This window comes from Aythya ferina (genome assembly GCF_964211825.1).
Source record: "Aythya ferina genome assembly, chromosome: Z".
Taxonomy (NCBI): domain Eukaryota; kingdom Metazoa; phylum Chordata; class Aves; order Anseriformes; family Anatidae; genus Aythya; species Aythya ferina.
Genome location: NC_140299.1, coordinates 36,035,125 through 36,611,840, shown reverse-complemented (window position 1 = coordinate 36,611,840; position 576,716 = coordinate 36,035,125). Strand labels below are relative to the sequence as shown.

Genomic DNA, 576,716 nt, shown 5'->3' with positions numbered 1-576,716 from the left:
TTGGGATCTCCCTCAGCTCCCAGCTCCCCTCCCCTAGGGAGCAGCCAGCCCATGCTGCGTGGTGATGGTTAGCTCAGTCCTGAGCACAGACAGCCAAACCACCAGGAGAAGGGGTGCTCTCACAGTACTTACATTTACTGAGGGCTATTACTTTCCTAATGTCTTGCTTTATGGGATATAGGATTAAATAGGGTTTTTGCTAATTTTTATATATGTTAGTATACATATATGTGTAGAGGTTTGGGCATTTGTTTTGGTGTTTAAAGCAGTCAGACTGTTTGGCACCCTGGAAGAAAATTTTGCCTGTGAACAGCATAACAGCATCAGAACAATAAACAGTGAATGTCCAAACCCAGGGAATTAGGAGCTTAAAAAACAAAATTAGGTCTACTTACAGCAAACTGCTGAGCACAAAGGGGAATGGAACTATGCCAGGCTGTAACAAATAGACCATATTTTCAAAATGACAAACATATCTTTAGGAGTTTATCTGCATGCAGAATTCCACTCCAGTATCAGCTGAGGGCAATGCACTCAGTCTCCCAAAGTTACTGGAAATCTTGAGTTTTCCATTACATCTTTCCATTTTATAGTCAAACTGCTGTTACTTACATGATCTACTGTAGGACTAGAATATGCAGGTCCAACAAATGTGCTTTGTTCTTGTTCTACCCTTGTAATTCAATCTGCTTTTGTTTTTGATCTGAAATCTTTTATGAGCTCAGTGCACAGGCTTCCTGTACAGTTTTTCATAGGTACAACTCAGCATCCATTGTTCATTTGGTTACACAACAGAGCTTTACAAATAGAGCAAGGGCAAAGAACTCATTCAAAGTTTTGATCTGATATAACTTTAAAATTGAAATCCTAGGAAGAACTAATCACTAATCATGAAGTTTTACTTTAGTGAGAATGTGATTCTACCAAGTTTTGTTCCATGATGATCCATGATGTTCCATGATGGAACTGCATAATTACAGTTTTGGGTGGGAAAGACACAATCTCCTTTCATTTCACCAGTGCTGATGCAAGAGATTGTAACCCTTACCAAAGGCTACCACAGTTTCAGATCTAGTAGTTGAGCTGCATGTATGAATATTCATTCACTAACCCACATGAGTTAACAAAGATATTTAAACAGTCTGAAACAGCCTACTTTATTTTTAAGGACCTGGTCTGGGGAGTATTACACAATTGGCTCACTGGGCAGATGTGAGAGGGTTGTTTGTATCTGACATGGCAAGGAACAGTAAATAGATGGCAACAAGGTAGGGTAGCAGTTTTTCTCCATTGCTTTGTATCATATTGTCTCTGAAATGTGTATGACTGGAGAATCAGAGGAATATGAACGTGGTGGTTTCATTGACAAAAATGCCTTTCAGCTCTATGTCAGCAGGCGTAGTTGCTCCCCTCCAAAACAAAAAGGGTATTAATACAGTATTAATACAGTTGATCCATTAATTATGTGTGAAGTTGATACAAGTGGATACATTATGATGGATAATTACTAAACTATCAAAATGATTTAATAAAAGATGTTGACAGATGGAGTTTTGCACTTGTGTTACGTTATAGATAGCTAGATGACGGAATACTAGTAAGGTGTGCAGAAAGGAAGACCAGGTCCTTTAAACCTTTAGAATGTACTCCACAAAATTAGCTTGTCTGCAGAACTTCTTCACTTTCAGAAATTCAGCTAAACCTGTGGAGATACCATTTCTTTTTATTCTGCTCTAAGTGCATTTTCTTCTGCCGGGCTCCATTACAATTGCTGTTACACCCCAGGACTGTCATGGACTTCCTGATGTCTGTACTCCTGTTGTGTTAACTGAAAGCAAGAGCTGGCAAGGAACAGCCTTCAGTGTCTGTCTGTTTTCCTTGAACTTCAGGGAATAGAACATTGAGAAACATCCTCCCGCAGCCTGAGTTGCTTTTTGTCTGCCTTGAACCTGCCTGAGCTAGTTTAACTGATCTTGCCAAAACTGAATTAAGTAATACTCCCAGGGAGTCCTTTGCCAGTAAATCTAAGGACTTCATACTAAGTAACTTCGTAGAGCCCAAGGAAAACAAACAGCTAGGGAAAATAACCTCTTCAACTTGCAAAGGAAAAGAAGGATGGTGACTACAATCTCCTAGCCTTCTCTTAAAAACAGAGTACTCTTAAACTAGCCTACTGAATGTAAAATCAGTGAAGGTGTAAGATTCACAAAAGCTAGCAGACTGAAAACTAAGCATTTCAAAGTCTCTCACTTCTGTAAAACCTACAAACCTTTCCTTCATTATGATTCATTCTGACTGAGTTAGTTCAGATGAAGAATATTTTGTTGCTCATATTAAGAAAACTTTTCCTGCTCCTGTAAAAAAGACAAAGCTAAAAGAGTGCTAGTTTAGATACAGATGCCTCTAAACTAATAGGAGGTTTTCTATTTATTTCAGTAGACATTGGTTTAACTCCTAAGCAAGGAGTTATCCAGATGTTTGTTACTGATGAAATAAGGTCCCTTGTGCAATATAAACAAACAAAAAATGTGAAGACAGGAATGACTAATACAGAAATCAATGTTGTGCATGATTTGTAATGTGCTCTGTAACTCCCTACCTACCAGTATAGAAATTCCTTACAACAGAATCAATATACATGTAGTTCTAATGCCCAGAATAGCAACATTTCAGAGCAGACACATGTACTATTAATAGTACGCATTATCCCTGCTTGAGGGATACTCATGAATGTCTTTGCACATGGAAGCTTTTGTGAATGACCATGGCGGCCTGATTCACAGGCCTTTTGTGGTAGAAAAAAAGTGGAACAGTACATTATTCAAGGTTAGAAATAAAACAACCACTCCAAAGCAGCTCTTCTATAATTCTCTGGCCCAACTCAACTCCAAAAAAGCACTGCACAGATGTTTGGATTGTATTCTTTGGGAAGACTTCAGTCAAAGAGAAATTTAGAACTTGGGGACCATTAAAACATGGATTAAAATATCAAAGTGGAATTCAAGATCATTGCCAAAACAGCTGTTGTTTACTGTCCCCTAACAAATCAGATGACTTAAGAAAAACATTTTCTTAACAATCATATTACAGGAAGTTCAGTATTCCTAACAGATATTGCAGGCAGCCCTGAGCTTTTGTTCCAGCTGTACTGTTATGTACCTTGACAGTCTCTGTGCTTTGTTCTTTAAGCAAACCTATTACCCCCAATGCACATAGCCAGAAAATGCCATGGAAGAAAAGAGAACATGAGTGAGCCTCACAATGTTTAAACAGACCAGTTTTCATTCAGTGTGGATCATTCTTTGTTGAGTCCTGTTACTTTAGCCAGCAAAACTCATTGTCTTGTTGTCTATGGTTGGTAAACCAAAGGTTCAGCGCTTTTGACTGTCAGTTGTTCCCTTACTCCTGCTTTCAGTCACTCCTGTTTCATCTGAGATGTTATGAAAGACCAGTATCTGGTTTATAAATCCTTTTCTTCTTTGGCTTCTTGACATTCCTAAGCCTCTGTCAAGAACATGTTGAGCAGACATAATTTTGTAGGACTGCACATTAAAACGCCCCAGAGGCTGAAGCTCATTGAGGGCATCGCATATTTATACATGTACATTAATAACAAAGTGAACTCAACATTTTTGTTTTACACTTGGGAAGACAAAAACACTGAAGCTAGAGCTCGGCTACACTGATGGCCTCTGGTAGTGAATGTCCAATTTGGGCATGACTTTCAGAAACATTGCGTATCCAGGATCTCTAGCCAGAGCTGAGGAAAAGTTTGTTCCTGTGCAAAGTAATGTTATCTCCCTGCCCAGGTTTTCCCATTTCTTAAAGGAAAATTCTACCTTATAAAACACAGTAGGATATTAATTTAAAACAGTTACACTAGCATTATGGGTTGGCTTTACTGCTGAATTTGAACAGTGTGGGTGAGGGGCTGCATTTCTGAGCATCAGAAAAACATTCAGAAGTAAACAACCTATTAAATGTCACAACATCCATGTGGAACATTTAACTACCATGGGAAAAAAAAAAAAAAGTAACTACTCACAAACTCTGTAGGTTAGGATAGATGAACACAAACAGACACCAGCTCAGTGGTTTTATGCTTCAGTCTTACTGGGAGACGAGCACCCAGTCTGGAAGCCATGTAACTGAATGAAATGGGACGCCCAAGCTTGTATGCTCTGCCTCTCAATGCAGCTAACGAGTGTGAGAGAAATGCCATGCTAACAACGTGCCAGAACTTCTAAATCACTGGTTTTATATTTAGCCAGCATGAAGTCTACGGGAGGCCCTCTTTGTTACCAGTGGGTTTTGAACCTTGATCTGCTGATTCTCACTGCCCTGCATCACTGACCAGAATACATCATCTTGTGTACACGTGGAGTAATTCTGGAATCTCAGGCCAGCTCCGTGGAATACAGTTCAGCAAGCATGTAATAGTCAGTTTTAATATCAGTGTTTGATTTAGCAGGTTGGTGAACTATGTGCTACAGCAAAAGATGAATCATTGTTTATAGATGGTGTCAAAGCAGCCAAGTGGAGTTTAACCAGAGTTTCTTAATGTTACTGTGCACGAGTTACACGCCAGTAACTCATATTCAAGGCCACTATCTTGTCAAAAGGACACTATCCAGTGTGCTCCAGCAACACCAACATGCTTTAGAAGAGAAACCTATTTAGCCATGTTTAAGAAAGAAGCCACAGAGGTGTGGAGTTTGTGAAAACCTCAGAGTAGCAAGGAAGGACACGTGAAGGAGGAGGAGCAAGGCTGCAGGGGAAGCCTCGTTGAGTTCCAGCAGAAGAACATTTCCCACACAGTGAGACCCTAGACTTGATTCTGTCTCCAAAAGCTTTTACAGCAAGATCTTTTGATGCTAAGTCAGCACAGACCCACTGAAGTCAGTAATGCTGTCCGTAATGACAAGTATAAGGAAACATAAGCAGAAAAAGCTTGAACCTCCTTTTAGTTTTCAGTGAAATGTATTAAAATTAATCCTCTTCCAGTAAGGCAGCTCTTTGAGCTTAATAAAAGAAATTCTTGATCACAGGTGAAAAAGTAACAGTTAACTACTAATAACTAGCTAATTTCTAATATATATATATATATGTATTTAAAAGAAAGAAAGAAAAGGTGGTTTAGGTGAATTATAGAATCTTGACTTTTGTGGTGGAGTCTACATGAGAGCGTATCAAAGAAGGGGGAAACTGCTCCTCCAAAAAGGAATGCTGTTCATTTATCTTTGAGGATGTGTGGCTGATTAATTTTCTGTTGAACAGCCTTCTCCTAGAATCTTACAGAGATTGTTTAAGCATTTTCTTTAAAAATACTGTCTTTGTGAAGCTAATGTTTTATTTAGAATTTAAGCCTTTAGATGTTAGAGACCTCTGGCAAATTTATTTTGTCATAGGGAAAACAGGACAGAATAACTTCATTATTGAAAGAAAGATAGAAAGCTGTCAAAAGAAAATACTGTTCACATATCATACCAGCCAACAATCAATTCATCTTTCCTTACGGATCTTTCCTTTACAAGTGTATGGGGTTTGCAAATAAGTTGTTCAGAAGTGGCCAAATCCCATCTATATCAATATCAAGACAGAGGACCTGACCTTGAATTGTTGTTTGCTTTGGAATCCACAATCAGCACTCAGCATTCAGCACACTAATATGGGACCTGGTTCTGACTATAGTGAAAGCTTTTCATCATAATGTAAAAAACAAAAACAAAAACAAAAACAAACTGTACAAAGATGATAAATAAGGAAAATCAAACTAAAAGGATAGGATATCCTATGCTACAACCACAGAGATTGGCTTATCTTTCTACAAGTGCCTGTAAGAAATTTATGCTGTATTCCCTTGTGCTGCATAGGGCAGGTATAATCAAGAAAGCTAAGCACATAAGTGACACTCAGACAAACTATACTTTGTGTGGTCAAATTTAATATTTAATTAAAAATAATAATATAATTAAAAAATAATAATCTGAAATGCTTTCCAAAAGTGAAAATTTCTAATAGTGCATAATATAAACTCCTACAGTAATTGATGGGTGCTAAATACAATTTCTTTGAAAGTGTTCAGTCTTTTGTTGAACTGGAGGAGGCTGCAGAGGAAGGCACAGAAACGAAGAACTTCTGGTTATTTTTCAATTCAAGATAGCTGACTCATTCAGTTCTCCTTTTGGTACTGCCAGTGATCTGTTACATGATTTCAGATAAGTCACTTCTAACTTTCCATACCTCTCCTAAACAATTATAGCAACCTCTTTCATTCAAGCATCTTGCCCCACTGTGTGTTGTATTACTTAGGCTTGCACTTTGTTTAGCTTCATGGGCCTAGAATGTAGTTAGTTAAATTCTTGCAGTGTTACTGAATACCAATGGCAACAACAAAACATTAATTTTCTTCAAGGAAATAGTCTAAGTAATGTCACGAGTAATCTCAGTCACCCCTTATCATATTGCAAAGGTCAGGAGTTATCTGATGAATTGTAACAGGTCTTGTGGAAAACCCCAGTAACTTATTGCACACTTACGAAGGGCATCTGAAAGTTACTCTGTTTGTTTGAAGTATTGTGCTACAATGGCATTCATCCTCTTGAAATGTGGAAATATATACCACAATAAATAACTTGAAATATGTAGGAAAGTTTTTGAAATGAACTTGGCTTATTAGAGAAAATGGAGATACTGTCTAAATGAGGATAAAGGATGAAATTCACTGAGGCTGAATGCAAAATGTTGCTTGATGTCAAGATGGCTGTGCAGGCACTGGATAATGAATCATTTGTGAGGTTGTTCTTCAGGGAAGACTCTGAGGATCATAACAGATTACAGTCTAGCTCTAACCATTGCTTTAAAACTAGGGTAAAGGTCAATATCATAGTGAGATCCTGGTAATATGGATTGACCAGAAGTGTTTCAATTTAAGAACACTGCTTCTACTTCAGAAGAAGAATGAGGATCATTAGGCTAACAAACATGGCCAAAGAAGGGCTGATTGAAATAAACCCCTTCAGCCTAAATAAAAGAATAGTACCTGATCTCTAATTTTTCAGAGCACAGAAGAGCCACCAAAGTCCTTGAAATGCACTGGGAGACACTCAGTATAACCATTATAAATGCTAAGATTCAGATAGCCTGGGTGGGTTTCTGAAACTCTTTTTATGACCCTCTGACTTTCATTGTCAGAGGGTCATAAAAACAGGTTTAACAGATTCCTGCCAGAAATGACAAATACAATTGCACACAAAGGAGTGGAATAATCACAGAATCACCGAATCATCTAGGTTGGAAGAGACCTCCAAGATCACCTAGTCCAGCCTCTGACCTAACACTAACCAGTCCTCCACTAAACCATATCACTAAGCTCTACATCTAAACATCTTTTAAAGACATCCAGAGATGGTGACTGAACTACTGGCAGCCTATTCCAATGCCTAGCAACCCTTTCAGTAAAGATGATCTCTTACAATGTGTTCCAGCCCTCTCTTTCTAGGATAACTGACATTCCATCAGCTGATAGAGTCATTAACATCACCTAGATAAGTGGGTGAAGGAAAATGTAAGAATCTCTGCATCCAGAGGACTTCTGAAGGGCTTTAATTGCAAGTTTATGTCAAGGCCCTGAGTGCACTTAAAAACTTTAATTGCTGTGACTGGTCTCACTGAGCACCTCTGCCCATGGCCCAGGCATCCCATTTAAGTTCAGGCCTCAGCTGTGTTATAGATGTGCCTTTCTCCGTTCCTGCTTTCTACTGCTCCTGAACTGTTGTTTTCATTTCCTGGCTTCACCTAGAATCATAGAATAGCTTGGGCTGGAAGGAACCTTAAATATCATCCAGTTCCAACCCCCCTGTGATAGGCATGGATGCCACCCACTAAATCAGATTGGCCAAAGCCCCATCCAACCTGGCCTTGAACACCTCCAGGGATGGGGCATCCACAGCTTCTCTGGGCAGCCTGTGCCAGTGCCTCACCACCCTCACAGTGAAGAATTTCCTCCTAACCTCTAATCTGAATCTATCCTCTTTTAGTTTAAGACCATTTCCCCTTTTCCTGTCATTATCTACCCAAGTAGAGTCCCTCTCCATTCTTTTTACAGGACCCCTTTAAGTATTGAGAGGCCACAATGAGGTCTCCCTGGAGCATTCTCTTCTCCAGGCTGAACATCCCCAGCTCTCTCAGCCTTTCTTCACAGGAGAGGTGCTCCAGCCCTCTGATCATCTTTGCAGCCCTCCTCTGGACCCACTCTAACAGCCCCACATCCTTGTTGTGCTTGGGGGACCCAGACCAGGACGCAGCACTCCAGGTGGGGCCTCACAAGGGCAGAGCAGAGGGGCACAATCCCCTCCCTCCACCTGCTGCCCACCCCTCTGTTGATTCAGCCCAGGATGCAGTTGGCCTTCTGGCCTGCAAGCACACACTGCTGGCTCATGTCAAGCCTTTCACCCACCAGAACCCCCAAGTCCTTCTCTGCAGGGCTGCTCTCAGTCTGTGCTCATGTCTGGGATTGCCCCAACCCAGGTGCAGCACCTGGCACTTAGATTCGGTGAACCTTATGGGTTTATGTGGGCCTACTCCTCAGTCTTGTCCAGGTCGCTTTGGATGGCTTCCCTTCTTTCTGTTGTATCAACTGCACCACTCAGCTTGGTGTCATCTGTAAACTTGCTGAGGGTGCACTCAATCCTGTTGTCTGTGTCATTGATAAAGATATTAACTAAAAGCAGTCCCAAGACAGACCACACAAGGACACCACTTGTCACCAGCCTCCACCTGGACATAGAACCATTGACCACCACTGTCTCTGTGCAGCCACAGAGACAATTCCTTATCCACCAGGTGGTTCACCCTTCAAATCCGTATCTTTCTAATTTAGAGTTCAGGATGTCACATGGGACTGTGTCAAAAGCCTTACAGAAGTCCAGCTAGATGGCATTGGTCGGTCTTCCCTTGTCAACTGATGCAATCACTCCATCACAGAAGGCCACCAGATTGGTCAGCCGCGACTTGCCCTTGGTGAAGCCATGCAGGCTGTCTTGGATTCCCTCAGTGTCATGCATGTGCCTTAACATTGCCTCCAGGAGGATCTATTCCATGATCTTGCAAGGCACAGAGGTGAGGCTCACTGGTCTGTAGCTCCTCAGGTCTTTCTACCCTTTTTAAAAATGGGAGTGATCTTTCCCTTTTTCCAGTCACCAGGGACTACACCTGACTGCCAGGACTTTTGAAATACGAGGGAGAGAGGCTTGGCAACTCCATCAGCCAATTCCCTCAGTACCCTGGGATGCATGTCGTCAGGCCCCATGGACCTGTACCTGTTCAGTTTCATCAGGAGGTCTTGAGCTTTCTCTTTGCTTACAGTGGGAGGGACTTTGCTCCCTCAGCCCCTGCCTAGAGGTTCAGGGACTTGCGAGATGTGGGAAGCCTGACCACCAGTGAAGACCAAGGCAAAGAAGTTGACAAGTACCTCTGCCTTCTCCATGTTCTCCATCTCCGTTTGTCAGAGGTGCTACACTCTCCTTGGTCTTTCTTTTACAGCCAGTGTAACTGTAGAACCCCTTCTTGTTATTCTTTGTGTCCCTTGACAAGCTTAGTTCTGTCAGTGCCTTGGCTTTCCTGATCCCTTCCCTGCACATCTTGACAGCATTTCTGTACGTTTCCCAGGGCACATGGCCCTGTTTCCACTGTCTGTGCCTTTTTCTTCTTTTGCCTAAGTTTGTCCAGCAGATCCTTATTCAACCATGCTGGTTTCCTACCTTCCCTGCTTGATTTATTGCATAGGGGAGTAGAGAGCTCTTGCACTTTCAGGAAAATAGCCTGAAAGAGCTGTCAGCTCTGATCAGATCCTTTGTCCCTAAGGACTGTGTCCCATGCGACCTCATCCACTTATTCTCTGAACAGCTGGAAGTTTGCAATTTGGAGGTTCAGGGTCCTGACTTTGCCCTCAGCCAGGCCTGTATTCCTCGAGATCACAAACGCAACCAGGGTGTGGTCACTGCAACCCAGACTGCCTCCAGTTTTAACCTCTTTCATGAGCACCAGCTCCATTAACTCTTCTCCCCTGTTTAGTTTGCCTAATAAGTGGACAAGGAAGTTGTCCTCGAGGTATTCCATGAGTCTCCTGGGTTGCTTACTGCTTGCCACATGGCGTTCCCAGCAGACATGCGGGTGATCCCAGGAGGATGAGAGCCTGTGAGCTTCTTGTAGCTGGAGTAAGAAGGCCTCATCCATAGGCTCCCCTTGATCGGGCAGCCTATAGTGGACCCCAACCACAAGGTGCCCTTTATTGGTCTGGTCCTTAATTTTTACCCACAGGCTCTCAACCTGCTCTTGGCTGTTTCTCAGAGGCAAGTCTTCACAATCTATCCATTTTGTAACACAAAGAACAACGCCCCCACCTTTCTTTCCCTGCCTGTCTCTCCTGTAAAGCTTGTAGTCCTCCATTCCAATGACCTTACTTTGCCTTATCTGATGGCTCCCTGACTGTTGATGGGCCCTGACCCTGCTTGGGGACCCTGTTTAGACCCCGTGGGACTGTACCCTGCCACTGAGGGTGCTGCTTGTGCTGAGGGCACCCTTGACTCATGACTTTTTTGCTTTAAAGACCAGGAACTTGTTGATCCCTGACATTTAAAGCCATAACCATCAGAGACATCCTAGCATACCCAAAACGAAATCCCAATAGACCAGCAACTACTGCTAATAAACTGTTGTTCTGATGTATTAAAATTTCCATGAGGGGTTTTATAAAACTTCTTGCGTGAACATGAAGGTCATTTTATGCTACTTATATTCCACTATTATATTTTTTTATTTTATTTTTTTGTCAGACCACCAGTTGGCAAGTAAAATATCATACAGAAACAGAAATATTTATCTGTCCATTGTCTAGAATGTGCTGATTTTTGTTGTGACAGTACATCTCTAGCAGAGCAATTATCAGTATTAAATTATTCAACCCCTTATCCTTCCCACACTTACACTGACTGACATAATATTGCACTCTTAAAAATAGCTTCTATATTAGATTACATTGAAAGCATCCCGTAGAGTGTCCTCTGGTTATGTTATAAATTCTGAGAAAATCATTTTATGTATAAGCAATGATGTCATTCATAGGCGTAGCATACAGAGTAAAAGAAAAGCTTGTTAGTGAAGTAGAAATGAGTAAAGATACTGGAGTAGCTTTATAGACTGATAATGTCTTCATAACACAACCCATTTAAAGTGTTGTAGTCAATACTCCCTTTGCATCAGTCAAATGCATATGATAACTATTATTCTGTGCAGCTAACTAAATATATTGCAATTTTATTGTCTAGCAAGCAATCTATGATTTAGGTCTAGTACCTATAAATCCAAAACCAGGACTAAATTATGTGAAAATGAAATTACATGAGATTCACCCAGCTATGTTGAAAGAACTGTGTTCACGGAACTTTATCTATGGAACATGCTGAGAAGTCTTGAATGCCATTGTTATCACTGCTGATAAATATGAACAGTACTGACTACAGTACCGATTTGGTAATTAACATCAATGAAACAACATGACATTCTCAAAGAGAAATAAGGCATGATAACTTTATATAAATACACTGAAATATTTTTGGGATGTTGATTTCTTAAGAAACCTGCAAAACAGTCTGAAAATGGACAGCTGGATTTTTTATTTTTTTTAGCACTGAGTTACAAGTACTAACCATAATTCCCTTACTCCATGCCCTCTTCTGAAGGACATGTGCTGCAAGTGCATGTGCTTGTCAGAACTGCTTAGGGACAAAATTGTCTGGCTTCTGGTTAGCATAATTATTTCTCTTGCAGCTTTTAGGCAATTATAAATTATGACACCAGATAAATGTCCATGGACACCTCAGCTGGTGGTTTATGGTTACATCTCCCTTCTCTCCATTGCACTGAATATTATATTAAAATAGTTGAAATCCTTATCATTTTCTGTCCTGTTTCCTCTAGTGATAACAGATACATTCCTTAATTCTAAAATAGGGCCTGGGTATTTTTTTCCTGTGCTTGTCTTGTATCTATGATAACAAAATTCTTTCCAGTAACTATATTTTCTGGGTGTTAATACTTCTGTTAACTCCTGTCATGGCCTCATCCAGTGTTTTACGGCATGTAAAGCACGGAAGCTACAGGGCTATAACGTGTGTGTCACATGAGACTTGAAGTCTTGCTGTGATCTTTCTGAAAGTGCTGCCAGTTTCAGTAACAGTGTGTTGCTGCTTAGCTTTCCAAAGACATCTGGCAGGAGCAGAGACAATAGTAATTAAATGAAACAAACAAACAAACAAAAAGCCTCTCTGCAGTATGTAGGTATGTATAGTGTGTAATTGACTCCCTGTCCCTCTCAAGCTAGGATGAGTCCCCCTCTTCTTCTGCCTTAATTAAACATCTCAGATCTATTACAGGGGTTGTACTGTACTCATGACGTGGGTGACAGTATCAGCTTGCCTATACTTTTGCTTGCCTTTGCCTTTCTTCAAGAGTCCGCAGCAGAGCTACCTCCTATCCAATTCCTCACTTTTAAATCAGCTGTCAGTCACAGCTGAAGAAGTAAGAGGTAATGATCTTTGGACAGCTAAGAAAAAACATGACCTATCAGAAGATAAGTACATTCCAGAAATGAACCGTGTAATAGAGAAAAACTGCAGATCATGCTGCTCCGAATCAAAAGATGGGAGTGCTTTGATCCTGGGCAGAGCAGAATAAGGATGCTATTCTTATAAAGATTATTAATGTGGACTTAGAAAAGGAGGATCGTGCCTCACAAATCTGATATCCCCTCCTTAGGAGAGAAAAAGTCAAGTAAGCTACAGCAGAGAAGCTATTGACATAATTTACCAAGACCAGGGGAAAGCCTTCATACAGCAATATACCAAGGACTTAACCCCAAAACCAAGATGCAAGGTAGATAGACAGCTCAAGTGGATAAGGAGGTACTTGCAGGTCCAAAGACAGAGCAGTGCAAGGCAGGACTGCAAAGCCTAGGAATGGATTAATGTGGGATTGGAAGTAAAGAAGAACAGTGAGAGACAGCTGAGGGAAGATAACTTTGGTGGTTATGTTTGGTCACAGACAACAGCCTCAAGGTGGCCAAGACAAGTACGCTGCTTCCCAGTTCATTTGGACTCACTTGTATCTCATGACAAAGCAACTTTTATAAACACTAGGAAAAAAATACATGCTTTGAATATGAGAAATATTTAAAAGCAGAGGAACCATAATAATCAATTGACTTGATTATATATGTTATGGATGCTGAAAATCATCTATCTTTCAGGACCTTTAATAATTTCTTTCTCTTAGTGTCCCTAGGGCAATTCTGACTGCTGAGAAGCAATGCAGTGCCAGTGTTACATGTAAGAACCTGAGGTACACAGAAGGTATGCCTCAGTTGTCTCGTGCCTGTAGCTCATTCCAAACAACCTCAAACTGTCACCAGAGACACTTCTTTAAAGCCTGCCATTTTCCTAAAGCTGTGGTGTTGGACATGATTCTTGACCACTCCAGAGGACCACAATTCTGTTCTCACTGTTCTGCAAGCCAAGATCATGGAGAGTTTCTCCTACCATGGTTAAAATGATCTGTGTTAGAAAAAAAGTAAATAACCATTACAAATATGTATGACAACATTTAGTTATAAACAGGCAACAACAGGCTGTCACACAAAGAAATCTGAGGAGGGCAAAATCCCCAAAGGGTAACAAGCAGTTTGAGGTGGTACTTTGGCTGCAAACAGTATGCCTGATTTTAGCCCTAGTAAACTACAAAGTACACCCTGGCAGTATGTTCGCAAGGCCCCTGGATGGCCAGGAGGCAGCTGGATAGGAGGGCTCACTGTATTAATAAGCACTCTAAATGCCTATTATCAAAATTTTAGGAGATAAATAACTTTCTTACAGAGAGTGGTGTGGCAAAGGATGTGGCTGCAATTAGAGTTCTTGATCAAAGATTCTTCTTCTCTTTGCAATCTCATTCCCATTTGATTGCTTTTTCTTTGTAACATCTCAATAACTACTTGGACTTTGCAACACTGATCCTTCAGTAGATAGAACCATATGAATAGGTCTGATGAAATCAGTGAAATTATTTACAGTCTTATTCAGCAAATACTGAATGGCATATCCAATTACCTCTGTGCAAATCTAAAGTAGGTAGTGAAGTATTTTTGTAAATTGGCAGTTATGTCCATGAAACTAAGTATGTGCATATTTCTTTAGAAGACAGGGATTTTAAGCAAATTTACAGACACTCAGATACGGAAATACTGAGATATGAATGACACCATCATAGCAAAATCTGTGTTACCTGAAGATAGTTTTGATGCATTGTAACTCTAAAGATGACTGGTTGCAGCTGTTGATGCAAGGGTCTGAAATGTCATCTACATAGTACGTGTAAATTGCAGTGGACGTGTGATCTTGTTTAAACAGTACTGCAGATAATATCAGTTTATATATACAGTACAGATGATACATCGTATTGCCTGACTTCCATGTATACCTCTGGAGTCTAAGAGAACCCCAGGTATGGTGGAAGGTTGGCCACCTTGAGGCTGTTGTCTGTGACCAAACATAACCACCAAAGTTATCTTCCCTCAGCTGTCTCTCACTGTTCTTCTTTACTTCCAATCCCACATTAATCCATTCCTAGGCTTTGCAGTCCTGCCTTGCACTGCTCTGTCTTTGGACCTGCAAGTACCTCCTTATCCACTTGAGCTGTCTATCTACCTTGCATCTTGGTTTTGGGGTTATGCAGGCTATGCATACTGAAGTAAATGTTGACTTCACTGCTTCCTTTTCGACTCCCCACTCCTCTCTTCATCCACTAGGCATGATGCCAAGTGAAAATCTTTGTATCAGCTCTTACAAATACACTATCTTTCTATCTGTCAGTTGACTCTGGCTCAGCATATCTTGTGATTTAACCCTGGTAGGCAGCTGAGCTCTACACAGCCACTCCTTCATTTCCTCTGCATCAGGATGGGGGAAAGACAATCAGAAGGGCGAAAGTGAGAAAATTTGTGGGTAGACAGGGGCAGCTTAATAGGTAAACCAAAAGCTGCTAGCGCAACCAAACCAAAACAAGGAATTCACTCATGGCTTCCCATTGGCAGGCAGATGTCCAGCCTTTTTTTCTGGAAAGCCAGGTTCATCACACATAGTGGTTTCTTGGGAAGACAAATGCCATCACTCCAACTGCCTCTCCTTCCCCCTTCTTTCCCTACAGTTTTGTTGCTGATCATGATACTGCATGGTACGGGACATCCCTTTGGCCAGTTGGGGTCAGCTATCCTGACTGTGCCCCAGCTGTATTCTTGTAGAGTGTGTCCTGGGACTGCAAGAGTTGCAGATGTCCCTGTATTACAAATAACAGTGATCCGTATTTGTATCTAAAAGACCTGGAATACTCTGGAATTCCCAGTACAGATATCTCTGACAAAAAAGATACCTGACAATTGAATGTTTTACACCTGAGAAGCCATATAACTGTGAATGAGAAACAAATCGAGGTCTCCGATAACAAGGAGAAAATGCGGAGTGCCTGTGCCTGTGAACTGTTTGGTATGGGTCCTAACAGAGGCATGATAGAGCACTTCAGCGAAGTGAAAATCCCTATTTTGTTCCAGATAGTTTTCTGATCTGTTCTGCTGCGAAACAAGAAGAGTGAACTGATTTTACTTTGCAGAAAAAAAAAACAACACCATTCTGGGAAGGTCTTTTTTGAACAAGTTGAAAAACCAAACAAACAAACAGAACAGAAACAAACATATGCTCTCTCCCAAAGCCCAGGAATCACAGAATCATAGAGTGGTTTGGGTTGGAAGGGACCTTAAAGATCATCCAATTCCACCCCCCTGCCATGTGCAGGGACACCTCCCACCAGACCAGGCTGCCCAAAGCCCCATCCAGCCTGGCCTTGAGCACCTCCAGGGATGGGGCAGCCCTGTGCCAGGGCCTCACTGAGCCTCACAGTGAAGAATTTCCTCCTCATATCTAATCTAAATCTACCCTTTTGTATTAGGAAGATTGTGTCCTGTGGGAGCAAGGGTCAGAATCTCTCTAGCAGTAGACACGGGGTATTTTATGATAGGAATGGTATTACTTTTTATTATGATGGTATTTTATGAAGGGAATAACAGATAAGAGGGAGCGACTTTTTTTGTACTTTTCTACCAAGCTTTTGCAAGAAGCCTTCTATCCCCATCCTGGGCAGCTAACGATACTTTTCACTGTATTGCCCTGTGTTAGAGGAATTTGCTGTCCTGGCACACTGATCATCGGAGGAGGAGGTGTGTGTGTGCGGAGCAGTGGAAGCTGGCACAGCATTTACACGGGCGGCTGTGGCGTGGGGCGCACTGAGGGGGCAGCCAGGAGCCTCGGCGTGCTGCGGTGACAGATACGCTGGCTCCTTGTCATTCCCCACCTTAATTAACGCTACCGGGATCTGGGTTTCTGACAGAAAAGTTGAACGCGAGTTCCCAGTAACAAACTTTCTCCACAGTTTTATTTTTCCGGTTTTGTTTTACGAACTAATTCCCCCCCACACACACACCCCCATCCCCCCGTACCCCCCCCTCCCCTCCCCTCCCCTCCCCTCCCTCCCTCCAGCCCGCCCCACAACGCGGAGCGGCCGTGACGCGCGCGGAGCTCTCGCGAGACGTCGGCGGCCGCTGCCTATAAAGTCGCGGGACGCGGGGCGGCCGCCTCAGTGCGCGGCGCAGGCGGCGCGGGAGCGGTCGGGCGGCAGCAGCGTCTCCTCCTCATTTTCCTCCTCCTCCTCCTCCTCGACCCCAGCCCCGGTGAGTACCGCGCGGCCCCGCCACTCGCCCGCCTCCTGCACGGGGTCCCCGAGAGGCGCCCTCACAGCGCTGGCTGCCCCTCGGGGCTGGCCTGCGGCCGGGCCCTTTGGGACGCGCTGGCAGCCGCGGGTAATCCCTGTGGACGCGGCCCCTCCTCCTGCCGGCCGGCGGCAGGGCGCGGGGTGGGTGTGAGCGGGGCCCCTCCGCTGCCGTCCCGGGCCCCGCTCTGTTTGTGGTCGCTGCCCCCTGGTGCAACGAGGGGAGGTTTTCACCGGACGCGAAGCAGAAAGTTAAGGCTTCCTGCTCTGGTGCTGTCACATGTGTAAAGCTGCTGTCGGGCTTTCTGGCACACCTAGCAGCAAAGCCTTCAGGACCGCTGTCCTCTCAGGGACTGCTGTCTGCAAGGCTCTCTGCTCTCCTGTGGGCAGGCTCTGCGGCAGCTTAAGTGCCCTGTGGAGCTGTTGAAGCAAGAAGTGCTGGCAGATCTTGTTTGGCTTCTGTGTGCTCACAGAATGACAACGCACTTCTGGGTATTAATGTCTGCGTTCTCCTGCAGCATCTCCTTCCCCTCTCCCTTTTATAGGGTTTATATGGGGAGAACTATTACTGTTTTCTCCATGGGAGTGCACGTTGGAAGATAATTGCGTAGCACAGGCTTGCTGAACAACTGCTCTCCCCAGCCTGTTTCAATGTGGGCTTAGTAGTAATTCCTAAATTAGCACAAAGGAAAGTTATTTCCTGTTGTGGGGAAGTTCACTGACTGTGCATGCTACAGGAATTCTAACTCTTGAGTAACTGAGCAGTGGAAACCCTGTGTGGGCATCAGATATGTCAGCAGAGATAATGAGCCTATTGTTTTTAGTGGAGCACCTTGGGTGAGAATTAATCTGAGGTTATTGAAATGAGTATTTCATCTCAGTCCCACACTGTGCCCACAACATTTGGACAACAACAACTAACCACATTTCAAACTTGACTCCCTTATGTTAATTTGATTAAAGATACTGGTGGCGGAGTCTTTGTCTGTCCTTTAGACATCCTAAATGAGAGGTTAGAGTTGGTTTAAAAAAAAAAAACAACAAAAAACAAACAAACAAAAAAAAACAAAACAAAACAAAAAAAAACTTAGCTTAAGAACAGCTGGGTAGGTTTCCTTCACCCCGGCTCAACAGTTGAGACCAAGTATATATATTTCTCCTAGAAAAAATACATGACTTAAGTTGTAATTCTGTAGTGAACTGCTGTACTTCACATGGATCTCCTACATGCAAGAACAAATATCCTTAATCCTCTTGATCTGGTGGGATTGATCATAAAGCAATAGTTGGTTTGAAAGCCTGGTGTTTAAATGAAGTAGATATGAGGATGTCCTAACTCTGACATGCTTCCTTCATAGGCTGTGTAAGACCGAAGACCTGAAAAAATGGCATTAGCAACAATTGATCCACAACAGGTATGTTTAAGATAGCCCAGTAGGGCTTTTAATGTATAGTTCAGAAAAATAGTCAATCAACCTCTTTCTCTTTAAACAGAACATTGTATCAAGGGTAGCAAACCTTCCTTTGGTGAGCTCCACCTATGATATGGTGTCGACAGCCTACGTTACCACAAAGGATAACCATCCCTATCTGAAGTCAGTATGTGAGATAGCAGAGAAAGGAGTGAAGACGATTACTTCAGTAGCCATGACAAGTGCTATGCCTATCATCCAGAAACTGGAACCACAAAGTAAGGCAAAGATGGAGTTGCTGATACCTTTAATTGAACTGATTGCTTTATATATCAACATGTGCTTACAGTTGAGCACAGTCATGCTGGTCTGGAGTGCTATTTCAGATAGCTGACAACCATCTCAACAAGCCTTGCTTGTTGAGTAACTTATTAGAGATAGGTATGACTTGAGGGAGTGGTGGAATCCAAAGCTGATTCCAGCTTTCATAATACTGAACTGACTGGCTCCTCTTGATTTGCAAGGTGATTGTGTAGTTGCTTGTGCAACACCTTTCTTACCTTTCACCTACTTTCAAGTGCTTTGTACTTTCTCTCACAGAGTAACTTGTGGTTGTATTTGGCAACTGTGTCACAAGGCTATTGTAACCAGGAGCCTTAGTTTCTTCAACTGGCAGTAGGCCAGATGTTTCAACCTGTTAAAACAGCTGCTTGTAAGGTATATGAACAGACTTTCTCTGCCTGCAAGTGAGCTTGCTTAAGGCACTGTAGACCAACCTTCTTGTGGGGCTTTGCTGCCTCAAATCCCCCTGAAAAGGAGGGAGAAGCTACTTTAAATGTGCTACTGTGTGAGCTCCATTTCAAAAACAAGTAACAATTGGAGTTATTTATACTAAGGCAAAACAAAACCTAAAATCAATTATTGTAATTTCTTTCATAGTTGTAGTTGCCAACAACTATGCATGTATGGGTCTGGACAAAATTGAAGAGAGACTGCCTATACTGAATCAACCCACTGACAAGGTAAATCTTTTCCATGTGCATATGCTGACCAGAAGATCTTTATACCTGTCTCTTTGCTGTTGATACAAAAAATGCAGTGCGGGAAGTTCCTATAAGCCGCACTTGTTTCACAGCTTAGATGCAGTGAGGAGATGGAGTGCATTTCTGTAGAATCGTTTGCTTTTGGGAAGTCACTGAACCATTCTTTTTTTTTTTTTTACATTAGCCTGCTACTTGATATATATGTAGCTGCTGTTCACTGGTAGGCATCCTGTAAAAACTTTTTCTTGCTCATTGTAAAACAAACTGATTTACATTCACTGAAGAGTTTTGAGCTGAAGGCTGCATGACAATCATATCTTTGTTTTGTCCATATGCTTTCAGTGCAAGCTCTTCCTGGATAAGATTTGTATGAACCTTGATGTAATTCTGTTTCCTGGATTATGTAGCTCCTTTTATCAAATGTTTTTAGTGAATCAACCTATTTTTGTTGTTAGGTTGTTGCCAATGCTAAGGATGTAGTTGTTGGAGCCAGAGAAGCTGTAACAACCACTGTGACTGGTGCCAAGGAAACTGTTGCTCACACAATCACTGGAGTTGTGGGCAAGACTAAAGAAGCCATGCAAGACAGTGTGGAAATGACCAAGTCTGTTGTTAATGGTGGCATTAACACTGTCTTGGGAAGTCGTGTGGTGCAGATGGTGAGCAGTGGAATGGACAGCGCTCTCACTAAATCAGAAACCCTTGTAGACCAGTATCTCCCACTCACTGAAGCAGAACTAGGTAAGAACAATTCAGGTTTAATTTTAATGGTATACATGTATTGGAGAAACAAGCAGTCATCTATTTATTACCTTATAGTGGGGAGGGGGCAGGTGCTTCCCAAACTGTCTTTGGCCTTCCTGGTTGTAATAACGTTTTCTTGACAGGCAAGCAGAATGAACCTAAGTAAGGATTACATGTGTGCCTGTCAACCAAACATGCTGTTAAAGGACTACTAAGGAAATCAAATATTCAGTTATTATGAAGCAAATGAAATAGTCAGACATCTTAAGTTTTGTTCCACTGGTCAGTCTGCTCCCTTTCCACTGTTCTAGAAAAAGAGGCTGCAAAAGTTGAAGGTTTTGAAGTTGGAGTTCAAAAGCCAAGCTACTATGTTCGGCTAGGATCCCTGTCTTCAAAGGTCCGTGCACGTGCCTACCAGCAAGCCTTAAACAAAGTTAGAGATGCTAAGCAGAAAAGCCAGGAAACAATTTCTCAGCTCCACCACACCGTTAATCTGGTAAGTTCAAGTTCTCACTTTGGGTATAAGAAACAAATGTTGGTATAGTTTTCAAAGGTAGAGAACAGGTAGTGAAAAATCAGATAGCTGTGAATAAATTCATTTTCAAAATATAAAGTAATTCCCAACGGAGCTTTTCTCCACCAGTCAGGAGAAGTCCTAAATTAAGCTGATCTGTAAAACAGACCACCAGTTACTTGTAATTTTAAGCACTGCATAAATATAAGTAATATTTTAAAGGTGTTCATGTTGTAAAGGTTCAGTTCTGACACATCTATTCATTGAAGAAAGTGTCTTGCAATTTGGAAACACTTCAGTGCTTTACTTCAGTCTTGATATTAACAAAAAGTAGGATTCTTCATGGGCTTGCTCTTCTTGCTGTGGGTATCTCTGAACATTCCTGAGTGCTTCAGTCATCTGATCCTAACTATGTACCTTCATGTACAGCACAAACTGTACATAAATAGTTATGATCTTTAATATACTCACAATGCCATGTATATGAGTTCAGTGGGGGAGGATGAAGTAGTTGTGGTGTAGAGGGGTAGACTACATAGTATCATGGAACTGCTGCTAGCTTTTCCTGTGGAGAAAGAGCATATCCTGATGTTCTCCGAAGCGTTTTGTTTGAAATTTAAGTGTTTAAAAAAAAAAATTACAAAGCTGGTATTTTAGGATAGCCCTAGTAGAACTGCTTGGACTCTTACTTTACTTCCTTGTTTGGCTGTATTTCAGATCGAGTATGCCAGAAAGAACATGAATAGTGCCAATCAGAAACTTCTTAATGCTCAGGAAAAACTGTATCAATCCTGGGTAGAATGGAAGAAATATGCAGGTCAAAATGATGGTGATGAATCGCATAGTGCTGAGGTAAATAAATGTACATGTAAATGAAAATAAATGGATTGCATACTGTCAAGGTAACACTGGCTAACAGTCCCCAAAGTGCACAGCATCCTAACAGCACAGAATGCTTCTCTACAAAAGTAGAAGCTAAATGATGAAGCTCAAGCAGCTGCTAGTTCCTCTTATGAAAAGCAGAGGACATCCTAACTCTTAAATGAGCCTACTTTCTGCAAAAACTAACGAGTTATTCTCCTTTCAAGAGAATCCTCTTTCTGTGAACTTGTTGGGATATTAACCATATCTAGGTACCAGCTAGGATTCACTTATTTTCATTTTGGCCACATGAGATAGGAATTCCCCAGCATAAAGCAGCCTGAGGAACAGACACACCGAGTCTTATATAGCTTTGAAGAGTGGTTCATCCACTAGAATACTAATCTGCTTTAACTTGTTATCCGGAGTTGATACAAGAGCTTCCTTATCTGTTGCTGGGTAGATGCTAGCAATGCTTCTGTTCCAAAGTATTTGAACATTGGAGAAATCAAGTACTTTGAAGTTGTCTGTGACTATGCTTAATCCTTGGTATGTTACCTGCTGTATCTTACTTCCACCATTTTTCACTTTGCTTCCTTATCTCTTAAATAACAGAAAACTGCTAGTCACAAAAAGATACTGACAGATGATTATTATGTTTTTGTTTCCAGCACATAGAGTCAAGAACTCTAGCAATTGCACAGAGCCTCACTCAGCAGCTTCAGACCACCTGCCTCACACTGGTCTCAAGCCTGCAGGGTCTGCCACAGAATGTGCAGGACCAGGTTTGCAGTGTTGGGTCAATGGCAAGTGATGTCTACCAGAGCTTCCGGTCAGCATCCTCTTTTCAAGAACTATCAGACAGCTTTCTTGCTACTAGCAAAGGACAACTGAAGAAAATGAAAGAGTCTCTGGATGATGTGATGGATTATCTTGTTAACAACACGCCGCTCAACTGGCTGGTAGGTCCCTTTTACCCACAACTGCCTGGCATTCAGCATGCTGAGAGCAAAGGTGAAGGGGAGAAAAATTCCAGCCAGGAAGACAAACAGCTTGAACACCCTATTGAGTAAACTGCATAGCATGCATGTACTCTGCAGACTGACCAAACAAGTGACTAACAACTGTAGCTGTCAAAAAGCTTTAGGGAAAAAACTTGTGGGGGAGAAAGTGATTTAGAGAGGACACTCTCCTACAAATGCATTGTATTGTCCTGAGTAGTAAAGACTCTCTAAACCAAACAGAAGTGCCTAAATATTGGCAGCTTACAGTTGTCAAGATGCCTTGTTTGTACAGTTAAGAAACCTCACTATGCTTATTAGTGGTAGTAATATCCTTATTCTTAAATGATTCTTATCACAGCTGAAAGCATTTGATCTGCTGCTCAGTCTCTACCAGACTAATATAAAAGCCTTACATGCTATGAAATGCCTTTAAAAGCCTTGCATTCTAGCGAGGTACGCCTGAATTCTGTACATGCTGCAGATCATGCATTTGATTATTTTGTAATGGCTGTCTCAAACTGAACTGTTACATAATTCATGAGGATTCTGCCAGGGCAAAATTCCAAAGCTGATAGTGGGGTTTCTGACTGAGTCAGCTGGAGTTGAATGCTGTGACAGTGCTAATACTAATGATGTAGACTTACTATTGTATTACACAGTAACCTGACCAAATCATTATCAAAGTATATTTTTGACAGTATAAAGACAAGATTCATGCTGTTTGTACTCAGGTGCCTGCTGTTTCATGCTTTTTGTAGCCAATGTTTTGTAATACATTTTGTACCTTAGTAATAAATGTTTCAGCAGCCCAAGTCTGTCTCCATGTATGTTGTGTAGAACATGTAACTTGCTGTTCTGTGGCTCCTTTAATCTGGGTCCAAGAGAAAGCAAGCTTGCAATGCAAATGAAGTAGACACATTGAAAATCTAAATCTATTTGTGTATAGTTAACATTGCTGCAGTGTTTCCATCTTCCCTTCCATTCAGTCTTTGCTTTACTGTTGCTTTTTTGTGCTTACTGTTACTTGTGCAGACTGTGAACTGGTGGATGGCCTTACACTGAGGGGGGGAAAAAAGGGTATAGAAAAAAAGTCTTCCCCATCTAGTAGATGTTGGTATGAGAGTCCCAGCTACCTGCTTTGTACTTTAGCAAGTACACTTGCTAAGAGTGTGTACTCTTCAACTGTCAACGCAAGCTTTAATCTTTTTTACTTTATATACCCTCTTTTGAACTTGAGTGACTAATGTGAATTAACACTCATCTACTTGGGTGGAGTTGTTCCCTAGTAACTCTTACGACTCCCTTCCCTTGATGAGAATTACTGTTACTTGGAAAAAAGCTTTCTTGGTTTATTACTGTCCAGGTAAGTTGTATTCTTCACACATACCCTAGGTAACTGTGCATTGCAATCATTTAATTTAGCAATGTTGGTCTAAGTTTCAAAGAACTTGCTAAACAGTGTAAATCAAAACACTAAGTAACTGGGTAACTCTGTAAGTTACTCTGGCCTTTTAGAGATGAGCTACAACTGGTGGCCACAACTAGAACAACGCTTGGTTGTGTTTACAGGTTTCTGCTAATAACCTTAAAAAAAAAAAAAAAAACCTGCATTTTTGTATTGTGATTTTTTCCCCCACATGGAAACCAAGTATACAGAATATGAAGTTTCTGACTCCCAGTGGAATGGGGAGCCCTTTCTTGGAAGAAGAGAAGGCTAAATTATGGTGAATTAGTATGTTCTTGGTTTATTGTACCAAGTACAAGTCCTTGCATTAAGATTATTGGATCATCTTAATGAGGACAGTGTTGGAAGGGTGTTGGAACTGAACTGTAGCTTTTATGGCATGGGTATCTTGCTGGTAATCTAGTACAGCATGTCTCTGGTCTTAATTGCAATTAAGGGACTTCGGACAAAACGTGGTAACTTTTTCTAGCACAGGTAGAATGCCAGTTAAACTGCTCACTGGAGGCATGGGTGTCTTGAACATCTTCCAAAACCTTGGAACTGAAGCTGATGTGCATTCTAATAACTACTGAAAAATCTCACATCAAATGAAGAAAACCTAAAATATAAACTGAGCAGAGCCTGCTCATAGATTGATATACGCAATTATAAGGAAAAAGGTAAAATTACAGGGACAAACAGTTACACAACATAAACTTGCTTGCCTTAAAAAAAAAAAAAAAGACTAAGCACTAACCTGAAGTGTTTTTCAGAGCTATGAAGCTTCTTGTTTCATTCTCAGAAAATGAAACCCGGTGAAATGAGACTAGATGCATTGAAAATGATGGGAGATGAAATAAAGCTTCACAAATATATTTATAGCAGTATACATATTAGTAAAGCCAAAACTACACGATTTGTATAAGGGCTGGAGTTCTTTAGTTTGCCTCAAACCAAACTTTCTTTAAAGGCAAAAAGCTTTTGAAATCTCTCCCACTTAGTAAGATGATGACTTCCTTCCCTAGAATCTTTTCTAAACTGTATAACTTACGGTAGTGCTATGTAGCTAGTAAGGTAAGCTAAGTGAAAAGAAACAGGCAAAAGGATTTCAGAACAACTTGTAAATCTTTTCTGTTTTAAAAATAAATAGCGTTTTGGCTAAAACAACCAAAAGAACCACAACAAAAAACTTCTCCAAGCCAGCTGGTTAAAAAGAGAAAAGGGAACCTCATTTTATTTATTTATTTTTTTAAGTGTAATCTGTTCATTATTTGCATGATAGGAAAATCTTGAAGCTAGCTGATGTTCTGCTGACTGTACTATGTTTTGTACTATGAGTGGGGAAAAAAATGATTTTTTTGCATAATATATGGTCTGACTAAAGTGCTTCTTCAGAAAGTGCAAAACAAGAATAATATCAAATTGCTCACGGTTCAGCTCTAAAAATACAGCAAGAAAAAAATGGGTGAGCAGATGAGCTTTAAGTTAGTGTTGATATTAACATTTGGACAGCAAAAATCACAGAATCACAGAATTTTGTAGGTTGGAAGAGACCTCAAGGTCATCGAGTCCAACCTCCAACCTAACGCTAACAGCCCTCCACTAAACCATATCCCTAAGCTCTACATCTAAACGTCTTTTGAAGACTTCCAAGGATGGTGACTCCACCACTTCCCTGGGCAGCCTGTTCCAGTGCTGAACTATGTCTTGTGTTATCAACACAAGAGTTCTGCAAGTTTTATGCTATTTCATTTAGGAAGATCTAACTGTATCTTACATAGGAAAAGTACAAAGAAGGGTCATATCTAACCCTATTCTTGCAAGAACTGTCTTCTGGCTTTGTTTCAACTTCCTAGCAACTACTAAATGAGTCTCATTTCTGTATCACCTTTGTGTTAATTGTAGTCCTTTATCTAAGCAAGCCCATAACAGTGGAGGCTTTGCATTGATTTACTTAGACTGGTGCAGATGGCAGTATGCTTTTAACACAATGTAGTATGCTCAAAACTGAGATAAATGATACTGATACCAACACTGTTTCACTCTGATGCACAGTTACACTCCAATTTAAAATTATTTAATGGCTATGAACATACCACTAGTATGTTAGTAAGTAGTTGACTCCTTTATGTGTGCACTAAGGAGGTAGAAAGCGCAAACTTGAACTGGAAAGGTTGATTCACCTATTATCAATAGGTGAGATGTGGATTTCTGTAATAGAGGTGACCCCATACTTACAACGTAGCGAAAATTACCACTGGTCAGGCACAGTTACTGAGTGCAGTCATGTACCCTGCTCAGTCTAAGTACAGAATCATAGAATCACAGAGTTGAGTTGGAACACTGAAAACCAACCTCCCTGCCATGGGCAGGGACACCTCCCACCAGACCAGGTTGCCCAAAGCCCCATCCAGCCTGGCCTTGAACACCTCCAGGGATGGGGCACCCACAGCTTCTCTGGGAAGCCTGCTCCAGTGCCTCACCACCCTCTGAGCTAAGGTTTCCCTCTATATATCTAAATTTACTCTCTTTTAGTTTAAAGCCATTCCCCCTTGTGCTATCGCTCTACTCCCTGACAAAGAGCCCCCACCCCAGCTTTCCTGTAGGCCTCCTTTACGCACTGGAAGCTCCCTGTAAGGTCTCCCCTGAACCTCTCTTCTTCAGGCTGAACAACCCCAACTCCCTCAGCCTGTCTTTGTAGCAGCAGTGCTCTAGCCCTTTGGTCATCCTTGTGTCCCTCCTCAGGATCTGATTTAACAGGTCCCTGTCCTTCCTGTGCTGGGGGCCCCAGTGTTGAATGCAGGATTCCAGTTGGAGTCTCACGAGAGCAGAGAGGGAGAGTCACCCCCCCAACCTGCTGGCTAGGCTTCTGATGCAGCCCAGGATGTAGTTGACTTTCTGTGCTGCAAGAGTATGTTGCCAGCTTATTTGGAGTTTTTCCATCCACTGACACCCCCAAATCCCTATCCTCAGAGCTGCTCTCAACTCTTTCTCTCCCCTGTATTCGTGCTGGGGATAAACCAGTTGGTTAAACTATCTGTTTGGGCACATTTTTAAGTGAATTTGCAAACAAACTCCAAATTCCACAAGAGCTACTTTGCCTTAGACTTGTTATGTATCTCTATTTGTATGATGATATGAGGTATGGGGTCATCTGCTGGTACTGACAAAATATATTGTTTTTCTAAGTACAGTAATTAGAGATTTAGGTAAATGCAATAAACTGAAAGATGCAAGACGATTCTTGCTAGTCGAAGAATGTGTTTCCCATGTTCCTGGTGTCTTCTGAATTTTAGGAGAATACTTAACTGATTTAATTTTGAGCAAGGTTAGGCTCTCAAAGTGGTGTAGGCGTTTCATTGTATTCATACAATTGCCTGATACGTGGCATGCTGCTTAAATTCTTCCAAAGCCCAGTTTTAATTAATATTTTAATAAGTACCTGGTGTTCTACAGTCAACTACTCTCTAAGGAACTGAGTAATTCACGTTCAGTGCTTCAGTGCTGCCTACAACCTGATAGCTGCAGTAGTAGTCTTTCTCCTTTGGTGTGTTCTTTGTTCTTCTGGCATGTCTTCAGGGAAGGCAAAGCATAGACTTCTCTTTCCAATGCTTTTCCTAAAAATTGATCATAAGCAAGGTGTTTTCTAGTTACAGAATGAATTAAAAGTGCTTCTCCAGCCAGTACTGGTGGCAAGGCACTGGAACAGGCTGCCCAGAGAATCTGTAGATGTGTGCAAGGGCAGGTTGGATGGGGCTTTGGGCAGCCTTATCTCTAGGCAGGTTCCTTTGTATAACCTATTAATCCCAAGGAAAGAAGAAAGGCAAAACAAGTTTAAAAACTTGTGGAAGGTGTCCTTGCCCATGGCAGAGGGGCTGGAATCAGATGATCTTTAAGGTCCCTTCCAACCCAAACCATTCCTAGATTCTGTGATTCTAAATGCCTAGAAGCCTCTTCAAGCCACTGCTTCTTCAGATATACAGAACCAATGTCCCGTGAGCAAGCATGCGCTGATCCTGTCTGGCTTCAAGTATTCATATTACCTATGTTAAACCTAACCACGAATTAAACTGTACATATATGAATTTTTCACTTGGGGTAGAAAACTTCTGGTTATGAGTAAATTGCCTAAATCTATCTCATTTTTCAGAAGAGACATAGTAGTCTAAGTCCTGCTAATGGGACTTAAGCTTATAAGTGTCTTAGCCAAGGTTTTTAGAAGTGTGTAACATCCATGTGTCCACTAATGTCTAACTGTTCCTGAAACCCAGTAGCTGCTTAAAATACAGAATACAATATATGCAGTTGAAATAGAGGTCAGTGTATTTTTGCAGTTCCGGGTATTTGTGTCCTCAGGAAAGGTTTGATGTGGTAGGCAGGCAGAGCGGTACAAAGCAATCTGTATCAAGTTTCTCTAGGCTTCTCCTTTGCATAACCCATTGATCCCAAGGAAGGAAGAAGTGCAAAACAAGTTTAAAATCTTCAATTCTTATTTTTCTAGTCGTTGTTTTTACTAAATGCACTCAGTGAGTTTAGCTCTGTTCCACCTCTACTACAAAATCCTTTCTGCTGAGCAACTGGTTTACGTCTTGGATAATATTTGGTCTTAATGCTATATTTATGTTTAATGCAGGACTGAATATATTTCACTCTCTATTCAGTATTTTGGGTCTGATTTCTAGAGAAATCTAGAGCATTTTTATCTCCTGACTTCAGTCAGGAATACTGAACAAATTTATTTAGTTTTACTTTTGAATTGACTGAAATTTTGTTCCTATACAGGTACCAGATTTCACTATTACAGACCTGTCTTCAGAGTCAGATGATATCCCAGACATTTTGGATTTGGATGAAGATCAACAAGACTTTTCACGCACAAATGGCCCATACACCACAGGGCAAAGAGTTGAATGAAGAAAAGCAGAAAAACGTCTTTTTGATACAATGTATTTTTGCCACGTTTAACCTATATTTCTCCTTTTTGAAGCTGATCCTATCTAGCTTTGGACTTTTTTTAATCAGTGCTGTTTCACTTAGCTGCATCAAAACTGATTATTACCCCCTGAGGATTAGATGCTAGGTTGATTCATTAGCTTGTGTGTCACAACTCCTGCTCTGTAAACCAGGTATAGCCTAGCCAGTGCATCCAACTGATCTGATCTTTGTTAAATATTTGTATAGCTGCTTGTTCTCCTGTTGGCAACAGCCAAGAGAACACGCCAGTGCTTTGCATAAAGGGCTGCCAACAAAAGGAGTTGATGAGGATTTGCCCACCAAGTGTCCCCTTCCGAGTCTACATGGAAAGCTCCTCTGCATCTACCTCTTTGCTGCTGGAAAGGACAGGAGGCTTTGGTCGTCTCAGTTTTATTTATTTATTTTTATTTTTTTTAGGCACTGTGCCTACAGCAATTAGAGCAGGGTCCCTTCGGGTGCTTTATCTGAGGGTGCTTTATGCACAAAAGGATGCCCTTTCTCTCTACATGCCTTCTGCGTGCAAAAAATTTTGGTCATCCTGCTACTGTTGGTTATGGGACCCGAGACTAGCGGAGGGTGAACGCTTGGCAAGGAGAGTTTTCCAGAAGGAAGGACGGCGGCTGCAAATGGAAGGGGAGACACTGGGAAGAGCGAGGGAAAAGGGAAGAGACAGCAACAGGTTTGGACAATAGAAAAATAACTTTTTAAAAAAACTGTGATGACGGCCAAGAGAGGGAACTGCAGGCAGAGGTATTTTTTCGCGATTTTTTTTTTATTTTAGTATTTTTTTTCTTTTGGCGAGGAGCCGGCGCGCTCCCTGTGGCAGCGGGGGCGGTGGGCACGCGGCGGGCAGGGCTGGCTGCGCGCCTCTCTGGGGATCCGGCCGAGCCCGCGGCCGCCGGGCGGGCTGCTGCGAGAACTTCCAAGTCACGGAAATGCCTTGAAATAAAAGACTGAACTGCGCAGCCTGGCGCCCGCCTCGCCTCTCTGAGGGGATCAGGGCACAACTGGAGGCGGGGAGGGAAGGGGAGAGGGGTGAGGGGGAAGGGGGGAGGGGGGGGGGGGAACGGCCGCAAGATGGCGGCGGCGCCGCCTTGCATAGGGAGCACCGCCTCCCGGACTACACTTCCCAGCGGGCAGCGCGCCGAGCGCGGCCAATCAGAACACGGCGGGGGGGGTGCGGCGCGGCGCGCGGCGGGAGCGTGGTTTTGGCGGGAGGAGGAAAATGGCGGCCCGGTGGCGGCCGCTGGGGACGGCGACGGGGAAGGGGAGAGAGAAGGAGAAGGAGAAGGGGAAGGGAAAGGTGGCGGCGGCGGCCGCTCTGCGCCTGTTGTCGTCGGGTGTGCCAGCCAGGGCCGCGGACTGGAAGCGAAGGCACCTCTGGCTCTGCCTGCTGGCGCTCGGGTTTGACCCTAAGGCTGCGGAGAAGCTCTTCGACAGGGAGCTCCACCTGGGAGTGTGAGCGGGGGCGGCGGGGAGGGAGGGGGCAAGATGGCGGGGGGGGGGAGGGGGTGGCAAGGGGGCTTCTGTGGCGCGGGCAGCGCGCCCTGAGGGCTTTGTAAAACGGTCTCCGGCCCGCCTCAACCCGCAGCGGCCGGTGAGAGCGCTGCCCGGGCTCCGGAGCCCGCCTGTGCCCCACGCGGCTGTGTGTGTGCTCGCCAGGTCCATGTTCGATGCGCCCAACGCGGCCGCCTTCCACGTCGTCGCCCAGTTCTTGTTCAGCAAGCTGGATCCGGCGCGCGCAGCGAGAGTGTTCAGGTGAGCCTGCGGGTTCGCTCCGCTCTGAAGCGAAAGGGTGGGCTCCCGAGGAGTGCTGTAGGCAAAGTAGCTGTAACTTGACAAGCTTGGTAATTTTTTTATATATTTTTTTTTTCCTAGCTGTGAAATAATCTATCTCTTCTGATATTCCCTGACCAAACGTCGTGTGACTTCTCCCTTTTTTGAATACCTGCCTAAATCTTCGATGTTGTGAGAACCCTATCTTAATGCATTCTCACAACAGCTGAACTATCTTATCATACGTTTTAAAGAAATGGCTGGAGGAGAACCATTGTTAAGAAAATTTTAAGTTCTGAGGCTGCTTTTCCACTTTCTGAGTTAAAAAGAAATGCAGAAAAATTTGTCTCTGAAGTAGTTTGTAATTAACTTTTAAGTTAACTTTTTAAGCAAGAAGACCTTCTAGCTATTTAACAGACTTGTAGCTATGCTTCTCATAGGCAGTATTACCATATTCTCTGAGTTCTTCAGGAGACATCACTAAGAAAACTTCCTCTTAGTTTAGATGTTGTAGTGATTAATTATGTAACTGAGTATTCGGGTATGTTTTGAAGTTGCTTTTTTTTTTTTTTTTTTTCCTCTCTTCTCTCCTCTGCACTTTTTGCATGGAAAAGGGATTGTCTGTTACCAGAACAAATAACCAGAGATACTGAATTTAGGAAGCAATGTTGTTCATGGCTAAAAGATATCACAGTAAGTATTACAAGAGTGGGAATTGATATGTTGCTGGTTTCTGTGACCTCATTCTTTTGTTTTGAGAGAACATATTTGAGTTTTAAATAAAGTTGCTTTACTAGACAAACAGGTTTTATCTCATGCCCTATTTTACAGAGCTGATGATAGACTTCTTAAAAAAAAAATTGGCGGAGCAAAGGTAACAAAGTCTTAATCTTGGATCAGAAAACCGTTGTGTATTGCTTTTGGATTATGATATTTTGTTACACAGAAGTCACAGAGTTGTAGAGTATCCTGATCTGGAAGGGACCCACCAGTGTCATCTAAAGTCAGTGTGAGATTCCTTCCGTCATTGAGAATAATTGCTTCAATGTGGGAGATAATTGCTTAAATTAAATGAGAGAGTATTTATTATTGTGAAAGTAGTTTCAGATACATGCAAAACTTTTAATGTTAATCTTTCTTTCCGGGGAAAAGAGAATAAAGTTTAGGGCAGGCTTTCTAAATGAAAAAAGACAAAATGGCTTGCTTCAGGTATTGTTGATTACTATGCCTTCTCATGCTGCATTTGTTTTAATAAAGATCTGATTTCTAGATCTCTAAGCTACCGGAGCACTTTTATTTTTGACGAGGTGAAAGCCAACCATACAAAATCTTTGAGCAAGATAAAAGTGTGACAACATACACTGATTAATGACCTCAGTAGAAAATATGAAAGGTAAAGGATTACGTTTAGGAGTGAGGAGAGCAGAAGTTTTTAATATTTACCTAACACTACTGATTTCAGTCATTGCCTCAGAACTGTTTTTTATGTACGGAACTAGGGGTGATGGTAGAATGTTCAAAAAGTGTCAGTCTCTTTCTTGGGCTAGAAAGAGCGTCAACGATGGTGGCAAGGTAAATTAGCTTTGCACTGGACTTTCTAACAAGTAGGCTGCATGAAACACTCAGCAAAACGTTTAATGGCTGTTGTTTAGGTTTTATTCCTTAGTCTAATTTTGTGTTTAAATCTGTTTCACTTGTTCAAGAATGAAAGCAAAAACTATCTTCCTCCAATTGCGACTTCTTCATTTCTTTCTCCTGCTGGTTCTAAATTTATTCACCTAATGTATCGGTTTGCAAGATATGTAATGATTAAGAACCTGAAAAAGAACTCTGTAGGTAAGCTATAACGGAATAATAACATTATTTCACTTGTCTGGTTTGATGGTGAATCTGTGAAGTGCTCTAACATATGTCAAGAGCTTTAAGTTATGTCAGTGTTGGTTGCTCAGTTCAAAGTTTTTAACAGGGTTGCTGTGCACTAGCATAAAGCTATTGCTGGTAGAACAATGCAGATTGTTTTGCTTGCTGTTGTTTTACAGATCTTGTTCCTAAGTGTGTCTATGTAATGTGGAGGTGGGTTTTCTTTGCAGGCACACAGTGGTTCAGTTGAAAAGTACTCTTTTCAGCCTATGCTCTTTTTCACAACATGAGGAATTCTGAAAGATCAGGACTGTCTGTTCTAGGCTTTTAATGCTGTTTTGGTGACATAAAGAATGGGGTAAGTGGGTGAGAGTGAAGGAGGGAGAATGTATGCAATAGAAAGAACTGGAAAAAAAAAAAAAAAGATAGTATACTGAATGCTTTAGTCCAGGTAAAATGGGCAACCTTGTTTATGATTCTCTTAATTAAAACTAGGTAGAACAGGAAGTTGTCTATTTGCTAAAAGTGAATGATATAGCTCAATTACTAACTTTCATTTAGGCAGCGATACATCTTTTACTGAAGCTGTAAACTTAATTCCTGAGGATATGTGCAAGGCAAAAGCAAGATGTAATGTGGCACGTAATAAGCTCCTGCAAATTTTGCAAAAGAAGGATATTATTATTCGAGAATATAACAAAAAATCACAGTAAGTAATATATTTAAAGAAATCGAGTATTTTCTTAAAACTTTACTTTTTTTGCATGTGTTTTTAAAAGGATTTGAGCAGAATGCATCTGATTTTCTTTGTGAGTTTTGCTGAATGTTGTATTTTTCTCCCCCTTTGCCTCCTTTAATTAACTGTTCTACAGTTTGGAATAAATCAGTTTTTTAGTTAGGAGGTGCTATATACTGGGCACCAGTATATAGGTGCCCATCTAATATAGGATTACCTGGGCACTAAAAATGATCCAGGAATTCTGCATATATGGCACTATGATTTCTTAATGTTTTAAGGATCATATTGTAGAATAGAACTGTCTCAGTATGAAATATTTGGTCTTTGCTTTATCAGTGTGGGACACGTTTTATTTGCATAGCCCTTAATTATTTCACCTAATTTATGCTTTTTCTTTATTATTCTTGTTTATTAAAATCACTTGCAGTTTGGGAAACTAGAGTAACTGGAACTCTGTGCAGTTACATAGTTATATCATTGGAATTTACAGAATTTGGGTAGGATACTTCACGTGACGGGGTACTGTAGCGGGCAGTTGCAACCTATTTAGAAAAGAGCAGAAAAGGAGGAGGGGATGCAGTGTAGGTAAAAGAGCAGTTTCACTGCACGGAACTTAGCTGTGTAAAATGGGATCAGTCTGTTTCATGACTTTGGATCAAAAATCAGAGGCATTGCCACTAAGGCATGTGATGTGTATCTGCTACACACCCCTCAATCAGGGAAAGCTGATGAAAAGTTGATCAGGGAAAGTTTGCTTCTTTAAGCAAATCAAACACATTTCAGGCTTTCAGGTCCTAATTCTTACTGATGACTTCAACATACCCTGATATTTGCTGGAAAAGCAATGCAGTGATGTGTGAGCAATCTCGGCAACGTTTTGACTGCACTGAAGATTACTTGGTAATGCAGTTAGTGGGTGTGCTGAATAGGAATGATGCTGAGTATCGTAGTAAGTAGTAACTTCATTAATGTAGTTGCGTCTAATAAAAGCCATGCCATTGCAATAGAATATGTTACAGCTAAATTTACAAATACCTTAGTGGCTTTTCAGGCTGTACAGTGTTATTTTCTCTACAGTGTCATGGTAAGGAACTTGTGTATCCGTGTTTGTGTTGTTCTAAAACTGCTCCAGTATGCAGGTTTGGAAAGAATACGTGTAATCACATAGTGATTGTAAGAAATTCTGAGAGTAGCAGAGAAAAACTAAATTAAAAAAAATCTGATGACTGTTGATTTTTTTCCTTAGGCTTTTAATTAAAGAAATAAAACAGACAAAATCTGAATATGCATACCACCAGCAACAGTTGTTGAAGTAAGTACTTTTCCTTGGTACTAAGCTAGCATATATAAAATGAATTTCTTAGTTCTAAGGAATGTTATGAACCATAATTTCATTGTAGTCCGCTTAACTTTTGTCTTGCATGTGCACGTAGGATGAGGCTTAATGGCAAAAACAAAAAAGACAAAACAGAGAGAATTCAAAAGGTGAGTATTCTTAATCTGTGGCAGTTTACTGTATTTCTAACATTTTTACAACACTTGCTCTCAGATACTGATATTGCTGATTGTCTGCCTGTGATTATGCTAGCCCTTTCATCTGCTCCTACACTGTTTTGATATTGTGTTATTATAGTATTTCAGCAAAAAATTTAATGTAGTATTTTTGTCCTTCTTGCCTATTAAGGTCCGCAGTATGTGGACATTTGTAATGGACACTTTTACATCTCTGAAAAAGGAAATTGAAATCGTAGACGCTGTAATTGAAGGGCGTGTAGATCTGTACACTTTAACTGGAACGAATGTCAATGTTCCACAGCTGTTGGCTGACAGAGTTGAAAGTGAAATCCATGAAGTAAGTGATTTTTGTCCTTTTGTCCTAAAAAAAAGTATGTAAAAGTTTGTTGTGATTATGCTGCTGTTCTGTATTGGTGGTGCTTAAATTATGAACTTTTAAGTAACTGCATTGTTAAATCTGCCTGATGACCACTTGAATTAAAATTGGTCAGACATTATAAAACTTGACCATTTGAACTATCATTCCTAATGGATTTCATTTCTAATGTGCAGTATATGTGCTGTTTAGGCCTGCACCATCTTTTGAGGTAGTGTTTAAAAAGAATACCCCATTAGTTGAAGCATTCTTAGTTTGTAATGCTTTTTAGCTTGTCTTCAAGCAGATGATGCTAATCAGGAAAACCACTCTGAAGCTTAAATCTAGCAAACAGGAATGGATTCAAACTGCAAACTGGAACATTGTGTGTTTGCGCTGAATGTAGACGACAACTTTCTGATATTGATGTGTTGTGATTGTTCACGTATACATTTTCTCTTTTGGAATATTTCAAGGTGTGTACAGGAAATTTATATGAAGGTGAAAAACTGAATTTTTTAACAGTCATTCAGTTATTAAATGGAGCCCTGAGGATCTTAAGAGATGAATGTTGTCAATTTGAATCAAAACATTTCCCGGACATCAAGAATACGAGTGAATTCCAAAATAAAATACTATTGAACTTGAAAGCAGTGAGGTAACTGTCTGGAATTTTTGTCTTGATCTTTAGTTTGAAGATTATGTCTTCCTATCTTAGAACCTTTTCTAAAACTATTGTTTATAGTGAGAATGTTAGTTCTATTTTTTTTCCCCCCTCTGCCTATGACAAGTTCACCTTTGTCTTGATTGTCCATTCAAGTAATCTTTCTGTAATTCTTCACTAGGTAACTTCATTCTCTTGCCCTTACTTCATGGATATTTTAGGGTTTGTTCTTGGAGACCTGGTTTGTTAGATGATCTGCTTTTTCCTATTACATAATTAGTTCTGATATTTTAAAACTTGATCTGAAACTGGCTTAGGGGAAGCTTAAGCTTGTATTTTAGGGTTTGTATGTATTTTGCATGGTTTTTCTATTTCTACTGTAAAGAAGCACAAGGACAAGCTAGCAGCTGATTTTTAGATTGTGAATTTTATTTATTTTTTGTGCAAGAGCAAATGCATGAATAAGTTCCTGCATATCAAAGGTTTTGCAGCATGAGGGGAACATGTGATATGCTCCATTTCTTAAGCAGAATTTTCATCTCCAACAACAAATGCTCATTTTACATGCTCATGTTGTAGGCAAAAAATAGAAGAGCAGCATTGTAAGTCACTGAGAGAATTGATTTCTGGAAAACAGAAGGAGCTGGAAATGAAGTGGAAAAGCCATCTTGACCAGTGTCCTTCTTCTTTAAAGAGAGGTCAGGATCCAGTAAGTGTTCAGTTCATCTGATTCTGGGAAAGAAAAAGAGTGAAGATGGGAAGGGATATACATCAAAGTTGGTGTGTTTTATTGCAATAGAATGATGTATAGCTCTGTTAAGCTTTGTATATAAGGTTAGTGGATTAGATAGTACAGAGTAGCAGAAACTGCTTTATGAATTAGTTTTTCTTCTTTGCAAAGAAGATGCACTTAACTTAAAGACAGCTGGTGTCTTCATTTGAGATGGGGAGTGGAACTACTTTGTCGGGACAAAGCATAAATAAGGGTTAATACTGTTTTTTTTTTTTTTTTTTTTTTTTTTTCCCTCTTTGAAAATAGAGCTTTCATGTGCTGTCACTGAACATCTGCAGTTATGATTTTCCCCTTTAAGGTTCTCTATGACCAACAATTTCATTCAGACACTCCTATTTCTACAGAGATTCAAGATTATACCCTTGCCTAGGCACACAGCCGAGACAGCAAAAGTTTCGTGTTGAGTCTGGGTGCTGCTTTGAAGAAAAGCTATTGTAAATAACTATGTGTTAATTGCTGATGTTACACGCTTTTACTCAGCTTGCTTGTATTTTTTTTTCTTTTGATAGGATCTTGATTTATTACAAGCTATGTCATGCTTTTTTCATCCTGCAGAAGAAGCTTATAAGGATACAGTCTCATATCAACTTGAAATACCACTTTTAGGTATGTGGACTAGAGGAGCTTCTTTTCGCTCTTCCCACCACAATTGTTAGAAGTTCCTTTGAGTCTGGAAGACTTCCTACTTTTGTTTGCAAGTCTCTTTGAGAGTCTTTGATAACCTGGTCCTGAATGAACGCTCGTCACAATTGCCTAACCTTTTTTCATCTTCATTAACATGTGCAGGGGAGCAGATAGAATCCTGTCTCTGGAACATGCATTCAGGAACAACACAAATAGGCATGGGCTGTTAGTGGCATTTGTGGCTGCAGGTGGTTCCCATGCAAAAAGATTTAAGATTTGCCTGCACTGGTTATGAATTTGCTTGAAGTGTTAATGAATTCCATCCAGTGAATATTGTACAGAGGTGATCTGAGTCACTTTTACTGCCTGGGAAGCCTGAATGGTAGCAAAACAAAAGAAGCAATACTAAAACTTCGACTTACTTTATAGGTATTTATGACTCCATTTGTGAGAAAAATTACAAGAAGGATGAAGAGACCTCGGGAAGTATGATGGATAATTCAACGCTACAACCAACAAGATGGTAATGACTTCAATGAGAAATTGATTGGGGGGGGGGAAAAAAGGCAGTGGAAATCAGAGAAACTTATTTGTAGGCATCAGAGGAATATATTTCATTAGCCCACTCCTTCCATGTCAGAACTACCTAATTGGGCAAGATGGTCCTAGAGTAACTGTGGCTTTCTCCATCTGGAGACAGAGGGACCAACTGGCTACTGCCAGATACAATGTGCGGCAGTGGAGTTGCAAGTTTTTAGCTTCAATTTTTTAACAACATTTATTCAAGTTTCAAGAGACAGAGGGGAAAAATGGAAAACTCTCTTTCTAAGGCTGGGATAAGATAGCCAATGCATAGTTGTTATTGTCTGAGACCAAGAGCACAGACATTCACACATCCCTGGTTTTGTGTGTAAAGAAAAAAACCAAAACAACAACAAAAGAAAACTCCAAAGAAAACCAAACAGAAACACCAGACTTGAGCAAAACTATTGTGCTAATTCTTTATGAATGGGGCTTTTCTCACAAGTCTTCTAAAATCACATTGTCACTTCTGTTATTACAGTTCCAACAAAAGATTAAAACACAAGACTATAGTACTATATACAGCATTATGAAAGGTTTTGACCTGCCATTTAAGTGCAGGAAAGTTTAGTGCCCTTTTGAATAATGATGTTTCAGGATAAAAATCCTACAGATAGTTGCAAGTTGCCTAATAGAAGAGAGAGGGAGTTAGCAAAATGAGCTGTCCTATACTTAGTCATCAGTAGCTGTGTTTGCATATAAATCTCAAAAGTTGTCCAAGTAGTTGACAGTTAAATCCTGTATTTCTCTCACTGACTTGATACAACATGTTTTTTTTGTCTATTTGTGATTGTAAAGATAGCCACCAGTGAGTTAAAGTTGCCATTTCTTAACTAATTTTGCTATCATTCTTAACTAATGATGGCTGTACATCAGTTTGTGGAGTGTTGCCGTTAACACTACAGTCATTTGAACTGGTAAGACTTGAGTATTTGTAGCCAGATGATGTGTATTTAAATATTTATGAGTTTGCTTTCAAACAGATCTGTGGATATCAGAGGGATTTGGAGGAAGAATATCTAGGGAAAAATACGTTATCAAGTCTGCAGAAGACTTTCCAGTTATCTTTGATAGCAGAATGTAGAAGACTTGTTTGCGAAACATATTGCAAAAACCCTTCTTTTTCTATGTGGTAATCAAGTAAAAGAATTTGATAATTATAAAGTTTGGGAGGCTGATACACAAGTAGGGCTGAATCTGCTCTAATTGTCACATGTTCTCCCTATAGTAAAGTTGCCTTCTGATGACCGGGACGAATTGAGAGAAATCGTAACGGACAGATACGGGGTGCACAAGTATATGATGACATTTTACTAAGACTTGCATGCCACTTATTTATTTTTCTAAAATAGCTTTTTTCTTTTTAGGATCTCTTCAGTATCTTTGGACTTGTCAGAAGCATCTGAAAGCAGAGACATGTTAATTGAAAAGGTTATTCTTCAGTATTGTCCTAAATGTCAAAGAAGTTAAACTTCTATAATATTTGCTGTTTTGCATTGATTGAAGCCTAGACTTAGCATGCTTTTTTTTTTTTTTTTTTTTTTAAATCATGTAATTACATTTCTGAATGAATCATAGACAGTGAAAGGTAACTCCCACAAACTTCTGTAAGCACTAGGAAAGGAGAATAAGAAATATGGGCACTTGCTGCTGACTTCTAGCACAACGTACCATTTGTCAAAGATTCCCTGCCAGCTGAAACAGTTTTTTTGATATGAACAGTGGTCAGACTGGTTCCTTTAAGCTGTGTGTGAAATTAAGGGGTATAATGGGGCCTACAGGCAACTTGGATGTGCAGTTGACCATTGTACAATTGTTCACTGCAGTGTGTTAAAGGTAGTTGCAGGTGATGGGTTGTGTTCTGTACAATAGCTTATTGTAGCCGCTATTTTTGTCCTGCTTCTTTAAAAATACAGTGGGTGTCAAAATGGCTTGTAATTAGAATTTTAGACTTTGAGATATTTTTGTTGAGAAGCTATTGCTCTCAGAATTTGCGCAGCAGCTCCTTCATGCTAGTTTTCTGACACTTGAATTCAAAACTTCTAATAATTCCTGTGTATTCCTCTAGGACTTCCATACTGAAACTTACAATGGGAAAGAAAAACCCGTCACTCCGAAGATCTCAGAGGAGATAGAGGACCTTATCATTTCAGATGAGGAGAATACAGCTATCTGCACAACGTCTGCTGTCCGAAAGGAAGACCTTCTTACGAAAGCCACAGAGGAACTGGCAGAAGAGGTTAGGAAAAGCTGTGATTTAATTAAAAAAATTTTTTTTTTTTACATAAATGGCCGTTAAGTTCAGAGAACAAATCACCACTGTTATCATAAATACATCTTCTAATCTGTTTATATAAACAGATTTTTTTCTGTTAAGTAGTAACCACCAAATTTTAGGAGTGACCACCCAGTTAACTAAACCTGAAAGCATAGCACTTCAGCAGTTATACTTTTAAGCCATTGTGGTGGTTTTACCTTCCTAGGCAGCTGAACTCCACCACAAGCGCTCTCTCACTCCCCCTCCTCAAAACAGGAGGGGAAGGAGAAAAGGGAAGAAACAACTCAAGGGTTGAGATAAGGATAATTTAATTAAAAAATAATTATTAAGGAAAAATATTATTAATTAAATAATATAACTAAAAGGAAAAAAGGGAAAGGGCAAAAGGGAGAAAAAAAAAAAAAAACTACAGGCAAAGGCTGTGTGGAAGTGCGGAGGAAATAAATTGCTCTCTCCTTCCCACCAACAAGCAGTGCTTGACCATGTCCTTGAAGCAGGGCCTTAACGCGTGTAGCACACGTGTAAAAACAGATGTTTTTACGAGAGCCCACCTGTCCCCTCTTCTTCCTTTTTCCACCTTTTATTGCTGAGTGTGTCATCATATGGTATGGTGTCATCATATGGTATCATCACTTTGGTTGGTTTAGGTCAGTTGCCCTGGTGATGTTCCTTCCTCACCTTTTGCTGAACCCCATCCTGCTGGTTCTTGGTGGGGTTAGAGGCAGTCCTGATGCTGTGCCAGCACTACTCAGCAGCAGACACAGCACTGGTGTGATACCACTGCTGTTCTAGCTACAGTTGCAGAGCACAGTATTGTGTGGACTGCTGCAGGGAAAGTTAACTCCATCCCAGCCGGACCCAGTACAGCTATAGTGAAGTGAATAATGCTTTCAGTAGAATCATGGCATGATTTTTACCACCTTTCATATTTTAAATCTACAAATGACTGCATATATTTAGAATTTAGCAGTCCTTTTAGTTTATGAAATTCTATGAGCTAAATATTTAACAAGCTTGGGGTTTCTAGGCAAGGGTTTAACCTTTTTGTTTTTGGTATTTTAGTTAAGATTTAAATATTATGCCTTATTTAAATAAGGCATTCCTTTAGAAAACTTATTACGTTTACCATAGCTTGATTTGGAAAGTAAATTGCATCTTTCAGTGAAAGGGCAGAGTTTGCTGTCATCTGCTAAAGTGTTGTGTTGTTGGAAATGTAGCTCTCATCTTCATTCTTATACTATTCTTGACCAGTGTCTCAAATATCTGCTGAGCACACTTTCTTATTTTTAAGATGGATTCATAGATGACCAGGGAGCTTCAGATCAAGTTCTAATTTCACTCCTGCATCTTAATTTTATGTTTGTAGGTCGCTGTGCTCATTTTTAAACCCAAACAGTACATTGCAGACAAGTCAAGAGGTTCCAGATTCTTCAGAATATTTGGAGAATGGTATTTGCTTTGGTCCATAGGCTGGCAGAAACAAAGAAGTTACAATTTTATTTTCTCAGATTTTGCTCTTTTCTAACATCCTACAGGTTGCAAAAACTGTGACATCTGAGTCACCTCAGAGTGTTGGAGGAAAAGGAATAACATTAGAAGATCTCATTAGCTCACAGGCTTTTAACCCATTTTTGACAAGGCAACAAATTCCCCGAACTCCTGAAAATCTGCGTAAGTCTAAACCCTGCTTTTATAATACTCTGTCACTGATTGGAAATGTGATTAATTCATTGAATTGTAGATACCACACAAGAAGAAAAGAATAATTCACTTAGTGAAGCTGCATGTTATCCTAACTGGCTCCTCTTTGTGTAACAGTGTACTATGACTAATGAACACACTCAATTTGCTTTAACATGCATGTTCCCTGTGTGTGGAGTCCCCTTTCTGTTGGGGGGCAAATGGCTGGAAAAACTAGCATTAAGCAGTATAAAGCAGTTATTACATCCTCTTTTCTGGATTGCTTATATTACTAAAGTGACAGAAGAGAAATATACTGATGGGGAGTATGAAAGAACTTAAATTTTACCTGGGTTTGTTTTATTTAGTTACTGAAATCAGAAGCTCATGGAGAAAAGCTATTCAGACTGACGATTCACCACACGTAGAGCTGGCCCCAGCTGAAGTCATGACAGAAGAATCTCCAATGGATGCTAGTACTACTGTGCTGAATAAAATGGATCCTACTTTAGTCGGGTCTACCTCTGCATCTCCTGTATTTGACTTTGATTCTACTTTGACAGAATTTAAAGCTCAGAACCAGATGAGGATAAGTAATATCAGTGGATGTCCAGTTGGGGAAACATCTGGAGTGCAAGAGAATGAAGGCGATAAAGAACAGGAATTAGAGCACACTGTTTTGAGCAGAATTTCTGTAGACAAGACAGAAGAACCTGCTTCTCTAGATGTAGAAAACAGCATAAATACTCCAGATACTTTTTCAGAAAGCAATAGTAGAATAAATACTGTACCCTCAAACCAACTTTGGGATTCCCTAGTGGATAGAATTCTGCAGTGGGATGCACCTTCAGTGTTAAGGTCTGACAGCCGTGAAGTAGCTGAGGCAGGAATACTTCATGAGACTCTTCCAAAAGAATTTGATAGCATAGATCCTAATAAATCCACAAGCTCGGAGTCTGATTTTGATGTATTGAACAGCAAGGATGTACCAGGTAGTACAAAAATTAAAGGCTGTGTTCAAGAATCAAATCTAGATCTACAGTCTCTGGTCAGCAGATACGAAATGCTGAAAGAGAATGCATCTGGAAATAGAGAGAAACTGCATCAGACACATGCTGGAGATGAATCTGTAAGTTACATATCAGACCTAAATCTTAGACCAGAAAAAGAAAGAGATGACTTATGCAGCACTTGGGATCTATTCAGGTTGGATGAAGAGTTTACCAAGGCACCATCACCATTATCTTTTCCCAAAGGAAATAATTCTCTGTCACCTTTGCTGATGTTCACTGAAGATCTGGAGGAAATGGCATCAAGGATACACAAAATTTCATTAGACTTAGTACGTAAATTGAAGGGTAAGTGTCCATGTATTTGTGCTAAAGTAACAAGGTGTTGTCCATTTTGACTCCAGATATACTGCCATAGGTGTCGTACTCTGAACAGCTGAACCTTGATAGGGAAGTGTGGGATGAAAGATTATTTGCATGCTTACATGTATTCCCTATGGAAGATGAGACAATAACAAAGCAAACAGAATTCCTTTCTCTAGTTTTACCAGCATCTTATCTTGCAAGTAGGAGAGAAGTTACTGTTTGACTTTCTAAGGAAATCTACACCTGAATCTGAAGTTAAATTTAGAGAATTCATGAAGTTGATATGAAATAATGTTTACTGTGAGCAAATGTGGCTATCTAGAAATGCACTGTAGGTAAATGGAACTTTTTTGGTTCACAGTCTATAATACTTACTGGTATACTTTTTATTAGGAAATAACCCCATCCCTGGAAGTGTTCAAGGCTAGGCTGGATGGGGCTTTGAGCAGTCTGGTCTAGTGGGTGGTGTCCCTGTTTATGGCAGAGGGGGGGTGGAATCAGGTGATCTTTAAGGTCTCTTCCAACTCAAACCATTCTGTGATTCTCTACTGAATTCCAGCCTGTCCCCTATGCTTCCAGTGTAGTGTCCTCTTTGGTTGACCATTGTTGCAGTGTTTTACTAAATCCAAGGTTAACTTTCATATACATAAATGAAGATGAGCCAGTAATAGCTATACAGAAGGTTGTTTCAGCAAAACCTGTGTTTTTAGTGGCATGCTAGGAGTTCAGCAGAACAGGTTAATCTCAAGGATGAGTGAGATTTGTGGTTTTCTATGGATTGCCAGTTTAAATTATCAAACAAAGTTTGTGATGCTTTTTCAAGTAGTGCTTGAGAAGGAAAGCTTACTGTATGCATGACTCATTTGTAAATTTTCTTGTAAGGTTATTTGTAAGGTTAGATTGCTTAGTTCTGCTTTACAGTAACCTCACCTGGAGTAAGAGAAATAAAATTCTGCTGCTGTGAGTCTGCTGGTTACAGCTCTGAAAAATAACTTTGACTTTCTAAGGTGCATAGTCTTTTCCCCCAGTGCTGTAGTACAGAACTTAACACTTAATTAGTGTTGTTTTAGTGTATTATTTTGTGAAAAGAGCAGGTGAGGCTGTGACGGAAGTTGATTGTGAGAATGACTGTGCCTTTTTTTTAATTTTCTTTATCGAAGGGTAGAATAGAAGATATTTTGGACTAAGCTACTGCCAGTATAGGAGGCAACTTGAGCAAGGCTTCCAAGCATTCTCTTGAAATGGAACATGAACACTTGTGCTATCTATTTTCCTCTTAATTCTGCTGTACAGGTGCAATGAAGTAACTTAGCTTTTGCTTAAATTTGTGGCTATACTGGTAGCAGATAATTTTATCAGACCAGAAACAAATAACAAAATTAGAATTAACATTTTATATGTTTCCTTTTAATATATGCCAGATATTTCTGCAACAGTATTTCTGTCAGTTAATTGAATATTACATGATGTTAACTAATGTTTTTTATTCCAGATGAAGAGCAGTTGAATGAGAAGCTGCACACAAAGGAACCATCTTCAGGACAGAATTTGTAGAGGATAAGCATAACCGTAGTGTTATAATTATGTTGCACTTGTGATTGTAGTATCTTCTCCAAACACTACCCAGATGAGAAGTTGTGGTCCTTTTATTTCTTGCTAAGCCTATATTCCAGACCACTTGTTCAGGCATCAGTTGCCTTCCTCCAATTCCATGTAATCCACTTCTGTATTCTATATTCAGCTATGTACAAAATGATATATTTTGTAAACACAGTTTTAAAAACAGCGGATGGCATGGGCATGACATAATTGTAGAAAATGGTAAAACAAAAACTGAAGTGAGAAGTAATGAAATTTTCACTTATTAAAATCTGCTTTATTTTCCAAAATATGTATTTTTTGCTCTCTCTTCATATGATTCTTCTCTCCTTTTGAAACTTCTAGTCAAGTATGGCCATCAGTTTTCCCAGTTGATAAAGGGAACTTGACTCCACTTTATTAACACAAACAAACAAACAAAAAAACTTTACACTGAAGTGTGTATTCTCTTAGACAGTTTACTGAGTAATTTTTTTATGAAAGTTGAAAAATTTATAGTTTGTGATAGTGTTAATACTACTTTATTTTTGAATAGTAGATGCTCTTTAATAAATTTATGCAAGTATGTATATTATAATGTATAAATGCATGTTTATGACTGTGATATAGTTAATTGACAATACATAAAATAGGGGGAAAAATTGTAAAAGTTCAAATTCTGCCAGGTAAACTACGTACTGTAGGAGTACTGACCCCTAACCTTATAGTTTACAGTATTTTGAAGAATCTCAACCTATATGTGACATTTTCCTTTTAAAGCAGAATTTGACAGGTTTGATGAAAAGAGATTTATGTGGCCAGTTGTGGAAGTTACAAGGTGGCTGCTGACAGCTAACTCGTTAAAGCTACTTTGTTCTTGTACCAAAGCACTAGCAGCAGAACAGCTAAGACGGGAATACTTCATAATACTCCATTTCCATGTTGGTCATGGTCAAACAAAGGGAGAACTGGAAGCTCAGACAGTATCTGTGGGCTGTCTGGAATAAACAGAGCTGTGTTCCTTGCAGAACTGTGCTCTACAGCCTGGCGCTGGTGACTTCACAAAGGCTTCCCAGGTGACTGTCCCAAGGAGTAGTGCCCTGATCAGGAGGGCCTTGAAAGCAGGGCCCACAGAGCTCTGGTCAGGACGCCACCAGGCCAGGAAAGGAGCTGATGAGCTGGGATGTGCTCTGTCAGTACAGTCTTGTACCATCGTCATGTGCTTTCATGATGCTTCTGGAGGTTCCCAGATTCTTTTCTGATACCACTGTCTCCAGGGACTGCTGCTGCTAAAGAGATTTTTCCACTATAGAGCATTATCTGATCTGTAACCGTTTTTCTTAGCAAACATGCCTCCCATGTCTCCTGTGCCTTTACATGAGGTTGCATCCTTGAAGAAATGCGTTTGTCAGCTGTGCTCCTGCGGGTATGTAAAAGAGGCTGGGGGAAGGAGTTTGGCGTAGTAGTTCCTTGGCTAGCAAGCTGCATTGCTCCTTAGGGCTGCAGATATTTTTGACTGCTGTAAGTTGCATATGGAAAATTAGAAATAAAGGTATTTTAGAGCAGTTTTAAAACAGTAATGATTTTTTTCCACATATTGCTATTGAATGGCATGGTTCTTGGTTTTGTCATAAGAGTAGACATGTCAGAGAGACTTCCCATTTTGGCTTATGTAAGCAGATTGCCTCTCTAGGAGAGCTTTAAACTTTGTCCACAAACCTGCTTTTGAATAGGTGTTACTGTCTTTGGTACAAAGTGATACTTACTCTGTAAAAATTCAAATTCTGGAAAAGACACAGGGTGAGAGCTTTACAAATAGAAGAGAGAACTGAAAATAGCAGGATGCATTGGTAGTTTTGTTAAGTGTAATTCTTGTGAGTGTACACAAGCTCTTTTCTTGAAAGTAGTAATGAACTTTACGCCTTCTGGCATATGATCTATTCTCCCATACTTGCAGGTTAAAAGTAAAATTATGATTAGGTAGAAAAAAAATATCTTTGTTGCCTTAGTTTGCTTTAAAATTGTTAAATTATGAAGACACAAAAAACCGAAAGATGCCCACACAGAGTTCACATCAGCCTGGTATGCATTATTGTTCATTATGAGTACAGCTGGGGAACTCTGTTGAGTTGGCATAAAGCAGAAATGCAGAGGGTTATGGTATACATGTATTTCTGTTCCTGTTCTGGGTATATCAATAGTTATAGGTCATGTACCATATCTGGTGGTGCTTTTTTTTGTCACAAACAGTGGTTTCTGATACATTTACATGTAGGCAGAGACATCCCCATGAAGTGGATCTAATCCATATCATATATGTTTGTTCTGGCTGCTTTACTGTCTCTTCCAGCTGCAAGCATTTTAGTAGTAAGCAATTCTGAAAACTAGGCAGGCAAAGCTGCAAGAAGCTGTTTCATATTTAATGGAAAGCAACACAAGAGCCAGGGACACAATTATATCATTGGAGTTTGTGTGTGGACATCTTTAATTGGTTAAAGAGCTTATTTACATAGTATCCTTAATAAATAAATAAAACTAATTAAAGGTGTCAAAGTGTGGAAGATAGATGTTTTAAATCCAAATAGGACTGGTGATGTCTATGCTTTAGCTCCTGCAGACAATACTTAAATGAAAAGAAATGACAGGACACAACTGGTAGCTGTTGCAAATCAGGTAGATGGTAGCTAAAGTAGCCTGTGAGGAAAAAAAAGGAAGTGGTGGGCTGTATGTTACTAATGTGATTCAGAATAACCTAGAAAGCTGTACACTTATGCAGGAACAGTGCTGTACAGATAATCAAAGATCATTAGGTAAACTGTGAAAAATATCTATTTCCCTTCTCCTTGAAACAGGTTTGCTTATAGCTGTCCTGGTTCCATATTGCATTACATGCTCTTATGAGATGGAAATAATGTTTAGATCTCAGTTCGTGGTAATGGAAGGACTACATCAAAATTCCTGGTAGTAACTTCTATCAAAGTGCTTGATTGTGAATTTTGCAGTGTAGATCATCTCAGGTAGCTCAGCCATTATTCAGTCCATCGTCCTGTCCGCTTACCTAGTCCATGCTTCACCAGTTTGTTTGTGAGAACATTAAGGGAGACAATGTCAAAAGCCTCCCTGAGGTTGAGGTAAGCAACATCTACTGCTTTCCTCTCATGCACCAAGCCAGTCTTCTCATTACAGAAAGCTATCAGATTGATTTAATCCTGACATTCCTTCGTTATCCATGTTGTCCTCTCCAAATTACCTTCTTGTCCTTCTCATGCCTGGCATTGGTTTTCCAGCATTGTTTGCTCTGCCATCTACACTCGTTGATGCTGCGTGAAACACAGGCTGACTGGCCTGTGTTTCACGCAGCACTTGCAGGGCAAGCAGGCGATCAGGCCCAGTCAGCATGGGTTTATGAAAGGCAGATCCTGCTTGACGAACCTGATCTCCTTCTATGACAAAGTGACACACTGGGTGGACGAGGGAAAGGCTGTGGATGTGGTCTACCTTGACTTCAGCAAGGCTTTTGACACCATCTCCCACAGCATTCTCCTCAAGAAACTGGCTGCTCTTGGCTTGGACTGGCGCACGCTTCGTTGGGTTAGAAACTGTTTGGATAGCCGGGCCCAAAGAGTCGTGGTGAATGGAGCCAAGTCCAGCTGGAGGCCAGTCACTAGTGGCGTCCCCCAGGGCTCGGTGCTGGGGCCGGTCCTCTTTAATATCGATGATCTGGATGAGGGGATTGAGTGCACCCTCAGTAAGTTTGCAGATGACACCAAGCTATGCGCGTGTTTTGATCTGCTTGAGGGTAGGAAAGCTCTGCAGGAGGATCTGGATAGGCTGCACCGATGGGCTGAGGTCAACTGCATGAAGTTCAACAAGGCCAAGTGCCGGGTCCTGCACCTGGGGCGCAACAACCCCAAGCAGAGCTACAGGCTGGGAGAGGAATGGTTGGAGAGCTGCCAGGCAGAGAAGGACCTGGGAGCGATGGTGGATAGTTGGCTGAATATGAGCCAGCAGTGTGCTCAGGTGGCCAAGAAGGCCAACGGCATCCTGGCTTGTATCAGGAACAGTGTGGCCAGCAGGGCTAGGGAGGTGATCGTCCCCCTGTACTCAGCTCTGGTGAGGCCGCACCTCGAGTACTGTGTTCAGTTTTGGGCCCCTCGCTACAAGAAGGACATCGAGGTGCTTGAGAGAATCCAGAGAAGGGCAACAAAGCTGGTGAGGGGTCTGGAGAACAAGTCCTACGAGGAGCGGCTGAGGAAGCTGGGCTTGTTCAGCCTGGAGAAGAGGAGGCTCAGGGGCGACCTTATCGCTCTCTATAGGTACCTTAAAGGAGGCTGTAGCGAGGTGGGGGTTGGCCTGTTCTCCCACGTGCCTGGTGACAGGATGAGGGGGAGTGGGCTAAAGTTGTGCCAGGGGTGTTTTAGGCTGGATGTTAGGAAGAACTTCTTTACTGAAAGGGTTGTTAGGCTTTGGAACAGGCTGCCCAGGGAAGTGGTGGAGTCACCATCCCTGGAAGTCTTCAAAAGACATTTAGATGTAGAGCTTAGGGATATGGTTTAGTGGGGACTGTTAGTGTTAGGTCAGAGGTTGGACTCGATGATCTTGAGGTCTCTTCCAACCTAGAAATTCTGTGATTCTGTGATTCCTGCTCTTGGCCTTAAAGAAGGTAATGACAGTTGTTCCCCCCACCCATCCTGAGGAGCCTCTTCTTTGGGGGTTGAACGCGATGATCTCTTGAGGTCCCTTCTAACCCCTACAATTCTGTGATTCTGGTTGCCACAGCCTTACAATGTTAACTGAGAGTGGCCTCAAAAGAACATGTGTGAGCTCTCCTAGCACTTGTGGGTGCTTCACGGACTGAGTGCTCCATCAGGTTCTATGGATCTGGATGTGTCCAGTTTGTGTAGTTTCCTGACATGATCCTCCTCCATCAGAGGTAAATCTTCCTTGCCCTGGACTTACCTGCTAATGTCAGTCATGGGATAGCTGAAGGCTGGTCTTCAACAGGGACCAAGGCTGAGACAGATTTAAGGGTCACACTCTCACTGTTTAACACAGGCATTCACGGAGTATCAACAGCCATTTATAGAAAATCAAAGCTGTTGATATTGAACTGAAATGCAAATCACTTGTGCAAGGCAAGAGTCATTTCCTGGGGCTTGACCAGCTATGCCGGTTTTCCAGGCAGGTTTTCTGCAGTAGGAAGAACAATCTCTGTGGCAATGCTGGTAGTTGTCTCTTCAAGTTACCTTTCAAGATTTAATCAAAGAAGAATGTATTTTCAGCTGAGTAAGCTTTATTCAACATATGTCTATAGCCATTGTTTCTCAAACAAGGGAAGTGCTAATTACCAGAAAATCTGGATTTCATCAAGGGTTTATAGTTTATCAGTTTGTCAGCATTTTCTTCATTTTTTGAAAAGGTAGGAGTGCAAAATTAATATTTTATGTCATTTCAATTTTATTTATTTTTTTTTCAACTGAGTGGTAAATCAAATGTATCTAGAAGAGAAGAGTTTTTTTTTTGTGATGTTAGACATTCTGAGATATCTTCTTTTAAAGGCCTCAACATGACATTATAGCAGTATGCAATTCTGGAAAACAATAAAACATTAAAGTATGAAAGTATTAAATAGGTTAAAATGAAGGTATACTAGCAAGAAACAAACAAAAAAGCTTAATTATGTTGCTTCAAAATCTACACATTTTCGTGGGTCATGGAACAACGAACTATACCTTCTTACGGAAGACAGTAGTCAAAAATGATGGGGTCTTTCTATTGAAACCAGGCCAGGGTTATGACAGCACACATAACTGCTCTTGGTAGAGTTTTGAAGATAGGTACTGGTACATGTGTTGTGTTTCTGATGTCAGCAGGGCACTTGTGACCTTCAATCCGTTTTCAGTTTCCTTGGTAGAATCCTTTCTTTGCTTTTCAGGCTCTGGTGAAGCTTGTTTGTGAGTGCAGGTCTGTATTTCCTTCAGGAAAACAGTGGCTGTACTGTGTATGAGTAGTGCATTTTTGTGAGTCTTGTGGCCTTCTGCAACTGTGCATATGCCTTTATGTTACATGGTCTGATGTAATAATTTGCAGACCTGCATTTTGTGCCTCTGGCAATAGCTGACACTCAATTGACCTATAGCAGATGTGCTGTATGAGTAATCTTACTTCAAGAGTGTTGGTCTAAATATTTGAAATAGTGTCTTCCTAAATTATAGTTTGACATGTGAGACAACTTCAGTTCAAGAGCTAGTTGTGGGTGGAATAAAAGGGCTAAAGGTTTGCAAGTTGTCATCGTTCTGCTAGATATCCCAAGCATCACACCAAATGTCACAGTGCCCCTTAAACAGCTTTCTCCTCTGTCTTCCTTCTCCATCAGTTTGGTTCTATCATGAAGAAATTACTGCTTTTCATTGCATGTATAGAAAGAAGTGACCTGGGGATGTGAATCCTGGATTTCCCCGTGGAGTCACCACATGTAGGTTTCTCAAATCCGTTTCACAGCTGCACACACTGAAGAACACACAAAGAACAGGCAAGAATCAAAACGAAGTGATAGGAGATGTCAGTGGAGGGGCACCTGCTTATACTCTTGCAGATCTGGCTTGGTTAACATAACCTTGCTTTACCTACTTAGTATCAAATTCCATCTGTCCTGATTTTAGGAGAATTAGAGAATTTTAGAAGAGCAATAGGAGATTATTTTGTCTCCCCTATTTCCAGTGCATGTAAATACATGTAGATGGCTCTTGAGGTGTGTTTTACTGTTGGTGGACTGGTCCATTTCTTCGGGTAGAATAGCAGTACTACTTAGTGCTGAAGCTGTCTTGTTCCTCTGCACAACTGTTCCGTTACTCTAGGTATGGTAAAGGGTCAGAGAAAGGAGATTTGTGAAAATGATTGTTACTCCCTGTGAGATCATCATTTGTGATCCCTCAAGAGACAATTTTAATTAGCTTGTTTCTCTCAAAGTTATATTGCTGCGTGGGTCATACATACCATCTGCTGACTGTAAGATAAAAGCTCAAGATAATGGGAGCAAGCAAGAACTGATTGTTTTTTCCTGTGGTTCTTCCATGTTCTGATTTTCACCAGAAGATGGCAGCAGGCTGATGTTAGTCACAAACTTTCCTGAGGCTTATTGTTTGATAAATTTTGCAACATGTTCTAAATATTTGGAACTGAATAGTTTGCCATAGCTGACAGTGTGAAAATGGACATTGCAAAGCACTGCATATCAAGCAATTTTGTGGCTTTGTAGGTCTGTCGGTCTGCTGGCTTGCAGTCCTCTTCAAGTCTTGTCTTTTGTTCCTAAACATCAATGACAGACTTTCACTTGTCAGCCTCTCAATAGCATTTAGTTTGGAAGAAAAATCAAAGTAGGAGGAGCTGATGCTTAAATTACAGAATCACAGAATCACAGAATTTCCTAGGTTGGAAGAGACCTCAAGGTCATCGAGTCCAACCTCCAACCTAACGCTAACAGCCCTCCACTAAACCATATCCCTAAGCTCTACATCTAAACGTCTTTTGAAGACTTCCAGGGATGGTGACTCCACCACTTCCCTGGGCAAATTAGTTTGTATTTATTGCATATTGCCTTTCAGTTCAGGAAAATGTTTCATTCTGTTAGAATTAATTTGCTTGGCAATAAACTTCAGTTAGGCTTGGATGTACATTGTCTGTGAGAAAGACAGCGAAGTTGGAAAAAGAACTGGAGCTGATATTGTATGATAGAGAAATAATTCCTGTTTGCACGGAGAAGCTTATGTAAATATTGATTAAAACTGTGGAGTTCAGCAGCTCTGACAGATGTTTTTTTTTTTTTTTTTTTTTTTTTTTTTTTTTAGTGGAAGATAAGCTATGTTAGCCAGAGAAACAAAGATTTTTTATTTTTTTTATTTTTTTTTATTTTTTTTTACCCTGTAGCCACAAATTAATCTTTATTGTAGTAAATATTTATAAAATCATAAAATAGTTTGGGATGGAAGAAACCTTTAAGACCATCTTGCCTAAGCTCCCTGCCATGGGCAGGGACACCTCCCACCAGCCCAGGTTGGTCAAAGCCCCATCCAGCCTGGCCTTGAACACCACCAGGGATGGGGCACCCACAGCTTCTCTGGGCGGCCTGTGCCACTGCCTCACCACCCTCACAGTAAAGACCTTCCTCCTAACATCTAATCTAAATCTATCCTTTTTCAGTTTAAAACTATTATCCCTTGTCCTATCACTACATGCCCCTGTAAAAAGTCTCTCTCCCTTTATTATAAGCCCTCTTTAAGTATTGAAAGGCCATTATAGGGTCTCCCTGGAGCCTTCTCTTCTCCGGGCTGAACAGCCCCAATTCCCTCAGACTGTCTTCAAAGAAGAGGTGCTCCAGCCCTCTAGTCATGACCCTCCTCTGGAGCTACTCTAATGGGTCCATGCCCTTTTATATTAGGGACCCCAGCACTGAACACAGGACTCTAGGTGTGGTCTTATGAGAGCAGAGGGAGAGAGAGAATCACCTCCCTCATCCTGCTGGCCATGCTGCTTTTGATGAAGCCCAGGATACGGTTGGTTTTCTGGGCTGCATGTACACACTGCCAAATCATGTCTGATTTTCCATCCACCACTACTGCCAGATTCTTCTGCACAGACTTACTCTCAATCCATTCATCTCCCAGTTGGTACCGATATTTGGGACTGACCTGACCTAGGTGCAGCACCTTGCACTTGGCCTTATTGATGAACTTCATATGGGCTCACTTCTCAAGCCTGTCCAGGCCCCTCTGGATGGCATTCCCTTCCTTCTGTTTTTTCAGCTGCACCTCTAAGGTTAGTGTTGTCTGCAAACTTGCTGAGGGTGCACTCGATCCTACTGTCTATATCATTGATAAAGACATTAAATAGCACCAGTCCCAACACAGACTCCTGAGGAACACCTGCTCATCACTGATCTCCACCTGGACATGAGCCACTGACCACAACTCTTTGGATGTGTCCATCTGGCCAATGTCTTATCCATAAAATAGTTTACCCTTCAAATCCCTCTATCTCTGATTTAGAGAAAAGGGTCTTGTATGGGACCATATGAGAGGCCTTACAGAAGTCCAGGTAGAGGACATCAGCTGCTTGTCTCTTGTCCAGTGATGTAGTCACTCCATCACAGGAGGCCACTAGATCCTTGTTCAGCCATGATGGTTTCCTGCCTTCTCTGCTTGATCTTTTATGCATGGGAATTGAGAGCTCTTCTGCTCTATGAAAAGTGCTGCCAGCCTGAACAGTTCCTTTATCTCTAAGGACAGTTTCCCAAGGGATCTCATCCATCTTTAACAATCTTTTGCTCTTCTAAAATTCAGTGTCCTGTCTCTGTTGCTAGTCCAATATTCCTCAAGATCACAAACTCTACCAGGGCGTGATCACAGGAGCCCAGACCTTTTCCAGTTTTGACCTCTTTAATTAGTTCATCTGTGCTGGTCCAGTAACATTTCTCTCATTGGGCTATCTTCTGTCTGCACTGAGATGTTATCCTCAATGCACCCCAGAAGTCACCCAGATTGCTCAGTTTGCCATACTGCTATTTCAGTTATCACGTTAACAAGCATGAAATGTCAGAGTATAGATACATGTGTGGATTTGTCTATTTTCAAGTGTTCAGATAACTCAGAGTGACTTTACTAAAGGCAAAAATCTCCTTCTGAAGAACGTAATTTCTAAAGCAAAACACCAAACCTAGTTATTGTGATCACTTGCTATTGCGCTATGTTTTGATAAAAATGCCAAATCTCCAGATTTCCATGTGTATCTGAGGTTGTGCTTCTCTGAGGTATTCAAAGTGGGAAGGCATGTAAGAATAAGTTTAGTCTGGAGAAGAGGAAGCTCAAGGGAGACTTTATTGCTCTCTACAACTACCTGAAAGGAAGGTGTGGGGAGCTGGGGGTCGGCCTCTTCTCACGGATAACTAGTGATAGGACTAGAGGAAAAGGCCTCAAGTTGTGCTGGGGAGGTTCAGATTGTAAATGAGGAGACGTTTCTTCTCAGAAAGAGCAGTCAGACATTGGGACGGGTTGCCCAGGGAGGTGGTGGCATCACCGTCCCTGGGGGTGTTCATGAAAAGGTTGGACGTGGTGCTTAGGTATAGTGGCGACATTGGTGGACATTGGATGGTTGGAGCAGATGATCTTGGAGGTCTTTCCAACCTTAATGATTCTATGACTCTACGATTCTAAGAAATTACCTGGCCTGAGATCACTTGGGCTTGCCCAGACGCACTTGTCAGCTAAAACAACAACAGACAAATAACGGACTGAGTCCAAGATGACACTTGTTGATTCCCACATGCTGATTTCTAGTTCACATCTGTAGCATTGATGTGTCAGCAGCTGTTTTTACTGACCTGTTACAGCAAAACAAGCTAGCTGCTTCCAAACTAACAGACCAAAATATTTTTGAACTGACTCTCAATGAGTTTTTCCTGTGGAGAAGTTGTTTGGTTGAGTTATTTGAACTGTAATAAATTCCACAGAGACAAGGAGTCTGGACTGATCTGCCACAAGCAGCTGTAATTCCATTGTTTTCTAGCTTCATTTTGCACCATTGGTTCTATTAACTGTTATAAGAACTGAGTAGTACTCCTTAAGAAGCATATTATTGCAGAAAACTGCATTCCGTAATTTGAGAGCAGCCTTTCCAATCATACTTATGGAAAAAAGTAATCATAAAATCATCATCAGTATAATTCTTTCAATGTGCAAGATGGCAGAAGTTCTCTAACTTGTGTCAATCCATTAATTTAGGATTTGCACTGACATTTGGAGTGAGCATCAGTGAACTGGTTCATTTTGATGACCAGCTTTGCACAAGCCAAAAGGGCAGGAATGAAGGATGTCAGATTTTAACCACTCACATACATACTTTTTATTAAAATTCTTAATATGTAGTCTACTCAGCATTGACAGGCTCCACACATGTACTTTTAATCTGTTATATCTGCTTTTTTTTTAAGGGGACTGAATACCGCTCACTAGTGAGATCTTGCAAGTTCATATAGCTGCACTTTAATGCAGCAGAGTAAGGGATCTTCATCATGACAGACAGTGTGTTTTTGCCAGTATGTTTCTAAAACTAGTCCAAATCACCTAGTAGTATAATTACTCAGTGAAGGCAAAATCCGAATTTCCAAAGTAGCTGTTCTTCCTAGCACTTGGACACCTCTTCTTCTGCCTTTTCCCACACTTCTTCCTTCCCACTTAATCTTGGGGTTTCTCTTTACCTCTGAGGGCTCAGTATTTCCCTCCAGTCCATCAGCATCCCTCTACACTCTCCATCCTCCTAAGTCCAGAAATTGTCTTCCTGCACTGTTTATCCCCATCCTTCCTCTAAGAACATTTGCTCCTTTTGGTACCAGGTGTTTTCCTCTGCTGCTTCCACCCCCAGCACATTTCTCACATCTCTTTATGCACCTGGGAGCATTTGCTCTCAGCTTGCAACTCCTTTTCCTTCACATACCTGACTGCTGCAGTCTTTTCTGATGGGAAATCTGCAGGAACTGTGCTTTCAATGGGAATGAAAAAAACATAGTATCTGTCAGACTATCCAATTTGTCCCCTTTTGGTCTCCTGCTCCAAATGCATGGCAAAAAGTATGAGGTTAGTGACAGATGCATGACAAAATTTATCTATTGGTTCTTTTTTTTTTTTTTTTTTTTTTTTCCCCCACTCATATTAGCTTGATCTATTTAGTAACCGCCATTAGATGTAGTCAATATTTATCTGAACAATGCTTATGGGTAGGCTTCATTTTCCTTGTGACATCTGCCTTGTAAACATATTGTCCATGAAATGATCTGTCATACTGAACTAGGGTTTCCAACAGCATGTTTAAGTTTGCTACTGGTTGAAGTAGTAACATTTTTTCAGAAGGCAGTTTACCCACTTTACTTCACAGCATTCTCAAATAACCTAGGAATATTTTCAGAAATTTAGTGTCTTTTGGAGCACATGATGGAAATACAGGTGAGGCAGGGTCTACAAGAGCACAGCCCACTCCCACTTCTCAAGCATAGGAACACAACAACCCAGAATTTAGGTTATATTAATTGCTACTCAATTTCAAAGCAAAAAGTAACTTGGATTTAATGTGAGCAATTTGTTAATATTAATTTTCTTTGAATTCATATAGAAATTATTCATATAGAATTCATATAGAAAGTGCTTTGATTTTCCAGCTGCTGACACTGCACTCCATCAACTCTTTCACAGGCAAGTTGGAAAAGTTTTGCTTTCAGGTACTTCTCCCTTCTTGTTTTTTCCTGGATGCTGACATCTGTACTGTGAGAAGAGATGATAGAGTCATCCCACAGATCTTGCTGGCTGCAGAACATAAAGGATAAGCAGAAAATTCAGATCCTCCACTCGCAGCCTTTAGCTTCCAGCTTTTCTGATCTCAGTACTTGGCAATGGGGCAGGAACTGGTGTACAGGACTCAGCTGATGCCTCACCTGTTTTGTTGAAGGCTAGGGTCAGAATTTGAGGTGTTTTGCAGCTTGACTAGGCATTTGGGCTGAGTATGTGCAATATTTCCAGTGCCTATTCCTTCTGCCACCTGTAGAATCACTTGACAAAGTGATAAAGGAAATAAAACAAAAGGGCATTGTCCCCTCCCTTATCTCCTGACATGTCTGAATCTCCACTGAGGGTTTCTTTTTGCTGCTTCAAACAGGCATAAACTAGCATTGCCTACCCTGCAAATTTTGGTTCCATATCTCAGTAAGGTGAAGGTATACAGGCACCTGTTGCTTCTCATGGCTTCTGATTTCTGTGACCCTGCTTCTTAGGTTTCCTTTTCTCTATATAACCAGTGAGGAAGTGCAGCCCTCATCTATTCACTGTTGATGTGACATGAAACCTGGTCACACCCATAACGTCCTGTCCGAATACAGAGTAAGAGATACTTCGAATCTTCAGTATCATACAGCCTAGGTCCTGGGGAGAGCATTTGCAGGGAAGAGAGAAGCCCAGAGAGCCCTGTGATGCTGCAAAAGCATTGATCTGAAGGGACAGTGACCTGATGCAACCAAGCACTGCTGGTCCCTGCCCTTGCTGTTTTTGGCTGTGCATCTGGGTTCCAAAGGGTGGCAACACACCCCTGGGGAGAGAAGGCTGGCCTGAAAGGCATATGTAGTGCTCCTGCACCTATGTTTTAACTTGCTCTGCTGTGGGATGTTTGCTAAATATTCTGGCCAAAGCTGAATGCAGTGCTGAGTGTTGCTGTGATTTAGAGACTTCTTGCCAGGTGTTTGGAAAGCCTGGAATGCTTTGGCCAACATTCTAGGTACACTGTGCTCATGAGCATGTGGTTTCTTGAAGAAAAAGTTTAAAAGTTTATGCCTTTTATTAGGTACACAAGTTGTATCTTCTAGGTAGAAAAAAACAGAAAATATTAAGGCAGTTTTCATAGAATCACAGAATGGTTTGGATTGGAAGGCACCTTTTAGGATGATCTCATTTCAAGCCCCCTGCCATGGGCAGGGACACCTCTCACAAGACCAGGTTGTCCAAAGCCCCATTACTCCTTGTCCTGTCACTACAATCCCTGGCAAAGAGTCCCATCGCAGCTCTCCTGTAAGCCCCCTTTAGGTACCAGATTTAATTTTAAAAAAATAATTAAAAATTACTGGTTTTAATTGAAAGAATGCATTTCCCCAGCTGAAACCTAACAACAGATCTTAGTTAATCTGATTGTAGTAAACACTGGTATTTAGAAACATACCTAAAGTTTATGAGAGATGAATTACAGTCTGTGAAGGCCTTTTTTTTTTTTTTTTTTTTTTTCCCTGCTGAAAGGACTCTAATATCCAAATTACTACAAATGGCTATTGAGAAGCATCTGGAATTCACTCTGTGAAAATTTATCATTATTACAATTTGTATAATCTGGAAGAATCTTAGGTTTCTCTAAATTTTTTAGGATAGCATGCTGATAAATTTTTGCACCTAAAATAGAAAAGTTTAGCCATCATACACCAAAAGAGCTAGCCAAAGGCAAGGCCAGGAATTTGTAACTAAGTAAATAGTTTTACTAATTTAATACTATTTTGGGTACATGGACAAGTATTTCAGGCAGGTTCTTTTTGTGAAATGCTATTGATCCTTTCATAAGTCTTCCTGCTCTTTATTTAAATGTTCAAGCAACTCCCTCATGAATAGTCTGATGTGCTGCAGCCTGGTACAAGTTCTCAGAAAGAGTACTGATGTACTCAGAAATAATACGATTCAGAAAGAATACTGAAATAAAGCAAAGGGGGTGTACTCTGGAGGTGGTTGTCCCTTTTGAATGGTTGTAACCAATTCGTTATTGCATTGGTATCTCTCCAAGAAATGCCCTGTCTTTTGTTTAAAATGTTTCTAAATATTGGAAACAAATAATCTGTGGTAATATACTTCAAAGAGAAGATAGGTAACTATGGCCCTTAATACTTCTGCAAATAATTTCCAAGCCTTGCACAACACTTGACTACTTAGTGTGACCTACTTTCATAATGCATTGACTTTTGTCGAGCCTTGAATATAATGATTTGTAATTGCAGAGGAACTGGTAGTCTACCTGTATTCTAGCTAAGTATCTTCCTGAAAGAAAAAAACATTTTCTTAAATTCCATATCCATTTGCAAAGAATTTCTGAAAATCTGGTTGCAAAGAATTTCTGAAAATCTGGTTGTTCACTGTGGCACATGAACCATATTTTAAAATTTGATTAATATTTAAATAGATATCTTGTGGAGACTTGTAGAAATATTTATGCCATTGTATTATTCTTTCTACCCAAGTTGTTTCCCTTATGCATTGGTTTGGTTTGACCTGAGGGGTTTTTTGTGCTTCATTTGACAGGGATGTAATTAAATATTTATGTTTGGGGATAGAAAGGCCATAATTTTCAAAGTCCCCCATGAAAGGGGACTTCATGCCTTTGATATATATATATATTTAATCAGAAAAGCTGAAAGTTAGAGGATATATAGAACTACTTTTGATGTGGTAACATAAGTTCAAGAAACAAAACAATGAAAGACATTTCCAATGGACCTATTTTTTCCTCCTTCCTATTTGTAACATACAAAATAGCTTGAGGTAGTCAGGACACACTCTCTTGGGGTGTTGATACATGATGATAATAGTTTTCCTCATGCCCAGCATGCTATCATTATAGCATTTCATTGGTGCTAATGTGCTGGTAGCCAAGTGATCTGGGGAGGTAAGAAGGAGATAATGCTATCTGGAACTTCTGAAAAGCTAGAAAAATTGCTTTTAGTTTTTGTTCCACTGACAACAGCCTGTTGCATTTGTCAGTGCTATAGTTCTTTGGAAAGTGTGAGTAATAGCACTTCCTTAGCCTGTGTTCATGACAAAGAGCACAGGAACAATGACTTTCAATTGTTATGTGTACCTTTAGCACTGGGGGCATAAATAGTCACATACAACAATAATATAGATTTCTAGTGTAAGCATCATGGCTGAAAACAAATTATATATTTCTATGCAAGTTATTATTTTGCTTTTTTTTTTTTTTTTTTCCTCTTGTCATTCCCATACTTGTAAAAATAGTCAAAAATAGTCAATAAATAAAAAGAGATGGTAGTTACTGTTGCTTGGCAGTTGCTTTGAGGGTGCTATGATGAACCCATTATGAATAGGTTCAGTTTAATGTCCAGTATGTGCATCTGTCCACAGAAAGTAAGACTGCTTAGAGTTTTCATCTGAAATGTGGGCTTTTTCAGAAGTGAAGTTAACAAAACCTCTCTGGGGTAGGGACAGCACATTTCTTGTTTTTTTTTTTTTTTTTTTTTTTTTTTTTTTTTTTTGTTTTTGTTTTTGTTTTTGTTTTTTTTTTGTTTTTGTTTTTTTTTTTTTAAAGAATGATGTCCAAGAAAGCTTGTCAGTAATTCAGGATTCAGTTCTAACTTACAGATTGTGAAGGTCTGACAGTCTGACAAAACAGAGATTAAAATATGAAAGCCATTTTTTAAAGGAAAGGATGGACTAGGAAATTAATCTTTCCCCAAAAAGACTGTTTTCTTACTTTATATCTGGAAATATGGAAGTCCATCAAGTCCATCACCCACTAGTAGTGAAAAATGACTGTTCCAGAAATTGAGGGATAGGAAGAAATGGGAAAAAAAGTAAAAAGAAAAAAAAAGAAGAAGAAAAAAGAAATAATAATAAAAGAGAAAGGAAGGAAGAAAGGAAGAAAGGAAGAAAGAAAGAAAGAAATATAAAGGCAAGGAAACAATTCCAGGATTTCAACTTCCTTATGGCTGGATTTTTTAAATTAATTAATTAATTTATTTATTTTTCCAACAGGAAACCTTAAATTTTCCTGATGTTTACCTTACTTTATTTTTTTATTTTTTTTCCCCCATCAAAGGTTTTTACAGCTCAAGAACTCCCATCCTGGCAAGGTGACTGTTTCTTTAAACAGCCAAAATTTGCATGCAGTTCTCTGACCTAGATGGACTCATACTCAAGCTGTTTCCACCTTCCAAACTTATTATTTTGTCAGACTGTATTGCCACATTGCTAACCAGGTTTCTTTACAACACTTCAGGTTGTAAATTTAATAGAAAAATAGAGATGGTGAAAAAGTGCCTTTCCTTTTAGAAAGAGAGAAACAAATTTGATGAAGGTAGGGGCAAGGGAGCTGTTTGTAAATCTCTTTTTCCTCATGTCCCCTCCCTTCTTAATTTGCTTTATGCAGAGTGTATTAGAAAGTTTTAGGAATTTGAAACCCCCAGGAACAATGAGAGGCCTTGCAGAGGGACCTGGTCAGAATGGCGCACTGGGCGATTAGCAATGGCATGAAATGGCATATGAAGCTCAACAGATGAAAATTCCAGGTGCTGCACCTGGTATGGAGTAATGCTGGACACAGGCACAGTTTTGGAGTTTTGGAGACCAGTGTCTGGAGAACAGCCCTGCAGAAAGGGACCTGGGGGTGCTGGTGAACAGTAGGTTCAACACGAGCCAGCTATGTGCCCTGGCACCTAGGAGAGCAAGCTGCATTTTGGGGTGCATTAATACAGCATAGCATATAGAGGTGCTTCTCCCACTATTTTTAGTATGTTGTGTGCAGGTCTGTGCCTCACAGCACAAAAAAGGTGTTCATGCACTTGAAGGTGCCCAGAGGGAGGGCATCAGGGCTGGCAGGAGGCCTGGAGGGCATGCCCCAAGAGGAGAAGCTGCGCACGCTTGGGCTGTCTGGCCTGGAGAAGAGGAGGCTGAGGAACCCCAGGTTTCCCTGCAGCTCCCTGGGGAGGGGAAGCAGCAGGGAGGTGCTGGTCCGTGCTCCTTCTCGCCAGTGGCAGGGTGCACAGCTGAGCCAGGGGAGGGCCAGGCTGGGAGTTAGGAAACATTTCTGTGCCGTGAGGGTAGTCAGGCACTGGGAAAGGCTTTCTAGCCAGGTGGTTGGTGCCCCGTGCCTCTCAGTGTTCATGAGGTGTTTGGACAATGCCCTCAGTACCATGCTTTGGCTTTTGGATAGCCCTGAGAAAGTCAGATGATCCTTTTAGGTTCCTTTCAACTGAACTACTCCACTCTACTCCACTCTACTCCACTCTACTCCACTCTACTCCACTCTACTCCACTCTACTCTACTCTAATTTTCTATTCTATTCTATTTTTCTATCCCATCCCATCCCACTCTAACAGGGATCACAGCAAGCAGATGTTGGAGATCTTCTGCCAAAGTTTTATCAGCACTCTTCTTATGCTTCCTGAAAGCTAGAACACTTATTGAAAGCATGCTTTTAGCATATGTTTTGCAGCAGCATTCATTTTTACTATGGCACCAAGCTCAAGTCCTATTAAAAGAATACAGGACCTTATTTTCTTCCTAAATGCTGCTGTTGTACATTGGTTTAAATCTACCAAGTGCATAGGAATAGCTCTTTGTTTCACTAGTGTAAAAGGAAATTAGCTAGGGTATTTCTCCAGTTTCTCTGAATCTAAGACAGTTTTTAAAGTCCATTTGCCTCTTTATCATAATTACCATTTTTCCTAAAGATGAAAGGAAATTAATTTCCCCTTTATTATAATAAATGTATTGTGTAATTATTTCTTTAAAAACATTTTTTTTTCTAAAACTTACATGGTTTGAGGACACTAGGCTGTGGTCAGAAGGTGCACAGATTGCAAAGCATCCCACCACCACATCAGGTGTCATCAAAGTTTTCAGAACATGCTGAAGCAGGAACATAGCTGAAGAAAAAGCAAAGGCACCAGAAAAAAAAAAACGCATACTGTGGGGCTGGATCTGCACTCTGCGTAATGGAATTACACTGACTCCAGGCCAGGATTGTGGATGTGCATATGGCCCACAGGTTTTGAGATGTGCCTTGAAAAAATGGGTGAGATTCTGGGAGGGGTCAGGGTTGACAAGGCAGAGAATTCCTCCTTTCTGGAGAACACTGTCACTGAGAGATGAGATATGAAAGAGTCTGTTGTGCGAGCAAAGGGGAGGGACTCATTGTGACACAGAGGAAGTTGGCTTCTACTGTGGCAGCAGTACCAGCAGTCATGGCAGCAACTGGCAGACCTTTGTGAAATATAGAGTAGCTATCCCACACTAGGCTTGAAGGACTCTGAAAGAGGTGTCAAGTCTCCATGTGTAGCACAGTTTTCTGCTTATATTCATGATGAAGAAACACTTGGTGATACCGCTCAGTGCAGACATATTATTTCAGATGAGAGAAATTAAGTCTTTTGCCCCAAAGTGTTTTCTTTCTTCTCTGTGTGGCTCAGTGTAAACTGGCCTCAACTCAAAACGAGAGCAAGGCTTTAGGGTTTTGTAAATAATGCTGACTGAGAATCCTGCCTTTCATTTTGCATAAGTTTCTGTCCTAGCTCTAATCTTTGAGGCAGATACCTGACTTTAAGCGTAGTTAGGATGTGTTCTGGTTTAGACCTTTTTTGCATTTGCATTTCATCCTTCCTATAGCAATGGTCACACCACTTTTGTGACTGGACCTTGACCTTGTTGTGGTTTAACCCTCTGACTTGAAGGAGACCACAGCACTTCTACCTGCAGAGGCTATGACAAGACAAGCTAAAGTTCACATCTGAGTGTCCTTTGCCTAATAAACAAAGGATTGCTGAGCTTGGCTTCTGTCTTCTGATCACTTTGGTTGTATTAATTTAACAGTGAAAGTTGGTATTCACAAGACCAGCAGTCTTCTGCAGTAGTGTTTGGGCAGGGGCCACAACCTGAAGGGCCCATGGATCAGAACAATGGAGCCAGAATTCAGCAGCCACTGGCTTCAATACAGTTGTCCTTGGCACCTGCTGCAACATCACTTTGTCTTTCTGCTTCCACTTGTAAAAATAGACCAATGGTAACTCTTATTTGTGGTTGAGGCTGGGGCTGGGGAGCAGGATAGGTAAGTTAAGTGAGATTGACTGGTGGATAACCTGTTGTGAGCAGAAATAAAATAATATCTTCTTTTCTTCTTTTTTTTTTTTTTTTTTTACTCGAGGGGCACTGTGAGCAGTTTGCCAGTTTGCACTGGATACAAGGGAGTTTCTCAAGATCAAACATGAGGCAGACAAATGTGGCTCTGTATCTCAACTCCTATTCTCATTTTCCAGCATGCTTTGTCTCAGTGGAGGTAAAGGCATTGGCTGTTAATTTAGCACAAAACAGTGGGAAAGATTTTTCTGTTTCAAATCAATTAATTCACATCTCAGCAATTATTAAAATGCTTACTATTAAACATTCAGTTTTACTCTAAAACACTTCTCTGTCTGTTCTTCCTGAGTACTTGTATATCTATTTCACTATATTCTGTGATAAGACGTTCAATTCAAGGCTGCATAGATTAGAAGCACTAATCTATTGTCTCAGAAACTCTCTGCAAGCAGTAACATCCATCCTGAGGCAAGCTGGCTCTTTATTTTTAATTTCACTAGGAAAGAAAATAGTCTATTCTCCTTGCAGGTGCCCCTAATTGTGTAAACAGGACATGGAAATGTTCTTGGATTTCACTGCCAACCTCATCCTCTGAGTTGGTTTCTATTTGCTTTGTTTTACTTTGGGCACATCATTTGTTTGTGGTGGAGGAAGGGCACTACTTACATTACAATTGTCATTTAATTCACTTGAGATAAGTGGCTCAAAACCATTGTATCTTCTACGTTAAAACCTGGATGTTAATAGAAGTACATTGTTGAATGAATTCCCTTCTCTAAGTAGTCTTAAATTCATTGATTTATGTGTCTGGGTTTCCATTATCTCCTCTCTTGCTTTTCGCTTTCTGTCTGCATGGCCACATTTTTTGTATGATCAGTAATATATATTTCCATTGCAGTCATGACTTATGGATGCTTAATTTCCTGAAGAACAGGAGTTACTGGATTTAGGACAGACAGCATTTTCTGCTCTAGAGGCCATCTGAAAGGAAAGTCATTCAATCATGTAGGATGTGTCCTATACAGGCATCAAAGTACATGTAGAAAATTTGGTTTCTGTAATGCATGCATTCACAATATAGCAGAGAAAGTGGTTGGCCCAAATTATGTACAGTTTGTGATAGTTTCTATGCTGCTGTTGTGCTTCAGGTGGCTTCCTGGAATTACTCACACTGAAATGGTGTGAAGGAGAGCAATGTTGGACCTAATTATCCATATGCTGGTGTACTTATTTAGATAGCTTTGATTCCTTTCAGTTTTCACAGATGTTTCAATTATTTCCACTATTTCTCCACTTATGTTTTCTCTACGTCACTCAGTGTGACTGTGCTTTCCTCCGAATACCCACAACAAAAAATGGGCTTAAATAAGAGGAGCCAAGGAAAGTCTAACATATTTCTATTTAGAATGCAAGTCATCAACATTTGAATGAAGTCTAAATTTTTAAAGAACCTTCATGATAGCCAAGATTTTGCCTCCTCATTATCATAGTGGCCAAACACAAAGTCTGTATCCAAAGTGAAAGTCCAGGGTAGTTCAGAATTGTGGAGCTTAGATTGAGGGATTTGCTTCACATTAAAACAAACAAATAAACAAAAAAATAGGCTTTCCGTTTACGAGCTTGCTTATGAGTACTGTTTATGAGTACTGACCTTTAGCTCAGCAGTTTCTTCAGAAGGAGGCATGTTTTCCATTTTCAGCATAGCATTTCCACACACTGGACTTTTGAACTAGCGGGTCGTGGGCAGGCCACTGTTATTCCTGTGGTCTACTGGAATAGGGGAAAAAGGTCCTTCATTTGTTTCCCAGGTGCAGCCAGAAGTCAGTCAATTCCCCCAGATACATGTTAGTATTTGCCATTTCTGACCCCAGTATATGTGGGTGTGACTTTTATATGTATATGTGGGTGAAATATGTGACTTTTCCAACTCTCCACCTTCTTTTCAAGGACTGGTAGCCATCTGTTCAGACAAAGCTGATGACTGTTTCATACTAAATCATTTTTCACTCCAGATGTACTGTATTACTGAGACCTGAGGTATCATATGATCCCTAGGATGAAGGATGACACAGTTAATCTATGTAATCCATTCCCTACCATTTCAGCAGGCACAGCAGATGCACCATGATGTCTTCAATCCTGATTCATTCCCTCATTCCTTTCTCTGATGCCCTTAATTGTGCTCTTTCTTTTGGCCAACAATTGTGCAGCCTAGGAAACATCTAAATCTAGAAGTTTTCTTGAATCTCTCCAAGTTTCTAATGTAGTTATTTCCATGAGTTTTGTTCCTCGATAGTGTGAACACGCTAGCAGACAAAACATAAGGGATGCCTGTCATTTGTATGAGAAGCTCTTAGTTATCAGTCTAGAAGAGAAGTTGCCCTCATTCAATACCTCCCTAGCACACTTTTAAAGATACTGTTTTACAAGCTATAATATCCCTGCAAGCCTGAAATGCCGTTGAGCTGTTTGATACTTCAGAAGGTTGTCTCTCTGTTGTCTCTGCCCCTGCCACCCCAGACAGGGTTCACTGACCTGGTCTGCGTCCTAAGTATGGGCACAGCTTGTTGACAATAACACTGGACATTCAACATCCAAACACCTTGCTTCACGTAAGGAAGAAACATTGTCTACTTTACACTGGTCAAACTTTGTGGATTACAGTTGAATTCCCTGAGGTCTGATATGTGAATTTCTTGGATTTTGGCTTATATAAAATACATTCCTTGCTCTCTCATCTCAAGTAAATACCAAGTATATGCATCTACCTGATCTATGGCAGTTCTATACAGTCTTAGATGTAAAAGTATTTGCTCCATCATTGCTGGTTAGGTGCAGTGGGTATACACATACAGGGAAAATTTCACTAGGTCTTGCTTTAGTAAGTTACAAAATCTGTCATCTTGAGATTGTATAAAATGTGATATGCAGTGACTGTGTTATTTTACTGAAATCTGAGAGCTCTCACACATGAAATAATGATGGCTTTATAATACTTCATAACAGGTCTAATTGCTCTTTGACTGCTGTCTTGGTAGAGAGGGATATAAAGCTCAGTTCTCAGTTGGAGGGCATAGATAAATTGTATTCATTTTGTGAAGTTAAATCCATTACCAACCAAATTTAGTATCCCTAGTTACCTACCTATTTACTATCAAGAGCACATTCCAGTATTAAAGGATACTGTTTCCACAAGTAATTTATTAAAATTATTGGACTGTTTGGACCTTTCTTTTGCTAATGTCTTGTGTCAGATGACAAAAATAATGCAACCACATATTTTTAGTATGTGCTCTCACTATTACAGATCCTGGAACTCTTGAAAGTGAATTTTGGCATCAGTTTCTCTGTTGTTTCCTGTGTCTGGCTAGGGTGAGTGAATTCTGATAACACAGTAGTTACTGAGTCTTTGCTATTGCCTTCATTTGCACAGACTTATTTATTTTTATATATATATATATATATTTTTTTTTTTTTGGGGGGGGGGAGGGAAATATTAATGACAATGGGGGTCTTTAAGACTTCCTTTCTACTTGCTATACTTTCTGTTTTGAATGAGTCAATATTCTTAATAATTGCTTATATTATTTTAAAGAGAACACGTTTGAAGGAGATAGGAATATAGTTATACATGTATTTATTTCTGCAAATTATTGCCTGTGATAATTTAATAAAAATCATATTGATGAGTATTGAAGAGACAGTAGAATGTTTACTCATTGAGGGTATTTGAGGTGAAATTAACAGGAAGATTGTAACAAAGAATCTTTTTATTGGTTGCACATGTAGAAAGTAAGATAAAAAATGTGAAAAAACACAGGAGTGTTTCCAGGCTATGTGGAATATAGCAAGCTCAGTAAGGGGTTTTGCTTGATGTTCATTGAAAGGATGACCATGATGACTGCATGCAGCTTTTGAAAGGGACACGACCACAACAACATGTAATAGCAAACCCTAGAGTATTGGCCTCCTTCCACATTCCCAGTGGTAGCATTCTGATGTGGGTGAATTCAGAGGGCTGGCTGACCACATTTCATTTTTTTTCCCAGTGATAAGCACTGTACATCTATAAATGTGTGTTCCTCTTCTGTTAAACTTTTGCCTGATTTCACAGTGAAGACAATGTGTGTGCAAATGTGTCAAACTTCTCTCTCTCTGTTATCACTTCTATTCATTTGGAATAAGAAAAAGACTGATCCATCTTTTACAGCACTTGGTTAAAGTCTATGTTCCAAAGAAAAAGTGCAGTTTTGCATCCAGAATTAAACATTATGATATGACACAAAGAAAAAAGCTCCTGAGTTGGGTGGGAATTCAACAGAGTTTATTTATTTATTTATTTATTTGTTTGTTTTTGTACTGTTATGATCACAAGTACTTCAAACTTCTCCCAACTGATCTCTTCTTTTATTACACTTTCACCTTTTGTTTCAAGACCACTCACCATCTAAAAGCAGAACCTCGTACCTTTGATGTGCCCCACCAAAATGTTTTCATTGTCTTGATATTATTACCACATCCAATATTTATATGCAATATGCTTTGATACTTTGCACTTGCATGCTTCTCTTCCTTTCACAGACATCTAATCTATCGTCTATTCTTTGGTAACCCAGTCATGTAGTTGGATCTCTCATTGCATCTCCATTGCTTGGAAGAAAAAAGGTTTGCACAAAGACTCACCTTCAGTGATTTTCTTTGCAGCCTGTCTATAAATCATCAGTTCCTGACATAGAGCATATCCCGTTTCTCTGGTGCATTTTCACATTCCTATCTTTACTTGGACACTATCATAGTGGCACCTGAACTAGAGATTTCTGTAACATTGAAATCTTGAAAAATCGTCACAGGATTCCTTCTACTTCTCTGAAGAATGCTGTACTTTAGCTCTCAGAGAGTTATGCTGACTGTGGAGACTGGTAAGTACAGAAAATGAAATCAAACACCCTGGATTCTGGTCCTGGGCTGTGGCTCCAAGTTAACCATTCTTGGTTTAAATGTGTCTTTAATAAACTGTTTATATGTTTCATCTTTACTTCAGTTTAGATGCACCCAAGACCTTTGAAGTCAGTTGCATTCATTTTACCCTTTGTAAGTTTGCTTTGTAGTTCTTATTGATTTCAAAAGGTATTCTCATCCAATTTCCATCTTGCTTTTGACTATGAGATACTCTGAGCAATACAGGTGCAATTTAATCAAACAAAAGAGTGCTGCTCTCAGCATGATCAGCTTACACAGGGGAAGAGCTATTGTTCATACCTTAATTCCCCCACATGAGGGCACAACACTCTTGTGCAAGATGTTGCAAGAAATGCTTGTTTTCAACCTGTATCAACATGTGTAACCGATTGCAATGCAGCACTTGGTGCTGACTGCTTGGCTGCACAATGGAAGCTGGAAACGTCACATTACAGAGGGCATTTTATGAGACAGGAATTAGCAGGTTAAGCTTTCTTGCTTTGTGAGCCAAGAGTGAATGCTGTTTGCATGCATTGTGAGAGTCTGTAGAAAGATATGCCATTCCAGATCTGATTTGTCGTCCATCTAATCTGATATCCTTAAATGTGGAGTGAGCAGCTACAGGGTAAAGCTACAAATATCCTTCTGCCTGTAGCCTGAAAATGTGCACCAACCCATGACAACAAGTTACACCATCACTTGTGGAAAGAACTTTTATTTTCAGTTCTGAATGTTTTGCTTTCCAGACTTTTTATCGAACCTGTAATCAGCTTGCTGTGTGGGGTAAACAATGTTGTTTGATTTGTTTCTTTTTATTTGTCTTTTTAATGTATAGTTCCATTTTTTGGGGGGGATTTTTGGGGGGATTCTTTACTCAATCCTTTCTCCAGGCTTGCATATATTTTTTTATCTGCCTTTGAAACTGCTGTTAATCTGAAATAGTTTTTCTGAAATGGACTATCAGAACCACTTACCACAGATTATATATGATCATTGTCTTTTTTAATGTACTTCAAATTCTTGGCTTGCTTTTTTCTTGAGCATACAGAAGTTATGTTGGTGTTAGTTTTTGCTTAGAAAAACTGTGGCTAAAAATGTTTTCCAACAATGGAGCTGTCTGAGATGAAGGGAACCAGATACTGACTATTGACTTGGGAAGCAACAAAAATCTGCCATGCTCATTCGCAACATCTGTTTGGGACCTCATATATAACTTAAATAATAAATATTATTTATTGTTATACATACATTATGTCTATTATTGATATCAGTATTGTATCTGCCCTTTGCTAGGAAACCGACCTCAAAACCTTTGTTGTGCTAGGCATGGGAATAATGTAAGAGACGAAATAAAATTTAAGGAGGGACCATAATACCTTTATTTGTGTAGCCCCAAAGCCCAATAAATACAGGATTCCCATCACTAGAAAAACCTGCAGGCTCTGTATTAACTCTATGAGACCTCAGGACTTCACTAGAGTTTGAATTTCTCTTGGCTTGCCTGGGGCTTTGTTTTATTCTTTTTAACTTAACAGCAATTCTTCTAATGTCCAGGTGGCCATCACCTTATTTATTTTAGTTCTGCTTGTCTCTGCGCAATCATGTTCTATTGCCACAATTTTATATAGCTAGCGGTAACCTGTATTTCTGTGCATAATGCAAAGCTTATGACCCTATCATAGTAATGCAATGCAAGACAATACAGGCCTGGTGTGATAACAGAGGCCTTGAAAATGTAGACATGGGATATAGCACAGAGGTGTACATGTGTGGGGTGATATGAGAGAGGGAACAGGTAACGGCAGAACCAAAGACCCCATGGCTATAAACAATTAGACTTTTGTTGAGCTGAGAGTATCTTCTTCTGACTGCACAGACTGGTAGGTGAGTTACATGCTATTGCCTAGTTATCCACACTCTGCTAACATAGTTTCAGAACATATTATGTCTTCTCATACTTAACAAATTTGGTACAAGTCTGTCAAAAATGGTCTATAACAAGCGGGCTGAGTTTCAGCAGCAGCTTACACTTGCTGATGCACCTCAACTAGCTTAATCACAATACAAGTTACATCTTCTCCAGTTGTAAGCTGAGAGTGCTCTTTTTAGTCAAAAAAAAAATCCTGATGCTTAACCTTAAGGAACACATACCCATAGTATTTTCATATGATACAGTATTTCATCTGTATGAATGTTTCTGTCTTTGTCCCTATGTTTCTCCACAATGGCAAGGTCCTGATCATCTTATTTTCATATGGACAACACATCTGGAACCTTTTGCCTGGATGAAATTTCAGAGCAAGTGTGATTTATTACTGATGCTCTTTTGAATTCTTGGCTTTCTTGTTGTGGACTAGCAGGACATGTTGACATACAGTAATTTCATTTTTCTTCAAAGACAGTGCCTTCTCATGAGATCTGATGTCAGCTGGTGTAAAGTTTGTGTTTGGTGGTGCTGTTGGGAACTAACTGAACTACACAGAACACATTACTTGTTCATCTACAAAGCATAAGATCCAAATCTCAGACAGCTGTTGCTTTTGTGGTTGAGAGTGTAGCCTGGGGAATAAGAGGTGTAGGGTCATTTCCCACATCAAATGTATAAGCTGCAGAATGTGAATTTTGTCACTTTTTTCCTACATAGATGTCCTTTATACTAATATTCTGATTTACATATACAATAATGTATATAACTGCTAATTTTATGCTGGAAATATGGACAGCACATTATATGGAATTAGAAGGCTCAGTTCTGCCAAATGGAAAATGTTTTCAGAATGTGTCCAAAACTTCAGCAGTGTAGGTTCCCTTGCTGGGAAATATTTGCTTGCAAGATATCATTGTCTGCTTCTAGGCTACTGGAAATCTAAATGGTTCAAAATGGAAATTCTCTAGCATTCTACCCCTCCAAGAGTCTGGTGTTCTTCCATAATTCTTAGTGGGCCTAAAAAACCTATGCATTTCCTTGTCATACTTGATTAAGAATACTGGCCAGGTTAACTCGATAGACCCCAATCAAGTAAAGAATAATTTGGACAAGTGAAAGTCAGGGTACAATTAGCCAAAAAAAACCAAAAACAATCAAAAAACAACAACAACAACAACAACAACAAAAAACAAGCATCTAAACAGGCAAGCCTAAGAAATGTCAAAATCGAGGTCTCATCAGCATTTAGAAAAAGAGGTACAGTTTGACATATGCAGTACTAAAACAATAGTGACTATAAGGTAACATACCATTTTTTATGACTTGAGCTGTTTAGTTCCGACATTAGTGTGCCAACTTGCAGCAGACACATAACAGTGAATTCAGTACTGGAGAATTATGCAGTTCTTTTATAAATATTTATCATGCCAGAAGGAGTAGTAAAGTGTAGCAAAATGCAAGGTCTAGTGTTCTTCCATTTCTTTTATTTAATAGTTTTGCTCTGTTATTTACATTATTCTTCAGTAAAATATTTTCAATAATATCTCTCAGAATGCAGAAGTGAAGCTTTTATTATATCATATGTTGGTGGTGAGCTATTAATCGTGATCATATTCTGATTGTAGGCTTATAGAGTGTGTTAATCTAATATCTGTGGGCACACATTGTGATTTAGTGCAAAATAACAGAACACAGAAGATTCAGATTTGTGTTTCTGTCTAATTGTGAGAGGTTTATTTTTGGGAAAGTGTGTTTCTGAAGAGCTAGCTCTGAAAAATCTCCTTCTGTTGTTTTGTGCCTGAAAACAGAGAAAGGAGAAATGTACGCATGAAGAGTGGGTGAATAGTTGAGGTATAAAGCACTGCCAGATCATTCAGGTCCCTGATGAAGGCTTAGCTTTATCACAAGGCAAACTACTTGGCACTCTAGGGCTGCTACTATCTGCAGGAGATGCTGTCCTTTTTTTTCCAATCCCGGGTTCTTCAGAAGACCCCTAGTGTTCACAGAACCAGATGTCTGTAAGGTGAAGAATATAGATTCAGCAAACTGTTCCCTTCCTACTTCTGTGTGGTCTTCTGGAGCTATCTGGGCTACCCACCCTTGCCATGTTGATCTGCAGGACCCCTCATGTCTCCTACTCCTAACAGGGCCGTTGGGTAGGCACAGGCCTCTGCCTTCGGTACGTGTCAGGATACAGGACCAAATGCTTGTGACAGAGAGCCTGTCTGACACAGGCAGGGGGAGGCACAGAACCTCTGCTCTGGAACACTTTGGGAGCTCAGTGTTGGAAGAGACCCTCTCCAAACCCTTGTGTGCAGGTGAGCTGTAATGGGATACTACCTGATGATGTTAATGAAGTGTCATTAATTCCTCATTTGCAAAGTGCTACTACAGGGTCATGGTGAACGAGGTGGTATAACTATTTCCTTCACCCTGTTTGAGTGAATTCTGTCATAAAAAGCTAACATAAGGGCCTCATCAACACATTCCAAAGCCAAACTTAAGACTAGCTTGCTGTGTTAGAGACTTTAAGAGAGCAGTGGGAAGAAAGTGCACTTAAGGGAAGTGTGAAGCCAACAGATTTGAAGCAGAAAGACTGGACAGATCATTTTCCCTTGGAGGATGAGGAATAATTCCTAGGAATGCTAAAAGACCACAGACGTGGCCAGAAAGTGTCAGTGCAGCCTATGCTTGGAAGGTTTTTGTCACAAAGTGTGTTTCAGGAATGTCATGTGGACAAGCAAGAGTAATCAGACATTGATTGACCCTCAGTTGCTCAACATCTGATTTAACAGTAATTTTGCTAAGTATAGAAGTTCTTTTAAATGGATAATTCAAATCTGGACTAGATGGAGCACTGGGAAACATACATTCAGAAGGGAACACTCTGACTTTGACAGGAATGATGTATGAGACATAAACCAGAGGCCTCCTCTCACTGTGAGTCCCATGGGCTTGTTCCTGAAGTCCTTAATCAGCAAAGTTCACATTGACTCCAGCAGGTTTAAATCAAACAAGAAAGGGACATAAACTGTTATGTCTCTGGGAAGAAATCTGAGGGTGAAATCCAAAGTCTGTCTTTGACAGGATGAGCCTTCTGCACGCTGCTCTGGCCTGGCCACAGCATGGAAAGAAGGAGGTCACCAGTGCTGGATGATCCATGGTGATATTTTAGTTACAGTCAGGAGTGAGCTTCTGCAGAAAATTTGCTAGTTCTTAGTGTCCTCATTCTGCTGCACATCCCAGTCTGAGCTCCATACAGAAAGAGAGATGACCTCTGGTAGAGCACTGGACTAGAGCTCATCTGGGATAAACCTACCCTGAAGTGTCTGTACAATGGATGCTGGGCCTTCAAAGCTTTTTTTGCTTCTATTAAGTTGCACAAATTGCTGGTCTACGGATACACAAATATTTTCTGTTCCACCCTTTGCCTGAGGCCACAACTGAGCCTGGTTATGGCTACACTGCTCTTTCTTTTGTTATGGAGAAGCATCCGGCATTGAGAGATCTTGATTCTGTAACAGGACTTATTCTTGCTATTGTAAACACCTGTAATGGTAGTGATCAGTAGAGAATAATACCGAATCTGTTTCAAGAAATGATAACTCCATAGTTTAGCTCTGCGAAGTCTCTGGAAAGCATCTGAGTTTTAACAAATCTAGCCTCATCATGTCTAGGTTAGAAGTCCCAACAGTAGCTCAGCTTTAATGTTATACAGTTCTGCAAAGAGGATTTTGTATACAAAAACATAATGCAGGAAATGCTGAAGACAATTAGTAGCAATCCTGTAATGAAAAACACAAACTTGTTTTATACACAGCCCTCTTTCATTCAAGAAGAAAACAAAAAATGTCACTTCCCTACCAGTTCTTTCAGTAACACAACCTTTGGAAAACACTTGCACGCTGGTAAATAATATGTTGCTCAGACAGAGTCCAGACTTATAAATAGATAACTGCTTTGGACTAGGATGCAGTATTAATTAAGAAATTTGGTGAGCCCCCGAAATAAGTATGGTATGTTTTCAATGATTTAGATGATTTCCATGTTTCTAAGATTTACTCTCACTGAAAAAATAAAATGCATATGACTTTGGTTTTGTATAATTTAAGGGAGTAAGCATATATTAATCAACACTAATTTTAAGAATTTTTAGCTTCAAAAATAACCTTACCTCAGGGGGCCATACTGAGAAATTTATTGTTTACCATGTCAATTGGCCTGTATTGGCTCAAATCTGTAGATAAGTAGGAGGATGCAATGTTTTTTGTTGTTTTGAAAAAGTCACTTCAGGATAGCTTTCTGATCTCTAGGAGCTATAGTACTTCTATGTGCAAGTAGCAGTAGAAATTGACCCTCTCCCAGGAGAGCATACAGTGACGTCTAGTGTACACAGCTACATAAGTGAAAACAGACTGGAAAGCACCACAGCTTTAGTAGTGGTCATATAGCTTCATACGAGACCATTTCCAGAACTAATATACTTACTGTGGTGTAGAGGTTTTAGAAGCTTCAGCTGGCATAAACAATGATGTCCTCAAAGTCAACACCAGCAGTCAACAACATATGTAACTGCTTTGGGAATTAACAAATTACGTTTTCCGTATTTTAGGTGCTGTCCTCCAGAAAATCTTCACTAGAACCAAAGCGTGGATTGTTCTGTTCACCCTTCTGTTGATTCTCTTGTTCACGTGTCAGCCGTCATTCCCCTACCCTGACACCTTAAGTGTGCCACACTATGGCTTCTGCTTGCAGATGTGCCCTCTCACCAGCAGCAAGGCTTGTACTGGTGCATCACATTGGTGGTCTACGGGAGCTGATGGAACTACTTTAATCTGAAGGCTCTGGCTTACTACAGAAGTGGCATTTTCAGAAAAGAAAGGATTTTGTGAAGCATTGAAAGAACAGCAAATAGCAAAAATGTGATGAAATGATTCATATCATTATTTTCATCTTTAGAGGTGTTCTGTAAGTTTTCAGGAGCCTGATCATACATAGAAGGCGCATACATGTTTATCAAGGTACAAACATCTGCTCTCAGCATGTATGCTCAGAATTTCATAGGAGATACTTCCTTGGTATTGCTCCTGCTGATCTCAGAACAAATGTGACTAGTTATGGCAGGAGGACATCTAGATCATTATGGCTCATGTCTCTATTTTTCTGCATATGTGCCATTTAAATCCAGAGCAGAGGAGTGAATAGAGATTCCCAAACTGTCACCTTTTTTCTCACTTATCTACTCAAGTGAACTCAATAAGTGTACAGAGTAGGATAATAAATTAATGAGAAATTGAACAAAAGGAACATTAAATGGAGTTTCCAGTCCAGCACAATATGGAGTACTTGTCTCTATTTCAGATTATTATTTTTTCCTTCATCTAGGTGAACATGATTTTCTTAGACTCTTTTTGTTGGCTTCACTGACTTTTTGTGACTGCAGGCTATAGACTAAGACAGAAACAACCCATTTTTTGTGCAGGGTGTGATTTTGGACTTGGTATAACCAAAGATATAGCAGTCATTGCAATGCTCAGTTATCCACTGTTTCATAGTTGCACCCTACATCCAGGTTATAGAAGGTATTTTCAGTCAGCTGTCTAAAATGACCTGTGAGGCACTAAATCCCCTGTTATTTTTTTCCCTTGCAGATGCCACCATTGTCCACATCTGCCCACCAGGCCTTATGACAAGAGCGAGAAGCCATGTGTGCTATCGGAGTACATGGAGAAATATCCTCTTTATCCCTGCACACTTCCCAGAGACTCATTCAAACCAAAGAATGAGTACAAGATGGCACAGATACCCATGGAAGGCATCTCAACTACAAAGTATGAAAAGTAGTGAAAGAGAATGAGGGCTGTGTTTTAGAGAATGTGTGTTTTAGAGATGGGCAATAGAGAAAACAATGATTGCTTTCCACAAGGGGAACCCGAAGACAACAATGCTGGGGTTGTACAGGCACTGGTGGGGAGTGATGCATGTCTGAGGCCAGTAGTTGCAGTGGAGGGCAGTAGTTATTTTTCTTGCACTTCCAGGAGGTTGAGATGTGATCTGATTGAAGAAAACACAGGCCATAGCAGCACGGTCATGGCCCTGCTCTTTGCTCTCTTCCTGTTTTGGGAAGGCTTCTGGGAAAGAAGCTGAAATATTGCCTGGGAAACTACAGATGATATTTGAGGAGTATTTTTCTTTTGTTCTGTGCTTTGAGTGGCATTTTGTACACTGCAACCTGAGTGACTGGTTTGCAAGGACGTATGAATATGGTAAAGCGTGGTAAATTGAAGGGGGGTGTGGGTGTGCTCCTCAGGGTAGTCCCTATGTAGTGCTGGGCAGTTTTTCTTCTTGGCTATGCTGCAGCCCAATGCTGGTGTTCAGCAGAAATCCTCACACTTGCACTGTTGCCTGATGTTTGCTTTCTTTGCGCTCAGAGGCACAGTCACAAACAACCTCACAGTTGCCTTTGCTGAGCTGAGTATGAGACTAAGGAGATGCCAATGGCTATTAACAAACTCTTAACACCACCTGTACATCCTGATCCTGACAAGCTTTACGAACTCCTTCCGCTCTCTATACCTTCTTAAGTTTTGTCAAACTAAAACGCAAATATTGCAGATGAAGGCCAAAATGTCTGACTTCCGCTCATATGTGGGATGCCTCTCTCTATGTTAGAGGTTTCAGCAGGGACTCAAAGGGCTTCAATGAGACTTTCTCACACATCATTTCTATGTATGCCTTCCACTTCCAGCTGAAGCAGCTAGATGTCTTTGTGTCTGCCCATACATCCTGGGCTCATTTTTATCCTCTCAAGGACAGTAAGGAGGGGCAGCCACCATGGAGTCAAGAAATCCTGGAAAATTCTTGGTCAATCAGCAAAACTACCCTTGCTCAGACAAGGATGTTGATTCCTGTAATAACTATTACTCCTGAAGCTTAATGAAAAGCTTTTGAAAAGAAGAAATTAATTCTACTTGCTTCTTTAGAGCATGCATTTTATCAAACAACTAAAACTCACGTTCCCTAGTAAGAGCAGAAAATGGAGCTTGAGCTGCTAGCCATTGGATTGCAAATCTTGTTGTCTTCTGGGCAGCACTCACAAGAAAAGACATCCACCTGAAAAGTACTAAGGCCTCATGTAAAGGTGTCACCATTTGTTAGATTTCTGCTAGGATCTCTACTTCTGTGTGATTAAACACCTCTCAGGCAGAGTGAATTGATGGAGTGAACCCTCTGCTGAACGTCAGATGTTACAGGGAAGCAGTAAGCCTCCTGGACAACATTCAGAAGTTGTAGGCAGTACCATTTTTCACAGTGTCTTGGATGCAGGTTGCCACTGACTTACCAGCCCATCAATCTGTCCTCTGTCTGACCTCTCCACTGCAGGTTCTGTTGCAATGCAATGGACAGAGTGAGAGAAAGTTCTCTCGCTGCCAGGAAATCACATTGGTGAAGAATCACCTGCCTGTGGTACAGGCTTGGCTGCTTCAAAATTGGGTTTTATTGTGCTCTGTGAGTGGCTTGGGAAAGATCATGTCTGTTACTGAATCCTCCCTGCTACTGAGGTTGCTGCATGCCTGTGTAGTTTCTGTTTGCCTTTTCTTGTCCCCTTAAAAAAGAATACCAAGTGGCTACAACTTGTGTGATGTCTTTATGAGGAATTCTTGATACCCTTGGAATTATTTACTTTTGCATTTCTGTTTTTACCACTATAATTAAAAATTTGCTATGTGGATGTTCCTCCCTTCTGCTCCACGCAGTCTTTTGATAACCTTGTTCATTTCCTAAATTATGTGACTAACATGTTAAATTCAGAGCCCCAGACTCAAGAAGAATTGTTCCTGATGGAAAATGTAATGTTAATATCAGAATAGCTCCAGTACTGACTGTTTCTCCTGCCCAGCTGCAAAAGGGGTAAACAGATTAATATACCATCGGAATGTTATTCTGACACTAGAAACTGAACTCTCCGGTGCCAGGAAGCAGACTGTCTGCCCTATACAAGAGGATGTGGGTGGTGAAATAGGTTCAGGTCAGATGCTGATGTAATTTTCTTCTCCATCTTTTTTCTGTAACGTTTAGTTAAGTGACACTACCCCAGTATCTTCATATAGTTATTTTACAATGGTGCATGAGAAAAAGCTGCCTGTCTTGTTGAGGAAAGTTGAGTTGAAGAAAGAAACCACATTGTTTCTTTCCTCAACTGGTGTCTTGCTGTAAAAATGTTTTGTTGTTCTCTCTCCATCTGGGGTTAAACGGCTGTGCAATCCATTGTCTGAGAAGGCTGTTGTTCCATTTGTCATGCATAACAGATAGTCTGATGTAATTACTGGGCTTTATAAAAGGAATTATGTCTTCTGGTATACCTTCCCCGAAGAACAGAAATAGCTTTGAGTAAGACCATTAACCTTGCTGGGTGAAGAGAAGGGGGAATCTGTCCTGCATGAGCTTGTCCAGAGCTGCCCAAGTTCCTTTTTCAGAATCTGGATTTCCAAAAATGAAGGGCTAGTGTGTTTCATTAACTGCTTGTATCCTATCCAAACTTGCTTAGGTTGTGAAGGTAAGGGGAATTATTAATTTCTGCCTATGTCCAGAACCATATTTTTGTCCTTGATATGAAAGACATAATGAAATTATTATTCACAGGAGAGATTACATAGCTCATGAAGTGTTGCCACTGAAACTTAAAGAACCCGAAAAGCGTGTCAAGAGTGATGAGAGCATGGATTTGACCTCCACTTATAGACAAGATTATAACCCCCACCCTATCTGTCAAGTACTTCCTTGCCTCCCCCGTGAGATGAGAGACATCTCTGGTGCCAAGATGGACACAAAATCCACTTATGAAGGTATGTGCCTTTGCTTCTCATTTCAGGAGTTCACAAGTAGCTTTGTTTTTGAAGACAGATCAAATGCAACTGTAATTCCTTCTGTGCATATATACCAATGAGTTGGGTCTGCAGGAGCCACAAAAATTGTGAGGAATACCTTGTGGGGCTAAGCTGGTCCCCTATTAATGGAAACTTTGGGGTGTCTCTGAATTCACCTCCTGGCCATGTTTGGCTTGCCTACAGGCTCCCAGGTAGAAACAGGGCCATCTGAACTCCTGAATGTAAGTCCAGCAGTATTACCTTTAGGCTATACTGACTATACTCTTGGTGTACTGCATGGTTGAGCCACACAGTCAGTGGATCTGATACATCTAAAATGTGAAGAATTCAAGAGGTCTGAGCAGGTCATGAAACATGGGACCAGTTTTGTGTGTGCTTCAGGGTTAATATGTGGATATATGAGAGACATGTATGAGAATTATGGACATCCAGAAATTCCATGCAAATGTCCAAAGCACTCAAGCTCTCCTCTTGGTAAAACATGTGAACTATACCTTTTTTTTTTAAGTAGCAGTAGTTTAGTGTAGGTGGTTTGGCTTTGTGGGGCCGTGTTCCTTCCTTTCCACCAGCATTACTTCCTTGTCTGCATGCACTGGAGGAAAGCTCTCAGTTACACTGTCACAGTAACTATTGGTTTTGGTAGAAGGACTTAAGGAGAAAATTAGAGTTGCCCCATTTTTGCACAGCAGCAAAATGTTGCTAGGCAGATAGCTAGTATAGCTGTATTTCTTACAATATTTTTAATGTCTTATTTTTATTGTGCTTTACAAATACGAAAACTTGTGATTGGTGCTGGCATTGAGATTTGTCCCACTGCACAGAAACAATTTTTCTCAAAACTCAAAATGATAAAGGAAGTAAGGAAACAAGAGGAATGTGAATGCGGTGCTAAGATCACCCAGCTGAAATGACTACAAGTTGGACTTAACTACAGCTGCATATTTGCAATGGCAGGAACTGGAATTTTTACATTAAGGATACAGGAAATACTGTCCATTTAGAATGACTTGCCTGGTGAAGACTATGACCCACAGGTGCAAAATACCCACATATACACAATTTTGAACATTTTGCTTTGCATAGGCTGTGTAACCAGATGGTATTCATTGGAATAACCTCACTGTGTGCAACAGAGGAAGGCTGCTTTGCACAAGCAGAGGATCTTTCATTCTTTATTTATGTATCCGTAACTATGTATCTGAACCAGATGTATCTTTTATCAATATTTAGGTCAATACCTTAACTGTTACTCCAGAACTCCAATAAAATGTAGCATATATACATTTGGTTATAATTTGCAGTATTTCAGAAAACACTGCAAATAGAAATCTTCATCCAAACCACCTGAAAGATCAAGTTGCATACTGAATTTGTTCACTTTTAAAGGCTCAGGTTCACAAAAAGAGTTTTCATTGTGCTATTCTCTAAGCACTCCTAGGTTTTACTTATCAACACTCCAAGTATGAAATTTTGTAACATGCTATTTCATTAATTATTGTAATTCAAATATTTAAGCAGATATTTAAAAGATGTACAAGTACTGCTTTTTTGTTAAACTGCCTTTCCTACTGTATTGTCCGATTCCTTCCTACTACACGCACCACAAGTCAAATAACATTGTAAGTTTAAGATGTTGATATTGTATATCACAATTAATGTCAGATGACTTTGCAACTTGAGGTATCAAGAGTCTTATTTATTCTCAGATACACGCATGGCTGTTTCTGTTCATTTGCAGGTATGTAATCTAATTTTAGTGTTGTCTCACTTGTAGTGGGATGTGTGTAACCCTCCAATAACATATGGTTCATATACTCTGCTCCCTCCTGTACCCCCTAATGTTTTCAAGATTGTGCTACAAGGGAAACTATTAATATCTATGGGAGAAGAATTAGAGTTACAATAAAATTGTAACATATTTTGAAGGAGTAGTAGCACTGCTGGCTTACACTAAGTAACATAAATTCATAATGCGTATGAGGTCTCTGAATGTGTAGAGTTTGTAAATTTTTTAAAATTGAAGACAGATGGGCTAGCTTGTCATATTTTGAATATTTAAAAGCCATGCTTACATCCAAAACACACTGAGTATCTTCCAGCAAGGATGATGGGGGAACCTAAAAGGATTTTTGTAGCTCTTGATTGGCACCTTAACTGTCAGATCTCTGAACCAGTCCTTGTGCAGGCATGGGCTGAGTCTCATCAGCTGTCATTTTTTATCAGTGTATTAATACATTCCCTGTAATGTCACATTTGTATATGCTCTTGGTTCGCCCTGTTGGACCATCTCTCCAGGACAATAAAATGCCCTGGGCAGAGGCTCGAGATAAGGATCCACCAGCGGGGCATTGCCTGGATGTCTCTTATTGCCCCAGCAGGAACATGAGCTTGAACACCCCTCAGGCTAGCAGAGCATGTAGCCTGGCCTTCAGTAGCACCAACAACAGCAGACAAGTATCTATGCTGGCACACATCACCATGTTCATAGATGTCTGTACTAATTAGCTGCACGAGGGCAGCCCTGCATGCAAGTGCAGGTTTCCATTGGGCCAGGCCTTCTCCTGTGGACTCAAATGGCTGTCTCCACCAAATCAGGCATGGGCTTCTGTGGGGGAAGGCTTTCGGATGTGGCATTCAAGAAATTCCCTGTGCTGCAGGCCTTGTCTCCCTTGCACAGGCATCCCTGCGGCTCTGTGTGCCTTGCAATGGGGCCTGGCTGCTGGCTGGGGGCAGCATGGCGCCTGTGGCTTCTCCTTGCTCTCCTGTGCCAAGGCAGAGCAGCTTGATTTAAACCAGAAGGACTTCAAATGGACATCTAATTGGGGGGGGGGAAAGACTTTGTTTTTGGTAAACTTCATATTGTAATGAACATATCCTTTGTGTAATTGTGTTTGTGTAGTACTGTGGCCGCTATTCAGAAGGAATAACTCTGTTTGGATTGGAGAGTTCGAATATCCTGATACCTAATTGCATCATTTACTCTCTAGTACTTTGAAATCCAGACTTCCTTCCTGCGCAGAGTCAGCTGGAAGCTTATTTGCCTCATGACTCTCAATGTGGTTTGAAAGGAGAGAAAACTGGGGAAAAAAATAAAAAAATAAAAGAGACTTGGGTTAGCTCCAAGACTATTTAATTTCAACTTCCTACCAGTAACCATAATGCTCTCTAGGGGAAGTTGCACAAGATTACTAGGAAGGAAAAAAGAAGGGCTTGTGGCTGCTATACGGGTTTGAGAACTAGGCAGCTTTGCAACAAACTTCTAGTGTGAATGGGTGCAAATTTTTAAGTTTCACTGCTGCCTCACTTTGCCTGGTATCATGATGAAGAAGGAAGATATTGGTGTCCCTAAACCATCTCCTAGAAATTTTCTTAGTCGTGAATTTAGATAGCAAGATTTCTGGAGTAGGAACCCTCTCTGTGATATGATACAATCCTTCAGATCAGTGCAGATGTGGCCTGCAAATTCTAGCAGTTTTGCTATAATTTGGAGATGAAGAGATAAGCTCCTTCTTGGTTCCTGCTTGTATTGAGAGCAGGAATGCCATACAGAGAAAGGCCAAGAGCAGAGGAACTGCCACAGAGCACAGCTTGCTGACACCAAGATCAACTGCAAAACCCTGAACTCAGATAACAGTAGGGAGCATCATATCTGTGCATTTAAGAAATCAGGTCATTCTCAGATGAGAAGGTGCAAAGAGGAAAGACAGCTCTGCAACTTGGCCTTCAGGGTGGAGTGGTGGACATCTGGTTTTCCTTGACCCAGAGATACTGGGTGAGACACCTCTATGGTCTCCTGCAGGCAAAGGCATACCCTGCCTGTGCTCTGAACCAGCCACAACATAGCTGCAGAAAATTAAAGGAAAGCATTCAAAGCCCTTGCCATGGTACTCCATGTTTGTGATTTCAGGTTGACTGAGCATGAGGACAGGATTCACAAAGTTACCTGCAGAAAATGTTTCTGCAAGACTTAGAACATTATCTGATTTTCTGAGATTGCATTTCACATCTCTGTAGGCAGGGGGTGGGCACAGCATTATTTTCATGAAACTTGTTGTCTCCTCTGTGTATTTGCTATATTTTTCCAGGGGTTAGCACATTGTTGTACAATGTTTTCTACTGTGACTTTTTCAGTAGGTTTCCAACTGGATATGTCAACATTACACCAGCAAATACTTATAGTTGAACAAGTACTTAGATAGTACTTACAAGTACTTAGATAGGATACCTCTTACATTTCAGATGACTATGTGCTGTGGAATGAACCAAAGACAGAGATGATCAGACCAGACGATGGGTATCACCCATCAGAAGCAAAATTTGACCACAGAACTGTTGTCCAAGATGACTATCTCTACAGGGGACCGGTTGCCACTCAAAGCTTCAAACCTCTGAATCTGAATCAGAGAAGCAAGAATCCCTTTGAAAGTATGACAAATTACAGAGTGAATTACGTGCCACACCCTCTGGAGAAACGTTACATTCATCAGCATGAGAAATACAAGCCCAGTGAGGTCCCATTTGATGGCCTCACTACTCACAAAGTTTCTTACAAGGGGCTGCCTGCTAAGCCAGCCAAGCTGGCTAAACCATACCAGCCAAAGCCTCTCCATGATTGTCCATTTTCCTCTACAACTGAGTTTCAGGAAAAATACCAAGCTTGGCCACTTCATCCTATATTCACCAAAAAAACTGTTGAATATGTACCTCCAGTAGAGAAAATGGACCTTCATACCACTACTCAGTTACACTACAAACACCTAAATGGCAAGCCAGCCAAGATGTGCCGATCTCTGGCCCAGCTTAAGAAAAACACTGGGCCATTTGATAGCTCTTCTACAATGAAGGAAGATTATAAGCCCTGGGTATGCAAGAGAGTAAAGCCTATCACTCATGCTCCAGAGCTGACTTTTCCAGATGAACCAATGGATTGCTTGAGCACCTTTCGGACCCATTATCTGCCTCATCCTCTCACAGTTACAAAGAGCTACAAACCTGCATGGTCAGGCCCTAGGCCTCACACTCTGCTGGATGCAAAAACCATCTACACTACCAGCTACACACCAAAGGGCATTGTTAAATGCTTGGCTTCTTACAAAGACCCACCTGGATACACCTTTGAGGGAACCAACGCTGATGGTCACAAACTCTATATCCCTGCTTCTGAAGGTGAATGCTTGAAAGGTTGACACAAGAAAAGAGACTGGAAGTAGCCTTCTTGTGAATGGATTAAAAGCGCAGGGCCTCAGTGAGCTAAAAATGACAGCTTTATTATTATTATTATTATTATTATTATTATTATTATTTTGGCAATCTTCTTTAAAACCAATCATTGATTTTATATTTGAAAAAAAAAAAAATAATACCCAAATATTGGCTTTTTCTGGGCCAATTGTATAAATAAAAAACATAAGACCCAAGGACACGACGTATGAATTCTTGTTTCTCTGTATTTTTATTTTTGTTTTCCCACCTAACTTCTGCTCTTTAACTGACAGAGATAACCCTTTCATGAGATACTAAGAGAGATCTCACAGTGGTGTATGCTATTATAGCAGGGGTTCAGCCACTTCCATGATGACAGTGGTATAACCATCTCTTCAGCTTGATTACATACTGTGGACTCACAGCTAAAAATAACAGTTGGCCAATAGGGTCTGAGACCTGGCTGTGTTCTTCACTTCCATCAAAAAGACATAATGCCAGATACTACTATCAGATAAAATCATAGGAGGTGACACCTTCATTGTGTCACCATGCTGCCCAGAGCTAGGCTATCGGATGTGAGGTTGTCATTCCAAAGACAACACCTTAGCCTACAACTTGCAAAGTAGCCTGGCTCAGTCTTAGAATAGGACAGGTGTCAGGAGCTCCTTGCTGAAGGATGCAGTGAGGGTGCCATGAGTGTAACAAGCATAAAATTGCCATATGTTGTTACCTTTCACTCAGCAGCTGCAGTTGTATTATCTTTTGGAGAAGGTCAAGGTTAAACTCCTGATCAGAAATTTTCCTTTTCCACATGCTGGGTGCTGTTATCTAGACTTACAAATTTTACATTAGCACTGTGAATCTTACTGGTTTTAGTGCAATCTACTTTCCTAAATATTTTTCCCTCTTACTCCCGCCAGCTGTGGCTGTATTCTGAGTCATTAGCTCAAGAGCTAGGGAAAATTGTTGCATGCTGGAGAAAAGGCATGTCTTTTGCCACTCAAAGCGTTTGTATTCAGAGAGGAATGGAAGACAGTTTTCTGTATAAATGTATTTTAAAACTTCTGAAAAGCTTTGAAACGCTTTGGGATATAAGTCTTCCATAAATGCTTGCAAGCTAAAGCCAAACAAATTCCATCTAGGAATGTAAATGTTTAACCCTGAGGGTGGGAAGCCCCTGGAGCAATTACCCTGGAGACACAGTGGTTCTGCATCACTTGAAGTCTTTAAATCAGTTCTGGAGGCTTTTTCTAAATATATGGGCTAGTTCAATGAAAACTTGTGGGATTGCAACAGGGGCAACTAGGCACTTCTCGGCCAGTTACACTATAAAAAGGGGCCAAACTTCATAGTCACTGATAGAAAAACACAGCGTTCAGAAATTCAAGATTCTGAAAAAATATTCACTCACCTGTACTGAGGTCATTACCTAGGGTATGTTCCGTATTTCTTTCAGCCCCTGCTGCCTTGGCAGCTGCCTTGAACCTTCCTGTCTTTAATGTAAGGCTTTGACAGGAAAATATTTTTTCTTCCCTATCTCTCTTTAGTTACTAATTTTCCTGATTTTATTCATCAACTTGAATTCTGTCTGTTCTGAAACAAAGTTTATCTGAAAGAAATAGATAGGCCTGTGACTGCAAAGGAGATTGATCATTGATTACCCCTGAAAGCTCCTTGACTGTTCTTTCAACTCCTTGATGTGAGACTGGCAGTGAATGAAGAGCTAGGCGCTAGGAGAGTCTTGTCTATCACAATTCTTTTTTTTCTTTTTTCTTTCTTTTTTTTTTTTTTTTTCTTTTTCCCTGGGTGGAAGCTAATCTTATCAAAATGAACAGAAATGTAATATGTTACTTAGCATCAGTAATATCTGGATTTTGAACCTTAATAACAGAAGTCTTGATTTTGCAAATAGTGCACCAATTCACTGCAGTGTCAAGTAGACAGGACTGATTTAATTCCAAGACTTTCCTGGTATGTGAACACACATTTTTTTTTTTCTTCTGACATGTAGCTGAAGTGTGTAAGAAATTTATTAAAACCATCATGTGATAACACTGAGGAATAAAATGAGTTCACTTAAGTGATGAAAGATGTGGTTCCATAGAAATTAAAGCTGATTAAAGGTTGGGCTGCTAAAGTTTCACCTCCAGTTGCACATTTCTCCTGCTCTCTCTTATTCTGGCAACATTAACACTGAGTGCATGACCAGGAGATCATCCTGGCTGAAAGCAAGCCAGTGTTTTAATGGGGTTAAGACTTATTTATTTAATTTTCCCGAACCAATTCATCACACAGCTGCACAATTACCAGTGTTGATGCAGGAGGTCAGTGCAGGAAAAAATACCTGGCCCTGGGAGGCCAGGCTTAGCTTGGCTGTACTAGCTGTGGAAGTACACCACCATGCATTTATAATCTCTGAGAAGGGCTTCACCCAGTGCTATACAGATTGCCAGAGGCAGAACGTGAATTGTCAGTGTCCCATACATTTCAGAATTATGAAGAAAGTGCCAAAAGATAAATGGTATGCTTCAGCAAGGACTGAGGATATTCATAGCACAGAGAGAAGCAATATTGATCATGGGCATGGTACTCCAGAGACAGGAGGCAGCTGGTCTTAATGTATTTCCACTGTGAAAGGAAAAAAAATGACCTTCCTGAGGCATGGAGAGAACTTCCCTGAGGGAGCCATGCTGTTTCAGCTGGAAAGAGCCATTTGGGCAGAGAACTTCGGAGTGGGCTCACTGCAATGGGAAGCTTCCACAGAGAAATTTTCTGAGGTACCACCAGCAGATTTTGCTTTTGGCTGATCCTGTTACAAATCCCACTTTCTCCCCATTCTCTGCCTCTTTCCCACACAGGAAACAGTAATTTGATGGTTTATGCTGTTCTCCTTGTTTTTGAGGGGAACTGCTGCTTTGGAGCAACCTGACTTTCTCCGTCTGGCTCTGTATCTGTCCCACATATGTTTTAGCCTGCATTCAGCATGGAAGGAAAAGGGTAACTATCAGAGAGGCAGCAGTGTATTTGGCTTTACATTCCTGGCTTTCTCCAGCTCACTAGTGCTGTGTTTGCTGGCTCGGAGAGCTGTCCTCAGCGAGGCTCCAGAGGAGGACCTGAACAGCAGGCCAAACACCACCACATAGGGTCAAGAGTGTTGCTTTGCCCAGCCTGCAGGCCCATGCTCTGCTTTGCTCTCTGCTGAAGAAGAAAAGTGCCCATGGGATCCTGCCAGTGCACAGCTGTATTTCATTTGCTGGGATTTGTATGTAGTGAGTTAACAGTGAGTTTTTTTTTTGTTTTGTTTTGTTTTTTTTTTTTTTTTTTTTTTTGTAATAAAATAACTAGATTATATGCTATTAGTTGAAAAATGACTCCATCGGTGTTTCAGGAGGTGAAGTATTTTAACAAGCATCCACCAACCTCATGGACTATTTATAACCAATAATTTATGCTTAAAAAAACAAACGAAACGAAACAAAATGAAACGAAACCAAACCAGCCCAACCCAACCAACCAACTAACCAAAAAACCCAGCCTGTTGGAATGGCGTGTGTGTGTGTGTGTGTGTGAGTGTGTGTGTGTGTGTGTGTGTAAATCTCCATGTTGCCCAAATCAAATTACTCCTCAGCCCAACCACTAAGCATTTCCTTAAAAGAAAAGAAACCTGCCCTGATCCTCACTTGCAGGATCCTCACTGTTAAAGAGTACTAGCAGGGAGTGGTTTCCCATGCCCATGTCATCCTAAGCATGTGTGCATAACTAAGTGCTTACTGTGCAGTTGCTCACATCCTGCCACTGCTTAAACAAACAGTATTTATATGTAGCCAGAGCACAACCCCCCAGTACCCCATTCCCTTTTAGCCACATAAAACTGCATACTTTTTATATTTTATTTTATTTTATTTTATTTTATTTTATTTTATTTTATTTTATTTTATTTTATTTTATTTTATTTTATTTTATTATATTTTATTTTATTTTATTTTATTTTATTTTATTATTTTATTTTATTTATGTCTACACAAATCTAAAGCTTCTGGGCTTAGAGGCTTAAGGAACACTCTCATTTTTCCTTTTTTCCCCCTCTCCTAAGAGGCAAACAGATTGTTAGCAGGAAGAATAGGGAACTGCAATGTGAACAAGTGGTAGACTGTGTTTATAGTTCTGGTTTTACTTTGCAAACCAAAGTCATCCTGGTTTGCACAAACGTGGTTGTCACAGTTTCATAGACCTTACCCCTTGCTTGAGCCAGCTGAACTGCCTCCCTGTGCCTTCCTGGCTGCAGAGCACTTGATCTGCCTGCGCAGAAGAGTCTCTTGCCTGGGCTCTGTGCAGTCCTGCCCACGACACTGCCCCCTGTACACTCAGGGACTGATCCTGATGCCTGGTCTTTTGGTTGCTTCATGGGAATTTGTGTGCCAGGAGAATTGTGGAAGCACTTTTCTGAAGAAGAACAGGCATTGCATGGTACCAGGGTTGCTTCTGTTATGTGAGCTTTGTGTTGATGCAGTGCCCACACTGACATCCTGTGCAGATGAGCCTGGCCTTTAGGAACATGACGTCTGACTTCCTCAAGAGCTTTGTCTCACTGACAAAGAGGCAGTCATTTTGAAGGGAGTGTGGACAATGATAGGATGGAACTTCTTGCAAAGAAGTGACATTTAGTAATTAAATCAGATCCTCAGAACTGCTCATTGGTCAGGGCCAGAGAGCTGCAGAGCTCTTTGGAGCTATGTAAACAGGTGAGGAGGCAGTGTGAAGCTCTTGTCACTTGGCAAAGTGAGATGCCAAGGAGAAATGGATGTGTGATGGGTGACACAATGCTGCGTTGCTCCTTCCCATCTACTGTGCTTCCTGGGCTGATCAACAGTGTAATTCAAAGCAGCTAGCAGTCAAAATAACTTACATATGGTACAGACTGATACAGACTAAGGGAGGCATTAAAGGCATTTTCATGTTTCTGTGTGTAAGCAGTGCATGCAGGTCTCCCAGCACATGCTCATCAGTCACTGTGCCAAAGGCAGGCACCAGGGCAAAACTGGAAAGTGTGAAAGGTGAAGAAGCTCTGGTGAGTTTTCTGCAACAGAAATGAAATGAAATGCACTGGCAAGACTCTCATGTGAATGAATTACATCTGATTGTTTTTGTGGTTATATTTGGTGGCATTAGAAACAAATATTTCAACTTTCAAACTTTTATTTATTGCTTTATGCTGTCAGATATTTTCCACATCAGTGAGAGGACATATCATTTGCCATCAATATTTCTAGCAACAGTACTTACAAGTTGATTGCCTATGGTATTTTGGATTTTTATTTTTATTTTTAGTTGATGAGAAAATGTTTTATGCTGTGTTAGGTGTTAGCCTTATTTCTCCATGCATAAAACCTTTTTAAGAGCACAAGCTGGTACACGAGCCCAGATCAGTGAGGAGCCACTGCTGATGGTCTGTTTAAAGTACATTCCATGAGTTTGTGCTCAATTTTGTCTTTTTTTTTTTTTTTTTTTTCATTTGAAAAAAAATCTCTTCCAGATGGACCCTGCTGTAGTACTTCTCTAACACTAAGGCACTTGTCTATTCTCACCCTTGCTGCCTCTGGCATCCAAAATGAATTGGATGGCTGTTGTGTTAAGGGGTGTAGCTGATTAACCTTTACGGGCCCGGTCAGATTCAGGGTACTGAACCAGTCGGACATTCACCAAAAAGACATTAACCGTCTGGGGGTCCAGTCAGACATTCACCATCAACGCATTAACGGTCTGGGGGTCCGTTCAGACATTCACCAAAAACGCATTCACCGTCTGGGGGTCTGTTCAGACATTCACCAAAAACGCATTAACCATCTGGGGGTCCGTTCGGACATTCACCAAAAATGCATTAACCGCCTGGGGGTCTGGTTAGATTCAGAACACTGAACTATCACGGATAACCACCCTCACCCTCGTTGCACTTAATGAGAGTTATCACAATGCAATCAAGTATGGTTTATTACAGCAACAGATAATCAGGTTCTTTTGGATTGCCGGCGATAGTGACTGTCTGCAAAAGCAAGCTAGTATGCATAAAATACACAGGTGTTATAGGTGTTATAGGTGTTACAGATGTTACAGGTGTGCAGCCTGGAAATAAACGCGTTAAAAGGATCAAAGACTCTATAGAGGTTTATAAGCAAGTATTCAGATCTCACCCAAAGGCGTCCCAATGGGGGGGAAGAGAGGCTCAGCCCGTCGACTGATCCCAGGAGTCAGGAGGTCCTAAGGATGTTGTCCTCGGGATGGTACCTCCCCTGACGGTGGTATCTTCCCTAACATCCCCTTTCTCTTGGGCCAATTTATATTATTTTCTATCTTTTAGGTGGAGCTTGAGTGGCTCTAGTCAAGCATATCTTAGTTATGATTGGTGTAAAGTTTTCCCGTCTCCGTTTAAAGTAATAGGCTCCGAGAAATTCAGAACGCATGCTCAGTGAGGGGTGGTCGCATCTTGGAGGCAGGTAGCTTTTGGGATGGAGGTGTGTTTTGGTATTATAATGATATTATAACGAGCAAAAAGTACACTAGGGTACAGCATTTGTCAAAACATGACAGGTCTTTGGCTTAGGGTGGCAAAAAGTGCAGCTTTGTGCACAAGAACAATCGAGGCCCCACCTGATTACAGAGCCTAGCCGTGGTGTCTCCACTCCACTCTACGCTCCATGCTGTTCCTTAGGGCTAGCACACCAAGTTTCCCCAGCGCGATAGCATCTAAGGTTGGGAGCCTAGGGAACGCTCAGATAATGCAGCTATGCCCTACCCTGAAAGCCTCTTCAATGCTGTACCTTTTCCTTAAAAATGGGAATGTTACTTTTATTTTCCTAGTTACTTCAGGCATTTACACCACAATGGCTTAGTACAGGCTGTTCCAGATTTCATAACCATACTGGCCAAAGAGAAGGGCTAGACTCTGTGGTTTCATTAAATTTTTAGTCTTAGTCTTCATCAGCGATCACTGAAAGAATGATAATGCTTAGCATCACATTTGCTTCTCAGAGTGACAGAAGCAGAATAAAATTTACTGTTGCATTGATGTCTCCATATGTGGGATTGAGAATGGGAGCAATTCAGTTTTATCTCAGTGAAAAGGCAGGGGAAGGCAGAAACATATAATAAGAGAAGATGCTGTAACTTTGCTTTTTTCCTTATAAATCTGGGTAGATAACATTTAGGTTGTGTATTATCAAACTTCATATCAAAATATATATTAAAAAAGTAAGAACCTTACAGCAAAATGTGATGAAAATAACTTGGTATATGCCTGGGTTTTAGATTGGATTTTTATCAACTGAAAACAGTTGGGTGGAGATGGTGAAAAGCAATGAGGGGGGAAATGATGATAAACCAAGATGCTTTTAGTGTGAGAAATATGTATGATCAATAGAAAAAGGATATCTGATTGTCTCTTCCCCTGCTCTTTTGCCAACGAAAGTATTAGACATTGTCTTTGTTTTAGTATCAACAAATAAAAACTGAGACAGTTAGTGTATAAGACCATTGCTATACTTACATATACTTTTAAACAAAAGCGTGAAGAAAAAGGTTAAATTGATTATTTCCATACTGTATTCCACAGCTGTTATGTAGGGCCATAGTAAGCATTAGTGACTCCATGCTTTCCATCTGTATACACTATGTGTGTATACACGTGTATATACAGTATGTGTGAAAATCTGACATTCAAAACAGTTTGAAAACTTCGATGTTAAGAATCAGATAACTGAATGAATAAAGTTAATTTTATACAAACTAGCTGAAATAATTAGTGACTCACTGACAGTTATCATTAAGAACTTGGGAGGACTTTAATGGTCTTGAAAATCTGGAAGAGAGTTAGCACTTGGTTCACCTTTGTCTACAAATTGAGGTGTCAGATTACACTGACAAAGAATTAATCAAATTTATTTATGAATCAGTGTTTGGGCACAAAACAAATAATGTGATCATTAGCTTTTTGTTTAATAGGATAACTTGCAAGGAGGGTCAGAAGAAAGCAGTAGATACATCTTGGTAATAATGTTGACAAAGTCACATGCATCATTCTTTAAGCACACCATCCACTAGACTGTATTTCATTAGCCAAATTGGTGCAGTAGGGGTCAGGAAACCTGTTTATAAAAAGCTGCAGCAGCTATTTCAGATGTTGATGTCACAGAGGCCACTATACTTCCTGTACTATTTCCAGGACTTTAAAGCTGGAAAAAAGACCATATTGAAGAGCTCTGCGGGTTATGCCATGCTGGTGACCTAACAGTACTTCCAATGGCAAAAACTAGGATTCAAGTCTTGCTAATGTTAATAGACTGGATAAGAAATGCAGTGCCTAGTACAGAGGAGTGCAAATACCAGGCACCAGATGGATACAAGCAACATGCAGTACAAGAAATGATGTATATCTTGTTAGCAGTTATACTGGACTATGAAGTGACCAAGCCAAATGTGAAACAGGAGTAGTCTTGATCTGAAGTGTGGCTGCAAAACATTCAAGACTGTTTTCCAGCTATTGGAGTGTGTACCCAAGTATAAGAACCCAAAATGAGAGAGGGTGCAGATAAAATAAAGAGATGGGAGGGGAAGAGTAGAGAGTCAGATTTTGGAGAGAAGCTGACAGAATGAGTTCATATAGAACACAAGATGGAAGAGGAAGGATTGGCCAAGTGTGAAAGAAGGGATCTTCTGATAGGTAGAAGTCAGCTAAAAAGAGCAACAAAAAAGTGTAAACTCTACCTACAGAGAAGTTAGCTTAAAAAGAACAAAACAAAACAAAACAAAAAGCAAAGCAAACAAACAAAACCTTAATTTACAGTTTGTATGATTACAGCCATATAGTAGGAAAAAAAAATCCAGCTAATGGCTACTTTGGAAAATTCTCCCTCATGGTTTCTATGGCTTTTAAAGGCATGCATGTAGACATACATGTCTGGAGTAGCTTAGTTGTGCTTACCTTGCCACAGAACAAGGGCCTGGAATGGGTCTCCTGTTGGGAACCTTTCAGCACTGCATTTGTCTGCTTGTTGCACAACTGTTTTTCTTTCTCAGTGAAAATTAGTAGGGAGAAACCTGGAAGCTTGCTTTGAAGGTTTTGAAGGCTTTTTGACTTGACTGGTAACTAGAGCCATATGCATGAAAAAAGAATAATTATTCTCTGGAGAACCTAAGCTGGTCTGCTGTTCATTTTATTATCAACGCCAGCTTTTATATTTGTTTTACTCAAAATGAATGACTGAGTTCCCATTACCTTCAGTGCAGTTGCTTGGAAGTTGCAGGGGTTGTCTTTGGCCTGCATCTGTGTGTGCATGTGCTTATATGAGGTATTCACCTGCAGTGTAGGGGTCTAAAAAGTGTAGGAGGGAACACCATACTGGGGAAACTGTCAGTAAATGAGAGCAAAATCATCATTCCCTTTTAGAAGAGGCATTATAACATTTGTTCGAAAAGGGGCAACAGCAGAACCAGCTTCACATTCAAAACCTGATTTTGTCTTTGTTAAGAGAAATACTTTATTCATGTTTTCTTCCTTGTCATTCTGCTCATGAGTAGGATTCCTTCTATACACTTGATGCTTTAATGAGTTGCAAGTTCTGTTAATGAAAGTAGTGGGAACATATAAGAAAAGACTGAATAATAGGGGTAGTATGCATTGCTTCAGTCCAGGAGTTGCTGAGAAGAGTTATAAGATGTTTTTGATAGTTTCTGTGTACAAAAAAGGAATATACTTTTATGAGCCTATATACTTGCCATGAACTTAGGACCAGCAATGGCCTTATGCCTCTAGAAGAAAAACAGAGGCTAAAAAGAATAAAGCAAGGCAATTGAAGAGTTCAAACAGATCTCCGAGACAAGGCACAGAATCTTAATGACTGGAGACTTTTAAAAAGAAATTAAGACAGGGTTGATCCTGTCTTGGGGAAAGAGGATGATGGTGGATCATGTATGTTTCATGTAACAGCTGTTTGCTGCTGTGGTAATACAGAATAAGGACAGAGTACTTCAAAAGCTTTGCTACTTTGGCTTTCTTTAAAGATTAATAAACAACACATCAGACAGCAGTAGTTAACTATGTATCCTGCATTACCTGTACAAAAAATATATATAAATACAAGTTTGCTTGTTTGTTTTCTTTTTAGAGAAGGAAAGTGTTATTTTGGAAAATATTCAGAAATCTTACTGAGATGTTGCCAAGTCACAATTCACAGAACAAACACGTGAAATTAGATTCACACTATGCCGAGATGACACAGTGGCTCCTCCAGATCTGATCCTTTTTGTTTATCCTCAGCATGGTTACATAGCTACCATTCAACACATGATCATCTGAATATGCTTAGCTATCAAACAAATGTAAATACTTCCCTGTGCTGCTTTTTGTTAACTACAGTACTAGAAATATCCACCACATTATTATTATTGTTATTGTTATTATTGCTATTATTATTAAGGAATTGTCCTTCATTCCATGCATAACTATCATTTCACAAGTTAAAAATGCCACCCCTCCATCATGTCATATTTTATAAAGCACTCAGTGCACAGTGAAGCAGATCCTCAATTAAATGCAAGTGAAAAATACACTATTACCATTGATTTTAGAGGAACAAAATTCTGGGGAGATTAAAAAAAAAAAAAATAGTTTTATCTCAACAAAATAATGTACAATTATTAATATTGCACTTTTTATACAAGAAATCCTAATAAATATACACAAAAGATATACATTTACATACATAGAAAGACATTCTTCTTTTTTTTTTTTTTTTTTAAATAAAAAGTTACACGGAAGCTTAGCAACACTATTTCTTGAAGACCCATTCGTAGTGAGAGCATCCACTGCCAGATGTGTTTTGAAGCAACCAAACTGAAGACAGTTTAATGTCATGTATCTGACACTGACCTCAGAATTAGATTCCCAGTTTTGCTGAAAAGTCCACGTTATGGAATCTGTAACACAGCAGTACTCGAACAGCCTTTCATTAATGTACCACAAGGCCTGAGCCCCACTGGGGTGAAGCACAGCCAAACCTTTGATTTAGAGATGGTCTCAAGTCAAAGCCTCAGTTCCAGATAGATCTCCTTTAAATTTTTATAATGCTCAAACCTCCTACTTTGCAAATCCCTTCTAATTTTAAAGCCCTATTCAGAGCAGAGCAGGAATTGCCCAGGAACTAAAAGGATGAAGTACTTCAATGGATGAATAGTCACTGCAATTGGCTAGGGAGAAAGACTCACAGACAGCCTGCAATGTGTGATGTTTGAGGCTCACTTTTTAGATCATATTTTTAGGGTGTTAAACCCAGGCTTAAAAAATATGCTGTTTAGTAGTACCCATTTTCTTGTGGGAGGCAGCCAGAGAGGAGCAAACTTATCAAAATTTATTGGTGTTAGCCCTCTGGGACGGATGCTGAATCTATTCTGTTTCTACTGAGTAGGAACAAAGCCAAAGATATCAGAAATTTTTTCTACTACTTGACTGAAAGGCTTGGCTGTCAGGAGAGAAAATATTCATGTTAGCAGGAAAGGAAAACCCACTTCCTCAAATTTCTTACCCAAACCTCAGCTCTCAAAGAACCTGAACTCTGGGAACTAGTACTCCTATTTATTCCTATGAAGTGTTAGTAGGATGTAGTATGTGAAGCAGCTCTTGTTACCACAAATGATATTTTCCCTGTCTGTGTTATGCACAGGACAGCATTTGCAGGTTTATGTTACAGTCTGTTAGTAGCAGATCATACTTTCTTTCCTTCTCCTAGATAATAGCTAACATCACCACCTCATCTCTGTGCTGAAGCAACCCTCCCAGTGCTGAGCCTCCCTCACAAATACACTCTGGGAACTTTTTCAGATGTCTTCTAGACTCACTCACATTACACAACATTGTTCAACTTTCTCAGACATGACTCTAGATCCTCAAAGATCAACAGCTATCTCTCACTGAGATCATTTGAAGGCCTGGGAGGAGAAGGAGAGAGGGGTGTAGAAAGGTATATAACCAATCTTGGTTGTAATAATAGGCTTATAAAGCAAAATCATATGCTTATATTCCCAAACTACTCTAAGATAAATGGTTGGTATACTGCACAGATGAATGTTTTTTTTAGTATTTTTTTAAATTATTTTTATTTATTTTTATTTTTTTGCTTTGTTTTGTTTTGTTTTCTGCAAACCCTATGATCTGTCAAGCTGTTTGATTCTTTGATTCATGTTGTGGTGGTTCAATGTGATGCTAGGTTTACATTTTGATCCGCTTCCCCATCTATCTATTGGTGTATCCTCAAGTGTGTACAAACATTTTGGGGCAGCCCCACTCCTCTCAGGCCCTTTGCTGGTGGCATGGGATTCTTTGACTTTTTGTTATCTAACCTCATGATTATTTTGCTGCATTCTGTCTCCCAGATTTATAGGAGGGAAAACTTGTCAGGTCCCTTTACAACATCAATTTGTTAAAAGGTTTTCTTTTTCCTTTTTTTTTTTTTTTTTCCTTTTTTTTTTTCTTTTAAAGGGAAATAAATAAATAAAATGAAAAAAAAATCCATTCCATTTATATTTTCTGTGAAAGTCCTTGCCTCAGTGAAGCAAAGGCTGTGATCCCCTTGTTCCTCCATTTTCATTGCATTTGTCTTCAAGCTTTTCCACAAGTCCCACAGCAGCGTGATTTGAACTGGGTGAGCTGGCAAAGTTTGAGTTGCTTCACTTTCTCACAGTACCTTGTGGTGTCTCTGCACTCCACTACCAAAGGAGAAAGAAAAAGGAGAAATGGTGATGAGGCAATGAAAGAAGGGCTTTTTTACCTAAGAACATTTCATTGTGTTGCTGAGAGAGGGGACAAAAACAGCTTTGTACTGGGAGGTCTCACAGCGAGCACGACCTTGTCTTGCTGCAGAGGTTGAGTGGGGACTTCGTGCAGCCAAAGGCTCAAAGGAGAACATGGTGGGCAGCCATTTCTTTCAGAGCATAAGGAGAGCATTTGAGAGAGCTTTTGAACCTTCTCCAGCACTCCTGTGTCATCTACTGGCATTCTAGGGAAGCTCTAGGGTTTCCTAACAGCTGTTACATTGAAGATGCAGTTGTAAATTAAATGGAAACTTCTCTAACAGAGTAGCTCAAAGGCACTTTGTCCAATCCCATGCATTTCAAAAGAGTGTGTGGGAGTGCCTCCACGGTTGACCAGGTGTTGTATTGTGCTTTTCAAATATGTGTCAAAGAACACAGCCCAGGGTGGAGATGTTTAGATACTTTAACCTATATTTCAAATTCCCTAGGACTTTGGTCCCTAGTATCATTCAGAAAGCTTTTGAGGCCTGCAGCCTCCTGCTTTTGAGTTGCAGGTTGGAAAACTGTCCAGTATCTCAGCCAGACCTTGTGTGCATTTTTTTATCTGATGGTGTCCCGCTTTCCATATTAAGGCTGCAAAAAGGGATCACCACAGGGCAGTTATACAGCTCATTGCAATAACATCTGTGTTTTTCTTCTTTTCTGTACCACTAATGGACAGTTGGACCACTTTACACGGTTAGCAAGGAGATACAATCCCAGTCAGCCCCACTCAACACCACTGCCAGCAAACTGCAGTGGGCACCTTGTCCCCTGTGTTGGGATGCTGAGGTTTGGACACTGCATTTTGCATCTGTTCAGGTTGGAGGATACCCAGGAAGTCCAGCTGTGATGCCAAGCACCACAGTTCTGGGAGATGGCTCTCTTTAGAGGACAGATAGGCCTCCCCCTGCCTCCTCCACCCCACTCTTCACATCCTCCCCTGTACTGGGTCTGGCTGGAATGTTAACTTTCCCTGCACACCACAAACCACCACATCCCCTCAGCTCAGGAACGTACTGTTCTCACAGGGCGTGATGTTGCAGCGCTGCCAGTTGGCTGGCCGTGGTCTCCAGGAGCAGTAGTGCTCCAGCATGGGCTTGTTGGTGCGGATATGCACGCAGTCGACGCGCCGGGACTGGAAGCCATAGTTTCCGCAGGTAGCCGTACAGACGGTCCACAGGCTGACTCTCCAGTGCACACCACAGATGTCAGTCCAGCAGTTCTGAGTGCTCAAAGGCCTACGAGCAGAAGGGAAAAGGGGCCCTGTCACTCACCATGCTGCACGAGAAGGAAGCGTGTGCCACTCTGGGCAGCATGCAAGCTCTGGGGACTGCAAACCTCACATGTTATGAATATAATTTGTTCAGAGCACTGTTTGGAACAAGTCTTCACTGGGAGCAAACACAGGCAAGCCTCATGCACTGAAAGGCAATCCTGTAACTACGCTCAGGGATCAGACCTTCAGGTGTTGCCAGCTGGTATAGCACAACTGGAGTTAAATGACAATTTGAACAATTTGAGGGTTTGACCTAAATACCACTTCCCATTAAATGCCAAACCAGAGCTTCATTGAAAAGATGTAATGAAAGAAGTTACAGCCAGTAAAACCCATCAGAGGTTTATTACTTGCTGATGTCTGTAATCAGTGGGAAACAAAGCCATTTCTTAGAAATCCTCCTTTACTCTTTAGCCCTCTCTTAGAAGTGAAGATCATAGAAGAACATTTGGTTCTCTTCTTTTCATCATAAAGACAATTAAAATACATGATGGGGTGCCAAAGAGCCTCTAGCAGTAATTTTCAGCCATGTTTAGGCTTGATTTACATGGCTAAATCTTATGGAAAATAAATGTTTTTATGATGTCAATAGTGGAGCTTATCTTTAGGAACACAAAAGCCATGGAGTCCATTTTATCCAATGAGCACTTGTGTTTAATTGAGAGATAATTGAATATTTCAAATATATATATTTTTTCTAATTTATTTTTTAAATATTTTATTTTTTAAATATTTTAATTTTGTTATTTTAATATTGTTAATATTAATATTAAATATGTTAATATTAAAATTAAAATAATAATTTAATTGAGAGAAGTGAAGCTTTGGCGGTTCTTTCATTACCAGTAGAGCTGAGGTAACAAATGTGCCCTTGGTCTAGGAAGAAATAGCATGGCCTTTCAGTTAGGATTTGGCATGCCTAGAAGGCTCTTCTGTTGTTAGCTAGCGTGTTTTTTTTTTCGTTTTTTTTCCCCTCAAATGAATGAATACTGAAGTCTGGCCTTAAGCTTTCTGAGATTTATGCCACATAATTAAACAGGTTGCACTGTTCCTTTTTGTTACATACAGAAAACACATAAAATGTCAGTTAAATCACTAGTCCATTCAAAATCTATGTGAAAGACAGTGGATTCAGTTGTATGAGATTCCTGTCCTACCTTGGCAAGGTACTGCATTGATCAGATGACACAGAAGTCCCATCTTTGGTCTGGCAAAGTATCTGTCTGTGTTGTACAGCCAGTCGTGGTCCAATGCAAGGCCCATTACACTGTGAACACAGAAAAACACTTAAGGAGGTAAAAGGCAATGTTCCCCTCATATAAGACTGCTGGGGAAATAAAATGCATACTGCTATACAGTGACTATGAAGCTTTCAAGCGGTTCCTGCAGCTCTGCACACTTTAGAGGCTGAGCACGCAGTCATCTTTTGTCCCAACTCACTCTCCTCCAGCAATATTAAAACTATATTTCGGTATCTGCTCTGTAGATTTATTACCCTCTCCTCTTCAATAGTTCAATCTTAAATACATCTGTTAGGGCAAATAAAATACTCTCACATCATTAGCAAAGAGCCTATGATCCATACAGGAAATCTGAATACATTCATTTTACTGTGCATTTTGCAGCTTGAACTATCACAATTTATGGGTAAATTGTTAATAACCAAGAACATATTGAAACAAGGACATATTCCACTACAAATAACATTTTAAAAGCATTGCAGAACAAGAAATGAAACCTGCAAACACAGCAGATCTGCAAGTTTGCTCCAAAAATGAAGTTATCCTAACCAGTTCAAGTGTCTCAGCTGCACGCTTGCTGTTTAACTCTTCTAATCCTCTCCTTCGATTAAACTGCAATTAGTTATTGGTATGTAGCATGTGTTTGTGTTCTTTTAAAATTAAATCAAATGTTAGAAAGCAGATTGTTTATTAAGTATCTGGAAATTATATTCTGGAACAGGCTGGGGATTTGTTAATGTGAAGAAGGAGGAAGTTTTGGCAGGACAGGGCTACTCTCTCTTCCACACTTCTATCTTTCTCCACTGCCCCTAGAAGCCCCATTTCACACTATCATGCACTCCTCACATAATGTTCACTTTCTGCTGTGATTTCTTCCCTTCCTGGTAATTGGAAGAGAGAAGAAAATGACTCTACTCTTTCCCATGTCCCTTGTTGAGCAAGGTAGGTGGAAATGTCATTCATTGGAATGTGTAGAACACTTCTGCATTACCTGTAGGACAGGCAGTCATCATCAGCAATCTTGAGTGACTGCTTTCAAAACATTACGTGATACATAGCAGAGCTCAAATAGTCCACGAAATGCCACTAATATTAAATGGAAGGTGGAAGGGAAAGAAAAAGAATTAGTTCTGGAGGAACGGGGAGGGTAAGTCATCTGTTTTTCTCTGTTCTTTGGGAAAGCTAGTCACTGCACCTCGGCAATGTGGACCTGATGGCCTCTTCAGAGTATCCGATGATACTACTCAGACAGTAATTGAGACACAGAGCCACTGATCCAGTGGTACATTCCTAACTGTAATTAGATAGCAGGTAGTCTCCTGGCTTAGAGACTGAGCTGTATAGGCCCATGTGGGACATCATTTTTTTAAGTAGAAGAAATACTATATCATAATGCATGGAGGTCAGGTGCAACAAATGAATTCAGATCTCTTTGATCATGTTGGCTGAGTATGGTGTCATGGGGAACTGGATAAACCATAATGATCTAAAAGCAAGAATGAGGCAATTGTTTTTTTTGAAAGGATAATCCAGTCCTTACCTGGAATTCCACAGGGACTGAAAATTGGACAGTTTGTTTCCTTCATAAAGAAGGATATTTCCATGCTTACTCATAAATGTAATACAATAACTGGCTTCTCTTTCATGAGAGAAATTTCCAAAATACACAAGCAAGAGTTTAATGAAGATGTCTTCAACTAGTGAACAAAAATAAGTTCTAGTCGCTGAAGATTTTTTTTTCTAACAACATCATAAGAAAACAGATGAGGCATACTGTATTGTGCATGATACTCTAAGCAAACACAGAAAGCATGTGGGTATTAATAACAAACTATTTTGTTACTTTAACCTCTAACACAATGAGATAGCATAATATGAGATAACTCTCTCTCGTTCATTGTGGTATGGTATAACCCTACATGAGAGTCACCACTTCGGAGATCTATGGACTAAAATGTACAAGTTTCTACCCCTCAGTCTGGACTGTCATGGATTCATTGACCTTCACATATGTCTCAGTCATGCTGGAGTGGAGAGAAAAGGGAGGATAGTAATGACTGGTTCTAGGTTATAATTGAATGGGTGTTGGTGAGTATCTTTTCAAGAAATCTCAGCTCACAGGAAAAACAAACAAAACAAATATAAAAAACAAAACAACACAACAACAACAACAAAAACAAACGAACAAAAAGACAAAGAAAAAACAAAGCAAGCTCTTCTCTGGATTCCCACGACAAGGGGATTTAACTCCAAATACTTGGAACATTTGGTATTTATGTAAAGAAACTTTTTAACATATGATCATTTTATGAAGCTGTAAGGAGAGAATTTGAAGATCTGAAAAACAGCATGAAGTAATCTGAAGGTGCTTGTATCCTCCTATTCTGTGTTTCATTGTGAAGCTAATCAAGAAGGCTCATAGTTTATGAGGTTCTGAGGCAACATCAGAAACATTTTAAAACTGTATTGTTATACAAAACCCCCAAACCTATCACGACCATCAGTCCTGAATCCTGACAGGCAAAAATGAGACATACTCCATGGGTGTTAAGGGCAATTTTAGACATAGAGAACGCTATTTCCCAGACTTGTAACCTGTCATTATAATGAAGATCTGCAGACATTTCTACTGTGGACAAAGAGGGGTCTGCAGTGGAAGTCCTATTCAAAAGCAGTTCTGGGGACTGCAGGAAGCTACAGAAACCCAAATATGCAGTGCATCAAAACTGGAGTTCAAAGAGCTGAGCAAATTAGTTGCCTTCTCAAAACCATGCAGACCATAGCCTCTCATCTTCTGTCAGCTTTCCTCACCCCACACTATGAGGCTGTTTTCAGACTGCTGGCATGCTTCTTACCTGGCCCCAGGAGGAGGCCACCCACTCGACACAGGGTTGCTTGTTACAGTTCTGAGTGTCCACGGGGCGCTTGGACACCTGGACACAAGTCTCGTTTGACATCGGGACAGAGCTGCCTTTTGCTGTCAGTCGCTGACATGTCACTCTCCGCGTCTGGATGCCTCCACCGCAGCTCCGCGTGCATGGAGACCATGAAGTTACCATCCATCTGTCAGAGAAAGGCAAGGAAGTCAGGGAGCACATACATGCTGTGAGTGCGCTACCTGAGGTATCATCAGTGCCAACCAGAGTTTATGTGTTGGCTCAGAGAAAGGCAGCAATAGCTTGGTTCATTTGGGCCAAGACCCTGGAAAGTGCTGAGTGCCTCAGCCTCCTATATTAGTCACTGAAAATTTCTTATAGGATGAAAGCTGGGAAAATATTATATTTTTTATCTAAGTATCTCTCTGACAGTTCTTTGGGACCAGAATAATTTTTATTTTTGCCCTTACAGTTGTTTTTTAAAAGCCTGGTAAATATTTCTAGCCCAGTCACAGGGCTTGGACATGGCTGCTCTCACACCACTATGCCACAGGAGCCTTAATCACAGGCAACAATAAGAGTCCCAGCAATGGGTCACAGGGCTTGATCACAGGTTACAGTCACAGGCTGCAGCCCATTTTCAGTCCTCAGCAGAGAAAACTGTCCACATAAAGCTGATAGAGTAGCTTTGAGGGCACTTTGAACTCGCTGCTGACAGAGGAACCAAGAATCTGCTAATATGTGTCAGTCCCTGCCTGCTGTTACCTCCCTCACAGCTGGGATAATATAGTAAAGCCTGATGGTTGCTCAGGGATGGAGTTTGTGAATGGACAGCACAGAGACAAAGAACACATTTTTTCTTTCCTCTTGAGCTTGGACTGTGCATTTAATTGCTGAGGGTCTAATCCCATATGCTCTGGGGTTTAATAAAAGACCTGTAACAACAAAAAATAATTGTCCAGGCCCAAAATCTTACCAAGATGGACAGTACATCTTGCCAATTTAAAGCTGATTAGGTGAAACACCCATGCAGTTGGATTTGGGAAGGAGATATTGGTAGGAACAGGAAGAACACAACTGATTAGTAGTTTCCTGAAGAGACTTATGGTTGTCAGCAGTTTGCTTCATTAAGTTTCAGGATACACAGCAGGAGCTGTGTAATATTGGGGGTGGGGGTGGGGGTGGGAAATAGTGCCTATCTCATCCCTCAATGACAGTGTTTCTGGTTACTTTGCAAAATAGGCAATAGGTGTTCTCAAGCCCCATGGAGAGGCATCCATTACTACTCTTCAGTTTCTGCAGGTGATTAATTCCTGTGGTCACAGAAACAAGCATATAAACAGACACATTCCTGACAAAGAAAACAAAGACACAACTTTTTTTTTTTTTTTTTTTTTTTCTTACAGTTGAACACATCCCCCTCATAAAGCTCTGCCCTGCATTTCAATCAACTTTTATTTCCAAGCATACATCTCAACAGTTTCTCAGGACCTGAGAGAGGAGTGTGGGTGGCGGTACTGTTCAGGAAAGGGATAAAAAGACATAAACTATTCCCATGGAATTTATGGCCATCACTGTAGGCAAACTACTGTTAATGAGTGCATTTCATATTTCATCAAATCTCTTTTGGTTTTCTTCTTATGACTCAGCCTGCAACTCAGAAAATAGTTGCCTGCAAAAATGGGTAAGAATATATTAAGAAAAGATAATTAAACAGGACCTTGCCATATACCCAAGACACAACTGTAGTGGTAAATCTGGCTCGTTATTTCTCATCAGGTTGCTTAGCACCTCTCCTCGCATCAGATTAGACTCTTTTAATATAAGTGCCAGTCCCAAATCACCCTGTTGAATGAGGGAAATTGTACTAAATTTCTCTTGAGATCCTGACTACCTTGTGTTTTCTTACTCAAGAACACCATGTCCACAATGGACATAAGGTAGTGGAGGGAATAAAAAATCCAGAAAAATACAGAAAAACACTTACACACATCTCAGCTAAGGAGCCACTGGATTAGAGAATGGGGGCATTTTTAACACGGACAGAATATAACACTAATTGGACTCTCTGGATAGACACTGGGATGTATTCTTTTTTAGACCAATGGGTGGCAAAGGAGGAAAGTGTGCTCTGCAGGGAGAAAGCTGCAGAACAAGGGAAAGACCTTAATGTAGTCAGAAGTCTTTCAAGCTGTCATGATTCCACTGTGTTTATCAGTAATAGAAAGCAAAAGATTACAGGGGCACTTAAACTGAGACAGTCTGTAAAAGGAGGCAGACCTCTGTCTGACCCCCTTCATGCCCACAAAGTCCAATGGGATGTGCTAATTTTACAAAAGACATTTCCGCTCTGTGAAAGGAATTCAGTTTTACATCTGCAGCTGCATTTCTGCCTGTTTTGACATTCAGGAAGCTCAGGAACTCATATAAGAAACAAAGAAACAAAACCTACTAAGTAAAGTAGCTGCTAAGTCTAGCTTCTTTGTCTGTTCTGCTGTTGGAATCAAGTCTTATGACGCTACGTGGAATACAAAAAAACATATGACCCTGCAGTTCTTGGGTGATGAAACTCCTGTGTGTACAGCGCTGTGTACAGGATAGGCACCAAATTTACAACCAACACAGCCTAGAATTACCCAAGAAAACTCAGCCCATAGAAGTGTATGGGATGAGATGAGCTATGTGTGAGGATGCTGAGAGAGCTTGTCCATGTCCCTTCAAGGCTGCTTGCTATCATTATTGAAAGGTTATGGATACTAGAGAGGCCCCTGACAATTGGAGAAACAGAAGCATTGCCACCATCTTCAAAAAAGGATGTAGGGATGACGTACATGTATAGGGAACTGGTCAGCCTTACTGGGGTGCCTGGGAAAATCCAGAAGCTAGTCCTTGTGGTTTGTGTTTTTGTGCAAAAGCAGATGACTGTGAACAGTCTGCCCAGACTGATCAAAGGTAAGTCATGTCTGATGTACCTGATTGACTTCTGTGATAAAATGACCATATCTGATGAAAAAGTGAGGGACATGGAAAATATTTACTTGTCTCCATCAATAGTCTAATATCCAAGCTGTGATCTGGATAGGTTGACATGGGTTGAGTGAAAAATGTGTTTGATGATGAGGCTCATAGGGTGGTGATGAATTGTTTTTACTCTGCCTGAAGGCTGTTAACAAACAGGGTGTTACGGGGCTCAGCATTTGTCCCTGTTCATGTTCTTGTTGGCTCACTTCTGTCAAGCTCCCCTTGATGGCAGCTGCAACCTTGGGCATACTGAGAGTTTCCCTCAAGTTTTGTGCCCTGCCTAGATGAAGCCCTGAGCAGCCTGGCCTGAGCTCAGCCAGCCCATGGAAGCCTGTGATTCTACTTGGCCATGATGGGCATTATTAATGAGTCATAAAAGGAAAAGCAGAAAAGGTAGACTTAAGCAGAAAATATAGACTTCTTGGACAAGTTTTCCTGTAATTCAAGATGTTTCTCCATCATCCAAAATGACAAGTACCAACAAATGTCTGGAAAATACTTTTCAGCCTTGATGTACCATATTTCTTGTGCTGTATTTTGATCAGTTGTGAAACAATGCTGAAAACTGATAATCAAAAGCACCGATCTTCTGGGGAGCTTTGGCTTCTGGGGAGCTTTGGCTCTGGGAGCTTTGGTTCAGATTTGAAATTTGCAGCTTAGACCTCTCTGTAACTTTGATTTGCATATTATTATTATTTTTTTTATTATTATTATTATTATCAGCCACCATATTGTTAATCACACACAAAACTCAGAGAAAAACTGTGCAGTGCTGGCCCTAAGACATGATGTCTTTTCAGAGTGAGTTGATGTGAACTCTAGGACAAGCATCTTTTCTAACTAGTCAGTTACTGGGACAACTTTATTTTGAAGGGTCCAGATTATTACTTCTGGAGCTTACTTTCTTCTGGTCACTTTCCAGTCATTGCTATTGTATGTGGAGAGTATTGAATTTATATTAATAAACCACAAAGATACTAGATCAGTGCTTTTTCTCTAATGAGGATCTGGCCTTGAAATGTCTGAAAATCTGCTAGTTCTTAATCGGAGGTAGGAAGACAAGTACATTGTGTTCTTTTACTTTACAGTTTCAACATACAGTAAGTACTGTCTGAAGGCCCCATTTAGGGTGAAATCTTTCCTTTCATGAAGTACAGCATTGTGCTCCCTCTCCCCATGTAACATCAGCCCCCAGTGAAGTTTACGAGTTTGAAGAACTGGTGAGGCTTGAAATGGAAATGAAAATTTTCTACCTCATTGTAAAAATGCTGATTATTCCCACTGTCAGGGAAGAATTCAAAAGTACCATGAAGCTGTGACCTTAGCTGATAAAGAGTAAGCAGTAACTCTTCCATCCATTTCTAACATAACTACTGAAGGAGTAAACACTGTCTGTACCATTTACTGTCAACATTTTCCACAAATCTTGCTACTAATTCCCAACTGTCAAGGCTAAGCACTAAAAAGTTCCCTTTTAGCCATGACTTTTCCCCAGACAGGCAGTGGCAGGGCTACAATGGCATGCACTCCAGCACCAAGAACTTTACAAGTGCACTTTAAAAGCATATATGACGTTTTAACATGGTAAGGACAAACCGTGAAGGGCAGTCTCTCCTGTTGCATGCAATGGGCTGCAGGGATGGCTTGGGCTTCTCTTTGCAGTGGGATATGTTGACTTCAGACCCATCCAGTAAGCATCTGAGCTGGGGCAGCTGCACCCCTTTGTGGCCACAGGAAGCAGAACAAGCCATCAGCTTGTCCACTGACCACTGGTATTCTGCCAAAAAAACATGGGAGGGACACATTAACACTTAAAAACTGTCAGCAGGAGACTAACTCTCTTTTGTAACCATGCCGTTCCTCCTCCTCCCCTCCCTCCCCCCCCCCTTTTTTTTTTATGTGCTCAGAAGCATCAGACATGGAAATCAAATGACGCTGTAGCACAGTTCAGTGATACCAAATGACAGGTACATGGGGCATCAGAAATCCTTGCATTTATATAAACTTGGATAATTCATTGAGCCTATTAGCTGTCTGTGAATTAGTCAGAAACTTCAGAAGGCCATTGGGAGAATGAGACCAGCAGGTACCATGGCAAGCATGTAAGCTCCTGGTATGCAGGCACTGCAGAAAGCCTCGCAGCTGGTATTTGTGGTAAACATATCTCTAATTTAAAAGATAAGAAAGTAGTATGTGTGTGAAAATAACTACCTTCTCAAAGACTTGTTAAAAAATACAAAAAAAGGAATTTTACAGTGACAAAGCAGTATGGAGCATCATTAAAAGTAATATAAGAATGATTTCATAGAATATTAAGCTCTTCAGATTTTTTTTCCTTAAATGATATTTTTAGTTCCCAGTGATTTCTTCCTATTCAGTCAGATTTTTTTTTTAATTTAATTAATTTAATTAATTATTATTATCAATATTATTATTATTTTGCATTGGTTCATGAAAAAGGTGTTATTAATCCTTCTGGCGATACATCCTTTATACACTTTTCAGAAGTGTATAAATTCACTTTTTAAGGTCCCTAGATAGTTCATAAAGCTTGATCAGAGTTCTTGACCTTTGATAAAAATCAAACTAGTGTAGTCTGACTAACTCCCAAGAAGACCCCTGGTTCGTTCATTCCAGTTGATTTTGTCAAGTCATTTCATACTATGAACATTTATTACAATGCAATTCAGTGGATGCAATTACAGAGGTCAGTGAATTTTTCATATTCCTCTTTGCAAATCTACTCTTAAAACATATTTTAAACGAACTTTTAAACTCAAATAACAAAATAGTGATGGGAAAACATGGCACCTGCAAAGAAGACACAATTTGGCCTTGCCTTTCACTTTTGTGAGAGCTTTGAGACTGAGATAGAACTGAAGGCACATGCTCAGTGTATTGCCAAGCATTAAAAAGACCCATCCATTTTCACTTGTCATGTGAAGGACTTTCTGAGTCTTCTAGAAAGCCCTTAGACTCCCTCATTGAAAAGTTTGGATCACCCCAAAGTAGGAGAATGAAAGGAAAGAATGGGCTTATAATCTGTTTTAACATCTTAAAGGTACACTTACAAATTCAGAGCTATGTATTCAAAAACACAATATACATTTTCATTCTTAACCATTTATCATTGCAAAGGGGTATGATTTAGTGAAGGACATTTCTTACCATGTAGATTACAGAGATCATTCATTCTGAAAGTGAATGAAGGAGTTGCAACACATTTTAAGTTTTATTGCAAAAATTAAGAAAAAGTTAAATTATTTTCCACTCCACCACCGACAACTGCAGAAATGAAAGATGCATATCCTTTTCCAACCCATCCACACTGCTCTGTTCAGTGACTTTGTCACCGTCACTTTATTTCTAGGATAAAAATAACAGTGACAGCAGTTTTACAAGCAAAGGGTTTTCAAGCAAGAAGAGACTGTGTAACAATAACTTGAGAAGATTAACAGCAGGTTTTCTAATTTTAAAGGTTTGATCTGTGGAAAACCTGTCTCAAATTTCTAGTTGACACAGCAGCTATAAGTATAGCTTGAATTATCAAGGTGTGCTACATGCTCAGCAGGCCAGAAACATCAGATGTCGTTTTGGAAAAGTGACACTGCGAGTGAAACCTAAGACATTGCAAGTTATTTGCTAGGCCTGAAAATCTATATCTATGGTGGTAAAACATCAAAACACCTATTTCCTGCTGTGCTTCACAGCCCTGGATTCAGAGACAAGAAATACAGGATAAGAAAAGCAATGCAGGGAAGTCAATGCCAAGAGCTTCATGGGGGAGAAGGACTGAAACCAGAGTTACCTTGAATTGTCAGGGAAGTATTTTGTATGAGTGAGCCAGCCTCATTCTGAGCAAGACAGCTGAATTCACCTTCAGGAGCATCACTAATGTTGAATATCTGAAGAACTCGTCCTGCTGCCAGGAGGTGATGCCTCAGACTGAGAGGCTTGCCGGAGTAAAGCCAGGTGATGTTTGGGGTTGGATGGCCATCCACAGCACAACCTGAAAATAAGGATATGAAATAAACCTGCTGAGTATTGAACTTGTTGTAAAATTATGTGCTCTGAAGAGAGCAAAATTAAAGGAAAAAAACACTTCAATTCATTTTTTTCCTAATTTTCTCATAAGGAAAAATACAAATATTGTAGTAGTGAGTACCTTCTCATCAGCTTAAAAAACAAAAAGAAACAAACAAACAAAAAAAGCAAAACAACAACTCCAAAAAGCCAGTTAATCAGCGATATGAAAATCTCAGATCAGTTTAGAAATATTTATATCAAGCTTTCTAAGGTTCCCATTAATTTAAATCATTCTCATTTCAGTATTCGGGAAAGTGGCAGATGAAGTTACACACCTAGCATAAGCTCAACAAACATTTTTGAGCAAGCAGTACGAACAGAACTTGCCCTCCAACTCCTCTATTTTAGCCACAGGACCACCTTTCTCTCTCTCTCTCTCTCTCTCTCTCTTTTTTTTTTCCTTTTTTTTTTTTTTTTTTAATTGTAGTGTTTTAAACATTAGAAGTTTTATTTACACAAAAGTTATCACATTTTTTTTTCATACAATTTTCATTAAAAATGTTGAGAAAACAAAGACAGAATTCAGCTTTTAGAGGTTGTTTATCTCAGTGATGAGCAATTCTTTAATCCAAACCAACCAAACCAAGCAACTAAAGAAAATTGGCAAATCTGTAGCATCATTTGGGAGTGCATACTGATCATCAGATAAACTAATGAGGTTTCATGGTGAATTCTTTGCCTTTTGAGCTAATGGAATGGGTGTATCTGTAAGTTATTGTTTCCTGTAGTCCTCCTACCAGCTGCACACTTTGCTGGCTTCAGTGATGAACTGTACACAGCAGAAATTTTGTGAGACTTGATAATGGAAAGATAGATGTGTATCAGAGGACAGATAGATAAGTTACCTTGTGTATTTCCTGGGGGAAAAAGAAAGAAATGGACAATTGCCATGATGTAAACCATCTGCATCGACTTCAGGGATGGAGAACCAGAAAAGCCATGCTGAAGGGAATCTGTACATTATTTGGACTGCTTGAAAATTATGCTCGTCCTGCACCTCCAGCATCTCTCTGATACATAAAAGGTCTGGCTAAGTTTCTAGGGGTGCAGTCTACACTGATTGTTAGCTTGTGGTACAGCAGCTTTATGCTGTTCTGTTCATAATACTTACGTATAATGAATCTCTTTTGTCCTTTTGTCTCTGCAGTGAGGACCCTTTCTACCCTTGTTTTGACCTTAGTCACTACCCTTCAGTAACACTAGGAAATGGGCTGCAGTATTCTTTACTTATTTGCCTTTTGGCACTGATCATACCTCCACGCACACTAACTCTGTAGCAGAAGATGCTGCCTTGCACATGAGAATCAAAGTTTGCTTGCTCATACAAACGAGAAGAATTCATTCAAGGTGGAAAAAGCCAGTGGTGACTGACCCATGCATGGCATGTCACAGATGCTGAGAGACAGATCCAGGGGCTGCAGAGGGGGTCTTCACAGTACCTACGTCTACGTCTCAGGCTGTCTGCCACTCAGAAGGATGAATAGTGGGCCTCTCACCAGTACACTAGCCACACGTGGCTCTGTTCCTCATGCCCTGCCTGCAAGCTCTGTGAGGCAAGGCGTTGGTTAGACAAAACTTCCCTTTTGGGCTGGTTCACTCTTTATGAAATACATATTAGTGAGTGCAAAGATTCCCCAGCAGAAGGCACATAGGGTACACATTAGCCTGTGCAGTTGCAATGGTAATGTTTTACTGTCAAAAGTCAGGTTAATACAGCTAAATCTCAAAAAAGAAACAAATAAAGAAAAAAAAAATGAGATGAAAAAGGGAGAATGAGAGACTGCTCATTGCTCACAGAGATCACTTCACTTCCTGTGTTCCCCTTTTATTTATAAGGGTGAAGAGTCTTTGCTTTTTCTTTCAATTTCCTTGGCAAAGTCTAATGTAGTTTTATCCTTGGCAGCTCTCTTCCTAACATTACATTTCCACTGCATTTGCTTCATTTTACCTTACGCCTTTTGTCCTTTCTAAGTACTGATGTTTTTTCCTTCTCTTGTTCTGAGAAACAACTTACCCAGTTTCCAGGAGATATTCATTCTCCACTAAATGAGAGATGTGAAAGGTATCAGCCCAAATGGTTTAAGGTTGTGTGAGTTAAAAGCAATAGAAAACAAAGCAATACTCAGGAAATGGACAAACAGTAAGTGGCCGTATTATTTTTCCCTACAGTATTCTAATTTTTTATAGTTTGCTCAACTTGTAAGATAATTGAAGCGGTTTTCACAGGTCAGCATATAGCCATGACAACTGAAAAAGACATGCTGTGAATTCAGTTTTACTGTTGGCATTTGCAAACGGTTTGAGCAGGATAAATGAAGAAAGCAGAAAGGTCAGTTTGACATTAAATGCAGAGGACCTGAAATTGATTTCAGTGTGCAACTAGTTCTAGTTCATGCCTGTTTTTCTTTTAAAAATTTTATTGCCAAGCAGACCCATATAATCTTCCTGTTACTATTTCACTGGTCTTGGATACTATTTATTCTTTCAAAATGTGTAAATAGAATACTAGCTAAAGGATCAGCCAGCAATTAACAATATGGGGGGGGGGAGGGGGGGGATGAGGGAGAGGGGAGAACAAATTCTGTTCCCTCAGTATGTTTTACCAGTAAGTAATTATTACATTTTTTTCACATTTAACAATAAAACTTTACTAACACCTAAGAGACTCATATGTAATGGATACTCCTTATTTGTCTATGCAGAACAAGAATCATTCACATTTCACAAGTGACATTTTCTATGTTTCCCACATTTAGGGATGCATAAGCTATGGGATAATGTTTTATTCATATTAAGTGAGAACCACAGTACAATAAAAAAATATATCTTCCATTAATACCCATTTTAAATCTCCCAGGAAAAATTTAAATGCAACTTAATGCAGATTAACAACACATATTCTCTACTTCCTTCCATTCCTGTGGACACTGATGGCTTTATCCTTCCAAAGCTCAACACTCAACATCTGCCCCTATAATAAAACAAACAGCCTGAGGAGGAAAAACTGGCTTTATTTCCAAACAGCCCAGCTATTGAAGAGTGCTAGTATGTCAAGACACCTAGAGAGATGGGGAGGAGAATTTTTTTTGGGACTAGTTCTGAGCAGTGGAAGTTGTAGCATGAGAGGGACCTTCTTCAGTTCTTACCTAGAGAAAGAAAATACTGCCTTCACCCTTCCTTTCAAGGTCTGCCATGACTCTGAACTCATTCAAAGCCAGAATGAGTCACAGATGTGCAAAATTTGGACAAACAAACAAAAACCTAATACCAATTGCATCTTTTAGCAGGAATTATGTTAATATTTCAAGGATAACAAGGGTGTATTTGGAAAAGGAAGATCAATGTTTCACAATTCTAATAATTTCTCGAGAGGAAAGAGCAAATGTAAAGTGTAGAAGAAATTGAAGTCCCCATTATATATTTGTGACTTTCATTGTAGGACTTTAGCCACAGAAAGACTCTGGGCTACTGCACAAAGAACAAAATATGTAGCATGCATACTCCCATTGCTCACCCACACACTTGAATGACAGAGACAAAGCAATGTGAATGCTGTTGACTCTAGAATTCCTTTTAGCAGGCTGCTAACTTAAGTCAGCAGAATTGCATGACAAAAATGGCAAATAAGTTATGCACTAACCTAAACACAGTTTGTAAAAGAAGGAAAAAATACAAAGCTGTGTTTCAGAATTATACCTATTCTTTTAAGAATAGATTTTTGTCATGCATTTGCATTTGTCTGACAAATAGTTCTGCAATTTAATTAGAGAAAAAGAGAGAAATTTGTTTCCCTCCTGTATCTAACATAAAGGGCAAAATTTGATGGGAGTATTGGAAAAGGTTCTTCATGGAGTGGGTGGTTGGGCACTGGAACATATTTCACAGGGAAATGGTCATGGCACCGAGTCTGCTGGAGTTCAAGAACTGTTAGGACAATGCTCTCATACATACGGTTTAATTTTTAGGTAGTCCTGTGTGGAGCCAGGAGTTGGACTCAATAATCCTTGTATGTCCCTTCCAACTTGGGATATTGCATGATTGTATGAAATTTTAAGCAAATGCAGGTAAGGTAAGATTACGTCTGAAAGTCGTACAATCCCTAAGCAAAATCTGTTTGCTGAAGTGGCAAAACTAAGAGACAAGCCTTTACAGTTCTTCTTAAATAGTAAAGATTTGTTCATATAGTAAGCAGAAAGTGTAAATTTAAACTGACATTGTTAATTCTGGTTGTTATGAAAATTGTTATGAAACATAATTCTCAATGCTTTCATGCAGTGTATAAAATAAAACTCACAAAGGGTAATGCGATCCTGCAAACCCCCAGAAGAAAGGGTCAAGGTTAATGTAAGTATAACCTTTGTTTTTAATAACTTAAAGAAATCCAAATGAACAAGAATTTATGCTAGACAAGGAAAGACATGTATTTAGGAATTCTTGAAACATGCTAATTCAATTAATGACAGTAGAATTAAAAAAAAAAAAAAAAAAAAAAAAGGTATTAGGTATTTTAAATAACTATTTAAGGCTCCAACGAGCAGTTGAAACTTACTATATTAAATATATGACATGGCTTTTAAACTGTTTTCAAAACACCTAAACTAGTTACCCAATGCCACACATGTTGATGTTATTAGATATCATTTACTTAGCATTTTAAATCTACACCATATTCAACAAAACCTGAGATAGGCCCATTCCTTGCCTCAGAGAAGCTGTAAAAATGTTCCCAAATATACGTGTTGAGCCCATTAAAAAAGCAAGGGAACTTTCAGACTTCAGTAAAAGAGCTTGTTTTCTAATAAGAACTCTGAAAATTATAATCCTACACACTAATAATCTTGTATGACTAAGAATTGGGATGAAAATAATTAGGAATGGTAAAAATAAAAAAAAATAGAAATTATGAAAACAGTGCCTACAAGAATGGACACAATGCTGAATAACTTAGATAACTTTCGTGGGCTTATTCAGTGCATGGCAAAGACTGAAATGAATATACTTCAGATTAACATTTTGCTCCACTGATGCTACTGCTCCAAGTTAACTGCACAAATATACTTGTGGGTGAAAAACAGCACTCGGTCAGGTGGAGCATGCACTGAGCAGTAGTGCAGCTCTAGAAGTCTGACAAGGAGACAGAGCAAGAGCTAGCACAAAACATGATTAGCAGCCCAAGCTGCGAAGGCCAGTGCTGCTGGAGAAACCTTTCTGTATTTATTAAGCTGATATAAACTTGCTGCATTCTGAGACTTCATCAGCTCAGGAAACTTCCTGTGGTGCAAGGAAAATAACAAACACAGAGCAGAGGAGGTGGGGGCCAGATCGCTGCAGGGCAGCAAGGGCTGCCTGCTCCAGAGGGGACTGTAACTTTTGTCTGATTAACAAGTGCTTTAACAGTTTAGGGGAGGTCTTGAGAACCAACACGGAAGGAGAGAGTGTTTCAGAATTGAGAATGGATAAGCCCTTTAGTCTACAGGTTAGGAATCCCATGGTGTTTGAAACTCTCTTAACACTTACTCTAGAGCAAAGCTTAAGTTGTGCAAAAGGCACAACAATGTTTTATGTGAAGGAGTTGGCAGATTGACAGGTAAGACTGGGATACCTGTGGTGAGTCTCATCACCCTAGCTCTCAACAGAGTATGCCTTAGTGGGTATTTTAGAACAGAATCTAGGCCACTGCTCCTGGAAAAGCCATGAGCTGCAGCTTTTGCCACAAAACCAGAATTATACAGATATTTCCCATGAAGCCAGTGATACTATTTTACGTGGCAGTATTTTGGACCACTGCTGGATCAGTGGTTCTCATATTGGCTCATTCATGGTGCCAAACTGAAGCAGCAGGGTGTCTTGAGGACCTTGTTCTTTTAACTCTGCTTTCAGAGCTCTGCAGCAGCAGGACCAGAGCATGACTGCCTGAAGAACAAACACTATATCAGCATGGTCAAAGTGTTTGACCAGGCAGACATGGTTTACATACCATACACACTGTGAACTGTACACAGTAGTCATGTTCAAATGAAAATCTACACTTTTCAACAAAAGGCTAGTAGTGTAGTCTGATGCAGAAGGAAGATACAGCAATGCTATGTGAACCTTACGTAACTTTTAGAATGGAAAAGAATGTGACAGTCTCTGACTAGGGAACTGGAAATAATTATCATGGCACACCTATGATACTCATTTTAATTTTATCCTTACAGATATGTAACTTATATGGGAATTCTCAAAGTGTGATGAGGCAGCGTTTCCATGGAGACAAAAATGGAAGGGGATGGAAAACAAAATTAACTGGACAGATTATCTCATGGATGCACCTGGTACTTTATCCTCAACACAGTGGAAATATTATTAACGTAATATAAAGTTTCCCCAAAAAACATTCTTTAACATTAGAACTACTTTTCTAACGTGGTGTCCAAGTTATTACAGAGTGAGAGGAGATGGGAAAAATGATGTTGTAGCAAAATAACTTCCTAGATGGTCAAGATTTTATCTGACTCCTACTGCACAATTTCTGCAGTTGCCTCATTCCTTAGGGGAGCACAAACACTGGTTTAATCATAATTACTCATGAGTTATATATTTACTGACTTTTTGCACAGATTGTAAGTTACTTCTACAGTAGAAGAAATACTAAGGTATTTCTACATCCCATTTCCAACTGCAGCACTAATTCACAAGAACTAGGGAAATTTAGAAGAGGCTTATGAGCCTTATGAGAGAGGAAACGGAAAAGGGAACCAAGGAAAATTTCTGAAGTTTCAAACAGATAGTCTTCCTTGAGTATACCATGAAACATGGCTACAGATCCATACTGGTGGGTTCAGTCATGTTCATCAGGTTCATTTATTACTTTTCATAGTGATTTCAAATAAATAACAGTTTTATGTTTACAAATTCTGTCTCAAAGCAAGACACATAGCAACAAATTGCAGCACTAACTTTTTTCTGTTCTACTTAGAGAGTTTGATTGTGATCATGGCATTAGTTTGAACTTCTTCTTCTCATAAAGTAGACAGCTGCATAGCACTTGACTCACAACAAAACACCCCAGAAAATATTAAAAAGTTTTAGGTCAATTCTTCTGTTCAGTGCCACACCAAGACTCTCAAATATGCAGAGAGGCAAATACTAGCCAAAGGTTTGTACAGGTCCTCTAGACTGAAAACCCAGTCTAGGGCTCGGCTCTTGGTTCTTGGTTCTTGGTTCTAGGGCTTGAACATCAGGGCTTGGTTCTAATGCAGTTGCCCTTTTCAGAGAAAGTCATTTATTCACACTAAAAATATGGCCATTGAAGGCAAGGTGGCTACAAAAATGCTTTCACACTCTGCTTTCTGAGGTCTCTTCTGGACATTTAAGTGGCTCTACTGGAAAATAAGGGGAGTATACTATAGCTGGTAAAAGGAAAATGAGAGGGAAATACTGCTGCTGATAACTGGAATCCAAACTTGATATGGAACAACAATATATTTTTTTAAATTTTTATTTATTTTTTATTTATTTATTTTTTTTAGTTGACTGAACTTTTCTGGTCATAAAACTTAGATGATACACTTTATCATCTAACTTTACAGTTATTTTTAGTATCTCCTACCTATATGGATTTATTTCCTCGTACGGGGGTGTCGAGAGGCAGGAGACCTTTTCTCCATTAACACCAGTGACAGGACCCGTGGGAACGGGATTAAGCTGAGGCAGGGGAAATTTAGGCTTGACGTCAGGAGGGGGTTCTTCACAGAGAGGGTGGTTGCACACTGGAACAGGCTCCCCAGGGAAGTGGTCACTGCACTGAGCCTGTCTGAATTTAAGAAGAGATTGGACTGTGCACTTAGTCACATGGTCTGAGCTTTTGGGTAGACCTGTGCGGTGTCAAGAGTTGGACTTGATGATCCTTAAGGGTCCCTTCCAACTCAGGATATTCTATGATTCTATGATTCTATGATTTATTTATTAAGTTATTTATTAGTATATAGATACAGATGTAAGCATAGCCTGGAAAGATGAAAATTCAGAGTCCTAAGCTGGGGATGACAATATGGAAAATATGATAACTACACAGTCACAATACTGGAAGAGCTGACTGGATCAGTATCTTTCCATGTCTTCATCCTCATAATGTCTCTGTAAGGTAGAGAAATGGTGTTTATCCTATTTAGAGTTGCAAAAGCACAGCTCAAATTCCAAGGAGACTAGAGCAGGAAATAAAAAGGGTATGAAAAGCATTTTTCAAATAAATGCCCTGACTTTTTCTAATAGGGTTAGTCACATCTCCAGATTCACTAGAATAGCCATAGTGCTCCAGTACTTGTACCAGTTTCATTTCATCCAAAGCATAAAACCAGAATAAAGGCCAAGAATTTGCATAATGATGGTATCTTCCATTTTGATTTAAAAAATTAGAAAGCTGTTATATATATATATATATTTTGATCAAAATATGAACATCTCATCAATGTATAGTAAGCCTTAAAAGTATGCATTGCAGCTATACATAACAGATAGCCTAACTTCCATTCTTACAAGTCTAATATTTCTGAGTTGCTTTTTTTTTTTCTTTTTAGAGACATTACTTAAGCCTTGCACTGTGCCAAGTAAGAGTTACATGTACTTTTCATTTCACGTCCTAGCTATTTTACATATTTATGCTTCACTTTCTTTCTAAATTCATGAGCTTGTCTTGCATTCCCTCCCTCCCTCCCTCCCTTCCTCCCTTCCTCCTTCCCTCCCTCCCTCCCTCCTTTCCTTTCTTCCTCCCTTCCTCCCTTCCTCCCTTCCTCCCTTCCTCCCTTCCTCCCTTCCTCCCTTCCTCCCTTCCTCCCTTCCTCCCTTCCTCCCTTCCTCCCTTCCTCCCTTCCTCCCTTCCTCCCTTCCTCCCTTCCTCCCTTCCTCCCTTCCTCCCTTCCTTCCTTCCTTCCTTCCTTCCTTCCTTCCTTCCTTCCTTCCTTCCTTCCTTCCTTCCTTCCTTCCTTCCTCCCTTCCTTCCTTCCTTCCTTCCTTCTCCCTTTTTATTTGGTATTAATTTGCCTTTATCTCAACTACAAGTTTTTTTTTTTTTTAACTGATTATCTCCCCCATCCCACTGTTGTAGTGGGAGAGTGGGTGAACAACTGTGTGATCCTTAGCTGCTTGCAGGGTTACACCACAACTTCCAGAGGTCTGTGATAAACTCGCCCACTATACTGGAAGGCTGTGGGGAGACTAAGTATGGGAGAAAACACAGAATCTGTAACTGCGATTTATACTGATATGAGTACACTATAATCTAGATGTAGATTTAAAAATAGGTGACTTGAGTCCTATTTTTTTCAGTAATGGTTCTCTTTGTGAATGAAACCAGATTCTTTAGGACAGCTACAGACAATGTATTCAGGCAATGTATGTATACTTTCTATATTTGTTTTGATGATATTACTTGACAAAGCACACAATTTGTAAATCTGTAGCTTACAAATTGATTCCTAGCCCATCCCATGCTGATTTTTTCATTGGGAAAAATCTCTCAGGAGCTTTCCTCGGGTTTTAGTAATGTAGGCCTCAAACTCAGGTCAGTAAAACTTGAGTGAAGTGGAGGGAGTTGTGTCAAGAAGGAATCTGCTTTGTTATTTTGCTATTGAGATTCATAGAGATTTTTACCCCTGAAGTGGAAGGGCAAAGTACAGGGCAACATGGTCAAATAAAATTAGTTTAGAGGTTATACACAGGCAGGGAAGAACACCCTTTTCTATTTGATTGCTATTTTCAAACAGTCAAATATCCCTGCAACATAAATACCTCTCTCTGGAAAAGTGAGAGGAAATGGATGAAACAGGAGCGTGACCCAGTCTTAACAATAGTGAATACAATAAAACCTACTCAAAATGATTTATTTGATACTAATAAATACCTTCAGATATTCCCCACAACAAGGGCTATTTCACTGCAGTTTTTGTGCAAGCAGAAATGTAATCCAGAGCTGCATGCTGAAAGCTATTGCAAATGTACACAGATGTTAACACTAGGGTAAAGTAAACACTGCAAAACTAAAAACGTAAATAGATAGCCCCCATTGTGAAAAGAAAGTCCTAAAATTGCTAGTAAATGTTAAAAATAATGGAAAATACAGAGACCAGAACTTTAAACAACCAGACAGCTACAGACCCTTCAATGAAAGTTTCAGATTCTTACCTCTGAAAAGGTAAAAGATTGTTCTGAAACTGCAAAACTTGGTGAGATTTCTCCATATGCAATACCAAGAATGTTGGAGAAGCTGTTTGCCTATCTGAGCCTGATAGTAATTAGAAGCTGAAGATCAGTGTGAAAAAATGAAATTTAAAATAAACATGCCCTGAACTTTAAAAAAGGGTAAGATTCTCTTTGTAGACAAATCACGTTCACAGATATGAGAAGAGTTTGCAGCCTCTAACAGAACTTGGACTGTAGAAAAGAGAAAGCTATATGGAAGGCAGAATAAAATAGTGAAGACAGGGATAACATTTAATTGGAGATTATTTCCTTATATTGCTTTCTGCACACATTGGTTGTGTGATATAACAAAGAAAAGTGAAATGAACAGGATTAAAAGAAACCTTGTAAGAGAAAAAGCAAGGCTAGAGGGATAGGGAAAACAAGAAACTGCCTTGGAGAAGGATTACATACAATATGGATTAGTAGACATATGGGAAGACTAGTACACAAATGCAGAAGAAATAGAAAAACATATCCATAAGCATTTCTTCTCTTAGATCAACTGACTCGCCAGTTTTCCACGTCTTGTGTTGAAAGACATTGCCAGCCTTTTAGGTCACAGATTGCTTATTACAGGGTGTTATGAAGTGTGGCACAATGGAGACCTTTGCCTACAGCATTGGGGTGTAACACTAATAAGAGGACTATTTTTTTCTTTCTTTCTTAATGAATAAAAAAGAGTTTCCAAGTTCTGAAAACAATTTAACAATTATTATGATGGCCAAAAGACTGTTCCAGTGCTCTGTGTATAGATAATGTAAGCCTGTAATGTAAAGAAACCTCTTTAATCTAAAAAAAAATAAAAAAAACATAAGACACTTGACTTACCTATGAGAGCAGAGCTCCCTGGACTGATGGCCATTTTTGTTCCTGAAGGAGAAGTCAGCACTGAAGGAAGTCTGGTCCCAGTGCTGAAAAGCACTGCTGTGAAGTCTTCTAGGTGAGGAACGGGTCGCGGAGGCTCTAGTAACAGATTGGGAAACTGAAGTGATTAGCAATACTATAGCAGAAAATACCTCAGGGACTTAAAAAAAACACACCACTACCTGCTACTGTGTTACTGGCCATGCTGCAACATTATAATTTCAAAGGGGCACTCTAAGCAGCTTCAGGAAATTACTAAAGGTGTGCTTTATTTGATATTAGGTAAGACACTAGAGGAAGTATTAAAATAACATCTAGATAAGTATGACTACAAAATAAAAGAAATTATGTCTGAAGGCTACCATGGCATTATAGGTTGACCATTTTTTATGTACTGAAAGTATGTGGTATCAAGAGATAAAGGGCAAATTTATACAGCATAGCAGCCTAATCAAATGTCCATGGCAGTCACTCGAAAACTTTTCATGTCTGCTACAGACTGAATCATGCCATGATTAAATATGGTTATAACCCTGTCAAATCTTGTGGTATACTTAGGCAGAGCTACAAAGGACTAAGAGCTCAAAGAGCTCAAGAGGATCAGTCTACACTGAGAACTGCATGATTTAGTCCTTTATAACAGTAAAACTATTTAAAAAAAAGATTGCATTGCCTATCATTCCCAATTCTTTTTGTTGTGGAAATTATAGAATATTTGATTTAAGTGAATGGTGGCCTCATCACTTTTCGATAAGATCACAGCACAAACCGAGCAATATTTCTGCTGCTCAGCATATTCAACACCAGAAGTACATGGATGCTTGTACTATTTATTTCCACCAAGAAACTAAAAATGTGATTTGCCTAAAAGAAAAAGCTTACATAACCCACAGTAACTTTGAATCTTTAAAAAATAAGCCATTTTTAGAGGTCAGAAAAGCATCTAAAAATCTTGTGGGAGTTCTGATGTACAGCCTGAAACCCAGCTGATATTTATTGCAGATTTTTTTTCAACTCAGTTTCTAGAGCCAGTCGGGATTCATAGGGGAATCATGTGAATGCTGTTAGAATGCTGTGAAACTGTAAGAAATCTCACTTTAAAACTTCCTCTGGAAGCTCTATCATCCATAAGACCTATGCTCACTCCAGTAATGAAAAATGAGAGCTGTAGTGGCTGCTTTAGTGATTTTGTACCAATAGCATGGACTAGGTTTCAAAATTTGACACTTCACTATCAAATGTACTAAAGCATTTACATAGTCTGGTTGGATCATTCATCTTCCAGGCAGGGAGAAATAATAGAGGTGAGTTGCTCAGAAAGGAAAACCCTTTCCCACAGGTAACACTTCCACCCATATTTCACAACTGACATTGTCTTTTTAAATCACCCAGACAGGCTTTCTGCCTGTTATTTGGAAACCCAAGAAAAAGTAAACTTCACCGAACTTGGGAAGTGTTTTTTTGAAAGTGCACTGTGTTTATGCACCTGCTTGATATGAAATGGGTCAGTACCACACAGCCATGTACCAGAAAGACTGCCAAGCAGAAGCAGAGCACTTCACAGGGAAAAAAATGGCATCAATCTCATCTCAAGAGAGCCACTTTAAGAAATTGTTAATAAATGTTTTTCTTAGCCAGTAGGTCTGAAAGAGTGAAATTGGATATGTCAAGACTGGGAGGGGCTGTCCCTGGGTTCAAACATTTTGTCTGTATGTCATTCACTCTCTCCATGTTCTCTGACTAATTCTGAAGGCTAATTGTGCCTTCAGCCATATTCCTGTGGCTTCAAATGAAAAATACCCTGAACTTACCAAGAACAAACAGCTGGGAGCTTTCAGTTACCTCCCCACGAAGATTGGCTGCCTTGCAGGAGTATAAACCCTGATCTGCCAGAGAAACATTCGCAATTAGCAGCAACCCATCATGCAGGTGGTGAGCAGAGGATAGCTTCACCTTATTTTTAAACCAAGTAACTTCTGCTTCAGGAACACCTGGAAAAACATTGACAACATATAACACACGTAAGATATAGTAGTTGCTGAACAGTGTCACAGTAGCTGCAGACAAAATGTTTAAGACAGAAAAATTAAAACAAGCTTTTAACATGACTTTCAAGTAACATTTTTTTTTTTTTTTTTTCAGTTCAGAACTGTTAAGTCAACTCCTTCAGACTGTCTACCTTGTATTTCTTAGATACCTCTGAGGCAAAGCAGAATTAAAATGCAACTGAAGTCTTCCTTTTTATACCCTAAAGTTGTACAAGAGAACAGTGAAATCATCACTCTTAAGAGCAAGTCTATATGGGATCAGAATGATGGTTAATCTAGTTTAGTATGCTGTCTCCAGCAGCAGTCATAAGCTGGTGCCTCAGGAAGAGTAAGAAAAAGACAAACATATACAATGCTTCCTGCTAACACTCTCCCAGCATCCTCCCATGTTCAGCTTAGGAACTTCCTAAGCCAGAAGTAGTTTCTGTGCATTTAGGAAGCCTCCATGGATTTCCTTTCTAAGAATTCATCCAATCTTATTTTCTGAATGTAGGCAAATAATTGGCATTTACATCTTCAGAAAAGCAGTTTCACTGATCTAGCCAGGAGTGTTCATACAACACGTTGTTACAGATTCATAACCCACTACAGGAGAAATTGCTTCCTTTCATGTGCTTTGATCTAAGGTCCCTCTCTGTTTGGTGCCCTCTTGTAGAAAGAGGCTCTCATCTGTAGCTATCAAGACTGCTGCTCTTGCAGTAAAGAGCATTTCCTTGATATACTGATATTTAGTTCAATTTAAATGCGTGTTGTATCAGGCAATTCAGTGTCACTGACTACTAAACCATTGGTTTATGTGAACAGTACTGGAAGCTTTAATAGATGGGATAGATCTATGGAGTTGTGCCTGGGAGAAACAGTTACTATGTGCTACTGTAAAGAGCAGTACATACCTAATCCTGGTAACTGACGGAGTGTACAATATCCCAGTTGCTGTATCCTCTGTAAGTGGGTACCAGTTAACCACTTTTGCATGAATGTCCAGTTTCCTTGTGTTTAAAGGAATGTTTTTGGGCAACTATTCTTAAGCATGTGTTTCTCACCTAAATCTTTCCCTGACTTATTTCACAGCAACATGTTCCTCTGCCCACTGCCACTACTTCATGAGTTGTATATCCACATTATAAAAGAAAAGCCACTCTATTTGTCTGTTTTGTGATCCTGTCACTAGAAATACCTCTGGCTGTGCTCACTAAGAATGACCACCCATTTGTCTGTATTTATAGTGACTGGTTGATTGTAGTTTCCTCACTAAGCATGTGCAGATGGAAGTGGGAAAGGGTTTTCCCTATTCTTCCACATCAAAGTATTTTGTCCTTTTTTTCCACCTCTTCCAGAATTACCTGTTGACTTTGCCAAGACATCTGGAATGAGTACATCTGAGCTTGGCAGCCAGGAAGGTCTGTAAGGGCAGAGAGTCTTATCCACATTCATAAATTAGAAGAAAATAGTCTGTAAAAGACTGTAAGATTTTTCTCATGTTTGGTAGTTAGTAATACATACTAATCTGAAACCTTCATGGCATACTGAGAGTACCAATTGTTTTTGTCTGTGATGCTGTTTTCCAAATGCTTACCTTTGCTTATGTTTCTATACCTCAACTTTTTTTTTTTCTTTTTTCTTAAAGCATGGGTTATTGGCCTGTTTTTGAACTCCCAGCTGGGACATGACCTGTACACAGCTCTCCATCTGGCTGCTACTCTTTGACCTGTGTGGCATGGGTGGGCCGACCACCACTTAAAAGCTCACTTTGATTTTTTCCAGATTATCCAGGCAGAGTCCTCAAGGGAGTTCCAACAACCACAGGATAGCAAACAACCCCAACCCTTAAGTTTTTCAAGCCTGTGTGTTTATTGTGGTTCCTTTGCAAGGAAAGGAAGTATGAGAGGTGAGTTCTGGAGAGATGAGAGAAAATGGAGACTTTTCAGTTCTGTAGTACCTGAGATCGTACACACACATACCAGAACTTTTCCTCTCAGTGTCACACTAGTCAAGGGATGATCAGTTCTTTCTTGCAGTTTAAATTAGTTACAGTGCACAGATTTTCATATTATGGCTATTGTCCTACTTAGGCATTGAAGCAATAGGTACCTCAGAAATAAACAATAATAGGCTTATAAAATTATAAAACTGAGATTTCTTCCATTCCCAGTAAGGTTCTTCTTTCTTTCCTTTGAATAGGAAGACATGGGTAGAGCTTTCAAGTTCTTCTTGACAATAGGTCAGTGGAAACAGTGTGAGAATAGGGGGGATGAGGAATGCTGAGAGAAGTAAAGAATTAGGTGAAGGGGTAATGAAAACTGAGGATCTCGTATAATCTCAGTTCCCAGGAACAGGGACTTAAAATTAATAAATACAGACAGGCAGACAGAAAAATAATTTGCTCATTGCAGAGAGCTGCTCTTAGAAGCTTACTCCAGGAAGGTAGGTTCTTCTTGTATTCACTTCACTAGAAGAACCAACAAGGAGTTGTTGTTGGTTTATTACAGCAAGGTAAGGTTCACTGTATTTGTGTTCAGTCTATGAAAGCATTATACCTGCAAGATGTCCAGCATCCCTACAAAACCATTTCTCTGGCTGCTAGTTTAAAAAGGGACTTCTTCCTCTGCCTTTTATGTGAAGTTTCTACTCTAAAATGAGATGTTTTGAAACCAAACCTTACAGCTTTTCCTACAGCTTGTCTTAGGGAAGATAATAAGTGTTGTATGTGTCAGGGAGCAACAGACTCATTTTCTATTATGCTTTGACCTTTACTGACACATATAGACCTAAAGTATTTCAAGACAAAAATAGGAGGCAGACAGCACAGGCATGAGCAAATGCATTATTGCACAGCATTGCCACAAGGGGTAGCAAGAGCATTTCAATCAGTTTTGTTGGATAATGGTGAATGAGAGAGGACAGAAGGCTGAATGTGTTCGCTTTGCAGAAACAATCACAGAGACTGAAAGTCTGAGAACTGCCAGCTGGAAACAAACCTCACTTTGCTGGGCAGACAAAACTTTAGGCAGTGAATAGTTACTCAATATTTATTTTTCTTCAGCTTTCCCCTCCATCACTGTGCAGGCATCTATCACAACAAAGGTTACCTTTGCTTGTATGTAACAAGCAGAACTGTGCGCACCAATCAAGATGATTTTGCTAAAACAGGAGTTTTTCGGGAAAGGAAGCATAACAATGCAAGAATCTAGCAGTGATTACTTGTTTTCTGTGCCACAATATTCTGACATATATCAGAATCTGGCACAGTTGAGGAACAAATGAGTCACAAAGCAAGGCAAGAACTAGAAAACTGCAACCTCCAGCATACAGATGAAACACAGAAGAAAGAAATGCTTAGGACAGCTGAAAAATCTGATATCAGAAGGAGAAGGATACACAAGGAAAGAGACATAGGGAAGGATGGTTATGTATTTTAAGTCACTCTTTCAAATCTATTCTGATTCAACAGTGGTTAATGGTACATGACACTTTGCAGACAGGGGCCTCTGTTAGAAGTTTTATGCCTTAAAGGATACCATGGAGAAATGCTCTATGAATCAGATTTTTAATATAGATTCCTCCTTTCACATCTAATTGCATTGCCAATAACAACCTGGGCCTTGCTGATCAAATCTTCTAATCCTAATGTATCCTAATGAATATCTCCATACTTTAAGTGTTGAAGTCAACAAAAACCTTCCTAGTGTTACTGATGTGATCCAAATTGCTCCCACATCCCATTTGGAAGTGAAAGTGCCTAGAGCATTTGAATTGCCCACACGAAAAAGTCTGTTTGCTTTCTTAAAATTGGAGAAGATTCTCTAGCTGGAAGCCATAGGCTCTGCAGAGTTGCCAAGTGATTCTGGAAGGGAGTTTCTTTAGGCTCAGTTTTGGAGAAGTCTGGGCTTGACCACAATTTCCTATGTTTTAAAAATATCCTTTCACCTCCATAGACAGAATAGCAAAGTCATGTCAAGTTAAATGAGACTGATTTTTCAAGCTTGAAGAAAAGCACAGCACCTTTTTCCTCAAGAATTAAGTCTGAGATAATTCATATCAGAGGCCAATTAAACTGTAATATACTCAGATGATTCTGCCTTCCCTTGACTTACAAGTAACATCTTTACATTTCAGTCCTGAACACAGACTTTAACAATACTTATGCTTTTCATAAGTTAAATAGCAATATAAAATTATTTCCTAAGGTCTGGAAATTTCATTCTCTCTTCTTTTTAAGGAACCTTCTTCAGGCTTATCAACACCTGTTGGCAGCAAGTGTATATTTCCGTCCCTTGCCCACAAGAGCAGCGTTAGAAAATGTAACTGACCCTTACATTTAGTATTTATCATATAAGTACTTATTCTGCTGTCCTGCTGACTCTGTAGCTCTACAGAGATTGTCAAGTTGAACTACCTGACCACTTCAGGGCTAACCAAAAGTTAAATCGTGTTATTGAGGGCATTACCCAAATGCCTCTTGGCCACTGACAGGTACAGGGCATCAACTATCTCTCTAGGAAGTCTGGTCCACTAGAGACATACCATCACAGTTAAACATTTTTCCTAATGATCAGTCTGAATCTCCCATGGCGCACCTATGTGCTGCTCTCTTGCATTGTGTCATGGTCTCTGTCCCTGGTTATCAGAGAGAAAAGACTGACAAAAAGTTCTTTGTATATAAACTATCATCATGAATCATACTGATGACTATTGATATACTGATGACTAGGAATTATGTTAATTGTTAAAAAACTAGATACACAACAGGAAGACAGGAAACACAGGTTCTATTCTTAGCTTTGACATGAACACCCTGACTTTGAGGAAGCCAGCTAACCTCTTCCACTTTGTATGTGTGGGAATATATATGGGCTTAATGACCATAATGTTTTTATCTACTTCTTCCTTGAAAAGCATTGAGTATCAGTCTGGTTGCAATAAAAGTGTGAGGAGTGGACAACAGGATTGTTGCACTTATTCCTTCGTGAACCTCTAGATATTGTACTTTTCTTTCATTAATCGCACTGAGAATAATTAATACGTTGATATCCCAGCCTAGTGTTTGCACAGCTATCATGCACGCTTTGCTAGAGAGATGACCAAGTAGTGCAAACTTGATAGGGGTGTGGTTGGCAGCACTTGAACAAGGAAAACTCACAACCATTGTGTTTAAAGTGAGCAGGAAGTTTAAGGAAAGAGGGACATTTCTATGTTTGTAGTGCAGATGCTTATTTGCAATCATCTGAAGTAGCTGCTAGAGATAAGAAGCTAAAGCAAGAGACTTCCTACAAGCCTCCACAGATATTTGTGTAACACTTAAAACGGCTCACTTTGGGTTTTGCAAGCCACTCCCTTCCCCTCCTTTCCCCCCTCTACTATGCATGAAAGTTTAATGAAAGTTTAGGTTGGATATTAGGAAAAACTTCTTTACCGAAAGGGTTGTTAGGCATTGGAATGGGCTGCCCAGGGAAGTGGTTAAGTCACCATCCCTGGAGGTCTTGTAGAGCTTAGTGATGTGGTTTAGTGGAGGACTGGTTAGTGTTAGGTCAGAGGTTGGACTAGGTGATCTTGGAGGTCTCTTCCAACCTAGGCAATTCTGTGATTCTGTGAATAAAAGATCTGTCCTTGTTTCTTTAGAGATTTCCCATCTCTCGCTCTCTCTTTCTCCACCTTTTCATCCCAATACCATTACCACTAACAGGTCAAGACAGCTACAGACAGGTAAGGTCAGTCTTTTTTGGTCACCATTGAAAAGAGGCAAACTGTCATTCTAATAGTGAGGGGCATTCAGTCTCTGGTTGGAAAAAGTTTCAGGGAAAAGCCTGTTTCAGTGGGATTACTCTGAATTCTTGCACTCTAAATTGAAGGAAAAACAAAACAAAACAAATCAGGAAAGGACTATATTATTATGTCCTTCACTTGAAAAAAAAAAAAAAAGAAGGAATTTGGCAAGAAAAGAAGTAGCTAACTGAAATGTACTTGGAGAGTCCCATCGCTGAGGAAATGAGTCAGATCATGCTTCTATATTCTCACCTTACACCCCCAACAATTGAGTTGTATCCTCAATACACTGTGTATCTCCAACATAGATACTTGTCATTCCATCTCAGACCAATTTTCTTAAGTCCCTATACTTGGTGGGATTGATAAAAGGAGGAAAATTTCTATGCTAAAAATTAATGAAAGCAAAGAATTTCATCTGAGGATTAGGAAGAACTTGTGGTTTCACGCAGCTGCTGTACCTGGAGACACTGATTTAGCAAACAACTCCACAGAAATTCATAGCCGAAAGTGTGGTATGGAAGACCAAGTCATTTCTCACCTGCAACCTGGCAGTTAATGGTAACATTTGCTCTCTGGATTGTTTTCACCGTGCTTCCAATATCAACAGTGACAGCAGACAACTCAGTGTTGACAACAGTAGCTCTTGATGCCTTTATTAGTGGCTTTCCTGTATAAAAGAAGCACAAGAGTTTATCAGACCTTGCACACTTGACTCACACAGGACAGCTGGACTTGTATACTCCATATGAAGGTAGCTATATAGGGCAGGTGGATAAGGGAAAACACAGAAGTATGTGACCATCTGCTCTTTATAATATTATAATGGCACTGCATTCTATGGGAAAAGCTGTCGAGAGAAAAAATGAAAAAAAAGGGTACTTAGTGCAGAGGCAGAACAGCATTAAAGACATGTGGACACATATGAGAACCAGCTGAATCAATAAACAGCAGTACAATTGGAACTGCAGCGTGATGTTTGCCTAATACTGTACCCAAAACACCACCCTTTGCCAAAGGCCAAACACAGCACAAAGAAGCCTGGGTGATGGCTACACACACATTAGCAGTGCCGGATTTTTGGAGCAACATCCAAATTATTTCTATACATCAATCATATTTACTTTAACCTATGGTGGAACCAATGGCACTGGGAAGACTTGACCAAAAAAAAAAAAAAAAAAAAGTTTTATCATAATGGTTGGTATAAGAAGACAAGCAAGATCTTCTCCATCAAATTACCAGTTTGCTCTATCTAAAGCCTGTAGTAACAATTTTATGCATTGTATATCTCTAAGAAAGATACCTGCTTCACCTGCAAAAAACATTTCAGATTGTTTTCATTGTGCTTCTGACACTGGTAACTGTGAACAAGTGGGTCAAGGTGTTGCCTTGCTGTTGTGCCTGTCTGTGTGGAGTTAGCTATGGTGACGCCATCAATGACTCTAGAAGACTTATACAGCTTATACTGTAGGTGCACTGTAAAGGCATGCCACAATATGACACAAAACTCAAGAGATACCCAGGCTTATCTCTAAGAGAGGGGAATGAAGTAGCAGAGGTGGCATACTTGTGTTAAGGCAACCCTCTCTCCCATCCAAAATGCTTTGCAGGAAGGATGTTGGCAGAAGGGGAACAGCATGACAACATTGCTTTAAATTGTGCGGGGCTGTGCTATTTTTGTCTCAGTGCTGTATTTTCAAATTCATCTTTATCCAAAAATCTAGAAACACATTTTCCCCCTTTTAAATAGATGATCAGATACAAAATGGGATCAAAAGTTTTCATTTGACTCTAGAAGTTGGAGGTTTAATGCTAATGTCTCCCCCAGGTTTCATTTATCCATTAATTTGGAGGTAAGCAAGGAAGAAAAGCTGGAGGTGAGGAAAAGAATTTGGTTTCAATATCAGACAGAGTCCTGAAAGTTTAATTCAGCCTAAAGTATATATATATATTTTTTCCATAAAGCCATAGTTCCAGGACTTTTAAAAGATGCTTTTCACTTGGAATTCCTGTCATATCAGTATATATATATATATGTACATATTTTACTTTCTGTGCCTTTAATGATTAAGAATAGTAAAGTAAAATATTACATTTTATTGCTGAAATATTTCCAAAAGTTTTGATGTCTAAACCATAAAGGAAGAAAAATTCTCCAGTTATTCTCCAGTTATCCATCAGCCTTTTTTCTTTTTTTTTCCTGATTGCGTTCCACAATCTCATCAAAAGATTAAAAGTCTGTTAGCTGCTTAACCAATAAAAGAGTATCAAACTATTGAGAAAAATGGAAATACAGTCCACCGCTATTCTTCCATGCATGTGCTAAACTAATCAGTACATTCTTCAACAAACTAAGGTTTCAGCCCCAGTCCTGATTCATCTAAAGGTGGTCTCAGCTTTCTAATTTTTCTTTGAAAAAGTATTCCCATTATGCCAAAACATTTGTGTTTTGTTCCAAAAACTATTCAGTATCTCATTTTGATGTTTATGGCCTAATTTTATAAGATGTTCAGCTCTTTACCTTGGATGGGAGATGAAAATGTATAGCAGCTCTTAAGCAGAGTTCAGCTCAAGTCTGGGATGCATGAATATTAATTCATCTAAGAAAGTTAAACTACAGCTTTGACAATTATAATACATGTAGAAAAGCTATTTGTCTTCCTCTGCCACAGCAGCAGGAGACAGTGAGAAGGCTGTGTATCATCAGGGAGGCTGAGGAGGAGTTAGCTGGATCTAGCACAGTCTGCAGTGGACCTGCAGCCCACTGCCAAAGAGCCTGAAACTCTCTCACCTGCACTCGCTGAAGGGAGGGGGCCCAATAAAGAAGGAGAGCAGAAGCTGGCAACAACAAGGACCAGCAGGAGCAAAAATCTTCCCCCAAGGCCTGAGGTGCCCTTACAGAACTGCTTCACCCCTCTGCAGACTGAAAAGGGAATTTTCATTGCTGGATGAGTGGAGCTGAGTAAGACAGCCCAGTCTGCTCCCTGCATAACAACCAATGCAACTAGGAAAAGAAGATGAGTGATAGTTGTAGGAGTCTTTCTCCTGAGACGTACAGAGGCGCTGATCCGACTGCCTGCTGGATCTGCTCTTGAGAGAAGTCTGTTGTTTACCAGGGGCTTGCATTATGGGTGTTACCAACAGACTACCAAGTACAGACAAATGACTATTATCCTGTCAAACTGAGGTGCAAGAAGTAAATGCACAGGCAGCTGAAGCAATGACATATGGCCTGGGAAGAGTACAGAGATACTGTCTGGATGTGCAGGGATGGGATCAGAAAAACCAAGGCAGAGATGGAACTAAGCATTTCGAGGGATACAAAAAATAACAAGAGGGGATTCTATGGGTTCTTGGACCAGAAAAGAAGGCCAAGGAGAGTGTGTGCCTCCTGACAGATGAGCAGAGGGCTCTCTCTGAGGTGCTCAGCAACACGCTTCATTGGGTTAGAAACTGGCTGGTGTCCTGGTTTCAGTTAGAACAGAATTAATTTTCTTCCTAGTAGCTGGTGGAATGCTGTGTTTTGGCTTAGGATGAGAAGAGTGCTGATAACACCCCGATGTTTTAATTGTTGCAGAGCAGTGCTTATACCAAGCCAAGGACACCTCAGACTTTTGCTCTGTCCTGCCAACAGGCAGGCTGGGGGTGCAGTAAGAGCTGGGAGGGGACAGACCCAGGACAGGTGACCCAAACTAGCCAAAGGGGTATTCCATACCATCTGACGTCATGCTAAACAATATATAGGGGTGGCTAGCCGGGGGGAGGGGGCCGGACTGCTCGGGGTTAGGCTGGGCATCGGTCAGCGGGTGGTGAGCAATTGCATTGTGCATCACTTGTTTGTACATATTATTATTATTTTCCTATTATCACCATTGTAACATTATTGTTATTATTGCTATTATTATTTTGTTATTATTATTTTCCTGTCTTATTAAACTGTCTTTATCTCAACTCACGGGCTTCACTTTCCATTTCTCTCCCCCGTCCCAGAGAGGGAGGGGGGAGGGTGAGCAAACGGCTGCGTGGTATTTAGCTGCCAGCTGGGTTAAACCACGACAGCTGGATAGCCGGGCCCAAAGAGTCGTGGTGAATGGAGTCAAATCCAGTTGGAGGCCAGTCACTAGTGGCGTCCCCCAGGGCTCGGTGCTGGGGCCAGTCCTCTTTAATATCTTAATTGATGATCTGGATGAGGGCATTGAGTGCACCCTCAGTAAGTTCGCAGATGATACCAAGTTAGGTGCGTGTGTCGATCTGCTCGAGGGTAGGAAGGCTCTGCAGGAGGATCTGGATAGGCTGCACCGATGGGCTGAGGTCAACTGCATGAAGTTCAACAAGGCCAAGTGCCAGGTCCTGCACCTGGGGCGCAATAACCCCAAGCAGAGCTACAGGCTAGTAGAGGAATGGTTGAAGAGCTGCCACGCAGAGAAGGACCTGGGAGTGATGGTGGATAGTCGGCTGAATATGAGCCAGCAGTGTGCTCAGGTGGCCAAGAAGGCCAACGGCATCCTGGCTTGTATCAGAAACAGTGTGACCAGCAGGGCTAGGGAAGTGATCGTCCCCCTGTACTCAGCTCTGGTGAGGCCATACCTCGAGTACTGTGTTCAGTTTTGGAGCCCTCGCTACAAGAAGGACATCGAGATGCTTGAGCGGGTGCAGAGAAGGGCGACGAAGCTGGTGAGGGGTCTGGAGAACAAGTCCTACGAGGAGTGGCTGAGGGAGCTGGGCTTGTTCAGCCTGGAGAAAAGGAGGCTCAGGGGAGACCTTATCGCTCTCTATAGGTACCTCAAGGGAGGCTGTAGCAAGGTGGGGGTTGGTCTGTTCTCCCACGTGCCTGGTGACAGGACGAGGGGGAATGGGCTAAAGTTGTGCCAGGGGAGGTTTAGGTTGGATGTTAGGAAGAACTTCTTTACCGAAAGGGTTGTTAGGCGTTGGAACAGGCTGCCCAGGGAAGTGGTGGAGTCAGCATCCCTGGAAGTCTTTAAAAGACGTTTAGATGTAGAGCTTAGGGATATGGTTTAGTGGACGACTGTTGGTGTTAGGTCAGAGGTTGGACTCGATGATCTTGAGGTCTCTTCCAACCTAGAAATTCTGTGATTCTTTGATTCTTTGCTTCAGTCTTCACTGGTGGTCAGGCTTCCCACATCTCTTGTTTCCCTGAACCCGTAGGTGAGGGCTGGGGGAGCAAAGTCCCTCCCACTGTAAGTGAAGAGCAGGTTTGAGACCTCCTCATGAAATTGAACAGGTACAAGTCCATGGGACCTGATGACATGCATCCCAGAGTCCTGAGGGAACTGGCTGATGGAGTTGCCAAGCCTCTCTCCATTTTATTTCAAAAGTCATGGCAGTCAGGTGAAATCTCCAGTGACTGGAAAAGGGGAAATATCACTTCATTTTTTAAAAAGGGCAGAAATGAGGACCTGGGGAACTACAGACCAGTGAGCCTCACCTCTGTGCCTGGAAAGGTCATGGAACAGATCCTCATGTAAATAATATCAAAGCACCCTGGGGCAGATCGTTTACAAAAAGCTCAACATGAGCCAGCACCGTGTGTGCCTGCAGCCCAGACAGCCAACTGTATCATGGGCTTCATCAAAAGCAGTGTTGCCAGCAGGTCAAGGGAGGTGATTCTCCCCCTCTGCTCTGCTATTCTGATATCCCACCTGGAGCCCTGCATTCAGCTCTGTCCTCCCCTGCACAAAAAGAACATGGATCTATTACAATGAGTCCAGAGGATGGTCATGAAGATGATCAGAGGGCTGGAGCATCTCTCTTATGAAGACAGGCTGAGGGAATTGGGGTTGTTCAGCTTGGAGAAGAGAAGGCTACAGGGAGACCTTATAACAGCCTGCCAGTACCTAAAGGGGGCCAACAAGAAAGTGGGAGAGGGACTCTTTGTCAGGGAATGAAGTGATAGCACAAGGGGGAAAAGCTTTAAACTAAGAGAGGAGAGTTTTAGATTAGATGTAAGGAGGAAATTCTTTCCTAAGAGGGTAGTGAGGCACTGGCACAGGCTGCCCAGAGAAGCTGTGGATGCCCCCTCCCTGGAAGTGTTCAAGACCAGGCTGGATGGGGCGTTGGGCAACCTGGTCTGGTGGGAGGTGTCCCTGGCCATGACAGGGGGGTTAGAAATAGATGATCTTTAAGGTCCCTTCCAACCCAAGCCATTCTATGATTCTGTGATTCTGTATATACATAATGTCCAGGTTATTTTTCTATAGCTTCACATGAACTTGTCTCCAAAAATTACCTTGTGCAAAGACTACTATTTTTAAAATGACTGGAGCAACATGGACAGGATAGCAGTTTTGACTGACTATTTTTTGTCTTCATCTTCAGTTTCTTATTGGTGCGACACAAGCAGTTTACTGTGGAGTTGCTCCTTGTAAAACACTACAGTGCTTTAGCAGCAGCACCATTGCCCTGCTATTCAGGCTTCAGCTAAGATATCCTGACCTACAGTAGTGCAAAAAGGATCACTACCTGGGTTGTCCACATGTGGTAAGTAGCTCTTCCTTTTCTACCCTGCAAGATTCAGATATTCTTTTTCTATGGGGCAGACAAGGTCTCCTTCTTGTTGGTGTGTTGTTCACGAGAGCTTCACTTCTGGCCATTGATGCATACTTATATTGTCTTTATGCTTTTCTGGCCCCAGATTCTCTATTTGCTAACAACAACAACAAAAATCAAGCTCATTAACAACTATTTCTCCCTCTAAACATACATGGATACAGGTGATTGTCATGGCCTGCACATTGGAACCACTCAAATGCTTTCACATTCTTCAGTGGGAACAGTGAAATGGAGAGGTCTGAACAATCAATAAGTTTTCTAGCATTCCTGATCATAGAATCATAAAGGTTGGAAGGGACCTTCAAGGTCATCTGGTCCAACCATCTCCCTACTACCAATGTCACCCACTAAACCACATCCTTAGGTGTCAGGTGTGTCTCCTTTTAGCTTTGTAATAAGTAGGATCCCGCTTCTCCAAAACCTCTCTGTCTTGTCACAGTCCTTAACTGTAACTCCCTTCTCTTCCTTTGTCTTTACCCAATTGTCTCTCATTCATGTTTGCTGTTGAGTGCCTCTCCTGTTAATCCAGATGTGGTTGTGAGCCTGCTGACTCTGCCTACCAATCTACTTTAAAGAAGCTGGATTCATGCGTCACTTCTGATTTTCCTTGAGTTACATTTGGGTGTGATTTCTTTGTAACTGAAATCTAAACTTACAAAGTATATTTAGTCTGCTGTAGAACTGAACTGTTATTAGAGAAATACAAGTATAGAAGTTAATATATTCTGAACCTCTGTTTGACAGTGATGGAGAGTGCCAGCTATGCAGGTGTCATAGTGGATCAAACACAATACAGAGCCTGGTCATACATGGGACTAGTTCTTCATCTCTGGTATTTTGTAGACTTTTTAAACTTTCAGTCAAGTAAGTTCTTGGATCAGTCTGTCAGATTTGAAAAGACCAGCAATAGTTTTAAAACAAGGCATACAAATTGGAGAGCTTGAACTGCACTGCCCATAAGTGAGAATAATGAGCATATGCAGTTTCTTGAGAGTGCGTTTCAGTTTTAGCAAGTGAGAAAAAGTACTGATCACTTGCCTAAAGACACAAATGTCATGAACCGTCTGTGAAAATTGGGCTATGCCTCAGGGCTTTCCAAAACACATTCCCTGAACTTTCACTGACTTGTACCTCTGTCAAACCACCTTCCTCAACCACCTTCCAGATCCAGCTGTTATCCTGCAGACTATTTCTATCCAGAAACACAAAAGTGGCAGGCACCATTGTGCAATCACAGACAGTGAACCATTACCTGCTAGAGTGACTGCAATGGACACAGAATCAGATCCCAGAGCATTAGATGCATTGCAAGCATAGAAACCCACATCAGCCTCCACAGGCGCTAGAATCTGCAAGGAGTCATCAGGCTGAAGAAGCATCCTGGAGTAAAGCAGAAAGAAGGAGATAGAGGTCTCTTAGTTGGTGTGAGTATGAATATATTTACTAGGATTTTTACAGATTAAGGTGATCTTTAATTTGTTTATTTATTTTTAAAGTTCATTTAAGGTTATATTTGAAAGTCTATTACGAAGTTCAAAGTCTTACATAGTGACTGTAAGTGGTTATTTAAACTATATTTTAATCTAATTCCCATTTCTGCTAATGTTGCTATGTGTATTAGAGAATGATTTCCCCGCATCTAGAACATCTATCTATGGCAAGTAAAACCTATTCCTTTGCTTTGTCAGGTCCTATGTGATGTCGTCAAATGACTAGCCTAGCTTCTGCCTCCCAGTTCTGCAAAGCAGAAGCAGCAACAGCAAAGAAAAAGACATTGCATATAAAAGTCATAAAACCTGCTGAAGCTGGGCAGAAAGAAGTGAAATGTCTCATCGGCTGAGTATCAGAGCTTGAAATAGACTCCAGATTCTTAGATTACTAGGCAGTTTGTGCAAACTTAGTTTTGTTGCTCCCCTAGTAGTCAGTGAAGACAGAAAAGAATACTCAGCTCCTCTTTGGGCTGAGTCAACAATCTCTGCCAATAGGAAGAGCTGACTGTGATCTCAGTGCACTGCCCACAGTTAGATGGGATGAATACAGTCTTAACACTCTGATGTTTCTGTTCATAAACAATTAATTTTTATGGTGGCATAACTCCATCAGTTCATGTTCATGTATCCTCATTTTCTGCATGGTGTATTTCATTGTTAGTGTTCCTCTCTTAAATTTTTTAGCTGAAACTGATGATAAAACCTAAAGACAAATTATTTTTCTCATCAGAAACTTTCAGCAGCTGTTCTACGTAAAATTCTTAGCTGGGGCTGTCATTGGCCTCCAGGGTGAAAGTAAGGGAGGGGTATGCCTGTCAAACACTTGCTAAAAAAGACTGCTTTCAGATACTGGAATTGATGAGTTCCTTTCCCTCATCCCCTTGACTGAAAACTGTTGTCTCATGGGCTTAAAAGGAGAAGAAGAATTCCTTCAAAACACTGTGGGTGGTAGCTGTATAAAACAAACCACATTAGGGCCACCCATCAAAATATATTATAGAAAAAGATTGAGCTGAATTTCTTTTTTTGACCCTTTTAAAGTAAGAATAATAATAATTAATAATTAAAGGAGAGAGCTGTCTTACGTCAAAGGAATTTTGCAAGTGCCTAGTAAAATGCATATTTACAAAACAAACATTAATCATCTTTAAATTGCATCTTTGCTTGCATAGCAAAAAAGAAAACAAAAAACCCCACAAAACCAAAGCAAACAACAACAACAAAAAAATCAAAACCGCACCCACACTCAAAAAACAAAAGAAAACAAAAATCCTCTACCCACCAACCACAAAAAGAGTGCTTAGAAGAATCTCTTCCGCACTTCTGAGTTTAAGGTTCTTTTAATTTTTACCACTTAGCAGGGCAGATTTCTAGTTAGCTGCTGCTAACAATGGTAGCACCCAGAAAATTTATTTATTTACAAAACTTCTTTCAGCATGAATCAATATCATGCATAAATTTGTTTTAGCACTGACTTACTCAGTCTCTACATGGAATTCATTAGAGCTTCAGAATTTGGCCCAGTTATACCAGCACATAATAGTTAAAACTATGTGTATACTGCTTGCATGTGTGCTAATACAGTATATGGGCTGATCAGTCAGTCCAACATCAAATATGCATGCACATTAAAAAAAATGCTTTTAGAAATGCTTCAGTCACCTTCAGGTTGAAAAAAGAGCTTTCTTAATATTATAACATGTAAAACACAAAAAATCATAATTTGTTTGCTGTTAATCTTTTTTTTTTTTTTTTTTTTTTCCTTTTTTAGGAATAGGCCAGGTAACTAATTTTAAAAATAAACAGATCCATCATCTCACCTTTTCATTTCACCTTTTAATTTCCTTCTCTAGAAAGCAAAAATCCTCTTCTCAATAATTCTATTATTTGTGTGTCACAATTTGGCATAGCTGCTTTTCTTGAAAGTAGATACTTCATTATCCACTTTTGTATAGAAAGATTTTGGCTGGATTCCCTATTTGCTCATAGATTACTATTTTTGCTAGGTTTTGAGTTGCTTGTCAGCAGTGAAAAAAAATACCATCTGTAGTAATTTCTTCTGTCACCAACATGTCTTCAGAATCTCATTTATGGACTTAAAATAATACAGCTTAATGTTTAATCAGCCTCATCTCAGTTACTTCATACTGCATTGTCTCCAAGACACAAATATATTTTACATGACCTAGATCGGTGACTAATTCAGTGACTAATTCAGATTGGTGACTAAACACCTACCACAGACTCTGTAGCATCCGCTGTTTAGATTCTGTTTCATGTCTGCTAAGAAAATACATTGCCTTTTTAGAAAAGTTGAATTATCAAGTACTGAAGGGTTTCCACTGATGAAAGTCACAGCATACTTGGAAAAAAAAGATATTTCTTGATGGTCTTATCGAATAAAGCATAAAATCCTCAAAAATTTTCATGTTTAAAATTTCTTCCTAGAGAAGTGAGTTTTTTTTGTTGTTGTTGTTAATTAATTAATTAATTAATATTTTTTTTATGAAGCATTTTTCAGCATTTATAGAACTCTCCAGACTTTGGGATGGATATTGGCAGGCTCTGAAACTGTACTCAGAATCCGTGTTGGTATCAACCCAACATTTTAACTTTAGAATAGAATAGGAAAATTGATGTTAAATATGCATTCAAGTTGAACATATAGACACAAGTCAAAGATCTTTTACTTCAACCACACAGATATTTTCAAATTCTGCAGCTTTTTGTATCATTTAATTTCATTCTACTGATAACTAAAAGCAAACATTTTTGTTAGGCCTGTGTTATATTTTGTTGTAACAGTACACAGACTGAGGCTAAACAAATTCATTTTTTTTGCAAGTAGAGCTACAGAGCAGTAGACATAAATGCTTTTCAGTGGATAACATTGCTCATGGAAATAGGCAATAGAAAGCCATTCATTTCTATGACACCTTTCTATGATGTCCATGGCACGATGACAACATCCAGACAACACCCACAGCAAAGATATGTGAAAGTGACTTTATACCAATATTTGGTAATAGACAATTCAAATAGCCATCACCCAACCTAAACCCAATAGTTTACACTTTAAAAATACAAAGCACCTACAACCAGTCTTGGCATACTTAATAGGGCATAAGTTGGACTGCAGCATGACTCTTTTGACTCCCCTCATTGAAAGCACTGCTCTACCATACTGGTAGAGGAAGGCACATCTGTATTTTATTCCCAGTAAGACAGAGGTGGGGTGGAAAACTGCTTATTCTTTTACTTTTTTTGTTGTTTTTTTTTTTTAACTTTATTTTATTTTAATTTTTAATTTTAATTAATTTATTTATTTTCATTAAAAGGATGGCAAAGTAAAAAACAAAACAAAACAAAACAAAAAAACACACACACACACACAAAAAAACAAAAAACAAACAAACAAAAAAAAAACAAACTATGGAGCTGAAAGACAGCTCAAGCATACCACACACAGATGACCGTGCAGTTTACAGCAATACACTGGGAGACTACTTAAACCATGGCTTTCATTTACACAGCTGACTGGCAACCAGCAAAAGCATTTTGAACCAAAGCCAGAACATGGCTGTCAAGAACCCAGACAAACATCTGCAAACCAACTTTTATATGCACCATAATTTCTTAGCTTCTATTAACTCCAAAGTTACAGATTCTGAGCATCTCTGAAGCTCAGAGCACTGCTTGTTTCCTTCCCTACCCATCAACCTGGAGGAAGCATGAATGATGAATACAGAAGGAATTTGATAGAGTGAAAATTGCCTCAGCCATTAAGGAAGAGGTGTCAATGACTAATGCTGCTAATCAGCAAATAAAATGCACTTTCCTGAGTTTTTCTGACAGAAAATTTAAGCTAACACAGTTGCTTGATAATTCAGAAATACAGTATATCATTTAAGGCCAAACTGAGTGGAAAAGAAAAGTTGGAAGCCATTATAAAGTAAAAGGTGTATGTATATAATATAAACTAAAATTTCAGAAATTATAAGACTGTTTTATTCTAAACTAAATGAATCTGCTGCTACACCATGACTGCTTGTGTGAGTCAAACTTGTAATTTTCTCATGAGCACAGGGGCCAGCATTAACCATACAAGGACTTCATGTAACTTCACTTCCCTTTCAAGGATGCTACAGAAATCATAGTCATTTTAAATAGAGAAAAAATTAATCACTTAAAGGCATAGTGCCAACAGGATGTAACCACTGGCAATGAAAATCTACATATGCAGCTTCTGGGGGGCCAAGAAGATATTTTCACAGGAGTATGGCCAAATAATGATATGATAGGCTCTAGTCTTGATTAAGACTGCATAAGATTTCTATAAGAGATACATTTGTGCTTTTAGTCTCCCCTCCCCCTTCAGAAGTCTCTACTTTTTATGTGAATGCCATGATACATAATAGCCATCACACATAGAAAGAGAGAAACAAACAAACAAACAAACAAACAAACAAACAAAAACAAAACAAAACAAAACAAACAAACAAAAAAAACATAAAACTTGGTACAATAGGGAAAGCAATGATTACAGAATGGTTCAGTTGCCAAAGTGACAAAGTAGTTCACCTAATTGTGTAAGTACACAGAAAGAGTAATGTATCTTCACCAAATCAAGACTTCACTGTCAGTCCACAGGCACCACAATAGAAATTAATTTTTACCTTGACTCTGTGTCTTCTCATTTCCAAAGCTCACCTGCTAACTACAGTCAGATGTCTTAACTGAGGTCACTGTCTTGTGCAGAAAGAGTTGCTAGCAAATCCTTGGACTGTTTTGTTGTAGTATGTCAGTTAACATGTCTGCTTCATCCACAACCTATTCTTATATACCACTTCCTCACAGAACAAGACCAAAGCATAAAATCTGAAGTACACACATGAGAAAAAATGAATGTTATAAACACAGTAATGTATGTGACTGGCATTGAAATAGTCTCTTTTTGTGTACTCTTGCACACATATAAATGGAGTGATCTGTATGTAAAGGCTACCCACAGGAAAAAGGTCATTATTATTGTGGTACATTGAAAGAAGTATTTTGTTACTCAAATTCTCAGGCTACATTTAGGGGCAGACAGCTCCACACAGAGAGTTTGTACAAGTGAGGATGTAACAACTCACATTAGACGACTAATGCTTAGACATCAGTATGTTGAGGTGACTGTGATAGCTCCAATTAGCCATAGAATATGGTTCCACAGTAATAATCATTAAAATGACCAGCATTCATTTTCAAATGCAAGTAGCCAGTTCATTTTATGCCCTTCAGCACAGATACAGCTTCATTAAAATACTAGGTTATCTGTAACCATCCTCAAATTCAGGAAACAGGATGTTTCCCTGTTGTAGCTTTACCATAGGATATCCTGAGTTGGAATTATCAAGGATCATCAAGTCCAACTCATGGCTCCACGCAGAACTATCTAAAAATTAAACCATGTGCCTGAGAGCATTGTTCAAACACTTCTTGAACTCTGACAGGCTCAGTGCTATGACCTGAGAAGCCTGTTCCAGTACCCGACCACCCTCTGGGTGCAGAACCTTTCCCTAACACCCAGCCTGACCCTCCCCTGTCCCAGCTCCATGCCATTCCCTCAGGTCCTGTTGCTGACCCCAGAGAGCAGAGCTCAGCGCCTGCCCCTCCGCTCCCCTCCTGAGGGAGCTGCAGGCCACCACGAGGCCTCCCCTCAGCCTCTTCTTTTCTGGTCTGAGCAAACCAAGGGACCTCAGCTGCTCCTCATACGTCTTGTCTTATAGACCCTTCACCATCTTCACTGCCCTCCTGTGGACACTCTCTAATAGTTTAATGTCCTTTTTATGTTCTTAACATGGTTTCCAGCATCTATCAGAACATACATAGGGAATGGTGTTTATAATGCCCACTGAATTTTATCCAGGGGCATTTTTACACAGGGATACATGCGTGGAAGACAGAAGCCTCACTACCTCCACATTCTGATACAATAACCATGTTGGAGAGACCCTGATGGAGCACTGTAAGAAATGCAGTTCATTTCTCATGCAGAAGACTCTTCCCCAGGGAACTATACTGCACACTGCTTGACAGAAAACTAAATTTCATATTTGTTCTCGGGTATCTCTGTGATCAGTCACAAAAGTGTGTATTGACATAATTCCTTTCATGAACATCCCTCTAAATTTGGAACCAGTCTAAAATAGTAAAAGAGAGAGTCACAAACTTGTTCTACCCATTGAATGCATTAACTTTGAAATCTGAAGATAACACAGATATACTCAATCTTTTTATATCTAAACCAGTCTTAACAGAAGAAACCTCCACCTTCAAATAGGGAAATAAACCGAAGCTCCCAGCCTCCAGACATGGAGTGGTCTGTTGACTACATTACGTACGTATCTATTTCAGTACTTTACAACCTCTTCTTTTCATTTACTGAAACAAAAGTAAAGCTTCTCTTTGCCATACCAGAGTGACTCGGCATTCAGACCTTGCTGCAGAGTTATAGTGCCCTGTTTGCCACTTCACATGTGATAGCTCTACTTTCTGCTGTGAAACCAGACTACAGCAAAATGTGTTTTGGCATATATGGTTGATTGGCCTTAAAGCATGGAAACTGCAGAGTCAAAATGTTAACTGTTTTCTTAAAGTTAAGTAATTTATTTTACCTATCATTGTATTTCACCTCCTCTCCATTCTTAGCCCAGCTGATGGTGGGCTTTGGGTTTCCCACTGCTTCACAGTGAAGCAGCACACTCAGTGTGCCACTGGCTAGGACCACTGTCTGTCCCAGGTGGGTGACAACCTCTGAAGCAGAAAGCTGTTGTGCTGCTGAAATCTTTCGGAGGATGGCAGGCTTTTGATGAGGTCTGCGCAAGCTGTTTGTCATGTCCATGGAAGTGGGAAGAAGTGCTTCAGCAGATGATGTCCTCAGGGAGCTAGTAAATCCAGAAACTCGTCTGTGGAAAGGGTATTCCACAGAAGTTGAGTCAACTCTTCGCCTTGATGCTTTGAGGACAGATTCCTGATGCTCCAAGTGACTCCTAAAAATGTCATGAGCCAGCTGTACAACAAGCTGCTCAGTGTAGATGTCTTTAAGCTCCTCAGGTTGCTGAGATAAATTCCTTATGATATCATCTAAACGTTTCTGCTCTGTGACCATAGTAAATGGCAGGTTATATTCCCGGCTCTGGTCTTCCTCTGAGGATACGTTTCTCTCCATGGATTCCTGGGCTTCCCAGGACTCCAGACTTTCCCCTGGCCAACCCCTGTGCTGTAGCAGCCTTGAGACAATATCATCATACCAGCTGCTAGGGTCAGAAATGTGCCCTCGCTTTTCAGCCTTGCTTCCATTGAAGAGAATCCCATTGACATGTTTCTCCTGTGTTCGCAAGGCTTCATTTAGGCTGGCCTTTCTCATGGACTCTTCCTCCCTAATGACAGCTGGCTGCCCAGGAATGAGCTTCTTGTTGCTTCCTATTAGTTTAATTACAAAACGTTCACGGGCTGGCCCCGCTATGCAGGTGTATGTCCCAGTGTCCGAAGGCTTCAGACGATGGATTTTCATGTAACCATAGGGTGCAATAGTGATGTGAGCTGAGGTGATGAGCCTCTTATCATCCTTCTCCCAAGTGATCATCGACTTCCGGAACCTCCTTGTGGGGCAGCGGAGAATAACGGAGGTTTTGGGTAGCAGATATGCATACCCACCCACAATAAAGTGTAGCTTCTTCTGCTTCCTTGTCTGGATGTAAACTTTCTTTACGGCCACAATATGGGGACTTTGCTTATGAGTTGGCCTGTTGTGCCCTGAAATATCATTAATACTATTAGTATGTGGTACCATTATAAAAAACAAGCAGTTTACTTTGGTGCTGGCAGTGTTTGACCCATTAGATGGTAATGGGAGAAATTGGCCACCAGCTGCTGAACGTTAAGCTGGACCAATCACAGTAAAAGGAATAACAAAGCACACTTTAGGAATGCAAAAGTAGTCCTGTCCAGGGTACATACAAGAACCTAAGTGCCAGGAAGACAAACTGTTTGTGAGGGAGAAAAATCCAATGGAAAGGTAGTTCTTGTTGTTAAAGTATTTAAATAAAGACTATTACTTAATAAATACATAAAAAAGAAAAGTGTTTACCATCCCAAACCTCAAATGCAATGTGATCTTGCAGATCACAGCAGTAAGGAGGAGTGAAAACAATGCTAACTCAAGGAATAACATTGAACATAACAAAACTGTCTGGAATAGGCTTAAAAATACAGGGTATATACTATTAAAGTGGAAAATTCCAGTTTCCAGATCTTTGTGACAGGCATTTTTGTTACAAAACACTAAACCAAACAGCACAGGTATACTATTATTGAATACCATGCCACATTTGGCCCTACCTTTGGTTTTGAATATCACATCTCATTTTCTCCCTGACATACCCAACATTTAACAGGTTTTAGAGTTCATAATCTACTCTAAGCTAAAGCTAGGCTGCCGTTCAATCTTTCACATATCCAGCTGTCTTGCTGCAAGCCAGAGAAGGGCATACAGGGGGGCTATTGCTTTTGTGAAAGGCAGCAGAAAATGCATGAAATATCATCATAAAATACATCCAACTTATGTTGCACGGTTCCTTACAAATCCCAAGTTACAGAGAATTCCAAGTGACAAAATGAAAAAAAAAAAAAAAACTTTTAAAGTTGATCTTACGCAAAATTCTTTACCAACCATTTTCTTTGTAGCTATCCTAGCATAGTGATTGTTTGTAGCTCAGGCTGCTGTCCTATATCTCTAAGTCTCTATGTTCCAGTTGTGAAATTTAGATCTAGATTTGGGTCAGAATTTTGATCCATTTCTTCCAGAAACCAGTAACTCCCTTCTGGCACACTGGATTAGAACCAGTTCCACAGTAAGATTTATAGCTTTTATCCACTGACTTGTCTTATTCCTGAACATAGCATGCTTGCTCAGAGACAGAAAAACAGCAGCAGCAGCAGGAAGAGCCGCCACCACTCTGCAATACTGAGCAACCTTTGTGCAAGAGGAGGTTATGGAGCATATGACAGCATGAATTCCTTAGCAGTGGATATTCAAATCCCCTTCCCCCAGACACTCCTAAGTGTCTTTTTCACTTACTTGCACAGGCAGCTAGTGCACAAGGCCTGATCAAGGATGAGAATGGCAAAGGTGGGCACAGTGAGGAATTGATGATGACAGAACCCCCAGTTTTCAGCATCTTTCTGCAAATAGCGTTTCGACTCTGGGTTCCCTCTCCACAAGTCACTGAACACTAGGAACAGAATGAGAAACATTAGAAACAAAGTTTATTAAAAGCAAAGAAGTGCTCTTTGTCCATCACCCTCACCCTTACATCCAACCCCACTTTGCGTACTCATATCACCATATGGGTCAGTTACAGCTTTCAATATATTACAGGGGAAGAAGTCAGAACAGCACTTGGCCATTCAGCTACAGATGATGCAGACACAGTAGGGAGATGAAATAACAGGTATTTCTATCCTTTGCGGTTTTGAACCTTACTGTCCCCCCTTTTTTCTATCTAGTGGTTTTAATACTAGAACCTTCTTTTAACAGTATACTGCACTATACTGCATAGCTTGTCTTTGCATGTTGTTTCTATTTATTTGTGCCTGTTGGGTTGACAAATTCCTGGTCATAGCCAAGAGCAGACCATGTTGAGTTGCACCTCACGGATGAAATCTGTGAGCAGGAAGTAAGCAGGTATATTTTACATATACACCTTTTATATATATACATGTACTTGTGTAAACAGAATCACAGTAATTGAGGATATGGGCCATTGCACTGGGACACCAATGGTGGCCTGTGAAAGAGCTGGAAAGCAGGCTGATCATTGTAAGGTTGGTAGCTCAGAGACGCACCTGTTGCACTAGATCCCATGTGTACTGCTATAGTGCAGTACACATGCTGGTTGGAGGTGGAGTGAGGGGGAGAAAACAAACTGAGGGTGAAAAGAGCAAAAAGACAGCCTCCAAGTGAGATGGAGAGGGAAGAGTGAAGTCAGATTTGATTTTAAAAAGTGCCAGAATTCAGAAATATGAGTAATATGATGTCAGTTAAACCATGTAGCAACTTGTGAAGGAAGAGAGATTAGGAACAGAGTTGCCACCTTCACTGCCAGAATGGATGTATCCCTTCCAACCCCTACAATTCTGTGACTCTGCGATTCTGTGACAACAACCATTTATTTGAGTGAAATGTGGATAGATCACCACAAGAAGACTGCAGGTAAGACAGCTCTATGAGGTGACAGGTGTTTCCTTTACAATTAAGGTACTTTCTGCCTGCTGGCATGAAGGAGAACCAAGAGAGCAGAGGTAGAGATTGCAAGAGCGGGAATGGTTTTCTTTTTACTGGCAATAAAATATTAAATTGTATTTTCATTAGTGCTGTCATAAACATAAAGAAATTTTTTCTTAAGCCATGTGAGACTGGAAAGGGAGTCTGGGGAATGCTAGAGACTTCAGCAGAATTTGTTTTGCCATTCTTAAATTGAAGGAAGGAAGTAACTAGCTAACATTGCAAAAGCAGTATCCTAGAGTGAGAGAGGCCTGGCATCTGTAATGATATTTAGGTTGGATCTTAGGAAGAACTTCTTTACCGAAAGGGTTGTTAGGCATTGGAACAGGCTGCCCAGGGAAGTGGTGGAGTCAGCATCCCTGGAAGTCTTTAAAAGACGTTTAGATGTAGAGCTTAGGGATATGGTTTAGTGGGGACTGTTAGTGTTAGGTCAGAGGTTGGACTCAATGATCTTGAGGTCTCTTCCAACCTAGAAATTCTGTGAGTCTGTGATTCTGTGATATGCCTACAGCAGACTGGACTAATTCCTCCTTTCTCTTCTCTGCATCATAGGGAAAGGCTGGAGTGGCCCCCAGCAGGAAAAGATTATTGACAACTGAACTGCCTTCACAATGTCAGACTTTGGAAAAAAAAAAAAAAGCATTGAGCCTGGTGGAGTGAATATTACTCCTCGTGGATGCCTTGCATGAACAGAAGCAAAGGCTGTGCATGGACAGAAGCAGGAATTTATTGTTTTGAGCATGGGTTGTGTTTATGCCAGAAGGAAGGTCTTCATGCTTTGGCTGGATGGAAAACCACATCTGTAGAGGCAACCTCCAGAGACACACATTGAGCTAGTGGTCACATCCCCTACCAGGATGATAAGCACAGATTATAGGACAAAACTGAGCATAGTAAACTTTTTGCAGTCTGAGCACATTTGGCTCCTTCATCCCAAGTGACTGAGAAACTTTGTCACCCAGAACAGCACAATCAATACTTATGCATACAAAGAGCATACCTGTGACCAGTCAGAGAGAAGCCATTCATTGGGACAGTCCTCATTTTTGCAGGCTTGTTGGGTAACTGGCTTCGGAATGGAGCAGAAAGTTTCTGGCAGCTCTAACAAGCTTCCATCTGCCAGACGCTGCTTGCAAAGCGTATCTCGCTTCTGGACACCACCTCCACATGTCTGTGAACACTGTGGGAGATGAGAGTCAGTCAACTTGCATCACATTTGCACCATGGCAAATGACAGCAAAAATTACTTGTGAATTTTGGTAGAAATCAATGTCTACTTTCAGCCAAGAGGAAAATATAACAAACAAACAAAAACAAACAAACAAACAAAAAAAAAAAAAAAAAAACCAAAAAAACAGGGATGTCAAAGCAGACTTTAAAAAATGTCAAAAATATTTTGGGAAGTAGAAGCAACATTTTTTGATAATAATCCAAAAAACAAACAACAAACAAACAAAAACCAAACAACCAACCAAAACAAAACAACAACAACAAAAACACCAAACTTGCTTCAGCATTTTGTTGAAACATTTTGTTTTCAGAAATTTATACAAAAGACATGGAAACAACAATTTATAATTACTGTATGGAGGTTGAAAAGCTGTCCCTTCCTACACCCTACAACTGGAAAATAAGGTACTTGCACATGATGTGGAGGATTTAGGTTTAAGTGTCTGCCTGAGCTTTAACTGTGCTACTGGCAGTGTCAGATAGTATGGAAAAATCTTCACCTGCAGAAAATGATTCAAGATCTTCATTTACAGGATATTATTATGCATATTAGATATCAGCAGCTATGAATTATTTAAATATTTATCCAAATGTAAATATTTATCCAAATTCAGCTTATTAAAAAAGAGTTTGTATTAGTGAGAAAAATGGTGGATATTTGAGTGCAGTAGATAAGAATTTCTCCAGTTGATTGCTTTGTCTTTTCTTCCTTTTGTAATTTTCATATTTCTCTTTTCTGAGCAGCATGAGGTCTATTCCTAGTGCATTTCAAAACTTAACTGTTCAGTCTTGAATTCCTGCCCTTCAAGACTTCTTACAGTATGACATTCCACTGATTTTTAACTCATGTGAAAGCTGCATAACAGCTGCAATCTGCTTTTGGCCCCAACAACTGGTTTATAAGATTAGTATAATAACCCTTAAAATAACCTTCTGTATTTATGGCTGTCATGACAGCAGTGTGCTCTCTTTCCAAAAGGTAAGGAGGAAGGTTTATTTGAGTTAAACTAAAACTGGCTGATTAATATCCAGACAACCCACCTCCTCTCTCTCTTTAATGTAAATACTCCCCTCTGTATCTATTTTCTAGCTATGCAGGGCAGGAAATTTTAAACAAGCAGATGAAGTCTCCTGCATCTTTATTATTTTATTTTATTTTATTTTATTTTATTTTATTTTATTTTATTTTATTTTATTTTATTTTATTTTATTTTATTTTATTTTATTTTATTTTATTTTATTTTATTTTATTTTAACTTATTTTATTTTAACTTATTTTATTTTATTTTAACTTATTTTCTTTTAACTTATTTTATTTTAACTTATTTTAACTTATTTTAACTTATTTTATTTTAACTTATTTTATTTTATTTTTTGTTTTGTGTCTCTGCCCAATTTCTGAGATCTTTTTTGTGGTGGCTGTTAGTTGGCTCTCCATTCTTCTGCTTAGTCCAGACAGTTCAATTCCATTTCTCTCTTCTCCTAGTAAAGGAGAAGGGGGAGGTTGTGCTATGCTGAAATTACTAGGAATTGCTTATAGTTTGCAACAAAGAATTATGTCTGAGAAGTAGTAAACCACATGATGAAATTTTAAAACATATACTATATACTTGAAGACATGAAACGCCATTCTCTCTTAGAGAGAGGTAAGCATAAACTTTAATGAGAGCCTTATTTTTTTAGATATAAGTTTTTCTTGAGAGACAGAATGGAAGTTCAGACTTGAACACTGCAAAGAAAGATGTATTTATGTTCTGTTTGGATCACTCTCTAATGAGTAAAAATAGTTTTTTGTCCCAATTAGAATGTTATGAAGCTCAAAAGCTTCCAAAAATTTAAGCAAGTAAAACAATACTTTAGTTTTCAGCAAAAGAAAACATTTATCAACCTTTCATTTAAGAACAATTCATTCCTGAGGAGAGAGTAAATCAAAAAAATGTAATTAAAAGTATTATTTCAAAATTGCCTAAGGACTGAGGTCATATACCAGAGCCAAAATGAGTTAGGCACTGTATAAACACAACAAAAGCATGTTCCCGTTGTCAGTCATACAAATCCAAGGGAGTCTCTCTGCCCTTCCATCATGACCAGATAAAAGAGTAAGACAAAACAAATCTTTTCTTGCTTCTTGCCCTTCAGTCATTCACACAGTCACTCACTACTCAGTGTCAAACGCTATTGACAAATGCCAGAGAAAGCCAAACACAGGAACAAGATTCCTCCTTGTCCAGAGGAACACTTTCCTAGTGTACTGTATTACTGCAATGGAGCTGTGCCTGCACCTGTCCTTCACTCCTGGAACCATTTCACTGGTCTGGAATCTCTGCTGACTTTTCTCCAGCGGAACCTTCCAGCTCCCACATTATTTCAGGGAAGCGGGTAGATCAATGGCAGCAAAGTCCACTTGGATTTACAGACAATAAGAAGCAATAATTTTGAGAGGAATTATTTTTAGACACATTTAGACACATCTTATTTAGACACATCCCATCTGAACAATGTGCTTGCTGTCTCTGTGTTCAGAAAGGTCTCACAATGCTGTTACAACACAGAATTGTGCTTGTGTCACAGGCAGGAGAGATATACCATGGTTTCACCTCACCCACCCATGCATGCAAAGTGTGACATTCCTGCCTCCCACAGTTGCTGAGCAGAGCCAGTTCCTATATCCCCCAGCACCCCTTTAGAGAGGATCTGGGACTTTGCGAGAGTACTGACTTAAAGAGATGCATCTCCCCACATTGTTACCTAATTATGCCTGGTTCAGCAATAAGCTTAAGGAAACATAGGGCAAGACTGATACTAAAGAAGACAATCCATACACCCAATTCTGCCATTTACTCATTCCTGTTTTTTATTGTTTTGTTTTGTTTTGTTGTTGTTATTGTCTTTTTTATTTTTATTTTTTATTATTTTTTTTTCTTTCTGCTTTTTGCATATATAGGCATAAGTATTTGAGCACCTGCACGGTGAGCCAGAGTGCAAAATTAATCTAGGCTAAACCTAATTGCACTTCAGGCTAGCTTTAACCAGGATCATTGTGTGATTGCACAGCACCTCTGGAGATTCAAGGAAAAGGGTGTTACAAATAAGGGCAAGACAGAGCTCCCCACAGCAGCTATTGACTCCTCTGGTAGAAGCTTTTGAGGTCCCTTCCAACCCCTTCAATTCTGTGATTCTGTGAAGTGCTGGAAAATGCCATCTTAAACTGCTGGTGGTACCATGGCATTGGCTTCTCCTACAGCAGTCATCACTTTGATCTCTTCTATTCATACAAAAATCTGCAGACAATAATTAACACGAAGGATTGATGGTCCCCACTGAACGCAGAGGGAAAGCCAACTTTCTTTCTGCCTCAGCACATGCTTATGAGCATCCATGCACATGCATACACTGTACAGGATTCAGGCAAAAACACCAGTTTCATTGTTTGGGAGTCAGGGAGGCTGGTCTTTTCTAAAATTTGTGGAAAGAAGTTTCCACTTGTGGAAAGAAGTAAGTATCACTTACTCAGTAATAAAACAAAGAAGGATGAAGATTTATTAATGGATGTCTCCTATTTGAGGTCTACAGAGTAGATATTTATAGTGGCTTGTAAAAATGAAAGCGTATATCCACATTCCTCCAGAAACACACTACTGAAAACAAGATAAACATCCTAATGGATTTAGCTAAGGAATATAACAGTTTAAAAATAAATAGCCTTGAATCTGCAAAGAGTTATTTAAAAAAATTGCTTGGAATGTTACAACACTGATAATTATCCTATGTTTATCTGCCAGGAACACTGGGTCTCTTAAAGGCATTTAATTCAGAGAATTCTCCCTTAACAAGCATAAAGAGCCTTAGAAAAGAAAAATACTGTGCATTGCAGCTTTGTTTGGTTATTTACTTAAAATTATTTTGAGAGAGTGCTTGGAAAAGCATGATGAACACCACTGATGAGTCCAAAGAAATGGCTTCAAATGGTGCCACAGCAGATGTTGCCCTCCACTGCCTGTGAATATTTACTGGCACCTTCGTGCATGGCCCTCTGTCTCTCCACAGGCGGGAACATCTCTCAGGGACTCAAGATGGTGTGGAGACCTCTGTAAGGTCTGTAGGTTTATATTTTCAGATGCCTCCTGCAGGATTTGGGCTGCTGGAGACTCTCTGCAGAAACAACGTGCAGCCATGCTGGCTACACTCTGACTTGGCAGCCCTGCTGTGTGGCTGGAGATCTCCTCCAGATGAAGTCTCAGTGACCAACATCCCATCCAGATGGTCTCTTCCCTTGCACATCCCAGGAGTCAACCAGCGGTAATAAGCACAAAGCGCAATGCACTGGCCTGTTGATGCAGGCTTTCACATGGAGGTCATCCACAGGAAACCTGTGTGAGACAGAACTGCCACGCCTGGCTTTGCTACAGGGTGGACTTCTTATATACACAGGTTGGTGGTGCAAAGAAGGAAGACAGACGTCTTTAAAAAATGAGAGGATGGAAGTTCATTTTAGTGGATTAGTCTATTTTTTCTTGCACTACACTGTTCTCAACAGAGGCAGATAACTACGTGTAGAGAAGTGCATTGTTTACTCAATTTTCTCCTGGTAAAAGGGAATCACAAGAACTATTCAGTGGCCACATAACGAGTAGCTGAATATACAGCTGTCCTTCCTGAAAAGTGCAGAGGACCCTAGTTAAGCCACAGCAGTGAAATGCAGCAAAAATCCTTTGTCTCCACCTAGTCCAGAGAAGGCAGCAGTTAACACAAGAGGTGCAACCCGGACAGTCTTATTTAATTCCTGATCAATATGCTTGTTAAAGCCTTTACACTTAATTGAGCACCATCCTTCCTAAGATGTGTTTCACCTTTCAACAAGATTGAGAGCCTCTGTGCAGATATAAAAAATGCCTAAAACACTACTTTAGACAGGTAAAAATGTGTATGATTACACTGTTGAGGAGGACATTCAGCATCATATAATGAATGTCTCTTCTGACTGTTCAAATAAAGTTGCAGAAAATTGCGTTCTGTAAGGACTATGGCCAATTATGGGCTTTTTAACTAGCACAGGCACACCTTTGAACATATGCTAACTTTATTATATTATGTGTTAGTAAAAATCTATTTACAAATACAGAATTAATGAGTGGATACAGCCTAGCAATATTGAAAGGTACAACTAAGCAAATACATGTATGTGAGTATCAGTAGACAAATTAATGTTAAAACATGAAATACAACTTAATTGTTTTAAACAAAGGATTAATGTCACAGGCTAGTTATCTAGTTTTGACAGAATATCAGGCTGGCATAAATTTTGGTTACTGAGAAGGCTGCCCAAATCCAGAGGTCTCCCATGAAGTACAGCTTCACAGACTTAGCAGCTTCATTAAGTAAGTACATTAACATCTTCTTGGCTGTTATGTCAAAGGCAGATTTTATAAAGGGAGACTGGGAGTTATATGTAAGCACAGTGCCAACTGCTCTTGGTTTTCTGGTAACATGGAATGAATCCTTACATCCAACAGAACTGAAGGTTCAAATAGACATTTTGCTTGCACCTCCACTGTACAGTGAATTTTCCCATTCCTTTCAACAGCGCAACAGTATAATTTCTTCCTTCTGCAGTATCATATCCAACATAAACACCGTTAAGTCTTTTGAATCATGTGTTTGCATTTGCAACCAGATTTAAGCAAATAACCTTATTTCAGGTAGCCTACCAAACACAGAAAGCCTTGTACAGATCCATTGTGGGATTTTCAATATTCGTGTAAAAAGGCATGCATTTCATGACGTACCTCACACTTATTTGTGACTTTGAAGGATGAGGAGTGTTTCTTGCCCTAAACTAAATTCGTATTTGAGAATAGAAGGAATACTCATCATGCTCCAGAGATCTTCTCCTCCCTGATAGTTGTAGCTCTGTATTCCTAGAAACCTAGAAATTCACTGCTAACTGAAATCCAGTGACTTCAGCTGATGATTACATTCCAGATCTTTCTGTTTGGAACCTATGGTCAGCCATTAAGAGTTTTCATAAACCTTGCATTAGAAATAGCACTGCTCATTATTTGCCTCTGAAAATCCTGATTCAGTTCTCACTAAGGAACAAAAAGCCACCTTTTCATTTTTAATAGCTCATTAGAATGATTAATGAATCCTCCTAATAGGCTAACACAAAACAATCCACTGATCATGCACGTAATGACTACTTTAATGATCATAAAATGAGATTAACTCATACATTCTTACCTCTTGCCATTCTGTAGGATACCAGGAGGGTGGGCAGTCAAAGCGATTACAGGCTTGCACGAGGGATGGTTTAGGCTTATGGCACAATTCATCTGCCAAGATCACGGTCTCATTAGTTTCTCTTGATAATAGGTGAGAACAGAAGACATCTCGTGTCTGCAATCCGACCCCACAAGTAAGACTGCAGGTGCTCCATTTCCCAATTTCCCATCTGTGAAGGGGTCAGGAGAGAAAACCTTAAGCACAAAATGAAGTAACCTTAATCCTCCTCTTTTCAGAATGATGGAGTGAAGAAGCAGTAAATGAAAGGGATTTCTCCTTCTCTGACAAAAGTGACCCTTCTTGTAGCTGCATGATGAGGTTCCTCTGCATTTTTGGTTATTGTTAGAAGCTCTTGGGCTTCAGGTCTCTTGGACTCCTGCAATATCACAAGAATAAGTTTTGTGTTCTACATTAAAAGTTTTTGATGAGCAGGAGCCTGGCTGTTGAAGACTGAAAGGACTTCATTAGCTGGTTATTTTCTGTCTTTAAGCAAAAGAAAAAAGCTAGTAACAATATTAATCAGAGGAATATATTACTGAATTCCTGAGTAGGAATTTCTTCCAGAAGATCCAGGGGAGCTGGATCCTGACAGGCTTTTCCTTGTTGTTGAATAGGGAGTGCTATGGCCTTGAAAGATGCAACAGGAGAGCAGAAAGACCCTCTTTATCTTCTGGGTAAACAACTGCTACTGACCCAACCTTTCTCTGTGCTAGCTGTATAAATTTTCACAGAATCACAGAATCACAGAATTTCTAGGTTGGAAGAGACCTCAAGATCATCGAGTCCAACCTCTGACCTAACACCAACAAGTCCTCCACTAAACCATATCCCTAAGCTCTACATCTAAACGTCTTTTAAAGACATCCAGGGATGCTGACTCCACCACTTCCCTGGGCAGCCTGTTCCAATGCCTAACAACCCTTTCGGTAAAGAAGTTCTTCCTAACATCCAACCTAAAACTCCCCTGGCGCAACTTAAGCCCATTCCCCCTTGTCCTGTCACCAGGCACGTGGGAGAACAGACCAACCCCCACCTCGCTACAGCCTCCTTTGAGGTACCTGTAGAGAGCAATAAGGTCGCCCCTGAGCCTCCTTTTCTCCAGGCTGAACAAGCCCAGCTCCCTCAGCCACTCCTCGTAGGACTTGTTCTCCAGACCCCTCACCAGCTTTGTCGCCCTTCTCTGGACCCGCTCAAGCACCTTTTTTTGAATCAAAAGGATTTCTTTTTGGATTTTTTTTATTATTATTATTTTTTTTTAATCAAAAGGATTTCTCATGGCTAGTTTCAGTGTCCATCACAAGAAAACCAGATTTCTGTTGTTTGGCATACTGAGAACACCCTCTAATTCTGTCAGCAATATGTTGAAAATTGCTTAAAATGTCAAGTCTCACTCTTGCACTCTACTAGAAATCAATTCAGAGATATACAGAAACACATATACAAAGAAGTCTTGTATCTAGAGTGAGAATATAAGAGAATAGTCTTCCCATCCACTTCAGACAAAACACTAGACTGATGTGGGCATACTCCTACATCCAAAATGAAAGTACAAAAGCCAGATACTGACACTTTTTCTAATCCTGAAGAATAGCTTTCTTGCCTGCATGATGTTACTGAAACCAATTGTCAGGGGAGTAAATTAAACATTCAGGACAAGGAAAGCTCAGACAACCTGCCCTTGTAGAAAGCAAAGCCAGGCAGAAACTAAAAGGAGTGATTATGATGAAAGACACCCTCTGGCTCCAACAGGACTGAGGCAGACAATGAAGGAAAGTTATGAAACATGTCAGCAACAAGAAGCAGAATTTATGAAGGAGCTATGGGGAAAAACTCGGATGTTTTAGGATCAGCAGTCAATGGAAACGGCTCAGCATGTTTAAAATGCACCATGTTAGTAAACATTTTATGGAAAAAAACACATCACGGACTCTCACAGGATTATTCTAACTTCTCTTTTTATTTTATAAAGTTGTTCTGTGTATTTGTTCCTTCTCTCTCAATAACTTTCATAAACAAATTTAAAAGATTGTAGGTAAGAAATACATTTTCCTCAGTAGATGATAATGCAAAGGCAAAAAGCCACTCTGTTCCCCTTCTGAGCTCCATCTTCTGATTACTTTTTCTGATTTTATAGTAGGACAGGATGTGCCCTGAGCACCACTGTATGCAATATTAATGGCACTCTAGTTTACTTTTAGACAATAGCCTTGGTAGTTGTCCTGGTTTCAGTTAGAACAGAATTTTCTTCCTAGTAGCTGGTGGAATGCTGTGTTTTGGCTTAGGATGAGAAGAGTGCTGATAACACCCCGATGTTTTAATTGTTGCGGAGCAGTGCTTATACCAAGCCAAGGACATCTCAGCCTTTTGCTCTGTCCTGCCAACAGGCAGGCTGGGGGTGCAGTAAGAGCTGGGAGGGGACAGACCCAGGACAGGTGACCTAAACTAGCCAAAGGGGTATTCCATACCATCTGACGTCATGCTAAACAATATATAGGGGTGGCTAGCTGGGGGAGAGGGCCGGACTGCTCGGGGTTAGGCTGGGCATCGGTCAGCGGGTGGTGAGCAATTGCATTGTGCATCACTTGTTTGTACATATTATTAGTAGTAGTACTATTACCACCATTGTATTATTATTATTATTATTGTTGTTGTTGTTGTTGTTGTTGTTGTTATTATTTTCCTGTCTTATTAAACTGTCTTTATCTCAACTCACGGGCTTCACTTTCCATTTCTCTCCCCCATTCCAGAGAGGGAGGGGGAGGGTGAGCGAACGGCTGTGTGGTGTTTAGCTGCCGGCCGGGTTAAACCACGACAGTAGTGAAATCCACCTTCTCTTTCCTAAATGCCACAGCACTAGTCTGCCATTAACAACCAGAAAAATGTGTTTAACCCTTTCTAAAAATTAATACACCCTGCATAGTGAGGAAGAAATTGCTATGGCCACTTTCCAGGCTGTAATACACTGAAGGCCACTTAAGTCTGATACTGGGAGCTATTTAGCAGTAGAAGAAGAGTGACATCTGGCAGCCAGTTAAACTAATCTGGAGTATGTTCTCCATATGAATGATTTGGGGGGATAGGTCTTCCCAGATTTTCCCATAAAACTGTCAGTCAGAATTAATGTGGATATCAGCTACCCTTCAGTTTTTGGCACAATCTAAACTGAGATATTTGAGTAGGTGCTGAAAAGAAGGCATTTTCTTATTTCAGAATCTATTTTCATACATGGTTAGTTGCCAAAAGTTGCTTTTATTCAAGTGATGGTAATAGCTGTTGCCTCCAGCAACTCATTGTTTGTTATTGGTATAAGAGCACAATGTTTCTTTTGGCAGTTCACATCTCAGTGGCCAGCAGGCCACATAAACTCTTTGGAGATCTTGGCTTCTGCAGAAGAGGGTGACTGTTTCTTCTTCCAGAAAGAAATGTTGAATTTCAATAAAGAGAAAGGATTTTTTTTTCCTAATGTTTGAATTTTCTGTTGCAGGTTGCATCTGTTGCCCTACCCATAATATAATTTTATTCACAATTCCTTCCAGCTGCTCTAAACAGGAGAGTTCTCAGAGGTGCTCAGGAAATATGAAGTCAAATTCCCTCTTACCCTTGCGTTTTCATTGACTTTTTGGGCTTTCATAGACACAAAGCAAAGAATGTAGAATAGAGTAGGGATATACAAAGTAGAGTAGGGATATGCAAGTAACCAAAATAACAGATGATATGGATTGGCAGAATTTCACAGTCCTACAAAAATAGAGAGAGATCAGTAATAATCTTATTGAATAGAATCACAGGACTATAGGATTATTTTATAATAGCTATAGGTGATTGCACCACTTTGTAAAATAGGTAGGAGAGTACTACTACAAGTAGTTTATAAACTATCTTTCTTCTGTTGGAGATAGTATTTTTTTCTTTTAATACTGTCTCGCTTCAATAATACAATTTTATCCTTACTATAGAGTGTTATGAGATGTGAGCTCAAATAATTTGTCTCTTATTTCATATGGTCTTTATGTACACATTCCTCTGTCTTTTTATTTATTTATTTATTTTTATTTTTGATGATTTGGCCACACCGAACTGACTTTTCCAACCAAAAAAAAAAAGGAAAAAAAAAAAAAAAGGAAAAGAACATCATGATATTCTGCATGTAACTGATAATGTCAGAATTAACATTCAAGTAGGATAATCTTACACTTAAAAAGGTAGTTACAGGATCAAGCTAAGGAAAACTCACACAATTGGGTTTGGCAACTTTGTATGCTGACTGTGGTTGTTGTTACGGTGTAGACTTCAGGAAAAATTTGCATTCTTACTAGTTTATAGCCCAGATGAAGTCATTGGTTTGGTACTTCCTGTATTCCTTACCAAAGCCCATTGAAGAGATTGCATGGTTTTTTTTCTGGAATATTCTTTTGATCCCTCCTTCTTTCTCCATCACTAGTGCCCAAACCTATATGAATATGTAGCAACAGAGAAGCAGTAGCTTTTTAGCCTTTTCCACAGCAGAACTTTGGCATATCTCGTCCCCTAAGCCCCTGGCTTGTCCTAGCTCTAGGTCTATCAGTTCATCACTTGTCTGTTTCCATCTCCTAAATACCTAAATAGCAGTTATTTAAGCACAACCTAGTCTTTAAAAATGTCAATTGCTGTATTTCATGAAAACAAAACAAAACAAAAAAGACAGAATTCAAAAGGTGAAAGGAAGGTGTAATGAGCAGAGGATGGTCTTAAAACTCAGATTATTTCAGGTATCATCATAAATTCAAAACACTAAACTGATCATAGAAACATGGCACTTTCCAGATGAACAGTCTCCTGCTTCTAGCAGACTGGTGCGATGCCTCAGTATTTTTTTATTTTATTTTATTTTATTTTATTTTATTTTATTTTATTTTATTTTATTTTATTTTATTTTATTTTATTTTATTTTGTTTTGTTTTGTTTTGTTTTGTTTTGTTTTGTTTTATTTTATTTTATTTTATTTTATTTTATTTTATTTTATAATTGGTGATTTGGACACACACATTTGTCTGAATGAACTAGTGAACCTGATTTGGCTGCTCAAAGCAGTGGTTTTCCTTTATTTATTAATTTTTATACACAATGTTGTGTGTGATCTAAAACTCAACAGAAGACTGTGAAAACCCAGTCCAACCTGAGCACTAAATTTCTTGCACCTCCAGCAACTATAAACTAACAAAACTGAATCAATAATAGTCAGATTTTAGGAAAAGATAACACCCATCTAGGAAATATAACAGTTAATTCATATTATGAATTATAATTATAATCTGTAATATATTATGAAACACTGATTTTCATTGATTTTTATTGATTGACATCAATGTAATTTTTATAGGTAAACGAGTAACTGTAATTTTCTGGAACATACTTATTGAGTAAGTCAGGCTTCACTGGGCAGTGCTTATGCATGTGCTGTTTCAGGTAAACATGCACTTTTCACAATTCATCATGCTCAGTATCTTTTAAAATGTGAGCATTTGCAGATCCTTTAAATTAAAGAAAGAGAACAATTGTGAAGCTCCAGTTTGCCAAAAAAGGGGTCAATGATCTGAAAATCTATATTTATATCACAACAAAATTACTCCACCATTAGAGTAAAAACCACAGAATCACAGAATTTCTAGGTTGGAAGAGACCTCAAGATCATCGAGTCCAACCTCTGACCTAACGCTAGCAGTCCCCACTAAACCATATCCCTAAGCTCTACATCTAAACGTCTTTTGAAGACTTCCAGGGATGGTGACTCCACCACTTCCCTGGGCAGCCTGTTCCAATGCCTCACAACCCTTTCAGTGAAGAAGTTCTTCCTAACATCCAACCTAAAACTCCCCTGGCTCAACTTAAGCCCATTCCCCCTCGTCCTGTCACCAGGCACGTGGGAGAACAGACCAACCCCCACCTCACTACAGCCTCCTTTAAGGTACCTATAGAGAGCAATAAGGTTGCCCCTGAGCCTCCTCTTCTCCAGGCTGAACAAGCCCAGCTCCCTCAGCCGCTCCTCATAGGACTTGTTCTCCAGGCCCCTCACCAGCTTCGTCGCCCTTCTCTGCACCTGCTCAAGCACCTCGATGTCCTTCTTGTAGCGAGGGGCCCAAAACTGAACACAGTACTCGAGGTGCGGCCTCACCAGAGCTGAGTACAGGGGGACGATCACCTCCCTAGCCCTGCTGGTCACACTGTTCCTGATACAAGCCAGGATGCCGTTGGCCTTCTTGGCCACCTGAGCACACTGCTGGCTCATATTCAGCCGACTATCCACCATCACTCCCAGGTCCTTCTCTGTGTGGCAGCTCTCCAACCATTCCTCTCCCAGCCTATAGCTCTGCTTGGGGTTATTGCGCCCCAGGTGCAGGACCCGGCACTTGGCCTTGTTAAACTTCATGCAGTTGACCTCAGCCCATCGGTGCAGCCTATCCAGATCCTCCTGCAGAGCTTTCCTACCCTCAAGCAGATCGACACATGCGCATAGCTTGGTGTCATCTGCAAACTTACTGAGGGTGCACTCAATGCCCTTGTCCAGATAGAGGTGCTCTAATAAATATTAGAGGTGCTTTAAAAAATAGCTAATCATGCCATTTCCTTATAAAGAGAATTCTTTTGACATACTTAACAGAAATCTTGCCTGCAGATGATAGATTCAACTTTATCACGTTATACATCAAGGAGTTTCAAGTTTTGTGAGGGCTCACATATTCATCAGCCTGGACACTTGAACCCAACATCAAGCTCTTTAAAGTGAAACCAAAAAAGCCTCTAACACTTAACGTGAGTATGAGCTTCTAAATAGTTCTATCTGGTTATTTTTATTTATAAATGAGCTTTCCCTTTTTCTCGTGACAAGACAAAAAGTAGCAATGCTATATAGTGGCTAAGCAGTTAGGGTGAAGAACTGAGGGACTGTGTGAACAGAACCCTTCTCCTGGCTCTTCACTGGGCTCCAGTGGTGACTGAGACCAGCACTGCTGAGTCTGCGAATAGCCCCTTTGAGTACAATGAGAAAACTCAAGTGCTGGGCTTCATGCTCTTCTCCCACATTTCCCAAATTCACATTTGCAAAGTCATAACAATACTTTTCTCTTGGGTTTCATCCGTGCTGTCTGCTTAGGCTGTAGTTCTGCAACAGGTATGATCTCTTCCTCTGTCTTTATCTACTGCCTAGCACAATGGGACTCCCAGCTAGACAGGAGCCTTCGGGCATTAGTACATGTATGTTGCAAATAACAACAGCGACAATAATGTACTCTTGCCTCAGTTTTGAAACTTCCTTCTCTTTTCTAAACAAACTGGACCCCACGTAATAATTCTGCTAGCTGGCTAGACCAGAAAATGACACCAGTTATTAACCAGCTACTCATGTCAGGAGAGGCTGCTAGAGTCAGAGAAGGTGCCCCTGTGGAGCCATTACCTCTCAGAACGAAACACTCTCGCACCCCCTTAGTCAGCCTGGAAAAAGTAAATGATGTATGCAGAACTAAAAATATATATATATAATCTTGAACCAAATCATCCCTATGGAGAGAATGGCTTTGGATCAGTCCCTATATGCATGGCATATATGGTAGAAACAAAGCATTCTAAGCTGTTAGGTGTTATAAGTGAAGGACATTTTCTAGAGATACACAATGTTCATCCTGACAGAATCCCTTTAAGAGCTGCCAAGAAAATTGAACACTGCACAGGAGAAGTAAATACCCTTCTACACAAAGACCTCACAAACTAGCTAAAAAAGTGAAATTGTTGTCATTTTTATGTGGTTAAACCATATGAAAGTGAAACAAAAGAACTTTTTCTTTTTCTTTTCTTTCTTTTTCTTTTTTTTTTTTTTCTTTTTTTTTTTTTTTCCTAAAATAAACATTCATCAGTGTGGAGAGAGGTTTGCCTGGAAGCGTCTTACTTAACATCTGACACCTGCCTGCATAGAAACATTACTCAGTGCACAAGGGAGTGGTGGCAGCTGTGTATATGCACATGCAATGGACTAAATCCCATACCACATTAATATTGGCTGCCTTCTGTCCTCAGTCTGTGCATCTTGCATTGGATGCTGCATAGTGAGAAGAAGTCTAATGGGAGCACATACTTCTCCATTTCTTTTCTGTTATTGATCTGGAGCTGTGTTTGTGGCACATCCTCCTATTTTATTAGTGATAAAAGCTTTCATGAGAGTTCTTTAGCAGATTTTTCTTGGGTTGAGTAAGTATCTTCAGTGTCAGGTCTTAAATACCATTCAGAAGGTGATCTTCAACTTTGGGCAGCAGAGAGAATTAGCGTTAATCCTGGATGGGAAGCAGTGTTTCCTGTGAGGCTTCAGGACTAAGATGAGGACTCAAAGGTCAGTTCCTGGTTTTATAATTAAACTAGTTTCAAAGAAAAGGGTATAAAAGATAACAATTTAAATACAACAAATTTTCCATTCAGCTGTTAACTTATTCACTGTAAAATCAGACTCCTTTGAAGTGAAGTGTGAGAGTTAAGAATGGAAGGTAAAACACTGAGTTGTGTATCTAGGAAGTAATCTCCCTACTTCCATGACTCAGTCTGTGTTAGAGATTAGAAATAACATTAGAAAAGTATGCACACATCTCAGAGGAAAGGTGAGATGTAACTAATACTTGAAAAGGTCGATACTTTATTAAGAAATAAAACTTTAAAGGCAAAGTTATTTTTAATTAAGAGTAGCAACAGAAAAATAAGTCATGCTTGTTGTCCAGTGCTAGTCTGACAAAATTCTACAGCCTGATTTTAAGTATTTCTAATGTGACAAGGGAGCAGAACTGCTCTGTGCAACAGGCAGGGTAAGTTTCATGGGGTTGCTGTGCACAAGAAAGAGTAAGGATCATTTCTTCTAAAAACATCTTCCTTGCAAGTGAAGGCAATACATTTAAAAAGAAACCTATGCAGCCAACACATGCAAGCAGATCAAAGGCTCAATGAGAGTGCTCTGGGAGATGACAGAAGTGGCCTGCATTCACTCTCTAGGCTTCTTGGTATCAATGAATATTGCAGCTCATTATAGCTGAAAGTGGCAGAGAGCCAATATTTATATAACAGAACCAAATGGAGGAAAATACAGGAGGAACCTGAGAGGTCAAAGAAGAACAGAGGGTAAATGGAATATGCAACAACTCTACAAACGGCAATTTTGGTTGCTGACATATTTCAAGCAATATATAGCTCCTTACAGTAAATAACTCTTGCTGCTCCTTGAACTGAAGGCAGAGTTCATCAACCATTAGATCAGGTCAGAAAAGAGGGTTTGTGTTTTTATGCCAACATTGTGAACAGCCGGAAGTTATCCAGTGGGTCTGTTGAGGGACTACAGCAGATGCAGAATGCATCTGGGGCAACATGAATGGCAACTTCAGGTAAGTGAATTTGTTTGGCAGAGAACTGTTTTGAGAGATTATCAGGCATACTGACTACAGAAATATATCTCACAGAAGAATTTTATGTTGTGTGATAATTGAGACACTGAGATAAATGATAGCAATGGCTGTGTTTGATATAGGTGCACAGACCAGATGAGGCATGATAAAGAAATGAGTTGTTTTGGGCTCAAACTTAGACTTGGGCCAATGTTCAAACTATCAAGTTCTTACAAGGATGTTGTTCAGTGCTTTACGTGTAATACATTGAAACTAGGTCTTCTGTAACCCCTTTCAAAAATTAAGATAGTAAACAGTTGTGAAGCAGGGTATATAGTGTAAAGGTGGAAATGTAGTTAGGAGGTAATACAGGAATGTTTGAGGAATACGACAGAAAATGCACAAATTGCACTTGTTGTTATGGCAGATGGTCCTCATGAATGAGGACTGCAGGGTGGAACACATATTTTGGAAACTACAGTAGAGCAGGATAATATCCCGTGCCGTAAACCTACACAAAAATAATGTAAAAACACAGGAACCACTAATTTGTCAAATATACCGTGCCTACCAGTTTATGAAGTACTCTCACGCACTTCTTCTCTGAAGAAGCAGGGGGAGAGTATAAGTTCAAACCCTGCTACCCAGACCAGAGCTGTGTTATGTCCAAAGCTCCCTGGCTCTGTTCACACTGGTGCACTCCATGCTTGACTCTGTCTTGTAAGCCAACACCTTTTCATAGGCCTAGGTTTATACCATATGGAAAATATTAAAAAACAGCTGTTCTTGAAGAAGAAATCAACAAGGTTGCAGATACCAGAAGACAAAGAAAGAAAAAGCTCAGCATGTGAGAAAGATGGGCAATGAACTGATCACTTGTAATCTGTAATATATCCAAAATAAAGCATTTTAAAAATGAGATTGTTGGAAATACATATAAATGGCTTGGAAAGAATATACAAGAAACCTGACTTGCCAATCTGTAAGATCAACATTCATGAATATGCGGTTTTGTTCCACTGAGTAATAGGACTCTCCTCAAGCCCAAAGATGCCTTTCCTGAAACGATCAATGCAGGAAAGAAGAGAAGGAGATGTCACTGGACTGAATGGACAAAGAAAGCAGATTCATGAATGAGGCAGTGTTCAGACAACAGTGAGTGGGCTTAAGTAATTCTCTAACAAGTCCAAGTTTTGTGAGCAGTACTGCCACAGAAAAAGCAGATAACATGAGCTTCTTGCTGACCTGGCTGGCAGTATTACAGGGATAATATTTTTGTTAGGATGAACTGTTCTTGAACTGTTCCGCCAGTGCAAAAGGTACAAAAAGGCTGTCTTTCAAAATCAAGCATACATCTGTCTCTCTCTCTCTCTCTGTCTCTCTCTCTCTCTCTGTCTCTCTCTTTCTCAGCAGGGGAAGAGGAGTATGTATATACTTATGGTACTGTGGCTGAACTTGAGAAACTCCCAGTGCCTGCTTATGTTTGAGTGTTCTTTTTCTTTGGGGTTCTTTTTGCAACACCCAATTTTTGCAACAGTTAGGCAATGCAAGAATCTTGATCCAAGGGCACATCCAGACCCAATATTGTTTCTTTAACTTCCCCTTTGAGACCCTGATGCTCGTACTGATAATCTATTTAGTAACTTACTCATTTTTCTGCAATAAAAAATGGAGCTCCTCATGCAGAGTGAGAATGTTCTAAACTCATTTGACACTGAAATGAACCAGACATAGTTAAGTTTTTAGATTCATGGGAATCTACCAAGATTTGAGTCTAACCCAAAAATACATGAAAGGAAAGGTTATAATATATTTAAAATGATGGTGTCAGAGAGGTTACTATGTATAAAATCAAATTTCTAATAAAACATTCTGTATCTCCACTCAAATAGCTGTATCAATACAGATCTGTGTGTACAATGCAGGGTCTATAAAATGGCAGTTTGATACACTTCTCCCCTAAATTTCTCTGAATGAGAAACTGTTTCTTAGATCTTGGAGAAAATCTTGGCTTTAGACTGTACAGTCTGATTCCTCATGGGAAGAGGAATAAACTTGTCTAACATATAAGAACAACTTTTTTTTTTTAGATCTGGAGCTGTGACAGTGCGACTTCTATAAGTGGTTGTAGCAGGTTGTAGTGGGGTGGGGGTCTGCACATTCCCTCATGCAACAAGTGATAGAACATGAGGAAATAGCCTCAGGTTGCACCAGGAGAGGTTTAAGTTGGGTATTAGGAAAAAAATATTCTCTGAAAGGCTTGTGCAGTATTGAAACAGGCTGCCCAGTGGAATAGTTGAGTCACCATCCCTGGAGGTCTTCAGAAGATTTGTAGATGTAGAGATTAAGGACATGGTCTAGTGGTAGACTTGGCAGTGCTAGGTTAGTGGTTGGACTTAATGATCTTAGATGTCATTTCCAACCTAAATGACTCTATGATTCTATGATTCTCATTAAATTAAAAACGAAAACGAATCCTCTGTCCAATATAGTTAAAACAAGACAAATCTGTGGATAAGCTGGGTAGTAATTAAATACATTGCCATTCACCTCTCTATAAGTGTTTCAAATTGTTCCCAAGGCTGTGAATGACTAAGATCTATATACAGCTGGTGACATTGTGAAGTCAGCTTAGTTACATTTCTAATGAGTAATTGCACACCACAAAATCCTCTGTCAGTGAGCTTTTGAATGCCTAACAACATTAGCAGAGAGACTAGGAAGTGATCAGGAATGGATCACTTAATTAAAGATGGAAATTTTAATGGTCAGAAATAGAACAGCTTACTCTGCTACTGCAGATACAACAGACCTACTTGACAGATTCAGCACACTTTGTTTAATCAGTCTCACTCCTTCTATAGGTAGTTAATTCACTCCAAATCAAACTATAAATGAAAATGCCTCCTCAATTTATTTCAAGTATAAATCTTTACTGATGTGTAAGTATTGTACAGAATTGTACAGTACATTTTCAGCAGTTAAGGCCATATTTTTATGCTTCTTTTACACATCTCATCTTCTTGTCATTCAATATTTATTTGTTAAAAAGTATTGGGCATTCCTTCTAAACTGATACAGTAAGTTACTTCAACAGTACTGTAAATGGAAGATATAATGATTGTTTCCTTTTCCCCCTTTTTTAAAAAGAAAGCGATGATGCATAGTAAAACAATCCATTTATAAGTAGCTAATCTCACAGGATAATGCTACTGTGAATAAATTAATCCTGCCACAAAACATTTGACCTATCATTGAATTTGGCTCAAGAACAAAGGCATACACTTTATCATTATTCTTGGGAAAACTTTCTCTTGAGAATGAAATACTGCCATTGAGGCAGTGAATTAATACTCTCAAGAAAATTAAGAATACATTCAGAACAAGCTAATAATTAGAAATTAATATCTGAAATGCAGAAGTAATATTTGTTCAAAATATAGAAAAATATCAAGTGGTAGCAAATATTAAGTTCTAGTTTATACACACATTAATGAAGAGAAAGATGCAGAGAAGTGGACTGCATTAAGGTGACTAAAACTAACAGTGCCAGTAAAAAAAAAAAAAAAAAAAAAAAATGGAGGAAAAACAGTCCAAAGCAGAACTCAGTCTCTATCATGGCTTTAAGCTCATGGTTATCACAAACCAGATTATGAAAAGCCTGTGATAGGCCATCATCAAATTGTGTTTCAACTTAAGGATGTACCATCTTGGCAAACTCCAAGCTTTGGGTAGAAGAAATTCATCTATATATCTATGTAGGACACTGAATAAGAAGTGTGGTCTATAATTGCTTGAAGTAAGAAAATATCATTACTAAAAATGTATTTACAGTTGCATTCTAATATTTTATGAGCTAAAATGGAGAAAAATGTCTATGAATGAAATCCTATCTAATGAGTTAATTCTTATATTATTAGAAATTTAAATGACTGGATTAAAATAAAATGACTGATACAGAGACTCCAGAGCTAACCACTGATCCTAGCAACCTGAAAGCTGCCTCGTTCTTCATGTTTAAATGTGCTGAAGAGGTGCTGAAAAGGGTCCGCTTGGTGACTCCATTGTAACTGCTGTTGAGAAAGAGATACGAAGGAACATGCAGTTCTCCACCATCGTCAGCACACCCAGCAAGAACAGGGAAGGATGGGCTGTCAGGCACATCTTGGACAATCTCTTAACAACTGAAAAAAGTATCAAGTGAGATACTTGATACTTTAAAAACAGGAGGGAGAGAAAAAGAAATGCTTTTGGGTCACATTAATACCTTTTAAGTCTGGGGAAATATTGCAGTAGTGCAGGATATATATAGTGCAGGTGTACAGGTAATGCAAATATAGCATAACAGAGTGATAGCTCAGGACAGCAGTCTGTTTAGATGGCTTTGTACAGCACTGTCTTTAGCAAAGAAAAACTAAACAAAATGTATGTTTGAGATTCTCCCACAGACTCTTTTTTAAGATTTTTCTTTACCGTAAGTCTTCAAATATGGGTGAAGCTGTCCAGTCTGGCATCCCATTACTTATAATATCTGATCCTCCAACCTACTTTGCCAATGGTTCAAGTTGTGGACTGCAGATCCTAGGAGACTCTCTGGACTACTTAAAAGACTGTGAAAGACATTCTCAATGCACTTTGGTTCAGAATAGACTGAAACACATTCCACTGGAGAAAAAGGCTGGAGTCTGTTAAAGACTGAAAAAAAATATTGAACAAGTCCGGGACAAAGACAGGGTTCAGAATCACAGAATGCCAGAATTGTTTAGGTAGAAGAGACCTCCAATATCACCTAGTCCAAACTCTGACCTAACACTAGCAAGTCCTCCACTAAAACATATCACTAAGCTTTACCTCTAAATGTCTAAGACCTCCAGGCACGGTGACACAACCACTTCCCTGGGCAGCCCATTCCAATACCTAACAACCCTTTCAGTAAAGAAGTTTTTCCTAATATCCAACCTAAACTTCCCCTGGTGCAACTTTAGCCCAATGCCCCCTTGTTCTATCACTGGATATGTAGGAGAATAGACCAATCCCACCTTGCTACAGCTTCCTTTAAGGCACCTCTAGAGAGTGATAAGGTTGCCCCTGAGTCTTCTCTTCTCCAGGCTAAACAATCCCAGCTCCCTCAGCCACTCCTTGTAAGACTTGTTCTCCAGGCCCCTCACCAGCTTCGTCACTCTTCTCTGGACTCGCTCGAGCACCTCAATGTCCTTCCTGTAGTGAGGGGCCCAAAACCGAACACAGTACTCAAGGTGTGGCCTCACCAGAGCTGAGTACAGGGGGACAATTACTTTCCTAGCCCTGCTGGCCACACTATTTCTGATACATGCCAGGATGCTGTTGGCCTTCTTGGCCACCTGAGCACATTGCTGGCACATATTCATCTGACTATCAACCAGTACTCCCAGGTCCTTCTCTTCCAGGCAGCTTTCTAACCACTCTTCTCCCAGATTGTAGCTCTGCTTGGGGTTGTTGAGCCTCAGGTGCAGGACCCAGCACTTGCCTTTGTTGAACTTCATACAGTTGGCCTCAGCCCATCGGTGCAGCCTATCCAGATCCTCCTGCAGAGCCTTCGTAACCTCAAGCATGAGGTTACAGAAGCATGAACAGAAGCATAACCTCAAGCATGAGGTTATGAGATGACACATACACTTAGTTTTGTGTCATCTGAAAACTTACTCAGGGTGCACTCAATCCCCTCATCCAGATCATCAATTAAGATATTGAAGAGAACTGGCCCTAATACTGAGCCCCAGGGGAAACAACTAGTAACTGGCCTCCAACTGGATTTAACTCCATTCACCATGACTCTTTGGGTCCAGCTACCTAGTCAATTTTTAACCCAATGAAGGGTACATCAGTCCAAGCCATGAGCAGCCAGTTTCTTGAGGAGAATGCTGTGGGAAATGGTGTCGAAAGCCTTAGATGCATCTAGACTCCTTACTCCTTCAGTTCAAGGAGTTTAAAAAGGACGGGGGTCCACCCTGTACCTTGAGACTCAATAGGAGGATCTTCTCAACCTTTAGACATAAACTGTTCATCAAGTTTGGAACTATGTTTGGATCCAGCTGCACCTGGGCTGCATTCTGAGGAGTTCAGCGTGCAAGGGTGTCCATTCTGAATCTTGCGACTCAAGGGGAGGATCTCCTGACAGTTCGTCTGACCCTGTCCTCTACACAGTAGATATCCAAGTGTATATCAACATCCTGAATCATGTTGAGTTGCTGTTTTATTTATGATTAAGCTTTGTCAGATCATTATATCAGCAAAATACATTGCTGCTTCTCTCTCACAAGTGAAATGCATATCATTTCCATCCATGACACTCTCATGTACAGAAGTCATCTTTAACGGATTAGAGAATACTCCAGCCCTTCTACAGATATTGAATTCATTTCAGGTTGTAGATGGGAGCACAGACTGCACTACATCTGACCTAACAGCAACCTGATGCTTCCCATCTCCAAATGCACAGAAAAATATGTTGATTTTTTTCTCCTTTATAATTTGACTTAATCTGAGAAATCAAATAGAACAAAGAAGATGGTAAATACTGCATCCCTCAAAGAAACATTCAAATCATAAAGGTAATCTATTACTTAAGCACACAAAAAAGCAGATACAAGGGAAAAAATGAAGAAAAGAAAAAGATACCAAGCAATGAGCTAGAGCACAACCCAAGTTATTTTGATCCATCAGTCAGGTATCAGAACCACTCAGATGTTTACCAGTCTTCTCTTGCTAAATACAAAGACTTGAAGGAGTCAAGGGAGAGTCCTGGGGTGAAATCTTGTGCTATCCTATTCCTAGAACCATCTGCTTTTTCTTCACTGTTTATCGGTTCCATAGCATTCAGCTGTTCTTTGTTGCAAAGGAATAAAAGTTCAGATTTGAAAATATGCAAGAACAAAGCTGTAGAAATTGCCTGGAATTTCCTCCATTTTCAGCCATCTGGCTTTCATTGCTTTGCTTCTCTTCTCACTCCTCCGTACATGTTTACTAAATCCTTTCAACACGCATTGACCAAGCTATTGAGCAGTTATAATTAATAACACAGTTACAGCATTTTCATTCCCCCCTTTGGTAGATCTTTTTGGCTCACCAAGAGCTGCTCATGCGGCTGCTGTTATAAACAAGAGCAATTATATCTGATTAAATTATGTCTGCCTCTGTATTTTGGATAGTGGATACTGAAGAAAAGAGACTCTTTGGACTTGAGTCATTTTGCTGTTGAAAACAGTAAAACCAACATTACATTTTTATTTTTATTTTTTCCTTTTTCTCTATTTTTTCCCCCTATGGCTATTTTTGGAGTAATTTAGAATGCAAACATAGAAATTAGTGAAACTGAGTAATCTGCCCTTTCATTTTAGAGCTGAGAGAATAAACTTCTAGAATTTTAACATCTATTCTGCATTTTATTCTGGGAAGACTGCTCTGATCAAATACAGCTGTATAATTCTGAAATCGATATAGATTGATTGACACAAATTAAGTGATTTCACTATCAGAGTGGTGAGACACTGGAACTGGTTGCCCAGAGAAGTTGTGGATGCCCCATCCCTGGAATTGTTCAAGGCCAGGTTGGATGGGGCTTTGAGCAACCTGGTCTAGTGAGAGGTGTCCCTGCCCATGGCAGGGGGGTTGGAACTACATGGTTTTAAGGTCCCTTCCAACCCAAACCATTCTAAGTTCCTATGATTCTATGACTAAATTAAAATAGTCATAGTCTTCATTCCTCTCCTTCTGGGAGAAACCATCCTGGTATATTAAAAGAAACTATATCCTTTTTATAGAAAAAGCAAACAAGTCTATACCAATTAATTAATATGAAATTTTACTCTGTATGTATTGTGCCGAAAATCATTTATTAGCTTCCAACTTAGGAACAAGCTCCAAGGTTCTTCACTATTTTTCAGTTCAGTGTCCAATGGGACATTTTGTAATAGTGTTTTCCAGGAGAAAAGGGACTGGGCTCTTTTTCTGCCATTGTTCTTGAAGTAATAAGCAAAAACCTCTCAACAAAGTCTGAAACCACAGGAAACTCAGCTGCTTTAGGGTTTGAATATGGATTAAATCTTCCAGTTTTTGTGTGCAACCCATTGTGGTTTTGAAAAACTTAAACTTAAAAAAATGAGATTTTGCTGACTCTATATAGCTGTGAATATTTGAAGACAGATTTCCGTGGTTTAGTTTTTCTGTCTCTCTTCAATGGACTTGGAATAGGAATGTGCTAAGATGCTAAGCTAGAATTTCAGTGGAAATTATAAAGCTCTCTCAGGTACTATACCAGCACCATCGCATTTCAGTGTTTTCATAAATCTGAAATATTGCCAGTATGTTCTAGTTTTTACCATATTTTGTTCCAGGAGAGACCAGAATAATTAGGAATTAAAAAAGACATTGATACTACAGACTAGTTTCAAAGTGAAGCATTAAGCACATATTGAAGTCTTTTAGTTTACCCACCTTCATTCTTGGTAGGGAGCAAAAAGAACAGCAACAGTGAAGATCTGCTTAGCATCATTTATCCTAAGTGTCCCAAAAGAATGAAATAACACAGTGAGAAAGAAATTACTCTTCATGGATTAATCTTAAGGTATTTGTCCTTAGATGTGAGCCTTCTGACCCTTTAGAAAGTCTGCCAAGATTCTGTTGTTCAATGCTTTTTTTTTTTTTTTTTAAATCTGCATTAAACTAACTAAACAAATTGTTGACCAGGAAAGGCGTACACAACTAAAAGGCATACACAACTAACACTTTGAGAGAGTATGGAGAATGTTGCATGTAAGAAAAAGTGCCTGCAGCAGAAGCAACATTAAGAGTGGAATTTCTAATTTTTAACTGTTCTCACTCTTAAGCTAAACAAGGTCTTGAACAGTATTAAATTCTAGATATAGACATTAGATTCTAAGCATGTTTTGAGGTTCTGGTTCAAGAAATGTCACTGGAGTAATTTCTCTAAATATATCAGGAAGGAATTTTTGTTCTCTTGGGCAAGATTTCTCAGTTTTTTTTTCATGGTGTGGACAACATTGCCTTGTATTCTGAGACATTTGTCACCAGCTCAGCTGCCTTTTCAACATACTGCCTCTTCTACCCACCACAACTACATGCTCCAACAGTCACTTACACATCAAGGCCATTTTAGGAAAGTGTTTTTTATATTTTTAGCTTCTGTTAATGTAGTTTAGCAGCTGGAAAATAGAGAGAAGAGCCAAAACTATGAGACCAGCCAGCTTTTACTATAAGCCGTCAGCAAAAGCTCTGGGAAGTATCAGTGATTCACAGATCACATTTTGGGAACTTCTGTAAGTTCATAGCTGCCGTGTATTACATCTCAAGTTTTGATCTTGTCATGCAGAAGCAAAACCTTCCTCAACATTTATAACAACAGAATTTCACTCTAACCTATCTGATTCCTGGATCAAGATTTCTTGAATTGGAATCCTGAACCATCTTCTTAATAATCATAACACAGAGAAAATCCTAAGCCCTTTTTCCTTATCAATTATTCTATTTCAAAATCCTAAGATTGTTTTAATTAATAATTACAAAACAATAATCTTTATATACCCAGTGCTATCACTTTAATGACTTTAATACACCTTTGCATTTAATATAGTGCCACTAGTATGTGTAGCACCTCATAAGCTTGCAGGAAATGAGGGCTACCCTGTCACAGCCTGCCTGGAGCTGTATGGGAGACACATCAACTTCTCTTCTTGCCTCCTTTTCCATTAGTCATACTGCTTGCTGTCTGCAATCTTGAGTTTTAAGCTTCCTTGCTCTTACCAGAGGAACCATTTTGCAGAACACATGCTGTTCTTCCTCCTGTGCCACTTAAATCTCTGTAGACAGGCAATTTCCTCCAGACTGAAGGGGCTGGAGGACAGGATTTGTGTATACCAGGAAGGGAGCTATTTCCCCTTTTCTCAGTTGCAACCGTAGGAGTGGATGAAAGGTTCTTAATCTAAGCCCCTTTTGCTCCTTCCCCTCCCCCACAGCTATTGCTCCATGTCCTGATCCTCATCTATGTTGATCACCTTATAGTTTTGGGGGTGAACTACATACCCGGGGCAGCTTTAAAACAGCTCCATTTTGGCAGCAAGATTACCACGGTGGTATGGATTAACACACAGAGTAATTCAGCAAATATTCACCAAAATCCTCAGACAACTTTTGTAACAGCAATTACATAAATACTGGCCTATGTGAGTGTAATTTTTTTTAACCATCTAATATTTTCCGTGTCAGAAATGATGGATCGTCAATCTCTCACCATGCACTCTCACCTCCAGTGATGCTGTTGCCTGTCAATTAAAAAGAGATTTCCATCCACAAAGTTATTTAAAAAAATTAGTAACATATTTCTGTCCTAGCACCAGCAATATAGACATTTGTACAAAGTTGGGGTTGTAATATTCCCATAAGTAACTCTTGCAATGCTTTGGTGAAATGTGTCAGCCTGTTTGGCTATGCTTGTCAGACTCAAAATCCTTATCTTCCAATCAAACCATTATTTTTGTCTTTATCATTCTTGGATGCTGGCCATGTTTGATTTTTAACATCAACTTTCTCTGTGTAGCAGGAATCTTCTAATACACAGAAATACCTCTGTATAGCCTGCTGTCATATAAAGCATACATACACCTACCAAAACACACTCTAAGGAAAATCTACCACCTGGACAACATTGCATATTTTAAACAGTCCAAAGTTATAAATAAGTCTCTTTCAGATCTGCCGCACTACCACAAGAGAGTAAATGCACCTGTGTACAGCTGGAAATAAAGACAATATGTATACAGTAAATCTTCAAGACTTGACAAGCCTAGGTCTATTTAAATAAACCAGGAGAACCTCATGACAGATATTTTCTGTTGTAGAAGGTACAGATGTGAATCTCCGCAGACCAAGAATTGCTATTTTTAGTGTTAGGATAGTGGAAGCAATCTGAGATCAGGGAGGAATAGGTTCTGCAAGCCTTCTGTGAAAGTGGAAGTTTTAGAAGTCTCCCTAAACTTTATATGACTCTGGGTAAAGTTAAGCTAATCCATAAAATATCTGGCTGAAGGACCTTAATATGCAAGCAGTCTGAAATCTGGCCTTTGGTTTCACTACTGCTTTGCACTTCCCAGTAAATAAGACTGTGGCCTGAAGAGGTTGTAAGCCCCTGTAATCTGAGAAATAGCATGTGTGAGGCAGGGCACACTTCCAGACTGAAAGGCTATTGGGTCTGGAGTCATGGCTTATTTAAAATTATTATTTATTTTTTTTTCCCCATACTGCTAGCATTGTTTAATGTTAGCATTGTTTAGCATTGCTCTGGACAACATACCAGGCTACAGTCACTTCACACTTGTGTAACTGTTTTATTTTTCTCATGGAATCCTCAAATCCCCCTACTGAGGTCCAAACAGGATCAAACACCCCTGACCTAGCTATCTTCACCTCCACTAACAGGATCATGCAGCCTCAGGTGCCACTGGGGACTGTATTCTCTGAGGTACTGTATTATGCAATTTTTCTCACTTTCATCACTTTTTCTCACTTCACATTCACTACAAGGAATCGCAGGGGGTGTGAAACAGATCTGATGAGCCTAGACAAACTGACCTTTGGTTCTACAACCTAGGGAGCATCTCAGGCTCTTATCTACATGTTGTGCTTGCAAGCTTCAGTTTTTAAGTAATGTTTCTACATTAAAATTTCCAGACCTAGCATCTAAGCATCCTAGCCAGATGGAGCCTGGTTGCCCCAGATTCATGATTCATTAGTTTGCCATCTTCACTGATGATCACACTCCCCTATGTCCTGAAAACATATACTCCTGGTGATAAGATACAAGACACATACCTTGGGGGGCAGGGGTCCAGGCTACAGGCTTTCAGTAGCTGTGGAGGACGGCGGCTCATTACGCACAATGTTTCATCTGCAATCTCCCTGGTTTGCTTGTTCAGGCAGGTCACCACAGCCTCCTGGACACCTGCACACAAAAATGCATGGTCACTGCCAGCTCCCAGTACCCAGAGGGGCATCCAAAGGCAGAGACAGCCCCACAATTCCTTTTCTCTCCTCTGTTGGGAACAAGCCTTCAACTGTAACTCTTGTAATTTTCTGTAACAGTCACATATTGCCTACTGTACCTTATGTATCTGGTTTCACAGCTGACAGGTCTAATCAAAACTCTGCATAGGATGCTGGGCTTGTCCTTGCTCTCATTCCCATTATGTGTCTCAACAGCATTGAGAAGACTGTAGGTTCATTCACTACTTACTTTGCCTGGACAGAAAAATGTACAGTGCTCTCCAGTGATGCCTCCATTCATAGTAAGTGCAGTCATGGTGTTTATTTGTCAGCCAGGCAGGTTAGGTGTAAAGATAGCCATGATGCTATATTTTAAGAAACTAAGATTGCTCTCAGTACAAAAGTAATACAAAACAAGGTCAGGTCACAGCTATTTTTCTATATCCTCAGACTAACACCTGCACTGGAGATGCAAAACTGCTGGGTGTGTCTGAGAACTGGTACAGAAGAGGGGTACCTGTGAGGACTAAGAGAGAAGTTGGAAGACTGGGTGATTAGGCTACAGCTTGGAAAATGCTTGTTGATACCAAATTTGTCATGTACTCTTACACATACCAGTTACTCTGTCTCAGTTTTCCTGTAAAACAGGCATATCAAGATTTTTTGGACCACATGGCTAGATAATCAAGCATTGCAGCACTACACGTTATAGGAAAGACTACATAGTGAAAGAAGTTTGCTGGATCTACTTCTTCCCTGGGGGTTGTGTGGATAATTATTTGCCTAAATTCCCTAAAAATCACAGTGGTTCAAGCAAAGTAGAAGTATGCTCTTTACATTCATCTGAACTTCCTGAGTTGGGAAAAGGTTAGCTGAACTCACAATTGCATCATCTTTTCAAAATCAACAATTAGTTTTTCCAAAATATTTTACAATCTTTTGAAGATACCGGGGGGAGGGGGGAGGGGGGGAGGGAAGGGGGGAAGAGGAGGGGAGGGTGGTGTGTGTGTGGAAGTATGAAGCTCAGACAGCTTCATGAGCAGTGTAACAGAATTGTCAATGCCTTTAGCTATTTCTAACACCAGAACACGTGCCATGAGGCAAAAAATGACATCATTATTACTCTGCAGGACCAATGAACTGCACTTCATCATAGGTTCTGCACTCCTGAAATTATTCATAGATTCATTCCTCTTATTCTCAGTACAGGCTGAAGAGGTCCACAGAGAAGTGGCATGCTGAACAATTACTATGTTTCTATGTGCTTGTGCAAGCTTATTCAGGACATGCCTGTGACCCTATCCCCAAGCATTATCCCTGCTGTACTCAGGTGCTGAAAAGAAGAAAGAAACTTGACAATTTTGGATATTTGGACTTTTTTTCAACATTATAATTACTGAAGACTCTTAAGTCAGCCAACATTGCTATGGGTTTCATTCTTCAGAAGATGGCCATTTTTCAATTTTCAAGCCATTTTTCTGTTCAAATAATCTCCCAAAATACATTTATACATAAAAAATATGCTCTCTGCCCTGTCTTGTTCAGTATCTTTCCAAACCAATTGTTTTTCTGTTGAGTGTGTTGCAAAACAAGGTGTATGGACTTCCCTGGGACAGACTGCTGCTGTCTGCAGAACAGAAGCAGTTCTCTAGCTTGTGGGAAATGGCACTGTGTTGAAGTTATTGGTCTCTACTTCGCATTGATCACTTGAGCAGACTTAATAGCAAGGCCAAACCGATGAGGAAAAGGAACACTAGCTCAGAGGAAGGGAAGTGTTGGAAAGTACTTCTCTTAACTGTGTGGAAGGAAACCACAGAGTTCTGCACATGGATGATTTCATTCTGTTTGATAGGGATAAGGCTAAGCACATCTGTTATGTGTTAGATATTTTTCTTTTCAGATCAGAATTATTTTGTAAACTAGGTCTATTTCCACAGCTTCAATTATTTCTCCTCTCTGAAGTGTGTCACTAATAAGCTGTTGACCAATGATTATCAATTACCACAGTGGTTTTGCATTGCCTGGTTTGGAGCTGACTATCCAACACTGATTGACTGTAAGCTCTTGAATTTGGCCTCTCCTCCTTTTCTCCATCCCAACCCATATAATTTGGCTTTATCAGGGTCATGGAGTCAAGCTCTGAAACTACTGCTCGTCAGCTATACAACTGTCCCCAAATCCCACAGTGTGCTCATTAGGACCACATCAGGAGTTGAACTTCACCCTTGTGGATCCCTTAGAACTCTGATTCTATGATTCTATTACCCATGCTTCCTCCTGTCACCTAAATTATCTCTGACTGTATTTCCAACAATTTTAGTCTATTATACCAGCATTCTACTCTGCTCATTGTCAGTACTATTCAGAAATTCAGAAATTCTTGCAACTTTTTACCTTATAAAGATTCTAACATGACCATTAATCCTGTCTGATGACCTGGGTATTGAAGAAAAAGGCTCCTACTGAATTTAGCTAGTCTGTTGTGCCTAGATCAGGTAATGACAGAGATTGCTGGCTATAACAGTATGTGCCAATGACTAAAAAAAAAAAAAAAAAAAAAAAAAAAACAGAAAAGAAAAAATCTAGATTGCTCTAGCAGCAAACAAATGTGCTCAAAAACACTTTTTTCAGATTCTCCTTGAATCTCACATGGAATTCATCAGCATATTGATAGCATCTATCCTTTGTTTTTGATAGGTCAATGAGGCGATTGGTTACAAGCTTTAAATCAACATAGGGATCACCGTATCTTTTGAGAATATAAAGAGCTACTATCTGTCAGAAGCTCCACAGTATGGAGATCATTAAAAAAAAGTGTATGAACTTCAAGAAATATGCTTGTCAAGTAAGTGAATTCTAAGCTCTACTATGGACAATATTACCAGAACAAAAGCTGTTCTCTTTAAAATTGCTTTCTCTAAAAAAAAAAAAAAGAAATCAGTTTTGAATGGGAAATTGCAATACAAAAGGGTGTAAGGGTGGGACATGAATCTAAGCAGTTTAAGTTAACTTTCAAAATACCATCAAATGAGATTTTCTATGTTTATATCTACCAGAATAGAATAATTGTTACATGATATTTGATGACAGCTCTGGGAAATGCAGCCACTAACAGCAGACTAAATGACTAACTAATTCCTTCTGGTTGCTACTTCTAGGAGGTGAAAGGTTACTTCTGCATCTATCCAATTTCTTCTCTTGAGATTCCAAAACCAATGAAATTAGTTTGACCTGTCTTGTGCGTATGGCTGCAAAAGTATCTGACTTAGCATCTGCTAATCTGCAAAATTTGGAGCTGACATCAGACAAAAAGAAATCTTGGCTAAAGGTTTTTGCTGACAATTGAAAGACTATAAAGCAAAATGTCTTTGTCATTTCAGTCTATGTTGGAAAAATATGCACATAATCACTGTATTTAGAGAAATGACTTCATTTCAACAGGACATTTCTAGAAGATATTCAGGTTTCAGTATCCACAGCGCAAATGCGACAAATCATTAGTGCTCACTAGTAGACTCAATATGTGGCAGATACTCCTGTAAAGTCAGTGTTCATCATCACTTAGTATACATTAGTGTCAGATTTTTTATGTAGGAATCAGAGCAATAGGGGCAATGATACAACAACTCTTTGTGAACTGGTCTAAACACTGACTACCAGCAGCAAGATAAAAGTAAGCGTAGAAATCCCTTGCATTATTTTTCATTAATTATTATTGTTGTTTTTAAGTTTGTAACTGATTACTGGTAAATCTGTGCAGATCAAACTATTAAGCATTCATGAACCATTGAGTGGTTTCCAGTTCTACAGTATTCATTCTGTATTTAGGTATATAAGTAGCCTGAAACTTCTCACGTAGAAAGAGGACAGTTAAAAAAATCTAGATTTAATTTTAAAATAATGGAGAGAGCTAATTTTTTAGAACTAGCAAGACAAAATGATGGGAAAAATGAATATCAGAGAACTGCACATTAGCATTCCCTAACATGTGGATCCTGTGACCTTGATTAACTCTGAGAAGCTTCAAGTGTCAAGTCTGCTAGCTTCAGGCAATTACACCATTAGTACTTTTTTACCATATGTTTTCTTAGCAGTGAGATCAGAGCTAGTGGCACTTAGTGGTAGGAGTTACAGAACCAGCTGAGCCCTTAGAATATCAATAATCAAATGCATCTGCTATGGGAGGACCATTTGTTTCCACATGTCTATATTTGCACAGCACAAGTCAAGAGATAAAAACTAAAAAGGACACATGATTATTGCCTGTATCACAAGATCACTTCAGTAACTTTTGTGTGAGTGCACTCTGAATGATCTGCAGATACATGAAAACAGTAATACATGATACATTGATCATTCTTGGTGACAGCCAGAGCATGGAACCTCAAAGTCCTGTGTAAAACATGTCATGCACTTGGGAGTTTTACAGTTTTCATCCAAGTCTTTTCAAATAGATATATCAAAGGAACAAGCCCATGGGTGTTCTCACTGAAAAGCATGCACTTAAGCAGAGAAAGCATGTGCAACACAGAAACATTTTGCACTTACCTCCTCCACAGGACTCTGAGCACTCAGTAAAACCCTCGTATTCCCAGTCATAGAGCTCGTCAAATTCCTGTAAGCTGCCATAGAGCAGGTCGGTTTCCTCTGGAGTATATTCAGTTGCCTCTCCGCTGCAAGGGCCACTGTAACAGGCTCTCTGAGACACAGGTTTTGGACCTTCACATTCGTCAATGGGCAAGTCAGCAACAGACTGAGAGAAAGACAGGAGCACTTGACATTTCACAAGTCGCACCTGGCTGCCCACTCCACAGGTGACACTGCAGGAGGACCAAGCCTCAGGAATAAACCTGTGAGGGAAAGAGTGAGCACAAGGTGAGCAATGTCCATAAACAACCAGGCAAGCAAAAGTAGTACAGGCCTGTCCAAGCCAAAGTCTGTTTAATGAAAAATAAACGCTTCACCTTATCATTATGCTATCAGGAAATACACATAAAAACCTTGATGTAGGAGTTTAGCTGGCAACTAACCAGCAACAGTAGAAAGGCTCTCAAGAACTTTTGGAGTATCTCATCTCCAGAAAGGAAGACAAATGCTGAGAACATCTATGCTTATCCTAAAAGCTGTCAATGTAAGGAATCCTGGAAACTCCTGATATGCATCACAATCCCACTAACTATTTTTTTTTCTAGGATTCAACCTAAAGCACCTTTGCCTTAGGTGATAACACAGCTATATCATTAAAACTTACTAAATAGGCTGTTATATACTAGGTACAGTGTTCCGAGGAAAATAATGTCAACCATTGAACATGTGCTGCAGAAACTGTCTTTAAGACTTAATTCAAAGCCATGAAAAGATAAAAGCCCACTATCTCTTTAGCTTTTTACTATTATTATTATTTTTCCTAGTGCATTTCATTTCCCTTCTCATTATTAAAAAAGTGTTCCATTTCTATTCTGGATTTTTTCTGACTGTTACTCATCTCTCTGATTACATACCCCAGAGTTTTGCCTCTGAAAGTCTATATATACTTTAATCAAAACACTTTGCAGCTATCCTTACAATAAGCAAAACAGACTGAATTCTATACTTTTGGTGCCATTTTCCTCAAGAATTGCATTGCCTTCCAGGGCAGAAGACAATACATCTGTTTGTTCCACGGAACAGGTCTACCTAAAACTACTGGAAATTCATTTCTTACCTTGAGAATCCTATGAGCAGCCTGATAGAGAGAAAAAGGAAATTTAGTTTTGTGATTATCATCCTTTACAGTTTTTCTATGTACTTTTTAATGTACTTTTTATTTATTTATTATTATTATTATTATTATTTTTAAATCTACTTCCTTTCTCTAGTTGACGAAAGGACCTTCCCTTCACTAAAGAAAAATCTGAATCCAAAACCAAGAGGGGAACTTGGTGCCCCCACAGCCTGTATGTACCAGAACCCCTCACTGGAATAACTTGGTCTCTTAAAGCAGATACTGTGCATTTCTCTACCCACTTTTTTGTGGGTGCTTATAACATGTTATAGCCCTTGTATCCATTGCTAGCACTATACCTGGGAAATAATACAATGGAAATAAATGGATTGTATATATTACTGGAACATTTGGAACTGTTCTTTATACTGCTCTCAAAACTGCAAGATTTCATTCTGAAGGAAAACCTTTGAGAAACTAACAAAGAAAGATGATTCAATTTCTCTATCCTAAGACATTCTATCTTGCAAATGACAAAGATTGGTTTTGTTTCAAAGACCGTTAGAGTCCAGCGGAGGGCCACAAAGATGTTATGGGGCCTGGAGCCTATGAGAAAAGGCTGAGAGACCTAGGTCTGTTCAGCCTTGAGAAGACTAAGGGATCTTATGAATGTTTACAAATACCTGAAGCATGGGAGACAGAGGAATTTGGCCAACCTCTTTTCAGTGGTTTGTGGGAACACGACAAGGGACAACGGCCACAAAATGAATCACAGGAAGTTCCACACTAACATGCAAAAGAACTTCATGGTGAGGGTGATGGAGCACTGGAACAGGCTGCCCAGGGAGGTTGTGGAGTCTTCTTATCTGGAGATATTCAAGGCCCATCTGGATGCCTACCTGGGCAGCCTGCTGTAGGGAACCTGCTTTCGCAGGACCCGATGATCTCTCAAGGTCCCTTCCAACCCCTACAATTGGTGATTTTGGTGATTTTTCATTTTGAAGGGATTATAGATTTTAACAGTACAGGTGGGCCACTCATCTTATTTTCTCTCTGCTATTATTATAATACTATTTTGATGCAGAAAATCTGTCACAGAGTAAACAGTCTATGTCAGCCACTGTGATTTAGATACTTTGATTAATTTGAACATAAAACTTGGCATGACAAACTAAGATGTAAAAATCTTAGGTTACACAAAAAGTCATTGTGGATGCCTTCATCAAAAGCCCTATTCCCTGTATTTTTTAACATTCAGAATTGTTGTGTAACTTTGCTTTCTGCAAGGGCTGCTGTATTCCAAACCAGAAGGGATTATATTTTTCCAGACATTAAAATTACTCATTTAGAAAAACAGAGATACTTTACACACTCAGAATATTTACACATGATGTATATCACCCATACAAACACAAGAACAAAAGAGAAAGGAAACAGAAGAATATTAATAAAGCATACTGGATTCTTTTTGAAATGATACTTAACCTACAAATGCCACATATTACATTATTTTGCCCTTGTCAGCAACTCATAATGCAAATACTGGAATACCTTTAGGAAATTGTATTTTATTCAGCTTTCCAGGCCCAATTTCTACATTTTAAGTAATACATTTGAAAGTCAACTTTATTCAAATATACCTGCTAGCTGCTGAAGTACAGAGTGAATTGGTAGAACCAAGAAGTGAAAGCAGGAAAAAAAAAGGGGGGGGGGGGGAAGAGAGGGAGGGAGGGAACAAAACAAAACAAAACAAAAAACAGAAAAACAAACATATAAAATCTCCAAACAGGAATTGTCATTAGATACTGAACATTTATGTGATGTGAATGTATAGTATAAATATACACTGGTTCTGAATTTTCCATTATCCTTATTTTAATTACAAAGGAAATTACAAAGACTTTGAGATATCTTTGTGTGGTCATTAATGATAAATGTTGCCAAATGGTGAGCACAGAACATAAAAAGTATTTGAATAATAAGCAGTCAATTCCATGGGTTTAAAGTTATTTGTTCTGCATATAACATATCTTCCACTGCGCACTATTGTGCTTTACGGTATGCTGACAACTGTGTCTTCTTTGAAAACTAAAGTGGTGGAGGTTTATTGAGAAGTGGATATTTTAAAAAACAGGAAATGATGGAGGTGCTTCAGATGTCATTGTACATTTAATTTAATTAAATCCTACTTTAATACCAGTCTCTGTAATAACAGCCTTAATGAATAAGACAAACATAATGACTAGTTGCTGTAATGTTACAGTAGTAGTGTCAGCCAAAGCCCAACTGGGCTAATTGCTGTACAAATAAAAACAAAAAGATGACTCTTGCCTCAAACAGATTACTTTGAATATTTTATGGCTCATAGCAAACTTCCCAGTGTTATGCATGTTACTATTACATCAAAAATCATCTTTTATTCCTCTGCACAGCAAAAATAACACTTCTTCCATCACAGAAAAATGCAGCATTGAGTGTATTCTGAGAGCTCTTTCAAATATTTTAAAGAGAAGTCTTTTGCTCCCACTTTAGAGAGAGCAGTACTTGGTGAAGTGAAAGATGGTAGGAGGGAACATCATGACCTTGTTCTGTTATTATTGACCTAACCATGCCTGCTGCTACGCAACTGCGTGAGTGCTGCCTACGTTGTTGCACGAAGCTGTGCTATGGCTGAAGGGCACCTCTGCCTGCCACCCCTCTGGGCATCTGTGTAGGCAGCAGTTTTCTCAAGCTTGAAAGCAAACAGATTAGAATGAAAGGTGGAAAACTATTACAGGGGAAAAAAAAAAAAAAAAAAGATTTTAAAATTGATGTCTCCTGTAAACAAATGCCTATGTTTGTTTCCTTGACATGGAGACACTTATGGTGATGGACCAACAACCATTTCCCATTACAGAAACATGCTGGCAAGATAGCAAGTTCTGGGTTTAAACAATGAATTGCATTTTTGGATGTTCTCTTTTGTTTGATAGCTATTAATGTTTCACAATGTGAGCAAAATTGATGTTAGCTGAAAGAAATGGATTGTTGCATGATTTACCATGCGCACAAAAGCCTACAATGGGCCACACAGTGCTCTGTGAACAAAGGAAAAGAAATGTAATGCCACTGACATTAATGGACTTCTACAGGATTCACTCAGGTGTGGTACAGTGCAGGTTTAAGTTCATTGCTTTTGTAGGATGAGATTTATAAATACATTTTAATGTAACAGCAAAACTAAAGTATGGGTGTTTGTACATATACCACTTAATACAAATGCATTGGTCAACTTTTGAAACAGTGCAGTCTAGCGTTCAGGCTGTACACATACAATTTACCTGCAAGAACAAATGAATTTCAGCTGTTCACAGAATTGCAGGCATGTGTGAATACTGGGTAGGTACCAGTTGCCCAGTTCAGTTTTGAAAGGACCGTTTGCATTTGTCAGTATTATTAAGTATTAACATACAAATAAATCAGGGTGTTAAAAAACACTGAAACCCATCTCTTAAATCTCCTAAAACCAGATACTACAGGTGAAATAAAGTTATCATTGGCTTGTTTAAAGGCTTAGTAATCTTCTGTGCCAGAACTAGTAACTGAACTCAGACTTTCAGACTCCTTGTCTTGCACTGAAATGCAAGCCTGTCCTTCTTCAGGAGAGGCCACCTTTCTATGGGATTTAACATGTAGGTAATACCGCAGGACACTCACACACAGCATTGAGGCTGTTGTTCCAAGAAGTGTAACAGAGGTCATGACCACCTGTCAATAAAATTTCAGGGCTCCATCTGTAAGAGTAATGGCACCAGAGGCACTTGTATAGGTTCAATTACAATTGGAGTGATTACGATCTATCCCTCTATAGTTTCTCTTCAGTTTAGTTTGAATATGGTCTTTTCTTTCCACTTTGTGTCAAATCACTCTGTATCATTGGTGATCTCCATAAGTTCACCACTGTCTCAATACCCAGGAAAAGGTAGCCGAGTCTGTCATTTACAGATATCAACCAATTATTCTAAGCAGTGTTTATTCTCTACAGGGGTGTCTTGAATGAATAGTAAAAACTCATTAACTAATATTAGGTTGTTGCACTGCTCATCTCTGTCAACGATCATGTGGATAGTTTAATTGTATGTAATTAGATCATAATATGGAGAAGTTTACCTAAACTTGCTTCTTTGTCTTTGTCATATAACACTGATAAGGAGGACAAAAACCAGCATAAAATTTTATAGCATCTGTGTGACAACACTACTATTTTGGGAATGCAATAGTAATAATGTACCTAATTCTTGAAGTGAAGCTTTTGGAGGCGGTTTCAAATTTACATATTAACCTGTGAATTTGGTATAGACATAACTGTGGAAACTATTTAACAATGAAAACCAGAATGGCACAGATTCCATGTCTCTGGAAACGTATATATGTTCTGGAAAGTAAGAAAGAGATATTGGGTAACTCTGCCACACTGGCCTCTCTATCCAAATCCAGTTCCCAGAGGGCTCTGCCCCCCCACTGATGCATGTCAGGAATTTTCTTTTGTTTCATACTGAAGTGGCCCCATCACTATGATGGTGCCATCTGGCATCCAGATATTATTGTTTGTCCTCTTTTTTTTCCCCTTCTTTTTACAGCTAGTATGAGGGTTATTTATGGCAATATGTTAGAAGCTGGGTATGGTGTTAACATACAAAAACATTTCTCAAGAGTTAGCGACAGAAATCTTTTAAACAACCCCTCCACCACCCATAAAACCAATCTCATTACACACAGAAAAACCCATGCTTTTTAAGTCATGACCACTGTTCTTTCTGACTCCGCTGTACTGCTGTGCTGGTGTAATCAGCTACAGTGCAAGAGGTCAGACAGAAAGATATTGTGACTTCTCTCTTTGAGATTTCTCTCTTTGTATTTCTAAGGTCTACTGAATGGTTGCTTCAGAGATGGACAGCAATAGGAGAACAATACATACAACGCCATAAGACACTAAGGACTTCTCACCTTGCACCTTTGTCTTAGCTGAGATTACAATACTTGATTACTGGTCAGGAGTATTTCCTATTAGTTCTGTCAAAAATTAAGTTTTAATTGACTCTGTGTAGGGATGCAGCAGGTCAAACAACACAAATGTAACCATCTCCTCTAGCCTCCAAGTGGCTGAACTGGTTGTAATTCTTTGAGCAGCAGAACCAATGAAGACCAATTTAACATGGACTTGGATTTAAGGTTGAATGTCTAGGTGGATTCTCTGATTTCTCTTGTGGACCAAACTCTGTTAGAAAGTGTTCCTTCACCTGGGGAATTAGCAGGCTGACAGTTTTCTACCTAACCATCTATTTCAGTGAAACACATGGGAAGCACTACCGCTGAATTTCCTGGTGAATATTAACCAAATTTGACAGAGGGATAAAGTTCTTTGTGATAAATTTATATCTCTGTCAAATTTTGTTAATAGCAGTAAATTCAGACATAACTGAGGGAAGAGGAAGGCAAATGACAGACAGACATATACAGACAAAATTAAACTGAAGACTTGCTTCCTTTGGAAAATCCTGAAGAAATAAAAAATGGAAGTCGTTATACGCAGACGGAATAAAAATGCGGCATCTGCTGTCCTAGCAGCACAGTTTAGAGAATGATCACAAATTACAGGTGGAAGGACAGTGCAAAAAATGTACGTAGCTTTATGACTCATAGTTTCCTAACAAAAAAGTATTCAATAGAAAGTAATTATAATCACAAGACAGCATGAGACCTCAAAATATACAAGAAATTTTGTGGAAATTTTCTGCTTTTACTTTTAAATTTCCAATCAAAAGCAAACTTTGAGAAGGACAAAACAGTTGCTTATAGATGGGAATTGCTTTCTTTGCCTGAAGAATGATAATGAAGAAGAGATGACTGTGTTAGGGGCAAAGAGTGGTCTGCTGGCTACAGAGAATTACCCTGTCTGTAGAGGAGAAGGGGAGCAGTGACTTTATGGCATAAGAAAGCTCAGGAAGAACATTGGATGCCATGTAGAAGGATGAGTCCTTACTGACATCTACCTATGTTCAGTCATGAAATCATCTGCTATTGCATCAGAACAGAGCAAGCAGGAAAATCATGTAAACGTATCTTGTCTGAAGAGACTTCCAGGACTTCAGCTTCTAGCAGATACACTCATGAACTCAGAACTGCCTTCTTAGCACTTGGCTTATCTAGGCTTTCTCTGGAGGTCTCCTCTTTACAACTTTTCCCACTCCCCTCTATGCTGTCTCTTCCCATCATTCTTTCCCTGACAAAGTGACGAGTAAGGTCTCAGAGAAAGTCTGTCCTGGCTTCCTCAGCTCAAACCAGGTCCACTCTACTGAATTAGGGCAAGGGGAAGACCTGCTCAGAGAAGGAGAAACACACAATTAGAATTAGTTTTTACAAGCATAAAAACTAAACTAAAGCGTAAAACTAAAGCGTAATTTTACAGATGTGTCTTCTGAAAATATTTACAGCAAAGTAAGACACTACAAAGAAATGAGATGCTTAGGTAGATAAACACTAACAAATAGGTGGTCATGTTCTAATTACTCAGAAAAAGAGCTGGCAACATTACACAGTCTCACACCAGCTGGCATTTGATCCTGTATCTAAAAAATCTCACAATTTCTGACACTTAGATTAGCATGCAACTACACTCCACACTGATGATTTATCAGTCAATATGCGTGGGTGATAGTCCAATATCTGTCAGCATGGTGAGCCATGGGAGCCTTGTGTCTCTCTAGCTATGGAAGTAGAGGCCAAAAGATGTATTATCATGTAATTCACCTTACTTTTCAACATATTGGTGTATTTGCAATTGCTATGTAGTCAAGTGATGCTATAAAACTTGGCACCAAAGTTGATTGCTAACTGTGTCTTGGTGAGCTCTGAAAAAAAATTAATATATATATATATCATATATATATACATATATATATAAATGTCACTATATACCTTTAAAAAATCTAATAAACAGGACTTAATTTGAATATGCCTTTAAATCTAGACATTAAATAAAAACACTATTAATAGTGAAGCACTGAAACCTATTTTCTGGGGAAGTTCACCACTCAAGGTCACTGTCAAGAGATTAGATAGTCTGAAACAATGTCCATATGGCTGTTAAGGTTTACAGACAGGGATTGCATGGATATGCCTTTCAGCACAAGCTTTTTAATTTTTTATTTGGCCTTTCTTGCTCATGCCTTATCACTAGAAATCATTCCAAGCTAAACACAAGACATTGATATCTCCAAGCTTTGGGAAAGTTTGTACAAAAAGTCTGACTTTTCACCCTCTATTTTAGCTATTAGTCAACACGTATAAAAATCTATAGTTGAATTAAATTTAATGTCATATCGATTTCTCATCAGCCTAAAATAAAGACTATTCATGCTTGCTGAGTCGTGCTTTGTAAAGAGAAAGAAATGTACAAAATGTTGCCCCATGGCAGAATGAACTTAGACTAGACAGTGCTCCACTGTATTAGTATCCCACTGGTATCATTGAACTGTTGCATGAGATGGGGTAAAAAGATAACAAGACCTTTGCAGGTCAGGGCCTTTATTGCAACAGTAAAATTGTAAAGTAAGGAGATGTCATAGATACTATTATAACTATTTAAAATTATTGAACTCCTTCTTTCCCCATTAGAGCACCACAAGTAATACACACATAAGTTTTTCTAGAGTATTGTGTTAAAACGCATATGTTTATTCTATACAAATCCCTTCTTGCTATATTTAAAGCTACATACAGTCATATAAAACACTACTGCACTCTTTTTCTACAGTACTGACAACAGTCTTCAAAAAATTTATCTAAAACTTTGCCACTGTATGAAATTGCTGCAAATTTTTCCAGATATGACCAATTATCAGCATGATTCCATTTGGTAAAACTCCTGGCAATACATATTTTTATTTACGCCTTCAGAAATTAATTGCAGTTTGCTAAATGCACTTTTAGTTACGTGGTTTACTACAGTGCAGCAAGCCATAAGCACACATCTAGAAACACAGAATTTTCTAGACTTTGCTTGTGAAATAATCAACTTACAAAGTTTACTCTGGAAACAGTATAATGTCTTATTATATTATATGCTATAGCTGCTACTAATATACATATATACACAAATATGAATATGTGCAGTTGTATAAATGTGTGTATATAAATGCATGTGTGTATACTTGTATGCATTCATGTACACGAGAGACGGATTACTATATTTATTATTCGGAGGGTGCTTTATGTATATCTCTTACTCTGTTTCAACGTTCCAATTGCACACAAATTCAATTCAGAAAAATTGTATTTGTGCCAAAATTGCAATTAAATTGCTTAATGAATAATATTTGTCCAATACACAGCTGCAGTTGCAACTAAAATACCATGTACTCAGCCATGAGGAACTGATACTGATTAAACTATGAACACAAGTTCCGGTTATAGCACTCATTTTTCATAGTTCCAGGATAAAAAATCTGAAACATAATCATAATAGTATTTGTAATTTCTCAGTCTTATTGGTAATGGCTTATTATCTTGTTGGTAATGTCTAATATGATATGCCATTCTTACTGCAGTGTTCTTTTCATTGCTATTTTATTAGGCTAAGGATGATTAATTATTCATAAAGTGCAATAAAACACAACCCTAAAGGAATTTCTGAGAGTTTTTTAGGTCACTTCATTTTTCTAAATTCTCCTGCGCTTCTGCTGTTAATGAAGTGGAGTGTATGTGGAAACTGCTAGATCCTATTTTCAACAGCACCATGTCGTGAATTTGGCACACCAGTTCAGATTCCTACAATTAGATTTTTTTTTACTGATATGTTAAAAAGACAGCTATTATGTCTATGTGGAAATATTCTATTCCAGTTTTTTTTTATTGTAGGCTTCATTTTTTCTTCAGCACTAACTGTTACTATTTTATGCCCTCCATGTGTTCTGGCTTAAAATACACAAAACAGAAGACAAATGAATAGGAAAAAAAAAAAAAAAAAAAAAAGAAGAAGAAAAATAGGGACAGAATGAATTAATTCTATATACCCAAGAGAAGAAATGTAGTTTCCACTATTTCAGGCAGCCTAGGGCATGCAAGGGCCCTATGTATACATAGGGCCTCAATGTATACACAAAAGTGACACAACCTTAAGTGCACTAATTTCCACCACATCAGTTCAGTATAAGCTCCAAATCCTCATCTCACAAGGAACTGTTGTGAACAAATTTTTAAGACTTACGATGGTTCTTCAGACACCACTGTTCCTTCTTCCAGCTCTTGAGCCTGTTTGTACCATGGCAACTTTGCTTCCACAGGAAGTTTCTCTACAGAACAAACACAAGCACATCAAAACAGAAACCATGCAGCAATGCTCCTATGTGTGCCTGCCTCTCCTCTCTCTCTAAGCCTCATGTGTGCCTTCATTAACATGGAGGCTGAGCACAAGAGAAAGGGGACAAGGGACAGAATTATGGATTTCTTATTATGGAGCTGGATTATAATATATTTCTTATTATGGATATATTTCTTATTATGGACCTGGATTATAAAGCTCACGAGATTAGTTATATGACCAGATAGTTTATTATTGCAGCTAAAAACTCTGTGGTGTTCTAAGGTGAATTAATTCACATTTCAGAACATGCAACTGGGCTACAAACTAGGCACATTTAAAAGTATTTTTTTGGAATCAGACTTGAAAGTGTAATGACTCTCTACTGAAATCTGTGAAGGCAAAATGTATAAAATCCTTGTGCTCACTCTTGAATTTTAGAACTTCAGAAGACACATTAATCTTGTTTTTGATAGATTACAAAAAGGAAGAAAATCCTGATTTGATGAGTGATACCACAAAACCCAGAGAAACCGTAATAAAATGGTCAAGCTATACTTTTCAACTTTATCAGTTCATCAGCTATGTGGGTTTAAAAAACAAGCTTGATACTTTTTCTGTCATTTCTGATGGAAAACAGTGGAGCTGCTTTTTCTCCCCTCCAGGATATGCACACAACATAAAGAGTTGCTCTGTTCTGGAGAGTGCAGGGCCATTCCATTTTTTGAGCCAAATTCCACTCTCATGCAGTGTCAAAGTGGAGCATTTCAGCTGAAGGCAGTGGAGCTGTTTTAGCTCTACAGGAGTATAAAGAAAGAGCAAATTTGGCACCATAATTTGAAAATGAGCTCTGCATTTTAACAAAAATATTTTGGGCCAGGATCAGGATAAAAACATAAATAAAGCAAAACTCAGACCACTGAAGAGAACAAGGTCCAGGCTTACTTGCCATTCAGAAGCCACATAAGTCTCTCAAGTTTAGATCATGTGTAGATATTTATTTGCCAATAAGAGCAGATTAATGTCATTCAGAATATTTGAGAATTTTCTGTAACTTTGTTGTGAATAAGGATGAACTTTTCATATATGCATGTGAAATTTCCAAACTGTTAGATGTACATGTATCATCAAGGAACAATAATTTACAACATTATTTCACAGCTACTGCAGCTTTTCTTGGAGCGAGATATTAACTGGGGAGGAAAGGGACAGTAATATAGTTACTGTGCCTGTCTCCCAGAAATAGCTTGCCAAGTTCTTACTCTAATATATTTATTAGTGCCATTTGAGGATGAATATTTGCCAGCACAGCTCTTAGTTTAATCCATATTTTACCGCTTTTGTTATCCAAAAAATGTAGGAGATATTTCTATTTATATGCATTGCAGTTTGTTTTATGGATTTTGGAAATCCAGATCTTGCTTCTACACTTTTTTTTTTTCCTTGGATCCAAGTGCTTGTAAAAAGAAAAAGCTCTCATGTACAGTTGTATGTTACGTGACTTTCTAAATAAGATTTCATTTTTAGAGGTGTGTATTCGACAGGAGAGACAGGTAAAGTCAATTATAATCCACATTGTAAAATGATTTGGAGGATCAGAAATGTTGATGTTATATAGTGTGCTTAGACGAAAGGAAAGGAAAGGAAAGGAAAGGAAAGGAAAGGAAAGGAAAGGAAAGGAAAGGAAAGGAAAGGAAAGGAAAGGAAAGGAAAGGAAAGGAAAGGAAAGGAAAGGAAAGGAAAGGAAAGGAAAGGAAAGGAAAGGAAAGGAAAGGAAAGGAAAGGAAAGGAAAGGAAAGGAAAGGAAATCACTTCTAACATACGCTACTGAAGACATTTTAATTTTGGACAATAAGGTAAAATATCTTGTTATAAGGGTTCCAGTGAAAAACACTTAAATCCTATATTATACATAAAGTTCTATTACATGAACGCACATTTTCTATTAAAATTGAAAATCATTTCTTAGTCCAGGGTTATCCTATCTTTTCCCATTATTGGTGTAAGACAGAGTGCTTGAATAAACTAAAATGAAATAAATAGCATTGCATAAATAAATAACTATTTGCATTTTGATTTTCTTTAGGAAGTGCATTAAAGTAAAAGTGTATTCCACAGGTTTTTTTTTGTCTTGATATTTTAATCAACTAGGAACATTATTTTCCTGCTTTATTTTAATCCAGCTCCAGAAGGAAAAAACACACTAAGATTAAAACATTCAAAAGAAGTGAGGTACTTTACTACAACCACTGCTTTAAATTCATAATGCTAGATTCATGACAAAAAAAAAATAACAAGCTTCCATCATATAAATGGAATAATTTGGATTGGAAGAGACGTCTGGAGAATGTCTGGTTCAGCTTTCTTCTGAAAGCATGATATAGCCTTCAGTTACATGGATCTTCAAACATTACCACCTGCATTATAGAGAAAGAACTGAGAGGGAATTGCAGAACTCAGATGAAGAGTAAAATTAAACCCAATCAAAACAGTATTCTTCACATAGAGCCTGCCATCCCATGTGAGAAAATGGAAGAAAGAAAGAACCACCTACAACTGGATACTAATGATATATTTACTACAAAGTGCAGCACAAGAATTCATCTAGGGTAAAGATGCCACTCTGTTGCAAGTCTGCTTCCGGCAAGCAGCCATGTACAGCAGCCATTTGTTCCCAGACAAATCCCATTGGAAGAGTCTTCTTGACGCAGGCAAGAATAGCTTTCCTAGCTGGTCTTTCAGCTTTTCCCAGGTTCCATAGGCAGAAGTCAGTTGTGGGTGGTATACACCACCTGATTTTTGGCATCTTACTGCATTTTGCTTACACTGCATGTTGCAGGCAAACAGGAGTTTGCTTTACCTGGGATCTGAACATTATAAATAGATAAAGACCCATAAATGTGGCTGTTTCACTGAGCCCAAGTCCACTGCATCTCAGAGTCATGATAGTGCAGCCAGCATGAGCCTTTTATTCATCCTGGAACATGGATTGATGGAGCTCATGTTGTCTAGTAGTGTGCAATGTAAACACACCCATTGCTCCCTGGTGGCCCTGCATCTTGGTTTTGCCACTGGGTGGCTGGTAGATGCAGTAAATTCCAATGTTCCAGCCAGACTGAAACCTTGCAGCTTGACAAGCTTGTCTAATACAAGCCAGTGAGCACAGAAACTAAAATTCCAAATTTCACTCTTTCACCTCAGATCAGTATGAAGTCACAGGTCACTTCATAATGAGGTTTCATAATATGGACCAGGATCGCAATTCATTTTCCAGAAGGGATTGATTTTTTTCTTATGTTGGAGTTTAAGTCCCTAATTAAGTTCAACTACATTGCTGGAGCTCAGAAATTACCATCAATTACTTGAAGGTACAGACAAAAAAAAGTTTCATCAATAGAGATGTACATACACACAAACACATAAACACTGATATACCATTGGAAACAAATTCTTGTGACTGGTGCTACTGGCCATTGCCCATTTACCTAGTCTCCAGGACTGATAGGACTTCTATCCCATAAGAACATCCAAAGGGCTGGAGAAGTTTGTCCTTATCTCAATAATCTGTTGGGAATTTACCTCAATCTTACTCAGTGAAGCCCAAGTCAAGAAATCATACCAATTGTGAGTCCCCCTTGTACAAAGATGCTTCAAGTATTTTTGCAGCCTTGCTAGTAAAAGGAACTTCACGGTGCAATACACAATGCTTGTTTCTGTCTGATTCAAGCAAACAACTTGTGAACAGGCTCTTCAAAATTATGGCTACATTTATCTAATTTGAATGTTGTTTACATATTTAATTCCTTTAGAATACAGGGCAAATTTAGCTTTGATATGATCAATGTGGTTTAAACTGCTTATACTGTGGCCAAATTTACATTTAGTTTTGCTTGCTGGATCGCAAATTAACAAAACTCTAGAGCTTATGAGAATGATGAGCCAGAATTCACCCTACCTGGCTACCAGGCAAACAGGAATGGCAGGCCTTAAATATACAAATTCAGAATTCATTGCAGGTGGAGACAGTGCTAGTAATGACAAAACAAAATTGCTCAACATGGACAAATGCTGAAAAATTTATGAGAATCATTCTCTCATTACCTTTGGGTTTGTAGCAAGGAGTGGGTACAATGCATTCTTCTTTTATGTGTGGCTTTGTTTTAGAGCTACAGCCTCCTGTATGTATCCCTCTGTGATCAATGCAAAGAACCACGCGGTATCTGAGCCCTTGCCCACAGGTCACAGTGCACTGCAAAAAGGAAATATAAGGAGGAATGAGGCAATGGTTGCGGTAGGCCATGAGTGTGACAAATAAAAAGGGAATGTGCAATAGAAGTACATGTACAGCAGAGGTCAAAACATGATGCAGAAACACTCAACCCTGATTATAAATTATTCATAATATTTGGTAGTTACGGTAAGGCATAAAATTGGCATATATATTTACCTTTGTGTTCTTCACATTTATTTGGTTTAGACATTTAACCCCTGGAACCATTCTTTTTTCTTTTTTCTTTTTCTTTTTCTTTTCCTTTTCCTTTTTCTTTTTCTTTTTTTCTTTTTCTTTTTTCTTTTGCTGTGTCACTCTTTCAGCACTGGCTACTTGGCTTGTGGCCATCCATTCCAGGTTGGATTTGCTCAGTAACACCCTGTCAACTTCATCTGAAGCCATTCTGCTTTGCTTGGACAAAGTATTGGAGCTTATGGGTTACCAGGGGTGACACAGCTATTTTGAAACATAGCACCAAACAAAATGGGAAACTATTTAGGCTTTATTCCCTCAGACAATTAAGTCTTTATTTATTTATTTATTTATTTATTATTTATGGTAAAGTATGTCATGTTTTCACCTCCCTCTCCATCCTTTTTATAAGCGCTTTTTAAGTATTGAAAAGCTACAATGAGGTCTCCCTGGAGCCTTCTCTTCTTCAGGCTGAACAGACCCAGCTCTCTTCATAGGAGAGGTGTTCCAGCCCTGTGATCATATTTGTGGCACTCTAAAAGAACACATCCTTCATGTGCTGGGGGCCCCAGACCTGGACGCAGTGCTCCAGGTAGGGCTTCATAAGGGCAGAGTAGAGGGGAACAATCACCTCTTTCTCCCTGCTGCCCACCCCTCTGTTTATGCTGTCCAGGATGCAGTTGGCCTTCTGGGCTGCAAGCATGTGCTGCTGTGTCATGTCGAGCTTTTCGTCCACCAGAACCCCCAGGTCCTTCTCTGCAGGGCTGCTCTCAGTGAGTTCTTCTCACAGCCTGTGCTCAAGCCTGGGATTGGCCCAACACAGGTGCAGCACCTTGCACTTGTACTCGTTGAACCTCATGAGGTTCACATGGGCCCACTTCTCCAGCCTGTCCAGGTCTCTTCGGATGGCTTCCCTTCCTTCTGTAGTATTGACTGCACCACTCAGCTTGGTGTCATCTGCAAACTTACTGAGGGTGCACTCAATCTCACTACATCATTGATAAAGATATTAAACAGCACCAGTCCCACGACAGACCCCTGAGGTACACCACTCATCAATGGCCTCCACCTGGACATAGAGCCATTGACCACCACCGTCTGGGTGCAATCATCCAGCCAATTTTTTATCCGCTGAATGGCCTACCCTTCAAATTCATCTCCCTCCAATTTGGACATCAGGATGTCGTGTTCACAAAAAGCTTATGGCTTTTGTTTTGTGCATTTCATTCATGTTCTCAGTCTATTGTTAGCAGAGGATCACAAATCAGTATTACAAATCTGATTTATTCTTCCATGATTCTCCTTAATCATACTCATCCTATTAGTACACTAAACCTCAGTATTTACTTTGTAAATAGACAAATAACATCATTGAAACAGAGGTCATGGTAATGAGGAAGGACAATAATGGAAGATAGTAATTCAGCATGCTTACTAAACTATTAGCATTATTCTCTGATTTTAAGATGTATTCTTAATACCGTAAATACAAAACCGTCAAAGCAAAACTCATTACCGGTGACCACTCCTGAGCAAGCCACTTTGGGCAGTCAAATATATTGCAAGGTTGGACAACAGGCATCTTCAGAGTATACATGCATTTCCATTCTTCCACAGGGCTAATATGTCCTTGAATGTCTTCCTCCACACATGAGACACTGCGGCTTTGAATGCCCCCTCCACAGGAGGAGGAACAGGCAGTCCAGGGTGTACTTTCCCACCTGTGACAAAACCAAAATGTAACAGAGAAGTGTCAGGAAAAGGAACCCTTGCTGCCCACATCACAGCCCCACAAATGCATGAACTGTTAACTGCAGTTGGTTTTCTTTTATTTCTGGTTACTGTCAGTAAAATTGCACATGCATGGTTTTGTAAATGGTGAAAACAAAAAAGGACTCCAATGGGTGCTGTCTTTAAGTCACAGACTAGTTGTGTGAAACTTCCTCTCTCCACTAAACCCATAACTACTACCATAGAAACTAAATACTTTTAAATTGATTCCTTTTATTTAATTGATGGGATTATCAAATCTCCCCAATTTGCCAAATTCTGAGAAATCTTTGTTACAGATTACTAGAGAGTCAGTAAGCTCCTGAACATATGATGTTCCTTTTGCTAGAATATAGAGGGAAAAAGAAGGTTTTTTTGGGGGGTGAAACAACTGAGTTGAGGGAAATAAAAAGAGAAAAAAAAAAAAAAGCGAGGAAAAAAAAAGAGTAGTGGAAATTATCAAAGAAAAGGAGAGGAGGCTATACTGACAGGTTACATGGTATAGACCACATAGGCCTTGTTTCTTTGCATCTGAGACAGTGGGAGGAATTCAGAAACCATCTTTTCTCAACAGGTGCCATTTGAAAATGTAATGACAAATTCCCAGAACAATGTGTATGTTCTGAAAAGTCATGCATATTTTTTTTTCTTTTTTTACGATGCATATATATTAATGTATGTATCATTTTATATGTGTGTATGTCTGTTTGCATAAAATGCAGACTGGTATTTCCTCTCTCATATTCAAACCACTGTCATAGAGAGGACACAGAATCACTGCCATGATAGCCATAAATGTGGTTATTCCTTTTGACAAGAAAATTTGAAATAATATTTGAAAGATTGATTTTGGTCACAATTTTTCATTTTTGACTTTTTTTTTTTTTCCTTTCTAATCACAGCAAAGGAATTATTTTTAAGTAACCCTGAAAGGATCACCAAAATTGTTAAACAAAATTAAAAATACTTATCTTTCTCTCTGACTTTTCATCATATCAACCCATCTTATTCTGACCAGCTCCAGTATGTTTAAGCACAATCCACAGTTGGCTAATGGCTAAAAGTGTAGTAAAACCCTGTGTGAAATGGTTTATATTAATAGCTGTTTATGAATGGTAAATCCACTGACTGGTAAGTTACCACAAAGAAGTGGTGAAACCACATTTACACCATGTCTTATCCATCATCATGTGTTCTGCATAAGCTCTGTATGCCACAAATGGATAACTGGACAACATTTTTAATTCAAATGTGTTATCTGTGGCTCTTCTGGACAAATTTCCCAACTAAGGTTTCTAAATATGAAAAATCTAAATGAAGAGGTCTCAAACTGAATTTTGGAAGCAGCAGAAACTCTTGCCACCAGCCTGAGCTAGGCATAGGAGTGGTGTGGCTGGAACTCCATGGGACATGGAATGTTGTTCCACTGGGACAGGCTACTAGATGCCTTGTGCAACCTTGGCAATACAAATCAGCTTAAATCTAGGCCAGCATTGGTCTTTAGGTTTTATATGAGTATAAGGCAGAAAGGTAGAAGTTGTCTCTGCCGTACAGCTCTTCAAGAAGGAGTCACAGCTCCTTCTGAGTTACAAAGGCTGCAGCACTGAGGATTTGTGAAAGGAAGTGGTAATGCATTAAAGTAAGCACTGTATCTACTGAACTGTACCTTTCCTTCAAGATAAAATTTAAGGCAGAGGGAACAATAGGTAAATCTTGCAAAAACACTTTCTCAGATTTCGTCTCTACTTCTTCAGTATTGTTTGTCATTCTCCTCTGCCCCTGGTATTAGGTGCTACTATCAGACAAGTTCTTGTGTGTGTGTGTGTGTGTGTGTGTGTGTTTGTTTGGTTGGTTGGTTGGGGGTATTTTTATTTTTTCTATTTTTATTTTTTCATAAACTCTGCTGGTTGGGAAGAAAGAAATATTTTGTCCTTCTGGCTTAGCCCTCTCTTACGCTAGCCTCATATTCTGTTCAGTGTCTGTTGCCTCTGTCTCTGAGAGAACTGATCTGTGGCTGTGTCTTCCATTAGCTCTCACTGTGGTCTGAATATGATTTCTTCATATCAAACTGAGACTACCATGTTACCAAGGAATATATATATATATTTTTTATTTTTTTTCCTGTTGCCTGATACTATGGAACACAATAAATTAACAAAGGAAGAAACAAAGCACAATACCATTGTGTGTCCAGGCAATGTTTCAAACCCAATGGGTTATTCTCCATCATTTTTATCAGCATGAGCCTTATTAACTGCTTTAAAAGTAATTACTAAGGTAATTATTTTAATAAGAATCTCATGTTTTACATTAAAGACATTTTAATTGTGAGATATTAAATAACATAAACCAGGCCTTGACCCTATTCCTGTCCCTGATCTCTGGGTTCTCAGAGGAGCGAATGGATTAATGACCCTGGGAAGGCATTAGCATTGGTTTGCTGGATCAGGACATATCACACATGTTATGTAAAATGAAAATTTCACAATTTGTAAGCATGCAGGAAACAACACTGTCAGATAGAGAGGTCTGATGGTTCATTGCAAAGCCATGGATCACAGTGTTGTTCACAGATGAATAAAGGGAGGGAAAAGGAAAGGTGAGACAGAAGATGGAGGGATGGGTAGGGTGGGGATGGGTGGGGGAAGAGTGAGAAAGAAAGGGACCACACACTTAATAAAGCTACATTACTGCTTCAGCTAGAATACCATTTCAGTTCTGCAGCAACAGAATTTATAACAGGTCAGTGTTTGAACATCTGCAGGTTAATGTGCAGCTGTTCAGAGCAAGAGGAAAGATGCATCTGTTACCTTGATTTGAGAGGAAAGCAGGAATACAGAGAAAACTAAAAAAGCCATAAATGTATTAGATATTTCTAGCATCTGGTTGATTGTTTTACATACCGAGGAAGGGGATGGTAGAGGTCATAGGGCATGATCTGCTTGTATCCATCACTGTTAGGAACAATAATGCCAACCCTCTGAGTAGAAGGTACACATAATAAAATAAACACTAAATGATTACATTATACAACTTTTTTTCTTTTTCTTTTTCTTTTTTCTTTTTTTTTTTCTTTTTTTTTTACATAATATTATATCTATCTCTCTCTATATAAAACACAACAAAGATATTTTACCTAAGTTTCACATTTAAAACATTTCCTTTCATCTGTTTCCGAGGCATTCAAAGATCAAAACACCAATTACTACTTTTTTATTTTTATGTTATGAAGATACTATCCTTTGACTAAGAACCAGCCTATTAACATAAATGATCCAAATGAACTGTTCAAATATTACTTAAATTTCTAAAGTGACTATCTGCCATAAAGAAAAAAAAAATCTACATGTAATACTTTCTTAGAGTTTGGATCCAAAGTCACTCATAGGAGAATTGTCCATTTCAGGGAGCTCTAGATCAAACCCTTTTTTACCTATTATATGGTTGTTTCTGCCCTTCAGATAAAATGTCTACTTTTAGCGGGGCTGGGATTAGAAACGGAGAATACCACAGTGTGAGTACGCCAATCTGCGATTCATATCTCTCCACTTTAAAACTGTTGCATTTCATTCATCTTCAGAACCTGTCTCTTTGTTTGAGCTTTACTGGAAGCCAGAAGGAACTGGAGAGAAGAGTAACATGTCAGGGATTGCTATTTTTTCTTTGGCATTGACTTGACTGATTGGCTTGGTTAGCTAAAATGTAATTAGCACAACATCTAAAGCATATAACATCTATTATAACAGGCAATAGTGTAGCTCAAAATTAGTAATTATCTGAACCATTGTCATGCCCATAACGTGTGAGATGGATATCATTTGCAATATTGGCAACTCCAGGGACTCACTGAATTGCTAGCCTGGAATTTCATACTTTGTCTGCACTTTTTATAGATTCTGACAGAGTGACTCTCTTCCCACATCCTCTCCCAATTATTAGGCATGTCTATTAATGTGAAACATGATCCCAGAGCACCTCATATATCAGTTTCATCAGATCCAATGTGCAACAGGGGACTTAGATGGTGCAGGTGGACAGAACTATCAGAGAGTGAATGCCAGTTGTAGCAGAATAGAGAGCATGTCCCTACACAACTAAGAACGAGAGGAAACTAGCTGAAAAGAATAAGGGTGGTGTTTGAGAGTCTTTTGTAGAAAAGAGATGATATATACGTTGCTGTGTATTTCTGTAAGGAGGAGAGAGCAAAGGGTGGGGGGAGAGGGAAGGGGGGAAGGGAGAAAGTATTCTCCATCCTCAAAACAGTTCCCTGAAAAGTGGTGTAAGCATTCAAAGGAAACTTGACATGCTAAGTCTTCTTTCAGTCAACAGGGTTTTTATGGGCAATTTGACTGTGATAAGAGAATGGATCCCATTGTGTTTTCACAGTGAAAAGTCAGCATTAGATGAGTGTACTGGAATTTTCCAGCTGTTTTTCCAGGATTTTTTTCAGTGGTGAGTTATGGACAACTCCTTCTCAGGTTATCAACCTTTGCAGTCACAAAAGTCTTCTGTGCTGGTCTGCTAAATATTTGTATCTACAGAGAGCTGCCCATCTCCACAAAAACTAAAAATCTAGGGCAGACAGATCTGGTATTGGGAAACTTTGGAAAAGACAAATGTGTTACTTATGCAATGGCCAGTGAGAAAGTCTTCTCAGACTTTGACTGACTGATAAATGCCTGCAAAAGTTTGAGAAATAGAATTTCTTTTTCTTTCTTTTTGATACTTTTGGGAATCTCTGCTGTTTCCCTGACTGCCCTACCACTGCTGCTGAGTTCTCTGAGCACTCCGAAGCCTCTTGCACTTTCCAGCTCATCAGCTTGCTGAGGAGTGGTTGGAAAAAAGATTAATATACCATGTTCAGAAATGCAATAATTATACTATAAAAGCATCTACTGCCTAAGAAAGAGATTTCAAAACATTCTTCTCTCATTGCAGTGAGGAATGTTTTCTTTCTAATAAACACAGTCTGTATGCATAATCCAGGTCTACATGCATTAGAATGCATAATATCCAAGGCCATTCCAGTAGAAATAACCGTACCACGTCCAAACACTGTTGTGAAGATTAAATAACATTTAAAAAGCATTAAATTAATATTGTCATTGGAAAGGCTTGACCCTCAAAGAATTCTGCACATATAAATTGCATTTCTGTAAATGGTATAAAGCGCCAAAGGATTATTGACACTGTCCTTGTGCATGTGAGAGGCTGCCAAAGGCTCTTGTAGTACTACTGCAAAATGGTGATTCCCAGAAAGGTAAGCCCCATGGTCACAATGAAGAAAAAGACCCTCACACTAACACACAAAATTTAAATGTATGACTTTAAACATCAGCTTGAAGATACAACAGAACAGCAAATGGGTATTGTACCATTAATGGCAACTGGATTTTTATTAGCTAGTGTTATTGGTTTTGTTTGTTTGCACACACAAAAAAGGCAGACCTAAGTGAACTATAAAAAAAGAAAACAAAACTCTCACATATGACTTGGGTGAAATGTACTTTTTAAGTGGACAGAGTGGCTTAAATTCCATGAACCTATCAATCCATCATAATCCTACAAAAATACAGAAGAGATCTAGGATACAGGATTTGATCACTGTTCATTACTCAGACAATGTGATGAGTATAATGTGCTAAAAGAGCAGAGCAAATAATAGTTCTCCTACTATACTGAAATTTCTGGCTGATGTGGGAGTAGCAGACAAGACTAATTCACACAACACCCAGAAAAAAACCTACTCTGGAAGGAGCAGCAGAATGAAGCAATTTTGAAGACATGTTGTGTCTCTTATGCCTGAAATCTCTCATTTCTCTCTGACCTACAAGTTGTGTCACATACACTGCAGATTTGTTTTCCTCCTGAGTGCTGGCAGCTTCAGTACAACTGCTCTTCCAAGGCATCTGTCCAGCTGGAATGGGAACTCCACATGCCAGAGGTGGGTGTGCAGCAGCCAGGTCTGCCATCTCCACAAATATTTGGCTTTCCCCTGGGACAGGTGCCTGCAGCGGCTTTTCTTGAAAGTCATGTTCAGTTTTGTCTTCCTCTGTAGCTCCATCTCCTCCTCAAGCTACCCCCTTAGCACAAATGGCAGGCTCAGTTGCCTTTCTCCTGTAGCTCCCCAATGATTCTCTCTTGGACAGCATGCCAGCCCTTCCTGCCTCCCTTTCCTGCATGCCCACAGCTCTTGGGTCAGGAGCCTGCTGAGCTAAGCAAGGCATGGGCATCTATGCACGGCTGCGCACACTCCATGTTAGCTGGAGCATCTCCTCCTACTTCTTGACGGGGACTCATACATTGAAGGTTTAGGCATTTGCTGAAATGTACTACACTAGGAATCAATGACTAGGGCAGGGGCTATGCCATCTAAGAAATGGCCTGAAGTGTGCTTAGGATATTAACAATTGGTAGATAATAATAAAAAGTTGAAGCAGGTAAGCTGGTTGTGGACAGCTAATTCATGAAGTGAAAAGGAGGGAACACTTGGAAGACATGAAAAAGTTCATCATATAAGACATGGGTTTAGCATCTAAGCCAGAAATCCACAGAGAATTGTGATTATCACTGGACAGGCTCGTGAAAAGTCTCAAATTTAACAACACTACAAATCCTGGCACTAAAGTGTGTGACGCTGCACCCTCCTTGCACAGTGTTCAGTGAAGATACCACAATGTGATGTTATCACCTTTTGCTACAAGATCACTTTCTGCCCTAAGAAACAGATATTGAGACACTTAACAATATGGTACCTGTTAAGATTTTCCGTGTGTTACTATGTAAAATTACCACTATTTCTATTTAGAGCTAGGGTTGATGACATGTACTAATCTTAGTTACTGGTAACATTCATTCTTGAATGCCTGCTTTTGCAGGTAGTGTACTGTAATTCTCAGCCAGTATGAATTCCATTTTTGTTTTCTTGATCACTGTGCTTAATCCTTTAGGTACAGAACATGTTATGATTAGTTCATGATAATGCACTCAATCAGTGTGGAACTTGAAGAACTACCATATATTTTGTCTTTAATGATTAATAATAATTCTTATGCTTATTATGATTAATAATAATTCTTAATGCTAATGATTAATAATAACTCTTAGCATTTTGTAGGTTGGTGAAAGCCAATGTTCACTACCTCAACATTTTAAATGGACTCAATGGGTACTTAAATAACCTACTTAAATTTATGAAGGATTGCTGAGAAAGCTATACTTCTCTGTCAGCCTCTAGAAACCTCACACTTCAGACAATATGTCTGTTAAGCACAGTATCTCATCTTTATGATAGATGAGTTCTTCGTGGTATATAGACTTGAAATTCTAAAAACCATAGAGATTACTTATCACTACCATAAGTTGCTAAAGACTAATTTCTTTACAGAACTTGAAATAGGTGTTATCAATTGGAAGCAGTGAGAATGCTTCCTTGTGTTTTAATGTGTTTTAATGCTCTGATGGATGTTTCCTGGCCCACCCTCCCTACCTGTTCTGACAAAATTATTTTCTAGTTTAATTTAAATGCCTTTTGCCCTACCCAGTAATTCTAGCTTTTGCCAATTTGTCTTGAGAATAAAATTGCTTCTTTAGGCATTAGGAGTACCTGCAACTCATCTTTACTCTACTCTTGCACTCAGTTGACCCTCATTAAAACTATTAAAACATAGCCAGTGCTGTCAGCTCATTCTTCAGCTACATCTGTATCTAGAGACATATATGCTGCCATTTCTACTTGATATATCACTGGTTCCAATTTAGTCTTCCCAAAGACTTACCGAGTGATTCCTTTCCTGCTGCTTTGAACTTTTTTTTGTTGTTGTTGTTGTTTTTTGTTGTTTCATACTAAAATTCTTCCCCATTTCTTGTACATAATGCATCACTTTGGCTCCAGCAGCTTATGTAGTACCTCTGTAGTTTTTTGTCTTGTCAAAATATCACCCTTTACATTTACAAATGGAATGACTGATGTTGACTGTGCTCTCTAATTTGCAGGCAGCATACTTTTTGCTATTACCAGTATCTATTGGTATTAGTTTCTAGCATATGCATAGTCAGCCATGCTGGTGCAAAAGGCTTTTTTTTTTTTTTTTTCCCCCTCCCCTTCTGTTTTAAAACCTTCATGTCCCATCTACCCATGGAACTGCTGGCTCTAGCTCATAAGCCTCTCTGTTTTTAGGAACTTTCTTATGTATGTGATTGGCTGTGAAAATTCCAACCAGATCCAGCAATTGGAGGCAACCAAAGTTCAGACAAAACTGCAAGACAGAAAGTCTTCCTAGCCCCCCTGTAACAAATTAAGAATTTAAGTAAGAATGCAAATCCACAGAAATGACCATTTGCCTGAGGCAAAAATCTGGAAAGGGCATTGTCATGGCCTGTGTCCTACATCCATGCAAAAAGCTGGGATGTTGTCAAAAAGCCCAGTATCTGCAGTAAGTATGGGATATTTTATGTGAAACAGTATTCAAAACAAAATTAAAATCTTTCACATGTCTCATTTGAGGGCAATAACAATAAATGAGTCATCTCAGACCCTTCGCATCATTTCAGATCTATGGCTGCTACTGTGTAAATCAGAGTGCTGCCCATCTTTTAAGAAACATACCAGCACTCCAGTTTCATTCATTTTCCAAAAATAATGTATTGAAAATAGGAACCCTGCACTGATGCAATACTTGTGTCTTAACTGATGTCTACTTTAATACCAATGAGATGTTGATAACAAGCTAAAAATTACACAATTGTCAATTTTCTGCTTCAGCTGCCAATTTGTAATGACGTAAGGAGACTTCTGTTACTGAATAAAAGGATACTTAGTGTTGCCCTTTTAATCATACTTATTTACTCATTGCTACTTCTTTTTCTCTTGAATGAAGTATATAAAAGTTATCATTTACACTTCTGTCCAATAAACTTTATATAATTTACTTCACTAAGTGTATTGGACCTTAGGATCACTGACGACTTATACTATGAATTGATTTCTCATTCCTCTGGATTAATATCCAGATTTTTGTGTGCTTTGACTTATACTGCATTGCCCTTGTTAGATCAGCTAAAAATTAACAATTAAAAAAGTAAAATTTTATTAAAATTTAAGTTTCTTTTTGCTTAGGCCTGCCTCTGGCACCAGCTAAAGGTGGTGTTAAGTAAGAATGTTCTGTGATAGTTAAGTGAGAATGCCAAAAGAAAAACTTTCATGGGAGGAAAACGAGTTTGCAGTTTTGCTACAGGACTACACAAGCTATTCATATTTGAGAATTCTTTTAGATTTTTGGGTGTACAGTTTTGCTTGAGCTAGAGATTTAAAATATATATACATATATGTATATATATATATATATATTTCCAGAAGCTCTAACATTATTTCTGGTAGTAGGCTTACAGATAGTGTTCTAGGCAAATACTAGGATTTATGGCTGTGCAGATCAGACTAACATTTACTGTAAAGTGATAAAAAGAATCCTACATGTTACAAGCTTGCTAATATGAAGGTTTTGAGACAGCTGCTGCATGAAATTAGAATCTTTGCTAAGTCTTTATACAGTATTGAAAAAAACATCATTAGAATTACGTGACTCAGAGAATCCCACATTAATGTGCTGCAGAGATAGGCAGGACATAAACAATAGATCCCATTGGTAAAAACACAGAACAATGTTGCTGGAAACATGACCTCAGACCTGAAGATGAAATCTAGAGGAGGAGATGATGTTGATCCAGAGAGTATCACAGAATGGTGAGTGGCATAAAAACCTTTCACATCTTTGTGAAAATTTCTTTTTGGAATTTCTTTTTGCTTTTGAATTATAAAAGGAATGGCATGTTCAGTTTACAGCATATGAGATTTGTTCTGTGTAAGTGTTCAGCACATCCAGTTAAGTAAAGTCTAAACAAACTTTTTCTCAAAGCAGAACAATAATCCTTCACCTTTCATTAGAAGATACCAGCTGATACCAGCAGATACCAGCAGCCAAAAACCCTCCCCCAAACTGTCCACCCTGTGAAGTGTTGGATAGTTAAGACTTGCAATTCATTGAACTCCTGAAATGTTGGATTTTGCCACATCGAAGAGGGGGTAGACTAGACAATGTTGTTGAAACCTGCTTCTCCTCTGAGTATGTGAAAAACTGGGTTTGAAAAAAAAATAAAAATTATTTCCTCAATCATTCATTCATTATAATGCCAGCAATATTGCTAGTTATTGCCATAATGAGCACAATAATGCAAAAAGTTTCTATTGCTGGTTTACATGATAGTCCTGGTATTCATTTGATCTCTTCTTTCACTCTGCCCTTTGCTGAAAAATTTAATGTAACCTCTCCCCTCTCCTACAGTAACCCTTGGTTGCCTTGGTTGCTTTATTTAATGTCACTGTGGTCTTCCACAATTATTTTCTCTGGCATTCACTGACATATCATAAATAAGTCAGCAACCACTAATCAGTGATGCCTCACTGAAAATTGCGTTTGCCAGGAAAAAAAAAAATCACCATTTTATAGTGGAGGAGCAGAGTGGCTGACACATGGCAAATGCACTGCAGAGCTGAGACGCCTCCTCACTCATAGTCCCAACCCCATTGTTCTGCTTCACCTACCCTCTTCCTGACTGTAAGAAAGCATTGAGATTCCAGAAATTACCACAGATTTCCTTTGGTTTTCTGTCTGTGTTGTTGATTCTTGAATTCTTTTTAAAGACATTTTTGAAAACAATCTTTTTCAATTTGGCATTCTGGGAAGATGTTCCCAAAAAGCCAATTTCCTTTTGTTACTTCCTGTACCCTGGGATGGTATAGCTATGCTTCTAAATGACTCTCCTTCCCCTCAGGATCTTTATATCAACAACTTTGCCTTGCTATGTCTTATACAAAACAAAAATTATTTCCTGACATCTGTCCAGAGGCTATTTTTTCTCTCTTTCCCTCCATGCAGCATGCAGTTGTCTGTCCTAGCATTTAAGCATGTCATTTAAAATTATTGGGAAAAGTATGGAAAATATCCTTAGAATAAATTCCAGAGGCAAATTGCATACTTGACACAGAACTATATTAAAAAAAAAAATAAAAAAAATCAGCTCAGTCTTTACAGAAAAAAAAAAAAAAACAACAACTTAAAATTGTTTTCTCATTGATACCATGGAGGATCTAAAAGAAAGGTTCCATATTAATTTGCATCTTTCAGCAATCATGTTTTCTGAGACATTCATATTTATGTCTCCTACCTGATCATACATGGCCATCTACCTTACTGAGATTACTTTCAAAAAATTCAAAGACAGTTTTTATTTTGAGAAAATCACTGAAGAAAACAAAACAAAACAAAACAACTTTATTATGGCAAAGTTTCTTTATTATAGTAAAGTTTCTAATTACAACTATTTATATATTTAAATAGCCTGAGCAATGAAATATGTGTTCTTTGTGGAATGCACTAGAACAAAAGAAGCCAGATATTGAATTTGACAAAACATTGTTAATGAAAAAAATAGTCTGGTTGCACTGTAGGAAAGCAATCCCTATGTTGAAAAATCTTTTCTGAGTACATGCTCAACAGGAAATACTTTCCACAAAGCCTTAGTAAAGCTCATTCTTAATATTATATCCTTAAGGCATTCTAATGAAATGCATGATAAAATATGTAAGTAAAAGAATGCACAATACTGCTGAAATGATATCAGATTCTGAGATTTGATATTTCCACTTCTTAATTCTGGGAGATTTTCACTCCAGATTTTGAACTGTATGTTAACATTTCTGCCTTTGATTGTTTGCAAACAGAGCTGCCTTTAAAAATGCATTTACCAGAGAGAAGTATAAATTTCCATATACTTTGGTTAAATGTATCTTCAATGATGAAGATATGTTATCTTCAGTTGTGAAAAGTCAAAGAAATTTAATGAACTACAGAAGAATTAAAAACCACTTTGAGCTTGGACAGGTTTGTTCTCTGGTAATGCCATTATACCTAGTCTGGCAAAAAACTCTTCTTAGTCGGGTACAGTCCCAGAGGTCCCTTAAAACATCCCTCTTCTTTGGCTAGGACAGCTTTTTTTTTTTTTTTTTTTTTTTTTTTTTTAATTATTCTTTTTCTTTTCTCCCTCTCTCCTGTAGCAACCTCGAGTAATGTGATGGGCCACAGTAACTTTTCAGGTAACAGGTAACACTTGATTGAACTCTCTTGTTCAAACTTGGTGCAAAACTACTCTAGAGGCAAAGGAACACATTAGTAAATGGCTTTAGGGTATCCCTATGTGCATTCTTCCTGGGCTGCCCTCAGCTGTCTTTTAGCAAAGCCACACAAGAGGACCAAGAGGTTTAGATTACACAAATAAATGCTTGTGGTTACAGACTGACTTCTACTGAAGTTCAGGGGAGTCAGTCAGTGCAACAAAGGACTGGTCCTTTTTGTGGTTTTGTTCCTCCTCTTATAACTGGGAAATCTGACTCCATGATCTTAATATTTTTACTATTAATCTTCTGATGAAAATGTTTGACAGGGGAGCAGAGAGAGGTCTTGTGTACAAGCCCAAATTATAGCAAATTCCTGTGTTACTGTTTTACAAGCTGCCATGACTGCAAGTATGCCTTTTATCAAGCAGAAAATGAAAAAATAATCAAAGAAACAACCAAACAAAAAAAAGTTTCTCATTGTAATGACAGACATTTTCCAGCAACATTTAAACTCCATCTTGCTAACACTTAAGAGTCATGTTGATGATGGTCAATTTGTTTCCTGACACTTTATAATGCTTAAAGAAGGAAAAAGCAATCTGTAGGGAAGAAACAACCAATTTCAAACTAGTCATAGCAAAGTGCAAGTGCTAAACAAAGATATTTTTCTAAACAGCACAACCTCAGGATGTACGCTGAAGTCTTGAAGTACGCTGTAGGCTGAATTACACAGTAAACAGTAGCAATAAAATATTTTCCTATTGTATTGTACATCTTTAAAACTGGGCTCTTAATTAGAGCTGACTGACCTTGCAGGACAAGGATCCAAATTACACTCCTGAAGTTTTGGCTTTGGCTTGATATTTTCAGGGTAATAGTGACAGTATTGATCTGCTACCACCCGGTTGCTTCTCAGATCAAAGCATTCAGCAGAAGTCAGTTGATAACCTGCAATATGCAGTGGAAGAAATAATATGTGATGCAGTGCTTTTTCTGTCTCTGTCTGAAATGTATGTAAGTTTTGGTTATGTATAAACCTAACTGAAAATATCAGTGATTTTGGACAAAACAGCTAGTTTTACAGATCAGATTGAAAACAACTTTATTTACAGAACAACTTCATCCACTCTGAGTCTTTCAAGAGGGAATCACCACCAGCTCTAGAATGCATGACTAAATGTGATCAGCTTGCTTAAAACCTGTATATACACTGACAGTTGACAAAAGTAGAATCTTTAGATTCTAGAGCAGAATCCTTAGCAAACTGTAGGTCCATAGGACAATGTAATCAAGAATTCACGTAGCTGTTGATACTACTTAACACCCACATTGCAGTAACATTTGCTAAACTGCACAAAAATGCCGTAAAAAATGGTCCTGACCCGATGGAATTACAGGTAAATTACATGACTCAGGAAGAAAAAAAAATTATTAAGTACACATGAGGAATAACTTTTCTAAGGTCACTTCTGAAACAAACAAAAAAAACACCACAAACAAAACACAACAGAGAATGTCCAGAGAATTTGCAGTCCTACATGGGACACATCATTAGATATCAGAAGCTCTGCTTCTGTGTGGTGGGGGGTCTACATCTCTTACACTTCAAATACCTAACCTGCAAATGTTTGTCTTGCTTTTCTCTCTGGTCCAGAGAGAATCTTTTTCCTTCTTTCACTTCTTTCTTTGTCTTCTTCATAGAACATCACAAGAGTAAGACACAATCTCTTATTTCCAGAAGGATCCCAATTCTCCAAGAGGAAAGGGAGTGTTACACTTCTTTTGTGCAATAATTTATTCCCCTTGTATCAAATTTAATTAGTATTGTCAGAACAAGAAGTAGAAAAATATAACCAGAAAGTAAAATAGTATATTTGCATAACTTCCTAGGAAAAATCATCATACAAAACTTACACATAGCAATATCATCATGGATTATTACCATCTACTGAAAACTGCAGTTTGTCTTTCACCTTGTTGCTGATCTTATTGCTCTTACTGGAATTTATGTTGGTATGAGTAGTCACTAACACTGATGACTTCTGTAGTTCCAGAACTCTACTGACTTGTCATAGAATATGTTAAAGTAATGCAAAAACTTGCATGCATCCTATTAGATGGTATCTTCTCCAGATACCCTGAAAATGCTAGCACAATCTAGCAGACATTGAACAATTGTCTTTCCCTACTACCATGTGTAGAGAGAAACTGAGGATAATCAGTATTGTCAAACATAAACTCAGAAGCCTAAAGCAAAAAGAAAAACAAAAAGCTGAAATTTCTTGGGAGCTGAGATTCTTGCATTAAGTTTCAGATAAGAGAAAAATTGCTGCTAGTGGGGATGGGTGGAAATGGAGAAAGGACATATCCTGTGATTTCAAAGTGGGCCCAAATCCCACGAGCCATGTTTGACAGCTGTACCATGACATGCAGTCACATGGATATCCATATGTATAAAGTACAGAGCTAGTATGACGCTAAAAAAATGCAAAAGCTACTACCATTGTTACTACATCCCTCCCCTCTTTAGGTATAACTACATTTATTCACAGATTTTTACATATTTTAAGGGTCTAAATCTCATCTCAGAAGCTGGAAAAGATCTTGCATGCAAATAACTGTTTCTGGAAGACAATGGTAAATTGTTACCTCCTCCACAGGATGCTGAACAAGGGAAAAAATCAGTTTCTCTCCATCGGTGAATGATAGGCTGATAGAAGATAAACTGGACTGAACTGTCAGCAACACCAGCATAGCGGATCTGAAAAAGATGTAACAACAAAGAGTGAACTTGATATTAGTATCAAGTAGAATTATTCTGACATATGCATCTTGCAGCTATGAAGCATCTTGCAGCTACATAAATACCAGAGGAACTTTGCCATAGGAAAGTGAGATGCATAAAGCAGAGCATAAACTGGTAGGAAAATCTTTGCCACAAAATACAAATAAATTGCCCAGGCATGGTCAATAGAGGCATTTCTGACCCTCTGAGGCAACATTCTGAAATAAAGAAGAGGTAAGTGCTATCAAATATGGGGGGATATGGACTGATTTTTGTTCCATCAGAATATCACCTACCACTATCTACTGGCTCTCCCTGCCACACTGACATGGGTTTTAGATCCTTAATGTTCCCCAAATACCTTCTGAAACCATGTATATTAGATACCGAGGATAAAAATGAGAGGCTGTGGTGTGAGAAATAGGAAAGTATAAAAATTCTAATTCCAGATTTTTTTTTTGTTTCTGAGGTGAGGTCTCTTTTTAATTCTTCTTTGTGGCACTGTCATTATTATAAGACAGTCCTTCTGCTTACTTTATTTTGGCTTCACAAATGGTCCTTTCAGTCACAGGTGTGGACTTTTGGCTGGAGCCAAGAGCTTGCTCAAAAAATTGTCTCCCAAGTCTGCAAGTACTGGCAACTTCTAAACCATCTGAGCTTCTCAATGCCTACAGCACCTTGTGTACCAAATGGATTTCCTTTGTAAACCAGATTGGAGGTGCACAGAATAAAATAAGAAAAGATTTGTGTGTGCGAAAGCAGCTCCTCTTGTACTTTGACGCCAAAATCTCTCCAGTGCAGCCCTTGCTTCTACCTCTATGCTCTTGAACAGATGTACGGGAATGAACAGTAATGCTGCTAAAACCTCTCCCAGTTGATAATTTGTCCTAGGGTTTGATGTGTTGCTTGGACATCTCTTCATCACTGACATGATGAAAATGCAGGACTGAAAACTGACAAATCATTAGCAGAAAATATGGATCCTTCCCCAATTCAGCACTCCTGCTCTCAGCACTTCTCCCTGTTCTTTTTTTTTTTTTTTTTTCAGACAACTTTTAATACCGCCTTTTTTCCTGGATTTTCAACCAGTTTCCCTGTTTTGGAAACACAGTTTTTCAGTCTGTCCATCATTTTCACTCTTTCCGAAAGCTGAGAGACATCATCAAAGACTACACTGTGAAACAGAAGCAAAAATATGACAAATTGAACTGTACAGTGTATCCTAGGTTGTTTGTTTTGTTTCCCTCTGCAGATGGACAGAAATATGATTACAAATCTAAGTACATCTTGAAGAGAAGGAAGAAGATGAAAATATTGCACGATATGTAAGGCTGAAAGAAATCTGGCCCACTGACACTAAGGCTACCCTTTTCTAATTTGAGTAAACAGTGACATAAACTCCCCAAACTAAAAAAAATACAGCTGTAGCAATACAGTTTCTTCAGAAAATGGGAGGTCTTTTGTATGGATTAATATCGTTTTGAGTCTGTGTGTCAGAGACAGGATATCTAATTCCTTATGTGGGGATGGTGCATTAATCACACACTTCAGAAGGGCCTTTCTGGGCTTGTGAAAACCTTATGTACTCCTGGGGAAAATATTCTGTTGTGCTGGAAGGAGGTCTCTGATCTGAATGTGCAGAAAAAAAGTTCACTGGGGAGAATTTTGCTCTTACTCTTTGTTTTTTAGATCATCAGTGATTCTTATAACTCAGAAGATATACTCAGCAGTAGGGTCTTCAGTGAATCATGAAGAACCAACTAAAAGCTCACACAGAGCCTACTATAAAAGGATGGGGATGAAAAAGGGTTCACATAAAAAAATTAGGAAGACAGAAGAATTCCTCCCCCTGCAGTCTATTCCTGTGTGTCTGCAGAATTATCTGTCTGTTTTGACACAGAGAAAAGGCAGATATACATCTTTCCCAGCCCAAAGTGGAAGTCACTCATACAGCCATGATAACAACATACATGTACATGTAGGTGGGAAAGAATTATAACGAACCTAAGCCATTATCTAAAATGATACAAAACAAAAAAATGAAAGAAACAGGCACAGTATCGTATATTATTTTAAGGAGTACTGTAAGCAGCAGAAGAACAATATATGGTGATTCCATACAGCAAAAATATTTTTATTTTATTTTATTTTGTTTGACAATTTGCTAAAGCTAAGATCTTGACCCAGGACAAAACATCAGCCTGAGCTTTGCAAGACTCAAAGTAAGACTTGATAACTATATGCTTTAAGAAATTTTTGCTGCAGAGAGCCAACTTCTACACATTGAAATACTCAGATCTGTAGTATAGTGAAATTTTTGACCCTTGCAGTATTTGCAACACTATGCTAGCTATGAGAAAGGCCAGTGCTGAAGTCCTCCAGCTAACAGTGAATTTGTGAATTCAGAAACAGCATAATGTTTCTGAATCATTCTGACCTGTCCTGTGACCTTGAAACTTATTTCTTCATTATATTGTGCTAAGCGTTTTCTATAGCCCTTAAATTCAATTGGTTCAAAATAAAGATGCCAAAAAATAAATAAAAAAAAATCCACCCCACAAAAACAACCACCAAACCCAACTCTCCCATGTTTGATTTTGGCTACATGTGCCTGAAGCATTTGTTTATGTTTGCTGAAGAATACAACAGACTGGCCTACAAAACTGCACTAAGTCTGCTTTGGTGGTTGCGAAATTTAAGCAGCAGTTTATAACAAGGAGGGATAACCATGCAATTATCAATGTTAATTGTAGGGTTAAATCATGATAAGCATATTCAGTAGTACATTCACATCTAATGAAACTGTTGTGTTGAAGGAGATACGATATCATTTGATAGGTGATATGACAGATAGATGATTTGATAGATAGAAATGATATCATTTATTTCTTGTGTGTGTTTGAGTCACAAATTGAAAGACAGGGAAAGGGAATTATTATTGCATGCTATCTTTTGTCTTATGAAATTTGATTTAGTATATTATGATCAAACTCCAGACCAACTTGGTTATTAAGAAAGTTCTAATAGATTTTTCCACATTATTATTACAAATACTTTCTGCAAGTGCCAACTCACAAATCAGTAGGTTTAATTTATCAGTGCTAAGTTCACTGTTGAAGTCTTCTAAGTAACATACAAAGAAACTGGCAATGAGGATGTGGAGAACTATCCTTCTGTGGCATATGTAATTTTGTGCTTTCATGTCAGTAAAAGCAAAGTTTTTGTATACTGTTTTATGTACTTAAAGCACTTTAATATTCCAGTTGTTATGTAGCAACATCTTACATTGAAAAAGAATGAGGATGTGCAAGAGATTTGTTGCTGTTCATATTTTGTTTATGAAGCAGAAAAAGGAGCAAGGGAAAATAATTATATAAATTTGTTTCAAATAACATATAACACACAGAGATGCCGAAGGTTTTCAAGTTTACTGTGTAACACAGTAATGCAGTACTGTATCATGATTCTTTTGAGATTGTCTTTTAATTCCCCTGGAGTGCTAAAGGGACCTTTGCCTTTGAAATCCAGGGAATGTGTACTGTCCATTTCTGGATTCATGTCCCTTGATCATGACAGTCCTGTGTTGAGTCAGATGCTTTTTGGGGGTATTTTTAAATGCAAGACAGCTCCCTCTGCTGCTTCTCAATCCAGCCTCTAAATCATCCAGAGAAATCACAGTGAAATTACATTATCACCAGTTTACTATAGACTATGGAAATCATCTCTGAAACAAACTTGCTCACGATGCTCCAACCTTAGATAAAGCTGTGTTCCTTTATGTGAGTAGGATGACTATTAAAAAGTCTTTAGACTAAATCTCTCATAAAACTGAAGCAGAAAGCTTTCAAGGTTTATGTCTTTTCTCAACCCCTTCCATAAGAAAGAAACAGGCAGAAAAACAGTGCAATTAATTGGCTAGGATGGCTGGCAGCAATGAAGTCTATTGTCTCATCTACTGCTGCTGTCAGATGCAATAATCCATACAGAATCCACTACTACATACAACAGAAGCAGAAGCTTCTTAAACAAGGAAGACCAAGTTATTCCACAGCACCAAGGGCAATTCTAAACATACTAGAACCAGCACTGCTGCATTTCTTCTGTGCATACTACTTATAACACCCCCCTCATCTATGGAAAGACCTCTGCAGCACCAAAGACATGCTCCAAGATTAAGATAATGCAACTTTGAGCATGCTATTTTAATCCATAGTGCATATATTATATTAATTTTTAATATGGCACTTACTATTCTTTGCACTCTTTCCATCAGTAGATGGAACCAGTCCTTCTCTGAAACAGAAACCTGAGTGAAGCAGACTTTTTGTTTGACCTAGTATTAAAGTTCCAATGTCTTTTATGTGGAATTTATATATTAGGTGGAATATGCAGTTTAGGAGAATAATCATGTTCTAAGAGCTATTCAAAGAAATCATTTTTATTGAACAGGAAACAAAGGTGAGTATGAAACAGAATCTATACATTATTTTCAGAAGATTACTATATGGCTTCCCATAAATTTTGCCACATTTGTCATAACAGGAGAAAAAACAGAAATAAAGATACTGCAATATGTCATTTTTATGGCTATTCCAAAACAAACAAACAAACAAAATAAAACACAGACTTCTGAATGAAAACTTAAGTTGATAAAAGCTAGTGAGGCAGAGTACATTATAGAATTGCTTCCTGTTAGGTCGAACCGTCACTCTACAGAAGTGACCTCAGGCAAGTCACATATCTCAAGAGGTAGTATAGCTTTATGATGAAAGGACCATATTCCAATAAGCTCTCCTAGATGCAGCGAAGTGCTTTGATCATTTGCCGCTGATGACACAAAACTTGATTCAGTTACAAATAAATTTTAACTCTTATTATTTCTGTGTGTAGAGTCTTAACTCGAGCTCATCTACTTACAAGAGCACCATCCTAACCACCACCACGGCTTGCAGGACTAGATCCTTTGTCACTTCCTGTGTCCCATGCAGCCTTCTTCTAGCTATGAGGCACAACCTTCTTTGGAAACCTTTGTCAGCATGTCAGAACTAAAGGACACAGATGAACCTCACTGTCTTCAACCTCAGTATCTCTAAAATTCAGCAATAAACCAACTACAAACAAAAAAGTAATTTCTTGTTGCTAGAGAAAATTTGCATTTTTCAGTGTTAGCCCCAAAGGCAACACTGAAGTAATTTCTTATTCCATTCCACAGGGTAAATCACTCCATGCTCTTGGTTCAAAAGAGATTATTTAATCCAGTCCTGGCCCTAGCCTGACAGGACCCATCAGCATCTGCCAGCTGGCTGCCTGCACACGCACAATTTTCTGCATGCCCCTGCAGATCCCAGGAAGTCTAGGCTGAGCCCCAGCCTTATTTTCTTTTACTAACCTGGACTATAATCAAACACATTTCTCTCACCAGCATTTTCTGCCAGTCCTAGATCACAACTGAGATTAGAGTTGTCTGGATACCACAAGTGTTCTATGTAACTCCACATTCAATTTTGACTTCTATCTTAGCTATCGCTTATTGGACGAGTGGCCAAAATCCTAACCCCAGCAGTAACTCTACTTGAGAGAAGCCAGCCTACATTACCTCTGAGTTCTGATACATCTAAAAATTCATCTGGATCTGTTTGCATAAAAGTTGCTGTTTTCCAGGCAAGTAAATCTTGACACCAAAGACATACTGCTGTGTAAGGGAAGCTTGCTAGCACCACAATGAAGCCTTTCATCTGGCTTTTCAGTAATGTACTTTACCTTGTTTTGGTAGAGAAGGAAATGTATGTTCGAAGGGATAAAGCTATTTTCCCCCTTATCAAGAGAACAGTGTAAATACTAGGATCACAGTCCAACCCTTCTGTCCTTCCCATTATCATTTCAAGGACATTGGTGTACACGCCCATGTCCACAACAGGTATGTTATAACTAGACAGGCTGCCTTAAATCTGTAGCTGGTATATATAATGTAAAGTAAGCAGTACTGTTTACATCATTCTAATTTTCATCATCTGGATATAATCTGTAATACAGTGTTTTAGACATTTTGAGTTGACCAGCATCTGTTTCAATGAAGCATATTGAATATGATCTGCAAACACAGAAGGGATGCGTTCTTCAGGTCAGGCTTCTCTCTGTAAACCAGTTTTGATAACTTCTGCTTGATTTTTGTGCTGCTGTCATACCAAGAGGGCTAGAGGGCAGTCCACAGGGCTCTGCTACCAAAGTTAACCCATTCCAGGCCTGTCCAGTTAAACCCAATCCCATTACCTACTTAATTTTCCAGTTTACTCTTCAAGCTTATAGTTTCCATCTTCTCTAGGTTAAGGCAAATGTCATCTGCCTCTGGGGCCCAAGGTGAAAAATTTATGTAGTCTGGACATGATACAGGTTTTACAATTTTACAGCTGAAATCCTTCAGGTTCCTTGGACCTACTGGAAAAGGATTTATTTTATTGTAATTCCCAAAAGCTCATTTTTGTACGTGTGCTTTCCTACAGAATGTGTCCGTTGCTTCCAGCAATGTGTTTCATATTACCTGGAAGAATAGAAATGGTCTAATGGGAGGAAACAATCTAACTCTGATTGCCAGTGCAACACAAAGCAGATCTTCAGAATGACACCATGACTTCTCAACAAGAGTCATCCCTCTTATTTTGGAGCTTGGGGACTTCATTCTTCACTCCTACAGTCTTCTGTGTAATTACACTGTCATAAATTTCACAAATTATGGACCAAAGAGATTGACTTACTTTCTTTTTGTCACAAACTAAGCAAGCTGCAAAGAGTACATAAAGTAATCTCCATATTCTTGTAATGAGTTCAACTTTACTCTGTGCAGAATTCATTGCATATGCTTTTATCTTCATACACTGTCTCTTTTGAGGAGTATCCAGTGAAGCCTTCATCAGGTATTTAACTATAAGGAATTTAATGTAAAGTTCAAGAACTAACCTGGACTAGACTTCGTGGTAAATGCATATTGGCAAATTAAGCTCTCAAAAATTGTTTCTCATCTTCCTACTCCATGTTGGTAGTGACCTTGTGTCATTTTATATTGCTGCTTTATGAAGTATATTTGGTTGATGAGCCTCACCTTAACAGTGAAGTCTGCAGTGAGTGGCCCAGATATCCTCAGTATCTCCTTGTCAGGAAACTTCTGGAAGTCGATGCTAGAATTGTCCACAATGAAGAAACCTGTGGAACTAAGGTTATTTTCACCCTTCACACCCTGGAGAGTCTTGGTTTCCAAATCTGGAAAATATAAACAAATTAATAAGAAAGTAGGGCATTATAATTTGAAATAACAGAAAGATAGAGTAGGTAAAAAGAAGAAAATAAAATGGTGGTGATGCAGATTTCCCTCCTAAATTAGCTATAATGTAGCTTCTCGTTTCTTTTCCATGTTTTATTAATATTTCCATACATCCCATTGTATTTTTTTTTTCTCCTCCTTCTGCTTTTTGGTGTTGCTCAGCCCCCAGATTTCTAGCTACATATCTATTTCCTTACCCATTGGACATTTTTCTACTCTCTTCCAGACATATTAATCTATTCCTAGTTAGGCATATTTGCTGCTGTTTAACTTACTCTCTCTAAGTGACACTCCTACATGGAGCATGGCTCAGATGTTCCTCCAAGAGTGCTGGAATAGTTAGTTGCTCTTCCCACTCTCTGCTCAGAGGTGGGTCACTGATCACATGTTGCATTGACTGACAATTAACTGAAAGCAGGATGGCCACGAATGAAAGATCAGAACAATCCTGCCTCTTTTCCAGAAGTAGTTTGAACCATCCAACAGAATAGGAAGGAACAGGGAGTGTTAACCTCTCCCTCTGGCTCTCTGTGTGTTTACAGCTCCCCCATCCACATACCCAGAGGACTTTAATTCAGATACTGTTTGGTACTGAATCATATTAAGCACATCAAATCATTTATTAAATGGAAACCAACAATTAAGACAGTGGACCTATTTCATCATCTAGTTAGCCTCCCCACCAGCTCCAGATTATGCCTTAAAACAAGTTTACCAGTAAACTGTTTCATTATTAGCTATTCAAAATGCATGTCATCATGAAGGATTGCAAAACTGTAATCCTTCCGCATGTATTTGTGAAGTTATATACAAAATCTCCTACACAGAGAGGCAACTAAGTGAAAATCTGAATTAGGTGGGGGAAAAGTATTAATCTGTGATGGAACCATGTTTTGAGAGAGAGTAAAAAGGAGAAATAGTTTTATTAGAATGTATTAAATCATTAATTAGAGGAAAGATAATAGCAGTAATTAGGCTGCTTTTCAGGGTGGGTCATGGGAATTAATTCAAGAAGGATGTTGCTGAGGCAGTACACTAAGAATTCGCCCTGTATTAATGAATTCCTTGGTTTTCAGTTAGACTAGTCTCTTCTTTTGTGATACACTTGGCCTTATATTTATTTCTGGACAGGGCGGCATGCATCAGGGATAAAGATGGTTTTAAGACTTGTGTATATATAATCGGCCTCCTGTTGACTTCTCCCACAACCAAAGTTCACAGGGCAAAATCCTCCCATCCCCAAACTGACTGTAGCTCATACATATATAAAATCCTTTGATGGGTGAACACAAAGATTCATGTAGACATGTGAAACAAGAAAGAGATGTATCTGGACTTATTCATGTTTACACAGAGCAGTTCATCTAAATTTCAAGCAATGACTCAGGCAGACCTCACTGATTCAAATCTTTTGTGTCCTGAAATGTGAAAATGTGATATGGCATGAGTGAAGACAGCTTTAGATTAGTCTCTCCTGCTGAAATCTCATTTCTCTCTAAGCTGTTTTACAGATCAATTTCATTGAAAAAAATAACAAATAATAAAAGTAAGAATTTTTTTCTGCCTTGGTAGAGAATATCTATCTAGAAAATAAGAATGCAAAAATTTACTGGGAAAGTAATAACAACTATACTAGATATAGTTGTTATACTGGTATACTATAACTTCTTCTATAATTTCTTATTAGTTTATAACCTGTAATTTGTTGGTCTTTATTCACAACTCTAAATCCAAGCAATTATAAAAGGGTTATGGCATACCAATTGCTTTCTCAACACAAGCAGTGTACACTGAACAGAACAGTGTACCACCTCATCTTTCTACTCAATATAAGCACTTTAGGCAAAAGAAGTCTGGGGAGAGTGGGAATGATTTTGTGTTTCATGTCTTTGCTTACACTAATGACTATATTTACACCGAAAAGCACAGAGGACTCTAACTGGTCTATGCTGCAGGAAAGCCATTATTGCCTTTTAGAGAAGGAAAAGGGCAGCCCCACTTATCTGACAATAATTGGTGCTTCTGAAATACTATACAGTACTGCCTGGATATTTTATTTTATTTTATTTTATTTTATTTTATTTTATTTTATTTTATTTTATTTTATTTTATTTTATTTTATTTTATTTTATTTTATTTTATTTTATTTTATTTTATTATTTTTTATGACAGCAAATCCCTTTTACCAACATTATTGTGTTTGTTGCCAATGAAAAATGAAGCAGCCTTTGAGTAGCTACTGCATTGGAAGGTAAGAGTTTCTATTGCAGAGAGTCTCTGTTCAGAAACAAATGGATTTGCCTACAGCTCTTCCAGCATATTCTCAAATACTGAGACTCTTCTCCTAGAGGGGCTGCTGTGATGCATGTCTCCCTGTCAGGAGAAGCAGGGAAAAATTGTTAAAGCTACCAAGTGACTGGCTAGCAGCAGTCAATGGGTTTAACTCCCTGGAGCAATCTCTCTCTTAAAGAGCATGGTTTGATGTGTGCATGCTGTTTCTGATCTTCTCACTGTGGTTTTCTCTGTTTGTGTGTATCTACAGGAGTGAGTGAGACTATCATAACAGAAACATGTGTTAAAGTCATGAGCAGCTTGATGGCTAAGCTCAGTTGTAGGAAAGCTTATATTTTACTATCCTCAATATTTCTTCACTCAGTGGGATATATTTTATTAATTTTAAACAAAAGCACTAGGCACCAAGAGAGCCAGCCAAAGGATAAGCAAACAAAAATGATGGAAAAATTATGGAAGGGAGAGGGATTCTGCAATGCTGGCCAAGCTCTGCTCTGAAATAAGCATGTACCACTGATGCAGCTGGGTCTGGGGAGAGTTTCTGAGGGCAGGACTCATCCCTGTGTTGAAATCAGTGATCTGAGAGAGGGAAACCAGACACCACATTGTAAACAGAGCACTGTTTTAGCAAGGCTTTCTTAAACAAATCTATACTAACTTTTTCTACTTACATAAATGATCAGGTCCTTTCAGCACGAGGCGAACATGCCTGCTTCCATAGGGAATAGCAACCACCGTATCATCCACTGTGGAGAATACAAAAATGTATGGAGTAAACAAACAGAAATTCTCATCAATTGCTAAATAACCAATAAAATAAGTGCTTAAAAGAAAGTCAGAAAAGCAGCTTCAAAAAGAACACTGAAAAATAACACCTATAAATTGTGAGAGAACATTAAAAATCTTCTGAAAAAGAACCCTGCTGTTAAACACAGTTTAAAACTTTCTACTTAGAAGAACACAAACATGCTGATTTGCTTTATTCTCATCTCCTTCACAACCATTTCTGGATTTCAAAAGTAACCAATAGCTGTCTGTTTTGCAATGGTTCCATTCAAACACCCAAGGCTTTTGAATTGGTGTTTATGTTGAAGCAGAGAAGCCTAGGTTTATTTTTATGTTTAACCAAACTACTTGCTTCAGCTGACTCTTTCTCAGTTGAACTCCACAACTTCTCTGTAACTCTTCCCATTTGATATGGTGATCTCCAACTGCCCTTAGGCACACCATCCCATTGACACCTTTTATTATAATGACTAGAATTCCTATAATTCTGCTTCCCTTTCCATTCAACCATCATACAGTCCCTGGAAAAACAGAGGCCCATTAGACTGTCATGTAAATATGTCTTAGAGCAAGATCTAAGGGTTCATCTATGAAACCCTTGGGAACTTTGCAACTGGAGCTAAACTGACAATTGAACTTGTTGCCCATTGCACACTGCTGTGAAAGTCAGTTAAGTCAGCATTTCTGAAGAGGCAGCAACCTTAGTAATGTCCTGAAGGGAGACAGAAATGGAAGGAGTGACATGACACTACAGACCTATGTTCAAATTCTGTGCTTGGTTAGTGCATTGGATGCCCAGAGTGAACAGACGTGGACTAACTTGCTGGCTTAAACTGTTCATTCACCTTTTCCCTCTCTGCCTTCTTCTCCTAATTCTACTACCTGTGAGAGAAAAAGCATGCATTTCTAACATCTCTGGGGGAGGTGGTATACATGAGAGGAACAAAGCCACTTTCACTATCTGTTCATTAGAACTGTGCTCACATCTGCCATGTAATCCCCACTAACAAGAACTGTAGCTCCACATTCAAAGCAGTGTGTTACTTTGTCATGTAAGGCTAATTCAACCAATGCAAGTGCAGTATCTTTCATCCAGTATGGACTGGGACAATAACTTTCTGAAAATAAACCAGACCAAAGTAGGAAAACTATTCCAACCTAGACAAATCAGAATTCTCATTTATCAGCAAAGTAGTTACTAATTTTGTCATTTTAAGTCGAAGAGTAAAGAGAATCAACAGGAAAAGGGAAAACCACAGGAAACAGGGATTTTGAAATAAAATGTTTGTTCATCCAAGTTTACAATATTTCAAATACATGAAGTAGAACCCTCTTAAATTTTAAACTCAGTCATGTGCCATAGGCACTTCTGAGACTCTTATACTGGAGAGCTCTATGGGGTGAAATACCCATGTACTTCTGTGGCCTCTTAAAATCCCAAAAGTGAAGAGATGCAGACAGTCTGATAAACTGCTCAGTGTCACATGAGTTGGATAGAGGTAATCCCTGTGTTCGTGTCCCTACACCTTCTGAACCTTGTCTTCATTTTCAAAATCTGATTTACATTTATTCAAGCTATCCAGAAGTGTCATTGTCACCCAAGACTTCTGAAACACTGGAGTTAAACTTTGTTCAATACACATTATGCTCATATACATCTCTGAGAACACATTCATTAACAAAGATAGATATCTTTCATTTCTACACAGATTTCAAATTTTCTGTTTGAGAAGAGAAATACTCAGGTCTTACAAAATGTATACAACAGTTCTATTCTAATGTTGATTTTATTGTTACCACCCTGGTACTAATATTCAAGATGACAACAAATAGGACAAGTAACTGGGGGACAATCCATGAATATGACATCATCTTGTTGTATGTATCACATTTATTGGAATGAGTCTGGGAAAACAATGACTCTATTTTTTCAAAAAATGTGTTAACGGTCTTTTTACATGTCTTAGTTAAAAACAGCATCATATCTTTATTATATTTGACTGCTTCTCAGTTATAAGCCCTGTGCTTAACAACTCACTGAACTATCACACTACAATCAAACACTTTAAAAGATTATGTAGGCTTATATATCTTTACATGTCTCTTCTGCCCCATCATGTTGCAAGAGCCATATTTTATCTGATCTTGTTGTTGCTCTCATTTTAAAATCTTATCACACTTTATGTGAATAACAACACTCAATGGGATTTCTGTTTATTTCTTGTTTATTTCTATTGTGCTTCATGTTTTCACGGTGTCTGCCAGTGAGGGATAATTTCCTGAGGTTAACAGCGATAAGAAGGAGACATTTCTGGTGAAGATACATATGAAAGTAAGCATGGGAATATTTAATCACAGCTCCATCAAACAATAAGTAGAGAGGCAAATCATGGAGCAGCCATGCAGAACACTCTGAAGAAGACTTACAAAGTAGGTTAACAGACAGTTGGTTTCATCCAGAGAAGATCCATAGGAAGGCAAAGGAAAGTCCCAGATAACTGAGAAAAGACAGTGTCTTTGAGCTGTGAAAGAGACGCAAGGATCTAAACAAAGTTTGTATGTCAGGTACAAGCATCAGGTTCCTTTGAGAGAACACTCTCTTCTGGTTTTGGATCTTGAATTCGGATTTTGTCCAAATAGTCTAGCTATCAGTTCCCATGGTGAAAAATATATTTATTTTTATTCTCTTGTGACTACTGATATTTAGCTGAAAGCCAGAACTGCATCTATTTTTGACAACCATGGCTACAGCAATCTGATAAATATCGATTCTGCCTCAATATAGCAACTTTTATAATTCACTTTTAAAGTAATCTACTTCACTTTTAGATGTCAATTCCTGTTTTAGAGAAATACTAACTCTGTACAAAGTGATCAGCAGAATTCATCCCCCACTTAAAGGAAGCAACTTTCTAACTACTTGGTAAATACAAAGATGTCTGCTTACAGCTCTGTAATTCATCTCCATAGGAAGACACATAAACTCTTTCCAAAAGGAGATATAAAAAAGAGTTTCACTTTATACAAACTTAGAACGCAATGAACCACTCAGGCTTAGGACTACAAACAAAGGATATTGCTAGGATGATCTGTCTTTTGTAACATTTGAAAAAAAAAAAAAAAAAAGAACAGAAATAAGAACACTGACACAGGTGCTTCTCATTTCACATAAACATAGGTGAGAATTCAAGGTCCTATTGCCTCTTACCCTCCTATGCTTCTGTTTCTGAGACCACTGGGAGACATATACTATCTCTATAAATACCGAGGAAGCTGTTCCCATAGCAAATGCTAAGTGTTTAAAAGCTCTATGAACTTCTTGTACTATCCTTTTCCTATGCCTTTGCATGATATAAACAACATGGAAAATGGAACTGGATATGAAAACCAAGAGAAAATTAATTCAGGATGATGAGCTCAAGACAGTGTCTGGGGTGGTTTTGAGATATAAACAACTTCAGAGACTATTGGGACGGAGCTGCTATAAAGATCACTGTTCAATTTCCCTAATACAGTCCTTGAAAATGAATGCCATACTCTGTTAGACAAATAAAAATCTAAGGTGATCCCACAGAATACCTTGGCTGATGTCTGGTCATGGCTGCATGTTTTCCTTCTGATTTTTCTTTTGTTACAAAGCAGTCTGCTTTCATAGCATTTTAGTGACTTGTTCGTACGAAGAAAAAAATTGGTATCATTCTTAAGAAACAAGCATCATTTCATAGAAATGACTTGTAATTAAGCTACTGGCAAGCCAAATGTAATTTGGTTATTTCAGGAAATAGATCAGGTCCTGATCCCAGAAAAGTTTATGTGGATGCACTCTCAGTGACAAATAAGCAAGATGCTAGAACACAGACAAAATGCCAAAGTGACAGATATTTAAATAGTCTTGAGTAGAACAAACACAGAAAATAAACACAGATTAGATTTTAAATAGCTCACAGAACTTAAATGCCCCAAATTTTCATAGAATGAACAAAACATTTTTTGAGGACTATCGCACAAAGAATTCATACTAACTCACATGTGATGTGGATCTGAAGCAAGTGTGCCCTTAAATCTGTGAAAAGCCAACTTAAATTAATATTTGTTTTTGCTATTTATTTATTTTTTATTGTATTCAAAATTCATACTGCATTGCATAACATCATATATCTTTACAAAACGGGGAAGAATAATGTCAAATGGCTAACGTGGACTGCGTACATAGTCCGATTATCTACTTCAGTTCTGTACAGTGATTTTTGCAAGTCAATGTGTCTGAGAAATCTATTTCTAACATGTTTTTTTCACATTTGTCTCCCTCTATGACAACGCTCTCTGCCATCTACTCTTCTATGTATATAACAATTTTTAACAGCAAACCACTGGGACTGGGACTAGGGACTGTATTTCACTAGCATCTTAGTATTGCGCATAGCATATTGGTGCCTTTATTCTCAGTAGAAAAGAGAGGAACACCATTTTACCACAAAGCAACTGAAAAATAATGAATTATTGCATAAAAAAGGCGTTTGCCAAAAAAATTTGCAGATACTATCAAGTCTCAAGCAGCCTGGAGCTTTCTAAATTTGTTCATGCACATTGGAGAAACAGCTACAGAGAGGTGAAATTCCATTCCTATATCTATGTGAAATATTTCCTTTGCTCACCAAATTCATTTCTGCCTCAGAAAAGAAACTCTTATGAGGATTATTTATATTCAAGAAAGAATACTTTTTCTTTCTCTTCCTTCCTTCCTTCCTTCCTTCCTTCCTTCCTTCCTTCCTTCCTTCCTTCCTTCCTTCCTTCCTTCCTTCCTTCCTTCCTTCCTTCCTTCCTTCCTTCCTTCCTTCCCTCCTTCCTTCCTTCCTTCTCCCTTTCTCTTTCTCTCTCTCTTTCTCTCTCTCTTTCTCTTTCTCTTTCTTTCTCTTTCTCTTTCTCTTTCTCTTTCTCTTTCTCTTTCTCTTTCTCTTTCTCTTTCTCTTTCTCTTTCTCTTTCTCTTTCTCTTTCTCTTTCTCTTTCTCTTTCTCTTTCTCTTTCTCTTTCTCTTTCTCTTTCTCTTTCTCTTTCTCTTTCTCTTTCTCTCTCTCTCTCTCTCTCTCTCTCTCTCTCTCTCTCTCTCTTTCTCTTCTATCTGCCTTCCCGCCTTCCTGCTTTCCCTCCTTCTTATCTCCCTCTCTCCTTCTCTCCCTTTTATCCATCTGTCATTTCTTGTACTAATTACTCTTCTATGTCCTGTCCTCTGTAGCTCAGCACAACAATTTGTAAAAAGCTCCTCTCACCACCCTTTACACAAGCTGAATGCTGTCTGTATAGGAACCCACAACTGTACATGCACTCTTCAGTAGATACTATGCTGTTACTTTAAGCTTTCAGGTCATGTACATTTTCACGGTAATGAAAGAAATATGCAAAAATAGTAAGAGCAGGTCTGAGTAAACTCTAATGCCACTGATTACAGATGGGGGCAGACTTACAGGCTAACGTTTTTTTTAGGTGTATCTACCTAGGTATAAGGGCATGCCAACCTTTCTACCCTTCCTTCAAAGTGACCAGACATGCTTCATCTCTCATACCAAAGCAGTTATAGTTCCCTCTGTGGTAGTGTAACCAGGCTGATAAGCCTACCTGGGGGTCCAGATAAATTAACCCCATCAATGGAACACACTCATGATACTTCATCACTTCCAGTCAAAGCTGGCTCAGACAGTTTGGGAAGGTCCATGAGTGTTTGTACCCTTTCAAGCAGGCACAATTTGACTGCTAGCATGCAGAAGAAGCTGTGCTTCTGGTATAGATTTTGGTATGGAGCATTGTGTCAGGTTGGCACCACCATCCCCACTCAGGATTCCTTTCTGCTTGGGGGCAGGATAAGACAATGCTTTCACTACAGCATGGACTGGGTCCTATGCAGTCAGCTAATACTACTAGAACAACGTGGGTGAAGCCAGCTCTTCTCTTTCTCTGGCTTTTCCCAAACAGCTAGTGAGGTAAGATAGGGAATACACTAGTGACACTTCTCCACAATCCTTTTTGCTTTAACAAAGCCAGAGCTATAGTCTGAACAAGTGTCACTTAACCCAAGAGGGAAGAAATAATGGGGACATCTAGTATGATGATGATCACTCAACTGCCTGAGAAAGAGTGGAGTGAAATATACCTGGCAAGAAATATACATTTCACTAAGGGGAGAGATGGCACTTTACTAGAAGGGACAGCTTACGTTTATTTGCTGAGAGCTGGGACTTATACTGGCCTCGAACCAGACGGCAGGTGGATCCATCGCCATTGCAGACCCCACAGTTATCTTCCTTGACAGCGCTTCCCAGCTGGCGGTCACAGCCAACAATCTGGCAAGAGAGAAAGATGTGCAGTTCAATGTGAACACCTACTGACTGACTGCTCGATCCATCTCTGCAACTAATTACTGCCAATTTCTCTCTCAGCATCTCTAGAGGGCCATAAAGTACATTAGCAATGAAAGAGGTTGAGCAAATCTGGATGGGAGTTTCAGACATGAGATAGTGAGCAGTTTAGTATTCAATAGCTTTTGCAGTCCACAGAAAGAAAAGAGTATTGTTGGAGATTGTTCTTTTTAGGGCACAGTCAACATGTCGTGGTCAGGATCCTATCAGAAGTTGTACTTCTTAAGAATTTCAAAATGAAAAATACCTGAAGTAGGTAGGGAGACAGATACTCAGAAAACAGACATAGATAAGAGAAAAGAGTAGCACAGAGCAGCACAGATAAATAATAGTAAAATGGCTGAGATCGCAGGGAAATTTTACCTGCTATACATTTGGAAAAAACATGTGGTTTTAATTATGTTTGACAATAACCCTACTCCACACAGTCAAAGCCTGTGTTCAGACTTAAAAATCTGATAAAGGCAGAAGGAACGGTTAAACAAAAGAACTTAGAGTCAGAAGTCTAATTACCTGCTTAGAAACTGGTTTTACACTTATGTGTAAATTGTTTTGTTCAAAATTTTAAAACTTAAATAAGTAAGCTAGGCATCTCAATTCATAAACATAGTTCCCAGGATAATCAAATACAAATTTATAATTTAATAGGTTTAAAATTAAATAAATGGAATATAAATTTATTTAGCACAGTGCTAATATAGGCCTTTTCTTTGAACTTTGAATTCTGGATCCATGTTATGAATTTTATACACAAATACTTGAAATTCAATAAATTAAGCAAGTCCATACAGCATTATAATTATCTTTAAATATATTAGAAAATGAAAGGCCGCCTAGCATTCTGGCATGTAAAGTACGCAATGAAAAAATAAATGTGTATAAGTTCTGCTTCTAAGGAGTTTGTGCTAACACTAAGCCAGAGAGTATCTATAAATGGGGAGAATTTTAAGTAAAGTGCTAAGTTCAGCTTTAAAATTTCCTCCATCAGTGAGCTTCAGTTAAAATCAGAAAGTTGACTCTTAGAAACTGTTAAGAGCAAGTAGGACACTTTTCCTCCAGGCTCATAAAAGCTGCATATGTAACTTGCCCACTTAAACAATCAGACTACCATGTCTTATTTGTGTGTGCACAATTGCAGAACCCTGCTAGTGCTAGCTGTACTTGTCATGTTGACACTTCCTCTGTTTTCTGCTGTGAAAATGTAGGCCTTGATTAAGGCTTGGTATTTGCTTTCAGCAATTCAGTTCCCATTTCTAACATCATTATTTTACTAGTGAAAGAAAAACATTTTCCTTGGTTATCTGTCATACTGATATAATTAATTTAATTTCAAACATTAGAGGTTTAGATTAAGGGTTGATGAAAACAACTGCTAAATTTCTTTGATTTTACCCACTTCTACTGGGTTAGAACTGGGTCAGTCTACCACGCTTCTGCACTACATTATAATGTCTCCATGGGAACTAACATAGGCTAATGGAGTAATAGTCAAGCAATAATGATACATTTCTTTAAGAAACTGGTCACACCCAGACTGCAAGAGATATTTTATCACATTAAAACCACCATGGCAAATAATGCTTAGACAGCTGCAACAAAATTAAGATTATCTTGACAATGACTACTATACAAAGCTTCCAATTACAGATATACTCTATCAGTCATACCATGTAAGATTTAAACTGTCTGACACAATGCCTACAACTCAGATGACTTTCATTCAAGTGCACCACTACAGATCACTAACCTCCAGGGTGAGAAGTGTCCTGCTGAAGAATGCATACATAATTGGAAAGGCCAGAATTCCCTTCCATACCTGTCCATAACATATTTTATATTAATTCAATGATTCAGTCTAGAATGGTATCCATATCTATACGTTTCCACCTATTTTGAAAAGAACACACAAACTGCATGAATGTGAAAAGGGCTGAACTTGAAACTCAGAGATGAGGAAAACAATTTCAAAAACAGCCTTTACTACTTTAAAGCCTTTTTTAACTTTGTGAATCATCAACTTGCATGTTGCCATGGGCTGCATTCTGATTAAAGTAAATTTATAAATTGAGCAATCTGGGGCTAGGTCACAACTTGTAGAGGAAACCACCAGGAAAATCTCAGGTGTAAAACGAAGACATACTGAAGTTCATTGTTCTTTTTGAGACAGACATTCATTGCCATTGTATGGCACAAAAATAATTATTTTATTGAAAATGCTGTATTTCAAATGGAAACATTAAATACAATGGAGACCTCAGGTGAACACCAAAATTTAAATAGCATGCACAGAACATGTACATCTTCCTGTACTTGGTAACGTCTCTCAGATAACCGTATACTTTCAGAATCTTTGACAAAATTAAATAAATTTACTATTTCTCCGCAAATTTCCCAGGTCGCTTTTTGGTTAGCTATACTAGCTATCTGTCCTAATAGATATTCAGAGCTGTTAGAACTTGTATTAAATTTTCATTTAAAATCCTTATGAGTGATTACAGAAGATTCCAAGCAACAATATATATAAATATATATATTTAATAAAACGAACCAAAACAAACAAACAAACAAAAGAAAACAAAACAAAAAAAAACAAACAAACAAAAAAAAACCAAACAAACAAACAAAAAAAAAAAAAAAGGAAAACTGTGGAAATGGTCAAAATGGTCAAATATCACCCTGCAGTGAGATGTTGACAAATTAGAGGGCTGAGCAACCACCAAACACATGAAGTTTAACAAGTGCAAGTGCTCAATTCTGCAGCCAGGACAGGGCAAACCTGTTCGTACATACAGACTGGGGGATGAGAAGATGGAGAAACACCCTGCAGATAAGGACCTGGGGGTTTTGGTTGATGGCAAGTTGAATGTGAGCCAGAAGCATACTCTGGCAGTCAAAATTGCCAGCTGTACCCTGGGGTGCATCAGGCGTGGCATTGCTAGCCGGTGGGGGGAAGTGATTGTCCTGCTCTACTCTGCGCTGGTGCTGCCTCACCTTGAGTACTGTGTGCAGTTCTGGGCACCACAAGACAAGAAGGACATAAAACTATTAGAGAGTGTCCAAAGAAGGGCTACAAAGATGGTGAAGGATCCAGAGAGGAAGACATATGAGGAGCAGCTGAGGTCCCTTGGTTTGTTCAGCCCAGAGCAGAGCAGGCTGAGGGGAGGTCTCATTGTGGCCTGCAGCTCCCTCACGAGGGGAGTGGAGGGGCAGGCGTTGAGCTCTGCTCTCTGGGGACAGTGACAGGACCCAAGGGAACGGCATGGAGCTGGGACAGGGGAGGGTCAGGCTGGGGCTTAGGGAAAGGTTCTTCTGTGATTAATTTAACTGATGCCTGAATGAAAAAATATTTCCAAGTTCACTTCACTGTTCACTTTGTTTGTTTGTTTGTTTGTTTGTTTTGGTTGGTTGTTTTTCCCCTTTCTTACTGAGGGAAGTCCTTCTTCAGAGAAATCCTTCTTCAGTCTTTTGCAGATGATTACACTCAGTAAAAAGCCAGATAGGCTTTGCAATGGAGTCCTCAAAGCTTTAGAACCAAAAAGCATTACTCCTAATCTCTTGTGTTACTTTTTATTATCTCTTACATGAAAATAGTCTATAGGTTGGACACTTATAAAAATAAAAGATCAGACAAGTAAATATTAAAGTGCTCCTAAAAAAATACAGAGTTACTGAGAGGAATAATAACTTTTGCCTCAACAAGCAGGAGAAACTTAAGTTTGGCTGTGTTGGAATGAGAATATGTAACGTCCTTAACATTTCTGTCCAAATCTCTGCTCCAACAAGGCAGCAGAGAACTAACTCACAATGAAGGATGAAGGTCCAGGTAAAAATATATCACCACCACTCCCAAGGTCTGCAGAGAGTTAGCAAGGAAGGCAGAGGTGTTTCTTGAACAAAATGAACAACATGAACAAAATGAAGAACTAAAGGTTTTGGAATAGTCATTGCAATGGATTATGCTGAAGATACAACACACTAGCAGAGACCCAGCTTTCAGGAAAAGTAGGTTAACTTAGACTGCAGAGCTAGAAAACCTGTTTTTCTAGATGACCACTGACATACGGACATACTGACCTGACCAGAGTTGGTTAAAGATTCACCATGAAAATAAGCGCCATGGAAGATACTGCTTGCCTGGGTCAGTAGGCAAGGAGTGAATAGGGATATTGTGCCTCTGACCCACAGCTCAGAGCAAAGGTTTGGTGGACACAGTTTGAAACAAAACACTGACATTTGTGAATCAAAGGTCTGGGGAATATTTCACTTTGAAAAGCTTTGAAATATCAACTCCTCATCTTAGTTTGTAACTGGAACCAATGTTGAAATTCTGAAGTTTCTGTGGGATGGAAACTTCCTTTTCCAATGCATTCTAGTGTTAATCTTAATATATCCTGGGGGGGTTAGGGAGATGAAGTCTGTTTCAATCCATAAAGTGTTGGGAAGGAAGCCCCTACCAGGAATGAAAATGGATTACTGCAACACATTGTGCCTAGAAATGCTCTGAAGTAAGCAGTTTTCGTATTCATTTCTATTACACATTAAGTTTCCTCCACTTAAAGAAGGGTAATGAAGCACAGACTTTCCACACTGAAATCTTCAGAGTTTCAAATTGCTGAAGTGTGGTACGAGGCTTGAACAGCAGATTGGTACCACACAAAATGTCAGAGGCAGCTCCATTCAGTTCCCTGGCAGACTAATCCAAACCCCATTAAAATAAAGAAAACTCACCTGTAAGTTCAGTACACTTAGGATGAAGTTTTTACATATTCCTAAAGGACTTCCTATGAAGCATATTGCTGTTGTGGTTAAATGCTCATAAAGCAGCAGAGGCAGAACATGCAGAGCTCTGGAAGTCACTGGCTTTTCACAGTATATGGAAGATATCAGCTATGCAATACTAGAGTGAGGAAGGCACAGGTGAGTATCACCTCCCTGCCCAGTTTAGCATCTCATCCTATGACAATATATACTCTAAAGCGGGAAGACTTTTTATTATCTTTATGGGTTTAGCATAAAAAGCTAGCAACAAAAAGCCAGAATAATAACAGCTAATCCCTAGCTGGCAGAGCCTGTATTGTTTTCTGGCTTAAGATATCACAGTTCTGCTTAGAGGTAAAGATTCCATATTACATTTTAGGCTGAAGTCCCACACTTCATGCTGAGTTTGATTCTTCCCCACTCCCAGTTTTACTCCACTGACAGCCAGTGAGTTGGCAAAACAGAATAATAGGGATATTCCTGACTCTGAGATATATAAATAAAGAAATTTTTACAAGACCTTGCAAGAAGAAAAAAAAAAAAAAAAAAAAAAAAAGGTTATCAAGTTAACAGAACAACTGCTTATGCATAATTTAAAGGCATTAGGTTTCAAGTCCAATGACGGGGGTTGGAACAAATTCACTGAGTGCGTGCATGAATGTTATGCGTGTATATGTTCCCTTTCTGGACTTGAACTCTGGCTCAGTTTAGCAGATTTTTCCAGAAATAAAACTGGACCAGCAATGACAGGTTCTGCTTCAGCCCTGCTAGCCTGGAAATGCCCTGAAGTAAGAAGTTTTCATAATCATTTCTATTCAGTATTAAGAAACCCTGGGCAGGAAATAATGTAATAAAGCGAGCTTGCAAATCTAGCCAATTATAAATAAATCTCCCTGTTTTTCAAAGGGCATGTCTGCAGTTCAAACACAAGGAGTTCTGAGATTCTGAGAAAAACAAAGTTGCCCTTCACTTGGAAACTAATGTGGGGCTCAAACTGGGACTTGTGTAGATTGTCACTGCTCAGCTGAAGAAAGTTTTGGATCCAAGCCACTCTTTCAGCTGAGTTCAAAACACCATTTTACAATCAGGGCGAAGAGCTGTTGTACTCTTTAAATTATTGTGGAGAGAACAAGCTTCAGGCTGTATTGCAAGCTGGAACCAGACTGGTGTCTGTGATATAGGGACGTACAGCCCCTGTTGCAGTGGTGTCTGCCTTCCAGTTCACTTTATGTTTCGTGCTGACACTTCCCAGCCTCAGCATTTACCTAGCACAGGCTGCCTCCAGACACGACACCATCCTGTGACAGGCATGCTCTTGTGCAGCACCAAGCACCAGGCTGGATCCTCTTACCCCACAGAATTTAGGTGGAGCCACACCACAAACAGCAACTGTAAGATGATTTTCACAATGGCAAGGCAATTTGTAATTGTGCTGGTAGAAGTGGCATGTGCTAGCTAGGCCTAGTGACATGTGCAGCCAATGGGCCTGTTTGACACTTGAGCCAAGAGCAACTTACAGCTGTTCAGGCAGCATAAACAAGCTTTTGTCACTGATCAGTAGCCAAATTGTTAAAAATAACCACTTTAATGACTGAGATCCACCATCTAGCACAATAAGGATGTGGCTGGCCAGCTCAGTAATTCAGTGTAACTGATTTGCAGATCCTGTCTGGTATCTGCCCCATCAGCCTAGCATTTCAAGGCAGTCACAATTCTCAGCTATTACTATGTTTAAACCAAGACAATGACCCTCATGGAGCCTTGCCAGCATGTTGGACACAGTACTTAGGGAGTCAATGGTTCAGCCATAGCTCTAGAAGCAAACAGCAAACATCTATTAGCAGAAGAAACTCAAGATAAGTGCCTATTACTCAGGTTTCCCTCAGGGAAAAGAATAAATGTGACCTCATTCTGAAACCGCCCTTGATTTAAAAAGAAGTAATTAAATTCATTTAAAAGCTGCAACTTTTAAATGAGGATTTATAGATACATTAAAGTCTTGGATGTGGGAAAAAGGCAACTCCTATCCTTATAGGCAAATTTCATTAGAACTAATCTTCCTGCATTAAAAGGTTGAATTTTGCAGGTTCAGTCATACATACAACCAATTTACTGTTTGCGCCAACATAAGAAAGACCAGATATATGGAAACTAAGCCACATCTAGTTCATTCTCTGACGATACACAAATCCAGACTCTATCATTCTGTAAAGAGCAATATTTAAACAGAATTAAGTTCAAAGAGTTTATAGACAGATGACAAGAGAAAACCTGCTGCAGAAGAGGCTTTTGTAATCATTCATCTTCCCTTATCCATCTTATTCATGCTTTCCTTTAGTTTTCCTATATGTGGGTTCATATGCCGATCTTCTGCAAAAGTAAGAATGAGTTTCTGCTATATTCCTGCATACCTGTGCTCTAATTCATGGAGGAGAATGAAAAAAAAAAAAAAAAAAAAAAGACTTTTTCAAGGCAGTGCTCTATAGCAGGTTACTACTGAAATACTAGATTTTCTCTAAAAGATTCCCACATATCATCTGGTTGGATAGCTTATTTAGCATTTCCAAGGGAAAGATTTGCCATGTTTTGTGAAAGGGGGTAAGAATACTACAGCAGAAAGTGATTGCACAGGCCATTATAAATCAAAACTCACCAAGGCAATTCTCTGTAAGTATCTTCAGAACAATGTGCTTGAGAAACCAAAAGCAAATTCTATGAAGCCTGCCCTCTGGGCCCACTCTCTTCTCCCAGACTATGAAGCACTAAACTGTAAAAGCATTTAATTGGCTCTTGTGACACTTTACATTTGACTGTGGTCCTTTGTCAGCTCTGGCATGGCTTTGTGGCGTGCTTGATACTGACACTCAGACCTCTCTTCTGTTGGGTGTACAAGCTTCCTACTCTCAAACAGACTTCTTTTGTTGGCAGGAGTCTGTTCTCCGTCGGTCTGGATAAAGGGGGATCCAGCTGCAGTGCCTTGCTACAGACAGAGTGCCAGCACAGGCTTTCTGGTGCTTCAGGCAGTCATGCCATCTGTGTTATCAAAGGACAAAATTCACCCAGAGTTCAAATAATTAAGAGGGACTGCAGGCTCCCAAGCCACTGCTGAAACTTCTAGTTTATATGGTATTCTAGCCTGCTCCTCAGTGGGTAAGAAGAGTACATGCAGGCTCTATGAGAAGACAGGATGACAAAGGACCTAAGGGGTCTGCAGTACCACCTTGTCCTGGATCTTCATGAAAACTGTAAGACCCATGGTCTTTAGTGAGACCCATACAACAGTGTTGGTGGGAACATTCAAAACCACCCAGTCAGCATGGATATACTGCTGTCTTCACACAGCACTAAACCTCCTGGGCTACTCTACGCACCTCAGGTCTTAGGTAGGCTAAGGAAATACATACACATAGACAACTTCTTAGTATCTGTAACAAGCCTCCAAATTGATCTTTTTTTTTTAATTATTATTATTTTATTTTTTGTAAGCTCCTGAATTACAATGTGCTTTGCCTTGGCAAACGGATGTGCTCTGTATGCTGCTGGTCAAGTACACCATGCACAGTAGACAGTTTGTCTTCTTGGGAGTAACAGCAGGTATTGTTTCTGCTGAAAGACTAGAACAAAAAGCCTCTGCAATGGTGCCAATCTCTGTTGGATAATAAAGTGGAAAACTGATAGCTCAGGGCTGGGGAGTGAAGTTCTAATAATGCAAATGCAGATTCCTTCACACAATAAACATATCCCCATTTCCTTGCCACTCTCTGCCACAAAAATGTTGTTACCTGGCATAATAATAACAATTTAAGAATTTGACAATTACATTTCTGAGTAATTAGGTTCTCCATCCCACTCATTTATGTGTGTTGGAACAATGTCACATCAAAGCTACTTCTTTCATCTCAGAACAATGATAGTTATCAGCAACGAAACAAAATTCAGGTTTGCTATCCACATAACTTGAGATAGATGAAGATGAGAGTATTAAACAAAAGACTCAAGCAGCAGTTCAAGCTGTTCAGCCTGACACAGCTCAAAAGTACCTGACTGTCAGAAATCAAGGATTCAGTACTTTTTGAAATGCTTGGTTCCCCAGAAAACATCTAGGTTTCAATGTAGTCCCCCAAACGATGGATTACTTTTGAGTACTTATGTTCAGGAGTTTTGTGCAGACATAAGAAACTGCAAAGTAGTTTTAAGCATCAGGCCAAAAAGCTGGGCTAAGCTAAAAGACAACTTAGAATTGATCCTGTTGTAATACCTTCTGCATGTCTGGGGAAAAATAGCCACCTTTTTGCCTAAATAAAACAGTTATCTTTACACCTTTTGTACTTTTCTTCTGGAGTTTTTGTAGCTTAGAAAAGAGAGAAAAAAAAAAAAAAAAAAAAAGCAACAAAAAGGAGCCAGAAATAACTGAATGACAGAAGACTGAAATCCCAGCAACATTTAATTACCTACACATTTTCCCCCCAATGCTTTCTTTTGCTTTAACCTGACTTCTGTCACAGTCTTGGCAGAAGAAAAATATTAGTGAAAGGTGTCATGGGGGACTGAATGTCTGTAAAAATGAATACATGCTAATACAAACACAAATGGTGCCTGTTTGCAGAGAATTAATGGCACAAAGGCCAGCATTTCTCTATTCTGCCATCAAATGGGCAAATGATGGGTATTTTCAGTACTCTTCTATGAATGTAAAACAGCAAAACAGGTAAGAACATCTTTTTGGAAATTTATCCCTCTGAGAGTTTTCAGAGTCAGATAATATGCCAAATTAAAGTGCAGGAAAATGGGATATTTTCAAAGGAAGAACCTGATCCCCTGTGTTAATGGTAGCAAGCATGGATGAGAATAGTCATTAAAATTAGAGCAATTAGAATTGTAGGGTAGAAGAAACACAGGCTGTTTTCTTCCAGGGCTTCAGTCGGGACAGGATAGAATCCTGGCCTTCTCCTTCCTCAAATCTAAAGTTGACTTGAAATGCTTGAGGAGAGCATGCAAAACAATTGGGTCACAAGCTAAGGACTAACTAAGAACAGTCTGGGGCTCATGGGCCAATTTCTGCAGCTGTGCCCCAAGTGCGTCCCAAAGGAAGACATCTATGAACCTTCAAAAGCCTGCTGAAGTGCCTATCTAATCCACGTTCTTTAAAATCCATATTTTAGTAGTAAGCAGGTTTATTGTGTCAATGAATACAACATCCATGTACCAAATATGCTACCGCGTTAAGTGATACCCTCATCCTGATTAGCTGTGTATTGAGAGGTTGAGCCAGAAACAGGAAAGACTCCATAAAACAATACTCTGTATTTGGAAATGGAGAAAGAGAAACTGTACATCCCTAAATCATGAGTTACTCTGAAGGTTGACAGGCAATATAGCACAGTTATTACTTAAAGCAGAGCACGTCACTGTTCTGACATTAAGCACCTGCAGCCACTGTCTCTGATGTAAAAATTTAGAACCATAAGCATACGCATACATGTATATACATAACAATACAAGCTTGTATATATAAAGAACATAACAATGTGGTAAATATACAGTGGGAAAAACCATTTAACAAAACATCACTGCAGAAAAACCTGCAAAAGAGGATGAGGGAAAAGATAGGTGTGTAACTTTCATACTCTTGCATATACAGTAGTAGAACTACTGTTTTGCATTTTTGTAGGTCTGATTTTGGCCCATTTAGGGACCCAGTTGACAGGTCCTTTAGGAAGTAGTTCTAAAGGGCAGAAGGATCCAGGAAGACTAGACATTTTTCAAGAATGAAACCTTAAAGGCACATGAGCAGGCTGTCCCTAAGTTCTGAAAGATATGCTAGCAGGGAAGAAAAGCTTCTGGAACTTGAGAAAAGGAAAAAACAAAAAACCAAAAAACAAACAAAGAAACAAACAAAAAACAAACAACAAAAGGAGTCTATGAAGAAGAAGCAGGCAATTCAGGAGGACTATAAAGATGTTGTGAGGTTATACAGGAAGGAAATGAGAAGGGCCAAAGCCCAGCTAGAGCTTAACTTGTCCACTACAATAAAAGGCAATAAAAATATAACTACATAAAAGAAAAGGAGAACTAAAGAGAATCTCCATCCTTTATTGGATACAGGGGGGCAACAGAATGGCAAGGGATGAGAAAAAGGCTGAGTTACTTAATGCCTTCTTTGCCTCAGTTTTTATTAGCAAGACTAATTCTTCTCAGGGTACTCAGTCCATGGAGCAGGAAGACAGAGGCAAGGGGCACAATACAGCCACTATGATCCAGGGGAAAATGATTAGCAATCTACTGGACCACTTGGACACCCACAAATATATGCAGCTAGATAGGATCCTCTCAAGGCTGCTGAAGAAGCTGGCAGAAGTGTCTGACAAACCATTTAAAAAAATTTAGCAGAGTCCTGGCTGACTGGAGAGGTCCCAGTTGACTGGAGGTTGGTGAATGCAACACCCATCTACAAGGAGAGGAAATACTATAGGCCCATCAGTATGACCTTGGTGCCAGGGAAGGTCACGAAGCAGATCATCTTGAGTGCCATCACACAGCACATACAGGACAACCAGGTGATCAGACACAGTCAGCGGGGGCTTATAAAAGTTGGATCCTGCCTGACTAACCTGATATCCTTCCATGACAAGATCACCTGCTTAATGGAGAAGAGAAAGTCTGTGTAAACAAAGACGTTGTTTACCTGGACTTCAGAAAAGCAATTGATACTGTTTCTCACAGCCCTTTCCAGGAGAAAGTGCTCTTGTTCTGGACAAATGTACAGTTCACTGGGCAAAAACATGTCTAAATGGCTAGGCCCAAAAGGTTGTTGTGAATGGAGTTAAATCTGGTTGGTGGGCAGTCACAACCTGTGATCTCCAGGTCTCAGTATTGTAGCCAGATTTGTTTAACATTTTAATCAATGACCTGGATGAGGGGATTGAATGCACCTTCAGTAAGTTGCAGATGACACCAAGATGGGCAGGAGAGTTGATCTGCTTGAGAGTACGAAGACTGCACAAGGATTTGGACAGGCTGGACGGATGGGTTGAATCCTTCCACATGACATTCAGGAAGGCTAAATGCTGGGTCCTGTGCTGGGCTCACAACAGCCCCATGAAGCCATATAGCCTTGATGAAGAGTGGCTGGAAAGCTGCCCAGCAGAAAAAGACCTGGAGGTGCTGGTCAACAGCTGGCTGAACATGAGCCAGCAGTGTGTCCAGGTGGCCAAGAAGGCCAACAGCATTGTAGCCTTTGTCATAAACAGTGCAGCCAGCAGGACTAAGAAAGTAATAGTCTCTCTATACCCAGTACTGGTGACTATTGTGTTCAGTTTTGGGCCCTTCACTACATGAAGGACATTGAGTTGCTTGGGCATGCACAAAGAAGATCAACAAAGCTGGTGAAGGAACTAAAAACACATGTGTTATAAGGACCAGCTAAGGGAACTGGGGCTGTTTAGTCTAGAGAAAAAGAAGGCTGAGCGGAGACTTCATCATTCTCTACAGCTACCTGAAAGGCACTTGCAGTGAGGAGGGTGTCAGTCTCCTTTCTCAGTTGACAAGTGATAAGAGATGAGGCAACAGCCTCAAGTTGTGTCAGAGGAAGCTTAGATCTGATATCAGAGAGAATTTCTTGATGGAAAGGTTGGTAAGGCATTGGAATGGTCTCCCCAGTGAAGTGGAGGTATTTAAGAGATGCATGAATGTGGTACTTAGAGACATTGTTTAGTAGTGGACTTGTAGTGTTAGGCAGATTGTAGGACTTGATGATCTTTAAGTTCTTTTCCAACCAATTTTTTTTTTAATTAATTTTTTTTTTTTGTATTTATATGTTATTCATTCATCTATTATACATATCCAGGCCCTACTGGACAAAACAGCATATGAACATCCAGAAGATAATTTCTCACTTAATCAGAAATATTTTCCACTATCAATTTATTTGATCTATCACTCACTAGCAAAATCTTTTATCATAGATTTGCAATGATGAGTAATGTCAAAATATTAAGAATTAGCACTTAAGACTAATATTAGAGTGGTTTTTTTTTTTTTTTTTGAGAAGTAGATGAAAAAACTATACAAAAACTATACAAAATGGACTTCTGGCAAAATATTCATAATCCAGTGCACTCACTGCCTCAGCTTGAGATGAACTATAGCTCTGGAAGTACAAATTTGTTTTGTTGGCTGCAATTCCATTGCAATACTTACTTCAAAAACAAGCAATACTTTTTGTTATTTCAAGCCGTGGCGTTTTATTAAATAATCTTTCATAGTGTATTTATTTATTTTTAAGTCAGTGGTTTTCAGCCAGTGTCCATAGCATCCTGGTGTCCATAGACTGACCACTTTTACTACAGGTACTTATCAGAGTTTGTGAAAGGTAAATAAGGGGGCAGTAATCCTGCTATCTGATGACTTCACTATTCATCTTAGCAGGAAAAAGTCTTGTAAATCAATCAATCAGTCAGAGAAGATTATAAACTACCACTAGTACTATATGGTGATTGATCTGTAAATACAACAAATGAATACTACCATAAATATCAGACATTAAGATAAGATTTTATGAGATACAGTTCTCTTTAACTAACAACCCCCAAAATGAAAAGAATGTAATGGAGTGTATCAGGTTTACACAGCAAAGGCCCGTTAGCAGGGGGACTGCAGCAGAATCCAGCAGCTGCCCTGTGTCAGATCAGAGCCAGCTCCAGACAGCTCCAAAGGGACTTGCCATTGGCCAGAGCCCACGCAGGAGCAGGGGGTATGGGGGGAGCTGCCGCCCACCCGTGGGGGACCCGTGCTGGAGCTGGTTGCTCCTGGGGGATGGATGGACCCCGTGGTATGGAGCCGTGTGGGAGCAGTGCCTGAAGAGCTGCTGCCTGTGGGCAGCCCCCGCAGGCTCAGTTCGGGAAGGATGGCATCCATGGGAGGGACCCCACAGAGAGCAGGGGCAGAGAGAGGCTGTGAAGGAGTGGCGGAGACAAAGCAACAGAGAATGACGGCAGCCCCCATTCCCCGTTCCCCTGCACCGCTCGGGGGGAGCAGGTAGAAGGGCGTATACAGGGAAAAGGTTTTTAGTTTGCATTTAGTTTTTCAGTGCTCTATTCTGTTAGTAATAGACAATAAATTGCATTAATCTTTCTGAGCTGAGTCTGTTTTGCCCACGATGATAACTGGTGAGCTATCTTCCTGTCCTTATCTCAACCCTTGAGCCTTTTCTGTAGTATTTTCTCCCATTTTTTCTTTGAGGACGGGGAGTGAGAGCGCGGTTATGGGGGAGTTCAACTGCTGAGATGGGTAAAACCACGAGATGGAGAAAGATGGATAGTTCTGAAAGAAGAAACAAGTGTGCTTTTTCCAGCCCCATTCTTTTCAAAGTAGCAAGCTTCCCTGAAGGCCTCCTCAGGAATGACCAGCTTTTGTATTTTTGTGTCTAATCCTGCTATTAGAGCTATAATATGTTTCATTCTGCCATTCCAGTATAAACAGAAAATAATTTAACAGGCTTTAATAACAACAACAACAACTGTAGTGGCAGCAATAATAACAAACATACAATTAGTATCAGAGTTGATTTTTCAATAGCAGAATAATCTATGACTAATGTTAAATTATTCCTGGTTTAAACTGAAATAAAAGAATGCAAAAGTTTGCCCCTTTATTTTGATTCTTTAGAGAATTTTAAAGGAGTCAGTAGGTCTTATACACCTGCATGTGTAAGAAAGCAGTCAGCTTTTAACAAAATCCAGGCATACATCAAATCAATTTTTATGGATTTTTTTAATAAGCACCATACTCCTAAATGTTGCTATTAATTGCAGCATAATTCTTTAAAAAAAAAAAAAAAAAAAAGTTTTTGCAAGCAAATTTATGCTATCGTTCAGAGCCAGTGGTTACAAGTTTTGCATTTGGTGGGAGAGCTTACTTAATCATGTCCCTGTAGGAGTTAGATAAAAGGGAATGTTCTAGTAATGGACATTTTCAAAGTTTAACATTTTAATATTAGAATGCTGTAAATTTGTGAGGGCTATCATGATTTTTCATGGTGAAGGAATGCTGTTGTCTTGTTCTGTGGCTAAAATGTTAAAAGCAAGATCTCAGATGGCACACTTCACTGAGGCTCATATTACAGGGAGAAAAAAAAAAAAAAAAAAAAAAAAAAGAGAGAGAGAGGGGGAGAGAGAGAGAGAGAGAGAGAATTAAGTGAAAAGAGTAAGTGCCTGTGAGAAAGGAGGGGACACAGAGATCCTGTGTGAACTGGGAAACTGCTGTATTATCACTTTTCCAGTCCCTGTGAATCTGGGCTCCTTGGGCTGGGAAGGAGGAATGCAGAAGCACCATGCCACATGTGTAAATATAAGAGACTTCCCAGACTGCAAGCACCTGATCAGTGAATGTGGCTTCAGGGAAGTACTCATCTACATCAGGTGCAGTTTTGGCTACAATACTGATGGGAGCTGTTCTTTGGAAACACTGTATAGCACCTAGCTGCCTGGCAAAACATTTAATAAATAACATAATCATCCTGATCTGGTGGCACACAGCCACACACAGATTCTGCCATTAATACTGGAGACAGCAGAAGCCTTGGATAACCCTTGATCACCTGAGAAAGCAAAGACTGATACTCTTGCTCTTCCTTGCCAGAGTTAACAAAAGGAATATTTGTGGAATTCAGACAATCAGAAGACAAAAATTATATTGAAAGTGAACCAACTATGAAGACTATGATAACAGGAAGAACAAGTGAAAATGGTCAGGAAAATAGAGAAAGACAGAAACAAAAATGGAATACTTCCCCTTCAGCAGAATCAGAGACAGAAAACCAAGGAGTCTGGTTTGTGGAAGGGAAATGTTAGAAGAAACTGGATAACAGGAAAGAGATTTTGTTTTCCTTAGTAAAAGTCCCAGAATTTTTATGGTTACTGGTGATTGGGTTACAGGCCTTTCAGAGCATATATAACCATGCTCCTCACAATCCAGTGCTGCATCCTGATCAGGGTTTTTCTAGAGCCCGAAGTATGAAAGTGTGAGGGAATAGAGAGAGCTGCACGAACACTCAGGTGGCTGCTTGAGTGAATAATCAAGGGAAAACACACAGCAAGAAATATGGCAGGCAGTCACAGGGACATGGCAGGGAAGGGCACAACCCACAACCCAGCAAAGCTGTCAGATCAGAGAGTATAAAAAATATGATGGTAGAGAAGAGAACAGATGAACTGTCAGTCAAAGAAAAGGGAAAGAAGTCCATGCATTTAACAAATTACAGTATGATTTTAGAGAGCACCACATAAGGCTGGCTCTTCATCAGAATGCAGTATAATAAAATCAATGAAATATGACAGAAAATTTGATAGAAAATCAAAGAGAAAAAAAAGCAGGGGAGAAAACTTCCTAAGGTACATAATGTGGCTGAAAATACATAGAAAGCCAACAATGTATAAAATCTACTTAGATTTGAAGGAAACTGGACATTGAAACATGAACCCAAACTTTGCCTTATCTAATATTGAAGTGTGCTTGGTGCTAACAGAGATAGCACAAATGTATCCATTAGCCTGTAGTCTATAAGCAGCTCAAGCAAATAAAGTTTGATGTAGATAGGTTCAAAATAACAGTAATATATATATAAATGCAATACATAAATAAAAGGTAATAGAAATGCAACTCAGTGAAATGAAGAAGACAAATTAGGATGTCAATAAATTGGCTGAATTTAGACGTGAATTCTAGACATGAATTTAAGGGTTAAAAAGTCTCACTTTTAACAAATGGAGAAACTGAGGCCCAAAGAGGTGTAGCAGCTTGCTCAGTTATGTTACAAACAACTGGTAGATTTTCCAGTTTTGTACTTCATCACCACTATGTGGTTTGTGACTTATAGGGAGCAATAATCCTCAAAGACAACATAATTTTCTAGACCTGGAAAGCTTTTGCAAAGCAAAATAAAAAGCTAAACTTATTTTTTTAGGATACTTTCAAACTTGATCTACTACTGCAGCTAACTACAAAACAGTTCAAAACCTGAGATAACATTCCTCCAAAAAACCCAAGGATACTGTATAAGTGAGAAAATAACTTTTGCTCACTGATTTTGTATACCTCTTCCAAACAAGATAACAGTAAAGAGAACAAGACTATGAAAACAGATGACTAAAAAGAACCCTAAATGATACAGGTATGGAGAAGAAGAGAACATGTAAGAGAGAACTGAGGTAAGAAGTCATCAACAAAGGTGGCAGAGTACGGCTTCTCTCCTTACTTGGCACAAGCCGCTGATGCACATGTCCAGGGATTCAGTGTAGCACCGGGTCCCATCCAGAACCTTCGGTGCCAGTTCTACAACCAAAGCTGCCCCTCTGGCCTGGCACTTCAGCGAGCACGGGTTGTCAGGATCATTAGAGACAGGAAGCCACTCATAAAACTGCCCCTGGTACTTGACATCATTGTGTGCCGAGCACTGCTGAGCACGAAAATCACCTGCTTCTGGAGGGCAGTCCTGCAGAAAAGGAGGAGGAAAAGGTCAGTGAGTCTACTTGTGATGAGTGACCACAGTGTTGTGTAGCTGGCCGAACTTCACAGTGACAAGATGTACCCAAATTTTCTGTTTAGAATATTTCAGACTGAAATAGAAGAGACAGCTATAGCTACATATTTCAACATATACATTCAACATATACATTCAAAGTATAATTATGCCTTCTTTTCTTCTTTCCCCAGAATTACTGAAAAAACATCAAGACCACGTGTAAGTATGCAGGAGACACAAGAAACACACTTTATGTATCTTAACCACAGAACCTGTCAGTCCTCAAATGCTCTTACAAATTTTTTTCCACTTGTGCACAAATGTGCATATTTGTGTGAGCACAGCCATCCTGCCAACCAACTTTTCCTGTTTGAAGAAAAAGAAAACAAACAAACAAACAAAACTGGGTTCAGTTATGTGTTTAAATTTTCTTCACTGTTGTTTTCCCCTGTGGCTTAAATTGGTTAGTATGGAAATAGAAATAAGAAAAAATGTAATACATATTTATATTTTTCAATCTATTAGAGGCAAAGATTTTATAACTCACATAATTAGAAACTTATGATTTTACTGTGCTTTGCTAATCCTTTAGGAGGCTTGTGAGACATCTAATCTGACTCTGCACCCAGTACCCTGATATAAAAAAACAAAGATCACTCATAGTACTTCAAGTCTTTTGTTAATTTATCTTCTTGAGATTAGAAAGTTACTTTTTTTCTATCTCACAGATACTTTCTTGCTGTCATTTAACACTGAAAACCATGAGTTAACCTCTCAAGAGAACAAGAAAAACTTCAAAATCATGAGACTTCAGGCAAAATAAACATGAGCTCTTTTTATCTCCCTTCCCATTTTTGATCCTTAAAGCCTGATATTTTCAAGTTTTCCTGTGCAAGCAACCACAAAGATTCATCTTTTTTTTTTTTTTTTTTTTTTTTTGTTTTTTGTTTTTTGTTTTTTGTTTTTTGTTTTTTGTTTTAGAAGTAATTTGAATTTCTTATAAAATTACAGGAATACAGGAGCTAACGTTTAGGAGAAACATCCACCATCATGAGAATTATGACAAAACAGCAAGTACTGGAAATACAGCTGCCTCAGATTATTAAGGCCCTACAGTCCTCCATCTTGCAATCATAAGGAAATCTGCTCCACACTGGCATCTGGTCAAATACCAGACGAAATGAATACCTGCAATACTTTTGGTTGAGGATCATAACATTTATTTAGGGAGAAGTACTAATGTTGATTATATACTTGAAGGAGGGGGTTTTTACATATATACAACCAGATAATGTCCTTATAGGTTTTCCGTTTTATCTGTATGTCCTCAAAATAACTACCTCCTCCTGTAGAAATTCTGGTGTTATTGATGACAAACTAATTCACATATCATCCCAGCTAGGAAAATTTTGCTGCTATTCAGGCAAAATAACTCCTCTGAAGTTTAAATGGCCACCTCTGTTTCTCAGACCTTTTTCTACATCTTCATTCACTAGCTCTTTCCTGCTCCTTTAGACAGGATTTAGAGGTTTGCATTGTTTTGTATTAAGAAAACCTCTCTTAACAATCAAGCTTTCAAATCTGCTCTTGAAGAAAACTGGCAGAATCTTGGCTATAAATTCATCATTTGTATACTCTTGGCACAAACCCAGGATAATGAATCTGGCCCGTCATTCACTGTGTAGTGGCAATGTGGTTACGCCCATTATGCTTGAATGCTGAATGATGTTAGATCACACCACTCCAAACATTTCTTACAGTGAACTATACACACATGCAAGCCATGGCCATAAGCCACAGATTTTCAGTTAATTTGCTTTGTACCATGAGAGCAAATTTTCAGTTAGTTTGCTCTCTATTTGAGTGTGATGCAGCCTAAATATGACGGGTCAAGCTCCAGGCACAGTTCTGGTGTTTAAGTACAAGGAGGTAGTGCTCTTGCTACAAAAGGTTAAATGAATTAAGAAGAAGAAAAGGATTTGGGCCAAATCTTGCCGTAGAAAAATATGTATCAAATACTGATAATGTAGAGCTCATCCACTCTCTTTGGAAGTCAATACTGAAAGTCCAAGTTCATAACTGGAATCTTACTATGGGAGGACTTAAACAACATACAACTTGTCTCTTCATAACTTGTGGATGATATATATCTTTTTGAAGATAAAAGGTTGATTTTATTTGTTTGATTTTAAAATCTCCAGAAAACAAAACAAAACAAAGCAAAACAAAACAAACAAACAAAAAACAACAATCAGGCATTCAGGCCTTTTTTGTGATCTAGGCAAACTGTTAATACAGGAAAAACTTGGACAATAGCAGAGAGTGAAGAGAGCAGATTATGTGGGAATTTCATTATTCCTCCATAGTAATCTAAAAGAGCATAGTAGAGAAAAAGGGTCTTTCTGTTCTGCTTTTAAACAGACGATGAACAAGACAGTTACCACTTGACCCAAGATCTACTTTAGCTCTATTTTCACCAAAGAAGGGACAAGTAAAGAGGAACACTGTGGCCTTATTTTCTGCCAAAAAATCTTCTGATGCATGCCCTTCCCTGAATTTTTCTGTCCATAAGCAAATACAGTCAGGTCTCTCTGCCTGGCTTATGCTTGTTGCAGAGAGCCAAGCCAACTCTCTTGTTTGTTTCAAGTTTGGCTCTACCTTTGAAACTTCCTGGCTTGCAATAACTTTATTTTTTACAAAGACAGCAAGGCCCTTTAGAACACACAACATACAGAGCTCATAATCCTGCTTTGTAAAGGATTCAATACTATATTTGTTGTGTCAGATTTTATTTTTAAATCAAAGAAATAAAAAATGTACGGTCAATGTAACAAACTTTCGGGACACGGCAGGTGATCAGGACCAATGTTAAATACTTCCACTCTTTGATATAATGATCAAAATAAAACAATGGATTTAAATAACAGAGCTTGCATTTAAAAAAGTTTGCATGTGAAACCTGAAGCCATTCAAGGAATTCATTCAAGCAGTCACAGAGGCAGACATCCATACTTATCCTGGCACACAGATATGAAAAAAGGCCACAGCCTGACCCACCACTTTTCTCCTACCGAAATCCTAAATGTTGAATCCTAGGTCTGCCTAAAGACCTTGAAGATCCCTTTCTCTCAAAGGGAACTTTCCTTCCAGTTAGGAAAGCACACGTACTTGCACCTACACCCATAACACCTGCATAGCCTCTGCAATGTTCTTTATAACAAAATGGTCAAGTTAAGAAAAGTTGCAACCCAAAAGTATTACCATCATTAGACACAGGTCACTTAGACTGAAAAAGCAGAAAATGTACTGAGATTGGTACTTTTTATTAATTTGTTGTCTGTGTTTTCATTGGCTTTTAAAACTCACTATTTATTGTTTGTATTACATGTCAGTGATGATCAAGGGGAGCCTTGTTCAGTCATATAATGGTAGACAGACAGAAGCTCACAGCTTACAAATGAGTATTCTAGTTGCTGAAATAACAGATAAGGCAAAGCCAACGTTTTATTTCATATTGGTTCAAACTGTAAGTTGCTATTTTCTTCTAAACACTTCTCGCATCTTTAGATAATAGCTTTTGCCTGTTTGAGTGCCCAATTTGTTCAGTGTTGGCTCCTGGTGAGGAGAAACTATAGAGTCTGATTTGACAAAGTCTTTTCCATAAAGTCTTCTCCATTTTTAAAATTCAGACATCTTTCAGCATGTGTCTGGGGGTTGGTGGAAGGGGATCCTTTACAGCTGCCAGCTAGCACTGCTTCATTAGCTTGAGTGAAGTTGTATTTTCCTCTGCCAAGAGTCTGATCCTGGAAGCTATCTAACAGTATGTAGTTTTTCTACCTGTACAACAGAGACAAACAAAGGTGTGCCTACCTGTTGAACCATCCAGAAGTTACAGGCCAAGTTAGACTGGCAATGAGCCTGACGTATCCCGATCTTTGTATGGGTTATGTTTTTCTGCAAGGTATTTCACTGAATATATCTTCATGGCCTATGCTTGGCTTGGAACATGTGCCAGCACTGTTGTCTGGCCACAAAAGCACTAACAGTTATGCTTCAGGCTACTCTAATTTGGTGCTATATTCAAATCTTACAGTTTTTGCTTTCATTTTGAATATATCTGTGGGCACCTGTGGACATGAGGAACTGCTGCAATTGCACTCCTTGTAGAATCAGCAAGATCTTATAAACTTGAGTCTTGTATAAGCCCGTTTTCTTCAAGCATCCTATCCATTATCACAGAATCACAAAATTGTCTAGGTTGGAAGAGACTTCAAGATCATCGAGTCCAACCTCTGACCTAACACTAACAAGTCCTCCACTAAACCATATCTCTAAGTTAAACATCTAAATGTCTTTTAAAGACCTCCATGGATGGTGACTCCACCACTTCCCTGAGCAGCCCATTCCAATGCCTAACAACACTCTCGGTAAAGAAATTCTTCCTAATATCCAACCTAAAACACCCCTGGTGCAACTTTAGCCCTTTCCCCCTCATTCTGTCACCAGGCACATGGGAGAATAGACCAACCCCCACCTCACTACAGCCTCCTTTAAGGTATCTATAGAGAGTGATAAGGTCACCCCTGAGCCTCCTTTTCTTCAGGCTGAACAAACCCAGCTCCCTCAGCTGCTCCTCGTAGGACTTGTTCTCCAGACCCCTCACCAGCTTCATTGCCCTTCTCTGGACTCGCTCATGCACCTTGATGTCCTTCTTGTAGTGACGGGTCCATAACTGAACACAGTACTCGAGGTGCGACCTCGCACCTCGAGTGAGGAGGAAACAATTTTCCAACTCTGAGTTGTAATTGGCTGTCTGATGACCTTTAGTGTGTGAAGGCTCATGGGATATTTGTGAAACACTTAGCCTGTGCTTATGCCTATAATCTTTCTTCATCCTATCAAGGCAAGATTTCTTCTACCACAAGCAAAATACATTATCATCTTGAAGATGATCAGAAATCTGTTTGAAGTATGAAACCTATTTTAAAACAAACACAAGAGTTTCATCTTCACCTCTTAGACACTTAATCCTGGACATATTACTGTGGCTTTCCTCACATGCATTTGGTTCCTCACATACAAAAAAAAATTTTTCCAAGTTGACCTCCTATTTGACCCTATTGTAATTCATAAAGTCCATGGAATTTTGCCATGTTTGAATGCCATTCAATAAAATTTCTATTAATCAACAAACCAGTGGAAAAGATAAGATGAAACCCAGATGTCCCTTGATGGTGATAGGTATGATTAGATTTCATGGGACAAAAGTGGGTCAGGCTTTTAAAAGTTTACTTAGTGAGTGAAATGTGGAAGATCATATCTAAGCTGTGATAGGTGGAAGCAGTTAAGGAACCTTCAAACAGTTTACAGTATGTGTGCTTGTATATTTGCAGAGGCCAAGAATGATTTACTATACCTGGAGCTTTTCCTCTGTGCAAAAAATGACTAATAACTGTGCACATTCTGTGCAGCATCTGACAGAACAGCTTATTGAACCAGTTCCATGAAATATGCACTGTGTTTCAGCGGCACCAATTTCTTTACTGAGTAAGAAATCCTGAAGTCTTCCAGTAGGGGTTTGCACAAGATTGAATGAGAACTTCAGATGCAAGTGCAAAGATTTAAGAGATCTATGGATTCAACAGCAACTCCACTCAACTTTGAAGACTTGTTGAGTGCCCTGCTTGGATTAAGTTTCTTATAACCAAGTTTTTCATTAATCTGCTCCTGTGAACTTTAAATAATTTAGGCACATCCCTAACTGCTTAGATCAAGTGTGGCTCACACTACAGCTTTCTCTGACAATCCCAAGACAAGGCAACATCTGACAGGACAACGTGTGAGAAATAATATGAACAAAGTAAATGAGGGAATATCAGCAGATACTTCTACTCTGTATTAAATAAACATGTACTGGAGATGAAACAGTCAGCGTAGAATCTATCCAAACCTCCAAGAGTATTTGTCATTAGAAATTATTATAAAATCAATTCTTAATAATGTATGTATATAATTTCAAATATGTTTCAATTTTTATCTAATAATTCAATATGCATTTTTCATATAATTCTATTTTTTTGTTTGTTTGTTCACACCTTTTAAACACTAAATGAAAGTGTTTAAAATTTATTATCATCAGAAATAGCAAATTTAAATGTGTGAATTATCTACAGGTAACAAAATCTTGAAATGCCACTGTGATGGAAGTGATCCTGGCTTACACAGACTCTTGATGTTCTTGATAGCAGTGATTTTGTTGTTGTTGTTATTGTTGTTTTTCTGTTTTTTAGAAGTCATGGACTCATGGGTCTATTTGCTAAGAAGATATACTGAGAAGTCAAAGCTGACATCACTAACTTCTTTTTTTTTGCAATACAGAGAAATACTTGCTAGACAACACACAATAACAGAGAGGTTTAAAAGAGCACCCACTCAAAAATAGGATAGCGGCCATTAAAATCCAACATTTTGAAGAACAGATTGGAGTCACAATAAATGACATGAGTTTGAAAGAATTTCTACTGAAAAAGCAAACTGTCATTAGGCAAATCTGGTGTTAATAAGGAGATATTTGTAGTTCTTCTAGTTGCTTCCCTCTTCCCGCCCGCCCACCTTCCCCCCCCCACCCCCCCGGAATAAGAAAGAAAAGTTTTTTACACTGAAGATTACTTCATATAGTATATATACCCATTAGAGGGTAGAAAAATTAAATTCTGCTAACCATTTGTGTATATCTGAAAAAAATCTGCCTTGTAATAGTGCTTTTCATACTCACAAGTCAATGCTTCTAGAAGCAACTATGCACTTATTTGGAAGTTTAGGCGTAATGGTTTCCAACAGGTTAGGCTTTGGTATGTGGCAAGAATGTAGTTTCTTCTGCAAAAAGTGATAGGGACAATATAGGTACTGGTGTGTACAAAAAGCAGCATGAGATAATAAGAAACAGGCATGGAAGTAGCTTGCCTGAATGCAAGCCAGAAAATGGGGGATGCCACCAGAGTTGGTATTTTATACGAGTGAAGTATGTAAGTGAAAAAAAAAAAAAAAAAAAAAAAAGAGTTGAAGGTGTTGTGAAGGTGTTGTTTGCAAGTTTTGATGATCTGATTAATGGGATCTACCATCCACAGATTCTATCTTAGACTTAATGGAACCTCTTAACAGAAGCACTTTCTGTGTAGAAAGAGCTAGTACTCTTGTGCAACTTGCAGCATTGTCTATTTTCATGTCAAACAGCAAAATCTCAAAAGCAGCTTTATTTCTAGTTTTTATCATCCTGTTGTTGGCAGGTATAAGTAAATAAGAAAAGCAGATTCCTACAGGAATCAAGTGTCAGTCTCTTGCACCTCAAGTGTCTCCTGATTTTATATAGGCAGCAGTGAAATAAGAGGAAAAATATCAGGGAAATTGAAGAAAAAAAAACAAACAAACAAACAAAAAAAACCAAAAAAAAAACCACACAGAAAAATGGGCTGATAATTGCAGAGAAAGGGGAGGAAGATGTTATACAGTTCAGCAAACCTTCTTCAGAAAGATTCTTCATGTAAAAGGAGCTAAAAAACAAAACAAAACAAAACAAAATAGTGCAGTGGCAGTAGGAGTGAGAAAGGGCAAATGAGGTAGCATGATAGCCTGGTACAGAAGTTGGAGAGAACTTGGCAACTGAGAACATGCCTAGAAGAAGGAACAGGGAGCATGCTAGCTTGAAGAAAAACCTAGTCAAAAAATCCTACTCACAGTTTGGAAATATTTTTGTTTATTTTGCATAAAATTTAATACAGCAATCCAGACGGATACAAAAGCGTGCTTTCATTGCATTTGGAGTAATTTTCTGAAGAAAAACAAATGACTACTTCCCTCCCCCCATGATTACATTCTAAAATGGCTGGAAACATACTTGGAGTCAATATGAATAGCAAGAAGAAAAAAGACTGATGCAATTCAACCCTAAATCATCTTCAGATTCCCTCATTCTTTCTTTGACTATTTACACATGTGGCTTCATATCCATAACCCTTCTACTTTCTGATCACCACCAGGCAATGCAAGTGGTGAACATATTGGATTGGATTAATTCTTGTAAGGACTGCTCAGAAGCTTTATAAACAGCAGTATCAGTCTCTCTTACAGTCAGTGTTATTCAAAAAGGTTCAGCATCCCCAGGCCAATGAAGAAATAGATGTGCCACTCTCTCCCTTTGCCTTTCTTTTCTCTATCTCATTCTATTCTTTTAATGCTATTTAATTTCATGATGAATTAAAACCAGCTGTAGCAAAATCTTGCTAATGATAGTACCTACAAAAATGTGTTCATTGCCAGTTTCCAAGACATATTCTTCCCATTCTCCAGTTTCATCTCTGAAATATTTTGCCTTTAGTATATGTGACTACCCATCCTTTCCTGTGAGAGGACAGTCATATAAACAAAAGCATATCAATTCACAGAAAGATGTTTTGCAGAAAATAAAAAGACCAATTCTCTTATGAACAACAACTACAGTGCTCAAGCTATACACCAGCTAATGGCAATGAAAGTTTGTATTTCAGTACTCTCTGATTTCCACAGAAATCAAAAAGGAATTTTTCCACAATGCATGATAGCGAGCTTCATTTGGAGGGCTAGGAGTTTACTCTCATTTTCCTTGAACACAACAGGCTGTCAGCCAAGACACTGAGTCTGGCAGTTCCCTCCTCCTGATTTTCAGTGTCTTTGTGGATGAAATCTTAAAAGGAAAATTCTGAGTAAACAAAAATATGCACACTACAGTGTGCATTTTTCAGAGCAGAATTCTGTGATGAGCCATGGGGTTAATTAAATATTTCCACAACCTAATTGTGTGTGTGTGTATCCTGTGATTTTGGAGACAAAAATGCCATTAAAAAGAAAGTTTATGATTGTTTGTATTACACTGAAAGAGTACACCATTCAGTAATGGTTTCGGTTTCTACTGGTGCTGCACAAGGTATTTCAAAGTGGCACCCAGCCCCAGAAACACCCCTGCTGTGGCAGGATCCTACCCCGTATTCTGTTGATAATCATGATGGCAGTGCGATTACAATGACAGATAATAGGAATAGTGGTGCACACTATCTTAGATTAATAAAGATGGTGAATGGAATGCCATAACATCTGAATCAAAGACTTAGTGTACTTTAAAAATAAATAGAAAATGTTTTCCACTGAGATCAGATATCTGCAAAGCAAATATAGCCAAATACCTTCCTTTTTACACAAAGCCATATTTGAAAGGCCTGGTCAAAGTCTGATGTAGTCAGTAGCTTTAGGATTGTTTGATTTATTGCTAGTTTTGCAAGTTTACTAATAAGAAACAAATGAAAGCTTATTTGAACTTTGTGTTAAGGAAAAGAGATCATGGCAGCACAATGCATTCTTTACCCCCTCCAATAAAAGGGGTTAAAATTTCACATGTAATCCTGGGTCTTCATCACTCAATGGCAAAACTCTCACTGACTTTAACATAGTAAAGCGCTTTCAGGGCTTCAGTTTGGATTACTAGGTTTTAAAAATTGAGTGAGTTCTGAAGCTGGATGCCTCAGTGCTATGTTGAGAAGTCTGGAGCCTGTATCGTCAAATACAAGGTATGTTAAGGAATTGCCTGACAAAACTGTGCAAGGATTTATTTTGGAGGAAAACTGTCCAGATCCACAGTTGCAAAACAGAACCTAAAGCTAAAAATAACATTAAAACCTAAGCTAAAAATAATATTAAAAAAAAAAAAAAAAAAGTTCTTTGTCTTGCAAAGTTAAGCTCAGTGGTTACAGAACAAGGGTGGCAACAGAGGAAAAATGCCAGGGTCTTATCAGGATGATCCAGGAACAACTAATGGCAGCAGAGTGGTATGCTGGTACCTTTCACCGCATGAGACTGCTCGGCAGGAGGGGAAGCAGACTGTCACAATACACAGCAATGCATAAACCGAAACAAAGCTGATGGGTCTAATTTTAGCCCAATTAGCCTTCAACATTATCTCGCTACTCCTTCCCCCCCTCCTCCTCCCCCCCCCCCCCATCCTCCTCCCTTTCTTTATCATGTTACAGAGGGCTATAGCATGCAACCATGCAGCTTGAGTGACACAAATTAACCTTCCCATTCCTTCCAAGGTCACAGTGTAGCCTAAGTGCCTCACAGCTGGAAATCAGACTGTTAATCAGTCAGCAGACCTATTTATTGACTGTTCCAGTTGTTGTTAGTGAAGCAGATGTCTAGATTGATGGGTGATTTCAGTGACCCAAAGCATACAACCAGAACTGATTTCGGAGGCAGAAGTGTGAGAAATTCACTGCATGGGAGACTGTAACTCAGTCTGAGGCAAGCGATTTTTTTCATTGTGGTCTACTGAAGAGAATATCAGCCAAATATGAGGGAACATATATATGTATATTTTTTTAAACTTAAACTTTTTAACTTTTTTTTCAGACAAAGCACCTATTGAAAGGCTTCTGAATATGTCCCTATCAGGCATGAGAAAGCTTGGCCCAGAGCATGTTTGATTTCATTTTCCATTTTCTGGTAAAACTGACGTTGCTCCATGTAATTTGAGAGCTTTCACAATTCTTGGCACCCAATAAGACTTTCCATATGAAAGTCTTTATTTCCATTTTCATCAGTGAAAACACACTTTCACTTTGGTGAGTACAGAAGTTGAAGTTTCTTATTTTATTCCAGTGAAATCTACATTCACTGTAGGAAAACAAACAAACAAACAAAAAACAAACAGCAAAAGCATTTGGAAAGTCTGCAGCACTAGTGCAGGCTATCTAAAACTGCTTTTTCTAAGACATACAACAAAATTACAGTGCTGGGAGAGGGGAGAGCACAAGTGAATAGCAACACATATCTCTTACTAACTTGTCTTCAATCCTTAACATTTAATCCTCCAGCCTGACAGATGGACCAATGTGAACCAGAGCTACCAAACTAACATGAGCAGTCTTTGAATCTGCTGTGAGGTTATAAAGAGCAGCTCTGAAATTTCATTGACAGATTACGTAGAAAGGTTGTGACTGAAATGCCATCCAGTTTTAATGTCATGCAATGCCATCATCGCTCCATTCTCTCAAGAAATCAGTAATGATTTGCCAGAGGTCCTGTGATATGAAGGCAGTTGAAACAGCTATAGTGTTCCCATTATCACACAAGCAAATTATTTTATCTTATATAGGCATGACTGTCATATGTGATGATTTGTGTTATATCAAAGCTATACTTCACTTACCACGTTGCTGCACGTCCTGTATCGGATGTTTCGCCCTTCACAGGTCCTGCGTCCAAAAATTAAAAACAAACCCAAAAATATTAATGGCTGAATACAACAAGCAAGAACACAATGTTTACTGCACCAGCATTTTTCCAATGAGAATCTCAAACCACCAAGCCCCCCACCAACTCCTCCCCAAGGTAAAGGCCTCTATGTACCTAAGTGGATGTTGAGGAATGAATTTTACAACTTTTCAGGTTCCTACTTAAAAAATGATTTTCTAGAAGGTGATATCAGTTTATAAACGAGGCTGGAAGCCAGTGGACAGAGCGTAGCTGGCAGGCAGCATCCAAAGCACATTCATAACATCATCTCTGTGCCTGCCTCAGCCGGGCCCTGGGCTGGGACACAGCTGGGGCAGCCAGACTGGGCCTGCTGGGGAGCAGCCTGTGCACTGGCAGGTGGAAACCCTCCAGCAGCGGCCTGCAGCAGCTGGCTGGTAGCCCTGTGTCCGTAGGGCTTCTTCCAGCTCGGTTCAGAGGGGGGAGGTGAGCGTAAAATTCCACCCCCAATCCTCCATGCCCTCCTGTGGAGTGGCAACCAAAGAGCAGCTGGGCCTGGCAGAGGTTGAGGAGTGCCAGTGCCCCCACGTGTGCTCTCCATGTCTCTCCTCCCCTCCCTATATATACAGACCCATACCAGCTTGGATGGTAACAGGGCTCCTGAAGGAAAGGTCAGCATCCAGGTATATTTTCAGCCCTCAGCAGTATGTGCTCTGAATATTTGACCTTTGGTTTTGTATTTTTCATTCGTTCAGACAGAATACTCCAAGGAGGCTTTAAAGATTATCCTTCAACAGAATAGAATTCCTAACATTTTTAAATTCTTAATTTCACAACTTTTTTTTTTTTTTTTTTTTTTTTTTTTTTTTTTTGGTCAGGATTTAACAAGCACACATTCCTTGAGGACTCAATGCCTGCCAAGACTGAAGTTTTAAATCCAAACCATTTTGAGCTATCCAAGAGAAAGGACAGCATCTGCATGCATTTGTGTGGGTTCTTTTTTTCCTTCTTCTTTTTAAGACTGAAAAACTTTTTCCATACTGAGTTAACTCTAGAATAAACTCAATAGTTTTCCTTTAAGTTATTGAAACCATTCTTCCTCCTCAACACATGAAAAGCAGGTGAGACTTAATTGTGAAATTCCTCCAGTAGTTATTTACACCTTCCTGAGCACAAAATCAGGACAAAAAACAGTTTTGTGAACATACCAAAATGGTGTGATTGCAAGAGAAGATACAAGAACATAAACAAGAAAACAAGAAAATTAAGTCAATCTCTTTTTCAGAAGAAAAATGTAAGAAGTGTAAGAAGAAAGATAATATAATCTCCACTGTAACATTTAACATATGAATTGAAAGCATAATAGGGATACCACAACTTTAATGTTTTTGCAATGTTATATAATTAATTCACATATAATTTTAGCATTGCATGCATGCATAGAAGTCAAAAGTGTGCACAGGGCATCCAGCACTAGGTATAACAGTTTTAGCAATACAATAGTAGACATCATATTCAATAATAGGCTATGAACTAGTAAAGCATACCAGGATTTTTTTTTTTAAAAAAAGAGCAACTCCCGTCAGTATGCCTTTCAGTCCTGAGCAACATAGATAGCTTGATGATATGCTGTTGCGTAGGCTAGACCTCTATTTACACTAGACATTTACTAGTCTTGATTTACACCTACAGAGAGCAAAGGAGAAAGTATATTATATAGCATGCAGGCAGTCTTAGTGCAGTCCTTGCTTACCACACTGAATAGCTTATCCAGCAGACTTGATACATGCCCCATCTCTCTCTTATAAATGCCATAAAACCCACCAAATATATCTTTGCTGTACGTAGATCTGCTGCTATTGAAATTTCAATTACCATAATTTATTAGCCTCAGAAATATTGAACTACCATAGAAATTTAAGCTTCCTTTCTGTCAGCTGCCTCACAATTTCTTTTTTTCACACTTTCTTCATCTCGTCTGTTTCAAAATTAAAAATATAATAATAATAATAAAACACAAACCAAACACATTTATTCTTTGCACTATGGAAAAGAATAGGTACATTTATTTAAACATATGCCACATAACAACTCAGATTTTTCTTCCAATTTCCCTCCTTTGGCTATTGACCAGGGTTGTTCAGAACAAAAGTTCAATTCTGGATGCAGCTAGTGCTGGATTGATGATTTATGAACACTAGCAACCACTCTTGCAAAACTCCCTTTGTCTCCTTGCCAGGATCAAACTTTTGATTTTTGTTGTTTAAACTCATTACTTTCCCAGTTATCACCTATCAACCAAAAGATTCTTTCATACTAAGCTGATACAATTTCATAGTAGGTTTGTAGAGTACTTTGTGTTTCAGATGTACTTGGCTTCAAAACAGTATTCCAGACTCTCTTAAACTGAAGTCCTCCTTTTTGGATTCAAAATTATATGATTTGTTGAAAATAGATGACTAAAAAAGATAAATAATAATTTAAATTCTGCTTCTGAACCTATGCTTAAAATGGGGAAGCTGAAACCTTCTTGAGAATTTAATTCTTCTGGAGACAAATACACAGCTCCTTGCACAACACTAGGCCAGGGCAGGTATTTTCCTCTAGGCAGGGTTTGAATTAATGGTATGGATCCTATGTCTTAGTGTGCAGCATTTCACCTCCAAGGAAGGACCTCAGCAGATTACTGAGACCACTTTATAAGACACAGTTATCACACATCCTCTGACCTTTGTGGGTTAAATAGAAGAACTATCATCAGCAAGAGCCACCCAGAAAAGCCAGAAGTCACCACAGATGGCAAATTAGTCCTAGAGGGCACATAGAGTGTGAGCAATAAGGGGTACTTCTGCAGTCTTCTCTGTCATCAGGCATACACTGTGGGAGATTATGCTGAGGAAAAAGGTGGATGGGGGTTTAGCTTGACAGGCAATTATTATCATGTGAATACGCAAGAAAAGCAAGCTATTGGGAATCATGTTCCATTCTTCAAACCTAGTCACTTGTTTACAGTAAAGTTTATGAAAGAGGTTAACAACTTTTAATATGTTAAAATATTCACTCAGTTTAATGTAAACAACCCCAAACCGTGGTATTTATTTCTCCAGGCTCCAGTTTGTAGAGGGACTTAGTTCAAGTCCCCCCCCTCAAAGGTTTAAAGTAGATGTGTGTTTGTGCTCAGCTAGAGCTAGAAGATTTTCAATAATCCATGCCAGTAAGAACAGCAACCCCATGCCAAAGTTGCCTTTATCTGTAATTACCAAAGGTGATGAAAGAGATTTGCAGAGGTGGACCTCATCAACTCCTGCCACTCTCAGTGGTCATCAAAGTTTGAAGTGCTTTTCTTAAGAAACAAGCCTTCACATAAGCAAGCAACTAGGAGCCAGAGGTAGGTTATTTTTGTGGATCTGAATTTTGATGCAACTGTTCACCACAGGGGTTTGAAAGTTGATGTAATGCTGGACAATCTTCACTCTCCTTTATTTTCACACCCCTTGATCACCACTCTTCTGGGTTACGTTTTGGTTCTGGCACTGCACCTGTGAGAAAAGCATGCTGTGTGCCTTTCTCCTCCCATGGGATATTAAGAGGGGCTGAGTCAGCCCTCCACTTACCCTAGTGACAAGCATGCACAAGATAACACTTCACACACAGTAACACCATCTTGCATCCCTCTTTCCTCACTCTGTTACTCCTAACTCTTTTCCAAATGTTGTGCAGTATTATGACCCCCACCCATTCTCATTACAATTTATGTATTTGTCTTTTTCTGAGGAACAGAATCTCTTTTTTCATTCTCTCAGTTTATTCCTTTTCTCATAATGAAAACTTGATGAAATGCCTTATGTACCAAATTGTTAGGAAAAAGAAAGATACATCAGGACCATGCTGAATGTATGAGTTCACTTTTTCATTTTATCTGGTAAGATCTGCCCGAATGCATGTTCAAATCATTCAGTTAAGAACAAAATTATAAACAATATAATTTTTTTTTCCTTATTCTTTTGGTAACATGTCCCTCATCTGACAATGGCTTGTGCAGATGTGCTGGTGTGTTTTGACATGATGCTTGACTTTTTAACTGTAAAATCATGAAATGTCTTGGGTTGGAAGGAGCCTTAAAGATAATTTACTTCCAACCTCCTTGCCCTGGGCAGGGATGCCACCCACTAGATCAGGTTGACATCCAAATCATCGAGCCTGGCCTTGAACACCTCCAGGGATGGGTCCTCCATAGCTTCTCAGGGGAACTTGTTCCAGTGCATCACCACGCTCAGAGTGAAGAATTCCCTTATAACATCTAATCTAAATCTCACCTTTCAGTTTATAAGAGATTCTGCCTTGACCTATCACTGTCTGTCTGAGCAAAAAATAGTTCTCCATCCTTTTTATAAGACCTCTTTAAGTACTGAAGAGCTGCAATAAAGTCACCCTGGAGCCTTTTCTTCTCCAGGTTGAATATCCCCAGCTCTCTCAGCCTTTCTTTAGAGAAGTGTTTCAGCCCTCTGATCATCTTAGTTGCCCTTCTCTGGACCTACTCTAACAGATCAACATCCTTCTTGTGTTTGGGGCCCCAGAAATCTTTAATTCTTTCTATTTCAGTGACTAAGACACTCTTGCACCATCTTCAAATAGTGAAATACCAGAATTGTTACAGGAATAGTTAACCTTGGGACAAGAAAAGTGGGCCTGGATAGACAACCCAGCTTTCCCTGTCAAAATTTTTCACAGATCTTATCTTCTGCAGGAGATAAAGAAAAAAAAAAAAAATCAACAAAATGCTTGGAGGCAAAGTGCCAATTTAAGCCACTACGGGCAGGAAGCTGGCTAGTCAAATCAAAACATGAGCTTTAATCTGTGGCTGCTAAAGGCCTACTTTCTGCATAAATGTTTTCCACAATACTTTAATTAAGGAACTGTGTATTTTGAGGTAAATAATGTATCATAATTAGCATTAAACAAACAGTGACTCTCATGCATGTGAGAGGTGGGTATGGGACTAACAAAACACCAGCATACCAGGCTTTACACTCAGACTTTTCTGTAAATCTAGAGTAAATTTACTGGAATCAACAGAATAGAATATGGCTATACACATGTGCAATACAACTATACCGTATATCAAAGTGATGTTTTTAGCAAAATCATAGAATGGTTTGGGTTGGAAGGGACCATAAAGACGATCTCATTTCAACACCCCTGCCATTGCCAGGGACACTTCCCACCAGACCAGGTTGCTCAAGGCCCCATCCAGCCTGGCCTTGAACACTTCCAGGGAGGGATGGGGCATCTGCAGCTTCTCTGGACAACTTGTTCCAGTGCCTCGCCACCCTCATCATAAATAATTCCTTTCTAATAGCTAATCTAAATCTCCCCATTTCTAGTTTAAAGCCATTACCCCTTGTCCTATGACTCCACTCCCTGACAAAGTGTCCCTCCCCAGCTTTCTTTTAGGCTCTCCTTAGGTACTGGAGGGACTCTATAAGGTCTCCCTGGAACCTTCTCTTCTCCAGGCTGAACAACCCCAACTGCCTCAACGTGTCTTCATAGAAGAGAGAGGTTCTCCAGCCCTTTGATCATCTTCATAACTCTCCTCTGGACTCATTGTAATAGGTTCATGTCCTCCTTGTGCTGGGGGCCACAGAGCTGAATGTAGAACTCCAGGTAGGGTCTCACCAGAGTAGATGGGGAGAATCACCTCCCTTGACCTTCTGGCCATGCTTCTTTTAATGCAGCTGAGAATATGGCTGATTTTCTGGACTGTATACATGCACATTGCTGGCTCATTTTGAGTTTTTTGTCAACCAACACCCCCAGCTCATTCTCCTCAGGCTGCTCTCAATCCATTGTCCACAGAGCCTGTATTTGTGCTTGGGATTGCTCCAAATCGAGGTGCAGGACCTTACACTTGACCTTGTTGAACTTCTTGAGGTTCACACAGGCCCACCTCTCAAGCCTGTCCATGTCCCTCTGGATGGCATCTCTTCCGTTCAGCATGTTGACTGTACCACACATCTTGGTGTCATAGGCAAAATTTGAGGGTGCACCCAATCCCCCTGTCCATGTCACCGACAAAGATGTTAAGAGCGCCAGACTCAATACTTACCCCTGTGGAACACCACTCATCACTGATCTCCACCAGGACACCGAGATGTTGACCACAACTCTTTGAGTGTGACCATCCAGCCCATTTCTTACTCACTAAGTGGTCCATGCAACAACTCCATTTCTCTCCAAATTAGAGACAAAAAATATCACAGGAGAGACACTGTCAAATGCTTTGCACAAGTCCACATAGATGTCAGTTGTTTTTCTCTTATCCACCAATGCTGTAACCCTGTCAGTGCCTGACAAATCTGGTGTCCTATCTTTCCTTAGTGAAGCCATGTTGGCTGTCACCAATCACTTCTTTATTTTCCATGCGCCTTAGCAGAGCTTCCAGGAGCATCTGTCTCCATGATCTTGCTGGTCACAGAGGTGAGACTGACTGGCATGTAGTTCCCAGGGTCTTTCTTTTTTCCTTTTTTAAAAATAGGGTTTATGTTCCCCCTCTTCTAGTCAGTAGGAGCTTCACTGGACTGCCCCATCTTCTCCTATATGATGGACAGTGGCTTAGCAACTACATTTGCTATTTCTCTCAGGATCCTTGGATGCATCTTCCAAAATACGAAAATATGGTCCAAAATATGGACCCTTCCAGAGAGGGTCCATATTTTCCATAGTCTTCCTTTTATCACTGATGTACCTATAGAAACCTTTCTTTTTGCCCTTGATGTTTCTGGACAAATTTAATTCTAACAGGACTTTGACTTTCCTATTCTGATCCCTGGCTGCTCAGACAATGTCTCTGCATCCCTCTCAGGCTACCTGTCCTTGCTCCCACTCTATGTAGGTCTCCGTCTTCTGTTTGAGTTTGTGCAGGAGCTCCTTGTTCATCCATACAAACCTCCTGGTGTTTTTGCATGACTTCCTCTTTGTCAGAATGCATTGCTTCTGAGGTTGGAGATAGCAATCCTTTTTATTAACCAGCTTTCTTGGGCTCTTTTTCCCTCCAGGGCTTTGTCCCATGGTACTCTACCAAGTAGTGCCTAAAGAGTGCAATCAACTCCCTCAAAGTCCAGGGTAGTGAGCTTGCTGTGCTGCCCTCATGATCTTCACTGCCCTCACGATCCTAAACTGCATCATTTAATGGTCACTGTGGCCAAGGCTGCCCTTTAGTTTTGCATTCCCCACCAGCCCCTCCTTGTTGGTGAGAATGAGATCCAGCACAGCACTTCTCCTTTTTGTCTCTTCTAGCACTTGGAGAAGGAATTTGTCATCAGTGTATCCCAGGAACCTCCTGGATTACCTGTGCCCAGCTGTGCTGTCCCTGAACAGATATCAGGGTGGCTGAAGTCTCTTATGAGGACCAGGGCCTGTAAACATGAGGCTGCTTCTCTGTCTGTGGAGGGCCTCATTTAACTGGTCTTCTTGATCAGGTGGCCTGTAGCAGACCCCCAATATATCACCTGTCCCTACCCTCCCTTTAATCCTGACCCATAATCTCTGTCAGCTGTCTCTTGGAGAAAAAAAACAAAAACAAAAACAAAACAGAAAAACAGTGGCTTTACTTGATACTTACCTAAACCAAAACCTGATTGATTGTTTAGGAATTTGAAGAACATGTGAACCCTTGTATCTCAAATATCAGATTCCTTTCATGGTGTTAGTAGAAAAGAACTGCTTGCTTCTGGCTATGCAGTGCTTGTTCAAATGAAGTGGTGAAATGTTGCCTGCAGAAAGCCATTAGACTTCTAAAATCTTGCTTACGGTGTAGGCTACAGTGCAAGAAATAGCCAAATATCAGTAACTGAGCTAGCTAGTTTTGGGTTACTTTGTCTATCTCTTGCAGTCTAGCTGAAATAGTAGTGAGCCAGAGAAACTTAATTTATCTATTGGTCTTGTAGATATACATGTAAGTCTTTCATTTCAAAGGCAAGACTAGTCTCAAGTCACAATTTCATTTTAAGTTCCAGAAGATTTGAGAACGTTATACAAAAAACAAGCAGCTGCAGTTCCAACAGTGCTTCCACTCACACAAAGTTCTTATTCCAGATAGCTTCTGCTACTCCTGGAGTTTAAGGTTGGCATCATATTTACTCCAAAGTTAGGCAGACCTTGCACTTTGCAATACAAATTGCTAAATAGAAAAAAGTCTATTTCAATTTTTACTGTCAGATTAGTCTTTGCATTATTCAGAGCCACTAAATGTTACTTTCTGAGTAACAGCTGGCAATAGCACTCCTTAAACTCTCAGCAAAACAGAAACTGTCCAATCCAATTAAAATAAATTAAAAAAATCAATTTTGAAGAAAACAAAAGGAAAGACAGAGGATAATTTGTCAGAGAACTTCAAACTGTTGTTATTGTTGATTTTTATACAGTCATTCTCTGTTACTGCAGTTTTTTTTCCTTAAGAGTTTTTAAAATAACTTTTAGATTTGCACATATGACAAATCACGTATATACAGGAAGTTCTTACAGTTGCAAGTATTTTCCAGTTACTCACTAGCTGAGAAAGGCTGAAAAAAAAAAAAAAAAAAAAAAGCAAGAATTAAATAATTGCCTTTCAACAGAACACTGGTAAGGGGTCTCTCCACAGGCCAAGTGGAAAGAAAATACAACATTATATCTCACCTGGCTTGTTCTATCACAAAGATAGCATCTAGAACCTGTCACAGGACCCCAAGTACTTAAATCCCAAATGCGAACATGCCTGAGCTCAGATCTAGATCCAAGCTCTGCAGCTGGTCTTTACAAAACAAATGTGCTGAATATGAATCCATGGTCCCCATGCTTTGAGGAAGTCTGAACCACATGTGTTAGTCCAGCTCCAGTTAAATTCTCATGCTCTCTCATGTACAGCTTGTGGCTTTACAGTTTCACAACTTACTTTTTTTTTTTTTTTTTTATAGGTAGCAAGGCTTATAAAAACTCAACATCATGCGAAGACCTGGCTGATTTAATTATTTTTCATTTAAATCTCAGAACAGATTTATTGAAAGAATTATGAATATACAGGAACTTCTCCAGTGAACCTGAGTTTATGAACTGTATATCATACAAGTAAAGGGTTCACAGACATTTTTGCAAGGTAGGCTACATCTCAATAGAGAGACAGATTTTATAGAGATCATATCCATCACTCTCAGCTGTAGGTACAATGCTGGCTGTTGTTCATTACAGCACAGATCACTTCCTCACATAAAACACCAGCATGTAGCATCCTTATAGCAAGTCTAGTAATTGCATGGGAAAAGGACCTGTATGAAAACATTTGATACTCTTTTTTTAAATTCTTTTATTCTTTTTTTTTTATTGTAGCACAGCAGCTGGAAATTAGGACAGCCAACACAATGTAACTGTCTCTCCAGAGAGCACCAGTAATCACTCCACAGTCCACAGCACTGATCTAAATTCTATGATACTTGCAGCTTTCGATAGTATTAACTCAAATTTAAGATTACAGCTCAGTGTTTCTACTGACAGGTACTGCTGGAACTGTAATCTCTCTTGAAAATTGGAAATGCTTCATTAAATCAAAGCAGGAAGGAGTCTCATAAATACAAATTTGACTAATACTAAAGTATATAAAAAAATATCTTTTAAAATGCTGGTATATGGTACAATTTTAACCAGCAGTGTCCACAAACTAAATATAATCTAAATTTCTTACAAAAATTTTAGATCACCTAATATAGCAGGGAGAACACCCATGATAGAGTAAAGCAGTTCCAGATAGCAACTGAAGCAGGAAACTAGACAGCTATTGAGGTACCCTAAAAGTACCCTGAAAGTAATTTACACTGTATTAGTATACATTTACAGATTCAAACGGAATAATGAAAACCATTCTCCCAAATAATCTCATACCTCAACTGATTTAAGAATTCTGACATTGAGTGACATCGTATGATCCATCAGAACATTATTTAGATTTGTGAATGTATTTAGCAATTACTTTAGCATTTACATGTATGCATTAAATTTCTGGTATGTATTCTACAGACCACAAGATAGCAGAGAGCTTATTCTTAGAATTAGAAAATAAAGAGCTTTTTAAATGATCATTCTGACACACACAGGAACATTTTATAAAATGTAATAATTTGCCTTATTTATCAGTGCCAGGATTTGACAAGGCAGCATTTTTTTCATCTCATAATAGAAGGTAACATAAATTACTCCAACTATCTTATAAAGAAGCAACCCAAGATCTAAAGTAGCTTTTCCATTGTAATTTTCACTCAGAATTTTAAGGGACCTTTCATTAATGTTATATTTGAAATACTTTAAATTCTCTTTATCTGAGAATCTAAACCTATAAGACAGCTGAGTTTGTGATTGGAGCTTGAAACTATGAGTCACAGTGAGACGCCTTGAAAAAACTCCAAATCCAATTGTGAAGCAGCAAAAGAACAGCAGACAAAGCTTTGATATCAACATTATATACAGCTGAAACTGTAAACTAGATTTTTCACATATGTAGTATTTGATGTATCCCTTTTAACAGCTAGTCACTGTTGCTGTAATGTTCTTTTTTCCCTCCATTATTTAACTTTAAGCTAACATGAATGAACACTCACCTATTCTGCCACATTTAGACAGACAGCAAACCCTTTGATTCTTGATTCTTCAATGGACAACCTATGTGATCATAGTGGGAAAGTAATAGTCCTTCATGAAATAGTCTATTATATTTTGAACTTCATGTACTATGGCACATGAAAAATATTACACAGCATAAAATCAACCTAATTTTAGCTGATTTAGCCAGTTTATTGAACCTAATCTCCAAAAATACATTTTCATATGTTATACTATTGATTGACTGAGTCAAACTACAATAAAACTAAGAGTCAATTATATGAATGTACTTTTCTCACTTCTCTGCAATATGCAATAGCAGTGGGCTGAACAATCAAAGTAGTGAATCACTATGCTTACTACTTAGCTTACTTATCAAACAGAGCTAGTGGAAAGGCTAATCCATACTGGTGGTTTGCTTTTGCATGCCATCAGCTGAAGGAAGGAAAGAAGATATTTGAAAGGGAAATAAAAAGTATATTCCAACAAGTAGCATAACCAGTATGAAGAATCTATGCAAAGACAGATTCCTTATAAATCCTCTCATGCATTCCCTTTTATTGCTGAGGGAAATTTGTCAAGAAGATGTTGACATTCTTTGGCTACTGACATATGGGTCAGTATCTGACATAATCATTGTTACAAAGAGGAAATCCAGTGTAAACTGCTGAATGGAGTGGAGGTTTTCCACCTGATGATCTCAGATGTTCACCATTAAGCTCAGATTCAGTATCCATGGAACTTCATGTTCAGCATCCATGGAACTTCATGTTCAGCTTAGCACTCTGCTGCATATATACTCACACAAACTGTTCTCTGCTTCATGCTTTAGCCTGAAACTGCAGCAGCAATAACAGGTAGGATTTATAATTAGATTGAAACAACTTTTTGTCTGTTTCACACACTATTCATATCTTGTTCCACAGATTTTTTACATATTATCTACTGAAATTATTCCCAGTGTTCTTGGACATCCCACTTCTCTGCCATCTCTACCACCTTAACAGAAAGTGATGATGAATTTGCAATACAATCAAAAAAATCACAGTTGTATTCCTGCTAGGCTAGAAACAGTAAAACAGTTTAAATACTACAAAAATACTTGTTAATATGAACAGTACAATTCCAGAACACAGAATATTTTTAGCATCAGGATATGTGAATGTAGTGTAATTCATAATTTTCTTAAGATCTGAAAACCCTCCAAAACAAGCAAATGAAATAAATTTAGCCTCACCTCTGTGCCTAGCAAGATTATGGAAAAGATCCTCCTGGAAGCAATGTCAAGGCATAAGCAAGACAAGGATGTGATCCAAGACAACCAGAATGGTTTCACCAAGGGCAACTTGTGCCTGACGAAGCTGTTAACCTTCTATGACAGAGTGACTACATCAGTCAACGAGGAAAGACTGGCCAATATCATCTATATGGAGTTCTGTAAGGCCTTTGACATGATCCCACATGACATCCTTATCTCTAAATTGGAGAGAGGTGGAATTAGAGGGTGAACCATTTAGTGGGTAAGGAATTGGCTCAAAGGCTGCACCCAGAGAGCTGTGGTCAATGGTTCTATGTTCAGACACAGGCTGGTGATGAGTGGTGTCCCTCAGGGGTCTGTCTTGGGACTGGTGCTGTTTAATGTCTTTATCAGTGACATAGACAGTAGGATCAAATGCACCCTCAGCAAGTTTACAGATGACACCAAGCTTAGTGGTGTAGCCGATACAAGAGAAGGAAGGGATGCCATCCCAAAGGGACCTGGACAAGCTTGAGAATTGGTCCACATGAACCTAATGAAGTCCAGCAAGTCCAAGTGAAAGGTGCTGCACCTGGATCAGGACAATCCTAGACAAGAGTACAGACTGGGAGAATCATAGAATATCCTGAGTTGGAAGAGACCCTTAAGGATCATCAAGTCCAACTCTTGACACCGCACAGGTCTACCCAAAAGTTCAGACCATGTGCCTAAGTTCACAGTCCAATCTCTTCTTAAATTCAGACAGGCTCGGTGCAGTGACCACTTCCCTGGGGAGCCTGTTCCAGTGTGCAACCACCCTCTCTGTGAAGAACCCCCTCCTGACGTCCAGCCTAAATTTCCCCTGCCTCAGCTTAACCCCGTTCCCACGGGTCCTGTCACTAGTGTTAATGGAGAAAAGGTCTCCTGCCTCTTGACAACCCCTTACGAGGAAGTTGTAGACTGTGATGAGGTCTCCCCTCAGCCTCCTCTTCTCCAGGCTGAACAGGCCCAGTGACCTCAGCCGTTCCTCGTACGTCTTCCCCTCCAGGCCTTTCACCATCTTCGTAGCCCTCCTCTGGACACTTTCCAACAGTTTCATGTCCTTTTTATACTGTGGTGCCCAGAACTGCACACAGTACTCGAGGTGAGGCCGCACCAGTGCAGAGTAGAGCGGGACAATCACCTCCCTTGACCTACTAGCGATGCCGTGCTTGATGCACCCCAGGACACGATTGGCCCTCCTGGCTGCCAGGGCACACTGCTGGCTCATATTCAACTTGCTGTCTACCACGACCCCCAGATCCCTCTCTTCTAGGCTGCTCTCCAGCGTCTCATCGCCCAGTCTGTACATGCAGCCAGGGTTTCCCCGTCCCAGGTGCAGGACCCGGCACTTGCTCTTATTGAACTTCATGCGGTTGGTGATCGCCCAGCTCTCCAACCTGTCCAGATCCCTCTGCAAGGCCTTTACGCCCTCATTTGAGTCCACAACTCCTCCAAGTTTGGTGTCATCAGCAAACTTGCTCAAAATACCCTCTATTCCTACATCCAGATCGTTTATAAAAATATTGAAAAGTACCGGCCCTAAAATGGAGCCTTGAGGGACCCCACTGGTGACCGCCCGCCAGCCTGACGCAGCCCCATTTACCATAACCCTTTGGGCCCTGCCTGTTAGCCAATTGTTCACCCATCGTATGATGTTTTTATTTAGCTGTATGGTGGACATTTTGTCCAGTAGGATCCTATGGGAAACCGTGTCAAAAGCCTTGCTGAAGTCCAAAAAAATCACATCAGCTGGTTTCCCTTGGTCCACCATACGGGTGATCTTATCATAAAAGGAAATCAGGTTAGTTAGGCAGGACCTACCCTTTACAAACCCATGCTGGCTGGGACCAATGACTGCTTTGTCCCCCAGGTGCGCCTCAGTAAGTCCGAGAACCAACTTCTCCATGATTTTACCAGGCACTGACGTGAGACTGACAGGCCTGTAATTGCTAGGGTCTTCTTTCTGACCCTTCTTGAAAATTGGCACAACATTTGCCAGCTTCCAGTCTACCGGGACCTCTCCAAATTCCCAGGATCGTTGAAAAATAATTGATAGAGGTTCCGCGATGACATCCGCCAGCTCTTTCAGCACCCGGGGATGAATCCCATCCGGACCCATGGACTTGTAGGGATCCAGGTGGAGTAGCAAATCCCGCACACGTTCAGAGTCAGTTGGGAGTTTGTCATCCCCACCGTCCTGGTCCTCCAGCACAGGGCACCCTGGGTCCCGAAGCCCATCATCGGCATTGAAGACAGAGGCAAAGAAGGCGTTAAGCGTCTCTGCTTTGCCTACGTCATCGTCTGTGAGGAGACCTTCCCTATCAAGGAGTGGCCCTATGTATTCTTTAGTTCTCCTTTTTCCATTTACATATCTAAAAAAAACCTTTTTATTTTCTCTCACAGACACAGCCAGCTTCAACTCTAGCTGTGCTTTGGCCACTCGAACTTTCTCCCTACAAACACGAACAGCATCCCTGTATTCTTTCCATGACGCCTGGCCCTCCTTCCAGTAGCGAAACACTCTGTTTCCGCCTAATCTCCATTAGGACATTCCTGGTCAGCCACGCCGGCCTCCTGCCCCGCCTGCCTGACTTGCGATATTTTGGAATTGCCTTATCTTGTGCTTCTAGGAGGCATCGCTTAAAGAGTGACCAGCACTGGTGAGAACTCACTGAGAACAGCTCTGCAAAGAGGGACTTGGGGGTTTTGGTGGATGAAAAGCCCAACATGAGCCAGCAGTGTGCACTTACAACACAGAAGGCCAACTGTGTCCTGGGCTGCACCAACAGAGGGGTGGACAGCAGGTCGAGGGAGGGTATTATGCCCCTCTGCTCTGCACTTGTGAAACTCCTGTAGTGCTGCACCCAGGTCTGGGTCTCACAAACCAAGAAAGATAGGGGGGTCCAGAGGAGGGCTATGAAAACAATTAGAGGGCTGGATCACCTCTCTTACAAAGAAAGGCTGAAAGAGCTGGGGATAGGGTGATGCAAAATACATTCCAAAATAGATGCTCTGGGGAGAAAAATCAAGCACAGCACTGCTTCGTGTTTGAGGGAATGAACTGTCCAGCTGGGTTTGTTCAGCCCAGAGTGGAGCAGGCTGAGGGGATGCCTCATGGCAGCCTGCAGCTCCCTCACAAGGGGAACAGAGGGGCAGGCGCTGAGCTCTGCTCTCTGGGGACAGCGACAGGACCAGAGGGAACGGCATGGAGCTGGGACAGGGGAGGGTCAGGCTGGGGGTTAGGGAAAGGTTCTGCACCCAGAGGGTGGTCGGGCACTGGGACAGGCTCCCCAGGGCAGTGGACTCAGCACCAAGACTATTGGAGTTCAAGAAGTGGTTGGACAACACTCTCAGACACATGGTCTGATTTTTGGGTGGTCCTGGGTGGAGACTGGAGTTTGACTCGATGATCCTTGTGAGTCCCTTCCAACTGAGTATGCTCCAGCCTGAAGAAGAGAAAGCTCCAGGAAGACCTCATTGTAGCCTTTCAATACTTAGAAGAACTTACCAAAAAAAACAAAGACAGAACAACTTTTTGACTTGGGCAGATAATGATGGGACAAGGGGATATGTTGTTAAACTGAAAGAGGGGAGATTTAGTTTGGATTTTTTGAAGATATTCTTCACTCAGAGGGTGGTGAAGCATGCCCCATCCCTGGAGGTGTTCAAGGCCAGGTTGTGCAACCTGATCTAGTGGGTGGCATCCCTGCCCATGTCAGGGGTGTGTGTAATTAGATGATCTTTAAAGTCCCTTCCAACCCAAACCATCCTATGATTCTATGAAATTCACATGAATTTCAGATATCTAAAGAACATTAACCTTTTTTCTTAATCCCGTGTTTGCTTGAGTCACAGTTATTGAATACCTTTACTGACACACAGAATCCAAAGCATTCTGTGATTCTCTGACACACTGGTATTTTCACTGCAGCTCTGCTGAACCATAGACACCATAAAAATCTGAGGAGAAAAGCAACAACCATATTCCAGCATCTCTCCACATGCTCTGCCAATACATTTCCAGTGCCCTGTAGCCAAATACCTAATAGCTAAGAAAATTATGTTCTCTGTAGAAGCACAACAGTTGTTAGTTTGTCCCTCGAGAAATTGAAGTGTTTCTCCTCTTTACAGGTTTTGGCCAGCAGTGCTTCAGGACACTTCATGATGGAGAGTAAACAGATGAGGAGTATTTTTTTCCTGAGCTTTGTATCAATAAAAGGATGCTGAAACTGAAGGGCAAAACATTCTGAAGTGACAAACAATACTTCTTTTACCCAAAATACAATTAGTCTGGGAGCTTCACTTCTACAAGTGCATTGAGGCAAACAACTGTAAATTCAAAAGGAGTTTGTCAAAGTGAGTTACATAGAGAGTTATTTCCAACAAAGAGCATTAAAAATATCATGCTTTGAGTTTTAGCCCAGTCTTCACCTACTTGTTACTAGAATGTCCTCTTCCTGCATCTGCTTCTGCCACTCGAGTCAGCCAGTGCTCCTCACTTTGATGCAGGATACCAGGATATGTAGTTGACTTGGGCTTATAGCTTGTTTCCTAATGCTACTGGCACATTTATTTATAACATTACCATACTAAATGTCCTTAGCATAATCAGGACCAGTTGCTGTAGTTACGTGATTTTTTTAAACAGCCTCTACCCTCAAATGTTTACTATCTAAAATGGTAGAAAATAGAATTTCTTCCTAACACTTTCCATTCTTTCGTCACAGCTGCACAAGCATAACACAAAACATGTTCCCAAAACAAACAACACAAGCACTAGGATAACTTTGGCAAACAAAAGCTGGAAATAAAACTGTTTTTCTTGAGTTAGCTGAGTACACTAATGGTGTTTAGGAATGGACAATTAGTCTTTGCATTTCTTCAAAGACAATACACTAGGCTTTTAATTTTCATTTGATGCTCTGAAAGCCATCTCATATAGAACTAAAAGGCATAAGGCATTACAAAAATCCATCCCAGGAGAACTACTTAGAACTACTAATTTGTTCCAAAACATCTAAATATGTGGTCATTTTTTCCATTTGCTAGAAGGATGTAGTGTCTTCCTTTATTCTGCTGTGTAATTATACACAGTAAACACATGAGATAAATTGTATCAATCAAGAAATTGTTTTAAAGAGGTTGAATTTTTTCTAGCCTTGCCAGATTTGAAATACTCATGTACACAGGCCTATTTTCAAACCTTCAAAGTTTGGATGACTTTCTTTCTCCTGCTCCCTCTCTGCCTTTTCCTTAGCAACATGAACTGCCTGTATAGCACACACACACAAAAAATAATTAGTTAAAATCACTATTTCATTTGCAACTTCATGCAGGAAAAAGGAAAAACTACCTGAATGGACCAAAATTTGCATTTGTTTTCTTAAAGCAGGAAATATTGCTTATACACTGAATGGACAGTAGTTAGGTATTGTATGAAAAGCAAGAACTCTTATTTGTGAGCTTATTGACTGAGGTAGTTTCAGAGACCTGAACAATACAAGAATCAGATGGAGGAGTTGTTTGTATGCCCACATGCTGCAGAACACTTATGCTACTACTACCATGGGCCTCCAATACTCTTCTTCTGTAAAGAAGGCAGAGGTGTAGCAAGCCTTTGTATTAAAGATGCCCCAGATCTTCTGCAATGTCTGGCTTCATGCCCGCATTAAAGGAGCATGCACAAGATCTTAGCTTCCTAAGACTGAAAAGGATACAGTGACTGCAAACAAGCTCCCACCTTTGCAATTCCCAAATTCAAGGTCTTTAAAGAACACCTATTTGCCATGGAGCATATAAGAGATGCGAATTTGGCCCCAAGTTTAAAAACCAAAGTATTCTTCTCCCCTACTCCCTCCCTGCCTCCACTCCCCCACCGTGGGAATGATGTAGAAAAGTAGTGTTTTTCCACTAGTTGCAGTAGATGATTTTGCCTATCTTTTCCCCTTCTAGTAGACAGTTGCATACTATCAGCCCAATAATTCTTTGAACCAGGAAACCAAATTGTCCACAGATAGAGTTAAAATACACAATATTCTATTCTGACCTTATGATTATATGCTTTGTGCTGTTTCTTGTCCTCACTAAAAAGCATTATGTTTTAAAACATCAGATGTAAGAACTAATTTTGAATGTATTGTCACTATTTTATTAAAATCAGTTTTATAAGCACATGAAAGAAAATTACAAGAGAAATGCATGCAGGATAGAAAATTGTATTATATTTTTTATACTACAATATATGAGGTATCAGAGATGGCAGAAAGCCACAAGTTTGAGTCTGGAGTTTTCCTTTGTATTATTTATCAGATACCTGCTAATATTTATTGCTACTTACTGCAGGTGTTTTATCCTAAAGTAAGAAACAATATTTGCTGGAAATTTTTTGTCTTGCATATATTTTTGAGTGCAATTGTCAAGTGACTTGTCCATGTTCTATTGGAAGCAGGTAACTGTGGAGGAAGAAGTTCCTGGATGCCTGTCTCTGGTTGATTTCAACTTTGCACTAATCAATTCTACCCCTGCCTATTAGGAAGGCTTCCATACCAGCAACTCTTCCTATCTGGAATTTAACTCCTAAGATACCCTGAGAAGAATTATCATTTCTTTTTTATAGTCTCAGTGTAGCTGAGATTGTGGGCCTCTAAACCTAGTGAATTAGTTTTAGTCTGGTACAAATATGTGAAAAGGCTTATTGCTCAAAAGGTGAAAGTCTAGGGAGGTTTCACTTTTCAGTAGCTGGCAGCCTTCATCATGGTAAACAAGCTGTGCAGGCAACTTCTGTATCTCCATAGGTTCCCACTTTATATGTTTGTTGCCTTATCAAACACATTGGCCACTTGCCTGAGTCATAAAACATGATCCATAATTTTCTAACACCAACGTAGAAATTTCATCATTGCTTGAGACCTATACTAGTTACTTATGATCTGACACATACCAGAACTTCAAATTCTCCCATCAGCACAGCAAAAAGCATTTACCCACTTACTTGCTGCTCAGGCAGCGTCTCAGTGAATATGAAGCCCCTCCTCCACAAGTACGTGAACATTCACTCCATGAACCCCAGGCATCCCACAGCGAGTCTCGGTCTTCCTCTGAGCGAGCTGTTCTGGAGCTCTGAGGAGAGGGAAAGAGAGGAAAAAAAAAAATCAGGAAAAATCAATTCAAAGACAAAAAATACTGTTGCTAGCTTCACCTTTCTTTTTGCAGGACATCATTTTGGTCATTGAAGACACAAAATAAATCTTTCCTCTGGCATTCCCACTGGTTGGCATCTGGCTCTTGTTGTGAGGGTTTCTCTAGGAAGTTGATTCCATTTTTTGAAAATCATTGTCTCAGTTTGAGACTGGTATTGATTATTATAGAAGGCAAGGTATTTTTCCTGGTTAAGAGGAGGAGGGAGGAGTATTGTATACATTACAAATTGTACTTCAAAGTTCTGTTGCTATGTTAGAAACTATGAAATGGCATATTAAAAATTGCCTTCCAAGGCAATGTTCGGGAGAAAAATAATCACAGTGTAGTCAATCTACATGATACCAACACATTTAACATAAGATTTTCATACATTCACTATGGTTATTTTTCTCTGCCTAAAGATCTCCTATATGCTCTCTGGATTCCCAAATTGTGTTATCTCCATTTGCTGCATTGAAAAGAGAGAATGAATGCCAGGTGCAGGCTCAGGCAGTGCTATCACTAATGCAAGCAGCATGGCTAAAACAACTCTGTGGAGAGGCAGCACTGATGGAATCCGAAATGTTCAGATCTTCTGGGACTGACTTATGAATGTACAGCACCACCTGTCTCAGACAATTCAGTCATTCACATACCAACATTTCACTTTCATTCATGCAAATGTACCTTATGAACAGATCTGTAGGGAGACAAATAATTTAATAATTTAGATAGATATTGTCCTTCATGGACCAGTTTTGCTAAAGGAAATGAATAACACACAGAAATATAGAGAGGTGCATTGAAAACACCTATGCCTGATGGTGACCAGGCAGTGTACTCAATCAAAACATGGCTGTGGGCAATCACATACTGAATACTGCATTCCTACTTGTATTTGGAATAAATGAGTAGACAAGAAAAGAATACAAGGGAAGCTTTGGTTGCACATCTTCACCATAGAAAAAACACCAAATATCATTGCTAGCCCTCGTTAGAGGCATCAACATCAGCTGTCAACACTGAGGTATTATTTGAGATAACGCAGCTCAACACTGAAATCATTTCATCTTCACTGAACTTGTGTAGAAGTTTTGTAATGAAATCTGAAACCGTCTGAAAAACACGAATATTGTATACTGTTATTTGCAGGCATAAAACAACAACAAAAGAAGAATTGGTGACAGCTTAGAGCTGTGAGCAGTTTGTCACACAGCTGAGATCCAAAACTGAACACTGTGTCTGTAGAGCAAAGGACTTATGTCTGACACTATGATATGAAATGTGTGTTAATTCAGATTTATCAAGATGAGAGGTTAACCATTCTTTTATTTTTAGGAGCCAAGAATACATTATACAGTCTAACCATTAATACTGAGAGAATTTTCCAACGTGGAAATCATTCAATCCTACAAAATTTTGCAAGGGCATTGCAGTACATGCACGAGTGTCACCCACAATGCTGAATAAACAGCCAGGCATTAGACTAACTGACGTGGAAGCCCATGGCTCTAATTAGTTATCTCTATACTCAGCTCAGTAATGAGGCCAAAGTCTCACACTGAACTCTTTTCTCCAGTAAACAGAAAGCCAGTAATCTCAGTGTTGTACACATTTGCAACTTCTGACAGTCATTAGTTCCATACATCTGAAGTATAAAAACACTGCCAGTGCTGTTCATATAGTCCCCTAGGAGTCCTCTACCCCGAAGCGATTCATTAGTTCACAGATCAGTACCTAGTTTACTCAGGTTGACAGAGTAATTACATTGTTATATTCATTCCAAAAGCCTGATACTACTCTTAGATACACTGGCACAATAAACTAGGAGTAACTAAATGAAAGCTGATCATGTGTAAGTGAGCTCAGACTGTGTGCCAAATTGGCAAAGTTCTATGGATAAATAGTTTAAAAGAAAGAAAATTAAGATTTGTAGGACACCTGCCTAGCTACTTTCTCTTCATTCCCTCTCTTCCCATGGTTTCTTTCATCAAGGCACAGACCAAACCTGATCTTGAAATATAAGTCACCTGTTTGGGCAGAATGGGGAAAGAATTTTCCTCCCCACAAAACACCAAATATAGCTATTTCTTTTGATGGGATGAGTTCAGCAAGTGGCAAGGGTCAGGTGTGAGATGCCAGCACAGCAGCACACCAGACTGTCCACCCAACTGAAGCTCCCCGGCATTTCACAATAGATGCCTGTGGCACTCCACATGTTACTGCTCATTTGCCCTTCAAAAGGCATGGATGCTCCTTTTTAAAACCAGATTATGCACGTTAAAGGGCAGATACCCAAATGTCACATACATATAGTCCTTTTGGACTTCTCACACAAAGAAGGCCGACCCTTTTGAATCCTTTAGGATCTGGTTGAAAGCATGCTGAGGTTGAGACTATCAAAAAAACTACAGGGATTCAGGAGCAGAACTTTAAAGATACATTGAACATTAAAAGATAAATTGAAAAGGGGACACAGCACAATTCTTAAAGTTTTTTTTTTTTTTTTTTTAATTATTTAGTAATCAAACCCTGTGAATGAGAAGGAAGTTAAACAGGCAAAAGGCAAGCTTTCCTCCAGCAGTTCTGTTGAAGTACCTCCACTCTGATCCTGCTGCCCCATTTTTGCACTTTTGTCAAGCAGACCTTGACAGCTGTGCTGAATAACTCGATTCTGTGTTGTGACCAGCCTCCATTCTCAGTTTGCTTAATGGCACGCAGTTTGTAATAGCATTTTAAACACATGCAGCACTTCCTTCAGCAGAACAGCTTTTGGAAGATGGTTTAGATGGGTAATTGAACCAGTTTTACATTGCTGTAACATTTAGTATGAGGTAATTTTGCTTTGGATCTACTGACAGGAAAAAAAGCCTGAATTAATTTGTTCTGTGACAGATAATACTTGATTTGTCTTCATGAGTGTACAACCATGATTTGACATTCAGTTTATCTTACCTTTATTAAAATGCAACATGATTTAATTTCAACGCTATAACCACACAGGTAAATATAAAATTTAAGGTAAGATAAGTGATCAAATTCAGAATATGGCTAATCCCCACAGCTGCAGAAGATCACATATGCAACAGTTTTACAGATGTTATCCATCATCTAGATACAATCTCATTAACATTTACATGTGAGACAAGAAGAACAACATGCCAATTTACTGAGTTTATTTCATCTGTTTCCTAAAGCATATTTTTAAATGACAATTTCTGTTTGCACGTTTACTCTGCTAAGAATAAAATGCATATCTACACTTTTAGTTTAGAATAAACTGAATATCTTCAAACTGAAAACTTGCCCTGAAGACTCAGCACTAGTTGAAAGCCCAGTCAACGACATAATTAGAAAACGTTGCAAGGTAAAGTTGCATGAACCAAGTACTCTTACCTCATCACAAATTATAAGCATCAGCACAGCTAGACATTCTAAGGGTCCAAATTTTTCTGAAATAAATTGTACTCCCACCCAGAGGAGAGTCATGTGCCTGTTATTTGCATTCCAAGATTTGTTATAAGACCTATATATTCCCAGAAAGCACGTGATCTCAAGCTGGAATAGGCTCCAAGTTTTCTTTTAACAAGTGGAATAAACATAATTCATGTCAACTCAATCCATGTTTAATGTTAAAGAAAGTAGAAGTGGTTTTCCCTCCTATGAACTACACAGTTAAGACTGAGCCTGAAATTCTAGCAATGCCTGAAAAGCCATTTTAAATCTGAAGAAGATTATGGATCTACTGCAGACTTAAAAAATATATACCATTACCAGCTAAGGACATGCTGTTTAGCACAGACTTTTCAGAAGCAGATTATACAACTAATTAATAGTTTCTACCCACTTTCAACAAAGTTAACTACATTGAAGAGCTTACATTAAAAATATTCATGATGATAGTTAAGAACATCTCACTTCTCTACAATACAAGGACTGCTACAGTACTCCTAAAAGCCCTAGAGTTCTTACTTACCATAAAGGGCAAGCAGGGGGGAAAAAAGAGGCAAAGAAGAAGAAAAGCAGAGGAAGGTACATACCTCGAAAGCTGCTAGGTAACCACCAGCCAAAGCTTGCTTTAACTAACACTTCTCTCTTAGAAGTCTTTTATCCCTGCCAGAAGTACCACAGGTTGGTACTTCTCCAAACGTCATCATGCACCAAAAGAGGAGAATACAAATGCTCATCAAGGTCTGCTATACCCTACTGCTGATATATAAACAGCTTCCTTCCTTCTTCTGTTCATCCTAAGTAGATCTCAGCCTCAGCTTTCCAAGACGTACCCACCACTTTATTCTGACACCTACATCATCAATGGTAGAAATGTTCCCCACTGAAGGCAATTTGCTTATAAATGACCTATGTAAAACAAAGAAGTCTGTTAGCACTAATTGAAATCAGCTTGCTGTTTATACCTCATTACCCTAATACACACTTAACCTGAGGGTGATCCTTCAGCTACCACCCAAAACAGCAGCTGCAGGGGAAAGGGGGCCTGTGGATGCTCAAGGAGTTCTCTAATGAGAAAGAACATTCTATGCTTTTGGACAAGACAGCATGAAAAATCATGTGTACAAAATGAAAGAATGAAAAAAAAATGAACTCACTGTTAGTGGATTAAGCATGCTGTTGAAAATGCTTACAAAAAGAAAACAAAACCAAACAAAAACAAACAAACAAACAAGGGAGTGGGGGGGCTACACTATGAGCTGAACAAAGGGCTTCTTAGAATATAAACAGAGATAGTCTGATATAATCAAGTAAGCCTAAAAGAATTGTATCCAATTTTATAGTAGGAAAAATAAACAATAAAATCCAGTATCAGTGGTTAACAGCAATTTCTGAATTTATTAAAGAATTGTCAAGCATACATATTGTATTCAGACAGCTGAATAACGGACCTTTTCTACCCTCTCCACTAACATACAGTACACAGAAATCATTTAAACCATCTGGAATAGTATGTGAAAAACACAACAAGTGTCACACATCCTTAAATCACAACAGCTGCCTGGCCATCCAGGAGCTGCATCCCTGATGAGAAAACCATGTTTCTTCTAAGAGCATGTGTGTACACATGTGTGTGGGTGCACAGAGGGAGAAATATGAAAAGTAGCAAGACCTCTACTCATATCCTGAGACCTATAAATGCAGCTCAGCCTTAAGAAAATAAATCTCTAAGTTGCATACTGGAATTTAATTTAAAATTCTGATTGGAAATGGAGTATCCCTACAGAATCCAACTATTTGTCAGTGTCACACAGAGAGGAGTGCATATAAATGCAGATCATGTTCTTTCATTGCTCCTCAGTTACGAAGGATTCCAATCTGCCTCCTCCTTCAGCACGATGCTGCTAAAGTCATATTTTTCAAGCAACCAGTATGCTTCCTAGATTAAATAGCAACATAGATAGTGAAAACTGCAATTAACCTGTTGTTGGACTAAGGCAGTGATACAGAATTTAAGCCACAGTTATTTCCCAGATGATATGCACTACTGGGTTTGGTTAAGAATTTTAGATCATCTGGTTCTTATCATACCCCCACTGTTTAGGGGTATGATGAACTGTCAGTGACAATATGCAAGGCTCCTCTGAGGCCATTGGCTAACTTGTCTTTTGCTACTGTGAAAATGATATTAGGGACAAAAAAAAAACCAAAAAACAAAAAACAACAAAACAAACAAACAAACAAAAAACTATTTTCTCTATTATGTGGGCTTTCTGCCCTTCCTTCTCAAATATATTCAAACAAATCCTTGTATGAATTCTTGCCAAGCCATACATTCTCCCTCTTTTGAGTAATCCTTAATCATCCTTTGATGTTAAATTGTCATTGAGGTAAAATTGATACACTGAGGTACTTCACAGTGTACTGAAATGCTGTTTGTATTGAACCACTTATCTAGTGCTCTCAGCACTTACCTAGGTGTGTAACAGTAGAAGACAAGTCCCTCATCCCTTTTTAGGAAACATATTTCAAAACTTCAACCAATGTAAATATATGGTTTGTAAGATTTAATTTGTACGGTGATGCATATCTTTGTTGCATTCCATCCAAAGTAATGGATGAATTAGGGTTCAAATAGGAAACTGCTTGGAAATTTCTGTCTTTTAAAGGAAGGCAAGACAGAAAAAAATCATGGCCAGATGAATTATTAAGGGTATTTATTGTCAAACAAAATGTTTACATGCAAGACTGTTCTGACTAGCTATGGAAACTTTCCTGTGCTATTCTCTTGGAAAAGTCATGAGTAAAATATCTAGACATGTCCAGTTTGCAGTGCACAAAAAATATTTTTAATGTATCTAGGCATGAAGCTGCACATCACTTTAAACAGTACTGTATGTCTGAAGCACATCAGCTCTTCAAGTACTATGCTGAAAAAAGGTCTTATTAAAATAAGCCTTATCTTGTGAGGAGAATAGTTCCATGGAAGCACCAGGACTCACCACCTTAATAGTCACCCACCAGCTCCCACTATATATCTGCCCATTTCATGCACCTCATCCAAGCACAGCTCCACAGGATAGCCTTAGCAGCATATCCAATGATGGAATAGGAATGAATGGTGACCTGTTTTAATTTACGAAGGGGGCTGCTTCAGGGTCAGGGTGCTCATCTGGTGTGATAGATTGTGTTCCTTTTGTCCTCACCGTATCCCATGTAAAGATGACTTCACCCACCAGAACTGCCAGCCAGCCACCCTGAGGAAGGACCACACAAGCCAGAGAAATCTGCCTACCCACTAGGCATCCTTACCAAAGGAGATCATTTTGCTCTCACAGATGCCAAAAGATGAAAAGAACAAATGCCCTTCTGCCCAGGCTGCCAGAGCTGTTTGCTGCACCTGAGATGCTAAATGACCATGGCTGCAATTGTTCCTGTGATTAACTGCACACTGTTCCCTATGGCCGAATTAAAAGGATGCAAAGGATGCACTCCTACTAAAACATTGTATTCTCTGATAAGCAACCTGGAAAGAAAAGTAGCTGCAATAAACATGAGAGCTTTTGAGGTGTAAGTGTCTACACTGTCTCCTCTGCTCCTGGAGCACAGCAGCTCTCTCTGGTCTGGTGTGGAGCTGTGAGCACAGTACCAGCCCACTTGCCCCTGGCTTCCAGTCTTGGAAATAAACTGAGGAATTTTTGCCTCCTTTGCAGTTGCAAGACCAGGCAAAAGGCCTGTGAGAGGATCATGAGAATATTTCCTATGGAAAGCCCCTGGCACAGGAAACACTAGATCTGAGTGACTCCATGCCCCAAGGAAGGCACTAGCACAGATGCACACGTGTGTGAGGGTATATCCTGTACTTTGGGTAATTACTTTATGCTTAGAACTTGCTACTACAGAAAAATGGGCCGGGAATTTTTTTATTTTTATTTATTTATTTATTTATTTTTCCTACTCAACAAAAAAATCCTAATCTTTTTTTTTTTTTTTTTTTTTTTTTTTTTTTAATTTGTCCTTTCTTCAGGATCTAAATCATCTATCACTTAGAAGAAATTGGATAAGACACCTTGATGAGAAGGTGAGAACAGGAAATCTCTCTAAGATCCTCTTTAGGTTTTTCAACATTTATTCTGCTCCTGCAAGCAGAGTCAAAGTGAAGAGCAATAGGTGGACATTTTTTCTTTATTCTGAGGGAAGACACCCAATAGGCAAATTGCTAGCTCAGTTCCCGGTGACATAAGAAAAAATTTGCTGTGGTAGTCCATTTTGTTCCTTTTTGTCTTCTCTTAAAAATCAGAGCTGTGCAGGAACTGTGGGAACAGAAAAAGGGAAAATTATGGCACTTTTTTCCTTTTGCACATGAAGGCAGAGGTTAATGTAGGGGGAAATAACTATATATTACCTGATATGGTTATTTTGTAAGTAATAAGGAGACAGTGTCACAGTGAACTCTGATCTCCTGAAAACAGAATGCCTGTAATCTCAGTATTGTACACATTTACACCCTACAACAGTCATTAGCTGTAGGCATCAAGTGTTCTCTGAAGGACAAAAGTATTGCCAGTGTCCCTTGGGATTCCTCCTGCCCTCAAAAAAGCCATATAGCTGTGCATATAGTATTTTAAAATGAATCCTCATGACCCATCATAGAGAGTACACAGCTTCTTGTCTGCAACAAAAAAGGGAAGAAAAGATAAACAGTTATGTCAGTACATTAAGAGCTAAACATCTATTCCCAAGGCTGGACTGTAAGTTGTATCCCAGGAGAAATGTGCCAAATGTGAGCTCATTTCTTCTAAAAGGGCAGCAGCCAGCCAGGAGGGTTGCTGGCAGAGGATGGAGCTGACACCATATCACTTCAACACACTGCACGCTGCACTCCCTATAACATTTTATAACAGTGCCTTGTAAAACTCAGATCAGTCCTATCTCTCACTGCAGTTACCCGTATGAAAATATACACCAGGGGAGCAATGAGAATACAAGAGCTCTCTTTCTTGCTTTCACAGACCCAAATTACAACACCCTGTTGTATTTAAATCCTGCTGTGCTGGTGTAAACACCAGGTATGGGTGATCCAATACAGTGCAGGTCCAAGCTGGCTCAACCTCAGGCTTGTCGCCTAATTGACTCAGAGCATTTTTTGAGGCTAGGACTTTTTCAGATGCAGGGTGGGTGAAATCACTTTCCAGAATTCGGAACCCACCCAACAGAATGGGTTCAAAAGTACATCTTGCACTTGAGGACTTTGGGTTTGCTTTCCACGTAGGAAGGACTGGGTGTGGGGAAGGAACTGAGAGGGGTACACAGAAAGGAAGAGAAGAAAAACTATTGTCTGTGACAATGCCTGCTACATGTTTTCTAAGTGGAGAGACATGAAAGCTGTGTGCTGGCTTGGCTGTGTCTGTTGGTCTCAAAAAATAAATTGGTCCACATGTGGCAGACAGCCCCATTTCCATGGGTGAACCATTGTCTCCCTCAAAAAGTCGGGGTAACACATTGAATAAATGAGTATAAGCCATTTTCCTTCGGCTTAGTAAACTGACCTTAGGCTTCAGATATTTACAAAGATTAAACATCTGCACAGGCCATAACAGCTAACCGTTACTCCTTTTATATGCATCAACCCCCACATGGACTGGATTGAGAAACTATGGTTCTGAAAGTCCAAGCTAGAAGACCATGTCATGTTAACCTAGAAGGAAACAGGCCTGTTAGCTCCAGGGTGGTTCAGCCTCACTTGCAGCTGGTGGGAGCAGTAAGGCAAGTTGCCATGGGTTATGAGAAGAGATGGCACTCTCTGGTCAGGAGGCATTTCAGGGAAGGGAGGAGAACTCTCCAAGGGCTTGTGTAATTTCAGATAAACACCCATAATTATGAGGTTTATTCAAAATAAATGAAGACTCCTATCCTTCTGATGGTCTGCCATCTCGTTCAGTTACCTCATGGAGCTGTGTATGTGTTTATTTTCACAACAAGAGGCTATATAAAGGGTTGAAACATTGAGGAGCCTCAGTGGAGGCAGGAAAACTGAAAGGTAAATGTTTATGTAAAAGAAGAGAGAGCAAAAGAGAGGGAGAAAGAAGAGAGAGGAAGAGGAAGAGGAAGAGGAAGGAAACCAGAAATTATGTGGAAAGCTCAGGATCTCATGTCATAACAACAAAAAAAGGGAATATGTAAAGAAAGCTCACAGGATCTTTAGGAATTAATTGCAAATCTTAGGTATAGTCTAACATATTTATTCTCCCTTAATCACTAGCAATTGATTGCAAATTAATGTAGATGTTTCTTTAACAGAAAATGCACTTAGTTTTTAAGAGTTTGTGGTACCAACATGCATGAGTTTTCTCAGAGTACCAGATTTTTTTCTTCATTATTTTAAATTGTTACAAAGATGTAAAGAGTTCCAGGTTATAAGCTGTTGCCGCTGTCATACTGCCCTCTCATATCACACATAATGAAAAAAATGTATTCTTTCCTCTCACCAAATAAAAAGAAAGACACATCCACATTTTGGAGCCAGCATGCTGCACAGAAGAGGCTGTGGCATTCCACCCCCACCTCCCGCCAGTCTTCATCTCTGGTAAGATGTGGTAAACCTTTTGCCCTGTTGCTCACCAGCACTGACGTGTGATTGAACTCATTACAGACCAAGACTGCTCAAGCTTGGAGCATCAGAGAAGAGTCTTACAACTCAAGCAGGGGATGTTTAAGTTTTTAGATTCAAAAATTTCTGTTGAATTACATGCTCAACCCCCCCTTCAGAACGTTCATCTTTAAAACGTGGCCCTGGATACATCTTTAAGGAACACACTGTTGATACCACAGTAACTTGAAAATCCCCCACTCTTTTTTAAACAGGAACTATGAAAATGTCATATCTAAAACACATCCACAATCATAATCCATCCAAATACCAATATTAAAAAGAAAAGACAGCCCTGGGCTTGTTAAGGGCAGTTATATTAGCCCTCTACAACAGATGCTTTTAACAGTCCAGACTGAAAGAAATACAGGGATTTAAGTAAGTCAATAAGTAAGTAAGTAAGTAAGTAAATAAATAAATAAATAAATAAACCACCAATTTGATGCCAGCACCAGAACAGTAGGAGACCTTATTGTTTCCTTTATTCCTTTTCATTTCTGTTTCTGTTGATATAGCACAGGAACTGAACAATACACTAACAAACTTCAAACAGGGACTGAGATTATATCCAACAAAGTTAGAAGAGGAAATATGACACCCCTACAGAACATTCATACGGAAAAAAAAAAAAAAAAAAAAAAAAGAGTTATATTTATTTTATGGGACAGTTTAAATTTATTATAAATTACATATAATTTCCTGTCTCATTTCTTGAGCACTCTTGGAATTTATTTCAGGATATCTTACATTATCATACACACCCTTCCCTCAGCCCTGACCCTCTCCCTGCTGGACTTGCTCTAAAGGAAGTCCCTGAAAGGCAGCGATCTCAGGGCAACCCCTAGAGTGTTGAAGCTTTGGAAGAAAATCCATAAAGGCAGTGAAGATGAAACTGGAAACTATGTGAAAATTAGTGCACTGAAGAATCCGGAGCATACCACTTTTTTCTTTACACAAATAGAAGAAGGAACACTCCTGTGAGATATATCTGAATAATTCACAGGTGGCAAAACTATTAAGATTTCAGCATACGTTTGCCTTGGAAGCAGAATAAAACTCACAAGCTGCCCTTGCTGCTTTCCCTTTCCCTCCCCCAGTAACCTGCCTCTGTTGCTTCCCAATTTCAACACTATATTATTTGAGAAAATGGGCTGTGGCAGCAAAGAAAAAAAAAAAAGCTCACATGTGAAATGAAATTCTAATCAAGACACTTAAAGAGAAAAAAAAAAAAAGGAAATAAACTGAGAGTTAGTAATCTTGGATATGGTGTCATCTCACTGTCAGTGAAGTAGAGTCAAGGTTCTGGTCTACAGTAGTCTTCAACATGAACATTCAGATTCAGGCCATAACAAACTCACAACCCTCAGCAAAGTTGTTCTGTTGAAAATAAGACAAAACAGTCACTCAGGTTTCACCCAAGGATATTCACGACCAGTGTTTTTTGGATACATTTTAATTGTCCCGAAGCATGACATTTGAATACCACATGAAAAAGTTCACAACAAAAACAGCTATGAAATGAAGGACTGTAATACAAAGTCTGGGCAGGTGAAATTCAATGCACCATTATTGCAGTTAACAGAGGCAAAATAATTTACATAGCTGAAAAATTTGATCTGAAATTTCATCTGATACTGTGCTTTTGAACCTTATATTAGAAGTTATTCTAAGAATAACATTTGCCACTTCCAAAAAATGGCCAAACACTTAAATGCTGATGACTCCATGGAACTGTGGAAGAACCCTCTACAGAGACAGATAAAATACTGCATACAATCATCTTGAAAGACAAATAGAACATGTGAGAATGTCATCTTAAAAAATGTGATACCGACTTTTAAAAATTTCAAGTATCTATAATCCCCAATAGACAATCCTTTCTTCACTTCCCTTTTGAATATCAGCCTTTTTTTTTTTTTTTTTAAGTGATAAAAAATACAAGTCCAAATATGTACAATGAATCTTAGCATACATGATAGCAAATCTCAGGCCTGTGATGAAACCTAGGCATTTCTTGAGATATAAAGATATCTGAAGGACATTTACCATGACTGGGCTATGCTCAACACCCTACAGGTCCAGGAAGCTACAAAAGATTTTACAACACTCCATGAAATGTGTACCTCTTACTTACCTTCTCCAGTTTTCTTGAACATACACTTAAGGATTAGGAGATCAGAAGGCTGGAGCACCTCTCCTGTGAAGACAGACTGAGGGAGCTGGGGTTGTTCAACCTGGAGAAGAGAGGGCTTTAGGGAGACCTTATAGCGGTCTTCCAGTGCCTAAAGGGGGCCTAAAAGAAAGCTGGGGAGGGACTCATTCTCAGAGAGTGATAGGACAAGAGGTGATAGATTTAAACTAGAAGAAAGTAGATTGTATTTTAGGAAGGAATTCTTTATGATGAGGTTGGTGAGGCACTGGAACAGCTTGTCTAGAGAGAAGCTGTGATTGCCCCATTCCTGAAAGTGTTCAAGGCCAGGTTGGATGGGGCTTTGAGCAACATGGTCTAGTGGAAGGTGTCCCTGGCCATGGCAGGGGGGTTGAAATGAGATGATCTTTAAGGTCCCTTCCAACCTAAACCATTCTATGATTCTGTGATTCTATGATCCTGTTCTCTAAGATGTCCAACATCCAAAACTGGTCTGCCATCCCACTGCCTACCTGCTGATATGAAACAGTGGCAATGCCAAGGGCAAATGTCAACCCTTCCTTTAAAACAGCATGGAATATGTTACATTCCATTCAAACATACAGTATTTTGATAAAATTAAATGTTTCACAACAACTTTTGATTAGTTACTATCCACCACATGAAAAGTCTGCTTTCATAGCTGTTCCTGGCTTGGGCTAGAATGGGTTTCTTTCTCTTTTCTTGTTCCCTGTCCTGACACCACAGCATCTATTGGATAATACATTTTCACAATTTATTTTTTTCCCCTGCAGTTTCCCAGTTTTTATACATGTAATTGCTGCCTGTACAGACTTTTCTTACAAGCATCAGAAAAAAACTATGAACATCAGCAACAGAGATAACAGGACTGCCTACAGGTTTAAGAAGACAACTCCATAACAGAAACTATGAGGATATATTTGGATGACTAACAACACAATTATAAAGGATACAGTTTTGGTTTGCTTCACTGAAAATTCAGTTATGCAGAGATTGATAGCCCTCTCCTAAATAACTATTAATCTGGGCATATAGGCTACTCAGGCTTCACATTAACTACTGATACTTGAGAATTTTTAGCATATGAATTTATTCAGGTGCCAGATCTATGACTACAGGTGACTGTACTCTAACCTTCAGAACTTCTACGGTGTTCTATTCCATAGTTTCATTATTATTCCTTGCCAGACCTATGAATCTAGCAAAAGTCATTAAAACAAATTGCACCTATCTTTAGTGACACTGATGTAGAAGCCCAACAGCTCAGCAGCCTTCATTAAGTAGTATTCACTTAAAACCAAAGGAAAAATAAAATACCATCACATGATCTTAGTATGGCTTCTGCAAGCAGTCTAACACGAAGTCCGAGAAGCTTTGTCACTTGGTAAAGAAAGAGTAAATAAATGATATACTTAAAAACAAACAAACAAACAAAACAACAACAACAACAAAAAAACTCTGAAGGAGGAGGTAACTTAAATAAGTCCAAACACAAAATTCTGGAGTAATGTGTGAAGAACGTTTTGAATATACACTCTTAGTAGCATTAGATGTTCATGTAAGCTATTGTGGCCTTTATAGATATCAGTCATGATATCTATAGTCTATGGTCTATGGTGGCACTGGTGGCAAACCACAATGGTGAGAAATTTTCCACCCTTTTGCACAAATAAATTATAAGTTTGTATAGTTAAGCTATGAAAGTCAGTGCATCCTTACCCAACTGAGGTGATCAAATGCCAGTCTGCTCGTAGACATGTCTATGCACAAAGATGTGCACACTTTGGACGCTGTACTGGAAAATCCTTCTCTGTACAGCTATAAATGTAGAAACAGATGAACAGACATACAGCAGTAGGTATACCTATCTACACGTGAAAGGAAAAACTGTCAAGCATTGTACTTTCAGATGTAAACAAGAAGCATCATATTCATTCCACTGCTAATTGTGGTTGTGGTCATCCAAGACAGACCCAGTAAGATAATAGGAGAATATGATGCCAAAGAGCCTGGAAGGAATGGACTATTGTATTTGACTATTTTCCATGTACAAATCAGCACAGCAAAAGAAAGAAATCCTGCAGAAAAAACACATGTACTTTATTACAGTTCATAGTGTTAGTTCTGTAAATAACACAACAGCAACCCAGAGAGCTAAAAAAAGCTGCTGAAAAGATGCAAACAACAAATACAAATGTGATTAAATGCCCTTCTGACATGAAGTGATTTGACTTCAAGTTTAGATGAACACGCATGTCAATGGTTGGTTATGGTTTTGGCCACATTCCCTTTGAGTTAGACAACTGTGATTTGCTTGTGTTAGACTTTTATTTTTAAACCAATAGAAAGGAAAATCTTTGGAACAGATTGCCTGTTCTCTTTTGTTTCTCTTAAAAGTGGTGTACTAATATTTTCTTAGCATGCAAAAGTTCACAGAGCAATGATCAAAATTCTCCAAATACCTGCTTAGTCTGGGAAGAGAGAAACAGAGAGAGAAACAGTCTTTTCAAGTTGTTTTCAGTCTGATCTAAGTTTTTCAAGACAGGCAAGTAGAGTTATAGCTCAGATTTTTAAAAGTATCTGTGAAAGTACCTAACTGCCATTTATACCAGGAAAACTGGACGTCTGGGCATGGAGCAAATTCTAGGGCAGTTATCAAATAAAGTACAAACCCCACAGATCTTAATCAAGCAGCCTTCTATTACTCAACTGAAAATTATTTCTTTTCAAGAAGATTAAGAACCGTGATGGAGTACTACACTCACCACTACACTTGTCCAGGTGGTCTGCCTTGAAGCAGACTGTATCTGCTGGCTAATGAGGGGATGCCGCAGATGGTGCCTCTGGACTTGTCCTTCCCTTTAGTATTTTGTGTGTATGGGCTGGAACTGTGCCTGGGCTATGCAAGCTCATTACAAGGGCAAAGAAGCAAATCAAAGAGCAAAGGCACTACTCTTCTGTACAGTGTCTTACTGAAAATACAAGGGCATTTGATGAATGATTGCAAGATTAATCCTGTGAGCAGCTGCTACCAAGCCCTAGTGCTTAAAACTGCAAACACTTCTACTGATGTTACTGGAGTGCTTCATGACTGGAGGCTGCTCATTCTGCCCAGTGTAGGCAAGACAAAGATTTTAGAAACACACAAGATTAGAGAAACACGTAAATCCAGACATAGATTTCCATAGCTCTGAACTCATACACCTACTTCATTAGAGGCTGGTATCTATATGGCTAATAGCCATGTCATAAACCTATTTATGTATGTATTTATTTATTTATTTATTCAAAAACATCAGTGAGCCATACCCTGTAGGAATTCATGCTGCAATAAACTACAGTAGTAACATTTAGACCAGGGTATCTTAAAATTTATCTCTATCTCTATCCAATCTGGAAGTCAAATTCTTGCATATTTACCTAATCTCCTGCTGAAAGCTAGGAAGAGATTTTTTCTCTGACTGTGGACAGAGTAAAAGAATGGTCTGATTCAAAAAAGAAAGTTAGGCTTTCACATCACAATTCTTAAGGCCACAAAGAGATTTGGTAGGAGGTGTGGGGGGGAAATCTCTCGAGGCAGGATAAATCATGCAAATAAAAACTAGTATAGTATGGAATAGAATGAATAATAGCTGGCAGCTATTTATACACTATTTATTTTCATGAAATGGGGACTGAGAACTTAATTCACAAGCAGGAGAGTGAAGTATAAATGTTATGAGTATGAGCTTAATATGGGGCCAAATCCTACAGTCCTTACATAGTCTTGTTGAGTCATATCTCCTGTTGATCTTCTCTAAATTAGCAGTGCAGGATTGGCTCATAGTATATTACAGTCATCAGGTTATAAACTTCTCATTTTCATCTGTGAAAGAGAACCAATGCCTGACTTTATGCCACTTCTTGTGATTTCAGTGTTTTAAATAGAAAAATAGATCTTTCAACAAACTGGAAATTTAAATCTCAGCCTTGGTAGCTTTCTTATTTCTAGTAATGAAATGCCATTTAATGATTCAATATCTAAAAGATTAAAAAAAAAATCATACCATTGTTTTTATTAAGCATTTGGAATATGGTTATCCCACTAGTTTAGGTCCAGACATAATTAAAAAAATGGTTAAAAGTGTGTTAAGATTAGTTTGCAATAATTAGCACAGACTGTTTCATACAAATAAATAGGAAGATGCAAGCAACTAAAAAGGTTTTTTTTTTGTTGTTTTTTTTTTTTTTCCTTTAAGATTCTTTTCTATTTGGATATGTTCAGTTAAATCTTCAGGAAAAAATAAAATAAAATAAAATAAAATAAAATAAAATAAAATAAAATAAAATAAAATAAAATAAAATAAAGGTATGCCAAGACCCCTACAGTATCAAAAGTGTGTGTACACTAATATTCTCACTGCAGATTTCCTGATAGCAAACACACCTATAAAATTAAGTATGAGTCACAATGGAACACTTAATCTCAATCAAACGGCAGAACTACAGCATTCATCTGTAGAGCATCCTATCAGGATAATCAGGGGAATTATGAAAGAAAATCATACTATAATGATCAACATTATAGCCTTGAAGTATACCAGATATCACATAATATATCTTCCAAAAGTTGGTATAAACTTGTCTCTCTAACAAGTTACAGCAATAATAAGAGCTCATTTAAACTGGCTGCAGGAAAAAGTTCGGTACATGCTGTACCTGTACCTGGTTTTTCTGCATTTCTGCATGTGCACAGTAAAAAATACTTTTCCTTGTCTGTTTTTTTTTTTTTTTTTTTTTTTTTTAAGGAAGGAAGAAAATTCCAGGAACATTACAGTGTGCTATATTTTGATTTAAAGGGGGAAGAACAGCACTTCGCCAAATCCCAAGCATTTAAATCACCGTTCACAGATCATTGCTCTCCAAGTTTATAAAAGTGATGCCAACATCAACTTCTTAGCTCTACCTGCAGCAACCCACAATATAAAGCCTCAAAGTCTGCAGTACTTTAGCAAAGATAAAGTATACGTGATTTGTTCAAAACAAACTCCATCGGTGATCTTAAGGAATAAAAACATACCCACCCATATATGTACACACAGACACATCATCAGCTACAAGTGAGGCACATTTACATGAAAGAAACAGCATTTACCAGGAGGAGGGAAGCCAGAAGCAGGGTGCCAGCAGCGGTCCAGCTGCAGCCCTCCATGGTTGGGTCTGTCCGGGACCTGGGGTCGGACACCGAGCAAACTGTGAAGCGTTCCGCTGCCTGCTGTCACATCCAGTGCTGGTGCGAACTTCAGCCCTGCTTCTCCGCCTCCATCAGCTCTGCTCACATTTCCTGACCCAGGGGTGGGTGAGTGGGTTGGGGTGGGCTGCGGGGAAGTCCTCCCTGAGCCAGCGAGCAGCCAATCCCCCTCCTGCTAAACAGACGAGCAGCACAACAAAGCCAAGGGGTCTGGGGAAAGTGTAACAGGCAAAGGCAGAGGAAAAGAAAACGGAGGGAGAAAGGAGGAGGAGAAGGAGGAGGAGAGAGGCAGAATGGCACAGCTGAAGGGAGTGCTCTGCCCTCAGCTAGCCGTCCTCCAGGAGCTCTGCTCCACCACTTGCCACGAGCTGTTCGGGCGTATTGCTAGGTCACTAGCATTCCTCCTGAGCATGCATTATTCCAGTCAAGAGAGAAATTTAATCTGTTTCAATGTGTAACATACGCCATATAAAGCACCAATCAGAAAATTCCGAAATCTGCCAGGGAGAACGTATGTTTTATTGCAATTGTGTATTTACTACAGGTAAATTGCTCTCTGGAACTCTTTTTTCCTCCTTGTTCAGCAGTAAGGGAGTCTAACTGATCCCAAACTGTGAAGCAGGTATGTTTCTACTAGGACTGAGCGACAGTCTTTCTGTCATTACTTTTTTCCTTTTGGAATTAATTTAAAAACCACTCTATTCTACATTAGAAGTAAAGTGAGCTTATGGGAGGGAGGATTCTGGACAGAAAGACAGGATCCACACACCTCAGGAAAGCTGGAAACTCTGCCTTTGAAGTATTAACTTGACAGATGGGAGTTTCAAATCCTTGCTCTTACCCTTTTCAAGATTCATCCAGTTTGCATACCCATGCCCCTTCACTGCCTGAAGTCTCTAGCTTTTTTCCTTTTTTTTTTTTTTTTTTTCCTCTCTCTCTCTCTCTCTCTCTCTTTTTTTTTTCTTTTTCTCTCTCTCTTTTTTATTTTTATTTTTATTTTTATTTTTTTTTCATTTTCTTTTCTTTGTTGACTCTTATTTTCTAAAGCAGAAATTGTGAACTGGATCCAAGAAACTCTCAATGCAGTAGGCATTCTCCCACATGGGGCTGTTTTGGACTTCTCTTGCAGTTGCAAGATTATGGTGCTGCAGGGCAAGCTAGGTTCAGATGGGCATGCAGAAATCCTCCTCTCCAGTAAGCTCTGACCGTGAAGGAGAAAAATAATGTACATATGTTGGGGAAGGAGAGTAATATGCTAGCAATGAACAGAGCATAGGGAAACTTTGCCAAGGGCATCAGGTCTGGGGTCATAGAGGAAAAGGGAGCAAGTGTAGACCACAGACCATTTAAAAGAACTGTGCATCAGTAGAAATGAATAACAGCCTGGAGGAAAAGCTTGATGAGCAGATGGGGAAAGATACAAAGTCTGCAAGAAGGAAGGAACTGAGAGGAAAAAGGGTTTACAGATGTTGAGAAGTCAGGAGGAAAGAAGAGGGTCTGGCTCAGTATTGCAGGAACAGGAACATAAATACCAGAGATATCTGAAGGCCAAAACAGAAAAGAGAGAAACTAGACAGAACTGGGTTTGGGAAATTAGGGTGAAGAGAGAAATTTGGAACAAGAAACAAAAATAATTAGGAACACTGGGAGGAACAGATTTCAGCTTGCTCTGGCCAGCAGCAGCCTGGTTGGGGACCTTTGAACTTGGCAGGCTAGGAAACACAATGTGGAAGACTGAAAAGCCAGCTAGGTGGACTGAGTGCAACAGGGGTGAGAAGAGGCTTAAAATGTATCCCAATAGTCCTCTACCATCAGTGAGTCCTTTATATGGCCAGATCCTTTCCCATAGCAAATTCAGAGACCACATTCTGTGGAAGACTGAAGGATAGACCACATTGCACCATGCTCAGCTCAGCAGCAGAGAAACCACTGTTTGTTGACACCATGTCAGAACTTAAGACGTCTCAGATTGCCTTTGAAAAACCCAGGAAACTAAACAACAAGAAACATACACCCCCAAACGCTTTGCTTCACTGGCAGTGTCAACCAAAACCTAAGACTTGTACAAACTGATTTTTTCCATACAACTCCCGAGCCAACACTGGCTGTTTTCTCCCTTACTATGTTCCCTTGGCCCAAGAAGACTAACATATTATGAGAAGTAATTACAGCTAATTCCTGGAATTCCTGTACACTCAGTTCTCAAGGCCAAATTTTTATGGTGAACAACAAGGTTTGTGATATTTTGAATAGGTGAAATGATGACTGCTTTATTTGTAAGGACCAAACTACTCCAGTTATGATTAGATGTGTTGCAGTGGTAAGACGATGGTAACTGAGAAGGACATATTCATAACCATATATAGTTTTTCTCTTTGCCTAGCATTAAACTCGATACATTGCACAAACAGTGCCTAAGACCTTTTCAGAATTCTGGAATTAAGGCATTTAGTATTCAACTTTGGAAAAGGCAGGGTTTTGAAAAGAAAGTTTTGGAGATTCTTACCAGTACCGAACTCTCAACAGTCAGCTAAGTCATCTAAACTAGAATAACCGGAGCCTACTTGTACCTGATGTAGAGCCTTGCCATTGTTTTGCTCACAGACCTCCAATTGCAGCTGATGAGTATTTTGTATGCAGAATAATGGCACGCAAAGGACATTAATGTTGCCAAATGATGTGGCCTTCAATGTTCAGACATGTAAAAATTATGATTTGCTATATATATTTTTGTTTTAAATTATGTTTAATCAGTATCAGAGCAGTAAGATGTTCATAACAGCACTTTAAGTTGTAGGAAATTCACCTGACCTGGTATTCTGTCAGATTCCTGAATGCCTCTTCAATTTTGTTTTATTTTTCACAAGAAACTTAAGCAAACCTCATGATTTTCTCATGAAACCATGTGAATATCATACTTCCAACAGTTTGGCTTTGTATTTTCTGCACATATTTGAACCTAGAAATCAAAGCTAAATTCAGGGAATGGAAACTCATATGAATCAAGTCCAAAAGAAAAGTCTACTCAAATTCTTGCATACAGTTTTAATGAGGAGTCGTGCCCAATATCTGCCAATTTCTACAGAGCCATGTTGCATCTACCTAAAGACTCATTTGAATCATTCCTAACTGAAAAAAAAAAAAAAAAAAAAAAAAAAAAAAGAACTAAAAAAGTAGTCTAGATTACTGAAGAAGACTTTTAAGACATGAAGTACCTGGAAGTATTCTGGAGTTGCACTTCTCCATAGCCTGCTGTTCAGGTTTAGGGTTTTCTTTTACTTCATATACATATTTTGTATGGTGTTCATTTATTTGTCTTGCTAAAAGGTCAGTTTAGATATGGAGCACTAGTTTGGGGGTGAGGATATTTATTTCTGCATTGCATAGATACTCAATGACAAAGCCTATAGTAAGAAGGAAAATATGTCCCATACAAGGTAACGTTGACTGAAACATGCAAAGCATCGTGCCCTTATCATCTCCACATTGTATTGTACACTCAAAATGAATTCAGAGCACTGAAGACATCTACCTGCAGCAGAAAAAAAAATAGCTGAAACCTCAAGGGATGTGTTAGCCTATCTGAATTGTGCCTTCTGTGCCCAGCTTTTTTTTTCACCAGTAAGACAGAAATTGTTGTCAGCAAAATCTTAATGCTACAGATAAAAGTCTTGGCTCCCTTAAGATCAATTTCAAAAACATATTTTGAAAAATGCTCGAGATCAGTGAGTTCTAGTGTGCTTTCAGTATGACTTGGTGAATGTCACCCCCAAACCCTGATATTACAAAAACAAATTCTTCATTACTTTAGGAGGGAGTGAATGTGCAATACAGGGCTACTCCATACCCTGAAAATTACCCCTTCTAGTTTCTGATGTGGCCAATAGCTCCACTTCTCCTCCACCTCTGCCAGGAGTTTAAATGAAATTGGTTTTCATCTGTTTGTGAGAAAAGCAGAACTGGTTATAAGTACTATACACCTATGGCAGATTATATGAAATGAAAGCAGAAGCAAAGGAGGGTGTCTGAAGCAGTATTTTAAGCTCTACAGATTTAACAATACTTAATTTGAAAAACACACATGCAAGCAGAAGAAAACTGTTAACATCAGTATACTTTATAGCAGGAAAGAGTGAACTCAGCTTTGGAGCTGATCTCCCAGGGGAATATATGTTACCGTTTTCACTCAGAAGCCACCTGTCTCTTCCTGGAGGTTGGACATTTTCATTTATTCATTTATTTATTTATTTTGCTATCAGGTCTGTAGCAACCAGGATTTTTTATTTCTTTTCACTTTTTTTTTTTTTTTTTTTTTTTTTTTTTTTTGGTTAACAGTTATTATTAGATTTTCTCTTATAAGCCTGGTTTGATTTCTGAGAACCTGGGAGCTTTCAAGTATGCAACTTGAGAAGTGGGAGTGAGCCAGTGCTTTAGTTGAAGATCTGCATTTATGTGTGTGTGCCATTACTAGACATGAAAGAAAGTTATAAGGCCTGAGACATTCTGGACTGCCAATGTGAAGCTCATCCATATGCACACAGTTTGTGATTACTAAAGCATTTTTATCAAATATTAAGCTGCTGATGCATACTAAATCTTTGTCCAGACCTCTAATCTGAGATACAATTGAAACTCATAATATAGCTCTGACAAGTATGAACATCCTCACTCATAGCCTAGCAAGCCAGTAGACATATAGGTTAGCTTTCATACTCATCCAGACTCTGCCCTCTGTGAGAAACTGGCTGCCAAGAGCACTAGGGTCCAATGAGGTCACCTGGGGAATAATGGGCTGTGATCTTTCTGTCTGAGACATCCCCCTGACCACTACATCTGGTGTGAGAAGATGTCTCAAGAACCAAATGATACATATCACCACTCAATCTGATTTAACTGGACAGAAGACAGACTGGTGAAATACTTTCGCCTGAAACACATTTTGAATTTTTTGCTGGGCAATCACTTCCTCTGTAGGACTATTGGGACAGATGGAATAAATTCATGCATGAGCACTTTTCTTTCTAGAAATTTAACTGCACTCATTGAAGCAATATACTATAACGATCCTTCTCCCTCATGGCATTATACTGTCACCATTTACCTTACGAATTAGTAAAGATGTTAACTTGTGCTTCAGTAACAACCTTTAACCTTTGACAGATTAATCATATTTTATCACCAAAAAACAATCAAAGTATCAAATTTTATAGATTTTTTTTCATGCTTTTTGTAACAATTTAACACTACATGTATATTCACTTTTAGTGTTTTTTTGTTTTGTCCCCCCCCCACTGGAAGGGTGTGGTAGTTTAGTGGATGAGCCAAACATCTTGAACTGACATGCTTAAATTTGAGTTAAAACAAAAAATAGGGGAATTCTACAACAGTAGATGCAAAATTGCTTCCCTTTTCTGTTCTACTGGAGAATTCCAGGTAAGGCAGACAAGCACAGACCCACCATTTCTCCAGTGTTTCTCTCTCAGGCTTATTTTTTTTTTCCCAGGATGCCATATATATAAACTCCTAATATCTCTCCTTGGCTTTTGGACATGTTCTTTATGGTTAGACTAAATAGATTCCTGTTATTAGAGTGATCCCTTTGCTCATCTCTGAGTGGGCTCACTCACACTCTCCTTCTGGAAAGTGAGACTGTTTTCTACATTTTCCTCTTCACACAAGACCGATTCCCCTACTCCTGTGTTGCTGTATGCTCTTTTTCAAGCCTACTTTCAGAACCATGTGCAATTTATTTAATTCCAGTCTTTTCATGCCTCTTACCTCCCAGCTAGCACTCTATCTCAGCTTTTTCTGACAGTTTCTAGCAGTAACACACCATACTCTCTAACCAATCCATAAAATAGAGGAAATATGGATTTTAGATTTCACAAGCAGGATACCATAGGTGCAGTGAGATTAACCAACATGACCGTGATTTTTCAGGAAGTCAATGACAGAGCACAGAGTACAATAACTCTGAAGGTGCAAATGAGTCGCCTTTGCTGCATGGACTGGTATGTTGATCATTTTTATGAGAAATCACATTAAAGTAAATTCTATTTAACTATGTATGGCAATAAACCATAGACTATGAGCAGCATGTCAGCAAATTGTCACTGAATGTATAACACTTTCCTGAATTTAACAGAGCACATCCACATCTTGCCACAAATGTCAAGCAAGCAAGAGAACTGTGCTATGCTGATAACTCTTAGAAATCCATGACCAGTTTCATAGTCATTCCTGGGTTTTTACCTCAGAGGCCCAGATTCAGAGGTCATGTCCATATGTAAGAGTTTCACATTTCATAAAAAGTTTCATAAAAGGTGTCTAGGCTTACTGGTGGAAAAACAAAACAAAACAAAACAAAAACAAACAAACAAACCAAAACAAAACAAAAAACACCATAAAGCATGATCTTTAAAGACTCACATACCAGAGAGCAGATATAAACAAATAGATCTGCATGCAATTTTCTTATTATTTTAGCTATCAAGCTGACCATTCTAGGGATATTTCACAACAATGCTTGGGGTTGGTGATGTTGCTTTTGAATATTATATGAATGGAGCCTATATTTTTGCAAACCATCTCAGCTGAAATTTAGTTGGAGGTTTACGAGTCACCAAACCAAACCAAACCAAACAGCTCACACACTTTTTGACCCCTTTGAAACTCTAATTTTTTACAAGTGTTTTGCCTTATACTATTTTTATATTGCAGTAGAGCATAGGTAATCCTTTATATATTTTTTGCTTTTTAAACGTGAATTCAATTCGATTTGATTGCACTTTCCTTTTCTTATTGCTAAAATTCACATTCTATAGGCAGACAGACCATCATGACCAAACCTAAAATCAATGAGGTGAAACTGCCAAAGTATCATCAAGGAAATAATACTCAGTTTTTACAAATCTTGCAAAGAAATGAGGACAAAAAGAAGACTAGGCAGTACATTTTGCATTAAGATTTGGAAAACCCCTGAGGTGGAGGGAGGTTGGGGTTTGGCCAATTTGTGATACTCAGCTCTGTGTCTGGATTCAGCTTTCCAAAGTTTCCAAAAGGCAAGGGGTGTGGAGGAAGGAGAGGAGTTGGATTCCGAGTTTTTGGGTTTTGGCCCATCTCTTGCACTAGCAATTAATGAGAATGCCTGGACAGCACAAAGCATTCTTTGAAATGTTGAGCCAGCAAGATATTCAAGCAGTGGAGTCATATTAAAGAAACCCTTTTTTCTTAGAGAGTTTTGGATATCAAAACACGAGTGAAGATGCCACGTGGACAGAACACCCATTCAGTCACACAGAGAATATTTGCCCACACATTGGCCATGTTAAGAAAGATGACATCAAATAGCAAAGATGATAGTACAAAAGCACCCAGTGATCTGTTTAAAAGCTGGACTCAATGCTGTTATTGTGACAATCACAGGGATGGAAAAGAATTGGGGGGTTAATGTTGAGAAAAAAAAAAAAAATCTTTCATTTAGAGCACAAAACACCTTTTAAAATACAGAAAGATAAGAATATGTCATAAAACATGAGGTTAAGTAGTAGGATTTTGAAACACCACAGAGCTCAAATGGCTACAACATGCACAGAAGTGGAAAAAGGTATTCAGTGAAATATTTGAAACATATGGTTTTTGTTTATGTTTCTTAAAAATATTTGAGAAAAGTGAACAACTCCTACCTGTATACAATCGTGACCATGAATGCACTATTATATTGTAACAAAAATGTATTTATAAGCAACCAGTAAAATACTGGAAGAAATTATAATGTATTAACTAGGAGGCTATCATGTTCCATATTAAATTTCTCAGCATGGCAGCTCACTATGCAAAAACCAGCAATTTCTACTTGATGGATTAAACAGTTTCAATATGGTAGAAATACGGAAAGCAGTGAAATAAGATGGATAGTATTTGCCTTTAGAGCAAAGCAGAAATTTTTCTCACTGCCAGAGAAACAGGTGAAAAATGAAATAATTTTTGTTTTCTGTGTTTACATCTGTTGAGATCTACTGACCTCCTGGTTTGAACTCATGAGGGCTGGCAAGTGATAATTCAAATCCATACTCAGATTGAATCTTCACAGAAAACTTTCTTTTTAACAATACTTAAGAAACCATCATGGCTGGTAAATATATGAGTAGCTTGCACTGAGTGAGGCATACTCGAGATTATAGAATCCTCTCATTCATAGAGGAGATCAGGAATAATGAAAGTGAACTCAGTGGGATATTTTGCAAACTACAGCAGGTAAAAATTGAAGGAAAAATCTTTTTTTATATGAATTTTAGTCTGCATTATACTTTTCTTTTTCATGAAATCTAATGTGTGTTCATATCATCTGAACTTCAAAAATAAAAACCTTTCATATGACAATCAAAGATAATAAGCACCCAATCATGGCACTATTCAACACAAACTACAATTACAAATACTCACTGAAAAAAATGTCTGTTGAAAAAAACTAGCTTGACCAAGAGCATTAAACCTTCTCCTTAAATAAGAATCACGTGATTCTCCAATCAAATCAATTACTGGAGTAGACACAAATTTCTGAGCATTGGAAAAAAGGAATATTTGCTAGTAAAACTCACTGGCTTTTATCTTTAAAATCTGAGTCAGCCAAACAAGAACTTAACATTTAGCCTTAAACTCCATGCACAATCTCTTTTGATCAAGCTGGTCAACATACATTATCAAAACGTATTAAAGGACACGTGAAAAGACAGCAGATAATGTGGGACAGAAAATCATGAAGGACTTGGTTGGCTGAAATTACTCAGAGTCAGAAAGCAAATTATACAGTTAGATACAGATCTACATTTATGATCTCCAGTAACTTTGTCAGAAAATAAGGGAATAGTAGTTCTTTAATTGAATTTCAGGACTAGTTTCATTGTAGAACTGTCATTTTTACACACACTTAATGGTACAAAGCCTGCCATGCCACATTTTTCATGGGAAAAGCATGTAAGATTGAGTCCTGCATCCTACAATGATTCAGATATTTAACCTCCGAGGACATTCTACAGATAATTCTACAGATAACTCTACAGATTCATTCTACAGAGTTTCTCATGAGAAACTACCATTGTCAGCATTGTTGCACCATGCATGTCTTATTCCTAAGGCACACAGTAATTATGAGAAATGTAAGAGAATGAAAGGATTTTCCTTTACCTGTGAAAGAGAAAATTACAGTCCCATCATATTTGTATGACACAGATTATCTGACAGCTTTTTACTGGCCCTTTTTAGTCACCTTTCTACTGGCCCTTTTTAGTCACTTCTTATGACAGAGTGGCCGTTATTTTTGCAACATCTATGATCTTGGATGAACTCATAATTATAACAGAAATATTGTCATATATTTTTAAAATAACCTCTTGAAACCACCATTCTAATTTTCCTGTCACTTTGTCTATTATTTTAATCTGGTGCCATTTTCTTTATTTAAGCAGTTTATCCACTGAAACATTTGTATATCATGCATATTTGTTTCCAAAAGCTACCTCCATGATGTACTACATAATCTGTTCTACATTTAACTTATAAGCACTTTTATGGAGATATCTTAATGCAGTTTTTGGCTTTATCTTCCTTCTTTTATTTGAAACTTGATTCATAAAATTTGCTTTTATGCATCTTTGACATTAACAATTGTTCTGACCACTTAGGTTTGCAATTTTATTTGCCTAGAGAACAACACTGGAGTTGATAAGAAATGTTCTTGCAATGGAGTATGTCTTTATTCAGAGAAAGAGTATTACAGGACTACAGGCTAAAAGTCATTCTTCTGGAAAAGCTTTGATGTAAGAACTGTATCTAAATCATGAAAGACCATGAAGTGGATTACCTACACAGTCCTAATTGCTTACTATAATTTTACAGTATTGTTTATACGTAAAGTTTTACATTTCTCTGGTATGTGTTACTTCTGCCTTCTCCCCTTCCCTCTTCTGACTTTGACCACACATATATGGACTTGTTGCTGTGTCAATGTGAAGAGTAAAAGATAAATTAGTGCAGACATGTCTGTATTGTGGGCCTGCAATTTATCTTCTCTGTGAATTGTTAGGAGAGGTTGGTTTCTTTCATTGGTAATTCTTTAACATTTATGAGTGAAGACCTTCATTACACAAAGAAAGAGTAAGTGATATGTGACTGGATAATAAAAGACTGTCAACACATCGATAACTTCCTGCCATGCCATCAGCAGCTGAAAAGCTAATGTGGGTGAGTTGTGGAGATAAAATAACAGCTTTCATACTAACCCAGCAATACAGTTAAATAGGCCCAATAGACTATACTATGATATATATTTCTTTATCTGTATGAAATATCAAAAAAATTCAACTTCCTGAAGTCTATACATAGACTTCTGGTGGACATCCAGAAGGGTGTATGCCAACTAAGGATCTGTATTTGATGGGGAGAGGAGAACCACTTAGAAATGCTGTGCACCAGCAATAGGTAATGTTTGAGTATTCTGTTTTTTAAAAGTCACTTAGCAACAGAGCTTATTAAACCAGAAGTTTTAGGTATCTCTAATACAGCTCCTACAGTGTCATCCATAACAATTACACTCTGTATTTCTAAGATATTTCTATCCAGTAGTGCTTGGATTCCATTACCTGATGTAAGCATTTAAAAGCAGTCTTTTCTTAGAGTCTTTAAAATAAAGATTGAGAGGCAAGATGTATACCATTAATCCCACTGCCGCACTAATATTCACAGTCAGAGGCAGTACTCCCAAAGATACATCGACCTCAATGAATAAGATGGCACGTAAAAATGAGGAATGCCTAGTAAACATAATGCATATTTTAGAATCTCTATGCAAAGTGTTTGACAGACTATGAACTTAGGCAGTCTTTTCAGTGTTAGCCACGTTAAACTGAGGTTTTGCAATTTTGGGGGTATGCCTGTTCTTTAGTATATTTACCACCATGTGGTCTTTTATTTTCTGTATTCAGATGTGGGAATCTGAGATACAGACAAGTTAGGTATGTGGACAAGTTAGTTGGCTTAAAATCACATGAAGATCCTCTGGAAGATTTGTGGTTCTGGTCAGTGATCACCAAACCACTCTGTACCTACTTGTTTGACTGGTAAATAAAGAAAAAAATTAAGCATATGCTCAGATGTCGCATATCCTCAGATGTCACATACTTTCTGTTTGAAGTAATGCTGCTTGAGGTTATTTTAATTAAACAGAACCCTTAATTATCTATTATGTCATACAAACGAAGTAAAATCCACCATTCCACCCTTTACAGTGATAGGGATAAAATAAAACAAATATATTTCATCAGGATACAAATTTTGTCATTGAAGGGTACCCAGAGCTCCCTTTAGAAATCTGGTGCACCCATCCAAGGACAGCATTCAATAAAACACTAGTTAAGTTACTGGTCATAATTTTCTCAGCCTTGGCTTTATTTCCCTCTCCTGAACCATGAATATAGCAGTAGTTCCACTACTTAAAATGAGGAAGATGCAGAGCTGGGTTAAGGCTCCCCTCTGCATTTTAATGTTTTTTAAAAAGTAGAAAAGGAAAAAGAAGTACTTTTTACTGCATAATAAAAAATAGAGACTTATTCTGCCGTAACAAATAGCCCAGTGATTCCAAAGAGAATGTACTGGGTGTTGGTCAGGGGTATCAAATTCTGCAGCTGAGATTCAGCACTTGAGGAAAAAGACATCCTTTTCCACCTATATTTTTCTTCCACTCATTGTATGTTTTCTTTTATTCTTCTGGGAGACACTGAGTCTGAATATTTTAGTACAGCATCACCATGCAACATGGAGACTTGGAGACTGTACTGTCACTGTTTTGCAAAACACTGTACTGGACCTGCACAGACAGAGAGCTTGCCATTTCCCCAGTTTATGTACTACTGCACCACACATGAAAATACCTTACACTTTGTTCAAGGTTATTGCTAGAAGGGAAAGCAATTAAAGTGAGCCTTCATTAGGGAGAAATAAACATTAGTTTAATTAAACAGCATGTATTTAGATTCCAAATAGTATTTTTCACAGATAAAGTTTTAATATTCTTCCCCCCTGTCCCTCCCTCCCCCCATCTCTCTCTCTCTCTCTCTCTTTTTCTTCTTGTTTCCATTGCAGTGAGCACTTTCACAACAGTGATTCTCACTGAATGTGAGGCTCAGGAACATGGATAATTGATTGCATTTCAGAGAATCATTTCCTGACCTTTAGCAGGAACAAGACATAGGACTTCATGTCAGGGATAATCCAACTGAAAACAGCAGTTTAAGTTCTGATGACTGACCTGTTCTTCATCTCACTAGTCTCATAAAGACAGCACAGGAGGTAGAGCACTATAGAGAGGATTCAATTGCCTCTACTTGGCAGCCATAAAACAATGCATCTTGGAATAAATAGTGCCAGATTTTTCACTGTTAGACACACAGTTACTGGCTTCTACATCACAAGATTTTTGAAGTGCCTTGTGTGACTGAAGACTTTTCATGATTTTTTTTGCAAGCACATAAATACATGCTCCCTCAATGTGTGCTTGTGTCATCACTTCTGATTTATCCCGTTTCCTTCCTATTTATCATGACTGGAGCAACTAATACAATTTCAGGGAACATAATTAGTCACATTCCCTGAAAATGTTCTGAGCCAAAGATATCAGGCACTTATATAATTAATTACAGGTGTTGGTGCCTCACGAGAGGGCTTGCAAAGGTACATTCATTGACACTGAAGTGCTTCTGTGAAAAGTGGATTTTTTATTTTTTTCTAAGAAGTGGTGGCCTGTTTTTGTATAGTTCCTTCTTTGCATTGACCTGACATGGCTGCCTAATAGTCTGAATATGAGATAGTGAACACTTCTGGCAATCCACCGAACAGCATAGAATCAGGTTTTTATGCTTGTTATACTGATAAGTATTTCCAGTTATAACCTTCTATGGAAAGAATGTCTCATCCTCAAAATACAGCCCCAGAGATTAACAACAAAGTACCCACTTTCATAAGCAGGATAAATAAGGCATTTGCATGAAAACAGATTTACAGCCACAACAACCAGAAATATGCAAACCAAATCATCAGTATTTTTAGTGCCATTAAGTCAGCACGTTATATTTTGTGGGAAGAACTGTTAAATACAGTCATGATATTTAATGGCATGCCTGTAAGAAATAACATTCCTTATTGACAGTGAGGGGTCTGGAGCATGGGGCAGAGTTGTAGCAAAGAGCCTTCATGGTGACTGTTTTCATACTTTTTACAATATTTGTTCCATTTCTTATCTAAGAAATGCCATTTGAGCCAGATACTAATGAATATTCTTTCATATGGACTGCACACGCTTTTAGGTTTAATTAGTGCCTTATAAGGAGCAGCTTATCTGTGCAAATTTTCAGTGATGAAGGCACTGTGCTTTGGCAGGGCAAGGTGTCCAGCCAGACTGCGGCTAAAATGGGGAAGGGAGCACAGCCTGATAAAGGTCTTGTCTTACCCGCATTCCCCAAAAGGGGCCACCCGAAGCCCACCTACATGCAGGTGTACACATGATGTGCTACCAAGAGTCCCTCCAGGCCGACGGCTGGCTCAGAGCAAGATGAGTAGCCGACCGCCGCGGAGTCGCCGGCGGTGCGGCAGCCCCCTCTAGGGTATGTCGAGACGATCAGTCAGAGAACAGCAGCAAGACGGGAAGCAACTTGCAAAGGAGGGCAGGGAGACAAAATAAAGGACTAGCAAAGTCCCTCAAGGTCTCTTCGGGACAGAAAAAGGCTCACTCCAGCGGAGGGGTGTACCCTTAAGCATGCTGACAGTCAAGCTCCACTTCCACCACCAAACATACCACTGGGACCCTGGGACAAGGTGGTTACACTCTGAAGATGAGGTCTCCAGATTGGGGAGCAGAAGTGTAACAAGCAATAGATGACAGTATGCCTGCCATTGAGAATGTGAAATAGTTATATTAATTTAATTTTACTTTACTGGGTTAGTCCCAACTGTTTGAAATGAGTAGCAAGCGCTTATGCTATAGTCTTTCTGTATAAGATTAGTTCCTTTTCTTTTCCAGGTGAAAATAGCAGAAGTGTCCAAGATAAAAAGTGGACAGCATAACTGCTATAATGTGCTCCTTAATGAGCTCTTTTCTCCCATCGTTGTACTCTCTCAAAGAATTCAGTAATTCAAAGGAGATGGTGAAGTGCCCTGGAAATGACATCTGTCCCCTGATGTGAGGAGAGACTAGCAAAAATAACAGCTGGGAGCACATCATTTTGAAAAAGAGTTTCAGTGGCAATTTTTATGAGATTAGCCTGTGTTTCACATGGCTGCTGCTTTCTAAGCAGCACTGAGCAACAGAAATATCACATGGTCCTCTGGTAGTTATTAACATGCTTCTTATTGCACTGTTACTTCAGTGGCTGTGTTTCTAATTAAAAGATTGCTTCTGTGAATAACAATGTGAAATATTACTATGCGCTACCTTACTAACCTTTCAATATAGGCTATTCACTTTGTTCACAAAAATTGTCAGTACCTAGGAAAAAAATAACTGTTAGATTCTCAGTATGGCCCTACTGATTACATTTCTTCAATTGGATGATACTTGAAATATTTTTATTTTCAAACACTGAATAAGCAAGATGCTCACACAGTTTTATATGGAAAAGTAAAATATGCAAGATGCTCACATAAGTGAAAGAACTTATTTAGGCCCTTTGAATGTATTCAAAGCCTGCTTGGGAACAATATAAAAACTCTCATTCTTCTGCAACATAATGATACTTAATGCTGTAATATTCAATGGGCCAGATTAGGCCTTCAGATGAATTTACAGCTTCAAGTGAAGTCGATAGCCATACAAGTCCTGCAAACAGATTTTGTCCCTGTCAACAAAAGTGGCTTTTCTGCTTATACATCCTCCTTTGCTGAAGAACTAAAAACACTTGTAGAAATGCTTGTAGAAGATCAGAAAAAGCCTTTCTCGTGGGCATTCTGTCAACTCTTGATAACTTACATAGTGCAATTCCCTGAGAGCCGAGCACTGCATATCAAAAGCCCTGTGAAGCAGAATATTTTTTGGTCTCTGTCTGCAATGTCCAGCACACAGGACTGCAGGTTTACAGCTTGTAAGCATTAGCTGTGAACAATAATTATACTGTTAATTTAGAAGTTCACATAAAAAGTCTTTTACTTTCTGTTACACTTTATTCTTCTTTGCTTAGAAGAACAAATCTAAAAAAGCAACCCAAAAATAAATGTATGCAGAGAAAATTCAATATATCTATATCAAATCAATTTAAAAAGTCACAACTAGTTCTCTGATAATGCCAATGCCCAAGTTTATTGTCATAAGATAATGGTTTCTTGTGACTTGACTAGTATTGTAGGACAGGATGTTTGTGTGCACAGCAGAAGACACAGATATTGTCATGGTGATCAATTAAAATAACTCTGTTTTTCTTCTAACATACAACAGATGTAGACAAAGCCATTATTATCACATGTTGTTAATGCTGATACTGTAGAAGAATCATTTTTGCTAATGGCCTTTGGGATGATGCAGACCATACATGGATGACAGGCAAGAAGACAGCAGAAATGAGTTTGGGGCAAGGTGAAAGCTCAGCCTGTAGGTGCATGGGGGTGGCACCAGCAAGAGGCAAGAACAAAAAAACACATCTCTTGTAAAACCATAGCTTTGGGTGGTCCCTGTATTTCCACCAGCATGATAATACTCTTCTTTGTCCCACAGACACAGGTCCCAGATGCCCTATCTAGATCTGTAAAATCCCTCAGCTGATGCCATCTAGATTCTGTATTTGTGTTGAGTACAATGCTTGTTTTGATGCCTAAGCAATAACCACTTTTTAGTATTTATCTGAAAATTTTAGTATTTAGCTGAAATTTATGTGAGACCAAATCAAGCTGTAACTGTAAGCACCAAATAACAACGTACGTTGAATCTAGGATTTTAAAATATCTACATATATATTTCACTTGCAATACCATTTTTATAATTTGAACAAATCATAACAATGTGTGGTATTAAGTGATCTATCAGGTATAACATAGGTATGAAAATAAATACATCAATAATTTAATTTGATAATATTTGTTCAGAACACTCAAGTGCACTAAAAATAACAAAGTACATATTTTTTTCTTTACTGAAGATGCCCATTTTTTAACCATGAAAGTTTCTATCTCCGGGCTTCATTCCATCTTCCTTAGTTATTTCTGTTATTGTGCTTAGGACTTATATATTTTTTTCTACTCATGGAACAGATCAGAAAGTCTCTAATGCCCCTTCCCCTTTGCCCCTCTGCCTTTCCCTTTTCTCTCTCTCTCTCTCTCTTTTTTTTTTTTTTCCTTTTTTTTTGGGGGGGGGGGGGGGGGAGGGGGTAGGAGGAAAAGCATGTTTTAAAAGCATGTTTTAATTTTCTAATGAAAAGCCAGAAACAATAGATAAAATGTTAGTAAATAGAAAAATAACATTGTATACGTCTCTTTCTGAAAGAAGAAATACTTTTTCTACCTTTAAGTTATTTTATTTTAAATTAATGCCTTTTAAACCTACTGGCAAGCAATTGAAGATGGACTTTTGCTGTGTAGATAGGTGACAGACAATTATTTAAAATGTAGCTAGTTGGTAAAAATCAGAAACTACTGAAAGAATTGGTAAATTTAAAATTTATTCATATGAGGTATTAGTTCTGCAGAATCAAAATGGTTCTACTTTCATTGAAATATCCTGGAATCAATAGTCTAAGATTTTCCAAAATGACATTATACCTTTTAGGGGGAGAAAAAAATCCGAAATCCATTTTGTGTGGTGTTGCCAAAGATACTCAGTTACAACCAAAAGAAACCAAGATAAAGTTCAAATTGCCATTTATTGTTTTTATTTGCAGTATTTTATTTTATTTATTATTTAATTATTTATTTTGCTAGTTTGCAGCAGAACACATGTTCATGCTTTATAGGTTTTATTGTTTTCATAGATCACTTTGCCACATCTTACAAACCACGACTTAAGTAAAATATTTTTATTTTGCATTGCAAAATATTCCCATAGTACCCATGCTGGAGTTTTGTGTTTTACGGCTTTTTTTTTTTTTTTTTTCTTTTCCTTAAGCACAGGAGAGTTTGCTTCAGCATCCCCATCACAATTCCGTCTCCTGTCATCTTCTCTTTGGCAGAATCATTTTAATGCAATATTGCAGGCTGACTCTTTTCTACAACTGAAACAGAAACAAGACCCTCAGCAATGTCAGACATAGAAGACAGGCCTGGTCTTTAGTTTTTGAATACTTTGGCCAAAATAAATAAATAAATAAATAAAATGACTAAAACAGTTCAGCTACCAAAATGCTAAGGTATATAAAAGTAGGAGATTCTCATGTTTCTCTGAAAAGCCATGTTCAACAAAATGGCTGTCTCACACTGCTTGTTGGTGTTTTTTTTTGAATAACATGTTACAAAAGACTGTACTTACCAAACAAAATATAGTGTATTTGTGGCTGTCATGGTATCAGTATATTTAGAAACTGAATCTATTATCACAAAGAATTGTGTCAGTCACTGCATATTTCTTTGGCTGGTAGGAATAAGAATATGTTTGTTTGTTTGTTAGTTTGTTTTCCATTCAAAGAACAGAATAAAGGTAGGGATACAATATAGAAAAAGAGCATGAGATTGTATCATCTGTCTGGGTCACTGGACGATTGGAGACCTGTCACAGGTTCAGACTAGACAGATTCACCCACCTGGCATTCCCCCAAAGAACACAAACAATAAAGCAAAACAAACAAACAAAAAAACAACAATCAAAAAAGAGAAACCAAACCTAGACCTGTGTGCCTCAGAATGAGAGGTCAAAGACATTGATAACTGTAAATGTAGACCTTTTGTTGGCAATCAAATAATGATAAGTACAATTTTCTGAAAATAGGCCTTGTTTTGTCTGGATATTTTAACAATTTGATACCACTTAAACTGGCTCTTTCTGACTTCCTTGTAGGCAGATACGCCAAGTGGAAGTGATGCAGCAACAAGGCCCAGTGAGCAACACAGACTGTCCTCTGGCTGGAGAAGACTAGAAAGATGGCTGAACTCCAAGACTTCTCCATAGGAGACAAAATAGCTTGCAATGAAGAAGAGCTTTGGACTCTCATATTCAAAGAAAATAAGTCTGATAGACATGAAAAGCCAGAGTCTGAACAGCAGGAAATAAGGGGAATTATAGCACAAACTGCTATAGCCTAAGACTACAGGCTAAAGGCAAAGGTTATATTGTTTTTTTGTAAGCTGCAACCAGAGATCAACCTCTCCTGCAATCTAGGTTTTAATGATCATGCTGCTACAGACAAACTTAGATGAAATCTTAGAGAAAACATTTCTTGTTAATTAATGACTCAAAAAATACTACAAAAATGTGGGAGATGGTTGACAGGAGACCCCTCAGTTTTACATGACTAGATAGCTAAATACAACTGTTTAGCCTGCTGATGGTGCCTAGATCAAAGCAGTGATCTTCAGAAAAGAAATATGGAGTGTAAACTTTTTGCAAATGCTATTCTGCTTTTCTGTATATTTTGTTAAACTCACAAGACACTCAAAGAAAGAGCCTTATTCTCCTCTTGGCTGATAGTGACACAAATTTATTGGGTTCTACAAAATACAGGGAGCCTGTGCTCCTTGATGGCCAGCAGGAACTGAGATCTGAGAGTACACACTTAGAGAATGAGATCCTGTTCACAGTATGCAACTGGTTTTAATAGAAATGAGATACTTACTGCTGACATGATCTGCAGTTCCTGGGTGTATTATCCATTTTTTTAAGTTTATGAAATATCAGTGGGGGATCCATATCTACATATGTTATAAGATAATCTACATGTTTTATCTTCTCTTAGCCACTATAAGGAAAGCACAAAAGTTAAATAAACCTACTATGATAGCTATATGTTAACCTTACCAATGTGACTCGTAACAGGTAGTGATAATGGGATGTTCTTCTACTTCTATTTGATTAATATGAACTTGTTATTTTAGATACTGTACTTCTTGTTCACTGCTTCCAACAGCTGAAAATATTTAAAGTTATTATTCAGGTGTTAACCAAGGCAGAATGACTCTCCAAAATAATTGCCACATTACTCCAGACTTTTATTTTGTATTCCCAAAGAGTCCAAGGAAGGAAAGGGAAAAAGGAACAAGGACGAAAAGTTTTAAAACTCAGACTGGAGAGACAGATAAGCCATATTTTTCAGGCTTATGAATGAAAGCAATTTGTTTCAATCCAAGTATTTTCCAGCTGTTTCAAAGATATCTGTTGGTGATGTATTGCAGCCATCAATGGAGTTAAAATTTCTTAGTGTTACTCAGTACTATGTTCTTTCTCTGATGATCCAGTCAGAATTAGCTTATGCAGAGCTTCTTTAAATGATTGGTAACTTTCCCATCTCATGACCACTCACATTCTATAGTTTCAGATTTATTTGAAATGACAGTTTATGCATTAAATTGGTATGATCTGCACCTTAAGGAATATTCATAATTCAATGCCTACTCACTTCTGAAGGAAAATTCTGGTTGACAGGATACTTATGAGAAAATTTTGTGGGAATCTTCTGAAAAGGTTTGAAATGTCAGTCACACAGGCATAATATCAGTACGTATATCTTTAAAATTAAAGCAAGCAAAGGACAGGTATATTGACCATCTAAATAATTTGGCATTAAACATTGAGACAAAAAATGTGGAAATATCATCCAGACAAATAAATAAATAAATAAATAATTCCCATGACTTTGACAATATGCAAGCCACAAACAGCATTAATTTAGTACTGTTGCACACCAGAATTATGAAATCATAGACTAGTATTTTAGTTAGAATACTAATTTTAGGGTGAACACCCTCTCCCAATGCTTACAGGTCTTCCTCTATTCCTCTGTTGTGACAATTCTAAGGAAGTGTCCAAGGCTAGACTGTCTCTGTCTCTCTCTCTCTCTCTTTTTTTTTTTTTTTTTTTTTCTGATTTGACACAATTCCACAATTCAATCTTATGGGAAAAAGAAAAAGAAAAAAAAAAGTTATTTAATATATTTAATAAATGTATCCATTTATCATTAGGTGGAATCTTTAATCTAACCACTTTTTTATTACCTTATTTTCCTTACAAATTTTACTGTGTTTCAATTTATGGAGTAGCCCTTTTACATTTTTTTTTCCAAGTACAGAAGAATCAAGGGAGTTGAGGAGGGAGGGGTGTTGCGGGGGTGGAAAGTGTAAGGACAAAAGAGAGGCATGACTGGAGTCACTGACCCCTTGAAACCCCTTGCCCCCTGACTGACCCAACTTGGCTCTCCTCCTTCTCTTGCATCTTCCAGAACCCACTCAGCTTCCACAAGATAATCAAATTTTGCTGACCTAAGAAGGCGAATAAAATCATTCTGTCTTTATACATGAGGGATGGAAGGAGAGAAGGTTTTGATTGCACTGCTGAGAAGTCTGGAGCTGGCTCTGGAAATAGTCATACAATTTATAAAACACTAATACAATGCACACATTCCTGCATATTTGAAAGAGAGGGAAAAACATGTGAAAAGCAAGGGATTTGACTCTCCAGACCCTCCATATGTGGAATTTCCATCCACATCATTTGCAGTTCAGTATGTGAAAAGGCTTGCAGAAGCAAATCCAAAAGAATATGTAAAACCAGTAAAGATAGATACGTATTTTTTCATGTGAAACCTGAAGCATTTAGCTTACTTTACAGAACAGAGAGAGCTACCCTGAAGGCTTCTGTAAGTGTGATTCGACTTTAATCAAATTAGTGATTGAATAACTATGAAAGCAGAAATGTCATTTAATTAAATACAGTACCCCCCATCTAATACCCATTTTTTCCTACCCCACCACAAAAACAAAACAAAACAAAACAAAACAAACAAACAAACAAAATTCCCAAGGAAAATGTAAAATGCTTTTCTGAAGATGGTAGAGATTTACAGTATACCACAATGCAGTCATTTATTAAGCAAGGAAAACAAAGTCTTTGCAAAAAGTAATACAATATGTGATGGAAGCTGCAAAAGACATTAAGTCAAATTTAGAAAGTCTAAACTTGTGAATTCCAAGCACAGTTGTGTAATAGTGCCCAGAATAGTTCCAGCACACTAACAGAATGGACACAGAATTTATTTATTAATATGCATGTGGAAAATTTATTTCAGTAAATTTCTATTCAATTTTACAAGATCAGAAATTGATGTGTGAGATATACCACTGAAGAAAATTATTAAAGGCCACTAAAATCATACAGTGTCATGATTTTTGTCACAGCTTCAAGGATCAGGAAATGCATATTACAAAGGCAATGGAGAGTAGCTGAACTATAAAGTCTTTGAAAGAGTATAACTATGTTTTCAGTTATATTTGGACGATTAATGGCAGGAACAGGGAGATTTCATATATTACATGCAACTACAAAGTCCGAGAAAACAGACCAAAGCATAATTCAGCATAATATAATATAAAATAACATCATATTATAAAGGACCCTATGAGGCTGGAGCAAGGAGAAATGTATATAGTATATAGGAATATAAGAAATATTATATAGGAATATAAGAAATATAAGAAATATGTAAGAAAACACAGGAATATATCTTCAAAAAGGAAACATATCTTCATCAGAAATGTTGTGCTGAAACACACAGTAATAGTGGCCAGTTGAAACTTTGGTTCTGCCAGTTTATCTCAAGGGAGGGTCAGTACCTTGGACTCTCAAAATTCTGATAGGGAGGAGAATTCCTGCCACCCAGACCACTGAAGACTGTACATTTATAAAAACCTGACACTACAAGGCAACCCTACCTGGCACACTGCCTCACACAGGGACCTCTCACCTGCCCCAGAGCAGCTTGCAAAGGGAAAGCAAGGCATCCGAGCTCAAATTTTTTGAATCTTCTAATTAAAACATTTATAATTCAAGACAAAATACATATTATATTTTCTATAATGAAATACAGCAGCTTTATCAAGATGTTCCAAAATGTAAAGTTTTAGAAAAAGTTATAATTTCCGGAAGTCTTTCTAACTACCTCATCAGTGCAATTCTGAGCAGCAGTACACTCAGACATGGTGCTAAAGGAAAAGACTCTTACCTAATAGTTTTGGCAAATTTTTCTCCTTGGGCACCACAGAATTTTGTGGGTGCCATTGTGACATAATCTCTAATATGTAAGTTACATGCAAGACATGCCATAACATCTGTGAAATTCATTTCCTACTTTCAATAAGTAAATCCCTTCTTGCATTTTTTGCCCACACATGGTGCTGTAAAACCATAAATAGAAAACAGCACCCGCTCTGCTCTTCCTGAAAGCTTTAAAAGATTATGACAGGTTAAGTGTCATGAATATTTCTTTGTTTGTATCAGCTTTGAAGTGCCTTCTACCATTTGAAATATAGAAGTCATTTCTTCTGAGGAAAATGTGTATGATCTTCTTTTCCATACCTAATGGGGACTTCCGGTACCTAAAGGGGGCCTATGAAAAGCAGGAGAGGAGCTCTTTATCAGGGAGTGTAGTGAAAGGACAAAGACTAATGGGTTTAAACTAAAAAAAAAAAAAAAAGGAGATTTAGATTAGATATTAGGAAGGAATTCATTTTGGTGAGGATGGTGAGGCACTGGAACAGGTTGCCCAGAGAAGCTGTGGATGCCCCATCCCTGGCAGTGTTCAAGGCTAGGCTGGATGGGGCTTTGTGCAACCTGGTCTAGTGGGTGGAGTCCATGCCCGTGAAAGGAGTTTGGAATTAGATGATCTTTAAGGTCCCTTCCACCCAAACCATTCAATGATTCTATGATTCTTTGACATATGGATACCAGTTTGTATCTGTCACAGAGGAAAATGATATATTCATGTCCCTGGGTCATTCACTACTTTGAAGGTCTGAAGTCCTCCAATGACTTTCAAAAATACAGATAATGCTTCTGCATGTTGTGTTTCATGTCCCGTGATTCAGCTTATAGATATGAAAAAAACAACTGTCACTTATATACACATATGCTGATCACTGTAGATTACTTTTTCATATTAATATTAGTTCAACCATTAATTTGAGATCACATTTTCTCTTGCAAATTGTGTAATGGAGTTTGATGTGCTTTATTCCACACCAGTTCCATCTACTTTAGTAATCCTTTCTTATCCTGACCTGGAGCTCCACTGGTGTGAACATCAAAAAACACTGACATACAGTATGCTCAGAAACCATATTATAACACAGTAGTGTATATCTAATCATCTTCATATAGGGAGAAAAAGAAGCAAATATTGTCCTGACAACAGAGAGTTATCCATTTCTTTTCAAGGTGGAATAGAAACTGAGAGTACTTAAATATTCTGCATTCAAATGTACGTTTTGTGGTTTCCTGAGGTCAAAAATACCTACCTGCTTCTGTAAAAAATATGTCTTGCTCTAAAATGTCAGCCTTGTGTAACTAAAAATATTTTTTTAAAGTTATGTTTATTCACTGCATGTTAGACAATAACTCAGCTACATAGGCAAAATGATTTTAAAATGGGCATAATGAACCAGAGCAATGCAATAGGTTTGTGCTTATTACACAGTATAGAGCTTCCACAGACCCAAATGCTAAAAGGCAACTCACCAAGAAGTATGGTATGATTCTGAAGCTCACTTGTCATCAATTAAATGTGATCCTATAGAAAACTTCTGAACTGGACCCAACATTTCTGAAATAGCTATGCTTATTTTTTGCTACTGTCCCTTTCTCACAAATTCTAGAAAGAAAAAAAAAAAAAAAAAGGTTAGAAATTATATATATACTCACTAGGAGATTCAAATGCTATTTGCAGAGAAAGAAGAACATTTGAATAGGTCTGTTCTTGCAGCCTGGGAGATCCACAGGTTTTACTAAGATTCCAAAATTTTAATTAACATTTGCCTGAAATAGAAGGGATTCTGTGACATAATTATAGGAATGTCATAATCCTTTATTTATAATAATCTTATGGAACTGCTAGCAGGAACTGTGGAAAGGCAAAAGCTGTATATGATATGATGATTATACAGGAACAGCTACATAGAAAAATACAGTGGTGAGCTGAGTTGCTTCAGAGATTCCCAGTGTTGTCTCTGATCATCTGTGATGCTTTTTTTCTTTGGAGATGGCCTTTCCCTGGCAAAGCCAAAAGACCACTGGTAAACTGCATGCCTGGGCAATACTTTGCCAACACCTTTGTAGTTTATGCTCATGTCCCCACCCTGTACTCTGTATTTTGATGTTGAAACTCCATCATGTGTTGCCTGCTTAGCCAAGCTGGTCTCCTGATACGTCTGTGTATTGCAACAGACTGTTCTGAAGAAGGCTGTCCTGAAACCCTTGCCAGCTTTCCCCAAGTTCCTTGGCACTTCAGAGCTGCTTTCCATATGAACCCACCTCACTTCCAGAGGATGTCCAGATCAGCTCTCCTTGAGTGCAGGATCTGTTCCATGTAGCTCACAGGATCCACTTTCAGGGCTGCTACAGCCAATACCACAACATCACACCCATTCACATCATGGTTTCTGCTTCTGGGCAGCAGATCCTCATCACTTAGATGGACCCACCTCACCCTCAGTATGTGACTTGCAGACTTACTCAAGTTGTTTAAAGAAGACCTATTTCTTCATCCAACCCGGTAGCCCATAGTGCACACCCACAACCAGGTCACCTTCACTATGCCTGGGGATCCCACAGAGTTGTATTAAGGCTGCCAGTAAATAGGATGGTTCTCATAAAAGTCAGGCATGTACGCATAGTACTCTTTTCTTTATTACTGTTATTATTATTTTAAGTATTTTAACTACTTTTTGGAACTGCTTTCTGCTTTTAATAAATGTTATTTTAAGGAAGCTCTTCAGTTGTGGATTATCATTGTAATTAATCTGGAGGCAGTGGAAATGTAGAGCTCTCGACTCTAACACAGACAAGCTGAGATGATACTAGTTATACAGGGAGACTGCAACCCATATTTTACATGAGACTGGGAAAATTACTATTCTGTTCAGAGAGGCAGCTGGAAGTGGGACAGCTAACAGAAGTGCATGGAGATAGAGTGATGGAGGGAGAGGCAGAAAGAAGCAAAGGCTTATGTTGCTCAGATGTCACAGCAACATAGCTCATCAAATGGCAGAACAGCATGCAAGGGAAGGTGATTCAAAATTCCCTTAACGAGGTCAAGGTTAGTACAATTTAAAAACCTTTAATCTTTTTGCCTCCCCTATAATCTTGCTTATTGCCCTTCTCCAAAGGGGAGGAATAGTATCTGTAGGCATAGGGGCTGAAAATAAATAAATAAATAAAAATCAGACTAAAAGGCAGGATGAAACCAGAGAATCATGTCACAGACTCCACTTGTATAGTTACCTAAAAGTTGATTATTATTATTATTATTATTATTATTATTATTATTATTATTATTATTATTATTTTACTAGTCTTTCTTTCCTGGAACCAAAGCAAAAATTTGAATTCCTGTTTAAACTAAGCAGAAAGTAATTTCTTTCCATGAAGCAATAAAACCACCATGAAGATTGGGTATGTGGCCAGATTTGTTCCAGAAAATAAAACACCAGTTGGCCTTCAGGACACCAGAGAAACACCCTGGAAAAATTAGTAAAAGTGGGTTCCAGGAAGAACTAAGGAGCTGATACAGTTAGCCACCACCAAATAAGAAAGAATTCATGTACAACAACTTTATAAACATGACACTCTAGAGTCTGGAGTGAAGGCTGGATGGTTCAGTGACTCCAGAACAATACAAACAGTAACTAGCTTGACTTCTACCCATCCTTGAGCAAAGCTTTTTTCCCCTAAAATGTTTCCTGTCTTTTCTCAAAAGAAACATTAAAATTATTTTAAAATCAATAAAAAAAGAAACCACTCATTTTGGTAAATCTCTGTATTTTCTGTGTGATTGATTGTGAGGAGGAACTATTCAATACTACTGGATTCTGTTTGGCCTTCTTTTCCCCTTCTGTACAGGCCAGATTCCAAAATAGTTAAGTATCAAAATATTTCTTTAATACACAGGGTACTTATTTCAAACTGCTTTTTTATATATACATTATACGTACAATGATTTCACATAGCAATATTATTTGTTTCCTGTGAATGTTTATTTTTTATTTTAAGAATAGCCTTACTCTAGTTATTAAAATATGAGAGTAGCAGTGGGTAAGGAGTTTAGATGTTTGATTTGAGGAGGCAAATCAATAATTGTCTGATAATAATATATATGTTACAGAGGTATTTCATTTCAGAAAAGAAGGACAGAAAATTAGAAAGTTATTTTTCTGCTAGTAATGTTTTCCCTTTCTGGGAAGAATTATACACAGAAAACCAGTCATAGGTATTTAGTGCATATAATACAGTTGATGTTCACTTCAGTTTACGCAGTCTGCTGAGATACCACTTTTTCCCTGTCTATTGGTGGGAAATTATTGTGCTGTTCCAGTTATTCATTGATAACTGTGAGAAAATTACTTTTAACTATTACTAATTTAAGATAGTTTGTAGTTGAAAAGTCAAATGAGATATTTTCCTTCAATAAATAAAGAGTAGTGCATGACTATACAGGAGCTTTGGGAGATTGCACTAAAGTTAGGTTACGAAAGTAAAGCATTACTTACAGTATGTTACAGATGAATGTAGCAGCAGAGCTACAAGCTATGAGATATGACTCGTTTTTCTGTAACAGTCCAGAACAGTGTAGCTTTTTTTTTTTTTTTTTTTTTTTTTTTCTAAAAGTACTTTTAATCATGCAGAATAGCAAGGCATCAGTCCATTTGCAATGAAATAATGTAAACACGTGTGCATATGTATTTTCCAGTCTGCCTTTACCTTCAGAATATGATTGCCAAAACAATAACAAGAACGTCTGCTTAGACATACAGTATTTTTTCTCAGCATTTTTGTTGTGTTAGGAACATGTTCAAAGGTTTTCTGGGTCAGAACAAAGGTCCTCACTACCTGACTTCTAAAAGTGGCCAAAAGCAGATATGTAGGAAGGAAGATAAACACAAGAAAAAATGTAAGGATGAGAATAATCCCAAGCATGAGAATAATCAGCACTCAAAACAAACACTGATTATGAATATTTACTACTATTTTTTATCAATAATTAAATTATCTTTATTAACCCCAGCAACATAAAATTAAACAACACACTAAAATACACAAAAATGTGCTTGAACAGTCACTTTTCCATATCCAATCTGATCTTTTCAGCTAGAAAATGGTCACAGAACTTGATGGAAAACTCAAATTTTTAACCTTTTAAAGAGGGAGCAATAACCAGAATATTTTCCAGTTTGAGCACATATACTACAGATGGGACCAGTTGGCTTTAAATCAGAATTTCCTGAAAGTTTGTATCTGGTATTCTGCTCTCTGCTTCCCTATATTTTTGATTTATTCCTTTAGATGTTGCAGCCCAGAACACTTCTTAAAGTTCCTATGCATGCATATGCATGTAATCATTTACAAATGCAAAATCTGAAATAAAGACAAAAAAGAACTTGTTCATTTTAAATTAGACATTTAATTAGATGTTTGGCAGTGTCATTCTGTTTTAATATAATTCCTATGGATGTGGTTTATGAAAGACATGCATATTTTATTTCTCAGCATTATATAAGAGTTGAAAGCTTGTAATCGCCATATATCTTTACTCATAATGGGAAAGCAACTCATAAATAGCAGCTGAAAACCTGTCTGTCTAAGAGCTGAGCTATAGCTAAAGTTTTAAGGGAAAACTAGTAGACTGTGTTTTAAGTAGCCTGGGTGTCAAGGAATGTAAACTTTAAAAGAAAACCTCAAGGCCTGACTCTCAGCTGATGTAAATCAGACTAGTTGTTTTACAAACTGATACAGGATTACACCAGTTGAAGACTGGCTCTGATTCTTGATCCTTAATTACAGTCTGATCCAAAAAACAAAGTTATATGGAGAGTAGGCTTCTTAGGAGACAAAGTACAGCATTTTTATTAATCACATGAATACACAAATCAACTGGTCTTTGCTTACATTTAAATGAGAACATCCTTATAGAGCGCAAGCAAGTTTACACTTAGCTAAGTCACACCATTACTAATGCGAAATCCACTTTACTCCAACACAGGTATCTTCCTTTCTAAACATGGATGACTAATGTCCTTCAGCTCAGCAGCAAAGTTACTCGAGTCTTTTGGGTAGACCAGGGTATACAGCAGCATTGCCCAATTTCAAGTTGCAGTGATTTCACTTTCTCTTCTGAACTTCTTTTCTGTTTCTGTATGACATACTGACCTACAATATGGTTCAATAAGTTTGGCAACCAATGAAGCCTACTGACCCCTAGGAGTTTAGTTCTTTTTGATGCCAGTACCAATGCCAATTTGCATGCAAAGAACAAACACTGGGAGTCACCTCCAAATTCTACAGGGAAATCAGGAGCCAAAGAAACTCATATTTTCAAGGCTCTACTGCACCCTTCAAGCCTGAGATATAGCGGTTAGAATGTGAGTAGCAGCCAGCTTCAAAAGGAGATAACAGGTAGAACATTTTTGTTATGTATATATATTTTCAAATTAAATGTTTATTTTCAAAAATAAAAATACTTTTCAATAGTCAGGAGACTTGCTATCACTTGAAGTATCATTGGTTGTCTCTCAAAATCTGGATATTACAGAGTTTCTGTTCCAATTTTTAAACAAAATTTAGTTTTGCTGAAGATAATTACATTCACAACCCAGCACACCACAGTTCTCTAAATATAAAACAAATGCAATGTCTTCATGTGCAAGCATGAAGATGCTCTCTGCTTTCAGCTGTTGGGAGGATGGGTCAAGTTATGCTTTCTTAACCCCCCCCCCCAAAATGTCCCGCTTACTTCAATGTATGTAACATTTCACTCCATCTTGGGATGCCTCTCTATCAAACTAATTGGTTGTTGGCCAATTTTCTTAGGCTACCTTCAAGGATGCTGACTGATTTCATATCTCATTTTAACGTAATTGAGAACTGCCTTTATACGTGGACGAAATCCATAATGTGTCATCGAAAATGTTATTTTTTTCTGTTCTTTAAAAATGTTCTGGCTTATATTAGAGAAAGAATCTTAAATGAAACAATCAAATTATTGACTGAGTTCATTCCTTGTTGAATAATTCAGATCCTTAATATTAATTCCATTGAAGCCCACTGGTGTAATGCCTAACAAATTCAGTTAAAATAAATTTTAGTATGTTGTATATACTAATATAAAATACTAATGAAAGCAATGGAAAGGCAATACTGTAAATAAATGAATACTCTAAGAAATTATGTTGCTCCATGCCCTTAATAGATAATTAACAAAAGACCATGTTAATGATACTGTTACTTCCAAGAGGTTATTGACATATCTTTTCCAGTTTCTTAGATCAGAGTTCAAAGAAACCTGTTTTTGTTGTAGTTGTACTGTTTTTTGTTTGTTTGTTTGGTTGGTTGGTTTTGTTTCTTAGTGGCATGGTTCAGGAAGAAATGCTAGCCATGATACTTCCCCCATGGCCCACAGGGCATGACCTAACCATGGGCTCCTAGGAAATACACATTGTCTGTGGAATTACAACTGTTTCTCAATAGATTCTTCTGCAAGTATTTCTTCTGTAGTCTGATAAGGTAGATCTGCTCCTGCTGAGTACTGAGCATGGCAGAAAATATCACCTATACAGAAGGTCAAAAAGGGACAGACTCCTTCATACCAGACTGTCTGAAACTAAATATTGTCTGAGCGAATGGATACATATTATTCTGTCATTTTTGAGTCATTTTCTGTCTGTGTTTAGGATTTTGGATGCCTTTGAATGACTCTAGAATACACTACACAGAGTTTGTTGTATTAGTTTAAAATAGTTAATTTTTGAATATATTCAAAGTGAATTCTGTGTATAACAGTAGTAACTTAAAATTCCCTGGTTTGATTTATGTAAGATCTGTACAACTGATGTCCTTGTCTAAATTTTGGGAAAATGAAGGAAACTTAGTTAAAAGTAATATTAGCCTCTAAATATTAATATGGTAAAAGAGGCCACCAATGAAAGAAATCCATATGTTTCCAACCTGTCCAAAATGTAACATGTGGACTTGTATAAGCAATGAGATGGTTTTGAGTTGTTCAGTCTGCAGTCTGAACAACTGGGTAGTATTCCTGACTTTACATATTTATTCAAACCATGTAAACTCTCTACACTTCAGTTTCGCTTCTTAAATAATAACAAAATTACTCATTTTGTTTTGTGAGAAGCTAAAATATTTTTACGTCAGTTCAAGGATCCTCAGCATAAAATACACATGAACTTGAATTCTCATACAGAACACAGAGAATATATTAGAAGAATAACATGAGGCAAGATGAACTGTAGACCTGTAAATGAACTAGAGATATAAGCTACATAAGATTGAGAGAAATAAATACAGAGGCAATGAGGCCAGCACTGTTTTCTGGAAGCGTGTTTCTGCCCAATGTTTTCTAGCATGTGGCTGTCTTGTGGATCTTTTCTCATTAGATACTGTGTTCAGCTTTGGGCCCCTCATTACAGGAAGGACATAGAGGCCCTGGAACATGTCCAAAGAAGAGCTACAAAGCTGCTGAAGGGCCTGGAACACAAGTCCTGTAAGGAGGGGCTGAGGGAACTGGGGTTCTTTAGTCTGGAGAAGAGGAGGTCCAGGGGAAACCTTATTGCTCTCTACAGCTACCTGAAAGGAAGTTGTGGGGAGCTGGGGGTTGGCCTATTCTCGTAGATAACTAGTGATAGGACTAGAGGCAATGGCCTTAAGTTGTGCCAGGAAAGGTTCAGGTTGGAAATTAGGGGAACTTTCTTCTCAGAAAAGTAGTCAGGCATTGGAATGGGTTGCCCAGGGGGATGGTAGAGTCACCATCCCTAAGGGCGTTTAAGAAAAGGTTGGATGTGGTGCTTAGGGACATGGTTTAGTGGGTGATATTGGCATTAGGGGGAAGGTTGGATTAGATGATCACAGAATCACAGGATCATCTACGTTGGAAGAGACTTCCAAGATCACCTAGTCCAACCTTTGTCACTAACAAGTCCTCCACTAAGCCATAACACTAAGCTCTACATCTAAACGTTTTTTAAAGATCTCCAGGGATGGTGACAAAACCACTTCCCTGGGCAGCCCATTCCAATGCCTAACAACGCTTTCAGTAAAGAAGTTCTTCCCAATGTGCAACCTAAACCTCCCCTGGCACAACTTTAGCCCATTCCCCCTTGTCCTGTCACCAGGCATGTGGGAGAATAGACCAACCCCCACCTCAATACAGCCTCCTTTAAGGTACCTGTAGAGAGCAATAAGGTCACCTTTGAGCCTCCTCTTTACCAGACTGAACAATCCCAGCTCCCTCAGCCACTCTTCGTAAGACTTGTTCTCCAGGACCCTCAAAAGCTTCGTTGCCCTTCTCTGGACTCGCTCGAGTACCTTGATGTCCTTCCTGTACTGAGGGGCCCAAAACTGAACACAGTACTCGAGGTGCAGCCTCACCAGAGCTGAGTACAGAGGGGCAATTACTTCCCTAGCCCTGCTGGCCACACTGTTTCTTATGCAAGATAGGATGCTGTTGACCTTCTTGGGCACCTGAGAACACTGCTGGCTCATATTCAGCCAACTATCAACCATCACTCCCAGGTCCTTCTCTGCCAGGCAGCTTTTCAACCACTCCTCTCCCAGCCTGTAGCGCTTCTCAGGGTTGTTGTGCCCCAGGTACAGGACCCGGCACTTGACCTTATTGAACTTCATGCAGTTGACCTCAGCCCATCGGTGCAGCCTATCCAGATCCTCCTGCAGATTTCCTTGAGAAGATTGACACACGCACCTAACTTGGTGTTGTCTGCAAACTTACTGAGGGTGCACTCAATGCCCTCATCCAGATCATCGATGAAGATATTAAAGAGAACTGGCCCCAGTACTGAGCCCTGGGGAATGCCACTAGTGACTGGCCTCCAACTGGATTTAACTCCATTCAATGCGACTCTTTGGGCCCGGCTATCCAGCCAGTTTCTAACCCAACAAAGTGTACGCCAGTTTCAGCCAAGAGCAACCAGTTTATCTTAGAGACCTTTTCCAACCCTAATAATTCTATGATTCTCTATCCTCTCTACAGTTGCCTATAATTACAGGGGAAGAGGCTGATAACTCCAATGATTATTCTGGACCTGGTTCCAAATGTGCCCTAATTCTGTGTTTTGAATGTACCAGATAAGGAAAAAAATATCCATTCAGCATCTACGTTGGCTGGCCTTAAGGAAAGAATTCAACCATGACATGTATGCCGTAAGAGCTGGAACAGTTATTTCTGTTGAGTCATATAATGCTTAACAGATATTCCCTTGCTTATGGGGTTATTCCTGACTTCCTTACTTGTTTAAAATGTATGGATTCTAGTTACTAGTATGAGGAAAATAAATAATCAGGAAGGTAAAGAAAAACCTGTTGTAACAGCAAAGCAGGAGTAGATCCTTACATGCCCTGAGTGTTTGATTAGAAATGTGATTGCCTTTATTTGAAACTTGTGAACAAAGTCCCATTATGATCTGGATCCTTCAGCAGCTTTGCAAAGTATAAAAAGATTTGAGTGTATGTACATAGAGGTGTACTGCATATATATATATATATACATGTATATGCAGGACATATATAGACATGGGGGGTTGGGGGGGAAACTTGAGTTTAGATACTTTATAACACCTTACATGTAAATCTATGCAAACCTTTGAATTTTGTGACTTTGGTGATTTTTTTTTTCTTTCTATGCTAAGATACCTATCTTACTAGGCATATTTTTCTCTTTTTAAAATGTAAAATGTGTACTTTTTCTGTTTGCTTAGTTCCTGTCTTGAAAATCAAATCAATCTCATCATGTAATGAGAACCAATCTGTAACAGACTTCCAGACTGCAGAGACACTCATCTAATGTTACAAGGACTGAACACTTTATAAGTTCAGTTTTTTACCAAACCACATCTGAAATGACAGAAAAACTGTACCTCCCAAATACAATAGAAGCGTGACTGATTTTATGCTGGTAAAGGTGTGCCCACAGTATACTCATAAATATGCTGAATAGATAACATATGTAAGGAATAACATTAGTTTCTTTAAATCCTGGGGGAAAGGGAGGGAGAGGTTATATTTTACATGTGTATACCAATACTGTATAGTTTTTTTTTTGGTTTCAGATGCTAATACACTGTGCTTACATGAATGCCTAAAATGTAACATCCGAAAATGTATAAATATTAAAAACAAACAAAACAACAGCAACAACAACAACAAATTTATTTGAAAGCTTAGATATAAGTACTGTAGTTATATTTCTTTAACATATACTTAAATGATTTTATATCACTGCTTTAGCAAAAATTATATATTTAGATATTTCAAAGTTAAGTTTGTATATGTGGTTCTTCTAAACTCTATTACAGCCTGACATCCATGGATAATCAGAGTGTCAGACATATGTGGCACTGTTGATCATTTTAGCAAATTCTTGTGTAGTTCTACTCCTTTATTTTAAGAAGATTGTAACCTTTAGTTTTCTTCTTAAAATAATTTACAATGTAGAGGTAAGCTATACAAAATATTTATGCCACAGAAGTCAGAAGAAGGTATGTCTTCACATTTTAGCCATTTTTTTAATGGTATCGTGGTCTATACCTGTCATGACCAGGATGTTTTCTCTTAAGTGCATAAGGTTTGTAGTGGGGGGCTGAAGGTCAGATCCTCAGCTGGAGTAAATCAGTAAGTCCCACTGACTTATTAAAATTATGCAGATTAATATTGCTGAAGATCTGTCCTCTTATCTTTTACTTCTCAGAGAAAATTAAGTACAACTTTTGCTCCATGTAATTATATCAAAAGAATACTGTGGTAGAAGAACTTTTGGTTAAAACAAAGAATAATTTGTTGTACTTCATTCTGTGTGTATGTTTCTGAAGGCAAATGTTGGCTGTAACTGGACTGGTAAGTAATTTTACCACTTATTCAACCTCCTTGGACTATAGCAGATTTGGGAACGTCCAAAGAAACATATATGGGGTAAGATATAGAATAGATTTACGTTAAGTCTATGTAAATTCATTCAATGTGAACTTTCTTTTGAAACCACCTTCACATGACAGTATTTCATATTTTCCATGATGTAATATATTTTGGATGAATAATACTGAACCTGAAAAAGGCTCAGAAAGAGACTAAGGAAGAAAGCTGATTGACAAAACTTCACGGAATTGCTTGAGCTATTTACAAAATCTGAAACTCAAATCTCCCAGTACACACAGGTCTAGTGAATCATAGATTTTCCAATATTAATGTTCAGTCATCTCTTTATACCTTAGGCTAGCATACAGAAGAATCATGGAGAGTATATTCAGCATTGCAACTCTTCAGTTTTCTTTTATGTTTTTCTTCTATTGTAGAGTTTTTTGTTTGTTTGTTTGTTTGTTTATAATGTGCATCATGGGAAGTATTTTGGCAAAGAAACTGATTAAGTGTTCCATTTAATAGTATCATGGCAAAGAATGTTTTCTTCAAAACAAGGCTGTTGCTTCACTTCTGACCAAAGGAAATTTTTTTTTATTTTTTATTTTTTTGTATATGTACAACCTGTTTTGAATCAAATAATATCAAATTAAATAATGAAATTAATGTGACATGGGGTAGCTTCTATGAGGAGTCCAGAAGATTCCCCATGTTAAATCAGAGCCCATTTCAGGTGGCTCTAGAGGGACCTGCTGCTGGCCAGAGCTGAGCTAGTGAATGACACTTGCTAGGCCTCTGTGAGAGCAAATTTAAGAAAGGGGAAAAAAACTGCTGGGAGAAAAGAGTGAAAAACAGCCCTGCATGAAGTACTTCAGGTAACAGAGCACTTCTCCTGTGGCCTGTGGAGAGGTTCCTTGTGGAGCAGGCTGTCCCCCTGCAGCCCATGGGTCCCACATGGAGCAGATCACTGCTGCAGCCCCCCCATGGGTGGAGGAGCCCCCGGTGGAGCAGGTGGATGTGGCCTGGAGGAGGCTGCGGCCCATGGAGAGCCCCCGCAGGAGCAGGCCCCAGGCCGGAGCTGCAGCCCATGGAGAGGAGCCCACGCAGGAGCAGGGGTCTGGGGGGAGCTGCCGCCCACCCGTGGGGGACCCGTGCTGGAGCAGTTTGCTCCTGGGGGATAGACCCTGTGGTACAGAGCCATGTGGGAGCAGTTCTTGAAGAGATGCTGCCTGTAGGCAGCCCCCACAGGTTCAGTTCGGGAAGGACGGCATCCCGTGGGAGGGACCCCATGGGGAGCAGGGGCAGAGAGGGCCCATGAGGAAGTGGTGAAAATGAAGCATTAGGTACTGAGCAGAGCCCCCATTCCCTGTTCCCCTGTGCCACTCTGGGGGAGGACATATAAGAGGGTGGATGGGAGGTAGGTGTTTTTAGTTTGCTTTTAGTTTCTCACTGCTCTAGTTTATTAGTAATAAGCAATAAATTTTATTAATCTTTCTATGCTGAGTCTGTTTTGCCCATGATGATAATTGCTGAGTGATTTTCCTGTCCTCATTTCAATCCTTGAGCTCTTTTCATCTTATTTTCTCCCTCTTTTCCTTTGAGGAGGGTGATTGAGAGAGCAGTTGTGTTTAGCTGCCCATCTGGGTAAAACCACCACAACAATGAGGTCAGTCTTTTGGTCACAAATATTGTTAGAGCTAAAGTCATCTTACCTGCTCTCTTCCGGTTTTATCATCCCTTGTTTACTTGCAACCACTGACACAGTAATCACACCATCTTAAATTCAGTTTCCTTTGAAACCCATTTCTGCCTCCACAGAGGAAGAAAGAAAACAAAGACCAAGGTGATCTTGAGCTTGAGATACTTAAATCGACACCCAGCTATCATTTTCATTTTTGTATGTTGAAACAGTGGAATACAGCTAGTGTCAGAGCACATAGGTCAATTTTAAGTTGCAGTCACAAAAACGTGGAAAAGAAATACAGGAGAAGGATCCAACTCTAGGTCAAGAGGCATAGAAATTGAAAACTATCATCTTTGTACCAAATACATAGCTGCTTGTCAAAGTGTTATAATAGAGTTAGTCAGTTGTGTGGTAATGCTGTAGATGGTCCCAGAAGTGATTTAAGTGGTTTAATCTAATTTTACCCTCAGGGGCTAATAAACTCTCTGTAACAGGTGAACTATAGGATAGTTGAAAAACTTACCCTGTGCAGCTGAAGACAGCTGTGTCCATGTGTGCTAACCTGGCACATCGAACACTGTACATAATTGCAAAAGGCAACAAAAATCATCTGGAAGTGTTTAGCCAATAGCTCCTGAGAAACTTGTGCCTTGGCACCAATTCTGTCAAGAGGCAACTGGGTTTTCTTGTTCACTAGATCTTGACACCAGCTGAATAAAATGAAGTTACTGAGCCAGTAATCCCACAAAGAGAGGCTTTGGCATAGAAATCAAAGTGACACATTGGTAATGCTGAAGCAGTACCACTGCAGAACTCTGGGCCCTCACAAAAAAACAGGCTGCCTGAGCAGTGATCTCCCCCCAACACACACACCAGCACATGCACAAAGAAAGAAAGAAAACTGAAAAAGACAGAATTACTCTGATAGCATTTCACTAAGCTCATTTTAGAGACAGGAACCCCTATAGCAATCTGGCCATTGACACCAAAGTAGCATACCAGTACAAAGCCAGTTCCCATGCTTATACGACCTGTCCCTTGACATCAATCCACTAAAAAAGAGGCTCTGATGATCCAGTGAGTGAAAGGGGTCATGACATCAGCCCAGTCAGGAATTACTTAGACAAAACTTCGTAAAGAAGAGCCTGTGCCTTGGTGTCAAACAAGAAGACAGAGACATTGGCTCTTAAGCATTAAATCTTGGACATTGACCCCAGACAAACAAGACAGTTTCTGAGCCAAAAATTTCAAAGGGGTTTATGCTTTAGCATTATCACAGCAAGGTAGCTGTGATTTATGGAATAACCACACAAAAAGCCTGTACCTTGGCATTAGGCCAGCAATTGAGAATTGCTAAATCAATGAGCTCAGAGAGGCCTGTTTTCTGTCTGGACAGGAATACTCAGCAGTAGCAATGTGAAAAAAATGGAGAGAGCAAAGCTCTCCATCCAGCTTCTAACACTGGGGGCAGTCTAGTGTTTTGTTTTTTAAACTCTTCCATCACTCCACTGACTACTCAAATAAAGATTCATGAAGATTCAAGGTAAAAGAATCTCAGATGGGGACAGAGAAAGAAGCAGGAGCTTGACTGAAGGTTTATCCAAACTTCAGAGCCTTTTACTAGGAAACATCCCTATTTAATGGAAAGCTTATCCAGAGTGAAAATCCTCTAATTCTGATCTTTCATGGGAAATCCTGATCCATTTGCCTAGCAAAGTCAAAAAGTTATAAGTTTAGTATATAGCTGCTGTTATGTGTTAGCATCTACCATGTCAAATTCCAAACAGGACATGACATATTCTCATTTTAAGAATATGAATTTATTTGTAACTAAAGATACATTTCAAAGATTTTTTTTAGTATAATATTTTGTTTTACATTTCAACAATTTATTATAAACAAAACAAGCTAAAAAAAAAAGGGGGGGGGGAATTGTCAGTGTCATTGACAGTTGCATTGTCATTGACTAGAAAAGTGAATTGGTGCTGGTCATTCTCATGGTGCTACTGGACCAGTGGCTGGTAAAAAAAATGAGATAAGTAGGAATTGACTGGCAGCTAGCAAACGTGACGCCCATCTACAAGAAGGGCCGGAGGGCAGATCCAGGGAACTATAGGCCTGTCAGTTTGACCTCAGTGCCAGGGAAGCTCGTGGAGTAGATTATCTTAAGAGTCATCACGCAGCACTTGCAGGGCAAGCAGGCGATCAGGCCCAGTCAGCAAGGGCTTATGAAAGGCAGGTCCTGCTTGATAAACCTGATCTCCTTCTGTGACAAAGTGACACGCTTGGTGGATGAGGGAAAGGCTGTGGATGTGGTCTACCTTGACTTCAGCAAGGCTTTTGACACCGTCTCCCACAGCATTCTCCTCAAGAAACTGGCTGCTCTTGGCTTGGACTGGCGCACGCTTCGTTGGGTTAGAAACTGGCTGGATAGCTGGGCCCAAAGAGCTGTGGTAAATGGAGTCAAGTCCAGTTGGAGGCCGGTTACTAGTGGCGTTCCCCAGGGCTCAGTGCTGGGGCCGGTCCTCTTTAATATCTTCATCGATGATCTGGACGAGGGCATTGAGTGCACCCTCAGTAAGTTTGCAGATGACGCCAAGCTATGCGCGTGTGTTGATCTGCTCGAGGGTAGGAAAGCTCTGCAGGAGGATCTGGATAGGCTGCACCGATGGGCTGAGGTCAACTGCATGAAGTTCAACAAGGCCAAGTGCCGGGTCCTGCACCTGGGGCGCAATAACCCCAAGCAGAGCTACAGGCTGGGAGATGAGTGGTTGGAAAGCTGCCTGGCAGAGAAGGACCTGGGAGTGATGGTTGATAGTTGGCTGAATATGAGCCAGCAGTGTTCTCAGGTGCCCAAGAAGGCCAGCATCCTATCTTGCATAAGAAGCAGTGTGACCAGCAGGGCTAGGGAAGTGATTGTCCCCCTGTACTCGGCTCTGGTGAGGCCACACCTCGAGTACTGTGTTCAGTTTTGGCCCCTCGCTACAAGAAGGAAATTGAGGTGCTCGAGCAGGTGCAGAGAAGGGCGACGAAGCTTTTGAGGGTCCTGGAGAACAAGTCCTACGAGGAGCGGCTGAGGGAGCTGGGGTTGTTCAGTCTGGAGAAAAAGAGGCTCAGGGTGACCTTATTGCTCTCTACAGGTACCTTAAAGGAGGCTGTATTAAGGTGGCGGTTGGTCTATTCTCCCACGTGCCTGGTGACAGGACAAGGGAGAATGGGCTAAAGTTGAGCCAGGGGAGGTTTAGGTTGGATGTTAGGAAGAACTTCTTTACCAAAAGGATTGTTAGACATTGGAATGGGCTGCCCAGGGAAGTGGTGGAGTCAGCATCCCTGGAGGTCTTTAAAAGACGTTTAGATGTAGAGCTTAGAGATATGGTTTAGTGGAGGACTGTTGGTGTTAGGTCAGAGGTTGGACTTGATGATCTTGAGGTCTCTTCCAACCTAGAAATTCTGTGATTCTGTGATTCTGTGAATTATTAGTACATTATATATTTTGATCACCTTAAGATTGCACTTTGCCTCCAACTTGTCGTAAATAATATTTAGTACTAAGTCACCAAAGGGTTTTTAAATCCACGTCTAAGGAAACATATAGTGTCTAAAACAGAAAATGTATTTTTATACTCCAGATCCATCAGTGGGGAGACCTTTGATGACTTAACTGACATCAAACCAAACATCACCCAGTGAATGTTCTTGAGGACAACTGCAGTTCAACACATAGAATCATAGAATGGCTCAGGTTGGAAGGGACCTTAAAGATAATCTAGTTCCAACCCACCTGCCATAGGCAGGAACACCACCCACCAGATTAGGTTGCCCAGGGCCTCATCTAATCTGATCTTGAACACCTCCAGGGATGGGGCATCCACAACCTCCCTGAGAACTTGTTCCAGTGCCTCACCACCCTCTGAGTGAACAATTTCTTCCTAACCTCTAATCCAAACCTACCCTCTTTTAGTTTAAAACAATTCTTCCTTGTCCTGTCCTTATCTGATTGAGTGAAGAGTCACTCTCCATCTTTTAAATACCCTTTAAGTACTGAAAGGCACAATGAGGTCACCCAGGAGCTTTCTCTACTGTAGGCTGAACATCTCCAGCTCTCTTGTAGGAGAGGTGCTCCAGTCCTCTGATCATTTTCATGGCCCTCCTCTGGACCCACTCAGACAGATCCACATCCTTCTTGTGCTGGGGGCCCCAGACCTGGACACAGCACTCCAAGTGGGGCCTCACAAGGGCAGAGCAGAGGGGCACAATCACTTCCCTCCATCTGCTGCCCACCCCTCTGTTGATGCAGCCCAGGGTGCAGTTGGCCTTCTTGGCTGCAAGCATGTGCTGCTGGCTCATGTTGAGCTTTTCATCTACCATAACACCCAACTTCTTCTCTGCAGGGCTGCTCTGAATGAGTTCTCCCAGTCTGTGCTCCAACCCAGGTGCAGCACCTGGCACTTAGACTTGTTGAACCTCATTATGTTCACATGGGCCCAATTTTCAAGCTTGTCCAGGTCCCTCTTCCTCCTGTTTTATCAACTGCACCAGTCTGCTTGGTGTTGTCTGTCTGAAAATTTGCTGAGGGTGCACTCAATCCCACTCTTTGTGTCATTGGTAAAGATATTAAACAGTACCGGTCCCAGGACAGACCCCTGAGGTATACCACTTGTCACCAGCCTCCACCTGGACATGGAGCCATTAAGCACCACTTTTGGGTGTGACCTTCAAGCCAACTCTTTATCCACAGAATGGTCCACCCTTCAAATCTATTTCTCTCTAGTTTGGAGATCAGGATGCCATGTGGGATAGTGTCAAAAACCTTACAGAAGTCCAGGCAGATGATGTTGGTCAGTCTTCTCTTGTCAACTGATGCAGTCATTCCATTGTAGAAAGCCACCCATTTGATCAGGCATGATTTACCCTTGGTGAAGCTATCCTGGCTGTCTCAGATCTCCTCATTGTCTTGCATATGCCTTGACATTGCTTCCAGGAGGATCTGTTCCATGATCTTGACAGGCACAGAGGTGAGGCTCACCGGTCTGTAGTTCCCTGTTTTTTTTTCTTTCTTCGCTTTTTAAAAATGGGAGTTTCCCTTTTTCCAGTCACCAGGGACTTTGCCTCCATCTACAGGTTTAGGGAAATGAAAGACTTGGGGAACCTGTCTGGCAGTGAAGACTGAGGCAAAGAAGTTGTGGAGCACCTCAGCCTTCTCCATGTCTGTCGTTACCAGTTCACCTTCATGGGAGAGGGTACACTCTCCTTGGCCTTTCTTTCTTCTAACTCCCCCACCATGGGCAGGGACACCTCCCATTATATCAAGTTGCTCAAAGCTCTATCCAATGTCTCTGAGTGAAGCACAGTAGAACCCAACAGAGGATATACTGCACCAAAGCTTTCTTATGGATGCTGCAAGGCAAACATAACACAGAAAAATAATTCTTCATGTTCAGAAATAAGTCTGAAAGGCAGGAAATCAGTGAATTGTTCCTTTAGTCTTCTGTCTAATACTTATTCATGCTAAATTTGTTCATTGTTCTTACAGCAGAGCTAAGTACAATTCCTAAGAATAACTATATAACAAATTTACCATGATGATAATAAATTCCAGTATCTCCTGCCAAAACAAGAGGAGGTAACTACAGGAAGAAGAACTGAAACAGTACTGAAATTATGATAAAAATACTTTTCTAAGCAAAGGGAACCATCCAACATATTTGTATCTTATGTATTAGTGATAATTTCTTTTAGTATGATATTGCACTCTTTTACTTTGGGTTCATGTCACTTAGTCCCAGCACTAGTCCTTGCAGTAAGATTGATTCAGATTCCTCATGTTTATATGAGGTGGGTCTCCATGGAGTAATCACCCTAAAGGTCCATCACCTCAGTAAGAATTGTGAACTATATTGATGTGATATTTTATGCAACTAGGCTGATTTGTATATCATCAGAGAATATGGGTTCCTTTATTTCAGCACAGGTGTATGCACATTTGTGGGAGAGAGGAAGATGGGGGAGACCAGCTGAAAATATTAAGGTCAAAGGTAAATGAAGTGACAGACATTCCCAAATCATTAAGACAAAAGCCCTGCCACTGTTTTCTTAGTACTCATGCCATGTGTTGCTGGTTAGCAGCTCTAAATGTGGCAAGCATCAGAAAAAGAGAAATGTCAGCCAAGTTCTGTTTAGTGATAATGTCAAAACAAGAGCCAAGATGACATTCTTAGAACCTAGGAACTTTTTTTTTTTTTTTTTTTTTTTGGTACGTGTTTGTTGTTCTTTTTTGTTTGTTTGTTTGTTTTGTTCTGTTTGCTTATTTTAAAATGTAACTAACAGTGTTCAGCTAGCTGCAAGAATTGCAGTTGGTGATTAAAAAAGTTATTCTTCCTTAAAAGGAATGACAACACTATTTCCTTTACATTTCTTAGGATATTCTAAAATATCCTGAAGTTCTTCAATAAAGATGTTGCTATACATAATGGATGGTATTATGTCCCTCTTCCTGTTTTCATACTAAAAAATGGAGCAAAGTCTTTAAGGGCTAATCTTCCGGCTTTTACTAAGGCAAAATTTCTCCTGCAAGAAGCTTATTTGCTTGAAAAAGATTATTCAACACCTATTAATTTCATTAAGTTGACTGGTAGTCTGATGTTGCTTTCAGAGAATTGAAAAACTTAATTCTGTTAAAATTTCAACTAGGGAAACTTCATGTTCTTTGCATAATACAAGATCAGACTCCTCAAATTAGCAAAAAAATTAAGTTAAAGAAAAAAAATAGAGCAAGAGGGACTCACACAAGGAGAAAGAGATTAAAACATTTAATGTCTATTATTTTTTTTTTTTGAATTGAAATTGTTTATATAAATTGTTTATATATGTTTATGTATGAAACATAAATCACAGGTCTGCTGAACTTGATACATGGAAACACATTCTAATTCTAATCAGTCCCCTCTTCATCAGAGAGTGTAGAGACAGGATAAGGAGTAATTTAGTTTAATAGTATTAGACTAAAACAGGGTAGGTTTGGATTAGAGGCTAGGAGGAAATTCTTCACTGAGAGGGTGTTGAGGCACTGAAATAGGTTGCCCAGAGAAGCTGTGGATGCTCCATCCCTGGAAGTGTTCAAGGCCATGTTGGATGGGGCTTTGAGCAGCCTGGTCTGGTGGGAGGTGTCCCTGCCCTTGGCAGGGGGGTTGGAACTGGATGACTTTTAAAGTCCATTCCTACCCAAACCATATTATGATTCTGTAATTCTAATCTCCATTCTAAACTGTTCCACTTGATCTTAACTCTTTAATAGATACATACAGTTCAAGAATATATGGACTGAAAACATTTATACATTTTCATAAATGTGAAGCAAAACTGATCCCACTGAACCATTGATTCAGCAGTGCTATTAAGTACCCTTTTGTTCTAAAAAATACATTGACTAAAGAAAATCACTGGCCCTCAGAAGCATCTTTTGCTCTTGGATCTCATCTTCCATCCATTCAAACCAGTGAAACAGTTGCCATTTATTACAGTACTGTAAACACTCTACACATGCTCTAGATTTTTCTCCCTCCTATTTTTATACAGATTCTGTTTTCTTTTCTGTGTGAGTAAAAAAAAAGTTTCAGGCTTGTAATAAATAAAGGAGACTTCTGCAAAACAAAACAAAACATGAAACACCTAATATATTTGTGTTTGACTATTTTTTTAAACAAAATAACTCAGAAATAGAAATATATCAAATCTGTTTTAGTCAAGAGACAACGGGGTGAGTGAAGTTAGAATATTTCAGATTTGGTCTGGATTTTGTATGCAGATCTCATTCCATTCCTCCACCCCTCAGATGGAATTTAGATTTCCAAATAGATACTAATCTTGAAAAGAATTGGGGGCGGGTAGAGAGTATTTGATGTGGTGCATAGCAGTGGTTTTGGCAAATGGAAGTGTTCTTATTTCTAAGCTCAAGGTGACTCTTTTCGTTATTTAGTTTTCCAACATTCATGTGCCATTAACCACTGGCCCTTCTTTACACCCACAGTAACCCAGAAAACATTCTCATAGCCACAATGCATCTTGTGGCTTTTTAAATGTGGCTTCGATCAGCTCTCAAGTCTTGGCAGCAAAAAGCTGCTGAATGTTGGACCTTTCAATACCCTGGCTACTCCTGTGGTGAAGAACCTACCTCTTTGATACCTGGCAATGGTAAAGAAAGCCAAGAACTGACTATCTGGAATTAGCCACATGAAGGGAAGGGAAGGGAAGGGAAGGGAAGGGAAGGGAAGGGAAGGGAAGGGAAGGGAAGGGAAGGGAAGGGAAGGGAAGGGAAGGGAAGGGAAGGGAAGGGAAGGGAAGGGAAGGGAAGGGAAGGGAAGGGAAGGGAAGGGAAGGGAAGGGAAGGGAAGGGAAGGGAAGGGAAGGGAAGGGAAGGGAAGGGAAGGGAAGGGAAGGGAAGGGAAGGGAAGGGAAGGGAAGGGAAGGGAAGGGATTCACATTTTTCTAAACCCCAGTAAAATATGTCACAGTACATTAACATATATAACATACAATTGATAGCTGGGGGAAGAGAGCCTACAATAACAGCATCATTTCAATTTGCAAGAACACCACACAGCTCTTATAAAACTGATGAGGTCAGCTCCAAAGAGAACAGGTGGCTTAAAACCACCCAAAAATCTTATTCCTCTACTATACTGAAAGAGAAAAATACCTCAAAGGACTGGACAGCATGGAAGGCATATGAGCACTCCCATCTATTAAAAGGAGGTGAAACCTTCTCTCTGTTTCAGGTACTACAAAGTACTGAGGTTATAGAAGTAGGGGAAAAAGTAATTTCTCTACCACCCTGTTACCTTTGTTATAAAATGTCACCCTTTCTATCACTATTGCAAAGTCCTGTAAAATCATCTTCCAGACTCTTTTTTGGGGAAGATGAGCTACCAAGCTTAAGGTGCAGAGAGCATTACCCCAGATATTTGACATTTGTTAAGGCTGCAGAGATGATGCTCTCCCACCCTGATGTAGTCTATAGAAGACCAGTGAACAGCAAATTATCAATCATCTTATAAGCACTACTGTTGTCATGATAGCAAAGTAGCAAAGTTGAAGTAGAGAGAGAGAGAGATTGAAAATCCATCTCTGAAAGGTGTTCCTACTTATCCCCAGAATAAAGATATATAAAACAAAGTTCTTTACAATTTGCTTCATACAAGTTCATGCTGTACCTCTTTATAATATATTATATTAGCAAAAGATGGAAAATAGTAAATGTATTAGGTAATAATTCAAATGATATTATAGAAAATATTAAATTTCAAATTCTCTTTTCATGACTGATTTCTGTAGGATACAATGTTCTAAAGATCAATGCCTGCTCCTGTAGATATCTGATCAGGCAACTTCTATTATTCCCAAAGTATGGCAGGACAGGAGTTTCAATGTATTACAACTACTTAAAATAGAAAGCAAATCTTTATAACAATTTACAATAGCATGCAAAACAATCTCTTTGACTTAATACACAGACTCTGAGGAGGAGATAAACAGTAATTCCCACTGCACTCCTGTTCCATATACTTCTTATCACTGATTTGCTTGTTATATCCTTGGTTTCACTTCATCTTCCTTCTTTTATGGAGCAAAAGATAAAAGTAAATAGAGACCTGGAACTTGTCCCTCAGGAGAATCTGTGCTGGAAGATGGTGGAATGATAAATACTGTAAGAAGTGTGATCTCTGTGCATCTGCTTGTATGACAAAATGGTAGTGAGTGTGATTACATGTATAGGAGGTTGCACTTGTTTTGGCTGAATAAACTTGCACTGATCTCCTTTCTTAAGTAAGTGGTTGAACAGTGAATTCTCATCTGACTTTTTCCCTACACTTATTTCATCCTAAACTGGCATAAAAAAACAGAACACTTTAGACAGTTGGAATCTCCTGTACAAAATGAAACAGAAAGATCATATTCTGAAGCATATGATCCAGGTACAGGCTTAGGTGTAGCAGCTCTAAGAAATCTCTTTGTGCGTGAAGCCACCAGAAACTATCCAGTCAAATGGAAAAGTTCAATGTACCTTGACCATCAGGTAAAGCATCAGGAAAAAAAGAGGATATTGTACCACACTCCTCAAACGTCGATAACAATGAAATGCATCCTCTCACCTACTTTCTAAAATTCATGCTTTTTGTTGCTTCTTCCCTCATACTGGCCCCAGATCTTTAAGCTTTTCTCTCTTGATCCCTGAGGCACACCACAACTCTGGCAAAATGTTTTCAAAGAAATAGTAAGTATGATATTTGCTACAGCTACTTCAGAAAGCTGTGACAACAAGATAGCTTTCCTGAGATCAAGTCACAGATCTGTGGCATCGTGTGTAAGACAAATGTCCTACCCTAAAAAAAAGAAATATTTTCCTAGTAAGTCCTCAAAAGAAACTCACTTTATTTATTTATTTATTTATTTATTTATTTATTTATTTATTTATTTATTTATTTATTCTTCCCCACAGAGTGTTTTAAACTACAAATATTAATGCTTATTATGGGTAATCTACTTATTTTCTAACATACAAAAAGTTATTTGGGCTCAATCTGTTCATACTGAAGTTTCTGACAATTAAAGACATAAGAAGAAAATCTTCACAGAAACACAGCCAATCCAAAATATAGGGAAAGTTTTGAAGACTTTTTGTTGTTGTTGTTGTTATATTATACTTTTATTTTATTTTTTATTTTTTAATGGGAAATTACTACATTTTTAGGAATGATTTCTCTGTCCACAGACAAGGCTGAAAACTAATGAACATTCAGTCCTTATAACTAGTCCAACAAAAATGAAGAGAGTTTCAACTTTCAGACCCAGGTAAACTGTCATCTAAATGCCAAGAAATTATGTCCATGTCTAATTTATTTTGAAAAGCAGTGGTACCTTCACAGCTGTTTTTAAACAATACATAGGGATTGTAGCTAAAAAACTAACTCTATTTAAACATGTCAAGAGACATTTTGGCTTTAAATAGTGCAGTGTTTTTTTGTCAGGCCTACATGGAAAAAAAAAAATAACAATGAGAACAAGCAAACAACAAAACACAGAAAAATAGTAGAAACAATGAGAACAAAAACAAACAAAAAAACAAACAAGAGAACATCAAAAATTCAAGCTAATAGAGTAAATCTGTTTCAAGTGCAGAAATGATTTGATTGCTGTATCTCAGTCTTTAGGTTTTACCCATGTTTCCTAACAGTACTCAGTACTCAGAACATTTACCTCAACCTGAACATATGACTGTTTTGTCATGAGAAATTCAATCTTGATGCTAAGATTTTTTTTTTTAACAAATATATCTCAAACACAAAGACATGTTTTATTCACCTGTAATAAGTGAATTTGCATCACATACAAGCATGGACTTCTATAGTCCTGCACTCTGGCGTACAGAAAAGACTAGTAAACTTCAGGCTGTATATATGGGTAGTGCATAAAAACATGAATGTGTTATTTATTGTTTTGTGTCCAATCAATGGTTTAATTTGCATATTTTTTGAAACTCAAATGTTGCATTTTTTTAGCAAGGTTGTACTAATAAGCAAATAATACAAAGAGACAACTAGTATATCTATTTCTGTTAACAAACAAACAAACAAAACTACTACCAACAAACAAGCAAACAACAAACACAGAAAAATAGTAGAAAAATAGTAGCTTTAGTTTAGATATAAGGTTTGATGTAATGTAATGAGTAGTTTGCAACATGATATAAATTTCAGGTGCACTCCGCTCTTTTTAAAACACCTGTTTCAGGAAACTGTCATTTTTTATTTTATGTTAAAGTATTTTTCTAATGATTGTATGTATGATAGCTGTACATCAGACAGCACACTACAATAGACTGCTTCACTGTGAAGGAGTGAGTATGAGAACTGTGTGAGTATGAGAGATTATGCAAACCATTAATTTGTAAATAGACTTTATTTGAAAACTGACAAGAACTGAATACAGAGTCATCTTTTTATAATTTAATTAACAAAACTACCCAGTTCTTCTATTTTCTTAACTTTGCTGGTATTAGAAATAATAACAATTTAAAAGTTCACCTATCAGAATAGGCAGAACATACCAAATTTCTCCCAAATTACAACACACTCAGCTACAGATCCTATTGTCTTTGACTTTATTTACAAGAACAAAACTAGCATAATACACTTCCATGACCATTCTCAAATATTTATTGTAAAACATCCACTATAACTTAAAGAGAAATTGATGTTTTTGGAGCAATTTTCTGGCTTTGGTAAGTGATTTGAGAAGAGACTGAGATTCAGTTTCTAAGTGTATTTTGAGATTCTGTGTGTCATAAAAAAAAAATCTGTCCCAACTTAGAAACATTGATGGGAGTAACTGACACAAATTCAGGAAATTCACAAAGCTCAGAAAGTTCTAAAACTCTGAGACTGCTTTATACAAAGACAATTGATCCAGTCTGAGAGGTATCCATGGAAAATAGATTCCTGCAAGTCTTCTCAGTAAAACAAGGGAACTCTGAAAAGCAGGATCGCCAGTCACTCCTGCCTGTCTTGCTAAAATGACCACAGGAGCAAAAGAATTCATGAAGTAACTTGACTGCAGTAAGTTGATAGCATTCACTTCTGAAATCTGTTTCAGCCCATCTTCTACTACAGAATCAGGTAAATCAGAGCATAGATAATCACTGGAGAAAGAGCCAGAGAAAGATGAATTCAACATGTACCAAAACAAGTCAAAACAGAAAACAAGCAAACAAAAATAAATAAATAAAAAGGCCCACCCTTTTCCTAGGTTTGTTCAGGAAGAGTTGAGATAGTGTGCAAACTGGAAACTATTAAACAGCAGAAAGTATCCAGATAACCCATAAAAATAAAACCATAAAAAAAACATAACAGGTGAAGCAAGAAGGAATACAGTGTGTGGTCAGAAGTCTTACACTCTTAAGTTTTACCCAGTAGTAAAGAATTTTCTTTTGCATCAGGCTAAGGAATATGTTTTGAGACTTGCAGAGAGTTAGAGGATTATGGCCATTATATTTGAAGTACTGGTACATGCTAGGTAAAAATTTGAAGTTATTATGATGAGTTTAAAGACAGTGTAAGCTACCTTATGGGGAAAAAAAAAAAAAAAAAAGCAACCAGCAGAGGATCCTAATACTAACCTGAGTTTTAGCAGCTGTCACACGTAGCATGGCTTCATATGCTAGGACTTACGTGAACCTGTGTCTTTTTTGTATGAAAGTACAACAAGCAGTTCTGGAAAAATACTGCACTTCTTTTTCATTCTCCTGTCTTCACTGAACAACAAAGACTTTCTTGTTGGACCAATATAGGGGCATAAATGACAGCAACATGGCTGAAGCCTGGGTTCATGTGTCTAAATTGTGGGAGATTAAAATCAAAACAAGCAACAAAACAAACAGAATCTGTTTGGTATCCCATGAGACTTTCCCACAGCTATTATCTGTGAAAAGATTTGAAGCAAGCAAAGGGGGTAATTCCTTAGGATAGCTGTGGAATGGGAAAGCTGTAAGCTTTCCCACTTGTGGAGGGCATTTCCTTGCTTCTGAACTCATGCATCTCAAAAGAATCTGCTTCTGTTTTGCTTTCTTGTGATTGTATCATTCATGAATACTATTGATAATTGATCACTTGTTACTAAGTGGTTAGAATAACCACTTCTGTGGTTATATATTAGAATAACCACTTCAGTGGTTAGAATAACCACTTCTTAAGCTTCTTTAAATAAAAGTAAATAACAAAGCGAAACCAGGGCAAATTCTAGTAGTTGGAATGAATTTACTCTGCTTTCAAGGAGGGATTGCACACAGAAGTGCAGTTAAACTTGATCCTTGGATCTTCCCCTTGGTTTATTAGATCTGCAGGGTTTCCCTGTTCACCTTGAAAATGGTGAGTCTTTTAACCAGAGCTGTTCCTGCTTCAGGAAACATCAAAAGCACCCCATTAATTTCTGGAGCCAAGACTAACCCTGGCTACAAGGCTTAAAGGGGAGAAAAATAAAGCACTTAATACCTAAAATGCATCAGTTTCAAGGTAAATGGGAAAATATCATGGCTCAAGCTGGGCTTGGTCATGGATCAAAGAAACAACACCCTTGAAATGCAAATATCTCTCAAAATATACTTAAGTCAAACTACTACACAAATGAGGACCTTATTCTTACACATCAAAACAGTTTTTATTAAGGTAAGAGCCAAGTGTGTCTGTCAAATCAAAACCATCCTGAATCAAAATATAATAATAATAAATTAAAAAATATTACTATTAGTATAGAAGTGAAATACTAAAGCAGAAACCCAACATTTTTACTAAGCTTATACTACAAAAGCATGAGATGTGATTACAAAGTAATAAGCAAGCCACTGCTTCATGAAATATGCAAGAACCCAAGGTTACTACTGAAAATAATGCAGGATATTAGTTGCACTTCTAGAAGAGGAAAGAATGAGGCTCCAGATGATGATTACAATATAATATTTCAACTTCATATATTATGTATACTCATGGAATGTGCCTTTTTACAGATGATTCACGTAAGATATAAATAAAGGGCATTTGGTAGTGCTGGTTTTGGTGAGGAAACAACCTAGAAGCTTGTCATTAATTTTTATATAGGGGCATGCAACATAAATAAGAGGTCATCCTGGCAAAAGAGACTGCAGGACATGCATAGCTAACAAAGTCTCATCACTCCCCATGTGGCCCAGAATCAGAAGGTACAAAATCACTAACCTCACTCTCACCTTCCCTTACTCTGGGCCATGAGTCCTAAGGCTCAGCAGTTCAGGAGAGTTTCCTTTCTCTTTGGTAGCAGGACAGCAAGGTAAATGCACAGACATCTGATATCAAATTGATAGGGGGAAACTGGAGATGGCTGTGGTACTTCAGCACCACCTCTTACATCTTTCCTTACTCTTCTTCTTATCCTGTCCTATTAGCCTGATTTATGCCAATAAGTACAAGATAAATGTCAAAGTCAAAAATAAAACAGAACCTAAGGATCTGACTCTTAAAAGTCTAATTTTGTATTGCAATTCAGTCAAGGATTTTGAGAGTCTTGCTTTGTCATTCAGTATAGGGAAAAACATAAAGCATGGCGCACTAACATAAAGTAACAGCACACTCAAAAATAGAAGTAACATAAAGTAACAGCACACTCAAAAATAGAAGAAAAGAACAGCAAAAATGCCTGGAAATGGATATCTTAAAATAGGTTGCTGGTGTGTTGTGTTGTATGATGACCTTGTATGATGACCTTGAGGTCTCTTCCAACCTAGAAAATTCTGTGATTCTGTGATTCTGTATCCCAAAACCAGCACACTTAGCCAAAACATGTCATTACAGGTCACCCAAGGAACAGCAAGCAGCAAAGTAAACCATTTGTTCTCATTTATCTTATTGACCATTACAGATATTTCTTTTACTTCATGGTTATCCAATCTCCTTGTCTTTAACAAACCTGAAGTAAGGAATAAATTGGTAAATTTCAAGTGTCCCTTTGAACCTTTTAAGCTAAGAAAGGTTGGTGGGTTTTGTTTTTTTTTTTTTTCTTTCTTTTTTCTCTTTTTTTCTTTTTTTCTTTTTTATTTTTTTCTTTTCCCCTTGGAGAGCTCAGGTTTCCTCTTCATGCATAACATGTCCATTCTCATCTACCTTTTAACATTCTGTATTTAAAAATAGATATTCCATCTCATTGCAGACTGCATTCCTCAGAGATTTTACCAGAAATCTTTTCAGATGGACCTGACAAATAAAAACTGTCAGTAAGGCTATGCTTGGCTTTTGGAAAGTTTTTTTCTGATTTCATTTGTGAAGAGTATGATTTAATGGAGAGTGCATGTTTAATCAACTGGAATTAAGTTTTGAATCACAAGTGCATCGTCTGGACAAAATAAATATTAAACCATCAGAGTCTGAAGATGCTCTGAACTGACTCAGCAGGCAGATATAAAGCATTTGCTTCATAGTGTATTGAATATACATTGTTTCAGCTTTCTGACTTACTTCTCCGTCATTTATTAAATAATTACCACCTTGATTTTAAGTAAACCCAAACAGCTTGCACAAAATAAGAGAATTATCCATAATGATCTTCATTATTAGTTCCACAAAAAACAAATGACAGGGTCTTAGTTTGTCTCTGTTATGCCTCATGTTGTCAAATATTTCTGTTTTGAATGTCCAGTTTGGGCTTAGATCAGAAGCATCATGGAGTCATATTTAGACTGCAGTTACTGGCTTTTAGACTGAGTATATGATCTTTATTACTGCAGTGGATATTCACTGTTGGAATTCATTTCTTTTGTTGGGAAATTTTTGTTTGTAATGAGATTAGCAAATTAATGCTGATCCTGAATATCACTATCACTTTTAATATACATGCAGACACCAGTTTGGAAAGGACTATCAGTGTTCCATGACTATGAACCTGGCAGACAGCTGAAGACAAGCAGGGGCACTAAGCATGTATACATGAAGAGAAAGGGGCTTTGAGGCTTTGCTGCAGCTTGTGTTTGCTTATTCCATATCAGCACAGAGCATCTCCTGAACACAAAACCACAAACTGCAGATGCTGTTATTGAACATTTTTTCCAACAGAAACAAGATACTGCCAAAGTCTTCAACTGACCAGAATGTTCCCAAACAACAATTTTGTAGCTGCTCTATAATCCAGAGTTCTAAGAGACTGGAACCTTATCCCTTGGAGTCTTCCTTCCCCTGTCCCCAAAAGAATCCAGTTTCCACTGATTCTCTCAGCTATCTCTGAGGTATCCCTGCAGCACAAGCTCATGGACAGTGTTGTTGTCCAGTGTTGTTGTCTTTTCTTGACTTTATACTTGAAGCCTCTGCATCCTGTCTTCTCCTAGATCAGGCACATTATGGACTGTCCTGTTACAACAATTATTTTCTCAAATTACTTGCAAATATTTTCTTATTCTAGTTTGACTTTTACATCCTGCATGACAAGGGAGCTTAAGTGGGACAATGAAATGTGTTAACTTACATTTCTTGAACATGCTACTTGAACATCTACAGAACTCAGAAATATTCACCTGAAAAAATCTTTTATCTAATGATATTTGTGAGCCTGTTTTGTTGTTGTTGTTTTTGTTTTGTTTTTGCTGTTGTTTGTTTGTTTTCTACTGAGCAATGCTACTTACTCTGTTAAGAATGATGTTTAGTCAATGCTTCTCAGCCATAGAACATGTTATTGTACTCTGGGGGCTCCATTTAGTATCACTGCTAATGCTTATACCTGATAATGCTTAGCTGAACAATTTGTGAGACGGAATTATCCCATCTCTTATGTCATCTATCACAAGATCTTCCATTACCCATCAGGGGCTAAATTTGGCAGTACAGTAACATCCAAACTGCTCTTTAAGACTAGAACTGTGTTACATCTAGGAAACCCTGGATACCTTCACTCATCCCCTCACCATGCTTGGCTGGACCCTTGGATGTTGATGGACCCTTTTACTGGCGCTGAGCTTCCCACTATGGTCAGACTCTGTGGGACTGTGGCCATCGGTGCAGACATGGCTAGTGCTGTAGTAGCCATCAAATCCCAGCTCATGGGAGTTGTTTGCTGCTTTCTGACAGCATCTATTCACATTTATGCCTTATCACAGCACAATTCTGGAAACGCAGCACACCACGGAAACGTAGCATGTCTAAGAGTCCTGAAACACAATTGCAACTGATACAATTTTATTTGAAAGTCTAATAAGAAAAGGTAGATTAACATAATCTACTTTCTTCAGCAGATTTTTATAAAAGCCAATTTTACCATTTTTCTACTTCCTCTTTATTTTTTTTCTTCTACAAGATTAAACTTCAAATTTGTTCAGTCTCAAATGTATATGTTTTGCTATCCCTCTGTGATTTGTCATCATGTGTTTTTTATTTGCTCTCAGACCTCCAAGCCACGTTGGTGAGAGCAGTACACTTTCTAAACACTCTGTATACTTAACACTTTCAGAAGAGAAGAATGCACTGAGCTGCATACACAAAAAGTAAACATGTATGGGTCACTTGAGTTACAGCATGAATTGAAAACAAAGAAAATACACAAGCTTGCAGTATCAAAAAGTCTGTTCAGAGACAGAAAAACATAAACTTGTGAGGCATCTTAGTGTTTGATGACCCAGAAACTCCTTCTGATGTCTGTATCTGCTAGGACACTAAAACAATATTATAAAGTTTCATTTAAGTAACAGAGAGGCAGCTGACAGCTTAGAGCTGCAGCAAAGAGAGAGGCAGGATACAGAGGAAATCCTAGTACAGCAATCTGGCCTGTTGTGGCATGACACAAAGACATTTTTATTGGTGCAGTGAAAGAAACCATGGGGAGCCTGCAGAAGCATTTTGTCAGCCAGGATATGATATCTGACAATACAGTCAGCTCAGGCCATCTTTAAGATGCATTTCAGTTCTCTCAGTACAAATTCTCCCCTTCCTTAGAAATGTTACGGTAAAAAAAAAACAAAATAGAAAATGGAGGAATGAAGCAGTCTGACTGCCGAAGTATACAGATTTTCAAAATGCTTTTCTAAATTAATAAATATATTAACGGTTAATAATGTAGTTCCATGTAATTTTTTTCTCATATAGATAAATGTATATGTATCATAAATTCTTAAGAGGATCTTTTTAGTATTTACATTAATCTTTTTCATATGTACATCAGACTGGCAGTTCTTGAAACATAAAGTAGTATGAATATCTTATTGCAAGTTTAATATCTTTTCTCTTCTTTGTAGTCATAAGTGTAAGTGTATGAATAGGATACAGATTTCCAAGCCTGCTGCTACCTACATCCCTGCAGGCAATCAAAGAGAAGTACTCTGAATTTGAAGTAGTAAGAGTGTAGCAATTGAACAAAATATAATAAATCTACATGTAATAGCAATCCAGTTAAAATGGCATAGAAAGACTGTTAGCAAGAACCAGGCTACAGGAGCCTCAAATTCATGTTTTTTTTTTTTTTCTTCTCTAAAAGGATTACTAGAGACTCAGAGGACTTATTGCACTTAGGAAGTTACACTATTGTCTTATCTCTTTAAACATATGACATTTACATAACATTAAAGGACATCCTTTATTTACAAGATGAGAAAATAATGTTAAAAGAGGTAATGTTGAAAAGCTGTTTCAGATTATTATATCCAACTTCCTGAGATAATATCACATTTTTTGGTGAATAAAAAATACCAAAAATCTGTTTTTCCAAAGCCTTAAAGTTCTGAGCCTTGCTATTCCTAGATAATGCCAACCAACGTCAAGCTTAACTTCACTTTATTATAGATGCTATGTGAATAATTTTAAACATAAATGCTAAGAGTCTAATTTTAACTATTTATTAATTTATTTATTTATTTTTGGACATTTGGACACCTAACTGCCGTTTACACCTCTGGAAACTCCAACCTAGAAATGTCAAAGATTTGATGGACAATGTTTATATATTAATACATCTTAAGTATAAGCCCCCAGGACTACATATGGACATAAATGCCAGTCATCAAAGCCAAGAAAGTGTGCCTACTGTGAGCAAACTTCTCTGATTCTTGAATCACAGACTTTCTGCCCACTGTCTGGTACTTGATTTGGTGTTTGCACAGTGGGAATTCGACAGCAGTGTTTGTATTCATGATACACCCTTGAGCTAGAAGTAATGCTCCCATTAGGTATGGGAAGTAATTGAGTCTCTTCTGTAGCTCAGTCTAAAGGACCTCTAAACAGGAGCTGACAATTTTACCAAATTACATATAATTGTTCATGATGGATTCGCAGTATAAGCTAGAGTTTGCTAGGAACTCAGCTGAGCCCACCATACTTATTTGAGTTTGGTTTGGCTTGCGTTCAGTACTTTACTCACTAAGCTACAAACTCTTCAGAGATTTTTTTTTTTTTTTCACTCTTAAAATATCTGAATCCCAAACCAGAGTCTTCTACATGCACAAAAACAAAACAAAACAAAACAAAACAAGCAAACAAAACAAAACAAAAAAAAGTATCAGTTTTATGTCTCTTGTTTTGTTAATCTTTTTTGAGGCACTCAATGAGACAAGTCTTTGTGCTATGCTATGAAATCACACCATCATCTGGCTGGCTAAAATATCTAAAAATGCTTTGAAGAAAAAGGAAAACCAAAGCAACCCACTACTTAAGACAACAGGTATTACAAAACTGTGTTTCTTTTCACCTGTATCTTCATGACATAGTCACAATTATTAAGCAATTGATAAACATTTTGTTTGTGAAAGAATCTTGGGGGAAAAAAGTACAACTTTATATATATATATTCTAATATTCTATAATATATATTCTTATTTTACATCTTTTTTTTTTCTTCATTTATACAGAAATCTACATCATGGAAAACTACAGGATGGTTAACTAGGTTACTATCAGGAAAGAAGCAACAAGAGCCTAAACATCAAGGCTTCAAGTTGAAGGCTGTCCAAAATGCAAAATACCCTTTCTGTCAGAACTAATGCCCATTTGGTCTCCTTGTGGCATATTTCTCTTTGGCTGTTTGATTTGGAGGATAACTACTGAAGTCTGTAAGGCTACATACTAGCTTTGATTATTTTATACACCATCACATTTGCATTCTAGAACACTACCAATCCTGGAAATTTTCTGTAAAGTATTAGATACAGCAACATGGGTTATCTAGGCTGCATGGCTCTTGTCAAGATAATGCAGTAGGGATGACTAGAGTCACAAAAACAATGGAGACATGAAGAGGAAGCAAGAAATGCTAGGGCAGGTAAGGAAATGTTGGTCAGCTACTTAAGAGAAATATCAATCTACTAAAAACTAACACGTCCTTCCCTCTGACGTACTGATTGGTGATGAGGAGGTAGCAAAAGAGTTGGCACTGTCACAGAGGAGTAAAACATTAATATGCAGAAATTTCCCTTACCTCCTGCAACGTATGATTTCTGCTGAAAGCCTTGCCACATAATCATGTTTGAGGCTACAGTTCAAGGCCTGATGCTTGTTGTGATCCAATGGCAAAGCAAGGTAAAGACTCTCCCTCTCCTCCCTGGCATTAGCTGTTTCATTCCCACTCCAGGCTGTTGTTTACAAGCTCCTTCCAGCTGGCCCAGTGTGCAGTGCAGGTCATGCTATTTCGTAGGGCGCAGGCATGGGATAAAGCAGCTCAGATTCAATGTGGCTGTGGGACATAACAGCAGCTAGCCTGAGGGTCCGTGGAATGCAGGCAGAAATGGTTAGCATCTGTGGTTAGTATCCATACGTCAGACTCAAGGGAAAAGTAGCAGGGGTTTTTTTAATTGCTTCTGAGAAACCTTCTGATAAGCTCTCAATCTGCTGCTCACACAATATCCAGGCCTTCACTCTGCAAAGCTGCAGTCATATGTTCTGTCTGTGTGATGCACAAGCAAAACTCTAAAACTGGATCCTTAAATTGCACAAATTCTGGGGCATGTATACACTTAGATACACTTTAGTGCTAAGAATAGCGGTGATACTAAATCAGAAGATTGCTATGGTAAACTTCGTCCTAATGCATTTTCACACAGAGAAATTTTAGAAACAAAAACTTCCAGCATTACTAGTTTCTATATGCTAATTCTTACCTTTGAACAACAACAACAAAAGTAGCTGACACTTCCCTGTGCTGAAAAGGCTGAGTTTGAACACTAACTCTAACATGGCTATACAAAGAAGCTATACAAGGAATAAAACACAAGAGTCTAGTCCAGACTAACATCAAAAAAAAAAAAAAAAAAAAAAGATAATGGATTAAAAAAAAAAAAAAAAAGACAAGCCAGCAGGTTGTGACAAACCAAAGATTCATAATTTTTCTAGTGTACTCTGTGAAAACATAAGTGCCCTTATGTTTGTTGTTTGTGGAATATACTGTGCTGTTTCTCCTTTTTTAAAAATTATCTGTTACAAAAAATACCCTTTCATATTAAAAATACGAAATATTTTTTTTAATATTTGTTAAAATAAAAAATATCCATTCCATTCAAAATATCCATTTATATTAACTTTAGCATTTCACCCCCAAGGTGGTTCAGCAGTATAAAAGATTAAAAACTGCAAGTACAGTAAAATGCAGCAAAAACGTAGGAGACAAATGAAAATATAGGGAAATGCAGAATCCCATGTATGACAGCAAAAGTGTTGGAGAGTGTTCTCTCACTTCTCCCCCTGCTTGTCCTCTCCATCCCCACGACAATCTTTAGGGAAAAGGCTGGCGAATTTTGTTCCTAAGTCACTTTGGTGACCAATTCCAGACACATTTTCTGTACAAAGCAATTGAGTCAGTTTCATCAGACTCATCATCAGATGTCATACTAAAATGTGTTTTCCTTGGAGTCCAAGGGGTATCCCAGATGACAGTGAAGAGTGCTGTATCTATGACTGATCTTTTCTGTGACAAATCTTTTTGTTAGACAGAAGTGCCTTCTGAACTGGGTAGGAATATCCAGAGAATCACAGTCATGCAACATATATTGTGATTAAGAATTACAGTGATGATTTAATTCCTCCATTTCATTTTTTGCTGTTGTTTTTTGTCATCCCCAGAAGCATATATTATAAAAACTATGAAAAAGTAGTGAAAGGTTGGCAACCCCAAACTACCAGAACTGATGCCATGCCTCTGCAGAAACAAAATGCAGATTTAGTCAGCACCTGTACTGATAAAACAGCATCAGGTGTTGTTTTGTTTGTTGTTTGGTTGGTTGGTTGGTTTTGTTTGTTTTTGTTTTTTCCACCGAGAACAGCTCCAATGGAAGGCCTTTTTCTGACTGTTTTATGTGACCTGCTTAGAACTTGGAGCAATCTCTAAGAACAGCTTAATAATACTTAGTTTCTTTGAAAAGTGCTTTATGAACTGGAGAAGGAAACTACTTGATAATGTTTGTCATAGCTTCATGACAAATTGACAAGGCAAAGCCAAGCCTGACACATATACCACAGCTTTCAGTAGATGAAGTCTACACACTGGTAAGACAGTCCCAAAAGATGAAACTCTGGTCATATTGAGAAGAGAAAGAATTTTTCCAGCAACTTACACTGGGCCAGGGTTTCACTCTTGGTGTTTTGTGTTCAGTGGAAATGTAGAAAGCATGCACTATCCCTCGGCTATGAATTGATAACAGAGACAAAACCTTATTTCATCATTTCCAAATACAAATACAAATGTTTTGCTTATCTAACTATTAACTAAACATCCAAATAAGAATTGTGGTTTCTTAAATCAACTCCCTGTTTTCTTTAGGCTTTTAAATATCACAGTAAAACAAACAAATAAACAAACAGCAAACCAACAAATGAACATTTTCATTTTTACAATACACATAATACCAACTAAACATAACACATTATGTTAGAAGACAATGTAAACAGAACAAGTAAGTGTGTCTGGAGAAGTCCATCCATATAAAAACCATGTATTTTCTATTAAAAGCAATTTTATGTCATTAAGTATATACATGCCATTTCCTTTACAGCATGACAATGAACTCCAACAACATACAACCTTTCAGGAAGCTATCAGTACACTCCATCTTTTGACCCTTTTTCCAAATCATTATGAGATATGGCACACCTCTGTAGGAAAGAGGGAAAAGTAGTAGCTGATGCAAGAAATTACACCACTGAAAACTGATGAAACCCTCACTTACTACATTCAGGTGACAGTTAATGGTGATGTATAAATTGAGGACAAATAGACAGAGCCAGACTCTTTTCATTGGTGACCAGTGACATGACAAGATGCAATGGATAAAAATCAGAAACAGAAGAGGTTCTGACTAAATATCAGGAGGCACTTATTTACTGTGTGGGTGATAGTGCTCTAGTAAAGGTTGCCCAGAAAGCTTGTGAAGCTTCCCTTCTTGGAGATCTTCAAAAGCCGCCTAAAAGCCGCGGTAACCTCCTCTACATGGTGCCTGCTTGAGCAGGGGCTTCAGATGACTTCCAGAAGTCCCTTCCAACCTTAACTGTACTGTGATTCCATGATTCTGTGACTTTTTTTCACACTATAAATCATTCTACCACCAACATGCCTGGGTTTTGTTGGGAAGACAAGGTTATTAGGCAGCAAGCCATAGCGTGAGCATAGAATGCACAAGCTGCTCTCCACCAGCAGGTCTGCCACTTTTTTAGAGAAGGGTGCACTGCCTTGTGTGTAATACCTGCCACGTGTTCACATGGGAAGCATCAGTGCAACTCAGCAGACACCTTGTAAAGTTATACAGACACTGTGCAGATATATTCACATATATATGCAGTTCCAAGTATAAAGTTGAGGTGAATATTAAAGAAAATGTGTACATTTACTCTTTTTTGAACTCTGACCAACCATTCCCTTGAATGCTCTCAATTCCATGGAAGGATGCGTTTTAAGCAGTGCTGGCCTCTTCTGGACTTCAGGAACAGGAAATCAGCCTCTGCAATGGTCTTAAGTTGCTTGAAACTTCAGATGAGAAGCACTGTCCATACACTGTGCTGTATCTTTGAAGATACTCTGTCCAACAGTTCTGCTCAGGCTGGTGAGCTTTAAGCTTCTAAAATGCTTTCCCATGTTTCTGCAGCCTGTTAGCACAGTATTTAGAAATTTTAATTAAAAGGCCTCAATGTTTGATTTCTAATCAAGCACATTATTGTCATATACAAATCCTACTTCAAGTCAACATTGATTAGATTACTTTTTGCTGCAGAAAACCAGTTCCTCAAATCATGTAATAATGTAAATCTTATCAGCCAGTTTTAGTGCCTTGCTCCACAAAAGATAATGCAAGGTCAAGCACAGAGAAGTTAAGCTCCTTAAGCACATTTCAGTTTCACTGGAAATCCAGTCTTCTAGTGTGAAAAAGTGAAAGGATGCCCCGATGAGGACCTATCCTAGTGAGTGTGGCCTGATCATGTAGTGTGGGACAATACAGATGCACAGCTATCTATGTTGGAGGCTTTTTTAACAGATTTTTTTTTTTTTTTCACAGAAACTTTTAAGAATCATCAGAGGCTTGACACAACTAAGTCTTCACCATAATAAAAAGCGAGATGTTCATTCTTTGAAAAGTGACCAGAGTTAGTACCCAAAATACCTGTAGTTTTTAATTTCATCAGTACAGCTAACATTTTCTCTTTCTACAAGGCAGATGATTGACAGTCTGGAGCTCACACACCCATCTTCATGGAGAGGAGCCCATGTTCAATTACATGAACAGGCAATATAACTGCTAAATCAAGCTGTATATAGCATTCTTGGCAAACTAACCAAAATGCAAAAGGAATTTCTACAGTGTCTCCTGTAGAAAGAAAACAATAAAATAAAAAAATAAGAAAATAAGAAAACCCTCTAAAAGATGTAAAAGAAAGGTGCTTATAAAGTGCTAAAAAGCCATTTTATGACATCAAAATAGTATGTTACTACTTCAAGCACATATTCTCTGAAAAGTATGTTTTTAATATAGCAAAAATAATTTCATTACTTCAATTGTATTTCATGGTCAGAATGAAAAAGTTTGGCACTTGCAGCTTGAATATATATTTTACATTTTTTTCCTCAAAATAAAAATACTTTAAGACAATTGTTGATAAAGTGGCTGAAATGACCTTATTTAAAATTGACAGAAGGAATCAATGCATTGTTTTGCTTAAGTTTAGTCATAATGACTATGAAAATGTTTAATCATAATAGCTAAATAATAGAGAAAAAATAAAATAAAATAACATCAAATAAAATAAAACATAAATAAAATAAAATATAAAATAAAATAAAATAAGTAAAATAAAATAAAATAATAACATAAAATAAAAACACAGAAGTTGTTTTAATCCTTTTAAACATTTTTTAAACATTTAAAAGTTTTAAAATGTGATATTTTAAACATAGGTAGTAGAAGTCATTTGCAAAGACTGGTTAGTATGAGTCAACCATGGATTTTTATTGGTAGAACTTACAAACTACTTAGCTGTTTGATTGACATATGAGGTCAAATGTTCGTGTGTTGATAAGACCTGTGTAGGGCTTCATAAACACATCATTAGCCTAGGGTAGGCCAACATTTCTGGACTAGTTCCAACAGAAGACATGTACTGCATGAGGCAGTGGTAAAAAAGTGACTTTGTTTGTTTGTTTGTTTTGTTACTGTAATGACTGTTTTAACAGCTTTGTAGCATTGAATAAATTTTTCTAAAGCAGTTTCTCCTATAATCATATAAATGAATGCAGAAGAATGTAAGAAAACTTCATTTCCTTAGGAAAAAGTCTGGATCTGGGCAGATTACTTCAGGTCCTACAGTTGGAACAGTGTTAGGACATATTTTGAGGAAGAAAGCACAGAGGAAACAAAATTTTTAGTCATGCATTAACCTTCCATTGAATAACACTGAGTTCACTGGCATTCATTTATATTCGAAAGAAAGTAAATAAAATCACTTCCTAATTTCATGAATAAAGGCATATGAATTCTTTTTGTCATCATGTTTTTGGTTTTCTAGTATTTGATTGAGGGATTGGTACAAACAGTGGTTAACATCACTTTAAAATTTTTCAAGTGTTGCCTTCACCTCAGCCTTGTAGAGCCAACCTCAGTTTTAAGAAAACTCATATGTGGAGCCAGTCCTTGTGTTCAGTTTTCAGTCTAGCTGAAAACTTTAGTGAAAGGTGTCTTCACTCCAGCAAAAAGACACCTTTAGCATGGTTCTTTACTGAAATACCGGATGTCAGCAGCAATGTATCACGTTTTCCCAAGCACCAACTGATAAGACAGCCTCAAGTTGCATGATGTATCAGGGGAGGTTTAGGTTGGATATTAGGAGAAATTTCTTTACTCAAAGGGTTGTGTGGCATTGGAGCAGAGAAGAAATTGAGTCACCATCCCTGGAGGTCTTCAAGAAAATTGTAGATGTAGACCCTAGTAGCATGGTTTAGCATGGTAGCATGGACTTGTCAGTACTAGGTTAAAGGTTGGACTAGATGATCTTAGAGGTCTTTTCTGACCTGAATGATTCTATGATTCTAGTATTCAAGGACAGCCTTCTGGTATTGCTACAGAGCTCCGTTTCAAAGGGAGGGTGCCACCAGCACCAGTACAGACTGTAATGCTTGTGCTGTAGTGTGCAACCCTGAATTCAAGTCTGCAGTCTGGCCTTTTGGGAAGGATTATATTAATTAATAACCATTATTTACATTGCTTTATGTCGCATCATAATATAATATAAAATAACATATGATGTATAATATAATAATATAATATACCATAATAGATTGAAATAAAATAATGTATTATATAATATATGTTATGTATATTATATTTTAATTTCTATAATAACATTTATTTATTATAATATTATTGCTAATTGTAGACATTATATATATATATATATATATACACATGCATACATACATACATATATACACATTTATGCCCAATACCAGGACAAGAAGCAATACGCACAAACTAGAACACAAGAGGTTCTGACTAAACATATGGATTCATTCTTTACTGAGTGGGTGACTGAGCACTGGCACAGGTTGCCCAGAAATATTGTGGAGTCTTCCTCCTTGTTGATCTTTAGAAGCCATCTGGACATGGTCCTTGGCAACTTGCTCTGTGTGGTCCCTGCCTGAGCAGGGGATTTGGACCAGATGACTTCCAGAGGTCCCTTATAACCTCAACAGTTCTGTGATTCCATGAATATGATATAATATATGTAACATATAATAACATACAGATACTATTTATCTATTTTTATAGTATATTTTTACATATTGCATCTTATATATTAAGTTATATCCATTATATGTATCTATATATCCATCTCATTAATATCATTAGATACATTATTAATATATAATATTATATAATATTTGATATCAATGTGATTGATATATAGGAACAATAACATTAAAATATAATAGTGAGACATTTCACAATGAAAAATGTCTTCCTCACTGAAAGAACAGAGATCCTGATGAACGCTAGCTTTGCCTTTTCATGACATAATTTCTCATTTGTTATTTAACAAACAGCAAGAGCAAAATAATTTCTACATAAAAAGCACAAATGTTTTCAGTAAATAGCCAGCTAACACCAATACAGCTTATTACTCTGCAAGAAAGTAAAAGCTAGGATCAGATCCATCCACATCCTGTATGATCTTGCTTTCTTACTGCTGTAAAAACCTACAATCTAAGATTTCATCTCTATCTTTTTTTCCCTTCTCTTTTGTAATGTTAAGGGAGAAAACCTTGGGGGGAAAATGAACTGCTGCAATTTAAACACATGCACTGAAAATGACAAAAATATTCTCTGGGAGTAATCAGTCAGGATTATATATTTCCCTGGTTTGCCAAGGGAGGCTGACTTGAAGCCAAACTGGCTCCTGTTGAGCTACAATTTACAATTAATGCTCACTTCATTTATCACCGCTTAGGCAGGGATCTAGGAAAAGGAAATATCATTTCAAGCAGTGCAATTGTGGGCAGGAGGGAGAGCAAATTAAGGATAGTGAGGGAAGAATGGTTCTTAAATCTAACAAAATGACATAGAGAAAGGGGATTTGAGTGGAAGAGGACTCTGAAAGATGCATTTATGTTGAATATTAAGCTTAACCTAAGCTCTCTGAAACAGTTTGTAGTTGTAACCTGTTACTTACTCAGTATGCCAAATTGAAAGACTTTGAGAAACTTCAAATTAGTCTTGATTTTGTATCCTCTAATTTGAGTATTATACTTGTCTCTCTGCTTAATTCTGTTTTATACTACTTACCATTTATTTCCTGATTAAATGAAACAATCTTAGGCATATGTTTTTCTCCTTTTTTCATGAACAGCAAGTCAAATTTATAATAAGTGGGAAACAAGCAGAAAGTTATTAATGGCTATTACTTTGTGCATTACTGAGTGGTCGCACTCAAAGAGTCAAGGGACAGTATTGGGACCAACATTTTTTAACATATTTGTCAGCAACATGAGCAGTGGGATCAAGTGCTACCTCAACAAGTTTGCCGATGACATCAAGCTGTGTAGTGCAGTCGATTTGCTGGAGGGAAGGGTTGCCATCCAGAGGGACCTGGACAGGCTAGAGAGGTTGGCCCCTGCAAACCATGAAGTTCAACAAGGCCAAGTACCAGGCCCCACGCCCAGGCTGGGGCAGTCCCAAGCAACAAATACAGGCTGGGCGGAGAATAGATTAAGAGCAGCCCTGAAGGACTCAGTGGTGTTGATGAGAAGCTCAGCATGAGCCAGCAAGATGTGCTTGCAGCCTAGAAAACCGACTGTATCTTGGGCTGCATCAAAAGAAGTGTGGCCAGCAGGTTGAGGGAGGTGATTCTCCCCTTCTACTCTGCTCTTTGGAGACCCCACTGTTTGGCTCTGTGACCCTCAACATAAGAAGGACATAGATGTATTAGAATGAGTTGAGAGGAGGGCCATGAGGATCATGGGCCATGAAGGTGGAGCACTTTTCCTATGAAGATAGGCTGAGGGAGTTTGGCTTGTTCAGCCATGAGAAGGCTCCAGTGGCCTTCCAGTGGCCTAAAGGGTGCCTCCAGGAAAGCTGGAGAGGGGCTCTTTATCGTGATAGGATGAAGAGTAATGGTTTTAAAGTAAAAGAGGGTAGGTTTAGATTAGAAATTCAAAAGAAATTCTTTCCTATGGGGGTGGTGAGGCAGTGGAACAGGTGGCCCAGAGAAGCAGTGGATGCCCTGCCCCATCCCTGGGGGTGTTCAAGGCCAGGTTAAATGGGGCTTTGGGCAGCCTGGTTTAATGAGAAGTGTCCCTCTCCATAGCAGGGAGGTTGGCACTAGATGATCTTCAATGTCCCTTCCAACCCAAACCATTTTATGATTCTATGGGTTTTATTTTAAATATACATTTTTTTTTTTTCATATTTCTAGGTATTTCAGCTCCCAGACACAGTGAGATAATTCATGAAAGGTGCAAACCATTAAAATACTTCAAACAAATCAGAAGGTGACAGTGGAAAAAAAAATAAAAAAAAAATCAAGAGCTTCTTATATCCTAGAAAGAAGTTACTTGAATATAGGTATTAGTAATATTCACATCATTTTAATGAAGTTATATATGCAACTGAATATACTTATAGGAATCTTTATAATGCGCAGCACAAAATTAATCTGAATATTAAAAAAAAAAAAAAAAAAAAAAAAACACAAAACCAAAACAAACACAATTTCAAGTGGATAGGTTCAGATATAGATGTGCATTCATAAATCAATGGCACATTCTCATTTGTAGCACTACTTTTCTTTGCAGTAAATGTTGTTCTAAACTCTGTACAGTGGAACACTGAACAATTTCTGCTGTCTAATTATTTACCCCTATCAAATAAAAATTGACCCTGTGCAATAATATCTATTGCCTTATTTGCTATGAACCATAAATTCATCTGCAGGATGTGAATGTAGTAGGAAAAGGATGCACTTGAAGTAAGGAATGTATTGAAACTGTTAACTCAATTTTCATGCTAGATATGAGCTACATAACATAGAAAAAATCATCCCACTTGCTTTGGGCCATAGTGATCAATGAAACTGTAAAGTTGTGTTATAAAACATTAAATTTGAATAAACTATGGAGCAGATAAATGAATGTTCATATACAACTGGGCATGTTAAATATAAATAAATATATAGATAGTATTGGTATTTACCTACAAAGTATGATTAGCCACACACAAGTCTTCTTGGGTAAAAGGTAAAAAATACCCAAAGTTTTGTTCGAAGGTTAAGGCAAACAAAATTCTGAAATCCTTAACATTTTGTTCATGTCTAGGATTTGTCTAGGGTGATAGGTCAACATTTTATTATACATATTACATTATTAGCTGTTCATATTACAGGACAGCTTTGGAGTAAGTGGAGTCCTGTTGCCATAGAAGGACATATGCTCACAAATACTAGAAATATGTCTAAACACTGTACGAAATTTCTAAAATGTGTTACTATGTTCTATGTCACATATGTCATTTTATAGAGGTAAAATGCTTAATTCTATGCTTGTTTAATCAAAGGTCTGTTGATTGTTTGCATAGCATTTTGGAGAGAGGCACTTGAGAGTTTATTTTTTTAACAAAGATAAACCCAACTACATTCATACCCTTTTCATGGCTAGGTAATCTCAGCTAGTGCAAGCAACTTTTCAAGCATACTGTTTTACTTTGTCAATTTAAATCCATATTTAGCTGCCCAGTACTCTCTTTTACTCAGATTCTTAAAGTAATTTTTAAAACAAGGCTATTTTTAGACATACACTTATGTGTTGCTATTTGTTGTTGTTATTGTTTGTTTGTTTGTTTTTCAGTTGTTATACCAGTTCATTCCCTCCCATAGACAGAATTCTGTGTGTGTATTATATAATGTTGCTTACACAGGAATACAGCATAATGGTATACCTAGTGTATAGGTAGTGGTATACACTACTTATACATAGTGGTATACCTTCACTTATATAAAGTTAAAGAGCTAGGCTACACTTCTGTTTGAATTCAAATGTTAGAACATGACAAGCTGCATCAAGAAAACATGATTAGATAACATAAATGTAAGAAGTGCTGAAAATACATTTTCATTAACCTTTCTTAAGTTACTTTGATGAAGACTTAGCATAGCTTCAGTGGCTAATTTGACAGTGTAATAACGATTTCATTGATAAGATTAACATGGAAAGATCACAGCATCACAGAATGTCTGAGATTGGAATGGACTTCCTAAAATCATTGAGTCCAGTCCTTTCTCAGATAGGGTCCTCTAGAGCAGGTTACCCAGGATTGTGTCTGGCTGGTTTTGAATATCTCCGCAGATTGAGACTCCACAGCCTTCTGGGCAATTTGTTCAATCCCATGGGAAAAAATAAATAAATAAACATATATGTTTTCCTATGTTCAGATAGAATTTCATGTGTTTTAATTTGTGCATATTGGCTCTCACATCTTCTTTTGCTGGGCTTGTTCCAGGGCTTCCATGTCTCTCTTGTAGTGTGGAGCCCAGAAATGGACCCAGCTCTCAGATGTTTCTCTCAAGTGCTGAGATGAGGGGAAGGACCTTCTCCATTGCTCTGCTGGACTCCATACTACCTGATGTTATACAGCATGGGCTGGATTTAATGGCATCAGGTGACTTACATTAATATTAGGAAAGTATCTTTAAGTAGTGACAGGTGACTGAACTGCTGAATATAACCTTTTATTTAGTGTCATTTTAAATAAATGAAGTGCTCATTCTTGTAACTTGTGCCTTATGGAGTGGCTCTTGCAAACAGAATAACTCTGATGACTAAGCACTACCTCCAGCAAGCAGTGATAAAAGATTTGCAACTTCAAAAGTGGTGAGTTTTGAGAACTTTTTTTTCAGAAGTCATTCTTTTTCACTTTCACGTAGCAGTAAAACAGATGAGATGAGATAAACTATATCAGCTAATATTGCCTGTTGCAGAAAAGGTAGTTGTTGACAAAGTATTGCAGAGACCTGTTCTGTGCTTCTTAAGTTCTGTCTTACCGTGATTTACAAGATACCAAAGGTGTTGATGACCACATCATACAGTAAATGTCTCTGAGTTTATGAGCTTCTTTGGGAGAAGTAGTGTGGATTTAATTGGGTTTAGCAATACAATATTATTTGTTGTTATTATTTTGGGCCATTAAAATCATCAATGAAAAATCTGACTGAAAATTAAAAGAAGAAAAGGAATTTTATTCACTCATGGTGGCAAAATGAATTGAATGTCATAGAATCATAGAATCATAGAATCATAGAATATCCTGAGTTGGAAGGGACCCTTAAGGATCATCAAGTCCAACTCTTGACACCGCACAGGTCTACCCAAAAGTTCAGACCATGTGCCTAAGTTCACAGTCCAATCTCTTCTTAAATTCAGACAGGCTCAGTGCAGTGACCACTTCCCTGGGGAGCCTGTTCCAGTGTGCAACCACCCTCTCTGTGAAGAACCCCCTCCTGACGTCCAGCCTAAATTTCCCCTGCCTCAGCTTAAACCCGTTCCCGCGGGTCCTGTCACTAGTCTTAATGGAGAAAAGGTCTCCTGCCTCTTGACAACCCCTTACGAGGAAGTTGTAGACTGTGATGAGGTCTCCCCTCAGCCTCCTCTTCTCCAGGCTGAACAGGCCCAGTGACCTCAGCCGTTCCTCGTACGTCTTCCCCTCCAGGCCTTTCACCATCTTCGTAGCCCTCCTCTGGACACTTTCCAACAGTTTCATGTCCTTTTTATACTGTGGTGCCCAGAACTGCACACAGTACTCGAGGTGAGGCCGCACCAGCGTAGAGTAGAGCGGGACAATCACCTCCCTTGACCTACTAGCGATGCCGTGCTTGATGCACCCCAGGACACGATTGGCCCTCCTGGCTGCCAGGGCACACTGCTGGCTCATATTCAACTTGCTGTCTACCACGACCCCCAGATCCCTCTCTTCTAGGCTGCTCTCCAGCGTCTCATCGCCCAGTCTGTACATGCAGCCAGGGTTTCCCCGTCCCAGGTGCAGGACCCGGCACTTGCTCTTATTGAACTTCATGCGGTTGGTGATCGCCCAGCTCTCCAACCTGTCCAGATCCCTCTGCAAGGCCTTTACGCCCTCATTTGAGTCCACAACTCCTCCAAGTTTGGTGTCATCAGCAAACTTGCTCAAAATACCCTCTATTCCTACATCCAGATCGTTTATAAAAATATTGAAAAGTACCGGCCCTAAAATGGAGCCTTGAGGGACCCCACTGGTGACCGCCCGCCAGCCTGACGCAGCCCCATTTACCATAACCCTTTGGGCCCTGCCCGTTAGCCAATTGCTCACCCATCGTATGATGTTTTTATTTAGCTGTATGGTGGACATTTTGTCCAGTAGGATCCTATGGGAAACCGTGTCAAAAGCCTTGCTGAAGTCCAAAAAAATCACATCAGCTGGTTTCCCTTGGTCCACCATACGGGTGATCTTATCATAAAAGGAAATCAGGTTAGTTAGGCAGGACCTACCCTTCACAAACCCATGCTGGCTGGGACCAATGACTGCTTTGTCCCCCAGGTGCGCCTCAGTAAGTCCAAGAACCAACTTCTCCATGATTTTACCAGGCACTGACGTGAGACTGACAGGCCTGTAATTGCTAGGGTCTTCTTTCTGACCCTTCTTGAAAATTGGCACAACATTTGCCAGCTTCCAGTCTACCGGGACCTCTCCAAATTCCCAGGATCGTTGAAAAATAATTGATAGAGGTTCCGCGATGACATCCGCCAGCTCTTTCAGCACCCGGGGATGAATCCCATCCGGACCCATGGACTTGTAGGGATCCAGGTGGAGTAGCAAATCCCGCACACGTTCAGGGTCAGTTGGGAGTTTGTCATCCCCACCGTCCCGGTCCTCCAGCTCAGGGCACCCTGGGTCCCGAAGCCCATCATCGGCATTGAAGACAGAGGCAAAGAAGGCGTTAAGCGTCTCTGCTTTGCCTACGTCATCGTCTGTGAGGAGACCTTCCCTATCAAGGAGCGGCCCTATGTATTCTTTAGTTCTCCTTTTTCCATTTACATATCTAAAAAAAACCTTTTTATTTTCTCTCACAGACACAGCCAGCTTCAACTCTAGCTGTGCTTTGGCCACTCGAACTTTCTCCCTGCAAACACAAACAGCATCCCTGTATTCTTTCCATGACGCCTGGCCCTCCTTCCAGTAGCGAAACACTCTCTGTTTCCGCCTAATCTCCATTAGAACATTCCTGGTCAGCCACGCCGGCCTCCTGCCCCGCCTGCCTGACTTGCGATATTTTGGAATTGCCTTATCTTGTGCTTCTAGGAGGCATCGCTTAAAGAGTGACCAGCACTGGTGGACATCGAGGCCTTCAAGAGCAGTTTCCCAGGGGACCTTACTGACTAGTTCCCTGAGCAGCCTGAAGTCCGCTTTCCCCATATCTAGGGATGAGGTTTTGGTGGCACTTTTCCTTCTGTCACCATAAATTTTGAACTCAACCACTTCATGGTCGCTATGACCGAGGCGGCCACCAATCACCACATCTCCCACCAGACCCTCTCTGTTTTCTAGCAACAGGTCTAGGAGGGCACCTTTCCTAGTTGGCTCCGTTAGCACCTGTACCAAGAAGTTATCATCTAGGTGCTTCATGAACCTCCTGGACTTGCTCGTGTCAGCCGTGTGGCACTCCCAGTTAACGTCTGGCAAGTTGAAGTCCCCCATAAGGACAAGGGGAGTTAATCTCGAGGCCTCTCTTAGTTCTGTAAAGAATAATTTATCGGCGCTATCGTCCTGGCCAGGCGGTCTGTAATAGACTCCCACAACGACATCCCCTTTATTCGTTCGTCCCTTGATCCTTACCCAGAGGCTCTCAACTTTGCCATCGCCGACCTGAAGTTCCACACAGTCCAGCCCCTGCTTCACATACATCGCCACCCCACCACCTCGCCTACCCTGCCTGTCCCTCCTGAAGAGCCTGTAACTATCTATCGCAACACCCCAGTAACAGGACTCATCCCACCAGGTTTCGCTTATGCCGATGATGTCGTAGTTGCGGGACTGGGCCAGGACTTCTAGCTCATCTATTTTATTCCTCATACTGCGTGCGTTTGTGTAAAAGCATTTCAAGTGCGTCTCCTTACACTCAGCACCTTGTGGATCTGACCAAAGGACCCCACTGGCACACAGCCCCTCTGATTCTAGCGTACCATCCCTTAGGTCTTCACCGGCGCGCCTGGTTTTAGCCCCTTCCCCCTTCGACTCTAGTTTAAAGCCCTATGTGTCTGAATCGGTGAAGAAATGTCTTCATGCTTATGCAGAAGACAGAGCAGTTTATAAAGTCATGTAATATGTTAACTTCTGTTTTGCTCTAGAGGAATTGTTCCTTGCCTCCAGCTCCTGAATTTACTACAGCTGCCAAACACTTTCAGTCTTCTTATTTTCAGTCCCAACACAGAAGAAATTCCATAGTGCTGGCAGATCAGATTTCACACCAATATTTTGTTGGTCTGTTTGCCAATGTCTTATAAAAAATGTAATTACAGGTGAGACAATTGGAAGTTGATGCTACTTTACACTTGCCTTCTGTCTAGGCAACTAATATAATAAAAGTGTTATGAGATATGAAATCTGCCCAGCTTTAATCTTATTTTCTTTTCAGTTCAACTGGTGAATTGTGGAAGGCTCCAGCTGATGTTGAGGCTACTGACAATCAACTTCTTTAGCACAAAGCCAACAGATTTAGTACTATTAATTTCATAATCAATGCAGCTAATGGACTACAATGTCCTCTGAAGGAAGCAGTTTTTATCACAAACCTCTTACAAAGGACAGCTGCAGAGGCTCTGCAGTTAATCTTAGTATTATAGGACCATAGAATCACAGAATGGTTTGGGTTGGAAGGGACCCTTAAGGAACGTGTAGTTCCAATCCCTATTCCATGGGCAGGGACATCTGCTAGCACCATACAACCTGGCCTTGAACATTTCCAGGGATGTTGCATCCACAGCTTCTCTGGGCTTCATCCTCTGCCTCATCACCCTCGTAGGAAAGAATTTCTTCCTTCTAATCTCATTTAGTTTAAAGACATTAAAAGGTCATTTAAAGCATTGGCCTTAGCATTTCGTTCTTACTCCTCCTGTTGTTGTTGCAAGGACCTATAGTGATCGAGTCAAAATTTCTCTATAAAAACACAGTAAATCTATTCCCCTAGAAAAATATAATTTTTCATAAACAATTTCAGAGAATCACAGAATGTTTTTGAGGTTGGAAGGAACCTCTGGAGGTCATCTGGTCCAATGCCCCCTGCTCAAGTATGTCCATTTACATTCCTGTGGTGTTCCAGGACCCTGTCCAGGTGGCTTTTGAAGATCTCCAAAGAGGGAGACTTCGCAGCCTCTGTAGGCAACCTGTGCTCTGTCACCCTCACAATGAGAAAGTGTTCCCTGATGTTCAGAAGAACCCTCTTGTGCCTCAGTGTCTGCCTATTACCTCTCATTTCGTCAGTGGGTGCCACTGTAAAGAACCTGGCACCATCCTCTTTGCAGCATCCCTTCAAGAATTTAAATACACTAACAAGTTCCCCCGTCAGCCTTCTCTTCACAAGGCTGAACAGTTCCAGCTCTCTCAGCCTTTCCTCATAGAAGAGATCCATCAAGCTCCCCATGCTTTATATGTTATCTGCATTATACACAAATAAATATGTATTAGCATATTTTGGTAGCTGGAGTGAATCTTTCACAATAAGACACATAGATACAGCATAATACTCCTATAACAGACATCTAAGGCCTCTGTTAAAAGCTGTAATGTAAGAAAACAGCCTCTAGTATAATTTAACTATGTTTTTTGTCTTTCTATTGCACTTTGAAAATTATTTCAGGTGCATATATATGTAAAGGTTCAATTATAACAGCTTAAGGTGTATGGGAGATGAACTACTATGGAGAGAAGTAAAAAATGAAAGCACTTCCCATGGTTACTTCAAGACTACTTGATAGTTTTATACTGATTTTATTCAAAGGTAAAAGAAAAAAATAACTTTCTTCTAACCACAAGGTACTACAAAAAGTTATGACAGGCAAAGAAGACTACAATATTTTTTAAAACCTTTCATTGTGGTATGAATAAATTTCATTACTGTTAGTGTCGAAATGCTGTGCAGGGTAAGAATATTTTCCTGTTTTCCTCTCTGATTTCCCTGTTGAACATTTGCAGATAATGGACTAATGGACTAATGCACATCTCTATAATTCTTAAATTTTTTATCAGTGGCTCTGGATGTGACGTGCTCACTTGGAGATAGTTGACTACTTCAAAGAGTAGAATGACATAGCACGGAATAGCACAGAATAGCACGGAATAGCACGGAATGGAATGGCACGGAATGGAATGGAATGGAATGGAATGGAATGGAATGGAATGGAATAAGACACGACAGAATAGAGTAGAATAGAGCAGAGCAGAGCAGAGTAACTCCAGTTAGAAAACACCCAAAAAGATTATTGAGTTTGTCAGACTATTTTGGGGCTGATATTCTTAATATCATTAAGAATATTATCTGAACACCTCTTAAACATGTACAAGATTGAGCATCAACCACATCTCTAGCAAATCTGTTTCAGTGTCTAACTACCCTCTTGATAAAGAGATTTTTCCTTAAGTCTAGTTTTAACCAGCTCCTGATGCAGCTTTAAGCTATTCCCATGTGAGCTGTCACTAGATACCAGGGAGAAAGGATAAGCACCTCCACTCCTTATCCAAAGGATAAGCACTTTCCACTTCCCCTTCTCAGGAAAACACGAAGAGCAACCCCTCAACCTCCTTTTCTCCGTGTCTTCAGCCACTCCTTACAGGGTGTGCCCTCCAGCCCTTTTACCAGCTTTGTTGCTCTCCTCTGGATGCATTCAAGCACCTTAACGCCCTTTTTATATTATTGAGCTCAGAACTCCACACAAGGTGAGGCCACACTAATGCTAACTACAGTGGAAAAATCACTTCTATTGGTTGGCTATGCTGTGCTTAATGCACCCCAGAGTATGATTTGCCCTCTAGTCCTCCAGGGCACACTTCTGACTTGTGTTGAGCCTGCTGTCAACCACCTGTGAATCACTTTCTTCAAGGCTGCTCTCCATCCACTTGTCTCCCAGTCTATACCTGTGTCTGGCATTACTCTGTCCCAGGTGCAGAATCCAGCTTTTGTTCTTGTTAAATTTTGTGCTGTTGCTGATAGCCTAATTCTCTAATCTATGTAGATACATGTACAATCTATGTAGATCCCTCTGCAAAACCTCTCATCCCTCAGGGAAATCAACAGCACATTCCAGTTTAGAACTACCAGCAAAATCAGTAAAGATGCATTCAACTCCTGCCTCCAAATCATTGATAAAAATATTATCCAGAGCTGGTATCAAGTTTGAGCCTTGGGGAACGCTTCTAGTGAACATCCACCAGCCTGATACAGTCTCATTCATGACAACCGTTTGACTTCAATCATTTCTTCATTTGCATAAACCCGTTCATCTCATAGCTGGACAATTTGCCCAGAAGGATCAAAAATATCAAAAGAAGGATCAAAAGAAGGATCAAACTACCAAAAGGCTTGCTAAAATCCAGAAGAACTAAATCCACTGCCTTCCTTCATCCACTAATTGGGTGAACTTAGAGAGAAAGATATTGAATTAGTGAAAGAGGAATTTACTTTCATGAACCCATGTTTGCTGGGCTCGATGATTGCATTATCCTTTAAGTGCCTTTCAATAACACCGAGGATAATCTTCTCCATAATTTTTCCAGACACTTAAGTTAAACTCATAGGTCTATAATTTCCAGGGTCTTCTCCTGTGTCCTTCTTGTAAACTGGGATAACACTGGCTAGTTTCCAGTCAGTAGGGACCTCCCCAGACTCCCCAGACCTTTATTAAGTAATTGAGAAAGGTCCTATTAACTCCCTTGGTACCCAAGAATGAATTACATCAGGCCAAGTAGATTTATAAACATTTGACTGATACAACTGATTCCTTATGATTGTGATGGCAACAAATGGAAATTGTCCCCCCACTCATGGTCTTCTAACTTGCAGGATTTGACTACCCAAGGCCTGTCGCGAACATTAAAGGCAGGCAAAAAAACAAAAACAAAAACAAAAAAACACCAAATGCCTCTGGCCTTTCATCACCCCTAGTTATCAAGTGACCAGCTTCAGCCAGTAATAGTCCAATATTTTCCCTGAACCTCATTAGAAGTGTTTAAAGTGTTTTTTTTTTTTTTTTTTTTTTTTTCTTTTTACAAGCATTCAGTGTCCAATGCAGTAGTAGTAATTGCATTGAGAGATGATTACAAAGTTTGTTTTACATTTTGCAATACTTCTTAAATTAAAGAAATAATTTATGTAACTCTATATACACAGAAAATGATCAAAAGACAGATATGAATTATTGAGCTATAATATAATTCTTGTATTCTGTTGATTCTATAACCCACAAGAATAATGTTCAGTTTATGCAGGCACCAGGATCTTGACATGAAATTGCTGACTCAGAGCTGAACAACTATTTTACTCAGAGCATGAAATGTATGTTCAGAAATGTGTGTCCAGGATTTATTATGCTCAATTTAATCTACAACACTCTTGCTCCTGCATTTCCCTCAATTCTTTGACTTTCCCAAAAACTCAAATTGTAAAAAAATATGTTTGCACCTCACCTATTACTATATGAGTTTGGACAATGCCCAAATGCTTCTCCAGTGTTTTCCTTTCCAGCAGCAAATGTATGTCAATTTGATCTTGAGGGCTGAAAAGGAAACTTTTTCAGTTTTGGAATTGCACAGTCACGTTGAGTTCCAGAATCCAAATTATTTAACTATGCAATAAACTTGGAGATGGGAAGCAGAACCTGGTTTATAGGGTGAATGTGACCAAAAATTGCTTTTATCAAGCAGTTCTTCTACCTAACATTGCAACTATTCTGACAATCCTGGGTTGTTACTGTCAGTTGTAAATTAACACTCTATTCTGAATTTTTGTTGAAGCCACACTCAATCAAGGGATAAAAGCGAGGACCATAGTAGAAGACCTAAGAAGGACCATACCAACACCACTCTTTTAATAAAGTCCTGCTGAATAATGTCACATCTGTTCTGTTCTATTCTATTCTTTTCCAATCCTTAATCTACTTCTGTGCTGCTTATAACAATTCATGCCCACACTGCTCAGATTTTAAATCTCAAAATATCTTTTCATGATATGTACATGATCTTTTTTTCTTTTACCTGTCTTTCCTATACAGTAATGGGGCAGCAGCAAGGAGGAAGTATGAGGAGCTAAATTTGCTTCTACCTCCCCTTTTCAGTTATGCTTTTCTTACTTTCTCCGGTGGTAGGAAGTGCTAGGAACACCACATTTTCTTTTAATCAATGGCTCTTCAGGGCTTCCTTCAGCACATGACTGGCAGCATGATTTCGTATATTCACCATAGTAGGTGGCATTTGTCCTACTTTGAAGAAAATCATAATACATGTACTTAGTAAAAAAGATCACATTTTGCTTATGAAGTGACAAGGAGCTCCATTTTGTAGATACTAAATGCAAGTTTGTGATTTGGGATGTAGAGAAGGGTGAGAATTGAAGGAATGTGGAAGAGAAAAAAAAAAGTATCTCTTATCAAGGAAACTGCAGCTATCTGTACAGTGAAGTACAACTACTGATAATCATTCATATTTAAGATGAAAAGATGGAAATAATGAAAATGGCAGAAATAAACTGTTTTGCAATGCTTTCTGTTTAAATTACTGTGTATTCAATGCTACTTGCCTGGTTAAAAAATTATTGGAAGCTCTCAGGGCCCGCTCAGTCGTCCAGAACAGCTGAAGAGCTGTTGGAAAGCAAGTATTTCCCCTGAGTGTATGCTCTACAAGATGAGGAAACACTGAACAGACGAAGTGTGGAAAGGAAACTATTTTGATGATGGCAGTTATTAATGATACCTTTGACTGTGTCAGGCATTCAAATACCACTACAATGAGCAATAAGTGGCTTAGAACAGCGGAAGTGTGAGGGAAAACATTGGGCTGCTCTTGGGATGAATCAGGAAGGGTTCATGGGTTAGAAATTAAGAACAATCGGAAAAGGAAGAGAAAACAAAACTTAGGAAAAGAGCCCTTCTTCAAAGATATGGCAATGTTTTCCAAAGAGTACGGCCAGATCATATTTCCCTTCTAACTTTTCATAATAACGGTCATCCCTATATTTATTCCATCCCTATACCAGCAAGAATTTCCCATTCTCTCTGACTAGCTCTCAGTGTTAAAGACCGTTCTTTCCTCAGTTACTTAAGGGACCTTAAAATACAAAATTAGGGAAAGAAGGGGAAGAAAATCAATAGCTTGGAAAAGGGTACCAGATTCAAACCATTTGTCTTATAACCTACAGTTTAAGAAAAAAATATAGGAAAGAAAAAGAGTCAAATCATCCTGGATTTCCTCCTTCACTGATATTGTGAATCATTTCTAGCACCTTATGCACTTTTCTTGGGTTGAACTTGGCTATTAAAATATGGGGTTAGGAAATTTAGTGTTGCTGTGAAATTTAGTGGTAAAACAAGTCCCATGAATAACATGAACAGCCTATACTATTGAATAAGCACAAAACTAAACATGTACTTCATTCAACTCAGCTCTTCTGTGATAGTAGGGGGTACATTACCAAAAAGTGTCTCACAACATGAGCAAACAATTACTTCTCATACAGTAAATATCCTCACATTGTAAATGAAACATTGCTCTCTAGCTGGAGATTACTCCTTTAGGCTAAGAATAAACAAAGAAACATTTTTTTTAATAAAAAAAAATAAAAAGTCACATTATTTTATAGTTGCTTCCATTAGTCATTACCCCACAGCAACTCCTAAGTGCTATTTTGTTACAGATGTCCTGGCTAGAGTAAATCCTATCATATCTTCTCAATTTCTAAATTGGTACTGGTATCAGTTCATTGTATAAAGCTTCTAGCTGAGTACAGACCCATTGTTTTGAGCACTTTTCCTCAGTTATACTTCTATGTTTCATATGTAAATTAGTGTAGTAATACAGATAAATGCTGATTTATGCTGAACTGCAATTTATAGTGTTCTTTGTAATGGTTTATTCCAAAACTAAATTCCTTAATAACAGGGATGCACAGGGATGCTACAAGAGTTCTTTGCACACACTGTCAGATCTCTTAATTCTTACCCTGCCATTTATGGATTTAAAGCCATATTGATACTATTTTCAGTCTATTTGTAAGAAATTCAACACTGACTTCTGCATGGAAGGCATATACCACAGAATTATGTTTTATTATAATTCACTTAGTTGTTACTTGATTCCTCAGAATTCAGATGCTATTTATAGCATTCTGTGGCTAATTTTCAAGACCATCTTTGAGGTTGTTAATTTTTGAAAAAAAATAGTCTAAGCCTTTGAGTTCCTTAGTTAAGGTAACAAAGATCAGATTAAAAAGTGTATGAAAATTATGCTGTGAAAGACTGTTGGTAAAGTTTGCATAGCAAAGTTTGCATAGCAAACTTTGAAGAAAATAAGAAAATATATATTTTCATAAACCTTGGCTATTAAAGAAAATTACATACGATGAACATGCTTTTGATATGTTGATACTCAGAGCAATATTTAAACATAAAATAAAAAACACAATATTTATGACACTAATGGAAAAGAATTGCATTTTTCAAATTCTTGATAACAGCATCTTTCATCTTCAGGAAGACTCTCCTCTTTTCTCAGTCAACTAAGCTGAAACACAGAGGATTTCTTGTTATTTTCTCAGATGTAGACCGTTAGTAGAAGTGATATGGGTGTGTGCTTAAAGTACAGGACTGAGACTCCTCGTATCAGAGTTCTTTTCCCTCTTCCTCTCTGCAGTTTTTGGTAAATCACTTATTCCACTTTGTCTCACTATGCACCTCTATATAATGTTTACAGTAGCGCAGCACTCTGAACAGATCCACTGCATAGCATCAAATCCTTTTTCAGTGAAAGGACACTACAGAAATTTTAATGAAAGAAACTCTCACAAAGCACTTGGTCAAGTTCGGCACACTATGAATAAGAAGACTGGTATAAAACCCAGAATAACTCTATCTCATTGGACATCACAATTATTTGAATCAAAACATTTCAAAGATTTTCATACTGAAGTTAACGTCTGAAACCTAATGTCACACACACACAGAAAGCCCAGTTGCAGCTTAGTCTGACTTACAGTTTGCATTTTTCGAATGAGAACAAACACATCTGTAAATGTCATGAAATTAAGTTAGAGCCAATATTCAGGAGTTTTGAATGGAAAAACTAAATACCTTATACAATCTTGCTTAATACAGACGTGATAAGTACTACCAAATGTACTTTTGTAAAAATGATTTTTATGATAGAAGAAGGCCTCATAGAGAACAACTGCAAGAGACAGATAGAACTGCATGCATGATAAGAAATGAAAAAGGTCTATAAGACCAAACTGGAATAGTTTTGTTTGCTTCTTTGTTTGTTGCTAATGGTTTTTGGTTGTAGCTTTTTTTTTTTTTTTTGGTGAGGTGTATTCATTTAAATTATTATTACGGTCTATTTGAAGCAATGTTGAGTCATTGTTTAATTTCTGACTAATTAGTGTAGTATGGTATATGTGGAATACTGTACAGAACTTTGTTAAGATTATTTTGAAAGTTGCCCTCTTTACTTCCTGTTTAACCATCTCTTTACTTCCTGTTTAACCATTTAGCCATTACCAGGAAATAAATATTTTTAAATGAAAAGACATGAGCACTGAGAGCTTAACAAAACAGACAGCATGCAGCTCTTGAAATAACACCTCTTTCTCTAAATAGTATGCATAATTTAAGCAGAATTTTACATATTTAACAAACACTAAAAATAGTTAAAAATTTTAAAGATTTTTATTTTTAAAGACTTCTATTAGTTTCTGTATTTCAAACAATTCAACAGGAATTGTGAATAGGTAAATTTTTATACCTTGCAGAATAAATTCACATGTAACGTAGATCTAGATCATCTAGGTTCCTCGAAAAAGAGTTCTTGGAAAGAAAACGTTGAGATAATTTTTACTTATTGTTATTTTTAGCTGACCAGTTTACTCATGCTCAGCCTTGAATGTATGCTAGTGTGTTTCTAAAATGTTTAACACATTTTCAGAACCAGAGAGAGACAGAAAACAAATACATTAATTTATTCTCTACAGCTAGAGCAGTTTATCATCTTCTGTTCTAGTCCAAACATGGTAGTTCCTACCTGCATCTAAAATACTACAGGGTAGCATTTAAAAATAATTATTCCTTCTTGTTATAATATTTTCACATGTGAAAAAGTTATCATATATAACTGTGATGCTGTACTAGGAGATTAAAATTCATACCTACAATGGTCCAGGACCAAAAGAGAGCCACAATGTTTGACGTACATCAATACAGTTCTTCAAACACCAAACCAGTAACATTTACAATCTTTGTCTGTAAACTTCATATAACTAGTCATATTGTTCTAAAAATAAATAAGTAAATAAATAAAAATAGAAAAAAGAGCTATCTACACATGAAATTTAAAAATTATTTAAGAAAATAGAAAACATCAGAACAAATCACGATCTTTCTTAGGTCTTGGTAACTCCATCTGATGATAGAATGCATACATTTAAAAATCTGCCTCCAATTGTAAAAAAAATTTTGAAAGATTCCTGAGAGCTTTTTGCAGACCACCTACAGAAACATTCCCACTGACAGAAATTATCTGCAGACAACTGGAAATCATTTTTATCTTTCTCCAGTATTTAAAAAATCTTACATTCGTCTAGTCTCCAGATCTACAAGAGTTTTTCCAGAGTTTCTCAAGATTAGTGTAAGTGAAAGAAAGAGGAATGTTGATAGACAAAATCTCTATTTTTGCTATATCACACAGAATCACAGAATTTCTAGGTTGGAAAAGACCTCAAGATCATCGAGTCCAACCTCTGACCTAACACTAACAGTCCCCACTAATCCCTAAGCTCTACATCTAAACGTCTTTTAAAGACTGCCAGGGATGATGACTCCACCACTTCCCTGGGCAGCCTGTTCCAATGTCTTAACAACCCCTTCAGTAAAAAAGTTCTTCCTAAAATATCAAATTGATCATTTAGCTCCTACCTGTATTGGACAAAATCTGGCCCTGATTTCTCTTACACTGATTTTACTCCACTTTATTACAATTTTACTTCTCCCAGATCTCACAGAACAACTCACAGCTCTTCACAAAAGAGCAAAATCACATTTGGTGATATCTGCTTACTTCAGAACTTACATTTTGAGTAAGAGATGCATATTATTACTTGTTCAATATAAGGACATACTCACTAAGACAATTTAAATCGAATGTTATATGATGACAATGATGATGATGATGATTGATTAGCTTCGGGGCTTAAATATTCTAAGTATGATGGCATTTAACAAAAAAAAGAAGACTGCCCTGCTGGAGGAAAGGAAAATTCTCAGGTTTTAGGTTTTATGAAATGGACACTGGTTTGTCCATTGTGGAAATGAACTCATCAAACAGGACTGAAAAAGAAATCCTGAGAAGCAGATCAGATAACTGACTAACATAACTGAATTTCATCTCTTTAAGCACAGACATTCAACCCCTTGATGCTTTTTAAAAAGAAATTCTTATGGGAATGATGACAAAGTTCTCCTCTTCCTGTCAGATTAAAATTACTCTATCATCTTAGAAGAACTGCTGTCTCCTCAACCTCCCTCTTTCATGTTTTATCCTTCATTTCTCTGTCTTGTAGCTCCTATATCTCAGCAGGCCAGTGTCACTAACCGCAGTACTTAAAGAAAGGAGACAAAGAACCAGCAGGATGGAGAAAATATATTGCATTGGAAAATCAGCATGTTGTCATTTAAAAGAAACAGGCAAAGCCAAGGGTTTTGTATGAATACCATCAAATTCAGTACAAAGGAGGGGATAAAAATAACCTGTCTTTGCTCAGTGTTTTCTCCTGCCTTGAAATAAAAACTTGCAGTGAAGTCATGAGATGTGAAGGTTGTCTGAGGTCAAGTACAATTACTTCTGCTGCACAAGGATCTTGTTGGTATTAGCATGACATCACCATACTGGACAGAAGGAACAGGTCAGAAACAATCCATGTATATGAAAAGAATGAGCTGCTAGAAGACAGACACTGAGCATACAGCACTGCAACCTGCAACCCTGCAGTGCAGGAGCTAGTGTCTCCTCTGAAACTTTTTGTAGATTCTAAAGTCATTAGAGAAAAAAAAAAAAAAAAAAAAAAAAAAAAAAAAGTATTGCTCAGAGGAACACTCCAGACTCCTTCTATGCTAAACTGGTACTTTATCCACCAGACTGAGTCCTATCTCTGTTTTCTTTACTGAACACAACAGAAGTAGAAAGTGTCTCCATTCACAACAGGGTAACTCTTCACTAGTATTTATAGTGTTTGTTCAGATGGTAGGCAACAACTGTTCAAATTCCTTTGAATTTCCCAGTTTTAAAAGAAAAGATAGGGCTTTCCTTTTCTTTTTTAAAGAAGACCATAGACTCTTGTCTTTAGGACTGGGATATTCAAACTCTGTCTTGAATGGGAAAGGAGTTTCTCCTAGCAGCCCATCATGGGGATTGAAGATAGGTCTTTTCTATGTGGTTACTAGCAGGTATTCCAAACATGTACAACAAGATTGGCCTTTAGCCTAGGCTACTAGGCTACATCTCTTCCCTTGGTTGGTAATCTAGGAAAGAGTTGAGTCATTGTGCAGTGCTAGAAAAGATACTTGAATACTTCATGTCTCAGAAAGCATGCATGAGGAAACTAGCAACATGTTCAGTAATTTTCAGTGAGAAAGCAAGAAAGTAAGGTTATAAATGGAAAAAGAAAGGTAAGGAATTTTTTCAGTATTCATTTCTTTTGTTATAACAGCACAGTGAGTATTGCTATAGATCTTAAATAAATACCAAAACACGAAAGCTTAGTTGAAACAAGTGAGATAAGATTATAAAAAGAAAGGGGTCATTATACATTACAAACTGTATCGGATTCTACTACTAAAATCATTCTGAATGAGAACTTAAAAGCATAGATACTATTTCTCTATAAGCATGCTTTCACACTTGTCTGTTTCAAGTTCAAAAGTCATGTTACAGAGAAAAGATTAAGATGAGTTAAGTATAAAATATGGTTCTTTGCAATAAAAGTGCCATTTGAATTGGGAATTTGCCTATTCCTCTAAGCTTTTGTTACAGAAAAAGTCTCCCTTTACTTATATTTCACTCTAGGGTTAGACATGGAGGTTGGTTCTGTTAGTTCTCATTCTACTGTCACTTCCATTGTCACAGTGCCATGCAGATACTTTGAAACTGCAGAAACAAAGCCCACAACAGATACGTGACCTGGTCTATACTAGGTACTCTAGTGGCATAACTAAACGGCTCTGCATATCTAATCTGGTACACGTGCAGACTCTGCCAGTATGGCAGATCCCCAAAATGCTATTAGAGATTCCAGTTCGTAAAAATCACTTAGCATTTTAATGCATACTCTATTATGATTTCTATGCAGTAGTAACAACTAACATTGCATATGCAGAAGCATAAAATACATGACCGTAAAATTAAATTACCAAAGGCTTTCGTTTTTCATGTTACAATGCATCAATCCGTTTTAAAGACCTTTGTTATTACATCTGAGAGTTTTTTGGTATATTGAGTGGAATGTATCAGCATTTTCACAAAATCACAGAAACACAAAACCACAGAACCACAGCATGCCCGAGGCTGGCCAGCACTTCCGCAGATCTCCCAGACCCACTCTGCTCAGAATAGGGCCAGCTGCAGCAGACGACTCAAGACAACAAGGATGGCACGACAATCACCAAGAACAGAGACTCCAAATCCTCCCTGGACAACCTGTGCCAGTGTTTGACCACCCTTTCAGTAAAAAATAAACAAAACAAAACAAAACAAAATAAAATATGTTTAAATTTATGTAGAATTTCCTATGTTCTGATTTGTCCCCATTACCTCTTGTGTGTCACTGGGCACCACTGAAAAGAATCTGGATCCATCTTCTTTTCACTCCTACACTCCATATGTTATTAATATACAGTGATGATGTGACCCTGACCCTTCTTCTCCTCTTGAATTAGAAATTCTTCCCAATGCTGTTCAGGAAGCTGTAGGAATTCACTCACAACACCTCCTACCCCTATAGTAGGATGGGGGGAAAGAATTGAAAAAGAATTGAAATAAAGGTGTAAAAACTTGTGGATTAAGATAAGGATGGTTTAAAAGAAATGAAGAAAAGGAAGGAAGGAAGGAAGGAAGGAAGGAAGGAAGGAAGGAAGGAAGGAAGGAAGGAAGGAAGGAAGGAAGGGAGGGAGGGAGGGAGGGAGGGAGGGAGGGAGGGAGGGAGGGAGGGAGGGAGGGAGGGAGGGAGGGAGGGAGGGAGGGAGGGAGGGAGGGAGGGAAGAAGGGAGGGAGGGAGGGAATGAGGAGGGAGGAGTAAGTGATGTGCAATACAGTTGCTCACTATCAGTCAACCAATACCTAGCCAGTCCCCAGGCTCCATATTGGCCAGCTCCACCCACAAAGCACATGAAAATAGGATGAGGCAAATATATAGTTCTGATGCGTGATAAAAAAAAAAATAAGTAAAAGAGGAAATTATCCCTCTGTGGAGTTTCCTACTTTGGTTTTGGTAACAATTCAGCTTATTTCAAGTTCTGGGAAAGGTTTAGAGGGCCTGGATTTTGAAAGAATCCAAACTAAAATTTCAGAGCCTTGTCTATACCTTTATTGATAGAGATGGTGTTTTCACATCTTATTACTTCTTGAAGATGACTTTTGTAAACTGAAATGAGTTTGTATGTGGGTACGACTAACTGAAGATGAAAATTGTACTCCCATTGTTTAGTAGTTCTATACACTGAAATATAATATTGTAGCACTACCCAAAATTTTTACCAGCAAGTTGCAACTCCTAGTTTTGTTGCTGGCTACTATTGTTATTAATTAATGTAAATCTACTCACAGTTCTATTTCTCATACCAGTCCACCACTTGATAGATAATTGCATTTACTATATACATTAGAGTAGAACAGTCTAGCACAGCACTGGGAAAACAGTCAGCGCTTATCCCCACAGCATGCTATGACATTATTTAGCTTGTTTTATTTGACTCACATTTCCTTTGTACAGTGGACAACTTGATGATTCTGTTTCATGCACACTTTCCCAATAAATCACAAGTTGTACAGTCCTCCTAATCTTATTGTCCTAAGTATGAAAATGTATCTATCAACAGAGAGCAAGCAAGCTGTCAGAATTGCCTGCTTCCTGCGTGTCCCATTGCCAAGGAAGCTTTTCACAGGAAAGACGGCATGCAGAGTAATACATAAGAATAACGCATCCTTGGGCTTTCCCTTTTAATACAGTCTATGAACATTACCAGTCATTTGCTCTGATAGTTACAGAAATACTGGTTTAGGGAAGAGCACGCTGCCTGTCTTTCTCTTTTTGATTCTGGCCAGGCCCCTCTTGTGGAACGAAGCAAAAGAGAATTCCCAATAGTGTAGAGAAATGAATGGAGGTATTGTTCTCACAGAGGCCTGAATACCTCTGAAATATATCAGAGAATTAGCATGTCATTTTTTTCTGCTTCCTCCTTAAAGTGTTTTGAAATGACTAATACGTTACCAAGAAGCGGCTTCTTACATCTCCTGCAGACTAATTCCCCAGGGCACCCATTATGTCGGCAGCCTAAAATGATCAGTTAACAGGGCGTGTTAGCGGCAGTGAGGGGGTGAGCAAAGCACCGAGAGAAGAGAAAGCAGTGTTTCTGTGGCTTGCCTCCCTCCTCTTTTAGTAGCATGTCAAACATAATTATGGCCCTGTCATCTGCACCTACGAGACAGGATTTTAGTTATGATATCTTGCCTGGCATGCGGCTGCTGTTGACAGGCCCCTGTGACCCTGTTGCAAGCAGCCTGACTCTGCAGATGACAGGACCCTGGCCTGGATGCAAGAATTAACCTTCCCCAGCAGAAAGGACTCTGCTAAAGGAAGAAGATAAAATGCTAGGGAAAGTTAGGTCACCCTGTGGCCCTGTTGGTTCTAGATAAGCTGTTGTTAGGGACTTTGAACCTTGTATGTGATCTGCTTAGAAAATGGCTGCTGCCTGTGAACTAGGTCATGTCGTGAGTTACCAGGTTAGCCATCCTTGTGCTGCCCACATCCTCCTACCCTGTTCTGTAAATTGTTCTGTGGAATGCTCCAGTAAATAAGATGCCAGGCAGATGAAAGTTTTTCCCAGGAGCATAAGCAGGCCATAGCGGTAAAGCTGTAACCATGAGTTACATTGCTTACACAGAGTGGAAGAAGGATCATATGTTAATGGGGAGATGTGATGTTTAAAGAAAAATGTTGCATTTCTCTCTCCCCATCAAAACTAATTATCAGGCAGCAAAAGGACTGAAAAAAAAATCATCACAATTTTAAAATGCTCATGTGCCTTCTGGAAAGAAAGAAAGAAAAAAAGTTAACATATTTGCACTAAAAAATGCTATTTTTTCACAGTGCCCTGCTACGGTTACCATTGTTTTTTTAAACTAAGCAATACATTCATTTAGATGAGTTAGACTCCAATGCCTTGAAAGAAAAGTATTTTCAACCTTGAACATTGTGTTTTGGGGTTAGAGAACAAATTCATCTCTTAATTAAGCAGGAACCCCTCTGAGTTTAAAGAGAATAAGTGATTTTGCAAGTCACACACTTAAGCGTGGAAAAAACTTGCTTTTAAAATGCCCTGGTGTTTGTCTTGTTTTTACCGATGGCATGTGTATTTCTGACAAGAAGCTGGCAGTAAAGCAATACGAATTTGATTCAATCACTTTACAAAACTATCTTCTGAACATAAGAGACTTGCAGGGACCAAGTATCATCTGAAGAGCTACATTCCAGAAGTCCTGCTTGAAACAGTGATCTGCAGATTTACAACACACCCTAAACTGAGGAAAAACAGAATCCTACTGGAATGGCTGAGACCTAGAATTACACACAAGGTCATGAAAACATACCTGATAGAAAGCTTCAAGCTACACTTGAAATTCTTACAGCTCGGCTCAGGTCAGTATAAGAAGCAGCTGGAACATCAGATAATGGATAGTTAAAGCTGGATGAGATCAGCAGCACGTTCTGAGCTAATGTTTCAAGCTTATCTGAGCTAGATAGCTCTCCCTGGAGAAGCTATTGACACTAATTCATGGAAGTTTGGGAACCACAGACAGAAGTGGGACAGATTTTCTTTGGCATGTTCATTATGTAGGAGTATAAAATACCAAAAATAAGTCTTACAGAGAGGCATGTGATGGCACAGCATGAGTTAGAAAAACCCACAAAAGCTCCCAAGAGTCAAGCCATGAGCTGACTGTGCGGGTGATCCTGAAGAAGAAACAATAACTACTTTATACAGTGCTATCATTTGTTCTTTACATGCTGTGATATACAGGAAAATAATTCAGTCATGGTTTAGAATTTATCAAACAAGAATGAGTAAGATTATCTTGTATATTGCTCTGTTTCTAAAATCAAATTTAGTATATTATTCAAAAGACTTCATATGTCATAAGAACTTCAATCCTTCCTACACAGAGCTTTAAATATGTTATTAGATTAATTATTATATTAATATTTTAATAAATAAATGCAGTAATTCTAAAGGTAATTTAGGCAAAGTCAATCCACATGTTACTGTCATTGCAAGGGTAAATCTCACACTGCAATTAAATGAAAAAAATATTTATGTGGTCATTTTGAAACATTATGCGGTTTATGACAATGGGAACCTGATAATCCTAGCATTCTCATAAGAAAATATAATAAATATTAATAAGATTAGAGCACTCAGGGAGATGGATATGCTAATGTGCTTGTTACAGGTGAAATAGCCAAATGCTTGCAACTGAATTACAAACCCTACATGAACGGCAACGAGTCATGAGGAGTCTCAGTAGCCCATGTCTTTGAAACTGCCCTTCTATACATGGAAAAGCCTAAGGCCAGTAAAAGCCTAAGGCCAGTAAAACACATGAGCTGAGTCTTGGAAGGCAGAGTCCCTGGAAACAGGAAACTTCCAGTTAATATAAGAATCTGTAAACTACAGAAGTAAACTCAAAAGTCAGAGGACGACAGGGTCAGCAGAGTGGCTAAAATTATAGAACCTATAAAATATAGGAAATATGGAGGATTACACATCTGTAATAAAGAGGCAGACAAGGTGGTCCAGTGTGAACACCATGAAAAATCGTAGCAGTTTAGAAGATCCTGGACTGACATCAAACAGGCTTTCTATTTGTGGACAAAACCAGTCTTCACTACAGATAGACGTGTTTATCTCCTTTCTTCCTGGTTACATAAGTGAGCAAAAACAGGCTCTTTAAGGAAGAGGTACCTGCTGATCCACAGAAGCTTCCGTCCAATACAGCTGTCCATGAAGTAACATGTTTTCAAGCACTAAGAACTGGTGGACTGCAAAAATGAAGAGATTAACTTGATAAACCAAGTACGTAAGTCCTCATGCATCTGTTTTATCTTTACAGACTGGAATGCTTGCTCTGGTTTTAACAGTCTTGCACATAATCCACACATTGGCCTCACAGAAGGATCAGTGTCCTCTGGTAATTTCCCACCTGCTTCCTGCACCCTGGAGGATCCAGCATTCTTTGAAACAGCTAATTAGTTCTGAAAGAAACATCATCCCCACTACGAGAGCTTCTATTTCTTAGAATCTTCTCTTACCTGAAATGCATATAAAATTCTATACAGAAGATCTGCAAATACGTTTTGAGGATGGTCTGACCTCTCAGACCTATAGTTGCAATTTGGTATGCATGCAGCAAAGAACACATTTGGCACTGCTGTTCTTTGCAACTCATGATATTTACAAGAGCATCAACATTTTGTGAAGGCAAGATGAGAAATTTAAATTGATGGTATATAGTCCCAAGTTAAAAAAGAAAAACAACAACAACACAAAAACAACAAAGCAAATTAAAGAAAAACAACAACAACAAACCTTAACAACAACAATAACCATAGGATGTTTTGCCATAGGGCTTAATACACCAAATACTATTTTTATTATTGAAGTACTTTCCTAATCTTCAGTAAGGTTTTTGATTGAATAACACGATGTGAGTGTTTATAATCCAGATGTTTTTTGCTGGATGCACAATAACATTTTAATATGTATATAAGGTAATATAAGTTTCCATGTATAAGCAAGTGCCCTGAAGCTGAGTGCTCTGTGCTCAGATCATGAGTGTAAAACAGCTTAAAGAACACACAATAGGGCACAAATTACCAGGTTACCAGTCTCCAGTATTCAGTATTGAAATAAAGCCCTTGCTTTTTCAGAGGTAACCAAATCACCTAAGTATAGCCAATCACATGCCTTAGCTTTCATTTATTTCCAAAACACACACTGAAAGTTCACTACAAAATAACACAGACTAATAACAAATCAAACACTGTGCAGATGTTTAGTAATCATGGGCCAATAGTACCTGTTACTGGAAAAAATGCTTTTGAAGTAGTATAATACAGTTCTGCAGATACTTTTTTTTTTTTTCTCCCATATAACATCAGTGAAAAACAGTTCTGATACTAACAGTGGAGGAATTAAAAATGTGAGAACAGTGAAAAGTTTCATTTAATGTAAGACTTTGAAACCAGATGTTAGGAGGAGAAAAATTAATACAGTTGAAAACACTTGTTAGCTTTGTTCCAGGCAATAAAAATGAAAAGATTTAGCCATAGGTAAACTACGAAAAACTATGAGTAAATAAATCAGATGATTTGATTGTTAGAATAGGCAATAAAGAAGACTGACTAAATAAGCATTATATACTTCCTCCAACAGTCAAAATGCAGCCAAAATAGCTATGTTCTCTAGCACTTTGAAATAGAATTTCCTTAATGAAAGTAAACATAATGGTAAATTCTTTGCCTTGATTTCTGTATGTTCAAGATTTTTTGTTGATCTTGTTTGTTTGTTTGTTTGTTTGTTTTATTCTTTGAGAATATGCAGATTCTATGTTACACATAGTGGTATCTGAAGATTCAAAAGTGTCAAACTTTCTCCCATAGTTTTAACTTTTCACTATGAAATAACACTATGCTGAAATAACATCAATAATTTTTCCAATCTCAGCATTCTTAACTTTCATATTAATGATTCCAAAGTACTGCTAGCATTAACAGTGGTATATATCTTAAAACAAGTCATTTACAAGCTTCATAGTTTAGGTCATAGGCATAGAAAAAGCATTTAGCTTAGCATGTCCTTGCTCAAGAAGAAATGCAGGATGAATAATTAATTTTTATACATGCATGCAAAATTAATTTGATAATAGGTTCTGGTCCACTTAGACAATTCATAGTGATTATTCTGTAGGGATTGGATGAGTTAAATTTACTAAGGATTAGGGCTATGCATTACCTGATTTCCTTGCTATGTTTTAAGGGAGTCATTGTTAGACAAACTGCATCCCAACCCTATCTCTCTCCTGTTGCTGCCTAAAAGCACTAGAATGTAATATCGCATAAGAATAAATCTTCATTGGTTTGGATGGGCAGGTGTGGAAAGAAAAAAATCGGGAAGTGTTAATTGATAAGAAAGTTGTACTCATACATCAGTTCTTTCCGCTTGGTTTCTTTCATTGGTTTATACTCATAACTACTTGCTAGGACTGTCTTGCTCTTATTTCTCTTCTTGACATGCATAATATATAAGCCTGTGAAATGTGAATAGCTTGAGGCATCTCTTTATTTTGCACAATGTTATTTTTTTTAATGTCTATCTTTTTCTTCACGTGTTACCTTTGAAGTTCCTATCATGTGTTTCTTGCTGCCATCTTTCAAAACTCCAGCCATCAACGATAAATCTGGAAAACTAGTGAGCCACTATTCAGTTCATAGAGGATGCCACTGTCATGTAAGATAAAAATTATCTAAATACAAGAAGTTATCATAAATGTAGTATCTTATTAGTTTTCCTAGGTGATAAATGCGTATCTTTTTAGGTTACAGTTTATTACTGTCTTGTTTTCACTTGCTATCTATGCAATCCTTACATCACTGGGTCAGTCTCTTACAAACCCACTGAATTAAAGAGATTACATATATATAAGAAGCAGCCTGCAGGGATAGAGTTTATTATTTAATATAATAATAATATTAAACCAATTATTATTGTTATTATTATTATTAAATAATTATTAAATAACAATTATTATTTAATATAAAGCTGAAATTAATAAATTATACATATCATAAATTCTTTGAAAGCCTTGAAAATCAAAATTACTTCAGTAATTTCAGTCAGTGTTATTAAAGGAGTCTATCTGGGCCATAGTGTAGTATAGAAGAACTATCTTTGTACGGATTGCTGTCAACTAACAGCAGTTTGACAGACAATTTATTGCCAGCTGAACAGAATGAAGACAGTAATACTCTGACCTGCCATCACCTGACCATGAGCGGTTTGTACCTGTTGTGTGAGATGTTTTATCCTTCGTGACTGAATCTTTCTGTAAATCTTTCTTGGATAAGCAAGAACAGGACCATTACCTGACTAGGTATTTAACCATAAGTCTGCTTATCCATTAACTGAGTAATCCATGTAAGTGAGAATCTAGCACTTTGGGTTTTTCTAGAGCATGGGTGCTGAGTCAAGACTGATTTAACACTGCCTGTTCTGATGCTGGGAAAGCCACACCTTTCACTGCCCATTGTTGAGAATTATATTGAGAATTGTACATTATCCATGAGACTCAATATCCAAATTAGCATCAAAACCTTTAAAGAAAAATAATTTAACATTTATAATGTTCCAAAATATGAAACTTACATATGAAGAAGTATGCTAACCAGCACTCTTTAGCTTTCATTGTCCACTATGGTATATAGTCACTTGTTAGAGATAGGATGTCAAAAATAAGCTTAAATAGCCTGACTTTAGTGGATTTAAGACAGCTCCTAAATATTATTTAAACAGAGTGTTTCACATTTAATAAGAAACACATTTTACTTCCCTAAGACACAAAAAGAATAAAAAATAAAAGGTCTTAAGTAGAACAGCAGAATCTCTCCATTTTACCTACACACAGCTTGCTAACAGAGAGCTGAAAATAGCTAAAGCTGAGAGGGAAAAAAAATGAAGAGTATTTTAACAGTGAAGTAAAACCACAACTAATGACTTCAGGAGACAGGAGCTAGGTGGACAAGCAAAGCATAACAGTTTTAAATATATGATATTTGGCTTCACCTCCCAAGTAAGAGGGCTGGCATTGATTCAAAAAGGCTGGTCTGCATGCTTGTGCCTCTGAGAGGGACCACACTGCCTGATGGAAACAACCACAGAAGCCACAGCGAGTGCATAGCTTTCCAAAGGCAACAAAAAGGCAACCAGACTGGCAATTATATTGTGCCAGTGCTTCATCTTGGTGAAGAGAAGGTAGGCATCTGAAATGGCTTATCTGTCCACAGGAGAGATATGCCTGGCAGCCAGCACATGGGACAAAGTAAGGTAACCACCAGATAACAGAGAGCACAGGAAACATTTTGAACGCAGATGACCTTCTCCCCTAACACCAATATAATAAACAAAATAGGAGGTTTACACTTACTTCTACATCTTGAACACAGTATTTTTACAGTGTTCATTGAAACCTAAGACAGATGTGTGAAGCATCCTTGAATCTGAAACGTTAGTCAGGGTATGGATTTTTATATCTATTTAGCCTATATCCTGGAAGCTATTTTGCCATACATGCAATCCACTTTTCATTTTACTGCTTGCCAAACAATTCATATTTTAAACATTTTCCCTTGTGCCATGTGATAAACTGTGCTGTAGGCCGGATTTCTTTGTTGCAGGTATCTCTGGAGCCTACAGGCACTGTGGCTTCCATAAACATCTGTTTTAAAATACTGCTTTTTCTATTGCAGTATGTGTTTTCCTATTCTTCTGCTAGCTTGCCTTTACAGTCCAATAATTTAAGAAAGAAAATGAACAACTGTTGATGAAACAAATGGTTAAAAAGGACCAAGGTTTTTTATATCTTAACATTTATGAAAACTGGAAGTTTATCCAAACTTAATTGGTCATCATTAATATACTTTTTGTATCAAAGAATACGGAAATGACAAGTTCTTGAGCAGTGCAAAAAAATGGATTTGCTGCATTAGTAGATCCAGAGTTTAAATTACAAAGTAAATGTTTCAGAAGATGATACTAAGAAGAAGAAGATATGTAGTGTGGTCTTAACAAGCTTAAAGCAAAACACATTACCACTAGCAGCACAAAGCCTATCCTTAATTCAATTTCATTCATCTCCTTGAACATACTCATAGCAAAGCTTATGGGCTAGGTAATTGGTTAGTAAGGCCACCTGGCCTGAAAATTGGTTGAACTGCCATGCTTAGAAGGTTGTGATCAGCATCACAATGTCTAGCCAGAGGCCAATCTGCAGCACAGTTCCCAGTGGGTAGATACCATAGGCAACAGAATGTGCACCCGGCCAAATTGCAGGTGATACAAAACCAGCAGGAGTGGCTGATGCACCAGATGGGCATGCTGGGGAAATGAGCCTACAGGAACTTCATGAAGTTCAACAAAGGGAAATACCAAGCCCTACCCCTGGGGAGCAAAAAACCCATGCAGCAGCACAGGTTGGAGGCTGAACAGTTGGAAAGTCAGAAAATGACCTGGGGATCCTGCTGGATACCATGTTGATAATGAACCAGCAAAGTGTCCTTGTGGGGCAAAAAATTCCAACAGCTTTCTGAGCAGCAATAGGCAGTGTTGTTAGCAGGTCAAGGAGGTGATTCTTTCTTCTTCGCGCTGGTGAGTTACACCTAGCTATTGATTCCAGTGCTGGGACTTCCAGTAGAGGAGAGGCATGGATGTACTGGAGCAAGTAGAGCAAAGAGCCATGAAGATGATGAAGAGCTTGGAGCTGCTGTCATAAAAAGAGAAGAGCAGGTGAGCTAGGAGTGGTTAGCCTCTAGAAGAGAAGGCACAGAGTGATCCTATCATATTACGTGTGTGTGTGGAAAGAGGAGCCAAAGGGATCTTCCATACCATATGACAGCATGCTGACCATCAACTGGGTGGAGCTGGCCAAGGTGGAGCTCCCATTGCTTGGGAGGTATTGGTTGACTGATAGTGAGCAACTGTATTGTGCATCTCTTACTTTTGGTTTCTTTCTTTCTTTCTCTCTTTTTCTCTTTCTCTTTCTTTCCTTCTTTCCTTCCTTCTTTCCTCCTTTCTTTTCTTCCTTTTCTTCCTTTCTTTTAAAACATTCTTATCTCAATCCACAAGTTTTTGCACCTTTATTTTCAATTTGTTCTCCCCATCTTACTGCAGGTGGTAGGAGGTGTTGTGAGTGACCGGATGGCTGTTTTGCTGCCTGCCAGGTTAAACTACAACAAAGACCTGCAGAGGTGCTGTCTAGGCTCAGCTTTGCTGTGGTTCTGTGGTTCCGTGAAGAGACCCATCAATAAACATTACTCTGTCTCTCTTTTTCTGACTGATGCCAAACAAAGAATTGTGCAGTTCTTATTTATTACATGAAAACTAGATCTATGTCCAGATTTTCTTCATACCTCCAGTTACCATCAGGGCAAATACCATCTAGGGAAGATTCGTGTACATAACTATTAACACAAGTTCAATATAGCTTTCATCTTTATTAAATATGCATGGAATCTGATGAATATAATATATTCTGTTTCAAGTTAAGACATTCTTTATCTTTTTCAAGAAAGTTGAAATATAATTGTGAACAGAGCTGCATGAAAATGTTGCAGGAGTATATTCCATAAGTAGGCAAATATACTCCAGGAAGATTGCAGCCTGTACGTATTTAATTGCTTCTGCCATGCAGTGGTAATATTTATCTGCATGTACCAGTCAGATCTCTAAAGAATAAATTTTCACTCGTGATACCTTTGTGAATAAGCCCTCATCCTAAATGATATACTTACTAACAGTTTTTTCTACTTCACCCTTCACAATGTCCTCTTCATATGGATACCCATATCCCATTCTCCCCTTCAAAGTTAGATCTTCAGTTGGCTTTAAAAGATGAAGAGCAACAACACATGGTTTTTACCAGTTTTTGTAACTTCACCTATATTTTTGGATCACTACTGCATTGAAGAAACTTGATTTTCTTATTTCCAGAAAATCCAGACTCTTTGAGAAGAAAACTAAACATGAGTCCAAACACAAAAAATATTGTCCTAATGCTGTGCAGCTAAAAACTAAGTATCTCAAAGGCACTAGTCACCTTTGAAAGTAACAATGCAATCATTTTTCCCTCTGACCAAAAGAAAAGCCTACCGGTAGGACCTACTTTATTCACTACAAATCACTTTCTTCACTGTCTAGATTGTCATATGTGACAATCTTATGAGCATACCAAGAATAGAAAATGCATTCAGAAATTTTGTTTCCTATGGCTAAAATTCCCATGCCCATCATTGCAAAACTGTGGAAGACATAAAATACAACAGTAGAAGCAGGCTGGAGTTGCAAGGCCATCAGGCTGGGCTTCAGTATCGTATTAAATCATTACTTGGTAAAAACACATGATTTTTCGCTTTTAAAACTGAGATAGAAAGTGGATGTCATTTTGAAATTCAGAGTTAGTCAGATAAATGGCTATTTGAGTTCAAAGGAATGGTAAGACATATATATTTTTGTTAGAGAATTTGATTTGAAGTCAGATGTAAGCTGGAAAAGCTATATGTAATTTGTGATTCAATGACAGTTTTAGAATCAGGGCCAGGATTTTCTGAAGGGGTAGAAACGGAGGAGGCAGTAAGAATGCTCAAACAATCAATTACTATAGACATGTACAACAGCATTTCTGTTACAGAGAGGTGGTAAATTCAAACCCAAGAATGGTTCTGCAGAACAAACTCAGCTCACTTTGTTTGGCTTAAGCCAAAACACAATGATGGATCGTCAGCTAGGGAATGTGATTAATGTAAAGAAAGTCAAAATAGGGAAAACACGTGCCTTTTTAAGCTTTAACACATAAATAGGAAATACAAAGTATATGCTTCTTCTACTGAAATATATCCAATACTTAACTTTTGTATTAAATTCTTGTACTGTAGTTACTCTCACCTGACTAATTCTATTAATCATACATTTGTGCATTTGCCTTAGGGACTGCTGGAGCTCTGCAAAACCCAAACACAATTTGGCCATACTATTATTCAAAAAAGGAAATTGTCTGATTACTCCTGACAAATTTTTTTCAGTATTCTTTTCTTCCCCCATAAAGTTAACAGAAGTACTTAATATATTCAAGGGATATTTTTTTAAAAGCTAGTTTAAACTATTGAAATCACATGCTTCATCACCAATTGATTGCTGTGCAACCAGGCAGTCCTGATTGCACATAAGTAATAGGTATCGGTGGCCAAAGCTTTTCTCTATGGCTTGATTATTTGGTTGTTTTTAAAATGAATTTAAATCGGTGATCCACATTTCAGATATTTAGCTCTGTCATTATATGAAGTCTGTTCTTGGTTCCTAGTGTAAATGCATCCACTTTACCACATTGTACAGGACCTCCTTTTAGGCCTTTTGTTTTTCTAAATATCTTTATCACTATGACTGCATAGTTGAAAGAAACGGCGTTTTTGTCATGTTTTACCAATCAGGTTTTACATAACAGATCCACAAAGTTAATCTGATTATAGTTTATGTTCTCATTTAAAAATTGGAAATAAACGTGTATAGACTCTAATATAGACTCTAAATTAGTGTAAGTACAGCTCTGCATGTGTTTGGGGGAAGGGGAAGCGGGGGGAGGGGAGGGGGAGGAAGAGATACGGTACACAAAGAGTATGAAACAGCACCCCTTAGTGTCCAGTTGGACAAGTAGCACCAAAAGCACTAAAAAGGGAAAAAAAAAAAAAAAAAAAAAAGTATTTAGTGAAGCCTGTGGAACCAGATTTCATTTAAAATCAACACTATCATGGAAAAAATACAGTAGGAAGACGTGTACTTTAAAAAGTAAAGAATACTGCTCTGTTATATAGAAAAATAAAGTAAATATTATAGACTATATAACAGGTGGTAGTATCAAAGGCAAATGTAAAAGATTCTTAAGGGACATTGTACTGGGTCTGGCTGGAATGTTAACTTTCCCGGCAGCAGCCCATTCAGTGCCGTACTCTGTACTTGTAGCTGGAACAGCAGTGTTATCACACCAGTGTTGTGTCTACTGCTGAGCAGCAGTGGCACAGCATTGGGCCTTTCTCTAACCCTCCTAGGGGGTGGGCAAAAAGTGAGGAGAGAAATATCACTAGGGCAGCTGACCTAAACCAATCAAAGGGATATTCCATACCATGTGGTGTCACACTCAGCAATAAAAGGTGGAAACAGGAAGAAGAGGGGAGGGGTGGGCTCTCGTTGAGAAGACGTTGGTCCTCCTCTCGAACACCGGCTGCATGCGTTGAGGCCTTGCTTCAAGGACGTGGTCAATCATCGCTCATTTGTGGGAAGTAGAGAGTAATTTCTTTCCTCTGCACTTCCATATAGCTTTCATTTATTTTGTTTGTTTGTTTTCCTCCCTTTTTCCCCTTTTCCCTTTTACTTCCCCTTAGTTAAATTGTTTAGTTCATGGTAGTCTTTATTTAATTATTATAATTATTTCCCTTTAATTAAATTATCCTTATCTCAACCCGTGAGTTGTTCTTTGCTTTACTTCTCCCCCTCCTCATCTAAAGGAGGGGGAGTGAGAGAGCGGTTGTGGGGTTTAGCTGCCCAGCACGGTAAAACCACCACAGACATAGATGATGGCAAGGTTTATTTGCTTTTAATTAAAGCTAACATGAAAGAAAAATTCTCTAGGACAAGGTCTACCTTTTTCTGGACTACTTTCCAAAGAGAGAAAGCCTGTATCTAGTAGATTGGTAGCAAAACAAAACAAAACAAAACAAACAAACAAACAAACAAAAAAACCCCACATCCAAATCTAAGTATCATGACCATCTAGTACAATGCAGTTCTGAATTGTGGTCCACCTTTGGAAAGCACTGCAATATCAATTTATAGGAAATTAAAATCATATATATGTACATATACCAAAAGACTGAGAATAGTCATTCAAACTTTTCACGTGACCCAAAGAAATACAGATTCAGAGTTTCAATACACCTCAAAACCCCTTCTGGCATAGGGAAGAAAACAAACAAAGAACAACAGCAACAACAACAAACACACCACCACGAAAACCAAATTATTTCCTCTCAAACTCAAAATGAGAGCTACTGCAAAATATCAGACATGCTCTAGCTTTTTGCTTGCTTAAGCAAGACAATGCTTCCATAGCATCTCTGCTTTAAAAGCAATGCCATAATGTATCTAGCTTTCTTTTTCTTTTTTTTTTCTTTTTTTTTTCTTTTTCTTTTTCTTTTTCTTTTTCTTTTTCTTTTTCTTTTTCTTTTTCTTTTTCTTTTTCTTTTTCTTTTTCTTTTTCTTTTTCTTTTTCTTTTTCTTTTTCTTTTTCTTTTTCTTTTTCTTTTTCTTTTTCTTTTTCTTTTTCTTTTTCTTTTTCTTTTTCTTTTTCTTTTTCATCCTAAAGCATACAAATCTTGTAATCTCTCTAGACCAATGAAAGAACTTTCATCTGAAGCACATCACGAGCACTATTATTTAATCTCATGTATGTGTTATGATGTCTGAACTCCAGTGGTTTGATATGGACTCTTTAGAGAATTATCTCAATATTTCAAGCAGACATACAAACATGCTTTGTCTCCCTGGAATCTACAGCTAGGTGAGATGTTTATACATCCCACATAGAAATGTTGTGTTGTGCCTGCAGTTATTATGAGTGGAAGAAGAAAGTGGTTCCTCCAGAAATGTCTTTCATTGCTGAGCTCGTGATTAGATGCTATAGCTCAGATAAAATGATTACAGTCTGATGAACATGCAGAATTATTTTTCCCATTTCAAGGCAGGTCTTCCAGATTTACAAATTGATTCAGTGAGAATCAAAGACAAAATTTGTTGACAGAAATTTTCACATACATTATTAATGCTGGATTTTTGCCAAATTCATTTTTACATTAATATTGTCCTCCCTTTTTTACAAACTATTAGATAAACAGGAAATGTCCTAAACACCCAAGAAAAAAAAAAATACAGAAATTAATTTCCTACCTTTTTTTTTTTTTTTTTACATTTTACCGTATCCTCTCTCTAAGCACTTTACTGCCTGAAAGTTTAATAGTTAAGTGATAAATGATTACTTTACAAGAAATAAACACACAAATTAAAACAAATACTTTCTTTTCTTCTTATCATCAATATTCAATTCCAAAGGCACTAGTGAAAGATATGTACAATTGAATAAGTCTTAAAGCAACATTATAGATGATTAAAAAAATAATAAAGCTGGAATTTTCCCTTTCCATGGGAGAAATTATAAAATGTTCTAACTACCTTAAGAATTACAGGGCTTGAACCAAAGCTCATTGCAGTTAGGTATCCAAAGTGTTTTTTGTATCAGGCTAAAAGAAAATATAATCTTGTAACACTCAAATGTATCTAAGTCACCTCCTAGGTGAAAGTTTTCATTTAATTGGTCTTGTGGATAAAATGTTGATCCTGAATGAAATTCTTCCTGTTGTAATATTCATGTTACAGTCATTCTTTCAGCATAACACCTATAAAAAGGTTTTGTTTTACTAATACTATACAAAATCTTTATCTAGTTAAAATGCATGAGAAAAATCTTTTCAGATTGAACCTCTCAAGTACTGTAGTTCCCCTAAATATGGAAGAGGTGAGAACTAATTTGACTACTGCCAGGTACTTTACAGTGGTCTATTTTTTGTGGAATCAAAGCACAAATTCAAGTTGTATCTAGAATGTGTAAGTTTAGCCTACTTTATGCAAATTCTCTTGTCCTTTGATTGCAAAATGGATATTGATATTTTTCTTTAATGATTTCTTGGCATACATGTTCATGGAAAAATATCCTAAATAGTTAATTTAAAATGTATATATATTTCAGTAGCTTTTCAAAACAACTGTAAATTTAGTACTGTGTATGGTGTTTTTGCTACCTTATAAATCTTATTTATTGAATAGATAAATCTTGAAAACAATCGAGAAAGCAGCCTGAAAATCAAGCACCTACAGCAAACCACCAACTGATTCCCATCGTCTCAGCAAGTTTATACAACTTCTACCAGAAGTAAATACCTCAAGTGTAATCCAAGCACTTAAAAATTGGATGACACAAGATCTACCTCCTAGTTCTTGCCACAATAAGATATGTTTAGAGATAGGATGAAGTTGTCAAAGTTTTATCTGGATTCAAGCTTCTTTTAAGCCTGGGGAACCATTACAATGCATGCTTCTGAATTTTGCCTCAGTTTATTTGATTTCTCGTCATTTTGAAACAATGGTGTATAAGGGTTGAAAAGGACTAGCAAGAGCATGCCTTGAGATGTTAGGAAGTGACAATGAATTCTTTTCATGGTTCTTGCAAAGAATACATCAGTACTTTTTGCAAGACATGTAGAAAATTACTGCAGCATGTGTGATTTGTATTGCTTTCTTACATTTGCAAAAGGGTAACTTTACACTTTCTTAAAATGTATTGTTCACTAAGTGTTTTTCTGACCCTAGTAAAATATACTGTTCTGATAATACTGCCCCTTAAGGAAATCACAATGGATGAAAGTATACAAGTGTCATCAAAAAGCTGGCAGTGCAATCAATAAGATGTGAAATACTGTCTTTTTGTGCCTGAGGGTTTTTACGGTCTCACGCAATCACCAATGCTAGAAAGTATGCCTTATCTGAAGCAGTTTTATTCCCTATATCTTCTGGAAACATTTACATGAAAAATTGTTGGATAGTCTCACGGTGTAACTGAGGCAGCTAAGCACCACACAGCTGTTCACTCACTCATCCCACGGTGGGACAGGCTAGATTGGAAAAAAAGTTAAACTCATGGTTTGAGATACAGACAGCTTATTAGACAGAAAAGGAAGGGATAACAACAACAACAACAAAACAACAAAAACAACGACAACAGTAATAAAAGAATCTACAAAGCAAACAATTCAAACAAACAAAAATCAAAGAAAAACCATCACCAAAACTATCTTAAAATCTATTTGTATAAAGTTGGGCAAGTAAAAGAGTTAAAATCCAATACTTAAAGTCTCTATTTAAACAAGCTATGTTCCTCAGCATCAGGATCTCATTTCTTAAACCTCTCTTCTTCATTTGTAATGCTTCTCACAAAGAGTTTAATCCTCCAGAAGAGCTACAGCACACCTCTAGTTTCCATTTCTGCTTGCACAGCGAGAATGAGAACAAGAAATATGATCATCCTCTTACCTTTCAGGTAACTCCTTTAAAAGAGGAAAACAAAAGAAAATCCATCCTGCACTATATGTCAATACTTTCTATACATTAAGACTGCCTGTATTATCAAGACTAGTCTTTCATCTGGTGAAAAAATCTGCTCCAGCATGCCAGTGATCAAAATTATTACTTCATCACAGTTTCCAGTGCTTAATTTCAAGAGGATTTATTGATACTGCTCTAGCCTTTCTGCTCTTTGTGAACAGTGGAAGAGGTGCTTGTGGACTTCATACCCACATGAAGTTTCACAAGTCCCTTAACTATGATTCGCCTTTGAGTTTACTCAGCTGTTTGCTCCTTTTTAGAAAGCAATGAGAAATAGAGAAGAAAAATGTGTTCCACATTTGTCACACGTTACTTAGCAGGACACTACCACAGGGGCTATTATACCCTGTGTGCATGGCCTATATCAGAAGTGACTGAATCAGCCACCAATCATCTCCTGGAACTGAGCCCTGTGCAGGAATGCAGAGTGTTGGCAGGTGGGTATGAAAATGCTTGAATTGCTGCAGTTCATATTGCATCTGTTTCATGGATAAGCAGTCTGCTTTAAATGTTCTGTCTGTCAATCTGGCACCTGTCACATATATTAAACTTACCTTATATATGCCAACATAAGTCTTGCTAATCCTTACTGATATGTTGTTAATACCATGTCCTCACTCTGAGTTCTCTTTTAATTCATGATCTTTAAAGCTATATGAAAATTTTCAAAAGGAAAAATTCCAAAGCAAACAAACAAGCAAATAAACATAGAATAATAATGTTTATGGTGCTTAACTAGCCATATAATTGAAGCAGAAAGTAAATCCATCCAAATCCACCTTTTCAATTGCTAAGTCACTAAGAACTAAGTGACTGAAGGGCGTGACTCTCACATCTGAAAAACATCTTAGCAGCTAAAGTCCCCATTTACCGTTGGGACTTTAGACCCACTGGGGGATCTTTGTCTCTAAAGTTCCTGGACTAATTTTTAAGTAAGAATTGGATTCTCAGAGTATTTATAGCCTTATGATTATTTCTAGCTTCTAGACTTTGAGCCAATTTTCTGTAAAAGCTGCATTTTCAAAACTGATGACTGACTTTGAGTGTCCAACTTTAAATGTGATGAAAAAAAGCCCTGACTTACAATGATATTTTATCTTCTCCTGAACTTTGGTCATTTGAGAATTGTCACTGTAGGAGTGTAAATAACCCTACTCCCTTTCTTATATTCTGATCTTGAAAGCTGCAAGATTGACAGCATTGAAAGAACTGTCAGGGACATACATGTACCTTTCATCAGTGGAAAAGTCAGGAAATTTTGAAAAGGTAAATGTGTTAGTCCTGTTTTAAATGCCAGATTGCTCACTCTTTACCTGTAATTGAGATGGTTATAAAACTTAAAGTTGAGCTGAATCAAGTGTATATTTGTCTTTGAAAAATGAGGGATGTGCACTACCTGTGGAAAAAAAAATAAAATTTTTTTTGCTCTCCAGCTTTTACTAAAAATTAAAGAAAAGGTGTATGCACCCGCATTGCTTGCTTCCATGTTGTTCAAGTACAGTAAAAACAATTTTGGCACAGGCAGACCACATGTTTCCTTCAGCCAATATCAGAATAAAAGTGCCACAGCCCAGCAAGTAAAGTAGCTTAGCACAAGGCATTGCCCACATGTCTGTGTATTGTTGCACAGTGCTCAAACGAGGGCTGTGTTATTTCAGTGTGCTCTTCCCACTCCTCTGTCCTACTTTTGCATAACATTAATTTCTGGCGTGCAAGAAACATCAGCCTATTGCCTAAAATGCCCTATCCAAAAATAAACTGCCTTCAATTGATCTTCTTCAGTATTCTCAGCAGATGGCAAAAGAGGTTCATACTGAATAGAATGAACTTCCTAAAGCTGAGCACATCAGCACCAGAATCCAATTAGCCTAAAGGAAAACACCACATCTCTTATTAAAAACAAACAAACAAACAACAAAAAAAAAAAAACACAGAAACATACTCTTTCCATAATTTTACAGTAATCAGAACCTTAAAATAAAAAATTAAAACTAAACTTTCTGCTTTCTCCTGACAGCCCTTCTTCTTTGGAGCAATTTTTGCTAGTCTTAACTGATTTCATTTTCACTGAGAATTTAGGGAAATACTACAAGTGCATCATCTACACAACTGCTTGTATGAGTTATGTTTTCTGAGTCTGTGACACTTTCAGTGTTTTTCCTGTGTGCTTTTTTCCTCAAGACAGTGACCTAATTTACAGCTAATTGCAATCCAGTAAAGAAAGAAATAGGCAGCAAGAATTGCTTACATTGATGCCAGTACTCTGTATAAACCTCTGTACTCATATTGACATTTTGCCTCCCCAACACCTGTGAATGGACAGTCATCACCAGCTGCTGTTTAAAATAAACAAAGAAACAAACAAAAACCCCACCTGAATTACTTTGTGTGACATGAATTCTCTACCAAATGGTATCAGCAGAATTAGGCCCCAAATCTTTAAGAACAACAATAACTGCAAAAGCTGGGAAATGTGAGGGCAAAAATCAGAGGACAGATTTTCTGGAGCAGGGATTCTTGCTATTTTTCTTTCTTAACACTTAAAGTGATTATAGGATTCTAATTAAAGATCTTGCATTGTCCTACCATAACATCACAAAGTAGATGCTTTCTATGATACCCAGTGCTCTAATAGATAATGATTTTATGCAAGGTCAATACATACATTTTAAGTGAAGTTGCAAGAAAAATTCACCAGATGGCTCTATGGCACTATGTGCCTGGGACGGAAGGCTGATCACACGTCCAGGGCATTCTGTGCAAACATAGTTGGAATATTTATCTGGACAAGTACTATTACATCTTCTTGTCTTAGGTTTGTTACCGTGAGCAGAATAAAGAGATTGGCACAGAAAAATGCAGATAATAATATTAAATTCAGAACTTTGACAATGAAGCAAAATGAAATAAACCTGAGTCAAGATAGGCCAGAACAGATACCCAGGACATGTTGAATCAGATTTTAAGATGTGATTCTTGACTTATGCCTTGGGTGCTACATACTTGTAAGAGAATTAAATCTGAATTATCTACTGTATTATATGAGAATGAAGTACTCATTCATGGACAGGAGGAAATGGATATTCAATATTCCATGCTATTCCGGGTATTTTTTGGCATCTTTGTGTCTTATTCTCAGTTTGCTGTACAAAGTTTAACTTCTTAAGGAAAGAAATGCTCAAGTCTTAACAAAGACTTTGTGGGCCTTACTGAGGTTTTTGAATGAGTTCAGCTTTTCATTTGGAAGAGTAAGGAATGAGAAAATTTAGAGCTGTATTTTTGCCAGGATTAGCACATTTTATAAAGCAATAGCGACAAATGCAACCTGGCATGGCTGATATGGGAGGTAAGGGATAGGAATATACAATGAGGTTCACTCATTCACACCAGGCAAAATGATGACAATGGATCTGCTTCCAAGAGACACAGCCAGGAGTGAGGAGTTGTTGATGGTACAGTGAGGAATTGCAGAACAGGGCAAATAGAGGGCAAAGAATCCTCTCCAGCTGTCCCAACCAGACCTTACAAATTCCCATTTCACTGAAAGTTTCAACTGAGTGGAAACATTACTTTGAAAAGGAAATAGTTCTATGACATCTTTTGTGTTTTTAAGCAAATCAAAGTACACAATCTTTTTTCAAAGAACATAACCTAATATGTCCGTTGTATTTTTTTTAATTATTCAGAGAAACCTAGATAGAGAGTCAGCAGGGTCAAAAAAATACTAACAGTTAGAAATACCTAAAGTGAAATAATATTTGCTTAATAGATATCAAACTAATGTAAGCACAAGAAAGAAATCAGAAGAACTTCACAATTACATGAATTAGAGAAAGAACTATATGCCAACAAGACTCTGACTCTACTGCTATTTTTGTAGTAGAAAGTGAGGCCAAGGTGTAGTTTACTCTCTACTTTTTTAAACAACAGATCCTTTACTAATCACTGAAAAAGAAGCTGAAACTTTTCCCTTTCAAGCCCTCTCTGTAAAATAATTACACATAGTTAAAGCCAGATAGAGTACTACAAAAATATTTCATAATATGTAAAGCCTCTGTAGAAAGCATAAAGAATGTTGCCGAAATTAAAGTACCTTAAAATCAACAAGAAGCATTAATACCTGCACAAAATTTCTAGTATTTTATGGTACTTCTATTACAACATAAAAATAATAGCAAAATGTTTTTTTCTGAGGTACTCACATATAAAAATTAATAGTTTAATTTCAGAAAAATTATCATGGTACGGAGTGATCAAAATTTATGCTGTCAACTGGATTTTTCAGCTACTTTTCAACCATTAAAAAGTAGACATGCACCTGATGCCTCATGTCTCTCCTTGCTCCATTTCAAACCATTAATAGTTGATTAATCCCTGTAGTAAAGCAGAATTATTGACTGTAACCAAAATGGTAGAGTCATAAAAATGGAAAAGAATAAAAGATGTCTTCCAGTGTTCTTGCCTTTGTCATATGAAAAAATTCTAATATTAACATTTTTTACAGCCCTGCTTCTAATATATTCATATCACTGTCATAGGTTTCATAGACTTACTGGGCATATAAACTACTTCATTGTCCTTATATTTTCCTTGATATCCAACTTGGATCTTCCCTGCTAGAATTGAAATTCACTCTATCTTTCTTATGGAGACAAAGGACAAATTACTGTTTCTGTTTCTACAGTAGTTATTTTCTATAGTAGTGCTTATCTTATATACCAAAAATAGTTGGATGAAGTTTCTCTGAGTGAATAAAAGTACATTTAAATTTGTATGCATCCTTTAATTCAGCACTTGAGAAAACGACAGGGATGAGCAAGAGAATATAATGAGGCTATTTCTTTTGTTTCCCTCTTGCATTAATTTTAAATCCTCTCAGATATACTTTGAAAGTCTTCCTAACAGAGACAATATAATCTCCCATTTACTTGCTGTAATTAATCTTTTATTCAATAATTAAATGTAAGAACAAGGCTCAGTTTTTTTTTTTTTTTTTTTCTGATTCAGCTACTATATATATAAATATTTTGAAACTGTTATTCTTGAGTCATCCTGACTAATACAGTTATTAGATACCGAGAGTAAAACATAAGACGTGTCCCATTAACTTCACTATTTTGGAGGAGAATGGATATCATTACAATGCCAGTACAACACAAGAGAAATGACAAACAGCAGGCTCTGATTGGGAAAAGGATCTCTCTGGAAATGTTATTTTCTCACAGTTCTAAAAATCATCATGTTCAGCTCCTGCCACCATTACAACAGGACACCTTACATTGACAAGATTTTATCAATTCAGTTGTATTATTTAGAGCCATCCAAGTATTCTACTTTCTTTCTCATAAGGAAAAAATGATGTGACTAATGGCCTCCTGAGTCAGACAAATGCATGTCTGAATCCAACTACTTTTTCATTTTGCTTCATAATTACAGTGAGTGCAAAATACTCTATGAAGTAATTGAGGGGAGTCAGCTGACAGATGCAAGCTAGAATTTATGGCAAAGAAACTCTATTCCCATCTTTTTGACAGAAGAAAGAAGAGAATAAGGCATGGCTAGGTAAGAAGAGTAAAAGAACTATCAGGGGTCCAGAAGATGAAATGAATAGACAATTTTCTGTCCAGTATCATGTTACTTTTCCACATAATTTCTCATTTATATTTTGTCTGCTAGCAAAGAACAGCTGTTTAAGAAGTTTCTTTAAAGAGTTTTCCTGACTACTTGTTTTACTGTTACTTGAGAAGAAAATATTGAAGCTCTGAATTTGGTTCAGCACAGAACTATAAAATGTGTATTTCTGGACAACGTTGTCTATGCTCCTCAGGTAATGCACAAATCTACCATTGCTGTGAAGAGAGACACGCATCAACTGGGTGAAATTGCACAAAATAACCACTCTGAACAGGGCTATAGGCAGTCAGCCCATGGAGACCTATATCATACTACAGGCTGCTTGATCAGTGACCTACACAGGCCTCAGGGAGTTCTGTACTATCAAGTCCCACCTAACTCAATTGCAAGCATGAGATGTGACCATGAGGTCTTGCTCTTAAAGCAGAAGGCAATCCAGATAACCACATTTCTTCCATCAAAGAACTCAGACGGAATTTTGGGAAGATTCCTGTAGTATTTTTTAAGTGCTTAATTCCTCCAGTAATGATCATGACTTTCTAAAAATATTAGGTAGCTAAGGAAATGAACATCTTGCCTTATTTGTGTTCCTTCTACCACAAGCTTTAGAGTTTTCCTAATGACCAGCTGTCATTAAGCATCCTGACACGAATGGCAGTAACACAGTGAAAGGCAACCAAAGCAAACAAAAATGAAATTCCCAAGCAGCTATTTAGAAGGAGAATGATAAAAGTTGGTAGAAAGAAAAAGCAAGGATTAATGTGTTAAATAATTCTCTTTTGTGAGACTGGTTAAATGAAAATACCTAAAAGATCATGCAGTCTCTCTGTTAATCATGTGTGAAAGGTGCCAAGACAGAAGACCCATGCTACAACAACATTATATTCTGCCAATTGCCTAACAGCAGCAGGAGAAGGATTCTATTCTAAACCACTGTCATTGATCTAAAATAAATCTAGAGTAATTAATATGACTAATGAAAACTTACACACACTCCGTAGTATATTTTGAGACCAGTCCCACTCTTAATTGGAGATCAAAATCCACACACCACTGATCAGAAGAGAGGACAACTGTGCATTTCAGTACACAGTTCTCATTCAAACACTACACAGAATGAAGCAACAAATACCTATAGCTGACAAATCTTCTCCTCTCCTTTTCCACCTTCTGTAAATGGAGATAGCAGCGAATAGTATAAATATTATGAAAGAAGTGGAAGAATCAAGACAGGCAAGTGTTAATATGTCAGTCTGGAGACAACTGGCACTAAAAATTGGTGGATTCTCTGAAAGCTCCATAGGTTTAGCAGAACTTCACATTCTGAAGAGCTGTCAGACTTCACCATGAGCACACTTCAGTTTCCATCACCCGTGATAGAAATTAAATTTCTCTCAGCATTCAGCCATCATAATATATATGGTATCACTCAAATAAGATGATCATGCTCTGTGAAAATCTTATTTCTTGTTTTAACAGTAATCCATGTTGCTTTAATGAGAAAGTGAAAATCTAGCAGAAAACTAGGAAACCCAATGGCAACCTCTAGCTGGGAGTATTGATTAACAATAAGGGAATATTTGAATAAATGCCTGTAGCATTATGTGTGAAACCTAATAACAAAGCAGGATGCAAGACCCTATGAATTATATTCCTCATTGCAGCATATCACCACTGTGACACATGATGTCTAAACTTACAATGTTTTCATCTCTGCTTAAAATGGTGATGCAGCCACAAATCATAGGAACTGTTGATAAATGGGGAATGCAGTTGAGGCATTTCTCATGCGCGAATGTACGATCTCAGTCATGAGAAAAATCTGTCTATTAGAAAATTAAAATCTCACTTCTGGCTATGGCAAGGGACAGATCTAATGGGAGGAGGGAGAGGGGGGAAATATTTTGGAAATTGTTCAACATTTACTCTGTGTCTGAAGAAAAGGAGGAGAGAAAAGATGGAAAAAGCAGAGAGGAAAAGTTCTTGCTTTTAGAGGAATACCTATTCCATGCAGTAATGTCACAGTCAGGTGAACCCAATATGTTGTTGCTGTATGGCTGGACTAATTACACAACCTGCAACTGCAGAAAATGAAGCTTTTCTTTCTAGTAGCTCTAGGGGCTCACCTGTCAGAGGCATATGTTGATGTTGCTAATGCTCAGAAACTGATGTACATTATCTGCAGACATATGTGTCAAATCTCTTTACATTTCATACTCTTTTTTTCTTTGTCAGGAAGAAAACATTACAACTGTAAGACAATTACACTTGGTAAATCTGGTAGAAAATTGCAGTAAATGAAGTTTATGTTCCTTATTGCTCAAAGCAATATTCTTGCTCACACAAAAATTCTTGCCAGTGAAACTATTCCAGTTTCTACTGATTTAGTCCCTAAAAAAGAAAAATAGAAGTGACTTACAGATTAGCACTGACTAAAAATACGGGCAATATGATTTTGAGGGAGGATTCAACCAGTGGCCCAATGAACAGTGACAGAAACAATATGGTTAGCAAGCTGAAAATTGCACAGACTGGGTTTTCCTCCCACTTTTGCCACTAGCTCACAATGTGAGGAGGAGTAAGTCACATCATGATGTAGTTCCATCACTGTGAAGTGTTCTGAGGTCTGCAGATGAAAGGCTGTATGCTAATGATTATTATTCATCACATCCATCCAGCAGACGCATCTGAAGAGGTTTCTTCAGAGCCTCAGGCAGCAATGGGAACTTTCCAACCCAGTGAGAAAAGCCAGGTGGCAGTAACATCACCTGCTTTGCTGCAGGCTGAATCCCTCTAGGAAATCATACACTTGTTTCTCCAGACCTTTCCCTATCTCTGAAGTGTTAAAACATAGGTTAGCTAATAATCAGTACAGCTCCCCCCAAATTCTACCAGTTTAATAGTGAAGTCCTGTTAATCTAGACTTTGGAAAAAGTCCTATCAGACATGAGCACTGATGAAATTCTACCTGCAAAAATGAATTTTAAAAGTGCTGTTTATATTTTAATTATTTTTATTGTGTTATTTTTTATTTTTTATTGTAGGTTGGCAATCTGTATTAAGGGCTGAGTGAAAGAGTTGGAGTGAAAGAACAGCTAAATTCACCTATAAGTGGGACAGATACGTATCTCAGCCTTACCATTCTCTTCTCTGTCAGAAGGTTTTTATTACTTATTGATGCAACTGTATGTTCTAACTGGGAATTTAGTGTTGGCCTGGTTTTACTTGCTTGTTTCAAAGATGACAGCACAGTTTCCTGGGTTTGACTGAGTTGCCAATGGTGTGTGGTCAGCTGAGTTCAGGAGTAAAAACTGACAAGCAGAAATATTGTTCACACCTTCCTCAAAACGAACACATAATCAGATACGATTTAGTTGAACTTGCTTAACAGAAAAGGTTCCCTGACAGATGAGATAAAATCCTTTAGTTAGTTTGTTAGTTTGTTCGTTTGTTTTTAACATTTATTTACTTATTAATAATTCAAGTAGATGATACATGACTGTTCCTTCTGGTCTTGTTGTAGGGGCAGAGTATAACATGCATTGCTTGTTCAAAAAATTATTGTACAATGTGTTTCTCCAGCTTTACAAGTACTATTAAGTTATCTCCAGAAAAAAAAAAAAAATCACATTAAGTTGGTGCTCTGTTATTGAAAGTTTTAAAATTCTAATTAGCACAGATTTAATTTCTCTATCAGGATATATCAGTCATTGGTAAGGCAATTATTGAGATTTGAATATAATCTTGTTTGAGAAAAATCCTTAGGTAATGTATAGAATTAGCAATTAGTGTTATTTTAAAACTTAAGCATAGATATTAATTTCTCATCAGAACTCTGAACACATACTTGTATGGAGTTAATACTTGTGACATTAAGCTAATTCTAATAAGAAAAAAAAATATTTAAGAAAATGAATATTTATTGATTTGATATTTGCCACCAGTTTATGCAAGTCTATCTAGCACTATCTGATAAAAAGTAGCAAAACAATACTTATTGTGAAGATATTTAGTATATATATAATTTTGCAGAAAGATATCTCCTTTTATTTTATTGAAGAAGCATGAAGAACTCCTGTGCACCACAGTTTAGGAAATCATGTCCCTTTCCTTGTTCTAGTGCTGGCACTTGCAATTACTGACCCTACAATAATTCTCTAGGCAAGACAAAGTCTGTCCATCAGAACTGCCTGAGTCATCTTACCCTAGGCTCAGGAGAGCCCTGTGTTGTCCAGGGAGAGTGTAGCTGACATCATTTGCTAGTGCAGCATGGTTTGTGAGATCTCAGAAACCCATACTTAGATTAGTGCAAACTCTCCATCAGAATTGCTTTCTCCCATAGAAGTGTTAGGATTTAGTCAGCTGTAAATCAGGACAGAATAAATTTCACCTTAGTAAAATAAGTTGATGTAAAGAAAAAAAAAAAGGTAATTTTTGCTCAAAATCAAATGCCAGTAGGAATAACTCAGTTAAGGAGGGAAAGAAAGGTGAGGTTACCATAATGTCTACTTAGCAACTTCATTCCTTCATTCCTCATGAACAAAATGAGCATAAAAGAACAAGAAAAAATCCAGGATTGCTTCAAATCAGAATAGAGTTAACTGTATTTGTTTTCCCCATCCAAAAAAATCCACAGCAGTGGTGGCATACAATGAAGCTACAATAAGGTCAAAGAAAAAGGGTAAAACAATACACTACTGTCTGGAGACATTTTTACTCATGGTGTTCACTTCTCACTTGTAGCAAATTAGTGAGACATAACTGAAAGAACTGTCAATCTGTGGCTTTTACAGAACATCATGACTTCTATTAATATAGTACTTCAGGTAATTTACTTGTCAGGATGTGACAGGAGCATTCAGAAAGCCTACAACATCACACTGTAAAAATGCTATACAAAATTAATCAACATAACTGGGTTGCCTGACAATATCTACGACACTTTATGGCAAGCAGCATTTGACTGGATTTCTTTTACAGATCTTGATGCTCCTCCCACTACCAGACAAGTCAGTGGCCTAAGCAGTATTGTGTTTCTTTCAAAGGAGCTCTTCTAGCCACTTCTGCCAATAGCTATACTAATGAGGACAGACTGAAAATTACCCTCTGGAACCAGTATTAGCAGTGATGATGACAGACCTTGAAAGGCAGCAGGGAGGAGCAGAATGAATAGTATGGAGTGGTGGAAAGGAATTCCTCTCTCTGGTATTCAGAAAGTGCCAGTCATCGGAATATCTGCCTAGAAATAAAACATCAGCCACAAAAGCAACTCATGTCATGACTGTCTGATGCAAAGCCAGACACCTAATGCACTAGGCTTTGCAGACAGTTTGTCAGGAAGGCAAAGAACCACAGGACCAAAAAAGGGAACTGGAGCAGAATAGAAATTTCTAATGCTGTTATTTAAGATTCACATTCAACAAAAGTCATTATTTACTAACCCTCAAAATCATCACTCATTGATGACTCTCATAATATCTGTAACACTTGGCAAAGTATTATTCTAAGTTTATAGCTGTAAATGCTAAAATTCTTGAGTGGAAAGATTAAACATGCTTGAACTTTTTTTTTTTTTTTTGTGGGAATTGTAGCTAAATAAATAAATAAATAAATAAATAAATAAAGGTGGTATTTACAGCTTTTTATCATCAAGTTTAAGGGCTAAATGAGGAAGAAGATAAAATCAGTATCCCACATCAGTAGAAAACTGATGTTTCCAGTCCAGCCTGCAGCACAAGGACTAGAGGGGAAAATATTTTCCCTGTCTTCTTGTGGTTTAACTTGAATTAGCATGAATTAGCAGAAAGGTGGTATTAATTAATCAACACCCAGGCTGAACAGTTAAACAGCACTCAACTTGTTCAGTACTTCCTAAACTTGCAACAACCTCAGTGAATTCCCAGCAGAAAAAAAGGCTTAGCAAAAGTAGAAATGCCCATTTTGTGTAGAAAACAGCATATATGATATTATATATGTTATATATGTACATCTGCAATCCTTTAACATTGTCAACATTGTCTTTTTCTTTATCACATTTCTAAAGGAATATGGACAACCTGAAGACATACTGGTTTTTAGATATCTCAGTTCCAACCCTACTAGTTCTCTGTTTAAGTGAGGATGACCTGGTTTCTAGTACCATCTATCTTTTTCTGTCTTGGTGAATTCTTGGAACTGAATGAAGGCTGAATACTGACATATCTTCTTTTCATGGTAGTGATAGTCCATACTAACACTTTCCCATGTGGTTTCTTTCATGACAAATAGCAGCTTTTCAGCCCAACCCATGGACTTTCTGTGAGTAAAGAAAGATTTAACTTGGTCTTTTTCTGCTACCTGAGTTCCTCCTCAGGAGATCAACCTGGGAAGAAGAAAACTCAAAACACTTTGTTTAAACATCTGTTTTTTCTGCCTATTCCAGATCCCTAAAAGTTATCTCACTGCTTACTGCAGAGATTCTTATGGAACAAGCTTGTAATGCAGTGAAATAGGGAGACACCGAAAAACAGCTTTTCCTCTAGACTCTATCAGGTAATGGAAATGAAAGCTCTCACCCCTATCACCTCCCCCTTTTTCTTAAGGTGGTGTTGTTGTTGTTGCTTTGTTTTGTGTTGTTTTGCTGTAGGCAGGTGGGGGAAACATGACCTTTAATCATCCATAAAATGCCAATATTGTTTCCTTCTCCTTGGTATTTTTGTGCCTTTTTGTTGCATAATTCTGCTGATGAACTCTACTTATTGAAACTGTTTCCTCCTATCACCCAGTGCAGCTACATCATTTTCATAATTGTTGCTTTTCCCCTTAATAGGTTTATCTGTGGAAATTATTAGCAAGAACTCATGTAAAGAGAAAAAGATACATATTTTGTCCTCTGGAAACATTAGCACGCAGGAAACAGACCTGCCAATTTCAATATTTGTTATTTCAGGAAAAGGAAAAAGGTGGCAACTTTTCCATAGTCCACCCTTGGACTAATGATATAGGCTAAGTTGGCGTTGTCAGCACAACCAGAATTTCCACTACCCATTGTTTTCTTTACAAGTTGTCCTGAGATGAGACTTTAACGAGGAAAGAGGCCTTTCCACATTTTCTGATGCAGAATCCAGTGAAAACAAAGCAAAGCAAACTACCCCCGACCTTCACTGAAACCAGAACTATTTCCTATTTCATTGCCACTTCACAGTGGGTGTGTCACTGGATGCTTTTGAGCAGTGCTAGCAGTTACACAGAGCAGAGCTGTGGCTGGTGGCACCCCAGGGAAAATAGCAATGAATCCTTTCACTTGCAACTCTGTGAGGATAGCGCAACCACAACAGGAGGACAAACACACAGTCCTGCTACCTCCAGCTATGGCACACCTCAATCTGTTGCACTTTCTGAGAGAATTATACCTACTGGCTTTCCTTTACTTCAGACTTACAGCTCAGAGGAATTCTCCGCTGGGCATAAATGTGATTCATGAAGAACAGAACGGTGGCTTGGACATGAGAAATGTAGCATTTTAGGGCAGTCACTTTTAAAAATGAATATTTATTTATTTATTATTAGAAAAAAAAAAAGACACAAAGGTGTCTGAGGAACTAAGTGGAATTAGAAATTTTTAAAAAGGAGTAGGAAATTTTAGGGTAATCCTCCCACATGCACATGTGTACAGCCAGTTTCGTTATCTCAACAGTGTTTTGTTTTGTGTTTATGAATAATCAGCCAGGGACACACCTGAATAAGGTAAACTGCCTTTGTGTTCTTCTTCAGCTGTAAAATGATGCAGATGCTTTTCTCCATTTGTGTATGTCTGGAAAGATTAAAAACCATATAAGCAGGATGATCTCACTCCAAACTTAGTACAAAGCAGCTCTGAGCAGTCTTTTCTGTGACACCAACGGGTTGCTATGGCTTAAACCAGCTGATCAGTAATATTACCATTGTAGCAAACAGTGAAGCATATCCAGTATGTTTGCCATGCCAACCTATTAATAAATTATTTCCTATAACTGTTTTAACCGAGAGTAAAAGACCTCCTTTTAAAAGAGTACGTTTCTTTCTTGAATTCTGATCCAGTCCAGAAGCTGGGCAAAGTGAGAGAATACAGCAATGTAGATAGAAGCCTCTTCACTGTGGAATTTTTACCTCTGGTAAAATCTTTCAGTGCATTTATTCCCCAGTGCAATGACTTTGTCAGTACATCTGACACTCAGTTATATCTGGAAACTATTTCAGTGGTCAAATTTTACTTTATTATCTAAGCCACATGTAGATGATCTTTCAAACAATATAGTTGATGTAGTTGATATATTCAAGAATCAAAAAGGTTTTACTGTAACAAAATCATAGAATCATAGAGTGCTTTGGGATGGGAGGGGCCTTAAAAATCATTTAGTTCCAAACCTCCCTGCCCTGGGAAGGGACACCTTCCACCAGACCAGGTTGCTCAAAGCTCCATACAGCTTGGCCTTGAACACCTCCAGGGATGGGACATTCACAGCTTCCCTGGGCAACCTGTTTCAGTGCCTTACCACCCTCTGAGTAAATAATTTTCTCCATATACCTAATCTAAATCTACCCTTGTTCAATTTAAACACCCTTTTTTGCTTTTGTAAATACTTCTTCAGCTTCCTTGTAGACCCCAATTAGGTACTGGAAGGCTGCTATAAACTCATAGAATCACAGAACAGTTTGGATTGGAAAGGACTTTAAAGATCATCTCGTTCCAACCCCTCTGCCATGGGCAAGGATATCATCTACTGGATCAAGGTTGTCAGGGTCCAATCCAATCTGACTTTGAACAGGCTCTCCCTGGAGCCTTCTCCTCTCCAGGCTGAAGAACTCCAATTCCCTCAGCCTGTCTTCACAGGAGAGGTGCTCCAACCCTCTAATCATCTTCGGTGCTCTCCTCAACTCACTTCAACAGGTCCATGTCCTTCTTACATATATACTGGGTGCCTCAGAGCTGAATGCAGCTACCCTAGGTAAAGTCTCAGGAGGGAGGAGTAGATGGGAAGAATCACCTCCCTTGACCTGCTGTGACTACACTACCTGCTGTTACCACCTGTTACCACACTTTTTTTTTTTTTTTTTTTTTTTGATGCAGCCCAGGATATGGTTGTCTTTCTGGGCTGCAGACACATTTTGATGACTCATGGTGAGCATTGGTAACATTCAGTTACCTATGCAGAGCACACAGTTAGCTACAAAAAAAAAAAAAAACAACTAAACAATAAAAGGCCTAAATTATCATTTGCAGATGTCTGAATGCGCATATGTCTTACCTAAGCTAACATGCTGAATGTGTTTCTTTCTCTTCATGCTTCCAGCTCTGTTTGGCCTATTCTAATGCTTGTCATAATATTATCAGGTACATGATATTAGCAAAACTTTTTTGTTGTTTTTGTTTGTTTGTTTGTTTGTTTTCTTTAGTATCAAGACATCATCACCTTATATTTCATTACACTGAAGACCTAATTATTAGATCAAGTCCGATTTTTTCCCATAAACTTGAGCTACTTCCAGCACTCCAGAGTATCACTGCAGAATGATTTAAATAAATTAACTTACGTTTTGTCTTTTAACTTTAACTTCTGTTGAGACATTTGCACTGTACAGATCGAAGCACTCTGAGTAATGAATGGTCACTTGTTCTTGTAAGTTCATTGTTAAAAGTGAAACTCATTGGTATTTTAAAATTATGCGACTTAGTAAAATGTCTATTTTGGTTATTTGGTTAGCAAATGTCTATTGGTGTTGTTAGAATTACACATGAAGAGAATGATTTCCCATTATGTTGTATATAGTATTGGTGATAAAAGGGAGGAGTAAGTATAAACAAAATTTTAAGAACATTTGTCATGTTGTATTTAGTAAGGCATCTAATTTACTTTTCAAACTAACAAGGTAATCTTCTAGCTTTGCAAGCTTCTAAAGAGCAAGTTCTCTCTGCTACTGTTTGTTCTGAACATGAGTGATGTAAACATGAGTTTCAGGTGTCATTAGCACAGGACAAGCTGTTCAGCTGCCTACATGTATAATAGGGAAAGGTCTCCTTTACATACACTCTTTCCTGTATAATCAACCTAGTATATTTTATAATGTATACTGTAGCCTTTTCTGGTCTGAGGTAACCCAGTCATGATGTCACAAATTCAAGTGGTAAGCAGGAAATCATTGTGTTCTTCCTCTTCCCCTCTAGACACTTCATCATCTTCATAGTCCTCTCTTGGATGTGCTATTATAGTTTTATGTCTTTCTTATATTGTGATGTCCTAAACTACACACAGTTCTCAAGGTGAGGCCACACCAGCACAGAGTAGAGCAGGACAATCCTTTCCCTTGACTGAATAACTGTGCTGTGACTGATACACCCCAGGGCAGGGTACAGTTGACCCTTCTGGCTGCCAGGGCACCCCGTTGGTTTATGTTCAACTTGTTATTGACCAATTGACCAAAGGCCCCAGATCCCTTTCCATAGGCAGCTCTTCCTGGCAAAGGTCTGCAGCTTGAGACATTAGTGGAACCATTTTGGACAGCACACTTGAATGTGCTGTTCTATAGCATCTACTGTGTGAGTGACTTATCAGGCTTGCATGGATAACCTTAAAACCAAAAACACATTTAATAAGTCTATTTACCCAAAGTATGCCTCACTTTCAAATGAACAAAACTAATATTTACCAAAAAATGAATAATTCACACTATTGATAATGACTTGCTTAGATTTTCACCTATAGCTCCACAAAGTGATTATAGATTATTTTAATGTAGATAAAAAGTTATTCACTATGAGAGATGTTGTGATGTCTACAGAAATCAGCAAAAAGAGAAGACTCCTTTTACCAACAAGATCAGTCTCATATTTTTCTTGATATTCTTTCACATCCACATAGTTATTTTTCAGTCAAGGGTTATGACAAACATACTAATTCTCCACTAAAATGTAAATCAGCTTTTACTATGGGTACAGAATTAAAGAATCACAGAATGGTCAAGATTGGAAGAGACCTCTGAATATCATCTAGTCCAACCGCCCTGCTGAGGAGGATCACCTAGAGTACATTGTGCAGGGTGCCATCCATGCCGGTTTTGAATATCTACAGAAGACGACTCCACAACCTCTCTGGGCAACCTGTTTCAGTGCTTAGTCACCCTCACAGTAAAGAAGTGCCCCCTCATGTTCAGACAGAATCTCCTCTGCTTCAGTTTGAGCCTGTTGCCTCCTGTCCTCTCGCTGTGCAAACTGAAAAGACACTAGCTTCATCCTCTCAACACCCTCCCCTCAAATATTTATACACATTGATAAGGTCTCCCCTCAGTTTTCTCTTTTACAGGCTAAGTGGGCCCAGTTCACTCAGCCTATTCTTGTATGACAGGTGCTCCAGCCTTCTCATCATCTTCATAGCCCTCCTCTAGACTCATTCCAGTAGTCCTATGTCCCTCTTGTACTGGAGAGCCCATAACTGGACACAATACTCCAGCTGTGGCCTCCCCAGAGCTGAGTAGAGGGGAAGAATCACCTCCCTTGACATGCTGGCAACACTCTTCCAATTACACCTCAGGACACTGCTGGCCTTCTTGGCTCCAAGGGCACTTTGCTGGCTTGTAGTCAGTCTGCTGTCCACCAGGACTCCCAGGTCCCTCTCTGCAGAAATGCTCTCCAGCAGGTCAGCCCCCAGCCTGTACTGGTGCTTGGGGTTATTCCTCTCTAGATACAGGACCCTGCACTTACCGTTGTTGAACTTCACAAGATTCCTCCCGGCCTAACCCTCCAGCCTGTTGAGGTCCCTCTGAGTGGCAGAATTACTTATGTGCACACAGCTAAGAGCAAACAGCATATCTTTTCCATATGACCTTAAACACGAGAAAGTACTTTGAAATAAACGCTAAAGAATTAGGTATTATAATTTAAAGATGTTAGAAGAGAACTAAAGAGAACTAAATAACTAAAAGTCACATTTTCAAGGCCTAGTTTAATTTCTGTCTTCAACCTCATTCCATATATGAATGGAAAACAGAAACACACATTGTTGTTATTATTATTATTATTATTATTATTATTATTATTATTAAATACCTTAGTTGATTTGGGGTGGAAGTTATGATATATAAGACAGTCAACATTTTAATTTTGTTGAATAGAGTTTTTGTTCTTTTATGTGCAGAGTATTTGTCAATTCCTTTTGCTTACATCTAAATATTTAATTCTGCCAGTAAACAGCTCTTCACCATCACCATAAACTTCCACAGTAAATCAATAAATCAGCAAAACAAAGTGATCAGTGGAACTAGATATTTAGCTTTGCAAAGATAACATGCTAAAGAATTTTTCATCCTTTTTGATAGGGGAGAAATTTCACATAGATCTGAAGGTACACAGATGTTCTTCCTTGTAAAATCTAGATCACATACAAAGAAAAATGGATAAAGAATAAAAATAACACTTTTCTTTCAAATTTTATATATATATATATATATATATATATATATATATATATTTAAATATCAATTCTAATCTACTTTAAAATGCACTGAAAACCCTGGCAAGTCTCACAGTCCTTTGGTCCCTTCAAACCATCTGTCAGCCCTAGCCATAGTGTTTGTTGTTTGAAGATTTCGAAGTGTATACAGATTAGACTGACACGGCCCTTAACAACTTAAGGGAGGAACCAGTGGTCTGAAGGAAAGAATGAATGAATGAATGAATAAACAAACAAACAAACAAACAAACAAACAAACACACTCTCTGCTCAAAAAAAAGCCCTCTCTGCTCTAAGCCAGGTTTTGACTTATCTGTCAGTTTTGGTCCAAGCTGATGTTACTTCAAAAGGCATGAGAGTGCAGAAACAGTGGCTTGGACTGCAGTTGACTTTAGAGATTTTAGGATCCAGTACTGAATAACATTTTCCAAAAATAAAATATAAATGGATTAAAATGAAGTCATAAAATTATATATTCCAACTTTTATACATCCCTTTGCAATATACTGATAAAATGTGCTCTAGAAGAGGTAGGCTTTAAACAACCAACTATTGTTTAATTGTGTTTCAGTTTAATTTAAAAATCTCTGTTCTATCTGTGAAACAACATGAAAGATTATTAAATGATGACTGCTTGCCTCAGGTGCTAAGCAAAGTTGGCTTGTTGCCCAAGTGCTGAGCTCAAGGTGAGTCACGCTTTTTCTTGTATTGTTATGCAGAGCCTCGATATATCTAAAATCTACTTTCGATTTATGAATTCCTCTGGCTGTTGATTCCACTCATATTTCTGATTTTTATTTTTATTTTTTTATCACTACTGAGTTTTTTTTATCACATGCACAGCAGTATTTTAAAACAATGTGTCATAAAAACACACTGATTTAAGTAAATCTAATAAATACATAATCCCTGACACTTGCTACTAAACACCAATAGCACTTTTAAAACTAGACATTTTTGCAGTATCTCTTGTTTTGGGGAGAAGAACAAGCCTGGGAACAGGATACTGCGGGGAAGGTCACTTTGGATTCCTGTTGAATCCCCATGCTGCCTGATCAACAAGAAGAGCTTGAACACCAGTTACCATAGTCCAACAAGACACCATCACCTCTTAGGTGACTGGAAAGGAGAAAGTTCTTTCTCTGTGTCTTCCTTTATGAAGTAGCTCCTCCCTGCTTTAAGCAAGTAAATATTTCTTTTTACAGGAAAAGTGAAAAGGATCTTGCAATAGGATAGCTCTGTAAGATAAGTAGAAAGCAAGCAGAAGCAATAAATCATGTCCAATTCTATATGGGAAGGTCATGTAGCATTTCCCTGTTCTTGTAAGTGTACTTTTTTTTTTTTTTTTGACAAGATGAAACCAATCCAAGAAGAGAGATGAAAAACTTAATCTGAAATACTGCAAAAATTGCTGACTAGTCAGTCCCCAGAAACGTGGGAGCAAGCAGGTGTCTCAGGTAGGTGATCCAGGGGAAAGAAGATCTCTCTTCTTGTGTCCAATGCTTTTGCAACCTCTCAGAATCTATTTTGTAGACTGATAAAGAGGTATTCACAATAACTTTCATCTGTGTCATCCAGGCACAGCAGCTGTTTAGCTATGAAAAAAAAAATAAATTAAAGATCTGCATGGGCTTCTGTGTTTTTTACCACCAAGGGTTTTGCAGAGCCAGGTGGTACTCAGCAGCTGCTGGGACCTGCCTTGCAGGCTTTGCCCATTCTGATCACTAGAAAAAGCAGTAAGATCTGTTCCATGTTACTTTTGCTTTTGAAAAGTACCTGAATCTGTGTGATTCTTGCAAAACTCTCTTGAAAAGTGTTTATTCTAAGGACAGAAATGTTTCTCTCACTTCTCATCACAAAGACTTCTGTCTTAGGCACAGAGGTTATTCAGAATAGTCTCAGTTATTATAATTAATATAAGTCTGAAAAAAAATGGTACAGAGGGAAAAAAAAAAAAAAAAGGACAGCCTTCTTGCTGACATCAGGGAAGGAAGACTGTCATATTAAAGAATCCAGTAAGTTCAATTTGCATCATATAGTCTAAGGTTGCAATCCAAAACACATCATGCATTTCAAAAGAGCTGTAGGAGAATGTTCATTAAATGCAAAATGAAAAATTTATATATTTGTAAAATGCTGGGAGTCCTAACTGGCAATCTGTAATGAAAATAAAAGATGACAATAACATTTGTGGTTAAATGGGTTAATGCAATTCCCTAATTAAATAAAGTGCCATAGAATTCCCTTCAGATAAGCAGCTGTTAATTAAGTGGGATACTGTCATTTTATTTTTTACTTCCCATAATTATTATGCTACTTCCCATAATTCCAATCATTTCCAAATACTGGTAACAGTGAACACTGAATGTTGATACATGGTCATGCTCAATAACACTTGGCAATTTGATGAGATAACTTACGACAGAACGCAGAATAAAATGCTTCATGTAACTGGAAATTACATAGATAGAATAATAGATACCATGACTGGAATCTGACCAGAATGCAATGGCTATCTCTCCAGTTGAATAAGTGAAGTCAGTTCTTCAATTTCCAGCTGTGAACACATGATCACTCTTTCTCCATCTCTGCAACAAACATGTTGGCTTGTAGCTTTGTGCTTCTTGGCCTGCAGGTGCACCATGAGCATGTAAATAAGATTTTCAAAACACCAATATACAGAGAAATTTCTATTTTGTACTGGATGTAACTAGTATGGAGTTATCTTTCTTCACAGCAGCTCATATGGTGCTGTGCTTTATATTTGAGGTTAAAACAGTGCTAAAAATGCACTGATATTTTGGCTATTGCTGAGTGGTGCCTACACAGCATCAAGGTTTTCTTTCCATCACCTTCAAAGACCAGTAGGCTGCAGGTGGGCAGCTGGAGTGGGAAGTGACATTGTCAGACAACTGAACTAAACTGAACAAAGGGGTATTTCACACCATTTCACTATTGTGTTTAGGAGTAAAAGCTGGGGTAAAAGGAGAGGATGCAGGGACATTCATGCTTATGGTGTTTGCCTACTGAAAAAGAAAATAAAAACCTATGTGTGCTGAGACCCCACTTTCCAGGAAGTGTCTAAATATCTGCCTGCCAATGAGCAGTAGTAGTGAATAAATTCCTCTTCATTTTTGTTTTGCTTCTGCATACAGCTTTTATGTTTCCTCTTATTATTCATTTTTTAAATCTCAACCCATGATTTTATTTTTATTTTTATTTTATTTTATTTTATTTTTTTGGCATGTCCTGTTGAGGATGGGAATTGTGAGAGTAGCTAAGTAGGGGTCTAACAACCAGCAGAGGTCAATACACCAAAATGAGAAGGAGCATGAATTTATGTCTGTAGTGGGTTTACGTGGCAAGGTTTTGGTAGCAGGGAGCCATAGGGGTGGTTTCTGTGAGAAAGATCTAGAAGCTGCCCCATGTTTGGGAAGGGCCCCATTGTTTTCCAGATCCGAGCCAATAAGCGATGTTGTTTTGCGCCTCTGTGAGAGCATATTTAAGACAGGGAAAAAACGCTGCAGCCGGGAGAGTCAAGGGAGTGAGAGAACAGCCTTGCACCAAGGTCAGTGTAGAAGGAGGGGGAGATGTGCTCCAGGCGCCGGAGCAGAAGTCCCCTGAGGCCTGTGGTGAGGACCATGGTGAAGCAGGATGTCCCCCTGCAGCCCATGGAGTACCACGGTGGAGCTGGGTTCCACGCTGCAGCCCGTGGAGGAGACCACGGTGGAGCAGGTGGCCCTGCACCAACGGAGGCTGCCGCCTGTGGAAGACCCCTGCCGGAGCAGATTCTGGGCCGGACCTGTAGCCTGTGGAGAGGAGCCCACGCAGGAGCAGGTGACCTGGCAGGAGCTGCTGCCCGTAGGGGAGCCAGGTTGGAGCAGTTTTCTCCTGAGGGATGGACCCCGTGGTACGGACCCATATCTGGAGCAGTTCTGGAAGAGCTGCTGCCTGTGGGAAGCCCACGCCGGATCAGTTCATCAAGGACTGCATCCCGTGGGTGGGACCCCACAGCACAGGGGACGAGAGTGACCGAGAAGGAGCGGCAGAGAAGAAGTGCTGTAGACTGACCATAACCCCCATTCCCCGTTCCCCTGCGCCGCTCGGGGGGAGGAGGTGGAAAAGGGTAGATGGGGGGGAAGGTGCTTTTGTTTTTTTTTTCCTTTGTTTTCTCACTTCTCTCGCTTGTTAGTTGTAGGCAATAAATCTTACTATCTCCTTATGCCGAGTCTGTTTTGCCCGTTACAATAATTATTGCGTGATTTTCTCGTCCTTATCTCAATCCTTGAGCCCTTTTCACATATTTTCTCCCCATTCCTCTTTGAGGAGGGGGAGTGAGAGAGCGGCTGTGGTGGAGCTCGGCTGCCCACTCGAGCGGAACCATGACAATGTCATATAATGCCAAAAATCCCACCATAGTCGGTGGGCTTTCCATCTTCAAAATTCTTTCTACTTAGTCATTGCCTGTATCATTTCCATATGTTCTGATAACCATATATTGAAATATTCCCATTCTTCATCCTCTAACATGTAAATATGCAAATTTTGTAAGAGCTCAAACATGTAAGCCTAGTTAAAATGTTTGAGAAAAACCTCTGAAACTCCCACAACAAAGAAAGGTTAATGATATGCAGAAAACAAGGCAAAATAAATTAGGTACATGCATAACACAAAACTAGCTTTTAAATGTGAACAAGAGCAGTGACTCACACAGTTCAGGTAAGAAGTAGAGCTGATGGAAAAGTAGGCCCTTATCCTCTTCCTCACTCCAGAAAATAAAGCCTATTATCCTAAAATAAAGCCTGAGCATAACTTAAATGTTCCATACGTCAACATTCAGGCTAGGTTTACTGGTCTGATATTCAGTAAATGCTACATTTAAATTATTTTCATGTCTTTTTCTTTTTTTTTTTTTTTTTCCCCACATTAGCTCCATATTTAGCTCCATATTATGGCAATACACATACACGCTCTATACACAAAAGATATTTTACTTCCATTCTACCACAGTTATTATCTAAAATGTAATTGTAAAAATAGACTTAATCTCTGGTTTTATACTAGCTAGGGTCAAATTTGGATTTCAAAAACTATTATCAGGACAACCTGAAATAACGCATTTTGATTTCCAAATTTTTGATTTGTGTCTCAAAAGTAGTACAATTTTTATTTAAAAAATTTTTATTTTAACTCACATAATTGGTATAGTCAGCTTTGTTACCGGGCATTCTTCCTGGCCTCAGGATTGTCCCTGTCGTCTTCTGGTTCAATCTGCACCTAAAACTTTTCTTTACTAATCAACCCTGAGGACACACCTGGAGTAGTGTCCAGTTCTGGTCTCTCCAGTACAAGAGAGAACTGGACATACTGGAAAGAGTCCAATGGAGGGCTACCAATACAAGCAAGGGACTGTAGCATCTCTCTTGTGAGGAAAGAATGAGAGATTTGGCACTTTCAGAAGACAAGGCACAGGGCGTATCTTATAAATAAAGTGTGTATAAATAAATACCTGAGGGCAGAGTGCAAAGAATATGAAGTCATATTCTTTGCAATGGTGTCCAATAACAGGGCAAGATGCAATGGGCCCAAACTGTAACACAAGATGTTCTGTCTAAATAGCAGGAAGCACTATTGTGTGAGGGACAGAATACTGGCACAGGTTGCCCAGAGAGATTGATGAGTCTCCCTCCTTGGAGATCTTTAAAAGCCATCTGGACGTGGTCCTGGGCAACCTGCTCTGAGCACCTCTGGTTGAGCAGGGTGGTTGGACCAGAGGTTCAACTGGGTTTGGACCAACCTTTCCAACCTTAGCCATTCTGTGATTCTGCGATATCAGTAATATGTTCAGGAATAATTAGCTTCCTCTGTCAGTCAATACTGATAATTGCCCCAGCTCTTGAGAAATAAATGACTCTCCATGCCTGCAGTTACAAGCCTTTGTCAGTAAAGTAGCTCCAATCTCTTTTCAAAACAACACAGCTGTATATAAAAAGAATAATGTAAGTCTGAAGACCAATACTACATTTTAAATGCAGTGTTCATTAATTTTTATTCCAATTTAACAGAAAGTAAGCTAAACTGCATCATCTAACTAAATATACAATATAGAAGAAAGTGTCAGCTGTCAGAAAACAATGTATGCATATATTCAAATAATTTCCTGCACAGTAATACATATACAATGTTGGAACAATGAGTTAGTCCTGATGCAAATCCTCAGTTTATCTATTGCCAACTACTTAGAAATGGTCAAACACTGGTGAGTGAAGAAAAAGGAGCATCCTAACTCAGAAAAGTAAAGAGACATGTATGCCCTTGTAGCCAAGAAATTAAACAGGATTATTACATCATGGCAGTAAGAGACTTTATGCAAAAACATATTAGAAGCAGAAGTATTGCCAGCTATTAAAAATTACATTTTCTTAGGAACAAAACTAAGAGTTGGGCATTATAGGCATTTTATTTGGATTTATGATTTCAGTAAAAACAATTTTAGATCAATGAAAGCAATGTCAGATGCTTAGATCAATGATCTACAAAAGCAAAGATATAATATTTGTATACTGTTCATCAAATGTGTACAAACCACCGGAGCAGTTTCAGAGCACTAATGAATTATACCAGTACAGCTACAATCCAAATCTAATTTGATGGCTAAGACCTCCTTTAGTAAAAATATCATCTATAGAAAATAGAGAGATTAATTTAGAGGCAAAGACATGTCTTAAGATATATGCTGCTCTCTCCTTTAATCAGAACACCACTTTCAACAGTAAATTAAATCACAATAACCCTTCTGCAGATAGCAATTCCTCATGCTAAAAAGATTTCATACAGATATGTTCTTTTGCAAATTTGATGTGATATTTTCCTTTTTGTACAACTTTTCTCCTAGCAAAATATATATATTTTTTTTCTCACAAATACAGAACAACTTTACTATATCGTACTTTTTGTGACAGGAGGAGGATATGTTATGATCAATTCAGTAAGTAGAGCTCCTGAGTTTTCTGGGGTTAAAATCAAAAAATATTTCCAATTAGCATACGGAATGTGTGCTAATGTGTGCTTAAGGGAATGAAAAGTTTAACCAAGAAGAAGAAACAAGTTAATGCAAGAGAAATTACATGATCTGATATTGTACTATACCAGACTTCAACTTGTAAGTAGCTATAATTGTAGCTTTAAATAACAAAAGGAGAAGATAAGACTGTATTCTCATTATCCTAACCCTGTGTTTTCTGTTTTCAAAACATGTTACAAAGCACCTACAAAAGACTTACAGGGAATGGGGAAAAAAAAAAAAAAAAAGGAGAGTCTTCAGTGCACAAAAGTTCTTCTTATGTCTCAGCTTGTTTCAGGCTCTGCATCAAAGTAAAACGTTTTGTAGGACAGCCATGAATAAATAAGCTATTTATTTATTTATTTATTTATTTTTAATCTAAACAATCAATTTAAAATTGTTTCACATCCTGCAACTTGTAAGCACTTTTATTTATTGCTTAGCAATATCCCAAATCATGTCCCATGATTTTCAAAAGCTGACATTAGTTCCCTGCAGGTAAAGCATACCAAACAGTAGACAGAAATACCAATTGTGCTGTAGCTAATAAAAGTCAAAGTATATTCTGATTAAGAAGTCGGGATGACTCATAGTATAATCTGCAGTATTTCTAAATGATGGGATTAAATGTGTGTAAGATTTTCAGAGCAAGACATATGTAGAGATTTCAGCCCTAGAGGAGGTTACCAGAGCCAATAACTCTATGATTTAGCAAGCAGATTTCCACGTTTTTCATTCTGCTTAGAGCTCTTCTCACTAACTTTTGAAGATGTAGTATGTGTTTTTTTGTAAGCACTTTGTAACTTCCATTAGCTTTTGGTAACTACCAGAATAATGCTTCTTTGTTGGAAACTGTTCTTGCTAATTATCCTTTTAAGCTAACATTCTTTGCTGTACAGTTAGTTTTCAGCTGTGTTGTGTTCATGGGAGAATAAAATTACAGAGTGAAAAAAAGTTGTGGTACAGCTGCACTAAAAATTATTTTTCCAGTCCATAAAATTCAAAACAGACTTGAGAAGGAAAACAATTTTATTTTGCTTTCAGTAGGTTGTTGAAATTCACTTCAATCAAAAATGAAATTCTAAGCTGGCTTGAGGGAACCAAGACTTGTTCTCATATAATAGCCATTACTCATTTATTGGAAACAAGGTTCAGAAATCTCAAACTAACATCAGACTGGCCTAGTATACTGCAATTCACAAGTGGTTTAATTTGGTGTCAAATTAAATGAACATCTTTGCTTAGAATAAAAAGTAAGTTAAAATTTTGCCTTTTTGAATTAGAAAAAATAAATAATTAATATGTGTGATTTTCAATATAATGTTATAATCATAACAGAGGAAAAACAAACAAGCAAACAAACAAACAAAAAACAGTATTTACATTTCTGATGGTGGGAACATCAGAACTTCTGTTCTCTCATATTGTCTTGAGCTATCCTATTTGACTTGGGGGATGTGTTTGGAGTGACAAGACTTCCTTAGGATTTTTGCCAGAAGGAAGTTTGGAGGATATGAATCAAGAAACATCTGACCAATCTGATCCTAGTAACACTGAAGTCAGTGTACATTTTGAAAAATTACATTACAGTCTTTTGACAAGTGATGGGAAGAGCGTTTGAAGGAATTTATGACCACTGCAGTTAACAAGAATATTTGTTTCCTCTTCACACAAGCCTAAATCTGTTTCTAGCGGTAGCAGTAGATGGATGCTAGCACCATGAAAGTCTGAAAACACAAGGTTTGGGAAAACTTCTTTAAGAACTTATATTTTTATTAACATTTATTGTTTATGATTTAGTATTTATAGGAGTTTAGGTTTAGTTAGATCACATTAGACTAGTTCATTTATGGGTTAGAAAATAGAAATTCTGTTCTTAGCTCTGTCTGACCCAGAAGTGCCTTTCACCTCCCTGTATCGCTGTTCCTCTTCGTGATTTATTTGGATCTTCAGCTCTCTGAGGCAAGGACAGTCTTCGATTTCTGTGCATGTATACACGTGTTAGTACAGAGCTGTTTCAGACTCAGATGAAGTGTTTAGAGTAATGTTATATCTTTACAGATATGACTGTAACCAGAAACTTAACTGAATTTCTTATTAATTTCATAGTTTTTACAAATTCACAAATCCTCCTTATTTCCACTAGTGGTTGGGCATTTTATTGATTGTTCCCACAAAACATGGTTAGGAATTTCACAGGGAAGCAACCTGCCTCCTTTTAACAGTCTCTCCAAAAACATAAACGTTATAATAAACCTTCCTTGTTCTCCAGAAATACAAACACAATCTGTAGATGGATATAAATGCCAAATATTCTACATTGGATAGAGAAAAAGATGGCAAGGAAAAAGTCTGGTCTCAGACAAGTGTTACAGAACTGTGGGTAAACGTTAGCAGGTATGTCAAATGTATCAACGTCTATTTGATAAGAACTTCAAGGTAAAGGCACATTGCCCATATTGAGAAGTCTGCAAATTGTTTCAGGTAATATCTGTGTTCATGCTATCCCTGACAAAAAATGTGAAATAAACACCATACTTAAAAGTACTTTTTAAGCATAAGCACAGCAAAAGTTCCTATACAAAGTTGCACACAAACGACACCAGAAGACCCTAAAATTGCCAAAGCTATTTTTTTTTTTTTTTTTTCTGTCAACATACCACTCCATTGGCCACTGAAACTTTAGAAAGCAGGGACCTTATAAGGTGGAGAGGGAGCATTGCATTGCTATTCTGATCTAGGGCTCTTACACCTATGGCTTTGGAAAAAAGAGGAAAAAAAAATGAAAAAAAGTTACTTTAACTTGCAATGAGGACAGATATATTTAATGAGGAGTATAAAATGCAAGTCTTAAAAGATGAAGTTACAGAAACAACACACAAAACAAAACCAACTACCCAAATGAAAAAACAAAAACAAAAACAAAAGCAAGCATCATGTTATTGGTTTTCCTTTTTTGTCCCCACTCTGTCTCAGGCTTTATTCAGATTTGGATCTTCAGTGTACTAAATGGTGTAAAATTACTTGGAAAAAATGGTCCAGCTACAGATACTCCATTTTGCTTAAAAGCCCAGAACTGGAACAGTGTTTGAAATTTACAAGAGAAAAAATCACATATGGAGGAAAGCTAGACTAACTTGAAAGAGAAAGAGTAGTTACAAAAGACATGTATGGCAAACAATGTTGCTTGTATATAATGTTTTAAGTGTTGTTTAGCCCCGGCAGGCAGCTCAGCCCCACACAGCCACGCACTCACTCTCCCCAGTTGGGGTGTAGGACAGAACCAGAAAGGTAAAAATGCGAGAACTCATGGGTTGAGATAAGGACAGTTCACCAGGCAAAACAAAAGCTGCATGTGCAAGCAAAGCCAAACAAGGAATTCATTCACCACTTCCCACAGACAGGCAGGCATTCAGCCACTTCCATGAAAGCAGGTCTCAGCAAGTAGAATGGCTTTTTGGGAAGACAAACGCCATCACTCTGAACTTCTCCCCTTTCTTCCTTCCTTACCCCAGCTGTTATTGCTGAACATGACACCACATGGTGTGGGACACCCCTTTGGCCAGCCTGGGCCAGCTGGCCTGGCTGTTTCCCCTCCCAGGTCCTCCTGGAGCACCCCCAGGCTCCTCGCTGGCTGGGCAGCACAAGGAGCTGAAAAGGCCTTGGCTCTGTGTGAGCACTGCTATGCAGCAACTAAAGCATTGTGGTGAAGATAGTGGCATGTTATCAAAAATCCAAAACACAGCATTGCAGGAGCCTCTACACAGAAAATTAACTCTGTGCCAGCCAAAAACATGACACTAGCTCATGCTCATCACAAGCCTAGTCTCTCACTATTATAGGGTCTTTGAACTTCTTAGCAACAGTTAGAAATTGTTGTTTGTCTCATAATTATTTGATCTGCAGACACACCATTTGATCTGAACACAGACAAATTTTCATGGCATAAGCCATTTTAACATGTCAATTTAGGGAAAGGATCACAACAATAGCAAAAACAAACCTTAGTTTTGTACCACATAAGTACAGCATTCTCAAAGTGTGAAATTTGGTTATAAAGACAGTCCTTGGTCTTGATGTCCTCATTTGGAAAGAAAACAAATGTGAATTACCATTAATATAATGTGCACCAGAGTTGACCTCCACACAAACATCCAATGCAGCACTGAGAGAAAAACACTTCATATACTAGGATCAATTTCAATTCCCGTTGTTGAATACTCTGAAATTAATACCTAAGTATTAAAGGATGCAAGGAAACATCAGGGCTTGAAAGTATCATGGCATTCTGACCCTTCCTAAACCTATCATATTACGTTACTTAACAATTTTTTCAATCTCAACTATAATAATTATTATTTTTAACAAGAGGATTTAAAATGTATAAAACATGTCTAGGCACTTTATTCTATATATAAAAGCCAAAGTCACTCCCCACAATTAACCGTGAAAAACTTAACTTCATTTGTATAGACAGATACATTAAACTGTATAAGAAAATCAATTAGCACACCAAAAATGGAGTAGAAATGCATTAAGCTGCATTTACATGCATGTTTAAAGTGCATGTAAGTAAATTATATATGAAACCAAACATTTCCCAAACTACTTTTAGCTCACAAAACAAAATGATCATATATCTCAGATAAGGAATTCAGCTTAGAATTCAACCGATTACTTCACAATAAGCACTTAAAATATTTTTTTCCTTCAGCCATTTCACTGATTCAAATCATGGAATCACAGAACCATTTAGGTTGGAAAAGACCTTCAGGATCATTAGGTCCAACCATGTCCCTTAGTACCACATACACGCTTTTCTTAAATACAACCAGGGATGGTGACTCCACCACTTCTGCACTGTGTGTTTCAACTCTTGACCACCCTCTCCATGCAGAAATTCTTAGTGACCAAACTAAGCCTCCTCTGACACAATTTGAGACCATTTTATCATTTCCTATCACTTGTCACCTGAGAAAAACCTGACACCCTCCTCACTGCTACCTCCTTTCAGGTAGCTGTAGAGAGTAATTAGGTGTCCCCTTAGTATCCTTTTCTCCAGACTGAACGAACAAGTTCCATAACCATGAGTGTGACTGAGTTTTCTAGTGCCTTCACCAGCTTTGCTTCTCTTCTCTGCACAGGGTCAAGCAACTCAATGCCCTTCCTGTAGTTAAGTTGCTGTTGCTTTTCCATCATTATTTATTTGTTTGTTTGTTTGTTTGTTTCTTATTTATAAATCTTTCACAGAATCACAGAATCACAGAATTTTCTAGGTTGGAAGAGACCTCAAGGTCATCGAGTCCAACCTCTGACCTAACGCTAACAGCCCTCCACTAAACCATATCCCTAAGCTCTACATCTAAACGTCTTTTGAAGACTTCCAGGGATGGTGACTCCATCACTTCCCTGGGCAGCCTGTTCCAGTGCCTCACAACCCTTTCAGTGAAGAAGTTCTTCCTAACATCTAACCTAAAACTCCCCTGGCTCAACTTAAGCCCATTCCCCCTCGTCCTGTCACCAGGCACGTGGGAGAACAGGCCAACCCCCACCTCGCTACAGCCTCCTTTAAGGTACCTGTAGAGAGCAATAAGGTCACCCCTGAGCCTCCTCTTCTCCAGGCTGAACAAGCCCAGCTCCCTCAGCCGCTCCTCGTAGGACTTGTTCTCCAGGCCCCTCACCAGCTTCGTCGCCCTTCTCTGCACCCGCTCAAGCACCTCGATGTCCTTCTTGTAGCGAGGGGCCCAAAACTTTTATAGCAAAAAGCATTCAAAAGTTACTTTTTCTTGACTGTTTACATCCTTCCCCATAGAAAAAAATCTACATCAGCTCACGGGTGGGCTCTGTAGACCACATAATATCCACCTGAGGCAAACCCATTTATTTACAGAAATGTAAAGCATTTAAAGGTTTAAAGGTGTTTGGGCTGTGGTATGATATAACAGTAATATAACACATTGAAACTCGTTAGAGAATTAAACAAGCTAAGAAATAATCAGGAATAGCCACTGCAAACTGTTCAGTCTTGTCTTAGTATATCTCTAACTAGAAAACCTAAGAAGGTAGAAAGCTACCTGTTCAAATCGGTGCCATAATTTTTGATAGTTAGAAACATGTTATCAAGTTGTCTATCTTGGAGAAATTTCCTGCCATGCAACTTCTAGAATGAACACACCCATTACAAAATACAGATTTGTAATCAGAAAAATGTACACTTGTTTTACCATGTTTAGAAGCCAAAGCCAACATGTAGAAAATATTTCTTTAAACTGAATCCAAAATGCATATTTAGACATTTCAACAAGCAACCTGTGAAGCAAGTCAAAAATTCTGTATCACCCCTATATCACTTTTTCAAAAATTTAGGAGAAAAAAAATTGTTTCAGTGATAGACACAGATAGCCTTAGAGGTCATAGAAAAATAGCTCTGTTAGGGTGGAAGATGAACCAAAATTTGTCTGCAACTTCTGCCTGCCACAGAACTCCTTTCAGCACTTGATTGGTGGCTGAAATAGTTGTGGGTGATAGGAAAACCAGTGAACTCATATGTGAACTCATATGAAGGCCAATGGCAATGGTACTACACAAAAAGGAACTATCCTATTCTTAGGGTTCCAACAGCAGACAGAGTAATTCAACTGCTGCATTACATCACAGGCTGTTGATTAGAAAGAATATTCCCATTAAAGAAAGAACTTTTTTGGAAAGAATATTCCCATTGTCAGCATAAGCTAAGTGAAGAAGTAGGTGAGGATAATTTAAAGAGAAACATACTATGTAAAATTATTTAAAAATCTTTCATGGAAAGTGACATATTTTTAAACAGGACTTTCAATGCAAATACAGTAAAATATTAAGCATAGTATGTGGCGTTCGAATTGTGACAATACTCTTTTACCTTACTTGGAGTTGGATTTCAAAACAAGTCCTCCAACATATCATAGTCTGAAAGGTTGCATTTTAAGTACTGCCATCAGTTGGATAATGACCTTTCCCCAAACAACCTGCAAGTTATTTGTAATTATAAAATACAAAATACTTCCAGCTTGCCAAGTTCCTGAGAATATTCCTTGCATGCTGTTTTATTTCTTCACCATGTAAGTTAATGTAGTAATACAGGCTCTTGACAACTTATTAGAAAATTGGATAGGTCAACTGATAGTTAATCAGCTGTGTATTTGTAAACAGAGATTCTCTCACCTCCTCCCCAAAAATTAAAACATTGTTTTCATTATTTTGTAGCTTACTATGAGCACATGGTTATGGATCATTTCTAAATAAAGCCTGTAACAACATTTGAAAAAAAAAATAATATTATGATCAAATATTCTGTATTATGTAGTTGAGAAAGAAAGAAAACAAATTCAAGTCTCTAAAGCCAAAGCCAAAAGGACAAGATAACTTATCCAAGTACAATGAATGTTGGAGAAAGCGAGAGAAGGGAAGGGAAGGGAAGGGAAGGGAAGGGAAGGGAAGGGAAGGGAAGGGAAGGGAAGGGAAGGGAAGGGAAGGGAAGGGAAGGGAAGGGAAGGGAAGGGAAGGGAAGGGAAGGGAAGGGAAGGGAAGGGAAGGGAAGGGAAGGGAAGGGAAGGGAAGGGAAGGGAAGGGAAGGGAAGGGAAGGGAAGGGAAGGGAAGGGAAGGGAAGGGAAGGGAAAACTGTGATTACAGAACATTCATCTGAAGAACAAAAGTAGGAACTGAGGTGTTCCTTATGAAACTGACCAAAACTAAACAACTGTCAGTGCTAAACATTCTCTTAATATTAATGACTGGGAGATGTGGGGAAACAATATTAAGAGCCTGCCTTACCACACCTTGAGGAAAGAAGGAACTTGGACCATCAAGAAAGGAGTGTGCTTTAAAGAAACTTTGATTTATTTTCACCTGTGAAAGGACTTTTTAAAAAATCCTGTCTCTGCACATAAAAAACAGACTTTTCAGTTTCACATTGTAAGAGTCACATTTCGTGGTGTTTGGTTTGGTGATTCAACTGGCACCCAATCTGATAAAAGAGAGAGAAATGGGATGTCCATGGAAAAAGATACAACTTGATGAATTCATAGGAAATTTTCCTTTGTTAAGGATTCTTTAAGTTGAAGGAGTGTCATGTGAGGGAAGGTACTTTTTGAATGTAAGTGCACAGCACTTCCACACAGCATTTTGTTTGTTTGTTTTTGTTTTGTGTGTGTGTGTGTTTGTTTTATTTTGTTTGTTTTGTTTTCTCCTTTTCCCCTTTCCATTTTTCCTTTAGTTAAATTATTTATTATTAATAATTTTCCATTAAAATTGTTTTTCCTTTGATTAAATTATCCTTATCTCAACCAATATGTTTTTTCTTTCCTTTTCTTCTTTCTCTTCTCTTCTGAGGAGGGGGAGTGAGAGAGCAGTTGTAGTGGAGTTCAGCTGCCTAGCAAGGTAAAACCACGACAACAGCACAAAGAACAAAGCTGCTAGTGTTTTCGATGTTCTTTCCATATAAAGCTGTGTATTGGGTAATTTAGAAGTCATGCCACCTTTTCCTTCACTCACTCTGCAATTACTCTAGTCTCTAAGAGCAGGTGGAGAGTTCTCCATCTGCACTCCATCTGCAATGTCTTCACAAAAAGACACATTCAAGGAGCGATTCTTATTAATTACTACATGGTGAAGACACAGTTGCACAAGCACGTGCATGTTCTTCAAAACTGCACATTCAAGTTCCATCAGGATTCGTTTATCTGGGCTGTCTTCTGAGCTGCAGATTGCAAATATAATAGCATTCTCTGCTGATTTTTAAAATCAATACCAAAGGGTCTGATTTCATCAATTATCATGTTCACACTCCTTTACCACCAGCCTAATCATTAGGCACATTTACACAATATTCATTGTTCTTTACCTAGGTATTCCCCCAGGATATTGACCACCTTTTGGAATTTCATGGTTTGTACGTTAGATTTGCATAAATTCTCCAGAAAGTATCAAGGAATTTCCCCTATCTTTTACTTAACTAATTTAAAACTAGGCTCAGTCAAACATTTGACAGTATACTGAATAAAGCACAAAAGAATTTAATTTCCTGCTGTGCAACTGAAAGTGATAAGATAATCTAATGCAGCATCTCCCTGTCCAATATTCATAGTTGCTCAATCACTAGTGATTAAAAAAAATCTCACTTTATGGCAGCTGTTTCTCAGAATCGCTCAGTTCCCCTCCCCCCTTTATTTCTTCTTTTTGACATTATGACTCCTCATTTCTCAGCTTGATGACACATTTTTAAATACTTTTTTAAACAGCAGTATATTTTACTGTATCTATCTTCATTGATCTCCATTATTACTAAGTTATATATCTGTAAAGCACTCAGCTCCTCTGCAGCACAGAGGGCAACTCACACCATATATCATTTCACACAGTCTGTTATGACATTGAGTTTCTTTTGAGAGAAAAACAAAGAAAAAGATTCCTGGAGTAAGATTTTCACCCGTAACCCTTAATGAATACGTAACAGCAACAAGCAGACAGCAAATCAGTACCTGGAAGTCTGACTTATTTGCACAGAAAGACTTTGCAAATGCATGTGTTTTTTGTATTTTTTTTTTTAAATAAAAAACAAAGAAGAAAAACACAGATAATAAAATGACAGTTAAAAAAAAAACAACAACCTAGTATCACATGACCTTTGCAAAAGAAATCTAGTGTTAAATGGACTTGTGATACAGTTCAGAAACTTTGAAAAAAAAAAAAAACACAAAACAAACAAGAAACAAAACTAAACTAAACTAAACTAAACCATCATTTTCTCTTTTTTTTTTTTAAAAGATTACCATAAACCTTTTTTGGACCCACTGCTGGCCAGAGCTGAGCCAGTGAACAATGCTTGATGGGTCTCTGGGAGAACAGATTTAAGAAAGGGAATGAAACTGCTGTGCACAGCAGCTGGGAGAGAGGAGTAAGAGAACCAGCCCTGCAGACCCCCCAGTCAGTGCAGAAGGGGGGCAGAAGGGGCTTCAGGCACCAGAGCTCAAGTTCCCCTGCAGCCTGTGGAGAGGCCCATGGTGGGGCAGGCTGTCCCTCTGCAGCCCATTGGTACAACAGTGAAGCAGATCTCTACGCTGCAGCCCATGGAGGAGCATGTGATCTGGTGGGAGCTGCCACCTGTGGGGAGCAGTTTGCTGAAGTATGAAGTATGAAGTATGGACCACATGTTATGGACCCATACTGGAGTGGTTCTTGAAGAGCTGTTGCCTTTGGGAAGCTCACCATTGTTCTGAAAACACAAGGGATAAACACTATAATGACATGGAACATTTGACACACATGTCCTTCAGCTGCCTGTGCTACGAAAGCACATGAAAGAAATAAGCAATTGACAACTTAAAAATAGATAAAGAATAGTGAGGAATAAAAGTGCTGACACAGATGGGAGCCAAGATTCAAAGGATTGTATAAAACCATAGCATGGATATGGAAGTAGGAAACATGCACTTGTGCAAAGATCCTGGGCAGCACAACAGGTAGGATAAAATTTCTGATGAATGAGAAAACCAGACTTTTTAGGCATGGACAAACCCCTAAAACTAGAGCTTTCTGCATTGGGGACCTACAATCATGACTAAAGCTGCTGAGAATTATCATCTATGCTCAAGAATAAAAGCAAGGATGTTTGAATATTGTAGAACAACATGGTGTATCAATGACATCCAACTGCCTTTTCTCACCTTCAGGTCACCAACATAACTTTCATCAATGAACATTATCCTGGAATATTTCTTTTTGCTAAAATTTTCTCAACTTGCTTTAAATAGTTTACCCACAAAGCTCACTTGGTCATGACAGCTTTTAAAAGAAGAAGAAGGGACAGAATTTTTTAAAAAGGAGATTACCTCAGATCAAATTTTTTTTAGGTAGGTACAATCAAGAATTTGTTTTGGATACCGAGTCCTGCAGTGTTACTGGAGGAACTGGTATTAGTAGGATTTGTGTCACTACAGGAGACTGTCTTTCCAGACATGGATAGTTACTAACAACAGGATACTGAGATTTCTGGTTACAGCAACTCAGAAAGTTCTTCACCAATGAGTCACTAAACCTGTAAGAGGAAGTGTCATTTTAAATCTGACAATTTAGATACAGAGTTATAAAACTTGTTATAGATAATAGCCTTATGAGAAAACAGACAATTGTGACCTTCCCACTAAGCTTTGTGAAGAAAATTTGAAGACCTTCATCAGCCTATAACAAATAAATAGAACAATGTGAATAAATCCAATGAAAAAGTACATGAAAAAATACTAAAGAAAAAAAATAGGGCGGTTATACAGTAAGAGGTCAATTGTGGTGAATGAAAATTAATGTAGAACTAAGAAAAGCTTAAAAAAAAAAAAAGACAAAACCTATTTTAGATTCATGTATATGGGAACAGTGGTATAAAACACTGGTGTAAAATTCTCTGCTAGAATTCCAGTTCTACAGTTTTTCTCTTATATGATGAAGTTCTTTCTCATAAGCACTTTCTCAGTCCTTAGCTGCAGTGTAGGTAGTATAGACCCCCGAAATCAATGGGTTCTCATTCTTGCTACTTCCTCCTTCCCCACACATGCCCTTTTGTATATGTACCATGTTTCTTCATTCTTCTTGAGATTCTCTTCAGATGTGAGATGACATCATCTTTATGTGTCTTTTTCCTAGAACTTAAGTCCAGAGAGTGAAATATAGCTGAGTGGAAAGCTTTTACTTTGATTTTTTTTTTCCATTATTGCCTATCACAATCTGCTGATTTACCTTCTGTACCTGATTTTGGTTTATTGAAAGGATTTTGGAAATTGAGTCATTGAAATGCAGTGTAGTAATGAGATTTAATGTTGTCTTTAATATTTGATGCATATGCTTTGAAGTTCATTTTATAACAGAAAAAGTAACCAAGCCACAAAAAGACAAGCTACAATAAGTATTTTTGGTATTTTAGGCATTTATAGGCATTTTTGGCAGTGCAATCAAAATCATGTTTAATGAATGTTTCACAATAAGGAACAATATGTTCATAACCATACATTTGTATAGAGTTTCAGAAGAGAATAAGACAGTTTCTATTTTTTGCAGAATTTTGGTAGTAAAAGTCAAAGACTTTCCACTTCCTCAAACATATCTCTTATTCAGAACAATGTCAATATGATAATGCTCTGTAGCCTTTATGAACAAATAGGCAATATATTTTGCTGCAGGCCTTGATGAAGGCAGTACAAGATGTACCAGTGATGCCAGTGATGCCTTTCAGCTAAAACAATATCAAAGATCCACAACATCTAACAAAACTACAACAAAACTACAACACAACAAAAACTACAACACAACAAAACTACAACAAAACTACAACACAACAAAACTACAACAAAACTACTTCTAAAAGAATGACAACGCAAACAAAAGCAAAAATTGTCTATACATTTTACACTGAAATCATATAATTTCTAGTTAGTTAATGAGGGCAAAAATATTGCAGGTGACCATTCCTTACAGATATGTGAGGTCATTTTCCATTTCACATTTTTACACGTTTTTTAAAAAGATTATTATTATTATTATATATTTTTTATGAGGGGAGAGTGGAGACAGTAGAGAGGATGCTATAGTATTCATAATGGTAAGTTTCAAGCCATCTATGTATTGCTTATTGCAATAGACATATGCTTTTAGAATCTTTGTGGAATTTAGAATTTGCTTCATGAGAGATTTGCTTCATGAGATTTGCTTCATTGCTCTTAACTGCCTACTATCATCTTTTTTTCCTGGCTGAAAGATAAGTACACTTATAGTTTATCTGAAAATATAAAATAAGGGTAGATAATTATAACACTTATATTTACATTACATTTGTGTCTAGCAATATAAAGAATTTCTTCTCCATATAAATTTACATCTATAGAGATACTTAGAAACAAATACATTTATATTTATGCTTATAAAATATTAGGTTAATCATTAGGAAATTTGAAAGCTACTCTGCTCTTCGTAAATTTAGTATAACAAACATTACGTTTATGAAGAACAATAAAATCAATGAACAAGGTAAGAATAATGTTCAGCATTCATTTATTTATGTTACATTTCTCAAAGAAATATTCATGGCTAAGCAGGTAGCTAGAAATACTCCTAACTTTTGTCCTTTTGTATTAAAAATCAAAGGAAAGCATATTTCTGTTTGTTTAAACAGAAGGCTATTAACTCACAACCCTATGGTAGATTTTCTTTGTGGAACAGAAGATATGAACCATAGCTATCAAATTAAATTTAAATTTGATACTGGGAAAATGTGTTTCAGATGTCAGCACTATATCTTTAATTAAGAGCAATGGCACATCTTCCCCCTTGGCACAACTTCTTGTTTATAAGAAACAGTCCTTACTCACAAAGCAAAATGCAATGAAAGGCTTGAGCATATGCAACTATTTTCTGCACATCTGAGATCCTTTGCAGCCCAATGTGTATTTTGTATTAATTATGTAAGGCAATTCATTGTAATTTAGTGTGCTCTGATATAGCCTACAGATTACATTCTACAGTAGAAGTATTACTGTCAAAGATCTCAATACCAGAATTAAAGCCAGTATTCTTAGCCTTATTATTCACAATAAATTTTAAAGCAAATCAAAGTCAAAAAGCTGAGCCAAGCTGGGGCCAGCCACTGCTGTCAGCATCAAGGAAGGCATCAAGGAAGGGGCAGCACCCTGGTTGCCATGGCCCTGAGAGCTGTAGAGTCTTTCCTTCTTTGTGCTCAGACCATGTCATGATTACTGCCCTGAATGCAAGAAAAAATTTGAAAAACTGGCTGGAGTGGAGGGGAGGCACCAAGGTGGTGGTGCTGGAGGCATTGCCCTTTGAAGTAAGGTTTAGCTGTGAGAAGGGGTGGCTGTGGAGGCACCCAGAAGCAGCCCTGGCACCATCAGGAGGAGATGCAGCCAGGCTCTGCCCAGGGGGCATGGTGGGGGGGGGGTGGGAGGCAGGGCACAGGCTGAGGCACAACGGGCTCAGGCTGGAGACGAGGAGAAGCCGTTTCCCTACCAGGACAGCCTGACTGTGGAGCCAAGGCCCAGGCAGGTCAGGCCTTTGTGGCCTGGAGGTTTCGTGTCCTAGCTGGGTAAAGCCCTGAGCAGCCTGGCCTGAGCCCAGTCTGAGCCTGCTCTGGACCGGGGCTGGGCTGCAGGGCCCTGACAGATGGTGGGAGCATGTGGGTCTCTGACTGTTGTGAGCAAGCAGTAGTTAAATGTGCTTTGGTTTGGTTTATAGCACCTAGGATTAGGGTGATCCTACCTCTATATATCTTTCCTAAGAAAGGAAAGATCCACTATCCACTATCTTCATGCAGCAGAATTTGCCTCTATGCTAGTTTCTGCTCCAAAGACTCACATGCTAGTCTGTGGGGTTTGTACTACCAGAATCAACTGCCTCTCTTCATTGAATCCTTAATACCTTTCCATTTATTAAATTCATGATTTTTTCATTATTTTCTGATACAAAGTACATTCCAGTACATTCCCTCTTTCCAACACCTTCCTAATCTCCAAACTCTTCTTATTATTTCCCTTGTATACCTAGTTTCTTAATGCCTAAATAACATTGAAAAGACTGAGAAAAACATATAAAGTAAAGACTGAGAAGATCACAGAATCGTAGAATTGAAGGGGTTGGAAGGGACCATGATGGTGCCAAAGAGACCTGAACATGATATCTATTGGTAATGTGTTCATAACTACAGCGTCAAGTGAATGGAAATTGCAGCAACTGTGAACTATCATAAAGTTGATTTTACACTCATGAAACAGACTATAAGGATTTAGAATATAATTATATATATTTATTTTGTTTTTTTCTTAAGTGCATTGAATTTTGGTTTATTTTCCTTCTGCTCTAAATTGTGCGAAGTCAGTGGAGCTTGCTAAAGGGATTTTTTTCCCTTCTGTACTCCAAAGTGGTTACAAAGGATACAGTGTGACTTAATTTTGCTAACATTATTTTGCATAGTTTTCAATGGACATTTACTTAAGCATACAGAGATACTGAAGGAAAATAAATGAGTGAACCATATCTGTACACGATAATAACAGGAATTTACAGTTGTATGTTGAAATGTGGATTTGGTTTCATCAAGGCCAACCAAACACATTTGTTAACACAATTAAAACAGTTCTTTGGAAGAAAAAAAAAAAAAAGTCTGCAAAAGTCAGCAAATATGTGTTTCTATACTGTAAATGCATTATTTAAATAGAAGCAATTTAAATCAAAATGCAGATCTGTTTTCTGAAGTTCAAAAAAGACTGTACTTTTCTCTAAGCTTAGCAGACTCTCAGTTCAGAGAAAGAGTACATGGAGCAGATACCTGCCCAATACATACAACATTGTCTTCACACTTTTTCTTTCTCTTTGTTGCTCCTTTGAAACTGTTTTCAGAACTGGTTGCTCCTTTTGAAATTGGCAGACCACTAACTCATCTGGTTGGACTATGAAGCCATGAAAATCAAGTGGTTTTTGAATTTGTTGCTGAAGAGTCATTCAGTAGTACTGAATGTACCATTCATCTAAGTCCGAGTTCAGGTCTCAGCCTTCCACCATCTTAAGACAATGAAGTCGAACAGGCTGATTGTGGGGATGGGAGAAAAGGGAATGGAGAAATAAAAAGTTCACAGGGCTGCCTCTGGAATAATCACTTCCATATTTTCTTCTTGGTAGGTTAAAACCAAAGACAGAAAAAATTGTAGAAAGATATATCAAGCTCTGTGGAGCCAATCTCACTATACACCAGCCACTATAGTATCTAAACGGACACAGAACACTTAGTATCTCTTGCAGGTTCTTAGTTATATTTCTTAATATATTTAAAAAATAATCTATTTGAGTGCTTTATGTCCATATACAGAACCCAGAGTGTTTCAAGGCTATTAATGTAAAAAGCTGAAAAATATTCATAGAATCAAAGAATCCTAGAATGGTTTGAATTGCAAGAGACCTTAAAGATCATCTCATTCCAACCCATATCTCCCACCAGACCAGGTTGCCCAAGGTCCCATATAACCTGGCCTTGAACACTTCCAGGGATGGGGCATCCAGAGCTTCTCTGGGCAACCTGTTCCGGTGCCTCACCACCCGCATCAGTGAAGAATTTCCTCCTAGATTTAGATTTCCTCTAATCTAAATCTACCCTGTTTTAGTTTAAAGCCATTACCCTTTGTTCTGTCACTATACTCCCTGACAAAGAGTATACTCCCCAGGTTTACTGTAGGCCATTTTTAGGTGTTGGAAGGCAACTACTATAACATATTTGCTGGAGCCTTCTATTCTCCAAGCTGAATGACCCCAGCTCCTTCAGACTGTCTTCACAGGAGAGGTGCTCTAGCCCCTTGATTATCTTTGTGGCCCTCCTCTGGATTCATTCTAACACTTCCATATTTCTACATTCTACTTAATCACAGTTCTGATTTAAGTCATACAGAACTGAAAGGAAAAAAAATACATATATATATAAAAGTTCAATGCAGATAACAGAAATGGTCAGCAATGCATGCAGGAATAAGTCATATCAATTGAGTGCCTTTCTTGAAACAGAAAACCATAATGAGAAACATAATAAGAAATATAATTCCTATCCCATGGGAAAAAATGTAAAAGTTTTTCTAATAACCTCACTATCTTCTGGTTCTAATGAAATTTTATTCCTGTCTTCAATATAAATACATATAATAATAAATACATAACATAGTACATGCATACTAAAATAAGAAAATTGTTCCACTGCCCATACTGTTCCACCTGAGAAGGAGGGAAGTATCATTGCTACTGAAAGTGTTTAGTAACAATGAGAGAGCAAAAACCTACATAGAACAAAAATAAACTTCCCATTCAAATGGCAATCTCTCTGTAGTATGATAAAAAACTAATACCCTTTGGATAAGACAATATAGGCATAAATGTCTGTACAAGATGATATTCCAAAAATTCAATACAATTAATTTGAAAACACACTGAAACAACACTGTGTAGCAGAAAAAGTATTACTGTGGGTTACCATTTAAAGGCTAGATATTATGCATCCTATATCTTGCAGCAGATTTTTTTTTGACAAATCCACAGTTTACCACAAATCTCTTGCTGCTTTGTTTCTCAAATGTCTGCAACAAATCTGGTATGATCAGACTGACAAATATATTGTTATAAGGCATAATGGAGTACAGCCAACATATTTGGATACAGGCCTGCACTACTGATCTGAAAGCTACAAGGAGGGGAGAGAAGTTATGGAGAGCATACAAGAATAAAATTGAAGCTGATTTGAATGTAATCTTCAAATAAGGATTTAATAAGACAATTATGGAATGTTAATTAAAGTGTCAACAGATTAAGCATATTCATCATGATTTAACCACTCCATATGTGGCAACGGATTATCAAAAGCACACTGTGCTTTCACATATGGCACTGCAGTTGATAAGCAATAAAGAATTTATTCAGAGACTGTGGTCATCCACTCACAGCTTTTAAAGTAATTAACATTCAAAATCAAGCTATTAGAAGCAGAGCAAATGCCTCAAAACTGTTCTGCAAGAAGTCAGTTTATTCTGAAAATGTACTGGCTTTAGCCAGGTTTACAAACCCTCTTGCTGCTTTTTTATTCTCTAGATGGATATACACAAGTTTAGCCTACAGGTATGTTTGTGCAAAGAATACCACCGTTGTAAACATTATGGCAACCATAAGAGAAGGATCACATTACCTACCCATGAAACAAGCTATTTAAAATACAGCCATGCTGAAGATTTATAACTAAGAAGGTTATGGAAAGTTGATCTGTGAGAGAAAAAAAAAAAAAAAAGTCTGTGCGAAAGAAGAGAGGAAGGGAGGATGGGAGGAAGGGAGGAAGGGAGGAAGGGAGGAAGGGAGGGAGGAAGGGAGGAAGGGAGGAAGGGAGGAAGGGAGGAAGGGAGGAAGGGAGGAAGGAAGGAAAGGTCTTAGGGAGAGGGAAACAGATTTTCTGGCACAAGGAGTGAAGATGTGATCCAAGCCTTCTGACCCTTGTTGCAAAATATATACCCACCTATCTGTGCTTTTTGTTGATACTGAAACTGAAAGTGCCCATAATTCAGGAGCAAGAGTTTTCAAAACCGTTTATCAGTGTTCTAGAACAGAGGCAACTCAATAAGCCACACCAGGATACACTCACAGTCATGACAGCAAGGAAGTATGCAGGCATACAGACTTACTTTTAAGTCAGAAAACTAATTTTTAACTCAGAACTCTGCCAGTAATTTTACAGAAGTATCATTTTTCTAGGAATAATGCCCTGGCATAGCTTAGTGTGACCCAAAAAGGAAAAAGTTGAAGCACCTCTCATGTTCTCTAATCCCTCCAATATACTACCTCTCCCTTAGATAGTCAAAGTTCCCTCCACTGCATTCTCCAGCCCTCATCCTCAGGAGGTAGCCTGAGTCCATGTAAACAGGGAGTGGAAACAAACAGGGAATGGCAACAACAGGGAATGGAAACAAATTGTCCCCTTGCCATTTGCAGTGAGTGACCAAGAGAGAAGTGCCACAGTTACAGTCTCTACTGGCTGTTAGAGACAGTGTTGAGCCTAAAGTAATTATACCTGTATTCTGTGCAGCAAAGAAGGCTCTATACAATTTGGAAGCAAGAGAAGCATTCCTGAAAAGCTTCTAGTCAGAAAGCATCACAGGCCATTTTTCAGAAGTCTCATTATAATTGCTAGAAAATCAGCACTGAATGAATTAGCTCTAACTTGTTCCTCCACTCGGTTTCAGAAAACTTACCAGTAAGAATTTGCTAAAATGTCTACATTGCTTCAGAGTTCTGAGACTTGTATTAAAAATGTGGCATCTAGATAGGCCTATACATATATATAAAGGTGCATGTGCCTAAATCTATGCAAGTAAACAGCAACTAGCTATATGTGGCATAAATATATAAGCACATACGAAGAAAGTAAGAAAGCTATTAGAACTTCAAAGTTATATTAACCTAACACAGATATATGAAAGCATGAAAAGCACTAACTTGCAAGCATATAAAGCTATGCAACCACATTTTATTACTAGTACAATAGCTTAAAAATTATAAAAGAGAAAATCGGGAAATATTTACTTAGCAGGAGAAAGATTTATTTATTTATTTTAGTCAGGGAGGCAAGCTAAGTCCCCCCTCCTCCTTCAAAAAATTGAACATTTCCCTCCAAAACATTTGAGTAAGCTATTTGTTTCATCATCACTGGCTGATAAAAGATTATAGATTCTTAGCTAGAGAAAGAAGTTTGGAATACCTCAAGACAGCATCCTGTCTTCCTTGCGAGAGATCTTTTACATTATTCTTTCATTTACTTACTTGATGCTTGCCATATACCCATTGTACCTTAATTAATAAATTGCATTAAAATGACTAAACAAAATCTGTTAATAATATGAAAAAGAGGCACTACTTATTTTAATAAAGACCTTACAAAACAGTGATGTTGAATGTCTACTTTGAAAAGTTTGAACTGTACATATTTTAAGTGTAATAACTGTTCTTAACTGATTTTCTTCATGAACTATTTACACTATATTTCCAATTTACAGTTCCATAAGACCTTTATTAAAATGTACAGAAGCAAGACACATACAGAAGCAAGAGTTGCACACATAAAGAATATCCCCATATGTTATTAGTGCAAAATAAGCTGCTACTTATTTGAATTCCCTAGAGTGGAAACAGTGTCATGAAGAAGAATTTCCAGAACTTCACTGAAGCAAACAAAATAGCTACTTAATCTGATGGAAACTAGGGAATTTTTCAGTTGTTAGGAACAGGTATTGGGAACAGTCCTTAATAAATTTAAGCTCTGTTTATGTACTGTGGTAGACCAAACAGTGTTCTGTATCATTACACAAACAATGGCTTAGCTGTTTTTCAATTTTTCATTTTCCTACTGTAGGCAAGACTAATAACTCAGTCTTTCTAAAAACAGCTTCTTTTCCTCCTATGTCAACTCCAGCACTAGATGCAGTCACAGGACACTTTTGGCAGCTGTGGAACCTGGATTCCAAGCTTTGGGATGCCAAATTCAAAATGCCATTTTTGAATGGATTTTTTTTTTTTTTTTTCCGAGCAGTTGTGTCTTGATTGGCTTTCTAACAGAAAAAGAAAAAAAAAATAGGAACAGTAAGAGGTCCAAACCATTTAATGGTCATGCTTCTATCTTTAAAGCTTTTAAAAAATATCATTAAGAGGAAATCAGAAGAATGGACAAAGAAGAGCATTAGGACCCTTTGCAATCTAAATACTGAGATTCAGAACTGAGGAATGTAGGAAATGCCAATGGTTCATCCTATTTTTGTTTTTGATTATCCACACACCTCTAAGTATATTTAATACATGATTAAAAAAATAAATAAAACTTTAAGATGCAAACCTTGATAAACTTTTTAATCTGGAAGAAATAACTAACATTTTTATAAAGTAATTATAGACTGAAAAACATTTCAAAAAAGCTGTGAGAGGAAAAGATTTACACTGAAAAATATCAGTGTTCAAAATGGTAAGTGGATAAGGAGCAGCTATGAGCATGGGTTGAACCATGAGGCAGAAATTTAACAAAATATATTTTTAAGACTACTGAGATATATGAACTTGACAATTATCAGTTGTGATAAAAGAGGTGAGAAATATGATGTTACTCAGTAAAATAAGAACACAATTTACCAGCCAGTGGCCAAGTGACTTTCTGAAGTGCTGAATCAAATGAACCGGATTAGATCCAAAATCACATTATCTGCAGTCAGGTTTACGTTTCACTGAAAAACCTGAACAAGCTTCTTTCATTTCTAAAGAGATTATATTCTCCTACAACAGTGATAGTTAAACAGTAGCCTAGGTCGTGTTGATCTAACAAAACCGATTGGTTATGGCATGAAAGCAAGGTTCACAACCATGTTCTATCACACCAAGCATCTGCTACAGGTGACCTGTGAGAAGTCTGTGACCTAATTGTTTCCCACTGCTTTCCTTACAGCCACAGAGAATGTACCAGTTTGAGTTGGGATCTTTCTCTGAAGGTATTATATTTCCTGGTCAGAAAATGCTTAAAGAGTTCCTAATATCAGACTGCAAGTAGCAGTCTGAGTTCATGTAGCTCTTCCATACACCCCAAAATATTGAGCTTGATTTCATTGCTTTGTTTGGAGAGACTCATGATTTGTTAATAATTGGGTTGGGAGCAGCAAATATAAGGCTCTCTTGATTTCACATGGGAGATCTGTCCTCTACAGAGTAAATACAAAATAGAGATAGTGAGAGAGGAGCCCTTCTTTTCACCAAATAATATTTCTTTATTCATCATGTCAGTACAGGACAGGCTCTGTAATTCCTGCAGACTGGTGAAGATTTCTCCAGCCCCAAGGAGCTCATAACAGGATTCTGCAGCATGGTTTTATAACTGCTTAGAAAAATGTGATCTTGAACTGAGCACTTTGGAAATTCCTTACTTAACAAGCATACTGTACCTCTACACATCAATTATTTCAGACTGCAAAGGAAAAACAACAATAAAAACCATGGCTCAGAAAATAAAGAATAAATATTTTTTTTCTATTTAAATGCAGAAACTTATGCCCTCCTTCTAAAATGTATGAGCAACACACTTCATATCAAATATTACACAGAAAGCAAAACCAAAACCAAACAAATAACAAAAACCAGCCTCAAGGTTAGACACTTGTCTTTGGTTGTCATTACTGAATGCAGGGTTTGCTATCATTCTCAATTAACAATATGAAATTTTAAAATAATTTCCTAGTGATTCAGGCTTACATGGCAAGGTTTTGGCAGCCAGGGGAGATGCAGGGGTGGCCTCTATGAGCAGAGCCCTGCAGCTGCTCCATGTCAGACAACAGCCAGCTCCTGACGGCTCCAAAAGGAACCCGCTGCTGGCCAGAGCTGAGCCAGGGAGTGACACTGGTTGGGCCTCTGGGAGAGCAGATTGAAGGAATGGAAAAGCACTGCTGCAAAACAGCAGTTGGGAGAGAGAAGAGTGAGAAGCAGCCCTGTAGACACCAAGGTCAGTGGAGCAGGAGGGCAGGAGGTGCCACAGGCACGCAGCAGCAGTTCCCCTGCAGCCGGTGGAGAGGCCCCTGGTGGAGCAGGCTGTCCCCCTGCAGCCCATGGGTCCCATGTGGAGCAGATCTCCACACAGGTGGAACCCATGCTGGAGCAGGAAAAGAGAGGGAGGACAAAGCTGTGGTACAGATGAAGCGTTACAGATTGACCATAACTGCAATTCCCCATTCCACTGCACCACTTGGGGAGGAAGTAGAAGAGGGTGGTTGGGTAGAAGGCGTTTTTATTTTTCTTTAGCTCTCATTGCTGTAATTCAATAGCAATAGGCAATAAATTATAGCAATCTCCTGTACACTGAGACTGCTTTGCTGATGACAGCAATTGGTGAAGGATCTCCCTGCCCTTGTCTCAACCCATGAGATATTTTTATTTTTGACATATTTTCTCCCCCTGTTCTTTTGAGGAGAGGGAGTGAGAGAGTGGAGTGTTAGCTGCCCATTTGTGTGAAACCAGCATCGCCATCATAACAATAACTTCTAAAATGGTGGAAGGCTTCTTAAATCCCAAATAGTATTATCACTGACATTCAGGAACATATCACAGCATAGACAGGAACTTTTTATGTTGTATTCTCCTAAAATTGTAGGAAAATAATCTTTAGGGTGTTATTTAAAATAGGTATCCCCTTAACCTTAAGTTTTGTTTCCACTAAATATTCTGAATTCTTTTGGTCTTCTAATTTTTAATTTATTTTTCCATAGTTCTTAAATTATTTTTATTATTTTTTGCAGAAAAAATATAAGAAACAAATCCAACAGAATTTAGGAATCACAAGTTTCGCATCTCAGTTGCTGCCTTTAAATAATTTTGTTGGTGTAATTCACAGTTACTGGATATGCAAAGGAAAGAAAATGATAAAAATATAAATCTTCCTCTGCTTCTGGTAAATTTTTATCCCTAAAGTTAATAAAGGTAGAGCAAGGATGTGGAAACAAGTGGGAAGAAAAAGAATCTTTGACATAATTTTTGAAGAGTGAAGACACACTGTTCAGATGGTAACTTCTAAATGTGGGCCATTCCCAGAGAATTTTCCCAGAAAGCATCAGATCAGCTCATGCCATCATCAGAGAAAAATACAAGGAGTAAAGACTTTTGTAACTGTTAATTAAGATTCTCACTGCACAACTTAAACTGTGTGCTCACTGATTTTGAAAATTTGCAAACAGAAGCCTAACCTATGTTTGTCACAGGACTCCTACAAATAACTGAAGTGGGAGATCCAGGGGGAAGTGTAATAAAATAATAACTTTTTTTTTTTTTTTTTTGGATACAGTTTTGATACATTTTTCTCTGTAGCTCATTTGTTAGAAAAACATCTCTGCGGCAGATTTTCTTATTAGATATGTGGTGATCACAGTGCAAAATTACAGGGGGAAATAAAAAAAGGATTAATCCTGTGAATTGACATATTGGTCCTATAGATATGGCCTGTGCTGTCTGTCCTGGAAAACTACATTCTATATTACTGCATCTGCAACAACGGATTTTGTGTTGCAGACACTTTGTAGCATTTTTTCTGGTATGCAGTCTTCATTCTTGAAGATGCCTTACCTGCTATCTTCCACTCAATAGACAGAGGTGCTGAGCACTCATAATTGCATATGAAGTCAAAATTTTTCCACTTGGTTTCTATTTAATGTGAAGTGAATTGAATAAAATAGGACCTTGTGACTCAGACAGACACCTCATGTATGTGCTTTTGATGTTAATGTCTGTGAGCCTTTGAGTCTATATCTGTAAAATCAGAATGATGTCCTGTATAGGTTACAGAAATTTATGAAGGTAAATTCACTAGTATTTCAGAAATGGGTATTTAAATTAAATACTAGAGAAATGCTTTTCTTGAAATCAATGCCTATCTTTGAAATGCATAGCACACAATAAACAAGTCGTGAGACCACACATACAATCAAAATGTGTGAGACAATATACAGAAGAGTTACTTCAAGGTATTCCATATTACCTATTCCTGACTGAATCAGTCATGCAGTGGAAACAGTATGTGCTTCCGTAGTTAAAGCTATGTCAAAGAAATTAGGTTGCAGTACAAGTCCCCCAGGTCATACTTAAATGAAGACTGCAATGTTACATTTTCTACACAATATTCTTTTAACATGGTTATGTTTTCATACATACATGTCCTCACAGAAAGAAGGTCATGGGTATGATACAGCATCTTTGTGAAATTAAAAAGTAAAAGACCACTATGCGGAAGTAAAATCTATGAATCATTTTCAGATTACTTTTTGCTTAGGTGAATGTAATGAAGATACACTTATAAATAGGCAGAAGACTGGCACAAAGCCAGCACAATTCAGAAAACAACAAATCAGTTCACTGTTACTGACACAACTGCAATAAAATACTGCTTGGTCCTCCTGACCACAGGGAATGAATGGTTTCTATGAATAACAATTTCAGCCATACCCCTTGAAGAGTGGATGGATGTAGCGAAAGACCAGCACTCTCTGTTCAGTGAATCTTTATTTTAGTCTTGGCAGTCAATCACTTGCTTGATGCAATTCTTAACTGCCATAAAATTACCCACAGTGAAAGAAAAAAGTGTTGGTTTTGCCTGATCTGAAAACTCTTTTAGAGGAAAGCACTAAGCGCTAAGGATAGCTTGTCAGAGACAAGATGGATTAACACAAACACAGTGGATCGCTTAATGCCTTCACTTCTTTTGTTAACTGGATTCTTTGACCCGAGCAACAAGACTTATCAAAAGACTTCCACCCCATCCTTCTGAAGCATCCTATACATGCTTCCACCAATGATAATTGGCTAACATTCACTCTTGAAAGAAAGGTAACTTCAGGCACTGCCCTCTAAGGCTATGAGAAAAAAGTTGATTTAAAAGGAAGTGAGCATGGCTGTGCCCACATTTAATTATTCTAGAGTCACTTTTATTTTCCTGTTCTATAGAGTCTTTATTTTGAATATTAATCCTTAAAATACATCAGCAGTACATGGAAATATCAGAAGCTAATGCACCACTATTTCTGTTATACTACGGTGTGTTGGACACCATAAAATTTCAACCGTTGAAAGTGAAAAGAACTATACATTTACTTCAGTTTAAAGTTAGCTGGCTTGCTTTATTTCGTATTAAAGCAGGATTACGTTTATGACTCTCGGCTTCTTTACTTCCATATTCTTCTCTTATGCGACATCAGAGAATTAGCTGCTTAACAGACATTCTGAAATTCTTCAGACTTCAAAACAAACATCTTGTCAGACATGCACAGAAGAGAGTGAAAATTGCATTTGTATAAAATATGTCTTTTTAAAGACATATTTCTTAAAGGCCTGTTTCTTAAATAATCTAAGAATTGAACTATACTCATTTAAAATTTAATAACAAATAAAATCCCTTTGGATGTGCAAATCAAATAACAGTAGCAAATTAGACTGCAAAAATTCTGAGTAAGAAACATTTTCCTAAGAAAGCTATAGACCAATCTGTGCTTCTTTTGGAAAATAATCTCTCCTTAAAAGAATGAAAACTCAAATGCATCTAGCAACCACCCTATGAACATATCTTTATTTATATGGAATTTCCAATATTTTTAGGGCAACATTTCTAATCAGTAAATAAAATTTGTAATTTTCTGTAAGTTGATAGAGCACCCAATATATCTGCAAAAATTTGTATTCTTGCAGGTATTTCTGTTAAAATTTTTAGAATAATAGAGTCCTACCGGATCTTCTGTTTTGTGGTTATTCAGCAAATCAGACAGGAAGTCATCATGAAGGCTTTCTCTCCGAATCAATGTAAATTCACGCAGAAAAACCGCTCCTTGGTTTTGGTCTCCACAAACCTATTAAAAAAATGATATTAGGAAGAGATATTTCAATTCTACCATAGATACAGTGTCCAAATAAATAAGGCTGGAATACTGAAATGTCCATTAATGGTCATTTGCCTTCCATTATTAAACTCATTCTAACCAGTTGCCATTGACATTAATGAAAACTGATGCATGCATTGAAAGAAAGCCAGTAAGTTAATAACGGCAATTTAAAAGAGATTCTGTTTATAAAATACATGTATGTTGCTATTTCTTACTTTTAACTAAGGCCTATAAAGCGATTAAAACATACAATTTCTTTTCTGAAGTGAATTTAAATATTTTGAGAGAATAATATTTAGAATGTACTTTTTATTTTTGGAGCAATTTATATTTGTTCATCAGATTGATCATATTGTCCTAATAAAATAGAGCTAAAAATTTCTGATAGCCAGAAAAACAAACAAACAAACAAAAAACCACCTTATATGTAAATACAATGGATAGCAAACTTAAATACGCATGTGCATTAAAAATCATTTAAATTTACTTCACACCTTCTGTTTCTGAGTTTAGCAAGATATATAAGCTATTGGAGAAGGAGTTTGTTTCTTCAATAAGTATCTAAACAATATCTATCAAAATGTCATAGGTACTATTAAGGCATTGTTACAGTATTTTCTGAAAATGAATGCAAATAAATGCACATCATTCTTCATGTTCCCCATCTCCTTTATTTCTTAGGTTATCCAAGCCAAAGACATAAGAATGGCTTTTTTATTTTATTTTTAGATAATATAAATGCTGGAAACTGAAATTAAAGCACCTAGGGCTTTTTCCATATTAATGGAAGATCTTGCTTTTCATGAAACTGAACATAAAAAAATTCTACTGCAGGTGAAATATCCATAAAGTCTATTAATGACCAAAATAGGAATTATCAAGAGGAGTTTTTTCAACATCTCACAACACAACTGGAAGGTGAATCAGCTTGAAAGAATAATCAGTTTTATTAAAATGGGCAAGTAATAATGTTTTGTATTTTAGCATTTGACAGTAGAGAGTGCAACTCTGGTATGAATTACCCAAATGTAATGGTCATATTTTATATATATGAAATACTGATTTATCTTCTGGTAATACAATATTGATATATAATTACAAGGCAACAGTGGAATTTCTGGATACCTTTTTCTCTGTTTCTTCATTTGAAGAACAAGATCCTATAATCTGGAATGACTAATATGCCATTTCCTCATGTTTTTTAAGATAAGCACTAGGGCTGCATTACTGAATTTATTTTGCTGAGAAAAAAGGCCATGCTCTGCTGCTTTTATTATTACTATTCCTTGTGTTCATCCTTTTGCAAAGCCAGATGCCATATGTATCCTGGTTCTAGTTATCCTAGCTGAGAAGTTCAGAGAGAAAGAAGGGTCTGGGAGTACTGCAAATATGATGTGTCCAGAGGGAGGGAGAATGAAGTATAGATTTGCAAGTCAGTTTGTATTGCCATTTAAGAGGAGGCAGTCCTCCATGCCATCTGGGAAGTGAGATCAGAGCTCCTGGAAAGTTAGTGCAGCTACTGGGGTGACTATAAGGAGATAAACTAATAAAATTGAAGTGGGGGTAGCAATCTCATTTTGAAGAGGGTAATGGGAAGCAATAATAAATAAGTAAATAAATAAATTTCTGTAAAAGAGAATTTTGTGACTCTGGGGCATTAAAATTCATATCTTGCCGACAACATTGAGAGATACACCCGCTAATAATACTATCATATTATTGAGTTATGTTGATGAATAATCCTCTGCAATTTCAGAAAAAGATACATGTACGTGTCCAAAGGAAAATAAAGCCCTGATACTGACACATATTTTTTCTTAATTAAAATTATGGACAAATCATTATTTTATAAACAAAAAGTGTCCCCGAAACAGTTGACTTTTCATAACAAATAACCACATAACCACAGGAGTGGCAAAAAAATGTTCATCAATAACAGTTGTTTTTTTTTTTTTTTATAAGAGGAAATCTGTATTTTCATTATCCTTAAAAGTAGCAGTCCCTATTTGTGATTTTAAGTGGTGAAGATAAGTAAATTTGATGGTGAATTTATGATTAGCTAAAGTTTCTCATGATTTTGTGTTCCTAATTTCAGAAATCAGATGATGAACTGTAAAAAAAAAAATGCTTCCTCACCAATGACGCACCTTTCTGCTTTGCTTATTTTTAAACAAACTCAGAATATTCAAAATCTTTTCCCTCTAAAATCAGCCAGCTTCTATTTTTCACAATTTCTAAATAGTTTTCAAAAATAAACCCAACCTACTTCAGGACCACATTGTCTTCCTAAATTATCAATAGCTACAATCAATACTGTGTAAAGAATGTGTTTGTGGTATCAAAAATATCAATAAAATATCTCTAAACTTTACAATTTTTATCATACCAATATTAATGCTTTCATAGCTTATAGTTACATGCCAAGGAAGTGGATGCCAGAGGCACTACACAGGAAGAATACATAGAAAAAGAGTAGAATAAAGACAATGGGAAACTGAGGTTGAAAGAAGATGAAAAAACAAAGGAAACAGTAATGAAAACATGAATATATATATTTTTTTGCTCAGCAAAACATAATGATAAGGTCTTGAAAAAAAGGAGACAACTGAGAAGCATGCAGCCATCTAAAATATTTTTTCTCTTCTTAATTTATAACAAATGGGTTTCCCCTTTGAACAGCAGTTCCTCCTGGGTGCACTGTGTAATTGTAACCTATGCATCTGCTGATGAAACTTAGACCTAGCAGAGGATGGTCTAAGAGAACTTATTGAGAGAACAGAAATCAATCCATTTAACATAAATGCCAGTAAATTGGACTAATATCCAGAAAGACTGTTTTCCATTTTTCAAGCTTCCTTAAGGCCTTCTCTTCCTTAAGGTTACATATATATTGCCATTTCATTCTCTTGGGAAAACCGTTATTATTGTAACACATCCCATCTCTGTTCCTTCAGTTTATGGGCAGAATAGCTTAGAAACCAGTCCTCAAATATAAAGCAACTTCCTAAGCACTGAGCAAACCACGCAAAAAAAATAGCCTGGCAGAAATCTGTCACTTAGATGACTGAAGTCAGCATCTGCAATAGTATGTGGCTAGTCAACAACCTGCAAACTTTGCAGATGAGGTTTTACTAATGCATACATGAAGATAACAACATAGCACCAAAATTTAACAGCATCAGGAAGATATGTGCGTAATCAGATGCCCAACTATCCTTACAAAGACCTTCTGAAATTGAAAAGGAAACCAGCAAAATTCTAATCAATAATCTTTTTATCCTTTTTAGTTCAGTTGCTATCACTCTTGGATCAGTCTAAAGAATGAATTGCTACATTAGACCCAATGGTGTTAGTCCAGGATGAATCTTTGAAAAGTCAGACATGGAATAAGAAAACACAGAAGAGGATAAAATAGAATAAGAGAATGAAAGATTTTACACAAGCGTGAGGGTGAAAAGATACATCCCAAACAACATAGGCAAGACCTCAAGGAACCAGCTGCTCAGCCACAGCTTTTATTTTGGATTCTCAAAGCCCAAATAACACAGAAAATTATTACCAGCATTAAAAAATTAGGAAAAAAAAAATAACATTCAACAAACTTAACAAATCGGGTTATTTAAGCCTACTTTTTTTTTTTTTTTTTTTTTTTTCTTCCGAAGGCAACCTTTATGGGTTAGATTCCCAGCTTTCCTTGGCTTGGATAGTTGGTTGCTACTTCTTGTCTTTCAACTTTTATATCTTATTGCTTTAATCCTCTGCTTGCTACTTTTTTTATAAATGGGAGAAAGGCTCATCAAAATTTAAAAGTGAGGTCAATTCTAAACTACCATTTTTTCAGTACTGCAATGTCTTTTTCTAACATTTGAAAATACAATTCCATGTCCTGGGAAACATATGACAGAAACAAACAAACAAAAAAAATCTTTAGTCCTTTTGAAATTAAATTTGTCTTGAGACCTGAACATCAACAGTATTGTTTTCTGGTTCCAGCCTTTCCAAACTCTGAAGATTTTATTGTTTCTGAATTAACAGTCTCTTAGGAAACTAGCTACTGTTTGTAATGTTTTTGTAGGTTTAGAATTTTTAAAGAGGTTCTTATTTGAAGTCTGTGAAGGTACTCACAAAGTACCTCAAAATACAAACCCAAATAGCAAATTATTTCCCAAGGGAATCTTTTATTCAATGGTGAAATGTTCCCAGCAGAAATCTTTTTGCTTGTCTTGAAATATATTTAATCTTTTTTCTTTCCTCCCCTTCCTTCTACAGAAACTGAATTCATGATTATCTTAATGGTAATGCCCTGACTTCTTTTTAAAGCTCTGTGAAGGAAATGTGGCTTTGTGCTAATTATTTTCAGTTCTTAAACAGCCACAATAGAAGAGTGGTTAATGTATTCATTGAAAGAATTATTTAAGCTCCATTTCAGTCTCTCATTATAAATGAACAAAAGAAACAAAAAGTGATTTGCACTCAAGAATTACAGCATGAAGTGTCCCTCAAACACCACCACCAGCTACTAACATCTTGGACAGACATTAGCAACGATGGGGATAAATTTGTAAAGCATGCACACGCCTACACTTGACCCGCAGTGTACCAACAAGAGAGAAAGCCAATATGGCCCCATTAAATGGAGTGGCAAAAATGCAGAATGTACAAAAATACACCAATTCTCTTGCTGCCAAGCAACCTTGGCCAAAAAAAAATAAAATAAAATAAATGTTGGGAAAGTTGGGCAGAGGCAGGGGGAAGAGGAGAGGAGGAGGAAAGAAAAAGAAAAAAAAGAAAAAAACAAGGAAAGAAAAGGGAAAGGAAAAGTCAAGGAGAAGAGAAGAGAAGAGAAGAGAAGAGAAGAGAAGAGAAGAGAAGAGAAGAGAAGAGAAGAGAAGAGAAGAGAAGAGAAGAGAAGAGAAGAGAAGAGAAGAGAAGAGAAGAGAAGAGAAGAGAAGAGAAGAGAAGAGAAGAGAAGAGAAGAGAAGAGAAGAGAAGAGAAGAGAAGAGAAGAGAAGAGAAGAGAAGAAGAGCAGACTGAGTAAAAAAAAAAAAAAAAAAAAAAAAAAGTCAAGTCACAAAGGAGCAAACGAATCAAAAATAGACAACTCCTTTTATATCCTGCTGATTAGAACTTTCTAGAAGTAGTTACCAGAAATGCACAGGGGCAAGAAAGTGTAATGAACAAGAGCAGGGATTTTATTAAGGAACATTATTTAGTTTCATATTTAATGGATAGTTAGGAGATATTTGGATAGATTTCGGTATGACTTCTGTTCCTCAAACAAGTTACTAAAAAAATAAATATAAAATCCAAACTGTGGTTTAAGCTGTATTCTGTTTGAATTCAAGACAGATTGAATATTCCTTTAGAAGTTCCTCCCCGAGTCTTCTTCTTGTGAGGTTGAACAGGTCCAGCTCTCTCAGCCTTTCCTCATAGAAGAGATATATTGTGTTCTTCATGCTTTATGTTATATGATATCTGTATTATTCACATTGTCTTTCACTATGAGATATATATATACAGATTAAAACTCATATTAACCTCTAATGCCCCTGTTAGAAGCTTTAATGTAAAACAAACAAACAAACAAAAACAAAAACAAACAAAAACAAACAACAACAACAAAAAAACAATGACAACAAAACAAAACAAAACCAGCCACTACTGTGATTTAACTATGTTTTTTTTCTCCTACTGTTGTATTGGTAAAATTATTTCAGGTCCAATTCTATCATCTGAATATGTATGGAAGATGAGACTGGGTAAAGTACATCTGTTCAGGTATTTATATATTTTGATGAAATTCCCCTTGAGACATTTCTTCTCTAGGCTAAACATTTCCCACTCTCTCAGCCTTTCTTCACAGGAGAGGTTCTCCATTCCCTTAATCATTTTTGTGGTCTTTTGTTGGACTCTCTACAGCATGTCCATGTCTTTCTTGTACCAGGGGCCCAGAACTGGCCACAGCACTCCATATTTGGCCTGACTATTTCTGAACAGAAAGGAAAGATCACCTCCCTTAACTTACCGGAAACACTACCCAATGCAGCCCAGATACTTTAACAGCAAAGGCACACTAATGGCTCATGTTCAACTCGGCATATACCAGGACTCCAAGGTCCTTTTCTGCAAAGCTGCTTTCAAGCTGTGTGGCCCCTAGCATACCCTGGTGCCTGGAATTGTTCTTCCCAGTGCAGAACTTTGGACTTCCTCTTAAGGAACTTGGTGAGGTTCCTGTCAACCCATATATTTCCAGCCTATTGAGGTTCCCCTGGTTAGCAGCATGAGCCACTGCTATATCACAGAATCACAGATTCACAGAATTTCTAGGTTGGAAGAGACCTCAAGATCATTGAATCCAACCTCTGACCTAACACTAACAGTCCCCACTAAACCATATCCCTAAGCTCTACATCTAAATGTCTTTTAAAGACCTCCAGGGATGCCGACTCCACCACTTCCCTGGGCAGTCTGTTCCAAAGCCTAACAACCCTTTCGGTAAAGAAGTTCTTCCTAAGATCCAACCTAAAACTCCCCTGGCTCAACTTAAGCCCATTTCCCCTCGTCCTGTCACCAGGCACATGGGAGAACAGACCAACCCCTACCTCACTACAGCCTCCTTTAAGGTATCTGTAGAGAGCAATAAGGTCACCCCTGAGCCTCCTTTTCTCCAGGCTGAACAAGCCCAGCTCCCTCAGCCGCTCCTCGTAGGACTTGTTCTCCAGGCCCCTCACCAGCTTCGTCACCCTTCTCTGCACCCGCTCAAGCACCTCCATGTCCTTCTTGTAGTGAGGGGCCCAAAACTGAACACAGTACTCGAGGTGCGGCCTCACCAGAGCTGAGTACAGGGGGACGATCACCTCCCTAGCCCTGCTGGTCACACTGTTTCTGATACAAGCCAGGATGCCGTTGGCCTTCTTGGCCACCTGAGCACACTGCTGGCTCATATTCAGCCGACTATCCACCATCACTCCCAGGTCCTTCTCTGCCTGGCAGCTCTCCAACCACTCATCTCCCAGCCTGTAGCTCTGCTTGGGGTTGTTGCGCCCCAGGTGCAGGACCCGGCACTTGGCCTTGTTGAACTTCATGCAGTTGACCTCAGCCCATCGGTGCAGCCTATCCAGATCCTCCTGCAGAGCTTTCCTACCCTCAAGCAGATCGACACACGCGCATAGCTTGGTGTCATCTGCAAACTTACTGAGGGTGCACTCAATGCCCTCATCCAGATCATCGATATTAAAGAGCACCGGCCCCAGCACCGAGCCCTGGGGAATGCCACTAGTGACCGGCCTCCAACTGGACGTGACTCCATTCACCACGACTCTTTGGGCCCAGCTATCCAGCCAGTTTCTAACCCAACGAAGCGTGCGCCAGTCCAAGCCAAGAGCAGCCAGTTTCTTGAGGAGAATGCTGTGGGAGACGGTGTCAAAAGCCTTGCTGAAGTCAAGGTAGACCATGTCCACAGCCTTTCCCTCGTCCACCTAGCGCGTCACTTTGTCATAGAAGGAGATCAGGTTCGTCAAGCAGGATCTGCCTTTCATAAACCCATGTTGACTGGGCCTGATCGCCTGCTTGCCCTGCAAGTGCCTCGTGATGACTCTCAAGAGAATCTGCTTCATGAGCTTCCCTGGCACTGAGGTCAAACTGACAGGCCTGTAGTTTCCCGGGTCTGCCCTCTGGCCCTTCTTGTAGATGGGCGTCACATTTGCTAGCCGCCAGTCAACTGGGACCTCCCCCGATCGCCAGGACTGCTGATAAATGATGGATAGTGGCTTGGCCAGCTCCTCTGCCAGTTCTCTCAGTACCCTTGGGTGGATCCCATCCGGCCCCATCGACTTGTGCACATCCAAGTGCTATACCAGGTCACCAACCAGTTCTTCGTGGATAGTGAGGGCCACATCCTGCTCCCCATCCCCTTCCACCAGCTCAGGGTACTGAGTATCCAGAGAACAACCGGTATTGCCGCTAAAGACTGAGGCGAAGAAGGCATTAAGCACCTCCCCCTTTTCCTCATCTCTTGTAACTAAGTTTCCCCCCGCATCCAGTAAAGGATGGAGATTCTCCTTAGTCCTCCTTTTTGTGTTGATATATTTATAAAAACGTTTTTTGTTATCTTTAACAGCAGTAGCCAGATTGAGCTCCAGATGAGCTTTGGCCTTTCTAATTTTGTCCCTGCACAGCCTCGCAACATCCTTATAGTCCTCCCTAGTGGCCTGCCCACTTTTCCAAAGATTATAAACCCTCTTTTTTCTCCTAAGATCAAGCCACAATTCTCTGTTGAGCCAGGCTGGTCTTCTTCCCCGCCAGCTCGTCTTTGGGCACGTGGGGACAGACCGTTCCTGCGCCATTAAGATTTCCCTCTTGAAGAGCGCCCAGCCTTCCTGGACCCCTCTGCCCTTCAGAACCGCCTCCCAAGGGACTCCACCAACCAGTGTCCTGAGCAGCTCAAAGTCAGCCCTCCGAAAGTCCAATACAGCGGTTTTACTGGTCCCCTTCCTGGCCTCGCCAAGAATAGTGAACTCCACCATTTCGTGGTCACTCTGCCCAAGACAGCTCCCGACAATCACATCCTCCACCAGTCCTTCTCTATACGTGAAGAGAAGGTCTAGCGGGGCGCCACCCCTGGTAGGTTCACTAACCAGCTGCGTCAGGAAGCTCTCTTCCACGCTCTCCAGAAACCTCCTAGACTGCTTTCTCAAGGCTGTGTTGTGCTTCCAGGATATGTCAGGGAAGTTGAAGTCCCCCATGAGTCCAAGCGCTGAAGATTTCGCAACTTCTGTCAGTTGCCTGTAGAACTCCTCATCCGTCTCCTCATCCTGGTTCAGCGGTCTATAGCAGACCCCGACCAGGACACTGGCCTTGTTGTCCCTGCCGATCCTAACCTAAAGGGACTCGACTTTGTCATTCCCAGCCTCGAGTTCTACAACATCGAAAGATTCTTTAATATAGAGAGCCACACCACCACCCCTTCTGTGCTGCCTGTCCCTTCTGAAGAGCCTATAGCCAGTCATTGCAGCACTCCAGTCATGAGAGTGGTCCCACCACGTCTCCGTGATGGCGACCAAGTCGTAGCCTGCCTGCTGCACGATGGCTTCCAGCTCCTCCTGTTTGTTACCCATGCTGTGTGCACTGGTGTAGATGCACTTCAGCTGGGCCATTGCCTTATCCCCTGGCCTTGCTATTGTTCCCCCTGGCACAGCCCCAACAATCCTTGCTTCAGCCCCATCCCCCTTCTTACCTAGTTTAAAGCCCTCTCAATGAGCCCTGCCAGCTCCTGGCCCAGGATCCTTTTTCCCCTAAAAGATAGGGATCCGTCTGCGGCCATCAGGCTGGGTGCTGAGTAAAGTGCCCCATGGTCAAAAAAAAACAAGATTTCTGCGTTGGCACCAGCTCCTGAGCCACGTGTTTAACAGGTGGGCTTTCTGTGTCCTGTCTGTACCCCTCCCTGCCACCGTAGGGATGGATGGAAACACCACCTGCACTTCCGCTCCATCCACTAACCATCCCAGGACCCTAAAGTCTTGTTTGATAGCCTTCAGGCTTCTCTCTTCAATGTCATCACTACCTGCCTGGACTATCAAAAGAGGATAATAGTCAGAGGGACGTACCAGGTTGGGAAGCCTCCTGGCAATAGTATCAGGCTTCATTATTTTCCACTTTTAACTAATGTAAGATAAAGTTGCCTTTCTCTTACAAGGAGAATTGTAAATTGTAATGAGGTGGGGATTTACACAGAAACTTCATCAATATAAGCTTATGTAGAAGAGTGATCATGGTAAATCATTTCAGTCTAAATGGAAAATTAAGGCATGATATTGAAATTAATAGGTACTCTAGAGTTCTATTGACCTGTTCTATTTTATTTCTATATATTATTACCTTCCATTACTCCGTTCTCACACATTAAGTACTGGAGTTTTTCTTCCTTCTTAAAGTTGTTCATACTTCGTGCAACAAGGTGCTCAATCTATTGGCATTTGCTTCTGTATATTTGACTGTCATATTAGAGACAAAAACTAATTTAATTTCAATATAGTAGCAAGGAATTGGAAAAAGCAAGCAAGCAAACAAACAAACAAACAAAAAACAGTTATTTTATTGACACATTAAGTAATTTTGGCACACTCCTTTCTTAATATCAGATGGAGCTTTTTCTGGAAAAGCTTCTCCACATGAGAACGAGTGCCAAAATAACAAAACCAGCAAAATTAATTAAAAAGTGTAGCTCAAAATTGGGCCTGTAAAAAAATGTAATTGTGTACCTTGTTGGTGACTGGACTAAATAGTTCTGGAAATTCCTATTGGTTCTATTTTCTTATGTAGGAAAACTGATTCCCACAGCAGAAAAATATGTATATATCTTTCAACACCTATTCTGAAGCACCTCCTTCTTCTGATAAGTGTACCTCTGCATGCACACCACATTTATTTGAGAAAAAGAAAAAAAAAAAAAATACAATCTGTCTTTTACTGGACATAAGGCCTTGAAATTCCCTCAGTTCAGTCCTATTTTTTTTCCACTTCAAGCAAAAGATTTAGTCAGACACAAGCAGGGATCACTTCAAATGTACTGTTTATTATATGTTACTTTCCTTTTATTATTAATTTTGAAGACTAGGAACTAAACTCAGGAAACATTTTGGCAAATTTCTGAAAGGGATTATTTAAGCATAGTTGTCTAAAAAATCTTGGCATGCTACAGGCAGCATATGCATATTAATAGTACCTCCTTATAATCCCTAAAATGTGTTTCTATGAACTATTTTTATCTAAACTACAGCAGGAATTTACAGGATATCTTGAACCAGGGAAATCATCACTTAACTCATCTCAGATAATCGTAATTCCTATCTACTGTATGTATTTTCTCAGCTATTAAACATTCTCAGCCATCTGTGAGCACTATTCCAGGATTTAGCAGAACTAAAGAGGTCTCTCGTCCTATAATTTTAATTTTACAGAATGGGAAATGTGATCACTAGAGTATATTTGTATTATTGAAATAATGGAAGAAACAGGTGTTTTCCAATAACAACTCTGTTCCCAGTTGCACTGTTCCATTAAACGGATTTCCCTACTTTTCTCTTTCCTGACAGTGACCCAGCTCCAGAACTATTATATTTATTCATATGACAGCAGGAAAAGTTTTAAAGATTGTTCAACAGTTTGCTTAATGTTTTGTTCTTGGGAAAATGGATCCCTTCAGTTTTATTTAAATCATTGTTATCTTTATTACCACAGCACTTACATAATTTATACACCACTATGTGTGGATAAAAAGGGAGTAACTAACAGTCATTGGTTTGATGAACTTTTTATGGGCTTGTAAATTGCTTCAGAAAAATGAATGTGTGCCTCCACCTACAAAAAGCTTCATATTTCTAAAACCAAAACCACAAATGATTTTGAAGTTACTAAGATATTTGGTTTCCTGTTTTTCCCATCAGTTTCATTTCTCCCAGGAGAGAAAAGTGCTAAAACTCCATTAAGACAGACCAACTGTACTTACAGCCTTTCCAGAGCAAGAAGGGGCAGGAAATACTAGCAGTCATACAGTCATTTTTCAAGCAATTCCCTGCTAAATTGTGCAGATATTCTCTGGTGACTCAGACAAAAATTGTGATAAATGTAGAAATCTTTAAGAGATTTATTCAAATCAAATCTAGAAATCAAATCTTCCAAGATTTTCTCTTTACCAATGGAGGTAGCATCTAGACAAGTCTCCTTAAATGAGGATGATGCAACAGTTTGTAGAATTAATATCCTAGATAAAATATGTACAGAAGTTGCATCTATTTTATCTTCAGCAATACTTTAATTTTCATTTTAGAATAGGCTAATTAAATTTAATTATTCTCCCAAGCACCAAGTGATAAGACAAGGGAAAATGATTTCAGGCTTCACTAGGGGAGGCTAAGGTTGGATATTAGGAGAAATTTCTTTACTGAAAGGCATTGGAACATGTTTCCCAGGGAAGTGGTTGAGGCACCAGCCCTGCAGGTCTTCAAGAAACATGTAGATGTAGAACTTAGTAGCATGGTTTAATGGTGGTCTTGTCAGTATTAGGTTAAAGATTGGACTAGATGATCTTTTCTAACTTGAATGATTCTATGATTCTATGAATTGGTTCCTGTATAAAACTGGCAACTATCATACAGAAGCCTGTTATGAGTATGGTTGAATAAGTACAAACCAAAGATAATATAAACTAAAACCCCTTATTTTATTTCAAGCTATCACCTATCACATTTTAATTAATTTTAAGCATATTTGAATTAAAAATAAATAAATAAATTGACCCATGGATTTATTTCTCTTACTTCCCATACTTAATTTGCAAGTAAAATACTGCCGAAATAAATAAAGATATGAAGTCACGGAAGTTGTTACTACTAGATAATTTTTTATAAATGCCCAATTTGTACTAATTTTCTAAAGTAAGATAGGTGGATGAATCTTGATATATCAACTGTACTTCAAAAGTGAAGTATAAATTTTTAAGTACTTGCCTCACTTTTATTGTGAGATGACATAGACACAACTTTTATTAGCTGTCTTTCAAATAACATTCAGATGTGGTGGTTTACAGTATACTCATGAATTTTCAAAGCCTCTTTTTTTTTTGTTTTGTTTTGTTTTATTACAAAATCATAAATATTTTTGTGGGAGAAAAGTTGGATTCAAACTTAAAAGCACTTTTACTAACATTAAAAAATTATCCGTATAAAGTATTTTTTGCAAAATTATATATTAGTAACTTGGATTAGACCACCACTGATATGTGACTATCCTGTCTGCTTAGATCATCTTTTGTCCTTCATATCTAGCTAGTGCACTGATGGTGAGAATTTTTGAGAGACCTTGCTTCTGATTAAAATTTTTTGCTCTGGAGAATTTCTTCACTTCTTTAATGAAAGTATACATGTATTACTTCAGATTACATGTGATTGTGGGGAAATGCCACTCAAAAATAGCTTGACTTTTCATCAGCTTTACTCTTAGTGTACTGAATAACATTGTATTCACAGAGAATTTTTGCTGATCTTCCATCCAACAGCAAGGCATTGTTTAGCTCATTTTTATTTGATCACTCATTCTATTTCTAATCTGAAAGTTCTAACTGAAGGCAGCCTAACTGATCACATCATAGAACTAGATCTCAAATCAGTTAAGACAGAGAAAGGAAGCATTTGCTCACTACAGTGCACATCACTCCATTTGAAAGCTGAAGTATAAAACGATGATGATAAGAAACAGAGGCATGCAGTCATCTTTTAATAAGAACCAAAAGGATGTCATGCAAGAGGAATGGGAATTTGTCTTCAGCACTTTCCCTCAAGCATTCAGCATGAAGAGGGTTATCTTTTTAGGTAATATGCTATCCTAGTAGCATGGAAGGAAAAAATGCAAAACAAAAAAAGCACTGTTGCCAAAAGGACAACACAATTCCAAAACAACAAGGAGATACTTGTAATAATCCATCCTCTTTTCCCTGAATTTCTGCCATGGGGATCTCAAACACTGGGTCTCCTAGGAGAAAGAGATGCCAACTGTGCTCCTCTTAAGCAGACCCTAGCTGTTTATTCATGAAGTGTCAATGAAAGGCTGCCTGTTAGCTGCATCCCTCCGGCTGGCTGTCTGCAGTGGTGGGTGGTGACTAGTGGGATGATGTAACCCAAAGTGGCCATCAACAGTAGGTCATGGTTCATCTGCTTCCACTAAGGAATTGCAGCTGTGCAATCTTAAGCCTTTACTTGGGAGAAGATTGGCCACATGAATGAAAGCATCCTGTAGCTGTTACTTCTACCTTCCCCAAAGAAAGACACAGGAAAGGAGATTACAGAGAATTACAGTGGGTCACTGGTATGGCTTATATCCAGCCTCAGTGAGAGAAGGGACATTAAACAAAAGTAATCCCCAGGTAGTAAGAAATGTAGGTGAAAATTTAAGAAATATAAATATTAAATCAAGAAAAATGTTTGAAAATTAAAAAAATTAAAAAATTAAAAAAGTTCAAATCTTCCAGCCTCCTAGTACCAGTCTATTTTCTGAGCAGTGATACAAAAAGGTCACATTGTAAAATCAAGCATAATGTCTGCAAAAAGAGACATTAGTCTTTCTGAAGGGAGGGTTTGCAACTCAAAAATAAATAAATAAATGAATGAATGAATGAATGAATGAATCACAAATAACTTGAAAAGGCACCAGAAAAATAAAGTCAGGAAACTGCTGGTTAGCTCCCCTCATTTCATAGGGAAGCTAGGGATTTTCTTATTTCAATGCTTACCTGTTGTTTCTCATTCTCCTGACGGACATTCTAGAAAAGATCAAACTGAAGTTGCGTTGTGTCATGTTTTGTTTTGTTTTGTTTTAGTTTAAAAATAAACTAAGGAAAATTAGGAAAAGTCAATTACATTTGAAAGGAAAATAAAAACTCCTCTTTTCTTCACCCTAGGTCTAACCCCTCCTTTTCTTTCTTTTCTCCTTCTGACTGTGAAACAGTCTTTCTCTTACACTTTTTCTCCCTCACTCTGAAGGTTAAAAGAATGATGATTCTTTATACAATATAAACACCTATGTCTCTTGTTTCTCTAATCCTCTTAGAAGAGTTCTAGGAGGCCTAAACTCTTATCTTCAAGTTTAATGTTTTCCATGCCCTTTCAGTTCATCTGGAAATGGAATAGAAAGCTGTTCTAAAACCCAAGACTGATAATAACTTTTCAAAAGTTAGCAACTGGTATTTTTAACTCTTCTCCAATAGTGTAATAGCTTTAATGGCTTCACCAAATTCTAGCTCAATTGTATACTTCATCATAAAGCAAAGTTCCTCACCATCATGCAGAAAAGGTTAAACTGAGTTTCCACAAGAAGTAGTTAGTGTAGCTAATGAGAAATTTCTTGAGAATCATATTAAGGTAGAAAATAAAAACTCATAAGTGAGTAAAAGCATTTGGTAGGGATACCCATATGCTTTGAACTTAATGAAAAGATCTGCAGACCTGTCCCTTGACACTTAGAAGTATTTTTTGAGAAGTGTTTTGCCATTGCCTTTTAATTGTTTTACACTTCAAAATATTTTAAATATTTAATACTCATTACAAAAAAAAAAAAAAGTATACAAATATTGCAAATTTATTTGATGTAAGTTTCTAATCACACAAATATAGAAATTCCAAGGACAAATATAGGCTGAATTGAGAATGAATTGTGGTCAATCCTGAGGAGAAGGACCAGGGGTTGATGAGAAGGTCATCATGGGCTGATAATGTGTACTTGCAGTCCAGAAGGCCAACCACATTCTGGGCTGCATCAGAAGAAGCCAGACCAGCAGGCCTAAGGAGGTGATTTTCCCTCCCTATTCTGTTCTCGTAAGATCTCACTGTATTGCATTCAGATCTGGGGCCCCCAGCATAAGAAAGATGTGGACATACTAGAATAACATGCCAGAAGGATGTGCTGCCATTCAGTGAAACTTGGACAGGCTGGAAAGTTGGGCAGAAAGAAACCAGATGAGATTTAACAAAAGCAAGTGTCTTGCACCTGGGAAGGAACAACCACAGGCTGTGCGATGACCTTGTTAGGGAGATAGGGTTGTTAGGCTTTGGAATGGGCTACCCAGGGAAGTGGTTAATTCACCATCCCTGGAGGTCTTTTAAAAAACGTTTACATTTAGAGTTTAGTGGTAAGGTTTAGTGGAGGACTTGTTGGTGTTAGATCAGAGGTTGGACTCAGTGATCTTGGAGGTCTCTTCCAACCTAGATGATTCTGTGAAGTGTAGAGTCCTGCACCTGGAAAGGAACAACTGCATCAGTACAGGCTGGGGGATGACCTGCTGGAGAGGAGCTCCGAGGAGACGGACCTGGGGGTCCTGGTTGATGACAGGTTGACCATGAGCCAGCAGTGTGCCCTGGTGGCCAAGAGGGCCAATGGGATCCTGGAGAGCATTAAAAGGAGCGTGGCCAGCAGGTCAAGGGAGGTGATCCTCCCCCTCTACTCTGCCCTGGTCAGGCCTCACCTGCAGTACTGTGTCCAGTTCTGGGCTCCCTGGTACAAAAAACACAGGGGTCTCCTAGAAAGAGTCCAGTGGAGGGCTACAAAGATGTTACGGGGCCTGGAGCACCTTCCCTATGAGGAAAGGCTGAGAGACCTGGGTCTGCTCAGCCTGGAGAAAAGAAGGGGATCTTATCAATGCTTATAAATACCTGAGGCGTGGTAGACAAAGGGATTTGGCCAACCTCTTGTCAGTGGTTTGTCAGGACAGCACAAGGGGCAATGGCCACAAGGTGGAGCACAGGAAGTTCCGCGCCAACATGCAAAAGAACTTCTTCACGGTGAGGGTAATGGAGCACTGGAACAGGCTGCCCAGGGAGGTTGTGGAGTCTCCTTCTCTGGAGATATTCAAGGCCCATCTGGACACATACCTGTGCAACCTGCTCTAGGAAACCTGCTTTGACAGGGACGTTGGACCCGATGATCTCTCGAGGTCCCTTCCAACCCCTACAATTCTGTGATTCTGTGATTATGTGAAAATGTGTGACAACGGAAACTGCTATTGAAAGCTGCAAAGAGGTTTTGATCAGCTGGGAGCATCTTTCCATCTGGATTTTTGATGCATCGTGCATTTTATATCTGAAAGCTTTTGTGCATCTTTTGCTTCTTTTAAAGTTAATGCCTACAAGGAGTGCTACATTTTACTATGGGTTATGATAAATGAGAAAGAGTTGAAAGTAAAATTACCTTTTAGAATTATGGATCAAGGTATGTTTCCTGGACTATAAAATGAGCCAAAAAAAAAACAGAAAGGACAAATTTTCCAGTAGTTTCTGACTTGGAGGGAGCTGATTTCAAATTCCTTGAAGACATGCAGGCCCAGAGGCAGGCATTTGGGAGCTTACTGAGATGCTCTTTTGTTCTCTGCTTTGTCTGCGTCTATTCAGACTCTCAGCTGCTGATTTCTGTCTCTGTCTATGCCTCAACCTGAAATACAAACAGTAATCTTCAAGTAGTTTCGAGTAGCTGGGGCCATGAAGATGACCAAAAGGACTGGAGCACCTCCCTTATGAAGACAGTCTGAGGGAGTTGTTTTTTTTTTTTTTTTTTTTTTTTTGTTTGTTTGTTTGTTTGTTTGTTTGTTTGTTTTTTCTTCAGCCTGGAGAAGAGAATGCTCTGGGGAGACCTTACAGCAGCTTTCTAGTACCTAAAGGAGGCCTACAGGAAAGCTGGGGAGGGACTCTGTCAGTAAGTGTAATGATAAGACAAGGTTTAGTGATTTGGAACTAAAAGAGCGTAGATTTAGATTAGATACTTGGAAGAAATTCTTTAATTTGGTGGTGAGGCACTGGAATGGGTTGCCCAGAGAGGCTGTGGATGCCCCACCCCTGGAAGTGTTCAAGGCCATGTTTGATGGGACCTTGGGCAACTTGGTCTGGTGGGAGGTGTCTTTGCCCATGGAAGTGGGGGTTCAAACTATATGATCTTTATGATCCCTTCCAATCCAGACCATTCTATGATTCTATGATTACTACAGGCAAAACTACTTACTGGAATGGATAGTTGATAGAAACTAATTATGTGTAAATTCTTTCAAAAATGATCAGCTGACAAAAAATACAGTAGAAAGACAGATAATTTTGAAGATACAACAGAGCTTCACTGAAAATGAGATTTCAGAAACCTGCACAACAGAAGAGTATTGTAGAAAGAGCTACAGAAATTAGCTAGTGGCTGAGATATAAGGATGAAATTCAAGTTTGCCCTATAATCTTGGTCTAGTTTAGTATCAGGGCTGTGTCTGTGGGTGAACCCAGTGAAGTAATTAGTTTTTGTCATGGTACAGAATCTCCCCAGACGGTCATCTGCATAGACAAGAAAATGGACTGATGTGGAACAGTGACTTAACCAGATATAAGGTGATTCACTGAAATCCAGGCCATCTTCAGAACAAAGTATTTGTCTATGTGGTCCAGGTATGCTTCAGGTCAGAATTTTAGACTGTATTGAAGATATCTCCTGAGAGCCGGTCAGTGTGCAAGATTGTATATTTCAATGTGTTGATTGACATCACCCATCCTTCCTGATTCTCCCTTAGGCAATTTGTATGCAAACTGAAACAAATCATGAATATGACAGCAATAAATATTCAGTAGAAACTCTTCCCACAGATGCAGATGTGGTCATGTACAGCATCTTTTGTACACAGCATGTATGGTTAAGAGGCATTTGCTGTGTAATCCAAGATAATCAGTAATGAAGTATGATATGTGTGCTGGAGTGGTCAGGCAGGACCATGAGCCATCCGCATATGAAAACTGAATGAATTAGTTTAGAGATTTTCAACTGATCCTGTCACAGATCCTGTCACCACTGCAAGACCCTTTCACTACAGATTCCAATCTCTATCTGGACAGTAACCAATCATCCCATCTGTGGGATTTCACACTATTACTACTACATGCCAATATGACAAAAATCAGGACTTTTTCTTAAGCCAACTTTCTGCCCGTGAGTGTCTGTGCAATAGTGGATTGTTACCTAGAAAAAGTGACCACTGAAGTATGAAGCTACAATCATTGGTATACAAGAAATTTGCTTCTGAAGAACAGAGATACATGAAACATATTACATAAATATGCATATATATTTGCAGAAGAAAGGGAGATATATGACTATCAATTCAGTAATAACAACAAAAAAAAAAAAGAGGTAGATAACCCTGGTGCCTTTACAAAGAGAATCTGTGCTTGTCACCAAAGAGAACAGAGAAAGAGTATCCGTCTATTTGTCAAAAGAATACTACAAGTGCACATTCAATGCTGGAAAGTATCCTAAACTGGTGGTGTCGGGAGACTGTCATTCATCAGCCTAAGTTATCTCTGAGAAATATCTTTCTGGGCAAATTATAAATCTGCCATGTTGGGGAAGAAATTTCATAGAAACTACAATATCATTTGGATATGGGCAATGACCTTAATACTACTGATTGTCGTGGTTCCGCTCGAGTGGGCAGCCGAGCTCCACCACAGCCGCTCTCTCACTCCCCCTCCTCAAAGAGGAATGGGGAGAAAATATGTGAAAAGGGCTCAAGGATTGAGATAAGGACGAGAAAATCACGCAGTAATTATTGTAACGGGCAAAACAGGCTCGGCATAAGGAGATAGTAAGATTTATTGCCTATTACTAACAAGCGAGAGAAGTGAGAAACCAAAGGAAAAAGCAAACCAAAAGCACCTTCCCCCCCATCCACCCTCTTTCACCTCCTCCCCCTGAGCAGCGCAGGGGAACGGGGGAATGGGGGTTATGGTCAGTCTACAGCACTTCTTCTCTGCCGCTCCTTCTCGGTCACTCTCGTCCCCTGTGCTGTGGGGTCCCACCCACGGGATGCAGTCCTTGATGAACTGATCTGGCGTGGGCTTCCCACAGGCAGCAGCTCTTCCAGAACTGCTCCAGATATGGGTCCGTACCACGGGGTCCATCCCTCAGGAGAAAACTGCTCCAACCTGGCTCCCCTACGGGCAGCAGCTCCTGCCAGGTCACCTGCTCCTGCGTGGGCTCCTCTCCACGGGCTACAGGTCCGGCCCAGAATCTGCTCCGGCAGGGGTCTTCCACAGGCGGCAGCCTCCGTTGGTGCAGGGCCACCTGCTCCACCGTGGTCTCCTCCACGGGCTGCAGCATGGAACCCTGCTCCACTGTGGTACTCCATGGGCTGCAGGGGGACATCCTGCTTCACCATGGTCCTCACCACAGGCCGCAGGGGACTTCTGCTCCGGCGCCTGGAGCACCTCTTCCCCTCCTTCTACACTGACCTTGGCACGTGCAGGCTGTTTCTCACTCCTGGCTGCTGTGTGGCGCAGCGTTTTTTCCCTGTCTTAAATATGCTCTCAAAGAGGCGCAAAACAACATTGCTTATTGGCTCAGCTCTGAAAACAATGGGGCCCTTCCCAAACATGGGGCAGCTTCTAGATCTTTCTCACAGAAACCACCCCTATGGCTCCCTGCTACCAAAACCTTGCCACGTAAACCCACTACACTGATGCAAAAGCAAGGAAAATTTCTAATGAAGCTCTAAATCAACTAACAGAAAAAGAAGCTATCATAGACCCAGTTTTGGAAAGAGGGAGTGAAATAACAGAAAATATAGTTGGATGAAGTCCCCGTGTAATTATATATATATATATATATATATATATATTTATATATTTATATATATATATATAAAAACATGGAAAGGTAAAAAATAAGATAGTACAAAGGCTTAAATTTCCGAAGTCAAAACTACATAAAAGCCCTACCAGGAACATGGATTGGACCTTTGGACCCTGAGGAAGAAATTTTAAAAGGTGGGAAAATGATAGAAAGTATACTTCATGAAACTGGAATAAAATAAAAAGACAGCAAATTGCAGTCGTCCCCCACCCCCCACCAAAAAAAAAAAAAAAAAAAAAAAAAAAAATTAAAAAAAAGAGATGTGATATAAATTTTAAACAATGTAAGTTACACTGACCATGTGGGCAAAAGCATAGAATGAGTATTGTAAAGTGAGAATGTGTAAATGTAACTGACATAACAAGTGTTGAAAAGTAACTCAAAAATTTATAGTATTTGAGTTGTAGGGGAATGTGAGGAAGGGAAGAAACAGTAAATATGCTACATGTGAAGATAAGAACAAACTCTTATTTATCACATCACTACTGGCATTTAATTATCTTACTGCAACAAATTGAAAACAGGGTGGAACAGGACAACAATAGTTGGCTTCTTAAGGCCTTGTATTGAATATTTTGTGATATTGCATTCAGAACTACAAGATAAAAAGCAAAATGTGGTGATGGCACACAAGGAAACATTATATGACCATGAGAACCAACACAACAGAGGAGGAATGGCAGTGGGCAGTATGAAGTGAAAGTCACATGTAGGCATCCTATTCCACGATATTCACAGAATAAAACCATATTTATGAGAACTTCAGAGACTCTACAGAGACAGGAGCTAATACAGAACCCTAGACTTCTTATCCTGGAAATCCTTCAAAGCTCAAGAGCTTTAAATCAGCCCCAAGAAGCCTAAAAAACTACAGAAATGCTGAAAAAAAAAAAAAAAAAAAAAAAAAAAAAAAAAAAAGAGGTTTGTTTTCATTTAACTTTTCAATTTATTTATTTATTTATTTATTTATTTATTTATTTATTTATTTTTTACTCTGAGGCAATTGTTTTCTCCCAGTTCAATTTGCAAGCACCTTATGGCAAAAACTAGGGCTGGAAAAAATATTTAATTCCATATTATTTTAACTTATAAAATGCATTTTGCTGTAGTTTGCTATATACTTTTCAGAGACCTAAACTTCTGATTAACTCTATACTTGGTACAGGCAATAATACTGTATATAAAACGTTTATGTAGAAAAGAGAAGAGCCACATTTGAAATCCTTCTTTGTCAGTTTGACACCTTTCCTATCCAAGTTACATGGCAACTTCAGCTCATGGTATTGCTTCGTTCTCAACTCATTTTTGTCTCTCATTTATTCAATAGTCTTCTATCACCTCATGTCTTTCTGCAAGTAGAAACAAAAGGGTCTCCTACTCTCCAGCAGTTTTCACTATTTTTCAGGCCTGATAAATCTCATGAAAAATTGTAGAGCTCTCAACACCTGAAAGCCTGATATATTGGTTGCAGCATGCAAAAGTACCCTCAGCACAGGTTCCTGGTAGATGATTGTGACTGCTTAGTGTATAAACTCACAGTACAGGGAAAGTTTGTGGCACTCCTTTGGTGACTGAGTGAAGTGCTGGCTGAAAATTTGGGGTATATAACTTAGTTCTTTTCCAGAAATCAGTATAATCTCCTGTCTCTTTCTTGGCCTTCCTTAGACGGATAAAAATCCCCTCAGAGAGAGAGGTAGATTTTTTTTTTGTAAAAATAACTGTATGAGGAGCTCAGTTTTTACCAGGAACCACTCACAGTTACTGAAAAGAGTAGGAAGTAATACTTCTTTTGTTTTAAGGCAATGTTTCATACAATTGAATGCAGAAATAACAATTATGTGACAATTTTAAAGAAAGGCCAATATATATAAACATAGTGAAAGTTACAGAGTAAAACTATAATTTCTGCACAAAAATTTCATTGCTAAAATGTTCTAGAAAATTTCATTGAAAGTAAAACCTACAGCAACACCACTTAGTCTTTCTGTTTAGGAGAAAAGAAAGATGACATGCTGCTAAACAGGATATCCCGTTCTATGATGTAATGAAAATTACTTCACTTCATTTAACTAAGATTAACAATGTAAGCAAGGTGTCTCTTGTCCAGCCAAATTTAACATGATTTATGAGAATACGCTGTCATCTCAAAGAGGCAAAAATATTTTAGAACCCAAATGCATATTTTGTACATATACAAGAGGAAAACAAAACAATCCATCTTCTGAAAAGAATTTTTTGAGCAGACTGTGTAAGACCTCCCCTCTTTTTCCTACAAAACTGTCTTTTGTGAAATAAATAGAATGAATGATTTATTCATCAGTTTTTAGTTTAAGCCACCATCTTTTCATGTTGTATACTTTTTCCTGTAAAGTTAAAGAAGCTTTACATGATAACGTCCTAAATTTAACATGACAAAAGTAAAAATGAAGAGTTATAAAACTGCAAATACCAGAAAATTACAATACTCATTTTTTTCCCCACATATAACAGGATTTATAAAAGGTTTTAATATTGTTAGGCCTGACTGAAAATTTGAATTTCAACTTTTACATATTTACCTTTACCTGCAACAAATGCTGGCAAGCAAACAGCACGGTCTCGGACAATAAATAAATAAATAAATCTATAAAGTCAAATTGCAAGCCAAACACAACAAAAAAGTCTGTTCATGTACATCTTTTTTTTTTTTTTTTCTTTTTTTCTTTTTCTTTTTTTTTTTTTTCTTTCAGTTTTACAAACTAAATTACTTTTGCTGGATTTGTTCTGTGTCTTTGGAATCTTGTGATGCAAAGCAGGTGACAGGTACACAATGAACACTGAGCAGGTTTCAAATGTATTTCTGACACAGAGGGCATCTCTCATTGTTGACCTGACCCCCTCTCTTCCTCTAATGCTGTTTCAGCAGCTGACCTGTGTTCCCAGCCCCCACCATTTGGTTGATGCCTTTTGCAGACAGCCATGGAGGCCTTCTCAAGTTGAGGTTGGGAGGCCACATGAAAGCCTTCTGGTCTGAGGGCGCCATCCATGCTGAGTGTCCAGCTCAGTCGTTTGTGCTACTAAAAGCCCTGCTTTCTTCTTGTTGCTTTCAACGTATTGAACAGGGCTCCAGAAACAGCACGTTTCCTCCTGGCTGCTTCCTGCTAATAATCTGAAGACTGCCAAAGTAGCTTGAACCTCTCCCCTCTCCACACCCAATCCCTTGGTCACTAACCTTCCCAGTGCTGACAGCAATGACTCTCTGAAAAAGAATGACAAAATCCAAACCATCTTTCTGTACACATGGAATGGCTTGCCAGGAATTCAATCTGTGGCAAAAACCAGCCCTTCTGAGCCTACTGTTATTTTTAAGAGCCTTTTGATTATTGGGCATATTACGATTTTACACTCTGCAATGAGAAAAAAAAAAAAAAAAAAAAAAAAAAAAAAAAAAAAAAGCTAGCAACAAATCTCCAAGTTTGTTCAATTTGCCCTCAGTTTCCCTAGTCCTTTCTCCCCTGCACACCCACACACATTTTATATCCTTATTACATCAGAGAATGCTGTCTCAATGATGTAGTACAGTATAGTACAGTACATCTGGTGGCTTAGGTAATAAATCACAGGGCTGTTTTCCTAAGCTTTTAAATAAAATTGTTTTATCATCTGCTTCTTCCTACTAACAACTCCATAGGTTGAAACAGCTTGCTTGGCTTTGCAAGCTTTCCCACTAGCTCACCAGGCCTGGCGCAAAAAAAAATCACAGCTGTGCCATATGCTTGATGGCGTTAACAATGAGTCCCCAGTTACACGATGAAATTTCATTTTGCACTCCTTTAGTCTCCACTCCCCACATTCTGCAAGGATGACAGACAGTTTGGGAGACAAGCCCTGCCCCCTTGTCTGGCAACAGAGGTATTAGTGAACAATAAAAACCAACCTTCCTACTTGGGAACTCCCAACATCTTTTCAAAACATAGCTATAACAAACTCAAACCTTTAGCTTCATTTTCACCTTCCCCACCCCACTCCTGCCCCACATCAAGCCAGCCTTGTGAATTACAAGCACAATACTCATTCATGTAGATTTAACTACTCAGTTGGTGAAATTGTGCAAATATGAGAGACATTTATAAATGTCTCTCATATAAATCATTTAATGTCTCTCATATAAATCATTTATAAATGTCTCTCTAATGTCCATTTGCTTAGATGGTAGAGTACTTTGGAATTTCAGGCCACTTCTCTCAATGGTGTGTTAAAACACTTTTTTTTTTTTTTTTTTTAATTTATTCAAACTCTCATTCTACTATTTCCTGCAATTTTGTCAGGTCAGCATGTTATTTGATTGCCTAAAATCCTATAGATGCTGCAAGCCAAGTAAGGGAAACACAGAGCAGCAGCTTCCGCTGAAGCCCAAGCAGTGTCAGCTGACAGCTGTGTAACCAAGAAATCTGCCATGAGTTATATGGATGTGTTTATACCCTACTGTTCCTTCAGATTATCCTACAGAGGATAATCTCCTTGCAGAGGAGTTAATGGCCCAGAATTTCAGAATAAAATCAATTAAATATATATATATATATTTAGTTGTCATTATACCAATGTGTTTTGAAGATTAAATGTATAGGTTCAAGCACCAACTTGAAAAATGTCAGTGTGCTGAAGATAGATGGTATTAGCTCAAAGTTTCAAGGCATTTAATTTAGCAGTCACTACAGCATTTAAAATTAGCAGTGTTCCAATTTGTCGAGTTCTCTTCCCTCCATCATTTAACAATACTGATCAGTAACATATTAGGTAAATAATAAAGAAGTCCTCAATCTGGTGATTCATGTACATGCTAATTCCATTGCATATGAGATATACCAAACCACTAGGTACATACAATTAGCAAAGAGTAAAATATTACATTTATTTATTAATTTCTTACCAAAATAATCATACAGGTACATTTTTTTTTCCTTTGTAATGCTAGGACCATATCTATCTTCCAGAATGGTGATACTCTCTTCAGTATCTCAGTTCAATATTCAGTTCAAGACATAGGTTCCTATTATGCTGAAAACAGATGTATAAGAAGCTCTGTGTTATATGGCAGATCTCACTTAAGTATCTAGTAGCAGAGAATTTGTAAGTCTTCAGAAGAAATTAGAATAGCCAACAGGTTCCTAAAGCTTCTTTAAGGCTTCGTGTAGAAGCAATCAGAGTTGCTTAAACAGAGTTCATATTCGGAAGATCATCTTCAAACTAGAGAGAACTGAGATCTAAAGCCACATTTTCAGAGACTGTAAAACTACACATTTCACCCATTGTGATTTCAGTGTTTGTACGTGGTCAGAAGTCTAGCTTAGGGAGACTAATGTACCACCTCTCACTGTCTGGTGACAGGTCAACTAATCTCATTGCTAATATTGTAATATTGTAATATGCCAAGCCACTCAGCTTTGAGTCAGTTAAAAGCACATGAATCAAAGATAAGCAATCCCAGCTAAAACAACATTACATATGGAACCTAACATGTTCTCCTTCACAGTGAATATACACATAAAAATGTAAGAACAACTATACTATGGCAGACAAAATCCTGTTGTTCAGCTGGTAATCTAAAACAGTAACCACCAACAGCCATTTAGGGAAGAGTCAAGATAGGATAGACATCCTTGTCTGAACATATAACCCTAGCTGTGTAAGTTTCTGAGACCTCTTTTTTAAGCTCACGGTATAGCTAATTATTAGTATAGTCATATGACCTTATTCATTATACATTTAATATTTCACAAATTTATGGTGATTATGTGAGAGAAACAGATTCAAAACTCTAGTAACACCAAAGGAATTTATGAAAGATTACTTATTTTTTACTAAAAGAAGGTAGCATTGAGTGGTAACGGTGATTTTGCTTGTAATCATCTCACATTAGAATTATGAGCTATTCATTAACAGAAAAGACACTGCTAAGAAAAAAATATAACTGATTTTTAAAAGGTCACCCTTAATACATGGCTGCATTAGTACTACCACAAAAACAAGAGAGGAATGCGTTCAAGACTTTGGAAGATATTTTGTTTTTGTTTTTTAAAACAGTAGCTAAGCAGCAGGCAAGGACTATTTATTCTTCCCCACTTTGCAAGACTCTTGATCATCTAATGCTAAATCTATGCCATCTAATTATCACTGTGCAGAAGGATGCAGACTTTAACCCCAAAATACAGTCATGGCAATTTCTGCAGCTCTCCCTGTTAGCATGGTTTGTACTATAGCTAGAAGGTAGCCTGTAATAACTTGCTGTTCATCTCTTTCTTTTATCTGAATATTAAATACATTAAAACAAGAGGAATATATTTGATTCTTCAGTTGAAAGTAATCCATTTCATTTGAACCTGAAACTATTACACATTGAAATATACTGTTTTCAGAAGCCCCGTCTATTCCTAAGTGTTGAGTGCTGGATCAAATCATCATGTCCCCATTATGTGATTAAATCAGCCCCTGACCATGCTGTTTCTAAGTTTGTCTCTGTTTTTGACTTCTGTGGCTCCAGAGTATCCCCCTTCACCCCCATTAAAGGCAAGCACAGATTAAGAGTTGGCTGCTTTGCCTTTTTATACATACCACTTGGATCATGAATAATGAGGGGCATTTTATGTAGGGGTGTTCCTAACAACAGGACCCTGTCCAACTGCCATGTGTCTGTTAACTGAATGTTAAAACAAGGTAGGTTAATGTTAGACAAGTGTCCTTGGAAAGTTATTAACACAAGAGACTGTTTATTGCTAAAACATTCTTAAGCAAAAATAGAAATATATTAAACACTGTGTCCTAGGTTTCCAATGCACATCTCCAAAGAGAGTGTTTTAATCATTTTGCACTGTCTTTGTTCTCAATAATAGCTGCTAACAGGTCCAATAACCTCTCGTTCTTTCATTCCAGCTTCAATAAGAACAGCAAATAAGAGCATTACAACACCAAAATAATGTTCCAAGGTTTTCCAAGTTTATGAGATTTCTCAAATTATCAGTATTTATAAGTCTATTAGTTTTAAAAGCAACTTAGTTCTAGCAACTAATTAAATTATTATCTGGAGCAGGCAAGAAAGTTTCCCAGGGAATGACTTGATCAAAATGCCAGTGAAGTACTGGTAAAATCATATCACTGCTTTCCACTATTGTGACAAAAGGAGGTGAAGGTGAGGATTAAAAAAAGTGTGTTGGGGAGTAATAACAATTAATTGGGACAAAAACAATTGAGACTAAACTTGCATTTCCTAATTTCCCCTTCTTACGGCTGTAGCTCACAAGTTCTTAAACTGAGTGGATGAAGCCAAGGTAAATACACTGAGCTGAACATGACATGCACATTATTTCACATAAAGTGAAATTTCTAATTATCATTTTTTATATTCCATATTATATCCCTGCATTAGGAAGCAATTAAGAAATTAATGTCATCTTGTGCTCACAAACACTGCTATTTTCAGTTCTACGTTTACAAATCTTATAAAAATTATGAGAAAAATGCGAGGAAAGCACACACAATTTTCTGAAGATTAAGGACTGCTCACCAGAGTTTATCATTATCCACAGACCTGACAGGCATGTCCTCCATGCCCTCCTCCAGATCACTGAGAGAGAGATCAAACAGAAAAGGTCCCAGTACAGATCCTGTTGAATACCCCTTTGTTACTGTCATCCAGACAGAGTCTGATATACGGCTATCCAGTGTTTCACTCACTCATCCACCCAAGTTTAATTGTCCTAATATACAAGAGTATTGCAGTAGATGGTGCCCAAAGCTTTGCACTCTAGGAGATAAGAGAAAATTGAAGCGCATCCATCTGAAAGCTCTAAATAAGTGCATATCATTACTGCCGTTTAATTGTTTCTTCATTGGTCCTGTTCTTTCTCACTTTTAAAGAAGAAAGAGCTGTATGTATTTACTTTGACCACAGAAAAGAACAGCTGAAATCACATTTTCACAGAATCACAGAATTGTAGGGGTTGGAAGGGACCTCGAGAGATCATCGGGTCCAACGTCCCTGTCAAAGCAGGTTTCCTAGAGCAGGTTGCACAGGTATGTGTCCAGATGGGCCTTGAATATCTCCAGAGAAGGAGACTCCACAACCTCCCTGGGCAGCCTGTTCCAGTGCTCCATTACCCTCACCGTGAAGAAGTTCTTTTGCATGTTGGCGCGGAACTTCCTGTGCTCCACCTTGTGGCCATTGCCCCTTGTGCTGTCCTGACAAACCACTGACAAGAGGTTGGCCAAATCCCTTTGTCTACCACGCCTCAGGTATTTATAAGCATTGATAAGATCCCCTTCTTTTCTCCAGGCTGAGCAGACCCAGGTCTCTCAGCCTTTCCTCATAGGGAAGGTGCTCCAGGCCCCGTAACATCTTTGTAGCCCTCCACTGGACTCTTTCTAGGAGACCCCTGTGTTTTTTGTACCAGGGAGCCCAGAACTGGACACAGTACTGCAGGTGAGGCCTGACCAGGGCAGAGTAGAGGGGGAGGATCACCTCCCTTGACCTGCTGGCCACGCTCCTTTTAATGCTCTCCAGGATCCCATTGGCCCTCTTGGCCACCAGGGCACACTGCTGGCTCATGGTCAACCTGTCATCAACCAGGACCCCCAGGTCCGTCTCCTCGGAGCTCCTCTCCAGCAGGTCATCCCCCAGCCTGTACTGATGCAGTTGTTCCTTTCCAGGTGCTGGACTCTACACTTGCTCCTAGTAAACCTCATTTAGTTTCTTCCTGACCATTTCTCCAGCCGGTCCAGGTCTTGCTGAATGCCAGCACAGACCTTTGATGTGTCAGCCACTCCTCCCAGCTTTGTGTCTGTCGTGGTTTAACCCGGCCAGCAGCTAAACACCACGCAGCCATTCGCTCACCCTCCCCCCTCCCTCTCTGGGATGGGGGAGAGAAACTGAAAGTGAAGCCCATGAGTTGAGATAAAGACAGTTTAATAAGACAGGAAAATAATAATAACAATAACAATAACAACAACAACAATAATAATAACAATAACAATAACTACAACAATAATAATAATAACAACAATGATGATAATAGTACTACTACTAATAATGTGTACAAACAAGTGATGCACAATGCAATTGCTCACCACCCATTGACTGATGCCCAGCCTAACCCCGAGCAGTCCGCCCCCCCCCCCCCCTCTGGCTAGCCACCCCTATATATTGTTCAGCATGACCCCAGATGGTATGGAATACCCCTTTGGCTAGCTTGGGTCACCTGTCCTGGGTCTGTCCCCTCCCAGCTCTTGCTGCACACCCAGCCTGCCCATTGGTAGGACAGAGCAAGAAGCTGAGACGTCCTTGGCTTGGTCTAAGCACTGCTCTGCAACAATTAAAACATCAGCATGTTATCAGCACTCTTCTCATCCTAATCCAAAACATAGCATTCTACCAGCTACTAGGAAGAAAATTAACTCTGTTCTAACTGAAACCAGGACAGTGTCGCATCCCTGACAACACTTCTGTACCCCTTCCAAGAGGCCAGGCCCTTTTTCCACATTTCATAAACCTTCCTCTTCCTTTTGATCTTGTCAATGAGCTCCTTGCTCATCCATGCAGGTTTCCTGCCCCCCTTCCCTGATTTCCTGGTCTTAGGGATGCACCGATACTGAAATCACCTCTTGCAGTACTTTTCTGCACTGCATTTTATATAATGAAAATGATCTCGATTTATTATCTATCAAAGACATGCCTTAAATACTATTAAGTATGAACACATGAGCCAGCATAAAAACTTCTTGATCTACTAATGCAGCTAAATTCATTTTCCATGTGTAAAATCAAAATTATTTTCCAAAACAAGAGGCTACATTTGTATTCTGAAAAGGACCGTTGAGCTCAAGGTCAAACTTGGATTTAAAGAAAAAATAAATAAAATCAGGAATCAATTACATAGACTTCTTTTGCTTTCTGTGTGCACAGAAGTATAATGCTTTAACAAGTTATTACACTGAGAAAATTCAGCTCTTTCATGAAAATTGAACTATTTTTTATATGTACTTATTACGGAGAAAAAGGTTAGTTTAGGCTTCATTCCAGCTTAATCCTTGCAATTGCTTTTAAACACCCAGCAACGTGAGTTTCAATTAGTATTAGATGTAGGAATGTTGTTTTTGTAATAGACACACCTGTTTGCCATGAAACAGGTTGAAACTAAAACCTGTTTTACATATGCTACTAAATAATGATTTCATGATAATTTCATGTAGTCTTCATTCCTCTCTCTTTATCATTCTTTATTGATGAGATTTAAAAAAAAAAAAAAAAAAAAAAAAAATTTTTTTGAAATTGAGATTTGTAACTACAAAAAAGAAAAAAAAAGACAACAAACAAACAAACAACAACAACAAAACAACTGTGTGCTCTAAGCTCATTCTGTATTGATATTTCAGTGGTATAGCATCTTCTTGCTCCAAGAGGCTGCCTGATGGAAAATGTCTGGATGGTTTCCAGGGCTTCAAAATTGAGTCAAGTAAGCTTTAGTGTATAATTTTATCACCTTGACACCAGTTTAAAATGCCATTGAAATAATGCAAAAAGTATATCAGATAAAGCTTCATGAATATCCAGAACTCCTGTTGAAATTTAAAAATAAAGATAGTAAAGGAAAAAGTTCTAATGTCTTTAAACAGAAAAAAATCTGCTCGGCGGTTTCCAACATTACAAAACCAAAGTTTGGTCAACTATTAGACATCTTCCTTTTTACTGAACACCTGAAATTTTAAACATTATCCTTAAAACAAAATCTTTCCCAATGCCACCAATTCTATCAACACAAATTGATTTTAGAAATTATACCAGGTCACTTCTCTTTTAAACCAGGTAAAACCTGCAGGAAGTTTCTTAAAGACCAATTTATTCAATATTTACTAGTGTTTTGTTTTGTTTTTCCCTCCTCTTATTAATACAATAATTCATGCTTATGCAGCATTGTTCTTCCTGAAGTGTTCCAAAAACTGTTAGGGATGATTGTGTCGTTTTGTCCAGCAGTGTCTCTTTTACCAAATACGAAGTAGTGTAGGGAAATTTTCCTCTGGTCGGTGATTTATAAATAAATGTTTTAATTATCTCAAACTTTTTTTGCTAGTTACTGTTTTTGCTGGGATATCTTTAATGTAATTGAACTGTTATATGACCAAACTGAGATATTGTTCTTTGAATAAGAAATTTACAATGATAAAAAAGACTCAAACTGAAAAATTCAGAGGAGACTGAGCTTCAATGAACCATGTTTATTGTGTGGACTTGCCAAAAACAGACCAAGAAATTTTGTGACATACTTCAATTTCTCCTCTGACTGACTTGGTATGTTATTCTACAAGACTGACAGACTCCAGCTCATTACAGGGAATAAATCTGGGCTAGAGAGAATGCAGCATTGAACTTTGAACTTACTGAAGATGAAATATTTCCCTAAAATAATTTTAGTTTTCTAAAGTACTGGCTTTAACCAAACTAAAGTGTGTTGTCCTCTGTTTTAAAACACAGAAGCAAGTGCAAGAAATATACCTAAGTATATCTAATCCAAACAATATAAAGAGTGAAACCATAGCTCATGAGGCTGGTTACTGTACTACATCCTTTATTTCCCACAGTGCTTTTTCACTTTGGACAAACCATAGTCTGTGCGATCATAGTATAAGAAATATAATAAATTTGATGAACAGACATCAAATTACATCTGTAATGATGAACAGACATCATTAAATTTGGCTATATGTTACCAAGTTCAGCAAAAGCAGACAATGAGTAAAATCAATCTAAAATATTTTGCTGCAGTACATACCCTGAACTGAGACATTCCACTTCTAACATTCAGAGAATGTTAAAAGAATGATCCTGTATGATTAGCAGCTGTGAGAACCTAAGGCAAGACATATGACAATGTCTCTCCCAATGTCATCATAGAATATTGATTACATATTATTTATAATATTATTTATAATATTTTATTGATGTATATAACTGGTCTCACTGGAGACTTAAAAAAAAAACACACAAAAACATAACAAAACAAAACACTTACTTCAAAAGAATATTCTAGACTAATCTTTCTCATAATTGATTGTTCTTCAGAACAGTGTAAAGCAAATATTTTCCTCAAGCTTCTATTTGTTAAAAAGAAGGAAAATAACAACAACAAACACTTCAATTTATAGCCAAACATTTTTCTTTTTTTCTTTTTTTTTTTCTTTTGTGAAGAACTAAAACTTCACCTTTTTATATTAATCAAATTCTTACAAAATAAAAGGCCATTTTTTCTACACAACCTGAGTGATTTTAATGTAAAAAAGAAGGAATTCAGCCTAATGAATACATGTAACTTTTTCTTCAACATTTTTAGGAAATTTCTGAATCTTGTCTAGTGACAAGATAATATGGTTTCAAGTCTACTGAAGAAGTAAGAAACATGAACAATACTTGTCAAAATATATGATATATTTTATATGGTATATAATCCTTACCATATATAACTTGCAAAATGGATAATACTAGACTTAAGAGTGTGTCTCTCTTCCATACTTGTGTTCCCATTCTTGATCTCTGCAATGACATTTGCCATCTTTTTTTCACTTTTGTAGGAAAAAATATCACAAGAAGATTCAATATTTCTCAAAGAAAGGTTACTACTTGACAAAATAAAGACTGACAAACATCTAGATATAACGGAAAGAAAGCCTTAAAAATTGACAGGTAAGAAACACTGTGCTCTCTTCCTATAAGCATACACATGGGCTTCTCTCTTCAGCCTTTTAACCACTATTCCAGGAAAGTGAGGAGTGAAAAGCCTCACAGCTTTTCACTGTGGATTTTTTTTTATCTCTCCCACCATTTTTTCTTTCTTTTTTTTTTTTTTTATATCTCATTATACATATAGTATTCATCACCAGTTGAAGAAATTGCCAGTTGAACAAATAACCACAAAGATTTCTTCATAGCCTGTTCTTTAGAAAATTTGGGCAGATGCTGGTACCATAAAACAAAGCAACACAGTGTCAGGCAGTGAAGTTCTACATCTGTGCAAAGTCACATCTCTCTGCTAAATTAATTTTTTTTTTTTTTTCCCCCAAAATTCTTTTGAGGTGGTCTAGACTTTGCAAACAAACAACTTACTGTGCTTTCCCTTTTGAGACTGTGGGTGATGTAAAAGATGGAAAAAAAAAAAAAAAAAAAAAAAGCTTGCACTGCTTCTCTAAACTTATTTCCTCTTTTTTTTTTTTTTTTTTTTTTTAATGCAAACCCTAACATTCTGTTTTCACTCAAAATAGGTACTACAAATACCGAGCTAAAATGAGTATTGCCAAAGCATGGCATTATATTTTTAGTTAGGACAGTTTAATTTTACAAATTTTTAACTTTATAAGAAAATTAAAATACATAGATCCTTTAATTTGCATGCATGTACATGCATATATATTTGAATGTTTAATATATGAAATTGCTATACATTTCTATAAACTCTACCATTTCCATAGAGTCTTTTCTACAGCTGTCCTAAGTTATCCTAATGGTACTATCAAATTGTCATTATATTATCTGATGGTTATAGGCTTAGAGGTTGCTCACTTACATTAGACACAACTTGTAAATTTAAAGTGTGCCACAAATATGACTCTTTATTCTGCACTGACTCAGTGAACTTTTTTTATAAAATATGTTAAATTTTAGTACAGTCAAAATTGAAAAAAAAAAAAGTTCAAAATTTCTGTTGTGAATTGTCATCTAAGAGCCATCTGTATTTTCAAATCTACATCACAGTTGTACTCTTATGGATAGCATACTTCAATGAAATACTACAATATAAAAAAGCAATCAATGTAGTGACCAGCATCATATTCAGTAATAGATTACTAATTTTCACCCTGTAACTACTAGCATGAAATATACAATGTTACCCTGAAAGTGATTCTACTAAAAGTTTGGAGTATTATTTCCATTATTGGAAAGAGATATTCATTTTGCAGAGAAGGATTTGCCTTTTAAAATATAAGGAGTTTATGAGCTGATGGATGACTGCAACTGTAATTAAAATTTCAGAATCCATAAGGTATCCTGCATCACACAAAATGTGTGGCATTTTAAGAGGACTGAATTTACGGTTCAATCCTACATAAAGTATTGTGCTTATTCCTTGAAGAAATATGGAGAATTTCGGGATATTTGTAAGATTTTAGAACATATAGAACTGAATGGCCAACTCCTGATGAACTTAAAGTTTTACTTTAGTTATTGTCTTATTGGCAATGGAAAAACAAACAAACAAACAAACAAACAAGAAAAAACGGGGAAGAGGGGGGGGAGGGGGGGGGAGGGGGAAGGGAGAGTAATTTTTCTCACCATGACTTATTTCTTAAGAGCCAAGCATTTTCTCTGTGCCATTTGTATACTGTATATGGTCAGCCACAGCAGTTAAGAGCCCACAACCTGCCATTCACACAACTATCTCTACAACCACAGTTACCACTACGTATGAATATTCACCAACAATCCTCACTTACGCATTCTCAAAAATACCAATGCAAACCCTATTGGTCAGTTTTTAAAATGGCTCAGCTGCGAAGCTAATGTCAGTTATGATTCAGCCCTAATTTTGCCTGTCAACAGTCTTGTTCAGCTTCCCAGATATTCCAGTTTGTTGCCAAGACCATTTTGTAAATGAAATCTCTCTTTTGAAAATCACCATATGAATATGTCAACAGGTCATGAAATATTTTCATTACAAACCTTAAAGAAAATCTAAGCTCTAAAGCAACAGCTAGAAAAATGTCTATTTCATTAGGCATGAGTGTGAAATCTTGCTGGAAAACATTTACTTTGGCAACTCCCTGTTCTGTTGGTGGCCCAAAAGTATCCTGACTAGACTATCCTGGTGGGAGGCAGCACCAACCTTGGTGAGGAAGCTGTAGCAGATGAGCTAATCATTACAAGGATCACCACAGAGCATGATTTTTCACTATTCAAACACCTAAGCAGCTGCAATGTCTGACAGAAAGAGGAATTCAGATGTTACTTCAAAGCAAAAAGTTGAAAACTTGTATTAAGGTATTAACATATTTATCCAAGGAACAAAAAGAATCTTTTTTTTTTTTTTTTTTTTTTTTTTTTTTTTCTCCTGATGTTAATAGTGGGAATATATGTTAGGTCATTTATTGGGGTCAAGGTTCTTTCACCTTTCAGTCTCATCATAACCTTTTGAAGTTCTGCATTCATTTTACCTAAGATCCTTCAGTTATCAGTTAGGCCTAGTTTGCATCTATTTGTAATCTCTCTACATCTCCTACAGTGGACAAAAGCTGTGGTTTTAATGCTGAAAAACATGTTCAAGTCAATTATTTGAGTAGAATCATAGAATGAAAAACATATTCAAGTCAATTATTTGAGTAAAGTAAACAAAGAGACTTTTTCCCAAATAGGTAGGACCTATTATATGAGCGTAGGACCGATCATGTGCATTTGCACAGGTGCAAGGAAAGGAATCAGCTATATGCCCTAGCCCATGAAATAGAAGAAGAAAGGCTTTCAAAGTCACACTACCGGCTTTGAACACTTTCCACAGAGAAAATTTTCTCACTGTCATCATCATCTCACCTGCTCAAAACTCAAAAAAATCATGCATAGAAAAAAAGTGAAGTCTGCTGGTTAAGAGGCCTCTCTAGAGCTGTACAAAAGGAAGACACCTACAGAATCATGTCATAACTGTGCACATCCAAGGAGCACTTCACCTCCCTGAAATTCAGAGGATTTTAATACTAAAACTGAGTTTTAAGATTTGTGAATTTAATATCCTTTAATGTCATGCATGACTGCATTTGAGATAGACTTTTTCTTAGATAAATGCAATAAATTCCAAAAATATTATTTGTCCAAAGAAGAAATCTCTAACAATGAAGTGCACACAGCTGAGTGTCAAGACACTTAAGTTCTGCCAGAGATTTTCTGTACACTCCATCCCCACCAAAAAGAAACATTTGTATTTTTTGTGAACTTCATGTTAATGTGATGTCTCTGAAGTATCCAAATTCTTCAAATACACTATGAATTAAAAAAGCCTACCACATGCTTCCTTTAGAAAATAAATAAATAAATAAATAAATAAATCACAAAAAATAATAGTGAAAAGTTCTCTGTTTTAGCTCTTTGTGAGTGTTTTTACTGAAAAACCATTGTAAGAAGCTCTTTGCAAAGAAGCCCATATACATAGATCAAAATTTTAAAAAACATGATTTGAGAGATTTTTTTTTGAGTTTTGGCAAGGTTTGTTTATATCAAATAAATCAAATGCATTACTAAACAAAACAATCTGGCAAAGTGTGAAATACGATTCCTTTCACTCTCTGTAGCAAATCACTATGCTACCAAAAGGATTAAATCATTTTACATTGAAATTGAGAAATAAAAGACAGCTTTCCTTCTTCTTTGAGATGAGCCTGGAGAGTTTCTTCCACATGCAAATGTGAAATTACATAACTGCTGGCCAGGGTATGTAAACTACCATTATAAACAACCGTTGTGCCAGTGGATTGGCAGATTGCCGTTGTAACTCCCATCTACAGGAAAGGCTCCAGAGTGAATCCTGCAGACTACAAAGTAAGCCTCACTGCTGCCATCACTGAGAACATGATGATAATCTCTCTTTCAAAAAGAAAGAAAGAAAAATGAAAAAAAAATAAAGAAAGAAAATGAAGAAAGAAAAAAAAAAAAAGAGAGAAAGAAATGATTACTCAACACATAGAGGGATCAATAGTTTTGCTGAGAAAGCATCAGTGCATCTTCTGTAAAGGGAAATCTTGCCCCATTAACTTTTTGAAAATGCACAAAGGTACATTTGGCAAGGCTTCACATGAAAAGTTGTAAGGAAATTCTATTGTTGTGGGATTGGAGAAAACACCCTTTTAGCAATAGGGAGCCAGTTAAAGCAGAGGAAACAAAAGAAAGGGCTTAGATGCCATTTTCAGCATGAAAAAATGTCAAAAGCAGGGTACATTTCTCATGGGTAGGTGCTGTGATCAGCTTTATTTCACCTCTTTTTCCATTAATCAGAGAGGAGAGGTGGCTGTGAAACCTTCAGGCTTGCATCTGACCTTCCTTTTCATGGAACTGTAAGGAACTCTAGGAGGGTCTCAGAGATGTGGTTGCAACTGCAACTTGCAGTTTTAACTCAGGAGTGAGATCTCAGTGTCAGCTTTGGCAGGTCTCTGAAATCATCAGTTTAGTGCACAGGGGCATCTGAGAAGCTAAGAAAACAGAAAGGTCACTGAGACAGAAGACATCAGATTGTTTTAACAAACACTCATGCTCCCACATCTGTATGTCATTCCAGTGTTTGCATCTCATGTGGAAAGTAGACTGTAGCTTATCAGATGCTATGGTGTTAAGTAGAAGTACTTACTCCAAGTAAGGACCACTTGGTGTAAGCAGAAGGAGATCAGGTTAAAGCATATTGATCCACATCCACTGCCATGGAAAATCTGTAAGCAGCTCCTTAAGAGAAGGAAGCAGAGATGTCGTCTCTCACTTTGGAGGAGAAAAAGGTGATAGGACTAAAGGCAATCTCCTGAAAAGATATTTGGTTTTGCCTTTGCTAGAGGTAGAATACTGTTAGTGGATGGAGCTGGTATTAGTCTAACCCTGCAGAGCATTTAGTCTCTTGTATGTTTTTTCTAAGTCAATATAGACTGTAAGGAGGATACTAACTCTACTGACTATGCTTCTTACACACTAGCTCCCAGACCAAATGCACTCAACAGAGTTATTTCAAGACACAAACAGTTAGGCTGAAAGTGTAAGGGAATTCTAAGACTCCTCCCTGAAAGGCAATTTCTTCCTGAAATTCTTTCTGTTATTCCTAAACACATAGTATTCAATAATGAAGTACTTTTTCCCTGTAGTGAATACCTTTTTCCACAGCAACAATTACTCAGTTTAATTCACTTATTTACATTTCTTGTGCAGTGTGGGAGAATTCCAAAATCTTTGTGCTAGATACAGAGAAATTTATATTTATAAGTACTTTGTGCCTGAGTGTCATCATGAGGCACTTGCAGGACAAGAATCACAGAATCACAGAATTTCTAGGTTGGAAGAGACCTCAAGATCATCGAGTCCAACCTCTGACCTAACACTAGCAGTCCCCAATAAACCATATCCCTAAGCTCTACATCTAAACGTCTTTTGAAGACTTCCAGGGATGGTGACTCCACCACTTCCCTGGGCAGCCTGTTCCAATGCCTCACAACCCTTTCAGTAATGAAGTTCTTCCTAACATCTAACCTAAAACTCCCCTGAGTCAACTTAAGCCCATTCCCCCTCGTCCTGTCACCAGGCACGTGGGAGAACAGACCAACCCCCACCTCGCTACAGCCTCCCTTGAGGTACCTATAGAGAGCGATAAGGTCGCCCCTGAGCCTCCTCTTCTCCAGGCTGAACAAGCCCAGCTCCCTCAGCCGCTCCTCGTAGGACTTGTTCTCCAGGCCCCTCACCAGCTTCATCGCCCTTCTCTGCACCTGCTCAAGCACCTCCATGTCCTTCTTGTAGCGAGGGGCCCAAAACTGAACACAGTACTCGAGGTGCGGCCTCACCAGAGCTGAGTACAGGGGGACAATCACCTCCCTTGCCCTGCTGGTCACACTGTTCCTGATACAAGCCAGGATGCCGTTGGCCTTCTTGGCCACCTGAGCACACTGCTGGCTCATATTCAGCCGACTATCGACCAATACTCCCAGGTCCTTCTCTGCCTGGCAGCTCTCCAACCACTCATCTCCCAGCCTGTAGCTCTGCTTGGGGTTATTGCGCCCCAGGTGCAGGACCCGGCACTTGGCCTTGTTGAACTTCATGCAGTTGACCTCAGCCCATTGGTGCAGCCTATCCAGATCCTCCTGCAGAGCTTTCCTACCCTCAAGCAGATCGACACAGTCACCATGGGTTTATGAAAGGCAGATCCTGCTTGACGAACCTGATCTCCTTCTATGACAAAGTGACGTGCTTAGTGGATGAGGAAAAGGCTGTGGATGTGGTCTACCTTGACTTCAATAAGGCTTTTGACACCATTTCCCACAGCATTCTCCTCAAGAAACTGGCTGCTCTTGGCTTGGACTGGCGTACGCTTCATTGGATTAGAAACTGGCTGGGTAGCCAAGCCCCAGACTCGTGGTGAACTGAGTTAAATCCAGTTGGAGGCCAGTCACTAGTGGAGTCCCCCAGGGCTCAGTACTGGAGCCAGTTCTCTGTAATATCTTTATCGATGATCTGGATAAGGGGATCGAGTGCATCCTCAATAAGTTTGCAGACAACACCAAGTTAGGTGTGTGTGTCGATCTGCTGGAGGGCAGGAAGGCTCTTCAAGAGGATCTGGATAGGCTGGGCTGATGGGCTGATGCCAACTGTATGAGGTTTAACAAGGCCAGCCAAGTTGCACCTGGGGCGCAACAACCCCAAGCAGCACTACAGGCTGGGAGATGACTTGTTAGAAAGCTGCCTGGCAGAGAAGGACCTGGGAGTATTGGTCGATAGTCGGCTGAATTCAAGCGAGCAGTGTGCTCAGGCAGCCAAGGCCAACAGTATCCTGGCATCCTGGCTTGCATAAGAAACAGTGTGGCCAGCAGGTCTAGGGAAGTGATTGTCCCCCTTAACTCGGCTCTGGTGAGGCCGCATCTCGACTAATGTGTTCAGTTTTGGGCCCCTCCCTACAAGAAGGACATCGAGGTGCTCAAGCAAGTCCAGAAGGGCAATGAAGCTGGTGAGGGGTCTGGAGAACAAGTCTTAGGAGGAGTGGATGAAGGAGCTGGGATTGTTCAGCCTGGAAAAGAGGAGGCTCAAGGGTGACCTTATTGCACTCTACAGGAAACTTAGAAATCTCTATTGAGTCTTTGTGTCTTTTAATGCACTAATATCCAGGCTGTGTACCTGTGTATTTTATGCATGCTATCTTGCTTTTGCAGACAGTGAATTTATCACTGGCAATCTAAAGAACCTGTGTACCTGTTGCTCTCATAAATTGCACTTAATTGCATTGTTCTTAACCATGATAGTTCCCATTGGATGTGTCTAGACTGAGGGCATGACACATTATTAGTGAATCCATGACTGTGATAGTTCAGTACTCTGAACCTGACCAGACCCATAATGGTTAATTGGCTACACCCCTTAATGTGACACATGCAGGGACACCTTCCACTAGACCAGGTTGCCCAAAGCCCCACCCAACCTTACCTTGAACACTTCCAGGGATGGGGCATCCACAGCTTCTCTGGGCAACCTGTTCCAGTGCCTCATCAGCCTCTAAGTGAAAATTTTCCTCCTCATCCTAATCTAAATCTACCCTGTTTTACTTCTGTGCTGGGTTTATATGGCAAAGTTTTGGCAGTGTGGGGCTGCAGGAGTGGCTTCTGTGAGAAGAGTCCAGAAGTTGCCTCATGTCAGACCAGAGCCAGTTCCAGATGACTCCAAAAGGGACCTGTTGTTAGCCAGAGCCAACACAATAAGCAATGTCGTTTGCACTTTTATGAGAGCAGATTTAAATAAGGGAAAAATAGACTGCTGCTGAACAGCAGTAAAGAGGGTGAAGAGTGAGAACCAGCCCTGCAGCCCCCAAGTCAGTGCAGAAGGAGGGCAGGAGGTGCCTCAGGCATGCAGCAGCAGTTACCCTGCGGCCTGTGGAGAGGCCCCTGGTGGAGCAGGCTGTCCCCCTGCAGCCCATGGGTCCCACATGGAGCAGATCTCCACACTGCAGCCAGTGGAGGAGCCCCCGGTGGAGCAGGTGGATGTGACCTGGAGGAGGCTGCGGCCCATGGAGAGCCCCCGCAGGAGCAGGCCCCAGGCCGGAGCTGCAGTCTGTGGAGAGGAGCCCACGCAGGAGCAGGGGGCATGGGGGGAGCTGCCGCCCACCCATGGCGGACTTGTGCTGGAGCAGTTTGCTCCTGGGGGATGGATGGACACCATGGTACAGAGCCATGTGGGAGCAGTGCTTGAAGAGCTGCTGCCTGTGGGCAGCTCCTGCAGGCTCAGTTCATGAAGGATGGCATCTCATGGGAGGGACCCCATGTGGAGCAGGGGCAGAGAGTGATCATGAAGGAGTGATTGAGATGAAGCTTTAGGGGCTGACCACAACCCTCATTCATCCTCCTCTGCAACACTTGGGAGAAGGACGTAGAAGAGGGTGGAGGGGGGTGGAAGTTGTTTTCAGTTTGCTTTTAGTTTCTTACTGCTTTACCTTGTTAGTAATAGTCAATAAATTACTTTAATCTCCCTGTGCTGAGTCTGTTTTGCCCATGATGATAACTGCTGAGTGATTTCCCTGTTCTTATCTCAACCCTTGAGCCCTTTTCATTGTATTTTCTCCCCCTTTCCCCTTGAGGAGGGAAAGTGAGAGTGATTGTGATGGAGTTCAGCTGCCTATCTGGATAAAACTGTCACAAATTCAAAACCATTCTTCCTTGTCCTATGCCTACACTCCCTGACATAGTCCCTCTCCTCCTTTCCTGTAGGCCCCCTTTAGGCACTGGAAGTCTGCTATAAGGTGACTCCAGAGCCTTCTCTTCTCCAGGGTGCACAACCCCAACTCCCTAAGCCTGTCTTCATAAGAGAGGTGCTCCAGCCCTTTTGATCATCCTTTGAACCTGCTCCAACAGGTTCATATCCTTATGTTGGGAGCCCCAGAACTAGAGTTCCCTAGGAGAGCTGAATGCAATACTTCAGGACCCAAAAAGGACTAAAACTCAGTATCTTCTTGCTCCTGTCATGGTTTCAGCTGGAATAGAGTTGGTTTTCCTTCTAGTAGTTGATATGGTGCAGTGTTTCAGATTTAGGATGAGAATAATGCTGATAACACACATATGTTTTAGTTGCTGCAGTGAGTGCTCACAGAGAGCCAAGGCCTTTTCAGCTCCTTGTGCTGCCCAGCCAGTGAGGAGGCTAAGGGTGCACCAGGAGCTGGGAGGGGACACAGCCAGGACAGCTGGCCCAGGCTGGCCAAAGGGAGGGATGTTCTATACCACATAACATCATACTGAAAAATTAATATGGAGTTGGGGGGTCAGGGGGCTTGGGAACAGGCTGGGCCTTCATCAGCAGGTGGTTATCAATTGCATTGTGCATCACCTACTTTGTACATTCTGTTATTATTATTAATATTACCATTATCATTATTAGTATTATTTCTCTTCCTTTTCTATCCTATTAAAGTGTCTTTATCTCAACACATGAGTTTTTACTGTTTTTTCCTTCCATTTTTATCCCCCATCCCACTGTGGGTGTGGGGGCCAGGGTGAAATCTACAAACTGCTGTGTGACACTTAGCTGTCTGCCAGGTTAAACCACAACAGCCCCTTACTGGTACTTTTATTTTTAGGTGTCAGAATCAGATAGAGCTACTTTTCATGGAGAAGCATCCTATCTACCCAAGAATTGAGAGGAACTGCAAGTAATTTCTCCCTATAATTTGGCCGCCCAAATTCACACAGAAATCTGCCCATAAAAGAGACTTAAAACCTTTATTTTAAAATACTTCACCTATTTCTTGGGCACAAGGCCAATAAGTGAAATACTGTAAGAAGTAAAACATGTCTGTTTAACAGGAAACTTTTTATACTAAACAATAAAGGATAGTAAGGTTTTGGGGAGAGTTTTGCATTAAAAGTTCACATTAATACTTAAAATCACTCACACTTGCCGGCACACTCAGGTCTTCATTATGTATTATACAACTTTACCATATTGATGTAATGCATGTCACAAGCATATGTTTCAGAGACAGTTTTATGGATGAACCAGCTGGGCAATTGCTGAGGACCCCAGAGGCCAGAAGGAACTTCACGTGGACAAGTTAATTAGCAGTACAGATCATATAATGTATGGGTGGGACCAGGGAGGTGACCATGCATCAGCCTGTCTGGAGCCTTGGTGTATACAAAGACTATTACTATTCTCTTGCCCTCTTCCTCATCCATATTAGAGCAGCTGTGTTGCTACTGTAAACAGAAAAAACATTCAACATAAATTTTACAAACATACTACAATGGTTAGTCTGCTGGAAATAATTAGGACTTGCTGAAAAACAAAAGGAAAGATTGCTAACACACTAATTGCAGATTAGTGCTCTACAGCATCAAAACAGACAGCTGGAAGGCTTTACCAACACTGGTATCATAGTTTGTGACGAACCCTGGATAATTCTGCTTAAAGATTTCACTTGACTAATGAAGGCAATTTTTACAAATATGATTGTATTAGGGATTATACACCATAGTATTTACAATTCAGGAGGATCTATGTATTTCAGAAATATATGCATTTTTATTACAGATTAGTTTTTTTTTCCTCAATCAGAAATATATATAATTTAGTTTACCATGAAGACTGCTACTTCTTTGAAAAGGGTTTTGAAAAGCTGAATAACTAGAGAATGATTCAAAGTCAGTTTATGCATGAAAACATATTCTTTTATGTCCTTTCATATTCTTTTATCTTTTATCAGGACCCAAGAATTAGTGCAAAAAATACACTCTCAAACTCCTTGCACTTTCTTGTTGATCTTGGTGATCCTATTTTTTATAAGTGGTCATGAATGAATGACTTGCAACATATCACAATATAAAATTTTTAAAATTCTTTCACTATAATATACCTGTAGGAATTTTTTCCCAGAATTGTCAAATAATTAATAGTACTTTGGAGCACCATTAAATAAAAGCCAGAAGTAGACCTGTTAACTGATTCTGAAGTTCGAGAACATTTTATAAACTGAGAGTAACAGAAGGCAGAAGACACATGAAGGACTTAATTAAATATCAAATTTGGGACTGACTCAGTCTCTCTCTTAAAAAAAAAATAAATAAATACAGATGCTAAACATGAAAATCCAAATCATTCAACAACCCTGAGGATCTTACTGTGATGTTCACTCCTATCTGACTGATATTTATGCCCTCCATGTTTTTCTTGTCCTTGCAAGAACAACTTTTTAAATACAGAAAAACTCCACCTTCCTAGTTTTGCACAGGTTAAACATGATAATTTAATGTTGTGTCTGACTGATTCATGATGTACCGCCATGTTCAGATGATTTTCCACAGGTGTAGACAAGATGATCCTGTCCACTCCATTTGCATGCACTCCAAATGCATGCATATGATGTTGTGAGCATTCCAGAGGTGGTGTTTCCCAATTAGACATTTCAGAAGAAACTTTTAACAAAAAACATCTGCAAAGACTTTAACAAATACGTTTACTGGGTAGATGGTTTCCAAATAAGATTAAGACCCAGACTATTTCAAAAGCCACACCTGTATTTTAGCCTCTGCAAATATAATTCCTGCTGATAAGAGAAGTCTTTTGCACATGAAAAAGTTGTGCTTTAAATATTCATTAATAGGAAGATTTTATAAAGGTCATGGGTGGAGGGATAGATACACAGGCAGATTTCCTGCACTAAATGTTTGGCATCTTGGAAATTCAATCTGTATATGAAACTTAGAATCAATAATTCATTGGACTACCATGAAGAAAAATGTAAATTTGTATGAAGATAATGTCTATAACATTTTTAGTTTGGGCTTGGTATAGTTTCAGTTAGGATAGAGTTAATTTTCCTCCTACTAGCTTGTAAGGTGCCATGTTTTGGATTAGGATGAAAAGAGTGCTGATAACATGCTGATGTTTTAGTTGTTGCAGAGCAGTGCTTACACCAAGCCGAGGACTTTTCAGCTTCTCACTCAGTCTTGCCAGCGGACAGGCTAGGGATACAACAGGAGCTGGGAGGGGAAAAACCCAGGACAGCTGACCTAAACTGGCCAAAGGGGTATTCCATACCATCTGGGGTCATGCTGAACAATATATATGGGTGGCTAGCTGAGTTGGGGGGGCTGGCTGCTTGGGGATAGGCTGGGCATCGGTCAGCAGGTGACGAGCAATTGCATTGTGCATCACTTGTTCCGTACACATTATTATAATTATAATTATAATTAATATTATATTATTATATAATATACTATATATATAATATATATATTATAATATTATATAATTATATATTTTTTTTCCCTGTTTTAATAAACCGTCTTTATCTCAACCCACAGGCTTCACTTTCCCATTGAAAGAGGAAACAGAAATATGTGAAAGAGAAATATGTGCAAGAGGAACCAGAAATAGCTGAAACAGGAACCAGAAATACTTTAGGTAGTTGTTATCCTGATGGCAAAATATTGACCGATCTGTTTAAATTTCTGTCATGCTTTTTACCTCCTTGAGAATTAAGATATTTGTTTTTCTGCAATGTCTCTGAAACACTTGTTCAGCTGTATGGTGTAGAAGTAATTCTTTTGCCAGAGGACACCATTTGGGGGATAAATATTATGGTCCTACAATTAGAATAGTCCAATGAAGTCACTTAAGTCATCATTTTTCTTAATTTTTATTTTTAGGAAAAAAATTGTAATAATAAATAACATATAATAAACAATAATATATAATAATAATAGACAATAATATATAATATATAATGGATAAATAACATACAATGATGATAATAATAATGAATAATAAATAATGATTAATAAATAATGTATAATCCCTGCCCTGACAACCTGTGTAGCCTTAAAATCTCATCTTTCAAAACATATCAAAGAGTAAGTCTTCAATATCAGTATTATTATCTTGAAAACTGAAAAATTCTCAGACCAGGAAGCAGACATTCATATCCTCCCAGCACTCAACCCACAGGAATCCATCACCAAAGGAGGGGAGGGACATGAGCTGTTCCCAATGTTATTCCCAATGAATTTATGGACTCTGCTTATGGACTCTGAATGGCTTTCTTAGATTAATAAGACTCTTGTGTACCCATAAGTTACCCTAGGGCTTCAATTTAATCTGAGAGCTTGAGATTTGTGACCAACTTCTATATCTGTTCTCAAACTGTGCTCAGTTTGAGAAAGGAGTAGAATTTTCCCATATACTCCAAGGAATGCAAATATACCCATAAAATATATGACAAATGGAAAATAATAAGCTACCTAAACAGAATCTTAGGCAGTAGACAGACAGCAGTGATTTACAGGGGAAATCCCATTTAACATTGATTAAATGAGAAACACTTATGGAAATCATTGAGGTATGTATAGACAATAGAAGCAAACTGCACCACACATGTAACCTTCATCTGCAGTGACACATTTAAAGTGTTCAAAATCACATTAGCTTTTTGTTTGTTTGTTTGTTTTAATTAGTATCATTATTATTGTTTTGCCTGGACTGACAGCTGTGCCTGGTTGGTGAATAGATGAATTGTTGTGATATTCCTTTTCTGTATCTGGATATACTAAGAAAATGAAAGCTAGTTTGGGCACTTCAAAAACAAAGAACTGGCAGAGGAGCTGGCCAAGCCACTGTCCATCATTTATCAGCAGTCCTGGCGATCGGGGGAGGTCCCAGTTGACTGGCGGCTAGCAAATGTGACGCCCATCTACAAGAAGGGCCAGAGGGCAGACCCGGGAAACTACAGGCCTGTCAGTTTGACCTCAGTGCCAGGGAAGCTCATGGAGCAGATCCTCCTGAGAGTCATCACGAGGCACTTGCAGGGCCAGCAGGTGATCAGGCCCAGTCAACATGGGTTTATGAAAGCCAGATCCTGCTTGACGAACCTGATCTCCTTCTATGACAAAGTGACGCGCTGGGTGGACGAGGGAAAGGCTGTGGACGTGGTCTACCTTGACTTCAGCAAGGCTTTTGACACCGTCTCCCACAGCATTCTCCTCAAGAAACTGGCTGCTCTTGGCTTGGACTGGCGCACGCTTCATTGGGTTAGAAACTGGCTGGATAGCTGGGCCCAAAGAGTCGTGGTGAATGGAGCCAAGTCCAGTTGGAGGACAGTCACTAGTGGCATTCCCCAGGGCTCGGTGCTGGGGCCGGTCCTCTTTAATACCTTCATCGATGATCTGGACGAGGGCATTGAGTGCACCCTCAGTAAGTTTGCAGATGACACCAAGTTAGGTGCGTGTGTCGATCTGCTTGAGGGTAGGAAAGCTCTGCAGGAGGATCTGGATAGGCTGCACCGATGGGCTGAGGTCAACTGCATGAAGTTCAACAAGGCCAAGTGCCGGGTCCTGCACCTGGGGCGCAATAACCCCAAGCAGAGCTACAGGCTGGGAGATGAGTGGTTGGAGAGCTGCCAGGCAGAGAAGGACCTGGGAGTATTGGTCGATAGTCGGCTGAATATGAGCCAGCAGTGTGCTCAGGTGGCCAAGAAGGCCAACGGCATCCTGGCTTGTATCAGGAACAGTGTGACCAGCAGGGCAAGGGAGGTGATTGTCCCCCTGTACTCAGCTCTGGTGAGGCCGCACCTCGAGTACTGTGTTCAGTTTTGGGCCCCTCGCTACAAGAAGGACATGGAGGTGCTTGAGCGGGTGCAGAGAAGGGCGACGAAGCTGGTGAGGGGCCTGGAGAACAAGTCCTACGAGGAGCGGCTGAGGGAGCTGGGCTTGTTCAGCCTGGAGAAGAGGAGGCTCAGGGGCGACCTTATCGCTCTCTATAGGTACCTCAAGGGAGGCTGTAGCGAGGTGGGGGTTGGTCTGTTCTCCCACGTGCCTGGTGACAGGACGAGGGGGAATGGGCTTAAGTTGACTCAGGGGAGTTTTAGGTTAGATGTTAGGAAGAACTTCATTACTGAAAGGGTTGTGAGGCATTGGAACAGGCTGCCCAGGGAAGTGGTGGAGTCACCTTCCCTGGAAGTCTTCAAAAGACGTTTAGATGTAGAGCTTAGGGATATGGTTTATTGGGGACTGCTAGTGTTAGGTCAGAGGTTGGACTCGATGATCTTGAGGTCTCTTCCAACCTAGAAATTCTGTGATTCTGTGATTCTGTAAAGCACCCCTTCTTGAAGTGCCAGGTACAGAACTTGCAGTGATAAAAATTGTTTCTCTTATACCTTAGATTTTTAAAGCACTGCAAATTTCTCCATGTTGTATTTCTTATGCCTTTATCAACGTTGCCAGTCCACTGATTATTGCCATATGTTAATGCTGTATGGTTCATCTTAGTATGATTTAGAACAGGCTGATCTTTGCTTTATATCAGGTGTGTGCCTCTACTCTAATTTTTTCAACATCTTTTCCAGTGCCTCGCAAAAATCTGATAGAAGTTGTCACTGGGGTTCATTGCCTTTTACCATCTTTTGTTGTCACATCCTTTCACAGCATGAACTTCCACTTTCTTTGTGGAGTCTTAAGGGAAAGCACATTAGCTGAATAGAGGCTATTCATTGAATATTATTTATCCACCTCTCCTTCTGCACAGGAATCTGACATTTTTATTTCCCTTAGTGGAGGCCCAAGATTGCCACTATGGACAGTACTATGTAACCTACTGAATGCTTCGCATTTCCTCTTTCACTACTATTTTGGAAGCTAAGATCAGAGTGAAACCACACACAAATAATAATGTTGTAAAAGAGCTTATATAGCTATTTCTAAATTTGCTTGTAACTGTTCAGTTCATTGTGGCTTCAATTGCAGTAACATCATCCTTCCTTTTAGAATTATTTTATACCTGCCCTCCTGCCATGGTTTTGACTGCAACAGTGTTAATTTTCTTCACAAAGGCTTCTATTATGCTGCATTTTGGATTTTTGATGAAAATAGTGATAATACCACACAGATGTTCGTAGTTGCTGCAAAGCAGCGCTCACACAGGGCCAAGGCATTTTCAGCTCCTTGTGCTGCCCTACCAGCAAGGAGCCTGGGGGGTGCTCCAGGAAGACCTGGGAGGCGACACAGCCAGGCCAGCTGGCCCAAGCTGGCCAAACGGGTGTCCCACACCATGTGGTGTCACAGTCTGCAATAACAGCTGTGGTAAAGAAGAAAGAAAGGGAGTGGGAGGTGCTTGTTTTCAGAGTGAAGCCATTTGCCTTCCCAAGAAGCCTTTACACATGCTGAGCCCTGCTTTCCTGCAAGTGGCTGAAAACCTTCCTGCCAGTGGGAAGCAGCGAATGAATTTCTTGCTTGCGTTTGCTTGTATGCACAGCTTTTGCTTTACCTAGTGTACTGTCCTCATCTGATCCCATGAGTTCCCACAATTTCACCTCCCCAATTCTCTCCCCCATCCCACCCTGGTAGAGTAAGCAAGTGTCTGAATGGGTCTAGGGCTAAACCACAACACCTCCAGTATGAATATTATTCTTTCATTTTATCATTTTTTTTTTTCATTTTATCATTTTGATAGCTGTTATTTTCCTGACTTGCCCTTTCTAGCTCTCCATGAGCTTCTTTGTCAAATCACCCCAAAAATGTTTCTGCAGATTTCAGCATTATATTAGGGCAGTCAAAGAACAGAAATCCACAGTACTAAGTACAAGGCAAAGTCTGCAGAAAAGATTCTTGCTTTATCAGATAGGCTTAATTTATTCACCCTTATAGCAGCACTGATCAAAATAAGGAGGACATAGGTCAGCTTGTACATTTCTGTCTAGCCATAGCTGAGCAAAAAGTTTTTTGTTTATTTGTTTTTATTATTATTATTTTTAGAGCCTGTTTATCTCTGTCTTATGTCACTTCCTTATATATAGGAATAATAAATACTTAAAATTGGTTTATTACCACAGTTAGGCCAAAGTTGTAAAGGAGAGAGAGGGTTAGCACCTTGAACAGCTCTAGGATGATAATCAGTTACCTTTAAAATCCACTGAATTAGTCAACAGATTTACTGTCAAGAATGAATGAAAACCTGAATTATACCTGTTTGCCAGAAGGCATCTGAACATGTTGACAGTAGAGCTCACTAGGTTCAGTGCCAGCTCACTGGCACATTAAATCAGCTATGCAACTGTCAAGCTTAATTGAATTTATCTATGTGTTTTAGAAATAATGAAGGTGGTCAGAGAAGCATCTGTCTCACTGTGTATAATCTGCCTGAAGAAAGGAAAATGAGGCCATGAAACTCAAACATATTGTCTTCTTCTGAGAAGTAAATGGCCAATTATCAGTCAACTTCTGTTCTAAGAAAGTGACCTCTCTGTCCCAGGCTTTTTTCTTTTCAACAAATACAACTCCAGCCAGAGCTACTGTACTGAAATCAGATAATCAACTTGAATAGCAAAACCAATTAAATGCCATCCATATCTAGAGATTCTTTGAACCTTAAACATAAGACTAAATTTAAGGTGATTATGCAAGTTTTCCTGATGTTATTTCTGCTGAGAAACATGAGATTAAAGCCAGATCTGACTTCATCACCCACCTGTAACTTAAAGGGTATATATAATGTTGTTTAGGTTCATTCAACTACTAATGAAAATACAACCTGATTTCTCATAAATAAAGCACAGATTTGTCACAGTTTTAGCTGATAGTTAAGTTTACTATAAATTCTTCACATTTTAACGTTATATAAAAAATGACAGATTGGCACAGAATTTCATTTTTTCAGGGCAAGGAGGAACAACCATTTTGTTAATGGAATATCTGAAAATATTTAGCTGTGGGAAAAATGTACCTCAACATTTTCTGTGTTCATTTTAAAAGGCTTACAATATATCAAAGGTAAAAATACTAATAATAATTAAAGTAAAACAAAGCAGATTCTGCAACCCTTAAAATTAAACAGTACTTATATAAATTAATCAGTAGACATGCAAAGAGCAACCTTACATGCCCCAACAATTTGCAAAGGTTTTGTTTCTTCCCCCCCGAAGAAAACAAACAAACAAACAAACAAGAAAAAACAGCCACCCTCCCTCCCCCCCCCCCCCAAGAAAAAAAAAAGTAGAAAAGGAGAGAGAGGAAACTGCAGAGCATGTTAATTTCCTAATGTTTCTTTTTCTTGCCGTTGGAAGTATAGCTATTTTAACATGAAAACAAATTAATGAAAAGTAGCAACAACTGACAGAGAAACCAAGGAGAACCTCATGTTATTTTTTAATAGCCTTTCCTTACTAAATTCCAAGTTGAAGAGCAAGAAACAAACAAACAAACAAACAAAACAAAACAAACAAACAAACAAAAAGCTGCTTACATGACTTCAAATCATTTATCCTTAGGGCAGAACCAGATCTATATTCACACTCAGTCTGGTCTGGAAACCAGGGAGCACACTGACAGCCTGACAATTTACAATTTTAGTTATTTCAGGCGCCTTCATTTCGTGTATCAGCTGCTGTATAAATATACTTCAAGTCACGTAAGCAAGTTTAAAAATTCTGCTGACTTTCTAATATATTAGATAGGTTGCTGCTGGCATAAACCTCTGTGAACCTTGGCACATACAAACTAGACTCTGAATGTGCATAGAACTCGCAGACGGATAAAGATTGTGTTTTTACATGACTCAAAAGGCATTTAAAGAGCTTTTGACCACATGAAACTGAGAAAGTCTCACAGTAGACACTGGGAACTTCTCTAAGAACCTCAATAGGCTTTAAATCTGTTACTAGGCAACTAATAGCCAAGTAGAAAAAAATGTTATTTTTCTACTTTTAAATTTCCAGCAAGATTAATAAAAGGTTCAGAAAACAATCACAAGTATTTAACAGTGCTTTCCAGCCATGAATTAGCTTGCTTTATCATTTGATAACATAACAACTTTCACAGTTCCTAGTTTTATGTATGTCCTACAATATCCTGGTTTTGCTTTCTTTAATCACTTTTTTTTTTTTTTTTTCCAGACAGTATGAGATGAGCTTAATTTTAATTATTGAGATGTCCCCTTTTCCCCAGGTATTCTAAGTACTTTATGTAAGCAGGAAAATTATAATTAGCTGCTAGTGAAAATTAATATTATTCTGATCAATTATCAAGGTATTCAGTAGACTATTGTACTAGCTCTTGTCTTCCTGTCATTTAGAAAAGCAGCCTTTCTGCAGGCTTCTGCACTAACATGACAACTGTTTAAAAATAAATAAATAAATAAATATTCTAGAGCAAACACTTAACACCAAAAACTTTATGGCAAAATTCTTCACCTAGTTCATCTTTCCAATAAAATTCAGCCATCCCACTACTACTTTTTTTTTTTTTTTTTTTTTTTTTTTTTTTTTTTTTCCACCATTCCTGTCCTGCATTTACGCCACAAATGCCCAATAGCGCAACTAGTTGACAAGTGAACCACATGCTGCCCAGTACTGGAGACATTCTGCTAAGAGGACTGCATTTAGTGCCCAGTCATAGTATTCAGCTAGTGGGTTTGATTTTCAGCTGTGAGGCCTAAAATTTTTCAGAAGAGAATTAGAATGAGGATACACGTTTTCCTTGTAATTTAGAACAGCCTGTTCTATGGCAGCCCAGTTTACATCAAACAACACACTGCACATTAAGTGGAAAGAAAACTCATAAACCCATTATAAGCACATGTTGGAAGTTATTGGAAAATGTGAGGAGACCTTAAAGGAACTATGTACAGTCTAGCAGAATAAAATTAACTGGGGAATTTCCTATATTTTTAGGTTTTATACCAGTAGCTGACAGACTAGAAAAGTCTCACGCCAACCAGGAAAGCTAGTAAAAGAATAGGACCAATGAAGACTATTAGGAATACAATCTAAGGGACTGTTCCACTATTACCTTCTTAAAAACAGGTTAGTTCATGACATTTACTTTACTACTTTATCTTATTTCTACGAATTCAAAATTCATCATTTTGATATAAATTGTTCTCTCTGTTAATAGAGATTATCTACATAGAAAAAAATATAAATGTCTTAAATCTAAAACTAAAATATAAAATTTAAATCTAAAGTTCAAATTCAGATATTCTATGATTCTATGTTTCTAAATTCTGATATATATATATATGGAGATATTTTTATATTTTTTTTTCTGAGATGGTTAGATCAGTAGTTCACATACCAATCAAGTTAATAGGCACTGCAGGAGCATAAGCAGAATTATTATTATGCAGAAGCATAATAATGCTCTATTTTTCTCTATTACTTTCCTAAACATTCAGCATTTTTCACTGGTGCTAGGTATTACCATTTCCATAGAATATCTTATGTCAATTAATATTCGTGGGTTATGTTCCTTCACTTACAAAATTCGGTGAGATTAGAAGAGATTAGATATCTCTTATTAGAAGAGATTAGAAGAGATTAGATATCTCTTCTACCACAAAAAAGTCACTTCAGATTGACCCACATTTCATTTAAATTACCATTTTAGTGTTCATCCTTTCATTAGTTTCATGTGTTATTCTTTCAGCTCTTCATGTTGGCTTCTGTCTGATATAACTTAATACAGGCAACATATTTGATTGCCTAAAAAACACCTGGAGCGAGTTCTGGGAGCACAGTTCTGGACTCACCAGTACAAGACAGAGATGAAGCTATTGGGAAAAAAAAAAAAAAAAGGAAAAAAAAAAAAAGGCCACAAACATAGTTAATGGACTGGAACATCTCTCCTGTGAGAAAAGATGCAGAGAGTAGGGACTGTTCAGCCTGGGGAAGAGAAGTCTCAGGAGAGATCTCATCAATGAGTACAAATGCCACAAGGCAGGATGCGATGCAAAGAGGTTGGAGGCAGGCTCTGTCCAGTGGTGCTCAGTGACAGGACAACAGGCAATGGACACATATTGAAACACTGAAGGTTCCCTCTGAATATCAGGAAACACTTTTTACAGTGAGGGTGACAGAGCACTGGCATAAGTTTCCCAGAGAGCTTGTGGAGCCTCCCTCCTCGGAGACAAATATTCAAAAGCTGCCTGTATATGGTCCTGCACAACCAGATGTAGGTGGTCCTGTTTGAGTAGGGGAGTAGGACCAGATGACTTCCAGAGATCCCTTCCAACCTCAGTCATTCTAATTCTGTGATATCAACCAAATTTTCTGTATCCATATACTTGGATAGCAAGTGAAGTTCTTTCAAAGAACTTCAACAGGTTTCAGAGGCAAAGTATTTTATTCATTTCAGGCTATTTTACAATAAAGGAAGGATTTTTAAACTAATTTAGGGTCTACAGTTCTTTAAAGTTCTAGAAAATTGTTTTTAAAGATCCACGATAACACATTTTAGAAAGCAACTACTTCATACATTAACACCTTCCCAAAAGAATTCCACAAGTTCTGCAAGCTAGCCAAGTTAATTGGCTAAACAAAAGACTTAATTTTTTCCCCTAAAACATATGATCCTTCTTTTTAAAATACCCTAATAAAAATAATAATGAAAACCTCTATACAGTCCTAAAATCATAACTCATTAAACAGATTAGAAAACAAACCAATTTAAAATTTGCCAACCGACATCCCTTTTTTCTCCTTTTTTTTTTCTCAGTTTTTATTACAGATTATATATACAGACTTGGGACGATTTATAATGATCTAAGATTCCCTTGTATCAGTTCCAGAGTACTAAGTGAATGATTCTCAAGAGGAAGCTTGAATTGAACATCTGCAAACTGCTGCAAAAATAGCATATACTAGAAGAAGCTCTGAGAAATTTAGCTCTGAGGAACTTTAAAAAACACAAATAGTTTGCATGGGTTGTGTGTGGTTTCACCACTTGAGAGAAATGAAGTCTGTATAACTTCTCACAGAGCTTTCAGAAATTCTCCTTTAAGTACATGCTGTCATTTGGAGATGTGGTTATGACTTGCAGTTTCTCATTTCCAAACCCATCTTATGACTTCCCACATCACCTCTCTTAAGAAAATTTTGTGGATGTGCAACTTCTATCACCTTCTCTCTCCATGACAGACAGATTGGCTAGACAGCTCCTTTACAAGCCTGTCACACATGAAGACTAACTAAATAATCAGGTCAATTGTTTATAAGAAAATGCACATTTTCATGAAAAGTTGCCTTCTGCAGTGTGTTGTAATATATCAGCAAACCTGACTGTAAAGCAGTAGCTCCAGTTCTAGGCTACTGATCAATACAAGACTGTTCTTTGCTTGTAGATAGAAACCAAATTAGAAAAAGGTCATTTGATTTTGTTTGTGTCATATTTTGTATGAATGCAGAATTACTAACTCCCTTGAGAAAAAGCAAAATAATCTTGACTGTATGTTTAAGTTCACAGCCTAGATCAGCCAAACCCACCAAATTTCATGCAGCGAAAATGCTCTTATTTCCACACTGAATACTAGGTAAAAGAAATGTGAAGGCACAAAACTCATGTGTGCACAGAGTTAACTCTGCAAGCATTCAATTAAAAGTGTCAGAGCTCCTGATAAATTTTAGCCAACTAAGTATTTATTTCAACCTCACAAAAGTATTGTTCTGTCACAGGCACCTCAACAGATTTATGCCCTTTTCCCTTCTTACACACTAATTCTCTGGTAAAACAGTGAACAGGAATTTTAGTATTTTGCCTCTCACTCCAGTGTTCAAGGTACTTCAAGCACAGCATTGCTAGCTGGCTGAGTAAAGGAATTGGCCCACTCTGCTCTGCACTGGTGCAGCCTCACCTTGAGCACTGTGCAGTTTTGGGCAGCACAGTATAAGACAGACATAAAACTATTAGAGAGTGTCCAAAGGAGGGCTGCAAAGTTGGTGAAGGGTCTAGAAGAGGAGATATATAAGGAACAGTTGAGGTCCCTTGATTCGCTCAGCCTATGGAAGAGGAGAATGAGGGGAGGCCTCATAGTGGCCTACAACTTCCACAGGAGGGGAGCAAAGAGACAAGGTGCTATCTCTGATTTCTAGGGACAGCTTGGAGCGGCAACAAGGGAGGGTCAGATTGGGGTTATGAAAAGGTTCTTCACCAAGACAGTGAAGAGGCACTGGGACAGGCTCCCCAGGGCAGTGGTCACAGCACTGAGCCTGCCTGAAGAAGTGTTTGGACAACACTCTCAGACATAGGGTCTGATTTTGGGGTGGTCCTGTGTGGACCTAGTAGTTGGACTTGGTCCTTCTGGGTCCATTCCAGCTCAGGATATTATATGATTCTATCATTCTACTAGACCAGACTTCGAATACAAAGGACTCAACAATGTCCTTTGAAAATATTACAATATTCAAAGGGTCATAATGTCTCACATTTTCACCAGATTTTGAAAGAAAGACATGAATATGAAACAGAGAAGTAGGATGGAAGGAGCAATTGTGCAAAAATAAATAAATAAAATAATTATTTATTTAAGGAATCCCCAGCCCAAACAGCCACAGCTGTAGAAAATGGATCACATGGTTGACAGTGACCATATTTCAACAATATGAGGGGAATTACAGGTATTTTACCAGTTAAGTCAGAATAAAGTGATTGGAAAGTAGTATAAAAAGTCTGGATTTCTAAACACTATGGAACAATTTCTATAGAAAGGTATTGATGAAGAAACTGATATCACTTGCATCTGTACTGGCCTCTCTCTAAGTATTCATGGTATTTATTCCAGGGATGAGGATGAGATTGCATAGGTATTCCAAATAAGTGAAATAAGTGATGTATAATCTGTCCCATTTGCAATAGCAATAAATAAATAAATAATTATCCCAACCACTGCAAGCACCTAAATGCTGATGACAAAGAGGGGTCTAAATCTTAGTTGTATTAATACAAGATAAATATCTAAATGTAATAGAAGTCGCAGTCTTAATGCAAGCATTTATGTTTGCAGAGAGTAAATGTTAAATGTTATCTTACTTAACTTTATTTTCTTTTAAATATAAGGATAAGATGGTGTAAAATCATCTTTTATACTACTTTATGTGATATTAATGTTTCAGACATCAGTCTGGGAGATCCATTCACTGCTACCACTTTCTTTATCTTTTGATTATGAAATATGCAATAAATTAAACTCATTTTTGAATGACCCCTTATTTTCTACAGATGCAATTTAACACAGTCTAACAAATTTCATTCCACATTTTGCATAGCACAGTATTTAAAACAGACAACCCCAGTTTTTATATATAACATAGAATCATAGAGTCATAAAATCATTAAGATTGGAAAAGACCTCCAAGATCAACTGATCCAACCATCCCCCTACCACCACACTAGGATGGATAACAACACGGACTTTTCCCAAACGATATTTACTGAAGTAAAAATTTAATGTCAGAATTTTCTCATTTGGGTTTATTTTGTATGTGTGTGTGTAGGGAAATAGGGATTTTTAAAAAATTTTTTTAGAGGTTTTTGGTTTTTACCTAATAGAATTACAGTAACAGTATTGAAAATGTCATAATAATAATTATATGTGGGGGATAAAAATTCACTGTGGAAAAGTAGGTTAAATAATCTACTAGTGTAAAGTATAAACCCAACCTCACATAAATTAAAACCACCTTTAAACAGAGAAAAGAAAAAAGAAGAAAAAATGAGGGGGGAGGAGGGGAGGAGGCAATAAAATAAAAAATAAAATAAAATAAAATAAAATAAAATAAAATAAAATAAAATAAAATAAAATAAAATAAAATAAAATAAAATAAAATAAAATAAATAAAAGAGAGAGATAAATAACAAAAGGATGGTTTTCCTTAACAAAAGAACAGTTTTCTTTTGACAAATGGCATTGAACAATAAAGGTCAAACTTTCAAAAGTAATAAGGTTTTTGCTTGAAATATGTCCTTTCCTGCAGATCCAATTTCCTTCACATCAGTTTCTTTATTAGAGTATTTGCTGCACAGTTCTGCAGTACCTTCCTATTCTAAACCTGGATAATCTTATTTAATACACCACATATGTTAACAGGGAATGAAAGATGATCTTTTAATGGCAACAACTACAACAACATTAAAAAGAATGGCAGGTTTAAAAGTAACTTTCAGGTCCTTTAAGAAAGAAGTTTCAAAAAATAAAATAAAATAAAACAAAAATCCTTAAATCCTTCATGTAAAACTGGGCATGAGCAAAAGTCAGAAAAGCATGGGTCCATATCCAAATTGCTTTGAGGTTCAGCAGCAGTCAGTTCACATCTGCTTTGAAAGTGTCAACAGCATTGTTACTCAGCTGGGGATAACTTTCTGTTCTTAAAGGTGGTTCAAAGCAGAAAGATATGAAGTAATCACAAAAGCAGGGGATGTTTAAAGAGCAATAACCAGAAAGTTGGACCACCTCTACCTTCTTGTTAAATACCCCAAACTCATTTTCCCCCAAATGAGACATTTACAAGTCAAGGAATAGAAGATACTCTAGGAAATTAACCTAAGGCAAAACTGAATTATTTCCTGTTATTTCAAGTGAATATAAGATTTTGGCCTTTCTTGCAGTGTTTTTGCTTGTAGCAAAATTGGGATGTAATTACATGATGAACATGCAGACATATTCAAAATTGATTACTCTTCTCCTGACAAGGTGATAAAAGGAGATGTTTCAAATCTCTGGGTTAAATATACATCCCTGAGGCTTAGAACAGAAAAGGTGGCACCAGCCAGCCCTTAGAGCACCAGACTGTCCTCCCCTTGTTCTTCTGGTGGTACAGAGAGCATTAGAATTTTACAGTAAATTAACCCCTCCTTTGTAGGTCCAAAAGAGCTTATATTTAAAGGATTTGCCTGTCATAAAATCATAACATGAGAAGTATTTAATTATTCAGCTATGTCATTTCTATAATACCATAAGAATTTACATCTCCGTAGCAAATTCCCATGCCGCTGGAGCTCCCCTTTCACAGATGAACAATTAGCATTGAGGAAGCTGTATGTCCCTCCAGATGTGTTAGGAAAACAGCAGAAAATATACCCTTGTCTGTGACCTTCAGGGGCTTGCTTGGCTAGCATCTAACAGACATGATAAAGTATTCACTCAACTTCCTCTGTTTTGAACAGCAGAAAGGGATGCACGAGTGGACGAAGACCACTTTGCTTATCACAGAGATTATTGTACAAAGAAGAGATATGCTGAAAGTGTTTCTTTCCAAAGTTGATAATAAGCACTATTTTCTGTAAAACAGAATAGGACTTCAAATAACTACTGAGAAAGATCATGCTGTGTTTCACAGAGAAAGCGTGTTCATAGGGAGAATAGATAAGTGAGTGCACCCTGCATGATTCAGCATCTTTCCTTTTGAGGGTTAACTGGGAAATTAATTTGCATAGAGTTCCTTCTCCAGCTGTTAAAAAACACGTTTTGAAATATTCTTCCCTATGCCACCAAAGGATCAAGACTCTCCAAATATATTTAATAGTATTTTTTCTCTGATGCCAATGCCTGCTGCAGAAATTGTTTGAAACCAATCATAAAGGCTGTTTGAGTTTCACTCATGAAACTCAAAACCAGCTAAGCATAGCCATAAGATTCTCCCATTAAATGTAGTAACCTCTATACCCTGTAGCAGTTTAAGCCAAAGGCCGAAAGTCTTTAACCTAAGTCTCCCTAGTGCAACACACAGCTTCTTTTAACTGCTAAAGAGAGAGAAGGCCCAAAAGTACAGGAAATAATAAAGGAAACCAGTGTAACTACTCACATGAGTAGAAAGAGTGAATGGAAGTAGTCTATATACACAGTTATTGTCCTCAGAAGACAAATATTACTAATTTATTCTGACAAGAAAGAACTGAGCTGATTTTCTTATGCTGAATAAGAGTATTCATGAGCAGATCTTCACAAATGATGAGCAAAGAAAAATGTTATAAATATGTCAGTTAGCTTTTTAGAACCACACCAAAATTGCTATTTCCCAATATTTTTATTTTTATTTTTCAATAAGAATGATACAGTATGTGGTAGCATAACAGCATAACTAGACCAACCACCATTCAAAACCTCATCTGAAATTTCTTAACATTAATAAAGTCACAAATGGCATGTAAAATCATGGAAACTATTCAGATATGCTTGTAATTGGTTACAAACATATCTGCAGTTAAATTAGGATCTACAGATCTGCCTGTTGAAAGAAATGTGGCAGTCAGTTCACTTTTCTCCTCATTTCTCTTTACCTTTAAGAAAACAAAGTTTTGTATCTAGCTGTGCAGTCCCAAGAACAATATAGGATACAGGATCAATATAGTTACTTTTATTTTTTTATTTTTATTATTTTTTTTTTTTTTTTACAGCTTGCCTAGCGTACAATGGAACAGGGTATTTTTCCAGATGCAGATCAAGCATGTGGTGTTTGTACACACTATTTAACTCATTTCATTTTTATAAAAGTTATCAAAATTTTGAATTACAAGGAAACATACAAAAGCAACGGCAGCAAACAAAAAGAAGAATTATTATTATTAATAATAATAATTACAACCACGAGGTAAACAAATAGCCAAAACCCAGGAGATACAATAGCAGAAGTGTATGTGAATAGTTTGGTTTTGCCTTTCTGAACCTGGACAGAAATTAGAGTACAGCCTGGCTCAACAACAGCCAAACAATCCTCCTAACAGCAAGAGGCATGTTGTAAAAGAGGACTTTATGTTATGCAAAAGCCAGGTTTTTCAGCAAAACAGCTTTTAAACAAGAGCAAATGCTGGAGAGAATTCCAAAGTATCTTTTCTCTACTAGTCTGAACAACTTTAAAAAATATTAAGACAGTTTTAATTTAAAATAGCAATATGCATTTTCCAACAAAATCTTTATATATATATATATATATATATATATATATATATATATATATATATATAACAGGGGAAATGAAATAAAGTCACTCACCTTCCTGATTTTCTATGAGGGATACACATGCACTCTAGGTAAAATGACCAAGCAAGATTACAGACAAGTATACCACATTAAAATACACTGATGGCTACAGAACACGGTTACAGTTTTCCCATTCTATGCATAAAATACATCAGAAAATTAATTACAAAGCAGCACTCAGAAACAACTTATAGTCTTCTTAAAACATGTCCTTAGAGCTAGTTAATAATGTGACATCCTGCCAGCCTCTCCAGTGGTATTAAAGCAGTGGAAACAATGAGTGGTCTTTGAAGATTTGGCCCAGAAGTTCTACAGTAATACCTCCATTGAAAAACTTCCTATTAAAATATGCTCTGCCATACATCGCACGTTAACCCTGCAACTGAGTTGAGAAAACTTCTGCTTGCAAAGAAGTGTGATGTTTCTCTTCCCTGGGCAAATCTTATATTAATGTGTGGTTGATAACATTCACTTTATCAGTTTTCCTGAGCTAAAGTACAAATCACAGAATCACGGACTTGAAGGGGTTGGATGGGACCTTGAAAGATCATCAGGTTCAACCCCCCTGCCAAAGCAGGTTCATTAGAGCAGGCTGCCCAGGTAGGCATCCAGACGGGACTTGAATATGTCCAGAGAAGTTCTTTCACATGTTGGTGCGGAACTTCCTGTGCTCCACCTTGTGGCCATTACCCCTTGTTCTGTCCCCACAAACCACTGACAAGAGGTTGGCCAAATCCCTTTGTCTACCACACCTCAGATATTCATACACATTGAGGAGATCCCCTCTCAGTCTTCTTTTCTCCAGGCTGAACAGACCCAGGTCTCTCAGCCTTTCCTCATAGGAAAGATGCTCCAGGGCCCGTATAATCTTTGTGGCCCTCTGCTGGACTCTTTCCAGATATACTTGTTTACTATTGGTTATTGTGAGTTTAGCCAGTGGGAGATGGGGGGGAAGTGAGGGGGAGGGGAGGAAGAGGGGAATGGAGAGGAAATGAACACTTGTTTCTCTCAAATTCCAAGAGAAAATAATTTGCTAATTTTCTCTTAGAGGACAAATAATGACATTCCAGGTAACTTTACTGCACAAATATTACTGAAAGCAACAATCAGTGGTAAAAACACTGTCATTGAGATTGACTTTTTAAATAAATAGCTTGCATAGATGGTGATAAAAAATAGCATTTTTAATGATTTACAATGGGCATAGGTTCTAAAGATACTTTAAAAGACACTTTATATTCTAAGGACACTAGACAAGTTCACAATACAATGGCAGACAAGAATCATTTCTGGACCAGAAGAGCAGCTCCTACTTACTGAAATTCTAATATCAACTATTTTTAGGCAAAAAAAAGATAGCTACAGACAAGGTAAAATACTGGTGGTGTATCTCTCTACCCTTCAGTTACACTCATTTGAAGTACCAGTTTTAATTGTTCTTCTAAATTTTACTTCCATATTCCTTTCTGACCGTTACACTTTTAATAATTTCTTTAGCATTGGCTGAAACCACTCAATATCCACACTGGGATTATGAAGTTTATGATAAAGAAGTAATGGTAGAGACAATTTCTCTGCATGCCTGTAGGACAGTCTGAAAGCGCACACAAACCAAAGAAATCAGTCTTCCTGCACAGTTGTTTATGTTTTCCAGAAACAGCAGCAGACACATGCTATCTTTTTTTAATGACGGTGAATAAAATTGAAAATGAATAGTCAGCACTGAAACAACCATGCAAGTGGGCTCAAATGTCAGGCAGAGATTTACAAGCAGGACTGCAGCCACTGTATAAACTCCTAATCTAGGTATTGAGCTACTAAAGAAGCTTTCTATGGTGGAATGTGCAGGCAGGATAGGAGAGAGATTTAGAATATCAAGAGATTCGGACAGCTGAGATTATAGTATAGAAAAGTGAGATATCTTTCTTTCTGTTCTCTTCTTTTCTGCCAAGAATGCATAAACTTTACTAACATTGGGATTATTCCATTTAGATTATTGCTTGCGTCAGGTTAATGTAGTGTAGAGCCTGCAAGCCAAATCCTTTCAGGTAGATTTCATACTATGTTTAATTATATTTGACAGTAATATACAAGCGTGAAGCTTGCATTATATTTGGAGTAATAATAGTATGACATAGAAAAAAATGATTTGAAGGAGGTATTTTTAATTGTGATCCTCAATATGAAATGTAAAAGTAAAGACATACAAAAAAAAGATGAAAAACTTTAGATTCCAAGACAAGCAAATAATCCAAACAACTAAAACACAGACACCCCCACTAAATTTCAGCATAACAGAGATTTTGAATTATGAACCTCACATGGGACTGGCAGAGTAATTTGTTAGAAACTTAAGACTGGCAGTTACATCTGTGTTTTTTCCTGCTGGAATTGTTCTTGCAAAAATTTATGAGATATGAGCATTCTTCCTTCACTTATTCATAAAAACAAAACACCACAAATTTCATAGATGTACAGGCAAACCTGTTTGGGATTTACTTAAGGTATAGTGGTTTTTTTTATCATTTTTTTTCTTCCTTTTTTTTTTTTTTTTTTTTTTCTTGAATATTTGTTCTTTAAAATTTAAGATAATATCAACTTTCAAAAATTCTAATGTTTCACTTAAATGAGTTTACTCTTTGGTGATTCTAGATTTTTCATAAACAAGTGTTGTGCACTCTCTGTGATAATCATATTAGAATATTCGTACACAGATCAGTCAGGCAAAACCAGTATTGCCATAGGAAATGTTTTCTGGTTATAATTATGCTAATTTAAACTTGGTCCATCAGGAATGAAGATGGTTGCCTGGAGGATTTTTCATAGTTTTTTTTCCCCTTCAGTTGGGAAGAAAAAAAAAAAAAGCTTTTATTCTCCAGATAGAGAATGTGGCTTTCTTTTCTAGATAGATAACTAGTCTTGATTGTGGTGAAATTTTCTAATAGTACTCTGCCTCCACCACAGCCAAAGCAATCACTTAGGGGAGAGTATACAAACAAAGCAAATATAAGCTTATTTGAAACTCAGATAAGTCCTTGATCAGAAGGAATATCTTCATATTTAATAGCAATCCAAATGTTTTCTTCTATTAATCCACATAACTTTTAATTTTTACCTTTCTATTCTTTAATTATGTACATCCTGAAGAAAAGTGCCTTTTCGTCCCTTCCCTCCTCCTCCTGCCTTCCTTCCCCCCTGCTTTTAATTTATCAAATACCATTATAACTTGATGATTCCCCAGTTCTTGGACTGGAAAAAATAATAACCACCTATTCTTTATTCATGGGCTATCCATGCCATTCATAATTTCATGAGCTTCAGCAGCCTTTCAGACAAATGAGCTAAGCTAAGATAAAACCTACAACTCCCCATGTCCCTCCCACCAACAAACAAATAAATAAATAAATGGTTACCATTCCCTTCAGTAGCAATTGATCAGTACAAATAGTGTATTTTTTTAAATTGCTCAAACTGTGATTGGTCATTTTGCTATATCTGAAAACCTCATTTGACTGTTTTATTGCAGAGCATTTAATTCTCCTTGAGAAGAATAAAATCAAAAGCTGTAATGCTTAAGCCAAAATCTCTCATCAGGCAGGACCCAGCATCACAAACCAATTCATGTGAGCAGAATAACCAAAAGGCCTGCTCCCTTAAAATATTCCATTATTGAGTGATTTGATGTGTATGTTTCACTTCATTTTATAATTACAACAGCAAAGAGCAAAAGATTTAAAACAGTCTCACCATCATCAGAGGTTCCTTACTCCTCATGCAGTTTCTTCTGCATCTGTATTTTAAACCGCAGAAGTCCAGGTCTGGAAAAGTTTCTGCCCCTTCAGATGTGACTTACTCTTTTCTTACTCCAGCTCTCTTTCTTCTTTATTTTTCCTTACGTAACCAATCTTGTTCCTTGTAATTGTTAGAAACAAAACTGAAAGGACATGAGCTGTCCTGAATTTCTCCACTTTTTTTCTCCATGTGTACTTGGCTCTGTGTAACCTTTCCCCAGTAACCATCAGAGAAAACACTAACAGAAAACTGGTCCCTCTGACTGCATGGAAAGCTAGGAAGAACTAAGGTGGACACACGCCTCAAACAGAAAGTGCTAAAGAATTGGAAAGGGACATATTTATGTACATCACATCTCTCAATTAGGTATACAAGAAGGGAGAGGTCAGAAGTCAAAAGAAGGAGGATAGACACTGAATAAAGGCAGTCACCCTTCTTAGAGGTTCCCTTTCAAATTTTGCCTTTGGGTGAGGAAAAAATAAAGTCAGAATGAAGATAATGAGCTAGCTCACTGAAAATCTTTTCTACTGCACTTTAAGGCATGTCTATTTAAGAAATTATATATTAGCTTCAGTAGCACTTAGGAGAATTGTGCCAGGTATTTTAAACTTTTGGTCATTCTCAAAAGTATGGGACGGGAGAGTAGCATATTTCAGATCACCTTATATCACCACAAGAGCTATTCTTTTCATGACTACATGTGCCTACAAAACCAAATTATCAGCAATGTATATCTAACCACAGTCTAACACACATTCTTTATACAAACAGGATTATTTAGAAATCACTTGCACACTGAATAGTGTAAGAAACAAAAGTTGATACACAGACAAATATAGGATTTCCACAAGGCTATAAGCTTGTCGCACTCTTATTTATTCGTGATATGAGGAAAGTAGGTATATAAGAACGCTGGATATAGTTTTGAATGAATATATTACTAAGGTGTTAGCAATAAGAATTAGCAGATGCCCTAGACTTATTGAGAACAATCTATGTATTTGCTTGGACAACCAGAGTGGTCAGGCAAAACAAAGATATAGAGGCAAACCCTAGAAGAATAGTTTGCAACAGTTGGCCAACTGAAAGTGCACAAGTGACTTCCAAGCTGGGACTACAGATTGCACTGTAGTGTGTTCCTCATCTCAGAAAAACATAGCTACAGTAGGAGGACACAAGAACATAATGAATGCAACAGGAGCACTTACAGATAATTTCCAGTGGCTTCTGCCAGTTCCAAGAAAACAGAGTTTAAGTTATGTGCTTGCAATCCTAACTCTTCATTTCCTCATCAAGCATTTGCTGAACTCATTATCCTGGGAGATCACATGGTGTTAACCCATAGCCTTTAGCATTTTCATTTATGCAAAGTAGGAATTAAATTTACAGGTATTAAGTGCAAATGTACAAAAATATACTTCTTCAACATGAACCAAATATCTTTTCAGGGCAATTTTTTGCTCTATAGAGAACAGGGTGTCAAGACATGAAAGGCAGAACTGAACTGGAATGAACTAGAATACATATAGTTGTTCAAGTAAACAGTTAAGCAATGGACTTTAGGAAAAACAAAGTAACTTATCCCTTTTAATAAATTTGTTGTTTCTTCTTTATAAGTATTAAAATTGTTTATTTTTTGATTTTAAAGTTATTGTGTATTTCCAAATGCAAGAATGCACCTTTGGGGCAAATCAGTTGAAATTGTTTGAACTATCAATGGAAATAAGTGATTTTTAAAAGGTTTTAATATACAAAAGAACTATCATAAGCCAGTGTCTTATATCTTAGTCTTTCTAGATGCGGTATCGAGGAAGACATATGGAGGTAGAAAACAGAAGAAATGCCTCAAAAGAAGGGATGTGTAAATGATTGACTATGAAATGTTGCTGTATAAACCACGCTTTTATGTAAGTCTCATTATATACAGGCATTAAGAAAACTCCCCTATGTTTTCCATTGTGCCTATATGGTCTAAACTGATCATGCCTGTGGTCACTATTATTCAGTGGTATGTCCCTTTTGAGAGTAGTCTGTCACTCACTTCACATATTACTTTACTCATTTAAAATATCTTTCCATATCAACAGCAATTTTGTTCCCACTCAGTAAATGCAAACTCAGTGTGAGATTTTTTTGTAATTTTTGGTTTAGATAGTCTTATCATTTTTAATGAAAAATCTTATTCTCTGCCTGGAAATTTCACTACTTAAGGAAAAAACTGAAGCCGATGAGTGATCATGACATCTTGTCCTTTTACTTATTTGGAGAAGAACACTCATCATCCAGCCACAGGGCTGAATACTGTTTTCCGTAGTGAGACAAATACTTTGCCAACAAATACTTCTCTAGGTTCACTAAGAATTATATGCCCTTTGAGACTTTAATTCCTCTAATTTTTCTGTGCTAGAGATGGTTCATGCAGAAGTTTTGAAGACAAGAATCTCTCACTTTGCACTTTATATTTTTATTTAAATTGACATGATATGATTTGTAAATAAATAGAAATATGTTGTTTTCTGCATTCCCTTTACTTACATTTGGACTTGCCCCAAATTTGGAGGGCTTTAGTAGCTCTTTTTAACATACCTTTGGAAGTAAAGATGATTAACTTACACACATTAACCCAGCTAGAAAACACACAAATATAGATGTTAGTGGGCATTTTGGCAAAAATGTAAAACCAACTATAGAAGAAAGAAGGATGAAGCTTTATTTGTTGGTCTTTATCTTAAACAAAAGAGAAAAAAACAAAACAAAACAAAACAAAACAAAACAAAAAAAAGGCAAAAAAAAAAAAAAAACACACACCCTTACAGTATTTAGTTTTGATTTTTTTTTTTCTTGAAGAATGTGAGATCTTTTGTCCAATGTTTGTCTTTTTTAAGATATCATGATATCAGCTCTTTTATTTCAATTTCTTAAGTATATTGAATGGATACTGAATAGATGTTAGAACTGCTTGGAGAGTTTTGCAAATAAATGTGAAAAAAAAGTCCTCTAGTCCAGTGCCCTCATAACAGATCTAGTTCATCTGCTTGTTGGTATGAAAGGCATGCCATCTAAATCTTCCTTAAAGTAGTGTCTGTTTTTAATCCATATTTTGGTCTATATACATAGAATATAAAATTCTACAAAGGTATCTCTTTTTATGCAGACAAAAATCATACTGATCCTACAAAGAATGCATTTACCATAGTGGAGCGAGATAGACAGAAAAATGTGGGAATTATACACGCCAACAGAATTCGCTGGTAAGATATGGGAAAACAATGCTAAATTTCTTCCCCTGAATGGAAGGTGAGAATCACAGTCAAGATAATTTTCACAGCTCCTATAAATAAAGTCTGAGAGAGCTGGGAGTATTTAGCCCGAAGAAGAGAAGGCTCAGAGGAGACCCCATTGCACCTTTTCAATACTTAAAGGGGGCTTATAAAACAGACGGAGAGCAACTTTTTGCTCAGGTGGATCGTGACATGATGAAACCGGGGGTGGGAGGGGAGGTGGGATGGTTTTAAACTAAAAGAAGGAAGATTTAGACTAGATATAAGGAAGAAATTCTTTACTTAAAGGGTGGTGAGACACTGGAACATATTGCCTGGAGAGATGGATTCCTGGAAGTGTTCAAGACCAGGTGGCTTTGAGCTACCTGGTCTAGTGCAAGGTGTCCCTACTCAGGATAGGGGAGTTGGATCTATGTGGTCTTTCAGGTTCCTTCCAACCCAAACCATTCTATTATTCCATGATCAGAAAACACGGTTTTCCAGTGAGTGTCACCACGCACTGGAACAGGTTGCCCAGAGAATTTGTGCAGTCCCCCTCCTTGGAGATCTTCAGAAACTGTCTAGACATGGACCTTGGCAACTTGCTCTCAGTGACCCAATGTCAATCATTCATTGTGTCTCTGATCCTACTACAAGGTAATGGTTCAGCCAATTCAAAGCAATCACATTCAAACAAAAAAAAGTATATGGACTCAGTGTTCTGCAGATAAGGTATACCAAACTTATCCTAACACTAAGCTTAAGTATGATCATATCAGTTTCTGAATCCCAACTGAAAAATTCCAACCCATCAATCTAAATGTTTTTAGGAAGCTAACTGAATACCAACATTTTCTGGAGAAAATAAATAAATAAACATACAAATAAATAAATAAAATAAAAAAATAAAATATTTTCAACTGAGCCCTGCAGGAAATAAAAATAATGTTCAGGATGTTATCTGTGTATTAATGTAGACCTTGTATTAGGCTACAAAGACCTCTTTTGAAGCATCATACTGTGCAAAAACATGTTAAGAAGTGCAAGAGAAGCTTGTTCCACCATAGATGCATTTTTTTTGTACTGGGATGGGAAAAATGTTTTATGAAAGTATCTAATTCTCAGCAGCTAAACAAATAAAAAGTCTTTGACAAGTGAGTTTATAAGGTAACAGGATGAACAGATAGGTTGATGTTTTTAGGATAACTTTCAAGATGCACACCTTTGCCTGCTGGCACCACTTCAGGAGAAAGTCTTTTTCTTTCTCTGTCACTTTCAGACACAATATAATCTTCTGATATTTACTTATGGTTGCCAGTTGGTTCCACCACTTAGAGTGGGTCTCTTGGTTATAAAACCTCCAACTTTGCTATCTGTATTGATTTCAAAATAACAAAATTATTTGATACCTATCTGTGCTTTCACTCCTTGGACTTTTCATTAAAGCAAGTTACCTAAAAATGTCTCAGAAATAAATCATACTTATTAATTTCCATAAAATTACAAAACAAGTTGAGCCAAGGACAAAATGACTACCTGGCCAGAATGCATAGGTTTGTTCATTATTTAACTTTCTAACACTAGCTTCTGCGAACTCCCCTTGGTCCTGTCCTACTGAGGTAAAAATATCTTGCAGCACAAATTTTGACTGTGTGCATAAAAGCTCCCTGGCAGCTTTCAGTGATGCCAAAAATATCCTTTACTTAGGCTAGGAGGTAGGAGGGAGGATAACAGTCAGCTTCTGGCTTGGTGTTCCCTTTTATCTTTGCCCTCTACAACTGCAAAACAGCAACAGAATGAAGCCATTGTTTCTCCACAGCTACCAAGCTGGCTGTGGTGCTTGAGCTCAGGGAAATTCAACCTTATTGGCTTGGCTTTGTTGTTGTTGCTATTGTTGTTGTTGTTTTGGCAGCCCCCTCAAAGGTAATTACATAACAAATAGGTTATTCATATCACTAAGCACCAGGCTTTTAAGAAGCAGAGGTATTTCCTAGTTCACACACACACACACAAAATGGCAAGTAAACATTTGCAATTTGTTGCTATTCCATGCTTTGAAATCCTTAAATTATGCAACACTAGTCATTTTGTGAACATTTACATTTTTCCAGGATAAATTCTCCTGCACTGGTGAGAAGTACTGACTATGTAAGGATGAGTCAGGAGAGTAAAAATGTATTTAGCTACCATCCAGCAAAGCAGGTCAAAGCTCCAACTATATCCACTGGAAAAACACCTATGACCATATATTAATTTTGGTATTGCAAAAAAATTAAGGTACAATCCAAAGTAAGTCACAAAACTTATGAATTCCATTTATGGTCCTACCACACTAGCATTGCAATTTTGAATAAAATAAATAATTTTATTATTTTATTATTTATTTGTTCACATTTAACAGAACATTTCCACAGGTCCATATTCCATCCTTGCATGAGAAATGAATTATGATATACACCTGGAAGGAACACCAGTAAAGGAAAGACTAAGAGATAAGTCAGAGCTTCACAGTTTATCCACAGTTTATCCAGTAGTTTATTTTACTTAATCTGGCCCTGAGAAAGTCACTATTTTCATACCTGATATTTTCAGGCAACTGTATAAAACTCTTCAGCAGATACCTCATCATATCTATACAAACCAATTATAAGTTGTAAGTAATAATAACCAATTATAGCAGTTGAATCATACCCCAACAGACAACAACATTCACATGTTAAAATAGGTTAGAATGGCCCCTGGTGTATTAAATTAACCATAAATCATATCCTTTCAAATGTTGTGTACAGTTATATCTTATAACTCATCAATATTGATTTAAAGTGATAACAATATTTAATTGCACTGTTTAAGTGAGCATCATTCAAAATAAAGAAATAATTATGTATTACTTTAAACCCGTACTGATAATTACAACGTATCACACAATAATGAAAGTCTGCAAGTACAAAATCTAATGTATTTTACATACTACACAAAATAAGTTCTTCAGGTCAAAGTACCACCTCAGACATCTTTATTTAATTTTATGTAAAGGCAATTGCAAAATCAATTTACAATCAGTCTGAAAAAACGACCTTAGAGTTAGTCCTGTAATAAAATGTTGGGTACTCGTCCACCTCTGGCTCTTTACTTTCATGAAGTTATGTCATGGATGGAACGCATTTATTCTTGATTAAAAGGTGGTTTGCTTAAGCACAACTCTGTCTTCATAACTAGGACAGAAGGACACAAGGACAGAAACTGCTGTCACCTAACAAATGACATCCTTTCAGATTTCACTCAAAATCATATAATATTTTTTGTTCTGTGCTGGGATTTGTTATACCATTGATGGAAATGGACAAGAAATGCAACATCAGAGCCATTCAACTCTGTACATGCCTGCTGGTAACTGACAAGCCAAATTAAATGGCTAGGAAGAGAGATCTTAAATTCCTCTAAGCCATTTTTTTTTCTTTCCTTCAAATAGGATATTCATTTCACTAGTGTCATTATGTCATAATGACATATTTATTATGTCATAATGACACTAGTGTCTTTATGTCATAATAAATCTGTGATATCTTATGAATTTCAATGTTGCAGTCTGAAAAATGTATTTCTGGTTTTATTTCTATGAGTTTTATTTGCATCAGCAAATCAGCAGAATTTTGGTCTTGTCTTCCCTGTTTCTTTTTCACTGCAGGGATTATGTGTTAGTGAGCCACTTCTGTCACGTTTTGTTTTCTAGACCCTGACATTACTTTCAGTCCAATAGAGTAAAATTCACTTACATCTGTAAAGAGTTAAAGGCCTTATCCTCTAGTTAAGAGATGCTATGTATATGATTTAGCCCTTATATTACTTGTGAATCTTAACCAAGATAATTTTTGAATCTTAACAAAGGTTAAGATCTTTAACCAAGATCTTTGTATGTGTACAAATGTGCACCTCCTCTTTTGAAATTTGAAAACACTATGAATACCAAATCCACATTCTCTTGTTGGAAGATTTTATAAAAGTTTAGTTATGCTTGTTTTACAATCACATGTTTACTGATGAGTCTATCATTGGACCACTTAACTCAGTTTCATTTCATTTCTGACACTTCAGAAATGATACATAAATTATGAAAAAAGTTATGGATTTATCGACTACAAAAATAATGTGAGGAATCAAGGAAACATTATGGTTCATAGCAAATGCTTTCAGAAAGTTAGTTTAATAACTAACATAATAATAGATTTTTTCAACATAATTTTAAGTGCCTGCATAAGTTTCAAGAATAGAGAACTCAACTGATAAATGAAAGCATAAAAAGATCTAATACCTAGATACAGAAGCCAGGCTATTTTGGAGTAGAAACAGTTAAAAAATATTCATTATCAGAATTCTTTTATAAATCTAATTGATTATTATAATTGATTACCTAAGAATATAAGAAGAAAAAAAAAAAGTAATTCTGAGGCTATCACTTTTCATTAGTATAGCTTCAAAATATATATATTTTTTCAAATAGTTGATGTTTCAAAACAAAATGCTGCTGTAACACAAAACACTCGCATCTTTTCTGAGAATTTTAAAATATGCTTAAAACATGATCAAAAAAATCTTATAAACCTTTTGTTTCAGTTTTAATGAATCTGCATTTTCTGACAACAATAACAACAAACAAAGAAGGCGAAGGCGAAGGCGAAGGCGAAGGCGAAGGCGAAGGCGAAGGAGAAGGAGAAGGAGAAGGAGAAGGAGAAGGAGAAGGAGAAGGAGAAGGAGAAGGAGAAGGAGAAGGAGAAGGAGAAGGAGAAGGAGAAGGAGAAGGAGAAGGAGAAGGAGAAGGAGAAGGAGAAGAAACAAACAAACAAGAACCAACCACATATCAGTAGTGTACTGTTCAAAGATTCCAAAAAGGTAATGATCATGACCACCCAAAATGAGAAAAATTGATGCTTTCTGGTGATGGGCATCAGAAAAAATGTGTTTAGAAGGAAGGGTTCTGTTTTCTTTATGCAAGCCAGGCAGAAACAACAAATGTAAGGCATCAGCTCAACAAAGACTCTCTTAGCTGGGCAACATCATTGAACTCTATGCTGCTTAGAAATGGAAGAAAATGTTCTATTGACAAAAACATCTGAGCATACTCAGGCATGCTTTATACCAGGATTATCTCATGGCTGCACTCCAGAGCTAAATGCTTTTGTCCATCAAAGCAAAGCTATGAATACTTCTGAATGACAGATTTTATGGTGTTTTATCCAAATGTGTTAGAAAACTATTATTGTAGTGTATGTGTTTTTGTCACAACTGCTGCAGAATTGACAGAGAAAGAAGGGGAAATGCCTGATAAGAAACCATTGCCTTGAGTGACTGATACTTTAAACTGCAAGAGGTAACTCTCCGGAGCTGTGAAAACCATAGTTCCATGGATTCATTATAACTATATATATATAATAATATATATATTATATATAAGTCATTATAACTTTAGTCTAGGTAACCAAGTTAAAATAGCCATCAACTCTTCAGAAAGACTTACCTGCATCCTAGATGCTGTATCAGACATTCTGTGTTTTATTTGTATTGTTTTGTTTTTGTCACTTTTAATTCCATTAAATAAAAAAAATAAATAAATAAATTATGATATCTTGCCCACAACTGTTACCCATACTGCCTCTGAAAATTCACAGATATCTTCCCACAAACAGCTGCAAGCAGTTTTACACATGGAAAGATCTATAATGCTTTACACAAAAGTTTACTTCAGTAGAATCATTCTGTTCAATTTCCAGTGCAGGTAGATGCAACAAACCTTGTTGGTCACCCCACATCTTCCAAAACTATATTTCAGGTCTCTGGGAATGATAGTGGTAACATAGAATTACAAAGGAATTTTTTATGATTTTTTATCTTCCTTGAAAATGCTGGAATTCACATTTAATATGTTCTCCACAACCAGGGCAATTGTAAACTTTTTCTTTCCAAAGAAAGATTTCACATTCACACAGTTCCACAAGAGGGAGCTTGAAAAGAAAAAAGAGAAAAGGAAAAAAAAAAAAAAAAAAAAAAAAAAAAAAAAGACACCAAATACAAATAGAATTATGATAAAAAGCATGATAAATGCTGTATTCTCAGAGGTATTCTAAGCTTTCCTTTTTATTGTTTGAGGAATTAGATGAATATATCTGTATAAACTAAAAACAAGTCAAAGTTCATGTAGTTTGACAGAGAATTAACAGATACTTTGTCCAAGATATTCTGTTATAATGTCATAAATAACTATAATTCTTTTTACTAAAGCTTCATTGTCACTAACAAAGGAAGTAATAGTTATTTCTTCCTTCCTATCTGAATAACCTGCAATGAGGTTATTATCATTTTTTTTAAACCATGAGCTAGTTTAATTTTCCTTCCTGGGAGGACCTCATGGATATTACAAGTGATCCATCTCTCCTGTGTGGAAAAAAAAATATATATATATAAAATGATTGCTAAAATTACTCTGTTGAGTTTTGAAGTCAGAGATGTACCAAAGCTAAGACTCCTATGACCTCAGTTACGCTTCCTAACATATATGTATATATACTCATATATTAAAACACACTACAGTTTTTTAGCTTTATGCATTTCACTCTTACTTTCTCAAAATCCTAAACCAGATTGTTGTGTATGGCCATGCATTATCGCATATATGTCAATAACAGAAATCTAAAGAAAACAATTCTACAGAAGATAAACAGGAAGTGCTATTTATGCTAAAGACTAAACCACATAAACTGTGGTTTCAATTTTTAGAACTTCAAAGCATTAAAAAAAAAAAAAAAAGAAAAAGCTAACACAGATGTAAGTAAATTCCTTGAGCATATCCATGCTCAGACCAAGCTAGAATTGCTAGCTCCATTGCAAAACTTCCTATTTTGAAGTCAAAGCCTAGACCAGACTAGGTTAATGACAAGGAAACTGCCACACAAAGTGGCTTGTCAGCACTTGCTTGACTCTGACTATTGCAAATAACAATATGATAACGTACCTTTGAAAATAACATTATTTCTGTTGATTAGATGCAAATTAGTGTGTAATTTTATCTGCAAGTAAAGAGTAACTAGAGGATAACAACCCAACCATAACAAAAATGTACAAAGGAGAAGCCATAAAACTGCATGAGGACTTAAGAAAAAGTGATTTTCAATAATTTTTTTGGTATATGTATAAAGTCAAATTACTCTGTGTTAGTCGTACACCCAAGTATCTGTGTGGCATGGGTAGAATTAAAAACCTTTAATGGTTTGGTTTGACAATTACTTCACCATCACTCAATCTTCTCATTTCACAGTTCTCATCCACCACTGTCAGTGTTGTCACTTATGATTCCTGCAAACCAATGCTTCAGGCAAAGTCAGCAAAAGCTCTAAGCTAAACAATTCCAGTAAGATATCAAACTCTCTTCCCAGTGTAGATGTAGATGTATGAGAGGAGAGTATAGCTGACTTCTTTAGTCCTTAATTCCTGCAAATGTCCCTGATTTTCTTTAAAAATCGTATGTGGATCAAACCACTAACAGTCAACACATTCGCTGTAATAAATTACCTTCAGCAGTTTTGGTGTGACTGCTTGATCCATTGTTTGTGTGAGCCATGTGTAAGCTGGTCTGTGATTTCAGCTTTTGGGGAGTGCTTCATTTGTTTGTTTGTTTGTTTGTTTTTATGGTGGGGGGTGGGGTACTGGCTACTGACCACCTAAAATTTCTAAGAGGTGTTTCATCTTGGAACATCATGGAAGCTTGCAAATAAACTACACACTGAAAACTAACTACTACTACTGTATAATCCCAAGAAACAAATATATTTATACACAGATGCATACACAGACTCAAAGAATCGTTGGTCACAGTCATTAAATAATCCACCACTAAGACGCAAACAGCCAGAGGCCCTATATTTAAAATAAAATAAAATAAAATAAAATAAAATAAAATAAAATAAAATAAAATAAAATAAAATAAAATAAAATAAAATAAAATAAAATAAAATAAAATAAATCATTGTGTACCTGCACTGCATGCCTAAAATCTCTTGGCTCTCACTGTCGCCTGATGTCAGAGATCAATAGCATGGTCTTGATGGATTGTTGTTTTCACCCAGTCTTCAGATTCTTATGTCCTAGTCAGATAGCACCCTGGGCACAATTCTACCCTCACGGTGACAAGGATTTTGTCTTATTCATGTCATCAGGGTGTCATACAAAATATTCACCCAAAAACAACACAGAAAACAGAAAAAGGAAAATCTCAAATTTGTATGTGATTCACAATTTTTTTGTTCAGTTAAGCATGTAATTCAGTTTTGTAACTGATGAACCCATTGCCTGTTCATTGTTTCAGCACAAATTCTTCTCTGTTGTAATGTTTTTAGAGTTTTATTTTGTTTTGCTTTGTTTTTCCACACTTATTTGCATCTTTGAGCATTACTACATCAGCATGATGACCATTTCATATAACCATGGTTCTGTTATGTTTTGCAGCCTACATACACACAATAAAAGTTAGAAACCAAAGATGTTTATTAAGTACCAACCTGATCTTACAGATGGGTAAATGGCAGAACAATGGGAAAGATAGTGAAACTACATGGAAAGTCTGTTAGAGTTAAAAACAGGCTTACTTTTCCATTCCAATTAAACAAACAACAAAAGCAAAACTATATCCGCCCATATATTATTCTTCAAAATCAGCTTACCTATTTTAGTAGGCTTTTATCTCCTCCCCGTGCATATTTGTTTACACTCCATCTCAATTTTTTTTTCCCTCAGAAATACATACTTTTAAAATTTTGTGGCTGATGAATGAATATATGAGGAATTCCATCATGCTTATGAAATCAAAATATAAATTCAGTGAATATTACTACTATTTTGACATCTCAAATATATATAACACTGGATTTGTCCAAGTGATACTGAAAACTGTTTTGTTTGTTTGTTTGTTTGTTTGTTTTGTCAAAGACAACATCAAGGTTATGAATTTTACAGTCAAGAATAAAATTGTTCTGACTGTCTAACAAATAAAAATTCATCTTTGTTTTTGAAAGCCAAGTTGCTGGTTCCTATGTTCCATTCTATCTTTCATAATATTCATATAATTCCACTGTCCTAACCGTGAGAGGTGAGACTGCATAATAGCTTAGAAGAATACCACATCATTTCTGTTTAGGTTATTTGGCTTTTACCACTGCTGTGTGGTATTCCAGACCTGGAAATACTAAAACAAGACATCTTTCTAGCACTTCTTACTCAAGTAAAACACTCTAAACTTCATTCTAGGTATATTTTAAGTGGAGAGGTAGAACTGAAAGGATATCCATAGAGTATCTATAACAAGCTTTCAAAGTATGGGATAATTCTCCCTGATTTTAATATTTCAGTTTCTTGGTTGAATAAGTTATGAAAATAAGATTCAAAGAAGTAAACAAACAGACTAATACATTTCAAAACCATGATTTCCAAAAAATGAAATCACTGTAATGTTATCTACAATTGAATCTCAAAAATTACAGAAAATCTCTTACTAATGGTTACTACATTTATAAAATAGCAAAGCAAAGTTCTAAGATTCAAGAGAAGGTTTTTCACTGGAGTCAGTGATGCTACTGGAGTTCTTCAAAAGCTTACTTCTCAAGTAACAGTGGCTTGTAAACAGTGGCAATAAAAATCAGTGGAATAACCTTTCACTTTCCTTGTATGTGTTATTTAAAAGAACCTGGTCAAGAACTATTAGACACTGACTGTACCTGAATGCTTCTTTTTGCTTTTGGACACTTCTGGCTGTTGAGTAAACAATCCAGCCCTCAGAACAGGCTAAGAGTGTTTGCTAATACAACCACTTTGTTAATTTGTTAATAATACTGCATATAAAACTGAAAAAGTTACCATCCAACATGTGTTCTTAGTCTGCCTGTTATATAGACACGGTGTCACCTACCAGTAACAACACCAGCCTGCCCCAGCTCTCTGCACTTTACATACATCATATGTAACATATGAGGATAATGTATGCTTCCAATGACCACAGTGGGACCTTGACCAAGTAATGGCATTCCACATAATGAAACAAGAAGAATTACTATTGAGTTAGTCAAATCAACATATTGGCAGATGTTATCATGCATTATTTGCTATAATATCATCACTCCATAGAAGGATTATCTCAGCTATGCATTAGCACTTGAAAATGACAGTGTACTTCTTTTCACTTATTGTGCACTCTTCATTAATGTCATTTTTAGATAGAGCTGTTATTTACATTAAGATTTAACAGCAAGTGTACCCTGGAGATTATTATTCAAAAATAAAAACAAGATGTTTGAATTGTGACAGACTATAATATTTGCAAATATGAAGTATCTCAAGGCAGAACTAATATTTTACATTTGTAGGCTACATTTTTGCTAATGTTTCCCTGAATTTTTTGTAAAACTGAAGAGCCACACTCTGTACTTAGCTTAGGAATGCCTCTAGTTGTAAGCCAAGACTGATCATAGTTTGTGAATGATCACATTCTTGCAAAGTGGGAAATCAACTCACTCAGAATTGTCACTGCGTTCTTAAGCCTATAAGAATACATTAAGATGCACTCTTTAATTATCCACATGTTTATCCACAGAACTCCTGTCTCATTCACTGTACTGACAAACCGCAGAACCAACTTTGTCTATATATATACTATAGATCTATGTGACAAAATGTGAACATCACAGTGGACCTAGTGGGCTGTGGGCATTACCAGGGCAGCTAAATCACTAAAAAAAATAAAATCAAGATTCACATCTAGTAATAATCATTTTCATTAACATATTTAAATTGAAATATGGACCTTATATGGAAAATCACTGACAATGTAATTTAAAACAGTCCACTGACAATGTAATTTAAAACAATCTGCCTTACTCTCATACTGTTGTAGATTATGCTATTGCAAAAACGGTGGAATAACATTAGTAGGTGGATTGCTCTTCCTGTATGAATAGGAGCATACAAATTCTCTCTTCACAGAAAAGAGCTGAGCATGGTCAGAATAATTCTGGAAAGCAATAATATATTGTTAAATATGTACTCTTTTCTAGACCACTGTTTTGTACTATAAAAAGAAGAGGACCTTAAACTGGCAAGATATGAAAGTGGAATATACTTTTACACAACTGGGGAAGAAGAGAGGAGACAAGAGGACCCATTGATTCACAGAAAATTTGAAACCCTCAGGGCTTATTTGTTTTCAGCAAAGAGCAAAGTTTTCCTACCCACTGAAACCAGTGGAGACCCAATTCTGAGTATCAAAACAGTGTAGCTAATACTGAAATGCATTCCAGCATGTAAGTTGCTGAGCCTGGTTTTAATTGGCACATGTGCTATCCATTATCACCTAACTGCTTAGACTCTCATACTCACTGTAAAGCTAGTTTTCTCAAACTCAGTAACTGTTTACAGTAGATTAAATTTGAAATAATACTACATATTTTCAGAATTAGATATATAACATTAAAATTAAGCCTTCAATATCTTTGCTTGAAGAGGAAAGGTTTCAGTGTTTTATACTTAACAGAATATTTTGAGGAGTATACCTCAAGAATCTAACTAAACGAGGAAGCAGACTGTGGTCAACTACTTTCTGAAAGATAAGTGTAGAATTGCAATTGCATATAATATTGTTATATTGTACAAGGGAATTCAAGGTGACAGGTTGCTTCTCTTTCCATCTGACTTCCAAAATTTTAACATGGATTGCAATGATGGGACCCTGGTAAAACTTTTCTGCCTTAAGGAGGTCATTATGAATATAAAGCAATTTGAAGTTTCTAAATATGTTTTGCTTTGTGTTGCAATGGTGAGTTACATCAGCAGACTTGAAAGATTCTTTGTGTCTGTGCATAACCTGTTTGTTCACAGCATCCTTCTCCCTCATCAACATCCCACTTATGGCTGGATTATAATTCAGAACTTCACAAGACAACCCCAAATCTGACCACAGAGAATGTAGTTTGAAAATCTGCAGGTAGTTACTTGAAAATAGAAGTTTTAATAGGTGTTTGGTAACATATCTTATGAGACTCTCTGTTTCAAATGTTATATCATGTGGTGACCTTTCTCTGATGTCTCACAGCATGGCTGAGAGATGAATTTCAGCACTGACATTCATAACATTTTAGATAAATCTTGCCCTTCATGAAAGGGCATTCTGTAAAATCCAGCTTTTCAATAAAAGTGAAGATGAGGAAACCAAATCCCACTAAGGATTCAAGGACCATCAGGATGTAGTCCTATACCTCCTGAGCATTACCACTATCAGGTAGGCTAGACATTGTAGTGGTAGCACAGGTAAAAAAGAAGGGACAAAATCTTGTACATCAGTTTGATTGCCTCCCGTGGTCTGATCTTTCTTTTATTAAATGTCTGTTCCATTTGTCCTGTCCAAGGACAGAGAAAACAAACTCAGACTTTTCAAACTAACAAGTGAAAAGAAGCCAGAGATAATAGTTCAGAAGTCTCAAAGTATTAATATTCCAGGAACTTACATGGAGTTATTAGAAAAATCCCCACCTAAAACCAAAGAAAACATCTTACATAAAATATTTTCTTGTGGCTTAAAAGGCTTAAGTAGAAATATTTACAGGTATATATAATTGACATACCAGATAGACGAAGTCTGTTGCAGTAAGTAAGAAAATAAAGAATTTCTTACAAGTAGAAAGAGGCCTATAACATACTTCATGTAGTAGTATAGTTGCGTATTACACACAGAATGTTTTTGCTGAATCCACCTAATGATCAAGATTACATCCTGCACTGTGATTGTTATCCTTTGATGGTACCTTTACAGTTTAGAAAACCACCTACACCAGTGCTTATAGTGAAACAACTACACCTTCTGGTAAAGTTTATAACCCATTTGATTTGCTGTCCTTTGTCACGGAATCCTATAATTTTTCCAGTAGTTGAATTGCCAGACTATTGTCTTTGCCTAGCCTTCCCCAGGTGCTCACATTCTGACCTTTCTACCCACTCTCACCCATCCCCAACAGTGCAGGAAGAACTTTTTTCCTAAAATGTCAGTACTGTTTTCCCTAAAATGTCAGTACTGTTTTTCCAGTACTGGTCTACTTCCAATGTGGTGAAAACACCTTACTTGCTTTGTATTTCAAGGAATGTTTTTACAGATCACAAGACCTTCAGCTTCAGTGAGGCTGGACATCCAATCTTCCGTGCTGAATCACAGAATTCTACTCCTCTCAGTAGAATCTGAGATGATCTGAGCAGATCTTAGTTCTGCTTCTTTACAGCTTGCTTCAGCTACTAATCTTCCTCATCCTGCTTGTTTCACCAGGAGACTGCTAGTTTCTCACATAAGAACTTCTGCAAAACTTCTTTTAAGAAGTGCTGCCATGCTAGGCATGATGTTGCCATCTCTGAAGTTTTATAGAACCTCTATACATGTGTTATACACGTATACATGTATTTTTAGGCTTAGATATTTTACCTACAAGGGTAAAAGCTCTGGAATATGAAAATGAAGTCACTGTCTATCAAAAAGAAACTGCAGGAAAATAATATTATTAACCTTTACTATACTCTTCATCTCGGAAAGAGTTTTTATTTAAAAAAGATCTAGCACAATGTGTCATCTGGCTGCACAACTGTATGTATAATAGGAGATCCCAAATACAATATTGTCTCACAATAAGTGATAACATAGTTAAGGTCACTTTTTCTGTTAGCTTTTCTTATGAATTTAAAATCAGAAAATAGAAAATATATTCTCATGTGGCATTTTTATCCCAAAGTACTAGGGGTGTTCAAGCACAGGTATGCCTCAGCTCAAATGAAAATCCAGAAAACAATTACCAGTGAATATGTATGCTCTCAATGGACACACTAAGATGTATGTAGCAAGCACAACTCATTGTGAAGAACATATCTTTTACTGTTTTTTCTACTTACATAATTTGAAAGTAACACTAATAGTAGTAAATACAGGATAAGCAATTTAATGTAAGATATGATATTTATATCTATGTAGTTTCTTTAATGGAGACTGAAAATACCCAGTATTACATAATTTTGTGTATTTTTTTTTTTAATATAAATTTATCACTTTTCTCTCAGTGTTTATAGATGTATAAATAGAATAACTCACTACAGACATTGTAGATCCTAGTCTATATCTGGATACAGAATCCATTACGGATCCAGAAACAATAGATCATTTCTAAACTGGGTTCAACTGGAAGAAAAAGAAATGGTCTCAAAATTGAGATTAGTTGATTAGTTGAATGAGGAGTCTTGTATTCAGTTCTTGAGTCTGTGTCCTTTTCTCTGTGTGTCACTGAGAGTGCTCACTTTACAGCTGAGAAAACATTACACAGAAGCTGGTCAGAGGTAATGAAAGAGTTGAAGTGTTGAACATGATGCTGTGCACTTTAAAATAAGCTTATATTATAATAATAATGTAGGGACAGGAATCCCTACATAGACTCATATTATTACTATTATTATTATTATTATTATTATTATTATTATTATTATTATTATTTAATGACAGTGCTAGAACTGCCATTTCTGCATATTCCCTTATTAAAGAGATCCCATGTTATAAGTTAATTTTATCTTAAATCTTTCATAGGTCATTTAGACACTTGGTATTTTTATTTTTTTATTTTTTTTTTTTTAAGTTTTAAAGCAAATATTAAATTAGTCTAAAATTTTTAAAAAGGAGCAAATTTTCATTTTCCACAGTCAACTGAGATATTCTTTTTCTTACTTACTTTTAAACTTATCTTCTTAAAAAGCTGAAATCTCATTGTTGAATATAATTTCAAGGACATAATAACTTTCTAACTTGAAGGATGTAATAAATGAAGGATGTAATAAAATCTTGGGGATTGGCTTAGAAGAAGAAGAATCTATTTCTTTATATCAGATTACTGTAATTCTGTAAATACTACTCAGTTGAAAAGTGAAACTCAATTTTAAAAGCCATCTTGCTATTAGCTACAAAGAGATAGTTATACACCATACACTACAAAGTTGATTAGAACTACTCCTAAAACTAAATGCTTCTTCAAAGATGGCCTGCATACATTGTAGCTAGTGCATTGAACCACTTTTTATGATGTTGCATGTGATTTTTAAATTTTGAGTGTAATCCAGTTATTGAGGAATATACCATTAAAAGGTGTAAACGACAGTTCTCTGGCACCCCACCAAGTAAGGTCTGGTCAGTTTTACTCTTCTTCAGAATTTTTAACTGTGTTGCTAAAGTACAGCTTTAAGGTAGAATACAGGAATCAACATACGGCTTTTAAATGGTACAAAAGTAGTGTAACGTCCAGTACAATATAGTCTTTATGTTCCCTGATCTAATGAGCATAAGCAGGGAAGAAATGGTACAGGTACGGCTTTCACATGCTTTACTCATCTCCAAATTCCTTAGAATCTCTAAGCTCTAGAAGATCTCTAGAGCAAATGGCAGCCAGCTGCCTTCACAGCTCCATTCATCTGGGAGCTTCTTGGCAATGAACAAAGATGCAGTCCAATCCAAAATATATTCTGTTATGAAATGAGAGAAAACTTTTTAAAAAGTCTAGTATGTGTGGTTTGCTTGGAGAAAGGTGAAATGTTAATCTCAAAGCACGGGAATTTATTATCCTACAGGGCATTTAGTACAGTTTAAACCTTTAGAAGAACACTGAAAAGAGTAAGAAACAGGACCTACTTTTGTTTTGTTTTGAAAACTTATCTCTCATTTGCCATAGGTTTCACCTTAGTCCCATTTTACAATGTAACAATGGTATTTTAAGCTGTGAATTTTGCCCTTTATTAGCACTTACTGACTACATCTTGGCGGTATTAGCAGACATACCTTGAGAAAAATAAAAAAAAGGAAGGAAGGAAGGAAGGAAGGAAGGAAGGAAGGAAGGAAGGAAGGAAGGAAGGAAGGAAGGAAGGAAGGAAGGAAGGAAGGAAGGAAGGAAGGAAGGAAGGAAGGAAGGAAGGAAGGAAGGAAGGAAGGAAGGAAGGAAGGAAGGAAGGAAGGAAGGAAGGAAGGAAGGAAGGAAGGAACAGTATATAAACCTGCGACTTGTCCTGTCTATTGCTCTAAACTAACTACAGAATCTTTCCTTTTCAGCATGTCAGTATCAGGCTTTGCAAGACCTCTGTGAGGTATAAGGTTTAAGAACTGAAGCATAGTACTCAGGCTACATGGCATAGAGAACAGACTTCTACAAGATGCAGCCACTTGGAGAATCTAATTAAGAGCTTGGTTTGGGGCAAGCTAGTATCTTTTAAAGATATACACCTGTTTTGAGATCTATTTGAGTTCCAGTCCAACCCAACTGGGACAAATCCAGTGCCACACTGTACCCTTTAATACTCGCAAGGAACTAAAGGCACTTGTGGAATGCAGCAGTTTGCTGGGAACTTCACTATCAGTTGCTCAGAGTTAGGCAAGCTGCCTGTATAAATGGAAGTCATTTTCCTTTGCATCTAAAAGGGAAAGATATTTAATTAAGAATGCTGTTATCTCCAGTTAAAAGGAAATACTTTTATTTTTTCTGGTAAGTAATGCAGCATTCATGACTCTAGTAGATCATGTTAGCAAAAAGCAAAAGAGGATTGAGAAGGATTTTGGCTAGCATTATTTAACAAAATAACACAAATTTCTAAGAAAAAAAAATGTGGGATTAGCCCACAAAAACTATATAAATTATTATATGCTATATAAATTATTACACACATATATATAATTTATATTATATATAATTATATATAACTATATAATTATATATAAAAATTATTATATACTATATAAGTTATATACTTAATATAGTTATATATATAATTATATAAAATTATTATATACTATGAAAATTATTATATATAAATTATTAATACTGTATGAATTATTCCAATTTCTACTGATATTACTTTAAACTCTTTAACCTAACCAAAAAGTTGTTTGATAAAATGCTCATATGCACCCACATTTCACTGAGTTTTAGTAAAAGATTTTCACCTCTGAAAATAAAATGTTGATATTTTGAGCATTTTTAATATTTTCAAAGTTTTTTTCTTATTCATCCATCCCAAGTATATTCTGGTTTATCCAATTACTTGTTACATTATTTCTACATTACGTTATTTCTAGTTCATAAGGTACATTGTTCCAGAACTTACATTAGAGGTCAATTTCTGTTTAGGTTTCTGAAACCGTCAGGCTTCTTTGCAATTTGGTTCAAATCTCTGAGGCTCTTAAAAGCTGCAATTTTTATTTCAGTATGTCCATGGGTGTTAAAAAGTTATATATAAAAATGTAAAAGGTCTCTTTGCTCAGTGTAACTTTTACCTCAATTTTCAGCAAAAGTTCTGCATTCAAGCAAAGTGATTAGAATGTCCTTCAAAATATTGCAATAAATGGTTAACTACCTCTAGGTAAGAAAACAAACTGGGTATTATTACTACTCTGATTTGGAAGATCCCTACATTCTTAACTTTCTGACTCACACATGTACTGACTTGTTTCTCTCTTGCCCATAGAGATTACATGCTCTTTTCATTTGCAGTATTATACACCTTACATGACACAGAAAGCCAGGGCACGTGAACAGTTTTTCCAGTATCAGCAAGAAATACAATTTGTGCTCCAGATAGTAAGAATAATCAAGTATCAAATTAAACAAGAACTAGAAAAATCAGTCTGTTTTATAGACCGAGTTTTGCACTTGTAGTGGATTACGTAGATAGATCATTCACATCCTAGCTAACAGCTTATTGCAAGTAGAAATCTGAGATCAGAATTAAGTTTTAAATATAAAATAAAATAAAATAAAATAAAAACATTAAATAAATAAATAAAATAAAATATAATAAAATAAAAATAAAATAATTCGTCAACTTTTCTCATAAGTGCTTTTGAGTTTTCTTAACCTTTGTTTTGTGTTTTTTTTTTTTTAACCTTTGTTTGTTTGTTTTTAGAAGCTTATTAAATTCCTCATATCCATTACTGTATTTAAATTTTTGTTTGTTTGTTTATTTGTTTGTTTTATGAAAACCATTTTGAGCACAGAGCTGATTATAAGTGAATGCAACTATGTCATTGTTATTGCATGTCAGTGCATGTTTTGTTCCATGATCTAATGTCAACTGTACATTTTTAATCCCATATCAATGACTAAATCAAGTCCTTTTCTCTAGCAATTTTTGCTGTGATGCATATCTTCTTGTTACTAGTTGTGTTACCTCATGGAAGAATATTTACATAGTTAGGCAAACAAACAGACGGGCTTCTGCCTTTTTAGTCAAGACTCATGACTGTATTGCAGAGGTCCTCAAGTGTAATTTCAAAGTTTTTCTCCCACCTATAGAAAGAGCTTTGAAATTGATTTTCTGAAGTGATACAGTTACATTATGTGGATTTGCTCTTTATACGGATAGTCACGCTTCTTGATGAAAAAATAGCATATGTTATCATAATCAATAAATAACTGCAAGGATCCCCAGGGGCAAAGAAACTTTATCATTTGATTTAACTGAACCATACATTCATTACCATAAGTGATATTCATCCTGCCAGTTTGAAGTTACTTCTCCATAGAAAGCCAAAATATAAGATCCAGTTATCACTGGGCTGTTCAGAGAAGAGTTTTAGCAGACTTATCCTATTCTCAGGAAATCATCAACAGATCTCAGGGTCAGCCATATTCTTCCAGGTAACTGCTATCTGGCTTCTGGGTGCCCCAATAAAGGAATGGACTTTGAGTCAGTAGCACTGAAATAAGCAGTAGCTGAAATATTTACAGTTTATTGTGTCTTGCAAAGCACTGGAAAATCCATCTGTGACCTGTCTTTGCCAAGTTACCTTGTCCTCTAACTCCTGAAAGAGTCAACCTTGCTGTTGAAGTGAAACATTCTTTATATTTTTGTTAGATCCATTTCCACATTTAGAGGCTCCTGATTAACCTTTGATGTTTCCAAAGCTTGAAACCTCTTAGATATGATCTACACACCTAGTTTTTATAAGCTGCCACTGTGACATGATTTTTTTTCCTTCTGGTGCTCCTTCCATAGTCAGTAATCTCAGTACAGACAAGCTCCGCTATGTACTTGGTTATTCAAAGTAGCTTAGTCCATCAAGAGGGACTTGTGTCTAGGTCAAATGCAATTACATAGATACATGTATCAATTATACATTTAAGGTAGGCAAAAAACTGCTTTGACAGTTATTAACCCAAGCAAGATTAATATAAAGTAAGAAGAAATGGTCTTCTCTTCCTGAGGCTGAAATATCAATATGAGCATTAACAGAGATATGCAGGTACATAAAATAAATAAATAAATCTGAAGTTGTCAGTCTCTTGATGATAGCCTCAAAACTGACTTCTTCTCTTTGGAGAGTGTCTCTTCTAAAAGTGTGAAGAGGGGAAAGAAAAGGAAAGAAAGGAAGAGGTCCGTACTTTTCTTTAATATAGTTTAAAACAAAGAAACAACAACAAAAAAAAAAACGAAGAATTTGAAATACCACACTCATCATGACCCATTCATTTAATATGAGATTACAGATCATACTGTGCAAAGTTCTTAATTTGGGTAATATAGCACTATTATCAATTGCATCAGTAACTCTTGGGCATTTGGTTGTATGCACTTCAGAAGGAACTTGAATTCTTAGGACACTCTCTTTTGGCAAGCTTCACTCTGCAGCACGGTAGACTCTGTCAATTCTGCTTACCCACTGTTCAAGCCACAGTAAGCAGATTTCAAGAAGAATGCAGCATTTCATCATTGTTCAGACCAAAGTAGCCAGAAGGCTATGCTCTTTAAACAGACATTAAAATTGAATAAATTTGGTAACATAATATTAATGGGTAAAAATAACGTCTTAATAAGCATTAATGATAACTGATTATTATTCAGAATATATACGTATTTATTTATTTATTTATTTATTTAATGACTGGACCTGATTTGAGACTACAAAGTGAGTGAGTGTTAAGAAACAATCATTTTTAAGAAAAAAAAGAAAACAGATACAATGGTTGTATCTGCCATGACTACAGCTCATGGCAATGGTTATCTCAAAAATTTCAAACCATCACAGTCTTTTTCTGCTTTATATCAGGAGGAAAAAAAAATCATTTGAGATTTAAGCACAACAAGTTGAGACACAGCATATACAAATGAGTACTGCTTTTCAGATTCCCATGACACTTCCAAACCAGTGCTTTCACTACAAGGCTGCAGAGTTAATCTGTCAGTGGACCACAGGTTTAAAGTAGTTAATTAGAAAGATTCTGGACATTAGTTACGTGTACTAAATTTTGTTATATACAATGTGGCATTAGACAGTATTGATTAAATTAATGGTATTCATTTTCAATCCTTTTGAGATTGATTTTCTTTCTAAAAAAGAATGTACACACACACTACTTGGGGCTTAACTAAGTCAGTGTTAGATCTGAGTATCTCTGAATGGTAACCAATGGTATCGACAAATAGGCAAATCAAAGTGATGTCTTTAAGTATTCATGACAAATAGAAGAAAAAGAGTAAATTTAAGACATTACTTACTAAGAAACCTCCACTTACTCTCCAGTACTAAGAGTTTTTAAATTTCTTGTTATCAAGACTAAATAATTCTTCAACATTTTACAGGTAAGCAATTAAAGTGTACACTACATTATGCAGAGATAAGCTATATTTTCCTGTATACTGACAATACCCTTTCACTGAGGACTGGGAGTGGTAACACCCTGTTATTGACGTCAGTAAAAAGGGAAAGTTAAATCATTAACAGACGTTAAAAATCAATTTGGCTACTTCTGGCAGGTGAAGTCACATATTTCATTATAAAATGATGAATCTTTTGGCTCTTTCTTTCAATAAATTGATTTTATGAAATAAAGAGTGATAAGGGAGTTTTATGAAGTATAAACAGTATATATTATAAATAATAACACATGGCCCTAGAGCAAATGGTGCTGTGATTGATCACGGCAGCAGAATCCCTTGAGTGACTTACAGCATTGGTATCATCTATTGTACAATCACATATAACATATGTTAACTAGATAACTGCCTATTGTGGAAATTTATAAAATTAAGTCTAATGAAACGTGGTTTTTTATTTGTTTGTTTGTTTTGTTTTGTTTTGCTAGATCCAACTCTCTCTGCAGAAATTATGTAAATGAATGGAAGCACAAGGAAGGTCTTCAAAGGAGCAAATCCTACCAAATTCAGAGATAAAGTTCTCTAAAAATGAAGAATAATTTTGATTGCACCTTCTTAAGATAATCAGAAGAGAGGAGAAAAAATACAAGTCATAAAACACTCAGTCTTTGCCTGTACCTGCTAGTTCAACTGTATCAGTGCAGTTCCCCAAAGTGAGCACTGCCACCTTTCAGAGCAAAGGGACACAGTGATCAACACCAGACAATACAGATTCAAAACTACACAAATAAATAAGTAGGCTCAACAAGAGTTATCATATCAGTGTTCCAAAACAGTTCATGTAGACCATGTGATTCAAGCAATGATGCAAAAGCTCAATAACAGATGTCCATATGGAAATATCAATAAAAGACAAACTTACAGTACCCTCCCAACTAACAGAGCAGCTATTTCTGTGTAAACCTGTTATGGGAGCAACCTGGTTCTAACTCCCTATGACTGAGTCAGCACTTTGTTTTCACTTTTCAGCAGTGAGTTTATGGATCTTGACTCTGCTGACATTTGTTTCAGAGAGGAAAAGGAAAACTGGTCCATAAAGTTCCCAATGGCTGAAAAGCTAAACCTGGAATGCTTGTGTGAAAATTGAAAGCAGATTGCTGGGTGGACTCAACTGCCAGGGGTCTTGGAGCTTGTAGGCCTCTTCTTACCAGCTCTTGTTACAGAAATGACTTTAAAACTAGCTTGCTGCTAGCTGACTGGTAGCTCACAGGTAATAAGGCCTGAGAAAACAGGAAGAGAGCTGCAGCTTGGTATGCTAGTACACAAAATGACAGCAAGACTGCCTTTTTAACCTTTCTTAAGCATGATAAATAAGAATACCTATCATTAAAAACAGAGAGGTTTTTTCATTCCAGTGGTTAGAGATGTCCATACATAGCTTATCCAGCAAACATCAGCTGTTGCTATGCATCAAATAGTCAAATAAGCTACTCTCAGACAGGTGATCTATGCAGTAGTAATGCTCAAGTTGCGATTTTGGATGGAAAAAAACTATATTCTTTTTCATATTTTAACACATTACTATTTTCTTTTATAGCCTTTCCAGTTGTGCTGGTGCCAAATATGTTATGAGGTAATGTTTGCACCAGACAAATCTTCAATTCCAATCATCTGTCAAAGGGAAAAGTCAAATAGTGGCACTGCTTCCACACCTGGTGCTTGAAAAAATTCATTGTACTGTATCTTTATGACAACCTGTGAATGAATTATCATTTGCTTGAGTTCGAAAAGCAGTGGAGGAGATCTCATTAGAAAGCCTTCAGTTCATCTTTGTCAAGAGACACACTAGAACACAAATGTGATGACATTAAAATAGCTCTTCTTCACTACTCTATCTAAACCAAAGGCTTTTCTCATCAAGCTATCTTATGGTTCACTGAATTCTCCACAAATACATGGAAAGAATTTACATGTGGTCTACTAACAACACTACCCTTCTCTCATCTCTTCTTATACTCAGCTAGATAGCGACTTTCAATTGTCTGGCATTTTTTGACTATCATGGTCCTTCTTACTGCCAATTCTAGTCAAGTGCCATGATTTTATTTTGACATATCAAATGCAATAAAATTTTCTATTTTACATTAAACAGCATTTGGTTCATATGAGGATCGGGAGTGCCTTTCAAAGTCTTTAAAAGAAACAGTCAAAAATACATGTCCAACAAATTCAGGAAAATCTTATATTATGGGAACAATCCTGTCCCCCATTAATTAAGCAGTCTTATTCTTCTGAGAGTATAGGAATGTGGAAACTGAATAGTGAAAATTTAATAGGCAACCTCTTTAGAGATTGCATCTTTAATACACCAGAGAAAATATCAGAATCATATATTGTTCCTGTCAAACTGATTAAAAACATGACTAGCCAATTTTCAAAATATATCTGTGTTTCTTTCCTTGGTCTATGAGTTTTCCACAAAAATGACTCTTGGCCACCATAATGTTAACTATATTTAAATGAGTACTTATACAGTGCAAGGCTAGTTTGACACTATAAAGATATGAATTTGTTCGACATTTGTAAATGGCTGGTTTATTATATTATTACTTTTTCTCCTGCTAGCAGCAGGTGGACATAGGTTGTATCTAAAAATTATTTTAAAATAAAAGAACATTTCCTTTCATAACTGAGCTTTATTTTGCATATTCTTCAGTATCAAGCTGTTTTTGATAGAAATAAAATGAGTAGTTCTCTCTAAGTATGAATATTTGTATAAGAACTATTCTCAAATGTCACCTTATTCTTATCTGTACTTGCAAACATACATATATACATGTATATATATAAACTTAAACATATATATACGCATTCTTTTAAAGTGGGCTGTTACAAGGGGTGTACAGTTTGTTTTATTTATTTTTCTTGAAAAAAAGAATGCTGTGCTAAATAATGAACCAGTAAGATCACAGAACATGCAGTACATGTTACTCAGGAACTGAATGTACCCACCATACCATACATGGTGATTTTGGCAGGTTGGCTCAGTCAACTTTTAGAAAAGAAAAGGCTAACAGTTGTTGCTCTCAGCTAATATAGCATTCCAGCAAAGCACTAAAGAAAAAAATAACAAATACAAATAAAAAAAAATCTTATAGTGTTTATGTTCTCTTCAGCTCTAAACTAGCCTACTACCATTCAAATTGTTCAGTGCCCTCTGATTTTTTATAGCACAGCGTCAGCTAAAAACAGAGGAGTAATTCTGCAGCACGAGATTCAAACTTCACCTTTTCTTTGAAGGAAATGATGATCATGCTAAGTATTGTTCTCTTTTAGATTATTTGATCTAAACAGCGTTCCTATACAGTCCAGGATGGTTCTCAAGCAGAAGTAACATGTGCAAACCTGCTTTTCTGCTTTCCCACCTACTTAAAATGGCATTACATACCTTACAGAGTCAAAATATGCATCTTTGGCTAATTGCCCACATTCTGGAATGTGTGCTTCATTAGCTCTATTGAATTTATCCCTTTGTGGTTAAATTTATCTCCTGCTGATACTGACCATAATACGAATGGCACTACAGAATTCCTTATATGCTCACATATCTAATATATAGCTGATAAACATGTTTTTTAATTATATGTGTCTGATGTGCAACTCTGCTGCAGTGCTATGAGCTAACTCACATGAGCAACAGAAGACCTCCAATAATATGGTTGATACTATATAATTTAATCCTCATGTAAGTGATAAGGATCTGTAAAGAAACCCCAGGAACCAGCAGGCTCCCAAGTCCAGCCTTGTCCCAGGACAAGGTCCCAGAGGAGTTTTGCACCCCTGCTGCCTCTGAGCTCTGCTTACCAAGATGTCTGGGATATGTCTGTGGCTTTTAGCTTTAAGAATATTTTGGCATAAAACCCTGGGTTACAGGGTCTGCCGTTTCCCTCTGCCAGTTCAAATAACTATATTGCTCAACAAAAAACATCTCTTATATCATGTGGAAATGTTGTCTTCTGTAAGGAATAAATAGCAGTAGTTTTGAGCAATAATGTTATTTCTGTATAATTAAAAATAAGTAATTTTACATTGATATATGGGGACTCCTACAGCTAAATTTTAAATTTAATGTTCTAGTTACAGATTCTTTGGGTAAAACTCTATTCAGAAAGTGAAAATAAGATGATCAAAACAGTGTTGAGCTGTGTTTAGATCACCTACTCTACTCCTAATTACACTTTTCCACGTCAGTTATTTGTAGCAATTGTCTGGAAAAGGATGCTAAGTTCTGACTGCTGTTAATATCACCCTTGTTTATTTTTCTTCTGCAAAACTAAAACAAAACAAAACTAAAAAAACACCAGTCATACAGTATCATTTTCCCCATCGTTTTCTATCCTTCTGGATTTTCTGTGTTTGTGTCTCACTTACACACAGCTTTACTCTACCAACTCTGCTCTAATATCACATTTGCTCTTCCCTGCTTCTATCATTTATGGTCATATATCTCTTTTTCCCTGCTTATTAAGTATATGTTGGTGGCTTTTGTACCCACCATGCTTTTTTTCCTCTCTTGATCACAGGACTTCAAAGATAGACTGATCATCACCTTCTTATTTTTAGGTCTCCAGGGCAGGACTGTGTATATATATATTTAAAAAAAAAAAAAAAAAAAAACTTTCTCTAAAATTTTCTGTGAAATTGTGACAGTGCACATGCAAGATTTGGGGTGAGGATGGGGATAAGAACACAGACAAATATTAGTGGAGAAATAATATCAGCATTATAGCCTGAGTTTTTAATTCAATAGTGCCTATTAATTCACATCTGGATAAATCAATAAATGTAGTTCTTAGTTATTCGGTGTTAATTCACTTAATCCAGATTATGAATATTAATTGATTTTTCTTTAGATATTTGTTTTTGTTATATTTTGTTATATTTTATTTTAGATATTTGTGGGGGTTTTGTTTGTTGTTGTTGTAGTTTTAGCTTCTAAGAAAATAAGAATAAAGAAATGTTTTAAAAGCTCTATGACTTTTCCTAATGTAGAAAATATATATATTTTTCAGTTAAAAATGTATGCATTAGCAATTTGTTTTGGTTAGAAAACAAAAGATTAAAGAAGATTCAAAAAAATCTTCAAAAAGATTTCTTTGTCATATTTCCTTCTATTGAACGAAACACAGCTACTGAGAGCAGAGGCCTATTTATCTAAACTAATCTAAAGTAAAAGACTGACTAGGAGGATTGATCACAGTGTGAAATTTAATTACGATACTAGTCAATATGGAATGTTTGGAGAGAGCATGACAATGGATAATAAAAAAAGCTGGTAACTAATTATTTACAAAAAACAGTTACATGTCAGAGAGGCGACCCAGTTGGGGGTATTTTTTGTGTAGGGCAAAAAAGAACAGGGCTGCACAGAGTCACCTGGGTCACTAATTTCGCATAAGAGGCCAATTTCAGAAAGCTCCACAGCATGCTTACCACACACATACAACAAAAATCCACTGGGAAGGATGGTTAGACACATCTCTTTTGTACAAAGGACATAAGGTCACAAAACAGTACACTTCACTAAGAAGGGAAAAATCGAACACATCATTGGCACCCCTACAGCAAAGAATTTGTTAAATGAAACTTCCCAGATGACCCTGAAAAAGTACAGTGCTGCTGACCTAAAAATCTGGCAAGTGGTTTAAGAGTGCAGCAAAATGACACAACCAAGCACCAGGGAAGTTTCTCAAGTAAACAGCAACACTTGCACATGCAGCTCAACATCCTTTGAGCCATGGCAAATGTCCAGAGCTTCAGAGGAATGTGGGTGGAGAAAGAGGGGGAGGGAGAAACAAATATCTGCATCAGGCGAGGATGTAAAAAATTCTTCCAAGATTCTGGAGATAACCAACGCGTCATCCTGTTGTTCAAGGTTATGAAGAAATAAATTCCTGTATCTAATATCACTGTTTAAGTACAATTAATATAATTAAATATTTGTATTAAAATTTGCTTTGAACAATACAGGATATGTAATTGTGTGGAAAATTGTTCTTTTTGGTGGTATACTTGAGGAGGTAGAAGAGGAAGAAGAGAGACAAACATGGGAAAAGGCATGTGTACATGTGTACAAAATGCAATGGTTTTAGCAATTACTCAAAAACAAGCTAATATCAGCATGTACCAATTTTAAATTTACATATATGTTTAAAAGATGAACAGTTAACCAAAAGAAGTCCAGTTCTAAAAACTGCATCAAAACAAATGAAAATTTAGTTACAAGCTTGTTCAAAAATATTAAGTATTAGGGAACACTGGAAGGATTTACTTAAGTGATCATGTTGTGCTTAACATAATTACATTCTGCTTATCTTCTTGGTTAATTTCTGTCTATACTTTCCTCTAAACCCCTTTCCAATGTGCAGTGTATTACTGCACATAAGTTTAAAAAATATTTCCTGTGAGATTCCCAAACCTGCATGGGAATTTCCCTAGGGGTACTCAGTAACTGAAAATCCATGGTCATCTTCTATTCTGTCCTCACAGCTTCTTCTGAACCATCTCTTTTCTCATTTTCTTGACTCTTTTTCTTGGGAACAATATTCTCCAAAGTACGCTGGTCTGCGGATAACCCTGCTAGATTCCTGGATTCATATAATCGGTAATTATGACAAACAAACAAACAAAATATATGTAAACTGTTTCAAAGCATTATTGACACACAGTAATAAGGAAATCATAGAATAACTAGTTTTGTTTCCTTTCCTTGTTCTCATAATGCTTAAAAAGCAAAATAATATAGCAGTTTTGATATATTTCTTTTATTTTTTTTACTACTGCAAGTACGAATAAACATTTATTATCCATGTTCTTTAAATGCTGTGAGTTATCTGAACAAGCTTTCCAAAGGTGAGTGTATTCTTTTTTGACCATCAGTTTAAACATAGTAATCATGCTTTATCATTATAATTAGAGCTGAAATAGTTGCTGCTACTAAATACAAAGTTTTATTATATTGTACATAATTATTTTAAATACTTTTAAAATAGTTCTGCTTGAAATTCATGCTTTGTTCTTACATAACTCAATGACTTTTTTTTCTTGCACAGCAATGCACAGTAAACCCTCAGGCTTCAGTGCCCTGCAGAGATTTCCTACTTTCTACATTCTGTTGACAAGATGAAAGATGTGTTCCTTCAGTTCAACTATGAGAAGTTAAAGGAGATTTTCTACCTATTGTTGACCTCAATAAGATCAATGACAAACTCATCTAAATCAATCAGACTTCACTATAGGTGAGAAGCCTTGCAATTTCCAAATTTAATGATCTGTGGTTTCTGAGAAAGTCATACAAAACCATAATGTTGGGTTAGCATCGAGTGAAGCTGCCATTGATCATATACCAGGTAACCCTTTTAAAGTAAATGCACACAAAACGAGGTCTTAGTAGTAACATGAAAACTGAAGGTATACATGTATATCCAAGAATCCCCATGCCTATTAGTCTGTCTAACACACACTGGGGGGTTTAAAATTAACTAAATTTAAAAATCTAGTATCAATTACTTATCACCCTCAGAATTACAAGTACAATTGTCAGAGCTCTTTTGAGTGATTTTGTAATAACTAGTAATTTTGGATCCCTAGATTTCAGGTATCAGATGAAATAGGAAAATTTCTATCAGTTTGAAGTCCTACATTGTCTTCATCTCATGGAACTATCTGCATCTTTGTAACTTAGGCCATCTTACAAATTCAGTCTTTCATGTATGCATTTTGGAAGATTTAAAAAGAATAAACAGAATAAATGTCCAATAAAACTAAATATCAAAAGCATGAAGTGTGTCCAAAGTAGCCCTAAAGAGTTAAAATAAATAAATAAATAAATCCACCTACTCCATCTACTTTGTTACACCAGGATGCAGTGGACAAAAATAATTGCTGTAAATATTATTTTGGCCTTATTATATTTGACATTCCGTGTTTGTTTGTTTGTTTGTTTGTTTTCTTGTGTGCAATCAAGAGTCTGTTCTAAATTCTGGGTTCATGATAGATGCCACTACTGATACTAACTGCCTACTGCAAGAATTGCAAATGTTCAAAAAAAAAAAAACGTGTTCATGTTAAAAAGTCCTGATGACAATTTTGCTTACTATAAGGTTTCCGTTTGATATAGACAATCAGCTAGACACATATACCAATATGTATAACTGTAATTGGAATTTTTCATGAAGACGGTGTATCCAGAATATGTGTTCTGCCAATCTTTTGGCTTTGTTGCCTCTATTTCAGCTATTCTAGAAAGTGTTGACAAAAGCATTAAAACACAGTATAAAGAAAAGTAAGTTTTCTTCTTAATTATGTTGTACAAATTGTTTTCCAGAGCATCATTTTATCCATCATTATAGACAAACTTATCAGCATCTGTAGTCCTGGAAAAAAACAGAATATCATAACTAAGGCAATGGAAAAAACACTGTAAAGAAGTTTGGAGGATCCTTGTTGATGACTGATTCTTTCTTTACATGTCGAGGACTTTGAGACTTTGAGGACACCACTATAATGTTGTTATACAAGTACAAAAAAAAAAAAAACAAAAACAAAAACAACACAGCAGACTCTAGCTGAACCTTAGTGCTGAAATTCAAGTCTAATTTCTATCATTTTAAACATCATATTCATGTGTTAATCCTGTAATCCAAAAATATTCAGCAAGCAAGAATGCAGCTATCAAGGGTTCTTCTATTAATGTCTGTTTGTTTGTTTGTTTTCCATTGTTATTTAAATTTCAATGTTTTCTGGTAAACAATGATAAGAGGTAGGTCACATCGTGCTATGTACTGCATGAAGAACATACAAATTCCTGCTTTCATACAAACCAACACTATAAAAGACACAAGAAAATACAAATTATTTTCTCTGTTTTACAGATTTACATAAAGACTATAAAAATGTAGGGCAACTAAGAGACTTTAGACATTCAAGACATCAGGGAAAACTCTGTCAGAATCTATAAAAATAATATCATCTTTTGCACGCAGAGTTGTATGGGTCTAGGAAGAGAAACAGGGAGGTAAAAGGTGTTCAAGAGGCTCCAATTCATAGCCCAAATGAAAATAATAATAAGATTCAGCTCTAATAGACATTAGAGCTCCCCTGCAGTCTCATGTTTCTATATACACCAGTGTTTAAGTGGTCTGCAAAAGACAAGCTGCAATTGCTTTGCCCGTCTTGCTGTCATAAGATTTTTCCCCCCAACACAGAAGCAGGAACTATACAGAAAGTTTTATTTTTCTTTAACATTTGAGGTTGAAGGGAAAACCTTAAATATGGTATCTAAGTTTAGGTTTATGAAAAGGATAATGCTACCTCTTTTTTTTTTTTTTTTTTTTTTTTTTTTTTTTTTTTTTCCTTCCTTGATTTCTTCCACTAATCCATTTCCTCTTCTCAGTCACTTTCAACTTGTTTTGGTACTTGTATCCTTTTCTAAATAGTCCATATCAACCCTGTCTCCCTGTTGCAGGATATAGCACTCAGAGAAGTGAACCTTCCCCTTCTGTCCCCTTTGGCCTAAGACCAAAGAGATTTTTCTGCAAGTATCTCTTCTCATCCCTAAAAAAACAAACAAACAAACAAACAAACAAACAAACAAAAAAAGTTCAAATGAAAAACAGACTTTCCCTTCTATCCATTATATCCATTATACATAATTTTGCACCTCTCTCCAACCTCTTTATCAAACATGGGCACACACACACATCATTGAACTCTGGCCTTTCAAGAACATTTTTAAATTGACAATTTATTAATATACAAGGGGAATTTTCCCTTAAATTAGAAACTTACAGCCATTTTTTGTATCTAGCAAAGCAGTCAGTAGACCTGTTCTGTAGCTTGTCAGTACAACAGCTATATCAAAATGTTATTAGTCCATTTTTATTACATGCTTATGTTACTGTTATTCAAAATATTTTGTCTATATTTCAGCAACACTGTCAGTAAGTACAATAATTTTAAAACTTGCTGATGTCTTTGTGGTTAACTCTTAAATTTTACTAGATAACTAGGCACCTTTATGTTCCAGGACAAGTTTTTTCCTCTAGGAGGAAAAATAAGAAATTAATTTCATCTGCTCCCCAACAATTGATTAGAGGCAAAAATCACTCAGATTACATCAATGGTTTGGGATTTCTGCCTCCCCAAATAAATGCCTGCTAAGCACGCTTTCATTACATATTCTTTATTAATGTAGAAATACTTGTGGAGAAACAATATGCCATCTGAAAGAAGTTTTGTTTGAAATGTTGACATTACCAGCCCCTCCTACCAGGTCTCTCCAAACCTTCATTTTTATATCACTGCTCAATCATTAACATTTCTGTAACAAAACAATCTTTCAATTGTCATTGCACTCTCCAAAATTGTTTTAATTTCTGATAAAATAATTTATTTTTGATAGAACTTAAAAATAAAGGACGTTTCATTTTCAACAGTCTTTACAAATCTATTCCTCCTGCTAGTCCTCTTTCTCCTCAGTTAGGTGAAGTATAATCATCTTAAGATAATCACAGTTGCTTCATAGCTTTTCACAAGGCCAAGGAGGTTTTGTGTTGAAGCTGACAGTGAGTTCAAACTTCTATTATCTTTCATGAGTAAATAACCAGGGCTACATGTCTTCCTTTTTATAGTAGTTTGTAGATTGCTTTCAGTGTTTAACTTCATGTAAATGTCTTCCCTTCCTTCTCAGATAACTGACATTGATTGAATTATTTTAGTGGACTTTTTCCTGGGTATCCCTGAACCAGACAGAGCCATGTAACTTTATATTGTTTTTATATTGCTTACGTTCTAGAACAGAATCTATAGACTTCAAAATAATTTGATAGTTGTCATGGATTAACATCCTTTCACTACAAAAAAGACAAAGTCTGCAATAAATATTCCTACTATAAAACGCAGTTCTACTTGGTAATACAAGTCATCTGTAAACATCTGTAAACACTCTGAATACAAACACAAGTATATTTTGTAAAAAACAGTTGGAAAAATGTAGCATAAATTGGAGAGAACTTTTATTTTTTCTTTATTAAAATGCACTCATGTATATTATCGTCCTATAGAACTGCATTCCTGAATAGTTACAGGACAGGACTATAACAGGACAATCCACAGGAGAAATCACCTTATACCTAATCCATTTACCTGATCTACCACTGGCTGATTTCAAATTACATCTTATCATATCTGACTTGATAAATTCTATGGACCTTTAATCATGAAGTAAAGTGGTTTTATAAGGCTCTCATGTTATGTCATTATCTATCTATCTATCTTCATTATCTATCTTTAGAAAATAACAAGAAAAAGATATCCTGGGTAAGCCAAATAGTAGGTGAAAGGAGTGTGTCAAATTGTTAAAAATCAGTTCAGAAAATCAAAGATGTCAACCACAATTCTTTAAGCTTATTTTAGAAAGTCTTAAAACAAATAGGAAGAACTTGCAGCAAAATCTAAATATATCACACCACTGCATTCATGGTGCACTGAAAAAAAAAAAAAAAAAAAAAAAAGTTTATCTTTTTCTGTTGCTATTTCACTGAAAATGAACCGCTTGCAGAAATACCTTCAAAATTTTTTTCATGTCTGGTGTACAGAACTCAGAAGTAACAAGATGTGCCAGCAGTAGTATACTTCTCTTAGTTTCATGCATTGTTATTGCATAATAATCTCTGCTGTTATCTATCTGTTAAACTATATTTATGTGATCCCACTTCATTTTGTTTTAAGACTACTCTTCAAAATACAGAGACATTACATTTTGCACACATTTATCTCACTCAGAAGTAGAATTCTAAGTACCACCATTGTTGGTCATTTTTAGACAGCCTTTTTTCTCTTCTACATCAGACCTTTCTGTTTGAACTGTAAAAGGAATTCAACATGTTGAACATACATAACTAAAGTTACAAGTATAGGGATGGTGATTTTGTGCATCAAAAATGCTTGTCCTCTAGCCCATGCCCAAACCCATAGCCAGCTATCACATTTACTTATTACTAATCTAAAGGTAAAAGTTGCTGTTGGACAATTCTACTTATTTCAACATCTTCATCATCTTCTACTTATTTCAACATCAACATCACTTGCTTCCTAATAAAAAATATTCCTTCCCATAACATACTGAATTCATAACACTAGGCTCTTGCAACACTCATAAAATCAGCTGGTTAACCTACTTGTTCGTGATCCATTCCTAAACACAAACCCCAGATCCAATGATATGTGGTCTGCTCTATCTGCGGCTAAATCCCATGACTATATCTTCTATTTAAGGCAGCCTGCATACCCCAGTCTCCACTTAAGTCTGGAAAAAGTCTACGGTTAGTCCATTTAATTCTATTTTCCATAAACCTAACTGCAGCTTGATATCTGTCCTTGTCAGGGCATGTGGGCAGTAGAGCAATAAGGAAATAGGAACTTGTGTCCCCAGACCAGCCCATCTCTCTCTCAATGGTAGAGATCAGCTGATGAAATCAGTTCTTCCTGCCAGACTTCCTAAATCCTCAGCCTAGACTTAGCTTTGGAAAATCAGCTTAGGTCAGCCAATTACATTCAATTTTGTCCCACTTTTACATTTGCTTTTAAATTCAGTCCTTCACAGTTCACTTTGTTAACAAAGTATCACAGATTTCTTAGGAAATTTTCATTTTTAATTAACATTTCTTGGAAAAAAAATTATATTTAAAAAAAAAAAAAAAAAGACAAAGTAAAGCACTGATTCATTATTAAGTCTCTATTAATCATAGTTTCCCTCTTAGCATTGGAACACATTTACCTTGGGAGCCAGGAATTCTCAAAAAATTAGTTCAGTTTTTGTGTACTGCTATTGCACAACCATAGGCCATGAATGTTGTACAATCTTATATATGGAGCTTCACCATTTTGTCTTTCTTCCCTTTAAAAGGAGAAAAAAAAGACAAAAGAAAAAAAAAAATAAAAAAAGAAAGAAAGAAAAAAAAGCTTTCATTAAAATTTGGGGTTTTTATTGTTTAACACTTTTTTTCTCTCTGTAACTGAAGATTCTAAATCTGATTTCTCTAGTGTTTTTTTTTCTTGTTTGATTATTTTGTTTTGTTTTGTTTTGTTTTTTATCTGTAATGATATCAATCATAAGAAGCACTGAAAAAAAACAGCTCCTTTTCTTGTTTGAACATACAGTGATTCTTCAGCTATGCTTTTAAGTTGCTGTATGTACACAATATTATTGCATATACCTGCCCCAGAGCACCTCTGTCTACAGTTTTTGAAGCTATTCATTTGTATGAATTATTCTTTTTCTTGTAGATATTTAATTCTAAATTGTCTGTGAATTTTTCAATTGCAATTGTCGGTGAATTTTTCAATTACAAAACAATTTTATTTTCACTGGGGTAATTTCTTAAAGTAGTGGGAGAATGAACTGCCAGTCAATATTGCTCTTACAATACACATAAAAGCCTGAAATAAGTTATATTTGTCAGAATGCAATGCAATGGTATATTAAGTGATCTTCCTCCCCCCCCCCAAAAAAATCTATGTTATATAATAATAAAATGTAAAGAAAAAGAGGTAACTGTGTAGAGGACTTTCAAAAAGTAAATTCTGGGTTTCATAGCTGAAAGTAAAACTTTCTGACTGTAAAACTTTCTGACTGAAAATGCGATTGTATTCCTGTACTTGCTGGGGAAACACATTCAAACATATGTATCTAAGAACAGGCTTTCTTCAGTCCAAAAACCTTTTTTTTTAAAATTCATAACTTGCCTGTTTTTTTGTTTATAGTTTTTCATGGGTATATGAAAATATTGGGTATTTTTTCCATTTAAACATACAATTGGCCCTTTCTCTGAACTGCAGGAAACTGATTTCTATCCAAGAATCTAGGGGCATTAGGAAAATATCTATTCCTATGTGTGTAAGCCTGGTGCAGTAAATGATATTTATATATTCATACATATTTTGTCAGACACATTTTTTTCAACCTAATAAGTGTATTTTAGGTACTTAAAAAATAGTTTAGCAAAACTTTTATTTCTCCATAAGCAGATATTGTAATCATACCCAGAGTTTTATATGAGCCAGTTACCCTGCAGTATCAGGAAAGTGAAAAACAGACACACCTCTTTCCCTTTCATTGAAGGGAGTGGGGTCAATTTTCTAAACTGCAGAAGCCAAGGCTCACCAGCGAATAAAATTTAAAAGCGGATGAAGGTTTTCTAAAGTGTCTCACCTTTTCTATCAGGAAATAAAAAAATAACTGCACACTGTGAGGGGCATGGAAGAACTAGGGCAAAATTAGACTCTTATTTTCATTTCCTCTCCTGTTATTAAGCAGGGAAAAAAGGCCTGTCAGGTTGGCTTCCAAAAGATGCATTCAAGCTGCCTTGAACCAAACATTTTTTTATATATATTATATTATATTACATTATATTATATTATATTATATTATATTATATTATATTATATTACATTATATTACATTATATTACATTATATTATATTATATTATATTATATTATATTATATTATATTATATTATATTATATTTATATTTATTTATATTATTTGCTGTCTTATCACAATCCAACCTCCTCTCTAAAGAACTCAAAAATCTTATAATATTGAGGAAGCTGAAGCAACTACCTCAAAATTTGCTATTTTTTTGATCTGGTTTGCATCCAAATATCACCAGGTTAGATCCAACCCATGCCATTTACAAGAGGAAAGGGAACATGAAGAACAGACTACATAAAATAATGGCCTTGCTAGTTACAGTTTGTTGGGCCTTATCCAATTCTCTTTCCATGATAGGACCAAACAGACTATATCCTTCTCATATAGCAATCACCAATAAATAAATAAATAAATAAATAAAAATCACAGTATACATAAAGATATAATTTCCTATGTTTTAATTCCACCATAATTTCTTAAGTGTAAGCAAAAATTCAGGGCACCTTTAATACCTTTTTCCATTTAATGCATTGTTTGGGAAGGAGACCAACTGGTAAAATTGATGTACCTTTTGTTTGTTTGTTTGTTTTTGTTATTGGTCTTAGCCTTGATAAATCAGGTGAGCTTTATCAACAGCAGGATTCAATATTGCTATAGAACAAGCAATTTTGCATCTTAGAAAATTTGAGAAACTTAAAATACAAGAAATTCGGAAATGATCATATCAATTTAAGATTGCTGCTTGTTCCTTTTGTATTTTACTTAAACCATCCTAAAATTCTATGTGTGTACCCAGAAAAAACATGACGTGAACAGACTTGGAGAAGATAAAAACTAGGTGCACAGAATATTTTACCTTAACTGAGGGGTCTTGTTTGTTTTTAGTTAAAAATAAATACATATATCATAGATCTGAAAGCACTTATTAAGGTATATCCATCCGGGTTATCCATGACAAAGAAACATATAACAGTCTTCCTTTCATAAACAAGATGAACAGCTAAATAAGCTGTTCCTGTGATTGTAAAATTTACATAGAGCAAGTCAGAAGAATGAAACATCAGTGTTCAGCTGCATGATCTTGAAGACATCTTTGTAACAGTATTAAAGCATTTTTGAGAAATAGATTTCTGCAAAATTCCCTTCTCACATGCAGTATGTCTCTTCTCTTCTCTTCTCTTCTCTTCTCTTCTCTTCTCTTCTCTTCTCTTCTCTTCTCTTCTCTTCTCTTCTCTTCTCTTCTCTTCTCTTCTCTTCTCTTCTCTTCTCTTCTCTTCTCTTCTCTTCTCTTCTCTTCTCTTCTCTTCTCTCTTCTCTTCTCTTCTCTTCTCTTCTCTTCTCTTCTCTTCTCTTCTCTTCTCTTCTCTTCTCTTCTCTTCTCTTCTCTTCTCTTCTCTTCTCTTCTCTTCTCTTCTCTTCTCTTCTCTTCTCTTCTCTTCTCTTCTCTTCTCTTCTCTTCTCTTCTCTTCTCTTCTCTTCTCTTCTCTTCTCTTCTCTTCTCTTCTCTTCTCTTCTCTTCTCTTCTCTTCTCTTCTCTTCTCTTCTCTTCTCTTCTCTTCTCTTCTCTTCTCTTCTCTTCTCTTCTCTTCTCTTCTCTTCTCTTCTCTTCTCTTCTCTTCTCTTCTCTTCTCTTCTCTTCTCTTCTCTTCTCTCCTTTTTTCTTTTTTTCTTTTCTTTTTTTCTTTTTTCTTTTCTTTTTTTCTTTTTTCTTTTCTTTTCTTTTCTTTTCTTTTCTTTTCTTTTCTTTTCTTTTCTTTTCTTTTCTTTTCTTTTCTTTTCTTTTCTTTTCGGCAAATTAAAGCCTTGCAGATATTAAAAGATAACAAAATAGATTGAAAATAGATGGAAATGCAGATCTCTTCTTCCCCTCTTATTATTTAAATACATTTTATTCTCTGAATATCTAATGCAATGTGGAAAAATAAAGTAAAATAAAAAGGTTTCTTTCATAAGATGTAAAAATTGTTCATCTGTCACGTTAAACCCAAGATATCTTTGACCAAAAAAAAAGAATAAATAATAATAATAATTAAAAAATAATAATAAATCCAAGCCAAAATGAAATAGAACAAAAGCTATGCCAGTAGCTTTTATTTATCTTAACCAAAAGTGTCAGATAATCATATATGCTACAATCTTAAAACCATTACTATATGATGAAATATTTTTGGATCATATGGATTTTTGATTAACAGCATACTTATTTAAGTTTTCCTAAATACCTTAATGAACTACAACATTGTATTAGGTTAGATGCTCACAGTGACCCTGTGAACAGTCAACTTTCTTCTTTAGCTTCTGTTCACCATTTTAGAACATGTTCTATCACAGTTAAAATTCCATAAGGAGCCTGATGTGGCTATAAATATACTATTTTAAAATGCCTGGTAAGCAGCTTTCTTCCTGGTAGGTGAGAAGCCTTCTTCCATGTTTTCATCCCAGATGGAATTTTTAGGGAGACCTAAGAAGATCCAAGACCTCAGGTTCACAAACCAGAATTTGTCCTGCACAAAACCAGACACAGACCAAGGTTGAGCCTTTGCATGGAGTTATCTGAGTGAAACCAGTATTTCATATGGAAAAAGAATGCTTTTTTCTTTTCTGATAGTAAGCCATTTTGAAAAGGGTGCAGTAAATATTAATTTTAATTGCACTCCAGCATCCAGAATTCTTTATACGTGACATGATATATAAAATTGTGAGTCTGAAGTCTCCAAGACCAGGAAAAGATCTGTGCCACAACATGGAACATTTCAGGGATCCTGTTAAAATATTGTCTCTCCTTTCTGTTAGTGAGTAATCAATTAATAGCAGAATGCCAGAGCTAAACACGTGGCAAAAATCTGTAACTACAGTCATCAGATACAATTGAAGATAGTATTGATGCTATTAAAAACCTCTCTTTTCATTTCTCCCAGACTACATGTATTGCTGTACAGCTGATATATGGAATGAAACTTGTTCCAGATAAATATTTATCCTGAAAGTTGATGTTAAAGTTTAAGGAAATGAAAATAAAAAGCACAGCCACCAAATAAACAAGTAAACAAACAAATTTTAAAATTCATATAAATAGGTTCAAATATCACTTCATCACCTCTCTTTCTCTTCACAAAGAGAAATAACGATATGGGGCAAGTTAATTTTAGCATTTTAAACCTAAGCAGAAATCCATGTTCCTCTTTTACTGAAATTTGAGATATATAAATAGCAGACCTCCACACTGCAGCCCATGGTGGAGCAGGTAGATGTGGCCTGGAGGAGGCTGCAGCCCATGGAGAGCCCCTGCAGGAACAGGAGGTCTGGGGGGAGCTGCCGCCCACCCATGGGGAATCCATGCTGGAGCAGTTTACTCCTGGGGGATGGATGGACCCCGTGGTATGGAGCAATGTGGGAGCAGTGCTTGAAGAGCTGCTGCCTGTGGGCAGCCCCCGCAGGCTCAGTTCGGGAAGGATGGCATCCTGTGGAAGGGACCCCACAGGGAGCAGGTGCGGAGAGTGACCATGAAGGAGAGGTGGAGATGAAACTACAGGGACTGAGCGCAGCCCCCATTCCCCGTTCCCCTGCACCCCTTGAAGGGACGAGGTAAAAGAGGGTGGGTGGGAGGAAGGTGTTTTTAGTTTCTTTCCTTTACTTCTCTAGCTGGTAAGTAATAGTCAATAAGTTTTACAAATCTCCATATGCTGAGTCTGTTTTGCCCATGACAGTAATTGTTGAGTGATCTCCCTGCCCTTATGTCAATCCTATTTTCTCCCTCTTTCCCTTTGAGGAGGGAGAGTGAGAGAGTAGTTGTGGTAGAACTCATTTGCTCAGTTGAGTAAAACTACCACTGTAGGTTTCACTAGACAAGTTAATTTTAGAGTGCCCCCTGTTTCAGATAGTTATAGAAACAAAATAATTTTAAGCCTTGCAAAATCATATATAATATATATATATTTAATTTCAAATATAGTTCAAGGCAAGCTGTTAGAAAAATAATAATAGTAAAAAACACTAGAGTTCAGGTTTTCCTGAGAAGAATTTCCTTCTGGTGTTTAGACATTTCTTTAAAAAGTGTTTATTATAGCTTTAAAATCTTTCTCCAAAACTGTCTTTTAGCAACAACTAATAATTTCATGGAGTACATATTAATGTGCAGTTCTAGTACCATTTTCCCACTGTCAGCTTTCAGACACTTTAATATTAATTGAAATATGTCTAAGAATATAAGATATCTAAGTGAAATCCTAAACACATCACTTGTCAGATTTTTGTTGGTTACTGTTGGTTACCTGACTAGCATAGGTCACCCTGTCAAGGAAAGCACAGAAACTACTGCTTGTCTAATGCATTTTGTTTTATTTCTCTGAATTGCTACCAAGCATTCAATTTTCTTTTTTATTTCCCTTATGTGTCCTTTCTGGCAAGCAAAATCATTCTTCATTACGTGGCTGTCCAGTTAATTCCACAGTCAGGATAATAAGAATATTCAGTTACATTTCCAGATCATATTAAAAGTTAACAGCAGGAAGATAAACCCTATGCTCAGCTTCCTTGAAACAGCTGACCATCAAATAATAAATCCTGTCTACAGTGCAACCCCCTTGTGGTGAGGTTTAACATTCACCCAAGAAAAATATTTTGAATTTGCCATTGAAGATGTCTACATTCTACCACCATACTCTTTCAAACTGTCTCAAGTCATGGAAATTGAATAAATACATACAATGATACAATAATAGAGTTTCCTGGACTTTGATGCAGAAAACAAAACTACACAGTCATCATTTCAGTATGTTAATTTACTCCAAAATACAAAACATCATAACAATGTTATGACAGTATTGTCAAAATTATCAGAGAATGAATACAGGATGGGGAGGACAGAAACCTTTTTCTAATAAAAATGTTAATATAGGGCAAGCTTCTAGGTTAAAAGAAAATCAGATTTCTTTCCTGACAGTATGAAGCCTGTATTTGTTCTATATATTAGTATTACCTACTCCAAATTAAACACAATTCTGAATGCACAATTCATATTCAGAATGACCCAGTAAGACATCTTCTCTCTAGCCTCTGTATGTTTGTCCTGAGGGCAAGTAACTTTCAAATGTAGAAGGGATTTTTTTAATGACTTCTAGCTTTGGCACTTGCCATATAGGGACACAGGTATCCATGTGCAAGACTGTAGTAACAGCTTTCCATTGTAAGGGACTTTAGGATAAATGCACATTTTGTTAGCAAATGAAAATGCTTAGGCATTTATGCAACTACACAACATAAAAATATGGAATTTAAAAAGCAAATGCTGAGCTCACTTGCTTATAAAATAAACTTCAGTATGAACCTAAATAGCAACATGAATATTCCTATGAAAGCCAAAAGTTCTGATCCATCTGGCAACTACTCTTTAATCTTCTGAAATGCTTCATAATAACTCAGCATCTCATAGATGTTAACCCTTAGCACAATAGTTTCTGCAAAAACGTATTTGTAGACAAATCATTAAATATTATGTTAATAACTTGAAAACTTCTCTATAAAGTAATATAAAATAGAAAAAAAAATGTTAAAGAGGTTACATTCAAGGTTTGAAAATGACTCACTTCCAGAGTAAACGCTGCTTTTGATTAATCATTGCAGTACAGCACGGAAACTCCTAGGTACTTTATTTAACTCCAAGTGGATTTCAAGAGTTTACCTCTTAACAGCAGTCTTCCACTAAGCAGAAATTGAAAAGCCACTATTCAAATCACAGGTGAAGCATTATGCTTCAGTGACAGTACTCATCCTTTGCATGCAATATCCAGTGCCATTATCTGCAAGTTAAAGGTTAGAATTAAAAGTCAATGGGGGAGAACATACCAAATGCAGAGGTCTTGTTGCCTTCTATGGACTGTTCAGACAGTCTCCAAATCTGCAAACACATCTGTGTAAGCTGGTTCATATGGCTGATATCCTAGGTTCACTGGGATCACCTACAATCATTGTTACAAACACTCAAGACATTTTTCAGCAGGAGAACAGACATGGCAAGAGAACGCCAAAAAGGGCAAGAGAATACCAACAAGGGCAAGAGAATAACAAAAGCAACATGGAACTAAGGGGGCAAAAGAAAAAAAATATCTGGAAATTGATTTCTGGTTTTACATAGGCACAACTCTCTCATGAGAGGTTTTGTAAAGACAGCTTTTTCTTATTGAAACCTACAGATGTCTAAAATGTCAGGTATTTCGGATATCAAAAAATGATAACTTTCTAATAAAACTTCTGAAAAAAAGATCTAACTGTTTCCATTTCAAAATGTTCCCATGTACCACTCTGTGCATGAGTTTACCATGGTAAATTGCCATAAATGCATAAATTGCATTTCTCACACTATTGCATTGAAGATGTTATGTTTTCCATGGGGGGGGGGGGGGGGGGGGGGAAAGTTTTACAAATGTGCCATTTTCCAAGCATTAATTAAGCAAAATTATCACTTAGACTTACAGTACTGACCTCTGCTGCTGCCTTAATTCTCCAGACATCTGCAAAATCTAAAAGCCTAAACATCAAGTTTTTTGAAATTCAACAGAAAGCCTGAAGTGTCATTCCTCTGCTCATCAGTCATCAGACAGATTTCCCTCTCTTCATTTCCCCTTCGCTATTTAGACTTAGGTCAGTCAAGACATGGCAAAAAAGAAAGAAAGAAAAAAAAAAAAAGGCATTCTTCATGGCTGTGAAGCATGATGCAAAACAACTGGTCAATCATTTCTGGGAGTCAGCATAAGTCAAGATGTGTCTGGCTCCTTTCTATTTCCTCTGAAAAACAACAGAAAAAATCACACACACACACAAATGCAGCCACACAGGACTAGTTTTTTGGCTATTATAGTTACATAGTAGCACGTTCTTATATATGAATTATTTCCTTTGTATCAGCTCTCCACAGAAACATGTGCAGTCATAAGAAAAGAAAAATGGGTTTCTGTAGCTCACCTGAGCTACATGGAGAGCAGAGATATTATAACTAAGTCAAAATCCACAAACAGGACTTTCAGTTCAATGCAATACATGTGCCTGTTTAATCTGTAAGTCAAAACAAAACTAAATGAAACAATTACTGGCAGTTTTGTACAAATTCGCTGTTCCATTATTAAATTCATCATTGGAAGACTGACACTTATGCAGTCAGTTTAAAATATATATATACACGTGCAGATGAAAATTCTGGAAACATTTGTTTGAGTCAAAAGTAACAATATCAAACAATGCTTCACAAGCCATATCTGGAACTGATGTAATGCAGTCGTTATTCACGGCACCTAGCCATGTAGGTCTATGAGCAAACTGAAGCAAGGATGCAAGAATAGACTTTGTTTAATTCCTGTGATGGGTATTATTGTCTTAGATGAGACAATTCTGCTAAATCATCCACTCCATTTACACAGAAGTCCTGAACTGCTGTATTAGCAAGGCATATCATATTGCTCTTGTAAATTCAGTAGAATAACATGGTTAAAGTACCATGTTTTCTGTTATCTGGAAGAACGCATTGTTATGATCTGATTTCCCCTGTATGTTTATTCCAAATTATGTGATCTTTTTTTCCTTCTTCCTTTTTCTCCTGTTTTTAGAAAATGTATCCGTGTGTCAAATAATACTAGTCATCCATTCCTCCCATAATTTATTCCAAGGTAACCACTTTATATTGGAACATATATGAATATAAATGCATATACTGGAACCTAATAAATTTATTACAAATACACACATATAATATATATATATTAAGCTCCACATAATATATTTCTGAAAGGCCCTGAACTGTCTCTTTTCATTTGATTTCTCCATTTCTTGGTAACTTTCTTTGCACGTACATGTCCAACAATTATGCTGACTACACATTTCTCTCAAAAAGTACACAAAATACATACCTTTGAGACTGCAAAGGGTCTAAAGAGTTTAATTAAATTTAATAGGGGCATGACTCAGATGTACATGGTGTTATTCACCAGCTCTTGTAAAGGACATGTTGTATTGCAGTTACATTGCTTACTGAAAGAGAAATGTGTTGTTTACACCTGGGACACAACTGCATGTTTGGCATGAAAAGAGCCTCATGGTACACTATAATAAGATTATAGAATCATAATATCATAGAATCACTTAAGTTGTAAAAGATCCTTATGATCATCAAGTACAACCATAAACGTAACACTATGAAGTCCACCCCTAAACCAATCCCCTTATTGCCACGTCCACACATCCTTTAAATACCTCCAAGGATGGCAACCCCACCACTTCACTGATCAGATCTTTCCAATGTCTAACCACCTTTCCCATGAGGAAATTCTTCCTGACATCTAATCTAAGTCTCTCCTGATGCAACTCAATGTCATTTCCTCATGTCCAATGACTTGAGAAAAGAGACTGACACTGTCCTTTCTGCAACCTCCTTTCAGATAGTTATAGAGAGTGATGAGGTCTCCCCTCAACCTCTAGACAAAATAGCCCCAGTTCCCTCAGCTGCTCCTAATATGTCTTGTTTTCTAGCCTCTTCACAAGCTTCATTATTTGTCTCTTCACACACTCAAGCAAATCAATGTCTTCCTTGTGGTGAGGGACCCAAAACTGAACACAGCACTCAAGGTGCAGTCTCACCAGTACCCCTTACAAGGGGATAATCACTTCTCTAGCGCTGCTGGCCTGCTCTGTTTCTGATACAAGGCAGGATGCCATTGGCCTTACTGGTCACTTGGGCATATTGCTGGCTCATGTTCAGAAAAGATGTATGCAAGTACATGAGATGATATGGGAACAGAAGCATACAGGGAATATTTGATTTACTAAATCCAGCTAAAGATTTGATGGTCTACTCACCATACATTATCCCATTAACAGAATTCATCAGTTTTGATCATATTTTTGTTTACAGGAGAGGCATACATTGTATTTTGTAGAAATATATATATATATATATATTTTGAAAGAAGACACTGGAAAGTAAATATATTGGAGTGTGGATTGCAGTGAAAGAAGATTAAAATGATATCTGGGCTCCTCATTTTTTGCTTTTTCATGTTAAGCAAGCTAAAGATGTAAGGTAAAGATACAATTTCTGACCAAGATTTTTAGAACTCCTACTACAGGCTTATCTGATAATCACTGAAAATTCCTCAGTCTCTGGGGCAGCTACAAGCAATAATTTACGTGCTTGGATGTTTCCATAAAGTCCTAGTTGTATTCACTTTTTGCACACAATGTGAACTTCTAAACAGGGAACAGAACTTCATTTTAACGCACAGGTTGCATTTTTATTAAGAGAAGTAGTTTTCAGGACACAAGACTGTAACACAAAAATGGTAATGAAAGCTAAATTATCAAAAATTATGCCTTGATTTTTTTAAGGAAATGTTCATGAATCAGTTCTGCAGTCAGTCATTAATTATGAATTTTCCATGTCTCTACCTAACTGTATGATTGCATTATCAACCCAATTTTGCTTGAAATACTCACAAAAGGGGGAATTTTCTTTAACTTGATGAAAATTGGCACACAGATGTAAAAAATAGGAATAAGATAGAATTTCAAACCATATAGACATCATAGTAGTAGAGTTTTATTCCTTTTTTTTTCTGTTCACACTGAGGGGGCAAAAGCTAATACAGAAGAGATGGTTATTGGGGTTACATAAGAGAGCAATGAAGAATATCTTCAGAGATCATAAGACTTGATATGTTTGAATCTCTACAAGCAGACATATGCTAACATTCCCATTCCCCATGTTTGCTTCTTGGTCTGTTGTAGCTGGTGCTTGACCTCCATTTGAATTGCACAGCTCCCTCATTCACCCTACTTTGCACATGTACAGATGAAAACATGACAGTAGGATTCAGATGTAGAATCTGAAACTATGCAGTCTGTGCATAATTTAATTTTGGCTCATGCAACCAGAAGAGGAAGTAACTTCTTCTTTGATATATGTACATATTCACATACAGCCTGTGAAAATGTGTGAAAATGCTTGTACCTTAGATCTCAGTTGACCTGCAGGCTCAGAGACCTGTAACATTAACATATTTAGTCTCATTTTCACAGTATGAGCAATAGATAGCTTCAGTGCAAGGCCTTTCTCCTGCTAAATTTTAAACCCTTCTCCATAAAGAAGCTAAGGCGCCTTATGGTCTTTGTGAAAGAAAGACCATTAGAACTGTTTTAAATAGCAAATATTTCCCCGTACTCTGCATTTTCAGAAACAGCTCTACAATTTTGGATGAAATTTTCCTAATACTTGGTTTTAATCAGATACCCTGAGTGGTAAAAAGTTAGCCCAAAGTCTTCTCTTCACCAAATATTTAAGTAAGCTTTGCAGAAAAGGCAATTTGGCAGAAAAGGACCTGGGAGTCCTGTGAGAAAACAAGTTGGCTATAACCAAGCAAAGCACCCTTTTGGCAAAGAAGGTGAATAGTATCCTAAGCAGCATCAGGTAAAGTACTGTCAGCAAGTCAAGGGAGGTGATCTCAGCGCTGGTGTGGCCACACCTGGATTACTGTGTCCAGTGCTAGGTTCCCTGGGAGACAGATGGATATAGTGGGGAGAGTCCAGTAGAGGGCCACAAACATGTCAAAGTGTCTGGAGCATCTCTCCTATGATGAAAGACCAAGAGAGCTGGGACTGTTCAGCCTGGGGAAAAGAAGGCTCAGGTGGGCTGTGCACATCAATGTGCACAAACACCTGAAGGGAATATATAAAGAAGATGAAGATAGGCTCCTTTCCGTAGCGCCCAGTGACATGACAAGAGGCATTGAGCACAATATGAAACACAGGAGGTTCCTTCTGAGCATCAGGAAGCAATTCTTTACTTCAGAGGTGACTGAGCACTGAAAGAGATTGCCCTGAAAAGCTGTGAAGACTCCCTCCTTGGAGATCTTCAGAGGTCATCTGGACATAGTTGTCCGGGCAATATGCTCCAGGTGGCCCTGCCTGAGAAGGATGTTGCACCAGATGGCCTGTAGAGGTCTGTTCCAACCTCAATCAATCTGTGATTCTGTGATTTTAATCAGAAGGGCAAATCAAGTCTTACAATTTGAAATGAAATATGATGTTTAAAACAGAAAAAAAAAAAAAAGAGAGAGAGAGAGGGAGAGGAGAGGAGAGGAGAGGAGAGGAGAGGAGAGGAGAGGAGAGGAGAGGAGAGGAGAGGAGAGGAGAGGAGAGGAGAGGAGAGGAGAGGAGAGGAGAGGAGAGGAGAGGAGAGGAGAGGAGAGGAGAGGAGAGGAGAGGAGAGGAGAGGAGAGGAGAGGAGAGGAGAGGAGAGGAGAGGAGAGGAGAGGAGAGGAGAGGAGAGGAGAGGAGAGGAGAGGAATAATACTACCAAGATCCAAGATCACTACAAATATTATTTTGATAGTTTCAGAGTGTTCTCAAGAAGAGTTTACATGAAACAAGTAGGGCCATGGTGTTATTTCAGTGCTGGCTGACTAGTTGAACCATGTAATAATTAATACTTGTATTAATACTTGTATTCTAAGATTTCATCTTCATCTCTTTCTTGCCCACAGTTTCAATTAAAATGCTCTCAGACTGAATAAATTTAACTTCTAACTGTAAAATGATATATTTTTATTATTATTTTTAATATACAGATTAAAGGTGTATTAATATTTTTACAATATTTTAACAGCTTTGTTTTGGTCTTTATTCAAAATAAGAAAAAGTTGTAGACTTCTCTGGACATTACAATGCAACTCAGTGGATTCTTACCTGGCAAATATTTTGCAGAAGAAAAGATAAAGCTAAATTCTTAATATAATTTACTATTGTGTCACTACTTAAGTCCAATGCCCCAGACTTCAAGATCCAGAAGGTCGTCTCCAACCTAAATGGCTCCATGATTCTATGATTCTACAGCAGGTGCTTTAGATGGATATGTTCTTCTTCATATGAACAATTTGCTAATGCACACAATACCCCCACTTCTTTCCCTCCCACCCTATAATACATGCTGTGGATATGAAAAAGGGGGAAGCATATATCAGCCACACTGCTTGAATATGAAAATAAGATAGGATATAGCAAATATGAAGCACACAAAGTCTAGGAGTACAGAGACAAACGTGAAAATTCAATCTTCCAACAGTCTATGTCACTTCCAGACCTAAACCTACTTGTAGCTATTCAGTCCTTAAAACAGACGTGAAAATGCTTACATCCATGAAGTTCATACATGAACTCAGAAGCAGAGCTAAAAGCTGAGTTTTCTACAATAACTAATACATCTAAAGGCAATTAAAAAGTAATTTTATGTTCCTCTGTTAGGTTATCTACTCTAATCTCTTCAATATGATTGCAACAGGAAATTAAAAATGAAAATCACCATGAGAAGAATCGCTCTAAGAATCTGAGAGTTGGTTGTAGCCATTCCTAGTCAAAGCTATGGGAAGGGATGAGGAAATTGAAATTCCACAGGAAATGTTGAACTGAGGATGCAGCATGAACACAGGTCATCTCCAGCAATCTGGCACTTGATTCCAAAATACAACATGAAAATAGAATTTGGACCTGTAATTGTTACTGTATGTTATTTATTGTTAATTAAAGGACTCAGTTTGGGTCCTTTAATCATGAAGGGTTTACAAAATAGCAATAAAAACACCACACAATTTAAAGACCCAGTTTTCCTCTCCCTCAAAAAGAAATGCAATGTATTATTACCTATGCTCCTCTTTATCATAATAGGGTATACCAATATCATCCAGAACCTAAATTCATGGTCATACTAAGAATATTCATTTTTTCATTCTAATTTGGTCTAAAATTTAGATTAGTACTATACAGTGTTACAGAGTTACAACCATTCTGAGTATCTTTCTCTGTGATACATCCACATACCTATGGGTGCTTAGCAAAGCATAACTTTAACCCCCATGTAGTCAACTATCTCGCATTACAAATACTAGAAAAACAACAGGAGGCTTGCTGGGCTGATTATGGTTTTGGCCATAGGAAACACTGCCCATGAGGAAAACTGATTTTATTATGCTATCACTGTGTAAATTTGAGACGAGAGGCAGGAGGCAGCGCCAAGCTGCTATTTCAAGAGTAACACTATCTCAATAACTGTAAAATGAAGTTCATGCAATTCAGTATCCAACATAAAAGCCAAAGGAAACTTAACTGCCTTTCTGTACCAGCTCTCAGATCTCTGCACTGCATCTCACTGGCTCCACACCTTTTCAAAAGTAAGCCTGAATATTCTGTATTTGCATGTAAACAAGAAGTCAGGAGATATTTTAGTTCTCCATGAAGAGGAGCTGCTTGCAAGAAAGAGGACAAGCAGGTGCACAGGGCCAGGGTAAGCAGGGACAGAGCTGAATGCCAGGGGAGATTAGTTCAGCTTCAGTCCTGGGAGCAGAGCTGGTGACAGGGGAAAAGGATGTGGCAGATGAGGTTTCCATTGGAGGACCATGGCTATTATGGCACTAGTAGCCTCCATCAGAAACACATATAGCAGAGCACATTAGGAATTGGCTTCCCTGTGCCAGCCTGTGCACTTCTGAGGCACACAGTGCTACCAGCACACCCTCTAGCTTTTTGCCCACATCTTGTCCATTGAGAAAGTCACCATACTGTTCTGACTGCATGCCTGCAGGTGCAAACTGACATCACTCCTCGCCACCCACTGCCCCTGTTGCAGGCTGCTGAATCATCTCCTTTGCACAGGATTGATGCAGCTACAGAAGGCAATGTGATCTGGCATAAAAGTTTTTCTATCAAATGAAATTAAGTTTACTCAGGATCACTAGACTAACAAGCTCACAGTTCTGCAGTTGCCACAGAGGTTCAATGGAGGAGAAAATACATGGTCAGGAGCACAAGGGAAGATCAGAAATGTCCCATTCAGCAGCAGCCTGATGTTACACAGAATTTCGTTTTCTTGAGAGGGTTAAATTAAGCTAATGCCCTAAATACAAACACATCATCATCTTTACTGCAAATATGCTATTACTTACTTAAAACTCATTTTAAAACTTTAAGAACAAAAACAAATGGGAATGATTTAGGAGAGCCATGTTCACACTTGCTTTTCTTTAGGGCACATACAAAGCTGAAAGTGCATTCTTTTATTGTCTCCAGAGGGCTGGATGGGGCACCATCAGAGAGGTTATTTTTTTATTTATTTTTTTTTTTTGAAATAAAAGCTGGGCAATAGCACATAGATGACTAAGTAAAGCAAACTACCTGTGGAGCATGTTAGAGGATGTAAATTACACCCGAGGGAAATGCAGCGACACGGCCCAGCTCCACTATCTGCTCGGAACGAAATAGCCGCTGGAGAAACGCAGGCGGGGCGGGGGGGGACGAACTCCCAGAGCTGCTCTGCATCTTGGAGAGTACCCCCCCGACACAGCCCGAGGGAGGCTGAGAATCTCACTTCCCGGCGCTCGGCGAGGGTTAGCAGCACCGCTCACTTTTCCTACGACGACCCATCCCATCCTCCCGCTGGGGGGCTGTAAAACCAGCCTCCCGCCGGCCCCCGGCTCGCACAGATATGCGCCAGCTCCTGCTCTAGCCCCCCGCAGGGATCAGGGGGCTGCGGAAGCTACCTGCAGTCCCGGGGGGGCCGCGCTCCCCGGCACCGGGAGCATCCCTGCGGCCGCAGGTGCGGAGCTCCGGCTCCCGCGGGGCGGGGGTCCCCGTCCCGGCGCTGCCCCCCACGACCACTACCACCTTCCCCTCGAGGAGGCGGCCGCCCCCGCCCTGCCAGCTTCCTCCTTACCTGCGCGGCGGCGGCGAGGAGCCCCAGGGCGAGGGCCAGCAGCGCGGTGCCCCGGCGCTGCCCCGCCGCCGCGGCCATCCTCCTTCCTCCTCCTCCTCCTCCTCCTCCTCCCGCGGCGCTCCGGCGCGGTGCACCGGGGGGGCCGCCCCGCTTCGCCGCTCCTTGCCTGCCCGGCGGCCGCCCCTGCGCGCCTCTGCGAGCGGCGCGGGGTGCGCGGCTCCTCCGGGCCCCGCAGGGCAGGGAGGTGCGCGGGGGCGCGGCCCCCCGCTGCCGGGCGGCGGGGAGGGAGGCGGGGAGCAGCCGCCGCCGCCGCCGGTCCGCCCCCGCCAGCCGCCGCCTCCCCCGGGGCTCCCCCGGGGCTCGGACGGAGCGGGCAGCGCAGGGGGAGGCAGGGAGCGCAGGCGGGGGTGCGGCCGTGCGGAGACGTGGGGCGCACAGGCAGGGATGGGGCAGGCAGAGATGGGGCAGGCTGATAGGGATGGGGCAGGCAAGCAGGTATTGGGCAGGCTGATAGGGATATGGGCTGGCAGGGATGGGGCAGGTAGGCAGGGATGGGGCAGACGGGCAGGAACGAGGCAGGCAGAGATAGGGAAGGCTAATAGGGATACAGGCTGACAGGGATGGGGCAGGCAGGCAGAGATGGGGAAGGCTGATAGGGACGGGGCAGGCAAGCAGGTATTGGGCTAGCCAATGGGGATGGGGAAGTCTGATAGGGATGGGACAGGATGATAGGGATGGGGCAGGCAAGCAGGTATTGGACAGGCTAATAGGGATGCAGGCTGATAAGGATAGGGCAGTCTGATAGGGATAGGGCAGGCTGATGGGGATGGGGCAGGCAAGCAAGTATGGGGCAGGCTAAGAGGGTTGCAGGCTGGTAGGGATGGGGAAGGTATTGGGCAGTCTGACAGGGATACAGGCTGATAGGGATGGGCCAGGCAGGCAGGGATGGGGAATGCAGGAAGAGGACATGCTGTCCAGGATGGGGTGCAGTGGCAAGCACAAAGCAAGTAGGCACTGTGAGTCATGCAGGCACAGGGTCCACGGTTTGGCCCTCACCTGGTCTGCTCTCTTTGACATGCTTGCAACACTATGCTTGTGAGTGTATAACATTACTCCAAATGCACTGCTGTGCTGAGACACTTCTCACCTGGAGTAAAGGCCTGGGGGATCAGAACCCCTTCATACAACTTTCTGGAACGCCCTCAAGCCTTCTCTTGAAGGCATTGGCTGGTACCTGCAACTCCACAGTCTGCTAATTGAACAGCCAAAATGTAAGCGGTGGCAATCAAACGAGAATATCAACCTGGCTGAATTTGTGTTGGCAGCTTGTGAAAGATTTGTGGCAGCTCCTATAAGTCTCTTGCAAAACCACAAGAAAATGTATTGTTATTAGACACATTTCTAAAGCTCCCACCACGAGCCTATTTGAATGTTCCCATAGCATCTGGGCACAAGTATTTACATACTTGGATTATCCCTGGAAAATGCACACCTCATTGAAGAGCCAAATAAATCATATGGGAATCCTAAATAAAACTATATGTTGATGAAGCAGCATGTGCATGGACTAAAGACTGCCACTTCTCTCTTCATCTTTTATGCATTATGTCAGCCATTGCTGAGAAAGTCTTTGCCCTGTGCAGTGAAGGCATGTAGGTTTTAACATTTAGACCTGAACGTGAAATCCTAACAGCTCTTTCACTTGGAGATTTATAACCTATTTCATCTGATAACGCTCTATAACCTGTTACTTATACAACAAACAGAAGTGTGATGCTTAACATTTTAGAAATGCCCTTTCAAGTATAGCTACATAAAGTACAGTAGCTTAAACTGAAAAGTGCTTGCTTATTCAAGTACCCCCAGGGATAATCTACGAATATGCATGACAGATGAACTTCTGAAATTTTTGTTTTCTTTCTAAAGACATATGACTGGGTAAAGATGTAAACATTCTGCAGTTCTTGTTTTTATTAACATGTAATTACAGAGGTTAAGACTCCCGTTTGGAGTGCATGACGTAGTGTGGTCTAAAATATGTCATAAATGTTGCATGATCCAAGAAACACAATTTGGCTGAACAAAACATGACATCCAATTTGTCAGGAATGAGCTGTATACAAGTTTCATGTTGCAAAATATGCTTATCTTTTAAGAAATGAAGAGGATATTTCCTGGCATTTACAACTGTCTGAAAGGCCTAAGGGTTCAAGGCAATACCAAGCTACATATTAATTGTCAGGAAAAGCTATATTGACAAGTCTTAATATTTATATTACAAACTGTGCGATATTAGCATATAAATTTTATGAATTACAGAATCACAGAATTGTCTAGGTTGGAAGAGACCTCAAGATCATCGAGTCCAACCTCTGACCTAACACTAACAAGTCCTCCACTAAACCATATTGCTAAGTTCAACATCTAAATGTCTTTTAAAGACCTCAAGGGATGGTGACTCTGAATTCTCTGTTCTCACACTGGCTTTCCTGCCACAGGTGATTTTATACTCCTTTGATATTGCAAGTGTACCATTGTTGTCTCAAACTGATATAACAACAACTATAACATTATTCTTCTTACAGTTGTATCTGGAAAAAGTAAATAAATAAATAAGGCAAGAAGAACCATCGAGTTATGCGTTAATGATAGGGGAAATAAGGGAATTTCTGAAAGTGTTGTCTCTAATTGTTGGACATGAAGATAATGGTAATGGTATTTTTAACCACAGAAGAACTTAACAGGACATACAGATATATGCTTCTCATTCTTTTGTGAACATTGTCAGGCACAAAACATCAAACATACCCTGTCATCAACCCAGGGATCTGAGAAGACTTAGGAAGATTTAAGATATTTTAAGATTTAAGAAAAGACCAAGGCTTCATGCTTAGGGAGGGAATGCACATAAGGAGACTTTGTAAGCAATGCCTTCATTTCCAGAAAAAAAAAAAAAAAAAAAAAAAAAAAAGGAAAGAAAAGAAAAGAAAAAAAAAAAAAAAAGAGAGATGGATTAAAAATTCTGAAATAATTTTCAGCATTAGATGGAAAAATGCAAACAACTTTATTATCAAGGATATGTTTTTCTTCACATTTAGAATGCAGGCAGAATATGCTCTCTGAAAACCTAATTTTTCCTCTCAGCAATAGGATTCTTTTATGTCTCTTTCTGTTTCCTATGTAACTTTATTTCCCACAGAATTGGCAATGCATTTTTAAACAGAGATTTGCAGCTCTAAATTCAGACACAGCCTCCAAGCAAGCATAGTGCATGGTACGTCAAATGTAGTACATACAATAGTACATGATTGACGTAAAATTAAAAATCTGAAACTTTAGGCATTTTTGTACTTTTTTCTTAGAATTGCACGTTTGGTTTGTACATTTGGCCCAACTCTTCCTCTGCACTACAATCCCGATGTCCCATGACTCCTTCATGTCCATGTCCATGACTCTTTCAGCATTAATTCCAGAGGCACATGCTTTCTAGTAGCTCAGAACCTACAAAATGGGCACATTTCTATTCAGGGAGTCACAGTTTCCTTTTAGAAATAAATCTGCTTGCATAAATAGAACTAACATTAATGAGCAAATAGATCATACTGTATGTACACAATTCTTTTTGTAAACATAGGCAGTTGTTGATACTTTGGTCTTGCTTGGGTGTTTGGAGTATTCTGAATGTGGGAGTCCCCAGGTGTCTTACAGAGATAGTAGACCTTTTTTTCCTCATATGTCAACTGTTGGTCATTGTAGACAGTGAAAAGCCCCAGCGCTTCTCAAAGAATATGAGAAAAAGCATGTATAAAATTTGCATTTTTTTTTCATCCACTGTTTGCCACTGATACATACAGCAATATTCAGCTTGCTTGCCTGTTTCTATTCCATAGGTATACACTATTATTTCAGGCACAGTGTAGATGCAGTACATAGTATGTAGTAATATCTTCAGATTTATTTTGTTCTGCATTCTTTAATTACATGGTATTCAAAATCATTAATAAATAGCAAAGAAAATTTTTCTTTAGAGTTAATAATGAGCACAACTTTGACTTGAAACTCAGATGTTAAATATCTGATAACCAGTGGAAATAATATTTTATACCTCTGAATAAAACATCAGTCTGAAATGTGAAATTTGTTACTGAGCTAAAATTTTTGAAAAGCCATTTGTTTTCCTTAGAATATGTAGTTTTGACTGCATAGTTGCATCCCTCACAGTGAAACTGAGAGATTCTACCTCTAGAAATATGCTGTACTATCACTGATAAGAAAAGTGAAGAATCTCCTCTCCTCTCCTCTCCTCTCCTCTCCTCTCCTCTCCTCTCCTCTCCTCTCCTCTCCTCTCCTCTCCTCTCCTCTCCTCTCCTCTCCTCTCCTCTCCTCTCCTCTCCTCTCCTCTCCTCTCCTCTCCTCTCCTCTCCTCTCCTCTCCTCTCCTCTCCTCTCCTCTCCTCTCCTTCTTTCTCATCAACAGTTTTAATTCCCTAAAACAAAAAAAGCTACCATTTTTTTTGGCTATGTGTGTGCATAAACTGGATTCCACCTGTTGGCATCTGAGCTGATAATCACTTTTTAACTCTAGCTTCTCTGCTTCTCATTTTCATCTGTCTTGGAGACAATGTGCCAGCAAAATACCAGAGGTGCTCTTTTAGAGTCTTCAAAACCAGTTCCCTTATAAATAAGAGAATATAGGAAATTAGCAAAAAAATGACACCAAAATTCAAGAATCAACATAGGAAAAGAGCAAGGATTTATATGCACATTTAAACATTAGTAGTATTTTGAATGAACAGCAAAAAACATATCTGTATAGTAGTATATATTTATCTGTGATTTTATCTTTCTATATTCAAATCCACAGTTTATCAGAAGCAGAGCACAGGTGAAGGAGACAGATTGAACTAAAGGATGTAACTAACCGGGTGAAACATTTACGTGTTTTGAATACTTAATCTCTAGATTTTAGCTGGTTTAAAACTCAGACTCAGAAAGTGACAGCATTTTGCTTAGCTTGTAGAAATAACATCACACACAAATAAGATGTTAAAAAATGTAGTGCAAATTTGGGGGGAGAGTTGTGTTTTTGGTGTGGGGTGGTGTTTTTTGTGTGTTTTTGTTTTGTTTTGTTTTGTTTGTTTGTTTTTGTTGTTGTTGTTGTTTTGGTTTGGTTTGGTTTTTGGTTGGTAGGTTATTTTTGTGTGTGTTTGAATGCATGCTAGTTACATGGAAGAAAACCTGTTCTTTTTATAAGAGCTCCCAACAGAGACTGCATCTAAAACACTTAACATTCCAAAGTATAATAACACATATAAACTCTGTTGGGTGAGGCTTTCTGGGTGAGGCTTAACAAGCTATACAAGATGTAGGATTAATAACAATAAAAAGTTGTTGAAATTGTCATAGAGTGTTTAAAGACCTTCCTGAATCACTCACCATCCACTGTTCCCTGTGGATATGCAGGAGATACTTTAATTATTAAGATATGTAAAATTTGTGGAAGAGGCAGACAGATGCAGAAGTTATTTCTGACTCCCTTAGCACCTAATCTCCTCCTTACAAGCCTCTATATTTGCAATGTGATCAGGAAGCAGTCACACATAATGCAATGAATTTAGTTTCAGTCTGCATTTGGTAAGGCTATGCTGTTTCAAGGACCTCTTTTTTTTTTTTTTTTTTTCCCTTACCCACCCCTCCCCCCAATATTTCCTTTACCCAAATAAGGAAGGCCCAGAAGTGGAAGTCAACAATGCTGCCAAAATATGTGGTCATGTCTACAATAAGAGGTACATCAATTCAGGGCAGATCCAGAACAACCTCCACTAGTTATCTATCGTCATTTAGGAAAAGAGATAATAATAGTGTGAGAAATGCAATTCCCTTGGCTTGTGAATGTAGTATGTGATGTAAGATAAGATATAAACCCAAACTAGTCAACAGAAAACAGCAGGCCTCAAAGTTACTTGCTAGTATCCTTTTAATATAGACCAAGTTAGATTTATTTCAGGAAAAGTGCTTCAACATCTCAGGGAATGAAAAATTAAAATATGTTTAAAATATGTTACCTATTAGGATGAATCCCGTTCTGCATCCTGCACCTGCAGTTCTTGGTCTCTTCTCAAGTGCTGGAAGAAGACAGGTAGTAGCAAAATCCTGTCACCTCCTTCTACTGCCCCAACCCTTCTCATTGAATCTCTCAGAAAATGGAATGGGAACAAAATACAGTGATTTAAATATGTTATGGAAGCAGCTGTGGAAGAACAGATTCATATTCTTGTTGAACTGTAAATGACCATTTATAATGCAGACTTCAACACTGTAGCACAGAGATTTTACCCCCTTACTAGAAGATGAAGTGGCATGGGAAATGATTTATTGATACAGGAGTTGTTGGGTGGTTACACATTCCAGCTCTAGAAACTATTTTCTGCTGCAATAGAATGGCACTCTCAGACTTGGCTGAAGTATTTGTTTGCATATTTTGGTGCTTTTTTTCCCTCTCCATTAAAATATCATGCTGGCATAGAAGCAAGGAATTTTTTATTATTTTTGTGTACTTATATCATACCTGGAAAACTCTTCCCTGAAGTTTGGTATTCATTCCAAAACAAATAATGATAATTCTCACATTTGGTCACTATGTTTTAGTGATATGACTTTTGGATTTTACTAAGTATTTCTTATTAATCTTATCTCATAAGAAAAACAGTCTAATTTGCCTCTTAAGCAACTTTTCAGTACCATGAACTTTTGTTCATGATGCTCTCACCCTTAGTGAGATTAATTGTAATCAAATCAGAACAGATTTTTTCCCTCTAAAGTGGATTTTGATCTGCAGACCTCCTCTGCAGTACCAAACATACCAATGATTTCTATTAACCAGCTTCTTTGGCTCTATTTTAGAGCAAAGTCCAGTCCTTTATGGCTTACAATCTAACAGACAGATTTATAACAACAGGCAATGAAAATGAAGAAAGTAAATATCTAAACCCTTTGAATTCTAAGGTATGATTAAAAAAAGTGATAACAATAAGCAACTTAATACAATTGTTTCATTTGTTCAGTTCAGACACTGGTAAGCTGCCATCAGATTATATTTCCATAGCTTTTCATGTTATTGAAATTTTAGCAAAGTATCTATTATTTTACCTAAAGAAAACCATGTCTGCAACTATTGCATCACTTCAAAGACATAAGTCTCCAGGCCAAAATTATTTCTGAGATAATTTCACTCACTGTTTGGTACAGAGCACCAAATACGTCACAGTCAATAATTTGTTTGGACACCACTCTCACTGCAGTTCTTGCTGTGAAACTCTGATTTTATATCTGGTAATAAACTGCACGCAGGAGCCACAAGCTACTTTTACTGTAACATCCTACAATACCTGAAAGCTGGCTACTTCGTTAACACAGTATTTAAAATTCTATTCAAATATATATAAGGAGGCAAAAGGTACCAGTGTGGTCATCTATACTAATTTACTGTGCAAGATGAGCCATAGGACTGATTTGAACTGATTTGAACTACAGCCTAATTATCAATATTTTGCTTCCTTGTGGATATTCATAGTTTGTGATCAAGCCATGATATATCCTTAAAAGGATAAAAACCCATACAAATAAATAAATAAATAAATAGATAAAATAAGGTAAAGGTAAAGGTAAAGGTAAAGGTAAAGGTAAAGGTAAGGGTAAGGGTAAGGATAAAGATAAAGATAAAGATAAAGATAAAGATAAAGATAAAGATAAAGATAAAGATAAAGATAAAGATAAAGATAAAGATAAAGATAAGATAAAGATAAAGATAGATAAAGATAAAGATAAAGATAAAGATAAAGATAAAGATAAAAACGGTAAAGCTAATAATAGACGATTCTCTGAGTCTTTCCTTAATCACTCATTTGGCTCTTTTTGGGGATTACTACAGTTTAACATCCTGCATGAATTATGGATGCAAGAAAACTATCACCAATACTTGCATCTGTGCCAGATATGTTGGTAATATAAGCTATACTCTACTAGTTACTTTTCATTTTTTATAACCCCAAGGGCTGTATTAAACCCTTTGGCCACTGTACTATTGGATCATAACATCAGCTCTGACCTGTTGATCATTTTCAGAGTGTCTATTTCCTAGATAACATGTTTTGTCCTATAATATGAGTTGAATTTCTTTGGAGTTACATGTAGGAAATTTAAAATATATATGTATTCATTTAAAATATATATATATGCAGCCTGTTTCTACCTACCTATCTTAGAAAAATGTAGAAATTATTAAAGGAAACAAATCAGTATAAATTCCAGCATTTAGGGTTTATCTGTTTGTTTTTGATTGATTGATCTAGTTCCTTTCTTATGTACTGATTTTGTGTAAATATAATGGCAGCAGTTTTGGAAGGATTGTTCTTTCATTGTATTTTACTATTTTCTTTAAAGAAGATAGAACAATTCTTGATAAAAGCAAAACTATTTACCTTATTCCTTGTCTGTTCATTACAGCCATGGAATCACAGAATCATAGAATATCCCAAGTTGGAACAGACCTATAAGGATCATCAATTCCAAGTCCTGGCACCACACAGGCCTACCCAAAATTTTAGACCATGTGACTAAGTGCACAGTCCAAATGTTTCTTAAACTCCAACAGGCTTGGTGCAGTGACTATTTCCCTGGGGAGCCTGTTCCAATGTGGGACCAACCTCTAGGTGAAGAACCTTTTCCTGACGTCTAGCCTAAACCTCCCCTGCCTCAGCTTGACACCATTAGCATGGGTCCTATTACTCGTGACTGAGGAGAATAGGTCGGCACCTGTCCCTCCACTCCCCCTCATGAGGAAGAAATGGCTTCATTTGCTTTAAGGAAGAGTAAGACTTTTTCAAGAGTATAACCTGATCTTTTCCATTTTGCACCCCTCAAAAATCTCAGAAATTATTTATAAACTCCAAGGCATTCTATGAACCATCATCTTTTGATAGTTTTTGAAAAACGAAATGATTAGTGAGATAAAGCATCCAGTTTCAACAGTTATTTATTATTTATATTTATTTTACTTTATTTCAGCTTGCTCTATCCCAATACTGAACTCCAATTCATACATCAGTCTGAGGTATAGGGGAGCAGACCACCCACAATTTCTCAAGTCGAAAGGCTGCATAAACAATCCACATTTTTGAAAATTAAGCCCACGAGAACACTTCTTTCTTGATAGAAAAATTTGACCAAATTTTGTGGAGTTACATTTGAACTGCAGTTGGGTGAAAGCAGAATTGGGCCCAAAATCTTTGAGAAGCCTGGGCTGTCAAGCCTTCTTGGTGGAAGGCAGTCAATTGTTCGATGGAAAAATTGCCAGCACAGAATATCTTCTTCTTAACCTAACATATACAGTGTATGCATAGTAAAAACATTTACATTCACCAGTGGCATGCACAGATAACCAAACTACTTTTCTTCTTAGCAATGATCAGAGAATGGCTTACATGCTCATAAAGGCAAAGCAACCTGAAAAGTTTAGGCAGTCTTAACAAGCCTCTCCTTTGACACTAAGAAACACGTCACATATCAGTTTTAAAGTGCAATGATAAAATAAAATAGAAATCTTGTTGTCACTAGGTGTTCTGTGCAAGATGTAAGCAGTAACCAACAGTAATACACATCATATCCTGACAGCGTGAAGCAGACCATTATGGGATTCTGCAGGTACATGATGGACTTGCTGGAAAAACATTTGGAAAAATTTGATCTCTCCATTTTAGATTAACAGCAATAACTTTATGTATGTGATCCTGAGATAAGCTGTGAAAAGCAAGCTCTGAACTGGACATTTGCTCAGCAGCTTAACTATAAAGCAAATCTACCTCTCTTTCTACTGATTGATACTCATGTGTCTGATGCTTAATAAACAAACAATTGAAGCATAAATTATTTCAAAACTTCAACTTTTTTTTTTTTTTGTTTTGTTTGCTTGTTTTTGTTTTGTGTTTTTTTTTAGGACAAAAGAGGCAGAAAATGCCAGTCAGATGGTATTTGAACAGATTATCACTGCAGTTACATCAGCTTCTGTACAATATCAAGATAAATGTGGACAGAAAAGTCAGAAACTGCTAGGATGGAACAGAAATATCTTCAAGATTATATATATGTGTGTTTGTGTGTGTGTGTAAACAGGTTGATCCCACCCTTGAAACCTATTGATAAGCTGTGTATCACGTGTATTCTTCTTAAATATCATTTCAGGAATCAGGGAAGTTCAGTGCTACTGGTGGGGATGCAACTGGAATTTGATGAGAAAGCTATCAATACCCTCTTTTCTGAGATTTAAAAAGCCATGTCTAACCATAGTGAGTCCTAGCTCATGTCCATTTTTGTATACATTCAAGTTAATTTCTTACCACAGTTCATTGCTATTTTACCATAGGCTAAACCTCACTATACAACCCCATATCATATTTTGATGTAAGAACTTTCATTCAAAGAGAGGGAGCAATTATACTGCTCCATATCAATAGGTACAGCTTAGCTCCATAGCAAAGTAGAATTCCTAAAACATGGGGAGAAAAAAAAAAAAAAAAAAAAAAAAAGAAAAGCAAACAAACAAACAAAAAACCCTTTCCTTTAAAATGTGAAAAGTGAACATATTATAACCACAAGATGTCACTGAGGCTAAAAAATCTCTGGAAGTCAAATTGGGCTAGATATCCTGCAAGGAAAATATCTGTAGTTCTAGAATAAGGTGTACAGAAGGAGTCAGGGACAGGTTTCAGGTTCATGATATTCGATGAGGACTAGGCACACTGTTGACTGTATTCTAGCCTGCATAGCTGCAGTCTATTGAACACAGACAGGTGGACCCTCATCCAAACTGGCTACTGATTTTGCCTAGTATGGCAAATCCTGCCTAAATACATGTAGTTAAAAACAAGGAGCAAGAAAGATGAGGTCAGCAGTAGCTTTCCGTGTGACTCCTATCAATGAAGAACAGATCTCACATCGGGAAGGAAGGCAAGAATTTACCTTTGAGTACTAATTAATTCCTCTTTGAAATACATTAGAAGATACCCAGACACTCCCAATCATATTGATAGCTGATCTCCAGGTTGCAAAGTTTGATGTTGTCATGAACACTGGATTAGTCTGCTAGCTGTGTCTATAAATGCTTCACAA

General features: G+C 38.3%; 4 protein-coding genes across 13 annotated transcripts; 3 read left to right on the top strand and 1 right to left on the bottom strand.

Annotated features, from left to right (window-relative positions):
- Positions 1-16,647: 16,647 nt before the first annotated feature.
- On the top strand, positions 16,648-29,827 carry PLIN2 (perilipin 2). Of its 2 annotated transcripts, none has more exons than XM_084504902.1 (9): positions 16,648-16,828; positions 18,225-18,281; positions 18,361-18,556; positions 19,218-19,300; positions 19,777-20,062; positions 20,377-20,561; positions 21,297-21,431; positions 22,112-22,402; positions 28,671-29,827. In XM_084504902.1, exons 2-9 carry the CDS (start codon positions 18,252-18,254, stop codon positions 28,800-28,802), a joined length of 1,338 nt encoding a protein of 445 aa, XP_084361028.1. In that variant the 5' UTR covers positions 16,648-16,828; positions 18,225-18,251; the 3' UTR covers positions 28,803-29,827. The 2 variants fall into 2 exon arrangements, with proteins under 2 accessions (XP_084361028.1, XP_084361027.1); XM_084504901.1 differs by having other exon boundaries at positions 16,731-16,832.
- Positions 29,828-30,053: 226 nt separating this feature from the next.
- Positions 30,054-44,993, top strand: HAUS6 (HAUS augmin like complex subunit 6). Of its 2 annotated transcripts, XM_084503713.1 has the most exons (17): positions 30,054-30,320; positions 30,525-30,620; positions 31,253-31,331; positions 32,342-32,474; positions 33,060-33,207; positions 34,484-34,549; positions 34,671-34,722; positions 34,922-35,089; positions 35,584-35,765; positions 36,351-36,480; positions 37,074-37,170; positions 37,618-37,711; positions 39,138-39,201; positions 39,839-40,009; positions 41,584-41,719; positions 42,097-43,086; positions 44,597-44,993. In XM_084503713.1, exons 1-17 carry the CDS (start codon positions 30,088-30,090, stop codon positions 44,656-44,658), a joined length of 2,901 nt encoding a protein of 966 aa, XP_084359839.1. In that variant the 5' UTR covers positions 30,054-30,087; the 3' UTR covers positions 44,659-44,993. The 2 variants fall into 2 exon arrangements, with proteins under 2 accessions (XP_084359839.1, XP_084359840.1); XM_084503714.1 differs by lacking the exons at positions 30,054-30,320; positions 32,342-32,474.
- Positions 44,994-45,139: 146 nt separating this feature from the next.
- On the top strand, positions 45,140-85,079 carry SAXO1 (stabilizer of axonemal microtubules 1; the record flags this gene model as incomplete). Its single annotated transcript, XM_084504642.1, has 4 exons — positions 45,140-46,108; positions 76,657-76,836; positions 79,649-79,851; positions 84,133-85,079. The coding sequence occupies exons 1-4, from the start codon at positions 46,032-46,034 to the stop codon at positions 85,077-85,079; spliced, it is 1,407 nt and encodes a 468-aa protein (XP_084360768.1). The 5' UTR covers positions 45,140-46,031.
- Positions 85,080-95,178: 10,099 nt separating this feature from the next.
- On the bottom strand, positions 95,179-565,629 carry ADAMTSL1 (ADAMTS like 1; the record flags this gene model as incomplete). Of its 8 annotated transcripts, XM_084504895.1 has the most annotated exons (31): positions 95,179-97,851; positions 98,956-99,176; positions 100,372-100,481; positions 103,311-103,518; positions 107,949-108,129; positions 110,161-110,361; positions 121,491-121,625; positions 123,338-123,517; positions 129,879-130,007; positions 137,163-137,290; positions 144,060-145,200; positions 146,525-146,678; positions 148,731-148,910; positions 155,201-155,411; positions 176,494-176,623; positions 181,213-181,514; positions 182,369-182,389; positions 191,616-191,700; positions 195,810-195,957; positions 197,687-197,891; positions 200,844-200,894; positions 210,922-211,060; positions 212,762-212,873; positions 219,994-220,151; positions 223,176-223,250; positions 229,500-229,626; positions 246,713-246,949; positions 258,213-258,258; positions 277,153-277,280; positions 447,707-447,826; positions 512,320-512,324. In XM_084504895.1, the coding sequence occupies 31 exons, from the start codon at positions 512,320-512,322 to the stop codon at positions 97,745-97,747; spliced, it is 5,373 nt and encodes a 1,790-aa protein (XP_084361021.1). In that variant the 3' UTR covers positions 95,179-97,744. The 8 variants fall into 8 exon arrangements, 7 of the variants coding, with proteins under 7 accessions (XP_084361021.1, XP_084361020.1, XP_084361023.1 ...); XM_084504894.1 differs by lacking the exons at positions 182,369-182,389; positions 512,320-512,324 and adding an exon at positions 565,552-565,629; XM_084504897.1 differs by lacking the exons at positions 447,707-447,826; positions 512,320-512,324 and adding an exon at positions 294,744-295,093.
- Between the last annotated feature and the right edge of the window lie 11,087 nt (positions 565,630-576,716).

Bases quoted from the DNA above. Each gene is read 5' to 3' on its own strand.
- PLIN2 (XM_084504902.1), top strand. From the start codon at position 18,252: ATGGCATTAGCAACAATTGATCCACAACAG. The intron at 19,301-19,776 runs GTAAATCTTTTC...TTTTGTTGTTAG, and splicing joins TGAATCAACCCACTGACAAG to GTTGTTGCCAATGCTAAGGA. The intron at 21,432-22,111 runs GTAAATAAATGT...TTTTGTTTCCAG, and splicing joins ATGAATCGCATAGTGCTGAG to CACATAGAGTCAAGAACTCT.
- HAUS6 (XM_084503713.1), top strand. From the start codon at position 30,088: ATGGCGGCCCGGTGGCGGCCGCTGGGGACGGCGACGGGGAAGGGGAGA. The intron at 31,332-32,341 runs GTAAGTATTACA...CACTTGTTCAAG, and splicing joins CATGGCTAAAAGATATCACA to AATGAAAGCAAAAACTATCT. The intron at 36,481-37,073 runs GTAAGTGTTCAG...TTCTTTTGATAG, and splicing joins TAAAGAGAGGTCAGGATCCA to GATCTTGATTTATTACAAGC.